Source organism: Carcharhinus amblyrhynchos, unplaced genomic scaffold (genome assembly GCF_965287045.1).
Source record: "Carcharhinus amblyrhynchos unplaced genomic scaffold, sCarAmb.v2.hapA scaffold_39, whole genome shotgun sequence".
In the NCBI taxonomy this organism is placed as follows: Eukaryota; Metazoa; Chordata; class Chondrichthyes; order Carcharhiniformes; family Carcharhinidae; genus Carcharhinus; species Carcharhinus amblyrhynchos.
Genome location: NW_027649780.1, coordinates 8765635 through 9285222, shown reverse-complemented (window position 1 = coordinate 9285222; position 519588 = coordinate 8765635). Strand labels below are relative to the sequence as shown.

The 519588-nt window shown below is 44.4% G+C and overlaps 31 protein-coding genes, 2 non-coding genes, 3 pseudogenes and 1 gene segment (V, D, J or C); 18 read left to right on the top strand and 19 right to left on the bottom strand.

Moving 5' to 3' along the window:
* Window positions 1-79711: 79711 nt before the first annotated feature.
* Window positions 79712-79785, bottom strand: trnan-guu (transfer RNA asparagine (anticodon GUU)). The gene has a single exon. It is a non-coding gene; the product is annotated as a tRNA-Asn (tRNA).
* A 10211-nt stretch (window positions 79786-89996) lies between these two features.
* On the top strand, window positions 89997-91432 carry LOC145335603 (uncharacterized). Its single transcript, XM_080181405.1, is given in 1 exon segment — window positions 89997-91432. A coding segment is annotated over 1 exon segment (1347 nt). The 5' UTR covers window positions 89997-90085.
* Window positions 91433-96666: 5234 nt separating this feature from the next.
* LOC145363714 (uncharacterized) lies at window positions 96667-99762 on the bottom strand. Its single transcript, XM_080218950.1, has 2 exons — window positions 99614-99762; window positions 96667-98514 (listed from the first exon to the last, which is right to left on the bottom strand). The coding sequence occupies exon 2, from the start codon at window positions 98288-98290 to the stop codon at window positions 97454-97456; it is 837 nt and encodes a 278-aa protein (XP_080075076.1). The 5' UTR covers window positions 98291-98514; window positions 99614-99762; the 3' UTR covers window positions 96667-97453.
* Window positions 99763-102517: 2755 nt separating this feature from the next.
* LOC145363618 (uncharacterized) lies at window positions 102518-143020 on the bottom strand. Of its 3 annotated transcripts, XM_080218800.1 has the most exons (11): window positions 142986-143020; window positions 141296-141411; window positions 139560-140657; window positions 135203-135212; window positions 129079-130037; window positions 114527-115144; window positions 112453-112690; window positions 108616-108618; window positions 107181-107704; window positions 106000-106007; window positions 102518-103906 (listed from the first exon to the last, which is right to left on the bottom strand). In XM_080218800.1, exons 3-11 carry the CDS (start codon window positions 140528-140530, stop codon window positions 103206-103208), a joined length of 4032 nt encoding a protein of 1343 aa, XP_080074926.1. In that variant the 5' UTR covers window positions 140531-140657; window positions 141296-141411; window positions 142986-143020; the 3' UTR covers window positions 102518-103205. The 3 variants fall into 3 exon arrangements, 2 of the variants coding, with proteins under 2 accessions (XP_080074926.1, XP_080074925.1); XM_080218799.1 differs by lacking the exons at window positions 102518-103906; window positions 106000-106007; window positions 107181-107704; ... (3 more) ...; window positions 141296-141411; window positions 142986-143020 and having other exon boundaries at window positions 111746-112690; window positions 114863-115096; window positions 129031-129854; window positions 129936-130096; XR_013890021.1 differs by lacking the exons at window positions 102518-103906; window positions 106000-106007; window positions 107181-107704; ... (3 more) ...; window positions 129079-130037; window positions 135203-135212 and adding an exon at window positions 137464-137570 and having other exon boundaries at window positions 138753-140657.
* LOC145335633 (uncharacterized) lies at window positions 117785-316502 on the top strand. The gene is given in 10 exon segments (XM_080181437.1): window positions 117785-117884; window positions 290924-292506; window positions 294843-295600; window positions 295603-295623; window positions 297293-297307; window positions 298336-298499; window positions 298613-298781; window positions 302712-302891; window positions 303772-304642; window positions 315382-316502. Coding segments are annotated over 9 exon segments (4272 nt in total). The 5' UTR covers window positions 117785-117884; window positions 290924-291247; the 3' UTR covers window positions 316217-316502.
* LOC145363500 (uncharacterized) lies at window positions 118879-121282 on the top strand. The gene is made up of 2 exons (XM_080218697.1): window positions 118879-119713; window positions 119846-121282. The coding sequence occupies exons 1-2, from the start codon at window positions 119222-119224 to the stop codon at window positions 120314-120316; spliced, it is 963 nt and encodes a 320-aa protein (XP_080074823.1). The 5' UTR covers window positions 118879-119221; the 3' UTR covers window positions 120317-121282.
* On the bottom strand, window positions 148144-174069 carry LOC145335635 (uncharacterized). Its single transcript, XM_080181438.1, is given in 9 exon segments — window positions 148144-149579; window positions 150869-150999; window positions 162344-162511; window positions 163325-163371; window positions 165423-165527; window positions 165530-166387; window positions 167459-167633; window positions 172686-172886; window positions 172936-174069. Coding segments are annotated over 9 exon segments (4206 nt in total). The 5' UTR covers window positions 174049-174069; the 3' UTR covers window positions 148144-148171.
* On the top strand, window positions 169086-170845 carry LOC145363685 (uncharacterized). The gene has a single exon (XM_080218907.1). It carries the CDS (start codon window positions 169247-169249, stop codon window positions 170174-170176), a length of 930 nt encoding a protein of 309 aa, XP_080075033.1. The 5' UTR covers window positions 169086-169246; the 3' UTR covers window positions 170177-170845.
* LOC145363619 (uncharacterized) lies at window positions 177486-228579 on the top strand. Its single transcript, XM_080218802.1, is given in 6 exon segments — window positions 177486-178078; window positions 178166-178209; window positions 193171-193779; window positions 208136-209006; window positions 214897-215664; window positions 227913-228579. Coding segments are annotated over 6 exon segments (3468 nt in total). The 3' UTR covers window positions 228496-228579.
* Window positions 182139-188095, bottom strand: LOC145335590 (uncharacterized). Its single transcript, XM_080181397.1, has 2 exons — window positions 187189-188095; window positions 182139-183549 (listed from the first exon to the last, which is right to left on the bottom strand). Exons 1-2 carry the CDS (start codon window positions 187849-187851, stop codon window positions 182899-182901), a joined length of 1314 nt encoding a protein of 437 aa, XP_080037523.1. The 5' UTR covers window positions 187852-188095; the 3' UTR covers window positions 182139-182898.
* On the top strand, window positions 202250-203443 carry LOC145363499 (uncharacterized). Its single transcript, XM_080218695.1, has one exon. It carries the CDS (start codon window positions 202250-202252, stop codon window positions 203174-203176), a length of 927 nt encoding a protein of 308 aa, XP_080074821.1. The 3' UTR covers window positions 203177-203443.
* LOC145363653 (uncharacterized) lies at window positions 223559-225634 on the bottom strand. The gene is made up of 2 exons (XM_080218851.1): window positions 225408-225634; window positions 223559-225304 (listed from the first exon to the last, which is right to left on the bottom strand). Exon 2 carries the CDS (start codon window positions 224841-224843, stop codon window positions 223695-223697), a length of 1149 nt encoding a protein of 382 aa, XP_080074977.1. The 5' UTR covers window positions 224844-225304; window positions 225408-225634; the 3' UTR covers window positions 223559-223694.
* On the top strand, window positions 231720-234190 carry LOC145363648 (uncharacterized). The gene is given in 1 exon segment (XM_080218847.1): window positions 231720-234190. A coding segment is annotated over 1 exon segment (1206 nt). The 5' UTR covers window positions 231720-232184; the 3' UTR covers window positions 233391-234190.
* On the bottom strand, window positions 235964-246730 carry LOC145335583 (uncharacterized). The gene is made up of 3 exons (XM_080181389.1): window positions 245705-246730; window position 245446; window positions 235964-236746 (listed from the first exon to the last, which is right to left on the bottom strand). The coding sequence occupies exons 1-3, from the start codon at window positions 246728-246730 to the stop codon at window positions 236400-236402; spliced, it is 1374 nt and encodes a 457-aa protein (XP_080037515.1). The 3' UTR covers window positions 235964-236399.
* On the top strand, window positions 240083-241314 carry LOC145363498 (uncharacterized). Its single transcript, XM_080218694.1, has 2 exons — window positions 240083-240765; window positions 241134-241314. The coding sequence occupies exons 1-2, from the start codon at window positions 240083-240085 to the stop codon at window positions 241312-241314; spliced, it is 864 nt and encodes a 287-aa protein (XP_080074820.1).
* LOC145335566 (uncharacterized) lies at window positions 250349-265027 on the bottom strand. Its single transcript, XM_080181373.1, has 4 exons — window positions 264936-265027; window positions 261697-262755; window positions 261378-261381; window positions 250349-251252 (listed from the first exon to the last, which is right to left on the bottom strand). The coding sequence occupies exons 2-4, from the start codon at window positions 262692-262694 to the stop codon at window positions 250497-250499; spliced, it is 1758 nt and encodes a 585-aa protein (XP_080037499.1). The 5' UTR covers window positions 262695-262755; window positions 264936-265027; the 3' UTR covers window positions 250349-250496.
* On the top strand, window positions 265252-271788 carry LOC145363661 (uncharacterized). 3 transcript variants are annotated; one of them, XM_080218864.1, is made up of 3 exons: window positions 265252-265520; window positions 268300-269513; window positions 271448-271788. In XM_080218864.1, exons 2-3 carry the CDS (start codon window positions 268405-268407, stop codon window positions 271455-271457), a joined length of 1119 nt encoding a protein of 372 aa, XP_080074990.1. In that variant the 5' UTR covers window positions 265252-265520; window positions 268300-268404; the 3' UTR covers window positions 271458-271788. The 3 variants fall into 3 exon arrangements, with proteins under 3 accessions (XP_080074990.1, XP_080074991.1, XP_080074992.1); XM_080218865.1 differs by having other exon boundaries at window positions 268082-269513; XM_080218866.1 differs by lacking the exon at window positions 271448-271788 and having other exon boundaries at window positions 268300-268442; window positions 268515-269517.
* LOC145335650 (U1 spliceosomal RNA) lies at window positions 276435-276598 on the top strand. The gene has a single exon (XR_013885285.1). It is a non-coding gene; the product is annotated as a U1 spliceosomal RNA (small nuclear RNA).
* Window positions 280411-286513, bottom strand: LOC145335634 (uncharacterized; annotated as a pseudogene).
* On the bottom strand, window positions 299891-301299 carry LOC145363719 (uncharacterized; annotated as a pseudogene).
* LOC145363708 (uncharacterized) lies at window positions 309120-310921 on the bottom strand. The gene has a single exon (XM_080218937.1). The coding sequence runs from the start codon at window positions 310919-310921 to the stop codon at window positions 310079-310081; it is 843 nt and encodes a 280-aa protein (XP_080075063.1). The 3' UTR covers window positions 309120-310078.
* Window positions 316503-320613: 4111 nt separating the features above from the next.
* On the top strand, window positions 320614-323177 carry LOC145335632 (uncharacterized). Its single transcript, XM_080181436.1, has 2 exons — window positions 320614-320805; window positions 322359-323177. The coding sequence occupies exons 1-2, from the start codon at window positions 320614-320616 to the stop codon at window positions 323022-323024; spliced, it is 858 nt and encodes a 285-aa protein (XP_080037562.1). The 3' UTR covers window positions 323025-323177.
* An 8672-nt stretch (window positions 323178-331849) lies between these two features.
* On the top strand, window positions 331850-342797 carry LOC145335561 (uncharacterized). Its single transcript, XM_080181367.1, is given in 4 exon segments — window positions 331850-332065; window positions 332193-333336; window positions 340048-340160; window positions 340230-342797. Coding segments are annotated over 3 exon segments (1917 nt in total). The 5' UTR covers window positions 331850-332065; window positions 332193-332417; the 3' UTR covers window positions 341115-342797.
* LOC145363658 (uncharacterized) lies at window positions 334870-338521 on the bottom strand (annotated as a pseudogene). The gene is made up of 2 exons (XR_013890023.1): window positions 338473-338521; window positions 334870-338256 (listed from the first exon to the last, which is right to left on the bottom strand). The product of XR_013890023.1 is annotated as an uncharacterized LOC145363658 (transcript).
* A 2638-nt stretch (window positions 342798-345435) lies between the features above and the next one.
* Window positions 345436-349793, bottom strand: LOC145363701 (uncharacterized). Its single transcript, XM_080218930.1, has 2 exons — window positions 349651-349793; window positions 345436-347214 (listed from the first exon to the last, which is right to left on the bottom strand). Exon 2 carries the CDS (start codon window positions 346842-346844, stop codon window positions 346002-346004), a length of 843 nt encoding a protein of 280 aa, XP_080075056.1. The 5' UTR covers window positions 346845-347214; window positions 349651-349793; the 3' UTR covers window positions 345436-346001.
* Window positions 349794-350093: 300 nt separating this feature from the next.
* On the top strand, window positions 350094-361564 carry LOC145335586 (uncharacterized). The gene is made up of 5 exons (XM_080181393.1): window positions 350094-350420; window positions 352413-353563; window positions 355302-355308; window positions 356222-356236; window positions 359142-361564. The coding sequence occupies exons 2-5, from the start codon at window positions 352765-352767 to the stop codon at window positions 360085-360087; spliced, it is 1767 nt and encodes a 588-aa protein (XP_080037519.1). The 5' UTR covers window positions 350094-350420; window positions 352413-352764; the 3' UTR covers window positions 360088-361564.
* Window positions 361565-364665: 3101 nt separating this feature from the next.
* Window positions 364666-368300, top strand: LOC145363674 (uncharacterized). The gene is made up of 2 exons (XM_080218889.1): window positions 364666-364837; window positions 366418-368300. Exon 2 carries the CDS (start codon window positions 366452-366454, stop codon window positions 367487-367489), a length of 1038 nt encoding a protein of 345 aa, XP_080075015.1. The 5' UTR covers window positions 364666-364837; window positions 366418-366451; the 3' UTR covers window positions 367490-368300.
* Window positions 368301-370731: 2431 nt separating this feature from the next.
* Window positions 370732-384910, bottom strand: LOC145335631 (uncharacterized). The gene is made up of 5 exons (XM_080181435.1): window positions 383520-384910; window positions 378086-378219; window positions 374636-375653; window positions 372764-372789; window positions 370732-372621 (listed from the first exon to the last, which is right to left on the bottom strand). Exons 1-5 carry the CDS (start codon window positions 384863-384865, stop codon window positions 372029-372031), a joined length of 3117 nt encoding a protein of 1038 aa, XP_080037561.1. The 5' UTR covers window positions 384866-384910; the 3' UTR covers window positions 370732-372028.
* A 1633-nt stretch (window positions 384911-386543) lies between these two features.
* Window positions 386544-451292, top strand: LOC145363616 (uncharacterized). Its single transcript, XM_080218797.1, has 9 exons — window positions 386544-387046; window positions 387138-388576; window positions 391227-391228; window positions 396054-396731; window positions 405337-406263; window positions 413287-414046; window positions 428968-429500; window positions 450200-450518; window positions 450603-451292. The coding sequence occupies exons 2-9, from the start codon at window positions 387494-387496 to the stop codon at window positions 450948-450950; spliced, it is 4650 nt and encodes a 1549-aa protein (XP_080074923.1). The 5' UTR covers window positions 386544-387046; window positions 387138-387493; the 3' UTR covers window positions 450951-451292.
* LOC145335574 (uncharacterized) lies at window positions 401302-410143 on the bottom strand. The gene is made up of 2 exons (XM_080181381.1): window positions 408900-410143; window positions 401302-402363 (listed from the first exon to the last, which is right to left on the bottom strand). The coding sequence occupies exons 1-2, from the start codon at window positions 409998-410000 to the stop codon at window positions 401551-401553; spliced, it is 1914 nt and encodes a 637-aa protein (XP_080037507.1). The 5' UTR covers window positions 410001-410143; the 3' UTR covers window positions 401302-401550.
* Window positions 417925-423881, bottom strand: LOC145335591 (uncharacterized). Its single transcript, XM_080181398.1, has 2 exons — window positions 422975-423881; window positions 417925-419335 (listed from the first exon to the last, which is right to left on the bottom strand). The coding sequence occupies exons 1-2, from the start codon at window positions 423635-423637 to the stop codon at window positions 418685-418687; spliced, it is 1314 nt and encodes a 437-aa protein (XP_080037524.1). The 5' UTR covers window positions 423638-423881; the 3' UTR covers window positions 417925-418684.
* A 5372-nt stretch (window positions 451293-456664) lies between the features above and the next one.
* Window positions 456665-468426, top strand: LOC145363629 (uncharacterized). The gene is made up of 2 exons (XM_080218821.1): window positions 456665-457604; window positions 467693-468426. The coding sequence occupies exons 1-2, from the start codon at window positions 456740-456742 to the stop codon at window positions 468340-468342; spliced, it is 1515 nt and encodes a 504-aa protein (XP_080074947.1). The 5' UTR covers window positions 456665-456739; the 3' UTR covers window positions 468343-468426.
* LOC145363654 (uncharacterized) lies at window positions 463093-465481 on the bottom strand. Its single transcript, XM_080218852.1, has 2 exons — window positions 465255-465481; window positions 463093-465151 (listed from the first exon to the last, which is right to left on the bottom strand). Exon 2 carries the CDS (start codon window positions 464688-464690, stop codon window positions 463542-463544), a length of 1149 nt encoding a protein of 382 aa, XP_080074978.1. The 5' UTR covers window positions 464691-465151; window positions 465255-465481; the 3' UTR covers window positions 463093-463541.
* Window positions 468427-471566: 3140 nt separating the features above from the next.
* LOC145335585 (uncharacterized) lies at window positions 471567-484212 on the top strand. The gene is given in 2 exon segments (XM_080181392.1): window positions 471567-473197; window positions 480860-484212. Coding segments are annotated over 2 exon segments (1926 nt in total). The 5' UTR covers window positions 471567-472031; the 3' UTR covers window positions 481620-484212.
* Window positions 475811-486654, bottom strand: LOC145363625 (uncharacterized). The gene is made up of 2 exons (XM_080218817.1): window positions 485321-486654; window positions 475811-476547 (listed from the first exon to the last, which is right to left on the bottom strand). Exons 1-2 carry the CDS (start codon window positions 486652-486654, stop codon window positions 476247-476249), a joined length of 1635 nt encoding a protein of 544 aa, XP_080074943.1. The 3' UTR covers window positions 475811-476246.
* Window positions 486655-491034: 4380 nt separating this feature from the next.
* On the bottom strand, window positions 491035-492907 carry LOC145363695 (uncharacterized). The gene has a single exon (XM_080218916.1). It carries the CDS (start codon window positions 492825-492827, stop codon window positions 491958-491960), a length of 870 nt encoding a protein of 289 aa, XP_080075042.1. The 5' UTR covers window positions 492828-492907; the 3' UTR covers window positions 491035-491957.
* An 11332-nt stretch (window positions 492908-504239) lies between these two features.
* Window positions 504240-504653, top strand: LOC145335630 (T cell receptor alpha variable 40-like). The segment is given in 2 exon segments: window positions 504240-504255; window positions 504340-504653. Coding segments are annotated over 2 exon segments (330 nt in total).
* The last annotated feature ends 14935 nt before the right edge of the window (window positions 504654-519588 follow it).

Sequence of the window (519588 nt, the reverse complement as noted above, 5' to 3'; positions counted from 1 at the left end):
TTTATTACCACACCCCCAACAAGAAAAGAAATCTAAAAATGATGAAATAACATTTTGGAACATTAGACAATTTTGCAACAATTCTGTGCCTCTGCCACATTATAATAATAAATCACAATTTATCAGAAGAACTACCATCGATTTCTGTAACTAAATGTGTAGAATATACAAAGTGATTCTATTTTCAGTGTAGATGGCTATCGCTGTACAATTTGGGTTTGAAGATGAGAAGAAACTCTCACACAATACAATGTTTCTCCTTATATTTTCAAACTGCCCCATTCTCGAAGACAGACCTTTGAAAATAATAAGAATCCCAACCGCCTGATAATTAAATAGTGAGTTGACAGAGAAACATAAAATTAAATTGATTTTTGACACAGAAGTTAATGAATCGGAACGGACATGGAGATCATTAAAGTTCTCCTTCAGTATCCAGTTCATTGAAGCTCATTCTAATGGCCACCGGCTGTCTAACATTTGCTGGTATTGGGAACACACATGGTACATTGCACAGTATCACAAGAATAAATGTTTTATCTTTCATTGAATCAGGTTATGAACTAATCATTTCTCCATTCATTGGCAACTATGACAGGAACAGTTCAATAACAGAAATCAGATTATACTGTACAATAGAGCACAGTGCGAAACTGGTACAAGAGACGCTGCTGTTTCAATAGGGCGCAGAACTTTCAGAATATTATAGGAATCCCCGTTGTTCATGTCAGTTTTATGATGTTTTAATATTATTTCATGTCATTGCATTGATTTCACTTCACTGGGGAATCGGTCCCATCAACTTCTCTCTCTCACATTTCATGAAGTGATTAATAAACATTAATTATTGGAATAAAATTTACTTGGAAACTATACAAATGAAAAAATAATGGTCACTTTATTGTTTTGTGATATTATTTACTCACATAATGAACAGGACATTGAATGAAAATATTTGATGAGAATGATTACGATTTAAAATGTGTCTTTCTTGAGGGAATGAAACATTTATTGTTTAAATGGCTGAATCCCATATTTTCCATTCACATTCACGCTAATCTGTCCCACACAGTATTTGGCAGCAATCCAGGCTGCTGTCAAATGCTCAAAGTTATTGACAGGAAATATCTGGGGGTGTTTGTGCAGTACTTCAAAGATCTGTTTCCTCAGTACTGACCGCTTGGCTGCAAGCCAACTTAAAACCCTTCATGTTGTCAATGCGGACTATTTATTTACAAATCTACCCAGCAACAGTATTGGAGGCACTTTAATTTTTAAAAGTTGTAAATCTAGATGATTTTTCCCATCATGAAAGAAAGGAAACTCACCTCGCTTCTTTGACACCCCGTTAGCAACAAAAAAGATTTTTTCCCCCAACGCATCAGGATATTGTGATAGATGGATGGATATAAAGAATTACAGGCAAACTGAGAGATGTCTCAGAGAGATGATACATGAACATGTATGTTTGTGTTTTATTTCCCTTATTTTTCCATGGAATGTTTGAGTTGGTAGAAAGACCAACAGTTTTTCCTGTCCCAAATTCCCTTGGACTGACTCCTTTTCCAGGCCACTTCTGAAGGTATTAAAACGCCCATCATTTTGCTCTCCGTCTGGAGTCACATTCTTGTGACACCAGGTAGTGGTGGCAGATTTCCTCTATTGGGGAATCTGAGAGATCCCTGCGGTCACTATTAGTATCTATTCCAGATTTACTAATTGAATTCAGATTCTACCTTCTGTATTGGCCCGATTTATATTCTTGACTTCACAACATTGTCCTGGGCCTCTGGATCACTGGATCAATTAAATGAATATTATGTCACAATCTACGCAAACAATAAATGTCTTACTGTGTTGATGCAGGAATGAATGACATTTGGATGAACGATAGTTTGATGCCTGAATATTTGGAATATATGACTGGATACATTGATAGATGGCATTGAAATATGCTATTCTACATTCCCCTATTTGTACTTGATTATTTCATAATATGGATCAGCTCCTTTATTCCACTTGTGTCAGTCGAATACCTCCAATTCTTCCAGAGTGTCTGGGTGAAATCCATCCCGAGTTTATGAGGAGTTTGCAAGCTGATCCTCACGAAGAGAAGGAGGAAACATTCCTGCAGCTCGGTTGGTTCATTTCTCTGCTGATGCTGAATCTTCATATCCAATATGAAAAGAGTGAAGATGATTAGTTTGAGGAGAGAGGATTGTAATATTTGAAACATGTGGCTCTTTGACGTACAACACATCACCAAACATGGCCTCACCAAATTAGTGAAGGTAACAGGGTGAGAAATAAATGACGTAGGAACAGGAACATTGTGAGACTCACTGGACAACTGCAAGTGTGACATTACTTCCCAAAACAATGTAATAATAAATCGGGATTTAAAGATTCAGTAACTTCACATGAGATACAGCTGGTTTCATTCATATCATCACTTTGAAAATCATCACACACTCCAGCTATGTACCAGGACTTTCTGTGTGAGGATGAGGTGATTACATGTTAATGAAGTGCAGAGGCTGCTGGGTAGCTGTTCATTATCCTCGGGCTGAATTAATTCCATTCCCCACTGAATTCTGGGACAGGTTTTATTCCTTGGTCACAAAAAGGTCAATATATTGTCAATAAATGTTCATATCAATAAATCATTCGAAACAAATTGCAATTGTGTGATGTATAGAATGAAATACTGAAAACAAACTGAAAATGCTGCAAAATCTCAGCAGGTCCTACAACATCTGTGCAGACAAAATAGAGTCAACGTCTCCAGTCTGGAAGACGCTTCGGCAGAGTATTCCTGATGCGTTCTAGAGATCGTCATTGTTTTTGACAAGGTGTCAGAGAAGCTGCATAACTTTCCTGTGAGATGGGAATAGTTTAAGTAGTTACTGTTTGATGATATACACTATTTCGAGCCAGACACAACTTACATCCATTCACATACTGATCCCAAATGTCATAATCAATTTCTCCATCCGAACTAAACAAATCAAACCATAATCACTAACCTTAAACAAAAACTTCCTAATCCTTATCCATTCTCATCTTTTCCCAATTTAACCATCCTCTTCAAATTTCTCCAAATATAAAAAAAGGCTTTCCCGACTCAAAACGTTGGCTTTATTCTCCCTCCACAGGTACTTCCAGAGCTGTTGAGATTTTTTCAGAATTTATTGCTTTTGTTTCAGTTTCCAGAATCCGCAGTATTTTGTTTTTTTTCCAAAGTGCTGGATAGAATTGGTGAAATAATTGTTTATGTGTATTAATTGATGATGATCGGTGGATTGGAACAACCCTGCCTGAAAATTCCACTCCAAGACTTTCATCAACCTGATTTGAACAAATATTACCATTCCTATACAGTCGCTGGGTCGCAATCCATGAGCACCCTCCCTAACAGCACCATGGGAGTGCCTACACTGCAGGTTTTGCAGCGGTTCAAGAAGGCGGCTCACCACCACTGCGGTTAATGGGAATCAGAGGGAACACAGTTCAGTGGCTGGAACACAAAGGAAGGTGGTTGTGGTTGTTAATGGTTAATCATCTCAGTCACTGAGTTTTGCAGGAATTCTTCAGCTTAGTGACCTAGCCCCAAGCTTCAGCCATCATCAAAATTCATATGTGGGATGTTCGTTGAGGATTGAATAAAGTTCAGCACCAGTTCTGATTCCTCAGCATTGACAGAGCCTGTGTCCATTTGAAGCAAGGCTGAGAAAACATTCAGGCTTGGGCTAATGAATGGCAAGTGACATTAATGCCACACAAGTGGCAGGCAATGACCATCTCCAATAAGGGAGATTCCAGCGATTTCCCCTTGACACTAAGTAGCATTACTAGCGCAGAATCCCTCACAATCAACTTCCTGGGCATGAGAATTCATGAAAATCTGAACTGGAACAGGCATTTAAATCATGTGGCTGCAAGAGCAGTTCAGATGCCAGGAGTTATGCTGTGAACAGCTGACTTCCTGAATTCCCAAACTCTATCCGTCATCTACAAGGCAAAAGTGAGGAGTATGAACAAAGAACAAAGGGCAATATCGCACATGAACCGGCCTCTGTTCCAACATAAACGATTGAATATTCTCTACTTGCCCGACTTGTGCCACTCAAAAATCTCAAATCCATTCTGGAAAAAGTAGCTGTCTCGAAGAACACCCCACTCACCAGCTTTCCAAAGCCTGTCACCACGTTCTCGAAGGAAATTAGGATATAGCAACAAAAGTTGACTTTACCAGTGACGCCAAAATCTCATGAAATAAGGTGGCTAGGGGAGAAAAAAAAAACAGAGGGCATGGGTTAAGGGTGAAAGAAGAAACGTTGAAAGGGAATATAGGGGGTGGGGGAGGGGGTGCTTCTTCACGCAGAAAGTGGTGGGAGTGTGGAATGAGCTGCCGGATAAAGTGGTAAATGCGGGGTCACATTTAACATTTGAGAAAAACTTGGACGGGTTCATGGATGAGAGGGGTTTGGAGGGTACGGTCCAAGTGCAGGTCAGTGGGACTAAGCAAAAAATGGTTCGGCACCTACAAGAAGGGCCAAAAGGCCTGATTCTGAGCTGTAATTTTTTATGTTTGTTTTTCTAATTTTAAACGTATTATATTTCTGCCTATACTCAACTCGCCTCTGACTCTGTCTGTGTTACACTAGGCTGTGCCTGGATCACATTCCAGGAGGTCCTATCTAAGTTTTATTTCCCTGCACTCGGATCAATTTCAGGTATTCGTATACGAGGTAGCGCCCCTGTTAATATTATAATTTCTAAGTTATGATCACAATTATCTGTGTCTCTTCTAATCTGACAAGAGGCTGTATCTTAATTCTTACTGCCTCACAACATTTGCCACTGTATACTAAACTGGGAATACAGTCTTCATGCGTTACACATGGTTCTGCCACAGTTGCTATGCTAATAGTTCATTAGTCATGTCTAAGTCATGTCTAAATTAACGCTGCACAAACAATGTGTTTGATTATTTAAGACTACGCCATATCTCAATTTTATTGCACTTTGCAATACCTTCTCTTTGCTGCATTGTCCGAATCTCAGTGTGTATCCGTCTCGGTCTGTATCAACAATTATTACGAATTAAGTAGGCTCTGTCTTAGTTTATATCAGTCAGGGTTCTGTATCAGTACTTATCACTAACACTCTGGACTCTGTCTCAGATTAAGCCTGTCTCAATCCTGTACCAGTCATTGTTACTAATGCACTTGGCTCCATCTCAGCTCATATAAATCTCGGTCCAGTATCATTAATTAGTCGGCAATGTCTCAGTTCATATCACACAAGCACCTATATCAGTAAAACTGCAGAATACGCTGTTTCAGTTTTCTTTTCCTTGACAATGTCATTTTTTTTAAATGTTTCTTTCATGGGATGTGGGTGTCATTGGAATCTGGCATTTGACCACCCCCGCATGGCACTTGGTACGAACTCATTTCTATTTTGTTGGATCAGTCCCCTGTTTATATTAAAATACAGTCTGGCTCTGTTAATACTCTGCTAGATCAGAACTCAGTTTACATTGCACTAGACATTCTCTCTGGATATGTAATGTTCGATACTGACCCTGTATATACTTCAGTAGAATGTGTCAGCGTTATTCCTGCACTTAACTCTGCCTCTGTTTGAATTATGTCTGTATTACGACACGGTTCTGCGAGAAGAAGAGATAATATGTTGGGATAAAAATGTTGCTATCAGGCAGGATCCAGAAACGGGCAGTATTGGGTCGACAGTATTTGGTTGGTGCAGCCTTGGAGGGCCGAAGGGCCTTTTCTTGTGCTGTAATTGTCTTTGATTTTTATTCTTTGTTGCCAGTGCATTCTACACAGGAATTGGTATCCATTTTGAACGCAGTCAGCAGGAGTAGATTTCAGATATCGCTTCTTCTTTTCCAAAGCCCAAAATCTCATTGAGCTTGCAGTTGTAGAAGAATGCAGAGAATTGTGCTCTTCCAGCCAGTTTTATCATTACTGACCTTGACCAGTGCAATAAAAACTGAGACCATGTCTAATGCAATATATACATGGACACGGTCAATTACAGAAATAAGAATGCATCTAGTTTGATACAAACAGAGAAAGATCTAAATTAATATAAACAAAGACAACGTTTCGCTTTACATAAACAGCAAAATTACGTACAACATAAACAGGGACAGCGTCTAACTTAGTATAAACAGCTAAAACATCCAGTTTAAGATGAGTAGAGACAGGCAATATAAAATTCGACATGCAATATAAAATGATGTAGGCTCTAGTGAAAAATAAAGAAATACATAGCCTCATAATATAAGTTGACACAGGGTAAATTTACTCTCATATAAAGAGACAAATTCAATCCCCATGAAATTTGTAGAGATGGCCACTGCACCACCATAAACTTCCAGGATAGGAGTAACAAGGGCTTAGCTGCAGAATGCAAAATTCCTTCTGCATTGCCGAATTAAATACTCCCAAGTCAGGAATAGCATAAATCAGTACAAAGTGAATCTCCCTCTACACTATTCAAATCAAACATTCCCGGAACAGTATCGTGTATAGAAACAGAGTGAACCTCCTTGTACAAAGTTTGCTCAAACAAAATGAAGGCAGAAAGAGAATGGACTCTCTTCTACGTAAAACCTCTGCGGAGGTAGATGCTAGGTATAGGGGAAAGATTGTCTACACAGTTCCGTAAAACACACCCAGGTCAGGTACAGCAGAAATTAGATACGGACTAAATCTTGATATTGACAAAGTCATATCAAACATTCAAAAGGCAGCTACATTGAGTTTAGAAGCAAAGTAAATATTCCTCCACTCTGCCCAGTCAAATACTCCAAGGACCGGGACAACACCGGCTAAATTTAGGGAAAGGTCCCTTTGTGCGGCCACATCGAATCCTTATCACCAGCTACAGCCGAGGTTCGATGCAGAAGAAAGTGTAGCAAGCATTTCAAGAAAACGGAATGTTCAAGAGATCTTTCCGAGTAAATCTCACTCCCGGAATCAAATTAATTTAATTACATATTTTAGAAGCCTGTAACTCTGGCTGAGAGAATACATTGGGCAGGCATTGACTTTACCTGTGGAGTGAAGACGATGAACCATCGTGGAGAGACAAGACACAGAACCAGGCAGGAGAAAGACAGAAAAAGAGATGAAACGCAGGAGATGTTCTGTGTTTTCTGTGTGATTTTATTTCGGGATCAGAGGGATTGTTTCCTAATTCTGAACATAGATATCATCATGATGTTTTTCCTCACATAACTGATGAATAAATAATGTTGAAAAACAATCATTACTGGAATCCGTTGATTGATTTGCATGGTTGTCTCTATTTCTGTGCTGTGTTGGTGGGGAAATATGTGTTGTGTTTTTGTCAGTCAACAATCTAATTTGGAATTTCTATTTTTGTATTTATTCACATAAATACCCACTGTTGACAATGAAATGTTCAAGACAGCAAAACCAGATAAGCCGTCACTTGTTGATCAGTTTCAACTGAAAATAGCGGTTTATTTTAAGAATTTTAACAGTTGTTTCAAAATGAATAGAAACTTTTTGAACATTCATAACACCAGTTGTATTTAATTAAAAAGAAAATGATACATTCCACTTCAGAATTAGTTCTTAAAGTTCTGATGTTACAATTAAGGAAACATTTGCGAACAGGCTGATATTCTACTGAATGTTAATTTGATTGAAGCTTTAATCTGTTTAAACTAGACAACTTAAATTTAGAAAAAAAGATCTGACGGCTCGATATTCCTGTCACAAATAGTGATCACACTCACACAACAGAAAAATAAAACATCCAATATGGTTATCACTAAAAGATACAATTAATTTTGCTGCCTCACAGGGAAACGGGTTCGATTACACCCCTGGGTGAATGTGTGTGGTTTTCACATTCTACCCATATCCATGTGAGTTCCCTCCGAGTGCGCCAGTTTCCTTCCACAGTCCAAGGATATGCAGGTTAGGTAAGTTGCCCCTTAGCGTCCAAAGATGTGCGACGTAGAATCACGGAATCCCTACAGTGCAGAAGGAGACCATTGTGTTCATCAAGTCTGCACCAGCTATCCATCAGAGCATCCTTCACAAGGTGGATTGTCTATGTTAAATTTCCTGTTAGTATCCAGCGATGTGTAGGTTCGGGGATTAGCCTGTGAATATGTGTCGTTGTCGGGATAGGGTGAAAGCTGGGCCCAGGTAGGATGCTCTACTGGAGAGCCGCTGCAGACTTTTTGGACCGAATGGCCTCCATTTGAACTGTAGGGATTCTATGATTTGATGCTGCTATGATCAGACAGAAGAATGAATATATCCGCAATAATCTCAGCACTTCCAAAGAATTACAACTTTCATTTTGGTGGAACTTGCATTTATAGACCATTTTACCCGACCTTATGTCATCCTCACTTTCTCACAGCTCACGAATGTACCTTTGCTGAATTTAGTCACTGCTATAATGTTGGAAATACAGCAGGTAATGTAGGTATAACTTGCTCTAACAAACCAAGATATGATAAGTGACCATAGCTTTGCGGTTTTATTTGAAAAATGAAGATTTGTGTCGGATATTGGGCATAACAGCCTTGTTCTTTGTGGTTACATCAAGAGATTTTGCATTCTGGCATCAACCTTAAATGTGAATCTGCTTCTGTCTCTGCTGATGCCCATTGAGCTGCTGAGTAGCGTTTTTATTGTTTAGATTTCTGTAATCTGCAGCACTTTGCGCTGTTTTCATTGATCCTTTGGATGTGAGCATCACCGACAAAGCCAACATTAATTATCCCTGCTGAAAAGGCGATTGTGAACCACCTTGGTGAAACTTGCCCTCTAGGTGATTTTATTGTTTGACTCTCCGTAAAAGTTTGATACAACTGGGTGGCTTGCTCGGCAATTTCAGTGGTGGTGAAGGGTCATTGTCCTCACAGTGGAACTGGAGTCTATCTGGGACAGACAGAGTAAAGATAGGAATCTTCGGTTCTCGTGTTAATTCGAAAGAACGGTGTTGTTTGAAGTATAAAAGTAAATTACTGTGTATTCTGGAATTGAAACCAAAAGAATAAAAAAAGCTGGAAAATCTCAGCAGGCCTTGTAATATCTGTAAGGAGAGAAAAGAGCTGACGTTTCGTGTCCAGATGACCTTTTGACAAAGCGTTGATGAAGGGTCATTGGACTAGAAAAGTCAGCTCTTCTCTCTCCTTGCAGATGCTGCCAGACTTGCTGAGATTTTCCAGCGTTTTCTCTTGACTTTTTTTTTTACGTGTCTTTGGGCGGAGTGAATTGATACTGAATCCCTGGGACAAAGTAATTGTAGGTTGATCCAAGACTGTTGTACGGAAGGAGACGCTATGAACATTGTCCAGGGACCTGTGGGGCCCAGGCCAAGCTTTTCTTGAAAGCTTGAGATGAAACTTGTAGCGTTCTCTTGTTCGAAAGCGATTGAAGAACATAATAAATGTATGTCACGTTGCACTGTAAATGGACACTAAAGGGCAACTGAGCATGGCCATTCCAACAACCCTGTACATTTTTGGAATGTAGAGGGAAAGCGGTAAACCTGGGGGAAGCCCACGCACACACGGGGTGATTTTTCAAACACCATACAGTTACACAAGGCCGAAATGGAACCAGCGTCCGTAACAGTGTGAGGTTCCAGTGCTAACCACTGTGTAAATAATTCTTACTAACTTTAAAGACGATATGAGTAACATATTCAGTATTTACTTGCACATTCTATGTCTCAGTAAATACCTAAATGTAATGAATTGCCCGGGGCGCCCTTGAATGTGATGTACAGCTGACCATTCCGCTGCCAGTGCAATGCATCTTTCAAATGACTCACTGAACTTCTCTCCTATCTTTCTCTGCCTCAGACTGTACCTAAATCAGATAAATTTTATTCTCTCCCTCAGTCTCTATTAACTCACTTACACGGGTACCCAGGAAACGGATCCGGCTACTCGTTGAAAAAAAGTTTATTTTTTTGGTTACGACATCTTTTGGCTAAAAAGATGAAGCACAAAAGTCTCATCAGTGGAAAATTCAGTGTCGGAAACAAACCAGTTCATTCGCTTAAACCCCTCTCCTCAATTTCTCTCACACAGCACCTAACACACTTAAACTTCCTATTTTAAAACACCTCGGCGGGACAGAAATGTTGCTTTAATTTATCCTCTTTTCTCTCAGTGATAATCTTTAGTCCATTTTCCCTTCAATTAATCTATTTAAACCCCCTAATATGATCATTTCCTTGATTCATTAAAGTAGGAATGGAGGTGCGTAATTCTGAGACCGGCAGCAGTCTTTGTGACTGTTCTTGATGCTGTCAGAGTGAGTTCACCCTCACAGGCAGGAAGACTGTTCACGGTGATAACATCAAACTGGCACCGGTTGTTTCATTCTGAGGTAATACAACTTCCTGTTTCATGCTGCCGGTTCCAAACCACACATCTCACTTCTGAGCAGAAAATAAATCCAGGGACCACAATCTGGTGAGAACATCTGTCAGTGCGGCCTATATCTGTCCACAGAGTCAGGGCAGAGTCACACAGATCACATTGCGGTCACATTTACAAATGATTCTGTTGCGATCTGTTCAGAGTTTCCATTCCCGGACATTATCGGAATGGTCAGTGGATCAGTCACTGAACTCCCCTGGATTCCGTGAAGTGGGGGAATGATAGCTGTCATCTTTCCTTGTTTGATCATTTTCTCTCCATCTGTTATTTATTTTTGTTCCTCAGCTTTTATCAGGCAACACGCTGTTCGTCTTTCTCCCAAATCTCCCTTTGCCTCTCTCCATTTCCTTGTCGAACTTTTGAAGACTTTAATTCGAGTTCAAAATCGTGAAGTTGTGAGTGGGGTAATTAAAGCGAGAATGTTTCTTCTCGAAGGACGGTCGGTAACCAATGGGCAAAGATTTATTTTATTGAACAGGACGAGAGAATTTTAATTGTTCACCTTGACACAACAGTTGTTATGAACTGGAATAAAGGGCTTGAAAGGCTGATGGAATCAGATTTCACGGTAACTTTGGAAAATTAATTAGATATATCCTTCGTAGAGTTAAAACTTGAAGGATTTTCGAGAATAGGTCCATTGTAATGGCCCTTAGATATCATTGTCCAAGCATCGATTCTGTGTCTCCCCCCCCCACCCCGTCCTTCATTGAGCCTGAATAAAATGCAATATTCATACAGCTTTCATCTTGTGTTACTCTTATCTTCTGACAGCACTTGTGTTTGTGTGTGTGTTTGTGTGTGTTTGTGTGCGTGCGTGGGGGAGGGGTGTTGGAGGGAGGGGTGGGGGCGGTGAGGTGGGCTATTCCGAAATTCAATTACTCAATTCTACATACAAGCCGTCACTTTGAACAAATTAGCATTGGATCGAACTTGTTTAGGAAAAGCACAACAATCCTTAACATTTATTGCACTGTTCTTTTTGCCTCCGATGATGTTTTCATATTTAGTTTTTTCAGTCTTCACGTGCCCTAATTTTGTCTGTAACTGTAGAACTATTTGTAAGAATGAGAAGGACCAGGTTATTCACAATTATTCACCATTATTGCCTCAGATAACAGGAAAATATGGAGTCTGCCATGACTGCGCCCCGCCCCCCCCCCCCCGCCCCCCACCCTTGGGAATAACAGCTCTTAGTCAGGTGGAGTCAGTCACTCCTGCGGTTGCCATAGGGTTTCCAATCCGTGTTTGCCACACAAATTCCTGCGTCACTCATCATGACAACGACACCCGCGCTAAGGTCCGAGAAATGATTGCTTTTTTATATCAGGTCTCAGTCTGACTCCGGGCCCAGCTGTCTCTGTTAGTGCTACACTGGAGCTAGTCATTCAAATTATAATGTTCTAATTCCTTATGATTATTTTTTGGAAAGGGTTACCCAATCAGTTGTGAATTAGAACCTGTATCTGATTTCCTTCATTGGACACTTGTCGATTATTATTGGACAAATTACTTTTTCCAGAATTATCAAACGCACAAGAAATGTTTATTTAAATATGATATCATGCTCTGTCTCTCTTACTCTAGAGATCCCATACATTGCTTTACATGACTCTCTTGGTCAGTTTATGTCATAATTGTGCGAGAATATCTGTCTATATTAGAATCGATTCTGTCTCTGTTGTTACTGCAGCATTTTTAATCATTTATAGGATGTGGGGAGCACTGACACCTGTTGCCCTTCTCTAATTGCCCCTGACAAAGTGGCGATGAGCTGCTATCTTGAATCGCTGCAGTCAGCATCACGGCAACATCACCGTTTATATCACATAAGGTCTGGACACCCTTATGATACACCTGATCCTGATTCATTGTATTACCGAGATTGTACAACCTATAGACAGCAGAAAATATTTGGGATAGTTACGATGGAATTGATGAAGATAACAGTCAAATAAAAATATTGATCCTTCTCTGGAGAGCAGCAGATGTTTCAATCCTTAGCATTAATAGGAATAAGAAGTCTGAGAATTAGAGATGTAATTATGTCCTGTCGGCTATATATCCAGGGTCATTTTCGCCATCATTTTCACAAATCAGCACACAGTTGAGTCGTATATCAGGAACTTCAGTGAGACACTGAGAAGATCAATTTCCGTAATCTCATCGTCATTCGAGATGTGATTTATCCATTTTCCAACAGATCTCTAAAGACAGATAAGTCAACGCTGGGAACAAAATAGTGAGGCTGTAATCATTCTGTACGCAAGATCACACAAGAGAATGGTTGCCAATAAATAGTTACATGTAAAATGTTCTTCAGTTGAAACACAGGAACTGTTTGGTGTTTTCATGCATTCATGGAAGGCAGAGATGGGCTGAAGGTTATCACTGGGAAAACTGAAGGGGAATTGCTAAAAGAGATCATTTCACCAAAGGGGGTTGTTAGAAAATAGATAATTTAAAATAAATAAGCACGCAAATGTCAATGGTATTTCTTAGACACAGAACCATAGAATTCCTGCAGTTCAGAAAAAAGGCCACCTGGCCCACCGAGTCTGCGTCCCACCCAGGTCCTCCCCTCTGCCCTATCCCCTTCAGCCCCACACATTTACCATCGCTAATCCACATACTCTAAGGGAAAATAACGGACCATTTTGCATGGCCAATCCAACTCATATGATCTGTTGTAATATAAACGAGGGACGGGTTTTGTGCAGTAATACAGAGACAGGGCTGAATACACCAGATATCGATGCAGCACCTGTACTAATATGAATACAGACTGGGCCCAGTTCAGTCATTACTGAGAGAGTGTATACAGTATATTACTAACCAGCGTGCTGTTTTCTCATATAAAAGGAGACACGCCATACTCAGTTTTGATAAAGACATGGTCTATTCTAATATATGCAGAGACAATGAGCTCTGTAATTTAAACTGAGACTGGTTCCAGCGTACCAGCGCTATCAGAAAATGGGGACATGATCTAGTGTGATATAAACAGAGATGTGGCCCAGTGGAATAAAAAGTGAGGAAATGCAGAGTAAAGCAATAAATGAGAAAGGGGTAGTGTGTAAAATGAACGGAGGTATGGTTTGGCGCATCAGTAAAGGAGAGAGCATCCAGCGCAATAGTGTAATTTTGTCACCTAGTGTAATTTTGTCTGATTCTTGCCATTGTATAATATAAACTGTGACAAAACCGATGCAGTAATTTCAAACCAAACCTTTAGAACATAAGAACATAAGAACATAAGAAATAGGAGCAGGAGTAGGCCATCCAGCCCTTCGAGCCTGCCCCGCCATTCAATAAGATCATGGCTGATCTGTCGCTGCTCAGTTCCACTTTCCCGCCCTCTCCCCATAACCCTTAATCCCCTCTCCTATCAAAAACCCATCAACCCGCGTCTTAAAAATATTTAGCGAGGCAGCCTCCACCACTTCAAGATTTATACATTATATTTTTAATATAAATATAATTATAATTATATAATTAATAAAAAGGATAGCAAGAGTTTTTATAAATATATAAAAAGGAATTTTTTATATAATATATATTATTTATATAATTATTATTATTATCATCCAATATCATCCCTTGCTACCACCGTGATGCTATCCTTAATATATATATAAATATATATATAAATATATATATATAAAGACCACATCCACTGGCTCTCCTCTATCCACTGCCCTAGACACATCCTCATAGAACTCCAGTAAATTTGTCAGACACGACTTCCCTTTAATGAAACCGTGCTGCGTCTGCTCTATCAATGTATAAAAATATAATATATATTTAAAAATATATTCAAAAAACATCTATCACTTTAGATTGATATAAGGTTTGACAGGGGCAATTGCAGCAACAAATAAATCAAGAAATAGAATAATAATTAGAGACAGGATATTATTCGGCATAAACAGGGAGGTGGACTGGTCAGCAGTGATTGAGATATTGTCAGTGTTTCTTTATACGTGGCAGGTTCCAGCAATGTAATAACTGAGCAGGGGACTCGTGGAATGCGAACAGTAACATGTCCTGGTGCATTATAACGAGAGAGAGGGTCTGGTGAAGTAACAGCGGAGATATGGAGTTTCATGACATTAGACGAGAATTAATTCCGCGCTGTCATAACTGCCAGAATGAACGGTGTAATGTCAAATGAGGCTTGTTGCATTATAGTGACAACTGGGATTTTACTGAGTACAGAATCAACTGAGAATTATTGTCATATAATCAGAAATATGATTTCGTGTCATATAAACTGGGCCACATTTAGGATAGACAAAGACTGAGTCTATTACAGAAATAACAGACGGTCATCTGTATCGTGTCGTGCCAAAAAACATTGTTTCACTGCCATCTCCTGGTCTAGCTTTGCTATTGCAGGTGTTGTGAAATGCTGTTTTCAGTTGCTGTTTCTCATTCTTCCACGGACTGTATACTCAGCTGGTAAGACAAGCATATGTTGACAATCGCTAATACTCTGAGTTTACTGGTTTTCTAGACCATCACAGAAGGCACGTAATCGACAAACACGTGTGCGCCTGCAGTCACCTCTGAGCCAAACTGGGAAATGATGGAAGGTTTCCTTTTTTGCAGGGCATTAGAGAATCTGATATATTTCTTGCCATGGCCACAATTACGCAAACGACCTTTAAATTCAAAATTGTAATTGTATTTTGAAACCTTTTGTAGTTGGATTTGAATAGATATCTTGAGAAATTTGCTTACCTTCGGAATTACTCTCGCAGAGACATCATTGTGCCACTGTCTCCCTTTCAACATTGATAAAGTACTTACAGCAGAGAAGAAGGCCAATTTGAAGCGTCATGCATATTTTGGCCCTCTAAAGGAGCAATTCGTCCAATAACACTCTGTACCCCACAGTCCAGCATTTTGTTCATTTTCAGACAATTACCCAATCCCATTTTGAAACCATTAAGTACAACAAACTCTCAAACAGCACATTCCAGATCTGGATCACTCACTGTCTGAAAATGTTTTTCGTGATGTCTCCAGGCTTCTTTCACCAATATACTTCAACCCGCGCCCTCTGTGTCACGATCCTTCCGCAATTGAACAGTTTCTCTCTATCTATTCTGTCAAGAACCCTCAGGATTTTGAATGCCTCATTAAAATCACATCAGCAAATTCCTGTTAAGGGATTTGTTCCGAACCTCTCCAAAATATTTTCGTCACTGAACTTTCTGATCTCTGGAATCATTCTCGTGTTTTCCCCTGCATACAGCCTATTGACTTTACATTCTGCCTTAAGTTCGGTGGTCAGAATTGGACCCAATTTTTCGGTTGACCATTTTCCAGGGGTTTTCCACAAATTTAGCACAACTTCCTTGCTTCTGCATTCTTTCCCCCAATAGACAAAAATTATTCACTTTTTTATTTACCGCTGTCTCAACCTGCCTTGCACCATGAATGATTTATGCACATATTCATTCACGTCCCTCGGCGTATATATTCACGTTCATAGCGTTTTCATCATTTCCATTTGTCTCTTCACATTCTGCTTAACACAACTAATCATGTAACTTTTCTCTGCAATAAGTTAAATATCCAAATTACTCGTCCATTCCACCAATTAGTTTTTTTTGCGTTCTGATGTTCTGCATGATCTGCAGATGGTTGGCAATGTTGCCAAGTTTGGATCATTCACAGATTTTGGAAGTCTGGCCTCCATATGAAGCTCTCGGTCATTACTATGTCATGAAGATCAGGGTTCATATAACCTATTCGTGGCAACATGACTGCAAGCTTTGTTCCAGTCCGAAAAAAAAGGCTACGAATTGTTTCCTGGCACTCCGGCAATTTCCTATCCATGTTGCTCCTGTCCATAGTTACTCACAAGGCTGCGGTGCAGCCCTGTATCACATGACTTTTGAACGCCCATTAAGAGAAATACCCTCACAAACCATCTCTGTCACTCAGCATAAAACTCAGACAAGTTAATTAAAATCGATTTGACCTGAACAAATGCTTGAAGAACAGTAGAGCAAATCTGCCTGTCCGCAATGTTCAACTGCACTGTGTTGCTGCAGTTTGTGATGGTTAGACTGAGAGCCTATGTCATTTAATTCAGGAAGATAACCGTTATTTTCAATCTGATTGTGCGATTTATCCAGAACATCAAAATTTAAAAGTATTCGTCTCGCAAATATCTAAGGGAGTGATGATTTCTGCCCATTCATTAATGCACAATTTTCATCTTTCTTCGGATAATCTCAATCAATTGTACTCAGTAATAAATTACTGCGGATGGGAAAAGAGAAAATTCTGCAAAATCTCACAATGTCTGACAGCACCTGCAAGGTGTGTCATCGAGTCCTGATGACCCTTTATCAAAGCTCATTCAGTGTTTGTGCACGGTCTGCGTTTCAATATTTAACATCAATGCAATATTTAACAAATAATTCTTTGTAATGATTTGAATATCTCTGAAGTTGAATATCACTGAATTGCAAATATAACTGATCAACAGAAGGAACTGTGTCAGCACAGATCGCAGTTTTGAGATTGAACATAGTCAGCTTTTGAACAACTCAGCAACAATTAAATGGAAGAGATTTAAGAATGATCTCCTCGTGAAACTTAAGTCTTTTTTATTATGGGCATGAAACATTCAGGCGCATAAATTCCGGCCCTTTACAGGAAAGTCCAGTAGATCCACACTGAGTCTCGTTTTCCTCATTTGGCTGAGTGTTGTTTCCTATTTCTTTGTTATGAAGAATGATTCCCCAAAAAAAAATGTGGTGGGAAATGTGCTCCATTTCCTCTAATTCGCTTCCACTATCACTTGTGTCTGTCTTTTTGAGCATACACTGCAATTAGACATGTTTCAGATGGTGATTAACTATGTTCGTCTGCACCTATAAACCCATTAAATTCTGTTGTAGGCTGAAAGAGATGCTAATGTGTGCACACTGCCAAAATCGACAATTTTCTGTCAGTGCGTCAAAGGAATCAGCATTTCTTATTTTACAGAAAGCATTTGAGGCCGAGCTCAGAGCAAAGGTAAGATGGCTGTAACATTGAGATTTAGATGATGTTCAGCAACGATCTGAAATCATACAGATTTCCCTCACCCTACATGGGAAAATGGATGAATGTTCTGCCCGGTTGTGAAGCGGCGATCTTTCACGTGTTAGGCCAACGTGATAATGACGACACGACAGAATCAAGGGATTGCGCCACGCCGCCAATTGTCCCGACTACAATGTTGAACCACTTTGTATTGCTGCAAGTTCTCATGTCCAAGTTGAGGGTCCATGTCACTTAATAGAAGTGCAAATCCGTTATTTTCAACCTGATATCTCAACTTAACTTGAACTTCAAAATTAAAAAGCGTTCGTCTGGCTTGCAGGTGCAGCAGGTGGTCAGGAAGGCGAATGGGATGCTGGCCTTCATAGCGAGGGGGATTGAATATAAAAGTAGGGAGGTCTTGCTGCAGCTGTATAGGGCATTGGTGAGGCCGCAGCTGGAGTACTGTGTGCAGTTTTGGGCGCCGCACCTGCGCAAGGATATTTTGGCCCTGGAGGGAGTGCAGAGGAGGTTTACTAGGCTGATACCGGAGTTGAGGGGATTGAGCTATGAGGAGAGGCTGAATAAACTAGGCTTGTACTCGTTAGAGTTTAGAAGAATGAGGGGAGATCTCATTGAGACGTATAAGATGATGAATGGGATGGATAGGATAGAGGTGGAGAGACTCTTCCCGCTCAAAAAAGACAGTAGGACTAGGGGGCACAGCCTCAAGATAAAGGGGAGGCGGTTTAGAACGGAGTTGAGGAGGAACTTCTTCACTCAAAGGGTGGTGAATCTCTGGAATTCTCTGCCCGTTGAAGTGGTGGAGGCTGCCTCGCTAAATATTTTTAAGACGCGGGTTGATGGGTTTTTGATAAGAGAAGGGATTAAGGGTTATGGGGAGAGGGCGGGAAAGTGGAACTGAGCCACGACAGATCAGCCATGATCTTATTGAATGGCGGGGCAGGCTCGAAGGGCTAGATGGCCTACTCCTGCTCCTATTTCTTATGTTCTTATGTTCAAATGTCTCAGGCGGCAATGATTTCTGTTCATTAACATATCATTCTTATCTTCCGTCAAATAATTTCAAACAGTTATATCAAATATTTGTAGTTATTCAAAATGTATTTTCAATACGTTTATTTAACACAAATGCCCTCATTCTGAATTGAATATCTCTGAAATATACAACATTCTCTTGCAAACATGGCTGACCAACAAAAGAAATAGAGTCACTGGGTAATACCCATACCATGATGTTTATTTGCGATTGATCACATTTATCCTTTAAAGTAAATAAAATGTAATTGAATCCCCTTTATTCTGCGTGTGAAGTATTCTGGCGCCTAAATCTCGTCCATCTATCGGAAGTCCAGGAGGTCCGCACTGAATCCCGATTTCCACATCTGTCTGAGTGGTTTTAACTAGTTCTTTACTGTGAAGAGTAATTTTAGAAAGGTGCTTTACGAAATGCGCCCATTTCCTCCAGTTCAGTTACAATTTCAGTTGTCTGTCTTGATGAGCACACAATACTATTCGATATATTTCAGATGGTGATTAACTACGTCAGTCTGCGCCTCTAAACCCAGTAAATTCAGTTGTGGCCTGCACAAGTTGCGAGGGTGTGTACAAACAATGGAATTCTTTATTCCCTGCGTCCTCAGAAATTGCATTTCTGACTTTCCTAAATGCATTTGACGCCGAGATCAAAGCCAGTGTGACATGACCATGGCACCGGATTCGCATGAGGTTGAGCTATGAAATATCACACAGACTTCGCTCATACATAATGACAACGATCCAACAGTGTTTCTGCCTGATTTCGAACCGGGGACTTTTCGGGTGTGAGGCGAACATGATAACAAATACACTTCAGGAATAGATGACAATGCCCACGCGCAGTTTCACTTCTATCTGTCTTTTCTGAGCACACATTACTACTACACATGTTTCAGATGGCGATTAATTACGTTAGTCTGTCTTTCTCACCTCTGTACTCATTGCTTCATTTCAAATAACTTTCATTAAACACATGGTCATCATGGGTAATAACAGGAAGCGCACATGTCAGGATTTGACCTTCATTTAAAAAATCCCATTCTTCCCCGGGGCTGGGATAAAGTCTCAATGTTTGCAATCCTGTTGTTTATATTGACAGATAGTTATTCGGCCTGTGTTCCCGTGTGTGTGCTCTCCAGGAGCCAGTCCACTGCTTCCACGCAAGGTCCTTTACCCCAAAATCTCTTTATATTTCTACTGTCTGTCCTCGTTTTTCATGTCAATAACGGCCGCGCACACTCTTATATTGTATCAGAGTTGTTAGAAGCCAACTGCAAGGAACAAAACTCAGCTCAGTTCAGTTCTGGCAGCTGCACATTGGAACCCACGCTTCCGGGGGAACTGGAGTCTTAACCCAGTGCCTTAGAGCGCTCGGCCACTCCACCACGTTAAAGCACCCTATCACCATGTTATTTGTTGATATTGTCACTGAAATTCATTCGAAGCAACCGGAGCTGGGAAAGGCCGTAAGGAGGTTTGAACCTGCTCCTTCATTGGATCAGCTCATCCTTAGCCGTGTGACAAGGAGAAATCATCTCCACTCAGAAATATAATGAGCTGCAGTAAAGAACTGGCACCATTTAAACTGTCCTTAACCTTGTCTGATTCTCCAAATCCAGCTAGAAATGACACAAGAGCGTCCTGTTGAAATTGCTCAGGGTCTTCACTTCAGGACACGAGGCAAGATTGTGTTTTGTATATTCGACCAGTCACTGACTGACATTTGTTTTTAAAGATCTACAATCAAAACAGCAGTGAAAGTGTTTCCATATCTCTGACTGCTCCAGCTGTGATACAAGTTCATCCAGCTGGGAGATTAACATTGTTTCGCCGTTCATAGACGCTGTGAGGTGTGTTTTCATTAAATTACTAACACAACAAAAAGTTATTCACTCTGTGATTGAGAATCGAATCCAGGGCCACTGCGCTGAATCCTGAACAATGCATCCGCTGGGAAGCTAATGTGTGAGAGTTGTAACAAATTGATCTCTGTGCTCATTGTTTCGTTTCTAATAACTTTCACTAAAGACGTGTTCATCATGAGCAATGATGGGAAACGTAAATGCCAGGAGTTGAACGTCAGTTATAGAATCCCAGTCCACCTACTGGGCCGGAAATACAGTCTCCATATTTGCAATACTGTTGTTTTTATCGTGAGATAATCTTTCAGCCTGTGTTCCCGTGTGTGTTCTCTGTCGGAGCAACTCCTTCCACGCAATCTCCTTTACCCCAACAACTGTTTACGTTGGTACAGTCTCTTCTCATTGTTCCTGCCAAAAACGATCCCGCACGCACTCACAAAGAATCTAAATGGTGGTGACGGCATCCAGGTCCTATTTTCACCCATTCTCTTCGTTGCTTGTTCCTGACTCTTCTATTCAACCACTCTGCTAGATGGATTTTCTTGCAAAGATCTTTTTTATTTGTAAAATATATGAAAGAACATTCTGGACAAAATGGTCATGCACGAATATTCGAGTGGTCTACAAAAATCGAGTTGCATTCTAAATATTTCAGTTAATTGTGACACATGTAACATGAACTGTGTAGATTCTATATGAATCATCAGGTCCGATGGGGTCTTAACGTTTCCCCACCCTCAAATCACGATGGCTGAAAGGACTTACACGGCATCCTTACCTCTTCGCACATCTGGGATGGACGCGTCAAGTTGCAGTGCATCCCTCAGCAGTAGTCCTGGACTCTGGAATGTGTCAGTCTGCAGCATTCAGTCAGGGACAACATTTTACACTGGAAAACCCCTTTTCCCCCCATTTATTTCACCTTAACTGCTCTATTGGTTCAGTGGTTTACCTCTTTCTCCTTTTCTAAACATGGAACATGTACATCTCTCCCATGCTCTGGCACCACTCCCAAATCCAAGGAGGATTGAAATATTATGGTCAGTATATCCGATATTTCCACTATACCTGTCCTCAGTCAACCTCATACTTCCAACCCATACCAAGTAAATGTTTGATTTGTTTGTGATACAACATGTTTTGGATTGAAAGGAGTTAATTGCACTTGTTTGTTTATTGAGTGGAATAAATGGCAGCCTCCAAGGATCCAAACTGTGTCATTGGAGGGTTTCCCTCTTCTATTAATAAGGCATTCATTTCAATGGGAGTGCAAACTGTGGCACTCACAGCTCGAGTGAGGGGGGAGGAGAGATCAGAATCTGAGAGTAGATTGGAACATTACAACAATGAATCAGAATCTGAGCACAATAGATTGGAATTTTTCAACAATCGATGAAGATTTCCTCTTGAACCTTGTCGAGTCCATTGATGTTCAGAGACCATGGGATTATCAGATCAACGATGTACTGATACGTATTCAAGAGGGATATTATCCCGTCCTCGCTATTGTTGGTGTCCCTGGTAAGTTTCTGTATCCAGTTGTTTATTCTAACTGTCTTGACTGCATTATTTTTTTCTGGTTATTTACACTTTGGAAAGAATGAATTCATTCTCTTAAGCTCCAGTTACTCATTCCATTCCATATCCCACTGTTCCACGCCCCTCTCTGGCTGCTATCAGAGGCTGCCCACAACCATCAATCTCCCTTTGACCCTGACTGGATTTCCAACCCCATATTCTCTCCATCCCAAATCCTGTCCTCAACCACCTCAATAATATCACACATCCCCACTTCTGCCTCAGCCCAGCCCATCTATTGAATAATTCCTCATCTCCGTGTGAATATTCTCATTATTGGTTTCACTACTGCAACTAATCCCGTTCATCTGTCCATTCCCCAGATTCCTGCAAATCCTTCCCCTTCAGGATTTGTCCAATTCCCTGTTTGAAACTAATTTCGCTCTCCCAGCTGTCTATGATATTCACATCCACATGGTCAACGGTGCCAGCTTAAAAATGCTCCAAAGCAACAGAATGATGTGGGAAGCTCTCACGTTTACTTCTCGCTGTCTCCGGTGTGGTATTCACGTTGGAAGGGATGTTTTAACAGCTCTGACACATGTCTTTGTAACTTGGTCTGTACCTGCCCACTGGACTCCTGTGTTAGTCACTCTCAGCAGGACATGTGCTCAGCAACACGAGGAACGTCCCCTCAAATGTTATTTTTAAAATATATTTTCATTGAAGTTTTACGATTTTTACGAATAATACAACACACCCTCAAACCTGGCCCAGTACAGGTTTGATGATTTCCCCATATATTAACATGGAAAAGGGCAGGAGGAAGACTATAGTTCATTCAGTATGTTCCGTATGTGCAGCATATACATGTATACAAAACATACAAGAACAGGCAAGATACAGCATGGATAAAAGAGGATGAACTCAGCAGCCACCGTGTGTACCATCTACAAGATGCATTGCAGTAATTCACCAAAGATCCTTTCACAGCACCTTCCAAACCCACGACCACTTCCATCTAGAAGGACATGTTCAGAGTGATTTGAAACGTTAACTCAATTTCACTCTGCACAGGTGCTGCAAAAGCTCCAGTACTTTTCTTGTATTTTTTGTTTCCATTCTAAATTTTCAGCATCCGCACTGCTATTTTTTAGTATTGAGCTGGCCACTTAAAAGCCGCTATCGTATCTGCTTCCACTCCCATCCCCGGCAGCGAGTTCCAAGCACCCACCACCCTCTGTGTAAAGAACGTGCCTCATACATTTCTTTTAAACCTTGTCCCTCGTACATTAAATCTATGCCCCCGAGTAATTGACTCTTCCATGCTGGGAAAAAAAGCCTCTGACTATCCACTTTGTCTATGCCCCTCATAATCTTTAATCAGGTCACCCCTCAACCTCCATATTTCTAGTGACAACAAACCAAGTTTCTTCAACCTCTCCACATAGCTGGCTCCCTCCATACCAGATAATATCCTGGTAAATCTCTTCTGTACCGTCTCAAAAGCCTCCACATCCTTCTGGTGGAGTGGCGACCAGAATTGAACACTCTATTCCAAGTGCGGCCTAACTAAGATTCAATAAAGCTGCAACACGATTTGCAAATTTTCAAACTCAAAGCCTCATCCAATGAAGGCAAGTATGCTCTGTGCCTTCTTGACTACTTTCTCCGCCTGTGTTGCCACTTTCAGTGACCTGTGTACCTGTATACAGAAATACCTCTGCCTATCCCTAAATTGTTCCTAAATTAGACCTCCCTTAATCTGGTGCACATATACTTCTCTAAATTTGCACACTTTTATTGTGGAGTCCAAGAGGCGTAGACAAAGGTCATAGGTTGAAACAGGATTGGAATGAGGTACTCATTGAATGTTAAAATGGCGGCGTGGGCTTGTCGGGCCGAAGGGCCTGTTTCTTGTGCTGTGTTTTTCATTGTTCTTTATCAATTCTCTGAAAGGGTTCTGCCATTTATTGTATATTTCCTATCTGAATTAGACCTGTGAAAATGCATTGCTTCACATTTGCCCATCTCTCTGCCCAAAGGGCCTGTTCCTGTGCTGTAATTTGGTCCAACCGATGTATATCCTGCAGTATCATCTGATGGTCCTCATCACTATCCTCATATAAACCAACCTTTGTGTCGTCTGCAAACTCACCAGTCAAACCAGTTACATTTTCCTTCAAATCATTTATATATATATATATATTACTAACAGCAAAGGTCCTGGCACCAATCCCCGCGGAACGTCACATGTCACAGCCCCCTATTCAGAAACGTACCCTTCGCTGCTACTTCTATGACCAACATGAGGTGAAGATGCCGGTGATGGATGGGGGTAAACACAGTAAGAAGTCTCACAACACCGGGTTAACATTCAACTGGCTTATTTGGTAGCAAAAGCTACTAGCTTTCGGAGTGCTCGCTGCTCCTTCGTCAGGTGAGTGGGAGATGTGTTGACAAACAGGGCATATAAAGACACAAACTCAGTTTACAAAATAATGGTTGGAACGCGAGTCCTTACATGTAATCACGTCTCAAAGCTAAAGACAATGTGAGTGGAGAGAGAGTTAAGCGCAGGTTAATGATTTGTGTATTGTCTCCAGACAGGAGAGTTAATGAGATTTTGCAAGCCCGGGCAAGTCATGGGGATTACAGATGGTGTGACATGAACCCAAGATCCCCGTTGAGGCCGTCCTCATGTGTACGGAACTTGGCTATCAGTCTCTGCTCAGCGACTCTGCGCTGTCGTGAAGGCCACCTTGGAGAACACTTACCCCAAGATCAGAGGCCGAATTCCCGTGACCACTGAAGTGCTCCCCAACAGGGAGAGAAGACTCGCCTGGTGATTGTCGAGCGGTGTTCATTCATCTGTTGCCGTTGTGTCTGCATGGTCTCCTCAATATACCAAGCCTCAGGACATCCTTTTCTGCAGCGTATTAGGTAGACAACGTTGGCCGAGTTGCAAGAGTATGTACCATATACCTGGTGGATGGTATTCTCACGTGAGATGATGGCATCCGTGTCGATGATCCGGCATGTCTTGCAGACGTTGCTGTAATAGGGCTGTGGGTGTCGTGATCACTGTTCTCATGAAGGCAAGGTCTTTTGCTGCGGACAATGGTCTGTTTGAGGTTCTGTAGTTGTTTGAAGGCAAGAAATGGAGGTGTGGGGATGGCTTTGGCAAGATGTTCGTCTTCATCAATGACATGTTGAAGGCTCCGGAGACGATGTCATAGCTTCTCCGCTCCGGGAAAGTACAGGATGATGATGGATACTTTGTCCGGCGTGTCCCATGTTTATCTTCTGAGGAGATCAGTGCAGTTTTTCACTGTGGTGTGTCGGAACCGTCGATCGATGAGTCGAGCTCTATATCCTGTTCTTATGAGGGCATCTTTCAGCGTCTGGAGGTGTCTGTTGCGATCCTCCTCATCTGAGCAGATCCTGTGTATATGGAGAGCTTATCCATAGGGGATGGCTTTTTCAAAGTGTTTAGGGTGGAAGCTGGAGAAGCGAAGCATCTTGGGGTTATCGTGGGCTGGCAGTACAGTGAGGTGCTGAGATGACCGTCCTTGATAGATATGCGTGTGTCCAAGAATGCAGCCGTTTCCATAGAGTAGTCCATAGTGAGTCTGATGGTGGGGTGGAACTTGTCGACATCATCGCATCGTTGTTTCAGTGTTTGTTCACCATGAGTCCAAAGGAAGAAAATATCATCGATATATCGAGTGTATAGTATGTTGAAGGTCCTGTGTGGTGAAGAAGTCTTGTTCGAGCCTATGCATGAAGATGTTGGCATTTTGAGGTGCGAAATTGGTCTCCATGGCTGTTCCATGTGTCTGGATAAAGAATTGGTTGTTGAAGGTGAAGACATGGTTGTCCAGGATGAAGCGGATGAGTTGCAAAACTGCATCTGGAAACTGGCAGTTGTCGACATTGAGTACTGAGGCAGTTGCAGCAATGCCATCGTCGTGGGGGCATCCCCCACATTATGCCAACATCTTCATGCACAGGTTCGAACAAGACCTCTGCATTGCACAGGACCTTCAATCGATGCTATAAACTAAATACATCGATGACATTTTTTTCCTTTGGACTCATGGTGAACAACCACTGAAACAACTATATGATGACACCAACAAGTTCCATCTCACGATCAGACTCACCATGGACTACTTTACGGAATCGGTTGCATTCTTGGACACACGCATCTCTATCAAGGACGGTCACCTCAGCTCTTCACTGTACCGCACGATACTCCACTTCTCCAGCTTCCACCCTAAACACGTTAAAGAAGACATCCCCTATGGACAAGCCCTCCATATACACAGGATTTGCTCAGATGAGGAGGATCGCAACAGACACCTCCAGACGCTGAATGATGCCCTCTTAAGAACAGAATCTGGCACTCGACTCATCGATCAACAGTTCTGACGCGTCACAGCGAGAAACCATATCGACCTCCTCAGAAGACAAACATGGGACAGAACGGACAGAGTACCCGTCATCGTCCAGTACTTCCTCAGAGTGGAGAAGCTACGACATCTTCTCCGGAGTGTTCAATATGTCATTGATGAACATCTTGCCAAGGCCATCCTCACACCCCCCGCTTCTTGCCTTCAAACAACTGCAGGAGAACAGTGACAACAACACCACAGAACCCTGCCATAGCAAAACGTGCCAGAGCATCAACACGGATGCCATCATCTCGCGTGAGAACACCATCCACCAGGTGCACAGTACATACTCTTGCAACTCGTACATTGTGGAGACCATGCAGATGCTACAAGAATGGATGAATGAACACTGCTCAACAATCACTAAGCAAGACTGTTCTCTTCCTGTTGGGGAACACTTCAGCGGTCACGGGCATTCGGCCTCTGATTTTCGTGTAAGCATTGTCCAAGGCTGCCTACATGACAGACGACAGCGCGGAGTCACTGAGCAGAGACTGATAGCCAAGTTCTGCACACATAAGGACGGTCTCAACTGAAGTATTGGGTTCATGTCACACTATCAGTAACCCCTATGACTTGCCTGGACTTGCAATATCTCACTGACTGTCCTGTCTAGAGGCAATACACATTCTATTTAATCTGCGCTTAACGCACTCTCTACTTACATTGCCTGTACCTTTGAGACTTGATTACCTGTAAAGACTCGCATTCCAACCATTATTTTGTAAATTGAGTTTGTTTCTTTATGTGCCCTGTTTGTTAACAGATCTCCCACTCACCTGAAGAAAGAGCAGTGAGTGCTCCGAAAGCTAGTGGCTTTTGCCAACAAATAAACTTATTGGACTTTAACCTGGTGTTGTGAGACTTCTTACTGTATTCTATGACCGAGCCAATTCTGCATCCATATTGCCATGTCGCCTCTTAGACCATGCAACTTCTCCTTCTGCACAAGTCTGCCATGAGGGACCTTGTCAAAGGCCTTACTGAAGTCCATTAACACAACATCCACTTCCCTACCCTTATCAATCATCTTCGTCACTTCCTCAAAAAAATTCGGCCAGTTAATGAGACACAAACACCCCTTCATAAAACTATGTTGTGTCTCGCTAATACATCCACTTATTTCCACGTGGGAGTAAATTCTCTCTCAAAGAATCCTCTCCCATAATTTCCTGATCACTGACGTACGGCTCACAGGCCTGTAATTAACTGGATTATTCTTGCTACCTTTCTCAAACAAGGGCACAACATTGGCTATTCTTCAATCCTCTGCGATCTCCTCGGTAGCCAGTGAGGATACAAAGATTTCTCTCAAGGCCCCAGCAATTTTCTCCATTACCTCTCTCAATATTCAGGGGTAAATCCCATTAAGCCCTGGGGACTTGTCTACCTTAGTGCTTCTCAAGACCCCCAATACTTTCTCCTTTTTTAATCTCAAAATGATTCAAACTATCTGCACACGCTTTCTCAGACTCATCATGCACCAAGTCCTTCTCTTTGGTGAATGCTGATGTAAAGTAACACCTCGCCCCTTTCCTCTGGCTCCACGCATAGATTCTCTCCCCTGTCCTTGATTTGGGCCAACCCTTTCCATTGCTACCTTCTTGCTCTTTCTATATGTATAAAAAGCCTTGGGATTTTCCTTAATCCTGCTGGTCAATGATTTTCCTTGATCCCTTTTAGCCCTCCTTACTCCTCGCTAATGTGGCTTTCCACTTTCCTTGTATTCCACACTTGTTTCGTGTTTTCCCAGCCTTCTAGCCTTGACAAATTCTTGTTTTTTTTTTCTCTCTTTGATTATGCTCACAATATCTCTCGTTGTCCAAATTGACCAAAACTTGCTATTCTTATCCTTCATCCTTACAGGAATGTGCCAGTCCTGAATCCCTATCAACTTACATTTGAAAGCCTCCAACATGCCAAGTGTTGTTTTGCCCTCAAATATCTACCCCAGTCGACATTCTTCAGTTCCTGCCGAATATTGTCGTAATTAGCCTTCCCCCAATTTATCACTTTAACTTGAGGACCACACTTATCCAAATCCATCAGTACTGAAATCTTACTCAATTGTGGTCACTGTTCCCGAACTACTCCCCTACTGAAACGTTGACTAGCTGGCTGGGTTAATTCCCCAATACAAAGTCCAGTACGGCTCCTTCCCTAGTTGGACTATCTAAATACTGTTTCACGAAGCCCCCCCCCCCCCCCCCCCCAGATGACCCTTATAACCTTGTCCTATCCACGACATTAGCACTGAGTCCCAGTCAACATAGGATGTGTTAAAATCTCCCACCACAACAACCGTGCCAAATTTTTCCTACATATTTGTCCTTCGGTCTCCCGTTGGCTGTTGGGAGCCCTATAGTAAATCCCAACATTGTGACTACACCCTTCCTATTCCTGAAATCTACCCATATTGCCTCACTGCATGGGCCTCTTAGCTGTCCTCCTGCTGTACACTTGTGAGTTTCTCCTTGATTCTTAACTGCTTCACCACTTTGACTTCTCCCTCTAACAAGCCTGATACTTCAATATGCTCAACATCAAGCTGCCAATCCTGTCCTTCCCTTAACCAAATCTCTGAAATAGCAACAACACCATAATTCCAAATACTAATCCAAGCCCTAAATTAATCTGCTTTACCTGTTACACGTCTTGCATTGAAACAAATGTTCATCAGTCCACCAGACCCTCTTTCATTAGCAATCACATCCTGCCTGCTCTTTCTCTGAGGCTTACTGGCCCTACTCTCCAGTTCCCCTATAGTTAATTCACATTTGTTTTTGTTCCCACTCCCCTGCCAAACTAGTTGAAATCCTCACGTGTGACATGAGCAAACCTCCAGGCCAGAATATTTATGCCAGTTCAGTTTAGATGCATCCCAGCCCTCTTATAGAGGTCCCAGAAGTGATCCCAATAGTGCAGATATCTGAAACCCCACATCCTACACCAGCTGTTCAGCCACGTGTTGAGCTGTGCTATCTTCCGACTTCTAGCCTCACCTGGCAAGTGGCACAGGGAGTAATCCTGAGATTACAACACAAGAGGTACAGTTTTTCAACATGCTACTAAACTCCCAAACTGTTGCTGCAGGACCTCAATACAAATATGTACCACAACCATTGGCTTTTAACCCTCTCTCTTCAGAATGAGTTCTGCCCATTCAGAGACATCCTGGACCCTGGTACCAGGGAGGCAACATATCATGCTGGAGTCTCTTTCACGTCCAAATGAAAATCATTTAAAAATCGTTTCAAATCATTTGGAAAACACATAAATTGTCAACATCCCTCCTCTGTCTCTAACAGGCCCATCTCCCGTGGTTCCTCCCAGTAACCCGAACGCCTCATCACTCTTGAGTTCTGCATCATCCTGCATCCCACCACGATGCCCAGGACCCCGATCACTCTCGACTCTCCATTGCCTCTGGCTACCTGAGTCATTCCTGCCTCACCTTTTTTTCTGCACACCCTGATTTTATTTCATCTATGATTCCTTCCATTGTGTCACAGACGTTCCCATTTGTTCTATCAGATCTGATTACTTTAATACATTTCAGTATGCAGTTACACATCTCAATAACTCCTCAATCAAATGGTCATTTTGCCAAATGCATGATGTGTGATTGCGTTGTTTATTTCCCTTCCTCACAGTGAACTTATTCACCATTGTGATCCTCATTCGCAAAAACTGTGGTCTCTCCAGATGTGTCACTCGTTACCTGGTGGCCATGTTATTGGCAGATCTACTGGTTATTATCCTCGACCTGATATTAAGACACATTCCGATTGTTTTTGATGAACTGTTTTATTTCCTGAAATTCGTCCCGTTGTGTAATATCCACGCCGTCCTGCTTTATGCAGCCACTGATTGTTCTGTCTGGTTCACTGTCACTTTCACCTTTGATCGATTTGTGGCCATTTGTTGCCAGAAGCTGAAAAATAAATATTGCAGCAAGAAAATGGCATCTGTGGTTCTGGGAACAGTGACTGTGCTGAGCTGCTTAAAGAATATTTTCTGGTATTTTATGGTAACACGTCAGTATGTATTGATGAACGACCCTTGGTTTTGTAATTACTCATTTGATGTCCTGTTTTCTCCAGTCTGGGGAGCAATTGTGTTCCTCCATTACATTCTAACACCATGTATTCCATTTGTTCTGATTCTGCTGCTCAACGTTCTCACTGTCAGGCACATTTTAGTGATGAGCAGAGCCCGCAGGAGACTACGGGCTCACTGCAAAGGGGAGAGTCTCAGGGACCCAGAAATGGAAAGTCGAAGGAACTCCATCATCTTACTCTTCGTTATTTCAGCCAATTTCATCCTGTTATGGTCAACGATAATGATTGATACTTTATCTTTCCAGATATTCTGGCTAGGGTATCCATCTCCATACAGTGCCGTTTTTGTTCAAGGATTGGGCTTCATGTTTCAGCTCCTGAGTTGCAGCACAAACACTTTTATTTATGCGGTCACCCAAACTAAGTTCAGGGAGCAGTTGAAGAATGCGATGAAATATCCATTCACTCAAAGACATTAAGAGAGGAACTGAATCAGTCAGAGTTTCCAGATTTTTCATTATCTTTTACGTTTCCTGAAAAGGGAGGTTACAAACACGATAGGGTCACCATCGATTCATACAGTTGTAAAGTGCAGAAAAAGTTCCTCAGTCCATCAAATCAGCGCCCACACTAACTACCACCCAAATCGCATTACTTGCATGCTCTTGCACTTGTCCCATATTCTTGAATGTTATGATGTTTCAAGTCCTCATCCAAATACTTGTTAAGGTTTGTAAGGTTTTCAACTCCATTATCTTTGCAGGCAGAGCATTCCAGATTCTCACCATTTGCAGAGATTTTTTCCAAATCCTCTCTGAATCTCCTGCCACTGCCTCAAATGCTACACCTCCTTGTGATTGATCCTCAACCAGGAGGAATATCTGCTTCCCATTCAGCCTGTCCATACCCCTCATAATCTTATATACCTCAATCATGTCTCCTCAGCCACCTCTGTTCTTGAACAAAATAACTATCTAAGCCTATCCAGTCTCCCTTTATAGCTCAAATGTTCTATTCTAGGCAGAAGTGTGGTGAATATCCTCTCTACCAGTGGAATCACATCCTTTCTTCGGTGAGATGACCCAAACTGTATGCAGTACGCCTGCTGTGGCTTAACCAGTGTTCTGTACAGCTCCAACATTATCCTCGTTCTTCTACTCTATGCCACAACTGTTAAAAACAAGTGTCTATATGCATTCCTAAATATGATAGTCACCTGCTCTGCTGCCTTCAAGGATTTATGAGTATTTACCCCAAGAACCCTCTGTTCCTCTGAGCCTCCTCATGTCCTGTCATTCATTAAATACTCCCTTGTCTTGTTACTTCTCCCAAAGTGCATCAGCACGCACTTAGTAGGATTAAATACCGCCTGCCACTGCTTTGCCATCTGGCCAACTCATCTATATCTTCCTGACAACTACAGCCTTTTTCTTTACTCTTAACCACCCTACCAACCTTGCTTAGCATTCCTCTACATTTCATCCTATAATTTGTGTAGATAATAAACAAGAAGTGTCTCTGCACTGATCTTTGTGACATGCCACTAGACACTGGCTTCCAGCCACTCAAACAGCGTTCTATGATGATATTTTGTTTATGATTACGAAGCCAGTTTTGGATCTGCATTGCAAAGTTTCCCTGAATTCTGTGGTTCATCCTTGTCAATCAGTTCTCCCATGTGGGTCCTTGTCAAAAGCTTTGCTAAAATCCATATAAACTACATGAATTGGACCCTCCCATTGGCTCGGTCAACTGTCCAATATCCAACTACCTTGCTCTGACTTGACAGCAATACAATGACAATGATATAATCTCCTCTCCGATTCACCCTTCCAGCTGCCCATTATCCCGCTACTTCACTCTGATTGGACAGCAGTCATCCAAACATCACCATCTTGGTAAGTGGTTCTACAATTCCCACAGTGCACCGCTGGGGGTGGCCTGAGGAATTGAGGTCACAGAGAGGGCATGAGGTAACCAAAGGAAGGTGAGGTCACAGAGGGCACCTGCATAAACACTTGGGTTAAGAGTTAAGTGTTGCATTGTCAATTTGGAGTCAAGTGGGACAGGAGATTGAAGGGGAAACAGAAGGGTCATTAGGCTCCAGAATCAGTCTCAGCGAGAAAGAGGGAGGGAGGGAGAGCTATCTTGCATTGAAATAAAACAATAGGATCAGACACCGAGAGAGAGAGAGAGAGAGTGAGCTAGGGCGAGAGGGGCAGTGCGAGAAAGGGGGGGAGAGGGGGCAGGGAGGGCTGCAGAGAGGCAGAAAGGGAACAGAGAAGGGCAGAGGTAGAGAGAAAGAGGGGGCAGAGAGAACAGGGGCGTAAATTGAGCAGCAGAAGAGATAGTGTGGAAAATAGACACAGGGAAGAGAAAGAGAGACAGAGAGGTAGGGGAGGGGAAGGTGGCGAACGTTAGTGAGAGAGAGAGATGGAGAGAAAGCAACGATAATGAAAAATAATGCTAGAGTTATATACAATAATATTTCAACTCAACAAATAAAGTATGTTTACTATTTTAAAAATGGAAGGAGACAACAGTAGTTGAGAATGCAGAGCCAAACACTCCCAGGAATGGCTTCAGGGTCTCCCTCTGAATATCGAACACCTCACTGTGCTCACTGATGGAGCCAAACGGGCCATCTGAAATGGCGTTTTGTAAAGCACTCTGGGACAATTGGGCAAGAAACTAAACAGTCAGGCTGCAGTTTAAAGACAGAGACAGAGGGTATGGATCATCTCCAGGATGAAAGAGACTTTCTGGTCACACTGAGTTGTGTACCAGACATAAGGGCACTGTGACCCCTTAGTTAGGAGGGAGGTATGTGACCTATGTGCCTACAACACCTACACACATGGCCGTTGGGGGCACACGCAGAGATTGTTGTGGTAGCACCTGATTGGAGTCGTATCAATCAGGGCTATCAAGACCTGATCAATTGATTGGCAATGGCCAAAAAGGGGCGTGAAAGCAAACGGGGCGTAAAGAGTGCTGCACAACCAGGAATCTCTCTCTCTCTCTGACCCCACGAACGACCTACAACAATGGTGAACAATGCCAGCAAGAGGAGAGCCTCCACACCCGACAAGGAAGGAAGAAGGCCAGAGTCAGAATGCCAGACCAGACCAAGGGACCAGACTACGCAGACGACTACCAAGACCAGCACACAGAGGAAGGCCAATATCTGCTTGAGTACTTACCAGTCACGCAAAGTTAAGTCAAGGTCTTGTATTAGACTTGAATTCTAGTATTTTCTGTGAGATAACTTATTGTTGGTCGGGTGGGTGATTATTGATTGCGTAGGTTTAAATAAAAACTGGTTGTAGTAACAAGACGTCTACTCATAGTCATTTGTCCACCGTATAAGGGTTAAAACACACAGTGCAGGAGGCAACACTGAAAAAGTAATTGTAAAACTATCCAAAGAATGATTCCCATCTCCGACATTGACAAAGGGGCCGAAGGACTATTTTATTTCAGAAATGTTGGATGCTAATTTTCAAGACAGAATTGTGCATTCTGTGTCTCCACTTGAAATATACAAGGACAAGTGTTAAAAGCTAGCCTAGCCAGCTGTCCACGGCTGATGTCTGACAGTCTGTCAGTCTGCATGGATTGTGTGTGTGTGTGCCCTGTGAGCAAACTAGCTGGAAGTTTGCCACATTGAAAACGATACAGTAACTGGAGCATTACTCCTACAAAAAGACCCAGCTTTTGTAGGAATATCTAAAGATCCCTCCCTGGCTATGCAAGCCAATCATCCAGCAGAACAATTGCAGCTGGAAAAGTATCTGGAATCTCTCTACTGACCAACAGGACACTTGAGCTGAAGAATCAATTACTGGCAACAACCTGTATCGGTCACTGCGTCAGCATCTACTCCTCAGCACTCAAGGACACTTCCAAACAACATTTCATTTATATTTACTTGCTATTAAACACAGTTGTCATTTCTAATCTGTGTGAATGCATATGTTTACTATTACAATTTTAGGAAGAAATAAACACCCTGGTTGGAATTTTACGACCTCATTAAGTATGATTTGCCACGGAAAAATGATATGAAATGGGGCATAGAGAGGATAACATGAATGACATCCGTTTTCGCATCTGTAGCGACATTACAACACCCGGATTTCCAGTGCAGTCAGTCTCCCTATGGAAATGGGCGAGTGGTTGATTAGTTTATTTCATTTTATGGAAGTGCTGATTTCTGTTTGTTCTTTCCTCCAATGCCTCTCTACTTTCCTTGACTTTGAGTTTGATTTTGAACCATTACATCTCTAAATTCTTAGATTTGGATAAAAGTATAGCGACTTGAAACATTCAGTCTCTTTCCCTCTGCACAGACGCTGTTTGTCCTGCTGAGTATTTCCAGCATTTTATGTTTTGAGGTGGGATTTGCAGCAACTACAGTATCTTGTTTTTGGGAAACAACAGAACAGGATTCTCTGAATGAACATTACCTGTTTAAATTATTAAAGGGCTGGGGTTTTAAATAATAATACACCCGGACATGTCACCCTGTTTCACATGAAATTAGATAAAATGAGAATCAATAATTTGATAAAATATTATTAGAGCAATATATATTTCGTTGTCTATGTCAGCATTTGTTGGCCATCCCTATTTCCCCTTGAAATGCATATTTTGCTGGGCCATTTCATAGTACAGTTAACAGTCAAAAACATTGCTGTGGATCTGAACTCTCATATCGACCAGACTCGGTAAGGATGGCAGATTTCCTTCTGTAAGGGACCAGATGAGTATTCACCACAATCAGGAAAGAAACGTCATGATTGAGACTAAATGGCACTTCAATTTAAGTTATAGCCTGTGGTGGGATCTGGACCTGTGTCCCTGGATATCGGGATTCATGTTTCAATGACGTTACCATTATGTCACCATCTTCCCAGACGTATACAAGTGCAAATCCTCCACGTGGAATCAAACCGGGTAATTTCGCATTGAAACAAACAATCTGACCCATAAACTTGGAAATCAGTGTCAGGCACCCTTGATACGGTGGAATTGAGGAGACATCTCTTGCTTTCAATCAAATACAGAAAAATGTGGTGAATCCTCAGCGGGACAGATCCAATCTGTAGCGGGAAAAGCAGTGAACGGTTCAGATAACTGAACTCCTGTCATCACTGGAAAGAAGTTAGCCATGTTACAGATTTCATCAAGGTTCATAGACAGGGAAAGAGGTTGTGGTTCGAAAGGAAGTTAAGTTTTCGATCATGTGGAAGACAGAACGGATTTAATAACAATAAGTATGAGGCTGAAAGGGGACAGTGGCGGGAATTGGAGATGTTAAGGAACTAAAGTTGAGCCATTCATTATCTATCATCTGTTTCTGTTCTGATTGAAAATGCGCTGCGCTGTTAGCTGTTGACGTAGTTGGACAGGTTTCAGTTGGAGCGAGAATGTTATCGTGTCTCTCCAACAGAAAAAGGTGTTTGTTCTGACAAGGCCGTGTTCTCGGCATTTTATCAGGAGCAGGTCACCGTCGCTGTTTAATGTCTTTGTGAAATGAAGCGATGGCAGTAATCTCCCCCTCAATGTCAGTAAATCGAAGGAGCTAGTCGCCAACTTCAGGAAACGTATGGCAGAACATATCCCTGGCGACATCAATGATAATGAAGTGGAGATTGTCGAGGGCTTCAATTTTCCACATGTTATGACCAGCAACAATCAGTCCTGGTCCCTCCATGCCGATGCGATAGTTTGGAAAGCTCACCAGTGTCTCCACTTTCTCGGGGAGCTGAAAAATTCAAGTTGTCCACTGCGACTCACCATTTTTTTTCCACATGCGCCATAGAAACCAATCTTTCTGAATTTATTGCAGTTTGGTATGGCTCCTGCTCTGACCACGATTGCATGAGGTTGTGAACGTAGCCGAGTCGATTACACGAACCAGTCTCTCATGCATTGGTTCCGTCTACACTTCCCACTCCCTCAGAAAAGCACCCAGCATAATCAAGTTCCCCATGTATCCCAGACGTTCCCTATTCCAGCTTCTTCCATGGAGAAAAAAAGATGCAAGAGTCTGAAAACACGCAACAAAAGACTCAAGAACGGCTTCTTCCCTGTTTGCATCAGACTTTTGAATGGCCCTATCCTATATTCAGCGTTTCACGGAGCTAAGACTGTAACAGTATATTCTGCAATCTCTCCTTTTCATTTCCCCCCCTTCCACCACGAACGGTATGATTGACTGTATAGCACAAGAAACATTGGAAGCTTTAACATTGGAAGCAGGACACTACTTCTGGGCTACGTTTCCACAAAGGTTCATGAGGAATTAATTTATCCCGCAAAGGGAGTCCCTGAGGTGGCAGACTCCTTTGTTTTTTCATATATCAAAGCCAACCCCATTGAGTCAGCGATCTTCATCTGGTTTACCTTTCCAGGAGAAAGTGTAACCATCAACTTTTTTTCTGAGCTGGCCTTGCCCTGCCCACTAGGCTTCACTTAGGGCAGTAATGTCAATGTCGAAATGCCTGAGCTCTCTGCCAATGATAACATTACACCATTATGGTCTGTCCCTGTTGAGGTTGTCCATGAAGGCCCTGACATTCCAGATCCAAAATTGCGTTTGCTTTTTGCGAAAAAATACTTTATTTGTTAAATATCTGGTCGAGCATTACAAACATATTGAAATGGCCACAAAGTGCAGGATTATACAATTTTTCTATATATATCGTGTTGCATTCTAAGGTGATTCAATACAGTCAAAGAAACATCGCAGACATTGCAAAATGGTCGTTACCAGTGGTAAAAAGATATTTCTGTTCTTTACACTCGGCTCTAGATGATGGTGATGGCCTCTGGGTCCCGTTTTCACCCCTTTCGCAAGATGGAGGTTCCTGTCTCTTCTATTTTTAGGTGTTTTTCGTGCCAAGGTTCCTTCATTTGTAAAATACATTGAAAAATATGCTGAACAAAATGGTCATCACATAAAGTACACAAATATTCAAGTAGTCTGCACAGATCGAGATGCATTCTGAAGTGCTTCAATCCAAATGTGACACATGTAATATGAACCGTGTACATTCACCGTGGATCATAATGCCCGAGTTGTTCTATAACGTTCCCTATCCTTCAATTCACAATGGCTGAAAGGTCTTCCACAGCAACCTTCCCATTTTGCGCATCTGTGATGGATGCCCCTTTCTTTGCTGCATCCCTCAGCAAGTAATCCTGGCCTTCGGAATGTGTCAGTCTGTAACATTCGTTCGGGGACAACATTTGACACTGAGAAAACACTTTTCACCCGCTCAATTCACATTGATTGCTCTATTGTTCTATGGTTTGTCTATTTTTCCTTTATTTACAGCTGTCCTGTGCCCTGGCACCACTCCCATTTCCAAGGAGATTTGAAAGATTATGATCAGCATATCCACTGTTCCCACCTTCCCTGTCCTCAGTCAACCTCATTCATCCCACAGATACGAGTAAATGTTTGACTTGATTCTGATACAAAATGTTTTGGATTGAAAAGGGTTAACTGAACTTGTTTGTTCAGTGAGTGTAATAAATGTTAGCCTCCATGGATCCCAACTGTGTCACTGGAGGTTTTCTCACTTGTATTAATAAGGGATTCTTTTCAATGGAGCATAAACTCAGGAACTCACAGCTCGGGTGAGAGGGAGAGAAGAGATTAGCATCTGAGAATAGATTATAATGTTAGAACAATGGCGCAGAATCTAAGATTACGCAATTTGAATACTACAACAATGGATCAGAATCTGAGAGCAATAGACTGGAATCTTCCAACAGATGGTGGAGATTATTTCTTGAGCATCGTCGAGTCCATTGACATTCAGAGATCATGGGATGACCAGATCAACGATGTATTGAAATGCATTCAAGAGGGATATTATCCCGTCCTGGCTATAGTTGGCGTCCCTGGTAAGTTTCTCCATCCAGTTATTTATTCCATAAACTGTGATGAACTGAATTATTTTTCTGGTTATTTAGACTTTGAATGGCATAAGTTCGTTCTCTTCAGCTCCAGTCGCTCATTCCATTCTGAATCCCATGGCTCCACGCCGCTCTCTAGTTGCCAGGGATTTCATCCCTTTTCCCAGACTCATCATCCACCAAGTCCTTCTCTTTGGTGAATACTGACACAAAGTACCCATTTAATACTTCAGAATTTCCTCTGGCTCCACACATAGATTCCCTCTCCTGTCCTTGATGGGGCCAACCATTTCCACTTCTACCCTCTTGTTCTTTATATATGTATAAAAACACCTGGGATTTTTCTTAATCCTGTTGGCCAATGATTTAGCCCTCCCTACTCCTTGCTTAACTTTCTTTCCACTTTCCTTGTATTGCAGACTTGCTTCGTGTGTTCCCAGCCTCCTATCCTGGATAAATTCTTGCTTTTTCTCTTTGACAACGCTCACAATATCTCTCATTACCCAAAGTCACCAAAATTTGCCATTCTTATCATTCATCCTTACAGGAATGTGTCAGTCCTGAATCCCCTTCAACTTACATATGAAAGCCTCCCACATGCCAGGTATTGATTTGCCTTCAAATATCCGCCTCCAAACTACATTTTTCAGTTCCTGCTCAATATTGTTGTAATTAGCCTTCCCCCAATTTAGCATCTCAACTTGAGGACTACACTGATCTTGATCCATCAGTGCCCGAATGCATACTGAATTGTGGTCACTGTTCCCAAACTGCTCCCCTACTGCGACATCGACTGCCTGGCCGGGCTCATTCTAGTTGAGCTCTCTACATACTTTTTCAAGAAGCCCTCCTGGATGCTCCTTTTAAACCCTGCCTCATCCACACCCTTAGCACCAAATGAATACCAGTCAATATAGGGTGTATTAAAATCTCCAACCACAATAACCGTGTTACTTTTACACTTTGTCAAAATCTACCTGCATATTTGTTCCTCTATCTCCTGCTGGCTGTTGGACGCCCTATAGTAAACCCAAACATTGTGATTGCACCCTTCCTATTCCTGAGCTCTACCCATATTGCCTCACTGTATGAGCCTCTGAGCTGTCGCCCCGCCGTACAGCTGTGAGCTTCTCCTTTACATGTTACACTGCTTGCACTGAAACAAACGCACTTCAGTCCACCAGACTGTCTTTCATTAGAAACCACACTCTGCCTGCTCTTTTTCTCAGCCTTAGTGGCCTACTCTCCGGTTTCCGTTCTGTTAATTCACTTTGCTTTTGTTCCCACTCCCCTCCAAACTAGTTTAAATCTCCCTGTGTGACACGAGCGATCCTCCTGCAGAATATTTATACCCTTCCAATTTAGATGTACCCCACCGTTCTTGTGGAGTTCTCACCTGCCCCAGAAGCGATCCCAATGGTCCAGATATCTGCAACCCCACATCCTACACCAGCTGTTCAGCCACTTGTTGAACTGTGCTATCTTCCCATTTCCAGTCTCACTGGCACGTAGCACAGAGAGTAATCCTGAGATTATAACCCGAGAGGTACTGCTTTTTAAACTTTCTATCAAACTCCCTAACTGCTGCTGCAGCACCTCATCACTCTTCCTACCTATGTCATCAGTACGAATATATACCTCAGAAACTGGCTGTTCACCCTCTCCCTTCACAGTGCTTTCTGTCCATTCAGAGGCATGCTGGACCCTGCCACCAGAGAGGCAACATACTATGCAGACGTATCTTTCATGTACAAATCAAAATAATTTAAAATCGTTTTAAATCATTTGGAAAATGCATAAATTGTCAACACCTGTCCTCTGCCCCTAACAGGCCCCTCACCCGTGTCTCCTCCCAGTAACCCCAACACCCCATCACTCCTGAGTCCTACATCATCCCTGCATCCCACCTCAATCACCAGGACCCTCTGTCACCCTACATGCTCTCCATCACCTCTGGCTCCCTGTGTCGTTCCTGCCTCACATTTTTCAGCACATCCTGATTTTGATATGATTCCTCACATTGTGTCACAGACGCTCCCATTGTTCTATCAGGTCTGATTATTTTAATACATTATAGTAAGCAGTAGCACGTCTCAATAACTCCTCAATCAAAGTGATAATTTTGCCAAATGCATGATGTGTGATTTCATTGTTTATTTCCCTTCCTCACAGTGAACTTAGTCACCATTGTGGTCCTCATTCGCAAAAACTGTGGTCTCTCCAGATGTGTCACTCGTTACCTGGTGGCCATGTCACTGGCAGATCTATTGGTTATTATCCTTGACCTGATATTGAGACAGATTCCAATTGTTTTTGATGAACAGTTTTATTTCCTGAAATTTATCCCATTGTGTAATATCCATGCTGTCCTGCTTTATGCAGCCACTGATTGTTCTGTCTGGTTCACCATCACGTTCACTTTTGATCGATTTGTGGCCATTTGTTGCCAGAAGCTGAAAAATAAATATTGCATCGAGAAAGTGGCATCTGTGGTTCTGGGAACAGTGACTGTGCTGAGCTGCTTAAAGAATATTTTCTGGTATTTTATGGTAACACGTCAGTATGTATTGATGAACGACCCTTGGTTTTGTAATTACTCTTTTGATGTCATGCTTTCTCCAATCTGGGGAACAATTGTGTTTCTCCATTACATTCTAACCCCATGTATCCCATTTATTCTGATTGTGCTGCTCAATTTTCTCACCGTCAGACACATTTTAGTGATGAGCCGGGCCCGCAGGCGACTCCGGGCTCATTGTAATGGAGAGAGTGTCAGAGACCCAGAAATGGAAAGCCGAAGGAACTCCATCATTTTACTCTTTGTTATTTCAGCCAATTTCATCCTGTTATGGTCAACATTAATGATTGATACTTTATCTTTCCAGATGTTCTGGTTGGGGTATCCATCTCCATACAGTGCGATTTTTGTTGGGCAATTGGGCTTCATGTTGCAGCTCCTGAGTTGCTGCACAAACACTTTTATTTATGCGGTCACCCAGACTAAGTTCAGGGAGCAGTTGAAGAATGCGTTGAAATATCCCTTTACTCAAAGTCATTAAGGGAAGTACTGAATCACTGAGAGTTTCCAGATTTTTGTTTTCATTTTCTTTTACATTTCTTGAAAAGGGAGGGTACAAACACGACAGGATCTCCATCGATTCATACAGTTGCACTGTGCAGAAAAGGTTCCTATGTCCATCCAGTCTGCACCCACAATAACTACCACTCAAGTTGCATTACTTATATGTTCTAGCACTTGTCTCATATCCTTGAATGTTATGATGTTTCAAGTTCTCACCCAGATACTTTTTAAAAGTTGCAAGGTTTTCCACCTCCATGACCTTCGCAGGCAGTGCATTCCAGATTCTCATCATCCACTTAGTATCTTTTTCCAAATCCCCTCTGAATCCCCTGCCCTGTTCCCAAAAATTATGTCCCTTTGTGATTGATCTTCAACCAAGGGGAATAGCTGCTTCCAATTCAACATGTCGATACCACTCATAATCTTATGTACCTCAAACATGTCCCTTCGGGCACCTCTGTTCTACAACAAAATAACAATCTAAGTCTACCCAGTCTCCCTTCATTGCTCAAAAGCTCCATTCTAGGCGAACTCTTCGTGAATATCCTCTGTACTAGTGGAATCATATCCTTCCTATAGTGAGGTGACCAGAACTGTACGCAGTATGCCTGCTGTGACCTAACCAGTGTTCTGTACAAGTCCAACGTTACCAACTTGATCTTCTACCCTATGCCACAATTGCTAAAAACAAGTGTCCATATGAGTTCCTAAATAACATATTTGTCCTTCCAAGTAACTATGAATAATTACCCGAAAAAAACCTCTGTTCTTCTGAGCCTCCTCGTCTCCTGCTATTCATTAAATTCTCCCTTATCTTGTTAATTCTCCCAAAGTGCATCAGCTCGCACTTATCAGGGTTAAATAACATCTGTCACTGTCTGCCATCTGGCCAACCCATCTATATAGTCCTGACAGCTACAACTTTTTTTTTCTTTGCTCCTAACCACCCTACCAACCTTGCTTATCATTCCTCTACATTATCATCCTATCATTTGTATAGATAACAAACAATAAATGTCCCTGCAATGATCTTTATGGTATGCCACTCGACACTGGCTTCCAGCCATTCAAGCAGCCTTCGATGATGATGTTTTGTTTACAATTAAAAGACCATTTTGGGTCTGCATTGCAATGTTTCCCTGAATTCCATGTGTGTCAACCTTGTCAATCAGTTCTCCTATGTGGTTCCTTGTCAAAAGCTTTGCTAAAATCCATATAAACTACATCAATTGGATCCTCAATTGGCAAAGTCAACTATTCAATATCCAACTACCTTGGTCTGACTTGATAGCAAAACAATGATAATGATATATCACCTCACCGATTCACCCTTCCAGCAGCCCATTCTCCTGCTGCTTCACTCTGATTGGACAGCAATCATTCAAACATCACTCTTGGAAAGTGGTTCTACAATTCCCACAGTGCTCTGATGGAGATGGCCTGAAAAATTGAGGTCACATGGAGGGCATGAGGTAACCAAAAGGAAGTGAGGTCACAGAGGCCACATACATAAACAGCTGGGGTTAAGAGTTAAGTGTCGCATTGTCAATTCGCAGTCAAAATGGGATAGGCGATTGAAGGGGAACAGAAGTGTTATTAGGCTCCAGAATCAGCCTCAGCGAGAGGGAGGGAGGGAGCAATATCTAGCATTGAATCAAACATCAGGATCAGACACCCTGAGAGTGAAAAAGAAGGGGAGAGGATGAGACAGAGCAACAGGGGAAATGCGAGGGAGATGTAAGACAGGACAGAGCGGGTTGCAGGGAGAGAGAAAGGGGGCAGAGAAGGAGGCAAATAGAGAGAGGGTGCAGTGAGAGAAAGAGGGCGCAGAGAGTGTGGCGACAGAGACAAAGGGGGCAGAGGGAGAGTGAGCACAGACAGAGAGAGAGACAGGTGCACTGACAGCGTGGGGCAGTGAGAGAGGTAGAGGGAGAAGATGGGACAGTGAAAGCAGTGGAGCAGACAGCATGGAGCTGTCTGTAGAGACAGCATGTAGAGTGAGAGTGGCAGAGAGAGAGGGGTTGAGAGAGATAGTGGCACATGGAAAGAGGGGACAGAGAGACCAGGGACATAAGGAGAGAAGTGGCAGAGATAGTGGGAAAAAATAGATACAGGGAAGAGAAAGAGACAGAAATGTGTGTGTGTGGGAGGGTGGGGACGAACTTCAGTGTGAGAGAGACCTGGAGACAAAGCCACGAAAATGGAGAATAATGCTGGTATTATATGCAGCAATATTTCCACTTCACAAATGAATGAAGTTTAATATTTTAAAAATGGACAGAGACAACCCAAATCGCTGAGAATGCACAGCTAAACACTGACAGGAATGGCTGCAGGGTGAGTGTCTGAACATTGAACACCTCCCTCTGCTTACTGAAAAAAGTAATTGTAAAACTGTACAAAGACTGAATCTCATCCCCGGTATTGACAAAAGGACATAACAACTATCTTATGTCAGATACATTGGATGCTAATTTCATAGAGAACATAGAACATAGAAAAATTACAGCACAAACTGGCCCTTCGGCCCACAAGTTGCGCCGATCATATCGCTACCTACTAAGCTTACCTATAACCCTCAATCCTATTAAGTCCCATGTTCTCATCCAGAAGTCTCTTAAAAGATCCTAACGAATTCGCCTCCACCGCCACCGACGGCAGCCGATTCCACTCACCCACCACCCTCTGAGTGAAAAACTTACCCCTGACATCTCCTCTGTACCTACTCCCCACCACCTTAAACCTGTGTCCTCCCGTAGCAAACATTTCAGCCCTGGGAAAAAGTCTCTGAGAATCCACTCAATCAATACCTCTCAACATCTTATACACCTCTGTCAGGTCACCTCTCACCCTTCGTCTATCCAAAGAGGAAAGACCGAGCTCCCTCAACCTATTCTCAAAAGGCATGCCACCCAATCCAGGCAACGTCCTTGTAAATCTCCTCTGCACCCTTTCAATAGCTTCCACAACCCTCCTGTAATGAGGCGACCAGAACTGAGCACAGTATTCTAATTGGGGTCTGACTAATGTGTTATAAAGCTGCAGCATTATCTCCCGACTCCTAAACTCAACACCTCGATTGATGAAGGCCAGTAAACCATACGCCTTCTTAACCACATTCTCTACCTGCGAGGCCAATTTAAGATTCCTATGGACCCAGACCCAAGATCCTTCTGATCCTCCACACTGCTAAGGGTCTTACCCTTGACATTATGCTCCTTCATCCCATTTGACCTGCTAAAATGGACACATTTATCCGGGTTGAAGTCCATCTGCCACTTCTCCGCCCAGTCTTGCATCTTATCTCTGTCACACTGCAACCTCTGGCATCCCTCCAAACTATCCACAACACCTCCAACCTTCGTGTCGTTGGCAAACTTACCAACCCATCCTTCCACTCCCTCATCCAGGTCATTTATCAAAATGACAAACAGCAAGGGTCCCAGAACAGATCCCTGGGGCACTCCACTGGTGACCGACCTCCATGCAGAAAACGACCCATCTACACCCACTCTCTGCCTTCTGCGGGCAAGCCAGTTCTGGATCCACAAAGCAACGTCCCCTTGGATCTCATGCCCCTTCACTTTCTCAATAAGTCTGGCATGGGGGACCTTATCGAACGTCTTGCTGAAGTCCATATAAACCACATCCGCCGCTCTTCCTTTGTCAATGTGTTTAGTCATATTTTCAAAAACTCAACCAGGCTCACAACACACGATCTGCCTTTGATAAAGCCGTGCTGACTATTTTTGATCATACTATACTCCTCTAAATATTCATAAATCCTGTCTCTCAGGATCTTTTCCATCAACTACTGAGGTTAGACTCACCGGTCGATAATTTCCTGGGCTATCTCTATTCCCTTTCTTGAATATAGTAACCACATCTGCAATCCTCCAATCCTCCGGAGCCTCTCCCACCTCCATCGATGATGCAAAGATCATAGCCAGAGGCTCTGCAATCTCTCCCCTTTCTGAACCATCAGAACTGGAAGGAGAGTCAGAGAAAAATGTTCTGTAGAGTTTGAGTGAGTATAGAATTGTGAAGGGGAAGGGCAAATGTAACACAGTATAAGATGCAGTACTTGGTTAATATTCAACAATAAACGTGAATTATTGTTCTTTCCCTCACTCTGAGTTTAATAGTATGTTTCTGCTCGCATTCCAACCAGGAATCTTTCGTTAGGTAAATGAGGTAATCACTACATTACAGAAACGATGCGTTCCCCCCACCCTGGAAGACTTGGATGAACATATGTTTGAGGTCGTCCCTGCAGGTGTTGAAGCACTTTTCTCGAAGTTCAACCCAGGGAGAGCGATGAGCCCGGATGGGGTACCCGGACGAGCACTCAGATCATACACAGATCAGTAGGGCAGGGGTATTCGCAGACAACTTCAGCCTCTCCTTACAACAATCAACCACCATTCCAGTACCAAAGAAAAACCAAGCAGCGTGCCTTAATGATGATCATTCAGCGGCTCTGACATCAATCATTATGAAGTGCTTTGAAAAGCTCGTCATGGCATGAATCAATTACAACCGCCCAAACTGTCTGGATCCTCTAAACTTCCCCTACCGCCGCAACAGGTCCACAGCAGAGACCATCCCCCTGGCCCTGGACTCAACCCTGGAACACTGAGATAACAAAGATACCTATGTCAGAATCTTATTTATTGACAAAAGCTCAGCCCTCAACACCATGATTCCTATGTAACTCATCTCCAAATTCAGTGGCCTGGGCGGCGGCTCCTCCCTCTGTGACTGTATCCTGAACTTCCTAACCTGCAATAAACAATCTGTAAGGATAAGCAACAGCACCTCCTCCACGATCATCCTCAACACCGGTAACCCACAAGGTTGCGTTCTCAGCCCCCAACTATACTCCTTATAGATCTATGACTGTGCGGCTAAATTCCCTTCCAATTAGTTTTTCCAGTTTGCTGACGACACCACCGCAGTGCATCTGATCTTAAGCAATTATGAGACAGAGCTCAGGAATGAGATAGAGAATCTGGTGAACTGGTGCGGCGGCAATAATCTCCCTCTCAATGTCAAAAAAACGAAAGAGATTGTCATCGACTTCAAGAAGCGTAGAGGAGAACATGCCCCTGTCTACATCAACGGGGACGAAACAGGAAGGATCAAGAACTTCAGGTTTTTTGCTTTCCAGATCACCAACAATGTATCCTGGTCCTCTCATGCTGACACTATATTTAAGACAGCCCATCTACGCCTCTACTGTCTCAGAAATCTAAGAATATTTGGTATGTTAGTTACGACTGTCACCAACTTTTACAGATAAACCATAGAGATTATTCTCTCTGGTTGTATCACAGCTTGGTATGGCCCCTGTTCTGTCAAGGATCGCAAGAAACTACAAAGGGTCGTGAATGTCGTCCAGTCCATCACGCAAACCAGCCTCCCATCCATTGACTCTGGCTACACTTCCCGCTGCCTCGGCAAAGCAGCCAGAATAATTAAGAATCCCACGCATCCTGGACATACCCGCTTCCAAGTTCTTCCGTCGGGAAAAAAATACAAAACTCTGAGGTCACGTACCAACCGACTCAAAGAACAGCTTCTTCCCTGCTGCCATCAGACTTTTAAATGGACCTACCTCGCACAAAGTTGGTCTTTCTTGAACCTTAGCTATGACTTTAACATTAGATTGTGCAATCGTCCCTGTCCTTCTCTATGTACAATACGCTTTTTCTGTACAGCCCAAGCAACAATACTTTTCACTGCATACTAATACACGTGACAATAATATATCAAATCAAATCTACCCGAGGTTCTGCTTCCCTGGATGAGATACTTAACCTTCATCTAGATCGCGCGCTCTGATGCAAAGTTAAAATATCCCATGGTCGCCATTTCAGGAATGAATAATGAACATTCTCCCCCCCGTTTCTGGGCCACAGTGTATAACTCACTTAGCACAGTTGGAACACGTGTGTTTTTTTTTAACCTTTACCTCAAAGTTGCCTTGCTCTGCACAAACTGGTCTTGGACAGGAGTGTTATTGGAATGGCATTTTTGATCATGAACCTCTCTAAATAATGGTCAGCTCACACAGGGTGAAACTAATAGCAATTCCGCCTCACTCTGGGCCACTGGGGAAGAAGACGCCACAAATATCCCCAAAATAAAACATTTAAAAAATAATTTTACCGAGCTTGCCTAGTAAAGCACTTATGGCACTTTCCTAGTCTCCTTTGGTGGCGGTAGTGTTGGAACGGCATTGTTCCAGTCAAGCTGATCTTAAGAAACTCCAGCTGTGAGTTGCGATGGGAGTTTCACTGTCTTGCGATTAAAATAATACAATGTCACCATCTGCTGGTGGCTTTTATTTACTGCAAGCGCTGGCCATTGCGTGACACAGAAATTCAGTCAGTCGTTGGCTGGACCTGGAACCGGGTTGCTAAAGTGTGCATATTGAACAACACTGTCAGGGATGGAAATTTTCAGCAGGAGGTCGGGTGGCGCACTTGCCCTTTGTCACCATCCACCCTCTGTGAACTTTGTTCCCCATTACCCATAGGAGATATTGTTTGGAGACTGCAGTTTGGGATTAATGTATAGTTATCAGATGTTAATTCCATCCACACTTGTAGCAGGTGAACGTTGCTGCTTTTTGATTTATCAAGCTCTTTGGAAATTAAATTGATCATGATATCTGGATCTGGATCTGGATACTATTAGAGAGCAAAAAAAACTGACCGATTAATTTTTTTTCAATTATTTTTATCGAAATCAATCTCTGTTTGCGTTGACCCGTGCAAAATAAATGATTTTGGTAAAAACATTTTGCCAACGCCAACAAGGAATTACAGGATTCTCACATTGATGAATTATTATGCCATCAACTGATTATTATTATGTCGAATAACATATGCTTCATTTCAGGTAACTATAAAGAAGGAATAAATACTATCCTTGCTTTAATTCTTGATAGTTAATTCTGTTTATTCAATGTGCACGCCATAAAGAATGAATGAAACGTATTCACATCAGCATGAAACTTTGCAGAGTGCAACTGTTAAACTGTTACTGTGCTGCACGCAGATAGAAAATATTTTGTCCCGTTCTTCCCTAAACTAAGCATTTTGTTCTAACCTTTCCATTTTCAAACTTACCTGTGAAATGCGGAAATATTTTTGCTACTATTAACAGAGTATTTTTAAGGGGAATTTTTGAAATGACATTCTCAGACCAGTTAGATTTTCTAAACTCTGCATTTTCATGACACTTCGAAAAGAACGGCAGGACGATAGAGACAGAGACCAGAAGAAAGAAGGTGGAACCCTGAAGATGTCAGAAAAAGAGAAACAGTGAGACTAAACAATTCTCTCTGACTCTCATTTATTGGTGCGCCACTTCGATCGGTACTGACAGAACTTCCAGGCATATCCCTGAAAAACGACCTCAGTTTCTGAGTAAATGAAGCCAGTTTCTGATCTGGGTTACACTGTATATTAGATTGGAAGAATCAACACATCGAGAATAACCTGTATTTTCTGTCGAACTCGAAAGAATTACCATGTATTCCCCTTATTCCTCACTGATAATAATGTTCTTGCTGTGTGTTGAGTCTCTGTACAGTCAGAGTGTTATTTAGGAGTTGTGTTTAATTTCTGACTTTTGGAATACTCTGTACTTGTGTTTTAGGAACCAATAGTTATGATTCGTTGTCCAGGCTCCTTCTGAATTAACAGTTAAGGAAGGACAGAGCGCAAAACCGGGCTGTGGTTACTCAACAACCTACCGTGACCCAACTCTGTTCTGGTACATCCAGGTCCTTTATACTCAACAAGAATGCAGTGCGGATACTTATCTCAAGATTTGCCGGACTTTCTACTGTTTGCACAAAGGAAACAAAACTGCTCTTTTAAATATTCTGGGGCTCTTCTCTCTGGCAACGCTGTGTATTTCTGGACCACTGCTGTCGAGATTGAGCCGTTCCCGGACAAAACCCCAGACTGGGAGTTCCAGCAAGCTGCCACCAGAGGGAGCTCTCACACCGATGAACAGATTCACCTTCCTCTGAGAGAATCACATGTGCCTTCCTAAAACATCAGTGCAGAACACAACCTCAACAAGAGGAAAGGGACATTTGACGAATTATATTACTTAATTTCAACGCAGTTGAGCTCGCTGATCTTCTTATATTTTTATGTTCTCGTTTGTTTAGCAATTGTCTTTTGATCCAGTTTCCGTGCCTGTCAAGTATTCAGCAACACTATCTCCATCAGGTTCTGAAGTCTTTTTACCACGGCTTGTTCTCTGGGTTTATTTGATCCGAGAGTTTTGCTACTTCAGAGAAAGTGTATACACAACGAGGAAATTTCGCACGGAAGTGACTATGACCTTTAAAATATGATGTGAAGAAACAGGTCATATACAGACACAAACTCAATTTACAAGATAATAGTTGGAATGCAATCTTCACATGTAATCAAGTCTTAAAGGTACAGGCAGTGTGAGTGGAGAGAGGGCCAAACACAAGTTAAAGAGGTGTGTATTGTCTCCAGCCAGGATAGTTAGTGAGATTTTGCAAGCCCAGGCAAGTCGTGGGAGTTACAGATAGTATGACATGGACCAAGATCCCGGTTGTGTCCTCATGTGTGCGGAATTTGGCTATCAGTTTCTGTTCAGCGATTCTATGTTGTCGTGTGTCGTGGAGGCCACCTTGGAGAACGCTTACCAGAAGATCAGAGGCTGAATGCCCGTGACTGTTAAAGTGTTCACCAACAGGAAGGGAACACTCCTGCCTGGTGATTATCGAGCGGTGTACATTCGTTGTCGTAGCGTCTGCATGGCCTCCCCACTGGTGTTGAGAGACTTCTTATTACCTTTAAAATATATATTGAGAATAGAATTCCCCCAATAAACTTCAGAATGTTTCCTTAATGCTGGAACGTTTGTGTTGCTATGAGTAACCCAGGATTTGCAGCTGCTAATTTACAGAGCAGGTTTCATTCCTGCAACCCCATCTGGAAAAGTGCACCCGTTCCCCTATCGAGATGCTGAAAGCAGCCCAGCTCGAGTTGTTTTCTTTCAATATCAGCCAGTTCACTACTGAGAGATCTCACAGACTCATAGAGACATAATGGCTGACGTACCAGGAAACTGGACACACTTGGGTTGATCCCAGGTTAATAAGACCTCTTGTGTGACTGACAGTCACAATGCTGTTGCATCTGCCCGCGATTTTGTGCAACCCGCAGAAAATAGGGTTTCAACTATATTTAAATGCAGTCTTTGTACAAGTCAGACTGCTTTCCATCACTGAGAGTCCCAGCGATAGCACAGCGTCAATCAGCTACATGCCCGAGATAGTAAAATTGATGAATTTACTCGGTGCCTGAAACTCTCCAAAGAAACGGATATATCTTTACCAAATATCGACTTTTTCCTCAATAAAAACACGGGCTGTGTATCTGGATGTTGCCGGTACCAGTATAAATTGTACTTGCTTATTGTTACACTATAAGTACAAATAAAGTCACTGTTTCTCCTTCTGCCTCTAATTCTGAGGATAGCGACTGAGTGCTAGAATCGCCACGGCTCAGACCTGGAAAAAAAAAGTGTCCGAACGGAAATAGATCAGACAGACTGAATATTGAGTTCAGTTTTAAACCATGTTTATATAATGAAAGTCAATATGAAATGTGTTTGATTCACCGTTCCCCGTTAGGAATAGTCCCCAAACAACCCAAATGCCGCATTGTCACTCTGCATAAGGGGGAGTTGGATATTTGAAGACAAAATTTCCAAACTTCATCTTGTATATTTTGCTGCCTGCCGTGTCTCGGGAGGTTCTCACTGCATTTCCCTGTGTTCGGGGTGGTGCTGTGGGGTTAGTAGTTGGTGAGCTGGCTGCCAGTTATTGGATTCACCCTGAGCTGGGTTCACTCAGTGTTCTGATCGGACGAAACAGTTTCCTAGGTAGACACGTGGGACGAGATTTGTAACCGGAAACATGGGGTTACTGATGGGGTTTATTTATTCCGGCTTCAATTCTCTATGTCAGATTCCAGTAGAATCGACATCCGTGAGCGAGTCTCAGCTTCTTTCATCAGGTCGACAGAGGGACGCCTCAGTTGTAATTGGAGCGCGTTTGTGAATCCTTATTAATTCTTGTGATTAGATCCATATCCTAATTCTACACTGAACTCCCTGCACAATTGCTTCAGCAGAAGTTTCATGTGATCTGTAAAATGCTCCGAATTTACAGATTCTCTTTGCTGTTTTTCACTCTGACCTGCACTGGGGTGACTGGAGCAGATGAGGTGACGCAGCTCCCTCGGCGGAAGGTTGTGAGTGAAGGGGGAACCGTATCCATGAACTGTACCACGACCATTGCTTTTTTCACCTTGTATTGGTACAGACAGTCCCCGAATCAGCCTCCGCAGTATCTGGTGACGGCCACAAGAGAATCCGATGAAAGCCAGAGGATCACTGCCTCAATCGGCGGAGGCAACAAATTCAGCGCCCTGACTGTGAGAGACGCCGGAGTTACAGACACCGCCACCTATCTCTGTGCCGTGAGGCACAATGTGACAAACATAGGGAGGTCCCATACAAAAACCTGCACCGACTGCGAGAGACATCCTGGAGTATCGGTAGAGTGGTGGAATTATTAAAAAAGCTCATTAACAAACGAAATGAACGCAACGCAAAATAAAATATAGAATCTACTGATTAACATTCCGTCAGAAATGAAGATAGCTGAAAACAGAGATGGAGAAGGGAGAAGGGACACGGAAGCCGGAATGAGTGAGCAGCATTTGGAATTAGAAAAGTTGAATCTTCATACAGAAGTGGACAGAAAATGAGGAAATTATTGAAAAAGAAGTGGAAGACATTGAAAAAGAAAGCACTTAGCGTGATAGGTTAAAGGTCAGATAAATAAAGAGAAACTTTAACAAAGTAGACTGTGATTTTTGTTTAACATTACTAATATTTACTTGTTATTTAAGTAGTTCAATTTTCTGAAACATGTCACCGAAAGAGCAACCATTGGAAATCGCTCTATTGGTAAATTTGGGCTTTGCTCATGATCCCGCCTAAGGCATTTTCAAATAAATTTCATTGCAGTGTTAATGTAATCTTTCTTGTAACACCGATAAATAAACATTAAAACAAAAAAAAAAGGAGAACAAGCTACAGATGGTATTAAACAGATACAGACTCCGAGGTTTATTTACAAGAAGCAGGTTTCAGAATACAAGGGGGCACATGTAAGCCTGAACACATTATTGTCGACAACACAGTTCAAACACACATGGATCCGTTCAGTGACTCTTCAAACCTTTAGCGTTAACCTCAGTGATAGTGTTTAAGAGAGACTGGGAAAGATGGTGAGGGAATGAGAGAGCATTATACTCAGCGGAGAATTGAGCAAATGGGGGTACTTCCTGTGGAGCAGCAATTCTGTTCAGAAGTGATTGTCAGACTTGTACACAATCAAGGCAGGTTTAGAAAAGGTTGAAAAGGAGCAGAGACAATCGGCTAGCCCCTCAATGCGTGACTGGATGGCGGCATTTCTCCTGATCTTTATGCAGTGGAGGGAGCGATTAGCAGACTGCGTTTTGAGCAGTCGACTCTTAGAGGATGCGATGGTTCATGCCAAACTGTAATGGGGACAATCTATAAGTAATTTTCAGAGACAAGTGGATAAATATTTGACCAGCGAATGGAATTTTTAAGAATATAAGATATATTGAATGCAAGTGCCGATAAAGAATAAATGGATAACCCATCAACCGAGAGAGTACGTGAGCAATGGGCCGAATGGTCTCTGTTAGTGTTACAACAATTTACGGTTCCAAGATTATGAACGGCTCTTTTCAATTAGAAAGACGCCAGAGCACAAGTCTTGCAAAACAATTTACTTTGTTGCTACAGAGAGGAAGGAGATGTTCGGAAGCAGTGACAGTTCAAGTGGTTTCTGGTTTGAGAAACAGCCAATTGCTGAGTGGCACCGTGAGAAACGTCAGATACCGATATCCCATAATTATCCAATCGGTGACAGTGTGGCCCTTCAGTCTCACATTGAATGGGGGAATGTAAAGCTCTCGCCTCTCCTCTCCCTCCCCAACATTCAGAGTCTGGGCCTCGGCTGCAAGTCCCAGTTTAGAAAGTAGATCCTGATTGATGCTTTTGTGCATCTTCATCAATCATGAAGAGAAATCCCCGCAAAGAGCTATTTCCAGTTGGACCTCTGATGCTGCTGATATTGTGTGAGTTTATTGATTTACTCAGACGGATTATTTTAACAATCCCTTCATACCGTGTAGTTAGAGATTGATTTTCTTCTGTTCACAGCTGTTCAGTGTGAGGATCAGAGCTCCCATCCTGAGGAGGTCGTATCTCGGGAAGGGGAGCGGGTTGAACTCAAGTGTCGGTTCTCTGTTGCTACAGACGATACAGTAGCCTGGTACAGACAAACACTGAGAGGACCTCCGGCAATTCTCGCCTCCATTTACGAGGGGAATGTGACCGAAGGACGATATACACAGTCCTTTGACCGAGTAAAGAATTCCTACACCATGTCTATAGATGGGACCGCCGTTCTGTTCTCCGGAATGTATCTCTGTGCGAAGCAGACACAGTGAGACAAAGAGCGGATCCCCTGGTATAATATTCAGTTCACTGCCCTGTCTCCGCTACACTTTTAAGTTTTCTGCAAACCAGAAATGCCGTTAATATTCTTCAATGTTACTTTCCCACATTTAACGTTCTATCTAGATAGCATTCTAACATCCTAAAGTTGTCTTTAAAGATGCAGAGTATCGAAGCGTATTAAGTTTAAAAACAAAACTGTTCCGTTGTTCCACAAGCAAATTAAAGAGAAAGGCAGAAAAATCTGCCTGTCAAGTATCTAGATGGATAATCGAGAAAAAGATAGATCAACAAGGACATAGGTAAATATTCAGATTGATAAGAGGTAGATATGTTGACAGTTAGACGCAGACAGACAGATAGGTGGATAGACCGTTAGTTAACTTTTTTAGCCAATATGCATAAGAGCTTTATTTAATTATCCCTGTATGTATCTTTATGTTAATTTTGTTCTTGTTTTGACAGATGTTCATTGTCACTCGAAGACACTTCAGATATCAATGTATCGGGTAAATCAAGGACAGACCATCTCTCTTCATCACAATATTACTGTTACTGGGAATGAGTTTGTAGTTTGGTACCGGCAATTCACCGATCAAGCTCCAGAGAACGTCGTTTCCACATTCAGAGATGAAACAGCTGACGGAAGGTTTAAAGTATCGTAGGCAGTGAGAAAGGATACATCGGCCTCAGCGTTAACACGGTCGAACTGCCAGCTGCTGCGGTGGATACGGTGCAGTTGAGGCACTGTGAAACAGAGAGATGCAAAGCCTGTACAGTAACTCACTCGACATGGGCACTGTGGAGACCAACATCCCATGGTCTTTAGAAGAGAACGTAGTTCAATCAATATCGATATAACAAGTTTTTCTTGCGAGTTATATGATGGAATTAAAACAATATATTTTAATGCTTCTATTAATAGAACTTGCAGAAAAACCCACATTAGAAATATACAAATTACTCCTTGACTCATCATAAAACTGAGACAAATGATCTTGTAACAATATGAAGCAGCGAATGGAGAAAAATGAAAACAATAACAAACGTATCAGATATAGAATAGTAACATAGATGTAAAAAAAACCATAATAAACTGTTGCAATATAAATCCAGCGATATCATGTGACAATATTCGAGAACAACATAGAGGATCATTGCTTCACTGATGACGTTCCCTTTAGTTAAACCTTGTAGAACCGTCAGTTCCCCCTGTTACAGGTGACAGCTGGAGTTACAGGAAATATCTGCGCGCCTCAACACCACAAACCGCAGTGTATTTAGAGCAATAGCTTTTATGTCAATTATGGAATACCTGGCACTGAAGCAGGTCTTCTGGACAAGAAGCTTTGGGTTCGAAACTGCTTTGTGGTCTTTTGGCAACAGAGCTGTGTTCTCCTTGTCACCAAGTGTTGAATATCAGGGTCTGAATTCTTCCAGTATGCCTAATAACAGGTGGTGAGAACAGAACAGGTTCCTGGTCACTCATACTGCAGGAGGTAATGAAAGCCACTGCAGTAATTTGTCAGGCATAATCATGGAGCAATCTAATGGAAATCTGTGGTCACCTAGCGCCACGTCAAGGCATGATGCCTGGAGGATGAGGTGGGAACAGGAGACTTAGAGAGTGAACTCTATAGAGCGTTGTATCCTAATGTCATTGGGTAGCCTGAGTACGACGTTCAAGACAATATGGATCGTCAATATGGCTCCTCAATGTAGCAGAAAGAGAAAGAGCGAGGATGGGTGAAAAGAGAGAAAGAGAGAGAGAGAGGTATCCATTATTTGGTTCAAATTTGCGACAAGTTCAATGAAACCGGCACATATTTAAATTCCCCAATCCCTTTACTCCAGGGTCAGAGTGATGAGAATTTCTGACTGAGAATGAAACAGTCCCACTGCCTCCTGCGGTGATAAAGTTTGTAACATCACCACAACTACACTGGAAATGAAATTCCTTCGGTTCGTAAGTCCCATTTGACCTCTGAAGCCTGTGAAAGGCACTACATCATTAAAAGTACGATCTCTTTTTCCGAGGGATACCTTTTGTACAGGTTGCGTTCATTGTCTTTTTGTTTCCATGGGGACCGATAATGTTTATTTTTAATTTCATTTTCGTTATTTCAGTTTGTTTTTTCCAGAATAGGTTAACGAATGGTCACCACGCACTGGGACTTCCCGGATCCTTTCTTCAGTCCCTTCAGAGATTCTTTCCACCCCAGGAGAAACCGGCAGTCTATCCGGAACAACACTCCGGGAACTTACCGAGGAGACAGCGCAGTGCTTAGAAATGCTGCACCTTCAGAGCTGTCAGCCTCTCGATGACCTGTTAAATCTGAGGTACCGTCTTCCCTCTCAAGTGGAGGTGCCACATGGTCACTGTTTCCAAAAAGAGCAAGAGAAGCATCCTGTTCGGTATGTGTTCACCAATCACAATGACTGACACAGCCAGAGCACTACAATATTACTGAATGAAATAATATCATTGTGAGTTCACTCAAAGGGTGGTGAATCTCTGGAATTCTCTGCCCGTTGAAGTGGTGGAGGCTGCCTCGCTAAATATTTTTAAGAAGCGGGTTGATGGGTTTTTGATAAGAGAGGGGATTAAGGGTTATGGGGAGAGGGCGGGAAAGTGGAACTGAGCCACGACAGATCAGCCATGATCTTATTGAATGGCGGGGCAGGCTCGAAGGGCTAGATGGCCTACTCCTGCTCCTATTTCTTATGTTCTTATGTTCTTATGTTCTTATGAGTCCAAAAATAGCTGCTGTGTTTATTACATAAAACACTTCGGGACATTCAGATTTACAAAAATATTCTCAAGCTCATTCTTTTAAGTGTCCCGGTGTTTTAATTTTGCAATATATTTGTTATTCATAAAAATATTCTCGGTAAAAAATGAGAAATCACCACGATTTCAGGTTCCATTTCAGACTCACTCTGATCCAATGTTTGCCTCACGCTCCGTTACGTACCGTGAGGCTCTGAGAGTTTTTGTACAGGTTCAGCCCAGCTCTGAGTCTCTGTGGGTCTCAGTGCGCAGTAATACACCCCGGAGTCTGCCAGCTCTGTTTTAGACACTTGCAGCGGGACGGTGCGGGTTGTTTCATTGAGCTCCGCTGAAAACCGGTCCCCTGGGGATGTCTCTGTTTTGTCGCTGTTTCTATATCTCCTCAGCAGAAACTTCATGGACCCGCTGGAATACTGTCGGTACCAGAATAAATAAGCAATGCTACCACTTGTAACTGTGTAATTACAGAGTAACTGAACAACATCTCCTTCAGTGACGGTGACTGCAGCCGGTGTCTGTGAAACAGAATCTCCTCCACAATGTCCTGTAAGAACGCAAAGAAATATTAAACTAAACAATGAGACTTTACTCTGTCTCCCCCACTTACCCGCACCCCCCCCTGGAATATGTCGTATTCTTGAGCAATAATCTCAGAAAGAAATCACACAGCGCAACAAAAATATATTTCACAGTTCAGCCGCTGGAAAGAGAAGGTGGTTGTGGCGATTAAATAAAGTTTCTACGATAAACTTTCTGTTCTTTCTAGCGAGATCAGTTCGTCGCCTTCAGTTCCTGTAATTGGAAACAGCTCACGGTCTGTCTGTTTGAAGTGTGGTGTTGCCCAAGTTATTCACATCAGAGGAGTTTCAACCTGAGCCCAACTCAATCTCTCTTATTCCATGGGGAATTGTGCCTAATCCCAACAGTGTTCAGTGTTGAGAACCTGATAATTTTTCGATGTTGATATCAATCCATTCCCTGACCACACACCCTCAGCCCCTCGCACTGAGCGAAGCGCAGGATAGAATGTAGTTTATGGCAAAGATGTGTAGCACAGAGTGGATCAGTCTGCGAACCTACCGGTTAAAAGTGCTGCCGCTGTGAGGAATAAATGCAGAGTAAAATGAGACATGTTTGCAGAGAGCTTGCGGCGAATTTGACCAGAACGGGTTGAATCTGAAGTTTTTTTAGTCAAGAGTAGAAAAGATCGAGTCATATCCGGGCCCCTGTTGATTGGTTTAACTGCTGAAAATGTCATCAGATGACATCCAATCAGCTTCAAGTTTCTATGTACTTCAATGCAACCAATGACCTCATAGTTCCCTTGTCTACAATTCATCCTATTGGCGGAGAGAAGTGAATTTGGTCATCCCACGACAGGGGATTACTTTCCCCTTCAACTGTCATTTCAGGAACCGACTGGTCCCCTGAGTGTTGATGGCTCTGTTCTGACATGGAGAATGACAATATCCGTCCACACAACAACATAACAAGCAGCTTGTTTTGAAACATGTTTGGGAAAGCAGTTATGGTGGGGGATGATTTTTTTTTAGAGTTGAGACATCTACTTCATTAGAAGTGATAGAATAATGAATGGCCTAAGATATTTCCACACGATGTTCCCTCAATTTGTAACTTTGCAGTGTGAGAAATCCTCTTTCAGAGTGGGAATATAGCTTGCCTCCCCATGACTGCTGATCAAAAGAGTGCCAAGCAGGGGAAAGCAGAAAAGATCAATATCTCCAATAAAAGCTCTAATAAAACAACGCAGGTGAGACAGATCAGGGTGAGAACAGCACAGGAAACCTGTGGGCGGGGCTACCATAGATAGTGTAGTCACAGGTAGACTTAATCTGGAGAGAATTGAACTCAATAATAATGTCACATTGGAATTCTATAATTTTGCCTCTCTGTAACAGTGGTAGCCAAATGTTCATTCCACATTGCGGACCAGTAGACTCGTACCAGGAGTGTCAGAGTTCTTAAATGATTCAATACTTTGCAAAATCTTTATCAGTGATGCGGATGGGAAGCTGAGCAGCTGTATTGGAGAGGTTCTGAATTAATGTACAAGGTAACAGAAAAAGCTTTAATTGTTTACGTTAAAGACTGGGAAAGGGAAATGCGCACAATTTCCATAAACCAGGAAAGGCAAGAACAGTTAGGAACAAATGGGCAGAGAAACGCATTGAAAATCAAAACAAGGGAGTTACGGAATCTCAAATCGACTTGTCAATGTTGTATCCATTGCAAATGTAAGTTAAAATCATCAACTAATGTAACTGTGAAACTGTACCACATCAGTTGTTGTTTTTGAGTGTTGTGTTTTGTTGTAATTTGATGAATCTCTGGCACTCTCACTGTGGAATCTGAATTACGGGCGCGTGTGCGCGCCCTGCTGGCAGCTAACTGGAACTGCCAATGTGGGGTTTTTGTACGGCATGCGTGATATCTCTGTAGCAGTATGGGCTTCATGGCACAGGAATACATGACGCTATCGGAGGTCACGGTATAACTGATCGTTAGCTTGGTAGTCTTGTTATTTTTATCAAATTTAGAAGAAAACTTATCTTTGAGGTCACTGCCCCTTTGCACATTCCCTCCAATAAGAAGGACCATGTACACTGGAGCTTTCCAGGCCTGCTGACGGTACCAGTGCAGTAAGAATTCTCACAACACCAGGCTAAAGTCCAACCAGTTTATTTGATAGTAAACCCACAAGCTTTCGGAAACGCTGTTCCTTCGTCAGGTGTGTGGAAAGTTCTGATCAGAGAAGAGCATATAAAGACACACACAGTTTACAGAATACTGATTAGAATGTGAGTCTTTACAACTAATCTGCTATTCAAGTCTTAAATGTGCAGGCAATGTGAGTAGAGATATCATTAAGCATAGGTTAAAGAGATGTGTATTGTCTCCAGGCAGGACAGTAAGTGAGATGTTGCAAGTTCAGGCAAGTCAAGGGGGTTACAGATAATGCAACATGAACCCAAAATCCCGGTTGAGGCCGTCCTCATGTGTGCGGAACTTGGCTATCAGTCTCTGCTCAGCGACTCTGCACTGTCGGGTGTCGCGAAGGCCGCCTGGGAGAACGCTTACCCAAAGATCAGATTCCGAATGCCCGTGACCGCTGAAGTGTTCGCCAACAGGAAGGGAACAGTCTTGCCTCGTGATTGTTGAGCGATGTTCATTCATCCATTGTCGTAGCGTCTGCATGGTCTCCCCAATGTACCATGCCTCTGGACATCCCTTCTTGCAACGTATCAGGTAGACAACACTGGCCGAGTTGCAAGAGTATGTACCGTGTATCTGGTGGATGGTGTTCTCAATTTTGGCATGCTGAAAATGAAAGAAGATTAATATGTAAATGGCGAGCGATCACGAAAGTCTGCGGTATAAATGAATTTGGCTGTCCTCGTCCAGAAATCACAAGGGGTTAATGTACAAGTACAGCAATTAATTAGAAAATATCATAAAACGTTATCACTTATTATGAGGGAATGTATTGCAAAAATAGGTAGGGTATGTTTCCATTGTACTGGGCATTTGTGAGACCACATTTGGAGCATTGTGTGCAATACTTGCCTCCTTATCTAAAGAAAGGTGGTAATGCTTTAGAAAATGTTCATATAAAGTTTGTAAAACTATTACCAGAATGAGCAGGTTATTTTACGAAGAATGGTGATGCTGGAGTTTAGAAGAGAAAGAGGCAACTTTATTGAAACCTTTCAAACGGTAAGAGCTGTTTACAGGGTGGATGTGGAGTGGATGTTTCCTCTTACCCAGAATTGTCGCTGTTACTGGATATTTCTGTGTCTCTATATTTCTCGGAGTGTATCTATCTGGACTCTTGGTTCTGTGTCTGTTTCTGATGCGATTGTACTGTCCACGGAGGGGGCGTTCTGTGATCGCTTACAAAACATCACGGCCTCCTTCTTCAGAAAGTTTCTATTTACCGATATAAAATGGGAGGGGAAATAAAACCCAGCCAATCGTATTGCATACTCCTTGCTCTTTCAAATTCTCACATTCCAAGTCGGTTACAGCCAGAAATCAGTGCTTCTGTTCCTGGAGTTCAGACTGGAACCATGGGGGTGAAAATATTTCTAACTCTGGTTATTGCCCTGATGGCAGGTCAGTGAAATTCCTAAAATACATCGCAATCCTTTTGAAATCTCCTTTTCCCATCGCTGTTTGATTATTGTCCTCCTCTTACTCCTAATCCACTGTGTGTCTGCTGTTTAGCTACAGGGTTGAGTGACGGATTCTCAGTATCCCAGTTGAAACCAAGAGTTGAAACAGCAGAGGGTGAAGATTCAGCAATACCCTGCAATTACTCTGTATCGAGTTCAGTTACAGACAGTTATAGCCTGTTCTGGTATCGCCAGTATCCACACCGAGCTCCTCAGTATCTGCTCAGAGCCGATAGTTCTGGGTTTAACGACACGGCTCCCGGCTTTGAGAATTTCAGCGGGAAACTCAACCTGAAACAAAGCACTTTTTCCTTGTCCATGAAAAATTTGAAGATGACAGACAGCGCCGTGTATTACTGTGCACTGAGACCCACAGTGAATAAGGCTTCCACGGACCTCATCAAAAACCGGTGTAAGTTCATCATCAATGGTTCTGTATAAAAAAGTGTTGCATCTTATCGACATATACAGAGAACACAGCCCGGTCTGAATTGTATTCCCTCGCTGATGTTAACGATCATCACTGTTGAGAAATGTGACATTTGGCGCTCAGATTACTCCCGGATCAAACTCAATTACTTCCTGATCTAACACACACAAACACGCAGATCTCCGGGGTGAATAACTTATCAGTCTGTACTCATCATCGTTCTGGATCAGGTGCCTAGCTGTAAGGCGACACATTTTCAAAGTGATCTGTTGTGAAATTCAGCTTCAGTGTTGTCCCATTCTAAAGTCCCTTGAGTAGAAATAATGACTGATTGAAATCTGTCCTTTCCAGGGGCAAGAGTAACCCCGGTGAAACCGTATCTTGATGTGGAGTTCCGTGACTACTTATCCCATATTCATAAAACGCCCAATTATTATTTATTCTCATGCACTAGATGCACTCATTAATACATGTTCATCAGATCGATGATAAATTATTTAATTTTCTGCATTAATTAGAAAGAAAAATCTATCCAAAGAAAGATTTTCACAATGAGTTCCGAGAAAAACGAGTTAAACCCCGGAACATACAGAATGAGGGAAAATGTGAGAGAGAGAAAGAGGGAGGAAGTGTAGACACCCACAGCCAGGGACGGAATGTGACTGGTGAGTGTCAGCCCTATTAAACCTTTCACTAACAGCGATTGGTCCACTGCTGACATCAGAGCTGAGACACCAGCCAATGGCAGCACTGATAAGCGGCCCCCAGTTTCCCAATGATTGAAGCTGCCTCTGACCTGAGTTTACTCTGTGATACAAGACTGGAAACAACAACACATTTCAAACAGTGTCGCCTTTTTCTTCCAGTCAGGATCCATGTGTTCCCTGTGTGCTTTACTGATAATAATGGTCATATTGCCCGGTGGGTCTGAGCGCAAATCCTCAGTGTGCTTTTCATGGGTTATTTTTATTCACAGATTTCTCACACATTCTATATGTTGTTGCAGGAACCAGTGGCCAAGATTCAGTTTCCCAGGAGCCGCCTGAACTAACGGTTCAGGAAGGACAGACGGTAATATTGAACTGCAGTTACGAAGCAAAATATACAGACAATAATCTTTTCTGGTACATCCAATATCCTGGGGAAGCTCCGAGATATTTATTGAAGAAATATGGCACGGGTGGCGGAGAAACGTCTCCAGATTTCTCCGACCGGTTTTCTGCTGATTTGGACAAAGTTAAGAAAACTGCTCCATTAAATATCACCGGGATCCGTATCTCTGACTCTGCCGTGTATTACTGTGCGCTGAGCCCCACACTGTTACAGAGGCGCAGTCAGCCCGTACAAAAACCGGCAAAGACACTCTCACCTCCTCTCACTGAATCAGGTCTGTGACCTGGATCATGAACTGTTAATATAACTAGAACATAATAAAAATACTAAATTGCTCGGATGCTTTATTTCTGCGATGCTGACTGTATCATTCTCTGTAAAATCCGTCTTTATAATAGTTTCCCGGGTCTCCGAGCAGCCCTTTAACTGGGAAATCTTGGTGAAACCATGGAGTATCTGCTGCAAACAAATAAATTCACTGGGAACACAGGGAGATCCCCTGGGGGCCGTTTCTCAGCGGAGCTCAATGATACAACCCGCACCGTCCCGTTGAAAGTGTCTAAAACAGAGCTGACAGACTCCGGGGTGTATTATTGCGCACTGAGTCCCACAGAGACACAGAGCTGGGCTGAACCTGGGCTGAACCTCTCCTGTTGTTTTCACTTGTCATTCGACTTATTGGAAGAATTTACAAGCAGATCATCAACCTGTGTGACCGGATAAGGAACACATCCTCTGTCGCCATGAAGTCGAGATGGATCTCAGAGTTTCTGGTCCAGAAGGCCTGTCTCTGTTCTACAGCTTCCGTAATTCACACATCACCTCTTGCACTAAATGCGCTGTGGTTTGTGGTGGTGTCAAGACGCGCAGATTTTGAAGTAAAGTTTATTCGTCACAAGTAAGGCTTACATTCACAATGTAATTAAGTTACTGTGAAAATTCCCTAGTCGCCACACCACGGCGCTTATTCGGCTACGTTGAGGGAGAATTTAGCATGGCAAATGTAGCTAACGTCCTTCGGACTGTGGGAAGAAACCGGAGCACACGGAGGAAACCCACACAGATACTGGGAGAACGTGGAAACTCCACACGGACAGTGACCCAAGCCAGGCGTCAAACCGGGTCCCTGGTGTGTGAGGTAACAGTGTTAACGACTGTGCCGTTTCCTGTAACTCCAGCTGTCACCTGTGACAGGGGAAACTGACGGTTCTACAAGTTTTAGCGAAAGATGAGGTCTTGGGGCATCATCTGTGAAAGAGCGACTTTCAATTTTATGTTGCTGCATCGGATTGCGGGTTTTTATTGTTGCAGTTTATCGTATGTTTTATTACTTTGATGTTATTACTACAACAACTGCTGCCTTTGTCAATTTGATTTTGCAACATTTGCTGTTTAGTATTGATATAAAATCGTTTATTACCTCCGTTTTCTGACGCGCCTGCACCATTACCGAAGTAAACTCGGGAGCTTGATCGGTGAATTGCCGATACCAGAATACACCTCATTTGCATTGACAATAACATTGTGGTGCAGAGAGATGGTCTGTCCGTGTTTAACCCGATTCATCAAAATCTGAACTGTCTCCGAGTGATAAGGAACAGCTGTGAAACTAAACACAAAACGAACATAAAGCTATATACAAGAATAAATAAATGAAGTGTTCCTGTAAATAGATGGATTTAACTAATCTATGCGTCTACCAACCCATCCGTCTGCCTGTCTGTGTGTGTCTCTCTCTCTACCGATCTAATTATTATCGCCCTTACCATCTCTTTACATCCTTGTTTAGGTATCTTTCTCTCGCCTATCGATCTGCCCAGGTAACAGAGAAGCAGTTATTTTTCCTGACTCTCTTTATGTGTGGAACAACGAAACAAGAGAGTTTACTCGATATGTTTCGACACACTGCAACTGTAATGACAATTGTCAGATATTGCGACTCTATCCAGATGGAAGTATAAACGCGGGAAGTAATAGTTCTAATATCACCGGTATTTCGAAAGGTACTGGTTTGGGGACACTTTAAAAGTCCAGCGGAGACAGGGTGGTGAACAAGATATGTACAACCGGCCTCATTCTTTGTCTCACTGCGTCTGCTTCGCACAGAGATACATCCCTGAGTCCTGGACCGCACTATCATCTATAGAGATTGGATTTGAATTCTTTACTCTGTCAAAGGACAGCGTGTAACAGCCTTCTGTCACATTCCCTTCGTAAAGGGAGGTGATAAATGTGGGAGCCACTGTCAGTTTTTGTCTGTACCAGACCATGGTATCGTAAAGGGGAGCAGGCAGTTCAGTTCAACCCGTTCCCCTTCCCGAGGCACCACCGACTCAGGGTGGGAACTCCGATCCTCGCACTGAACGGCTGTGAACAAAACAAAATCACTCACAAACTACACGGTATTAAGAGACCGTTAAAATAATGCGTCTGAGTAAATTAATAAACTCACACAATAACAGCAGTATCTGCAAACAGGTCTTTGCGGGTGTTTGTCTTCATGATGATGGAGGTGCAAAAAGGATCAATCCGGTTCTGATTTCTAGACTGGACTTGCAGCCGAGGTCGGGACTCTGAATGGTGGGCAGGGGAAGGAGAGGCGAGAGCTGAATGTGAGGCCGAAGGGCAGTGTCACCGAATGGACTATTAACGATGTTGTTATCTGACGTTATTCACGTTGCCACTGAGCAATTGGCTTTGTCAAACCAAAGACCACTTGAACCATCACTGCTTCCGAATCTCTTTGCTTCCTGTATGTAACAGAGTAAATTCTTTCATCAGTTCTGTTCCCTTTTGTCTTTCTAACTAAACAGAACACTTCATTATCTTAGAATCATAGTGTTTTACAGCACACGGTGAGGAGGTTCGGCCGATTACTTATTTCCTGTCTCTCTTAAACATTTATCCACTTATTCCTCATCATCTATCTACTTCCAATATTACTCCTTTTTAAAATTTCCATTTACAGGCCAAATATTTATCCATGATGTGGAGATGCCGGCGTTGAACTGGGGCGGGCGCAGTAAGAGGCCTCACAACACCAGGTTAAAGTCCAACAATTTTATTTGGTATCACAAACTTTCGGAGCGCTGCCCCTTCATGAGATGGTTGGCTAACTATTTAGCCACTTCCCTCTTCAAATTCAGTTTCCATCGCAGCTTTTTGTTGACTATCACATGCTCTAATAAAGACTGTCTAACTTACTAATGTGTCCTTATCGCTCCCTCCGGGATAGAGATAACCAAACAGACTCTTTGAGCAAACCTGCCTCGGAACGGGGAGTCAAGATAGGGAAAGTGTTATACAGTAATTCACACAGGCAAGGGAATATCATCAAAGGACTAGGCGTGAGTGAACGAACCATAACTCTATTTTTAGCATAGTTAAAAATTCAACAGTGGCACAGCTGTTCATGTTGAGTGTTCAGTCTTGTTTTGATACTTCATTTATGATTCTGTGACTCTCCCTGTGGAGACGAAATAATTGTTTCTGTTTATCGGTGCGGGAGCGCCCTCTGCTGATCTCTAACCGGAACTCCCAGTCTGGCGCTTTTATGCGGCTTTCGCTAAATTTCTGCCCCAAAAATACAGGGTGCTGTCAGGCTAAAGAGCCCTGGTGATTTTAAAGGAAAAGGAGTGCTGTTTCCTTTGTGTAAAGCAGCCAAGAAACTATCCAATAAATCTGGAGACTTATCGGTATTGCCCGAGCTATACATCTTCATCAAATTTCTCAGAGCTTGTCCGGGATAGTGGATGTACAAGTACATAGTTTGAGAAGCAGTTGTCGAATAATTACAGTCCAACAATATGCTCTGTCCTTCCAGAATGCTTAGTTCAGTTCGATCTTGAAACACTGTTTACCCCTGTAACAAAACACAGAAGGCATTAAATATCTTGGAGCGAAGAGAACCCATGGAACGGACACTGATCATTCAAACATTGGCTTAATACTGGAAATTTTCAGTCACATCAACGCTGCAATGAAGTTACTGTGAAAATCCCTCAGTCGCCTCACTCCGGCGCCTGTTCGGAAACATTTAAGGGAAATTTAGCATGACCAGTGTACCTAGCCAGCACATCTTTCTGACTACAGGAGGAACCCTGAGCACCCGGAAGAAACCCACGCAGACTCCACAGCGACAGTGACCGAGCCCGGATCCCCAGCGCTGTGAGGCAGCAGTGCCAACCACTCTGCCGCTATGTCAAATTATATTTTGCCATACTTTTATTAATACAATGTAAATTAATCCAGTTCAACGTGCCGGACAACCAGAGAGGAACAGGGAGAAAGTGAAACTCAGAATTTATTAGTCTAGACTTGTGACACTAATAAATAAACATAGGCTTAAAACTAATGCAGTAGCGTCCTTCCGTATTCTGAGAATTGGGTGGTTTTCCAGAAAATAATAAATTACCTCGGATCGCCGCCAGATGGAGCTGCCTCACTGCATGTGCGTGTTTACTGCAGGGGCACGGGAAGGATCACAATGTAATAGTGATACTGGTTTCACTCTGAGGATGTTTAGGGGGTTCTCGGAAATCTCCCTGCTGGCATCACGTTCTAAATTAAATTATTTTTCTTTCGCTTTCTGGAATTCTGATTGGATTTAGGCCATTGATTTTCAAGTTGGACACGATTGTTTCTGTCACTATCTCTGTTTCTCTTGTCATCTGTTCGTTTGTCTCTCTTTGTGTCTCCCTCTGTATTATCTCTACATTTCTGCAACTGTTCCCTTCACCGTACCATCATCTATTTCCTTCCCGTCTCTCCCTCACTTATCTCAATGTCTGCCCCCGCTATTTATCTCCCTGTAACTGCCTCATTTCTGTCATTCCCGTTCCTCTTGCTTATCTCTCTGCCTCTCCATCTGTTCCTCTCTACTTATCTCTCTCCTTCGATCATTGTATCGGCCTTTGATTCACTCTCTGCCTTTTTATTCGTTTATCTTCATTCCTTAGCTTGGATGTTTCGGGTTGCTGCATTTGTTTCTCTCAGGGGATCTGCACCTAAATCCACTGTTGTACAATCCGTATATTGTTTTATTTAAAGTCACAACCCGACGAAATCTACCGTTCAGAATGAAGCGTTCAGTGTGAACAAGTCACGCACTTGACAATGAGATTAATATTCTTGAGAAACTGTCACAAAGCTACAGAAAAATAAATAAAATTGAACAAGCGTGATTGAAACCGATCGCTGTCAGGGGTATGTTTTTCACTCAGAGAGTGGTGGGCGCATGGAATGGGCTGCCGGCAACGGTGTTGGAGGAGGAGTCGATAGGGTCTTTTAAGAGACTTTTAGATAAGTATATGGAACTTAATAAGATAGAGGGTTATAGGTAAGCCGAGTAATCTCTAAGGTAGGGATATGTTCGGCAAAACTTTGTGGGCTGAAGGGCCTTTATTGTGCTGTAGTTTTCCTATGCTTCTATGTTCTATGTACACCTACTGCGCCATTGACGAGGGAGTTCCAGGCTTTTAACCCAAGTCGGTGAAGGAACAGTCATATATTTCCAAGTCAGGCTGGTGAGTGATTTGGTGTGCAACATCCAAGTGGTGGTGTTCCCATTTGCTCGCTGCCTTGGCTTTGTCCGCCTGGGTGGGAGTGTTTCTGTGTTTGGATTGTGATGAGAAAGGAACTTTGGTGAGTCGCTGCAGTGCATCTTGTAAATGGTGCACACGGCTGCCACTGTGCGTAAGTGGTGGTGGGAGTAATTGTTTTATGGGAGAGGGAGTAATCAAGCAGGCTGCTTTTTCATGGTTTGTGTCGAGTTTCTTGAACGTTGTTTCAGCTGTACTCATCCAGGCAAGTGGAGAGTATTCCATTATACTGCTGATCCGTTCCTTGTAGATGGACAATAGTGGCAGCTTTTTCAATTACCCACAGGGAGGTTAATTGTGTCAGTTGAATCGGCTCCCCTCACGCACAAGCAACGTTATGCTTTTCTCATTCACTTGAGCGCTGAGCAGCTCCAGGATGTTCACACGTTGCTGCAGCTTTACTGTCGCTATTTCCGCTCTGCCATCTGTGACAGCTGCTGACAACGCCACGGTTTTACTTGCTTTGTGTCTGTAGTGTCCCTGGCCATACTTTCTGTTTGCTGCTCTCATTGCTGTCAGGCCAGACTGTTAGGAACGTTTTGTGTCTCAGAAACCTGCGGAATATCGAATCAGAAAGAAAGGCCTAATGTCACTCGCCGTATAGCAGAAATAGGCTGAGCAGCGAATTATCTCATACCACTTTCTACAAGACATCACTATAAAGAGCTCAGTGTGTAGCCAGAGCTTTGTATTTATTTCAGAGAATAGATGCCTTGGCGACAGATCCTACTGATCAATGAGAGAAAATAAAATTAAAACACCCAGCTGGGCTCTAATCATTCTGAGCGACAGACTTCACACAGATAGTGACCCGAGCTGGGAATCGAACCCAGATACGTGGCACTGTGAGGCAGCAGTGCAAACCACTGTGCCGCCTCTAATTGACCTAAGGGACATTCTGATTTTTAGTTGAACCCTGTGTATGTGAAGTGGAATAAGAGAACATCCAATGCTTAACTGACTTGAGAAACAGTTTGATCTTTAATTGACTTGAGGGATAGTCTGACCTCCAGTTCCTGAGAGACGTTTTGATCTCTAACTGAACTGAGAGGCAGCTTCACCTCTAGCTGCCCTGACAGATACCGTGACGTCCAATTCACCTGGGAGACAATTTCATGGAATCTTTACAGTGCAGAAGGAGGCCATTCAGCTCATCGAGACTGCATCAACCACAATCCCACCCAGGTCCTATCCCCATAATCCCATGCATTTACCCTAGCTAGTCGTCCTGACACTAAAGGACAATTTGGCATGGCCAATCCACCTAACCCGCACATCCTTCAGACTGCGGGAGGAAATCGGAGCACCCAGAGGAAATCCATGCAGACACGAGAATGGGCTGACCATACGCAGAGAGTGACCGGAGCCAGGAATCGAACCCGGATACCTGGCACTATGAGGCAGCAGTGCAAAAGACTGGCACTATGAGGCAGCAGTGCAAACCACTGTGCCGCCCCTAATTGACCTGAGGGACATTTTGATCTTTAATTGATCCTTGTCTATATATACATCTGACTGTGTAGCTGTGTACCCGTGCGTGAGTTTGAGTACGTGCTCTTAAATATATATACTTCGTCATGAATGTGCCTTTGTGCATGTTGCACAGGTTATAGGCAAGCATCCGTGTGTACTGAATGTGAGCATACTAAGTGCTTTTTTCCCTAAACTCTGCTGTCGGATTCTACTGGATACAGCAGGGCGAAACGTGGATATTTTTTAAAAAATTCATCCCTATCATATTTGAATGACGATAATAACATCAGTAATTTTGTGTACGTTCTGAATGTGTTTCTGTTGTGTCTCATATTATTAAGATCGAATTTACGAATGAGCCACATCAATTCCAGAAAATCCATCGCTTTACAATTGTGTGAAAGAACTAAAGGGATAGCACAAGAGACAAAGCAAAAGAACAAGAAAGAGGAAAAGTGAAATCGAGAGAAAAGATGTGACACAGAGAGAGACGGATTGATAGAGGGAGAGAAGAAAGAGAAACAGAGAGAGATTTGGGGCTGAGGGATGGGTGGAGAGATGTTGAGCAGAATACTGAAATGGAGAAGGGGATGTGTTATTTTGCATTCCCGTTGGTAACACACTAACAGAACTGAAAACTATAGACGCAATCAGTCGCGAAATGTTGAAATTTAAAACACAGTTTCGGGTTAATCGGAATCTACTAATCCTCATAATAGAATCCTAATACCCTACTGCCCTCTTCTGAGTTGCGAGATCATCTGCGGGGTTATTCTCTTCAGATAATAACAATTCTGTACAGACTAACGCGAGCGGGGTGTTCAGTCACACCTTTTCTCAAACTACACACTTGGTTGTAGTTTTTGTACGGGGCAGACACTGAGCTGTGCAGCTGTGGGTCTCAGAGCGCAGTAATATAGGGCTCCATCTGACAGTTCCGCCCTGGAATCTCTCAGCCAAACCGCGCTCTGCTCTATGTTCAGCTCCGCCGTGAAACGCTCCAGGGCGAAGTCAGCTGGAGAGGTGCGGTACTGGGTGATTCGCAACACGTTTATTGGGGCCTGACCGGGAAGTTGCCGATACCAGTAAAGGGAAGGATCATTATCAGCTGTTGTAAAACTACAATTCATTGTTACCGATTCCCCTTCCTTCACCATTATGAACGAACTTCCCTGTTGAACAGAATCGTCGCCAATACTGCCGCCTGGAAGAGAAATTAAACATTTATAAATTTCCATTCCCTAACTGCAATTGTAAATGCTTTATTTTGTTATCGGAATCCACGAGAACTTACGGAGAACAGACAGGAGTAAAAGAAATCTGAATGTTACAGGAGAAAACATCACTCTCTGCAGGTCACTATGTGAGCATCGAGCTCGTCTCCACTGTGACAAAAACTGCACCACAACAGAATGACCTGCCTCAGCTTATAACGGAGATGGAACAGGAGGTGATATCATATTTGGCTGTGACATCATCAATGAAGGTGAGGTATTGTGGTCACTGTTGATGCATCAAAATAGCATCGATGAATCCCTACAATGCAGAAGAGGCCATTTGGCCCATCGAGTCTGCACCGACTCTCTGCAAGAGAATCTTATCTAGACCTCTTCCCCACCTTATCCCCTAGCCGCAGACATTCATCATGGCTAATTCCCCGTAACCTACACATCTTGGGACACAAAGGGACAATTTAGCATGACCAAGCCGCTTTACCTGCGCATAGAAAAAAAGAAACATAGAAAAACTACAGCACAATACAGGCCCTTGGCCCACAAAGTTGTGCCTAACATGTCCCTACCTTAGAGATTACTAGGCTTACATATAACCCTCTATCTTACTAAGTTCCATGTACTTATCCAAAACTCTCTTAAAACACTCTATCCAATCTACCTCCACCACCATTGCCGGCAACCCATTCCACGCACCCACCACTCTCTGAGTGAAAAAAATACCCCTGACATCTCCTCTGTACCTACTCCCCAGCACCTTAAACCTGTGTCCTCTTCTGGCAACCATTTCAGCCCTGGGAAAAAGCCTCTGACTATCCACTCGATCAATACCTCTCAACATCTTATACACCTCCATCAGGTCACCCCTCATCCTCCGACTCTCCAAGGAGAAAAGGCCGAGCTCCTTCAACCTATCCTCAGAAGGCATGCTCCCCAATCCAGGCAACATCCTTGTAAATCTCCTCTGCACCCTTTCTATGGCTTCTACATCCTTCCTGTAATAAGGCGACCAGAACTGAGCACAGTACTCAAAGTGGGGTCTGACCAGAGTCCTATATAGCTGCAACATTATCTCTCGACTCCTAAACTCAATTCCTCGATCTATCATTTTGGGGTACTACAAACTTCAAGCCCTAATTTTGAGATCAAAGTTTAGTAAAGCTACCAAGATCACTGAGGTAATGATTAACAAAGTCCTGATCTCCGACATAGCTGTGTATTTCAATCCCATGAGTCCCCACACTGCTGCAGAGATGTAGCGGGCCCCAGTCAAAATTCCACAGCGACAACTCCAGAGACTAAGCAACAGAGGGCGCTCTCACACCGGTGAAGAGCAGCAATAATTCACTGAGCGGTGTGAGAGCCAGAGGGATCTTTCTCAACCTGCAAGTAATACAAAACACAACAATAGATTGTGAGGTCCACTCGTAGAACTATATTACTTTATGATTTCAATTCGCAACATATTAAAAAATAGTCCACAAATACATCTGTGGAACCTTAATTGTTAACATGTTAATTGAACTTATTCCTTTCAATTTATTTTCTCACTCTGTCCCTTCCTGTCTCCAGTTTCCACTTTTCACCTGTAATTGCTTTACTTTTTTTCCAACATTTAGTTCAACGATTCAGAACCTGATTTTCTGCTCGGCATCTTAAATCAGTCCGGCAAAACTCCACTGAGCCACAAAAGGAAACTCTCAGGCGAGGCCAATGAATAACAAAGATTCTCTCCCCTTCTGTCCGCTGCCATCGGAACATTTCTCCGAATAGGCACCAATGGGTGGCACGTTGCCTCACAGCGCCGGGGCCTCTGGTCACTGCCTGTGTGGAGTTTGCACGTTCTCGTCTGGGTTCTCCGGTTTCCCCTCACAGTCCAAAGTTAGGTTGATCGGCCATACTAAATTGCCCCTACGTGTTAGGGAAACTAGTAGGGACTATGGGGACTGGGCCTCGGTGTGATTGCGAGGGATGCGAACTTGATGGGCCAAATAGCCTCCTTCTGCACTGTTTGCAATGATAATTTAAATGCTTGAACCCAATTTGCTTCAATGTTTTGAAGAAGATAAAGTGGTCAATAATCATTACAAAAACACCCGCATTGTAGCAGGATTGGAGCCTGATATTGATTAGAGGCCAGAGCGAGTGAGAGAAGGTGTGTCCGATGTGGAAAAGGTTATGAACATGTGAATGAAAACCCATTGTGAGAGCTGCTTTCTGAATTATTACACTAATCATTTCAGCACCGTATTCATTTCTTTTATGAATGGAAGTGACACTGAAAAGGTTTTCCTAGCCGGCTGGTATTGAATTGTAGGTAATGAGGACAAGCTTTACATATCCTCAGGGGACTGTTTATCTGCTGTCTGAACTTTGGTCTCGTGTTTTGAACACACGATTGTCGAGTTACTGGAAGTGCTGACATTATTATCACTTAAACAAATTCCAAACTCCGAGGGTGGTGGCTCATTGAATACACGATAACTAACCCGATTGAAGTTGATAATTTTAAACAGAGGTGTCATTGAGAGACGTTACATTAGTGGAAATGTTTATACTTCAAGATTGTTCCACGGAATGTACAGTGACAGCAGTACCTTTGTCCAAAGTGTCAGGTATACTTTTTAAGCATATGGTCACAAACACATGTCCCTTCCTTTGAACTATGTTGGGAAGGATTCCATAACTGAATATCAGACCCGCTGAGCGGCGGTAGAACCGCTCCTTCCTTCACCAACAAACGCTCGCTTTACCCTTGAATTGGGAGTTTCTCTTCGAACGGCAGGGACGCTGGCAATGTGGAGAGTCAATCAACCACTCCGACATAAAATGCAATGACTGTTCAGTAATTGCCTCAGTGCTGCATGAGGGAAATCTCGCAGTCATGGCTGAGCCGATGGTAAGGCTTAAACGGGCTGATCCTGAATGAACCAAATCCTGGAGCAAGCCTGAGTTTGACGGTCACAATAATCAGAATCGGGTTTAACTGTCACCATCTGCTGTGTAAAACGGAAATATTACTTCCATAAAGCACTGACTGTGCCCCGGCTCTGAGTGTTTCCAATCATTGGCAGCCAGCCATTGGCAGCCAGCTCACCAGCCTGCCTATTCTCAATGTCACTGGGAACATCAGGAAGTGACGTGAAAACATCCTGAGACTCACAGCAGATTACTGAGGGCGGGGTTTAGAACATGTCTTCAAAATCCCCAACTCCTCTTCTACAGAGCAGACAGAGACAATGCGGCTGCTCAGCATCTGGGTTGTGTGGGCAATATTTCTGACAGGTAAATGTGGACCAACCACATTTCAACTTTGTTTTTTACATTTTTGAAACATGGTGTAAAACAAAAATTTCAACAGTCGCCCGATCAGATTTTTTCTACATTTGTTTTTCAGATCTGATTTATGGAGATTCTGTCACTCAGTCGCCTTCCTCAGATGTTGGGACAGAAGGAGAAGCGGTGACTTTAAATTGTAAATATGGTACTGAACAGAGCTTCTACTATCTATACTGGTACCGGCAGCACCCAGACTCACAGCCTGAGTTTATATTGTGGAAATACTCGGGAGGCAGTGAAGATAAAGCCGATTTTGCCAAAAGCCGTTTCTCTGTCGAGCTCCAGGCAGAGAATAAATTCACCAGTTTAACCGTCCGGGGTCTGAAGCTGGCTGACGCCGCCGTGTATTACTGCGCTTTCAGACTCAGTGACAGAAAACAAGCTCAGCCCTGTACAAAAACTGTTCTTCTTTTTACTGCAGACTGCAGCTGCTATCTGTTGTCGCTTGTGTAGAATCGCGGTCGATGTGGCCACAATGCACAAAGGAAACCAAAGCAACTTCGAATGAAACTGTTCCCAGGAGCAGTTACACAAACAAACTGTCGATTTCAATCCGACAAACAAATCAGCTCAGAGTTATATTTGAAGATACCCGTTCTAATCCCTGCCTTTAGTAATTTGTTCCCTGCCCTCAGGATGTTTTCACCCCACTTCCGTATGTGTCTCTGGTTCTGTGTGACCAGTAGGTGGTAATCTCGGGCTGGCTCAGAAGAAAAGGGTCTGAGCCCCGCTACAGTCAGTGTCTTCATAAGGGTATGGCGGCACTTTTAGACGCTGGGGAGGAGGAAGAGGTGGTCGGGGAATATAATCCTGGTCTGTAGATTATCATCAGAAAAATTTGGATTGTTAGTGCTTACACGAACCACATCAACCTTTTGGAAACATTCTGAAGCTCAGTGGGCACTGGGTAAAATCTACTTGCGGTTGGTTTAAAGATCACAGTCACCACTTTGCGAAATCTATTCAATGTGTCCAAGTTTTCTCTTATTCGGCAAAGCACTTTGTTTAAATAAACTGTGTGAGCAGGCCGCGGTCAAAGGCTTCAGAAAGCTGGAAGGGGATATGGAGAGAGGGCTGTTCAATGAGTCACCGAAAATATATCGAAAGGAAAAAAGTACACTGAAGTAATAAAATAGATTTATGGAGGTTGCCTCAGTATAACTGTGCGCTGGAGTTGAACTAATAATATTCCTCAAATATTCTTGACGTTGTTTTAGTTTTGAGGCTGCTGGTGACTCAGACTTGGGTGAAAGCGCTGTGTGGAACCAACAGTGTGAGATTTCTGTCCCGAATCTGTTACTTCTCTGCTGACTGCGTAGCACAGAAATGCAGTGCAGAGAAAATACCTCCGCGACATTTCAAGGGACCGTTTTGTTTCTTCTGTGAAAATCAGCAGAGATCTTGTCTTGTACGTTTGGAGACATTTTTCAGCCCTCAGAAAAGGAGAGAGTCTAGAGAATGTACCCACAAGATAGATCCCATCAGACCCGAACAGAGGAGTTAGATGTGAGGCTCACTTTAACCGAGCAATTGGATGCAACCCTTTAACGTTTATTTGATAAACCAACCTTTTTAACATACACTAAATTTGGAAGTTTCACCTATTCACTTTCATTGTATTCCCCCTCTCTGTTTGATATGTCTCTATCACAGGAAAAATCTTAGATCATCTTCCCAATTGATCCCCGTCTCAAATTCAGTCTGATTAATGACAGTGCATCAAATACTCGGAACATCTTCATCCACATTCAACACTTGCATTTCCTTCTTCAAAGCGATTTCTTTCAGATCAATTGAAGGTAAAAATGTCTCTTATCTCAATTAGGATCAACCTAGCTGTGTTTACCCGCCTCGCTCTGAACAGCAGAGTGTATGGTCAATGTCTCAGTTCCCTGTAATCAACAATTGTGTTGAAGTCAATGACGTCAGACCAATCAGATCCAGTGATTTCAGCTCTTCCTGCCATACGTCCTGTAGGAAGTGACATCAGACCAGCCTCAGCCAATGGTCTCAGCCTTATTTTGTTCGCTACTCTGAGCTTTCGGAGACACAAGAGTCTCTGGAATCCAGGAACAACAGCAATGCGGCGCTCGGTCCTCACTGTGATCTGGGTGACATTCATTGTCGGTAAGTTTAACTCTTTAAAAAGGGGTGTAAAAAGGAGTTTAAAAAGGAGTAGAGGAATAAATTTGAAAAGCAGGGCGCTCCAGTTAATCAGACATCGGGCCTGCCTTAGAGCACTTGAGTCTTTGCTCTTGGCTTTTCCTTACAGGAATATCGTTTGGCAAAACTCACAGCAAGCCTGATACCAGAATTGGGAGATGGCATCCATCAGAATGAAATCTAAACATTATGGTTAATTTATCTTCTGGCAGAAGATTAAAGAGTAACCTGATTGATGTATTTATAATGATGAAGAGGTTCAGTACGGTGGACGGGGAAAGGATGATTCCACTCGTGGAGAATTCCAAATCGATGTCCCATAAATCTGAGTGAAACGAAAAGATCAACTGGAAATTATAACGAATCTCCTTTCGAGGGAGTTCTGTAGAAAGTGACTGACATGAACACAATGAACACTTGAAGAGAGGAGTAAAGACACAGTTGGGATGGGGAAAGATTAGTCACTGAGGGAGAAAGGGACAGGGGCATTGAGATAGCGGATTCTTCTGGGGATTCTGAACGGAACGTAGATCAGTTGGGGCGAATTTGATGTTATTTAATGCCTTTTTTATGTTACATCGTCTTTGAGTTGTCACCCTCAGTTCAGCTGAATGTTTTTTATTTCTTTTACCGTGTTTTCCAGATCTGAGCAATGGAGATTCTGTTCCTCAGCAGGAATCCTCACTCACAGGGACAGAGGGAGAAAGTGTCACTTTGAGCTGCACCTATACCGACGATGCATATTATTTATTCTGGTACCGTCAATACCCAGGCAGACAGCCCGAATTTGCGGTCCGGAGGCATACGGGCGGCAGTGATGAATGGAAGGCGGATTTCGCTCAGACCCGGTTTTCTGATACAATCGAGAAATCAGAAAAGTTGTACCGATTGACCATCTCGGAGCTGCTGCTGTCTGACACCGCGGCCTATTACTGTGCACAGAATCTCACAGTGATGAAAATGAATGAAATCCTCGTACAAAAACTGCCGCAGGTTTCTGGGTCACAGCTGCTGTCTGCTGGGTGCCGGTTATAACAGCGGGTCTGACATTGACACGTGAATGTATTCCCGTGAACACAAACCCCGAGAACAATCCACATAAACACCTTTCAAAACCGCTCACATCGAAGGCAGATTCCTGCTGATTCTTACATTCGCTGTACGAGGGAAGAATTGGCTGCTCTTTATTTGGGGGTCACTCGGCACTAACATTGAAAATACAAGTGAAGTATCATTCAATCGTGTAAACTGAAACCTGCCAACTGGGCAAATCCCAATAACTAACCGTAACTAAACACCTCTCATTTAAATTCACTTACAGACTGAGAATTATTAACATAAGGAATACAAAAGGATTGTTCCAGTCAAGATTAGGAGCTGATAAACGATTAATAGAATTAATGATTTCAAGCGGAAGAATTGGTATGGCCTCAGCAGTGGAACAGATGATATGAAAACAGGCTAAATACAGTCACCAGTTTCTGAGTGAAAAACTGCTTCCACTTCACTGGAGGTCGGGGTTTAATTCTGTTTAATTCAATTATAGTATTTCTTGTCATTGAGCCCGAGATTTGAACACAGATCTGCGAAATATTTATGTCAGTAGAAAAAATAAAATTTACCCCATTAAAAAACCATATCCTAACCTGCATCACCATTTCTATCATCAGTGCTTTGGACCCTATCACTCTGTTCTTTCCTGTTCTTTACAGGTGATATTTCCAATTCAGACGCAAAAGAGGAAATCTCTCTGATACTGATTCGGACAAGACCTCTGGTGACCAGGAAGTAACGCAGTGTCGTTACACAGAAATAAGTCTACATTACCTGATCAGGAATCGAACCGGGGCCATGGTAATGGAAGCGCCGAATCCTAACCACTAGACCATCAGGCAAGATGGTACAAGCTCTTAAAAAAGAACTAATTTATCCATGAACCATCTGCCTTCCATTTTTTTTACTTCAGACTTTCGTTTCACCACAAACAAGCTTCTCCTTTCATCTGTCATGTTTAGATGGAACACAAGGGACTGTATCAGCCAATACAAACAGCGTTTCCTGTTCGCTGGAACATGAAATCGACAGTGAGGTGAAATAGTCCCGCAAGCTGCTCGTGTGACACCTTCAATTCCTAAATCCCACCAACCTCATTACTGTGGCTTCTGTGAAACTTACAAGGTAACACACGGCAGGCATTCATCACGGAGAGCAACTGGCACAATCATTTACCAAATGCTATCATGTCGCTTCTCTTCCTGTTTCTGTCGCTGCCTCTCATCCAGCTCCCTCTGGCTGTCCAGCTCCCAGAGCCAATTAGCTGCTTGATAGAAGCACAGACAGTTGGCGAACCCGAGCTTTACCTGGAAAGCAGGGAAAGCGAATATATGACGCACGGCATTGAGAGGAGATGAAGTTTAGAGATGACAGTACAAAGAGACAGAGATATCTCATCTTCCTGATCCAGTTACTGATGACAGGAATGTACACACTGCGAATTATCCACTGTCAAACTCTCCTTCCAGTCTTGAGCACGGAGTTAAGTTTTGAAGTGTTTGAAGTATTGCTACAGTTATTCAGGGTTTTGTTGAGACCACATTTGGAATATTGTGTACAGTTTGGATCCCCGCATTTTAAGCAGAATAAAAGCAAAATCTGAGGATGCTGGAATCTGAATCAAAAACAGAAAATTCTGGAAATTCTCAACAGTTTTAACGAGAAGGAATAGTTAGCATTGAAAACCTGCAGGGATTCTATGATTCTATGAGTTTGATAGGGTGGAGGCTGAGACATTATTTTCCCTGATCCGGGAATATAAAACACGGAGCACAATCTCAGGATAAGGCGCTGATAATTCAGGACAGCGATGAGGAGAAATTGCTTCACTCAAAGGGTAGTGAATCTTTGAAATTCTGTGCGCCAGAGGGTTGTAGATGCTCCATCATTGAACACATTTCAGTTTGGGTTAGGCAGATCTATGATCTATAGAATAATGAATGGAAGCAGGGATATGGAATTGGAACAAATGCTCGGTCACAAATTCATGTCTGGATTCTAATTGTTAAGTTTAATGGTATAATGGAAGCATGTATACAATGCTGTATGTAAGATGTCGCTATCAGTAGTCATGAAATAATGTTGGTGACAACAGATAACAGTGTAGCCGGTAACACTTGAGAGCTTTTTTTTATTGATGCCCACGTAACCCATTACCAACCCGCAACGGTTCGCTTATGAATGGTGATAAAATAGTGCAAGCTCTATCCCTGGGTGGGCTCGAACCACCAACCTTACGGTTAACAGCCGAACGCGCTGACCCATTGCGCCACAAAGACCTAGACAGCAGCTGTTGCAGATATTCTAAACAAGGATGTCAATGACCACAATTCCATTTCTGCAAGCTTTTGCTCCAGAACTGCAGCATGACAGCACCGTGTACAATTCTGTACCAGTCTCTTTGGTTATGTTGATCCTGTAACATTGCTGTAGTGTGTTGGTCATTCCCTTTCTCCTATGAATGTGCAGGTAAAATGAATCCATGTGTCTTATCGCAGGGAGGAATTCAATGGGACGGAAGGGAACTGACAACCAGAAGCCCAAGGATCCAATATTTTCCACTCAGTCATCAATAACACCATTCCCAGCTGCAACTCCTTCCAAATATTGTGATCCATTTCCCTCAGGATCTGTCCCAAGATTTAATATTTCCCTTCTTTTCTCTTCATTTTGAAATTCGCTTCAATACCCAACATAAATTGAATTGCAAACCTGAGGGCTAACCGTGGGAAACAAGTCTCTGGGTAAAACAGATGCTCATTTCCAGATTCACAGCACTCAGCGTTTCACGCAAATGGAAGAATTTAACACTGAAAAGTTTTGGAAACTTGGTGTGAATATTGACTGCGATTCACTCAGGTATTGTGTAAATGCTGCTCGATAGTTCAGTGAGAGGGATAAAATCTATGTACGTTTTGCTGAGCTTGTGTTCGGTGTACTGGGAGGCTTCAACCGGGTTGAATTTTGTGTCCCAGAGATATGCAGTAATCCACTGATTGAAGCTGCAGTCGCAGGGATCGTAGGCAGGAAAACAGAATTAAATGGTTTTATTTATCCGGGATTCCTTTTTTTCAATATTCCACTTCCTCCTTCTTTGGCCATTAGTTTATTTTTCTAATGTAATTTTCAAAGGATAGCCGCTGTTAAGTTCTGGACACTAAGCAACTGATCTCCGCAATTATCATTACAGCTTTTCTTCCTTTACTTTCCTTGAACAGGCTGTGAAAGGGAGACTGATACAGCTGCTGCTCGGGAGCTCAAAAGCGACTGGAGTCTACGCTGGAGATATCTATGCAAGCGTGTCAGGTAATTGTTCCATCCAATGTTGGTGAGTGTTTATCACAGATGGATATGAATAGTGGGTCGATGAACAGGGTTTTCTGATCGATTGCCGTAGACTGTGAAACAGTGCTGTACTAAATAAGGAATGGCATGCCATGACATAGATGGAGGCATGAGATAAGTCAACAGTACATGAGAAACTGCTCGGATTTGTTTCATCATTGAGTACAGGCAGACACTTAGCTTATGCATCAAGAGGAAGCTCGCTCATCTGTGCAAGTACATTGTGTAATATTTCTTGTCATTCAGCTATTTAAATTTTACAATTTCATAACTTTTCTTGTTTCGCCATTAACTGCTTTCTTTCCCCCCCTGTTGCCTTGTCTATTCATTGTTGCCTCTTTATTTGATGTCATTTCCTATTTTTGTTCGCCTCATACTCTTGAGAATCCCCAGATTCCCTATCTATCGGGTTCCTTGGTAACAGTGAGCAGTTTTCAGCTTGTGTGTGTGTGTCCTTGAGTTTCATTAGGTTTCAGTTTTTCATTCTGTGTGTCCGTATAAATTTCTGGCATTCAGGCTTTGTTTTTAAGGGCGGATTATTTCATGAGGAAAGACTGGAGAGACAATGTTTGTATCCACTGGAATTCAGAATAAGAGTAGGCTACTTGATTGATATGTATAAAATACAAAGGGGTCTTGACAAGGTGGATGTGAAGAGGATAGTTCCTCTTCTGCGTGAATCTATAACTAGGTATCACTGTTTCAAAAGAGGGATTCGCCCATTTAAAATAACACTGCACCACAGCCTCCTCTGATGAGTATTTATAAATACTCACTTGTAGCAATGTCCTTCCTTGGCGTGTCCCTGTATCATTCACTGCTCTCAGGCCACGTTCATCTTTGTCCCTTAGTTGGATTGTCTCTGTATCATTCCGCTTAAACTCACTCTTGCCTATGTCAATGTCTTTTATATCTCTCTCAAAGTGTATAGGTGCATTGGGTGATGTAGGAAGTGTACAACTTCGGGAGTAAGGATATACTTGCCTGCATAGCACAGTTGATCAAACGTTTAAACATGGAGAGTTAGCGAGCACTGAGCCGATGCTCTGCTGAGGTCTCATTCAGCCTTTGAAATTTCGTAGATACTAAGCAGAGGGTCCAGATAGTGACAGACCTGATCCACTGAAGGATTCCTAAAACAGTTCCATGGCTAAACGTCTCAGATGTTAGAACATAAGAACATAAGAAATAGGAGCAGGAGTAGGCCATCTAGCCCTTCGAGCCTGCCCCGCCATTCAATAAGATCATGGCTGATCTGTTGTGGCTCAGTTCCACTTTCCCGCCCTCTCCCCATAACCCTTAATCCCCTCTTTTATCAAGAACCCATCAACCCGCTTCTTAAAAATATTTAGCGAGGCAGCCTCCACCACTTCAACGGGCAGAGAATTCCAGAGATTCACCACCCTTTGAGTGAAGAAGTTCCTCCTCAACTCCGTTCTAAACCGCCTCCCCTTTATCTTGAGGCTGTGCCCCCTAGTCCTACTGTCTTTTTTGAGCGGGAAGAGTCTCTCCACCTCTATCCTATCCATCCCATTCATCATCTTATACGTCTCAATGAGATCTCCCCTCATTCTTCTAAACTCTAACGAGTACAAGCCTAGTTTATTCAGCCTCTCCTCATAGCTCAACCCCCTCAACTCCGGTATCAGCCTAGTAAACCTCCTCTGCACTCCCTCCAAGGCCAAAATATCCTTGCGCAGGTGCGGCGCCCAAAACTGCACACAGTACTCCAGCTGCGGCCTCACCAATGCCCTATACAGCTGCAGCAAGACCTCCCTACTTTTATATTCAATCCCCCTCGCAATGAAGCATTGAATACAGGAAGCCATTGAGCTGATGCACAGACTGGGCCACGCTCACCTGCATAGGCACATTGCTCAGGTTTTTAACAGGAAGTATGCACAGGGATAGGAAAACATACCTTTCAAGTTATCACCAGTTTACACTTGTATATTGCTCAGACCTGCCTTACAGTCACATTCTTTGACCTGCTGCATTATTTTGATCGCTGCTTGTTTCTCGGTTCTCAGATTGAACTGTTTTTAGACATACATTTCTTCCCACCTGTTCTATCTTGTGTTCGCTCCCTCAACCTCATCTTCATCACTCCCTGTGTCAGCCGGAGATATCCCCTACCGCCCGCCCCCTTTTCTATCGTCCCATTCCCAGGTTAAATCTCGCAGCTCCGGAATCCATGAGCTGCTGTCAGGCAGCTTTGAAACATTTTTAAGTCTGAGGAACCTTCATTTGGTGAAACTGATCTTCCCAGACAAGCCTGAATTGAAACAAATAACAATTGGAAACGAAACACAAACTCTTTAACTGGTAGCTGCTCTCTCTCTCTCTCTCTCTCTTTCGCTGGTTAACCTTTCAGTCTGATGGGATTCTGCTATGTGTTGTCTCAGCCGATCCTGGATTGAATTGGGTGACAGTTTGATCCGAGGTTAATGTGGTTTCCTCGGGGTGTGTGTCAGAGCGGCTGACAGCGCCGCTGTTCAATCTGACTGTTACTTTCTGCGATTCTCCACACAAACCGCAACAGACTGGAGCACCCAATGATAGCTGCAAAGCAGTTTTTGTACGGGGGTGAGACTGCTTTCTATCATTGTGAGTCTGAAAGCGCAGTAATAGCGGCCAGCGTCAGTCAGCTGCAGGATCGAGATGGTTAAAGTAGTTAATTTAGCCGAGGTCTGGCGATCAGCAGAGAAACGGGGTCCAAAACCTTCCCCTCTGTCCTCTTGTGTACTCCAGGATCTTTTCACTATAATGAACTGCAAATCCTTCTGTAGCTGCTGTCTGTACCAATATAAGATGTAGTCACTTGCTGTAGTGCTGTAGGTACATCCGATAGTCACCGTTTCACCTTCTCTCCCCTCTGAAGACTGGGGCTGAGAAACAGAATCTCCATCACTCGGATCTGTAACGTGTTCAAGAAGAAGAAAAAAAATCTAAGTGTTGGACGTGCTGCTGAAATAATATTAACACTTTATATTCACCGAGACATAACTGGAGTTACGAAATAAAAACAAATGATGGTGGAAATACACAGCAGGGGCAAGAACCACCACTGGGGAGAAGCAGAGCTAAAGGTTCAGATCGCGATAACATTTAACCAGATTGGAGTCATCCTTACTGATAAGAAACAGCCCGAACACAATGCAGACGGTGAGGAACTCCATGGCGGCTGCAGAGCCCGGGGCTGTGACTACCTTTAAAACTCCAAGCACTGCCGGAACAGAATCTGTTTTTACAGTCACTTTCTGATCTCAAACTTCCCGTCCAATCAACAATTTGCAGTCTACCCGTCATAGATTGAGATAAGATTTCAATGAGTTTCAGTGATCAGCTGAAGCACTTTGACCTTCACTATTACATATCTGAGACTCAGTGACTGAGTGGGTACAGTGTGTGGTGAGAGGGAAGAATCAGCTTCACTGACAAGGCCATAAGAGATAGGAGCAGAATTTAGCCATTCGGCCCAACGTGCCTATTCCACCATTCAATCATGGCCGATATGTTTAAAATCCCGCAGAATCATAGAATCCCTACAGTGCACAAGGAGGCCATTCGGCCCATCTAGTCTGAACCGGCCACAATCCTGAACCGAACACCCCAAGGATGTTGATTAGGTTGATTAGCCACGGTAAATTGCACCTTAATGTCAGGGGGATTAGAAGGTAAAAGTATGGGGTTACGGGGATAGCACAGGACCTGGGTGGGATTGTTGTCGGTGCAGGCTCTATGGGCCAAATGGCCTCCTCCTGCACTGTAGGGATTGTATTCTATGATTCAATCCCACCCAGGCCTATTCCTATAACGCCATCCCCCTGACACTAGGGTCAATTTGTCATGGACTACCAATCTTACCCGCGTCTCTTTGGGAGGAAACAGGAGCATCCGGAGGAGACCCACACAGACACGGGGAGGACAATATACGGATTGTACAACAGCGGATTTAGGTGCAGATTCCCTGAGAGAAACAAATGCAGCCACCCAAAACATCCAAGCTCAGAAATGAAGATAAACGAATAGAAAGGCAGTGAGTGAATCAAAGGCCGATACAATGATCGAAGGAGAGAGATAAGTAGAGAGGAACAGATGGAGAGGCGGAGAGATAAGCAAGAGGAAAGGGAATGACAGAAATGAGCAGTGACAGGGAGATTATGGGTGGGGGGGTGGTGGTGCAGACATTGAGATAAGTGAGGGAGAGGCGGGAGCCACAAGGGAAGTAGATGATGATACGGTGAAGGGAACAGTTGGAGATATGTAGAGATAATACAGGGAGAGACGCAAAGAGAGACAAACGGACAGATGACAAGTGAAGCAGAGATAGACAGTGACAGAAACAAACGGGTCCAACTTGAAAATCAGTGGCCTAAATCCAATCAGATTCCAGAAAGGGAAAGAAAAGTAACAACTTAGGACGTGATGCCAGCAGGGAGATTTCTGAGAGGCGCTTCGCATCCTCAGAGTGAAACCAGTATCACTATTACATTGCGATCCTGCCCCTGCCCCTGCAGGAAACACGCACATGCGGTGAGGCAGCTCCATCTGGCGGCGATCCGAGGTAAATGATTATTTTCTGGAATTCAGAGTAAGAGTAGGCTACTTGATTGATATGTATAAAACACAAAGGAGTCTTGACAAGGTGGATGTGAACAGGATAGTTCCTCTTCTGGGTGAATCTATAACTAGGAATCTCTGTTTCAAAGTAGGGATTCGCCATTTAAAATACCACTGCACCACAGCCTCCTCTAATGTATGTCAGTATTTATAAATACTCATCTGTAACGATGTCCTTCCTTGGTGTGTCTCTGCATCATTCATTGCTCTCAGGCCGCGTTCATCTTTGTCCCTCAGTTGGATTGTCTCTGTATCATTCCGCGCAATCTCACCCTTGCCTATGTCAATGATTTTTATAGCTCTCTCAAAATGTATAGGTGCATTGGGTGATATAGGAAGTGTACAGATTAGAGAGTAAGGGCATACTTGCCTGCATAGCACTGTTGATGAAACATTTAAACATGGAGAGTTAGCGAGCACTGAGCCGATGCTCTGCTGAGGTCTCAATCACCCACCTAGTCTTTGAAATTTCGTAGATACTAAGCAGAGGGTCCAGACAGTGACAGGGCTGATCCACTAAAGAATCCCTGAAAAGGCTCCATGGCTAAACGTCTCAGATATTGCAGCATTGAATATAGGGAGCCATTGAGCTGATGTACAGCCTGGGCCACACTCACCTGCATAGGAACATTGCTCAGGTTTTTAACAGGAAGTGTGCACAGGGATAGGAAAACATATCTTTCAAGTTATCACCAGTTTACACTTGTATCTTGCTCAGACCTGCCTTACAGTCACATTTTTTGACCTGCTGCATTATTTTGATCACTGCTTGTTTCTCGGTTCTCAGATTGAACTGTTTTTTAGACATACATTTCTCCCCACCTGTTCTATCTTGTGTTCGCTCCCTCAACCTCATCTTCATCGCTCCCTGTGTCAGCCGGAGATATCCCCTACCGCCCCGCCCCCTTTTCTATCGTCCCATTCCCGGGTTAAATCTCGCAGCTCCGGAATCCATGAGCTGCTGTCAGGCAGCTTTGAAACGTTTTTACTTCTGAGGAACCTTTATTTGGTGAAACTGTTCTTCCCAGACAAGCCTGAATTGAAGAAAATAACAATTGGAAACGAAACATGAACTCTTTAACTGGTAGCTGCTCTCTCTCTCTCTTTCGCTGATTAACCTTTCAGTTTGATGGGATTCTGCTGTGTGTTGTGTCAGCCGATTCTGGAATGAATTGGGTGACAGTTTGATCCAAGGTTAATGAAGTTACTGTGAAAGTCCCCCAGTTGCCGCCCTAGTCACCTGTTCAGGTATGCTGAGGGAGCATTTAGCATGGCCAATGCACCTAACCAGCACGTCTTTCGGACTGTGTGAGGAAACCGGAGCACCCGGAGGAAATCCACTGGGACACGGAGAGAATATGCAGATTCCACACAGTGACCCAAGTCGGGAATCGAACCCAGGTCCTGGCGCTGTGAGGCAGCAGTGCAAACTACTGTGTTACCATGTCGCCCTACTGATCTTGGCCCGAATTCTACAATTCAGTATTTGAGAGATTGCACTGATGAACATCTCCAATTAGAAAGTGTTGATTAATCCTTGCTGAGAATTCTTATTCTCTTGCACATTACACACAGTGATACCACCACTGTCCAACAGAAAGAAGGGGAATAGAAACTGGTGGAGAATCAAGAGTCTCCAAATGTCACCCATCCGATCTGGAACAGAAATTCCCTCAGCACAGGACTGGCATCTTTTAAGGTCAAACCAAATAAACTCAAGTTAAATCAGGACAAAGTAAAAGGGGCAGCTCCCCAAAAGGAAGGGGAACAGCCCGAACAAAAACAAAGTGCAAAGGTGTTGTAAAAATCAGTCTGTTTTAACCCTTATACGATGGACAGAGTAGACGTCTTATTAGTACAAACAATATTTATTTAAACCCACACAATCAATAATCACCCACCCGACCAACAATAAGTTACCTTACAGAAAATGCTAGAATTCAAGTACAATACAAGACCTTGACTTAACTTTGCGTGACTGACAAGTCCCCAAACAGATATTGGCCTTTATCTCTGCACTGGTCTTGGTAGTTGTCTGTGTAGTTTGGTCCTTTGGTCTGGTCTGGCATTCTAGCTGTAGTCTTTCTTTCTTCCTTCTCGGGTGTGGTGGCTCTCCTCTTGCTGGCGATGTTCACCATTGTTGTAGCTTGATCGTGGGGTCAGAGAGAGAGAGAGAGATTCCTGGTTGTGCAGCATCCTTTATACCCCCTTTGGTTTCACGCCCTTTTTTTGGCCATTGCCAATCAATCGATCAGGACTTGATCACCCTGATCGATAAGAGTCCAATCAGGTGCTACCACACCGATCTCTGGGTGTGTCCCCGGCGGCCATGCCTGTAGGTGTTGTAGGCACATAGGTCACATACCTTCCTCCTAAATAAGGATTCAGGGTGCCTTTACGTCTGGCACACAACCCAGTGTGATCAGAAAGTCTCTTTCATCCTGGAGATGGCCCATATCCTGTGTATTCACTCATCAGGGTTGCAGCCTGTTTGTCTGTCTTTAAACTGCAGCCTGTCAGTTTAGTTTCGTGCCCAGTTGTCCCAGAGTGCTTTAAAAAACGCCATTTTAGATGGCCTGTTTGGCTACACAACTGATTAAGGGAAATGTGCAAAGCTAATGTGTAGAAAGTAGCTGCATCTTGCTTGTTTCTGTACATTATTTATGTTTCACTATTTCCACAACCTTCAGTAAATCAATGCCACAAAATCAATTTCTGAAATAATTGAGATTCTAAGGGCAGCACAGTGGCTAGCACTACAGCCTCATAGCACCAGTGACCCAGGTTTGATTCCTGGCTTGGGCACTGTCTTTGCAGATTATGCATGTTCTGCCCGTGTCTGTGTGTGTTTTCCTTCCTGGTGTTCTAGTTTCCTGCCTCAGTCCAAGACGTGCTGGTTGAGTGCATTGGCCATGTTAAATTCTCCTTCAGCGTTGCTGAACAGATGCCAGAGTATGGCGACAAGGGGATTTTCACAGGAACTTAATTGTAGTGTTAATGTAAGCCCAGTTGTGAAACTAATAAATAAAATAAATTGTATTACGAGCCCCATTTGGAGACAGTATGCAATATACAATTTAATCCTGGGATAATTGCGGTCACTAACTCCCCTCTTGTAACTATGGCAGATCATAGATGCTAATTCCAGTCACATTAATGGCCTAGTTAGTGAAGGAAATTCTGAAACAGGTTACAAGGAGACAGAGCATAATGTTGTTGTAACAGTCATCCAATATTCTCCTAGCATTGATCATAGCTGCTCCAATGTGTTAGAACATTGCATTTTACCTAAGAGGCATGGTTCACATTGTGCATCTTCATAATTAATCGCACTATACCTGACATTCATGTGCTACTGAGATACCAGTGAGTTCACATGTGACTGGAGGAGATGGTTTCTGCTCTTATTTCTACTTTTTGGTGGCTTTCGGTTTCTGAACAATTCCAGTTTCCTTCTCGAAACTGAGATAATGGTCTGTGCAATCAGGTCTCTAAATGATATGTATCCTACTTTTATTATTGGCCCTTCAGCCCCAGCTTTCACGCGACAACAAGAAATAAATTATTACAAACCATTTTTCCACTCAATGGCGGGGCGTTTACCCAGCATCCCAAGCGACGAGGAATGCCTTCTATCCAGGCTATCACCAGCGCGCAGGCGCAGTGGTGCCCGTGTTCTGAGCATGCGCAGAGGGAGAGGTCGGGACACGAGGTTGTTGTTTCTTGTCTCCGTGGCGGGTAAGGAAGCGGCGTGTCTGAGGGAGAGATGGGCGCAGAGAGAGGGCGGTAAGGTTTCATGAGCAGTTCGTGAACTTCAAACTCCTAACAGGAAGGTCCTGGGCCAGTCCGGGGTTTGTCCAGAGCCATTCTGCTTCTGCAGAAACAAGCATGGATAAAGGGAAGCTAGCTTTTGTCGGGCAGTGCGCATGCGCGTTGCTCCCTGTCAGCAGGTGGAGAGAATGTTGTGATTCTCAGAGAATCCCCACAGCGCGGGAAGAGGCCATTCGGCCCATCGAGTCTGTCCCCACCACAATCCCAGCCAGGCCCCATCCCCCTAACCCCATGCATTTAGTTTAGCTAGTCCCCCTGACAAGAAAGAGCAGTTTAGCATGGCCAATTCACCTAACCTGTGGGAGGAAACAGGAGCATCTGGAGGAAACGCATGCAGGCAGGAAGAGAATGTGGAAACTCCACATTGACAGTAACCCGAGCTGGGAATCGAACCCATGTCCCTGGCACTCTGAGGCAGCAATGTCAACCACTGTGCCGCCCCCTCATTTAGAAGTTAGTGTTTTGCGCAGACCCACACGTAGTGGCAGATTCCTTTCCCTGATGGACATTAATGTACCGGTTGGGTTTTTACAAAAACTCAGCTGCTTTCATGGTGAATTTTTCGTTCATGCCGTCCCCATAAATTACCAGATTCATTCAGCTCAATTTCACAACCTGCCTTTGTGTTTTTGTGGGTTATCTCTCACTCCCTTGTTTCTGTTTCAAATCAGTTTCACAGGATTCAGGAGGACTTGCAGTCAGGAAATTCAAGCCATGCATCACATCCGGATCTGACAGTTGCCCAACTTATCACAACGTGAATATCATCGGATTTTGAACATGGAAGAAAAAAACACCATTCACAGTGAGGAGAAACCGTACATTTGTTCTGTGTGTGGACAAGGCTTCAACCAATCATCTGACCTGTTGAAACACAAGCGCAGTCACAGCAGGAAGAAACCGTGGAAATGTAAGGATTGTGGGAAGGGATTCACATCCCCATCTCATCTTGAAAAGCATTGTCGCTGTCACACTGGGTAGAAGCCATTCACCTGCTCTGACTGTGGGAAGGGCTTCACTCAGTCAACCAACTTGCTGAAACACCAGCGAGTTCACAGTGGGGAGAGGCCATTGGCCTCCTCTGAGTGTGCAGTGAAACGCCAACGAGTTCACACTGGGGAGAAGCCATTCATCTGCTCTGAGTGTGGGAAAAGATTCACAAGGTCATCTAACCTGCTGATGCATCAGCGAGTTCACACTGAAGAGAGACCTTTTAAATGCTCAGACTGTGGGAAGTGCTATAAAAGTTCTGGGGAACTTCTGTCCCATCAACGTGTTCACACTAATGCGAGACCGTTCAGGTGCTCTGACTGTGGGAGTGGATTCAAGTCATCCAATGCCCTATCTACACACCAGCGCACTCACACTGATGAGAGACCTTTCAAATGCTCTCAGTGTGGCACTGCATTCAGGCAATTGAGTAACCTGTCTGAACACCAGCGCACTCACACTGGGGAGAGGCCATTCACTTGCTCTCAGTGTGGGAAGGGATTTGCTCATTCATGTACCCTGCAGAGACACCAACGAATTCACACTCATGAGAAACCTTGCATCTGCTCCAAGTGCGGAAGAGGATTCACTCAGCTATCAACTCTGCTGAAACACCAGCAAGTTCACACTACTGAGAGACCATTTAAATGCTCAGAATGTGAGAAGAGCTATAAAAGTTCTGGGGAACTGATGCGCCATCAACGTGTTCACACTGACGAGAGACCCTTTACGTGCTCTCACTGTGGGACAGGGTTCAAGACATCATCTGCCCTCACTTCACACCAGCGCACTCACACTGAGGAGAGACCGTTTAAATGCCCAGACTGTGGGAAATGCTATAAACGTTCAGGGGAACTGGTACGTCATCAACGTGTTCACACTGGGGAGAGACCTTTTAAATGCCCAGACTGTAGGAAACGTTTTAAAAGTTCCAGCAATCTGGTGTCCCATCAACGTGTTCACACTGGGGAGAGACCGTTCAGGTGCTCTGACTGTGGGACTAAGTTCAGACAATTATCTCATCTCACTGTGCACCGGCGCACTCACACTGGGGAGAGGCCATTCACCTGCTCTGTGTGTGGGAAGGCATTTGTTTCTTCATCCAACCTGCTGACACACCAGCAAGTTCACAAATGATTACAGTGATGGGATTTTGCCGTTATTTACATCCAGAAATGAAGCACGTTGATCAGGTTCTGTTTCTGCTGATGTTCATAAACTCCATCTCAGTTACAGCTGAGATAATATTCTAGATAAATGTTAAATCAATCAGATTTATGTTTAGTACACAGTGTGTTGAATCTTTTTAATATCTCAAACATGGGTCAACTCCTATCGAAGGTCTCTCCCTCGCCCTTGTCTCCCCTATCATCATAGAATCATAGAACCCTACAGTGCAGAAAGAGGCTCTTCGGCCCATCGAGTCTGCACCGAACACAACCCACCCAGATCTTACCCCCATATTCCTACATATTATACCCTCTAACCTACGCATCCCTAGGCACTAAGGGGCGATTTCTTAGCATGGCCAATCAACCATCTTTGGACTGTGGGAAGAAACCAGAGTATCTGGAGGAAACCCACGCAGACACGAGGAGAATGTGCAAACTCCACACAGACAGTGACCCGAGCCGGGAATCGGACCCCGGAGCTGTGAAACTGCAGTGCTGACCACTGTGCTACCGTGCCGCCCTCAATAACTCCAACAACAATCACCTCCAACAACAAGCGAGGAGTTCATGGAGCTTCTTTGTCGTTAAGTTTGAGACAATCTGATCAGCTATTTCTGCTGCTTCCCTTCCTTCCACTAGCCCACCGGCCAAACTGTCTTTACCATGGACAATCCACCTGACCTACTGATTTTTGGACTGTGTGAAACAGGAGCACCCGAAAGAAACCCGTGTGGACACGGGAGAATGGACAATTTCTACAAAGACAGTCCCCTGAGGCCGGAATTGAACCCGGGTCACTGGTGCTGTGAGGCAGCAGTGCTAACCACTGTACCACCAATATGCTGCCCTACCTCATCTACTGACACCTCAGTGAGTTCATGTGTCTTCAGGAGCTGCATTCTGCAGTTATTGCTGCTGTTTATCACATTCAAGATAAATTGTGTGGAATATTCCTGAGATGTCTAAGAACTGTATCCCAACCACTCTCTTCCATGGTTCAGAGCTCCTCAACATGGTCTGCACTGTGGCACAGTGGTTGGCACTGCGGCACAGTGGTTGGCACTGCTGCCTCACAGCACCAGGGACCCAGGTTCAATTCCCAGCTTGGGTCACTGTCTGTGCAGAGTTTGCACAGTCTCCCCGTGTCTATGTGGGTTTCCACTGGGTGCTTCAGTCCAAGGATGTGAGGGTTGGGTGAATTGGCCATGCGAAATTGCCCCTTAGTGTCGGGGCACGAGCTAAGATAAATTCATGGCGTTATGGGGATAGGGCCTGTGTGGGATTGTGGTCAGTGCAGATTCAATGTACTGAATGGCCTCCTTCTGCACTGTAGGGTTCTATGACACAGAACAAAAGACTCCTTTACAACTGTGTTTAGAGTTGGGAAGAACAGTGGTAAATGCTGGCAATGTGCTGTTAAATCAAAGGTTGGTTTAAATCTGGGATCTGTTCCTGACTGAGAGTGAAACAGCAGGTTTAAATTTAAATGACTGGTCAACATTTTGTGAAGATTATTTTTAATTCATTGCTTGTGGCCTTTCCCTAACTGCCCTTGAACTGAGTGGCTTGTTTGCTCGGCCATTCCAGAGTCAACCACATCGTGTGGACCTGGAGTCACATGAAAGACTTACAGATGCTACCAGACCTGCTGAGATTTTCCAGCATCCTGTGGTCTTATTTTGGAGTCGTATAAATTCCTTCTCTAAAGGGCACTAATGAACATTGATGAACCAAATGGGTTTTAACAGCAATGGTTTCATGGTTATCACTAGGCCTTTAACTACAGATTTTTATTGAATTTGGATTTCACCATTTGCTGTGGTGTGAATGGAAGCTGGCTCCCCAGAGCATTACCCTCAGATTCTGGGTTACTAGTCCAGTGACAATACCACCACACCATCAGATTGAGAGCATTTGTGTGACAGTCCTGAGTCTACAACTTTCAGGCTGGTGTTAATATGTTTAAAATAAACTGTTTTAAAATAAATCAATTCAAGTCTACATTATATACTAGTTGAGGGAATTCACAGGAACTTGGAGACAACAGACATGAGGAGCTGCAGTGTGTTTGCAGGAATGCCCTGTTTTATTAATGTAAATGTGTGTACTGACACCAGGATAACTAAAAATACACAAACCTGGAACATCCCCTGACTCCAATCCCAACAGTTACTCTGGGATTACTCCTTCTGTTCAGTGAGTTCAGGGGAATGCTGGCAGAGGGAATGGAGCAGGGAGTGAGGATCCCTGGGGTGATGTTCAGGGAGATGCTATTAGAGGGAATGGAGTAGGGAGTGAGGATCCCTGGGGTGATGTTCAGTGAGTTCAGGGAGATGCTATTCAAGGGAATGGAGCAGGGAGTGAGGATCCCTGGGGTGATGTTCAGTGAGTTCAGGGAGATGCTATTAGAGGGAATGGAGTAGGGAAGGGAATGGAGAGAGAGGATCCTGGGATGATGTCGATAACCTTGAGGTGAATGGAGAAACAGTCAATCGGTGTGAGTTTGATGCTGCTGTGAAGAATGTGCAATGTCCTTTCGCTGATTCTGTAGCTGTGAAAATAGAGTTTCAGCCAAATGGGGCCTCTGTGAAATGACAGCAGACAAAAACGAGAGTCAGATTTCACTGACTCCACCAGCTTAAAGCTCTCCTGTTCCACTTTAAACTCTGCAACACTCTCACCTTTTCTCTCCCACAATATTCAGGCTTCAGTAACCTGAGCTGGTGGAAATATAATCGTTCCCTATTTGCTGACTCATTTTACCATCACTCCTGTTCTTCCAGCACAATCCCTGATCCCCACTTCCACTGCTGAAGAACACTAACAGACATCCCTCTCTCCGTGTTCGAGTCTTCAATGTTCATCTTTTCAGTTGGTTAGGGTTTCAACTGAGATTCATAATACATCCCATTTCCATCTTCTCATGGTGTATGGGCCAGATCAGGTAAATTTTTCTTTAAACGATCTGTTTAACCCTTCTCCCCAAAGTCCAGCATCTACAAGGCACAACTCGTGTCCAATTGAATAAGCTCCAATTTTCTGAATTATTGCAGCTCCAACAACTCAGGAAGCTCAACACCATTCAAGACAAAGCAGCTTTATTGGCAATCCCTCTACAAACATATACTCACTCCAACACTGACTCACATGGCAGCTGTGTGTACCACCTACAAGTGCACTGCAAGCCCTCACCAAGGCTTCTTTGACAGCATCTTGCAAACCCGCAACTTCTAGCACCTCAGAGATGGGCAGCAAACGCATAGGAACATCATCACCTGCAAGTTCCCCTCCAAGTCACTCATCATCTATACTCAGAGATTGATTACAATGTGAAATTCAGTGCCACAGGAACTAGCTGGACAATTCATTCTTTAGGTTAAAAAGAAAACATGATGAGTACATGAGGGAAAGGAGATTAAAAAGATGAGCTGAAAGGCTGAAATGAGGGAGATGGAATGGGAGTTGTCTTGTGTGAAATATAAACATCAGCACAGACTAGTTAAATCGAACAGTCTCCTTCCAGGCTGGATATTCTCTACAATTCATGTAATCTCTGATCAGCAGGTTCCACCATTTGCACTGCACATGTTCAGAGTATGACCTGGTTCTGAGAAATCACACTGAGCTTCTATAGTCATTAATGTCCACAGAGATTCTGTCATGAGTAAAATTATGAATTGTAACATTGTCATTGAAATCGATGAGCAGAAATTTTCATCAACCAGATCCACTCTCAAAAAGACACAGCTGAGAATCTTCTCCCAAACAACGCTCTCTCTCAGATCTTTTAAGCAAGGGTCCATTTCCAGGATTTCAATCCCTCCTTTCACTATTCTCCGGCCTTAGATTACCACATTCATTCAAGCTTCCACACAATTTCTCTGGTACTCAGCCATGCCAGCAGAACACTACTGTTTCACAGGTGGTACAAAGACCCCTACCTTAGGATTATGTCAGGATCTGTCTTTTTGCCAGCCAACTTCACCAGGTGTGATGTCTTTAACTAGAAACCTCTCTTTGCTCCTTTCTTTAACTTCAGGTAACAGTATTTTGTTCAGATTCCCTTTGACTTCAGTTTTCCTCAGACTTTTTTAATTCCCTGGTTTCTGGAACTATCTGCTCTTTAACTTCTGGGATTTTCTTTCTTGCCCTTGCTCCATTGTTCTGCCTAATATTTCTGGCAGTTTCCTCTTCAGCTAACTCAAAAATTATTTCTAACCTGAAATGGCCACTGGTCGCCGAGTAACAACTTTGTCTTTCTTTACACTCGTGTTTTTCACATTGTAAATCCTCCAAACACAATGCAGGCACAGTCTGGAATGAAACCAAAACCCTATACATGCAAACACCTTTATTTAACATTATGAAAGTTTTAACCCTTTTGTACACAGAAACACTGAATTAAACTCGCTTAAATCTATACCGTATTACTAATATCCAACAATACAAATATAGATTACTAAATTTACTTCTCGATAGGGAGAAACTAAGGAAGGATGAGTTAAGGTTGGGCAAATTTTTAGTCACAGTTTGACCCAGTGGAAGGAAGGCAGCTGATCAGGTTGTCTCAATCTTAATGACAAATGAACTCCATGAGCTCCTCAGACTTCTTGTTGAGGTGAGGATGGAGGAGAGAGGGAGAACCCTTCAAAAGGAACTAAATCAGAAAATGCTGGAATGGTATGTTCTGTCTGTAAAGCGCACAAGAAACAATACTTTTCACTGTATCCCAATACAAGTGACAATAATAAACAAAAAAATCAGATCAAAATCAGATACTGCAGATTTTGGAAATTGAACTGCAAAACTGAGTGAATCTCTTCCCAAACTCAGAGCAGGTGAACGCCTCTCCCCAGTGTGAACTCGCTGGTGTACAGTCAGTCGAAATGATTTCCTGAACCCAGTCTCACAATAAAAGCAGCTGAATGGTGTCTCAGTATGAACATGTTGATGAGACAATAGTTTTCCACAGCTTTTATAGCAGTTCTCACAGTCTGGGCATTTAAAAGGTCCCTCCCCAGTGTGAAGCAGGGGTGCTTGGAGAGTAGATTATTGAGTGAATCCTTTCCAATAGGGTCCTGAACCAGAACCCCTAAATTATGATAGGAAGCCAGATTAGATCCAAAAAAATTTTCTATTTTGGCATAAATGTGAGGATAGGATGCTTCACTCCAGGAATAATTCCAGTGACAAATTAGGGATCTTTCATGGTAAAACAAACTTTATTTAATAACAGCTTAAATATAATTCCAAAAAATGAAGGAGCTTAACTAATAACAATTGAACAGTATTTAAAAGTGAAAGGAAACTACTTTAATTTCTAACTTAGCACAATTTCAGTTCTAATATGCAACATTCCTCACATGTAGACCCCACTTAAATTACAGTTAAAAACCATAACTATACTTGCTATAATGAGCTTTCAGAGAGAAGACAAGTCTTAGAGTTTAGAAGGCTGAGGGAGGATCTTATAAAGATGTATAAGGTAATGAAGAGGATAGATAGGGTAGAGGTAGAGAGATTCTTCCCGCTGAGAAAGAATAGCAGGACTAGAGGGCACAGCCTCAAGATAAGCAGGGGGGGGGGTGCAGTTTAGATCAGAGTTGAGGAGGAACTTCTTCACTCAAAGGGTGGTGAGTCTCTGGAATTCTGTGCACGTTGAAGTGGTGGAGGCTACCTCACTGAATATATTTAAGTCACGGGTAGATAGGTTTCTGATAGACAGGAGAATTAAGGGTTATGGGGAGAAAGCAGGAAAGTGGAACTGATCCAGTTCAGATCAGCCATGATCTTACTGAATGGCAGGGCAGGCTCGAAGGGCTAGATGGCCTACTCCTGCTCCTATTTCTTATGTTCTTAGAGCAGCTTGCAGAAACCCTCTATCTTCCAACAGTCCCCAGTGTACTTCCAGCTCTGACAGGTAACAGAAACTCTCCGCACAATCATTTTCATGGTTTCTCCCTAGTTTGAAATTCAATCACAATAATTAGTTGTGAATTCGTTGGTGTGTCAGAAGATTCGATGAGGTAACATATCCCTTCCCACACTGCAAGCAGGTGAATGGCCTCTCTCCAGTGTGAACCCGCTGATGTATTGCTAGTTTAGACGACTGATTGAATCCCTTCTCGCACACAGAACAGATGAATGGCCTATCCTCTGTGTGGATTCGCTGGTGTATTGCTAGGTTGGATGAATGATTGAATCTTTTCCCACACACAGAGCAGATGAATGGTTTCTCCCCAGTGTGAACTCGCTGGTGTGTCAGCAGAGTTGATGACCGAGTGAATCCTTTCCCACACACAGAGCAGGTGAATGGCCTCTCCCCAGTGTGAATTTGCTGGTGTGTGAACAAGGTGGCTGACTGAGCAAATCTCTTCCCACACACAGAGCAGGTGAATGGCCTCTCCCCAGTGTGAACTCGCTGGTGTTTCAACAAAGTAGATGAGTCAGCAAATCCCTTCCCACACTGGGAGCAAGTGAATGGCCTCTCCTGAGTGTGAGCTCGCTGGTGTATCAGCAGAGTGGATGAATGAGAAAATCCCTTCCCACATTCAGAGCAGGTGAACGGTTTCTCCCCAGTGTGAACTCGCTGGTGTATTGCTAGATTAGATGACTGATTGAATCCCTTCCCACATTGGGAGCAGGTGAACGGCCTCTCCTCAGCATGAGTCCTCTGATGTATATTTAAGCTGGATAACTGAGTGAATCCCTTCCCACACTGGGAGCAGGTGAATGGCCTCTCACCAGTGTGACTGCGTCGATGAGTTTCCAGCAGGGATGGGTAATTGAATTCCTTCCCACAATCCTCACACTTCCATGCCATCTTCCTGTTGTGACTGTAATTGTGTTCCTAAAGGCCAGATGATTAGTTGAAGTCTTGTCCACAAACAGAACACGTTTACAGTTTCTTTCCACTGTGAATGGTGCTTTTTTCTTCCAATTTCAAAATACAATAGTATTCAGGTTACAATAAATGGCCGACTCATCAGATTCTGATATCATGTTTTGTTTCAGTTTCTCGACTGCAGATTTTCTTCTTGTAAACCCCTGGGAAATTGATTTAAAACAGAAAAAAATTGAGTGAGAAAGAACCCACAAAAACACAAAGGTGGGTTGTGAAATTGAACTGAATAAATCTGGTAATTTGTGGAGTTGTCGTGAGGAAAGGGTAACCAAGAAAGCTGCTGGATTGTCATACAAACCCAACTGGTTCACTGATGTCCTTCAGGGAATGAAACCTGTCACACGGTCTGGGTCCGCACAAGACTTTGGGAGGAGACAGAGAGACGTAGGAGTAGCCAGGGGTGAAGGCAAGGGATTTTATACATCTACAACTTGAGAAGAACTTTGACAGAATCTCACAAACCCTCAACTCCATTAGAAGGACCAAGATAGAAAGTGGATATAAACAGCATCATCTCCAAGTTCCTCCAACCACACACCATTCTGACTTATCTGATATCCAGTACGGAAAGAACAGAAATTTCTTTCATATAAATACTGGGAAGACTCAGTTATCAAGCTTAAATATACATTGTCTTTAGTCCACCCTCCAAACTCCACTCTGTCACCAGCAATTCAATCCCTCTTCCTGGGAACATATCTCACCTGAATCAGGCTGTTCACAACCCGGGTGAAATATTTCACCCCAAGATGAGCTTCCAGCCACACATCATCATCATCAAGACGCCTATTTCCACCTCAGTAAGTTCTCCCGATTCCACCCCAGTCTCAGTTCATCTGGAACTCTCATCCATTCCATTGTGATGTGAAACTCAGGGGAATGGGAATATTGAGGGGGAATGGGATTGTCTGAATTGCTCCAAAGAGGGTTGGCATGGATTTGAGTTGCCAGATGGATTCCTTCTATGTTGTAATGTCTCCATCAGTGGAAATAGGTAATGTTGACACAATGTCTTTTCAAGATAAGGAATAGGGAATCATAAATAACATAGCACGTACATATAACTACATTAAACATATCTCTGTCCCAAGCGAATTTACAGTTCATTTAAACAGCCTTCTCCTGGGAAAACTCCCCCTTTAATTGTGAACGTTAGTTAGGTTATCTTGTTACCCAGATAAATAAAGGCGACAACCTGAGGGAGCTAAAAGATGTCAATATCTTTGAGAGAGAGAAAGATACCTGGGCCAAGTCCTGTTCCTAATTCCGATGTTCGTCTATAATCGTTCCAAAGCCTGCAGCCTCCCTGAATTAACTTCCTTTCCCTTCAGTTGTTGCAAGTCCCCAATTTCCCCCAGAATGAGAATAGAAATGGAAAGGGGGAAACATTGATTTCCTCCCAGATGTTGCCCAGAGGAGGGAGTTTCAGCCTGAAAATCATCGACAAACTTCCGCATTGAGACATCACAATGGAGGCCTGCCTATATCAGCCAATAGAAATCAAACTGCTCCGCGGTGACGTCCTAGGGGTTCCATTGTGCAGGCCTTGCGCGCTGACCCGGGAGCCCCGCCCCCACCCATTGTTCCCCTCCCCCCGCGCCCCTCCTCGAGCCAAGGTTTCCAGACAAGCGGCTGGCGGCTCCGGCCAGAGCGAGAAGCCGCTCGGTGATCTCCCCCTCCCCCCTCCGGCTGCTCCAAAAAGAGATCCAGAGCGACCGCTGGCGGCAGCCGCACTGCGCCTGCTCCGGACAGCTCGGCTCAGCAGTGCTCTCTGCGCCTGCGTGCTGGGCTGCCAGCTGAGGGAGTGGGGGAGGGGACTTTGCAAAGTCTGTCCCCATCATTTTCTCCCAAGTCCCGCAGTTTGATTTGAAACAACACAGCTTCTGTTTTTAGCTTCACACACAGACTGAAACTTCCTCCTCTGGCCAACATCTGTGAATAAAACATTTATTTCTCCTCTGGAAAATATAGAGAGTTGTGGAATTTTGTAACTGGAATTAGAGCCAGAGGAGGAGTAATCCAGGGTAATGATTTCGGGGATAAAGCAAAATCCTGCAAATGCTGGAATTTTGAATGAAACAGACCTGCTGAGCTTATCCAGTATTTTCTGTTTTTATTATAATGATTTTGGGACCTGGGATTGAACCCCACCACGTTTCAATAAAAATATTGTCATTGAAAACAACACAGGCTTTAATGGAACAATTAATTCCAAACACAATCTCTTGTAGTTAGTGTGGCAGGGTGTGGTGAATCAGGTTTTAAAACAGTCAAATTGTATATGTTTTCTGGTTTGGACAACCACATTTAAATCTGGGACTCAGATGAGGATATGAATTGGTGTTTGGTGGTAAGACCTAAATCTGTGTATTATGCCAGGAAGCCTTAAATCCAGACTGAGAATATTTCAGAACCAGGGTTCAAAATAAATGGCTGTGGATGGTGAATTCACCCTCAACACAAAGAAAATTACAACACAGGAACAGGCTCTTCAAGACTGCACCAACCATGCTGCCCGACTGAACTAAAACCCCCTCTGGGGACTATGTCCCTCCATTCCCATCCTATTCATGTATTTGTCAAGTCACTCCTTAAAAGTCACTATTGTATCTGCTTCCACTAACTCTCCTGGCTGCGAGTTCCAGGCACCCACCACCCTCTGTGTAAAAAAACTTGCCTCATACATCTTTAAATCTTGCCCCTCACACCATAAACCTATACCCCCTAGTAACTGACTCTTTCACCCAGGAAAAAGCTTCTGACTATCCACTCTGTCCATGCTCCTCATAATTTTATAGACTTCTCTCAGATCATCCCTCAACCTCAGTGGTTCCAGTGAGAACAAACCAAGTTTCTCCAACCTCTCCTCAATCATAGAATCATAGAACCCTACAGTGCAGAAAGAGGCCCTTCGGCTCATCGAGTCTGCACCGAACACAATCCCACCCAGGCCCTACCCCCATATCCCTACATATTATACCCACTAATCCCTCTAACCTCCGCTACCCAGGACACGAAGGGGCAATTTCTTAGCATGGCCAATCAACCTAATCCGCACATCTTTGGACTGTGGGAGGAAACTGGAGTACCCGGAGGAAACCCACACAGACACGAGGAGAATGTCTGTGTGGAGTTTGCACAGTTACCTGAGCCAGGAATCGAACCCAGGACCCTGGAGCTGTGAAGCAGCAGTGCTAACCACTGTGCTACTGTGCCGCCCCTCATAGCTAATGCCCTCCATGCCAGGCAACACCCTGGGTAAATCTTTTCTGTACCTTCTCCAAAGCCTCCACATGCTTCTGGTAATGTGTCAACCAGAGTTGAACACCGTATTCCAAGTGCAGCCTAAGGTTCTATAAAACTGCAACATGATTTGCCAAAAAGCCCGTGAAAATTTTGTCATGGGAGGAACTACTGGAAGAAAAATCACCCTGTACATGGGACAGACAGAAACTATGAGAATCATCTCCCGCAATCACAGATACTGTCTTTCCTGATGTTGCTAAATCTGCAGAGGCAGATCTCAACTTGGAGGAACAGCTTTCCAACTATTTTGAGAAAGGAAGTTCACTGACTCAGCAGCCCATCTGTGATGTGTGGAGGAGTTGTGTCTTCCTGCTACAGAACTAGTTTCATAGCAGTGCGAGCCTCAAAAGGAGCGATCCAACCATCGGCAGAGCTTTCCCCATTCTGCTGAACAAGTCTCGATTATTTTTATATATCTCAGGAGGTGGGGTGTACAGCTCAGGAATTTGAGTAACTAGATATTGTGAACATATCAATCACTTGGGTCGTCACATTAGAAATCGAGGTACATTCATCCAGGTTCATATTCTAAATTGCTATTATTTGCAGTTTAATGCCAACAGACAACACACAGAAGCCCTGGTCAGAGTTGATCTCAGCTGCTGTAGTGAGGTTATTGATGGGTTATTAATGTAAATCCATATACAATGAAGATCAGAATTGGGAGAGTTTTTTCTGCTCCACTGTCTGAACCAATAAACATCTGCCCCGATTCAGTTGCCTTGTGTCAAACAGTTAGAATTGTCATTTGGAAAGAGAGTATGGGAGGATTTTTAAAATAAATTCACAAAAAATATTTACAGATTCCAATTTAAAAGATTTAATATATACACAGTCTTCGTATTTGTGCTATCCTAACCAAAGACGTAAACTAACACAAAAGGTAATGTTACTATGTGACTACATCACTAATAAAGGAGTTACTGAGAATGGAAAACGATCCCCTGGAAACCAAAAAATAGCCCTTAAAAATCAAAGAGTAGCTTTCCAGAAGATCTCAATACAAGCATTGAAAATAAATACTTTGTGCCCTGCAGATGGATCTTTCAGAGAATGAATTGTAGATTTTGCCCCAGAGATCAAATTAGAATCAAAGCAAAATTTGCCACAGGTAGTAGTAGAGGCAGGTACAATTTTATCTTTTAAAAAGCATTTAGATAGTTACATGGGTATGATGGGTATAGAGGAATATGGGTCAAATGTAGGCAATTGGAATTAGCTTAGGGGGTTAAAAAAAAGAGGCACGGACAAGTTGGACTGAAGGGCCTGTTTCCATGCTGAAAACCTCTATGACTCTGAAAGTTCTTAATGTTATTCTAAACAGGCTCCTGTTGGGAGTTCTTCAGTTAAGAGGAAAGATCACAGGTGTTACTTTTAAAAAGTGACATTGCAGCCCCGAAAATCAGTGACACTTCCAGAATATTAAATTCCAGTGAGTTACAAGGTTTGCTAACGTCAGCAGACATAAAATATCGGCAGACTATCAATACTGAACAGCAGCAAAAACAGCAGAATCCAACCCCTGCAGTCATTTGTGAACTTGCTGATGTCTCAGGAGCCATTGTGACTGAGTGAATCCCTTCCCACACACAGAGCAGTTGAATGACCTCTTACTGTGAGTGCGTTGGTGAGCCAGCAGGTTGAAAGACTTTGCAAATCCCTTCCCACACATGGAGCAAGTGAATGGCCTCTCCCCTGTGTGAACTCGCTGGTGAGCAGAGAGGTTGGATGACCGATTGAATCCCTTCCCACACACGGAGCATGTGAATGGTCTCTCTGCAGTGTGAGTGCGTCGGTGCGCAGTGAGGTTGGACGACTGCCTGAAATTCTTTCCACAGTCAGTGCAGCTGAATGGCTTCTCTTCAGTATGAATTTTCTGATGTCTCAGCAGGGTGGGTAAAGCTGTGAATCCCTTCCCACATACAAAGCAAGTAAATGGTCTCTCTCCTGTGTGAATTCTCTGGTGTGCAATGAGGGAGGATGCCTGTCTGAAACTCTTTCCACAGTCAGTGCAGCTGAATGGTTTGTCCTCAATGTGAACTCGCTGGTGTGACAGTAAGTGGGATGACCCAGTGAATCCCTTCCCACAGTCGGAGCAGGTGAAAGGCCTCTCCCCAGAATGAACTCGCTGGTGTGACAGCAGGTGGAATGATTGAGTGAATCCCTTCCCACACACGGAGCAGATGAATGGTCTCTCCCCGGTGTGAGTGCGTTGGTGCACAGTGAGTGCTGAAGAATGCCTAAACCTCTTCCCACAGGAGGTGCAGATGAATAGCTTTTCCTCAGTGTGAATTCTCTGGTGAGACCAAAGGCCAGATGACTGAATGAATCCCTCCCCACAGACAGAGCAGATGAACGGTCTCTCCCCAGTGTGACTGCGCCGATGATTTTCCAACAGGGAAGGGTAACTGAATCTTTTCCCACAGTCCCCACATTTCCACGGTTTCTCCATGGTGTGGTGTCCTTGTGACTCTGCAGGTTAAACGCTCAGTTGAAGCCTCATTCACACACAGAACACGTGTACAGTTTTTCCTTGCTGTGAATGGTGTGATGTTTTTTAAGGCTGCGTAACTGGATAAAGCTCTTTCCACAGTCAATTCACTGAAACACTCTCACTCGGGTGTGTGTGTACCTTGGTGCTTTTTCAGTCACACTGATGTTTGAAATCTTCTCTTCCAGGCTGAAGACAAACATTTCTCCCTTCACGTTCAAAGTCTTAGGATATTCAAGTCCTAATGAATTGAGACTCTGTCTGATTTTGAGGTGATGTTTCCTCACCTCACCTGTAAAAGGAATTTACAAAATTAATCACTGTCAGTCCAGGACAGAAATTTTGAATAGGCAATTGTAATTCTCTGGAACATTTCTTCCTCACTTATTCCCAAATCAATAAATCCCCATCCCAAACACTCTCCCTCCTCCCTGGGCTGAAATCCAAACCCATCTCATCATCTCCAGGATTTCTTTCCTCCACTCCCAGTTTTATTCCTCCCTTTCCTCTGTCTGGGTTCAGTTCTCCAGCTCCTGTCTGCAGACTGACAATAAAACCAAGGGGTCTTATTGGGGGTGTTGGGGTCTCCAGCGGGTATTTGTGAATCCTCCCCGCTCACCTCCCAGGGCTTCCTTCCTTCCCAGAGATCAGGGTCCTCATTGATTTGAGGCCAAAGTGTAACCTCTTATTCGTTGTCCCCTCCCCCATCCTCTGATGTGAACCATCCTCCAGTGTCTGAGCCAGGATGGGGCCGTTAACCTGGACCTGTTCCCGGGAGGGAGGGAGGGAGAAGCCCCGCAGCTGCAAACCAGGGAGCTGACAATGATTCTGAAGGGTTTGCGGATCCACAAAGTGTTTCCAGACCCTCCCAGCCACCGCCTAACGCTGACTCCGCTTCTCCGGGACAAACAAGCGCCAAGGACAGCAATGACACTGCGCATGATCCACATCACAATGCCCGGGGACTGATTGACGGCAGCTCGGGGCCAATAGGAAGAGGGGGCGGGGCTGCAGGACCGAACGAGAGTGACTGATCCTCCAACCAATCGGAGTGAAAGAGAGGCGCAGATGAGGCGTCCCCATCCAACGCACGGGAAGCGGTTCGCATGCGCAGTAAGCAACGGCGTTTGCAGCACGTGCAGTGTGGGTGACAGCAATCGGAGAGAACTTCCTCTGTATCATCAGCAGCCGGTGAGGATGGGGAAACATAGCGAGAGCAATGAAACTGGCGGATGGACGTAGAGGGTTTCTAAATATCTGGTAACGGCCTCAAATCTCGAAAATGAGCCCGTAGTTCTGTGTTTGCAGCTTCCGGTTTTTTTCCTGAGACGAGGGACAGGTTAAAGGCCACCATCTTGATTCAGCGGAGAGGAGAGCGCATGCGCAGTGTCTTGGTGACACAACGGCGAGTGGGCGGAGCTTCATGTTTCTGCTCCCCTCCAGGCCCTAGTGCCCAGGCCTAAATCTGCACATATATCTTACAGTCTAAAACTTGGCCATGTTCGTGAAGAATGATTGAAGACAAACCGCTCGACACCCAGATCTGTTCCAATCATCAAATAGTCTGACCATGCAAACTGTACCCTGAACTTAGAAAATCACACATTCTTATTCATTTATTGCAGCCCATTCTGGCTGGTTATGAACCAATCACAATATGAATCAATTAGAGACATATCCAATCAAGCTAACAATCAGGCATCATGTGGCTGTGTGATCAGCTCATGGACAGCTTTGGACCATCTCATCATGTGGACCACACACCTTATAACAACAGACTTTATGCCATCACAATGAACCACTAGACTCAGGACTTTCTGATCTCCACCACATCCCAGACTATTCTGTTAGCAGTCGATTACTCAGATCCGCTACCTACATGCTGATAAGAGGGGCCCTGCTAAGCAGCTTTAATAGCCCATGATTGCAGAAATTGAGCAGTCACAGGAATGTGGTCAAGATAGTGTCCCATAATGCTTCACATTCAATCTGCAGTCCTTCAATTATAACAGAATATGTGGCTGTATGTAGCTGCTTCAGCCATGGTCAACCCCAACACTGTCTTCTTAAACTGCTACAATGCCCAAAGTACACTCACAGTGCTGTTAAGGATTTCCAGCCACACATTCCAGACTTCCACAAGACTGTAGGTAATTCCAGATTGATATATTTCACTCAACCACACCCAAGGTGAGTTATTCCAATTCCTTTATTGTCCAGGACAATACGTTCACAATATCTTTAAAACAAATTCAACATTCCCATTTGATTTCAGGTATTAACATATTCTGTTAGTTTGTTCTTTATTGTCAATGTCAGGCTGGGGTTGGTCCCCTTGGAGCAAAGGAGGTTGAGGGGAGATTTGATAGAGGTGGACAAGACTCTAACTGGTTTAGATAAGGTGGACAAAGAAAATCTGTTCCTATTAGCTGATTGGATAATGATGAGAGGGACACGGATTGAAGGTTTCGGGTCAGAAGTGCGGTGGCGGGTGGCGGGTGGCGGGTGGTGGGTGGTGGTGGTGGGCATGCGAGGGAGAATATTTTGATGCAGCGAACGGTAATGACCTGGAACTCACTGCCTATGAGGGTGGAGGAAATGGAGACACTGAACAAGGAAAATTGGATGGACATTTGGGGGGTTTCAAACAGAAATGTTGACTAAATATCTCTGACCTTCCTAACACCAGACACTCTTGTGATCCTTATGAAATTTGAAACCAGGTATTCGCAACAAAGCTCAAAGAGCATCAGCCCATTGGAGGCAAAGTTGTGGATTAGCCAGTCCAGCAGAAAGAAACCTTCTCCATTGACCAGCTGTGAGAATGAACAAAATCCAAATGTAATTTTGAGCTTAAACAGTAACAGCAGAATCCAACCCTCATGTAATCACTCATGAACTTGTTGGTGTTTCAGCAGCAAAAATGAAACTCTGAATCCCTTCCCACACTGAGGGCAGGTAAACGGCCTCTCCCCAGTGTGAACTCGCTGGTGTCTCCACCAGCTGGATGACCGAGCAAATCCCTTCCCACACTGAGTGCAGGTAAACGGCCTCTCCCCAGTGTGAACTCGCTGGTGTCTCCACCAGCTGGATGACCGAGCAAATCCCTTCCCACACTGAGTGCAGGTGAATGGTCTCTCCCCAGTGTGAATTCGCTGGTGTGTTTGCAGGTCGGATAATTGACTGAATCCCTTCCCACACTGAGAGCAGGTGAATGGTCTCTCCCCAGTGTGAACTCGCTGGTGCCTCCGCAGGTTGGATGACTCAGTAAATCCCTCTCCACACACAGAGCAGATGAATGGCTTCTCCCCAGTGTGACCTCGCTGGTGTCTCCGCAGGTTGGATGACTGAGTAAATCCCTCCCCACACTGAGAGCAGGTGAATGGTCTCTCCCCAGTGTGAATGCGCTGGTGTGTCTGCAGAATAGATAACCGAGTGAATCCCCTCCCACACTGAGAGCAGGTGAACAGTCTCTCCCCGGTGTGAACTTGCCGGTGTCTCTGCAGGCTGGATGACAGAGTGAATCCCTTCCCACACTGAGGGCAAATGAATGGCCTCTCCCCAGTGTGGCTGCGTCGATGAGCATCCAGCAGAGATGGGGATCTGTACCTCTTCCCACAGTCTGCACATTTCCATGGATTCTCCATGGTGCAGGTATCCTTGCCCCTGCCTTGTTTGGACAATCAGTTAAAGCCTTGTCCACACACACACAACACGAGTACAGTCTCTTCCGCTGTGAATGGTGTGATATTTATTCGGGCTGTGTAACTGGTTAAAGCTCTTTCGTCAGTGCGCTGGAACACTCACTCGAGTGTGGCACTGTGTTGGTGCTTTTCCAGTCACACTGACATTTGAAATCTATTCAAATCGACAGATCAGACAATAATTTTTCCTTCTGGATTCAAAGACCAATGATATTCAGATCCCAAGGAATATGACTCTGTTGGATCTGGACGTGACGGTTGAGATTTTTGCCTGTGATTCCTCTTTCAATATCCTGCAAAACAAGTCTGCAAAAGTCATCAATGTCAGAACAGGATAGAAATTCAGAACAGATAATTCTAGTTTCTATGGAACATTCTTTCCGTTGTCATTCTCCATCCCAACACTCTCCCTCCATTCTCAATCTGCTGTATCTAATATTCACCCTCCCAATTCTACTGAAGGTGCTCATTGAGACTGATTGACAGATCCATGCTCACTGCTTCCTGTCCTGGACACAGAGACCATAACAAATAGGAGCTGCAGTCGGCCATTTGGCCCATTGAGCCTTTTAAATCATTCAATGAAATCATTGGCTCATCTACCTCAGCATCGTCCTCCCCACGCTAAACCCATATCCCTTGATATCTTCAATATCTAGAAATGAATCAATCTCTCCCCTGAAAATACTTGATGACTGAGATTCCACTGTCCTCAGCAGTTGAGAATTTCAAAGCTTCACCACATCCTTGAGTGAAGAAATCCCCCCATATCTTAGCTTTTGCTCCATCTTCTTGTCTGTTCCCCATAACCATTGACACCCTTGTCAATCAAAAATCAGTCCAACTCATCCTGGACTATATTCAATGATCCTCAGCCTCCACGGGTCCCTGTGGAAGACAAATCCAAAAAACTTACAGCCCTCTGAGGGAAGAGATGTCTGGAAATATATAACATAGCTACAGTTCCATATTACAAGTCTATGGATTCTATTTAAAAATTAAACTGGATGGACACTTGAAGGAAATAAACTTTCAGGAGAACGGGGATATAGAGGGGGAATGGGACTGGGATGTTATACAGAGACTCAGCATGGATTCGAGTTACCAAATGGATTCCTTCTGTGCTGTAATGACTCAATGACTGGAAGTGTATAAGATAGCTACAGCATTATAATACAATGCAAGAAATAACAATAAAAGCACTTCATAACAGAAACAAATAATAAATCTAACCTGTACCATATTACAACACTGGACATATCTCTGTCCAATATTAATTTACTGTCCCCTTAAATGTCAGCCAATTCCTGGGGAAAATGCCCTTTAATTGTGAACATTAGGAAAAAGGCCATCCTTTTAGCCAGACAAATAAATTTGTCAAGCCGAAGGAGCAAAGGATGTTTCCCAGGCTGATTCAGCAAATGGCAGGATCGATGTATGAGTAGAGATTGACTAAGTTAGGATTATTTTCGCTGGAGTTCAGATAAATGAGGGGGGATCTCAAAGAGACTTATAAAATTCTAACAGGTCTAGACAGGATAGATACAGGGAGGATGGTGCCAATGGTGGCGGGGGTGGGGGGTCAAGAAAAAAGGGTCTCAGTCTGAGGATTCAGGGTAGACCATTTAGGATGGAGGTGAGGAGACATTTCTTCACCCAAAGAGTGGTGAGCCTCTGGAATTCATGATCACAGGAAGTAGTTGATGCCAAAACATTGAACTTATTCAAAAGCGGATAGATATAGCACTTGGGACGAATGGGATCAAATGTTGTGGGTAGAAAGCAGGATTCAGCTATGAGTTGGATGATCAGGAATGATTGTAATGAATGGCAGAGAAGGCTCAAAGGGCCAAATGGCTTCCTCCTGCTCCTATCGTCTATGTTTCTATGTCAATGTCTTTAAGAAAGAGAGAGAGAGACCTGGGCCAATCTTTCCTGAGTCTGCACCTTCCCTGGATTCACTTCCTTTCATTTCAGTTGTTGCAAGTCACCAATTTCCCTCAGAATGAGAAAAGAAAGTGTTTTACTCACAGATGTTGGAGACAGGAGGAAGTTTGAATCTGCCTGAAGCGCAATCTTCATTCACAAAAAGCCCAAGCTCTGATTGGCTGGAGGACCACAGTCCTTCCGGTCCTCCGATTCTTCCCATTGGCCATAGCTGGTGAGGCCGTGAATCAGAAGTGCGCATGTGCAGATTTTGTGTGAATGCGCATGTGTGGGTGTGGGGCGGGGCCCGGGACAAAGCCGGCGCCCCGACCATTGTCTGTCCGGCTCTTTCAGCCTTTCCCATTGGACAGCAGCTCAGCGCGGCTGGAGGGCAAAGTCCCGCCCACCCCCACGTGGGGCTCCGCCCCTGATTGTCTGTTTGCGGAGGATTGACCAATGGGAACTCTGTTGTACCGGAAGGACTCTGTCCAACTTCTGCATTCAGACAATGGGGGATAAAGAGTTGGTTCAGTTGCTCATCGTTGCCCAGCAAAGATGCTGCTCCTCTCTCTCTGATCAGACAGACTCAAACTTCCTCCTGTCTTCACCATCTGTGAGTAAAACACTTTCTTTTCTCCCCCTTTCCATTTCTTTTCTCATTCTGGGGGAAATTGGGGACTTGCAGCAACTGATCATGAAAAATAAAAGCAAGAGTGACCACCAGGCCCTTCAAGCCGGTCCCGCCATTCAATCCGATCATGGTTAATCTGTGCCAGCTTCAACCCTTTTACTGTGCCATTTCCCCATAGCCCTCTATTCCCGATCTATCAAATATTCATCTACCTCCATTTAATACTTATAGTGATCCAGCCTCCATCACCCTTTGGGGCAGAGAATTCCAGAGATTCACCACCCTCTGTGAGAAGACATTTCTGCACATCTCAGTTTTAAATGGAGATATATATTCTGGAGAGAAACTGTGGAAAAGTTAAGGCTGTGACCAGGGATTCAGTTACCTGTCTGGACTGGAAACTCATTGTGTAGTCACACCAGGGGGGTGGGGGTGGGCAGGGGCGGGAGGTGTGCATTCACCTACTGCGTGTGTTGGACGGGATTCACTCCATCATCCAACCTGTTGGTTCACTGACATATTCAAACTGGAGGCAGATGGTGCAAATGCTGCAGAGTGGGAAGGGATTCATTCAGTCATCCTGCCATATGACACACAAACAAGTTCACATTCTGGAATGAGTTTTTAATTGCCCAGACTATGAGAAAAGCTGTGAAAGTTCCAGAGAAGTGATATCCCATCAATGTATTCACACTGATGAGAGACCATTCAGATGCTCACACTTGGGGACTGAGTTCAGGCGATTATCTCACCTCACAATACACCCAGCAAATTCACACTGGGAGAGGTTATTCCTCTGCTCTGACTCCGTTGAAAAATTTACAAGTCAATCACTATTTGTTATGGATTAAAGAAAGATACTTTATTAGAAGAGTAAGAGTTACAAGCACAAGCTAAGTTCCAGAATATTAAACATCCAGTCCAGTTACAGAGATTATAAACATCAACAGAAACAAACCCAAACTATCAGAATGAACAGAGTTCAGTTTTGGATGTCATTAACAGCAGCAACAACAGAATCCAACCCCAGAAATCACTGCTGAACTCGCTGGTGTGTCAGCCTATTGGATAATCAATTGTATCTTTCTCACGTGTGGAGCAGGCGTCTGTTCTCTCCCCAGTCTGAACTCGCTGGTGTGTGTCTTGGAGGTGATGGTTTTCCCAGGTACCAGCTGCTCTTATCTTTCCAGTGGGTGGAGTTATGGGTTTAGGAGATTCTTTTGAAATTCAAATTTATTTGCAGACCTATGAAGTTCATCTCTTTTACCCTCTCCTTCACCTCTCTCCCTCCTCCCATGGAAGTCAGAGTCTTGTGTACACCCAGACTGGGTGGCAGGTTCCCTTTCCTAAAGGACATTAGTGAACCAGTTGAGTTTTTATGAGAAGCCAGCAGTTTTCAGGGTCACTTTTTCCTAGGGCTGGCCCCACAAATGACAAGATTAATTTAGCTCTATTTCACAACCTGCCTGTGTGTTTTTGTGGATTCTCTTTTATATTTCTTTGATTCTGTCTTAAATTCATTTTACAGATTATTTATTTGAAAGGTTCATGGTCAGGAAAGTCAAACCAAACATCAAAATCTGACAAAGTCACTCAATTCATCAGGACTTGAATATCATTGGCCTTTGAACATGAAAACATGACACAGACCAATTGAGCTGACTGGCCTGGCCCTGTGCTGTAGACTCAATGGAACAGAGACAAATGTATTTATTTTAGATCAACCTGTAGCGGTAGGATAAACACTCTTTACTGTGTGGGATAGATTAATTGTTGTCTTTAGCTTTTGTGGATCATTCCAATGGAAATGTGCTTTCTCAGGCTCAAACAGCATCAGCCCACTGGAAGCAAGACCGGCCAGTTCAGTAGAAAGAAACCCTCCGACCCTCCCATTTCACCAACTGTCAGAGATCATGGTTCAGTCCTGGATGTGATTAACAGCAGAATCGAATCCCTGTCATTGCTTGTGAACTGGCTGGTGTCTCAGCAGTTGTGATGATTTAGTGAATCCCTTCCCCCACACACAGCAGGTAAATGGTCTCTCCCCAGTGTGAACTTGCTGGTGTGTCCGCAGGTTGGATGAATTACTGAATCTCTTCCCACACTGAGAGCAGGTAAATGGTCTCTCCCTGGTGTGAACCCGCTGGTGTGTCTGCAGGTGGGATGACTGAGTGAATGTTTTCCCATAATCGGAGCAGGTGAATGGTCTCTCCCCAGTGTGAATTCGCTGGTGTAATGTGAGGTTGGAATACTGAGTAAATGTAGGCATTCTCTGAACTGCTTCCAATGCATTTACATTTTCCTAAAGAAGGAGTTCAGTACTTTCATGACACTCCAGATGTGGTGTCACCAGTGTCCTGTATGACTGAAACATAAGCTCACTCCTTTTGTAACCAATTTCCTCAGAATAAACAACAACATTCTATTAACTTTCCTGATTACTTGTTGTACTTGCATTCCAGCCTTTTGTGATTCATGCATTAGGACGCCCAGATCCCTCTGAATCTCAGAGTTCTGCAATCTCTCACGATTTAATGTTTTTTTAAAATTTGGCAGGAATTCCAGCCAAAATTGATAATTCCACATTTGCCTATGTTATACTCAATTTGCCAAATCTTTGCCCATTAGCTGAACCTATCTACATTCCTTACATCCTCAGCAAATTTATTTTCTCCTCAGCAAATTTAGCGACCATGCTTGCATCCAAGTCATTTATATAAATTGTTAAAAGTCGGGGTCCCAGGTCTGATCGCTTTGGCACATCACTTGTCACATCCTGCCAACCAGATAAAGATCCATGTGAGCCAACTCTGTTTCCTGTTAGCTCGCCAATCTTCTTTCCATGTCATGTTACCCCTCTACACTGTGAGATTCTATTTTCCGTATTAAGCTTTGATGTGGCAGCTTATCAAATGCATTTTGGAAATCTAAGTACAGTACATTCACCTTTGCTGCCCCATTTACCAATATATAAAGTCACCATCTCCCAGATGTCTCACTGAGAAGGAGAGCTGACTGATGGTCACTTAACCTGAGGATCATAAATTCATAAGATATAGGAGCAGAATTAGACCATTCGGCCAACTGAGTCTATTCCATCATTCGGTCACGGCTGAAATGCTCCTCATCCCTATTTTCCTGCCTTCTCCCCAAAACACTTCAACTCATTACCAATTAAAAATCTGTTTAACTCCTCCTTAAATTTTCTCACTGTCCCAGCATCCACTGCAATGTGAATTCCACAGATTCACAACCCTTTGGGAGAAGCAGTTTCTCTTCAACTCTGTTTTAAATTTGCTACCCCTTATCCTAAGACTAGACCGCTCATCCTAGAATGCCCCAGAAGAGGAAGCATCTGCTCCACGTCTACTTTATCCATACCTTTCATCATCTTAGATCACCACACCTCAGGTGAGGGGCAAAATTGAGGAGACAGCACCTTCATGAATAACCTTGGTTGGCACGACAATTGAACCTGTGCTGTTGGTATCGCTGTGCATCACAAATCAGCCACCCAGCCAACTAACCCCCTTTATCCAAAGCATATGTGACTCCTTCAAAGAACTCCAATAAATAGGTTGAATATGATATCCCTTTCTCAAACTGTGCTGACTCTCTCTTATTGTCTGACTTTTTCTCATTCTCATGATATCTTTAATAAAGCTTTAATATTTTCCCTACATCAGATTTTAGATTTAGTGGCCTTTAGTTTCTTTTTTGCCTCTTTCCTTTCTTAAATAAAGGAGTTACATTTGCTATTTTACAATCTACTGGAATCTTCCCCAGATCTTGAGACTTTTAGATAATCAAAACGGTGCTATTTTCTTCCACGTTCAAAATTTTTTGCTGTTCAGGTTATAATACGTTGTGCAATTCCATCCAATCCTGATCTGATGTTCTGTGCGAGTTTCCTGACCCCATATCCTCCCCTTTAAGACCAATTATAACAACACCTATAACAGAGCTGGAGTCACTTTTCAATTCAGCAGAAACAGACCCAAAGGTTCAACAGTCCGAACATGAAAACAGCAAAATCCAATCACAACAGCTACTTGTGAACTCGCTGGTGTCTCAGCAGATTGGATGACTGATTGAATCCCTTTCCACACTTGGAACAAATGAACGGCTTCTCCCCAGTGTGAATTCGCTGGTGTGTCAGCAGAGTGGATGAGTGAGCAAATCCATCCCCACACTGGGAACAGGTGAACGGTCTCTCCCTAGTGTGAGTGCGCTGGTGTACAGTCAGTTGTGATGATTGCTTGAACCCAGTCCCACAGTGAGAGCACCTGAATGGTTTCTCATTAGTGTGAACACGTTGATGATAGTGCAGATTTACAGAATTTTTAAAGCATTTTCCACAATCTGGACATTTAAAAGGTCTCTCATCAGTGTGAATCCGCTGGTGTGTGAAGAGGGTGGCTGACTGAGCAAATCTCTTCCCACACTGAGAGCAAGTGAATGGCCTCTCCCCAGTGTGAATTCGCTGGTGTAACGCGAGGTTAGAAGACTGAGTGAATCCCTTCCCACACACAGAGCAGGTGAACGGCCTCTCCCCAGTGTGAATTCGCAGATGTTTCTGCAGATGGGATGAGGTAGTAAATCCCTTCCCACATTGGGGGCAGGTAAATGGTCTCTCCTCAGTGTGAGTTCTCTGGTGAACATGTAAGCTGTTTGACTGAGTGAATCCCTTCCCACACTGGGAGCAGGTGAACGGTCTCTCCCCAGTGTGACTGCGCTGATGAATCTCCAGCTGGGATGGGTAATCAAATTCCTTCCCACAGTCCCCACATTTCCACAGCTTCTCCCTGTTGTGACTGCAATTATGTTCTGAAAGACTGGATGATTGGTTGAAGTCTTGTCCACACACAGAACACGTGTACAGTTTCTCTTCATTATGAATGGTGCTATTTCCTTTCATGTTCGAAACACACTGATATTCAGGTTACAATAAATTGGTTAGCTCCACCAGGCTTTGATATAATATTTGGTTTCAGTTTCCCAACTGCAAATCCTCCTCTTCTAAAACCCTGTGAAATTGATTTAAAACAGAAAAAAAAGTGAGAGAGAACCCATAAAAACACAAAGGCAGGTTGTGAAATTGAGCTGAATAATTCTGGTCATTTGTGGGGCTGGCACTAGGAAAAAAGTGATCATAAAAACTGCTGGACTGTCATGAAAACCCAGTGGGTTCATGATATCCTTCAGGGTAGGAAATCTACCACACGGTCTGGACACAAGACTCTGGACACTGTGAGAGAAGATAGAGAGAAGTAGGAGAGGGATTTGAACATAAGAACATAAGAAATAGGAGCAGGAGTAGGCCATCTAACCCTTCGAGCCTGCCCCGCCATTCAATAAGATCATGGCTGATCTGTCGTGGCTCAGTTCCACATTCCCGTCCTCTCCCCATAACCCTTAATCCCCTCTCTTATCAAAAACCCATCAACCTGTGTCTTAAAAATATTTAGCGAGGCAGCCTCCACCACTTCAACGGGCAGAGAATTCCAGAGATTCACCACCCTTTGAGTGAAGAAGTTCCTCCTCAACTCCGTTCTAAACCGCCCCCCCTTTATCTTGAGGCTGTGCCCCCTAGTCCTACTGTCCTTTCTGAGCGGGAAGAGTCTCTCCACCTCTATCCTATCCATCCCATTCATCATCTTATACGTCTCAATGAGATCTCCCCTCATTCTTCTAAACTCTAATGAGTACAAGCCTAGTTTATTCAGCCTCTCCTCATAGCTCAACCCCCTCAACTCCGGTATCAGCCTAGTAAACCTCCTCTGCACTCCCTCCAAGGCCAAAATATCCTTGCGTAAGTGCGGCGACCAAAACTGCACACAGAACTCCAGCTGCAGCCTCACCAATGCCCTACACAGCTGCAGCAAGACCTCCCTACTTTTATATTCAATCCCCCTCGCTATGAAGGCCATTGACAACTTAATTAGGACTTTGGCAGAAAGTTTCCCAAACCCTCAACCTCCACCCACCTAGAAGGACCAGTGTGGCAAATAGATGGGAACACCATCACCTTCAAGTTCCCCTCCAACTCACACACCATCCTGACTTGTCTGACATCCAGTACTAAAAGAACAGAAATTTCTTTCATATAAACACTGGGAAGACTGAACCCATTGTCTTCAGTCCCCACTACAAACTCCACTCCCTCACCAGCAGATCTCTCCCTCTTTCTGGCAACCGTCTGAGGCTGAACCAAACTGTTTACAACCATGGTAAAATATTTCAGCCCAAGTTGAGCTTCCAGCAACATTGCCACATCATTAAGACCACCTATTTCCACCTCAGTGCCATGACCCAACTCCACTCCTTTGGAAGCTCCTTTTCCATTGTGACATGAAACACGGGGGAATGGGGATACAGAGAGGGAATGGGATTGACCTAATTGCTCTACAGAGATTGGCATGAATCTGAGTTGCCAAATGGGTGCCTTCCATGTTGTAATGTTTCCATCACTGGAAATAGATAATGTTGATACACTGCTACATATTTTAAGACAAGAAATAGGGAATCGTAAATAACATAGTACATACCATGTATATTGTATACATTAAACATATTTCTCTCCCATACAAATTTACTGTTCATTAAAATGTTAGCCCTCTCCTGGGAAAACTTCCCCTTGAATTATGAACATTGGGTAAGAGGCCATCCGATTAGCCAGATATATAAACGTGTCAAACTGGGAGAGCTAAAGGATGTCAATGTCTTTGAGAGAGAATGAGAGATACCTGGGCCTGGTCTGGTCCTGCTCCTCATTCCAATGTTCGTCTGTAATGTTTCCAGAGTCTGCAGCCTCACTGGATTCACTTCCTTACCCTTCAGTTGCTGCAAGTCCCCAATTTCCCCCAGAATGAGGAAAGAAATGGAAAGGGGGAAACATTGATTTCCTCCCAGATATTGCCCAGAGGAGGAAGTTTCACTCTGAAGCTCATTGGACAACTCGTGACGCCACGACAGAGCCCAAATCAGCCAATAGGAATCACTCTGCTCCGTGGTGACGTCTCGGAGTTCCAGTACGCAGGCCCGGGCTCGCGGACCCGGGATCCCCGCCTCCACCCATTGTTCCCCTCCCCCCGCCCCTCCTCGAGCCAAGGTTTCCAGACAAGCGGCTGGCGGCTCCGGCCAGAGCGAGAAGCCGCTCGGTGATCTTCCCCTCTCCCCCGGCCCGGGACTGCGCATGTCCAAGGGAGAGGGGAACCTGCGCATGTGCGGGGAGTGCCGACCTTCCCCGACCTTCACGCTGAGGTATTGACCAATGAGAAGAGCTGGAAGACCGGAAGGACTCTGGTCCTCCAGCCAATCAGAGCTCCCCATTGTCTGAATGCGGACGTGGACAATGAGCTTGTTCATTCCTGCCCAGCAAAGCTGCTGCTGCTCTCTCTCTGAATGAAGATTGAGCTTCAGACAGACTCAAACTTCCTCCTGTCTCTAACATTTGTGAGTAAAACACTTTCTTTCCCCCCCCCCCTTTCCGTTTCTTTTCTCATTCTGGGCTTCAGTTTTTTTTTTAACTTCCAGGTCAGTAGTCGCTGCCTAAATAAAGAACCTCCTCACATTCTTCATGAATCTGTAACCAGGTAATACAGTGTATTACAAACTTCATCAGTCTGCTCATTAATGGCCAAATGTAAAACTGTAACGTGGCTGTCAGCTTGAAGATTTTCAGCTCCCTGTGTCCAGGACAGGAAGCAGTGAGCATGGATCTGTCAATCAGCCTCAATCAGCAGCCTCAGGGAAATTTTTTAATTTATTCATTCATGAGACATGGATGTTGCTGACTGGTCAGCATTTATTGCCCATCCCTAGTTGCTGTTGAGAAAGTGGTGGTGAGCTAAAATCTTGAATCGTGACAGTCTCTATTTGTGGGTTAACTCACAATGACGTGGAGATGCCGGCATTGGATTGGGGTAAACACACTAAGAAGTCTCATAATGCCAAGTTAAAGTCCAACAGGTTTACTTGATAGTAAATCCACAAGCTTTAGGGGTTTGCCCCTTCGTCAGGTGTGTGGAGAGTGAACTCCACTCACCTTCAGACTGGTGTTGTGAGACTTCTCACTGTGTTAACCCACACTGCTGGTAGGGAGGGAAGTTCTGGATTTTGACCCAGTGACTGAGAAGGAATGGCGATATACTTCCAAGTCAGGATAGTGAGTGGCTTGGAGGGAGACTCCCATGTAACTGCTGCCCTTGTCCTTCAAGACGGAAATGGCCCTGGTTTTGGAAGGTGCTGTCTGAGGATCTTTGGTGAATTGGGAGGGTGAATATTAGATACAGCAGAGCGAGAATGGAAGGAGAGAGTGTGGGATGGAGATTTACAGCTTTTGGGGAATGGACGAGGAAAGAATGTTCCATAGAAACTAGAATTGTCTGTTCTGAATTTCTACCCTGTACTGACAGTAATGCCTTTGTAAACTCCTTTACAGGATACTAGAAGGGAAGAATTTTCAGCAAGAAACATCAAACCAAACATCACGTCAGGATCTGACATTTTTGTCATTGCAAAGTGAATATCAATGGCCTCTGATTCTAGAAGGTGAACATCTTTGTCTGTTTTGTTTGCTTCAGAAGGCTTTAAACATCAGTGTGGCTGGAAAAGGACCAAGACGCATACACTCCCGATTGCGAGTGCTCCAGTGAACTGACTGTGGAAAGAGCTTTAACCAGTTCTACAGCCTGAATGAAAACCATATAGTTACCAGCAGCGGGAGGAACTGTAACCCTCTGTGCTTCAACTGATTGTCTGACCTGGAGAGACACAAGGACACCTGCGTCATGGAGAAACGATGGAAATGTGGGGACTGTGGGAAGGGGTTTAAGTACCCATCCAAACTGGAAACACATCAGCACAGTCACACTGGGTTGAGGCCATTCACCTGCCCTCAGTGTGGGAAGGGATTCAGTGATTCATCCAGCCTGCGGATTCACCAGCGAGTTCACACCAAGGAGAGACCGTTCACTTGCACGATGTGTGGGAAGGGATTCACTCAGTTGTCCAATATGCAGACACACCAGCGTGTTCATTCTGGGGAGAGGCCATTCACCTGCTCTCAGTGTGGGAAGGGATTCACTCAGTTATCTCACTTGCAGACACATCAGCGAGTTCACACTGGTGAGAAACCGTTTACCTGCTCCAAATGTGGGAAATGCTTCACGCGGTCATCCAGCCTCCTGACACATCAGCAGGTTCACACTGGAGTCGGGTCATTCAATGGCACCAAGTGTGGGAATGAGTACACTCAGTCATCCCATCTGCAGATGCGCAAAGTCACTCAAACCAATGAGAAACCCTTTAAATGCTCCCACTGTGGGCGTGGTTTCAAAAGGTCTCAGGAGCTGATGTCCCACCAGCGCATTCACACTGAGGAGAGACTGTTCAGCTGCTCTCACTGCACAAAGAGATTCAAAACATCATCAAACCTCCGGGTGCACCAGCGAGTTCACACTGGGGAGAAACCATTCACCTGTTCTCACTGTGAGAAGGGATTCAGTGATTCATCCACCTTGCAGACACACCAACGAGTTCACACTGGGCAGAGGCCATTCACCTGCTTTGTGTGTGGACAGCGTTTTGCTCAGTCATCCGCCCTGCTGAGACACAAAGTCACTCACACCAACGAGAGACCCTTTAGATGCACCGACTGTGGGCGGGGATTCAAAAGCTCCCAGGTACTGATGATTCACCAACGCTTTCACACTGGGGAGAGACCATTCAGCTGCTCTCACTGCACAAAGAGGTTTAGAACATCATCCGCCCTGCGGACACACCAGCGAGTTCACACCGGGGAGAGGCCTTTCACCTGCACTGACTGTGGGAAGGGATTCACTCAGTCATCTGCCCTGCTGAGACACCAACAAGTTCACAAGTGATTACAAGAGTTGGATTCTGCTGTTATTGCTGCTGTTAATCATATCCAGGACTGAACCATGTTCATTCTGATAGTTGGTGAAGTGGGAGGGTCGGAAGGTTTCTTTCTGCTGGACTGGCTGGTCTCACTACCTTGTTTTCAGTAGATTGATGTTCTTTGAGTTAGGGATTGGTGAGAGGGTGGGTGAGATCAAAGGACAAAAATGTCCTGGAATGAAAGGGAGAAGTAATGGTTGTTGTAAAGAAACAAAGCATTGGTCCAGAGTAAGGTGTTAGTGGCAGAATAAAGGACAGCTCCATCTGGCAGCAAAAAAACATGAAAACAAGATGCAGGCTGCCACTTGGCCAAAAAAGAGAGTAGATTGATGCAATGTTTGTAAACAGAGTGAGATGAATTGGCAAGTTCTTCAACAGAAGATGAATCCCTCACAAATTTCTCATAAGAGTGTCTCTTTGTCCTTAGTTGATTCTGGTGCAAGGGTCAATATTTGGCATGCCTGGGTGGACACGGTTAAGTAATAGCCTTAAAGTCACATTGCTATTTGTCTGGTACATCTATGATTCATTCACAGAGTTATAGAAAGTTGCACTGGGAGGCCAGACACCCAAAAGAAACAGCATGTAAGCAAGTTGATAAGAACCATTCAGGTCCAAAATCAAACTCCACAGAGATGGGCAGTGATAGAATGGCATCAGGAAAAAAGGAGATCTCAGTGAGTTAATGAGTCCAATCATAGGTTACATCAAAAAACATAAGCTGTGTGGAGATTTATAAAAATCAACTGTCTGCTGAAAGGGTTGTCTTTTCTGTGGAACCTAGAGAGGCGGGGAGTGGGCAGAGGAAACTTGGCATGCAATTGCATCAACTTACATAATTTAAAAAATTTCTTTCATATTATTTTCTTCAATTTTGTTCAAATTTCATCTCTTTTAGCTATCCTTTTTTGAACACCAATTCAATTTTCAATATTTGCTACTTCATCAAAGTTGAAAATACATTGTGAAATGTGTTGTTAACCGAATCTCAACAATTTTAATTCAAATGTTTTGGAAAGTTGAAACTGGTTTGCAGCCTTATCTTTATGTTTTGGGAGCAAAATTGGCCTTCACAATTCTAACCTTGAACAATTTAATTTCAAACCCAAATCATTCCTTTGATATTTAGGTACAGTCTGTATTTATTTCAAATAGAAACACACAGCATTTCAAATTGAATTAATTTTCATTCCCTTTCCAAACTAATTCTTCAAATCTGCGATGCTTGCAAACAACACCCTGCTTCAACAATTATGACTCAAATGTATGGTATTCCTTCAACTAAGCAAACAAATTTGGAGTAAGTGTTGTGGATCATGACAGTGTAAAAGTCATGACTAATCACACACACACTGGCATTCCCTTATCACACAGGAGAGGTGGGAGTACTTTTAGTGATTTTTTTTGAAGAAAACAACTACATCTGCTGGCTGGTGACTCATGTGTGGCTCAGGTTGTTTGGTTTTAGCTAAACACAGGGAGTGGACTGCTTCAGGGAGGTGTCACTTTGTGGCTGAATTAGCTTCCTCAAAGTCCCCATGCCAACTTCGAACTCTTCACTGGATCTGATATTTTCTGACTGTAAATCAATATCTTGGCCTAACAGCAGTAGATTTTTCTGAGCACCACTCACCCTATCATCTGTCCCCTGTTCCCAGTGTAACTGATTGCCCAGGACAGACATGCTCTCCTGCCAGCAATCAGATCCATTATGCAGCTTATCCATCAGTTCCCTGAACTCTTTGTATTTTGTATTCAGTTGTAAGGCACAGTTTCCAGTGCAACTGGAGATTAATTTATTCTGGACTTTTTCCAACTTGCTACTTCCTTTCTGAATCTCTTTAGAAAACCTACCAAGGACCCACTCGTAATCTCTGTCACTTTCTTCTACACCTCCCAAGGTATCTTTTGCTCCTGATGCCTTTGACTCCGTTGTCAAACTGTCACTCACATTCTAGTTTATGCCAAAGCCATTGTTGTATTTGCTTTTTTAAGGCAGCAGTCCTAACCACTGTGCCACTGGATGGATTGCTGGCACAGTGGAGAGAAACATAGAAACTAGAAGCAGGAGTAGGCCATTCGGTCCTTTGCACCTGCTACACCATTCATCTTGATCATGACTGATCATTGAATAGGATAGAGGTAGAGAGACTCTTCCCGCTCAAAAAAGACAGTAGGACTAGGGGGCACAGCCTCAAGATAAAGGGGAGGCGGTTTAGAACGGAGTTGAGGAGGAACTTCTTCACTCAAAGGGTGGTGAATCTCTGGAATTCTCTGCCCGTTGAAGTGGTGGAGGCTGCCTCGCTAAATATTTTTAAGAAGCGGGTTGATGGGTTTTTGATAAGAGAGGGGATTAAGGGTTATGGGGAGAGGGCGGGAAAGTGGAACTGAGCCACGACAGATCAGCCATGATCTTATTGAATGGCGGGGCAGGCTCGAAGGGCTAGATGGCCTACTCCTGCTCCTATTTCTTATGTTCTTATGAATTCAATATCCTGTTTCTCCCCCACCCCCACCACCTCCCATATCCCTTGATCCCTTTAGCCCCAACAGTATATATCACATCTTCTTGAAATCAGACAATGTTTTGGTCTCAACTATAGGGTGACATGGTTGCTAAGAGGTTAGCACTGCTACCTCGCAGTGCCCCGCATTTAATTCCAGCCTTGGGTGAGTGTCTGTGTGGAGTTTGCATGTTCTCTCTGTGTCTGCATGGGCTTCTTCCAGCTGCTCCGGTTTCCACCCACAGACCAAAGATGCCCAGGTTTGGTGGATTTGCAGTGTTGAATTCCCTCTTGGTATCCCAAGCTGTGTGGGTTAGAAAGGTTAACCATGGTAAATGTGTGAGATTACAGGGACAGGGCAGGGGAGAGGGCCTGGGTAAGATGCTCTGTTAGAGAGATGGTGCAGACTGGATAGTTCGAATGGTCCCTTCTGCACTGGAGAGATTCTATAATTCAATGAACACAGAATTGGTCAGAATTATAGGGAGTGGGATAGCTTGATCTTGGGTTTGGACGTAGCTCGGCACAACATTGAGGGCCGATGGGCCTGTACTGTGCTGTGCTGTTCCATGTAATCTTTTCACATGTCCAAAATTTTAAATAACCATTACAATTAAAACTCTCTCATACACACATGTGTGAGTTTGAACCTGGATTAAAATTTCCACAAATTTAGCAAAGTCTCCTGGAATCATATCTCTGGCCAGTAAATATGGCTCTAGGTTCACAACTTCTGTGAAAAAAAACTTTATTAATTACACTTCCTTATTTAAGTCTATTTGATTTAAATCACAGACAGAAAACCTCAAAGCTTGAAGCTTTCAACCCACAAATATCATCCTTACCCAAGCAGAGAAACACAGTATTAGCTTTATAACAACAATAACCAGGATGAATTCCTTAAACATTCTTGTGGTTCTGTTTCTAAACTTCCAGAAATGCCTTTAATTAAAGACTCAAATAAGGTTATGTTGAAAAGTTAAAATATCTCTGATTCTTTAGACCAGTTTGCTTACTCCAATGGTTTACCCCGGTGCCCTTATTTTCAAGGTGGACAAACGACAAACACAAGTAAAGGTTCAACAGGTTTATTAACAATAACACTACTAACCCTTAAATTACCCACATAAAACAAGAGGATACCCCAAAATCAGATATACTACCCGCAAAGATGGTTTGGCTAAAACTGCAGGCTCGATTCTCTGAGTCCGCCTGGTCTGTCGTCACGAAGGTGAGTCTCGATGGCAGCTTCTTCCTTCCTTCTTCTCTGGTCAGCCTTCCGAATGCTCAAGGGTCGCCTCCTTCATTGAGTCTTCTCCAGTCTTCCCTCTCTGGCGTCTGCAAATGTGTTCCTTTATCCCCTGTCTGTTTGCCTTTCCAGAAACTTCTCTGGCTTCTGGCCAGTGAGGTCCCAGGAGGGCGTTCCAATACCCAGTGGGTTTCTTGATGTCTGCCTGACAGGTCACCAGGGTTCGCCCCCAGGTGTCCATCTCCATGCTGCTGCTTACATGTAACCGGTTATCAGATTAAGCCAACTGCAGGAACTCTTGGTGACAGAAAGTCTGGCCTGACCTGAGCTTCTAACAATAGGCTGGTGCATTTCAATGGGGTGCAATGATCTCCTGCTAAGTATCAGTAGGGTGCAACGACCTTTGGTAGGAGGTTGATGAGTCAGGCCCAGACAGGTTTGTGGATTGTACAGCTAGCCTGCCTGAGGTTTGACTGTGTTTGATTTTTAATATGCCCAATTCTTTAATTTAGGATATCCGATTTTATATCCAATTTTATCAGCCATAAAACTAGGCCCTGCTTATGTTACAGTTAATTCCCCAAAAAGATAAGCCTTAACAAATGTAGCCCAGGACAATGATAAAACACATATACAAACATCCACATAAAACAAAACACACAGGTTCTCACAGCTCGTAAATATCAAACAATGAATCCTCAGCATTCTCTCTCACAGCTTTAACTTCTTAAAGTGACAGAGCGCCACAAAGATTTCACAATATACTTTAATGATTGGAAGATGGAAAAGAAGGTACTGTCGCCTTCTAGTATATGCCAAAACCATTGTTGTATTTGCTTTTTTAAGGCAGCAGTGCCACTGGATGGTCTGCAGATGATACAAAGATATGTGGAGGGACAGGTAGTATTGGGGAAGCAGGAGGGCTGCAGAAGGACTTTGATGGGCTCGGAAAGTGGGCAAAGAAGTGGCAGGTGGAATACAATCTGGACAACTCTGAGATTATGCACTTGGGTAGGAGGATTGGAGGCATAGACTATTTTCTAAATGAGGAAATGCTTCGAAAATCAGAAGCACAAAGGGACTTGGGAGTTATTGTTCAAGGTTCTTTTAAAGCTAACATGCAGGTTTAGTCAGCAGTTAGGAAGGCAAATGCAATGTTAGCATTCATGTCAAGGTGGCTAGAATACAAGAGCAGCAATATACTTCTGAGACTGTATAAGGCTCTGGTCAGGCCCCATTTGGAGTATTGTGAGCAGTTTTGGGCCACACATCTAAGGAAGGATATGCTGGTCTCGGAAAGAATCTGGAGGAGGTTCACAAGAATGATCTCTGGAATGAAGAGCTATATGAAGAATGGTTGAGGACTCTGGGTTTGTATTCATTGGAGGTTAGGGAGGATCTTATTGAAACTTAGTAAAAAACTAGAACTAGAGGGCACAACATCAGGCTAAAGGGATGATCCTTTAAAACAAAGATGAGGAGCAATTTCTTCAGCCAGAGAGTGGTGAATCTGTGGAACACTTTACCACATAAAGCTGTGAAGGCCAGCTCATCGAGAGTCTGTAAGACAGAGATAGATAGGTTCTTGATTAATGAGGGATCAGGGATTATGGGGAATGGGGATGAGAAAAATATCAGTCATGATTGAATAGTGGAGAAGACTCGATGGGCCAAGTGGCCTAATTCTTCTCCTATGTCTTATGGTCTAAGCTCACAACGCCTTGATTAAATAAGATGCAAGATCCTTCATTCCCCTTCATTATAACAACCTTATTTAAATCCCAAACATGTTGCAGGTGTAAAATATTTGTTCTTTATCTGGGATTGGATTGACAACACAATAAAAGTCTCAGTTATTCCAAATTCCTCCAGGCTACGCTTAAAATTTCTACATTTAACTGGTTCCCATAAATCCTCAATCAAAAACTACCAGGTGACTTACAAACAAACCAACTGTTCACTGAAAGGGTTAACTTTTCTGCAGAACTTAAAGGGGTGGGGAGTGAGCAGAAAAAACTTGGCACACAATTACATCACTTTACATATGATGGGAGTTTTTCTCGGAAGCCAAGTATTGAGATGAACCCAGTTCATACAAAGATTTGCAGAAGACACTGTATTGGTTTAAGACATTCTTTATTGACCAACGCGCACTGGGAGAAAGGCAGCTGGGCAGTCCAACTCCTTTATAAAGTTATTCATTGGCCATATAGTTATACTATTTTGAAGGTTCATTTCACCCACCCACTCTGTCATCCCAACTGGATGCTCCAATCATGTTCGTGCACAATATTTACCTTGGCCAATAACGTTCCATCTTGTGGAAGAATGGGAATTCATTGGGCTGTAGAATCTGAAAGTTCCTGCCCACTGTTACTTTGCAACTTTCACTTATGTAGGTCCATAGGGTTCAAAGGTTGCTTTCTAACTGATTCTCAGCAACTTCAATGACATAGCTAATAGGGTTCACAAGTTTCTTTCCACTATCTGCTGAGCCATCCCTTATCAATAAAAAATGAATAATTCTATTCATTCTAATGTCTGGGAAGCGTGTACTTTTATAACTCATACTGATAAAAACTGTGTTCTGTGGCTTCACTGTTCTGAAAGGGTGTGGCCTGTCTCACTCAGCTTTTATCCCATTATACTTTATGCAGTCTGCAGTTTGGCCAAGGTATACATTTTAGTACAAAAAGTACATATTTAAATCTGAAATACATGTTTAAATTCTCTACCAGTGGTTATATGTGTCTCTATGCAGACAGTACCTTTGTATTATATAAATAAGGCACACTGTGGTCCTTATTCTACGTTAGTCTAAGTCAGTCCACCCTGTTTCAATAGCCTTTTTTAGTTTTTAATCTCAAGGTATTCTAAACCCATCTAACAAAATAACTTTAAAAAACTTAAAGTTTATAATTAGTCTCAAGTAGGCTTCACTGCAGTGAAGTTACTGTGAGAAATCCCCTCTCTAACAACAAAAGAAACTTGATTTTAAACTTCATCTATTAATTTTTTTGTTATATTCCTCGACCTATTTTAATTTGATCAGTTTTTGTTTGGGACGGGTAATTTCTGTTCTTTATAAACTGGTTCACTCATTTTGTTAATTCTACATGGGCTTGACAATCAGAACCCAGACTTTATCATCCATAAGCTTTTTCTCCTTTTGTCACCACTTTCTCTCTGTTCTGTGGAAGGGTCATGGGGATTCCAATCAGACTTAATCATTTATTATAAAAATCAAACAAAAACAGAAAATGTTGGAAAATCCCAGCAGGTCTGACAGCATCCGTGTCGAGGTGCAAGATCCGTGTTCTTATGAGGGCATAGAGCCAACATTTCAAGTCTGGATGACCCTACACGAGAGGTCCTGTGAAGTGTCATCCAGACTCAAAATGTTGGCTCTATTCTCAAATCATTTTATCGATAAGTTTCTGGCTCTTAGTTTCCAAAACGCAGATAAGAAATCTGTCTGGTGCCCACTCGAGCTCTGAATTTTTCACTGTCCACGCTTGGGTCGGATTATAACCATTAGAATTCACTCTTAGAGGTCAACTTTTCAGTCCAGTGCTGCTTGGAGTGTATTGTCACTTCACTGACTACCGGATCACAAAACCTTCACAGTTCTTATCACAAATCTATGATAAAATAATTGAAGCAATGCCTGAGAACGCTTCTTAATCTACTACCTACCATCGTTTGTTGATTGGTCAGACCCCCTTTTTTACAGTTTTGGACATCTCAGCCGCTGAACACCAGCTGGTTATTCATAGATTCGTAGAATCTTATAGTGCAGAAGGAGGCCATTTGGCCCATTGAGTCTGCACCGACCACAATCACACCCAGGCCCTATCTCCCATGCATTTACCCTAGCTAGTCCCCCTGATACTAAGGGGCAATTTAACATGGCCAATCCACCTAATCTGCACATCTTTAGACTTTGGGAGGAAACTGGAGCACCCAGAGGAAACGGGGACATGGGGAGAATGTGCAGACTCCACACTGATAGTGACACAAGCCAGGAATCAAACCCGGGGCCCTGTCACTGTGAGATAGCAGTGCTAACCACTGTGCTACCATGCTGCCCAAACTTATGGAGTAAGTTTAATTCTAACGCATTCTGTGTAAATATTCTCACCAGGTCCTCTTTTGGAGCCATGCTAAGCAGCTTTTATGGTCTGTAATTGCAGAAACTGAGCTGTCACAAGAATGTGGTCAAGATAGTCCAGTCCCATAATGCCTCACATTCAATCTGCAGTCCTTTTATAACAGAATATGTGGCTGTATGTAGCTGCCTCGGCCATGGTCAACCCCAACACTGCCTTCTTGAACAGCTACAATGCCTGAGGTGTAAGTATGCCCACAGTGCTATTAGGGAGGGATTTCCAGCTACACATTCCTGACAAGATTCTGACAGGTTTAGATCAGGTGGACAAAGAAAAGCTGTTCCCATTCGTTGATGGGACAAGAACAAGGGGGGGTCATAGATTTAAAGTTTTGAGTCAGAGATGGGGGGGATGTGAGGAAGAATAATTTGATGTAGCGAATGGTGATGACCTGGAACTCGCTGCCTAAGAAGGTGGAGGAAGTGGAGACAATAAATAATTTCAAAGAAAATTGGATGGGCATTTGGGGGTTCCAAACAGAAATCCTTACTAATTATCTCTGAACTTCTGAACATCCTGTCACTGATGATCCTTGTGAAATTTGAAAGCAGGTATTTGTGACAAGTCTCAGAGATCATTAACCCACTGGATGCAATGTCATGAGGCCAGCCAGTCCAGCTGAAAGAAACCCTCCAACATTCCCCATTGTCCAACTGTGAGAATGAACAAAATGCAGTCCTGAATGTAATTGAGAGCAGAAACAATAAATAGAATCCAACCCCTGGAATCACTCGTGAACTTGTTGGTGTCTCAACAGCTGGGATGAAACTCTAAAACCCTTCCCACACTGACAGCAGATGAATGGCCTCTCCCCACTGTGAACTCGCTGGTGTGTGCACAGGTTGGATAGGTCAGTGAATCCCTTCCCACACTGAGGGCAGATGAATGGTTTCTCCCCAGTGTGAATTCGCTCGTGTGTCCGCAGACTGGATAACTGAGTGAATCCCTTCTCACACTGAGAGCAGATGAATGGCTTCTCCCCAGTGTGAACTCGTTGGTGTCTCCGCATGCTGGATGAATCACTGAATCCCTTGCCACACTGAGAGCATGTGAATGGTCTCTCTCCAGTGTGAACTCGTAGGTGTGTCCGCAGACTTGATAACTGAGTGACTCCCTTACCACACTGAGAGCAGGTGAATGGTTTCTCCCCAGTGTGAACTCGCTGGTGCTTCCGCAGGTTGGATGATTGAGTGAATCCCTCCCCACACTGAGGGCAGGTGAACGGCCTCTCCCCAGTGTGAACTCGCTGGTGTATCTGCAGGCTGGTTGAATGAGTGAATCCCGTCCCACAATGAGAGCAGGTGAATGGCCTCTCCCCAGAATGAACTCGCTGGTGTATCTGCAGACTCGATAAATGAGTGAATTCCTTCTCACACTGAGAGCAGGTGAACGGTCTCTCCCCAGTGTGAACTCGCTGGTGTGTCTGCAAGTTGGATAACTGACTGAATCCCTTCCCACATTGAGAGCAGGTGAATGGTCTCTCCCCAGTGTGAACTCGCTGGTGTGTCTGCAGGCTGGACAACTGACTGAATCCCTTCCCACATTGAGAGCAGGTGAATGGCCACTCCCCAGTGTGAACACACTGGTGTGACTGTAGATGGGACGATTGTGTGAATCCCTCCGCACACTGACAGCAGGTGAACGGCCTCTCCCCAGTGTGAACTCGCTGGTGTGTCCGCAGGTGGGATATTTCACTGAATCCCTTCCCACATTGAGAACAAGTGAATGGCCTCTCTCCAGTGTGACTGCGCCGGTGAACCTCCAGCTCTGATGGGGCTCTGTATCTCTTCCCACAGTCCCCACATTTCCATGGTTTCTCCATGGTGCAGGTGTCCTTGCCTCTCCCTTGGGTGGACAATCAGTTGAAGCCTCATCAACACACACACAACACGACTACAGTCTCTCCCCGCTGTTAATGGTGTGCTCTTTATTCAGGCTGTGTAACTGGTTAAAGCTCTTTAGTCAATGGAACACTTTCATCTCAGTGTGGCAGTATGTTGGTCCTTTTCCATCGCACTGACGTTTGAAATCCTTTCAAATCGACGACCAGACAACCACTTCTTCTCGATTCAAAGGCTGATGATATTCAGTCCCAAGGAATATGACTCTGTCAGATCTAGATGATTCAGAGAAACCTGGGCCAACCTTTCCAGAGTCTGCAGCCTCCCTGGATTCACTTCCTTTCCCTTCAGTTGCTGCAAGACCCCAATTTCAAATGAGAAAAGAAATGGAAAGGGAGAGAAAAGAAAGTGTTTAACTCACAGAAGTTGGAGACACTAAGAAGTTTGTGCCTGTCTGAAGCTCAATCTTCATTCACACAAAACCCGCGCTCTGATTGGCTGGAGGACAAGAGTCCTTCCGGTGTTCTAACACTTCCCATTGGCCAGCTACGGTGAGAGGCAGTGAGTCGGAAGTGCACATTGGCGGAATTTGGGGAATGCGCATGTGCGGGTGTGGGGCGGGGCCCGGGACAATGCCGGCGCACTGACCATTGTCTGTCCTGGTCTTCCAGCCTTTCCCATTGGACAGCCGCTCAGCGCGGCTGGAAGGCAAAGTCCCGCCCACCCTCATGTGGGGCTCCGCCTCCCATTGTCTGTCTGCGAGGATTGACCAATGGGAACTCTGGAGGACCGGAAGGACTCTGTTCCTCCAGCCAATCAGCGCTCCTCATTGTCTGAATGCGGAAATGGACAATGAGCTTGTTCAGTTGCTCATTCCTGGCCAGCAAAGCTGCTGCTGCTCTCTCTCTGAATGAAGATTGAGCTTTAGACAGATTCAAACTTCCTTATGTCTCCAACATTTGCGAATAAAACACTTTTTTTCTCTTACTCTAGTCTTTAATTTTTAACTTCCCGATCATCACTTGTTGCCTAAATCAGGATCCTCCTTACATTTTTCATGTATCTCTTGCTTTGTATTATACACATCGTTGCAGCGGCACCGTGGCAGAGGCTGGCACAGCTGCTTCACTGATCCAGGGACACTGGATCGATTCTCCGGCTTGGGTCACTGTCTGAGCGGATCTGCAGATTTTCCCTGTGTCTTCATGGACTTCCTCTGGGTGCTCCGATTCTCTTCCACACTCTAAAGATGTGCAGCTTAGGCTGATTGAACATGCTAAATTGTCCCTTACCTCCAAAGATGTGTAGGTGAGAGGGAATGGCGGGGTAAATAGGAATGGTGTCTGGGTGGGATTCTCTGTCAGAGTCATTGCAGACTCAATGGACCAGATGATCTCCTTCTGCACTGTAAGCATTCTAAGATTCTGCGATTAGTCTGTTCATTTATGTCCAAATGTAAAACTTTAACACAGTTGTCAGCTTGAAGATTTTCAACTCTTCGTGTCCAGGACAGGAAGAAGTGAGAATGGATCTGTTAATCAGCCTCAATCAGCACCTTCAGGAGAATTGGGAGGGTGAATATTAGATACAGCAGAGTGAGAATGGAGGGGGAGTGTGTGAGATGGGGATTTACAGCTTTTGGGGAATGAGAGAAGATAGAATGTTTCATAGCAACTAGAATTGTCTGTTCTGAATTTCTATCCTGTACTGACATGATGACTTTTGTAAACTCATTTTACAGGATATCAGAAGGTGACAATTTACAGACAGAAATCTAAAATAAACATCATATCTAGATCTGACAGAGTCGCTTGATTCATCGGGACCTGACCATCATTGACTGTTGAATCAAGCAGGAAAAATGTTTCTCTGTATTGTCTGTTTCAGAATGCTTTAAATATAAGTGAGATTGTGAAAACTCTGAGATATGCAGACGCCCAAGTGAGAGTTTTCCAGTACACTGAATGTGGAAAAATAACTTTAACCAGTTACACAGCCTGAAAATACATTGCAGCAATCATAGCAGGGACAGACTGTACCTGTGCTCTGTGTGAGATTTAACTGATTGTTTAACCTGAAGAGTCACAAGGACACCTGCATCATGGAGAAACCATGGAAATGTGTGGACTGTGGGAAGGGATTCAGGCACCCATGTCCACTGGTAATTCACCAATGCATTCACACTGGGGAGAGGCCATTCACTCAGGGATTCACTCAGTTACTTTCACTTGTTGAAACACACTGTCACTCCCACCAATGAGAGACTCTTTAAATGTTCTGACAGTGGGAGCGGCTTCAAAAGATATTGGCAACTGGTGTCCCGTTGGGGCATTCACACTGAGGAGAGATCGTTCAGCTGTTCTCACTGCACAAAGAAGTTTAGAAGCTTATCCAGCCTGCGGGCACACCAGTGGGTTCACACTGGAAAGAGACCATTTGTGTGTGGGAAGGGATTCACTCAGTCATCCCACCTGGTAACACACCAACAAGTTCACAAGTGATGACCAGGAGTGTATTCTGCTGTTATTGCTGCTGTTAATCACATGCAGGACTGCACCATGTTCATTCTGACAGTTGGTGAAGTGGGAGGCTCGGAGGATTTCTTTCTGCTGGACTTGTCAGTTTCAAAACTTTGCTTCCAGTGGGCTGATGCTCTTTGAGTCTGGGAGAGCGCATTTCCACTGAAATGATCCACAGAAGCTGAAGAAGGACATTTATGTTATCCTGGATGGTAAATAGTGATTTTCCCACCCATAAATACAGAAAGAGCTGGAAAAAAGCAGCAGGTTTGGCAACATCTGTGGAGAGAGAAACAGTGTTAATGTTTCATGATGTAACTCTACTTCAGAACTAAAGAGTGGGAGAAATGTGGTGGGTTTGGTGTTGGGGGAGGGTCAGATAGAACAAAAGTTTGTTATGGACAAAGTACTCGATGAGTTGCAAAAAAAATTTGGGATGGGGGGGAGAGTGGATTTTAGTAAAATAAGGCAGGATCTGGCCTTGACCGCTGAAGTGTTCGCCAACAGGAAGGGAACAGTCTTGCCTGGTGATTGTCGAGCGGTGTTCATTCATCTGCTGTCATAGTGTCTGCATGGTCTCCCCAATGTGCTATGCCTCAGGATTTCAGTGGTCATGGGCATTCGGCCTCTGATCTTTGGGTAAATGTTCTCCAAGGCGGCCTTCATGGCATATGACAGCGCAGAGTCGCTGAGCAGAAACTGATAGCCAAGTTCTGCACACATGAGGATGGCCTCAACCGGGATCTTGGGTTCATGTCACACTATCTGTAACCCCCATGACTTGCCTGGGCTTGCAACATCTCACTTACAGCCTGTCTGGAGACAATACACATCTCTTTAACCTATGCTTAATGCTATACTCACATTGTCTGCACCATTAAGAATTGATTAACTGTAAAGACTCGCATTCTAATCAGTGTTCTGTAAACTATGTGTGCCTTTATATGCTCTGTTTGAGACCAGAACTCTCCACTCATCTGACGAAGGGGCAAACCCCGAAAGCTTGTGGGTTTACTACCAAATAAACCTGTTGGACTTTAACCTGGTGTTGTGAGACTTCTTACTGTGCTTATCCCAGTCCAATGCCAGCATCTCCACATCATAATTACAGCAATGGTAGAGTGGCTTCTTTCTGAGCTGTGGTGAATCTGTTCTGCACCATGTGCCATGGCCTTCCTGGTGTCAGATCCCCAAAACCTGACTCAATTCTCAAACAGCGGCTGAACCATTGTTGAGAAGTTTATTTTATAAAATGTCGGATGATTTTTTTAAACACCCTCCAGCTTGAATGATTTCTGTATCTAAACCCTTTATAACTTGGTGGAAATTTACTGAGGTACAGGGTGTAATATTTTGTGCGCTGTGGGAGAAAATAGTTTAGTCTGAGTTAGAGAGTCAAACAGGCTCTTTACTGCAGACAGCTCACCATGGCAACACTGATAAGATATTCCATTGCACAGAATCGACTCCGAAACCCTTGCCTCAGGCCTGGTTGTACTCAGTAGCCATTGATGATTTAACATGTTTTTGTGACTGTCTTGAATCAGTGACTTTAAGGCTGATGTTACTAATTTAAAATAAACCCATTCAAACTAATTTATAAAAGTCTGCCTTAAAATATCAGATGGAGGAATTCACCGGAGCCTGTTAACCGCTGGGACAATGATACAACAGACACTGAGTGAGGTACAGATCCGACCTGGAAACTGGAGGAGTGAATATCGGAAATACTGTCCCTCCAGCACTCAGTGCCTTGTGACTTCACCCAAAGCTTTGGGCTCCGAGACACAGAACAGAATCTCCATTACATCTGGGCTTAGAGTCAGGAAGGACAAAGGTGAAGGCTGGAAACATGGAGTCAAATCAGAGATCGATGTAAAACTGGGATCTATTCCTGACCGAGAGCGAAACAGTGGGTTTAAATTTCAGGGCTGAAAAATGATTGGCAATTATTACGGTTTCATCTAGTCAGCAGAATTTCTAATACCAGGGAGAGACACAGAAGTTCTGCTTCCCAGTCTGGAGTCCAATAGCTTCTAACTAAAACTGAAAGTGAATCCTTGGATTCTTCTGTGAAGGAACTACCTGACCTTGACCTGTCAATCAATCTTCCCACAGCAATTCAAAAGGGATGTAAACTCAGAAAACTCCAGGACATTCCATTAGGCCCAAATTACAAATAAAAAGGCTAATTGTGCTTTCATCACGGCAATGAAAGAAAAAACACAGAAATAGAATTAAAATATTCCTTAAAAGCACAGTAGCATCACAAGTGAAATGTGAGCTCACTGGTGTCTCAGAAGATGAGATGCCTGATTGAATCCTTTCTGTAAGTAACTGTCAGGATTGCATTCTCATGGATGTTCCACATCTTGTATTTTATTTATGGTGGCACATCATTAAAACAGGAAATTATTGGATACAACCTGCAGCTCCTTCCTTTTCAGAAATAGGAGCAGGATTCGGCCATTTCACCCACCGAGATTGCTCTGCCAATCGATGAGATTGTGGCTGGTCAGATGATGGCTGATTGCAGCCTGAACTCCACATTCCTGCCTTGCTCCCGTTACCTTCGACTCCCTTTTGATCAAAGCTCTGGGGAACTCAGCCTTGAATATATTCAATGACCCAGCCTCCGCTGCTCTCTAAGGAGAGAGAATTCCAAAAGTGAATGAGAAGAAATTCCTCCTCTCCTCTCATTTAATTCCTCCTCACCTCCCCAATTATTATTAAACTGCGCTTCCAGTTTGAGATTTCCAGGATGGAAAACATCCTCTCAGCATCCACCCTGTCAAACCCTCTGAGAATCTTAGGTTTCAATAAGATCATCTCTCATTCTGATAAACTCTGTGGTCAGACCCAACCTTTCCACATAAAATTACCCCTTCATCCCAGGAATCAGCCCAGTGAACCTTCTCTGAACTGTTTTCAACACAATTGTATTTTGTGCCTTTTACTGAAAACAGGAACAAATATTTGTTCAGAGTCTGGGCCATTCCATCATTTATTGCTCAGTCTTAAAGTTTAAAGTTTATTAGTCACAAGTAAGGCTTACATTAACAACAGAGATGAAGTTACTGTGAAATTCCCCTAGTTGGCACTCTATGGTGCCAGTTCAGGTCAATGCGCCTAACCAACAGGTCTTTTGACTGTGGGAGGAAACCGGAGCACCCGGAGGAAACCCACGCAGACACAGGGAGGACGTGCAAACTCCATACAGACAGTGACCCAAACCGGGAATTGAACCCAATTTCCTGGCAGCGTGAGGCACAGTGTTAACCACTGCGCCGCTTCGTCTCACCTGCCAAGGAACCAATGCTCACTTCAGCTTCTCTTTCCCAATTTATAAACTTGGAGAAACTTTAATTTGAATTTTTTCCTGTGAGTTTCCCCGCATTCTCCATTTTCCAAGACATTCAGTGATTTTAGAGAGGAATGGGAAGTTGAAAATCGGGAGTAGTTTGCACGGATCGTGGGAGCAAGAGCTGGTTCTTTGAGGAGGGGGTGATGTTGGCAGTTTTGCAGATAGTGACAGGAGCCGAGGCAAGGGAACAATTAAAACAATCAGCTCAGACGGGGAAGGTGATGGTCAGCAACCTAGTGAGAATAGAGTGAAGGGAGCAGAGGGTGAGTCTCACGGAGAAGGCGAGCTCTAGAGGGGATGAGAGGAGATAGGAGAAAAACTAAAGAAACAGGCAAGTTTAAGGCTGAGGGAAGAAGGAGATTTTAGAGACAGTTTGGCCCAATGGAAGGGAATGAATCAGCGGAGGCAGCTGATCAGATTGTCTCAATCTTAGTGACAAAGAAGCTCCATGAGCTCCTCACTCTTGTTGGAGGAAACGGGGGAGGGAGAGAATTTAAAAAGGAACTAACTTATGTTGGTGACAATAAAAGGACTTGTCACACTATGTTTAACACAAAGCTGATTTATTTGTCCTTTATCCAGAATATTAATCTCTATCTGAAATGGGATTCATTAACATCAGAAACAGACCCAAAGAACATAGTTCAGACCTGGATGTTATTAACAGAAGAATCCAATCTCAGTAATTACATGTGAACTCTCAGGTCTGTCAATAGGTTGGGTAAACAGATAAATCCCTTCCTACACACTGAGCAGTGAACAGCCTCTCCCCAGCATCAGTGTGCTGGTTTACAGTGAGTTGAGATGATTGTCTGAACTCAGTCCTACAGCGAGAGCATCTGAATAGTCTCTTATCAGTGTGAACACATTGACGGGACATCGGTTCCTCCAATCTTCCACGACACTTCCTGGAGTTGAGCATTCAAACACATTTCTTATCAGTGTGACTGCGCTGGTGTTTCCGCAGGTTGGCTAACCGAGTGAATCCTTTCCCACACTCGGGGCAGGTGAATGGTTTCTCCCCAGTGTGAACTCGCTCATGTGCCAGCAGGTTCGATGAGTGAGTGAATCCCATCCCACAGTCAGAGCAGAGGAATGGCCTCTCCCCGGTGTGAACTCTCCGGTGGTTCAGCAGGTTGTATGAATGAGTGAATCGCTTTCCACAGTCAGAGCAGATGAACGGCCTCTCCCCGGTGTGAATTCGCTGATGTGTCACCAGACTGGATGACTGAGTGAATCCCTTCCCACACACGGGACAGGTGAACTGTCGTTCCCCAGTGTGATTTCGCCCATGAGCTTTCAGTTCAAATGGGTAATTGAAACCCTTCCCACAGTCCCCACATTTATAGGGTCTCTCTCCAGTGTGAACGTGCTTGTGTCTCAACAGGCCAGATGATCGGCTGTAGCCTTGCCCACACTCAGAACATGTGTACGGTTTCTCCCCACTCTGAACGGTGCTTTTACCTTCCATGTTCAAATTCTGATGATACTGAAGTTCTGATGAATTGGGTGACTCTCAGATCCTGAGGTGATGTTCAAATTTCCCAACTGTAAATCCTCAACTTCCAATACCCCTGTGAAATTGATTTAAAACAGAAAAAAAGAGAATGAGAAAGAACCCACAAAACACAAAGGCAGGTTGTGAAATTGAGCTGAATGAATCTGGTAATTTGTGAAGCTGGCAGTAGGAAAAAATGACCAGGAAAACTGCTTGATTGTCACAAAAACCCAACTGGCCTCTATGGGAGGTGAGAGAAAGAAGTGAAGAAGAGGGATTTTTTATATCTACAAGGCATACTAAGAGTAGTCAGCAAAGCAAATTTGACCCCGAGCTTCATAAAGTGTGATATTGATATATAAACAGGGAAGTTATTCTGAATATTTATAAAGCTCTGGGCACCACTTAAGACCCCACCCCTCATTCACTCTGATTGGTTGGAGGATGAGCTGCTCCCCCTCGGTTCTCTTCCTATTGGTTCAAATCAGCCATCAATCAGCCCCGGGCATTGTGACATGGGGCATGTGCAGTGCGGCTCATGTCCAGGGACAGACACTTGTTAGTTTCACCTTCAGGTGGGAAGGAGGTGGTTAAGCAGAGGCAGCGTTAGGGGCAGTAAGTGGGAGGGGAGATCTCAACATTCAGGGCAAACCCCATTCATCAGGGTCTGGATATTATCAGCCTTTGAGTTTAAGAGTTGAGTTCCAGCTCATTACCGTTTACTTTTTAAAAGAAGTCCTCATTTTCCCTGTCTCTCTTTCCAAAATCTTAAAACTGTGTTCATAAGTTTGTAAGATATAGGAACAGAATTAGGCCATTTGGCCTATCGAGTTTTCTCTGCCATTCGACCATGGCTGATATGCTCCTCATCCTCATTTTCCTGCTTCCTCCCCATAACCCTTCAACCCATTGCCAATTAAAAATCTGTCTAACTCCTCCTTAAAATTTACTCACTATCCCAGCATCCACCGCACTTTGGGGTAGTGAATTCCACAGATTCACAGCCCTTTAGGAGAAGTGGTTTCGCCTCAACTCTATCTTAAATTTGCTATCCCTTATCCTTAGACTATGACCTCTCATCCTAGAATGCCCCACAAGAGAAAGTATCTGCTCCACATCTACTTTATCCATACCTTTTATAATCTTGTATACCTTAATTTGACCTTCCCTCATTCTTCTAAATTCCACAAATAAATAGGAAAAAATTGTTCAGAGTGCAGCCAACCCTCAGAATGAGGATGGATAAAAGACAGCACACCTGACTGTGTGGAGTTTGCATATTCTCCTCGTGTCTGCGTGGGTTTCCTCTGGATGCTCCGGTTTCCTCCCACAGTCCAAAGATTTGTGGGTTAGGTTGATTGGCCAAGCTACAAAATTGCCCCTTAGTGTCCTGAGATGTGTAGGTTAGAGGGATTAGTGGGTAACTATGGAGGGATATGGGAGTAGGGCCTGGGTGGGATTGTGGTTGGTGCAGACTCAATGGGCCCAGTGCCTCTTTCTGTACTGTAGGGATTCTATGATTCTTCTATGACCTGTAGTGGTAGGAAAAAGACGATTTACTATCCAGTATAAAGTTAATGTACTATATAGAAACTAAGGGCAGGCCATTTGAGTCTGCTCCACCATTCAATATGATCATGGCTGATCCTCTATCTCAATGCTATATCCTCCCCATACCACCTGAAGCCATTACAATGTAAAACAAAAACTATCTCTTCCTTGAATATATTCAGTGATTTGAATTCCACAGCCTTCTGTGATAGAGAATTCCCCACGGTCACTGTCCTTTGAGTTAAGAATCTTTTCCTCATCTCAGTCTCATCTGACATCTGCTTTCGTGGATCATTTCAGTGGAAATGTGCCATCGCTCGAAGGGAATCAGCCACTGGAATGAAAATTGAGAGACTGGCCAGTCCAACAGCAAGAAATCCTCTGCCCTCCCACTTCACCAACTGTCAGAATGAACATGCTTCAGTCCTGGATATGATTAACAGCAGCAATAACAGCAGAATCCAACTCGTGTCATCACTTGTGAACTGGTTGATGTTTCAACAAGGTGGATAACTGAGTGAATCCCTTCCCACACACAGAGCAGGTAAATGGCTTCTCTCCAGTGTGGATTCGCTGATGTGACAGCAGGGTGGATGACTGAGTGAATCCCTTCCCACAGTTAGAGCAGGTGAATGGTCTCTCCCCAGTGTGAACTCGCTGGTGTATCAGTAGCGTGGATGTCCGAGTGAATCCCTTCCCACAGTCAGAACAGGTAAATGGTCTCTCTCCAGTGTGAACTCGCTGGTGTGTCTGCAAGGCAGATAAATTACTGAATCCCTTCTCACACTCTGAGCAGGTAAATGGCCTCTCCCCAGTGTGAACTCGCTGGTGTCTCAGCAGGTGGAACAACCGAATGAACCCCTTTCCACACACAGGGCAGGTGAATGGCTTCTCCCCAGTGTGAACTCGCTGATGTGTCAGCAGGGTGGCTAACTGGGTGAATCCCTTCCCACAATTGGAACAGGTAAATGGTCTCTCCCCAGTGTGAACTCGCTGGTGTGTCAGCAGAGTGGATGACCGAGAGAATCCCTTCCCACAATTGGAGCAGATGAACGGTCTCTCTCCAGTGTGAACTCTCTTGTGTCTCAGCAGGCTGGAGGAATCTCCGAATCCTTTCCCACACACGGAGCAGGTGAAAGGTCTCTCCCCAGTGTGAACGAGCTGGTGTGTCAGCAGATGGGATGACTGAGTGAATCCCTTCCCACAACTGGAACAGGTGAACAGTCTCTCCCCAGTGTGAACTCGCTGGTGTTTCAGCAAGTTGGAAGACTGATTGAATCCTTTCCCACAATTGGAGCAGGTGAACGGTTTCTCCCCAGTGTGAACTCGCTGGTGTGCCAGTAGGGTGGAGGAATCTGCGAATCCTTTCCCACAATTGGAGCAGGTGAACGGTTTCTCCCCAGTGTGACGGCGTCGATGTGTTTCCAGCCCAGACGGGAATCTGAATCCCTTTCCACAATCCCCACATTTCCATGGTTTTCCCATGGTGTGGGTGTCTCAGTGCTTTTCCTGTCACTCTGATGGTTTCCCCATCGTAATGAATGACTCCATCAGAGCTGGTTGTGAAGTTTTGTTTGAGATTTCGGATGGCAAATCCTCCCCTTTTAATATCCTGTAAAAGGAGTTTACAAATGTCATCACAGTCAGTACAGCTCAGAAATTGAGAAAATCCTAGTTGCTGTGGAACATTCTTTCCTCACTGGTTTAAAGTGAATAATGAATTTAAAACATCATTGCGAGTCAGCAAATCAATCAAAATGCTCACATAGGAGTGGAATTTATCTCCAGATGTACAGAAATCAGAAATAGTGAAATTATGTTCAATTCATACAGAATTTTAAGAATCCGTAGAACGCTTGCAGTGCAGGAAATGCATCAAGTCTGCACCAATGACTTGGATGAATGAACATGGTTCAATCCTAGACGTGATTAACAGCAGCAATAACAGCAGAATTCAACCCCTGTCATCACTTGTGAACTTGCTAATGTCTCAGCAGGTGGAATGACTGAGTGAATCCCTTCCCATAGTCAGAACAGGTAAATGGCCCCTCACCAACGTGAACTCACTGATGTGTCAGCAGGTGGAATGACCGACTGAACCCTCCCTACGTACAGTGCAGGTGATCAGCCTTTCCCCAGTGTGAACTTGCTGGTGAATCACACCAGCCCCAGAGCCATGGAATCTCGCACAGATAACAGAGCACAGCACTAAAAACTCTGAACTGTAAATGAGCGTTCAATAATCCTCACTTCTGGAACAATTTCACTATTTTCAAATTTAAACTTGCTGCTGGAGCCTGCAGCTGGAAAGATGTCAAAAGCACTGGAGTCAGAGAAAAATTGCAGTCTCTAAATCTTCTCACTCCCTTTAAAAGCAGATTACAAGAGTCATGTGTCAACTGTGGTTTGAAATTATGAGATAAACATTTTTCTTTGTTTGAGGTTGCTGTGTAAATCCTCCCCTTCTAAACCCCTGGAAAAGGAGTTTCCAAAATCCATCATTCAGTCCAGGATAGAAACAGGGAATATTCTCTCCTCCTATTTCCTAATGTAAGATTATTTAAGATCAATATGTTTAAATTGGAAGTAGTTCAGACAAGGTGCATTAAGCTGATTCGAGACACAAATGGGTTTGTTTTATGAAGAAAGTTTGGACAGGGTGTATCTATAATCAATGAATTTTACAGAAATGAGAGATGAACTTACTGAAGCATATAAAATTATCTGGGTGCTTGACAAAATAAGTCCTGAAAGGATGTTTCTCCTCAACGGTGAATTTAGAACAGGAGGTCATTTAAAAGTAAAGCTCTAAGACAAAGATGCTTGCCACATGAACACACCACCCTGACTTCCTGTCCACACATCCATCCTTAGCCTTTTGCAATGTTCAATTGAACCCCAAAGCAAACCAAAAGGACAGTACCTCATCTTCCGAATGGGCACTTTACAGCCTTCTGAACTGAACATTGAGTGAACAACTTTAGAGCATGAACTCTCTCCTCCTCACCGAATTTCCATTAGTTTTACTTAATTTTGTTTCTTTTTTTCATCCACTTAAATCACTCTTCTTTCTCTCTTCCATTTTTCCACTCTCCTTTCTGTGCATCCCCCCTCCAAGCCAACTGCCTTAACCATCTATACCTCTGTTCTGCGATTCAAAACATTCTGATCTCTGAATGGACACTGCTAACCACTGTGCCACCATGGGCAGCATGGTGGCACAGTGGTTGCACTGCTCTCACAGCGCCAGGGACCTGGGTTCAATTCCTAGCTTGGGTCACTGTCTGAGTGGAGTTTGCACATTCTCCCATGGCTGTGTGGGTTTCCTCCAGGTGCTCAGGTTTTCTCCCATAGTCCCCAGATGTGCAGGTTAGATGGATTGGCCATGCTAAATTGCCCTTTCGTGTCGGGGGAGGCTAGCTTCATAAATGCATGAGGTTATGGGGATAGGGCCTGGTGGGATTGTGATTGGTGTAGACTCGATGGGCCAAATGGCCACCTTCTGCACTGTAGGGTTCTATAATTCTCTGACTTTTAGCAACTTCTCAGCCATCTTTATCCTCATTTACATTCCCTTCAACCCATTCCACCCCATAGTATAATTTTTTTCTGATTCGCTTTAGTTCCGACATAGGGTCATCCAGACTGGAAACATTGCCTCTATTCTCTCCCCACAGAAGCTGTCAGACCTGCAGAGATTTTCCAGCATTGTCTGCTTTAGCTCCGCCCACTGACCGCGCATGCGCTCTGCTCCGCGCTGAACAAAGATGGCGGCCACGGCACGGGGCCGGATCCCAGATAAAATCCCCGCAGCTGCAAACCCGGAACCCGCAGGCTCTTATTCGGACCTTGCGGCCTACAGCGGGTGTTTATGATGCCTCTGCTCCCTCCCCACCCCGGCTCCCGGCTCCATTCCTCCCTCCGTCCCACTGACTCTCACCCGCTGAAAAAAACCGTCTCCGCCCTCGAAGGGCTCCGAGGAAAGTGACACTGCGCATGCTCCAGAGGCAGCATCGCGCATGCGTACTGGCCACCTGTGGAGTGAATCGGGCACTTTCACACCCGCAGCGAATGCTGGGTGATAATGGCACCACTTAAATCTCAAAGAGTGAATACAAATTAAAATTGTCAACATTTGAGATAAATTAACAAAATATTGTGAATTGGTGATCTGCTGTGCTCCATTTCTGGAAATTCTGCTGTGGATCACACAGATATTTAAGCTTTTCCCCTCTCACTCCTTCCTTGATGGTGCTCATTCTGGCTGGGTTCAATCGTGATGTGGAGATGCTGGCGTTGGACTGGGGTAAGCACAATAAGACGTCTCGCAATACCAGGTTAAAGTTCTTCAGATTTATTTGGTAGCACAAGTTTTTGGAGTGTTCCTCCTTCAGGTGAGTGAAGAGTTGTGTTCAGAACCAGGACATACATAGACGCAGACTCAATTTACAAGATAATGGTTGGAATGCGAGTCTTTACGGGTGAACAAGTCTTTATAGGTACAGACAATGTGAGTGGAGAGAGGATTAAGCACAGGTTAAAGAGATGTGAATTGTCTCCAGCCGGGACAGTTACTGAGATTTTGCAAGTCCAGGCAAGTTGTGGGGGTTCTCATTTCACAGCAGAAGTAATGTAATAACTTTCCAAAAAAAATCAAGAAGAATAATTTTGAAAAAAATTTGATTAGTTTCATACTGTCCAGTCGAGTTAGGATGGTTATTATTGTCAGAAACAAAACCTGACTCTCAGAATGAACATTGGTTCAGTCTAACTGGGTGGCATGGTGACACGGTGGCTAGCACTGCGGCCTCACAGTGTCAGGGACTCAGGTGCGATTCCTGGCTTGGGCCACTGTCTTGTGGAGTCAGCACATTCTCCCCGTGTCTGTGTAAGTTTCCTGTGGGTGCTTTGGTTTCCTCCCACATTCTGAAAAATATGCTGGTTAGGTGCATTGGCCATGTTAAATTCTCCCAAATTCAGTGTATCCGAACAGGCAGTGGAGTGGGGTGACTAGGGGATTTTCTAAGTAACTTCATTACAGTGTTAATGTAAACCTACTTGTGACACTAATAAATAAACGTTAAAAAACCAGCAGTAATGACTGTAGAAGCCAATCTCTATAGTCACTTGTGATCTCACTGGTGTCTAACCAGGTTGAATGACTGAATGAATCTCTTCCCACATTCAAACTACTAATCCCCTGTGTGAGCTCACTGGTATCTCAACAGGTTGAAAGGGCAACTCCCTTCTCACAAATGGAGCAGGTGAATGACATCACCCTTGTGTGAATGAGCATAAGATCATAAGACATAGGAGGTTTGGAGAAAGGGGGGAGTGTGACATGGACTAAAGGAAGGTCTGTGATAGGGTGGAAGACAGAAGAGATTTAATGAGAGAAAAGTAAATCCCCCAGAGCCAGACAGAATGGAGATGGAGTGAGAAAAGAAACAAAAGCTGTGTCTGGAGGGCGAGGGCAGGGGGCTGTTGACTGAAAGAAAGAAAAATGAAACAATCAAAGATAAAGATACAGAATGGGCTGAGAGTTTAGTCTCTGAAACTGTTGGACTGAATGTTGAGTTCAGAAGGCTGTAAAGTGTGGAGGGGTGGGTGAGTAGGAGGATGTTCTCCTGGATCTGCTCTAGACCCTGGTTAAAACATTAATCTGTAGATCCAGGATAAGAGGGGCTGAAGAGGAAGGCGGGGGTCACTCTGGTTGATTTTCTGTGGTCTTGTGTGTGCCAGGTGGCCCTGAAAAGGGAGATTCTGTTGGGGCTTCGTTGTTGATTTTGGTCTTTTAGTTTGATTGAACTATAAGTTTGGGGAAACGAGGGGGAAGAGTGTTCCAGAGAAACTATATCCGTTATCTGTTTTGAATTTCTATTCTGCATTGACAGTGACACTGACACCGTCAACTCCTTTTTTTAAATTAGAAGGGAAGGATTTAATAACAGGAAATTAAAACCAAACATTAGATCAAAATTCGACAGGGTCACTCGATCCACCAGGACCTGAATTTCATAGAATCATGGTGCAGGAGACCATTTGACCCATCGTGTTTACACTGGCCCTCCAAATGAACATTATGGCTTATTGCCATTCTCCTGCCTTTTCTCATACCCTTTGTTAGGGAACTTTACTAACTGTCCCATTCTTCACTCCCCCGAGAATCCAGACAAATATTTTCAAAGTTTAAAACTGGCCTTTATTCAATCTAATAGCAGGGGAAACCTGGTTCCACACGTGACATACAGGCTCCCAGAGCAAAGGAATACAACAGCAATTATATCTTTAACATCAACTATAAGTCAAATCAAATACACACAAATCAAAGTTGTGAACTTATTCAAAGGTACTCAATATCCAATCCCAAATAATAGTTCTGATTACTTTATTTGTTTTCCACAGTGGTGTTTTACCAATGACAGCAGCCCTACGCTTGCCTAATTACAATATTCAGTCAACAGGGCACGTCTACATACTTACATTATCAATAAACACATGAGTGTGGTCCTTGACTGTCTGGCAACCTGAGTGGTGACTTATGATTTCTGTCAAACACTGCAGTCCTGGGCTGTTATCTGAAAGCAGTGATGCTGTAGTTACAGCCCTCCTGTGGTCCATCAAAGGCCCCATGTTGATTGTTTTTGCAGCTGTATCTTGCAGCTCGAGCAGTTTCTCAGGAACTTTGCTGCATTGAATGACTTTTAACTCTTTCGCCATCTATCCTAGGTATTAGTGCAGTGGATCTTCTCTGAACTGCTTCTTACACATTTACATCCTTAAGGAGATGAATAATACTCCAACTGTGGTCACACCAGTGTTCTGTATAACTGACAAATAACGTCCCTTCTTTTGTAACTAATTCTTTTCACAATAAACAATAACATTTCATTAATTTTCCTGATTACGCGCTGTACCTGCCTTTTGTGATTCATGCACAGACACACAGATCCCTCTGAGTCCCTCACTATTTTGATGATATACTTCGTTTTTATTCTTCCTACCAAAATGGACAATTTCACATTTGCCCACATTTATATTATATTTACTAGTTCTTTGCCCCCTCGCTTAACCTATGTCCCTTTATAGCCTCCATACATCCTTTTCATTACTTAATTTTCCAGCTAGCTTTATATCACCAACAAATTTAACAACCATATCTTCAATTCCTTTATCGGAGTCATTGAGACAAATGGTAAAAAGGTTGAGGTCCCAGCATTGATCCCTGTGGCACACCACTCATCACATACAGCCAACTAGAAAAAAGACCCATTTATGCCAACCATTTCCTATTAACTAGCCAATATTCTTTGTGTCAATATGTTACCATTCCGCCCACCCCGCCCCATGAGGAGTTTTCATTTTCCGCAATAACCTTTGATGTGGTAGCTTACAAATGCATTCTGGAAATCTCAGTACATTCACCTTTATGCACCTCTGGTTCCCCTTTATCCACAGCACGTGTGAATCCTTCAAAGAACTGAAAAAATAGATTGAATATGATTTCTCTTTCTCAAAACCATGTTAACTCTCCTTCATAGCCTGATTTTTTTCTCACCACCATGCTGTAACATATTTAATAATAACTTCTAACATTTTTCCTATGACATGTTAACTGTTCTGTAGTTTCCTGCTTTTTGCCTCTCTCTTTTGAATAAAGGAGTTACATTTGCTACTTTCCAATCTAATGGAACTTCCACCAAAACCAGAGAATTTTGGAAAATTAAAAACAATGCATCAACGATCTCACCAGCCATTTCTACCCATCTTCAGCTGAAGAACAGCCACATGGCCTCAAAACGTCAACTCTGTTTCTCCCTCCACAGATGCTGCCAGACCTGCTGAGTCTTTCCAGCATTTTCTGTTTTCAATTAAGATTATCAGTATCCACAGTACTTTGCTTCTAGTTTACGAGCTACTTCTTTGAAGAGCCGAGAATGGAGTACATCAAAGCCCAGGATTTGTTAGCCCACAGCTCCAACTATTTGCTCAGTACCACTTCATAAGTGACAGCAGTTTTCCTGAGTTTCTCCCTCTCTTCCACACCTCAATAGGATATTATTTCTATCCTTGATACCATCGGATAGAGTATTAAACTGTAGTGAAGACTGATGCAGAATGCCTGTTGTATTCATCTTCCATCTCCTTACTTTCTATTATTAATTTCCCAGAATCACTTTCTCCTGGACCAACATTCACTGAGTTAACTCTTTTTTTATTTAAATATCCAGAGAAACATTTACTATCTATCTTTATATTTCTAACTGGCCTTCTCTCGTACTCAAATTCTTCTCTCCTTATTAATCTTTTTATCATTCTTTGCTGTTTATATTCCGTCTAGTTTTCTGACCTGCCACCCGTCTTTGTGCAATTCTTTGCTTTTTTCTTTAAGTTTTATACTATCTTTAACTTTTCTCGTGAACCACGGATGGTGGATCCTCCCCTTGGAATTTTCCTTTCTCATTGGAATCTGTATCTGTTCTGGGTTTTCTGAAATATCCCTTTCAATATCTGCCACTGCACCTCTATTGACCTGTCCCTTAACCTCATTTGCCGGTTCACTTACACTGAACACAGTTCGGTCCTTGATGTGATTAACAGATAAATCCAATCACTGTGGTTAGTTGTAAACTTGCTGGCGACTCAGCAGTGTGGATGGCCGACTGAATCTCTTCTGAAACTCAGGGCAGTTGAATGGTTTCTCCCCAGTCTGAACTCACTGGTGTGTAGTCAGCTCAGAAGACTGAGTGAATCCCTTCCCACACTCAGAGCAGGTGAATGGCCTCCCCCCAGTGTGAGTGCACTGCTGAGTTTCTAGCTCTGACAAGTAACTGAGTCTCTCCTCAGAGTCTCCACATTTCCACTGTCTCCCTAATGTGACTGTGGTTGTGAATGGTGTTGTTTCCTTCCAGGTTCAAAATTCTCCACTGTTTAGGTTATGATAAATTGTGTGGCTCCATCCAATCCTGATCTGACATATTCTGTGAGTTTCCTGACCCCAAATCCTCCCATTCTCAGACGAACTACATTAACACCTGTAGCAGGGCTGGAGTCACTTTTCAATTCAGCAGAACCAGACCCAAATGGACATGGTTCAGTCTGAATATGATTCACAGCAAAATTCAATCACAATAGTTCCTTGTGAATTCGCTGGTGTTTCAATAGATTTGACGACTGACTAAATCCCTTCCCACACACAGAGCAAGTGAATGGCTTCTCTCCAGTGTGAACTCGCTGGTGAGCCTGCAGCGTGTGTGAGTGACCAAAGCCCTTCCCACATTGGGAACAAATGAACATCCTCTCCCCAGTGTGAATCCGTTGGTGTATTGCTAGGTTGGATAATTGACTGAATCCCTTCCCACATTGGGAACAGATGAACGGTTTCTCCCCGGTGTGAACTCGCTGATGTGTCCACAAATTGCCTGAGTGTGCAAATCCCTTCCCACACTGGGAGCAGATGAAAGGCCTCTCCCCGGTGTGAGTTCGCTGGTGTGCCAGCAGGTGAGATGAGTCAGTGAATCGCTTCCGACATTGGGAGCAAGTTAACGGCCTCTCCCCAGTGTGAACTCGCAGGTGTATCAGGAGATTGGATGAGCGAGCAAATCCCTTCCCACACTGGGAGCAAGTGAATGGCTTTTCCCCAGTGTGAACTTGCTGGTGTAATGTTAGGTTAGATGACTGACTGAATGCCTTCCCACACACAGAACAGGTGAATGGTCTCTCCCCAGTGTGGGTCCTCTGGTGTATATGTAAACTGGATGACTGAGTGAATCCTTTCCCACACTGGAAGCAAATGAACGGCCTCTCCCCAGTGTGAATTCGCTGGTGTGTCAGCAGGTTGGCTGACAGCGCGAATCTCCTCCCACATTGAGAACAGCTGAATGGCCTCTCCCCATTGTGAACGCGGTGGTGTTTTGTTAACATGGATGATGCTTTGAAGCCCTTCCCACACACAGAGCAGGTGAATGGTCTCTCCTCACTGTGAATTCGCTGGTGCTTTGCTAGGTTTGATGACTGATTGAATCCCTTCCCACACACAGAGCAGGTGAACGGTTTCTCCCCCGTGTGAGTTCGCTTGTGCAAGGCTAGGCTGAATGACCGATTGAATGCCTTCCCACACACAGAGCAGGTGAATGGCCTCTCCTCAGTGTGAGTCCTCTGGTGAATATGTAAACTGGATGACTGAGTGAATCCTTTCCCACACTGGGAGCAGGTGAATGGCCTCTCCCCAGTGTGACTACGTAGATGAATTTCCAGCAAGGATGGGGATTTGAATCCCTTCTCACAGTCCCCACATTTCCACAACAGTTTCTCTCTGTTGTGACTGCAATTGTGTTCCAAAAGGTCAGATGATTGGCTGAAGTCTTGTCCACTCACAGAACACGTGTATAGTTTCTCTCCACTGTGAATGGTGCTATTTTCTTCCATGTTCAAAACACGTTGATATTCAGATTGCAATAAATTGGTGGCTCCATAAGGTGCTGATACCAAGCTTGGTTTCAGTTTCCAAACTGCAAAACCTCCAGTCTGGGCACTATGGAAAAAGACAGAGAAATAGGAGAGATCGGGGATGAAGGAGAGGGATTTTATACATCTACAACTCAATGAGAACACTGACAGAATCTCCCAAACCCTCAACCTCCACCATCTCAAAGGATCAAGAGAGCAGGTAGATGTGAACATCATCAACTCCAAGTTCCCCTCCAACTCACGTCTTGACTTGTCTGATAGCCAGTATTAACGAACAGAAATTTCTTTCAGTACTGGGAAGACTGAACCCATTGTGTTCAGTCCCCATCACAAACTCCACGTCATCACCAGCAACTCTATCCTGCTTCCTGGCAACTGTCTGAGGTTGAACTAGGCTGTTCACAACCCTGGTGAAATATTTCACTCTAGGACGAGCTCCCAGCCAAATGTCCACATCATCATCAAGACTGCCTATTTCCATCTTCATTCATTGAAACCCTAGTGTGAGGAGGCCATTTGGCCCATTGAGCCTGCACTGACAACAATCCCATCCAAGCCCTATCATCCCCATTTATCCAATGTATTTACCTTGTTAATCCTGTTGATGCCAAGGGTTAATTTAGCATGGCCAATCCATGTAACCTGCACATCTTTGGACTATGGGAGGAAACTGGAGCACCTGGGGAAAACCCACACAGCCACAAGGAGAATGTGCAAACTCCTCATAGTGCCCCGAGGCCAGAATTCCACCTGGGTCCCTGGCGCTGTTAGGCAGCTGCGCTAACCACTGTGACACCAGGCCACATGTCAGTGCCATCACCCGAGTCCACCCCAGTCTCAACTCATCTGGAAACCTCACCCATTCCACTGTGACATCACGCTCATCCACTTCCATTGTGACGCCACACTCTCACCCATTCCATTGTGACGTCAGGGCTTCACTGTTCATTCACAATCTCTACCGGCCTCCCACATTCAGCCTCAATGGCGGCAGTCAGCCCGGGCCCAACACTACCACCTGCGGCTTCATTTGGTACAAACGGGGGGGGCGGAACCGGAAAGTTCTTTTCGGGGTTTGGGTTTGAACAGCATGTTTAAGAAGCCTCTCCACCTACCCGCCATATTTATCGTTCCCCGCACGTCACCCTCTACCTCGGCTCGATCTCGCTTTCAAACTAAAACTGTTCATCCGTCGCCATTACCCGCAATGCGCATGCTTCAGGTCACGCCTCCTCTTTCATTCTGATTGGTTGGAGGACCAGCCTCTCCAGCTCGATCCTCCAGACCCGCCCCTCATTCACTCCGATTGGTTGGAGGACCAGCCCCTTCCTCTGCTCAGTCCTCCAGACCCACCCCCCTGTTCCTATTGGTCTGGAGCCGCCGTCAATCAGTGCCTGGGCATTGTGATGTGGAGCATGCGCAGTGTCATTGCTGTCCTTGGCGCTTGTTTGTCCCGGAGAAGCGGAGTCAGCGTTAGGCGGTGGCTGGGAGGGTGTGGAAACACTTTGTGGATCCGCAAACCCTTCAGAATCATTGTCAGCTCCCTGGTTTGCAGCTGCGGGGCTTCTCCCTCCCTCCCTCCCGGGAACAGACCCAGGTTAACGGCCCCATCCTGGCTCAGCCACTGGAGGATGGTTCACATCAGAGGATGGGGGAGGGGACAATAAATAAGAGGTTACACTTTGGCCTCAAATCAATGAGGACTCTGATCTCTGGGAAGGAAGGAAACCCTGGGAGGTGAGTGGGGAGGATTCACAAACACCCGCTGGAGACCCCAACACCCCCAATAAGATCCATTGGTTTTATTGTCAGTCTGCAGACAGGAGCTGGAGAACTGAACCCAGACAGAGAAGAGGGAGGGAGAAAACTGGGAGTGGAGGAAAGAAATGGTGGAGATGGTGAGATAGATTTGGATTTCAGCCCAGGGAAGGGGGAGCGTGTGTGGGGTGGGGAATTACAGATTTGGGAGAACAGGTGAGGAAAAAATGCTGCAGAGAAACTAGAATTGTTTGTTCAGAATTTCTATCCTGGACTGACGGTGATGACTTTTCTCAACTTTTTACAGGATATTGGAAGTGGAGGATTGGCAGATGGAAAACGCAAACTGAACATCACGTCTGACAAAGCCATTTGGTTCATCAGGAGCTGAATATCATCAGCCTTTGAATGTGAAAGGAAAAATGTTTGTCTATTCTGTGGGCAAAGATTTTAAACATAGTGTGACCAGAAAAGCATTGGGGCAAACACGCACCCGAGTGAGAATGGTCCAGTGAACTGACTGTGGAAAGAGCTTTAACCAGTTTCACAGCCTGAAAAATCATCACACCATTCACAGCAGGGAGAAACTATATACATGTGTGTGTGTGTGTGGGAAAGGCTTCAACTGTTCATCCACCCTGGAGAAACACAAGAGCACCAGCACCATGGAGAAACCATGGAAATGCGTGGAGTGCGGGAAGGGATTCGGTTTCCCGTCACAATTGGAAGTTCATCGGCGCAGTCACACTGGGGAGAGACCATTCACCTGCTCCGTCTGTGGGAAGGGATTCACCCATTCATACAACCTTCTGACACACCAACGGGTTCACACTGGGGAGAGGCCGTTCACCTGCCCTGTGTGTGGGAAGAGATTCACTCGCTCATCTCACATTGTGACACACCAACTTGTTCACACTGATGAGAGACTGTTCAGATGTTCTGACTGTGAGAAGAGTTTTAAATGCGAAAAAGATCTGCTGACACACCAACGCATTCACACTGGGGAGAGACCGTTCACCTGCTCTGTGTGTGGGAAAGGATTCATTCAGTCATCCCACCTGCAGACACATCAACTTGTTCACTCTGACAACAAACTTTTTAATTGTTCTGACTGTGAGAAGAGCTTTAAAAACAAAAAGGATCTGCTAACACACCAATATACTCACACTGGGGAGAGGCCGTTCACCTGCTGTGTGTGTGGGAAGGGATTCAGCCGTCCATCTGCCCTACTGAACCACCAGAGAATTCACAATGGGGAGAGGCCCTTCACCTGCTCAGTCTGTGGGAAGGGATTCATTAATTCATCCAATCTTCTGATACACCAGCAGCTCCATACAGGGGATCGACCGTTCACCTGCTCTGAATGTGGGAAGGGATTCACCCGTTCATACAACCTTCTGACTCACCAGCAGGTTCACAGTGAGGAGAGGCCATTCACTTGCTCTGTGTGTGGGAAGGGATTCACTCGTTCATCCAACCTATTGAACCACCAGCGAGTTCACACTGGGGAGAGGCCGTTCACCTGCTCCGTGTGTGGGAAAGGATTCAGTCAGTCATCCAACCTGCTGACACATCAGAGAGTTCACAGTGGGGAGAAGCCATTTACCTGCTCTGTATGTGGGAAGGGATTTTCTCATTTATCTTATCTTCTGCAACACCAGCGAGTTCACACTGGGGAGAGGCCGTTCACCTGTAGTGTCTGTGGAAAGGGATTTATTCAGTCATCCCACCTGCTAACACACCAGCGAGTTCACAAGAGATTGCAAGGTTTGGATTCTACACATATTGATGCTGTTAATCATACCCAGGATTGAATTATGTTCATTCTGACCTTTTTCTTCTATTGAGGTTTGATATTCTGAATAAATGTGAAATAGACATTTGATTGAATTATTGTTGTATATTTTTGTCTTTTCCATTTGAGTGTTCAACATCACCAAGCTGCAGCTCAGAAAGGGCAGTCTGAGGGAGGATCATACAGTAAACAGAACTTCATTCTTGACACAGTCCTTCATGGTCATACTAAGAGGAACACACAACACCTTGGTCTTTCTTGTCACTTTTCCCTGACAGCGGAGTCCCCATGTGGGTGAATCCTTAGGTATGCAAGAAATGTGTCCCAGTCGCTCTTTTCCATGGTTCAGGGCTCCCAGACATGGAACAGAAGCTCCTTTACAACTGTGTTTAGAGTCAGGAAGAACAACGGTGAATGCTGGAAACATGCTGTCAAAGATTGGTGGAAAACTGGGATCTGTTCCTGACTGAAAGTGAAACGGCAGGTTTAGGTTTCCAGACTAAAAATGCAAAAAAGTCTGAAACATTTTAGTGTGTGTGTGCGCGTGTGTGTGAGTTCTGGTTTATTGAACAGAAACTGGCTTAAAATAAATTGGTTGAAGTCTGCATTAACGTAGCAGCTGGAGAACTTCAAAGGAGCCTGTTAACTGCTGGGACAATTAGACAACAATTTTGATTCCCAGATGAATAGAGAAGGAGCTGCAGTGTGTTTCCAAGAATTCTCAGTTTTGATGATGTGTGCTTCCCACACACTATCCTTTTAAATAAACATCACTCCTGATAGCCTTTAACCATTATATGGGCAGCATCAGAGCCCTGACTGACCATTTAAGAATGAGTGATGTGTTTAGCTGAAGTTTCCCGTTGTTAGTTTTCTGGGTCATCTCCTTATTTTGATCATTCTCAGTGATCCCTAGGTATGTGAACCTGTTCTCCTCGCTTTCAGACATTCACTCACTTAACATCTCTCTCTCAGAAACTCAATCATTTAACACTTCTCATCTCTTTCACATTCACTGAACGTTGCTCTTTCTCTCCAGGCGTTCACTCACACTTACCTTCCACCTCTGTCACACTCTAACCTAGCTCCTCTCTCACATTCACTCAACCTCTCTCCTCTCAGATTCTGTCTTTGTCACTTAATGTCTCTTTTTCTTTCAAACACTCTCTCATTTAACCTTCCAATTTCCTTAAACTTATTCATTGTTTTCTCTCTCTCGTTACCTCCCTGAAAAAGCACAAACATACTTCATCTCTTTGATATCTGAGAAAACATCCCATTGATGGAGATTCAATCTTCTCTGTTTCTCTCTCCCACTTCGTCCGACAGGCCCTGACTCACTTTAAATCTCTCTTCTAATAACTCTCTTTGGGAAAACTCATTTGTTCCCTAATTCCTCCTCATTTCTCCCAGTGATGTCCCTCAATCCATCTCTCAATTCAATGACTGTGTTAAAAATCCAAAGAATCTCCTTTCTTTATTGTTTAACATGGGAATGGAGGTGAACGTAATGCTGAGACCAGCAGCAATCTGTGTGGTTGTTCTTGATGCTGTCAGAGTGAGTTCACCCTCACAGGCAGGAAGACTGTTCACGGTGATAACATCAAACTGACGCTGGCTGTTTCATCCTCAAATAACACAACTTCCTGTTTCTCTGACTGTTCCAAACCGCACATCTCACTTCTGAACAGAAAATAAATCCAGGGACCACAATCTGGTGAGAACATCTGTCAATGCAGCCTATATGTGTGCACGGAGTCAGGGCAGAATCACACAGGTCACATTGTGGTGACATTTACAAATGAGCCAGTTATTTCTGTTCAGAGTTTCCATTCACAGATATAACCAGCTGTGTTTGTGGATCAATTACTGAGTTCCCTCTGCTCCAAGAACTGATAGCCTGCTCCCTTATATGCTATATTATTCTCTCTGTATTGCTTGTTTCCTCTGTTTCTCATCTTTTATCTTTGACACCTTGTCTTTCTACTTTTTAAAATCTTTCTCAAAATATCTCTCAGTCTTTCTGTCTCTCCCTTCCTCTGCATCTTTCTCAGTCTCCATGTGTTCCTATTTAATCGAGATGTTCAAAATCATAGACAGTTTCTGATTGATTATACAAGGAAAGACAGGGAGTAAAGCAGAAAAACCCAGCAGGTTCGGTGGCATCTGTCCAGAGAGAAACAGATAACATTTTGAGTCCATATAATTCTTCAGGGCAAGAGAAACATGTGTTATCCATCTTAGATTAGGGAATATGGTGGGGAGATTTAATAAAAGTGTTTAAAATGACAAATAATTTAATGTCAATGGAGAGAAATTATCTCCCAGGAGCAGGAGGGTCTGTCAATGGAGAGAATCAATTTCCCAAGTGTAGGAGGGTCTGTAAGCAGAGGACACAGATTTAATATAATTGACAACAGAATTGAAGGGGGTGGTAAGGAGAATGTTTTACACAATAACTTGATATGATCTGGAATGCACAAACTGACAGTTGCTAGAAGCAGGTTTAATAGTAACTTTCAAAAAAAATTGGATAAATATTGGCAGAGTTATGGTGAATGGGATTAATTAGATAGTTCATTCATCTTTGTGACAGTCTGAATGTTTCTCCCCTAAGGTTTTAATATTTAGTCTTTTCAGTCACAATGTGTCTCAAGCAGAAGATTTAAACATTGGGTTTGATGAGCTGTCAGATCTGTTTCCTATGTATCTGTGTAAGTTGAGAACTGCAGATAACCATGAAAAGGAACTGATTATTTTCAGTTCCTCTAACAGATACACTTCAGATATCAGAAATCTCAGGAGATCCTCATTATTCTCGCCTTAAATATAACAGCTCTCAGTCGGGCTGTCAGTCACACATGTGTCTCTATTATGATGTTTCCACTTCTATTTTATTATTCACCTCCCAGTGACACTCGCTATAACACAAACACCTTAAAATATCATTGCTCCCTTACACCTTGTCCTACTTTAACCGAATGTTTGTTGGGCCTAATATCAGATTACCTGCAGTTAAAATGACCTCAGAGACACTGAAAACGACCTTTCAATCAATCTCAGGAGCTGCAGTTGTAAAATACAGTAAAAAGTCTGACAGCAGGATTGGAATAACAGATAGGTCATTGTCTGATAATGACAGTGGCAGAGTAACACACACCAGAATTTAAATATATTACATTAATAGACCACGACTCACTCGCACTATCAAATGAAGCCTAAACTTTGGTTATGTGCACTAGATACTGATTGTATTATCATTACATTGGATCTAATGCTGTGTTCACTAACATACTGCAACCTGTTTCTTATTACTTGAACAAACATTTCATTGTTACACTCAGATTAAATTAGTGCTTTGCTGTGTTTTCTCTGTGCTCCATCTCCACTGTGATTGTACTGGAGCCTGTGTGTGTCATCTTGTTACACTCAGACTCTTATTATTGGTCAAGCAGCAAGTAACCGTCACAATGCCCGGCTGAGTGACGGCAGCAAGGACCAATGGGAAGAGGGGACAGTCGGTCGGTCCAATCAATAGGAGCGAATGAGGGGCGGGGTCAGCTTTGCCTGGAGCATGCGTAGTGTGAGTAATGGCGATGGAAAACAGCTTTTGTTTTGGGCTCGGAAATCTGTTAGTGATTGACGGTACGGAGAGAGCAATGGATCGCCCAGGTGGATGGAAACGCTGCGTAAGCGTGTTGTGTAAGCCGCAAACCGCGGAAGAGAGCTTCCCGGACCCAGTTTGTACTGAGCAGGGCTGCAGCTCCTCATGTTCGTCCCGGGTTAATGTTCACCATCTTTATTCGGGGCAATATGCAGCAGTGCGCACGTGTGGCCGCCATGTTTGTGGAGGGCAATGATGTCATTGAGAGGGAGGAGCTTGTTCCCCATTGTTCAGAATGGAGACAACTTGTCCATCAAACTGCATCAATCCTCTGAGTCCCAATGTCTTATTGATGAGGCAGAGCGGTGACAAAGAAGGAAAGAAAGGGGAAATAAAAACAGAAAATGCTGGAAAATCTCAGTAGATCTGATAGCATCTGCGGAGAGAGAATAGAATGCTCTCTCCACTCACATTTAAGACTTGATTACCTGTAAAAATTTGTATTCCAACCATTATTTTGTAAATTGAGTTTGTGTCTTTATATGCCTTGTTTGTGAATAGAACTCCGACTCACCTGATGAAGGAGCAGTGCTCTGAAAGCTAGTGGAGTTTGCTACCAAATAAACCTGTTGGACTTTAATCTTACTGTGTTTACCCCAGTCCAGCATCACCATCTCCACGTCAGAGAGAATAGAACCAATGTTTCAAGACTGGATGACCCATAAAGCTTGTACATGTGTATAAAGAGCATGTAAACTTCAACACATCCATGTACCTTTGTATACCTCTATCAATCTTCTTTGTTCCAAGGAGAACAACCCCCATTTATCTTTAAAAAAATTGCAAGAAGGTAGAAGTGAAGGTAAGAGTTTTATAAATTTTCTTAAATAATTTATTTGGTGTTCGAAATGTCAGTCAGTGGGGTTAAGTGCTGCACTTGTGAGATGTGGGAGATCTGTGATTCTTCCAGCATCACGGATGACTACGTCTACAGGAAGTGCACCCAATTGCAGCTCCTTACGGACTGCATGGAGAGGTTGGAGCAGCAATTGGATACATTTAGGAGCGTGAAGGTGGTGGAAAGTGTCATAGTTAGGAGCATTAGAGACATGGTCACACTCAAGGTGCAGGCAGATAGATGGGTGAGTGCTAGAAGGGGCAGGCAGTCAGTACAGGAATTCCCTGTGGTCATCTCCTTCTCTAACAAATATATTGTTTTGGATACTATTGGGAGGAGGTAAAGCTTATCAGGGGATAAATACAGCAGCCAGAGACCTGGCACCACGGCTGGCTTTGTTGTTAAGCAGGGAGGTACAATAGTTAGGGGTGCAGATAGGTGCTTCTGTGGATACGAAAGAGACTCCAGGATGTTGTGTTGCCTCCCTGATGTCAGGGTCCAGGAAGTCTCTAAAAGGGCAGAAAGCACTCTGAGGTGAGAGGGTGAACAGCCAGTGGTCATAGTATGTATTGGTACAAAAGTAGGACAAGGTCCTAAAACAGCAGTTAAGGGAGTTAGGTAGAAAGTTAAAAAGCAAGACCTCTTGGGTTGTAATCACAGGATTGCTCCCTGTGCCACCTATAAGTTTATAAGATCCTGTAAGAGGGTTTTACAAAAATAATCAGTGTCAGTACAGGATAGAAATTCAGAACAGGTAATTGTAATTTCTATGGAACATTCTTTCCTCTCTCATTCCCCAAAAGTTGTAAGTCTCCACCCCACACACCCTCCCTCCATTCTCACTCTGCTGTATCTAATATTCACCCTCCTAATTCTCCTGAAGGTGCTGATTGAGGCTGATTGACAGACTGGAAGAACTCTGGTCCTCCAGCCAATCAGAGCACAGGCTTTATGTGAATGAAGATTGAGCTTCAGAAAACCTAAAATTTGCTGCTGTCTTCAACATTTGTGAGTAAAACACTTTCCTTCCCCCACCCCCTTTCCATTTCTTATTATTTCTAGTTCTATAATATATTACTGCAGCAGCACAGCAGTCTATTGGGCAACTCGAGTCATGGAACCCCTACAGTGAAGAAGGAGGCCTTTCGGCCCATCAAGTCTGCACTGACTCTCCAACAGAGCATTCTTCAGAGACTCTCTCCCTGTAGTACGATGGATTTATCCTGCTAATCCCCCAACCCACACATCCTGGGACACTAAGTGGCAACTGAGCATGGCTAATCAACCTAACCTGTACATCTTATGGACAGTAAGAAGTCTCACAATACCAGGTTAAAGTCCAACAGGGTTATTTGATAGTATGAGCTTTCGGAGCACTGCTCCCACCCCAGTCCAACCTCAACATCTCCACATCACCTTATAGACCGCAGATTGATTCTTTGCAGAACAAACCAATCAGTCCTTTTCTTTCCCTCTATCAACATTCCTGTGCAAGTTTTATTTCCTTCAAGCGCCCACCCAATTTCAGTTTGAAATTATTGAACATCTGTTTCACCATCCTCAGTTCTAGATATGTGCTCTGCCTACATAGATATTAATCTTCCTCAAATCCCCGTTCTACCACTACTCAAGTAATAATGTCCTGTATATTACGCTTTTATCCAGTATTATAGACATCTGTCTGGCAGCCTGCATGGAGATTTTCAGCTCTCTGTGTCCAGGACAGGAAGCAGGGAGCATGGATCTCTCAATCAGCCTCAATCGGCACCTTCAGGAGAATTGGGAGGGTGAATATTAGATACAGCAGAATGAGAGTGGAGGGAGAGTGTTTGGAATGGAGATTTACAGCTTTTGTGGAATGAGAGAGGAAAGAATGTGCCATAGAAAACTAGAATTGTCTGTCCTACATTTCTGTTCTGTACTGACACTGATGACATTTGTGAACTCCTTTTACAGGATATCAGAAGATGAGGATTTACAGACAGAAATATCAAAGCAAACGCCTCATCAACATCTGACAGAGTCACTCAATTCGTCAGGACCTCAATATCATCGACTTTTGAATCTAGAAGGAGAAATGTTTCTCTGTTCTATCTGCTTAAGGAGATTTTAAGCATCAATGTGACTGGAAAAGCAGCGAGATACATACACACAGTTGAGTGAGAGTGTTCCAGTGCACTGAGTACAGAAAGAACTTTAACCAGTTACACAGCCTGAAAATACATCGCACCATTCACAGTGGGCAGAGACTGTACCTGTGTTCTGTGTGAGATTTAACTGATTGTTTAACCTGGAGAGTTACAAGGACACCTGCCCCATGGAGAAACCGTGGAAATGTGGGGATTGTGGGAGAGGATTCAGTTTTCCATCTCAGCTGGAAATTCATCAGCGCAGTCATTCTGGGGAGAGGCCGTTCACCTGCTCTGTGTGTGGGAAGGGATACACTCAGATAATTGATTTACAGAGACACCAGCGAGTTCACACTGGGGAGAGGCCATTCACTTGCTCTGAGTGTGGGAAAGGATTCACTCGGTTATCCAGTCTGCAGAGACACCACCGATTTCACACTGGGGAGAGACCTTTCACCTGCTCTGTGTGTGGGAAGGGGTTCACTCAGTTAGTTGATTTGCAGTGCCATCAGCGAGTTCACACTGGGGAGAGGCCGTTCACTTGCTCTGTGTGTGGGAAAGGATTCAGTGTGGCATCAGGCCTGCGGAGACACCAGTTAGTTCACACTGGGGAGAGGCCGTTCACTTGCCCAGTGTGTGGGAAAGATTTCAGTCAGTTGCCCTACTTGCTGAGGCACAATGTCATTCACACCCAGGAGAGACCCTTTAAATGCTCCGACTGTGGGAGGGATTTCAAAAGCTCTCAGCTAATGATGTCCCACCAGTGCATTCACACTGAGGAGAGACCGTTCAGCTGCTCTCACTGCACAAAGAGATTCAGATCATCATCTGCCCTGCGGACACACCAGCGAGTTCACACTGGGGAGAGACCGTTCACCTGCACTGAGTGTGGGAAGGGATTCACTGACTCATCCCGACTGCAGAAACACCAGCGAGTTCACAAATCATAGAGTCATACAGTACAGAAGAGGCCTTTCAGCCCATCGCGTCTGCACTGACAAAACTATACTAAATTTGCACTAATCTATTTTCCAGCACTTGGCTGATGGTGTTTGAACTGTCAAAACATTCCAGTGCTCATCCATGTGCTTTTTAAAGGTTGTGAGGTTTCCTGCCTCTACTACCCTCCCAGACAGTGAATTCCAGACTCCCACCACCCTCTGGGTGAAAACATTTTTCCTCAAATCCCCCAAAACCTCCTGTCCCTCACCTTAAAATGATCCCACCTCATTATTGATCCTTCAAATAAGGGATACAGCTGCTTCCTATCCACCCTGTCCATACCCCTCATAATCTTATACGCCTCAATCATGCCTCCCCTCAGCCTTCTCTGCTCTAAAGAAAACAATCCAACCCTATCGAGTCTCTCCTTATAGCTCAGCTGCTCCATCCCAGGCAACATCTCGGTGAACCTCCTCTGAACCCCCTCCAGCGCAATCACATCCTTACTACAGTGAGAGAATTGGTACGAGTGCAAACTGGGGTTAAACAGAGCTGCATCATCACGCCAACCTTCATCCCCACCTTCCCTGCAGCAACACGCCACCCCAGTGCCATGAAGCTCCCGCTGGAGTCGAGCTAACCAACTCGACCAGTTGGAAGCTTTTAATGTCCCACCCCACCAGGCCAGAACCAAGACCAGCCCAATCTCAGTCATCAGGCTGCAGTACGCTGGCTCTGGCGGGTAAGTAATGCCCTAGTAGTATTATCACTAGACTATTAATCCAGCAAATGTTCTGGAGACCCGGGTTCGAATCCCACCATGGCCGATGGTGGAACTTGAATTCAATAAAAAAAATTAAGAACCTACTGATGACCATGAAATCATTGTCAATTGTTGGAAAAACCCATCTGATTCATTAATGTCCTTTAGAGAAGGGAATCTGCTGTCCTTCATTGATCTGGCCTACATGTGACTCCAGAGCCACAGTGATGTGGTTAACTCTCAAATGCCCTCAGGCAACTAGGGATGGGGAATAAATGCTGGCCAGCCAGCGATGCCCATGTCCCACAAATTAAATTTAAAATTGCCTATTTGATTTGATTTATTATTGTCACGTGTATTAGTTTACAGTGAAAAGTATTGTTTCTTACGCTATACAGACAGCATACTGTACAAAGGGAAGGAGAGAGTGCAGAATGTTACAGTCAGAGGTGTATGTGTTAGGTCCACTCAAAAGTCTGCTGACAGCATGCAAGAAGCTGTTTTTGAGTCGGTTGACACATGTCCTCAGACTTTTGTCTCTTTTTCTCAATGGACGAAGATGGAAGAGAGAATGTCCGGGGTGCATGGGGATACTTAATAATGATGACTGCTTTTCCAAGGCAGTGGGAGACTGGTTTGAGTGAGGGATTGGGCTTTGTTCACAATCTGAGTGTGTCTGTGCGCACACTCAGAGGTTGATCTCGGGGATTTTCACAGTAACTTTATTGTAGCATTAACGTAAGCCTATTTGTGACAGCAATAAACAAGTTTAAACTTACCCACAAACTATCGTTGATGCTTCCAGTGAGGCCTGTGAGAGAATGGGCCTCAGACTAAACATCCGGGAAACAAAGGTTCTCTCCCAGCCCACTCCTGTTCCCCCTCCCGACCACCAAAATCCATGGTGAGCCCCTGGACAATGTGGATCATTTCCCACACCTTGGGAGCCTCCTGTTGGCACGGGCAGACATCGATGATGAAATCCAGCAGTGACTCCAATACGCCAGTGCAGGCTTCAGGCGCATGAGGAACAGAGTGTTCGAAGCCCGAGACCTCAAATCCAGTACCAAGCTCATGGTCTACAGAGCAGCTGTGGTCCCTGCCCTCCTGTATCCATCAGAAACATGGACAGGGAACAGCAGACACCTCAAATCCCTGGAGAGATGTCACCAATGTTGCCTGCACAAAATCCTGCAAATCCCCTAGCAGGATAGGAATACCAATGTGAGTGTCCTCCCCCGGGCCAATATCCCCAGTAGCGAGGCACTGGTCACACTAGACCAGCTGCGATGGGCAGGCCACATTGTCCTCAAGCCCCACACAAGACTCCCGAAACAAGTGCTGTACTCCAAGCTCCGCAATGGCAAGCTGTTGGAGAAAATTCCCAATAAGTTTGAGAAATTTTAAACCATTAGGCATTTCAGACACTACCAGCATTAAGTTAAATGACATAGAATGTCAGAGGGTAAAATGCAATTAATGATTAAAGTATTAATGATTTTCTTTGTATGGAAAATGATTGGTTCACAACTAATGAAAGGCGGGAGAATTTGACATGAAGAATGTAGAATTGATCTATCCTAAGCATTTTATGTCAGATTTATTGCAGAGATCAGGATACTTCTCTTCGAGAAAGGTATTACACTGTCCAATAATGTTTCCCTTCGATTGTTGGTCAAATAAAAGACAAGTCTTTAAACTGGGACACTGGCTTTCGTGAGTCTTTGTATTGTCTGAAGGTTTTGGCAATATCTGGTCTCCAGTGGTAATGTACTCAGTGTGTTGGGGGCAATGAACTCAGAAGAATCATTCAACACTCAAGCCTGATTCAATCGACAAACAGTTTATTGAATTACCATTACCACCTGTAAAATTTTTGTTCTTTATCTGGGGTTGAGGTGACAACGACAGAATTCTCACAGTTATTCCAAATTCCTCCAGGCTACATTTAAAATTTCCAAATTTAACTGGTTTGAATAAATCCACAATTATAAACTAAAATAGACACGAGTTTCCAAGTGATTTAAAAACAAATCAACTGACTGCTGAAAGGATTAACTTTTCTACAGAGCCGAAAGGGGTGGGGAGTGAGCAGAAAAAACTTGGCATGTAATTATGGCATTTTACATAATTTTAAAAAACTTTTCTAACAACAAAACAAACTTGATTTTAAACTTCATCTATTCATTTTTTGTTACATTCCTCAACCTAATTATTGTAATTTGATCAGTTATAGTTAGGATGGTAACTTCTGTGCTTTATAAACTGATTCACTCATTGTGTTAATTCTACATGGGCTCGGAGAATCAGAAGCCAGACTTCTTCATTCTTACCCTTTTTTCCCTCTCCCACCACTCCCTCTGTTTTGGGGGAGGATCGAGGGGATTCCAAATCTCATTTTATCATAAAAGTGAAATACTGCGGATGCTCGAATCTGAAACAAAAGCACAAAATGCTCAAAAATCTCAGCAGGTCTGACAGCATCTGTGGAGAGAGAACAGAGCCAATATCTCGAGTCTGGATGACCCTTTATCAGAGCTCTTATGAAGTGTCATCCAGACTCGAAATGGCTCTATTCTCAAACCATTTTATCATAGGTTTTGTGTTCTTACTTTCCAAATGGTAGGTAAGAGACCTGTCCCATACCCACTCAAGCTCTGATTTTTCGCTGGCCATGATGGGGTCAGATAATAACCATTACGATCTACTCTCAGAGGGTCTGCTTTTCAGTCCAGTGCTACTTGAAGTACACCATCACTTCACTGACTATCGGGTCACAAATCAGTCACTTTATCACAAATTTAAGATGAATTAATTTAAACAATGCCTGAGAACGCTTCTTAATTTCTTAACCAACTACCTACCACTGTTTGTTGATTGGTCAGACCCCCTTTTTACAGATTTGGGTATCTCAGCCGCTGAACACCAGCCAGTCCTGGGATAAGTTTAATTCCGACTCATTCCCAGTAAATATTCTCACCAGGTTCTCTGTTGGGGCCCTGCTAAGCAGCTTTAATGGTCCATAATTGCAGAAACTGAGCTGTCACAGGAATATGGTCAAGACAGTCCAGTCCCATAATGCCTCACATTCAATCTGCAGTCCTTCAATTATAACAGAATATGTGTCTGTATGTAGCTGCCTCGGCCACGGTCAACCCCAACACTGCCTTCTTGAACTGCTACAATGCCTGTAAATACATCCACAGTGCTATTAGGGATTTGAAGTTACACATTCCAGACTTTCACTAATTAAAAGGTGGATACCAGATTGATATATTCCATTCAACCACACCCAAGGTGAGTTATCCCAATTTCATTATTGTCCAGGACAATATATTCACAATATCTTTAAAACAGAAATTAAACATTCCCATTTGATTTCAGGTATTAACATATTCGTTAGTTTGTTCTTTATTGTCGACATCAGACTGGGGTTGTTCCCCTTGGAGCAAAGGAGGTTGAGGGGAGATTTGAAAGAGATGGTTAAGATTATGACAGATTTAGATAAGATGGACAAAGAAAATCTGTTCCCATTAGCTGATGGGACAAGGACGAGGGGGTCAGAGATTTAAAGTTTTGGGTCAGAGATGCGGGGGGTAGAATGTGAGGAAGAATATTTTGATGCAGCGAATGGTAATGACTTGGAACTTGCTGCCTACGAGGGTGGAGGAAATGGAGACACTGAACAATTACAAAGGAAATTGGATGGGCACTTGAGGGGGTTTCAAACAGAAATACTAAATATCTCTGACCTTCCTAACACCCTGTCACTCTGTGATCCTTGTGAAATCTAAAACAAGGTATTCACAAAAAGACTCAAAGAGCATCAGCCCACTGGAGGCTCAGACCAGCCAGTCTAGCAGAAAGAAACCCTCTGACCCGCTCCAATGACCAACTGTGAGAATGAACAAAATGCAGTCCTGGATGTGAGAACAGAAACAATAACAGCAGAATCCAACCCCTGTGAACTTGTTGGTGCCTCAGCAGCTGTGATGAAATTCTGAACTCTTTTTTATACACTGAGCAGGTTTCTCCCCAGTGTAACCTCACTGATGTCTCAGCAGGTGGGAGAACTGAGTGAATTCCTTCCCACACTGAGAGCAGGTGGATGGCCAATCCCCATGTGAACTCGCTGGTGTCTCCGCAGGTTGGATAACTGACTGAAACCCTTCCCACACTGAGAGCAGGTAAACGGCTTCTCCCCAGTGTGAACTCGCTGGTGTCTCTGCAGGTGGAATTGTCCAGTGAATCCCTTTCCACACTGAGAGCAGGTGAATGGCTTCTCCCCAGTGTGAACACGATGGTGTCTCTGCAGGCTGGACAATTGAGTGAATCCCTTCCCACACTGAGAGCAGATGAACAGACCCTCCCCAGTATGAACACGCTGGTGTGTCCGCAGGCTGGAAAATTGAGTGAATCCCTTCCCACACTGAGAGCAGATGAACAGCCTCTCCCCAGTGTGAATTTGTTTGTGCTTCTGCATGTCAGATGACCGAGTGAATCCCTTCCCACACTGAGAGCAGGTGAACGGCCTCTCCCCAGTGTGAATGCGCTGATGTGCCTGCAGGTCGGATAACCGAGTGAATCTCTTCTCACACTGAGAGCAGGTGAATGGCCTCTCCCCAGTGTGAATTCGCTGGTGTGTCCGCAAATTGGATAACTGGTTGAATCCCTTCCCACACTCAGAGCAGGTGAATGGCCTCTCCCCAGTGTGAATTCGCTGGTGTCTCTGCAAAGTGGATAACACAGTGAATCCTTTTCCACACTGAGAGCAGGTGAATGGTCTCTCTCCAGTGTGAACTCGCTTGTGCGACTGCAGGTGGGGGAGTCGAATGAATCCCTCCCCACATTGAGAGCAGATGAACGGCCTCTCCCCCGTGTGGCTGCGCCGATGAGCATCCAGCAGATAGGGGTATCTGTATCCCTTCCCACAGTCTGCACATTTCCATGGTTTCTCCATGATGCAGGCGTCCTTGCCTCTGCCTTGGGTGGACAATCAGTTCAAGCCTCGTCCACACACACAACACGTGTACAGTCTCTCCCCACTGTGAATGGTGTGATATTTATTCAGGCTGTGTAACTGGTTAAAGCTCTTCAGTCAGTGCACTGGAACACTCTCACTTGAATGTGGAAGTGTGTTGATGCTTTTCCAATCACACTGATGTTTGAAATCTTTTCAAATCTCCTTCCAGGTTCAATGGCCGATGATATTCAGGTTCCAAGGAATATGACTCTGCCAGATCTAGACCTGACATTTGAAATTTCAGCCTGTGATTCCTCTTTCAATATCCTGTAAAACAAGTTGACACATGTCATCAGTATCAGTACAGGATCGAAATTCAGAACAGACAATTCCAGTTTCTATGAAACATTGTTTCTTTCTCATTCCACAAAGGCTACAAATCTCCATCCCACACACTCTCCCTCCATTCTCACTCTGTTGTATCTAATATTCACCCTCCCAATTCTCCTGAAGTTGATGATTGAGGCTGATTGACAGATCCATGCTCACTGCTTCCTGTCCTGGATGTGGCGATGTCAGCGTTGGACTGGGGTAAACACAGTAAGAAGCCTCACAACACCAGGTTAAAGTCCAACAGCTTTATTTGGTAGCAAACGTCACTAGCTGAAAATCTCCATGCAGGCTGCCAGACAGAACTATGCCCATATGACTGGACTAAAAATGTGTGGAATATACAGACTGGATTCACTTCCTTACCCTTCAGTTGTTGCAAGTCCCCAATTTCCCCCAGAATGAGGAAAGAAATGGAAAGGGGGAGACATTGATTTCCTCCCAGATGTTGCCCAGAGGAGGAGGTTTCACTCTGAAGCTCATTGGACAACTCTTGTGACGTCACAATGGAGCTCTGTATCAGCCAATAGGAATCACTCTCTTCCGCGGTGACGTCCTAGGATTTCCAGTGCGCACGCGCGGACTCGGGAGCCCCGCCCTCACCCATTGTTGCCCTCCTCGAGCCAAGGTTTCCAGACACGCGGCTGGCGGCTCCGGCCAGAGCGAGAAGCCGCTCGGTGGCCTCCCCCTCCCTCCCGGACCGGGACTGCGCATGTCCAAAGGAGAGGGGCGAACCTTGACCTTCACGCTGAGGTGCTGCCCAATGGGAAGTGTGGGAGGACCGGAAGGACTCTGGTCCTCCAGCCAATCAGAGCGCGGGCTTTGTGTAAATGAAGATTGATCTTCAGCCAGCTCAAACTTCCCCGTCTCCAACATCTGTGAGTAAAACACTTTCATTCTGCCTCTTTCCATTCCTTACCTCAATCTGGGCGGAAACTGGGACCTGCAGCAACTGATCACAAGAAATAGAAGCAGGAGAGGCCACCAGGCCCTTCAAGCGACCCTGCCGTTCAATACAATCAGAGCTGATCTATACCGGCCTCCTTTTGTGAGCCATTTCCCCATTGCCCTCTATTCCTCAATCTATCAAATATTTATCCACCTCCATTCTAAATACTTCTAATGATTCAGTCTCTACCATCCTTTGGAGCAGAGAATTCCAGAGATTCACCATGTTCTGTGAGAAGACATTTCTCTGCACCTCAGTTTTAAATGACTGGCCTTTAACTTGTAGCTTGTTCGAGACTCTTCCACTCATGAAAATATCTCACCATCTACTCTATCAAACTCCCTCAGGATCTCGCACAGATTTACAGATAGAACCATAGAAAGCATTCTTTCTGGTTGTATCACAGCTTGGTACAGGCTCCTGCTCTGCCCAAGACCACAAGGAACTGCACAATGTCATGAATGTAGCCCAATCCAGCACACAAACCAGCCTCCCATCCATTGATTCTGTCTACGCTTCCCACTGCCTCACCAAAGTAGCCACCATAATTAAGGGCCCCACGCACTCCAGACATTCTCTCTTCCACCTTCTTCCATTGAGAAAAATATACAAAAGTCTGAGGTCATGTCCCAACCGACTCAACAACAGCTTCTTCCCTGCTGCTGTCAGATTTTTGAATGGACTTATGTTGCATTAAGTTGCTCTTTTTCTACACCCCAGCAATGACTGTAACACTATATTCTGCACTGTCTCCTTTCCTTCTCTATGAATGGTATGCTTTATCTGTATAGCACGCAAGAAAAATACTTTTCACTGTATGTTAGTACATGTGACAATAATAAATCAAATGAAATTATATGTTTGAATAAGGTCATCCTCACTCTTCTGAACTCCGAAGAACCAGACTATTTAGTCTCTGTAGATAGGAGAACTCTATTTGTTATGACCTAGGTGTCCAGGACAGGAAGCAGTGAGCATGTCATTCATCCTGAATCAGCACCATCAGGAGTGTTGGGTAGCTGAATGTTAGATACGGCAGCGTGAGAATGGAGGGGGAATTTGTGGGATGGAGATTTGCAGATTTTCATTAATGACAGAGGAAAGAATGTTCCCACAGAAGCTAGAATTGTCTGTTCTGACTGTGATGTTTTTTGTGAATTGTTTTTACAGGATATCAGAAGAGGAGGAATCACAGACAGAAATCTCAAACATCACATCTAGATCTGACAGAGTCACAGCGTGTTGGCTTCAAAAGATTTCAAACATCAGTGTGACTGGAAAAGCACAGAGACACACACACACACACACACACACACACACACACACACCTGAGTGAGAGTGTTCCAGCAAACTGACTGTGGAAAGAGCTTTACACTGAAACATGCACACACCTGAGTGACTGTTGAAAGAATTTTAACCAGTTACACAGCCTGAAAAAAGTCACACCATTCACAAAAAAGAGCAACTGTACATGTGTTCTGTGTGTGTATGAGACTTCAACTGATCGCCCAACCTGGAGAGACAGAAGGACACCAGCACCATGGAGAAACTATGGAAATGTGGGGACTGTGGGAAGGAATTCAGGTTTTCGTCACAACTGGAAATCCATCAGCGCATTCACACTGGGGAGAAGCCATTCACCTGCGCTGAGTGTGGGAAGGGATTCACTCGGCTCTCCTTCCTACAGTCCCACAAGCGAGTTCACACTGGAGAAAAACCATTCACCTGCTCTCAATGTGGAAAGGGATTTCGTGATTCATCCTCCCTGCGGAGACACCGGCCAGTTCACACCGGAGAGAAACCGTTCACCTGCTCTCAGTGTGGGAAGCAATTCCGTGATTCATCCCACCTGTGGAGACACCGGCGAGTTCACAGCGGGGAGAGGCCGTTCACCTGCTCTGTGTGTGGGAAGGCATTCACTGATCCATCAACCCTGCAGAGACACCAGCAAGTTCATACTGGGCAGAAGCCATTTATCTGCTCCGAGTGTGGGAAGGGATTCCCTCTCTCATCCCACCTGCTGACACACCAGAGAGTTCACACTGGGGAGAGGCCATTCACTTGCCCCGTGTGTGGGAAGGGATTCACCATGTCAACCCACCTATTGAGACATCAGCGGGTTCACACTGGGGAGAGGCCAATCACCTGCTCTCAGTGTGGGAAGGGATTCAGTGATTCATCCGCTCTGCAGATACACCAGCGCGTTCACACTGGGGAGAGACCATTCACCTGCTTTCAATGTGGGAAGGGATTCGCTCAGTTATCTAACTTGCAGATACACCAGCGAATCCACACTGGGGAGAGACGGTTCAGCTGCTCTCACTGTGGGAAGGCCTTCTCCCGGCTTTTCAACCTGCAGACACACCAGCGAATCCACACTGGAGAGAAACCGTTCACCTGCTCTCAGTGTGGGAAGAGATTCAGTGATTCATCCTCCCTGCGGAAACACTGGCGAGTTCATACAGAGTAGGGCGTCGTTCATCTGCTCTCAACGTGGGAATGGAATTGTTCACTCATTCCATCTGCTGAGACACCAGCGAGTTCACAAGTGATTCCAGGGTTTGGATTCTGCTGTTATTGTTTCTGCTCTCACTTATGTCCAGGACTGCATTTTGTTCATTCTCCCAGTTGGTCAATGGGGAGAGTCAGAAGGTTTCTTGATGCTGGACTGGCTGGACTCACGGCGTTGACTACAGTGGGCTGATGATCTTTGAGCCTGGAAGAGCACATTTCTTGTCTTCAGATTTCACAAGGATCACAAGAGTGAAGGCACATTGTAAGTTCAAAGATAGTAAATTCGTAATTCTGTTTGGAACCCCACCAAAGTATGTGACATTGCCATGGAGATGGGCTGTGATAGTTATATGGTTCTTTTGTTTAATTTATCCGGGTGTTTCTCACAGGAGAAAACTAAAATATGAGGGGCAAGTTTTCTGAGATAGATTGGGAAACTGCATCAAAAGGTATAATGGGAGACAGGCAATAGGTAATATTTCAGAGATTATTATATGTTTACAAGAGGGTCGATGAGTTCACACATCGACGAGTTCATACTGGGGAGAGGCCGTTCACCTGCTCTGTGTGTAGGAAGGGATTCAGTATATCAACCACCCTGCTGAGACACCAGCGAGTTCACTCTGGGGAGAGGCCGTTCACCTGCTCTGTGTGTAGGAAGGGATTCAGTATATCAACCACCCTGCTGAAACGCCAGTGAGTTCACTCTGGGGAGAGGCTGTTCACCTGCTCTGTGTGTAGGAAGGGATTCAGTATATCAACCACCCTGCTGAAACGCCAGTGAGTTCACTCTGGGGAGAGGCTGTTCACCTGCTCTGTGTGTAGGAAGGGATTCAGTATATCAACCACCCTGCTGAGACACCAGCGAGTTCACTGTGGGGAGAGGCTGTTCACCTGCTCTGTGTGTGGGATGGGCCGTGAACCAGCTGTGGGAGCGGGAGCTGAGGAGGTCATTCGGAACCATGGGTGTTCCCAATGTTCAAATCCCTCAGCAGGAAGGCAGTGAAGCCCATGCTTGGATTGAGGAGTCCATGTTTTGAGTCAATTTTGAAAACTCAAAGGAAAGTTGGAGAGTTATTTAGCTGAAAACGAACAGAATCAATAGAATCCTCATGAAATCTTGGAGCCTGGAGTACAGCTGGAATACTGAGGGGAATTAAAATGAATTCTGGGAGCTTTGACATATATTTTGAGAGATCCAGGAACAGAATTGAATGTACGTTCAAGATATTAAGTATAAGGGCATGCTTGTCAAAGAGTAAGGGTTTAAAAAGTACAAAAAAGGAAAAATGCTGCAAAATCTCAGCAGGTCTGGCAGCATCTCTAGAGAGTGAAAATAGAGTTCATGTTTGGAGTCAGAACTGAGTTTACAGCATAAATCTTTACAAAATATAATTCATTGAGCTGGTTTTTAATATTTTATATACAGTGAAGTTTGATTTTGTTTAAAAATCTGGAATCTTGTAATGGGTGTTTGGATTTCTTGTTAATGTTCTCAACCCTAATTGTAACAACACACACAAACAAAAGAAAAAGAAAAACATGATGGTCTTTGTACAAAATTAAGTATAAGACACCCCTCTTCTAAGATCTGCAATAGTTTTTTAGCTCAAGCACGACTGAAACAATCAGCTAATAAATAAAAAAAAAATGCACTAATTATCATCCTTGTAAATGAGGAAGGCTATCATCCAGCACAGAGGGTCATTTGGAATTTCTCCCATAGACCAATTGACAGGGATTATACTCTCCAATCAACTGAAGTGAATTCTTTACGTGAATTGTCCATATCAGCGCAGTTATCAATTTGAAGTTTAGCTGATCAGCTGAGATTTTCTGCAACATTTAATCGATCACTGCTTGATTCCTTTCACAGAATCCATCTTTCAGCTGCCGTGTTCATGACCAAAATGTTCATGTGTTCACATACATCTCAAAACTCATCATTCAGAAACTCAGCTGGTGCCACAGGTTCAGCCCCAAATGCAAAGGGAAGGTTTACTGTTGGGATGTGATGGCATCCTCCAACAATTTTGAAACATTGTACACTTTCCACTAGTCTCTTGTATGAGTCTTGTAAACTCTTCATCATCTGCTCCTGTATCTTGAAGCAGGACTTTTAAACTGTCAAATTGTTTGTGTCGTTTTAAGACAATGTGCATCTTTCCCTTCTGATTTTTATCAAAGATATCATTATTCCTTCTCAAACAAGCCAGATTGGAAACTTTGTGTATTTTTAAACATTCTCTGTCACCACATTATAATCCTGACAGCCTTATAGTGAAGGAAGAAAGTGGAACCAATTTTTACTTAGTACAGATTTATTCACAGAGTGAAATATTACAAGTATATAATTCCCAAACCATTCCATGCTTTGTCAGTAAGTGTATCTTTATATGTGCTCATGTAAATCAATGTCCACTGCTTGTGTATACTAAACCCCAAATTATATAATTAACACCCACAGGCAGAGTATTTAAAAGGTCTGTAATCGGTGTGATTGCCAGTGTCTCAGCAGCTTGGATGTCTGTGAATCCTTTCCCACACGGAGCAGGTGAACAGCCTCTCTCTGTGTGAACTTGCTTGTGCTTCCACAGGTTGGAAGGATCAGCAAATCCCTTCCCACGTTCAGCGCAGGTGAATGGCTTCTCCCCGGTGTGAACTCGCTGGTGTTTCCAGAGGCTGGAGGAATGAATGAATCCCTTCCCACACTCAGTGCAGGTGAACAGGCTCTCCAGAGTGAATTCGCTGGTGTTTCTGCAGACTGATGGACCTAGTAAACCCCTTCCCACACACAGAGCAGGGGAATGGCCTCTTTCCAGTGTGAACTGCCTGATGGTTCTGCAAGGTAGATAATGCACTGAATCCCTTCCCACACACGGTGCAGGTGAAAGGTCTCTCCCCTGTGTGAACTCGTTGATGCATCAGCAGATGGGATGACCGAGTGAATCCTTTCCCACAGTCAGAGCAGGTGAAAGGTCTCTCCCCAGTGTGAACTCGCTCGTGCTTTCGCAGGGTGGATGAATCTCTGAATCTCCTCCCACACACAGAGCAGGGGAATGGCCTCTCTCCAGTGTGAACTGCCTGGTGTCGCAGCAGGGCAGATAACTGAGTAAATCCCTTCCCACACACGGAGCAGGGGAATGGCCTCTCCCCAGTGTGAACTGCCAGATGGTTCTGCAGGGTAGATGATGCACTGAATCCCTTCCCACACACGGTGCAGGTGAAAGGTCTCTCCCCTGTGTGGATTTGTTGGTGCACCAACAGGTGGGACGACCGAGTGAATCCTTTCCCACAGTCAGAGCAGATGAATGGTCTCTCCCCAGTGTGAACTCGCTCGTGCTTCCGCAGGGTGGATGAATCACTGAATCTCTTCCCACACACAGAGCAACAGAAAGGCCTCTCTCCAGTGTGAACTTGCTTGTGTTTCCGCAGACTGGATGAATCACTGAATCTCTTCCCACACACAGAGCAGGAGAAAGGCCTCTCCCCAGTGTGAACCCGCTTGTGTGTCAGAAAGTTGGACAAATGAGCGAATCTCTTCCCACACTCGGAGCAGGTGAATGGCCTCTCTCCAGTGTGAATCCGCCAATGAATCTCTAGCACTGATAAGGATTTGAATCCCTTGCCACAGTCAGAACAGGTGAATGGCCTCTCCTCACTGTGAACCCGTCTGTGTTTCAATAAGTTGGATGAATTACTGAATCCCCGCCCACATTTAAAACAGATGAATGGTTTCTCCCCTGTGTGACTGCGTTGATGAATCTCCAGCTCTGATGGGTATCTGAATTTCTTCCCACAGTCCCCACATTTCCATGGTGTCTCCATGATGCGGGTGTCTTTGTGTCTGTCCAGGTTCAATGATCAACTGAAGTCTCATCCACACACACAACACGTGTACTGTTTCTCCTCACTGTGAATGGTGATTTTTTTTCAGGCTGTGTAACTGGTTAAAGCTCTTTCCACAGTCAGTTCACTGAAGCACTCACTTGACTGTGCGTGTGTATGTCTTGGTGCTTTTCCAGTTACGCTGTTGCTTAAAATCTTTTGGGATGTATGTCTGCAAATCGTCTCCTAATATCCTGTAAAAGCAGTTCATGAAAGTTGTCACTTTGTGCAGAATAGAAATTCAAAACCAAAAATTCGAGTTTCTATAGAATCTTCTTTCCTCTATAATTCCTCAAAAATCCACCCAGACACATTGGCCAAATTTTAATGGCACATTTGCCCCAGAATTAGGGCAGGTGAGGTGTGCAGCATGGCATTCTCTTACGGGGTCATATGAGCTTCGGGCTGGTGTGCCGGTAAAATTCCAGCAATTTTTGCCATTTTCACTCTGCTGTCCAAATATCAGTCAAACAGTTACAAGAACATAAGAACTAGAAGCAGAAGTACAGCACCAGACCTCCCGAGCTGCTCTGCATTCAATAAAATCATGGTTGATCTTTTCATGGACCTTGCTCCACTTACCTCATCATAACACTTAATTCGTTTACTGTTTTAAAAAATATATAGTGAAGGAGTGATTTGTTCTAAATGACAGCTTCAAAGAAACCTGAAATTCTTAACACGCAGTAGTATATATCATGTGAATATATATAACTGGGTTAAGGTCCAACAGGTTTGTTTGTATCATGAGCTTTTGGAGTGCTGCTTCTTCATCAGATGAGACATCTGTTGAAGGAGCAGCACTCCGAAAACTGGTGATTCCAAATGAACCTGTTGGACTTTAATCTGGTGTTGTGAGACTTCTTACTGTGCCCACCCCAGTCCAACACCAGCATCTCCACATTATAGATTCCATATGAACCTGTTAGACTTTAATCTGGTGTGGTGAGACGTCTTACCGTGCTCACCCCGGTACAACACCAGCATCTCCACATCATGTACATAACTGGATGAAAAATGTGTGTTCTACCGTACTCTATTTCTTAATTAGCAGGATAGTAGCAGGGTATTTGAGGAAGAACATTATTTAGAAAGTGAGTAGTCATAATCTGCCTCTCTGCCTCTGAGGATTGTGGAAGTAGTGGTCACTTATTTCAAAACGGAACGGGTGGGTACTTGAAGCAAATAAACTTCCACAAGCACAGTTATTTAGGGAGAAATGGAGCTGACTAGATTGCTTGATGAAGGATTGGGAAGGACTGTAACTGTTGAATGATCTCTTCTTTTTCGCAAGGACCCTAAAGATATACAGTACTATATTAAAATGTAGAAATAACAGTCAATATTTTACAGAACCATAAATAATGTCTGATATGTACCACCACAACACCAGGTATACCTGTGTGCTATATTAATTTACTGTCCCATTAAAGGTTAGCCATCCACTGGGAAAACCACCTCTTTAATTGTGAACATTCGGAAAGAGACCATCCCAGTAGCCAGACAAATAAATGTGTCAAGCTGAAGGAGCAAAGGATATCAATGTTTTCAAGACGGAGAGAGACCTGGGCCAATCTTTCCAGAGTCTGCAGCCTCCCTGGATTCACTTCCTTTCCCTGCAGTTGCTGCAAGTCCCCAATTTCCCCATAATGAGAAAAGAAATGTAAAGTGTTTTACTCACAGATATTGGACAGAGGAGAAATTTGTAATGTGTGAAGCTGAATCTTCAGAGAGAAGCAGCCACTTGACCAGCTGCACATTCAGACAACACGGAGTGACCCCGCACTCTGATTGGCTGGATGATCAGAGTCTTTCCGGTCCTCCAGCTCTTCCCATTGATCAACGAAGACAACGAGGAAGCGGAACCAGAGCCCACGTGGGGGCGGAGACGCTTTGATCTCCGGCCGCGCGGGGCTTTTGTCCAATCCGCAATGTCGTCTTTTTGCTCCAATGGGAGACTGAGCGTTAGAATCAGCCAACAGGAATCAGTCTGCTCTGCCATGACATCTCGGGGTTCCAGTGCGCAGGCCCGGGCGCGCGGACCCGGGAGCCCCGCCCCCACCCATTGTTCCCCTTCCCCTCCTCGAGCCAAGGTTTCCAGACAAGCGGCTGGCGGCTCCGGCCAGAGCGAGAAGCCGCTCGGTGATCTCCCCCTCCCCCCTCCGGCTGCTCCAAAAAGAGATCGAGAGCGACCGCTGGCGGCAGCCGCACTGCGCCTGCTCCGGACAGCTCGGCTCAGCAGCGCTCTCTGCGCCTGCGTGCTGGGCTGCCAGCTGAGGGAGTGGGGGAGGGGACTTTGCAAAATCTCTTCCCATCATTTTCTCCCAAGTCCCGCAGTTTGATTTGAAACAGCACAGCTTCTGTTTTTAGCTTCACACACAGACTCAAACTTCCTCCTCCAGCTCATATTTGTGAGTAAAACACCTTCTTTCTCCCCCTAGAAATACAGAGAGTTGTGGAACTCTGGAACTGGAATTAGAGCCAAATATACTGAGGGGGGAAAATGTTTGTGATTTTGTGAAACCTGTTTTTATTGTCTGAGCTTTTTAAAAGTCAAATTTATCCTGTCTATTCAAATACTGTTTGTCTGTTAATGCATGATTCATTGACATTGATTTTAATTTGATGATTGCAACATTTATTAAAAGGTGAAATCCTTCCCTTTGCTTTATTCCATTGGATTTGTCTGGGAATTTATTAATTTTAAGGTTATTGTACTCATAGGGATCATAACAACATTGATACATCTACAATTATTATGCAAGATGTGCTCTTATTCATCGAAACTCTGAGAGAATAGAGGCCCAATTTTGTCATAGGAAACTCTCACCCTTCCAGGGATTTCTCGAATGCACCTTTGCTCCACTTTCTTTATTGCAATTGTATCCTTCCTTTAGTAAGGAGACAAAGCCTCTACACAATACTCCAGGTAATGCAGGGAGAGTGTGGGACAGTTATTTATAGCTTTCGGGGAACAAGATAGAAAATAATGATTCATAGAAATTAATAACTACCAATTGTAGATTCTGTCCTTAACTGACAGTGATGAAATTTGTAAACCTCTTTTACAGGATCTTCAAAGGGGGAGGATTTGCAGACACAAAATTCAAATCAAGCATCAAGTGAAGAATTGATAAAGTCACTTGATTATCATGATCTGAATATCATTAGTCTTTGAATCTACAAGGAGAAATTTTTTTTGTTCTGTCTGCTTCAGAAAGTTTTAAATATCAGTGTGACTGGAAAAGCAGCAGGACACAAACACCTGAGTAAGAGTGTTCCAGTGACAGTTTCATAGCTTGAGAGACTATCACCATTTACAACAGGAAGAGATTGTACAGATGCTTTGTGTGGCTGGAGACAGGGACACCTGTGCCATGGAGAAACGGTGGAAATGTGGGGATTGTGGGAAGGGATTCAAATCCCCGTCTCAGCTGGAAATTCATCGACGCAGTCACACTGGGGAGAGGCCGTTCACCTGCTCTCAGTGTGGGAAGGGATTCACTCATTCATCCCACGTGCTGAGACACCAGCGAGTTCACACCAAGGAGAGGCCATTCACCTGCTCCGAGTGTGGGAAGACATTCACTACTTCATCTGATCTGCTGATACACCAGCGAATTCACACTGGGGAAAGGCCATTCACTTGCTCTGAGTGTGAGATGGGATTCAGTCGGTTATCTCACTTGCAGGCACACCAGCGAGTTCACACTGGGGAGAAGCCCTTCACCTGCTCTGATTGTGGAAAGGGATTCTCTCACTCCTCCAACCTGCGGATACACCAACGCGTTCACACTGGGGAGAGGCCGTTCACCTGTACTGAGTGTGGGAAGGCATTCATTGACTCATCAAGCCTTCGGATACACCAACGGGTTCACACCAAAGAGAGGCCGTTTACCTGCTCCGAGTGTGGGAAGGGATTCAGTCGATCATCCTTCCTGAAGGCACACCAGCGGATTCACACTGGGGAGTGGCCACCCACCTGCTGTGAGTGTGGGAAAGCATTCATTGATTCATCCAGCCTGCAGATACACCAGCGCCTTCACACTGCGGAGAGGACACTCGCCTGCACGGAGTGTGGGAAGAGATTCAGTCGGCCAATCTACTTGCGCAATCACCAGCGAGTTCACAAGTGATGATAGGAATTGGATCCTGCTGCTGTTAATCACACCCAGGACTGAACCATGTTCGTTCTGACAGTGGGTGAAGTGGGAGAATTAGAAGATCTCTCTCTGCTGGATTGGTCTTTCTCACGAATTTGCTTCCAGTGGGTTGGGAGAGCGCATTTCCACAAATGATCCATACAAGCCAATGAAGGACATTTATTTTATCTTGGATAGTAAACCCTGTTTCTCCGACCATTCAAGGAGATCTAAAATAATTACATTTGTCTCTGTTCCATTGAGTCTACAGCACAGGGCCAGGTCAGTCGGCTCAACTGGTCTCAGTATTTATGCTCCACATGATCCTCCACCCACCCCTCTTCATCTCCCCCATTAACATATCCTTCTATTCCTTTCTCCCTCATGTATGTCTCCAGCTTCCCCTTCAATGTATTCATGCTGTTCACCTCAACCACTCACTGTGGTAGTGAGTTCTACATTCTCACCACTCTCTGAGTAAAGGTGTTTCTCATTAAATCCGTACTGGATTATTGAATCACTTCATAATCTTCGAGACTTCCATCAGTCTTCAGTTTTTCAGAGAAAAGTAACACCGGCTTTTTCAGAGAGTTAAATGCTCTCAGTTCTGGAATTATTCTCATGGGGTAAACCGGGCAGTCCCATTGCCCCGTTCTATCCCTTTATCCTTTCAGTTCTATTTCCTGTAAGTATCCATCCATTTTCCTTGTTAACTCATTCATTGTCTCTGCTTCCACCACCCTCACAGGCAGTGAGTTCCATCTCATTCCCACTCATTGCATAAAACATCCCTTTCTCACATCCCCCTGCATCTCTCGCTAAGAATATATATAAATCTGTACATCCTCATCCTTGCACCATCAGCTAATGGGAACAGCTTCTCCTTCTCACTTTATTTAATCTATTTTAATTTTGTACATCTTGAACAAATCTCCCCTCCATCTCCTTTTCTCCAAGGAGAACAACCCCAGCTTCTCCAGCCTAGCCTTGTGGATAAAACTCCTCATTCCTGGAACCGTCCCGGTAAATCTCCTCTTCACCCTCTCAAGGACTCTCACGTCCTTCCAAAAGTGTGGTGACCAGAACTGGACTCAGTTTCCTATTGTGGCCTAACCAGAGCTTTAAAAACTATCAGCATAACTTCCCTGCTTTTGTTCTCAATTCCTCTGTTTCTGAAGCCCGAGATCACAGTCTCCAAATGGGAATGTTCAACATTTTTGCTTGAACAGAAAATTAATTTTAACAACATTTTTAAAATGGCTGAAGAAGATTTTGACGAATGAAGGAAAGAGTTGTTGGCACAAAAAGAAGCCATTTTGAACTTGCTGTCTCCAAAAGTGAATCCAGAATGTTTGAGTCTGGGAAGTGAAGTTAAAAATGAAGCTGCAGCTACAACAGAGCAAGAAGAAGACAGTTTCAATGTGGAATTGACTGGAATATTCTCTTTGGATTTAAACAATGGAGAAACTGCAAACACGGAAGAAAATCAAGTTTAAAATGTACACTCTGAACAGACTGTTTTAAAAACTGAAGTTGAAAATTCACAAATGAACAGCAATGAGACTCTCCTTTTGCAGGAGGAACTTTGGACCATAATTATTGTGAGAAGAAAACTGTCTGAAAACAGTGCAAGCAGTAACATTTTTCATCTTCAGTGGACTGAGATTCCTGGCCATGGAATCCAGCAGTGTGCTGTTATCAGGATGGACTTGTGAATATGGAGTGGACAATGGAGGGATTATTATGTCTATTGCAGGTTGTAAGGTTGTTAAACAATGGACTTTGGAACAGGAGTTGGCCATTTGGCCCTTTGAGCCTGCTTCACCATTTGATAAAATCACAACTATTTAGATATACAGCATGTTGTACATTGTTAAAAGCAAAAAACCGGGGATGCTGGAATCTGAAACAAAAACAGAAAATGCTGGAAAATCTCAGCAGGTCTGACAGCATCTGTGGGGAGAGAGTAGAGCCAACCTTTTGAGTCTACGTTATAATGTTTCAAATGGGATAATACGAGGATGATACTTTTTCATTTCATCATGGGGAAAGTGTTGCAAAGATCTGATTTCATAATTTCTATGGTTTAGAAGTATGAATGAGTTCAACAAATTGCTTTTTTTAAAATTTAAGATAAATGGAAAGCCCACACTGAGGATCTGACAGAAACATCCTGAGAGAATTCACAGTCACAAAGTGTGGTCCATGTTGGTTTAAGATGTCAAAACTCAAAGGGTAAGAAGTGTAAAAGGGCAGCTGGCCTCTTTTAGCTGGAGACCTGGAGATTTTGGGACTGACAGTTATTGCCCTGTCTTTGTTAGAGAGCGGAATTCTTCATGCAGACCTCAGGAAAAAAAGGTTTAGTTTTGAAGCTAAATATCTATCAGAGATTCCAACAGATGTGTTAGCACGAGGATAAGTGAGCTCTGGTTGGAATTCTGGGTGTTTCTCACAGAAAGCAAGCAATCTCCAGTTAACTTGGAGGCCTTCAGCTATGGGACCAGGAGCTGTGAGACCAGAAGCCTGGAGGGTCATTCGGAACCAGGGGTGCTGCCAATGTTTAAATCCCTCAGTGAGAAGGAAGTGAAGCCCACAGTTGGACTGAGGAGTCCACAGTTTTGAGATTTCAAAGGAAAGTTGAAGAATTGTTTAGCCAAAAGCTCATGGAAAGACCCTCTGTAAAATCTTGGAGCCTGGAGAATAGCTGGAAAAGTGAAGAAAATTAAAGTGAATTCTGCAGAGCTTTGACATACCTTTGAGAGCCCTAGCAACAGAATTGAACTTTCAAGATATTAAGTATAAAGAGACTCTTGGGGTGAGGTTAAAAATCAGTTTTATACCATAAGTCTTTACTGACTACAGTATTCAGTTTGTAATGCTGTATTCTTAAATTTTATTTTGTTTTATATATACAGTAAAGTTTGTTTTTTATTAAAAATGTTTAATCTTTTCATGTAATTCTTTTAGTTAATCACTGGGTGTTCACAATTTTCTTTAAATGTCCTAACCCGGATCACAAAACATTCACACGAACAATGTGTCAGAACAAATCAAAGAAAAAAAATGTGATTTTTCCTTCTTTTGTACAAAGCATTACATATAAAGACACCCCTCTTCTCAGAACCACAACAAGTTTTTAATATTCTCTTCATGAAATAATCTGATAATGAATAAAATTGAAAGACTTATGCTATGTTCATAGTCCGGGTTTTTAATATTATTTTGCTTTATAAATGTTGTTCTCGTTTAAAAATGTGGAATCTTGTGGCGCAATTCTTTGTTAATCACTGGGATTAATGGCTTGGGTCACTGTTTCTGTGGAGTTTGCATATTCTCCCCATGTCTGTGCGGGTTTCCTCTGGGTGCTCTGCTTTTCTCCCACATTCTGATAGACATGCTGGTCAGGTGCATTGACCCAAACAAGCACCTGACTGTGATGACCAGGGGAATTTCATGGTAATTGTTCCCCCGTCATTCCTGAGATTCATTCACCTATTAGTACGTTTCCAATCCTGTCCTTTCTGTGATATCCAGATCTGCTAAATATACTTACACTCTCATTTCAAAACTTGACAAAGTCAGACTATGCTCCATAGGCACCCATCAGATCATCTTTCTTGTAAATCTCATCAATGAAACCAAATAAAAGGTCCAAATCTTGATCACTATACTACTGGTCAATTTCCAGCTCTGAAAATGTTTTGCTGCCAAGTTTCCTTTCGTCAGGAAGTGACAATGCCAAGGCCAGACCTTGTTTCCTCTTTGTTAGGGATGTAACCCATATCCACATCTCCATTCTTCCACTGATCATATGATTTAGACTCTGAGAACATCGGCGGGTAATCAGATCCTGCGAATTCTCACTCGCTTTCATCTCTCACAAAAGCTGCCGGGATTGTAAACTTCTGTCTGAAATATACATTTCTTCGGTTTCCAAACTTCACCAATCGGTCAAACATTTTCTGTTACCAGGTTATAATCCTGACAGCCTTATGGTGAAGGAAGAAACTGGAGCCAATCTTTACTTGGAATACATTTAACTCCCAACTCTTTATACATACTTTCTTCATAAACACTCATATAATTATTCGATCAAAGCCCTCCGTCTGTACATTCTTAAACTCAATTGATTCAATTAACACACAGTCAGGGCAGGAATCCGGGTTCAATTCTAGCCTCGGGTGACTATGTGAAGTTTGCATGTTCTCCTCATGTCTGTGCGGGTTTCCTCCGGATGCTGCGGTTTCCTCCCACCTTCTAAAGATGTGTGGGTTAGGTTGACTGACCATGCTAAATTGCCCCTTAGCGTCAGGGGGGTTAGCAGGGTAAATGTGTAGGTTTACCGGAGTGGGGCCTGGTTGGGATTGTGGTCGGTGCAGACTCAATGGGCCGAGTGATCTCCTTCTGCACTGTAGGAATTCTGTGATTACAAAGAAAAAGTCTCTAATTGGTGTGAACTCGGTGTGTCAGCAAGTTGGATGACTGATGACCTTCCCTAAACTCAGAGCAGGGGAATAGTCTCTCCTCAATGTGGACTTGCTGCTGTCTCAGCAGTTTGGATGAATCAGTGAATGTCTTCTCATACACAAAACACACCAAAGGTCTTTCCCCAGTGTGACCACATTAGTGTTTTAGCAGACTGGATGACTCAATGAATCCTTCTCTTGAAGCAGGTGAGTGGCCTCTCCCTGCTGTGAACTCGCTGGTGTGTCAGCAGGTTGGATGACTGAGTGAATCCCTTCCCACATACGGAGCAAGTGAATGGCCTCTCCCCAGTGTGAACGCGCTGGTGTGTCAGCAGATGAGATGACCGTGTGAATCCCTTCCCACACTCAGCGCAAGTGAACAGCCTCTTCCTGGTGTGACTGCGTTGATGTGTCAGCAGACAGGATGACTCAGTGAATGCTTTCCCACACTCAGAGCAGATGAATGGTCTCTCTCCAGTGTGAATTCGCTGGTGTATCAACAAGTTGGATAACTGAGTGAATCCTTTCCCACATTCAGCACAGGTGAATGGCCTCTCCCTGGTGTGAACTCGCTGGTGTGTGCGCAGGGTAGATGAATCCTTGAATCCTTTCCCACACTCAGTGCAGGTGAATGGCCTCTCCCCACTATGAACTCGCTTGTGTGTCTGCAGGTGTGATGACTGAGTGAATCTCTTCCCGCACTCAAAGCAAGTAAAAGGTCTTTTCCCAGTGTGGATGTATCGGTGAATTTCCAGTTGAGATGGGGCTTTGAATCCCTTCCCACAATCTCCACATTTCCATGGTTTCTGCATGGTGTGGGTGTCCGTGTGAATCTCCACGTTTGATGATCAATTGAAGCCTTGTCCACACACACAACACAGGTATGGTTTCTCCTTGCTCTGAATGGTGTGATATTTCTTTCACAGTGTGTAACTGGTTAATGGTCTTTCCACAGTCAGTTCACTGGTACACTTTCACTCAGATATGTGTGTCTCGATACTTTTCCAGTGACATATTTAAACCTTTGGATGCAGACAGAACACCATTTCTTTATACACACTGTTTTCATACACTCTCATATAATAATCCAATCAATGCCCTCCATCTGTACATATTTCAACTCAATTCGAGACTGAAAAAGCAATGATATTCAGGTCTTTTTGAATCAAGTGAATATGTCAGGTCTTGGTGTGACGTTTGGTTTCAGATTTCTATAGCAAATTTTCTCCTTCTCAAAACCTGTAAAAGGACTTTAGAAAAGTGATCACTGTCAGTACAGTAGAGAAATTCGGAACACATGATTCTTGTTTCAGTTGAACATTCATTCCTACCTTGTTCATCAAAAGCTGTAACCTCAATCTCACATACTCCCACTACCCTCACTCTGCTGTATCTAATATACACCCTCACAATTCTCCTGAAAGTGCTGATTGATGCTGAGTGGCAGACCCATACTCACTGTTTCCTGACCCGGAGATCTGAAAACCTTGCTGCACACTGCAAGACTAAATACAAACCCAACCCACAGGTACAGATTCTGGAGGAAAACATGTGTTGAATAAACACTGCTGTATTACTTGATCAGAGATTCATGACCACATCAGTAACAACTTCATTAAGATACTGAGTGTTCACAAACACAAACTCGCTGCTTATGGGAATAGTGAAATTAGAGATGATCCAAGATTTCAAACTCAACTGGATTAACAACTAAAGGAAATATCTTGCAGCGATACAGGGGTACAGAGGGAGCATGGGACTGACTGAATTGCACTATAGAGAGTCAGTACGAACTCGAATGAACATCTTCTGTGCTGTAATTAATCAATGACTGGAAATGTGTGTCACCACAGTGCTAGATTATAAATTTGAAATAACAATAAATAAAATGTATCACAGAAGCATAATAATATGTCTAATATATACCTAACAGCAAAACTAGACATAACTCTGACCTATATAAAATTCCTGTCCCACAAAGAACCGTAAATTTACACCAGATTACACCAAACATATCCATACATGCCATACCTATATTGTCCACCTAAATGTCAACTTTCTCCTGAAGAAACCAGCCCTTTAATTGTGAACATTAGGAACGAAGCCATCCTTTTAGCCAGACAAATAAATGTGTCAAGCTAAGGGAGCTAAAGAATGTCAATGTCTTTCAGAGAGAGAGAGAGAAACCTGGGCCAACATTTCCAGAATCTGCAGCCTCCCTGGATTCACTTCCTTTCCCTTCAGTCGCTGCAAGTCCCCAATTTCCCCCAGAATGAGAAAAGAAATAGAAAGTGAGAAAAAATAAACTGTTTCACTCACAGATGTTGGCCTCATTTAGGTACTCGGAAACAGGAAGAAGTTTATCTCTCTGAAGCTCAACCCGCAGTGTCACAAAAGCCGCGCTCTGATTGGCTGGAGGACCAGAGTCCTTCCGGTCTTCCAAGCTCTTCCATTGGTCAACACCTCCGCACTGTTCTGTAACATTTCTGCTCATGCGTAGATTCCCCTGTCCCTTGGACATGCGCAAATTCGAGCCCGGGTGATTGAGCGATTTCCCCAACGCGGAGCATTGTGGGTGATGCGGCCGCCATTACTCCGCTACAGCCCAATCTCCAAACTCCTGGGACTGGGATGAAAGGTGGAGGTGGGAGTGATTGCACCCAGAAACAAAGCACATGTGGGTAGTCACTAGATTATATATTGATGTCCCATTAGCAATACAGTTCCTCTTCAGGCATAAAGATTGAAATTTTGGTGTGAGATACTAGGGAGGGCAAGAGGTAGTCTGAAATTGAAGCCAAGAGTTCGCACATGAAGCGGAGAAGAGTTGATTTGATTTATTATTGTCACATGTATTGGGACATAGTGAAAAGTATTGTTTCTTGCACACTATAAAGACAAAACGTATCGTTCATAGAGTACATGGGGAAAAGGAAAGGAGAAGGTGCAGAATGTAGTGTTACAGTCATTGGTTGGGCGTTGAGAAAGATCAATTTAATATATGGTAGGTCCATTCAAAAGTCTAATTGCGGCAGGGAATTAAGAAAGAAAGCTGGAGGACAAAAGGAATAATTAGTGGAACAATTAATAGGGAGGAAGGTGAGTGTGACAGGACAGAGATTTATAGTTTGAACGGGAGAAACATGGCTAATGATAACCAGAATTGTCAGTTCTGATTTTGTATCCTGTACTGACAGTGATTACTTGATAACTTCAATCCTGCTGTATCCATTCATAATCTCTATCAGCACTCAGCCTCAGCTTTTCCAGAGAATAGGGTGGCATGGTGAGTCAGTGGCTATCTCACACCACTCGGAACCCAAGCTTTGGGTGATTGTCTGTGGGATATGCACATTTGGCCCCTTGTCTGTCTGGGTTTCCTCCAGGTCTCCGATTTCCCCCCACAGTCAAAAGATGTGTAGGTTAGTTGAATTGACCATTGTGAGTTGCCCTTTAGTGTCCAGAAATGTGTAGATTAGGGGGATTAGCAGGGTAAATACATGAGGTTATGGGGATAGGGCATGAGGTAGATGCATTGTCGGAGAGTTGGTGCAGACTCAATGGGCCTCCTTCTGCATTGTAGGGATTTTATGATTCTACAAAAACATCCCCAACCTGTTTAATTTCTCCATTAACTTAAAAACACTCTCAGTTCTGATATCATTCTTGTGGACCTTGCTTGTGCCATCTCTAGATCCTCTGTCAATCTTAAACGGGCAGAGAATTAAAATTTAGATTCAGTTTAACTTGGTGGCATGAGCCTTAATACTTGGTTCCAAACTGACTCTAAAACACTTCAGTTCAAAAGAGAGTTAACCATCAGGCAAAACAGGACTCTAAAATGGTAAATAATATCAATGTTTATTTAAAAGAAACCGATTTACCTGTGAAACACAGGAGGAAGTTTCACCACCTCAATTGGGGAATCACCCCAGGTAAAAATGTGAATGTTCTTGAGGTTCCTGGACTAGCAATAACTTCCCAAAATCCTGCCCCAGGGACACTCAGTATCTCCACAAATAGAGCTCAATTTATAAGAACAAGATGGTCCTTGAAAAAGACCGTTAACTTTTTAAATAGCGTTGCCTCATCTCCAATACATTCATAGAATCATACAGTGCAGAAGAGGCCCTTCAGCCCATTAAGTTTGCACCAACACACGAGAAACACCTGAACTCCCATCTAATTGCGTCAACTGAAACAAACTCTGTCTTGTGAACTCACTGGTGTTTCTGCAGGGTGAAAGCATAGGTGAATCCTTTCCCACACATGGAGCAGATGAATCATGTCTCCCTGGTGTGAATGCGCTGGTGTTTCAGACAGAGGGAATGCTGAGTGAATCGCTTCCCACACACAGAGCAAGTAAACGGTCTCTCTCCAGTGTGAACTCGCTGGTGAATCAGTAGATCCATTTTGCCTTTGAAGCTCTTCTTGCAGTCTGAACATTTAAAAGGTCTCACGTCAGAGTGAACACGTTGGTGTGAAGTGAGTTGGGCAGACTGAGTGAATCCCTTCCCACACTCGGAGCAGATGAACGGTCTCACTCCAATGTGAATACGCTTGTGTCTCAGCAAGGTGGATGACTGAGTGAATCCCTTCCCACACACAGAGCAGGTGAATGGTCTCTCCCCAGTGTGAACTCGTTGGTGATCCAACATTTTGCACAACTGAGCGAATGCCGTCCCGCATTCAGGGCAGGTGAATGGTTTCTCTCCAGTGTGAACTCGCCGGTGTGTCAGAAGGTGGGATAACTGAGTGAATCTCTTCCCACACTCAGTGCACATGAATGGTTTCTCTCCAGTGTGAATTCGCCGGTGTGTCTGCAGGCTGGATAACTGAGTGAATCCCTTCCCGCACTCAGAACAACTGAACCATCTCTCCCCAGTGTGAACTCGATGGTGTGTCAAAAGATTGTATTTGGTTTTAAAACTCTTCTCGCAGTCAGAGCATTTAAAAGGTCTCATGTCAGTGTGAACAAGTTGGTGCGCAGTGAGGTGGGTTAGTCGAGTGAATCCCTTCCCACATTCAGAACAAGTGAATGGCCTCTCCCCAGTGTGACTACGTTGATGATTTTCCAGTTCAGAAGGGTAACTGAATCCCTTTCCACAGTCCCCACATTTCAATGGTTTCTCCATGATGCTGGTGTCCTTGTGTCTCTCCAGGTTGGATGATCAGATAAAGCCTCATCCACACATAGAAATTGTGTGTGGTTTCTCCTTGTTGTAAATGATGTGATGTTTTTTCAGGCTGTGTAACTGGTTAAAACTCTTTCCACAGTCAGTTCACTGGAACACTCTCACTCAGATGTGTATGTGTCTTGTTATTTTTCCAGTCACATTGATGTTCAAAATCTTTTCCAACAGACACAGCAAACATTTCTCCTTCCACATTCAAATTCAAGTCCTGATGAATTAAGTGACTGTGAAACCAGCAGATAATTTCCTATCTGCAAATCCTTTCCTTCTAATCCCCAGTAAAATATCTGCAGTCATCCGCGATCTAACTGGTGTCTCAGATTTCACAGTAATTCCATTGCAATGGTAATGTAAGCCTTACTTGTGACTAATAGATAAACTTTAAACATGAAATGACTGAGTGCATCCTTTCCCACATACAGGGCATGTGAATGGTCTCTCACCAATAAGAACTCACTGGTTAACGAATGAATCTCTTCCCACACATAGGGCAAGTGAATGGCTTCACTCCAGCATGAATGCGCTGGTGTTCCTGCAGAATATCGTTCCTTTCAAAGCTATTCTCATAGTTATAAAATTTAAAGATCTCACATCAGTGTGACTACGCTGGTATCTACAGATTGGATAAATGAGAAAATCCCATCCCACATATGGTGCAGGTGAACAGCCTTTCCCCAGTGTGTGTATCGATGAATTTCCACACAATGAGTAATTGAATTCTTTCCCACAGTCCCTGCACTATGTGTGTGTGTGTGTGTGTCTTGATGTTTTTCCAGTCACACTGCTGTTTGATTTTTTTCCCACAGACAGAACACACAAACATTTCTTCTTCCACATTCGGAAACCAATGGTATTCAGGTCCTGATGAATTGAGTCACTGTCAGATTTTGACGTGATGCTTGATTTGAGTTTCCTATCTGTTAGTCCTCTATTTGTAACCCTGTAAATCCAGTTCATACAGGTCAGCCCACGACACAAATTCAGAACAGACAATTATAGTTCCTGGGGAATACTTATTTCTCTCTTGTTTCCCAAAGCTGCAAATTCCAATTCCACGCACGTTCCCCTTCCCTCAACACATCACGATGGCTTCACAGTTACCAATACTGTGATTAGCATTGAATTCCAAATTATTAAGAGAATTTAAATTCTACCAGCTGCCCTGGAATGGTCCCCAGAACATTATCCTGGTCCTCTGGATTACAATGGAGAGTAAGAATGACCCAGAGCTGAATGGTTCCACTCAAGGGTCCATAATATCCAGGTTCTGATTAATCAAGTGACTCTCTCAGATCTTGATGTCTTGCTAGATTTCAGTTTTCTGAGTGTAAATCCTCTCCTTCTAACTCCTTGTAAAAGGAATTTCCAAAATCCATCACTATCAGTCCAGGATAGAAATTTCCCCCATTCTCTCCTCCTGCTCCAGGGTCAGTGAAGTGAGTTAAAGATGATTCTCAGTAACAAGCCCATGACTGCATTTCCTTCATGAAGCCACATTTGTCCACTGGGGCTGACACCAGAAGAAGGCGCTGCAGCTGCCGTTGTGTTGGGTGTTGAGACGGTGCCACTAGTTTCTTACCGGGTGTGCGGAGCCTCCCCTGCCACCCACCCACTGCCCCTAACGCTGCCTCCACCCATCCGCCTCCTTCCCGTCTGAAGAGGAGACAAACAAGCTTCTGTCCCTGGACATAAGCCGCACTGCGCATGCTCAACGTCACAATGCCCGGGGACTGATTGACGGCAGCTCTAGACCAATAGGGAAAGGGGGCGGGCTGGAGGACCGAGCGTGAGCGGCTGGTCCTCCAACCAATCGGAGTGAGTGAGGGGCGGGCCTAAAGACAGTCAGTGACGCAGGTCAGGGCGACAGACAGAGGGTTTTTATTCGAATCCACAAATGGTACAAGGAAAATTGCGGAACGCGGGGACGGTGGATCTGGTGGGTGAAGAGTTTTTGTGACATGTTGTTCAGGCCCAACCTCCAAAAAAGGACTTTATGTTTCGCGCCGAGCGAGGCTGCAAAGTCCAATGTTCGGCTTGGGTTAACGGCCGCCATCTTTATTGGGGGCAATAAGCAGCGGGGCTCATGCGTTGCCGCCATCTTTGTACGGGGCAATGGTGTCAATGAGTGGGAGGGGCTTGTTCCCCATTGTTCAGAATGGAGACAACTTGTCCATCAATCTGCATCAACCCTCTGACCCGGGTAATCTGACTCTAGTTTACACAGAGCCAGATGTTTAATTGATCAGGCAAAGTGGCAACATAACAAGGAAAGGAAGCAAATCCTTCTTCCTATTCACTATCTATTTTAGTTATTCTAACTATTTTAAAGTTTAATGCTTATCTATTAATCACAAGCAAGGCTTATGTTAACACTGCAATGAAGTTACTGTGAAATTCCCCTAGTCGCCACACTCTGACACCTGTTCAGGCCAATGCACCGAACAAGCACATCTTTCCAAATGTGGGAGGGAACGAGAGCATCCAGGGGAAGCCCAAGCAGATGCGAGGAGAACGTACATAAGAACGTAAGAAATAGGAGCAGGAGTAGGCCACCTAGCCCTTCGAGCCTGCCCCGCCATTCAATAAGATCATGGCTGATCTGAAGTGGATCAGTTCCACTTTCCTGCTCTTGCCCCATAACCCTTAATTCCCTTGTCTGTCAAAATCTTATCTACCTGTGACTTAAATATATTTAGCGAGGTAGCCTCCACCACTTCAACGGGCAGAGAATTCCAGAGATTCACCACCCTTTGAGTGAAGAAGTTCCTCCTCAACTCTGTTCTAAACTGTGCCCCTCCCCCTTATCTTGAGGCTGTGCCCTCTAGTCCTGCTATCCTTTCTAAGCAGGAAGAATCTCTCTACCTCTACCCTATCCATCCCCTTCATTATCTTATACATCTCTATAAGATCCCCCCCTCATCCTTCTAAACTCCAACGAGTACAGACCCAGTCTATTTAGTCTCTCTTCATAGTCCAACCCCCTGATCTCCAGTATCAGCCCAGTGAACCTCCTCTGCACTCCCTCCAAGGCCAAAATATCCTTGCGCAAGTGCGGCGACCAAAACTGCACACAGTACTCCAGCTGCAGCCTCACCAGTGCCCTGTACGGTTGCAGCAAGACCTCCCTGCTTTTATATTCTATCCCCCTTGCTATAAAGGCCAGCATCCCATTCACCTTCTTGATCACCTGCTGCACCTGCAGACTGGGTTTTTGCGATTTGTGCACAAGGACCCCCAGGTCCCTCTGCACCGTAGCATGCTGCAGCTTTTCGCCCTTTAAATAGGGGAGGATTTACGCACAGAAAATTCAACCCAAGAGAAACGTTTCTCGCTTAATTTCTATTCTTGACTGACGGTGATGATCTTTTTGACAGAAAATTTTAAGACAAAATTTGAAGGGAAACTCTAACCAGATCAAAACCTGATGGAGTCCACTCCATTCATCAGAACCTGAATGTAAGTGTGTCTGTAGAAAAAGATCCAAACACTTGTGTGACTGGAAATAGGAAACAACAATGCCATAGAAGGATTTGCAAAAAAGGGATGCAATTTGCAAAATAGGGATCCAAAACATCACCACATCCTTGAGTGAAGAAATCCTTCCTCATCTGAGCTTTCTCTCCATTTTCCAGCCTGTTCCAATAAGTCTTGACTCCCTTGTCATTCAAAAACTGTCTAACTCATCCTTGAAGATATTCAATTCCTCCACTGGTCCCTATGGAAGAGGAAGCCAGATACCAACAATTCTCTGAGGGAAGAGATTTGTCCAAATATATAATCTAACTACAGTCCAATGTTACACAACCAGATAAGTGCATTTTATTACAGAGCCATAAATAATATATCTAATCTCTACCATATAACAATATCAGACACGTCTCTGTCCTATATTAGTATATTGTCCCTTTTAATATATTTCAGAAATGAGATGGGCACATGAAGGAAATAAACTTGCAGGGGAAAGGGAATATAGAAGGGGAATGGGACTGACTGGATTGTTCAACAGAAGTCGGCATGGACTTGAGTTACTGAATGGATTCCTTCTGTGCTGTAATTACTCGATGAGTGGAAATATATAATGCCTCAATATATAATGCTACAATGCCTCATTACAAGACAAGAAATAATAAATGTACTTTGTTACAGAACCATAAATAGTATATCAGATCCACAATATAACAACACTCGGCATATTATCCTCTAATAATTTATTATTCTCTTAAATGTCAGCCATCTCCGAGGGAAACCAGCCCTTTAATTGTGAACATTAGGAAAGAGACCATCCTTTTAGCCAGACAAATAAATGTGTCAAGCTGAGGGAGCAAAGGATGTCAATGTCTTTGAGGGAGAAAGTCGTAATGCAGAAGTTGGCCAATGAAGACTAAAACTTCCTCCTCTGTGCAACATCTGGGAGGAAATCAATGTTTCCCCCTTTCCATTTCTCATTCTGGGGGAAATTGGGGACTTGCAGCAACTGAAGGGAAAGGAAGTGAATCCAGTGTGTGAAGTCCACACATTTTTAGTCCAGTCATATGCGCATAGATCTGTCTGGCAGCCTGCATGGAGATTTTCAGCTGTGTGTCTCCAGGACAGGAAGCAGTGAGCATGGATTTGTCAATCAGCACCTTCAGGAGAATTGGGAGTGTGAATATTAGATACAGCAGAGTGAGAATGGAGGGAGAGTGTGAGGGAGATTTACAGCCTTTGAGGAATAAAGGAGGAAAGAATGTTCCATAGAAAGTAGAGTTGTCTGTTCTGGGTCTCTATCCTGTACTGACTCTGATGACTTGTGTCAACTTGTTTTACAGGAATCACAGGCCGAAATCTCAAACATGAGGTCTAGATATGGCAGAGTCATATTCCTTGGGAACTGAATATCATCAGCCATTGAATCTGGAAGGAGATTTGAAAAGATTTCAAACATCAGTGTGATTGGAAAAGCATCAACACACTGCCAAATTCAAGTGAGGGTGTTCTAGTGCACTGACTGAAGAGCTTTAACCAGTTACACAGCCTGAATAAATATCACACCATTCACAGTGGGGAGAGACTGTACACGTATTGTGTGTGGCCAAGGCTTCAACTGATTGTCCACCTGAGGGAGAGGCAAGGATACCTGCACCATGGAGAAACCATGGAAATGTGCAGACTGTGGAAAGAGATATAGATACCCATCTCTGCTGGATGCTCATCGGCGTAGCCACACTGGAGAGGGGCCATTCATCTGCTCTCAGTGTGGGGAGGGGTTCATTCGGTTCCGCCACCTGCAGTCACACCAGCGAGTTCACACTGGAGAGAAACCTTTCACCTGCTCTCAGTGTGGGAAGGGATTCACTCAGTCATCCAACCTGCTGACACACCAGCGAGTTCACACTGGGGAGAGACCATTCACTTGCTCTCAATGTGGAAAGGGATTCAATCAGTTATCCATTCTGCAGACACACCAGCGAATTCACACTGGGGAGAGGCCATTCACCTGCTCTCACTGTGGGAAGGGATTCACTCAGCCATCCAACCTGCGGACACACCAGCGAGTTCACACTGGGGAGAGGCCATTCACCTGCTCTCAGTGTGGGAAGGGATTCACTGACTCATCCAGACTGCGGAGACACCAGCGAGTTCACACTGGGGAGAGGCCGTTCACCTGCTCTCAGTGTGAGAAGGGATTCAACCAGTTATCCAATCTGCGGACACACCAGCGAATTCACACTGGGGAGAGACCCTTCACCTGCTCTCAGTGTGGGAAAGGATTCACTGTGTTATCCACTTTACAGAAACACCAGCGAGTTCACACTGGGGAGAGACCATTACCCTGATCTGAGTGTGGAAAGGGATTCACTCGACTGTCCCACTTGCTGAGACATCAGCGTGGTCACACTGGGGAGAAACCATTCAGCTGCTCTGCATTGGGAAGGGATTCAGTGATTCAACCAGCCTGTGGAGACACCAGTGTGTTCACACTGGGGAGAAACCATTCACCAGCTCAGTGTATAGAAAGGGTTCAGAATTTCATCCCAGCTGCTGAGACACCAACAAGTTCACGAGTGATATTCGGGGTTGGATTCTGCTGTTACTGTTTCAGCTCTCAGTTACATCCAGGACTGCATTTTGTTCATTCTCACAGCTGGTGAATGGGGAGGGTTTCTTTCTGCTGGACTGGCCGGTCTCATGGCTTTGCCTCCAGTGGGCTGATGCTCTTTGAGCTTTGTTGCGATTGCCTGATTTCAGATTTAACAACAATCACAGAGTGACAGGGTGTTAGGAAGGTCAGAGATATTTAGTCAGTATTTCTGTTTGAAACCCCCCAGATGCCCATCCAATTTCCTTTGTAATTGATTGTTTCCACTTCCTCCACCCCTCGTAGGGAGTGGGTTCCAAGTCAATACCATTCGCTGCAGCAAAATATTCTTCCTCACATTCCTCCCCCTGCATCTCTGACTCAAAACCTTAAATCTGTGTCCCCCCTCGTCCTTGTCCCATCAGCGAATGGGAACGACTTTTCTTTGTCCACCTTATGTAAACCCGTCAGAATCTTATCCACCTCTATCAAATCTCCCCTCAACCTCCTTTGCTCCAAGGGGAACAACCCCAGCCTGACATTGACAATAAAGAACAAACTAACAGAATATGTTAATACCTGAAATCAAATGGGAATGTAGAATTTCTGTTTTAAAGAGATTGTGAATATATTGTCCTGGACAATAATGAAATTGGGATAACTCACCTTGGGTGTGGTTGAATGGAATGTATCAATCTGGTATCCACCTACAGTTAGTGAAAGTCTGCAATGTGGAGCTGGAAATCCCTCCAGTAGCAGCGTGGGTGTATTTACAGGCATTGTAGCAGTTCAGGAAGGCAGTGTTGGGGTTGACCGTGGCCGAGGCAGCTACATACAGACACATATTCTAATTGAAGGACTGCAGATTGAATGTGAGGCATTATGGGACTGGACTGTCTTGACCACATTCCTGTGACAGCTCAGTTTCTGCAATTACAGACCATTAAAGCTGCTTAGCAGAGCCCCAACAGAGGACCTGGTGAGAATATTTACTCAGAATGAGTTGGAATTAAACTTATCCCAGGACCGGCTGGTGTTCAGTGGCTGAGATACCCAAATCTGTAAAAAATGGGGGTCTGACCAATCAACAAACAGTGGTAGATAGTTGGTTAAGAAATTAAGAAGTGTTCTCAGGGATTGTTTAATTTATCTTAAATTTGTGATAAAAACGGTGACTGATTTTTGACCCGATAGTCAGTGAAGTGACGGTATACTCCAAGTAGCACTGGACTGAAAAGTGGATCCTCTGAGAGTAGATCGTAATGGTTATTATCTTACCCCATCATGGCCAGTGAAAAATCGAGTGGGTACCGGACAGGTCTCTTACCTGCCATTTGGAAAGTAAGAACACAAAACCTATCGATAAAACAGTTCGAGAATAGAGCCATTTCGAGTCTGGATGACACTTCAGAAGAGCTCTGATAAAGGGTCATCCAGACTCGAGACATTGACTCTATTCTTTCTCCACAGATGCTGTCAGACCTGCTGAGATTTTCCAGCATTTGCAGTATTTCACTTTTATGATAAAATGAGATTTGGAATCCCCACGACCCTCCCCCAAACAGAGGGAGTGGTGGGAGAGGAAAAAAAGGATAAGAATGAAGAAGTCTGGGTTCTGATTCTCCGAGCCCATGTAGAATTAACAAAATGAGTGAATCAGTTTATAAAGCACAAAAGTTACCATCCCTAACTATAACTGATCAAATTACAATAATTAGGTTGAGGAATGTAACAAAAAAATGAATAGATGAAGTTTAAAATCAAGTTTGTTTTGTTGTTAGAAAGTTTTTTTGAAATTATGTAAAATGCCATAATTGAGTGCCAAGTTTTTTCTGCTCACTCCCCACCCCTTTAGGCTCTGTAGAAAAGTTAACCCTTTCAGCAGTCAGTTGATTTGTTTTAAATCACTCAGAAACTCGTGTCTATTTTAGTTTATAATTGTGGATTTATTCAAACCAGTTAAATCTGGAAATTTTAAATGTAGCCTGGAGGAATTTGGAAGAACTGTGAGAATTCTCTTGTTGTCACCTCAACCCCAGATAAAGACAAAAATTTTACAGGTGGTAATGGTAACTCAATAAACTGTTTGTTGATTGAATCAGGCTTGAGTGTTGAATGATTCTTCTGAGTTCATTGCCCCCAACACACTGGGTACATTACCACTGGAGAGCAGGTATTGCCAAAACCTTCAGACAATACAAAGACTCACGAAAGCCAGTGTCCCAGTTTAAAGACTTATCTTTTATTTGACCAATGATCGAAGGGAAACATTATTGGACAGTGTAATACCTCTCTAGAAGAGAAGCATCCTGATCTCTGCAATAACTCTGTCATAAAATGCTTTCGATAGATCAATTCTACATTCTTCATGTCAAATTCTCCCACCTTTCATTAGGTATGAACCAATCATTTTTAACACAAAAAATTGTTAATTACATGTCATATACTTTAGCCAATTGCATTTTATCCTCTGACACAATGGGGTTTAATTTGTCCATAGAATCAGGACACTTCCTCCCCCTATTGCTGACTCCGCTTCCTCTATTGCTTAGCAACCCCGGATGCTTAGCTATAAAGATCAAAGTTACTGTTCCCACTGGCTCTCACTCTGCCACCAGACAAATGCAAATTTTCATGTCTGAGAAGGCACTGTCTTATCTGGACAGTGTGAATGAATCCTATTCGTGAAGCTGCCTTGAAAACCTTTCTGTTAGAAACTTCACTGGCAAGTGTTGGCAAATTCTGTGGCTTCATTGTTCTGAAGAATGTAGCCTGTCTGTAAGTGTCCCTGTACCATCATGCCTTGCAGCAGCCTGCCTTTGGCTAAAGGTTACAATTGATTTAAAATACAGCTAACATCCATTTTAAATCAGAAAATTCATGTTTAAATCAAAATTACTTGTTTAAAACTCTGAATTACAAGTAAATCAGAATTACTTGATTAAATCTCTTACTGTATTCGCATATGCAGACTGTTCCCTTGTTAGCTTCTAAGTCATTTAACTCAATGCTGGTAGTGTCTGAAATGCCTAATGGTTTAAAATTTCTCAAACTTATTAGGAATTTTCTCCAACAGCTTGCCATTGCAGAGCTCGGAGTACAGCACTTGTTTCGGCTGTCTTATGTGGGGCTTGAGGACAATGTGACCTGCCCATTGCAGCTGGTCTAGTTGATCAGTGCCTCGCTACTGGGCATATTGGCCCAGGAGAGGACACTCACATTGGTATGCCTATCCTACCGGTGGATTTGTAGGATTTTGTGGAGGAAACGTTGGTGACATCTCTCCAGGGATTTGAGGTGTCTGCTGTTCACTGTCCATGTTTCTGATGGATACAGGAGGGCGGGGACCACAGCTGCTCTGGTGAGAAGGTTCCACATTCTCACCACTTTGAGTAAAGAAGTTCCTTCTGAATTCCCCATTTGATTTCTTGGTGATATCTTTGATTGATATCCTCTAGTTTTGCTCTTCCTTACCAATGGAAATACCCTATCTTATTCAGCTAACTCATTTGGTCTTTCTAGAATCTCCCCAGATTCCACCCAGCTGGTACATTCAGATCATTAAAAACTGACCACGTGAAAACATTTCTCTCTTCCAGAAAAAAACTACTGCTGTTAGGCCAAATTCTGGAACAAGATATTTGTCTACAATCAGAAAATATCAGATCAAGTGAAGAGTTTGAAGTTGCCATGGGGACTTTGAGGAAGTGAATTCAGCCACAAAGAGACACCTCCCTGAAGCAGAACTACTACTGAGCTAAAATCAAACAACCTGAGACACAAACCTGTCATCAGTGAGCAAATGTAGTTGTTATCGCCAAAACCAGGATCACTGAAAACGGTCCTCCCCCTCTCCTTTCCCTCTCCTGTGAGATAAGGGAATGCTGGTGTGTGAGATTAGCCATGACTTCTGCACCGTCATGATCCACAGCACTTACTCCAAGTTTATTTGCCCAATTGAAGGAATACTGTACATTTGAGTAAAGTCATTGTTAAAGCAGGGTGTTATTTGCAAGCATCATGGATTCAGAGAATTAGCTTGGAATGGGAATAAAAATGAATTTAATTTGAACGGCCATGAGTTTCAGTTTGAAATAAGTTCAAACTGTACTAAAATGTGAAAGGAATGTATTTGGGTTTGAAATTATATTGTTCAAGGTAAGAATTGTGAAGGCCAATTTGTTCCCAAAACATAAAGATAAGGCTGCAGTTTGGCAGCAAACCAGTTTCAACTTTCCAAAATATTTGAGTTAAAATTGTTGAGATTGGTCAACAAGACGTTCCACGAAGTGTTTCTTTCAACTTTGATTAAGTAGCAAATATTGGAAATTGGAATTGGCATTTAAAAAAAGATAGACAAACGAATTGAAAGTTAATTGTTATAAATCCCCACACAACCTTTGTTTTCATTAATGTAACTTATGATTGGACATATTAATTCACTGGCATCTTGGCCAGAGCCAGATGGATTGGTTGTGTTTTTTTTAAACAGGTGATGCTGGTCTCCAGGTCCCAGTGAAGTCAGCAGTTTTGAGAATTAAAGCAGAGAACAAAAGACTTTACCTTTCAGAAAACTACCAAGCCTGCCTTTGATATTGGAATTGATAAATATCTGATATGAATTGTTGTTTCAAGCATTTAAAATGGAAATTACCTGATGCTTAAGGGAAATAACAATGCTGATAATGCCTTGAATCAAACAGAAATGTTCAGTTTCTGTTTACAGATATTATGAGAATATTTCATGATTTATTTGACTCTAAACAACCTCCAGAACTCCTGAAAGTGTAGTTTAAAGCAATCCATATATTGGAGTGTTTATGAGCATTTGAGTGAAAGTGAAGTCTAGGTGAGATGAATGAGTGACAGGTTTCTCTTGGAGATATTTGTTTCTTTGCCTATGAACTATTTGAGAGAACTGAATTTGATCATCTGGATACCATTTGAGACATTGGGACTGTAGAGGAGGAAGTAAGCAAAGACATTGAGATGAAGAACCCCTTTAACACTCACTTTTGACTTTCCTCTGAAGATTCTGACAGAATTATTGAATGGGGCATCCTTTGTAAAACAGTGGAATTCAGGATGATGAAAGTGACTGATAAAATACACAGCACAGTCCCAAAAAACCTGATTAACCTTCCACAAATGCAAAACATTGATTTGGGGGGAGGGCAGAGAGATGCAAATAAGCATGACAAAGAACACTGTTTACAATAAAATGAGTGACAACATTTAGCAGGGAGGGAAAATGTGTGAAGATGGCTTATGAAGGTGAGACTCCAACAGAGCATTGAAGAAGGAATTCGAAGACTGATGTGAGATTGCAGAAGTAATTTGTAAATTGGGAATGAACTAACATCTGAGAGTACACGGTGCAGTTGCACTGAAGAATGAAGGGTGGCATGGTAGCACAGTGGTTAGCACTGCTGCCTCACAGCACCAGTGATCCGGGTTCAATTATGGCCTTGAGTGACTGTCTGTGCGGAATTTGCAAGTTCTCCCCAAGTCTGCGTGGGTTTCCTCTGGGTGCTCTGGTTTCCTCCCACAGTCCAAAGATGTGTGCACTTGTTTGATTGGCCATGGTAAATTGCCCCTTAGAATCAGGGGGACGAGCAGGGTAAATAAGTGGTGTTATGGGGATAGGATCTGGATGAGATTGTGGTCAATGTAGACTCGATGGGCCAAATGGCCTCATTCTGCATTGGATTGATTCTAGGATTCTAATGGAACTTGCTCAGCTACTTGACAAACAGCCTGGCATAAAATGGTAATATGGCCTGAAAAGTGAGAAATGATTTTGAAATGATAAAGGCACATACACATACACATACTCCATAGATAAACTGACTGTAAGACAATATTAAAGTAAATGGAATTTTGGATTGGGGCAAATGAAGACAAGGGACAAATAATACTTAATAAGAATTAATTACAAGTTGGATACTGGTGAAGGGACAGCTTGTGAATTTTATTAAGTCTATGCAATTTATACAGCAATTATATGTTATCACAGCTTTTATATCCAATTATACCACTTCAATTATATCTAAAATTAGTTGTGAGAAGAAGATTGCAAAGGGAAAGGAAGTTGGCTACCTTGGACTGGGCCAATGACCAAAAGGGGGCAAATGTCAGAATGAATGAATAGATTTAGTAAAAGGGATGATCGATGTATTAGAGTAAAATCACTTGTTAGTCAACTGCTCCACATCAAGGTTCTAATATCAACAAGGCTGTTTACTTGTTTGAGGAACAAACAGTTTCTAGCTGACAGGCAAATTTTTGGGTGTGGATTTAATAATAAACCTACATAGGCAAGATCGGAATTGTAGAACTAAAACTTCTGTCTTGCCTCCGTAGATTAATTAAGCATGTTCTCTCCAAGGGGTGAGGGGTGGGAGAGTGCATGGGTGGAAATGTAAGATGTAGGTGAGGGCGATATGGGGAGTGGGTGGGAGGAGGGGTGGCCCGGAGAGGAGGCGTTGTCGGGGTAAGGGGGACAGGGTAAAGAGAAGGTGGAGATAATAGGAGGGAGGGAGAGGCGAGGGGCGTGGGGAGGAGAGAGGAGGTGAGGTGGAAGGGCAGAGGGAGGTGAGGGAAGGGCGTGTTGAGGGGGGTATATGTCAAATTAAGGACTAAGTCCCAGGAGTTTGGAGACGAACTCTTTCCACATGAAGTGAACAAACTGCTAAGGGAACTTCTGAATCCAATACAATGACTCCCCCACATGTCCTGAGTGTCAGGGCGGGGTCGCTATGCTCCCCACCCGCACTTTTCATCCCAATCCCAGGAGTTTGGTGTCTGGGCTCCGGATGAGTAATGGCGGCCACAGCTCCCACAATCCCTCGCGCTTCGGAGACCGCTATATCAGCCGCTCAGGCAGGTGACCCGGGACTGCGCATGTCCAAGGGAAGGGTAAGCTGCGCATGTGCGGAAGCCACCCTCCCCCACCTGCTTGCAGCGGTGTTGACCAATGGAAAGCGTTGGAGGACCGGAAGGACTCTGGTCCTCCAGCCAATCAGATCGCGGGCTTTGCGTGCATGAAGATTGAGCTTCAGTAAAACACAAACTTCCTCCGCTCTGGAACATCTGTGAGAAAAAGTCTTTCTTTTCTCCCCCTCTCCATTTCTTTTCTCACTGTGGGGGAAACTGGGGACTTGCAGCAACTAAAGAGAAAGGAAATGAATAAAGGGAGGCTGCAGACTCTGGAAAGGTTGGTCCAGGTCTCTCTCTCTCTCTGGAAGACAGTGACATCCTTTACTCCTTGTGAGGGAAGGGACTCACTCTGCTCTGTCGAGACGCCAACGGCTTCAGATTGCTCTGTTGCCTTAAAAAACTTCTATCAGTAAAAGATTCGATTTTGCCGGACTTTTCTTGATTAGTTGATGCACTTTGGGGAAAGCGATTGAGAGAAGTTCGAAGGCTTTTAAAAAGAATGTGAAATAAGATGAGGAGGGATTTCTTCACTCAAGAATGTGGTCAAGTTTTGGAATTATCAACTCCTCAGCCATTGAGCCTTTTCAGCAGAGAGACTGATTGGTTTCTAGACATTGAAGATATCAAGGGATATGGGTTTAGTGTGGGGAGAATGACACTGAAGTCGATGAGCCAGTTATCTCATTGAATGGTTTAAAAGGCTTGATGGGCCAAATAGCTGACTGCAGCTCCTATTTGTTGTGATCTCTGTATCCAGGATAGGAAGCAGAGAGCATGGATCTGTGAATCAGCCTCAATGAGCACCTTCAGGAGAATTGGGAGGGTGAATGTTAGATACAGCAGAGTGAGAATGGAGGGAGAGTGTATGGGACAGATATTTACAGATTTTGGGAATTGAGAGAGGAAAGAATGTTCCATAGAAACTAGAATTGTGGTTCTGAATTTCTATCCTGTGCTGACACTGATGGATTTTGTGAACTTGTTTTACAGCTCATTGAAAGAGGAATTTCAGACCGAAATCTCAAACGTCACATCTAGATCTGATAGAGTCATATTCCTTGGGACCTGAATAATATTGCCCTTTGAATTTAGAAGGAGAATTGGTTGTCTGGTCTGTCAATTTGAAAAGATTTCAAACATCAGCGGGACTGGAAAAGTACCAATACACTGCCACACTCAAGTGAGTGTGTTCCAGTGCACTGACTAAAGTGCTTTAACCGGTTACACAGCCTGAATAATTATCACACCATTTCCAGCGGGGAGAGACTGTACACGCATTGTATGTGTGGACGAGGTTTCAACTGATTGTCCATCCAAGGAAGAGGCAAGGACACCTGCACCATGGAGAAACCATGGAAATGTGTGGACTGTGGAAAGAGATATAGAGCCCCATCTCAGCTGGAAGCTCATCGGCGCAGCCACACTGGGGAGAGGCCATTCACCTGCTCTCAGTGTAGAAAGGGATTCACTCAGTCATCCAACCTGCAGAAACACCAGCGAGTTCACACTGGGGAGAGGCCATTTGCCTGCTCTCAGTGTGGGAAGGAGTTCAGTCATTTATTCAACCTGCGGACACACCAGCGAGTTCATACTGGGGAGAGGCCGTTCACCTGCCCTCGGTGTGAGAAAGGATTCAGTCAGTTATGTGATCTGCAGTCACATCAGCGAGTTCACACTGGGGAGAGGCCATTCACCTGCTCTCAGTGTGGGAAGGAATTTAGTCATTCATTCAACCTGCAGACACACCAGCGAGTTCACACTGGGGAGAGGCCGTTCACATGCTCTCAGTGCGAGAAGGGATTCACTGACTCATCCAGCCTGAGGAGGCACCAGCGAATTCACACTGGGGAGAGGCCATTCATCTGCCCTCAGTGTGAGAAGGGATTCACTGACTCATCCAGCCTGCGGAAACACCAGCGAGTTCACACTGGGGAGAGGCCATTTACCTGCCCTCAGTGTGAGAAGGGATTCACTGACTCATCCAGCTTGCAGAGACATCAGAGAGTTCACACTGGGGAGAGGCCATTCACCTGCTGTCAGTGTGGGAAGGGATTCACTGACTCATCCAGCCTGCGGAGACACCAGCGAGTTCACACTGGGGAGAGGCCATTCACCTGCTGTCAGTGTGAGAAGGGATTCACTGACTCATCCAGCCTGCGGCGACACCAGCAAGTTCACACTGGGGAGAGGCTGTTCACCTGCTCTCAGTGTGGGAAAGGATTAAGAATTTTGTCCGCCCTGCTGAGACACCAACAAGTTCATGAGTGATTCCAGGGGTTCGATTCTACAGTTATTGTTTCTGCTCTCAGTTACATCAAGGATTGCATTTTGTTCATTCTTACAGTTAGTCATTGGGGAGGGGCAGAGGGTGACTTTAAGAACATATGAACATAAGAACTAGGAGCAGGAGTAGGCCATCTGGCCCCTTGAGCCTGCTCCGCCATTCAGTAAGATCATGGCTGTTCTTTTTGTGGACTCAACTCCGCTTACCTGCCTGCTCAGCATAGCCCTTAATCCCTTTACTGTTAAAAATTTATCTAATCTTGCCTTAAAAATATTCAGTGAGGTAGCCTGAACTGCTCACTGTGCAGGGAATTCCACAGATTCACAACCTTCTGCTGGACTGGCTGGTCTCACAACTTTGCCTCCAGTGGGTTGATGCTCTTTGAGTCCTGTTGCAAATACCTGGTTTCAAATTTCACAAGGATCACAGAGTGACAGGGTATTCGGAAGTTCAGAGCTATTTAGTCACCATTTCTGTTTGAAACCCCCCAAATGCCCATCCAATTTCCTTTGTGATTGTTTATTGTCTCCATTTCCTCCACTGTCATTGGCTGCCAGTTCCAGGTCATTACAATTTGCTATGTCAAAATATTCTTCCTCACATCCTCCCCTGCATCTCTGGTCCAAAACCTTAAATCTGTGTCCCCCCCACCCTTGTCCCATCAGCTAATGGGAACAGCTTTTCTTTATCCACCTTATCTAAACCTGTCAGAATTTTGCCCACCTCTATCAAATCTCTCCCCAACCTCCTTTGCTTCAAGGAGAACAACCCCAGCTTGACATTGACAATAAAGAACAAACTAACAGAATATGTTAATACTTGAAATCAAAATTGGAATATTTGAATTCTGTTTTAAAGATATTGTGAATATATTGTTCTGTACAATAAAGAGATTTGAATAACTCACCTTGGGTGTGGTTGAATGAAATGTATCAGTCTGGTATCCACCAACAGTCTTGAGGAAATCTGGAATGAGTGGCTGGAAATACCTCCCTAATAACACTGTGGGTGTACTTACATATCAGGCATTGTAGCAGTTCAAAATGGCAGTGTTGGGGTTGACAGTGGCCAAGACTGCTATATACAGGCACATATAACTGAAGGACTGCAGATTGAATGTGAGGCATGATGGGACTGGACTATCTCGACCACATTCCTGTGACTGCTCAGTTTGTGCTACAATGAACCATTAAAGCTGCTTAGCAGGGTCTCAACAGAGGACCGGGTGAGAATATTTACTTAGAATGAGTTAAAATTAAACTTATTCCAGGACTGGCTGGTGTTCAGCAGTTGAGATACCAGAACCTGCAATCAATCAACAAACAGTGGTAGGTAGTTGGTTAAGAAGAAGTGTTTTCAGGGAATTGCTTGATAGAGCAGACGCAGCACGGTTTCATTAAAGGGAAGTCGTGTCTGACAAATTTACTGGAGTTCTATGAGGATGTGTCTAGGGCGGTGGATAGAGGAGAGCCGGTGGATGTGGTCTTTCTAGATTTTCAGAAGGCGTTTGACAAAGTACCTCACAAGAGGTTATTGCAGAAGGTCGAGGGACATGGAGTTGGGGGTAGGGTGTTAGCGTGGATAGAGGATTGGTTGTCAAATAGGAGGCAGAGAGTGGGGGTCAACGGGTGCTATTCGGATTGGCGGATGGTGACTAGTGGAGTGCCCCAGGGGTCGGTGCTGGGGCCTCAGCTTTTTACCATTTATATAGATGATCTGGAGGACGGAACCGAGTGTAGGGTGTCGAAATTTGCTGATGACACCAAGATTGGAGGAACGGCAAATTGTGCGGAGGGTGTGGAGAGTCTGCAGAAGGATCTAGATAGGCTGGGCGAATGGGCCAGGAAATGGCAAATGGAATTTAATGTTGGCAAGTGTGAGGTGGTCCACTTTGGTAGGAAGAATGGTAGGAAGGACTATTACTTACGGGGCGAAAAACTGCAGCAGGCGACGGTGCAGAGGGACTTCGGGGTTCTTGTGTATGAGTCGCAAAAACCCAGCTTGCAGGTGCAGCAGGTGGTCAGGAAGGCAAATGGGATGCTGGCCTTCATAGCGAGGGGGATTGAATATAAAAGTAGGGAGGTCTTGCTGCAGCTGTATAGGGCATTGGTGAGGCCGCAGCTGGAGTACTGTGTGCAGTTTTGGGCGCCGCACCTGCGCAAGGATATTTTGGCCTTGGAGGGAATGCAGAGGAGGTTTACTAGGCTGATACCGGAGTTGAGGGGGTTGAGCTATGAGGAGAGGCTGAATAAACTGGGCTTGTACTCGTTAGAGTTTAGAAGAATGAGGGGAGGTCTCATTGAGACGTATAAGATGATGAATGGGATGGATAGGATAGAGGTGGAGAGACTCTTCCCGCTCAAAAAAGACAGTAGGACTAGGGGGCACAGCCTCAAGATAAAAGGGGGGCGGTTTAGAACGGAGTTGAGGAGGAACTTCTTCACTCAAAGGGTGGTGAATCTCTGGAATTCTCTGCCCGTTGAAGTGGTGGAGGCTGCCTCGCTAAATATTTTTAAGACGCGGGTTGATGGGTTTTTGATAAGAGAGGGGATTAAGGGTTATGGGGAGAAAGCGGGAAAGTGGAACTGAGCAGCGACAGATCAGCCATGAGCTTATTGAATGGCGGGGCAGGCTCGAAGGGCTAGATGGCCTACTCCTGCTCCTATTTCTTATGTTCTTATGTTTAAATTATTTCATCATAAGAACTGTGAGGACTTGCAACCTAATAGTTGATGAAGTAATGGTATACTCCAAATAGCACTGCACTGAAAAAGGGGTCAGACCAAGAAGTAAAGTTTTTTCAGGCATTATTTAAATTATTTCATCATAAATTTGTGATAAGAGCCGTGAAGGACTTGTAACCCAACAGCCAGTTAATTAACAGTGTGCTCCAAGTTGCACTGCGCTGAAAAGGGGATCTGACCAACAAGTGGTGATCTCAGACATTGTTTAAATTACATCATCACTGGCCAACTTCCGCTTTGTGACGTCACAGCGGAGCCATAATTGAAACAATCATTAGGAATCACTGCTCCGCGGTGACGGCTGCGGGTCCCAGTGCGCATGCCGGGGCTGCGCGGACCCGGGAGCCCCGCCCCCACCCATTGTTGCCCTCCCCTCTGCCCCTCCTCGAGCCAAGGTTTCCAGTCAAGCGGCAGAAGCCGCTCGGTCATCTCCCCTCCCCCACGGCCCGGGACTGCGCATGTCCAAGGGAGAGGGGAATCTGTGCATGTTCCGGGGGAAGAGCCCACCCTCTGACCGTCACGTTGAATTGTTGACCAATGGGAAGAGTTGGAGGACCGGAAGGACTGTGGCCCTCCAGGCAATAAGAGCGCGAGCTTTGTGACAATGCAGATTGAACTTCAGACAGACTGAAATTTCCTCTTTTGTTGGTCAGTTGGATAACAAGCCATACCTAAAAGAGGCCAACATCTGTGAGTAAAATACTTTCTTTTTTCCCCCTTTCTGTTTCTTCTCATTCTGGGGGAATTGCTGACTTGCTGCAACGAAAGGGAAAGGGAGTGAATCTAGGGAGGTTGTAGGCTCTGGAAAGTTTGGCCCAACTCTGTCAATCAGCCTGTGGAGGCTCAATATTATATCCAGCAGAATGAGAATGGAGGGTTATTTTTTCTTCATTCATGAGACATGAGCATCGCTGGCTTTTGCTACCAAATGAACCTGTTGGACTTTTAACCTGGTGTTGTGAATTGTCTTACTGTATTTACCCCAGTCCAATGCCAGCATCTCCACATCATCGCTGGCTGGCCAGCATTTATTACCCATCCCTCAGTGCCCTTGAACCGATTGGTTTACTGGGGTGTTTCAGAGGGCAATGTGAATCAGCACATTACTGTACCTTTGGTGTCACATGTTGGCCATGCCAGGTGAGGATGGCAGATTTCCTTCCCTAAAAAGCATTAGTGATGGGGTTTTCCAACAATCAACAATAGTTTCACAATCATCAATAGATTCTTAATTCCACATGTTTGTACTGAATTCAAATTCTACCATTTGCTGTGGCAGGATTCGAACCTGGGTCCCCAAACATTAGCTGAATTTTGGATTAATAGTCTAGCGATAATACCACGAGGGAATTGCCTCTCAATGTGTGAGATGGAAACTTACAGCTTTTGGGGAATGAAAGGGGGACAAAATGCTCCAGAGAAACTAGAATTGTCTGTTCTGAATGTCTATCCTGTACTAACGCTGATTACTTTTGCCAATTTCTTTTACAGATGTTAGAAGTGAGGATTTAAGCCAGAAATCTCAACTCAAACGTTGCATCAGGTTCTGAAAGATTCAGTTGATTCATTGCAAAGTGAAGATCAGTGGCCTTTGAATCAAGATGGAGAAATAATTGTCTGCTCTATCAGCTTCATCAGTTATTAATTCTCAATGTGACTAGAAAAGCATCAGCACACACACTTTGAACTTTGACAATAGGACTAGGGGGCACAGCCTCAAGATAAAAGGGGGGCGGTTTAGAACGGAGTTGAGGAGGAACTTCTTCACTCAAAGGGTGGTGAATCTCTGGAATTCTCTGCCCGTTGAAGTGGTGGAGGCTGCCTCGCTAAATATTTTTAAGACGCGGGTTGATGGGTTTTTGATAGGAGAGGGGATTAAGGGTTATGGGGAGAGGGCGGGAAAGTGGAACTGAGCCGCGACAGATCAGCCATGATCTTATTGAATGGCGGGGCAGGCTCGAAGGGCTGGATGGCCTACTCCTCCTATTTCTTATGTTCTTATGATTGTTCCAGCCTTAACCAGTTACACAGCTTGAAGAAACATTCCCATTTGGAGCCGGGAAAGACCCTATGTGTGTCCTGTGTGCGGAAACTTAATTTGATTGTTGAACATGGAGAGACACGAGGACACCTACACCACGGAGAAACCATGGAAATGTGAGGACTGTGGAAAGAGATTCATAACCCCCTCAAAACTAGAAACTCATCGACGTATTCACACCAGGGAGCGGCCGTTTACCTGCTCTAATTGTGGGAAGGGATTCACAAATTCAACACACCTGCTGACACACCAGCGAATTCACATGAAGGAAAGGCCATTCACCTGCACAGCATGTGGGAAAGGTTTCAAACATTCATCCACCCTGAAGATACATCAGCGAGTTCACTCTGGGGAGAGGCCATTTGTTTGCTCTGAGTGTGGGAAAGGATTCACTCAGTTATCCAACCTGCAGACACACCAGCGAATTCACACTGGGGAGAGGCCATTCAGCTGCTCTGAGTGTGGGAAGAGATTCAATCAGTTATCCGATTTGCTGACACACCAGCGAGCTCACACTGGGGAGAGGCCGTTTACCTGCTCTCAGTGTGGAAAAGGATTCACTCAGTCATCCAACCTGCAGACACACCAGCGAGTTCACACTGAGCAGAAACAATTCAGCTGCTCTCACTGCGCGAGAAGGTTTAGATGGTTATCCAACCTGATGCGACACCGACAGGTTCACACTGAGGAGAGGTCATTCTTCTGTTCTGACTGTGGGAAGGGATTCAAAAATTCAACCCATCTGCTGACACACCAACGAATTCACACTGAGGAGAAGCCGTTCATCTGCACAGTGTGCGCAAAGAAATTCAAAGATTCATCCACTCTGCAAAAACACCAGCGTGTTCACACTGGGGAGAGACCATTCACCTGCTCTGATTGTGGGAAGCAGTTCCAAGACTTGTCCAACCTGAGAAGACACCAACGAGTCCACACTGGGGAGAGACCATTCACCTGCTCTGACTGTGGGAAAGGATTTACTCAATCATCTACCCTATTGAGACACCAGCGAGTTCATAATTGATTACAGTCGTTGGATTCTGCTGTTATTGCTGCTGTTAATCACATCCAGCACTGAAATATGTTCACTCTGACAGTTGAGGTGGGAGGGTCAGTGAGTTTCTTTCTGCTGAACTGGCCAGTCTCACAACTTTGCTTCCCCGTTTTTAAACAAAGGCACAACATTTGCCACCCTCCAATCTTCAGGCACCTCACCTGTGGATGTCAATTCAAATATCTCTGCTAGGGAACTTGCAATTTCCTCCCTAGCCTCCCACAATGTCCTGGGATACACTTCATTAGGCCCTGGGGATTTATCTACCTTGATGCACTTTAAAGAGCCTCACATCTGTAGTGGGTACCCTGGTAGAAGGTATTCTGAGAGACATAATCTACAGGCATTTAGAGAGGCAAGGACTCATTAGGGACAGTCAGCATGGCTTTGTGAGTGGAAAATCATGTCTCAGAAGTTTGAGTTTTTTGAAGGTGTAACCAATAAGGTAGATGAGGGCAGTGCAGTTGATGTTGTCTACATGAACTTTAGCAAGGCCTTTGATGAGATACCACATAGTAGGTTGTTGCATAAGATTAAATCTCACGGGATCCAATGTGAGGTAACTAAATGGATGCAAAATTAGCTTGATGATAGAAACCAGAGGGTGGATGTAGAGAGTTGTTTTTCAAACTGGAAGCCTGTGACTAGTGGTGTACCTCAGGGATCGGTGCTGGGTCCACTGTTATTTGTCATTTGTATTAATGATTTGGATGAGAATTTAGGAGGCATGATTACTAAGTTTGCAGATAACACCAAGATGGGTGGCATAGTGGACAGTGAAGAAGGTTAGTTCGGATTGCAGTGGGTTCTTGATCTATTGGGCCAGTGGGCTGACGATTGACAGATGGAATTTAATTTAGTGCGAGGTGATGCATTTTGATAGATCGAACCAGGGTAGGGCTTAGTTAATGGTAGTGCTTTGGGGAGAGTTGTAGAACAAAGAGATCTAGGGGTACTTGTTCATAGCTCATTGAAAGTGGAGTCACAGATGGACAGGGTGGTGAAGAAGGCATCCGGCATGCTTGGTTTCATTGGTCAGAACATTGAATATAGGAGTTGGGACATCTTGTTGAAGTTGCACAAGACATTGGTAAGGCCACTTGTAATACTGTATACAGTTCTGGTCACCTTATTCATGAGGACGGTCTCAACAAGGATCTTGGGTTCATGTCGCACTATCTGTAACCCCCAACACTTGCCTGGGTTTGCAAAACCTCACTCACTGTACTGTCTGGAGACAATACACATCTCTTTAACCTGTGATCAGTGCTCCTTCCACGCACATTGTCAGCCACTTCAAGACTTGAACAGCAGGTTAGGTGTAAAGATTCACAATCTAATCAGTAATCTGTAAACTGTCTGTGCTTTAAATGCTCTGTCTGAGGCCAGAACTCTCCATTCACCTGACGAAGGGACTAACCCAAAAGCTTGTGCGTTTACTATCAAATAAATCGGTTGGACTAAAACCTGGTGTTGTCAGACTTTTTACCACCTTATTATAGACAGGATATTATTAAACTAGAAAGAATGCAGAAAAGATTTATTAGGATGCTTCTGGGAGTTGATGGTTTGAGTTATAAGGAGAGGCTGGATAGACTGGGACGTTTTTCCTCTGGCGCATAGGAGACTTAGGGGTGATCTTATAGAAGTTTATAAAATAATGAGGGGCATAGATCAGCTAGATAATCAATATCTTTTTCCAAGGTAGGGAAGTGTAAAACTAGAGGCCATAGGTTTAAGATGAGAGGGGAGAGATACAAAAGGGTCCAGGGGCGTGACTTTTCAGACACAGCATGGTGAGTGTCTGGAACAAGTTGCCAGAGGTAGTAGTAGAGGCGGGTACAATTTTGTCTTTTGAAAAACATTTAGACTGTTACGAGTAAGATTGCTATCAAGGGATATGGGCCAAATGCAGGCAATTGGGACTAGCTTAGTCATTTAAAAAAAAGGGGCAGCATAGACAAGTTGAGCCAAAGGGCCTGTTTCCATGCTGTTAACCTCTATGACTCTATAGAGGTGCTGGGTGTCTGGAATGCACTCCCAGTGGAAGGGATGCAAGCAGGCACATTAGCAATGTCCAAGGTAGATAGACAGATAAGAGGTGAACAGAGAGATAGAAACTCTATTGGCACAGGCTTGGTGGGCCAAAGTGCCTGATACTGTGCTGTATTGTTCTTTGAACATTCTAAGTAACAAGGTCAAGGAAGCCATCTTAAACTCTAACATGTGAATGAAGCTTTATTTTAAAAATTAATGCTGTATTCATCTAAATGCTTGTGCAAACTGTATAGCCAGCAGAAATTGTTTAAACTAAGAATTTCTTTTATCATTTTGATAAGCTGCAGGACATTATATTCCGTCAAATCTGGCTCAAGAACAAGGTCAATTGTTCGATCTGATCAAGGTGAATAAGAAAGAAACCTATTATCTTCCATTGTGTGTCTTTTTGAACCAGTGAATCTTGTATTAACCAAATGAATTAAAGAATCCTGTATTAATTAGCTCCCAGTCACTAACAGATGATTGTATTCAATTACAATTAATGAATCAGTGGTTATCGTAAAAGACTGAGTTTTATTTACTGTAAAAATGTAAAAGCTTATTGCTGCGTACGTAAAGAATGTGCAATGAAGATAAATGTACTAATGTACTGGCAAGAGAGACCTTCAAACCTTTCAATATTTGAAACTATGTGAACAAGATAAAACTGTATGGAATCAGATAAAGGGATAGTGTGAAACAATTCTGTTGTATTCCTGACTAAGATGAAGGGAAAAGTGGTGTAAGTATTGGGGATCCAATTAATCTAACCAAATTGACCAATTGTCATGTCAAACAGACCCAATTCTGATGTAGGGGGATAAAAGCAGAGGTTCCAAAGGTCTTCCCTGTGAGCCAAATACTGAAGAGTCCTGAGGCCGAGTTTCAAGGAAACTCCTGTCAAAGGAGGAGCCAAACTTCCAAGGCTGAATTCCACAGAAAGTCCTCTCAAAGAAGGAGCCAGAGAGGGTTTAACCTTTCAGATTGATCACCCACTTCAAGTTATAAAAGCCAATGTCTTAAAGTGATTCAGTAAACCTTGTTCATGAATAAACTTATTTAAATTTACTATCCAGAGAATTCTGCCTTTGCCTTAATTGGTTAAACTCTTGTCTGAACCAAAGTGAATTTCTTTCCACAGTGAATGCAGTTGAACGGCCTCTCCTCAGTGTGAACTTGGTGTAACATGAGGCTGGCTGACTGAGTGAATCCCTTCCCCCACACAGCGCAGGTGAATGGCGTCTCCACAGTGTGAGTACATTGGTGTGCAGTGAGTGTGGATAACTGCCTGAAGCTCTTTCCAAAGGAGGTGCAGTTAAATGGTTTCTCCTCAGTGTGAATTCTCTTGTGTACCACCAGGTTGGCTGACTGAGTGAATTCCACCCCACAGTCAGAGCAGGTGAATGATTTCTCCCCAGCGTGAACACGCTTGTGTGCACTGAGGTTGGATGAAGACCTGAAGCTCTTCCCACAAGAAGTGCAGCTGTATGACTTATTCCCAGTGTGATTTCTCTGTATGTTAGCAGGGTGAGATAACCGAGTAAATCCCTTCCCATAGACAGAGCAGGAGTATGGCCTGTCCTCAGTGTGAATTCTGTGGTGTGGCCAAAGGCCAGACAACTGAGTTAAATCCTTTCTCACATTTGGAGCAGATGAATCGCTTCTCCCCAGCGTGAATGCATTGGTGTATTAACAGGATGAAGGACTGGTAATGTTAGCAGGGTGAGATAACTGAGTAAATCTCTTCTCAGATACGGAACAGCTGAATGGTCACATCCCAGTGTGAATTCGCTGATGTGCAGTGAGGATAGATGACTGTTTAAACCTCCTTTCACAGTATGTGCACCTATAAGGTCTTTCCTCAGTGTGAATTCGCAAGTGTGACAGGAGGCTCGCTGCCTTAATAAATCCTTTTCCACACATAGACGAGGTGAATAGCTTCTCCCCAGCATGACTGTCAATGGATTTCCAGCTGACATGGATAATAGAATCCTTCACCACAATCCTCATATTTCCACAGTCTCTCTGTGATGCTGTTCCCAGTGTTGACGGATTTCCAGGCGGGATGCATAATTGAATCCCTTCTCACAATCCCCACATTTCCACTTCATGCTGCCAATGCCCTTGTGTCTCTCCTGGTTGGACAATCAGTTGAAGCCTCGTCCACACACACACACAACACGTGTACAGTTTCTCCTCGGTGTGAACGGTGTGATGTTTTTCAGGCTGTCTAAATGATTGAAGCTCTTTCCATAGTTAGCTCGCTCGAACACTCTAGCTTCTGTGTGTCTCGGTGCTTTCCAGTCACGTTGATGTTTGAAATCTTTTCACACAGACAGAACAGAAAAATATTTCTACTTCCACATTCAATGATATTCAGCTCCTGATGAATCTGTCAGATTTTGATGTTTGTTTTAATTTGTGGAAATCCTCCCCTGGAAAATGGTTTGAAAGGAGTGCTCACAAAGAGTACAGGACAGAAATTGAGAGCAGACAGGTCTGGTTTCTCTGGAATATTCTCTCCCCCAGTTTGTCAGTCCCACTCTCTGTCTCTCAGGGAAAGACCTGAACCCGCTCCAAGATGGCCGCGGCCGGTTGCCTGGGTAACTCGCACCTCGCAACTGGGAGAAGCCCCGCCCACTCACTATTCCCTTATCAAGATGGCCACCCTTGCACCACATCTGAACCAGACCCATTTCCTCTCCCAAGATGGCGACGAACGGTTGCCTCGTTAACCCAGGCTCATTACCGGGGAGGAAGCCCCGCCTCTCTGATCACCCTCATTCACACTCGTAAGATGGCAGCTAGCGAGGCCGCCCCCTTTGGGCCTGTTCCCATGGGAAAGTCAGGGGCCGCGGCCGAAGCCAGAAGTTGGTGCCCTTTCCAGTGCAGCCGTGATTTCCATTCCTACCCTGTGTTCACAATCTCCTCCCCAACACCATGACTGACACTGAGCATGCTCAGAGCGCTCGCTCCATTGCGAGGCTCACAACCGCCTTACCAATGTCGCGCGTGCTCCACTCCCGACCTGCCCCCCCCGCCCCTCATTCACTCTGATTGGTTAGAGGACCAGCCTCTCCCACGTGGCCCTCCAGCCCCGCCCCTCCTTCACTCTGATTAGTTGGAGGACTGGCCTCCCACGCGGTCCTCCAGCCCTGCCCCTCCTTCACTCTGAATGGTTGGAGGACCAGCCGCTCCCACGCGGTCCTCCAGCCCTGCCCCTCATTCACTCTGATTGGTTAGAGGGTCAGCCGGTCCCACACTTATTTCCAGTTGCCCCCTCTTCCTATTGGTCCGCGCCTGCCGTCAGTCAGCGTTCGAGTATTGTGATGTGGAACATGCGCAGTGTCATTGGTGGCTTTGGCTCTTGTTTGTGCCGGAGTTTGTGAGCTGCTTCTACAGGAGATCAGAAGAGAAGGGTTTGCAGATGCGAAACGTCAGATGAAGCTCGGGTTGAGTAACTCCATTTATCAGGATCTGAATATCATCGGTCTTTGAATGTGAAAGGATAAATGATCAACTGTTCGAAAAGAACACATTTCAAACATCAGTGACTGGAAAAGCATCGAGACACACACACACACACCCGAGTGAGTGTTCCAGTAAACTGACTGTGGAAAGAGCTTTAACCAGTTATTCGGCTTGAGAAAACATTGCAAAATATAAGGAAAAATCATACATTTCTTCAATGTTTGGACAAGACTTGAACTAATTATCTAACCTGGAGAGACACAGGGACACTGGCACCATGGAGAAACGGTGGAAATGTGAAGATTGTGGTAAAGGATTCAATTATCCATCCCTGCTGGAAAACCATCAACGCAGTCACACTGGGGAGAGGCCATTCACCTGTTCTATATGTGGGAAAGGATTTACTCAGTCATCCAACCTATCATTACACCAGCGAGTTCACACAGGGAAGAGGGCATTCACCTGCTCTGCGTGTGGGAAGGCTTTCAGTCAGTTATCTGGGCTTTCATCACACCAGCGAATTCACACTGAGGAGAAGCCATTCAGCTGCACTACCTGTGGAAAAAGGTTCAGGCATTCTTCAGCACTCACAGCACACCAACGCACTCACACTGGGGAGGGACTGTTCACCTGTCCTGAGTGTGGAAAGAGATTCACTCAGTCATCCAACTTCACATTACATCAGCGAGTTCACACTGGGGAGAGGCCTTTCACCTGCTCCATGTGTGGGGAAGGATTCACTGGGTCATCCCACCTGCTGTCACACCAGCGGATTCACACTCAAAAGCCATTCAGCTGCACTTCCTGTGGAAAGAGTTTTAGACAGGCAACCTGTCTCATTGCACACCAACGGATTCACACTGGGGAGAGGCCATTTACTTGTTCCACGTGTGGGAAGGGATTCACACTTCTACCCACCCTGCTGAGACACCAACGAATTCACACTGAGGAGAAGCCATTCAGCTGCACTGACTGTGGAAAGACTTTCAGGCAGTCATCCAATCTTGTTTTACACCAGCGAGTTCACACTGGAGAGAGGCCATTCATCTGCTCCATGTGTGGGAAAGGATTCAATCGGTCATCCAACCTCACTGCTCACCAGCGAGTTCACACTGGGCAGAGGCCGTTCACTTGCTCCATGCGTGGGGTTCGCAAAGCTTTTCAACCTGCTGGCTCACCAATGCACTCACACTAAGAGGCCATTTAACTGCTCTGTGTGTGGGAAGAGATTCAGTCAGTCACAATGGTTCCTGAGACATCAGCAGGTTCAATAGTGACTGCAAGGGTTAGATTCTACTGTTACTGCTGCTGTTTATCTTGTTTAGTATTGATACGTGGTTTTGTTCCTGCTGATATGACTCGCTGGAGTTTAATATTCTGGCGATCTCACTAATTTTCAGAGCTTCAGTGTCCATTTTTGACAACACTACAGCACTATCATCTGCACCATATCCTTTCTTTTTCCCCTCTGTACTCTATGAACGGCATAGCTTGTTGCTATAGTGCACCAGAAACAATGTTTTTCACAGTATCCCAGTACATGCAACAATAAATTAAATCAAATATTGATGACGTATTCTCTCAGTAACAATACCTTTTGTATTTTGTTGAATTTGTTGCGTTTACTTCATTACATGGATAAGATAGTACAGATGCCACATACAGTGTATATATTAAATCTTTTAACTTAGTATCTATATATAAAATATATCGTGTCAATTTATTTTGAATAAATCACCTAAAAGGACAGTAGGAAGAGAGGTAATAAGCTGTGGATAACGAAGGAGGTGAAGGAAAGTGTTAAATTAAAAGCGGAGGAATTTAGAGTAGCTAAGAGCAGTGGGCGAGAAGAGGATTGGGAAAGGTTTAAATGTCAACAAAGATTGACAAAGAAGTTGATAAAGGAGGGTAGGAGAAGCTATGAGGCTGGGCTAGCACTTAATATAAAAAAGGATAGCAAGAGTTTTTATAAATATATAAAAAGGAAGAGGCTGGCTAGGGTGAACGTTGGTCCTTTAGAGGATGAGAAAGGGGAGCTAGTGGTAGGGGATGGGGATATGGCTAAGGTCTTGAATAACTTTTTTGTTTCTGTCTTCACGGAGGAGGACGTGAATAATTTGCCGGGTGTTAGAGATGGAAAGGTGGTAGGAATGGAGGGTCTTAATGACATTACTGTTACTAGAGAGGTGGTGCTCGACAGACTGGAGGGGCTGATTGTGGACAAGTCCCCAGGACCGGATGGAATGCATCCGAGGGTTCTGAAAGAAATGGCGGAGGTGATAGTGGATGCCTTGGTGGTTATTTTCCAGACGTCGCTGGATTCCGGGGAAGTGCCGGAAGATTGGAAAACGGCTAATGTTACGCCGTTGTTTAAGAAGGGTGCCAGGCAAAAGGCGGGGAATTATAGGCCGGTTAGTTTAACGTCTGTGGTAGGTAAAATGTTAGAATCCATCATTAAGGAGGAAATTGCGAGGCATCTTGAAGGGAATTGCTTGATAGGGCGGACGCAACACGGTTTCATTAAAGGGAAGTCGTGTCTGACAAATTTACTGGAGTTCTATGAGGATGTGTCTAGGGCAGTGGATAGAGGAGAGCCGGTGGATGTGGTCTTTCTGGATTTTCAGAAGGCGTTTGACAAGGTACCTCACAAGAGGTTATTGCAGAAGGTCAGGGGACATGGAGTTGGGGGTAGGGTGTTAGCGTGGATAGAGGATTGGTTGTCAAATAGGAGGCAGAGAGTGGGGGTCAATGGGTGCTATTCGGATTGGCGGTTGGTGACTAGTGGGGTGCCCCAGGGGTCGGTGCTGGGGCCTCAGCTATTTACCATTTATATAGATGATCTGGAGGAGGGAACCGAGTGCAGGGTGTCGAAATTTGCTGATGACACCAAGATTGGGGGAAAGGCAAATTGTGCGGAGGGTGTGGAGAGTCTGCAGAAGGATCTAGATAGGCTGGGCGAATGGGCCAGGAAATGGCAAATGGAATTTAATGTTGGCAAGTGTGAGGTGGTCCACTTTGGTAGGAAGAATGGTAGGAAGGACTATTACTTACGGGGCGAAAAACTGCAGCAGGCGACGGTGCAGAGGGACCTCGGGGTCCTTGTGCATGAGTCGCAAAAACCCAGCTTGCAGGTGCAGCAGGTGGTCAGGAAGGCGAATGGGATGCTGGCCTTCATAGCGAGGGGGATTGAATATAAAAGTAGGGAGGTCTTGCTGCAGCTGTATAGGGCATTGGTGAGGCCACAGCTGGAGTACTGTGTGCAGTTTTGGGCGCCGCACCTGCGCAAGGATATTTTGGCCCTGGAGGGAGTGCAGAGGAGGTTTACTAGGCTGATACCGGAGTTGAGGGGATTGAGCTATGAGGAGAGGCTGAATAAACTAGGCTTGTACTCGTTAGAGTTTAGAAGAATGAGGGGAGATCTCATTGAGACGTATAAGATGATGAATGGGATGGATAGGATAGAGGTGGAGAGACTCTTCCCGCTCAAAAAAGACAGTAGGACTAGGGGGCACAGCCTCAAGATAAAGGGGAGGCGGTTTAGAACGGAGTTGAGAAGGAACTTCTTCACTCAAAGGGTGGTGAATCTCTGGAATTCTCTGCCCGTTGAAGTGGTGGAGGCTGCCTCGCTAAATATTTTTAAGAAGCGGGTTGATGGGTTCTTGATAAGAGAGGGGATTAAGGGTTATGGGGAGAGGGCGGGAAAGTGGAACTGAGCCACGACAGATCAGCCATGATCTTATTGAATGGCGGGGCAGGCTCGAAGGGCTAGATGGCCTACTCCTGCTCCTATTTCTTATGTTCTTATGTTCTTTTACTCCATTTCCAAAATGTGATTTCAAACTATTTGACACTTTGGGATTGAGGCCATTCGTGTAACCCCTGGATGGTGAGTAGGGAGGAGGTGAATGTGCAGCTGTTACATTGTTGCATTTGCAGGAGAAGCTGTCTTGGGAAGTTTATAAGTTCTTTATTTTTAAAATAAACATAATGTGGAAAGGCTCTGACTCATGTGTGGTCTCAGTGTGTCGCTGCCTCAATGACATTCTGTTTTCACTGACTAGATAGTTCGAAGCTGCTGCTGACTGTATTCTCTCTTTGGAAAGCTGGATTGAAAATGTAACGTTTGATAGGATTTATATCAAATCCCCTGATAGTTATATTAGCCCACCATCCAATAAAAACATGTTCTAATATTCTGTGTCAGTAACGTCCTAGATAAAAATAGTCATTAAGGTCGATTAAACACATTCCAGTTCGTTAAATGAAGTTAATGAGATGCTGGTGGTCTTTGGTTTCGGATTTTACTCATTTTATTGGAAACTGCTCATTTCATAAAGTATTTTTATATTTGGTAAATAACAAAACAAAGAACAACACAGCACGGGAAACAGGCCCTTCGGCCCAACGAGCCCGCGCCGCCATCTTAACAACGTGCTTTTCCTCCTCCACCCTTGACCCATGTTTCTGCTTATAGTACCCCCATTGGAGACCAGATTAAGGGGAGAATAATTTAGGGACAATTTGTTCCACCAATCAGCCGAAGAGCTCATCTTTGGGGTGTGAGAGGAAACCGGAGCACCCGGAGGAAACCCACGCAACCACAGGGAGAATGCGCAAACTCCCACAGACATTGGCCCAAATCCATGTATCTGCACAGCAAACAGTGATAGTCACTGAGCTGTTGTGGTGCCCATCTGCTGGTCCAGTTTTAAGCGTACACAAACGACGTGAAGTACTAGGCTACTCTCAAAATATCCAAGAGCAGCCCACGCACGACCCACCATGTGTATGCCTCTTGTTAGGCAACAACATGGTGCGGACGGTGGAGCAGGAAAAAGCTCACATGATTCTGATCTTCATTGTGTGTGAACTTACATTCAAAACCCATTGATAAACTCACTACACAATCAGCTCTGACCAGGGCTTTCGTATGTTGTCACTGAGCATTAAGCAGCAGAAAGAGTGGAATGGCAGTCAGGCCACACAGCCTAACCTGGGTTCAAATCCTGCTTGGGTGACTGTCTGTCATGCTCTCCCTATGTCTGTGTGGGTTTCCTTTGGGTGCTCTGGTTTCCTCCGACAGTCCAAAGATGTGTCGGTTAGATGGATTAGCCATGGTAGTGTGTGGGGTTGGAGGAATAGAGCAGAGGAAAGGGCCTGGGTGAGATACTCTGTCAGAGAGTCAATGCAGATTTGATAGGTCGAATAGCCTCTTCTGAACTGTAGGGATTCCATGATTCTATGAACAGTAGTTAAAATTTGAATGTATCGCAACTTCCAATGTGTCATATGTGATTTGTGAGTGAGTTCACAGTACCTGGCTGTTAAATTCCTGAGCTGTCACTCAGGGTCTTTCCCCACACTGGCTGAAATACATAAAAAAGTGTCACTCAGCAGAGTGTGGAGATTTTATGTGTCACCAAGAGCTCCTTACAAGACTCACATTATTATGGAATGCTTTAGTTCAGCCCCAGGGAGACAGCTCCTCCAAATATCACCCAGCCAGACATCACATCAACAACCCTCCTTCCTCATGAAGTTTGACAGCACAAAAAGAGGCCTTTTAGCCCATCGTGTCTGCACTGGCCATCGAACACCAATCTATTCCAATCCCATCATCCAGCGCTTCACTTGGTGCAGACAGTTATTGGTTCAGACGGTGGAGCAGGAAAAAACTCACATGATTCTGCTCTTCATTGCGTGGGAATTTACATTTGAAACCCATTGATAACCTCACTACACAATCAGCTCTGACCAGGGGTCAGAGCCCTGAGCAGGGCTTCTATATGTTGTCACTGAGCATCAAGCAGCAAAAAGAATGGAACAACAGTTACGCCACACAGCTCCGGGGATCCAGGTTCAAATCCAGCTTATGCTATAGCATTTCAGGTGTTCATGAAAATGCGTCTTAAATGCCTGCTTGCACCATCCTGAAGTCTAAGAGGAGGTGAGAAAAACTGGAGTAAGATGTGAGTTTCGAGCTAGGACAAGGGGGAACCTTAAAAGAGATTTGCTGCCTCAAAGCGCCAGTGACCCAGGTTCAATTCCTGGCTTGGGTCACTGTTTGTGCAGAGTTTGCATGTTCTCCCCAGATCTGCATGTGTTTCCTCCGGGTGCTCCTGTTCTCTCCCACAGGCCAATGATGTACAGGTCAGCTTGATTGGCTATGCTAAGTTGCCCCTTGGCATCCCAAGATGTGTAGCTTAGGTGCAGTAGGCATTCAGTATGCTTGGTTTCATCGGTCAGAACATTGAATACAGGAGTTGGAATTTCTTGTTGAAGTTATACAAGACATTGGTAAGGCCACATTTGGAATATTGTGTGCCATTCTGGTCACCTTATTATAGACAGTATATTATTAAACTAGAAAGAATGCAGAAAAGATTTACTAGGATGCTACCGGGACTTGATGGATTGAGTTATAAGGAGAGGCTGGATAGACTGGGGATTTTTCTCTGGCGTGTAGGAGGCTGAGGGATGATCTTATAGTGGTCTATAAAATAATGAGGGGCACAGAGCAGCTAGATAGTCAATACCTTTTCCCAAAGGTAGGGGAGTCTAAAACTATAGGGCATAGGTTTACGGGGAGAGGGGAGAGATACAAAAGTATCCAGGGGGCAATTTTTTCACACAGACCGTGGTGAGCATCTGGAACAGGCTGTCAGAGGTAGTAGTAGAGGCAGGTATTATGTTGTCTTTGAAAAAGCATTTAGATAGTTACATGGGTAAGATGGGTATAGAAGGATACGGGCCAAATGCAGGCAATTGGGATTAGTTTAAGGGTTTAAAAAAAAGGGCACCATGGACAAGTTGGGCCGAAGGACCAGTTTCCATGTTGTAAACCTCTATGACTCGATGTGATGAAATAGCTCATTTTGTTTTCTTTATTGACCACATATGTGAATCAAACTATGAAGGGAGTAACCAGTCATGAAACAGATTATTGTACAATTGATGAACCTTGATTAAGTTGTAAATAATGAATCAATGATCATATTGGAAAGACTGGATTTTCATCCAAAACTTGTCAAGTTGAATTATTACATGTCTCTCTGTTTGTGTGAGAAACAGTAATTTCAGACAAACTGTTCTAATAATGAAAGATTCCTGATAAAGGTCCCGAGGAATGGTACATTATAATCTTTAGTTTGATCCAGCGGATAGCAAAATACTTCAAAATCAAGAGATTTTAGCTCTCTTGTATTCTTCTCTGATGTACCGAGGCTGGGTGGCCAACGTGCCTAAGAACTAATTGGATTAACCCAAGCAGCAGCTTGAGCTAATTATTAACTGAGGAAAAGCTTGACTCTGACACAGGGTGCTGGCCACTCAGGGGTTAAAAGCCAGGGCTCCGTAATGATTTGTTGCTGGCTGATTACTGAAGACGCTCACTCAAGGCAAGATTCACATATCCATGTCAGCAAGTGGGACTGTGTCTGAGACAGAGTTTTGAGAGCGGAATGCTGTGATGGATTAACACCTAGACAAAGTTGCAAAAATCACTGTCTGATTTGATTTATTATCGTCAATGTATGAACATACAGTGAAAAGTATTGTTTCTTGTGTGCTATACAGACAAAGAATACCTTACGTAGAGGAGAGGATGCAGAATACAGTGTTAGTCATAAGAGTTAGAATAAAGTTTTAGAAGCGTAGAATGAGTAGAAGATAGAATTAGAGGGTTTGCTGGGCACAGCTTGCAAGAAGTTGCCACACTCCAGCATCATCTTGGAAATTTCCCTGGATTGATAGGCAAACCCCTATCCTTTAATAATAATTTTAATGTTAATTTAATGTTGTAAAACTTATAATCCAAAGAATCCTGTCCTGCCTTAATTAAGTCTTGTTTGAACATACATTTTCTTTCATGGGGTGTGGGTGTCACCGACTAGGCCAGTATTTTTATTGTCTATTCCTAATTATCCTTGAGGTGGTGGTGAGCTGCCTTTCCTGAACCGCTGCAGTCCCTGTGGTTTGAGGTACGCTCGCAGTGCTGATAGGGAAGGAATTTACTAAGTCATTCTCAGATTGGGGTGACTGAGATTAGTTATATTACTGATAAGAAAATCAGAGTACAATCAGATAACACAGTGGGAAAGATATAAAAAGCTACTCTGGTGTGTTTTAATCAAGCCGATTTCGCATTTATCCAAAATATTACACTGCAGCCCAGTTCAAGGAGTTATTAACACCAGCAGAAACAAACTCCAACTGTCAGAACTGAAATATAGAACATTCACCGAACAGCAGGAGGCCATTCAGCCCATCATGTCTGTGCTGGCTGGAAAAGTATTGTCCAGTTTCGTCCTACTTTCCAGCTCTTGATCTGTCCCTCTGTGTGCTGCAGAATCCGAACTGCGTATCTAAGTTCCTGTTTAACGTGATGAGGGTTCCTGCCTCTCCCATCCTTTCAGACAGTGAGTTCCAGATCCCCATGACTCTCCGGGTGAAATGATTCCTTCACTAACCCTCCGAATCCTTCAATCCTTCATTCATTAGATTTGAAAATTGAACAGATTGTAATGATATTAAAAACTTGCCAACTGGCTTCAGCTTTCTGCCACAAGATTTACTTGACATATACTTTTATAATTGATTAATCTGGTGACCAGAACTGTAAAAAGTCTGACAACACCAGGTTTTAGACCAACCAATTTATTTGATAGTAAACTCACAAGCTTTTGAGGTTTCCCTCTTCCAGAACTGTGCTCAGTTCTCTAGCTTGCTCTAACTAGCATTTTATAAATATAAACAGAATATGTTGGGTCTGGCAGCATCTGTGTGGAGAAACAGAGTTAATCTTTTGGATCTAAATGTCCAGCCTCCTTCATGGATGTCTGGATGTTGACTCCAAATTCTCTCTGATCCTCTATAATTCTCAGCATCATCCCCTTTATTGTTCATTCACTTGTCTTGTCTAATGTCCCAAATTCATTCTCCCTCCTTGCTCCAGATCGAATTCCATGTGCCATTTTTCCGCCCATCTGACCAGCCCACTGATATCTTCCTGCAGTGCACGGCTTTCTTCTGGATTGTTAAACACAAATACAATTGTGTATCATCTGCAAACTGAATCATGACCCTTACATTTAAGTCTGAGTCATTGATATATACCACAAAACTGTGGAACCTCACTGGTAACCAGACACTATTCAGTCCTGGATGTGATTAACAGCAGCAATAACAGCAGAATCCAACCCCTGCTGTTGCCTGTGAACTTGCTGATGTTTCAGCAGGTTGTTTGACTGAGCAAATCCCTTCCCACACATGGAACAGTTGAACGGCCTTTCCCCAGTGTGAACTCGCTGGTGTTTCAGCAGATTCTGTTTACTTTTAAATCTCTTCTCACAATCAGAACATTCAAAAGGTCTCTGATCAGTGTGAACAAGTTGGTGTGTAGTCAGGTGGGATGACTGAGTGAATCTCTTGCCGCACAGGAGGCAAGTGTAAGGTCTCTCTCCAGTGTGAACTCGCCGGTGTATCAGAAGGTCGGATGTGTCAATGAATTCCTGACAACACACGGGGCAGGTGAACGGCCTCTCCCCAGTGTGAACTCGACGGTGTCTCAGAAGGTGGGCTAATCGAGTGAATCCCTTCCCACAGAGAGAGCAGGTGAATGGCCTCTCCCCAGTGTGAGTGCGCTGGTGTTTCAGAAGATCCTTTTTACTTTTAAATGTTTTCTCACATTCAGAACAATTGATAGGTCTCTGATCAGTGTGAACAAATTGGTGTTTCAGGAGCTGCGATGAACAAGTGAATCCCTTCCCACACACGGGGCAGATGAATGGCCTCTCCCCAGTGTGAGTGCGTTGATGAATCAGTAAATCCTTTCTGCTTTTAAAGTTCTTCTCACAGTCAGAACATTTAAATGGTCTCTGATCAGTGTGAACACTTTGGTGTGTCAGGAGGTGGGACGACTGAGTGAATCCCTTCCCACACATGTTGCAGATGAACGGCCTCTCCCCAGTGTGAGTGCGTTGGTGAAGCAATAAATCCTTTCTGCTTTTAAAGCTCTTCTCACAATCAGAACATTTAAATGGTCTCTGATCAGAGTGAACCTGGTGGTGGGTCCGGAGGTTTGATAAGGCATTAAATCCCTTCCCACATTGAAGACAGGTGAATGGCCTCTCACCAGTATGGACATGCTGGTGTGTGTACAGGCTGGATGACTGAGTGAATCCCTTCCCACACACAGAGCAGGTGAATGGTCTCTCCCCAGTGTGAATACGTCGATGGGTTTCCAATTCAGATGGGTAATTGAATCCCATCCCACAGTCCGCACATTTCCACGGTTTCTCCATGATTATTGACAGGCTATCGGGTGTAGGCCGAATGCAGATTTGAGCTCACTATCAGATTAGCCATGATGTTATTAAATGACGGAACTGGCCCGTGGGGCTGAATGGCCTATTGCTGCTCCTTGTTCACATGGTGCAGGTGTCCTCATGTCTCTCCAGGTTATACAATCAGTTGAAACCAGGTTCACACAAAGAACACGAGTACGGTGTCTACCTGATGTAAATGTGTTTTTTTTCACACTGTGTAACTGGTTAAAGATCTGCTCCAGCTGTGGAAAAATAACTGAGATATCTGTGTCTCGGGGCTTTTCCAGTCACAATGATGTTGAGTAATTTCCCAAAGACAAAATAGACAAACATTTCTCCTTCCACATTCACAGGCCTTTGATATTCAGATCCTGAAGAACTGTGTGACACTGTCAGATCCCAAGACGTTTGGTTTGAATCGCCCGTCTGCAGATATTCTGGAAAAGGAGTTTACAGTGAATTACTTTGAATATACAAGACACAAACAAGCCATTCAGTTTAATTCTTTACACTTGACACATCTTCTCCTGTCCCATATACCTCATCACAGCCTTTCAGTTGATTTTTCTATTCCTCTTGTGTGCTTCTCCTGTTTCCTTTTGAAACAATCTCAGCAATTTCCTCAACTCATTTCTCTGGTACTTCTAAACCAGTGAGTGAAGAAATTTATCCTTATTACCTTCTTGGATTTATTAGTAACTATCTAGTATTTATGAGTCTTTGTTTATTGATTGGTCCTCCTTTTAGACTCTGTCACAAGTGGAAGCATTCTTTCCACATTTCACCTGTCCAAGACACTGATAATTTTAAAGCAGGTCACTCTGTACAGGCAACAACTTCAACGCATTTAATCTTTCCTGAAAGCTGTAATCTGTGTTTACAAAAAACATCACAACAAATGCAGAATATAAATTACAGAGAGACAAATATTTCTCTTGGGGTTGAGTTTTCTGTGTGTAAATCATCAACTTGTAACCGTGTGTAAAAACAGCTTTAAAAATCAGCCCACAATAGAAACGCTGAACGGACAATTTTCTTTCCTCCACTCCCAGTTTTCTCCCTCCCTCTCCTCTGTCTGGGTTCAGTTCATTTGATAATAGACTCACTTGTGAGTCTATTATCAAATAAATTGGTTGGACTAAAACCTGGTGTTGTCAGACTTTTTACTGTGTTTACGCCAGTCCAACGCCGGCATACCCACATCATGGGTTCAGTTCTCCAGCTCCTGTCTGCAGACTGGGTCTTATTGGGGGTGTTGGAGCCTCCAGCGGGTGTTTGTGAATCCTCCCAGGATTTCCTTCCTTCCCAGAGATCAGAGTCCTCACTGATTTGAGGCCAAAGTGTAACCTCTTATTTATTGTCCCCCTCCCCCATCCTCTGATGTGAACCATCCTCCAGTGACTGAGCCAGGATGGGGCCGTTAACCTGGATCTGTTCCCGGGAGGGAGGGAGGGAGAAGCCCCGCAGCTGCAAACCAGGGAGCTGACAATGATTCTGAAGGGTTTGCGGATCCACAAAGTGTTTCCAGACCCTCCCCAATATCCAGTCCCCGGTTCCAGCGCCTCCCCCTCCGCTGCTGCAATGTTCGCTCCGCACTCACCGGGTTTCTTCTGCGTGTTGGTCTCCAGCTCCGCCTCTCATTCACTCCGATTGGTTGGAGGACCAGCCGCTCCCGCTCGGTCCTCCAGCCCCGCCCCCTCATTCGCTCCGATTGGTTGGAGGACCGGCCGCTCCCGCTCCGTCCTCCAGCCCCGCCCCCTCTTCTTATTGGTCCGGACCTGCCGTCAATCAGTCCCCGGGCATTGTGATGTGGAGCATGCGCAGTGTCATTGCTGTCCTTGGCGCTTGTTTGTCCCGGAGAAGCGGAGTCAGCGTTAGGCGGTGGCTGGGAGGGTCTGGAAACACTTTGTGGATCCGCAAACCCTTCAGAATCATTGTCAGCTCCCTGGTTTGCAACTGCGGGGCTTCTCCCTCACTCCCTCCCGGGAACAGGCCCAGGTTAACGGCCCCATCCTGGCTCAGACACTGGAGGATTTGGAAACACTTTGTGGATCCGCAGGCGGTGAGGAGCTGGAACCAGCGGGTTTTAAATGGAAATTTTGAATGGCGCGGATCCAGAGCCCGAAATCAAATCGGAAACATAAATGGATCCGGGCGGTGAGGCTTCATAAACACCCGGTTTATGAATAAATAAACATAAATCATCCCAGTACATTTAGTGGGGGTGGCACGGTAGCACAGTGGTTAGCACTGCTTCCTCACAGTGCCAGGGTCCTGGGTTCGATTCCCAGCTCGGGTGGAGTTTGCATGTTCTCCCTGTGTCTGCATGGGTTTCCTCCGGATGCTCCAGTTTCCTCCTACAGTTGGAAAGACGTGCTAGTTCGGTACATTGACCCAAACAGGTACTGGCGATGAGGGGAATTTCATTGCAATGTTAATGTAAGTCTTACTTGTGACTAATAAACAAACTTTAAGGGAGAGTGTGTGGGATGGGGATCTGCAACTCTGAGAGGAAAAAATTGCAGAGAAACTAGAATTGTCTGTTCAGAATTTCTATCCTGGACTGTCAGTGATGACTTTTATTGACTGGTTTTACAGCTATTAGAAGTTGAGGATTACAGATGGGAATCTGAAACTAAACATCACATCAAGATCTGACAGAATCACTCAATTCTGAGGACCTGGATATCATCGTACTTGGAATGTGGAAGGAGAAATGTTTGTTTGTTTTGTCTGTGGGAAAAGATTTCAAACATCAGTGTGACTGGAAAAGCACCGAGACACACGCACACCCGAGTGAGTGTTCCAGTGAACGGACTGTGGAAAGAGCTTAAACCAGTTACACAGCCTGAAAAAACATCACCATTCAGTGAGGAGAAATGGACACGTGTTGTGTGTGTCGACAAGGCTTCATCTGATTATCAGCATGGAGAGACATGATGACACTGATACCACAGAGAGACCGTGGATATGTGGAGACTGTGGGAAAGCATTCACTTGCCCATCCAAACTGGAAACTCATCGACACACTCACACTGGGGAGAGACCCTTCACCTGCTCCATATGTGGGAAGGATTTCACTCAGTCATCCAACCTGGCATTACATCAGCGTGTTCACACTGGGGAAAGGCCATTCAGCTGCTTTGTGTGTGGGAAAAGATTCATTCAGTCATACAATCTAGCACTACACCGGCGGGTTCACAGTGGGGAGAGGCCGTTCACCTGCTCCGTGTGTGGGAAGGGATTCATTAATTCCTCGAACCTAGTGGCACACCAGCGAGTTCACTCTGGGGAGAAACCATTCAGCTGCACTGACTGTGGAATGAGCTTTAAGCTTTCATCCACTCTGCTGAAACACCAGCGAGTTCACACTGGGGAGAAACCATTCAGCTGCACTGACTGTGGAAAGAGCTTCAGACACTCAGGCAGTCTCACTGTACACCAGCGAGCTCACACTGGGGAGAAGCCATTCACCTGCTCCATGTGTGGGAAGGGATTCACTGATTCATGCCAACTGCTGAGACATGAACGAGTTCACACTGGGGAGAGGCCGTTCTCCTGCTCTGAGTGTGGGAAGGGATTCATTGATTCATCTCAATTACTGAAACACCAGCGAGTTCACAAGTGACAGCAGGGATTGGATTCTGCTGTTATTGACAACCAGGTCCTTTCATTCTGACAGCAGGAGTTTGTTTCTGCTGATGTTAATACAGCCAGTAACTAGGCTGGAGGTTAATATTCTGGATTGAATTCCTGGGGTTGCAGTTACCGCTGTCCATCAGAAATGAGTTTACAACAAGATTTAGAACTTTTACTTCAATCTCAAATTGTTTAAGTTAAGTTTCTTTATTAGTATCACAAGGAGGCTTACATTAACACTGCAATGACACTGTTACTGTGAAAGTCCCCCAGTCGCCATCCTAGTCACCTGTTTGGGTACATTGAGGGAGAATTTACCATGGCCAATGCACCTAACCAGCACATCTTTCGAATGTGTGAGGAAACCGGAGCACCCAGAGGAAACCCAAGCAGACACAGGGAGAACATGCAGTTTCCACACAGACAGTGACCCAAGTCGAGAATTGAACTTGGGTCCTGGCGCTGTGAGGCAGCAGTGCGAACCACTGTGTTACCATGTCGCCCTACTGACCTTGGCCCGAATTCCGCTATTCAGTATGTGAGAGGTTGCAGCAATGAACATCTCCAATTAGAAAGTGTTGATTAAACCTTGCTGAGAATTCTTACTCACTTGCACATTACACACAGTGACACTGCCACTGTCCATCAGAAAGAAGGGGAATGGGAACTGGTGGAGAATCAAAAGTCTCCAAATGTCAGCCATCCCGTCTGGAAAAGAAATTCCCTCAGCACAGGAATGGCATCTTTTAAGGTCAAACCAAATAAACAAATTCAAGTTAAATCAGGAGAAAGTAAAAGGGGCAGCTTCCCAAAAGGAAGGGGCACAGCCCGAACAAAATCAAAGTACAAAGGAAACTTAAAAACATCAGATTGAAATGTGATTATTAGGGTCAATAATGCACCCCAGCCCCTGCAGTGCCAGCACAGAAATGGCGATAAGTTGAATCCAAGTAACAGATTGTAAGAAATCACCATCTAATAGCCTTATAAAATCTTTGGATACTGATGGAATATTATAGAAAAAGCCATCCCTCTCCAGAAGAAAGCTTGCCAGCTGACAAACACGGGACAAGCCTCTCTCCCTGTTAAGGACCTGTGTCTAACACAAGCTCTGAAACAAGACATTTATAACCCTGATACCATTGGCTCTTATGCTAACTAACTACATGTAAAGGTGAAAATAGGCCCTCAAGAGCAAGGAGGTTTCAAATTGACTGGTTGCTCCCCAATCAGGCTCATTGAAGTGAACCTTCCATAGGTACCAGCTATGGACATCAACATTCACTTCAGCCGTCTGCTTGTCCTCTGGGATTTGTAAACTTCTCTCACAGGTCAGGTACTTTTCCTGTCTGTTCAACTGATGCATCTTGTTTTAAATGTTGCTTCTTAATAAACTGTTTTAAAATCACTTCTGAGCTCAATTCCCTTTTTAGGTGTAGACCAGTAAAAGTTTACAGAGTAGATTTTTAAATGTTTCTGTAGGTATGTGAATAGGGAGAAGTGAGTGAAAGTAAACATTGTCAATGAGAGGCAGATGAAAGGGAAAATACAATGGGGAACAAGGAAATGATGTGGATATGCCGGCGTTGGACTGGGGTAAACACAGTAAAAAGTCTGACAACACCAGGTTTAAGTCCAACCAATTTACTTGATAGTAAACGCACAAGCTTTCGGGGTTCGTCTCTTTGTCACCTGACGAAGTGTTGTCAGGCTTTTTACTGTGAACAAGGAAATGGCAGATAAATGCAACAAATACTTTGCATCTATCTGTCTTCATGGTAGAAGACAAAAGAAAAATTCTAGTAATGGGGAACCAAGGGGTTAGTGCAAGGGGGCAGGAACTTTAATACAGGGAATAGCCATTCTTTAAACATTAGTCAGCAATCCAATGGTGGTTGTACCGGACACTAGGACCCGGTGGGAAGAGAATAACCTTAGGCCCCGCCCTATATTGTTGCGTCAAGAATATCCCGGCGCATGCGCTCCTCGTTGAACCAAGATGGCGGTCGTCATCTTGGACTTGGGCCTCGGAGGGGAAAACATCCGGAGCTGCAAACGCGGGAGCGGTAGAGTTTGAGGCACTCGCCAGGTATTTAGAAACTCTCCTTATTCAGAGTCCGCTCCCTCAGAGTTTTCTCTCCCTTCCCCGCTGCAAAGAGGCAAAAGCAGAGACTCACCCCCATCGCCATTACTGACAGTGCGCATGCTCCAATAGAGGATTAATGCGCATGTGCGGTGCCGGCCTCTGGTGTGAATAGGGGACATTCAGCACCGCGGGGAATGCTGGGTCAGAGCTCTGCCATTGAAAGTCATTATTAGGAGCTCGTTATGTTTTTACTATTGCGTGTAGATTGGGGAACGGGGGCGGTTTCTATAAATTAGTCAAAGGAGGAACCACATTATACAGAAATCTATGTGCACAGATCTTCATTGTCCATCAGAAATAAGGGGAGTGGAAGAGGTGGAGAATTGCAAATGCCCAAAAGTGTTCCAAAAGCAGCAGCAATTAACAGCGGAATCCAAGAGCTCCAGTCAAACGTAAACTCAGAAAGTGATGTGACTGAGTGAAGTATTTCACTTAGTAATTATCAGAATCGTATTCTCATCGATATTCCGGGTCATTTCTCAAAATCATTCAATGGAGATGGGTGTCATTGGATTAGACCAGCACTATTTCCCATCCCTAATTGCCCTTGAAAAGGTGTTGGTGAGCTGCCTTCTTGAATCATTGCAGTCCATGTGGTCAGTACACCCACAATGCAGTTAGGGAGGGAATTCCAGGATTTTGATCCAATGCCAGTGAAAGAATGACAACATATTTCCAAATCAGGATAGTGAGTAGCTTGGAGGGGGACTTCCAAATGGTGGTTTTCCTGCCTGTCCACTGTCCTTGTCCTTTTAGATTGTAGTGGTCGTGTGTTTTCTCTTATTGCAGGTTTCGTGTAGATTTGCAAAAAATAAAACTTCTTAGGATGTGGACGTTACTCACAAGGCCCCGATTACTGTCCTGAATTACTATCCTGCACTGACAGTGATATGTTACCAATCACCAGTTGTCCTTTGTGATTATATAGTTGGCCTTTTTCTTAAACCTCTGCAGTCCATGTGGTAAAGGTGCTCCCACAATGCAACAGTATTAGGGTTTTAACCCAGTCACATTGAAGGAATAGTGATATTTGTCCAAGTCAAGGAGTTGTGTGATTTTCCCATGTCTCAGCTGCTGTGGTACTTCCAGGTGGGAAAGACTGTGGATTTGGGAAATTCTGCCAAAATCCTTGTTGAGTTGCTGATGTATAAAATCTCTTTCTATCACCTTCCTCTCTGATCTCTCCCTCTTCACGCATAAAGGCTGGATTCTTGTTGTGGGCTCTGAAGGATGAAGGGTTCCTTTCCCTCAGTGCACTGGTGAACAGTTTGAAGCTTTATGACAATCCAGCAGTTTTCATATCCCTTTTCTGATTCCCAATCCCACAATTTATCAGATTCATTCAGCTCAATTTCACATCTTGCCTTTGTGTATTTATGGCTTGTCTCTCATGTTTCCTTCTTTCTGTTTTCACATCATTTTTCACGGGATTAGAAGGTGAGGAATTACAGACAATTGTAAATCAAGGATCACATCAAAATCTTACAGAGTGCCTCGATTCATCAGGATCTAAGTATCATTAGCCTTTGAACATGGAAGAAAAAAGTACCGTTTACAGTGGGGAGAAACCGTACACGTGTTCTGTGTGTGGACAAGGCTTCAAACGATCATCTGGCTTGTCAAGACACAAGCGCAGTCACATCAGGGAGAGACCGTATAAATGTGGAGACTGTGGGAAAGGATTCAATTACCCAGTTGACCTGGAAAATCACCGACGCATTCACACTGGAGAGAGACCTTTTAGTTGCCCTGTGTGTGGGAAGGGATTCACACAGTCAGCTGGCCTGTTGATACACTAGCGCATTCATAGCAGGGAGAGGCAGTTCACCTGCTCCGAATGTGGAAAAGGATTTATTCAGTCATCGGCCCTGCTGATACATCGGCACATTCACACAGGGGAGAGGCCATTCACCTGCTCCATGTGTGGGAAGGGATTCACACATTTCTCTGCCTTGCAGAGACACCAGCGAGTTCACACCGACAAGCGAGAATTTAAATGCTCTGAGTGTGGAAAGAGTTTTAAAACTCCACGCACACTGCGGGAGCATCAGTACATTCACACCGGTTCCACACCATTCAGCTGCTCCCACTGCCAGAAGGGGTTCAGGACATCATTCCACCTTGTGGCACATGAGCGCATTCACACTGGAGAGAGGCCGTTCACCTGCTCTGAATGTGGGAAGGGATTTAACCGATCATCCAACCTGCAGAAACACCAACAAGTTCACAGTGAAGAGAGACCGTTTAAATGCCCAGACTGCGGCAAGGGCTATAAAAGTTCTGAGGAACTGCGTCACCATCAACGTGTTCACTCTGATGAGAGACCATTCACGTGTTCTCACTGCGGGACTGGCTTCAGGCGATCAGGCGACCTCACTGTACACCAGCGAATTCACACTGGGGAGAGGCCGTTCACCTGCCCTGTGTGCGAGAAGGGATTCACTTGTTTATCCTCTCTTACTTCGCACCAACTTGTTCACACAAATGAGAGACCGTTCAAATGTTCTGACTGTGAGAAGAGCTTTAAAAGCAGAAAACTCCTGCTCGCACACCAGCGAAATCACTCTGGGGAGAGACCGTTCACCTGCACTGAGTGTGGGAAAAGATTCACCCGGTCATCCATTCTGCTGAGACACCAACAAGTTCACAGTGAGGAGAAGCCGTTCACTTGTTCAATGTGTGGAAAGAGATTCACCCAGTCACAAAACTTGGTGAGACACCAGCGAACTCACCAGTGATCACAGGAGTGTGATTCTGCTGTTATTGCTACTGTTAATTGCATCCCAACGAGAGACCGTTCAGGTGCTCGCACTGCGGGACTGGGTTTAGACAATTATGTCAACTGACTGCACACCAGCGGATTCACACTGGAGAGAAGCCATTCATTTGTTTGCAGTGTGAGAAAGGATTTACTCAGTCAGCCACCCTGCAGAGACACCAGCGAATTCACACTGGGGAGAGACCATTCATCTGCTTCGTGTGTGGGAAGAGATTCACTCGCTCATCCACCCTGATGAGTCACCAGCGAGTTCACAAATAATCAGTGAGTGGATTTTACTGTAAATCACATCCAGGAATGAATTATGTTCATTGACATCCATTTCTACTGATATGTCAAGAAAACCTGAAAAATTAAAATAATTTCTGTGGGTAAATTCTGATTTTTTTTAAACTGGTGAATTGAGCGGTAATTACAAGAAGAGACAGAATGGCTGTGTGAATTTAAACTGTGAGGATTTTTTATGCATTCGTGGGACATGGGCGTCACTGCATGGCCAGCATTTATTGCCCATCCATAGTTGCCATTGAACTGAGTGGCTTACTAGGCCATTTCAGAGGCGAGTTGACAGTCGATCATATTGCTATGGCTCTGGAATCACACGTAGGATAGACAGGTAAGGACAGCAGATTTCCTTCCCCGTAAGGACATTCATGGAGTGTCGCAGTGGTTAGCACTGTTGCCTCACAGCATGAGGGACTCGGGTTCGATTCCCGGCTTGGGTCACTGTGTGAAGTTTGCATGATCTTTGCGTAGGTTTCCTCAGGTACTTCAGTTTCCTCTCAGTCTGAAAGATATGCTGGATAGGTGCATTGACTCAAACAAATGCCAGAGTGTGGCGAGCAGGGGAATTTCACAGTAACTTCACTGCACTGTTAATGTAAGTCTACTTGTGACTAATAAATAAACTTTACTTTTTACTTCACTGAACCAAATGGTTATTTTCTGAGAATTGAAAATGATTTCATGGTCAGCAATAGATTCTTAATTCTGATTTTTTTAATTGAATTCAATTGTTTTTATTGAATTAAATGTATGAGGCTAGTTTTTATTTTACACAGATAGTAGATGCCTGGAACTCGCTGCAGGGGGAGGTAGTGGAAGCAGATATGATAGTGACTTAATGAGTGCCTGGACAAATGCATGAATAAGATGGGAAGAGAGGGATATGGTCACTAGAGGGGTTTTTAGTTCAGACAGACAGTATAGTCAGTGTAGGCTTGGAGGGCCAACGGGCCTGTTCCTGTGCTGTAATTTTCTTGTTCTTTGTTCAAATTACACCACTTGGTATGGTGAGATTTGAACCCAGTCCCCAGAATACTAGCTGAGTTTATGGATTAATAGTCTAGAGCTAATACCATTGACCATCACCTCCCATCTGGAACAAAACTGTTTTCATCACTAAGGCTCCGCTGTGATGTAATAGTCTCTATGACATCATCAGAGTCCATTGTTTCTGAATGATCCACATCAACAACAGGAAATACTCATCAAGCTGAGCACATTATCTAGGCTGACATTCCAGTCTGACGTTGAGGGACTGCTGCACTCTGTCACACACACTGTTCTTCACATGGAACTTGTGGAGGCTCTAGCCACAATCTTCCTTGTAGAGTCGTGGTGACAAAGGACAGAGAGAGAATGTAAATATTATATCCCTGTTCAAAAACACAGCAATTACAGAACAATCAACTTAACATCAGCAGTGAGGAAAAACCAATAATGTGAGACACAACCAATGACACTTATAATTTTTAGTATTTTCTGTTTTTAAATACGGAAAACTTCCCTGGATCTCAACGCTGGGAGAGACATTCTGAAACCTATAGGGAGCTGGGATTTGTCCATAAGAAACAACACTTTTCACTGTATGCTAATACATGTGACAATAATAAATCAAATATTAAAAAATGAGTGTAACTGAATGTCTGAAATAATCTAGAGTTAGAAAGGAGAAAAGAACAGGACATCAATTAATGTCTTATCCTGGAGAAATCAAGGATTTAACACACCGTGTGTTTGAAACAAAGCTGATTTATTTAACAGACATCAGAGATTATTAACATCAGAAGAAATAAACATTAATTGTCTGATTGAAGATGGTTGAGAGGAGATTGATCGAGGTATTCAAGATCCTGAGGAGTTGGGCAGGTGAAATAGTGAGAAAATATTCCCACCAAGAGAACATCAAGAATTAGAGGGCACAAACTACATTAATGGGGAAAACAGAGCCAAAGTAACGTGAGGAAAATTATTTTCACCTCGTGCGTGGCTGGCCTCTTTTAAGGTCAAACCAAATAAACAAACTCAAGTTAAATTAGGACAAAGTAAAGGGGGCAGCTCCCCAGAAGGAGGGGGAACAGCCTGAACAAAATCAAAGTACAAAGCAAATTTGAAAACATCAAATTACAATGTGATTATTAGGGTCAATAATGCACCCCAGCCCCTGCGGTGCCCAAAGGGCACAGAAGGCATCAACTGTGCCTGTGGACACTGCATGCTCCCTCTCCAGGGATACCTGGCCGCAACATAGCCGTGGTAGAGGGTGGTTGGAGTCTGGAATAAACTTCCTGTGAGGGCGGTGAAGGCAGGTTTGATCAAGGTACTCAAAGGAGAATTGGACTGTTATCTGGAAAGAAAGAATGTGCAAGGTTACAGGGGTTATGGCAGGGCAGTGGAATTAGGCTCTTTCAGTGAGCCAGCGCAGACTTGATGGGCTGAATGGCCTCTTTTTGTACTGTAAAGAATGTGATGAGAATTCCTGAATGATGGGGAAAGATCACAGGCAGCAGTTCTTAAAGGGAAACTGCAACCCCAAGAACACAAGCAGCTCTAGATTGAGAATATTAACCAGCAGCCCACTTACAGGGATTATTCGGCAGAAACAAACCTCAAATTTCAGAATGAATGTGGCTCATGTCTGGATGTGATTAGCAGCAGCAGCTACAGCAGAATCCATGCCCTGCACTCACTCATGAAGTCGCTGGTGTGTCACCAGGTGGGAGGAGGTGGTGAATCCCTTCCCACACTCTGAGCAGGTGAACGGTCTCTCCCCAGTGTGAAGTCGCTGATGTGCTTTGAGGCTGGATGAATGTCTGAAGCTCTTTCCACAGTCCGTGCAGCTGAACGGCCTCTCCTCAGTGTGAACTCTCTGGTGTGTCACAAGGTTGGATGAATTAATGAATCGCTTCCCGCACACAGAGCAGGTGAACGGCCTCTCCCCGGTGTGAACTCTCCGGTGTAATTGTAGGTTATACATCTGGACGAATCTCTTCCCACACACAGAGCAAGTGTATGGTCTCTCTCCAGTGTGAACTCGCTGGTGTAATATTAGGCAGGATGATTGAGTAAATTCCTTCCAACACACGGGGCAGGTGAAGGGTCTCTCCCCAGTATGGGTGCGTCGATGAGTTTCCAGTTTGGATGGGCAAGTGAATGCTTTCCCACAGTCCCCACATATCCACGGTTTCTCTACGGTGTCAGTATCATCATGTCTCTCCATATCAGGCGGTTAGTTGAAGCCTCGTCCACACAAATACATGCACAGATTCACTGTTGTGAATGGTGTGATATTTTTTCAGGCTGTATAACTGGTTAAAGCTCTTTCCACAATCAGTTCACTGGAAAACTCACTCAGATGTGTGTGTCTTGGTGCTTTTCCGGTCACACTGATGTTTGAAATATTTTCCCGGACTTCACATTCAAAGGCTGATAGTGTTCAGGTGCTGGTGAATTGAGCGACTGTTCAATCTTGGTGTGGAACTTGATTCCATTTTGCTGACTGTAAATCTTCCCCTTCAAATATCCTGCAAAAGGAGTTTACAAAACTACTGTCAGTCCAGGATAGAAATTCTGATCAGACAAGTCTAATTTCTAAGGAACAACTTTTCTGCTGTTCCCCAAAACATTAAATCTATGCCCCACATATTCTCCCTCCTCCCTGAGCTGAATGCGGCATGGGGCACAGTGATTAGCACTGCTGCCTCACAGTACCAGGGACCTGAGATTGATTCTCAGCTTGGGTCACTGTCTGTGTGGAATTTGCAAGTTCTCCCCATGTCTGCATGGATTTCCTCCGGATGCTCCAATTTTCTCCCACAGTCCAAAACATGTATGGGTTAACTGAATTGGCTATGCTGAATTACTCCTTAGTGTTGGGGGCTAGCTAGGGTAAATGCACGGGGTAATGGGAATAGGGCCTGGGTGGGATTGTGTCAGTGCACACACGATGGGCCCAATGGCCTCCTTTTGCACTGTAGGATTCTATCAGAGCCAAATGAAATGTGTATTTTTCATGCATCCTTACAACTAATTTGTAAAAATCACTCCAAAGCCAGTTCCTACCTATCTCTGGAATCACCTCCAGCACTGCTCTGATTCTGGCTTCCTACACATTCCCTATTTTAATCACTCCACCATTCGTGACTAGATCTTCAGTGCAGAAGGATAACTTCTCAGAGAATTCTTACAGTGCAGAAGGAAACCATTTGGCTCATCAAGACTGCACTGACTCTCTGAATATTTTATCCCTGATCTATACCTGTAACCCACGTTTTTACACCACTAATCCCCCTTACCTGCACATCTTTGTACATGAAGGGGCAATATAGGATAGCCAATTCCCCTAAGCATCACATCTTTTTATGGTGGGAGGAAACCAGAGCATCCAGTGGAAACCCACACAGTCACAGGGATAACATGCCAACTTCGCACAGTGACCCAAGGCTGGAATCGAACATGAGTCCCTGGAGCTGTGAGGCAGCAGTGTTAACCACACTGATATTATTGGTATTTTATAAATGGAAGTTGTTGTTGGCTATAACCCTAAATTCCAGTTTTACAACACAGAGTTTGTTATGAAATCAATCTGTTTTTTTTTGTCCTCTGTGGGTTATTCATTTGGTTTCACCCTCAGTAAGTACGGTGGCTGCGCATGCGTTGTTCCAATTTATCTCAACAAATATGGCGGACGCGCATGCGCTTTACAGTACGTGACTCCCTATAAAGATGGCGGATGTTAACTCGGGCCTGAAGTCTTCGGAAAGCCGGAGGAATTTGTTTTGCAAATTGAGGCCGACATCGGGTGTTGATAAAGCCTCACCACCCACCTGCCAACTCCATTTATGTTTCTGGTTTTATTTCGGGCTCTGGATCCGCACTCGGTCTTTGTAAAAATCTCCATTTGAAACCCGCTCGCTCGAGCTCTTCACCGTCTGCTTCAGGCACCGCGCATGCTCCAGCTCCCAGACCAGGATGGGACCTTTCCGAAGTCCAGCCGCCGGCTCCAGGATCCTCCTGAAATGTTCACTCCACATCCACCGGGTTTCATGGGAGTGTTGGTCCTCCAGCTCCGCCCCTCATTCACTCCGATTGGTTGGAGGACCAGCTGCTCCCGTTCAATCCTCCAGCTCCGCCCCTCGTTCACTCCGATTGGTTGGAGGACCAGCCCCCTTCCCGCTCGGTCCTCCAGCCCCGGCCCCTCTTCCCATTGGTCCAGAGCCACCGTCAATCCGTGCCCGGGCATTGTGATGTGGAGCATGCGCAGTGTCATTGCTGTCCTTGGTGCTTGTTTGTCCCGGAGAAGCGGAGTCAGCGTTAGGCGGTGGCTGGGAGGGTCTGGAAACACTTTGTGGATCCGCAAACCCCTCAGAATCATTGTCAGCTCCCTGGTTTGCAGCTGCGGGGCTTCTCCCTCCCTCCCTCCCGGGAACAGGCCCAGGTTAACGGCCCCATCCTGGCTCAGACACTGGAGGATGGTTCACATCAGAGGATGGGGGAGGGGGACAATAAATAAGAGGTTACACTTTGGCCTCAAATCAATGAGGACTCTGATCTCTGGGAAGAAAGGAAACCCTGGGAGGTGGGCGGGGAGGATTCACAAATACCCGCTGGAGGCCCCACCACCCGCAATAAGACCCATTGGTTTTATTGTCAGTCTGCAGACAGGAGCTGGAGAACTGAACCCATGATGTGGGTATGCCGGCGTTGGACTGGCGTAAACACAGTAAAAAGTCTGACAACACCAGGTTTTAGTCCAACCGATTTATTTGATAATAGACTCACAAGCTTTCGGGATTAGTCCCTTCGTCAGGTGAAAAACCAGACAGAGAGGGAGAGAGAAAACTGGGAGTGGAAGAAAGAAATGGTGAGATGGGTTTGGATTTCAGCCCAAGTAGGAGGGAGAGTGTGTAGGATGGGGATTGACAGATTTGGGACACAAGAGAGAAAAAAACGTGTTCCAGAGAAACTGAAATTGTCTGTTCAGAATTTCTATCCTGGACTGAGAATAATGGTTTTTGTAAACTTTTTACAGAGTATTATGAAGCAAGATTTAAAGCTTTGAACCTCAAACCAAACTTCACAACAAGATCTGTTTCAGTGATTTGATTCATCAGAAGCTGAATATCATCAACCTTTGTCTACAGAAGGAGGAATGTTTGTTCTGTGTGCGGGAAAAGCTTTCAAACATTAGTGTGACTGAAAAAGCACTGAGACACACATACCTGAGAGTTTCTGATGTACTGAATGTGGAAACAGGTTTAAACAGTCTGGAAAAAAACCCCCACGTCATTCTCAGTGAATAGTGACCCGAAACAAATTCTGTATAAACAAAGCTTCAATTCATTATCCGACCTGGAGGATACCCACACCATGGAGAAACCATTGAAATGTGGAGACTGTGAGAAGGGATTCAATTACCCATCCGAATTGGATATTCATCACCGCATTCACACTGGAGAGAGGCCATTCACCTGCTCTGAGTGCGGGAAAGGATTTGCTTACTCATCCAGCCTCTATACACACCGGCGTGTTCACACTGGCGAGAGGCCATTCACCTGCCTCGAATGTGGGAAGGGATGCCATGCTTTATCAAGCCTCCTAATTCACCAGCAGGTTCACTCTGATCAGAGACCGTTTCAGTGTTCTGATTGTGAAAAAAGTTTTAAAAGCACAAAGGACCTGCTGAGACACCAGCGCACTCACATGGTGGTGAGACCGTTCACCTGCTCAGTGTGTGGGAAGGGATTCACTCAGTCAGCCCACCTTCAGACACACCAACTTGTTCATACTGAACAGAGACCGTTTCAATGTTCTGACTGTGAGAAGAGATTTAAAAGTAAAAATGATTTACAAGTCCATCAGCGAACTCACACTGGGGAGAAGCCATTCACCTGCTCCGTGTGTGAGAGGAGATTCGGACGTTTATCCCAGCTGCAAACACACCAGCGAGTTCACTCTGATAAGAGACCATTTCAGTGTTCTGACTGTGAGAAGAGTTTTAAAAGTAAACCGGATTTGGTGACACACCAGCGAGTTCACACTGGGGAGAAACCGTTCACCTGCTCGGTGTGTGGGGTGGGATGGGATTCACCCATTCGTCCCACCGTCTGAGACACCAGCGAGTTCACACCGGGGAGAAACCATTCATTTGCACTGTGTGTGGGAAGGGATTCACTGATTCAGCCCACCTTCTGATACACGAGCGAATTCACACTGGGGAGAAACCCTTCATTTGCTCCACGTGTGGGAAGGGATTCACTCAGCCACCCCAGCTCATTGCACATCAACTGGTCCACACTGATCAGAGACCTTTTAAATGTTCAGAGTGTGAGAAGAGTTTTAAAAGCACTAAGGACCTGCTGAGACACCAGCAAATTCACACTGGAGAGAGATCGTTCACCTGCTCCATGTGTGGGAAAAGCTTCACTCAGTCATCCCACTTGCTGAGACACCAGCAGGTTCACACAGGAGAGAGATCGTTCACCTGCTCCATATGTGGGAAGAGATTTGCTCGGTCAGCCAATCTGCTGAGACACCAGCAAGTTCACAAGTCACTGCAGGGATTGGATTCTGTTGTTGCTGCTAAGCCCATAGAGAACTGAATCGTGTTCATTTATTTATCTATCTATCTAGTATTGAAGTTAGTAATAAATAAACAACCCCATGCAGAACTGAATCATGTTCATTCTGGTATTAAGGAGCTGGGGATAGGACACATAGATAATCTCCGTGCAGTCAGATGGAGTCAGCACGGGTTTGTGCATAGTTCGAACAATGTGCAATTAAAGGTTACATTTATCAACAGCCTTGCCTCCAGCAGCCATAAGAACATAAGAAATAGGAGCAGGAGTAGGCCATCTAGCCCTTCGAGCCTGCCCCGCCATTCAATAAGATCATGGCTGATCTGAAGTGGATCAGTTCCACTTTCCCGCTTTCTCCCCATAACCCAGTCTCTGTAGATTCTGATCAATTTCCTTCTTCACTTGATCTAAACCCACAAGGCTGTGTTCTCAGCCCCCTTCTATACTCCTTGTACGCCTATGATTGTTCAATTCCCTCCAATTTGATTTTCAAGTTTGCTGACGACACCACCATAGTGGGTTGGGTCTCGTACAATGACGGGACAGAGTAGAGGAATGAGACAGAGAATCTGGTGAACTGGTGTGGTGACAATAATCTCTCCTTCAACAAAACAAAGGTGATTGTCATCAACTTCAGGGAACATAAAGGAGAACATGCCCCTATCTACATCAATGGGGAGAAAGTAGAAAGGGTCGAGAGCTTCAGTTTTCTAAGTGTCCAGATCACCAACAATCTGTCCTGGTACCCCCATGCCAGCACTATAGAACAAAGAAAATCACAGCACAGGGGCAGGCCCTTCGGCCGTTCAAGCCTGCACTGAATGACTAAACTAATGCCCTCCTACCCTTCCAGAGACCATATCCCTCTCTTCCCATCGTATTCATATACTTGTCAAGATGCCCCTTAGATGTTACTACCGTATCCGCATCCACGACCTCCCCTGGTAATGAGTTCCAGGCACCCACTACTCTCTGTGTAAAAAATCTGCCTCGTACATCTTTAAGCCTTGCCCCTTGCACATTAAACCTATGCCCCCTAGTAATTGACATAGTTAAGGAAGTCCACCAATGCCTCTATTTTCTTGGAAGACTAAGGAAATTTGGCATGTCAGCTACGACTCTCACCAACTTTTACAGAAAGCATTTTTTCTGGTTGTACCATAGCTTGGTATGGCTCCTGCTCTGACCAAGACCACAAGGAACTACAAAAGTCATGAAATCCATCGCGCAAACCAGCCTCCAATCCATTGACTCTGACTACACTTCCTGCTGCCTCGGCAAAGCAGCCAGCATAGTTAAGGACCCCACGAGTCCCAGACATTCTCTCTTTCACCTTCTTCCATCGGGAAAAAGCTACAAAAGTCTGAGATCATGTACCAACCAACTCAAGAACAACTTCTTTCCTGCTGCTGTCAGACTCTTGAATGGACTTCCCTTGCATTAAGTTGATCTTTCTCCACACACTACCTATGACTGTAACATTACATTCTGCACTTTCTCGTTTCCTTCCCTATGAACGGTATGCTTTGTATGTATAGCACACAAGAAACAATACTTCTCACTGCGTGTTAATACATGTGATAATAATAAATCAAATCAAACCTGTCATAATGGTGTTCATCTCGATCAGATCTCCCCTCCACCTGCATCGTTCCAAATCGAACAACTTCAGCTTCTCAAATCTGACCTTGGAGTTAAAATTCCTCATTGCTGGAACCATTCTGATAAGTCTCCTCTGCACTTCTCCCATCCTTCCTGAAGTGTGCTGACTGGATATAAACACAATACTCACATTGTGGTTTAAACACTGCTTTATAAAGCTTCAGCATAACAACCTGCTTTTAACACAATGGCCTTACTGAAAATCAATGTATTATTTAAATATGCAATCATAGAATCCTACAGTGTAGGAGGCGGCCATTTGGCCCATCGAGTCTCCCACAATCTGACCACAATCCCACTCAGGCCCTATCCCCATAACCCCATGCATTTACAATAGTTAGTCCCCCTGATAATAAGGAGTAATTTAGCATGGCCAATCCATGCAATCTGCACAGCTTTGGACTGTGGGAGGAAACTGGAGCACACAGAGGAAACCCACGCAGACATGGGAAGAATGTGCAAATTCCACACAGACAGTAACCCAAGCCAGGAATCGAACCCGGGTCCCTGCAATGTGAAATAGCAGTGGTAACCACTGTGCCACCATGTGCCCCAATCAGTTGTAACTTGCCTTATTTCTTTTATATTCAGTGTAGATGAATTGTAGTGTAATGCTGTGTGTGGAGTCGCTCATGGTTGTAACTTGGAACATCGAGGGTGATAGAAGAACCCAGACTGAGGATATCTGAAAAACTGCACTGAACTGCATTGTGGATTCAATGTGCAAAGCATGCTGGTCATTGTAGTCAAGTCGCAGCCTTGCTGGAATTAGCAATGTCTGCAAAATAAATTAAATTGTGCAGGAGAACTGGCCACAAACTGTGAGAATGGAGTGTTTGTTTGAGGAAAGAAAGATGTCTGTAGCAGCTTGGGGATTGATAACTGTAAAAAGTCTGACAACACCAGGTTTTCGTCCAACCGATTTATTTGATAGTAAACTCACTAGCTTTCGAGGGGATTCCCACTTCTTCCGGTGAATGGAGAGTTCTGGCCTCAGACAGAGCATATAAAGCACAGACTCTCCATTCACCTGAAGAAGAGGGAATCCCCTCGAAAGCTAGTGAGCTTACTATCAAATAAATCAGTTGGACTAAAACCTGGTGTTGTCAGACTTTTTACTGTGTTTACCCCAGTCCAACACCGGCATATCCACATCATTGATAACTGTGTCAGAGATAACACAGTGGAGTCAGGCTGGTTCTCATCCTTCAAGCACAATGGTGTAATGGGCCCAGGACATAATAACAAAGGAGAAGGCAACGCTGTCATTGAAATTCAATAGGCTAAAAACAGATGTTACCTTATTTTTTATTCATTTACAGAGGTCAAAGCCCACAGCCTGTCTTGAATAATAAAATATAGGCATCATTGGCCAGGCCAGCATTTATTGCCCATCCCTAATTAGCCTAGGGAAGCTGGTGGTGAACTGCCTTCTAGAACTGCTGCAATCCCTGTGGTGTAAGTACACCATTGTGCTGTTAGGGAGGGAGTTCCAGGATTATGACCCACTGACAGCAAAGGAACAGCAATATATTTCAAAGTCAAGATGGTGAGTGTTACAATCCCAGTTGATGTTATAACTGGACAGGATGATTCCAGAATGGAATCCTGGCTCAAAAGACCATAACTTTTATTTTGTTTAGAAAACATAGAGGAAGGGAGTCACAGGACTGCCAATTAGATTTTAACACTAAAATATTTATTAAACACAAAGAGTTTGACCATAATACAAGACTTCTTCACTCCCACTTACATTCACAAATGTACAGATTTCAAGGATAACACAGGTAGAAAGTTTCTTATGCTATAATATTCTCAGTAAATACATTGTCCTTTTAAACCCCCAGGTTGACTGTAATCAGACAACTCCCACTCTGAAATTAAGTGGCAGATGCAACTCAATCGATCCTCTGTGGATTTCACCTCAAATTTCCCCTGAAATTACTGTGACACGAGTGTTTCCAAACTCCGCTCTCAAAAAGATACACTTTACAATCTTCCTCCAAACTAATGGATGATGTCACCCAATGACAGCATGGGAAATGGGAAGGGCCAAGGAAAAGTTCTTAGGAGATACAAAGTTCAAAGACTTTGGAGAGGAAAGGGAGATTGGAGTTGGGACAGTAGTTTGTAACAACAGTGCGGTTAAGAGTTCTTTTTTTCTGAGGATGGATGATGAGGTTGAATTACAGGTGAGATGGAGAGTATCAGAAAAGACAGGTCCATTAACAATATCAGGTAATGCAGAGAAGTTGGATTATCAGTAGTTTAGTGGGAAAAGGGTAAAGGGAGTTGAAAGCAGGTCTCGTGGACAAGATGAGCAATGAAAGAGTCTGACAGGAGATAGGAGAGAAACTGGAAAAAGATGTGATTCAGAGCTTGGATACAGACAGTCTGGCCCAGAGGCCAGTGGAAGGGAGGGAAGCAGCAGAGGCAGCTTATCAGATTGTCTCAATATTAGTGACAAAAAAAACTCCATGTGCTCGTCACACTTTGTTGCTGGAGATGAAGACAGAGGAGACGAGAGAAAGGGAGAGTCCTTCAAAAGGAACTAATTTGTATTAGAAATGTTTAAAGGTTTTGACACAGCATGTTTAAATCAAAGATAAATATTTGATTTTTGTCCAGAATATTAGTCTCTATAACTGACCTGAAGTTGATTAACATCAGCAGAAACAGACCTAATGGACATAGCTCAGTTCTCAATCTGATCAACAACAGAATCTAATCTCTAGAGTTAATTGTGAACTCGCTGGTGTCTCAGCAGGTTGGATGTCTGAGTAAATCCCTTCCCACACTCAGAACACCTGAATGGTCTCTCCCTGGTGTGAACTCGCTGGTGCGTCAGCAGGTTGGATGACTGAGTGAATCGCTTCCCACAATCATTGCAGGTGAACAGCCTCTCCCCAGTGTGAACTCGCTGGTGTCTTAGCAGTGCTGATGATTGAGTGAATCTCTTCCCACACCTAGAGCAGGTGAACGGTCTCTCTCCAGTGTGAACTCGCTGGTGTCTCAGCAGAGTGTATGATTGGGTGAATCCCTCCCCACACTCAGAGCAGATGAATGGTCTATCTCCTGTGTGAGTGCGCTGGTGAACGGTGAGGTGAGATGATCGCTTGAAGCCAGTTCCGCAGTGAGAGCATCTGAACGGTCTTTCGTCAGTGTGAACTTGTTGATGGTACATCAGTTCTTGAGAGGTTTTATAACATTTCCCACAGTCTAGACATTTAAATCGTCTCTCATCAGTGTGATTTCTTTGGTGTGTCATCAGGTTGGATAAATTAATAAATCCTTTCCCACACTCAGAACAGGTGAACGGTCTCTGCCTAGTGTGAACTCGCTGATGTGTCAGCAAAGTGGATTGATGAGTGAATCCCTGTCCACACTCAGTGCAGGTGAAAGGTCTCTCCCCAGTGTGAATTCGCTGGTGTGTCAACAGCGTGGATGACTGAGTGAATCCCATCCCACACATAGAGCAGGTGAATGGCCTCTGCCCAGTGTGTGTGCGCTGGTGTGTCAGGAGGGTGGATGACTTAGTGAATCCCTTCCCACAGTTAGAGCAGGTGAATGGCCTCTCCCCAGTGTGACCATGCTGATGAGTTTCCAGCTGGGATGGGTAATTGAATCTCTTCCCACATTCCCCACATTTCCATGGCTTCTTCCCATCAAGACTGCATTTATGTTTTGACAGGCCAGATGATCCGTTGAATCCTTGTCCACACACAGAACACGAGTATGGTTTCTCTCCACTGTGAACGGTGCTTTTTCCTTCCATATTCAAAATATGACAATATTCATGTTACGATAAATTGGTCGACTTTATCAGCCCCTGGTGTGATGTTTGGTTTCAGTTTCCCAATTGCAAATCCCTGTGAAATTGATTTGAAATAGGAAAAAAGGATTGAGAGAGAACCTACAAAAACACAAAGGCAGGTTGTGAAAATGAGCTGAATGAATCTGGTAACATGTGGGGCCTGCACTCGGAAAAATTGACCATGAAAACTGCTGGATTCAATTGATGCACTCAGCCAAGTGGTCTGGACTCTTGCACTGAATCTCTGACAAAACTTCCCACCCAGGTCCTATGCCTATAACCCCACAGATTTATCCCGTTACTTCCCCTAACCTACACACTTTGGGGCACTAAGAGGCAATTTAGCATGACCAATCCAGCTAACCTGCACATCAATGGATATGAGAGGAAACCGGAGCATCTGGATGAAAACCCACACAGACAAGAGGGGACAGAGTCACACAAGACTGACACTGTGAGACAGCAGTGCTAACAACTGTGCCACTCCTTTTCAAAGAACTGCAACAATTTTGTGGAATATCTAGGAGTATTTTATTAAAAAGTCAGTATGATACAAATGATTGCACCGTTGCTCTGCCTCATCAGTAAGAAATTGGAAGTGAAAGAGTGAAGTGGTTTGGTGGACAAGTTGTTCACGTTCTGTCACTGGGGAGAATTTCAAAATCATTGCCCCTCATAAAGAAGGCGGCTGCGCATGCGCTCCTAATAGAGGGCTTTTGCCCCTAATAAAAATGGCGACGTGCATGCTCCATATTGGTAGTGCCCGGATGAAGATTGTAGCAGTTAACCCGGTTCTGGAGCTGGAAGAAAGCAGAGGCCCTGCTCTGCGCAAAGGGCCGGGACCATCTTCGGATAGCGGTAGATTTTTTTGCAGAGGTTTGCTGTTCATGATTACGAAGCCTCCCTAATCCCCCCCACCTGATCCATTCCTGCCTCCGCCCGCCATTCCCACCTTTTCTGATTGTGGATCCGAGAAATCTTCTCTCCATCGCCATTAATCTGCGCATGCTTCACTCAGCCCCGCTCTTCATTCAGTCTGGTTGGAGGACCAGCCGCTGCCGCTCGGTCCTCCAGCCCCGCCCCCTCCTGCTATTTGACCGGAACTGCTGTCAATCATTGCCCGGGCATTGTGAGGTGTCAGTGTCGCCCGGGGCGGGGGGTTACTACTTATTACCACTATCCGCCACTTCAAACTCCAACAAAGAGAGCAGGGGAACACTGACCGAGTGGCAGTGTCACTGCATAAGTAATACAGAGACTCAGCACAATGTTTGGGGACAGGGCTTGAAATCCATTAATAAAATCTCTAATTCAGAATTAGTCTCAATAATGGTGACAGGCTCCTCTGAGAAAATCAGTTCTGGACCCACGGTTAATGGCTGTGATTCTGTCTGATCAGTCAGGGTGATTCAGATTCATGTTATCAAAAGTAATGAATGAAATTATCTGTTTGACATATGCATGAACTGGAGGCTACATGTGACTCCAGAGCCACAGCAATGTGGTTGACTCTCAACAGCCCTCAGGCAATGAGAGATGGACAATAAATGCTGGCCAGCCAGCAACACCCATGCCCCATGAATGAATTTAAAAAAGTTACATCAGGGTGAGAGTCCTGACAAGTTTTTAAATCAGGTTTAATTGGACTCTATCACATCGGTGACAATGATTGTGTTTCGGATGAAATCCCTTCCAAAGCAGCTTTTCAAATGAGTCATTCTGTCTGGTTTTTACCATCACTCTCTTCACTAGCTCCTGCTGCTGATCTACCTCCACCTGACAAATAGCAATTTATTGTGGACTCTGATCAGTAACATCCCCAATCATTCAGAGTTTGAATTGTTGAGGAGTGGCTTCCTTTCTGCTGTAGAAATGCTGTGTTTCAGAATATTTAGTAGTGACATCAGTAACGATTTGAAGGGCTGTGATCACAATAATGTAAGCTTTCTGGGCTAACTGTCATAGTTGCGGTGGATATTTCATAAGGATACTACAACTGCTATAGAGAATCAAAGACACAGCTCTAGTCTGATACAGACCTTGTTCAGAAAACTAAGACCTGATCATATAAGCCCCAGGGCAATCTAACAGTGATTTGTCTTTAACAGGGCCATTGGACATGACCTTTTCAAGTTTTAAAGTTTATTAGTGTCACAAGTAGGCTTACATTAACATTGCAATGACGTTTTTGTGAAAATCCCCCAGTTGCCACATTCCAGCTGTTTGGGTAACTGAGGGAGAATTTAGCATGACCAATGCATCTAACCACAACACCCTTGGATTGTGGGAGGAAACCCATACTGACAAGTACATGGGATTCTTTCATACTGAAACATCCCAGCTAAGTGATAATTATTAAGATTCAGGACATGAATGCATAATTCCAGAATTCATCCTCTCTTAACACACCAGAATACTTCTTTAGCCCCTTGTTGATAAAGTCACTGCAGTGTATGGGGTCTCAGAAATATTCAATTAAACTCTACCAAGCAATTTGTGTGCTTAACTAGACAATGGACACTAATTCTCCTTTGTGTTCACTGTGGAGAAAGACATGACTTTGGGGGGGAGGTTCTTTCAGGTAAGACATGACTTGGGAACCTTGGAAAGCTAGTGCTGATATACTGGGGACAGTTCGCATCACAATAGAGGTAATGGACGTGTCAAAATGTATGAAGGAGGATTAATCTCCTGGCCCTGACCAGGTATATCCAAGAACACGATGTGAGCCTAGAGAAGTAATTGCAGGAGCCTGGCTGAGATACTTGCATCATTGTTCGCCACGGGTGAGATACCAGTTGACTGGAGGGTAGCAAATATTGTGGCCTTATTTAAGAAGGGCTGTGAAGAAAAACCTGGGAATTATAGACTGGTAAGCCTAACATCTGTAGTGGGTAAGTTACTAGAGGGGATTCTAAGGGATAAGATGTACAGACATTTGGAAAGAGGGTTTGATTATGAGTCGTCAGCACGGCTTTGTGCATGGGAGATCATGCCTTACAAATGTTAGAGTTCTTTGATGAAGTGACAAGGAAGATCGATGATGGTAGGGCAGTAGACAGTCTATATAGACTTACAGACTATACAGATTGATGATGGTCAGGCGGTAGACAGACTTACAGACTATGTAGACTTTGTATCTCCCCCCACTCAACTTAAACCTATGCCCTCTAGTTTTAGACTGAGCAAGAGATGAGAAGTACACTCTGAGATAAACAGCAGAAAGATAACAGTAGATAATGAAGGAGAGACAGTGGATGAGCTAGAGATGGAGAGAGAACTAGAGAAAGAGAGAGCTATTGACATGGAGAAATTGGTTGTTCTGCAGGTTAGTGAGATTAGGATCAAAGGGAGATATGAGTTCAGAACTTGGACAAAAACAGACAGTTTACCCTAGTGGTCCAGTGATTGGGAAGAAGCAGCAGAGGCAGCTGATCAGATTGTCTCAATGTTTGTGTCAAAGAACCTCCTGAGCTCTTCTCAGTTGTTGGAGGTGAGGATGCAGGAGACAGAGGAGAGACAGAGCCCTTCAAAAGAATCTGAATTGTGTTAGAGATATTTTTAAAAAACTGGCCACTGTTTGATTAACATGAATCTAATTTAATTGTATTTTTAATCCAGAATACTATTATGGCTGGATAGGAGTTTATGAACATCAGCAGTAACAGACCCCAATGAATATGGTTCAGGCCTGGATGCGATTAGCAGTAAAATACAATCTCTTTAGTTACTTGTGAATTTGTTGGTGCATCAGTAAGTTGGGAAACTTAGTGAATCTCTCTCCACACTTGGAGCAGATGAACAGCCTCTCCCCAGTGTGAACTCGCTGGTGTCTCTGAAGAGTGGATGACTGAGTGAATCTCTTCCCACACTTGGAGCAGGTGAATGGTCTCTCCCCAGAGTGAACTCGCTGGTGTCTCTGCAGAGTGGATGACTGAGTAAATCCCTCCCCACACTCTGAACAGGTGAATGGTTTCTCTCCACTGTGAGTGCGCTGGTGTACAGTGAGATGTGATAAACGTCTGAATCCTGTCCCACAGTGTGAGCACCTGAATGGCCTCTCCTCAGTGTGAAGACGTTGATGGTACATAAGTTCCTGGGAAGTTTTAAAAGATTTCCCACAGTCTGGGCATTTAAAAGATCTCACGTCAGTGTGAACTTGTTGGTGTGTCATCAGGTTGGCTGAAAAAGTGAATCCCTTTCCACACACTGAGCAGATGAATGGTCTCTCCCCGGTGTGAACTCGCTGGTGGGTCAGCAGGTTGGATGACTGAGTGAATCCTTTCCCACAATTGGAGCAGGTGAATGGTCTGTCCCCAGTGTGAGTGCGTCGGTGTGTCAGCAGGGTGGAAGATTTAGTAAATCCCTTCCCGCAGTCTGAGCAGGTGAATGGTTTCTCCCCGGTGTGACTGCGATGATGAATTTCCAACTGGGATGGGTAATCGAATCCCTTCCCACAGTCCCCACATTTCCACGGCTTCTCCTCAGTGTGGTGACATTTATGTTCTGACAGGGCAGGTGATTGGTTGAAGTCTCGTCCATACACAGAAGATGTGTATAGTTTCTCTCCGTTGTATCCAGTGCTTTTTCCTTCCATGATCAAAATCTGATGGTATTCAGGTTATTGACTCTCAGACTTTGATGTGATGTTTAGTTTCCTGTTCCACAACTGCAAGCCTTCCTTTCTGTTATTCTGCAAAATTGATTTAAAACAGAAAAAGGACGTGAGAGAGAACCCCCAAAACACAAAGACAGGTTGTGAAATTGAGCTGACTGAATCTGGTAATTCATGGGGCCAGCACTAAGAAAAAGTGACCATGAAAACTGCTGGATTGTCATAAAAACCCAACTGATTCACGAATGTCCTACAGGAAAGGGAGCCTGCCTCCTGGTCTGGATAAGACTTTGACCTCTGAGGGAGGAGAAGGAGGGAGAGAGTGAGAGAGAGAAGAAGAAAGAAGTGGAGAGCAGGAGGTGAAGAAGGGGGATTTTATACATAAACCACTCAGCCAGAACTTTGACCGAACCATTAAACACTGAACCTCTTCTCAAAGGACCAGGCAGTGGGATTATGTGAACACTATCACCTGAAAATTCTCCAACACATACACTGCACTGACTCGTCTGACAATCCACTTACATATTCGGAAGTACAAAGCCATTGCCTTCAGGCACTTCTACAAACTCCACCCCCTAGACATAGACTCCATCCCTCTCACTGTTAACAATCTGAGGCTGAACCAGACTGTTCACAGCCAGGGAATCATTTGCGAGACTAAGACGAGCTTCCAACCACATATCAACGTCAGCACCCAGAGCGTCTATTTCCACTCACTGTCGTCATTGACTCCACCCCAGTCTCAGCTCATCTGTTGCTGAAACCATCATCTATTCCTTTGTTATCTCTGGATGTAACAATCCAAACACACTCCCAGCCGGCCTCCCACATTCAACCTCTCTGTAATCTTGAGCTCATCCAAAAATCTGCTCCCTATATGCTTACTCACATCAAGTCTTGTTCACCCATTACCCTTGTGCGCACTGACTTACAAAGATTTCTGATCAATAAGTAACTAATTTTTACATTCTTGCCCTTATTTTAAAATTCCTCCATGGCTCCTTCCTATCTGTGTAATCTCCTTGAGACTCACAAATCTCTGAGATAGAATCATAGGATCCCTACAGCGCAGAAAGAAGCTTGCACCAACAAAAATCTCACCCATCCCTATCCCTGTAACCCACATATTATCCTGCTAATCCCCCCGGCACTAAGGGGCAATTTAGCATGGCCAGTCCACCTAACACATTTATCTGTGGAGTTGGATTTCTGCAGATCTCTGCACTCCTCTTTTCCTGACCTCCTGACCCTTCTTTATTTTAATTGTTTGACTTTTGGAGGCTGCACCTTCAGCTGCCAAGCCCACAAGCTGTGGAATTTCCTCCCAAAAGCTCTCCGCCTCACCTTCTCCTTTTAAGATTTTCCTCAAAACCTCTTTAACCAAACCTTTGACCATCTGTCCTCATACCTCTTTATATGGCTATGTCAAATGTGACATCTTAGAAATCTGAGAAACACCTTGAAATGTTCCATTATGTAAAAAAAAGTGCTGTCCAATACACTCTGCTATGACTGATTTGGAGATATTTCATTGTTCCTTCATCATCACCGCGTGAATAATCTGTATCTCCTTACCTAACAGTATTGTGGGAGCAGCTTCACCACACGGACTGCAGTGGTTCAAGAAGGTCAAACATCATCTTCTCCACAGGTAACTGGAGATGGGGACTATTTGCTGCTGGTCTTGTTAATAATGCCTAAATTCCAAAATTAAACTTTAAACATATGTATGTGTGAAATAGAAAAATAACATCTGCAGAAATACTTGTTCCTCTAACAATATCCTTTTCCCTTTATAGACAGTGTCTGTTTCACAACCTGATCTTCCCAGGATCGAGCTCCTTTGACAATTTCACATTGGAAATTGGGTCCGACTGAGTTCCACAGTCCTTTTGGTTAAACCCAACAGGTTCTCCTAAATCTCCATTCCAGCTCCAACTGATACAACAAAAAAAAAGGGAACTGGACAAGACCCTGAAGAGAAAGAAAACACTGGGTTCCAAGGAACAGGCAGGGGAATGAGTCTAACTGCCTTGTTCTTGCGGACAGCCACAAGGGTGCAACACTCTAAAGGACTCCACCTGTATTGGAATCATTCTGTGACTCTATGACTCAATGAGAAAGGACCTGCATTAGATGCAAGGGTTCACCCTGATACAAATCAGTTCTTAAGTAGTTCCTCTCTATCTCTAGACTCAGAAATGACTGCAATAAAATAAAAGCCCAATACTGATTCTGCTGGAAATCTGAGCTAATATTGGAAATATTCAGCAGGTCAGGTAATAGCTGGGGTGAGAAAGACAGAATCAATGATCCAGTGTGAACTATGTGGAATAAAAATGGTGCCAAATGTAATGTAACCTCTGAAATAGGAGAAGTGGACTAGAACACAGGAAAAACAATTCCTGACTATTAAAGATACTGCGGGAAGCTGGTAAACCAGCAGCACATCGTTACAAATGGGAACCTTCTTTCAACATATTTGGCAGAACTAACAGTGAAATACTGAACACAACTGAAATACACCCATCATTAGAGAGAGAGGAAATTAGACAATGACAGAGAGGTGAAACCGGGCAATGAATACACATGGAGTCAGGTCCACAGTAAAGGAGTCAGACCAGCCCCAAAGACATGGAACCTGTCACAGATAGCAAAGCTCAGCATTTAAAACTCTCAACTGTAGATATATGGTCAGAAACAGTCATCTATGAAACAATTTCACTGTTTAAAATTTAAACTCTTCTGTTGGGACCCTCAGCTGGGAGGATGTCAGAAACACTGGAGTCAGAGAAAAGTCTCCCATTTGAGGAAATACCTGGGGAGCGGGGGTGATGTCGCTGTGGAATTGTGGGTGTGTGATGAGATCACAAGGAGATACACAGGACATCTGGGTTGGTGTAAACCAGTGATCACCACACATTATGGAGGATGTGAGAGTCCTTAAGAGGATGCAGAGGAGATTTACTAAAATGATTCCAGAGATTGTCGTTACAGTGTTAGGCTGGAGAAACTGACATTATTCTCATTGGAGCAAAGGAGATTGAGGGGAGTTTTGTCAGAGGTGTACAAATTTATGACAGGTATAGTTAACTTAGATAAAGTTTAACTATTCCCATTATCCAATTACAGGACACAGATTGAGGATTTTGAAAATGATCTACCAAGGGGATATGAGGAAGAAATTTTACACAGTCAGTGGTAATGACCTGGAATCCGATACTTCCACTCAAAGACTGATAACATCTGGATGCTGTAATCGAATGGTGCTATCAGATATTGATGTCTTTTCAACATATCCTCTACTAATATGCTGTAAAAGAAGTTTACAAATCCCAGCACTGACAGTGCAGAAATGCAATTCAGAAGAGACAAACATTTTTCTTGGTTTTAGTTTGCTGTATGCAAATTCTCCCCTTCTAACTCCTTGTAAAAGGAGTTTCCAAAATGCATCACCATCAGTCTGGGAAATTCACCATATTCTCTTCTGCTGACAGGGAGCACAGCCCAAGTGTCCTTCTGCACTTTGCCCAGTGAAAGTTGGTGGTCGATAACCTGGGTCTGTGACCAGGACACGCTTTACACCTCATGCCTTGTTCAATGCTAAGGTGGGACTGATAACAAACCTGCAGATCTTTTGACAAATGGGGAAGGAGATCCCATGAGACAGTGGGATGTGAAGAGCAGTCTTTAACATAAGAACTAGGAGCGGAGTAGGCCATCTGTCCCCTTGAAGATGCTGTGCCACTCAATAAGATCATAACTGATCTTTTCGTGGACTCAACTCCACTGACTTGCCTGCCCACCATGAGCCTTACTTGCTTTACTGTTCAAAGATTTATCTATCCTTGGCTTAAAATCATTCACTGAGGTAGTCTCAACTGCTTCACTGGGCAGGGAATTAAGCAGATTGGCAACCTTTTGTGTGAAGAAGTTCCTCCTCAAGTCAATCCAAAATCTACTCCTCCTTATTTTGAGGCTATGCAACCCCCCCCCCCCCCCCTCCCCGGTTCTAGTTTCATTTGTCAGTGGAACAACTTCCCTGCTTCTATGTTATCTATTCCCTTCACAATCTTATATGTTTCAATAAGATCTCCCCTCATTCTTCTGAATTCCAATCAGTATAGCCCCAGTCTACTCAGTCCGTCCTCATAAACCAATCCTCTCAACTCTGGAATCAACCTAATGAATCTCCCCTGTACCCTCTCCAATACCAATATATCCTTTCTCAAGTAAGGAGACAAAAATGTACACAGTACTCCATATGTGGCCTCACCAGCATCTTATACAGCTGCAACATAACCTCACTGTTTTCAAACTCCATCCCTCGAGCAATGAAGGACAAAATTCCATTTGCCTCCTTAATCACCTGCTGCATCTGCAAACCATCTCCTTGTGATTAATGCACAAGGACATCCAGGTTCCTCTGCACAGCTGCAAGCTGCAATTCTTTACCTTTTAAATAATAGTCCATTTTGCTGTTATTCTTACCAAAATGGATGATCTCACAATTACCAACTTTGTACTCTATCTGCCAGACCCTAGCTCATTCACTTAGACTATCTATATCCCTTTGCAGACTTTCAGCATCCTCTGCACACTTTACTCTGCCACCCATCTTAGTGTCATCTGTGAATTTTGACATACTACACTTGGTCCCAAACTCCAAATCATCTATGTAAATCGTAAACAATTACGGTCCCAACACTGATCCCTGAGGCACACCACTAATCACTGATCACCAACCAGAAAAACACCCATTTACCCCTACTCTTTGCTTTCTGTTAGTTAACCAATCCTCTATCCATGCTAATACATGGATATAACACTGCACACCTTTATCTTATGCAACAGCCTTTAGTGTGGCACCTTGTCAAATGCTTTCTGGAAATCCACAGATTCCCCATTGTCCACCACGCACGAAATGTTCTCAAAGAATTCCACCAAGTTAGTCAAACATGATCTGCCCTTCATGAACCCATGCTGAGTCTTCCCAATGGGACAATTTATATCCAGATGTCTCGCTATTTCTTCCTTGATGACGCATTCAAGCATTTTCCCTACTACCGAGGTTAAGGCAACCGGCCTATAGTTACCCGCCTCTTATCTACCTTCTTTTTTAAGCAGTGGTGTCACATTTGCTGTTTTCCAATTTGCAGGAACCATCCCAGAGTCCAGCAAATTTTGGTAAATTACCACTAGTGCATTTGCCATATCTTTTAGCATTTGTTTCACTTGCTTTTCTTCTCTGTCACCGCTCTGCCTCATCAATGAGACATTGGGACTCAGAGGGTTGATGCAGTTTGATGGACAAGTTGTCTCCATTCTGAACAATGGGGAACAAGCTCCTCCCACTCAATGACATCATTGCCCCCTACAAAGATGGCAGCCCCGAATTAGCCCTGTTTGCACATTGGCCCCAACAAAGATGGCGGCCGTTAACCCGTCATCCAGAGCTGGAGACCCACCCAGTGCATCTGGAAGGCCCTGGAAGCTCTTTTTCGGACATTGCGGTTACACATTTTTAGGAAACATCTCCGCCCGGTAGCTGGATCCATCGCTCCCTCCCATCCACTATTTTCTGCTAGCGATTGTGGATCTGAATAAAATTACCTCTCCAACGGCCATTAACCACACTGCGCATGCTTCACTCCCAGCCCGGTCCCGCCCCTCATTCACTCCCATTGGTTGGAGGACAAGCCGCTATCGCTCGGTCCTCCAGTCCCGCCCACTCTCCCAATTGGTCCGGAGCTGCCGTGAATCAGCCGGGCATTGTGACGGTTTCAGATGGTGAGGGCCGACTTACTGATTATTGTAGGAAGTCTCACAACACCAGGTTAAAGTCCAACAGGTTTATTTGGGAGCACAAGCCACTAGCTTTCAGAGCGCTGCTCCTTCATCAGGTAAGTGGAAGTTTTGTTCATAAACAGGGCATATAAAGGCACTTACAAAATAATGCTTTTGCTACCGAATAAACTGGTTGGACTTTAACCTAGTGTTGTGAGACCTCTTACTGTGTTTACCCCAGTCCAATGCTGGCATCTCCGCATCATTGCTGATTATTGCAGCATTTTCTGTTTGGGAATTAATGGGCCAGGAACTGGCAAATGGAATTTAATGTTGGCAAGTGCGAAGTGGTCCACTTTGGTAGGAATAATGGTAGGAAGGATTATTACTTACGTGGCAAAAAACTGCAGCAGGCGACGGTGCAGAGGGACCTCGGGGACCTTGTGCATGAGTCGCAAAAACCCAGCCTGCAGGTGCAGCAGGTGGTCAGGAAGGCGAATGGGATGCTGGCCTTCATAGCGAGGGGGATTGAATATAAAAGTAGGGAGGTCGTGCTGCGGCTGTATAGGGCATTGGTGAGGCTGCAGCTGGAGTACTGTGTGCAGTTTTGGGCGCCGTACTTACGCAAGGATATTTTGGCCTTGGAGGGAGTGCAGAGGAGGTTTACTAGGCTGATGCCGGAGTTGAAGGGGTTGAGCTATGAGGAGAGGCTGAATAAACTAGGCTTGTACTCGTTAGAGTTTAGAAGGATGAGGGGAGATCTCTTTGAGACATATAAGATGATGAATGGGATGGATAGGATAGAAGTGGAGAGACTCTTCCTGCTCAGAAAGGATAGTAGGACTAGGGGGCACAGCCTCAAGATAAAGGGGGGCAGTTTAGAACGGAGTTGAGGAAGAACTTCTTCACTCAAAGGGTGGTGAATCTCTGGAATTCTCTGCCCGTTGAAGTGGTGGAGGCTACCTCGCTAAATATTTTTAAGAAGTGGGTTGATGGGTTTTTGATAAGAGAGGGGATTAAGGGTTATGGGGAGAGGGCGGGAATGTGGAACTGAGCCAAGACAGATCAGCCATGATCTTATTGAATGGCGGGGCAGGCTCGAAGGGCTAGATGGCCTACTCCTGCTCCTATTTCTTATGAATTAGAGCTAGAGATGGATGGTCAGTTCCCCTGTGTCCGGGGCTGGGGGATTCACACTCATTTCCCCACGACACTCATTATCACTGCAACTTTATAGGAGAAACTCTCCGCTTCAATCCCCACTGCAAACTTCGTGTTTAAAATTGTTACTGAGGAAGAATTAACAATGAGTTTCATGTTGAACAGGGTGACAGTTACTGTTGCCTTATTCTTTAAAAACTCCTTTACCTTTAAACAGGTAATGGTAAGTGAGAGAAAACTGATCCACAGTGACCCAAAAACTAGACTTGGGTTTGATTCCCGGCTTGAGTCATTGTGTGGGGTTTGTATGTTCTCCGCGTGTTTGCGTGGGTTTTCTTTGGATGCTCCGGTTTCCTCCCACAAAAGAGGTGCTGGTTAGGTTGATTGGGCATGCTAAATTGCCCCTCAGTGTCACAGGATGTGTAGATTATAGGAATTATTGGAGTAGATATGTGGGGTTATGCAGATAGTGCCTGAGTGGGATTGTTGTCGGTGTAGACTTAATGGGCCAAATGGCATCCTTCTGCACTGCAGGGATTCTATGATTCTAGACACTGCAAAAATTGCAAATCCAACTTCAAAACAGAGACAATCTCTTCCTAAACTCACAGCAGAAAAATAGCCTCTCCCCAGTGTGAGCTCACTGGTGCACAGTGAGTTGAGATGATCTCCTGAACCGAATCTCACATGAAAAGCAACTGAATGGTCTCTCATCAGTGTGAACATATTGTTCAAAGCATTTCCCACAGTCTGGGCATTTTTAAGGTCTCTCCCCAGTGTAAAAATGGGTGTTTGCAGGGTGGATCCTGTTAGCGTCCTGGACTAAAACCCCTAAATTACATTAGGAAGCCAGACCAGACCCCAACAACATTTCTATGTTGGCATAAATGTGAGGATAGAATGCTTTGTTCCAGGAGTAATTTCACTGATTTAGGGATTTTTTATAGTAAAACAAACTTTATTTAATATCACTGTTTAAATATAACTCTAACAAATGAAGCAGTTATTAACAGTTGAACAATATTTAAAAATGAAAGTAAACAACTTTAATTTCTAATCTTTCACTATTTCAGTTCTTCTTAAGTGATGTAAATGACACTTTAAATACAGTTAGCAACCATATGCAGACTTAGTAGGGTGGCATGTCAGCATTGCTCACAATACCAGGGAGCCAGGATCAATTGTGGTCTTGGATAACTGTGTGGACTTTGCACGTTCTCCCTGTGTCTTCGTGTGTTTCCTTCATTGCTCCCATTTCCACCCACACTCTAAGTATGCGCAGGTTTGGTTGATTGGCCCAGTAAAGTTTTGCCTTGTGTCGGGGGATGAGAAAGGTAAATATGTGGGGTTATGGGGATAGGGTTTGGGTGGAATTGTTGTCAGTGCAGGCTCGATTGTCCAAATGGCCTCCTTCTGCTCTGTGGGAATTCTTCACTGAGTCTAGACAGTCTTGAAGCTTTTCGAGAGCAAACGAGCCTCAGACCAGTTTGTAGAAACCCTCTAACAGTTCCCTCCCAGAACTGCAAAAGCTTCTTTCTTGCTGCACAGACCCACATTATCCCATGACCCTGTAACAACACTAGTCAGAAATCCAAGGGGAACTTCTTATATAAACAAAAGCCCATTAGCTCTATCACAGAAACAAATTTCTAGCTAAAATGAGTCATTAACTTGCTTTCAGAACCCTTGAGCCTACAAAATATAGCTGAATTTTTAAACATTCCCCGAAACATAAAAACAATGTATATATACATACATATCCATTGCAATATTCTCATCACACTTTCCATACTTGAAGCTTATAAATGGCCTCTCCCCAATGTAAACCTGCTGCTGTGCAAAAAGCTGGGGTGACATTGAAGCTGTTCCCACACTCAGAACAGGTGAGTGCGTCAGTCAGTTTCCAGCTCTGATGTGTAACTGAATATCTCCTCACATTTCCATGGTTTCTCACTTTGGTTGTGGACAGTGGTTTGCTTCCATCTACAAAATTCTCTGCTTTCAGGTTACGATAAATTGTGTTGATCCATCTAATCCTGATAGTCATAGAGTTTTACAGCATGGAAACAGATTGTTTGACCCAATTTGTCCATGCCACCCCTTTTTTTTAATTGCCAAACTAGTCCCAATTGCCCACGTTTGGCCCACATCCCTCTATATCCATCTTACCCATGTAACTGTGTGAACGCTTTTTGAAAGACAAAATTGTACCCGCCTTTACTACTACCTCTGGCAGCTTGTCCCAGACACCCATCTCTGTGTGAAAATATTTGCCCCCCTTGGACCCTTTTGTATCTCTCCCCCTCACCTTAAACCTATGCCCTCTAGTTTTAGACTCCCCTACCTTTGGGAAAAGATATTGACTTATCTAGCTGATCTATGCCCCTCATTATTTTATAGACCTCTGTAAGATCACTCCAAGTCTCCTACACTCCAGAGAAAAAAGTCCCAGCCATCTAGCCTCTCCTTATAACTCAAACTGTCAAGTCCTGGTAGCCTCCTAGTAATTTTTTTCTGCACTCTTTCTAGTTTAATAATATCCTTTCTATAATAGGGTGACCAGAACTGTACATGGTATTCCAAATGTGGCCTTACCAATGTCTTGTACAACTTCAACAAGACGTCCCAACTCCTGTATTCAATGTTCTGACCAATGAAACGAAACATGCTGAATACCTTCTTCACCACTCTGTCCATCTGTGACTCCACTTTCAAAGATCTATGAACATGTATCCCCCAATCTCTTTGTTCTGTAACTCTCCCCAGTGCCCAACCATTAACTGAGTAAGTCCTGACCTGGTTCAATCTACCAAAATGCATCACCTTGCATTTATCTAAATTAAACTCCACCTGCCATTCATCAGCCCACTGGCCCAATTGATCAAGATTTCTTTGCAATCCTAGATAACCTTCTTCACTGTCCACTGTGCCACCAATCTTGGTGTAATCTGCAAACTTACTAAACATGCTGACTAAATTCTCATCCACATCATTAATATAAATGACAAATAACAGTGGACCCTGCACTGATTCCTGAGGCACACCACTGGTCACAGACCTCCAGTTTGAAAGACAATCCTCTACAACCACCCTCTGTCTTCTGTCATCAAGCTGATTTTGTATCCAAATGGCCACCTCACCCTGGATCCCACGAGATTTAACCTTAAGCAACAACCTACATGTGGTACCTTGTCCTAATGTTTTGTGTGAGCTTCCTGAACCCCAAATATTCCCCTTCTAAGACCAACTATATTAATATCTGTAACAGAGCTGGAGTTATTTTTCAATTCCACAAACAGACCCAAATGAACATGGTTCAGTCTGAACATGATTAACAGCAAAATCCAATCACAATAGTTACTTGTGAGTGCGCTGGTGTCTCAGGAGATTGGATGAGGTAGTGAATCCCGCCCCACACTGGGAGCAAGTGAACTGCCTCTCCCCAGTGTGAACTCGCTGATGTGTCCGCAGATGGGATGACTGACTGAATCTCTTCCCACATTGAGAACAAGTGAATGGCTTCTCCCCAGTGTGAATTCGCTGATGTGCCAGCAGATTGAATGACTGACTGAATCCCTTTCCACACACTGAACAAGTGAATGGCTTCTCCCCAGTGTGAGTTTGCTGGTGTATCAGCAGCTTGGCTGAACGAGTGAATCCCTTCCCACACTGGGAGCAGGTAAATGGTCTCTCTCCAGTGTGAACTCGTTGGTGTATCAGCAGGTCAGATGACTGAGTGAATCCCCTCCCACATACTGAACAGGTGAACGGCCTCTCCCCGGTGTGAACTCGCTGGTGTATTAGCAGGTGAGATTGGTTAGCGAATTCCTTCCCACACTGGGAGCAGCTGAATGGCCTCTCCCCAGTGTGAATTTGCTGGTGCCTCAACAAATTGGCTGAATGAGCGAATGCTTTCCCACATTGAGAACAAGAGAATGGCTTCTCCCCAGTGTGAACTCGCTGGTGTATCCGCAGATTGTATGAGTGAGCAAATTGCTTCCCACACTGGGAGCAGGTGAACGGTTTCTCCCCAGTGTGAACTCGCTGGTGTATTGCTAGGTTGGATGGCCAATTGAATCTCTTCCCACAAAGGGAGCAAGTGAATGGCCTCTCATCAGTGTGACTGCATCGATGAGTTTCTAGCAGGGATGGGTAATTGAATCCCTTCCCACAATCCCCACATTTCCATGCCATCTCCCTGTTGTCACGACAATGATGTTCCGAAAGACTTGATGATTGGTTAAAGTCTTGTTCGCACACAGAACACGTGTACAGTTTCTCTCCACTCTGAACGGTGCTTTTTTCTTCCGTATTCAAAATACAACAATGTTCAGAATATAACAAATTGGCCAACTTCATCAGGTTCTGATATCATGTTTGGTTTCAGTTTCCAAACTACAAATCCTCCTCTTCTGAAACCCTGTGAAATTGATTTAAAACAGAAAAAAGGGAATGAGAGAGACCCACAAAAACAGGTTGTGAAAGTGAGCGAAATGAATCTGGGAATTTGTGGGGTTGACATTAGGAAAACCGCTGGCTTTTCATAAAAACCCAACTGGTTCACCAATGTCCTTCAGGGAAGGAAACCTGACACCCAGTCTGGATCAACACAAGGCTGACGACACTCTGGGAGGAGACAGAGAGATAGGAGAGATCGGGGTGGGGGGGGGAGGGTGAAGGAGTGGGATTTTATACGTCTACAACTCAACAAGTCTTTGACAGAATCTCCCAAGCACTCAACCTCCACTACCAAGGATAGGGTAGCAGGTAAAAGTGAACCCCATCAACTCCAAGTTCCCCTCCAACTCACACATCATCCTGGCTTGTCTGACATCCTGTCCTAAAAGAACAGAAATTTTTTTTATAAATACTGGGAAGACTGAAGCCATTGTCTTCAGTCCGAACTACAAACTCCACTTCATCGCTAACAACTCTATCCCTCTTCCTGGCAACTGTCTGAGGCTGAACCAGGCTGTTCACTACTGTAGTGAAATATTTCACCCCAGTTTGAGCTTCCAACCGCATATCCACATCATCATCAAGACTACCTATTTGCAAGGAGACACAGGTTCAAGGCGAGAGGGGGAAAGTTTCAGGGAGAGACTGGTGGGTGTCTGGAATGTGCTACCAGAAGAGGTGGTGGAAACAGGCACATTGGCAACATTTAAGAGGCATCTGGATGGGTACATGAATAGGGAGGGAATAGAGAGATAAGTATTGAATCAGGGCAAAAGATTTTTTTTTAAATTAAGGCATCATGGTTAACACAGGCTCGGAGAGCCAAAGGACTTGTTCCTGTGCTGTACTTTCCTTTGTTCTTCCACCTCAGTGGCATCACCTGACTCCACTTCCCCACCCCCCAAATCTCAGCTGCTTTGGAACTCCAAATCTCCAAATTCTGAGGCCTGGGCCTCGGCTCCTCCCTCTGCAACTGGATCCTGAACTTCCTAACTCACAGACTACAATCAGTAAGGATAGGCAACAACATTTCCTCCACAATCGTCCTCAACACGGTGCCCCACAAGGCTGCGTCCTCAGCCCCTTCCTATTCCTTATATACCTATGATTGTGTGGCCAAATTCCCCTCCACTTCGATTTTCAAGTTTGCTGATGACACCACAGTAGTGGGTCGGATCTTAAACAATGCCAGAGTACAAAACTGAGTACAAGAATTAGACAGAATCTAGTGAACTGGTGTGGCGACAATAATCTCTCCCTCAACGTCAACAAAGTGCAGGAGATTGTCACCAGCTTCAGGAAGCAGAGAGGAGAACATGCTCCTGTGTACATCAATGGGGATGAAGTAGAAAGGGTCAAAAGCTTCATGTTTTTAGGTGTTTAGCTCAGCAACAACCTACCCTAGTCCCCCCATGCTGACACTATAGTTTAGAAAGCCCACCAACACCTCTATGTTCTCAGATTAAAGAAATTTGGCACGTCAGCTACAACTCTCACCAACTTTTACAGATACACCACAGAAAGCATTTTTTCTGGTTGAATCACAGTGGATTGTATCAGAGCTCCTGCTCTACCCAAGACCGCAAGGAACTACAAAAGGTTGTGAATGTAGCCCAATCCATCATGCAAACCGACCTCCTATCCATTGACTCTGTCTACACTTCCCACTGCCTCCGCAAAGCAACCAGCATAATTAAAGACCCCCACGCACCCCGGACATTCTCTCTTCCACTTCTTCCGTCGGGAAAAAGATACAAAAGTCTGAGATCACATATCAACTGACCCAAGAACAGTTTCTTCCCTGCTGCTGTCAGACCTTTGAATGGCACTAAGTTGATCCTTCTCTGCACTCAGGCTATGACTGGAACACTACATTTTGCACCCTCTCATTTCCTTCTCTATGAACGGTATGTTTTGTCTGTTCAGCCCACAAGAAACAAGACTTTTCACCGCACGTTCATTCCATTGTGACGTCAACAATCGCTTAACTCTCCCTCATTGCGCATGCTCCAGACCGAACGCTTTCCCCCAGTAAATATGGCGGCTGTTGACACGGGCCTGTCCCGGGGAAAAGCCTGAGCAGCTTCCGCCGCTACAAACGCTTCGGCCTACACGGGATATTTATGAGGCCTCCAAACCTACCCGTCGGCTCCAGCCCTCCCTCATGATCCATCCCACGGTATCTCACCGGCTAACAATTTCCACAACCGCCCCGATCGTGAGTTCTCATCGGAACTGCGCATGTCCTCAGTCACAACAGGCGTGTTGGGATCTAGACCCGCCCCTCGTTCACTCCGATTGGCTGGAGGACCAACCTCCTGCTCAGTCCTCCAATCCCGCCCCTCATTCACTCCGATTGGCTGGAGGACCAACCTCCCGGCTCGGTCCTCCAGTCCCGTCCCTCATTCATTCCGATTGGCTGGAGGACCGACCTCTCCCGGGGGAAGGGCTAGACCCGCTTTCTCCTTCTATTGGTCCAGAGTCGCTGTCAATCACTCCCTGGGCATTGTGAGCTGGAGCATGCGCACTGCAGATGCTGGGCTCGGTTTGCAAAGCTGCAGGAACAAAGAAATCAATAGGTTGTTGTAAAACAGGAGGTCAGAGTTACAGTGAACAACAACTTCTATTGATTTAAAACCTTTCAGAAATAATCCCAGTGCACTTCGTAGGAACATCCAGATACATCAGGATATATTAGCACAGATCACCAAAATACTGGACAAAGAGGTGAGTTTTAAAGAGAATCTTAAGGGATTTGATTTATCATGTCACATTTGATTGATTATTGTCACGAGTATTACTATGAAGTGAGAAGTATTGTTATTGTGCTGGACAGACAAAAATATACCGTTCATAGAATGTATAGGGGAGAAGGAAAGGAGAGTGTGCAGAATGTAGTGTTACAGTCATAGCTAGGGTGTATAAGGTAGGTCCATTCAGAAGTCTGATGACAGCAAGGAAGAAACTGTGAAGGTAGAGGCATTGGCGGGCTTTCTTAACTATAGAATCAGCGTGACAGGACCAGGACAGGCTGTTGGTGATTTGGACACCTAGAAACTTGAAGCTGTCGACCAGTTCCACTTCATCTCCATTGATGTAGACAGGGGCATATCCTCCACTATGCTTCTTAAAGTCGATGACTATCTCCTTCCTTTTGACATTGAGGGAGAGATTATTGTCGCCACACCAGTTCACCAGATTCTCTATCACTTTCCTGTACTCCGTCTCAACATTGATTGAGATTCAACCCACCGCGGTGGTGTCATCAGCAAACTTGGAAATTGGGTTGGAAGGGAATTTCTTCACACAGTCATAGAACAAGAAAGAACAACACAGCACAGGAACTGGGCCCTTCGGCCCAACTAGCCCGCACCACCATTTTAACATTGTGAGTGCCCTCCTCTACCTATGACCTTTGTCTACACCTATTGGGGAAGAATGAGGGAAGACTAATTTATGACAATTTGTTAAACCAATCAGCCTAAGAGCATGTTTTTGGGGTGTGGGAGGAAACCGGAGCACCTGGAGAAAACCCACGCAATCACGGGGAGAATGTGCAAACTCCCGCAGACACTGGCCCAAATCCATGTACTTGCACAGCAAACAGTGATAGTCACTGAGCTGTCATGTTGCCCATCAGATGGTCCAGGTTAAGCGTACACTAATGACGTGAAGCACTAGGCAACTCTCGAAGCAACATCCAAGAGCAGCCTTCGCACGACCCACCACGTGTATGCCCCTTGTTGGACAACAAAGCGGACCAAATCACCTGTGAAGTAAAAGAAAAGACATAGGTGCATAAAGACTATATTGAAGGGCTGAGGACACAGCCTTGTGGGGCACCTGTGTTGAAGATGATTGTGGAGGAAGTGTTGTTGCCTATTTTTATGGATTGTGACCAGTGGGTTAGGAAGTCTAAGATCCAGTCATAGAGGGAGGAGCTGAGCCCCAGGCCTCACAGTTTGGAGATGAGTTCTGTCAGAATAATGATGTTGAAGGCTGAGTTGTAGTCAATGAATAGGAGCCTGACATAAGTGTCTTTGTTATTCAGGTATTCCAGGTGTTGAGCGTAGGGCCAAGGAGATGGTGTCGGCTGTGGACCTGTTGCGGCGATAGACAATCTGGGAGGTTGAAATTAATTTTGAGCCATGACTCACCTTTTGAAGCACTTCATACTGATGGATGTCAGAGCCACCAGGCAATAGCCATGAAGGCACGCTGCCTGGCTTTTATTTGGTATCGGGATGATGTTTGCCTTCTTGAAGCAGATAAGGACATCACGTTGGTGTAAAAAGAGGTTAAAGATGTCTACAAATACCACTGTGAACTGGTCCACACAAGATCTGAATGTTTGTCTGGATAGTGCATCCAGGCTAGTCACTTACCATGGGTTGACTTTTGAGAAGGCTGCTCTGATGTAGGCGATGGTGAGCTCAAATACAGGTTTGTCAGAGCTTCTGGGATGGACGACGTGTTCTCACTGACCCCTTGCTCGAAATGAACATAGAATGTATTAGCTGATCGGGGAGAGGTGCATTGGAGGCAGCGACTTTACCTGCCTGGAGGGGGTTGTTTAATGTTGAAAGCCAGCTGGGAGTATATTAGAATAACTTGGTCTAAAGGTAACAAAGGAATGGATGATGGTTTTTGCAGTGGATAAACTGAGGCTAACGTGTAATTGGGTAATGTTACTGAGGTGAAAATAGGCGATTTTGGTCCTGATGGGGAACAGTTTGGAAGATCATCTTGGAGTGAAATATTTCACCATGGCTGCAAACCTCCTGCTTCAGTCTCAGCCATTTGGCAGGGACTGGGATGGAGTTGATGGCTAGGGACTGGAGTTTGTCAAGGGGACTGAAGGAAATGAACTCAGTCTTGTCAATATTTAAATGGAGGATGTTTCTGTTCATCTAATCTTGGATGTCAGACACATTGAGATGGTGTAGCTCAGAGGGGAACTTAGAGGTAATGGATTTGAAATACTCCTGCTGCCCTGGACAATTCAGATGGTGGGGGTTGAGGGCTTAGGAGGTTTTGTCAAATTATGGTTCAGTTCTAGGTCTGTGAAAATGCCTCCCATTTGCCACCCTCTCTCCCTGTCTCTTTCACTACTTTCTCTCTGTTTTGCTTTCTCTCACTGTCTCTCTTGTGACATAGATTTCTCTAGCCCAGAGGGTTCCATCACTGAATATATTTAAGGCTGAGATGGTGAGATGTGTGTTGAAAGACAGAGCAGCCTCGACAGGCCGAATGGCCTACTCATGCTCCAATTTCTTGTGTTCTTGCAGGAGCCAGAGCCTTGTGAGGACTCAGACTGGAGACAGGCTTTCTTCCCTGAAGGACATTAGTGACCATTTCACTTCTGCCAAAAGATCAAACAGACTTCATGGTCACTTTTTCCTGATGCCAGCCCCACAGTTTACCAGATTCATTCAACTCAATTTCACAACGTGCCTTTGTGAGTTCTTTCTCATCCCTTTTTTTCTGTTTAAAATCAATTTCACAGATTATCTGAAGGGGAGGATTTCCAATCAGAAAACTCAAAGCAAACATCAGGATGAGATTGGAGTCACCCAATTTATTGTAAGCTGAATATTTGTGAATTTTGAACATGGAAGGAAAAAGCACCATTCACAGTGGGGAGAAACAGTGGGAATGTGGGGAGGGATTCGGATCCCCATCAGAACTGGAAACTCATCAGCCCAGACACATCGGGGAGAGGTCATTCACTTGCTCCAAGTGTGGGAAGGGATTCTCTCGCTCATCCAGCCTGTTGCAACACCAGCGAGTTCACACTGGAGAGAGACCTTTCAATTGTTCCAACTGTGGGAAGGGATTCGCTCAGTCAGGCAACCTGCTGAGACACCAGCGTGTTCACACTGGGAACAGACCATTCAGATGCTCAGAGTGTGGGAAGGGATTTGCTCGATCATCTGACTTGATGGCACACCAGCAAGTACACACTGACAAGAGACCATTTAAATGTCCAGACTGTGGGAAATGCTATAAAAGTTCTCGGGATCTGATACTCCATCAACGTGCTCACAGTGACGATAGGCCATTTAGGTGTTCTCACTGTGGGTCTGAGTTCAAACAATCATCTCAACTCACTGAGCACCAGCGTAGTCACACTGGGGAGAGGCCATTCACCTGCTCCGTGTGTGGGCATGGGTTCAGTAGGTCGTCTAACCTGCGGTCACACCAGAGAATTCACACTGGGGAGAGACCGTTCACCTGTTCTGAGTGTGGGAAGGGATTCACTCAGTTATCCACTCTGCTGAATCACCAGAGTGTTCACAATGAGAAGAGACCATTTCAATGCCCAGACTGCAGGAAGTGCTACAAAAGTTCCCGACAACTGCTCCACCATCAACGTGTTCACACTGAGGAGAGACCTTTTAAATGCCTGGAATGTGGAAAGTGCTTTAAAAGTTCTGGGGAACTGATGCGCCATCAACGTCTCCACACTGACGAGAAACCGTTCAGGTGCTCTCACTGTGAGACTGGGTTCAAGACATCATCTGACCTCACTGTACACCAGCGAGTTCACACTGGGGAGAAACCGTACACCTGCTCTCAATGTGGGAGGGGATTCACTCAGTCATCCTCCCTGCTGACACACCAGCGAGTTCACACCAGGGAGAGGCCGTTCACTTGTCCCAAGTGTGAGAAGAGATTCACTCAGTCATCCAACCTTCTGAGACACCAGCGAATTCACAAGTAATTTCAATAAATTAGCTTTGTGTTAACAGTGTTTAATCTTTTAACACCGTTAACATATGGTATTTCCTTTTGAAGGGTTCTCACGCTCCCCGTCTCTCCCCTCCTCACCTCCAAGTGTGAGGAGCTCATGGAGCTTCTTGGTAAGATTGGGACAATTTGATCAGCTGCCTCTGCTATTTCCCTCCCTTCCCACTGGGACAAACCATGTCTAGAGTTCCGTCTTGCCCAAGCCCAGAACCTACAGCTTCCTCCAGTTTCTCTACCTCCCTTCATGACCTCTGCATCTTGTCCATGAGACCCACCTTCTGCTTCATCAATCCTATTCTCCTTAAACTACTGGTCATCCACCTTCCACACATTAGGTGATATTGTTGACGGTTCTCTCTATCCTCTGGCACTGTCCCCCACCTTTCAAATCCACTGTCATCACCTGTCCTAAAAGAACACTCCACCCCACAGTCTTTACCAACTACCGCCCCATCTCCAATCTCCCTTTCCTCTCCAAAGCCTCTGAACTGGGTGTCCCCCAAGGATCTATCTCTTGCCCCTCCTATTTCCCATCTACAGATACAAAATATACAGTAAATGGCAGAACCTTAAAGAGTATTGATAGGCAAAGGGATCTTGGGTGTACAGGTACACAGGTCACTGAAAGTGGCAATGCTGGTGGAGAAGGTAGTTAAGAAGGCATTTGGCATGCTTGCCTTCATCGGTCAGGACACTGAATTTAAGAATTGGCAAGTCATGTTGCAGCTTTACAGAACTTTAGTTAGGCCGCACTTGCAATATAGTGTTCAATTCTGGTCGCCACACTACCAGAAGGATGTAGAGGCTTTAGAGAGGGTACAGAAAAAATTTACCAAGATGTTGCCTGGTACAGAGGGTATTAGCTAAGAGGAGAACTTGGAGAAACTTGGTGTGTTCTCACTGGAATGACGGAGGCTGAGGGGCTACTGATAGAAGTCTACAAGATTATGAGGGGCAGCGTGGATAGTCAGAAGCTTTTTCCCAGGGTGGAAGAGTCAATTACTAGGGGCGCAGGTTTAAGGTGCGAGGGGCAAGGTTTAAAGGAGATGTATGAGGCAGATTTTTTACACAGTGAGTATTGGGACTGGAACTTGTTGCCGGGGGAGGTAGTGGAAGCCGATACAGTAGTGACTTTTAAGGGGCATCTTGACAAATACATGAATAGGATGGGAATAGAAGGATATGGTCCTCAGAAGGGTAGGGGTTTTTAGTTCAGTCAGGCAGCATGGTCAGTGCAGGTTTGGAGGGGCTGAAGGACCTGTTCCTGAGCTGTAATTTTCTTTGTTCTTTGTACATGTTGCCACTGGTTGACACCATCCAAAAGCACCATGTTAGCTTTCACATGTACACTGACAACACCCAGCTCTACCTCACACCCATCCCTCTCCATTACTCCACTGTTATTAAATTATCAAATTGCTTATCCCACATGCAGTCCAGGATGAGCAGAAATTTCCCCCAATTAAACTGTCTTCAGTCACCATGACAAATTCACCCTAACTACTGAATCCATCCCTTTCCCTGGGAACTGTCTGAGGCTGAACCACACCCTTCACAATCTCTGTGTCAGATTTAATGAGGTGATTTTCTAACCACGTGTCCACACCATCACTAATTCCAGATATTTCAATCTCCACCCCACCCCAGCTCATTGGCTACTAACCAGCAGCCCAATGTGGAGGCAGTGTGCCAGTCCCATTGGCCTGAGCATGTGTGGTGCTGGCAGGTGATCTGTTTATTTAAAGGGACACTCCCTCTGTGCTGTCGTCATTTGAACAGGACAGAAGTATTGTAAGAGGGGCCCATTTCAACAAAGAGGAGGGAGAACAGGATTTAGGCGAATAAAAAAACGTAAAGTTATAAAACTGTCCACTCTGAAATTGTCCATTACTTTTTCTTTACAGTAATTACTAATATAAATAGTTAAATGGACAGGAAGCTCAGATCAGGCATCACATCAATCTAACCGAGACACTCGATTCATCAGGACTGAATGTCATTGGCAACGTGGAAGGGGAGAGCAGCAGTCACAGCACAGACAAACTGTACACATGTTCCACATGTGGATCTGGATTCAATCAATTGAGTGATATGGGAAGACACAAGTGTAACCGAAACAGGGAGAGCCCATGTGGACAGTGTGGGAATACTGGGAATGTATTCCATTATCCCTTGATCAGGAAATTCATCAATGCAGTCACACTACGGCGAGTCCGTGTGGACAATGTGGGAATATCGGGAAGGGATTCTGGGGGGAGTCTGTGTGGACCATGCGGGAATATCGGGAAGGGATTCGTTTATTCCTCTGATCAGGAAATTCATCGATGCCGTCACACTGGACTGAGTCCATTCACCTGCCCTCTGTGTGAAAAGGGATTCACTCGATTTTCAAACATGCTGCGACACCAGCAGGTTCACACCGGGGAGAAACCCTTCACCTGCTCCCAGTGCGGAAAGGGATTCACTCAGTCATCCCACCTGCTGACACACCAGCGAGTTCATACCAGAGAGAGACCATTTACCTGCTCAGTGTGTGGGAAGGGATTCACTCAATCATCCAATCTTGTGAGACACCAGCGGGTTCACAAGCAACTGCACTGTTCTAATCCTGCAGTTATTACTGCTGTTAATCAGATTCAGGGGTGAACCTTGTTCATTATGAAACAGGGGAGTGCTGATGCTGTTGCTGATAATCACAGCAACTGGGCTGCAGTTGGAAGAATTTTCATCTATATAGTGCCTTTCAGAACCTCAGAGTATCTCTATGTGCAGTAAGCCTCCACAAACAGAAATGTGATGCTGATCAGAGATCATCTGTTTTTAGTGAGGTTGGCTGAGAGTGAAATACACAATAAATTTATAATAGAATTTTACACTAAGTTTGAGAACAATGTTACCCAATCTGAAACCAGAGTCTTAAATCTAAACAGAGGTAATCGTGAAGTTATGAGGAGGCAACTTGTTTGTTGTGCATTGGGAAAATATTAAAAATCTGTGGATCTATTATCAACAAATGTATTCCCACAAACAAAACTGATAAATGACTGAGTCAATCTCTTCCCACACACACAACCACCATCGAGAAGGAAAGGACAGCAGACACATGGGAACACCACCTTCTGGAAATTCCCCTCCAAACCACCCGCCATTGTGACTTGGAAATATATCACTGTTCCTTCACTGTCACTGGATCAAAATCCTGCAATTCCCTCCCTAACAACACTGTGGATGTACCTACACCACATGGACTGAAGTGGTTCAGAAAGGCAGCTCACCACCACTCAGTAAATTTATGCAGAAGTCTGAAAACATGTACCAAATGACTCAAGAACAACGTCCCACTTTTGAATGGTCCTATCATATATTAAGCTGATATTTCTCTTCACCCTACCTGTACCTGCAATACCGTATTCTGTACCTAGCCTTTCCTTCTTCCTGTGTACTCTATGAAAGATATGTTTTGTCCGTATAGCACGCAAGGAAAAAACACTTTTCACCATATTCCAATATATTTGACAGTAATAAATCAAATTGAAATTTAATGCACATGTTCTGAAGTGGAAATCATGCAGGGCAGGTACAACATTTGTGAGGAGCAGTGCAAGGCTCCCTCTACATTTTCCCAAACACTCCCAAGGTATGTACAACCCATCTATGGTACAGAAGAAAGCTCTCTCTAAATCATCCTGTGAAAAACTCCCAGAGGAAGCACTGCCCAAGCTAGATACAAAGGAAAACTCCCATTACATTCCACACCAAACAGTGTCAGTGAGTAGAAAAACTCCACCTGCACTGCCCCATCAAACACTCCCAGCCCATAATGAGCTGGGTTCCAGGAGGTTAGTTACCAGGCAATGAAATTATGTCATAAAGCAACACCATTTAATCCAGTTGGTCCTCTCTTTGATCTTTTAAAGATTGAGAACTGGGACATTCTGTTCACACTGAGAATCCCAGGGTGGGGAACTGAGATATCTTGTCTCCAAACACATCCCACCCTGTTTGCACCAGGAATCCCAGGGTGGAGATCTGGGACTAGGCAAGATAGAAGCAGGAAGGGTATTCCTGATGGTGGGGGTGCCCGGAACCACAGACTGATGATGCAGAGTAGACTGTTTAGGGCAGAGATAAGCAGAAATTTCTTCACCCAGAGAGTGGTCAGCCTATGGAATTTACTACCACAGGGATTAGTTGAGGTCAAAACATTGTATGTTTTCAAGCAACAGTTCGATATAGCACATGAGGTGAAGGGATATGGGGAGAGGTGGGATCAGGCGATTGAACTGGATGATCATAATGAATGGTGGAGCATGTTCAATAGGCCTAATGGCCCCCTCCTGCTCCTATTTTCTATGTTTCAGACATATTCCTCCCTGTTCACACTGAGAATCTCAGGGTGCAAAGTGTGGTGTGTTTGGGACAAATTGCTATTTGAAAGGTGAAGGTATATCAGCAGCAGGAGTTAGTGAAGAGAGCGATGGTAATAACCAGGCAGATTCACTCACCAGGAAAGCTGCTGCAAAGGAGATTCCATGGGATCCACTCAAAACATAATTGTTGCCACTCTGACTCAATGAAAATTCATCACAGTCAGTACGGGATAGAAATTCAGAACAGACAATTCTAGTTGCCATGGAACATTCTTTCCTCTCACATTCCCCAAAAGTAAATCCCCATCCCCCACACTCCCTCTACTCCCACTCTGCTGTATCTAATATTCACCCTCCCAATTCTCCTGAAGGTGCTGATTGACAGATCCATGCTCACTGCTTCCTGTCCTGGACACAGAGAGCTGAAAGTCTCCATGCAGGCTGCCAGACAGATATCTGTCTATCTGACTGGACTGACAATGTGTGGAATGTACAGATTGGATTCACTTCCTTTTCCTTCATTTGCTGCAAGTCCCCAGTTTCTCTAAGAATGAGAAAAGAAATGGAAAGATGGAGAAAAGGAAGTGTTTTACTCACAGAGACAGGGGGCAGTTTGAGTCTGTCTGACGCTCAATCGTCAGCCTCACAAAGCCCGCGCTCTGATTGGCTGGAAGACCTGAGTCCTTCCGGTCCTCCAACTCTTCCCATTGGTCAACAGCTCAGTATGATGGTCGGAAACACCTCCTGCACATGCGCAACTTCCCATCTCCCTTGGCCATGCGCAAACCTGGGCCTCCTGCCTGCGCGGCAGATAGAGCGAATTCCTTAGCGCTGGGGATTGTGGGAGTCGCAGCTGCCATTACTCATCCGGAGCCCAGTCTCCAAACACCCGAGACTGGGATGGAAAGTGGGGGTAAAGGCGCAGTAACCCCAGCCTGACACAAAGTACATGTTCCAAAAAGACGACAAGGTATTCTAGACCATCAAGGACAATAACTGAGAGATTTCTGTGCCTCAGACAGTGCTTACAGCAGAAAATTATATTTTAAATTTCAAACATCAGCATTCTATCACACCGCATTCCCTTCTCACACAGGAGAGGTGGGGGGGGGGCGAGAGGAAGCTTCTATTGGTCCTGGTTTTGGAGACACCTGCTGCCTTGATGGCACAGTGGTTAGCACGGCCATCTTACAGTGCCAGGTGCCTGGTTCCAATGCTGGCCTTGGGTGACTGTCTATGTGGAGTTTGCATGTCCTTCCCATTTCTATGTGGTTTTCCTCTGGGTGCTGCAGTTTCCTTCCACAGTCCAATGATCTGCTGGTTAAGAAGATTGGTGATGCTAAATTGTCCCTTACTGCCCCAAGAAGTGTAGGTTTAGGGAATTAGCTAAGGTAAAGGTGAGGGGCTATAGGGAGAGAGAGTAAGATACTCTGCCAGAGACATGATGCAGATTTGATTACCTGAATGGGCACCTGCTGCACTGCAAGGATTCACAAAAGCTGATGAAGTAGATTTTTTTTATCTTCATAGTAAATAGTGTTTTCCCCCACTGCAGGTAGATCTAAAATAAATCCAGAAAGAAGTGGAAAAAAAATCATCTGGGCTGTCAAATTCTGTAGAGAGAGAATCAGAATTAAACTTTAACCATGGGACATAAGGAGTAGGAACAGGAGGAGGCCATTCAGCCCTTCGAGCCTGCTCTGAGATCATGGCTGATCTAACCTCACTAAGTCCACTTTCCTGCCTTATCTCTGTTACCATTAATTTCCTTGCTGATTAAAAACTTATTACTGTCAGATTGAGTCAGAATCACAGAATTGTAATGATTCAGAGCGAGGCCATTTGGCCCATCATGTCTGCACCAGTTCTTCAAGTAAGAAGTCTCACAACACCAGGTTTAAGTCCAACCAGTTTATTTGACAGTAATCCCACAAGCTTTCGGAAACGGTGTTCCTTCGTCACACACACACCAGTTCTCCAAACCAGCATCATGACTTAATGCCATTTCCCTGCCTTTTCCCTGTAGCCTGCATATTCAAGTAGTAATTTAATGCCCTCTTGACATAACTAGTCTGTAACAATATTTTTAAAAATGTAAGAACAGATTGAGGTTTTTCTGGCCCTTTACCTGGTCAGTAGTGTGAGGAGTCAGCCTTCGAGATGAGGGAGCAGTGATTCAGATGGACAGTCTCCGTATTGCAGGCAGCATTGCGGGAGAGCGGTTCATTCACTTTCAGAAAACACAGAAAATAGGATCGGGAGGAGGCCATTCGCGGGTCTTCGAGCCTGCAGAATAATGTCTCCTTTTATGGGCAATATGCAAATAAGCACGGCAGTCTCTATCAATGCAGCCTTTTCTCGCGTGACACAGTCCAACATGTTACTGCCATTATTGGGAAGAATTGAGTTGTTCCGTTGACAACAAATCTGAACAGGGCGATATTATGAGTGAAAGTTGTGTCTGTGTGACTGTGAGGGGTAGTGTTTGATATGGGGTGACAATGTGTGAGATTAATTAAATATACTTACCTGGTAGGGGAGAGTAAATGATCAGGCAGGTTGATGTCCTAGAATGAGGCTATCCCATTGTCCTCTGGGTGTGTGGAAGCCTGCGTTGTCCCCACGTGCTGGATACTCGACTGCAGAATTTGTGGAAGTGGGTGACTGTGTTCGCGCTTTCCCCTGATTTGCAAATGAAAATCAGAGCTTTCAATTTACATTATTGACTGCGTAGAGTCTATTTTTCTGTCAACTAACTTTGTTCCCAATAATCACTGATTATTATGCAAGGATTAATTAATACCCCACCCACCAGCTTGCAATCTTCACGCATGCTCCATTGCAGCTACAATATTATCAAGCCAGCCTCACAACTCTCCATCCACTTCGCAAAGCTCAGTCACACGCTGAAGGCCCAAACTCTGAAGTGACGCTCTATCACAAAGACTCGTATCTCTTTTCTCTCACGTTTACACACTCTCCTCCCTCCTCCTCTCTTGGATATACACCCACACACAGAATCTCTCTCCATCTCTCACACTTGCCCATCCAGACAAAATCACTCTCCTCTCTCACTCACAGCTCCTTTTCTCTGTCTCACACACACACATACGTTCCCCCCTCCCCCATCTTACACACACACCATAACCTCTTTCTCTCAAACACGCGCATTCTGACTCCACTCTTTCTCAACCACACACAAACAATCGTGGGCTCCTCATTTTATCCCACAGACATACACACCATAACTCTAGTTCTTTCTTGCACACACAGTATTGACTCGTCTCTCTCTCTCTCTCACATGTCCATTCACCCTCACATATACACACACACACACAATGCGCACACAAATTAACACACACACAAACATGAGTACCCTCCCCATGTTTGACTCGCAACACGGACACCCCTTGACCCAGCTCACAGCATGGACACCTAAGTCCCAACTCATTGCTGTGTTCTGTTTAAGTTTTGGTATGATGCTGCCTGTCTACTATGGCTTATACCAGCTGGAGCTCTTTCCTAACTTCCTGAGAGCTATAGCTGCCACTAGCACGAGCAAGGTGAATCTTCCAGCCTTGTTTCATAATTCTCAGGAATTTGTGAACAAGATTCAACAAAGGAGCAGAAGTAAGTCATTGAGTATGCTCCCACCATTTATTTAGATCATGGCTGATCTGTCTGTGTTGCATTCCACATTCTCATTCTACACTTGATACTTTAGATTCCCTTATCTAACAAGAACTGGTTTCAAGGCAAAATTCTGATGTTGATGGAATCTGAAACATGAGCAGAAAATGCTGGGCAATCTCAGCAAGTCTGACAGCATCTATAATAAGAATAGAAACAACATGTTGAGTCAGGATGACTCTTTGACAGCTAAAGACAAGGAAAATCGGACAAAAGTTATACTGTGAGGGTCAAGAATTGGGAAGCAATCTATTAAATCTCTGAATCACTTTCAATGCATTTGTATTATTTCTTTAAAGAAAACTGCACCCAGTATTCAAGATACAGTCTCAGCAACACCCTGTATAACTGAAGTACAAATCTTTACTTCAATGTTCAATTTCTCTCATAATAAAGGATAGCATTGCATTTGTAAGAAACTTGATTTATTTGAACTAAGATTAATGGGGGTTCTCTTGTTTACAATAACCCCCCTAATCGTAAATCAGTGCAGGTTCCAGTGTCTTAACCATATGGCAAGAAAGAACACTTTAAATGGTGAATTCAGAAAGTTTGTTAACCATTAAAAATGTAACAAGTCAGAAAGATAAAAAGCAAAGTGTCGATTAACAGTGAATAGAGAAAGCTTAACTTTAACAATCAAATGGCTTTCTCTTCGTCCCTCTCAGACCAGTAAATGAAGTGACGGCTCTGAAAATGTAAATATTTTGTAAAACCAACAGCTCTCAACAACACTCTGTAAATATCTCTCTTTCCACCTCTCTCTACCAAGTTGGCTTCTCAAGACCACATTTTATACTTTAAAAATGTTGAAAGCCCACCTTCACCAATAGTTGGAAAGCAGCTAATATGTCTATAACTTGTTAGCAATGAAATTGGTTTAAATCTTAATGAAACTAGTTTTCACTTGGTGAAACATCACATGTGCTTTGCAACATCAATAATCAAAATGAACTCCTTAAGTGTGTTTGTGGTTCTGTTTTTAAGCTTCCAGAAATGCCTTTAATTAAAGACTCAAGATAAAGTTAATTACCCAGAAAGATAAACATTAACAAATGTAGTCCAAAACACTGACAAAATACATTTACAAACATCCACATAAAGCAGGCAAAACATACAGATTCTCACAGTTCATAAATTCCAAACAATGAATCCTCAGCATTCTCTCTCGCAGCTATAGCTTCTTAAAGCAACAGAGCACTCCAAGCTCACAACTCCTTGATTAAAATAAGATGCAAGATCCTTTATTCTCCTTCATTATAACTTAACCTTTTTTTAATCCAACTTCCAAGGCCTGATTTTAGAGGCAACATCTAGTCTTTGTTGATTTAAAATCCCAAACATGTTACCACCTACAAAAACTTTGTTAATTGTATTGTCACATGTATTAGCATACAGTGAAAAATATTGTTTCTTACGTGCTACGCAGACAAAACATACTGTTCAAGGAAATGAGAGTGCAGAATGTAGTGTTGCAGTCACAGCTGGGATATAGAGAAAGATCAACTTAGTGTGAGGTAGGTCCATTCAAAAGTCTGACAGCAGCAGGCGTTATCTGGCATTGAGGTGACAATGCAATAAAAATCTCACAGTTATTCCAAATTCCTCCAAATTTCCACATTTAACTGGTTCCCATTAAATCCTCAATCATAAACTAAAATAGATATGCATTTTCGGGTGATTTAAAAACAAATCAACTGTCTGCTGAAAGGATGAACTTTTCGACAGAACCTAAAGTGATGGGGAGTGAGCAGAGAAAATTTGACACACAATTACATCACTTTACATAATTAAAAAAAGTCTCTAACAACCAAATAAACTTGATTTGAAACCTCATTTTTTTGTTATATTCCTCAACCTAATTATTTTAATTTGATCAGTTTTTGTTAGGGATGGGTAACTTCTGTTCTTTATAAACTGTAGAAACTCATTTTGTTAATTCTACATGGGCTTGGAGAATCAGAACCCAGACCTTATAATCCTTATCCTTTTTCTCCTTCAGTCAGCACTCCCTCAGTTCTGGGGATTCCAATCAGACTGAATCTTTTTATCACAAAAGTAAAATACTGCAGATACTGGAATCTGAAACAAAAACAGAAAATGCTGGAAAAACTCAACAGCTCTGACAGCATCTGTGGAGAGAGAATAGAGTCAACATTTTGAGTTTGGATGACCCTTCATAAGAGTTCTTACAAAGTGTCATCCAGACTCAAAATGATGGCTTAATTCTCTAATCATTTTATCAATAACTTTCTTGTTCTTAGTTTCCAAATGGTAGGTAAGAGACCTGTCCAATGCCCACTCAAGTTCTGATTTTTCACTGGCCACGCTTGGGTCAGATTATAACAATTAAAATCTACTCTCAGAGGGTCTGCTTTTCAGTCCAGTGCTACTTGGAGTATACTGTGACTTCACTGACTATCAGGTCACAAGTCCCTCACAGTTTTTATCACAAATGTATGATAAAATAATTTTAAAAATGCCTGAGAATGCTTTTTAATTTCTTAACCAACTATCTACCACTGTTTGTTGATTGGTCGGACCCCCCTTTTTACAGATTCGGGTATCTCAGCTGCTGAACACCAGCCAGTCCTGGGATAAGCTTAATTCCAACTCATTCCGAGTAAATATTCTCACAGGTCCTCTGTCAGGGCCCTGCTAAACAGCTTTAATGGTCCATAATTGCAGAAACTGAGCAGTCACAGGAATGTGGTCAAAATCGTCCAGTCCCATCATGCCTCACATTCAATCTGCAGTCCTTCAATTATAACAGAATATGTGTCTGTATGTAGCTGCCTCGGCCACAGTCAACCCCAACACTGCCATCTTGAACTGCTACAATACCTGAGGTGCAAGTACAGCCACAGTGTAATACATCCACAGTGCTATTAGGGAGAGATTTCCAGCTACACATTCCAGACTTTCACTTGACTGTAGGTGGATACCAGATTGATATATTCCATTCACCCACTCCCAAGGTGAGTTTTTCCAATTCCTTTAATGTCCAGGACAATATATTCACAATATTTTTAAAACAGAAATTCAACATTCCCATTTGATTTCAGGTATTAACATATTCTGTTAGTTTGTTCTTTATTGTCAATGTCAGGCTGGGGTTGTTCCCCTTGGAGCAAAGGAGGTTGAGGGGAGATTTGATAGAGGTGGACAAGATTCTGACAGGTTTAGATAAGGTGAGCAAAGAAAAGTTGTTCCCATTCACTGATGGAACAAGGACGAGGAGGACACAGATTTAAAGTTTTGGGTCAGAGATGCAGGGGGAGGAATGTGAGGAAGGATATTTTGATGCAGCAAATAGTAATGAACTGGAACTCACTGCCTATGAGGGTGGAGGAAATGGAGATAATAAACAATTACAAAGGAAATTGGATGGGCATTTGGGGGTGTTTCAAACAGAAATACTGACTAAATATCTCTGAACTTCCTAACACCTTGTCACTGTGATTCTTGTGAAATTTAAAACAAGGTACTTACAGAATGACTCAAACAGCACCAGCCCATTGGAGGCTGAGACCAGCCAGTCCAGCAGAAAGAAACCCTCTGACCCTCCCCATTGACTAACTGTGAGAATGAACAAAATGCAGTCCTGGGCGTAATTGAGAGCAGAAACAATAACAGCAGAATCCAACCCCTGTGAACTTGTTGGTGCCTCAGCAGCTGTGATGAAATTCTGAACCCTTTTCACACACTGAGCAGGTTTCTCCCCAGTGTAACCTCACTGATGTCTCAGCAGGTGGGATAACTGAGTGAATTCCTTCCCACACTGAGAGCAGGTGAATGGCCTCTCCCCATGTGAACTCGCTGGTGTCTCCGCAGGTTGGATAACTGACTGAAACCCTTCCCACACTGAGAGCAGGTAAACAGCTTCTCCCCAGTGTGAACTAGCTGGTGTCTCTGCAGGTGGAATTGTCCAGTGAATCTCTTCCCACACTGAGAGCAGGTGAACGGCTTCTCCCCAGTATGAACACGCTGGTGTCTCTGCAGGCTGGACAATTGAGTGAATCCCTTCCCACACTGAGAGCAGATGAACAGCCTCTCCCCAGTATGAACACGCTGGTGTCTCCGCAGGCTGGAAAATTGAGTGAATCCCTTCCCACACTGAGAGCAGATGAACAGCTTCTCATCAGTGTGAATTTGTTTGTGCTTCTGCATGTCAGATGACCGAGTGAATCCCTTCCCACACTGAGAGCAGGTGAACGGCCTCTCCCCAGTGTGAATGCGCTGATGTGCCTGCAGGTCGGATAACCGAGTGAATCTCTTCTCACACTGAGAGCAGGTGAATGGCCTCTCCCCAGTGTGAATTCGCTGGTGTGTCTGCAAATTGGATAACTGGTTGAATCGCTTCCCACACTCAGAGCAGGTGAATGGCCTCTCCCCAGTGTGAATTCGCTGGTGTCTCTGCAAAGTGGATAACACAGTGAATCCTTTTCCACACTGAGAGCAGGTGAATGGTCTCTCTCCAGTGTGAACTCGCTTGTGCGACTGCAGGTGGGAGAGTCGAATGAATCCCTCCCCACATTGAGAGCAGATGAATGGCCTCTCCCCAGTGTGGCTGCGCCGATGAGCTTCCAGCTCCGATGGGGCTCTGTATCCCTTCCCACAGTCCACACACTTCCATGGTTTCTCCATGGTGCAGGTATTCTTGCCTTTCCCTTGGGTGGACTATCAGTTGAAGCCTCGATCACCCACAGAACACGTGTACAGTCTCTCCCTGCTGTGAATGGTGTGATATTTATTCAGGCTGTGTAACTGGTTAAAGCTCTTCAGTCAGTGCTCTGGAACACCCTCACTTGAATTTGGCAGTGTGTTGATGCTTTTCCAGTCACACTGATGTTTGAAATCTTTTCAAATCTCCTTCCAGATTCAATGCCGATGATATTCAGTTCCCAAGGAACATGACTCTGCCAGATCTCGACCTGATGTTTGAGATTTCAGCCTGTGATTCCTGTAAAACAAGTTGACACAAGTCATCAGTGTCAGTACAAATTCTCATTTCTATGGAACATTCTTTCCTCCCTTATTCCCCAAAAGCTGTGAATCCCCATTCCACACACTCTCCCTCCATTCTCACTCTGCTGTATCTAATATTCACCCTCCCAATTCTGCTCAAGGTGCTGATTCACAGATCCATGCTCAATCAGCCTCACTGCTTCCTGTCCTGGAGATACACAGCTGAAAATCTCCATGCAGGCTGCCAGACAAAGCTATGCCCGTATGACTGGACTAAAAATATGTGGAACATACAGAATGGATTCACTTCCTTTTCCTTCAGTTGCTGCAAGCCCCCAATTTCCCCCAGAATGAGAAAAGAAATGGAAAGTGGGAAACATTGATTTCCTGCCAAATGTTGCACAGAGGAGGGAGTTTCACTCTGAACTTCATTGGCCAACTTCCTCATTATGACTCTCTCTCTCTCAAAGACATTGACATCCTTTGCTCCCTCAGCTTGACACATTTACTTGTCTGGTGAAAAGGATGGTCTCTTTCCTAATGTTCACAATTAAAGGGCTGGTTTCCCTCAGAGATGGCTGACATTTAAGAGAACAATAAATTATTAGAGGACAGAGATATAAGAACATAAGAAATAGGAGCAGGAGTAGGCCATCTAGCCCTTCGAGCCTGCCCCGCCATTCAATAAGATCATGGCTGATCTGTCATGGCTCAGTTCCACATTCCCGCCCTCTCCCCATAACCCTTAATCCCCTCTCTTATCAAAAAGCCATCAACCCGCGTCTTAAAAATATTTAGCGAGGTAGCCTCCACCACTTCAATGGGCAGAGAATTCCAGAGATTCACCACCCTTTGAGTGAAGAAGTTCTTCCTCAACTCCGTTCTAAACCGCCCCCCCTTTATCTTGAGGCTCTCTGCCACTCTCTGCCTCCTATTTGACAACCAATCCTCTATCCACGCTAACACCCTACCCCCAACTCCATGTCCCCTGACCTTCTGCAGTAACCTCTTGTGAGGTACCTTGTCAAACGCCTTCTGAAAACCAAGAAAGACCACATCCATTGGCTCTCCTCTATCCACCGCCCTAGACACATCCTCATAGAACTCCAGTAAATTTGTCAGACACGACTTCCCCTTAACGAAACCGTGCTGCGTCTGCTCTATCAAGAAATTCCCCTCAAGATGCCTTGCTATTTCCTCCTTGATGACGGATTCTAACATTTTACCTACAACAGACGTTAAACTAACCGGCCTATAATTCCCTGCCTTTTGCCTGGCACCCTTCTTAAACAACGGCGTAACATTAGCCGTTTTCCAATCTTCCGGCACTTCCCCGGAATCCAGCAACGTTTGGAAGATAACCACCAAGGCATCCACTATCACCTCCGCCATTTCTTTCAGAACCCTCGGATGCATTCCATCCGGTCCTGGGGACTTGTCCACAATTAGTCCCTCCAGTCTGTCGAGCTGCCGAGTGTTGTTATATTGTGGATCTGATAGATTATTTATGGTTCTGTAACAAAGTACATTTATTATTTCTCGTCTTGTAATGAGGCACTGTAGCTCTGTTATATATTTCCACTCATGGAGTCATTACAGCACAGAAGGAATCCATTCAGTAACTCAAGTCCATGCTGACTTCTGTTGAACAATCCAGTCAGTCCCATTCCCCTTCTATATTCCCTTTCCCCTGCAAGTTTATTTCCTTCATGTGCCCATCTCATTTCTGAAATATATTAAAAGGGGACAGTATACTAATATAGGACAGAGACGTGTCTGATATTGTTACATGTTAGAGATTAGATATATTATTTACGGCTCTGTAATAATATGCACTTATCTGGTTGTGTAACATTGGACTGTAGTTACATTATATATTTGGACAAATCTCTTCCCTCAGAGAATTGTTAGTATCTGGCTTCCTCTCCATGGGGACCAGTGGAGGGATTGAATATCTTCAAGGATGAGTTAGACAGGTTTTGAATGGCAAGGAAGTCAAGGCTTATTGGAACAGGCTGGAAAATGGAGAGAAAGCTCAGATGAGGAAGGATTTCTTCACTCAAGGATGTGGTGAAGTTTTGGATCCCTTTTTCGGAAATTGCATCCCTTTTTTGCAAATCCTTCCATGACATTATTGTTTCCTATTTCCAGTCACACCAGTGTTTGGATCTTTTTCTACAGACACACTTACATTCAGGTTCTGTCAGGTTTTGATCTGCTGTCTGGTTTGAGTTTCCCTTTGAAGTTTGTCGTCAAATTTCCTGAAAAAAAATCATCACCTTCAGTCAAGAATAGAAATTAAGCGAGAAACGTTTCTCTTGGGTTGAGTTTTCTGTGTGTAAATCCTCCCCTCTAACTCCCGGTAAAAGGAGTTTCCAAAGTCCATCACTGTCAGTCCAGGATAGAAATTCACAACATTCTCTCCTCCTGCTGACAGGGAGCACCGCGCATGCGCCCTGCTGCTCAACGCCCCGGTAAAGATGGCTGCCGTTAACTCGGGGCCTCCAACTCAGGCATCTGTGGTCGAGGCCCCAAATGTTACGAACGCGGCACCGAGCACTTCGGGTTTTCCTGAATCCATTGGGTGCTTATAAAGCCTCCCCACCCACCTCGCCGCCTCCATTACCCTCCAGAATAAGCCGTTTCCCTGGAAACCCGGAGCCGATAAAACAACCTTGCTGCCACTGTAGCAGCAACACCCACTGCGCATGCACTTTAGGTCTACAGTACGCATGCGCAAAGTCTGTTGCGAGGCTGGATCATATTCTGATTCACTGTGAATGCTGGGTAAGATAGCCACCATTGAAGTATGTTACTGCATAATCAACATCCTGATCAATCTTTTCTATTTCCTCTCCAAAGCCTCCACATCCTTCTGGTAGTGTGGCAACCAGAATTGAACACTATATTCCAAGTGCGGCCTAAGTTGGGATCTTCCTCTGTTCTGTCCACTCGATGACTTTCTTCTGTGAATATCTAGCTGGAATATTGGACCCTGGTCTGTTTCCTTGTTCATCTTGTTGACTCTAAATATTGAATCTTGTGGTTTCAGACACCAGATAATCAAACTCCCAACCACAGATTATATTTTGCTGACTGTATTAATACTACAGAGTATAGTTACCCCATCCAGAGAAAGGGAGAATGTTGGGGTAGAGATTATTTCTGAGCTGACTGTGAAAATGGATTCATTCAGTCTTTCCATTTACTGATCGAGATCACAATTACACCAGAGGAAGACTACTCAAGCACTTAACGTTTGCAAAGGGATTTCCTGAGCGGTTAGTACTAACTTTAAAATTTCAAAGCATTTGATCCAATTTCAACATTATTATTGGTGAGGGCAATTTAACTGTTCTATCTAGGAGTACATAAATCACTTGTTCACCCCAACAAATTCACACCTATCTGTGGTTGTTTGTTATGTTGTCAGTCACACCCAGGACAGCACTCTGGTAGAAGGCCTTTGCTGCTTAGTTGCTATATGAATTGATTTAACACACTTGATCCTTGACCCAATGGTATCAATCATAATCAGGTTGCAAATCGTACTTTCGATTGAACAATATAGGTTTAAATGGCGAGGTGATTACCCAACACTCTCTGCGAGTGAGAATGTGTCCTATCCACATTACTGCAACTGTTGCGCAGGCGCGGTACCAGGCTCTGGCTGGGACATGCGCAGTTTCTGACGCCGTCCGGAGCATGCGCATTCCGGGCTGTGACTGGCGCTGCGAGGAGCCGGAAAGAAACAATGGAGTGAGGTTCAGTAATGGAGCCGCTGGGTGACCGGGGAGGGATAGAAGCAACGGAGTGGGCTGGGAGGCTTCACAAACACCTTGTGAATGCCTCAATCCAGATAATATGTTCCCGGTACCGTTTCAATCGGCACCGAATAGAGTCGGAGCTGAGCGGCTCCAGGCCCGGGTTACCGGCCGCCATCTTTATAGGAATAATGTACGACAGGGCGCATGCGCTGTGAGCCTGGACCAGTTACCAACTCTCCCGGATTGGACTGGAGTCTCCAGGAATTTTTTTATTTGTCCATGGGATGTGGGAGTCACTGGCTGGGCCAGAATTTATTGTCCATCCCTAATTATCCTTCAAATGAGTGGTTTGCTAGGCCATCTCAGAGGGCATTTTAAGAGTCAACCACATTAAGAACATAAGAAATAGGAGCAGGAGTAGGCCATCTGGCCCTTCGAGCCTGCCCCGCCATTCAATAAGATCATGGCTGATCTGTCGTGGCTCAGTTCCACTTTCCGGCCCTCTCCCCATAACCCTTAATCCCCTCTCTTATCAAAAACCCATCAACCTGCTTCTTGAAAATATTTAGCGAGGTAGCCTCCACCACTTCAACGGGCAGAGAATTCCAGAGATTCACCACCCTTTGAGTGAAGAAGTTCCTCCTCAACTCCGTTCTAAAACGCCCCCCCTTTATCTTGAGGCTGTGCCCCCTAGTCCTACTGTCCTTTCTGAGCGGGAAGTCTCTCCACCTCTATCCTATCCATCCCATTCATCATCTTATACGTCTCAATGAGATCTCCCCTCATTCTTCTAAACTCCAACGAGTACAAGCCTAGTTTATTCAGCCTCTCCTCATAGCTCAACCCCCTCAACTCCGGTATCAGCCTAGTAAACCTCCTCTGCACTCCCTCCAAGGCCAAAATATCTTTGCGCAGGTGCGGCGCCCAAAACTGCACACAGTACTCCAGCTGCGGCCTCACCAATGCCCTATACAGCTGCAGCAAGACCTCCCTACTTTTATATTCAATCCCCTTTGCTATGAAGGCCAGCATCCCATTTGCCTTCCTGACCACCTGCTGCACCTGCAAGCTGGGTTTTTGCGACTCATGCACAAGGACCCCGAGGTCCCTCTGCACCATCGCCTGCTGCAGTTTTTCGCCACATAAGTAATAGTCCTTCCTACCATTCTTCCTACCAAAGTGGACCACCTCACACTTGCCAACATTAAATTCCATTTGCCATTTCCTGGCCCATTCGCCCAGCCTATCTAGATCCTTCTGCAGACTCTCCACACCCTCCGCACAATTTGCCGTTCCCCCAATCTTGGTGTCATCCGCAAATTTCGACACCCTACACTCGGTTCTTGATACACATTGCTCTTGATATACAGTTAGACCAGACTGGAGAAGGATGGCAGATATTTTTCCTAATTCATTCACACTGTGGGTGTCACTGGCTGGGACAGCATTCATCACCCATTCCTATTTTCTCTTCAACTGAGTTTCAGAGGACATTTTAAGACTCAACCACATTGCTGTGGATCTGGAGTCACACATAGACTAGACCAGGTAAAGAGAGCAGATTTCCCTTCCTCAAAGACATTAGTGAACGAGATGGGACGTTTCATGGTCATCAGTAGGCTTTTAGTTCCAGATTTTAATTATATTCAAAATTTACCATACCATAGGATCATAGAATGCCTACAGTGCAGAATTTTCCCCATCAAGTATGCACTGACTCTCCAACAGAGTAGCTTCCCAGGCCCACCAGCCAGCCCTATCCCTGTAACCATGTGCATTTAGCATGGCTAATCCACCTAACCTACACATCTTTGGACTGTGGGATTCAAACCTGAATTTCTGGAAAATTGTCTGGACATTAAAATATATACTTTTTTGTAATTGTTCTTTGAATATTTCTTTTCACTGGCTATTAAAGTATTGACAACAGATGAAGGTTGTTTGGTTGACCGTCAGTCATTATCCTGTAAAGTGATGAGTCTTTTTGCTTTCCAGTTGGCCTAGGAAAGCAGTGTGGGATTGATGTGTTGACTGATTAGTGGTTGAAGATGGGGGCAATATAAAAGATGTGATAAAACATCCAGGAACTCATTGAATCACAGTTGGTGATTATAGAGGAGAGAATGTTGTGAATTTCTATCCTGGACTGACAGTGATGGTTTCTGTAAATTTACAGAGTGCTGGAAGTGGAGAATTGACAGACGGGAAACACAAATCAAACATCACATCGTGATCTGACTGAGTCACTCAACACAACAGGACCTGAATGTGAGCAGAATCTGAATGTGGAATGTTACAGGTTTGTTGATTCTGTCAGAGAGAAAATTTCAGGTCTTACTGTGACTGGAAAAACCCTGAGATTCACAAATCCTGGTTAAGAAGCACCTCTACTCAGGATGGTAAAGGTTTGGAACTCTGTCCTACAGAAGGCAGTTGATGCTAAATGAGTTGCTACCTTTAAACCTTGAGACAGATAAATTTTTGTCAAATCCCCCTCAGCCCTGTACTCCCCTCACTGCCCAAACACTCCTCATTGCCCAAACCCTCTTCAATTCCCCTCCAAAATCCCTCTCAGCCCCATACCCCCCACTGCCCAAACCCTCTTCAATCCCCCTCCAAATCCCTCTCAGCCCCGTACCCACCACTGCCCAAACCCTCGTCAATTCCCCTCCAAATCCCTCTCAGCCCCGTACCCCCCACTGCCCAAACCCTCTTCAATCCCCCCTCCAAATCCCTTTCAACTGTACAAAATAAAACCTTACAATCAAAAGAGAAATGAGAGAGGGAGAGCAGGAAATTCCACACTCCCATCCTGAAGTGGCTGCTGCACATTTTTTTGAACCATTGAATCCAGCCACTTAAACCCTGTTGGGGAATGCAAAAGGGCTCCTGAGAATTAGGCCTTGAAGTGAGGCCTAGTCACAGAGGCTGCATTATACCTCAGCTAGAAAGAACAAATCTCCCTCTCCCCAGTTAACCAGAACAATCCTCTCCTTCCACACCCACAAATCCCAGCGCCCTGTCTAAAAACACAAGCACGACTCTGGGATTGAGACCAAGCCATTCCCCCAGGCTCAGGAATTTGAATTTCTGCTCCCTCTCCCTCCTGAGTTCTTTACAGTGACAGGGAGAGAGAGAGAGAGAGACTGAGAATGTTACAATCCGGATCCCACAGGGAATCCCACACTGCAGGAGGACACCTCCACCCCAACAGCCTCTGTCACTGTCCCCAACCCCTGTTCACTGAGCCCCCGACACTCCCCACCCCTTCTCCATTCACCCTGCTTCTCTCTGCTACCCCACCCTCCTTCTTACCCTCCATCTTTTTTACATTTAAATTGTGGGGCACAGTCACAGTGTGAGGAATATGGTGGGGGGAGAAACACAGAGAATGAGTGCGCAGCAAGATCCCACATACGCACAGCCTGAACAGGGCCAGATAGAAAGTGATATTGTCAGGACTGGGGTCAAGTGAGTGGGAAATAAGGGAATCAGACATCTTCCTCTCTCTCCCTCTCCACACGAGACCCCACCCCCAGATTCTGTGTCTCTTCTCACCCCCTCACCACAACCCCCACAAACCTCACTTTTTGCTGACTTTTCCTATTTTCCCCTCACTCTGCCCCCACTTCTTACCATGTCTCTTTCTCTCTCTCTCCATCTCTCTCCCCGTCTGTCTGTGTCTCTCCTCCCCCCTTCTCTCCCCCTCCTCTCTCTCCCCCCATTGAATATTGTAATGAAGTTGCATATATTAGGTAAAAAATGTGGTGTTTGCCCAATATAAATATTGAAAAGAAATGCTGAGAAAACTAAAATAAATCATCCAGTGTTGAGTCTTTCAAAAGCCTGTGTCTTTGTGCTTGGGATTTTAAACTGCAGAAAGCAGGCTGCAGAAGACAACTTTACAACATTTGTGTCCAAAGCAGCAGCCAGAATCCCAGCAGAGTAAAACAGGCTTTGAATTGGACAAATGGTTTTAAAACAAACTCTCAAACACATACAACCAATAGACAGTTTCATTTTACAGATATTTAATTTACTCTTTGCCACCCACCAAAGGGTTAACATGTTTGTGACTAATTACAAAGCCAGGCTATTTTAACCCCAGGGTTTCTGGCTCCAGGCCTCCCCACCCCACAATCTATCCAGAACCTCATCTGAGAGCCAGGGGAAAGGACAGAGTCTGGAAACCCTGGAAAGAGCTAAACTCCCCTGTTTAACCTGGTAACAAGCTGTGTCCATCCCCTTAGGGAGAGACTTTCTAAAATCACCCTCTAAGCATTGATTTATTTTTATCAATCAGTCACACCATTGTGGGCTTCCTGAGACTTTTCTCCAGAGACTGGGAACTGGGCACTGACTCCACACGAGAGACCACTCCCACCTCCTCCTCTCTCCCCCCCCCAGATCCTGTGTCTCTTCCCACCCCCTCACTGTCACACCCCACAAACTTCACTTCTTGTTGTCTTTTGCTCATTCTCAGTGGGGAATGAGAGAGGAAAAAATGTCCTTAGAAAATAGAATTGTCTGTTCTGAATTTCTATCCTGTACTGACACTGATGACTTGTGTCAACTTGTTTTACAGGATATTGAAAGAGGAATCACAGGCTGAAATCTCAAACGTCAGGTCTAGACCTGGCAGAGTCATATTCCTTGTGATCTGAATATCATTGGCCATTGAATCTGGAAGGAGATTTGAAAAGATGTCAAACATCAGTGTGACTGGAAAAGCATCAACACACTTCCACATTCAAGTGAGTGTGTTCCAGAGCACTGACTGAAGAGTTTTAACCAGTTACACAGCCTGAATAAATATCACACCATTCACAGCGGGGAGAGACTGTACACGTGTTGTGTGAGTGGACAAGGCTTCAACTGATTGTCTACCCAAGGCAAGGACACCTGTAGCATGGAGAAACCATGGAAATGTGCAGACTGTGGAAAAAGATACAGTGCCCCATCAGAGCTGGAAGCTCATCGGCGTAACCACACTGGGGAGAGGCCGTTCACCTGCTGTCAGTGTGGGAAGGGATTCATTCGGTTTTCCCAATTGCAGAGACACCAGCGAGTTCACACTGGAGAGAGACCTTTCACCTGCTCTCAGTGTGGAAAGGGATTCACTGCGTTATCCACTTTGCAGACACACCAGCGAACTCACACTGGGGAGAGGCCATTCACCTGCTCTCAGTGTGGAAAGGGATTCATTGACTCATCCAACCTGCAGACACACCAGCGAATTCACACTGGGGAGAGGCCATTCACTTGCTCTCAGTGTGGAAAGGGATTCACGCGGTTATCCCACCTGCAGACACATCAGCGAGTTCACACTGGGGAGAAGCCATTCACCTGTTCTCAGTGTGGGAAGAGATTCACTGATTCATACAGCCTGCAGTCACACCAGCGAGTTCACACTGGAGAGAGACCATTCACCTGCTGTCAATGTGGGAAGGCATTCACTGTGTTATCCACTTTGCAGAGACACCAGCGAGTTCACACAGGAGAGAGGCCATTCACCTGCTCTCAGTGTGGAAAGAGATTCAACCAGTTATCCAATCTGTGGACACACCAGCGAATTCACACTGGGGAGAGGCCATTCATCTGCTCTCAGTGTGGGGAGGGATTCACTCAGTTATCCACCTTGCAGAGACACCAGCAATTTCACACTGGGGAGAGGGCGTTCACCTGCTCTCAGTGTGGGAAGCAATTCACTCAGGCATCCAGCCTGCGGACACACCAGCGAGTTCACACTGGGGACAGGCCATTCACCTGCTCTCAGTGTGGGAAAGGATTCACTCGAATATCCGACCTGGGGATACACCAGCGAGTTCACACTGGGGAGAGGCCGTTCACCTGCTCTCAGTGTGGGGAGGGATTCACTCAGTCATCCCAATTGCAGAGACACCAGCGAACTCACACTGGGGAGAGGCCGTTCAGCTGCTCTGCTTGTGGGAAGAGATTCAACCAGTTATCCAGCCTGCAGAGACACCAGCGAGTTCATACTGGGGACAGGCCGTTCACCTGCTCTCAGTGTGGGAAGGGATTCACTCAGTCATCCACCCTGCGGACACACCAGCGAGTTCACACTGGGGAGAGGCCGTTCACCTGCTTTCAGTGTGGGAAGGGATTCAGAATTTCATCCCAGCTTCTGAGACACCAACAAGTTCACGAGTGATATTCAGGGTTGGATTCTGCTGTTACTCTTTCAGCTCTCAGTTACATCCAGGACTGCATTTTGTTCATTCTCACAGTTGGTGAATGGGGAGGGACAGAGTATTTCTTACACTGGGGAGACCATGCAGACCGCTACATCAACGGATGAATGAAAACCGCTTAACAATCACCAGGCAAGACTGTTCTCTTCCTGTTGGGGAACACTTCAGCAGTCATGGGCATTCGGCCTCTGGTCTTCGGGTAAGCGTTCTCCAAGGCGTCCTTCACAACGCATGACAGCGCAGAGTCGCTGAGCAGAGACTGATCGCCAAGTTCCGTGCACATGAGGATGGCCTCAACTGGAATCTTGGGTTCATGTCACACTATCTGTAACCCCCACGACTTGCCTGGATTGCATAATTTCACTAACACTCCTGTCTGGAGATAATACACATCTATTTAACTTGTGCTCAATGCTCTCTCCACTTACATTGTCTGTACCTTTAAGACTTGTTTAGCTGTAAAGTCTGGTGTTTCAATCACTATCCTGTGATTGAGTTTGTGTCTTTATACGCTCTGGGAGATCTTTTCACAAACAATCACCTGACGAAGGAGCAGCAAGCGCTCGAAAGCTAATGGTGTTTGCTACTAAATAAACCTGTTGGACTTTAACCAGGTGTTGTAAGACTTCTGACTATTGTAATATTTGATGCCTTGGCTAAAGATAAGTATCCTATATCCCTTCTTAACCACTTTATCAGTCTGGTCCTGTCTTCAGGGTCCGATGGACATGCACCCCAAGATCCCTCTGGTCCTCTGTACTTCCTGGTGTCCTATTGTTCATTGTGTATTCCCTTGTTAGTCCTTCCAAAATGCATCACCTCAGACATTTTGGGGTTAAATTACATTTGCCACTGTTCTGCCCATCTAACCAGCCAGTCATATTGTCCTGTAATCTAAGGCTTTCCTCCTCGCTATTTACCACAACACTAATTTTTGTATCATCAGCAAACTTACTGATCGAACCCCCACATTCATGTCCACAGGAAGCTCCGCGCGGCCATTGATACAAGACTCTGATTGGCTGGAGGACCAGCGCCATCCGGTCCTCCACACGTTGCCATTGGTCAATCTCCCGCATGTGGGCACTGAGGAGGCGGAACCCGAACCCACGTGGAGGTGGGCGGGTCTTTGACCGCCACCGCACTGAGCTGGTGTCCAATCCGCAGTGTTTTGCTTCTGTTACCTTGGCTCGAGGGGCGGGGGGGGGAAATGGGAGAAAAAGCGTGGGGGCGGGGCTCCTGAGTTCGTGTGCCCGGGCGTGCGCACTGAAATCCTAGGACGTCACCGCAGAGCAGAGTGATTCCTATTGGCTGATTCAGGCAGTGCTCGATTGTGACGTAACGATGCGGAAGTTGGCCAATGAGCTTTAGAAGAAACTTCCTCCTCTGTGCGACCTCTGGGAGGAAATCAATGTTTCCCCCTTTCCATTTCTTTCCTCATTCTGGGGGAAATTGGGGACTTGCAGCAACTGAAGGGTAAGGAAGCGAATCCAGTCTGTATATTCCGCACGTTTTTAGTCCAGTCATATCTGTGTGGCAGCCTGCATGGAGATTTTCAGCTAGTGACGTTTGCTACCAAATAAACCTGTTGGACTTTAACCTGGTGTTGTAAGACTTCTTACTGTGTTTACCCCAGTCCAAAGCCGACATCTCCACATCCAGGACAGGAAGCAGTGAGTATGAATCTGTCAATCAGCCTCAATCATCAACTTCAGGAGAATTGGGAGGGTGAATATTAGATACAACAGAGTGAGAATGGAGGGAGCGTGTGTGGGGTGGAGATTTACAGCTTTTGGGGAATGAGAGAGAAAGAATGTTTCATAGAAACTTCTGAATTTCGATCCTGTACTGACACTGATGACTTGTGTCAACTTGTTTTACAGGATATTGAAAGAGGAATCACAGGCTGAAATTTCAAATGTCAAGTCTAGATCTGGCAGAGTCATGTTCCTTGGAACCTGAATATCATCGACCATTGAATCTGGAAGGAGATTTGAAAAGATTTCAAACATCAGTGTGACTGGAAAAGCATCAACACACTTCCACATTCAAGTGAGAGTGTTCCAGAGCACTGACTGAAGAGCTTTAACCAGTTACACAGCCTGAATAAATATCACACCATTCACAGTGGGGAGAGACTGTACATGTGTTTTGTGTGTGTGGACGAGTCTTCAAATAATTGTCCACCCAAGGCAGAGGCAAGGACGCCTGCACCATGGAGAAACCATGGAAATGTGCAGACTGTGGAAAGAGATACAGATACCCCTATCTGCTGGATGCTCATCGGCGCAGCCACACTGGCGAGAGGCCGTTCATCTGCTCTCAATGTGGGGAGGGATTCATTCGACTCCCCCACCTGCAGTCACACAAGCGAGTTCACACTGGAGAGAGGCCATTCACCTGCTCTCAGTGTGGAAAAGGATTCACTGTGTTATCCACTTTGCAGAGACACCAGCGAATTCACACTGGGGAGAGGCCGTTCACCTGCTCTCAGTGTGGGAAGGGATTCAACCAGTTATCCAATCTGCGGACACACCAGCGAGTTCACACTGGGGAGAGGCCATTCACCTGCTCTCAGTGTGAGAAGAGATTCACTCGGTTATCCGACTTGCAGGCACATCAGCGCATTCACACTGGGGAGAGGCCGTTCACCTGCTCTCAGTGTGGGAAGGGATTCACTGTGTCATCCACCTTGCAGAGGCACAATCGAATTCACAATGGGGAGAGGCCATTCACCTGCTCTCAGTGTGGGAAGGGATTCATTCAATTGTCCAGCCTGCAGACACACCAGCGAGTTCACACTGGGGAGAGTTTGTTCATCTGCTCTCAGTGTGGGAAGGGATTCACACAGTTCTCCAGCCTGCAGACACACCAGCGTGTTCACACTGGGGAGAGACCGTTCACCTGCTCTCAGTGTGGGAAGGGATTCACTCGACAATTCCACCTGCGGACACACCAGCGAGTTCACACTGGGGAGAAGCCGTTTACCTGCTCTCAGTGTGGGAAGGGTTTCAGTCAGTTATCCAACCTGCAGAGACACCAGCGAGTTCACACGGTGGGAGGCCATTCACCTGCTCTCAGTGTGGGAAGAGATTCACTGAGTTATCCCACCTGCTGAGACGTCAGTGAGGTTACTCTGGGGAGGAACCTGCTCAGTGTATAAAAAAGAGTTCAGAATTTCATCACAGCTGCTGAGGCACCAACAAGCTCACAGGGGTTGGATTCTGCTGTTATTGTTTCTGTTCTCACAGCCAGGACTGCATTTTGTTCATTCTCACAGTTGGTCATTGGAGAGGGTCAGAGGGTTTCTTTCTGCTGGACTGGCTGGTCTGAGCCTCCAGTGGGCTGATGCTCTTTGAGTCTTTTTGTGAATACCTTGTTTTAAATTTCACAAGGATCACAGAGTGACAGGGTGTTAGGAAGGTCAGAGATATTTAGTCAGTATTTCTGTTTGAAACCCCCTCAAATGCCCATCCAATTTCCTTTGTAATTGTTCAGTGTCTCCATTTCCTCCACCCTCGTAGGCAGCAAGTTCCAAGTCATTACCATTCGCTGCACCAAAATATTCTTTCTCACGTTCTACCCTCCGCATCTCTGACCCAAAACCTTAAATCTCTGACCCCCTCGTCCTTGTCCCATCAGCTAATGGGAACAGATTTTCTTTGTCCATCTTATCTAAATCTGTCAGAATCTTAACCATCTCTTTCAAATCTCCCCTCAACCCCCTTTGTTCCAAGGGGAACAACCCCAGTCTGACGTCGACAATAAAGAACAAACTAACAGAATATGTTAATACCTGAAATCAAATGGGAATGTTTAGTTTCTGTTTTAAAGATATTGTGAATATATTGTCCTGGACAATAATGAAATTGGGATAACTCACCTTGGGTGTGGTTGAATGGAATATATCGATCTGGTATCCACCTTTTAATTAGTGAAAGTCTGGAATGTGTAGCTTCAAATCCCTAATAGCACTGTGGATGTATTTACAGGCATTGTAGCAGTTCAAGAAGGCAGTGTTGGGGTTGACCATGGCCGAGGCAGCTACATACAGACACATATTCTGTTATAATTGAAGGACTGCAGATTGAATGTGAAACATTATGGGACTGGACTGTCTTGACCATATTCCTGTGACAGCTCAGTTTCTGCAATTACGGACCATTAAAGCTGCTTAGCAGGGCCCCAACAGAGGACCTGGTGAGAATATTTACTCGGAATGAGTTGGAATTAAACTTACCCCAGGACTGGCTGGTGTTCAGCGGCTGAGATACCCGAATCTGTAAAAAAGGGGGTCTGACCAATCAACAAACAGTGGTGGGTAGTTGGTTAAGAAATTAAGAAGCATTGTTTAAATTAATTTATCTTAAATTTGTGATAAAAACGGTGACTGATTTGTGACCCGATTGTCAGTGAAGTGACGGTATACTCCAAGTAGCACTGGACTGAAAAGCGGACCCTCTGAGAGTAGATCCGAATGGTTATTATCTTACCCCATCATGGCCAGTGAAAAATCAGAGCTCGAGTGGGGACCGGACAGGTCTCTTACCTGCCATTTGGAAACTAAGAACACAAAACCTATCGATAAAATGGTTCGAGAATTGAGCCATTTCGAGTCTGGATGACACTTCATAAGAGCTCTGATAAAGGGTTATCCAGACTCGAGACATTGACTCTATTCTCTCTCCACAGATGCTGTCAGAACTGCTGAGATTTTCCAGCATTTTGTGCTTTTGTTTCAGATTCCAGCATCCGCAGTATTTCATTTTTATGATAAAATGAGATTTGGAATCCCCTCGATCCTCCCCCAAAACAGAGGGAGTGGTGGGAGAGGAAAAAAAGGGTAAGAATGAAGAAGCCTGGCTTCTGATTCTCCGAGCCCATGTAGAATTAACACAATGAGTGAATCAGTTTATAAAGCACAAAAGTTACCATCCCTAACTATAACTGATCAAATTACAATAATTAGGTTGAGGAATGTAACAAAAAACTGAATAGATGAAGTTTAAAATCAAGTTTGTTTTGTTGTTAGAAAAGTTTTAAAAATTATGTAAAGTGCCATAATTATGTGCAAGTTTTTTCTGCTCACTCCCTACGTCTTTAGGCTCTGTAGAAAAGTTAATCCTTTCAGCAATCAGTTGATTTGTCTTTAAATCACTCAGAAACTCATGTCTGTTTTAATTTATAATTGTGGATTTATTCAAACCAGTTAAATCTGGAAATTTTAAATGTAGCCTGGAGGAATAACTGTGAGAATTCTCTTGTTGTCACCTCAAACCCAGATAAAGAACAAAAATTTTACAGGTGGTAATGGTAATTCAATAAACTGTTTGTCGATGGAATCAGGCTTGAGTGTTGAATGATTCTTCTGAGTTCATTGCCCCCAACACACTGGGTACGTTACCACTGGAGAGCAGGTATTGCCAAAACCTTCAGACAATACAAAGACTCACGAAAGCCAGTGTCCCAGTTTAAAGACTTGTCTTTTATTTGACCAACGATCGAAGGGAAACATTATTGGACAGTGTAATACCTCTCTAGAAGAGAAGTATCCTGATCTCTGCAATAACTCTGACATAAAATGCTTAGGATAGATCAATTATACATTCTTCATGTCAAATTCTCCCGCCTTTCATTAGTTGTGAACCAATCATTTTCCATACAAAGAAAATCATTCATACTTTAATCATTAATTGCATTTTACCCTCTGACATTCTATGTCATTTAACTTAATGCTGGTAGTGTCTAAAATGCCTAATGGTTTAAAATTTCTCAAACTTATTAGGAATTTTCTCCAACAGCTTGCCATTGCAGAGCTCGGAGTACAGCACTTGTTTTGGGAGTCTTGTGTGGGGCTTGAGGACAATGTGGCCCGCCCATCGCAGCTGGTCTAGTGTGACCAGTGCCTCGCTACTGGGGATATTGGCCTGGGGGAGGACGCTCACTTTGGTATGCCTATCCTACCAGTGGATTTGCAGGATTTTGTGGAGGCAACTTTGGTGGCATCTCTCCAGGGACTTGAGGTGTCTGCTGTTCCCTGTCCATGTTTCTGATGGATACAGGAGGGCGGGGACCACAGCTGCTCTGTAGACCATGAGCTTGGTGCTGGATTTGAGGTCTCGGGCTTCGAACACCCTGTTCCTCATGTGCCCGAAGCCTGCACTGGCGTATTGGAGTCACTGCTGGATTTCATCGCCGATGTCTGCCTGTGCCAACAGGAGGCTCCCAGGTGTGGGAAATGATCCACATTGTCCAGGAGCTCACCGTGGATTTTGGTGGTCGGGAGGGGGAGCAGGAGTGGGCTGGGAGAGAGCCTTTGTTTCCCGGATGTTTAGTCTGAGGCCCATTCTCTCACAGGCCTCACTGGAAGCATCAACGATAGTTTGTAGATAAGTTTAAACTTGTTTATTGCTGTCACAAATAGGCTTATGTTAATGCTACAATAAAGTTACTGTGAAAATCCGCTAGATCAACCACTGAGTGTGCTCACAGACACACTCAGATTGTGGACAAAGCCCAATCCCTCACTCAAACCAGTCTCCCACTGCCTTGGAAAAGCAGTCATCATTATTAAGTACCCCATGCACCCCGGACATTCTCTCTTCCATCTTCGTCCATTGAGAAAAAGAGACAAAAGTCTGAGGACATGTATCAACCGACTCAAAAACAGCTTCTTGCATGCTGTCAGCAGACTTTTGAGTGGACCTAACACATACACCTCTGACTGTAACATTCTGCACTCTCTCCTTCCCTTTGTACAGTATGCTCTGTCTGTATAGCGTAAGAAACAATACTTTTCACTGTAAACTAATACACGTGACAATAATAAATCAAATCAAATAGGCATTTTTAAATTTAATTTGTGGGACATGGGCATTGCTGGCTGGCCAGCATTTATTGCCCATCCCTAGTTGCCTGAGGGCATTTGAGAGTTAACCACGTCACTGTGACTCTGGAGTCACATGTAGGCCAGACTAATGAAGGACAGCAGATTCCCTTCTCTAAAGGACATTAATGAATCAGATGGGTTTTTCCAACAATTGACAATGATTTCATGGTCATCAGTAGGTTCTTAATTTTTTTTATTGAATTCAAGTTCCACCATCGGCCGTGGTGGGATTCGAACCCGGGTCTCCAGAACATTAGCTGGATTAATAGTCTAGTGATAATACTACTAGGCCATCACTTACCCCCCCAGAGCCAGCGTACTGCAGCCTGATGACTGAGATTGGGCTGGTCTTGGTTCTGGCCTGGTGGGGTGGGACATTGAAAGCTTCCCACTGGTCCAGTTGGTTAGCTCGACTCCAGCGGGAGTTTCATGGCACTGGGGCGGTGTGTTGCTGCGGGGAAGGTGGGGATGAAGGTTGGCGCGATGATGCGGCTCTGTTTAACCCCAGTTTGCACTCGTACTGATTCTCTCACTGTAGTAAGGATGTGATTGCGCTGGAGGGGGTTCAGAGGAGGTTCACCAAGATGTTGCCTGGGATGGAGCAGCTGAGCTATAAGGAGAGACTCGATAGGGTTGGATTGTTTTCTTTAGAGCAGAGAAGGCTGAGGGGAGGCATGATTGAGGTGTATAAGATTATGAGGAGTATGGACAGGGTGGATAGGAAGCAGCTGTATCCCTTATTTGAAGGATCAATAATGAGGTGGGATCATTTTAAGGTGAGGGACAGGAGGTTTTGGGGGATTTGAAGAAAAATGTTTTCACGCAGAGGGTGGTGGGAGTCTGGAATTCACTCTCTGGGAGGGTAGTAGAGGCAGGAAACCTCACAACCTTTAAAAAGCACATGGATGAGTACTGGAATGTTTTGACAGTTCAAACACCATCAGCCAAGTGCTGGAAAATAGATTAGTGCAAATTTACTATAGTTTTGTCAGTGCAGACTCGATGGGCTGAAAGGCCTCTTCTGTACTGTATGACTCTATGACTCGTGGACTCGCTGGTGTTTCTGCAGTCGGGATGACTGAGTGAATCCCTTCCCACACACGGTGCAGGTGAACGGTCTCTCCCCAGTGTGAACTCGCTGGTGTGTCCGCAGGGCAGATGATGATCTGAATCTCTTTGTGCAGTGAGAGCAGCTGAACGGTCTCTCCTCAGTGTGAATGCGCTGGTGGGACATCATTAGCTGAGAACTTTTGAAATCCCTCCCACAGTCAGAGCATTTAAAGGGTCTCTCCTGGGTGTGAATGACATTGTGCCTCAGCAAGTAGGGCAACTGACTGAAATCTTTCCCACACACTGGGCAAGTAAATGGCCTCTCCCCAGTGTGAACCAACTGGTGCCTCCGCAGACCTGATGCCACACTGAATCCTTTCCCACACACAGAGCAAGTGAACGGCCTCTCCCCAGTATGAACTCGCTGATGGCTCTGCAAATCAATTAACTGAGTGAATCCCTTCCCACACACAGAGCAGATGAAAGGTCTCTCCCCAGTGTGAAATCGCTGGTGTCTCTGCAGACTGGATAATCAAGTGAATCCTTTCCCACACTCAGAGCAAGTGAATGGCCTCTCCCCAGTGTGAACTCGCTGGTGTCTCTGTAAATCAATTATCTGAGTGTATCCCTTCCCACACACAGAGCAGGTGAACGGCCTCTCCCCAGAGTGACTGCGCCGATGAATTTCCAGCTGAGATGGAAAACTGAATCCTTTCCCACAGTCCCTACATTTCCACGGTTTCTCCATGGTGTGGGTGTCCTTGTAACTCTCCAGGTTAAACAATCAGTTAAATCTCACACAGAACACGGGTACAGTCTCTCCCCGCTGTGAATGGTGTGATGTTTTTTTCAAGTTGTGTAGCTGGTTAAAGTTCTTTCTGTACTCAGTGCACTGGAACGCTCTCACTCAGCTGTGTGCGTGTCTCGCTGCTTTTTCAGTCACATTGATGCTTAAAATCTCTTTAAACAGATAGAATGGAGAAACCTTTCTCCTTCTAGATTCAAAAGTCGATGATATTGAGGTCCCGACGAATTGAGTGACTCTGTCAGATGTTGATGTGATGTTTGGTTTGAGATTTCTGTCTGTAAATCCTCACCTTCTGATATCCTGTAAAACAAATTTACAAAAGTCATCAGTGTCAGGACAGAAATTTGGAACAGACAATTCTAGTGTCCATGGCACATTCTTTCCTCTCTCATTCTCCAAAAGCTGTAAATCTCCATCCCACACACTCCCTCCATTCTCACTCTGCTGTATCTAATATTCACCCTCCCAATTCTCCTGAAGGTGCTGGTTGAGGCTGATTGACAGATTCATGCTCACTGCTTCCTGTCCTGGACACAGAGCTGAAAATCTTCATGCAGGCTACCAAACAGATGTCTATAAATTTGATAAAGGTGTAATATACAGGACATTAATTGAGTAGTGGTACAGCAGGGATTTGAGGAAGATTTATACTAAGGTAGGGGGGAGCACAAGGTCTGGAGCTCACTAACTATGAGGATGGTGGAACAGAAGTTGTTCAATCATTCCAAAATGAAATCGTGTTGGCACTTGAGGGAAATAAAACTTACAGAGGAATGTTGATAGATAGAAAAAAACTGATTGGTTTGTTCTACAGAGAATCAATCTGCAGTCTATAAGGTGATGTAGAGATGTTGGCGTTGGACTGGGGTGGGCACACAACATCAGGAAGGAGCAGCACTCCAAAAGCTCGTACTATCAAATAAACCTGTTGGATTTTAATCTAGTGTTGTGAGACTTCTTACTGTCTATAAAATGTACAGATTAGGTTGATTAGCCATGATCAATTGCCACTTAGTGTCCCAGGATGTGTGGGTTGGGGAGATTAGTGGGGTAAATCCCTCATACTACAGGGAGTGGGCCTGGGAAGAATGCTCTGTTGGAGAGTCAGCGCAAACTTGATGGACCGAAAGGCCTCCTTCTGCACTGTAGGAATTCTATGACCCGAGTTACCCAATAGACTCCTGTGCTGCAATGACTTTATGACTGGAATGTAGCTTCAGTAATATGTAACAAAACTAGAAACAATAAGAAATGGAAAGGGGGAGAAAAGAAAGTGTTTTACTCACAGATGGTGGTGACAGGGGGAAGGTTGAATCTGCCTGAAGCTCAATCTTCATTCACACAAGGCCCGCCCTGTGATTGGCTGGAGGATCAGAGTCCTTCCGGTCCTCCAACTCTTCCCATTGGTCAACAGCTCCGCGTGACGATCAGGGGGTGGGATCACCGCCGCGCGGACCCGGGAGCTCCGCCCTCACCCAGTATTCCCCTCCCCCTCCCGGGAGCCCCGCCCCCACGCATTGTTCCCCCGCCCCTTCTCGAGCCAAGGTTTCCAGACAAGCGGCTCGCGGCCCCGGCCAGAGCGAGAAGCCGCTCGGTGATCTCCCCTCCCCCCCGGCCCGGGACAGAGCATGTCCAAGAGACGGGAGCAGCTGCGCATGTGCGGGGAGCGCCCACCCCTTGGCTGTCATTCTGAGGTATTGACCAATGGAAAGAGTTGGATGACCGGAAGTAGTCTTGTCCTCCAGCCAATCATTTCCTCCATTGTCTGAATGCGGAAGTTGGCCGATCAGCTTGAGGCCAAAACTTCCTCCTCTGTGCAACATCTGGGAGGAAATCCAAAGGTGTTCTTTCACCATGTGAAGGACAGGAGGTGACCAGAGAAAGAATAGGGTACATTAAGGAGCAATGTGGTCATTTGTACGTGGAGGTGGGAGACATTGGTGGGGTTTTAAATTAATACCTTGTATCTGTATTCATTGTGGGGAGGGTGATGTAATTATAGAAAGCATAGTAACAAGTCTCACAACACCAGGGTAAAGTCCAATAGGTTTATTTGGAATCACGAGCTTTTAGTTCCTTGTTTGAGACTGCACCTTCATCAAGTGAGTCGTTTAGATACCAGGGAGCAGCTTTGTGATTTCAACAACTTAACATCAAGAGAGAGGAGGTATTAACGGTTTTAACTGGGCCTAAAATTATATAAATCCTCAGCTCCAGATGAGGTGTATCCCAGGCTGCTGTGGGAGGCAGGAGATTGCAGCAACTCTGACAATTTTCAAATCTTCTTTGGCCACAGGAAAGGTCGTACAACACCAGGTTAAAGTCCAACAGGTTTATATGGTAGCACAAGCCAGTAGCTTTCGGAGTATTGCACCTTCATTAGATGATTGGGAGTTCATTAGGGTGAGTAGTGAGTTGTTAGGGTGACACTATACCCGTGTTCTGTGTGAGATTTAACTGACTGTTTAACCTAGACAATCACAAGGAAATCCACACCATGGAGAAACCGTGGAAATGCGGCGACTGTGAGAAGCGATTCAGAGCTCCATCTGATTTGGAAATTCATCGACGCAGTCACACTGGGGAGAGGCCATTCACCTGCTCGGTGTGTGGGAAGGGATTCAGTCAGTTGTCCAACCTGCTGAATCACAAATTGACTCATACCAAGAAGAGCCCCTTTAAATGCTCTGATTGTGGGAGTGGATTCAAAAGCTCTGGTGAACTGGTGTCCCACCAACGCATTCACACTGAGGAGAGACCGTTTAGTTGCTCTCACTGCACAAAGCGATTTAAATGGTCATCCAACCTGCGGACACACCAGCGAGTTCACACTGGGGAGAAACCATTCACCTGCTCTCAATGTGGGAAGAGATTCAGTCATTCATCCACCCTGCAGACACACCAGCGAGTTCACACTGGGAAGAGGCCATTCACCTGCTCTGCATGTGAGAAGGGTTTCACTCGGTTATCATACCTGCGGACACACCAGCGAGTTCACACTGGGGAGATGCCATTCACCTGCTGTCAGTGTGGGAAGGGATTCGTTGCATTACCCAGCCTGCAGAGACACCAGCGAGTTCACACTGGGGAGAAACCATTCATCTGCTCTGAGTGTGGGGAGGGATTCACTCAGTTATCCAACCTGCAGACACACCGGCGAGTTCACACAGGGGAGAAACCATTTACCTGCTCTCAGTGTGAGAAGGGATTCACTCAATTGTCCAGCCTGCAAACACACCAGCGAGTTCACACTGGGGAGAGGCCATTCACCTGCTCTCAGTGTGGGAAGGGATTCACTGACTCATCCGGCCTGCGGAGACACCAGCGAGTTCACACTGGGGAGAGGCCATTCACCTGCTCTCAGTGTGGAAAAGGATTTAGAGTTTCATCCCAGCTCCTGAAACACCAACAAGTTCACGAGTGATTCCAGGGGTTGGATTCTGCAGTTATTGTTTCTGCTCTCAATTACATCCAGGACTGGATTTTGTTCATTTTCGCAGTTGGTCAATGAGGAGGGTCTGAGGGTTTCTTTCTGCTGGACTGGCAGGTCTCACAACTTTGCCTCCAGTGGGCTGATGCTCTTTGAGTCTTGTTTCAAATACCTGGTTTCAAATTTCACAAGGATCACAGAGTGACAGGGTGTTAGGAAGTTCAGAGATATTTAGTCAGCATTTCTGTTTGAAACCCTTCAAATGCCCATCTAATTTTCTTTGTAATTGTTTATTGTCTCCACTTCTTCTACTCTCGTAGGAAGTGAGTTCCAGGTCAATACCATTCACTGTATCAAAATGTTCTTCCTCACATCCCCCCTTACATGTCTGATCCAAAACCTTAAATCTGTGTCCCCCTCATCCTTGTCCCATCAGCAAATGGGAACAACTTTTCTTTGTCCACCTCATCTAAACCTGTCAGAATCCTGTCCACCTCGTTCAAATCTCCCCTCAACCTTCTTTGCTCCAAGGGGAACAACCCCAGCCTGACATTAACAATAAAGAACAAACTAACAGAATATGTTCATGCCTGAAATCAAATGTTGAATTTATGTTTTAAAGATATTGAGAATATATTGTCCTGGACAATGAAGGAATTGAGATATCTCAGGTAAACAAACACAAAAAGAGGCTGGAATCTGAAACAAAAACAGAAAATGGTGGAAAATCTCAGCAGGTCTGACACATCTGTGGAGAGAGATTAGAGCCAACATTTCGAGTTTTCTCGACTGCTGAGATTTTATGCACTTATTTTATAATTGAGGATTTATATAGGAACAAGTTAAATGTGGAAATTTTAAGCCTGGAGGAACTTGGAATAACTGTGAAAATTTTATCATGTTGTCACCTCAACCCCAGACAAAGAACAAAGATTTTGCAAGTGGTAACGTGTTTGGGATTTTAAAGCAACAAAGACTAGATATTGCCTATAAAATCAGGCCCAGGAAATTGGCTTAAAAAAGGTTGTTATAATGAAGGATCCTGTATCTTATTTTACACAAGGATTTTTGAGCTTGTAGTGCTCTGTCACTTTAAGAAGCTATAGCTGCAGGAGAGAATGCTGAGGATTCATTGTTTGAAATTTACAAGCTGTGAGAACCTGTGTGTTTTGTTTGTTTTGTGTGGATGTTTGTAGATGTGTTTTATTACTGTTTTGGACTATATTTGTTAAGATTCTGGGGAATTAACCTCACCTTGTGTCTTTAATTAAAGGCGTTTCTGGAAGTTTAAAAACAGAACCACAAAAGTGAGTAATGTTTCTGGTTATTGTTGTTGTAAAGAACATGCTAAGTTTCTCTGCTTGTGTATGTGTGACATTTGTGAATTGCGTCAAGCTTTGAGGTTTTCTGTCTGTGATTTAAATCAAAGTTTTTTTTAAAAGTGTAATTAATAAAACTTTTTTTTCACGTTATATTTACTGACCAGAGACATGATTCCAGGATATTTTACTAAACCTGCAGGAATTTTAATGCACACAGAATTCATACATGAGAATGATGGTTTTAATTTGTCTTGGTTATTTAAAATTTGGGAGATGTGAAATGATTCTGACCAATCCTGTGTTGGATTGACCTTGGGTTAAATTTCCTGTCAGGTCCAAAGATTTATTCCTGATGCAATTGACACAAAAAAAATCTAGTATTGGATACTGAAAGAAAAAGTTTAAAATGTGAGATTATTAAATAGAAATGATTCCCAAACTCTGTGGTCATTAGATTAAAACAAAGGAAGGGTGCTGATGTCCATTTGAGAACTTTTAATCTGCCCCTTTTCAAACTAAGGGAGTCTGTGTACCAAAGAAAGCCCAAGGATGGTAGATAAGGGGGTCTGGAAAATATCATGATGGGGGCACCTATCTGTTCATGAGATGATCACAAAACCCCATAATGCCCAGATACTAATGTCATTGGATATATAATTAATGTAATCTATAAACATTCTGATTGGATTGTGTCCAGCTGGGATGGGCTGAGTAACTACATAAGAATTGATGATTTTCTTTGTTGGGTGGAGTTGCACATGGTCAGTCCCTGTAGCTTCTCCCCGCTGGCGTAACTCAATAAACTGTTTATCGATTGAATCAGGCTTGAGCATTGAATGATTCTTCTGAGTTCATTCCCTCCAACACACTGGGTACATTCCCACTTCATCCTTGGGAGTGGCCTGATAGGCCGTGGTCCAGACTACAGGTGGACTTTGGGGGACCTTTCACGAATCATGTGTTTGGTCGTTGTAAATGTGCATTCAAAATGGTTAGAAGCACAGATCATGAGTAATATTACAGCTCCTGTGACAATAGAGAAGCTCTGTCAAATTTTCACAAGCCCTGGGTTAGCAGATCCGCTTGTTTCAGATAACGACACTCTGTTTACAAGTGAGATGTTTCAGGAATTCATGTAAAGGAATAGTATACGCCATGTGTGTACTGCACCGTTTCATCTGGCTACAAATGGTCCAGCAGAAAGAGCTGTTCAAACTCTGAAGGAGAGATTGAAAAGAATGGAAGGCGATACTTTAAGAATAAGCTCCCAAGATTTTTGTTTCAGTTTCGTATCACACCACAATCCACAACCGAACTCTCTCCTGTGGAATTTTTAGGTAGAAGGCTGACGTCTCATTCAGATCTGCTTCATCCAGATCTCAGAGCAAATGTGAGCAGGAGACAAGAAAAGAAGGAGGGACATGACTACTGCACCAAAGAGAAGCAGTTTAAACCGGGTGATCAGGTTTACGTCAGAAACTTTGGGAGTAACCAAAGGTGGTTACCGGGAATAATTTTAAACCAAAGTGGTTCAGTATCTTGGATGGTGAGACTGTAAAACAGACGAGTTATTCGCAGACACCAAGACCATATTCACTTACGGTGTGACCCCGAGTCAGGAACAGTTTCAGAGTCAGCAACCATTACTGAGAACATGGCAGAGGGTCATGCTGCTGTGGATGTTCACCAGGAAATGGTTCCAGCTTTGCCAGTTGACTCTGCTGTGGGAGTGGAAGAGGAACATTCATGTACAGATTCTCAAATTACCCCTTCATCTCCCATTCCAGAAACACCATTACAAGATTTACCAGTGGTATTGTACAGGTCGCAATGAATCACAAAGCTCCTGACAGACTTCCGTGTGTTAAAGACATTACTTTGTTGTATTTCTGTCCTGATTGGGGGATTGACATTTAAGGGGAGGAGAAGTGTTACAGAGTGTTCTTCTCAACCTTTCTCCCTTCTGAGCACGTGAGGGCTTTGGTGGGGTTTCAGTCTGCAAGTCCAGGCTGGTTCCAGTGCTCCTGTTTCCTTTAGTTCACTGCTGTTTTTTAAAACTTTGTTATTTATTTATATAAAGAACATCCTGCTTTTAACAATGCATTCGACTACCTTATTTGTGGACTGAAGTTCCCACAATTGTAAAGCAGCCAGATTAGTTAAATAGACAGCTTGAATTGTAAGACAATTAAAGAATAAATGATTCATTAATACAGATGTTAGAAAGGCTAGAATGTAGATTTGAACACAAAAGTTTTTAACTTTTAGAATTATAAACAGAGTAAGAATCATTAAAATGCTGAGGGAATTGCCTTCTGATGCCAACAGAATAGAAAAAACATAACAAGACTTGTTCGGGTGTCACTGCTGCCTCAGCACCAGGGACCTAGGTTTGATTCCCAGATTGGGTGAATCTGTGGACTTTGCACATTGTTCCCATGTCTGCCTGATTTCCTTTTGGGTGCTCTGGTTTCCTCCCACAGTCCAAAAGATATGCTGGGTAGGTGCATTGACCATTCTAAATTCTCCATCACAGACAGAAACCCACACAGACATGGGGAGAATGTGTAAACTCTGCAGAGAGTGACCCAACTGGGAGTCGTACCCGGGTCCCTAGCACTATGAGGCAGCAGTGAAAACCACTGTGCCCTACAGGGAGGTGTTGGGAGCTATTGATTGTACAAGTTATCCATGTTTTTGGAGCCATACTTCATGTCCTGGTCTGAACAGGATAGCGAGAAGTCTGTTCATAGATCTTGGAGCAGAATTAGGCCACTTGGCCCATCAAGTCTGCTCTGTCATTCGATCCTGGCTGATGTGCTCCTCATCCCCATTTTCCTGCCTTCTCCACATAACATTTCATAAGTTCATAAGAACATAAGAAATAGGAGCAGGAGTAGGCCATCTAGCCCTTCGAGTCTGCCCCGCCATTCAATGTTCAAGGTCGTCTGTTCAATTGTTAAAGCTAAGCTTTCTCCTTTTACTGTTAATCGATACTTTCCTTTTTTAACTCTCTAACTTGTTACATTTTTAATGGTTCATAAACTTACGGAATTCACCATTTCAAATATTCTTTCTAGCCATATGGTTAAGTCACTGGAACCTGGTGTGATTTACAGTTATGGAGTTATTGTAAACAAGAGAATCCCATAAATCTTAGTTCAAATAAATCAACATTCTCACAAATGGAATGCTATCCTTTATTACGAGAGAAATTGAACATTGAAGTAAAGATATTATGCTTCAGTTATACAGGGCATTGCTGAGACTGCATCTTGAACACTGGGTGCAGTTTTTGTCTCTTATTAAACAAAGGATCATAGAATCCCTGCAGTACACCCAGAGGCCATTCTGCCCATCGAGTCTGTACCCAACACCATCCACCCAGGTCCTCTTCCCATAATCTCACACATTTATCCTGCTAATCCCCCTAACACAAATTTAACATAGCCAATCAACCTAACCCACATACCTTTGGTCTCTGGGAGGAAACCAAAGCACCTGGATGAAACCCACACAGACATGGGGAGAATGTGCAAACTCCACACAGACAGTGACCTGGGCTGGAATTGAACCTGGATCCCTGGTGTTGTGATGCAGCAGTGCACTGTGCTGTCCCATTTTATAAACACCATGGAAGCAGTTCAGAGGAGGTTTACTAGATTGATTCCCAATCTTGTAGTGCAAAATATTAACTCTGTTTCTCTCTCCACAGGTGCTGTTAGACCTGCAGCGTTTTTCCAGTTCTTTCTGTACTTATTTCAGATCTATCTGTCGTGGTAGGAAAAACATTATTTACTATCCAGGATAAAATAAATGTCCTTCATCAGCTTTTGTGGGTCATTTCAGTGGAAACGTGCTCTCCCAGGCTCAAAGAGCATCAGCCCACTGGAAGCAAAGTCATGAGTCCAGCCAGTCCAGCAGAAAGAAACCCTCCGACCCTCCCATTTCACCAACTGTCAGAATGAACATGGTTCAGTCCTGGATGTGATTAACAGCAACAATAACAGCAGAATCCAACACCAGTCATCACTTGTGAACTTGCTGGTGTCTCCGCATACTGGATGACTGAGTGAATCCCTTCCCACACACACAGCAGATGAATGGTCTCTCCCCAGTGTGAACTCGCTGGTGTTGCTGCAGATTGGATGAGGTTTTGAACGTCTTTGTGCAGAGAGAGCAGCTGAACGGTCTCTCCTCAGTGTGAATGCGCTGATGGATCATCAGATCCCGAGAACGTTTGAAACCACGCCCACAATCAGAGCATTTAAAAGGTCTCTCCTGGGTGTGAGTGAGATTGTGGCTCAGCAGGCTGGATGAATGAGTGAATCCTTTCCCACACACAGAGCAGGTGAATGGTCTCTCTCTGGTGTGAATTCTCTGGTGCTCCCGCAGGTGGGATGACGTCCTAAATCTCTTTGTGCAGTGACAGCAGCTGAACGGTCTCTCCCCAGTGTGAATGCGCTGGTGGATCATCAGTTCCCGAGAGCTTTTGAAACCACTCTCACAGTGAGAGCATTTAAAGGGTCTCTCATTGCTGTGAGTGATTTTGTGTTTTGACAGGTTGGATAACTGCGTAAATCCTTTCCCACACTCTGCGCAGGTGAATGGTCTCTCTCCAGTGTGAACGCGCTGGTGTCTCTGCAGACTGGGTAAATTAGCGAATCCATCCCCACACTCAAAGCAGATGAACGCTCTTTCTCCAGTGTGAACCAGTCGATGTCGCTGCAGATGAGATAACCGAGTGAACCCCTTCCCACACACAGAGCAGCAGTACGGCTTCTCTCCAGTGTGAACACGTTGATGAGTTTGCAGCTCAGAGGGGCTTTTGCAACCCTTCCCACAGTCCCCACATTTCCACGGTTTCTCCATGTTGGAGGTGTCCTTGTGTTGCTCAAGGTTTGACCATCAGTTGAAGTCTCACACAGAACAAGATTATGACGCCCTGCTGTTTTGGTGCAACATTTTTTATGGCTGTGTAACTGAGAAGCTCTTTCCACAGTCAATGCATGGGAGTGTGTGGACGGGGCGGGGGGGGGGAAGGAGGCGGGGATGGGTGGGTGTGTGTGTGTGTGTTGGGGGGGAAGTGTGTGGGTGTGTGCGAGTGTGTGTGGGGGAGTGTGCGTGTGTGTGTGTGGGAGCGTGAGTCTGTGGGAGAGTGTATGTCCGTGTCTGCTGTACCAGTCATACTGATGTTTCAAGAGTGCAAAAGCAGACAGAACAGAGAAACATTTCTCTTTCTGGATTCAAAGGCCAAGAGCGTTCAGGTCCCGATGAATTGAGTGACTCTGTCAGATGTTGACGTGATGTTTGATTTGAGATTTCTGTCTGTAAATTTCTCACCTTCTGATATCCTGTAAAAGGAATTTACAAAATACATCACTTTCAATACAGCACTGAAATTCAGAACAGACAATTCTAGTTTCTATGGAATATTCTTTCCTCTCTCATTCCCCAAAAGCTGTAAATCTCCATCCCACACACTCTCCCTCCATTCTCACTCTGCTGTGTCTAATATTCACCCTCCCAATTCTTCTGAAGGTGCTGATCGAGGCTGATTGACAGATTCATGCTCCCTGCTGCCTGTCCTGGACACAGTAAAAAGTCTGACAACACCAGGTTTTAGTCCAACCGATTTATTTGATAATAGACTCACAAGCTTTCGGGGTTAGTCCCTTCGTCAGGTGAATGGAGAGTTCTGGCCTCAGACAGAGCATATAAAGCACAGACAGTTTAGAGATTACTGATTAGAATGCGAATCCTTACACCTAACCTGCTGTTCAAGACCTGAAGTGGCTGACAATGTGAGTGGAAGGAGCACTGATCACAGGTTAAAGAGATGTGTATTGTCTCCAGACAGTACAGTAAGTGAGGTTTTGCAAACCCAGGCAAGTCACGGGGGTTGCAGATAGTGCGACATGAACCCAAGATCCCTGTTGAGACTGTCCTCATGTGTGCGAAACTTGATAGCCAAGTTCCGCACACATGAGGACGGTCTCAACAGGGATCTTGGGTTCATGTCGCACTATCTGTAACCCCCGTGACTTGCCTGGGTTTGCAAAACCTCACTTACTGTACTGTCTGGAGACAATACACATCTCTTTAACCTGTGATCAGTGCTCCTTCCACTCACATTGTCAGCCACTTCAGGTCTTGAACAGCAGGTTAGGTGTAAGGATTCGCATTCTAATCAGTAATCTCTAAACTGTCTGTGCTTTATATGCTCTGAGGCCAGAACTCTCCATTCACCTGACGAAGGGACTAACCCCAAAAGCTTGTGAGTCTATTATCAAATAAATCGGTTGGACTAAAACCTGGTGTTGTCAGACTTTTTACTGTGTTTACGCCAGTCCAACGCCGGCATACCCATATCATGACGCCTGTCCTGGACACAGAGAGCTGAAAATCTTCAAGCTGACAGCCACGTTTTACATTGGACATAAATGAACAGCCTGCTGATGTGTGTAATACACTGTATTACCTGGTTACAGATACATGAAGAATGTGAGGATGAATTTTAGTCAGCGAGTGTGACCTGGAAGTTCAAAATTGAAGCCCAATATCAAAATGGAAAGGGGGAGAAAAGCAAGTGTTTTACTCACAGATGGTGAAGACAGGAGGAAGCTTGAGTCTGTCTGAAGCTCAATCTTCATTCAGAGAGAGAGTAGCAGCAATTTTGCTGGGCACATTGTCCAACTCCGCATTCAGACAATGAGGGAGCTCTGACTGGCTGGAGGACCAGAGCCCTTCCGGTCCTCCAACTCTTTCCATTGGTCAACCTCAGCATGAGGGTCAGGGGCGGGCACTCCTCTGCACATGCGCAGCGTCCCCTCTCCCTTGGACATGCGCAGCCCCGGGGGGAGGGGGACACAACCGAGCGACTTCTCGCTCTGGCCGGAGTCGCCAGTCGCTTGTCTGGAAACCTTGTCTGGAGGAGGGGCAGGGGGAGGGGAACAATGGGTAGGGGCGGGGCTCCCGGGTCCGGCCTGCGACTGGAACCCGGAGACGTCATCGCGGAGCAGAGTGATTCCTATTGGCAGGGTTCCATTGTGATGTCACAATGCGGAAGTCCACCAATGTGTTTCAGAGTGAAACTTCCTCCTCTGTGCGACATCTGGGAGGAAATCAATGTCTCCCCCTTTCCATTTCTTTTCTCATTCTGGGGGAAATTGGGGACTTGCAGCATCTGAAGGGTAAGGAAGTGAATCCAGGGAGGTTGCAGACTCTGGAAAGCTTACAGACGAACAGCGGAATGAGGAGCAGGACGAGATCTAGGTATCTGTTTCTCTCAAAGGCACTGACATCACTGAGCTCGGTTTGACACATTTATTCGTTTGGTTAATAGGATGGCGTCTTATCTAATGTTCACAATTAAAGCGGAAGTTTCCCAGGATATTCATGCTGATATTCATGTGAACTGTAAATTCGAATGGGATAGAGATATATTTAATATAGTTGTTTGGTATTTCCTGTGTTGTTTATGGTTCCCTATTTCTTGTCTTGAAATATATAGCAGTATATCAACATTATCCATTTCCAGCAATGGAGACATTACAACATGGGAAGAATCCATTCGGCAACTGAAATCCATGCCAACCCTGTGGAACAATTCAATCAACATTCCCCGTCTATTATCCATATTCTCCTGTGTTTCACATCACGATGAGAGTTCCAGATGAGCTGAGACTGGGGTGGAGATGAGCAATGTTACTGAGGTGGAAATAGGCAGTCTTGATGATGATGTGGACATGTGGTTGGAAGCTCGTCTTGGGGTGAAATATTTCACCATGGTTGTGAATAGCCAGGTTCAGCTTCAGACAGTTGCCAGGAAGATAGAGTTGATGGTGAGGGGGTGGAGTTTGTAGTGGGGATTGAAGACAATGGGTTCAGTCTTCCCAGTATTTATATTAGATAAATTTCTGTTCTTTTAGCACTGAATGTCAGACAAAATAGGGTGATGTGTAAGTTGGAGGGGAACTCAGAGGTGATGATGTTCACATCCACCTGCTACCTTGGTCCTTCCTGGTGGTGGAAGTCGGGGGTTTGGGAGATTCTGTCAAAAGTTCTCGTCGAGTTGGAGATGTATAAAATCCCTCTCCTTCACCCTGGCCTCTCCTACTTCTATCTCCTCCCACAGTGCCCAGTCTTGTGTAGAACCAGACCGGGTGGCAAGTTTCCTTCCCTGTAGTTCATCAATGAATCAGTTTGGTTTTTATGGCAAGTTGTCATCAGTTTGTCATAGAATCCCTACAGTACAGATATAGGCCATTCGGGTCACTGAGTCTGTACCAACCATAATCCCACCCAGACCCTATTCCCAGAACCCCATGCATTTATCCTGCTAAGCCCCCTGAGACCAAGGGGCAATTTACCATGGCCAATCCACCTAACCTGCACATCTTTGGACTGTGGGAAGAAACTGGAGCACCCTGAGGAAGCCCATACAGACACAGGGAGAACGTGCAAACTTCACGCAGACAGTGACCCCAGCCAGAATTGAACCTGGGACCCTGGTGCCATGAGGTAGAAGTGCTAACCATTGTGCCACCGTATCGCCAATTAAAGATTTCATTTTGAAATCTTTAATTGCCTTCACTACTATCAGATCTGTGGGCACCCAGTTCCAGATCATGACCACTTGCTGCACCCACCATATCTCCAACCAGATAATGAGTGCTGCATATTACACACATTTGAACAGGAAGTGATGAGCACTGATTCATTAACCAACACGAATTGGCACCTTTAGGAGAATTGGGAGGCTGTTTATTGGGATACAGCAGGGTAAGAATAGTGGGGAAAAGTGAAGCATTTTCTGTAAAAACTAGACTTGTCTTTTCTGAATTTCTAAGTTGCACTGACAGTGATGAATTTTGGAAATTCATGTTACAGGATATCAGAAGAGGATTTCCAGACAGAAATCTCAAAATAAATACTCGTGGTGATCTGACAGATTAAGTCCATTCATTGGGGCCTGGACAACATCAGCCTTTGGAATCTACAAAGAGAAATACTTATCTGTTCTGCCTGCTTCAAGAGATTTCAACCATAAGTGTGATTGGAAAAGCATGGAGTCACACAAATCCGAGTGAGAGTGTTCCAGTGAACTGACTGTGGAAAAAACTCCAACACAGCTTGAAAAGACATCAGTCACATTGGGGTGAGACCGTTCAGGTGTTTTGTTGTGGATGAGGCTTCAGCTGACTGTCAAACTGCGACAGACACATGGACACCAGCACCATGGAGAAGCCATGGAAATGTGGAGACTGTGGTAAAGGATTCAATTTCCCACACCAACTGGAAACTCATCGATGTAACCACACTGGGGACAGGCCATTCATTTGCTTGGAGTGTGGGAAGGGATTTGCTCATTCATCCTCCCTGCAGACACACAAACGAATTCACACAGGGGACTGGCCATTCACCTGCCCCGAGTGTGGGAAAGGATTCAAAAGTTCATCCCACCTGCAGAAACACAATCGAGTTCACAGCGGGGAGAGGCCATTCACCTGCTCCGATTGTGGGAAGGGATTCAGTGAATCATCCAACTTGCTGATGCACCAGCGAGTTCACACCGGGGAGAAATGGTTCACGTGCTCAGCGTGTGGGAAGGGATTCACTCAGTTATCCCACCTGCAGACACACGAGCGAGTTCACACCAGGGAGAGGCCATTCCTCTGCTCTGAGTGTGGGAAGGGATTCAGTAATTCATCCAATCTGCAGAGGCACCAGCGAATTCACACCAGGGAGAGACCGTTCAGCTGCTCCGAGTGTGGGAAGGGATTCACTGATTCATCCTATCTGTTGATACATCAGCGAGTTCACACTGGGGAGAGGCCGTTCATCTGCTCTGAGTGTGGGAAGCGTTTCCCTTATGCATCAAATCTGCAAAAACACCGACGATTGCACACTGGGGAGAGACCATTCACCTGCTCCGACTGTGGGAAAACATTCACTCAGTCATCCCACCTGCAGACACACCAGCGAGTTCACACCGGAGACAGACCATTCACCTGCTCTCAGTGTGGGAAAGGATTCAGTAATTCATCCAACCTGCGGACGCACCAGCGAGTTCACACCGGGGAGAGACCATTTACCTGCTCTGACTGTGGGAAAGGATTCACTAAATCATCACAACTGCTGAGACATCAGCGAATTCACAAGTGATGACAGGGGTTGGATTCTGCTGTTATTGCTGTTGTTAATCACATCCGGGACTGAACCATGTTCATTCTGACAGTGGGTGAAGTGAGAGGGTTGGAGGGTTTCTTTCTGCTGGACTGGCCGGTCTCACGACTTTGCTTCCAGTGGGCTGATGTTCTTTGAATCTAGGAGAGCACATTTCCACTGAAATGATCCATAAAAGCTGATGAAGGACATTTACTCTATCCTGGATAGTAAATAGAGGTTTCTCCACCACGACAGGTAGATGTACAATAATTACATTTGTCTCTGTTCCATTGAGTCTACAGCACGGGGCCAGGTCAGTCGGCTCAATTGGTCTGTGTCAGTATTTATTTTCCATGTGAGCCTCCACCCACCCCTCTTCATCTCTCCCCATCAGCATATCCTTCTATTCCTTTCTCCTTATGTATGTATCCAGCTTCCCCTTCAATGTATTCATGCTGTTCACCTCAACCGCTCACTGTGGTAGTGAGTTCCACATTCTCACCACTCGCTGGGTAAAGAGGTTTCTCATTAAATCTCTGTTGGATTATTGAACCCCTTCATAATCTTAGAGACTTCCACTCAGGTCACCCTTCAGTCTTCTCGTTTCTAGAGAAAAGCAGCCCATCATTCAAAACGTGTCAAATTTAGACTAAGCCTTTAACAATGATTTTGATGCAAGGACTGAGTGTAATATATCCAACATTGTGGAGAATAAGAAAAAAATGAATTTCTATAGCACCTCTCACAACCACAAGGTGTCAGCTGAACATGTGAATCAGGAGCCTGTTCTGCCATTCAACATGATCATGGCTGATCTGATTGAAATCTCAACTCCACATTCCCACCTCCCCCGATACCTTTCAGCACCTTGTTTACCTGGAATCTATCTAACTCTGCCTTTGTCCTGAAGCATTATACAGTGAATGAAGTTCTGTGAATTGTAGTGACTGTTGTAATGGAGGAAACTGCAGGCTTGGGTAATCAAATTTAGTCTTAAAGTTCAATCACTTCCATACCATATTGATTGCTATAAGTAACAAGGTCAAGGAAGCCATTTTAAACTCGAACATGTGGCTTCTCACAGTCTATTCACCTTCTGTCAGTTGTCTTTATTTGCTACAAATTGATTCTATATTAAAAACCAGTCATGAAACAGATTCAGTATTGAACTTTGATTAAGATATCGTTAGTGACTCAATATAATAGACAATTATATCGTAAAGACTTTTTATATCTTTATTTATAAATATCTTTATAAATATCTATATATATCTTTATTTATAAATATCTTTATAAATATCTATAGATATTTATAAATATCTTTATTTATAAATATTAACACTGAATAACCTGAAATGTTTCCAGAAACTGCAGACCTGGTAGAAATTGTTTAAAGGAAGAAATTATTTTCTAATTTTAATAAGCTACAGGATATCATATTCTTCCAAAGTCCAGCTGACAAATAAGGTTCATTGTTCAGTCTGGTCAGGATTAATAAGGAAGAAAGCTGTTACTGTCTTTTTGAACCAGTCTATCTTGTAGTGACAAGCATACTAATTAAGATTACTGTATTAATTAGCTAGCAATCAGTAATAAATAAATAATTGTAGTAGTAGTGAGATTTAATTGGGTTACAATTAATAATAAAGAATCATTATTTTTAAGTTTATTTATTAGTGTCACATGTGAGCTTATGGTAAAAGAACTGAGTTTTATTTGCTGTAAAAAGGTATGATCTGAATTACTGTGTATATAAAGAATGTGCAAATACAATAAATATACTTTCAAGAGAGAACTTCAAACTCTGATTTATCTCAGAATTTGAAATTGTCTGAATATCTGATTGTATAGAATCAGATAACGGGGTTAATATGAAACTCTGCAATTGTATTTCTGTCGAAGATAATGAGAGAAGGTGGTGTAAGTAACTGGGGATCTGGGTTAAATTAATCTGTAACCAAACTGACCAAGTGTCATGTCACAATCAGCCCAACTCTAATGTCAGGTAATGTTCACTTTGGGAATAAAAGTAGAGATTCCCAACATCCCAACATCAGTACTTGCCAGCCAAGTACTGAATATTCATGGGGTCAAGTTCCAGATAAATTATTGTCAAAGAAGGAACCAGACTTCTGAGGTTCAAATCCACAAGAATTCCTTTCCAAGGAGCCAGAGAGGGTTAACCTTCCACAGACTGATCACCCACATCAAATTGTAAAAGCCAAAGTTTGAAGTAAACGTTTCTCGACGAGTAAACTTATTTTTAAAACTTACTCACCGGAGAATCCTGCTGTTGCCTTACCTGGTTAAAATATTCTTCCATCCAAAGTTAATTCATTAAATGGCAAGTTGGAGGTGGCTGAAGTCAATTAAAATGCAGATATCAAGATGAGGTAACACAAATCTGAAATTTAAAAACTTGCATTTAGCATCGTTCAGGACCACAGGGTCTCCCAATGCGCTTTCCAACCAATGAAGTGTCTTTGAAGTGTGGCCATTGTTGTAATGCAGGAACTGGGACAACTAATGCATACACAGCAAGATCCCAAAAGCAGCAACATGATCACAAGCAGATGATTTGTTTGTAGTGATGTTGATTGATAAATATTGGTCAGGACTTTGGGGATAGCCCCCCAGTCTTCTTCAAAATCATATCCATGGCAACATCTATGTCCTTGAAGGGGCAGATGGGGTACTTGGGTGGCAACTCGCCCTAAAGGCAGCAGCTCTAAAATGTCATCACTGTAAATCCAGGATAGAAATTCAGAACAGACAATTCCAGTTTCAGTTTTGTTCCCCATCCCAACAATCAGAATCCAGTGAAGTGTCTTTCCTCCACACCCAGTTTTCCCTCCCCCTTGGGCTGTGTTCAGATCTCCAGCTGTGTTTGCAGAATAAGAATAAATTCAATCACTTTCTCTCCTGCTCACTGCATCCCTGATGCCCCATCTACTCAATGCCCCTTCACTATGATAGTCACACCTGTACCCTGTTGTCTGGAAAAGACTCGCCAGCTTCCTCTGTTAAGTGGTCACCTGAGTACTTTGGGCATGACACGAAAAGAGCCCCACCTTCCCGATCTGCCCTGACTTCCTATTTCATTGGTAGTCTCTTGGCTTTGAGGATGAATTGCCTAATCTGATTGTTAAATCCACCCATCTCCCTTGATTCCATAATCCTTAACACTCTCATCTCACAACCTTCTCACAATCTCAGTTTTTTAATTTTCTGTTGACTGAATCTGATCAGAATTCCAGATTTCTATTTTCCATGAAGTGATTCCTGATATTGCTGCCGAACACCCCAGTCTCAGTTAAACAAATAAACATTGCTGATTTGTATATTTAAATGTTGACATTTTAAAAAAAGCACAGTGGTTAGCACTGCTGTCTCATAGTGACAGGGACCTGGTTCAATTCTGGCCTTGGCTCTGTGTGGAGCTTGTACATTCCCCCCATGTCTGCGTGGGTTTCCTCTGGGTGCTCCGGCTTCTGCTCACAGTCTGAAAGATGTGCCGTTCAGTGCATTGACCCAAACAGATGCTGGAGTGTGGCGACTCAGGGAATTTCATAGTAACTTCATTGCCGTGTTAATGTAAGCCTTATTTGTGATTAATAAATAAATTTTAACTTCAAAAACAAAAAAAAAAGCACAGTGGTTAGCACTGCTGTCTGACAGCACCAGGGACCTGGGTTTGATTCCCAGCTTGGGTCACTATCTGTGTGGAGTTTGCACATTCTCCCCGTATCTGTGTGAGTTTCCTCCGGGTGCTCCAGTTTCCTCCCCAGTCCAAAGATCTGCAGGCTAGGTGGACTGGCCATGCTAAATTGACCTACTTAGTACCCTTAGGGTGATTAACAGGGTAACTAGGTGAGGTTGCAGGAATAGGGCCTGAGTGGGATTGTTGTTCAGTGTAGGCTCAATGGGCCAAATGGTTCTGCACTGTAGGAATTCGATAATAATTGCAGTTAAAGACTGGAGAAGCTGGAAATGGGAAGTAAAAACAGGAAGTTCTGGAAATGGGAAGTAAAAACAGTAAGTTGTGGAAATCCTCAGCAGGTTTTGGCAGCTTCTGTGAAGAGAGAGAAACAGAGTTAACATTTGCAATGCCAGGGGATTGTTGTTGATGAGCTGAGTATTTGCAGCATTGTGGTGAGCTTTGAGAAACATTCTGAATGTGAATTTCTAGTTCTTACACAGATCTGGATGTCAATCTGATTTCACACCTTCCTCTGAACACTTTCCAAACTCACCTCCAGCTCATTGTCCATTCCTTCACTAAACACCCGGATGGACAATCACCACCACAAGATGGCGGCGCCCGCCGGTTGCCCGGGTAACCGGGCCCAGGCAACGGGGAGAAACCCCGCCCACTCACCCCCTCCCTTACCAAGATGGCCGTCCCCGCGCTCCGCTCCCTGAACAAAAGACACGCCTTCCTCTCCCAAGATGGCGGCGGTGACCTGGGTTCAATCCAGGTCCCGGATGATCCTCTTCCTATTGGCCCGGGGCTGCCCGTCAATCATTCCCCGGCCCATTGTGAGCTGGAGCATGCGCAGTATGACTGTGAATCTGGACTCAGGCGGGTGAGTGGAGGAGGTTCCAAGCCCCCCCAATAAGACCCATTGGTCTTACTGTCAGTCTGCAGACAGGAGCTGGAGAACTGAACCCAGACAGAGGACAGGGAGGGAGAAAACTGGGAGTGGAGGAAAGAAATGGTGAGATGGGTTTGGATTTCAGACCAAGGAGGAGGGAGAGTGTGTGGGACAGGGATTTACAGATTTAGAACAAAGAACAATGCAGTGCAGGAACAGGCCCTTTGGCCCACTAAGCCTGTGCTGATTCCTAATTTAGATCCACTACTTATTGTCCCTCCGTGGTTTCTATCCCTCTGTTCACCTCCCGTTCACATATCTATCAAGACACGCCTTGAATGTTGCTAAAGTGCCTGCTTCCATCACCTCCATTGGCAGTACATTCCAGGCACCCAAAACCCTCTGTGTGAAAAACTTTCCCCATCTCATCTTGAACCTGTGCCCTCTCATAGTCGACCCTCCCGCCCTGGGAAAGAACCTCTGACTATCCATCCTATCTATGCATCTCATAATCTTGTAGACCTCTATCAGGTCACCCTCTCAAGCCTCTGTCTTTCCAGTGAAAACAATCCGGGTTTATCCAACCTCTTCTTGTACCTTAAACCCTCTAGACCGGGCAACATCTGGTAAACCTTCTTTATACTCTCTCCAAAGCACCCACGTCCTTTTGGTCGTGTGGTGACCATAACTGCATGAAATACTCTAAATGTGGCCTAACTAAAGTTTTATGCAGCTGTAACACTTCTTGCCAACTTTTATACTTGATGTTCTGGCCAATGAAGGCAAGCAAGAGAGGAAAAAATGTTCCAGAGAAACTAAAATTGTTCAGAATTTTTATCCTGGACTGACTGATGACTTTTGTAAACTGTTTTACAGAATATTGGAAAGGAGGAATTACAGACAGAAACAGATATCACATCGAGATCTGACAGAGTCACTCGATTCATCAGGGTCTGAATATCATTGGCCTTTGAATGTGGAAGGAGAAATGTTTGTTCTGTCTGTGAGAAATGATTTCAAACGTCAAGGTGACTGGAAAAGCACTGAGACACACAAATACCTGAGTGAGAGTATTTCTGTGAACTGACTATGGAAAGAGCTTTAACCAGTTACACAGCCTGAAAGAACATCACACCATTCACAGCAAGGAGAAACCATTCACATGTTCTGTGTGTGGATGAGGATTCAACTGCGTGTCCAACCTGGAGAGACACAAGGACACTGGCACCATGGAGAAACCGTGGAAATGTGGGGATTGTGGGAAAGGATACAGTTACCCTTCCGAACTGGAAATGCACTGACGCGCTCACACTGGGGAGAGGCCGTTCACCTGCTCCACCTGTGGGAAGGGATTCACTCAGTCATCCAGCCTGCTGACACACCAGTATGTTCACACTGATCAGACACCTTTCAAATGTTCTGACTGTGAGAAGGCATTTAAAAGCAAAAAGTATCTGCTGAGGCACCAACATATTCACAGTGAGGAGAAGCCATTCACCTGCCCCTTGTGTGGGAAGGGATTCACTGCTACATCCAACCTGCAGAAACACCAGCAAGTTCACACTGACAAGAGACCCTTTAAATGTCCAGACTGCGGGAAGCGCTTTAAAACCTCTGGTGAAGTGACGTGTCATCAACGTGTTCACACTGATGAGAGACCATTCAGATGCTCTCACTGTGGGACTGGCTTCAGGCGATCATCTGAACTCACTGTACACCAGCGAATTCACACTGGAGAGAGACCATACACCTGCTCTGTGTGTGGGAAGAACTTCATTCAGTCATACCATCTGCTGAAACACCAGCAAATTCATTCCGATATAAAACCTTTTAAATGTTTTGACTGTGAGCAGAGCTTTAAAAGCAGCAAAAATCTCGTGATGCACCAACGAGTTCACACTGGGGAGAGACCGTTCACCTGCTGTGTGTGTGGGAAAGGATTCACTCAGTCATACAACCTGTTGAAACATCAGCGGATTCACCCTGATATAAAACATTATAAATATTTTGATTATGAGCAGAACATTAAAAGTAGCAATGACCTAATGATACACCAGCAAGTTCACACTGGAGAGAGACTGTTCACCTGTTCCGAGTGTGGGAATGTATTCACTGACTTACAGCAAATGCTCAGACACCAGCAATTTCATGAATGTATACAGGGGTTGGATTCAACTGCTTTTACTGCTGTTAATCACATTGAGGACTGAATGTGTGGTTAATCCTGAGGTGTGTAAGAAATGTGTCCCAGCCACTCTCTTCCATGGATCAGAGCTCCTTATCTGGGTAGAGAAAACAGGTCCATTCTGGGTTTGTCACCTGGCAAGTTGCTGTGGAAGCTTTCTTTATAAGAAGGAGAGGGGGAAGGACAGAGAGCGCTGTTCTGTTAATTTTCAAGGATTTTTTTTACATTTTATGAAGATTATTAGATAGTGATTGTTTACAGGGCATGCTCTGAAATCAGATCGATATAGAACTGTGAGCTATTCCTGATCACAAGTGACTATTCCCAGTCTGAAAACATCTCTGATCTGAAGTTTCCAAATGTTTTTGTGGCATTTCTGAGTTTTCAGATGAAAAGCGGTGACAATAACAGTTGGTATTTATCCAGTAACAGGTTAAAATGTACCAAGACCCTTCACAGACAGTAAGAAGCTGGATTGAAAAGGTAAGGAGGCAAATTTAGTGAGGAATTTCCATGCTTTAGGACCTTAGCAGGTGAAAGTATAAGTGGAGTGAAGCCAGTTGGGGGAGCTGAAGAAGGTCAGGACATGTTATTTTGTTGTGTCCTGGGATGTGGGCATCACTGGAAAGGCCAGAACTTATTACCCATTCCTTATTGTCCTTGAACTGAGTGGCTTGCTCGCCTCTAGACTCAACCACATTGCTGTGAGTCCAGAGTCACATGTGGCCAGACCAGATAAGGATGGCAGATTTCCTTCTCTAAAGGACATTAGTAAAGTTTTATAACAATTGATGATAACTAACGTGGACATCATTACTGAGACTAGCTTTAGAATTCCAGATTCATTAATTAAATTGGGGATTTGAACCCATGTCCCTAGAGCATTCGGCTGGACTTCTAGAAGACTATTCCAGAAGTGGACATGGTTAAGAGCTTCATGTTTTGAAGTGTCCAGATAACCAACAACCTGTCCTGGTCCCTCCACGCTAACACTATAGTTAAGAAACCCAACCAACACCTCTGCTTTCTCAGGAGGCTAAGAAAATTTGGCATGTCCGCTACGACTCTCATTAGCTTTTACAGAAGCATCATAGAAAGCATTCAAGTCTGAGATCACGGACCAACTAACTCAAGAACACCTTCTTCTTTGCTGCCATTAGACTCTTGAATGGACCTACCTTGCATTAAGCTTTTCTCTACACCAGAATTATAGGGAGTGGGATAGCTTGATCTTGGAATTGGACATAGCTCGGCACAACATTGAGGGCCGAAGGGCCTGTACTGTGCTGTAATGTTCTATGTTCCAGCTATGACTCTAACACTATTTTCCGCACTGTCTCCTTTCCTTCTCCCTGATGTACTCTATGAACAGTATGTTTTGTCTGTATATTGTGCAAGAAACAATACTTTTCACTGTATCCCAATACAGGTGACAATAATAAATCCAATCAAAGACATTACCACTGTGTCACCTTCTTCCCTAATTGGAGGAGGGCAGGGAGGTTGGAGGGTTAAGGGGCTGGAGGTTCCAGAGGCTGTCTATCATGGAGAAAGTGGCTGCCTCTATGGAGCTTCAAGCACGGTTCTGACTTACCTCCATGCAGGTCATGACCATAAACTGTAAACTTCCAGCCCTTGTCCATTCTTACATCCCGAGAACCAGCTCCCCCTCTCTCTGACTTTGTGCTGATTATCAATCCGGCTGGGAGCCACTGGGTGGATGAGTGGGTGAAGGAATGTTCAATGCACATGAAGGAGATTGGGTGTGCTTCCCCATTTTTGTTTTGTTCACTTTTCCAATATTTATTTATTTCCATTTTTAACCAAAAGATATTCAAGTTGTAACACTGAAATCCAAAGGAGATTAAATCTGTTAAAATCAATCCCCATTCAGTACACAGGAGGACTGGATCCAATTTTTTATAGTATAAATAAACACAAATCTTACAAGATGTTTATCGGGGGAATTGTTTTTCTGTGAGACCTGGGATGGTCAAACTCTGTCCCAAAGTTCAGATTAGGGCCCTGAGCCTGGGCTATGGAGCCACGCACACGGAGCATCATTCCCGGATGTCCTTCATCCCTGATTTAAATCACTCCACCATTGGTGGTCGTGCCTTCAGACGCCTGGACCCTAAGCTCTGGAATTTCCTCCCTAAACCTCTCCATCTTTCCACTTCATTTTCCTCCCTAAAGACTGTCCTTATAACCAACCTCTTTGTATGATCTGACGCAATATGTCCTTTTGTTCCTGTGAAACTGCTCAGGACATTTTATTAAATGAAAAACTCTACATAAATGTAAGTTGTTGTTCTAGTTCAGTGAGATCTGATCGCTTACTGTGTGAGTGAATCTGTATAAATGTAACTCAGGTGGACACAGTTTATTAGAACTGACCTAGGGAGAAGAAAGCTCTGAACTAACCACTGGACTTTCTGTTCTAACTTGCTTTTACACCTGAAGCTAAATGTTTTCCAGACACACTGGCTACCTACGGAAGAAATCTGAAATTTTAAACCACACCCCCCCCCCCCTCTTAAATATGAAAAAAACAATATATATACACATTGATATCAAGTACATGGCTATTATTACAATTCTTTTAATTCATTTGTGGAACATGGTCATCATTGGCTGGCCAGCATTTATTGCCCATCCCGAGTTGCCCTTGGTGAGCATCTAAGAATCAACCACATTGCTGTGGCTTTGGTGTCACATGGAGGCCAGACTAGGTATTGATGGCAGATTTCTTTCCCTAAAGGACATTTGTGAACACACATGTAGATATATGAGTTAGGAGTAGGCCACTCAGCCCCTTGAGTCTGGTTTGCCACTCAGTAAGCTCATGTTTGATCTGATTGTACTCTCAATTCCAAAGACCTACCGACCCTGATAATTTTTCACCCCCTTATTTATTGTTACGTTCTTTGACCAGACTCCAGAATGTGAGGGAAAATCCAATTAGGGACAATCAACATTTTTGATTAAAATAAAGGTTGTGATTCAAGACAGATAACAAGTAGCACAGTGGTTAGCACTGCTGCCTCATCACCCAGGGCCAAGGTTCGATTCCTTGTCCTGACACAGTCAAGCATTTGTGTACATCCACCCCCAGTCACTGTGTTCCTGCACCCTGTTTAAAACTGTCCCATTTTGTTTATTCTGCCTCTCCACATTCTTCCTTCCAAAATCTATCATTGACTAAATCACTTTGGGATGTTCTGAGGGTGTGAAAGGTTCTGAACAAGAAATTTCTTTCTCTTTCACAGCTGATTTAAGGTGGTAGATTTTGCTTCAAAGATTAAATTGGGATTGATTTCAGAGTTAATTATTTGACTGATCAGGAAGAATTAAGAGGAAAGATCAGGTCCTTTAAGGTACATTGCGGGCTTGGTAGTTCAATCAGCTCTACTCTCAGTTCAGGAGAACTCAGCAACTTCACATACTGTCCACGGGGCGTTCCTCTGCATAGAATCACAGAATGTCTACAGTGCAGGAGGAGGTCATTTGGCACCGAGTCTGCATTGACCACAATCGCACCCAGGCCCTATCCCCATAACCCGACCTTTCCAATCCTCTGACACTAACAGGCAATTCAGCATGGCCACACATCTTTGTACTGTGGGAGGGAACCACAGCACTTGGAGGAAACCCAGTGGTGCTGCCGCTAGACTATTGTTAATGTTCTGGGAAGCCAGGTTTGAATCCCGCCATGGCAGGTGGTGGAATTTGAATTCAATTAAAAAAAATCTGGAATTAAGGATCTACTGATGGCCATGAAACAATTGTCAATTGTTGGAAAAACCCATTTTGTTCACTAATGTCCTTTAGGGAAGGAAAATTGCTGTCCAGTTTAAAGGTAACACAGGCATGGATGAGGGTTTCAGCAGCAGGTGGGGTGCACAGGCCACATAATGGAGATTGAAATATCTGATATTACTGACGGTGTGGATATGTGGTCAGAAACTCATCTTGGGGTCAAATCTGACATTGAGATTGTGAAGGGTGTGGGTCAGCCTCAGACAGTTCCGAGGAAGATGGATGTGCTCAGCTGTTAGGGAATGATCTTCTCAACTTTTAACTGGAGGAAATTTCTACTCATTCAGTACTGGATGTGGGAGAAGCAGTTTGATAATTCAGTAACAGTGGAGGAATGGAGAGGGATGAGGGTGAGTTACAGCTGGGTGTTATCAGTGTACGTGGGAAATTTCACACGGTGCTTTTGAATGATGTCACTTAATGGCAGCATGTGGATGAGAAATAGGAGGGACCACAGATAGATCCTTGGGGAACATCAAATTCAGGGGCCTTGGAGAGGAAAAGGAAGCTGGAGAGGAGGTAAAAGATTGTTTTTTCAGAACGTGTGGTGACAGTGGATTTAAAGGTGAGAAGGATTAGGACCACAAATAAACAGTATCAATTAATATAGAGAAGGCAAATGGTCAGCAGCTTAGTGTGAATAGGATCAATAGAACATAAGGGTTGTGGGGGTTGTGGGGTGGGGTGGGGGTTGTGGGGTGGGGGTTGTGGGGTGGGGTGGGGTGGGGGAGGGGGGAGGTGTCATGCACAAGCTGAGTTCTGACAGGGCATAAGAGAGAGATGGGAGGGAAACTGGAGAAAAATGTGAGTTCCAGACTTAGTTAAAGATAGTTTGGCCCGGTGGGCTTGTGGAAGGAAGGGAAGCAGCAGAGGCAGCTGACCAGATTGTCTCCATGTTAGTGCCAAAAAGTTCCATGAGCCTCTCACACTTGTTGGTGAGCATGGATGAGACAGGGGAGAGAATTTCAAAAGGAACAAACTGTAACAGCTATTAAAAAAGATTCAGCACAGTGTATTTTACACAAACTATTTTCTAAACCAAAAAATATTAGCCCCTGTAACTGGGCTGGAGTTTGAAAAAGAACAGAAAAGACTCCAATGAATTCAATGACTGAAGTTACTCACAAAGTTGCTGGTGTCTCAGCAGGTGGAATGACGGAGTGAATCCCTTTCCACATTCGGAGCAGGTGAACAGTCTTTTCTTGGTTTGAATTTGCTGGTGTATAGAGAGTTCAGATGATCGCCTGAAGCCAGTCCCACAGCTGGAGCACCTGAACGGTCTCTCATCAGTGTGAATTCGCTGATGGAACATCAGATCTCAACGTCTTTTATAACATTTACCACAGTCCACATATTGGAAAAGTCTCTCCTCAGTGCGAACACATTGATGGGACATCAGATTCTCAAAACCTTTAAAGCACTTAAGCATTTAAATGGTCTCTTGTTGTGAACTCGCTGGTGTCTCAACATCTTGGATGAATCAGTGAATCCTTTCCCACACTTGGGGCAGGTGAACGGTTTTCCAAAGCGTGGACTCGCTGGTGCTTCAACAGGTTGGATAAATCACTGAATCCTTTCCCACACACATTACAACTGAATGGCCCCTCCCCACTGTCTCAGCAGGCTGGATAAATCACTGAATCCCTTCCCACACACATTATAACTGAATGGCCCCTCCCCAGTGTCTCAGCAGGCTGGATAAATCACTGAATCCCTTCCCACACACATTATAACTGAATGGCCCCTCCCCAGTGTCTCAGCAGGCTGGATAAATCACTGAATCCCTTCCCACACTGAGAACAAGTGAAAGGTTTCTCCCCAGTATGACTGTGTTGATGAGTTTCTAGCTGAGACGGGCAACAAAATGACTCCTCACAATCCCTGCGTTTCCATGGTTTCTTCGTGTGAACACATTTATGTTGCCACAAGCCTGATGATCGATTGAAGCCTCATCTACACACAGAACAGGCGTATGGTTTCTCCCCACTCTGAATGATGCTTTTTCCTTCCATGTTCAAGACTCAATGATATTCAGTTCCAATAACTTGGGCAAACTTATCAGACCCTGGTGTGATGTTTGGTTTCCTGTTCCCCAAATACAAAACTTCCCCTTTTAAGGCCCTATAAAACTGATTTAAAACAGAAAGAAAATGAGTGAGAGAGAACCCAGAAAAACACAAAGGCAGGTTTTAAAATTGAGCTGAATGAATCAGGTAATTTGTGGGGCCGACACTAGGAAAGAGTGACTATGAAAGTTGCCTCCTTCTGCTCTGCAGGAATTCTATGAGATTCGGACGTTCCCGTGAGGGAATAGGTTCTGGAGAACAGTATTTGCTTCCTTTTCGTTCTTGCGCTGTCACTGCTCTGTCTGATCAATAAGACATTGGGACTCAGAGGGATGATGTAGTTTGATGGACAGGTCGTCTCCATTCTGAACAATGGGGAACTCAGGAGCAGCATTGTGTACTATCTACAAGATGCACTCCAGAAATTCATCTTAGCACCTTCCAAACTCACAACCACTTCCATCTAAAAGGACAAGGGCAGCAGAGACATGGGAACACCACCAACTGCAAGCTCCACTCCAAACCACTCACCATCCTGACTTGGAAATATATCGCATTCCTTCGCAGTCGCAAGGTCAAAATCTTGGAATTCCCTCCCTACCAGCAGCATGGATGTACCTACACCATATGGACTGCAGTGGTTCAGATCCCAACAAACATGGTGTCTGCACCTGCGCGCTGCTGCACATTGCCCCTAACAAAGATATCGGCCACACATGCGAACTGATGAACATTACTACCGACAGAACAGCATCAGTCAGAATCCAACACTTGTAATCACTTGTGAACTTGCTGGTGTGTCTGCATGTTCGATAACTGAGTGAATCCCTTCCCACAATCAGAGCAGGTGAATGGCCTCTCCCCAGTGTGAATTCGCTGGTGTCTCCTCAGGTCAGATGAATCACTGAATCGCTTCCTGCATTGGGAGCAGATGAACGGCCTCAGCCCAGCATGAACTCGTTCGTGTTTCCTGAGGTCAGATGAATGGCTGAATTGCTTCTCACATTCAGAACAGGAGAATGGCTTCTCCCCAGTGTGGACTCGTATGTGCGTCCGCAGGATGGATGAATTACTGAATTCCTTCCCACACACTGAGCAAGTGAATGGTCGCTCCCCAGTGTGAATTCGCTGGTGTGACTGTAGGTGGGATAACTGGGTGAATCCCTTCTCACAATTAGGACAGACAAATGGTCTCTCTCCAGTGTGAATTCGCTGGTGTGTCTGTAAGATGGATGGGTTACTGAATCCCTTCCCACAAACAGGGCAGATGAATGGCTTTTCCCCTGTGTGACAACGTCGATGAATTTCCAGGTGAGACGGGCAACGAAAACATTTCCCACAATCTCCACATTTCCATGGTTTCTCCATCGTGTCGATGTCCTTGTGTCTCTCCAAGTTTGACAATCAGTTGAAGCCTCGTTCACACATACAACCCATGTGCAGTCTCTCCCTGCTGTAAATGATGTGATGTTTCTTCAGCCAATGTAACTGATTAAAACGCCTTTCACAGTCACTGCATTGTACACTCTCACTCAGGTGTCTTTCTCTGTACTATTCCAGTCACACTGATATTAAAATCTCTCTCAGCAGACAAAAAGGACAAACATTTCCCCTTTTAACTGAAGGTTGATGATATTCATCTCCCGATGAATGGAATGACTCTGTCAGATCCTGATGTGCTGTCTACTTTGAGAGTTCTGTCTGCGATATTGCCTCTCCTAATATATTGTAAAAGAATTTACAAACGTTATCAGAGACAGTACAGGGTAGAAATTCAGAACAGAATTTTAATTGCTAAGGAACATTCATTCTTCTCTCATTTATTGAAAGCTGTAAATATCTGGACCACATCCTCTCTATTCACATTCTGCTGTATTCAATACATACCCAATAACACTATGATCTATAATTATACAGTACTCTAACACATGATTAGAGATACACAGAGCTGTTAGGGAGTATTTTATTTCAATAGTGTTGCTGACCTGAAACACTCTGCCTACTAGCTTGTTTGAAGCAGAAGAGGTGGATAATTTCAGAATTAAATTGAAGGGGCTCTTCAAGGAAATAAACGTGTAGGGGAAATGGGGATGTAGAGAAGATATGGGAGTGACTAGATTGTCCTACAGAGTGTTAGCATGAGCCCAAGTTACTGAATGGACATTTTCTGTCATAATGACTCTGACTGGAAATGCATATTGTAGCTACAGTAGGATAATACAAGATTAGAAATAATTCCTGTATTTTATTACAAATAAAGATCTAATCTGTACCATATTACAAGACTAGACATCTCTGGCCTGTCTTAATTTACTGTCCCTTTAAAAGTCAGCCAACTCCTGGAGAAACTATCTCTTTAATGGTGAACATTAGGAAAGAGATCATCCTTTTACCCAGACAAATAAATGTGTCAAACTGAGGGAGCGAAAGAATGTCAATGTCTTTGATAGAGAGACACCTGGGCCAAACTTCCCAGAGTCTGCAGCCTCCCTGGATTCACTTCCTTTCCTTTCAGTTGCTGCAAGTCCCCAATTTCCCCCAGAATGAGAAAAGAAATGGAAAGAAAGAGAAAAGAAAGTGTTTTACTCACAAATGAAGGCAGGAGGTTTTAGTCTGTTGTGGACCTCAATCTGAGTGTCACAAAGACCTGATTGGCTGGAGGACCAAAGTCCTTCCGGTCCTCCAACTTTTCCCATTGGTCAACACCCCAGCACGAAGGTCAGGAGGCGGGCTAACCCGCACATGAGCAGCTGCCCCTCGCCCTTGGACATGCGCATTCCCGGGCCGGGGGGGAGGGGGAGACCACCGAGCGGCTTCTCGCCCTGGCCGGAGCCGCCAGCCGCTTGTCTGGAAACGTTGGCTCGAGGCGGGGCAAGGGGAGGGGAACAATGGGTGGGGGCGGGGCTCCCGGGTCTGCGCGCCTGCGCATTGAAACTCCATGACGTAATCGCGGAAGAGGCTGATTCTTATTGAGCGATTCAGACAGGCTCCATTGTCGACGTCACAATACGGAAGTTCAATTGATTCAGATTCAGATTCAGATTCCCTCCTCTGTGCAACATCTGGGAGGAAATCAATGTTTCCCCCTTTCCATTTCTTTTCTCATTCTGGGGGTAATTGGGGACTTGCAGCAACTGAAGGGAAAGGAAGTGAATCCAGGGAGGTTGCAGACTCTGGAAAGGTTGGCCCAGGTTTCTCTCTCTTAAAGGCATTGGCATCCTTTGTAGTGTTCCACAGGGACTAGAAATGACTGTTCTGAATTTCCATCTTGTTCTGACAGTGATGACTTTTGTAAATTCTTTTTACAGGATATTCGCAAGAGACGATTTGCTGACAGAAATGTCAAGATCAAACAATCACTCAATTCATGGGAACTGAATGTCATCGGTTTTGAATCTGGAACAAGAAACTTTTTGAATTGGGTGAACTATTTGGTGTGAACAGTAAAGCATCGAGTCACGTGCAACCCAAGTGACAGTGTTCCAGTGCACATTTTGTGAAAACTGCAGGAGAGACAGAAAGACACTCAGATCATGGAAAAACCATGGCAATGTGGCGACTGTGAAAAGTCATTCCGTTCCCCATCGGTGCTGGAAATTCATCGACGCATTCACACTGGGGAGAGGCCATTCACCTGCTCCAATTGTGGGAAAGGGTTCACTCGGTTATCGATCTTGCTGACACACCAGCGAGTTCACACAGGGGAGAGGCCATTCACCTGCTCTGATTGTGGGAAGGGATTCACTCAGTCATCACACTTGCTGATACACCAGCGAGTTCACAATGGAGAGAAGCCATTCACTTGCCCCGTGTGTGAGAAGGGATTCAGCGATTCATCCACCCTGCAGACACACCAGAGAGTTCACACTGGGGAGAGGCCATTCATCTGCTCCATGTGTGGTAAAGGATTTGCTCAGTCATCCAACCTGTATTCACACCAGCGAGTTCACACTGGCGAAAGACCATTCCCCTGCTCTGTGTGTGGGAAGGGATTCAGTAACTCTGCCAACCTGCTGAGACACCAGCAACTTCACACTGGGGAGGCTTCCTTCACCTGCTTTGAGTGTGGTAAAGGATTCAGTGATTCATCTAATCTGTTTTCACACCAGCGAACTCACAGTGGGGAGAGGCCATTCACCTGCTTTCTGTGCGGGAAGGGATTTAGTCAGGCATCCAGCCTGCAGACACACCAGCGAGTTCACACTGGGGAGAGGCCGTTCACCTGCTCAGTGTGCGGCAAGGGATTCAGTGATTCGTCCAACCTGATTTCACACCAGCGAGTTCACACTGGGGAGAGGCCATTTAACTGCTTTGTGTGTCAGAAGGGATTCAGTCGATTATCCAACCTGCTGACACACCAGCGACTTCACACTGGGGAGCGACCATTTACCTGCACTGAATGTGGAAGGGGATTCACACGATCATCCCACCTGCTGAGACACCAGCGAGTTCATAAGCGATTACAAGCATTGGATTCTGCTGTTAATCACACCCAGGACTGAACCACGTTCATTCTGACAGTTGGTGAAGTGGGAGGGTTGGAGGGTTTCTTTCTGCTGGACTCGCCAGTCTCATGACTTTGTTTCCAGTGGGCTGTTGCTCTTTGAGCCTGAGAGAGCACATTTCCACTGAAATGATCCACAAAAACTGGTGAAGGATGTTTATTTTATCCTAGATCATAAATAGTGTCTCCCTACCTCCACAGGTAGATCTAAGATAAATACATTTTATCTCTGTTCCAGTAAGTCTACAGCACAGGGCCAGGCCAGTCAGCTGAATTGGTTTGTGTCAGTATTTATGTTCCACATGAGCCTCCACCCTCTTCATCTCCCCTCATCAGCATATCCTTCTATTCCTTTCTCCCTCATGTATGTATCTCGCTTCCCCTTCAGTGTATTCATGCTGTTCACCTCAACCACTCGCTATGGTAGTGAGTTCCACATTCTCACCGCCCGCTGGGTAAAGAGGTTTCTCATTAAATCCCTATTAGATAATTAAATCTCTGAAAATGTACTCTGCATTTATAACAAAAAGAATGAATTGTCAGCGTGGGTAGAGATAAATATTTGTGTCCTGACAGACATTGGAGAGATTTGGTTGAAAGGTGACCAAGGCTGGGATCTAAATATTGAAGGGTATTTGACATAACAGAATGGCAGGAAGCTCAGAAAAGTGACAGGATCTCTCCCATTAATTAACAATGACATTAGTTGAGTACAGAGAGACCATCTTAGTCTGAAAGATCAGGATGAAGAATCGGTTTGGGTCGAGATAAGAAATAGAAAAGATATGAGGTCTCTTGTGGGAGTAGTTAATGGCCCCTTACCTAAGTTACACTGAATTGATTCATTTATATTGAACATGAAATTATCATAGTATATTTATTTATTAGTGTCACAAACTGGCTTTCAGAATATTCACAAAATCTTATTCATATCATCTACTGTTGAGATTTTCCAAATGACTTCTGAACCACTTATTCACTACTCCCCTAATCTCTTATGTTTCCAGTGTTATAAGTAATATTCCAAGTCAATTGTATCAAAATCAGTGTAAGATCAGTAAAAACCTGTATTGTAAATGTATTTTTATCCACAGCATTTGTCATTTCCTCCACAAATTCCATCAGTGATAATGAGAGACTGACTTGATCTCACTGTTACACACTGAGTTACATTGAGTAATGGAATTATCAGATCATTTAGCAAATAACTTTTCTTTGAAAAACGTGAAAAATGAAGACACTTCCCTGTAATTAGCATATTCATGATTGTCACCAGCTTTATACCATGGAGTAACTTTGTCTATTTTCATTTTGCAAGGAAATAACCCAGTTTGAAAAAACTGGTTGCAAATATGTCAATGATTTTACTCCACAATCAATAATCTGCTTAATGATTGACATTTCAGTATTGTTTGAATTGGTAGTCTTTTTTATAGTATTTAACAATATCAATGACCTCCTTTCCACCAACACTCCTAAAACGTGGGATGGGATGAACCAGTGGATCACTTTCTCTTGGAACTTTTAACATCCTTGTCCATGAATTCTGCTTAAAAGAAAGCCCTGCTACTGTATGAAATATCAGCACCATAACAGGAGGAGATAAGAAAGACAGACACATTGATCTTTTCATTAACACCTCTGAGAGTTAAGAATGTGTGACATGGTTTTGGGATACCGGTGTGAGTGTGCAGATGTGATTTATTGTGTGGGAAAAATAGCAAGCCTAAATTCGTGATGAGTTGGAGTGAAGAGCGGGTCCCAAACACACACAGCTACTTGAGACACAGCAGGAAATGAAATGCTTAATGTGGCCAGAGGATTGAGACCCAACAATGGGACAAAATCAAGGTATTGACACACACTCCAGAGAGAAACTGAGTTCAAATCAAACAGAATCCAATTAAACACAAAGTGAGGAAAATTGAAGTAAAATAGATAATATAGCTTGGGACAATTCAGTTCTTGGGAGAAATAATTCTGATTACGAAGTGTCAACAAGTTGGATCAGGGTCAACAGAGCTGGGGAATCTTTTATATCCACGCTTGATCTGTTGCTTGAAGTATCTGTCCTTATGTACGAGTAACCTAGAACTCACAGCGCTCCTTCAGGAGTAGAAAGAATCGAGTAGATATTACCCCCATGCGGGACCAGAACAGAACTGGAAAATAACGGAGTGAAATTGAGTGAGGGGTCAGAGAGAAAGTTCTCTCAAGCTGTAGACTGTAAGAATCCTGGGGGACCCCCTACTTAAGGTTTTTTTACTAATTAGTGAACAATAAATTAAATTCTCTGACTGGCTGTGCATTGATTTTGAATTTGATTGTTACACTTCTCCTGTTTTTATTTCTGTTGTGATTGCACTCTGGGTAAGGATGGTGGTAGGATGGGAAATTGTGGTTTGGGTCTTCATTGACCAAATGTTTTATTGATCTGAAAGGTGTAAAAGGGGCCAATCTTCAGCAGGAATCTCTCAGAGCTGAGAACAGACCACTTGTATGACCAAGGGAGAGGGGAAGCTGCACATGTGCGCGGGGAGCCCATCCCTGACCTTCTGAGCGATTGTCCAATGGAAAGAGTTGGAGGACCGGAAGGAGCGGGTCCTCCAGCCAATGAGAGTGCGGGCTTTGTGTGAACGCATATTGAGCTTCAGACAGACTCAAACTTCCTCCTGTCTGCAACATCTGTGAGTAAAACACTTTCTTTTCTCCCTCTTTCCATTTCTTTTCTCATTCTGGGGAAACTGGGGACTTGCAGCAACTGAAGGGAAAGGAAGTGAGTCCAGTCTGTACATTCCACACATTGCTAGTCCAGTCAGATAGACAGATATCTGTCTGGCAGCCTGCATGGAGATTTTCAGCTCTCTGTGTCCAGGACAGGCAGCAGTGAGCATGGATCTCTCAATCAGCACCTTCAGGAGAATTGGGAGGGTGAATATTAGATACAGCAGAGTGAGAATGGAGGGAGAGTGTGGGATGGAGATTTACAGCTTTTGGGGAATGATATCAGGTAAGTATACCTGGAAAAAAGTTTTTAAAAAAAATCATGCTGCTTATAGATTGAGTGATGTCATTACAGGGTGGAGCTAAACTGTGGCAGTCAGGTGATCGGAGTTTTTTCCTTTAGGCTTTTAAGAACATAAGAAGTAGGAGCAGGAGTCGGCCATCTAGCCCTTCGAGCCTGCCCCTCCATTCAATAAGATCATGGCTGATCTGAAGTGGATCAGTTCCACAAGTTTCATTTTGGAAAGCAGTTTAGAACATAGAACCCTACAGTGCAGAAATAGGCCCTTCAGCCCATCGAGTCTGCACTGACTGCAATCCCACCCAGGCCCTATCCTCATATCCCTACACATTAACTCACTAATCCCTCTAACCCACACATCCCAGGACACTAAGGGGCAATATTAGCATAGCCAATCAACCTAACCCACACATCTTTGGATTTGTGGGAGGAAACCGGAGCACCCGGAGGAAACCCGTGCAGACACAAGGAGAATGTGCAAACTCCACACAGACAGTGACCCGAGCCGGGAATCAGGGATAACACAGTGAATCCCTTCCCACACTGAGAGCAGGTGAATGGCCTCTCCCCCGTGTGAACTCACTGGTGTCTCTGCAGGCTGGATGAGTCAGTGAACCTCTTCTCACACTGAGAGCAGGGAAACGGCTTCTTCCCAGTGTGAACTCGCTGGTGTCTCTGCATATTGGATAACAGAGTGAATCCCTCCCCACACTGAGAGCAGGTGAATGGCCTCTCCCCATGTGAACTCGTTGGTGTCTCCGCAGGTTGGATAACTGACTGAATTCCTTCCCACACTGAGAGCAGGTAAACGGCCTCTCCCCAGTGTGAACTCGCTGGTGTGTCCACAGGTAGGATTGTCGAGTGAATCCCTTCCCACACTGAGAACAGGTGAACGGTCTCTCCCCAGTGTGAACGTGCTGATGTGTCTGCAGGTCGGATAACTGGTTGAATCCCTTCCCACACTGAGAGCAGGTGAACGGCTTCTCCCGAGTGTGAATTCGCTGGTGTTTCTGGAAGGTGGATGACACAGCAAATCCCTTTCCACACTCAGAGCAGGTGAATGGCCTCTCCCCAGTGTGGACTCGCTGGTGTATCTGCAGGTCGGATAACCGAGTGAATCCCTTCCCACACTGAGAGCAGGTGAATGGCCTCTCTCCAGTGTGAACTCGCTGGTGTGTCCGCAGATTGGATAACTGGTTGAATCCCTTCCCACACTGAGAGCAGGTGAATGGCCTCTCTCCAGTGTGAACTCGCTGGTGTCTCTGTAAGGTGGATGACACAGTGAATCCCTTTCCACACTGAGGGCAGGTGAATGGTTTCTGCCCGGTGTGAACTCGCTGGTGTGTCCGCAGGTGGGAAAACCGAATGAATCCCTCCCCACACTGAGAGCAGATGAATGGCCTCTCCCCAGTGTGGCTGCGCCGATGAGCATCCAATTCAGATGGGAATCTGTATCTCTTTCCACAGTCTGCACATTTCCATGGTTTCTCCATGGTGCAGGTGTCCTTACCTCTCTCTTGTGTGGACAATTAGTTGAAGCCTCGCCCACACACAGAACACAATACAGTCTCTCCCTGCTGTGAATGATGTGATATTTATTCAGTCTGTATAACTGGTTAAAGCTCTTTAGTCAGTGCACTGGAACACTCTCACTTGAGTGTGGCCGCGTGTTGTTGCTTTTCCAGTCACATTGATGTTTGAAATCTTTTCAAATCGACAAACCGGACAACAATTTCTCTTTCCAGATTCAATGGCCAATGATATTCAGGTCCCAAACAGTATGCTTCTGCCAGAACGAGACGTGATGTTTGTGATTTTAGCCTGTGATTCTTTTTTCAATATTCTGTAAAACAAATTGGCACATCTCATCAGTGTCAGTACAGGATCGAAATTCAGAACAATTCTACTTTCTATGCAATTTTTTTACTCTCTCATTCTCCAAAAGCTGTAAATCTCCATCCCATACACTCTCCCTCCATTCTCTGCTGTATCTAATATATTCACTCGCCCAATTCTCCTGATGGTGCTGATTGAAGCTGATTGACAGATCCATGCTCACTGCTTCCTGTCCTGGGCACAGAGCTGAAAATCTCCATGCAGGCTGTCAGACAGATCTATGTCCATATGTCTGGATTAAAAATGTGCGGAATATACAGACTGGATTCACTTCCTTTCCCTTCAGTTGTTGCAAGTCCCCAATTTCCCCCAGAATGAGGAAAGAAATGGAAAGGGGGAAACATTGATTTCCTCCCAGATGTTGCCCAGAGGAGGGAGTTTCACTCTGAAGCTCATTGGACAACTTCCGCACTATGACGTCACAATGGAGCCCCGCCTGAATCAGCCAATAGGAATCACTCTGCTCCGCGGTGACGTCTCCGGATTCCAGTGCGCAGGCCCGGGCGCGCTGACCCGGGAGCCCCGCCCCCACCCATTGCTCCCCTCTCCCTGCCCCTCCTCGAGCCAAGGTTTCCAGACAAGCGGCTGGCGGCTCCGGCCAGAGCGAGAAGCCATTCGGTTGTCTCCCCCTCCCCCCCCCGGACCTGGACTGCGCATGTCCAAGGGAGAGGGGAAGCTGCGCCTGTGCGGGGGAGTGCCCACCCATTGGCCCGCATGCTGAGATGCTGGCCAATGGGAAGCGTTGGAGGACCGGAACGCTTTTGGTCCGCCAGCCAATCAGAGTCCCCAGAGTCTGAATGCGGAAATGGGACAATGAATTTGTTTTCTTGCTCATTCCTGGCCAGCAAAGCTGCTGCTGCTCTCTCTCTGAATGAAGATTGAGCTTCAGACAGACTCAAACTTCCTCTTTGTCTCCAACATCTGTGAGTAAAACACTTTCTTTTCTCCTCTTTCCTTTTCTGATTCTGGGGGAAATTGCGGACTTGTAGCAACTGAAGGGAAAGGAGGTGAATCCAGGAAGGATGCAGACTCTGGAAAGGTTGGGCCAGGTCTCTCTTTCTCTTAAAGACATTGACAATTCTTTGCTTCCTCAGCTTGACACATTGATTTGTCTGGCTAAAAGGTCCCTCTTCTAATGTTCGCAATTAAATGGCTGGCTTCCCCAGGAGATGGCTGGCTTCCCCAGGTGATGGCTGACATTTAAAAGAATAATCAATTAATATAGGACAGAGATATGCCAAGTGTTGTTATATTGTAGTTTTGATTTATTTATGGTTCTGTAACAAAATAAATTTATTATTTCTCATCTCGTAATGTAGCACTGAAACTATGTTATATGTTTCCACTCATCAAGTCATTACAGCACTGAAGGAGCCATCAGCCATCACTCTTTGTAGACAATCCAGTCAGTCCTATTCCACTTCTTTATTCCCTTTCTCCTGCAAGGTTAATGTTCCATAACTGTTTTTAATGAATGCTCCATAGGAACTGGAAATGTAGATTTGAATTTTGATCTATTCTGAATTGCGATTTTTTTTCTAAATTGACTTACAGGATATTAAATAAGGAGATATCAGACAGAAATCTCCAACGTCACATCTCGATCTGACAAAGTGACTCAATTTCTTGCAATCTGAATATCATCAGCCTTTGACCCTTGCCGGAGAAATTTTTGTTTGGCCTCTTGGCTTCAAAAGATTGTAAACATCGCTGTGACTAGAAATGCACTGAGATACACACACCTGAGTGAGAGTGTTCCAGTGCACTGAGTGTGGAAAGAGCTTTAACCAGTTACACAGCCTGAAAATACATCGCAGCATTCACAGCGGGGAGAGACTGTACCCGTGTTCTGTGTGAGATTTAACTGATTGTTTAACCTGGAGAATCACAAGGACCCGCGCCATGGAGAAACCTTGGAAGTGTGGGGACTGTGGGAAGGGATTCAGTTTCCCATCTGAGCTGGAAATTCATCAACGCCGTCACACTGGGGAGAGGCCATTCACTTGCTCTGTGTGTAGGAAGGGATTCGCTCACTTAACTAATCTGCAGAGACACCAACGAGTTCACACTGGGGAAAGGCCATTCAGCTGTACTCACTGCACAAAGAAATTTAGAACATCATCCAACCTGCAGATACACCAGCGAGTTCACACTGGGGAGAGACCGTACATCTGCACTTTGTGTGGGAAGGGATTCAATCAGTCATCCACTCTGAAGACACACCAAGTCACTCACACCAATGAGAGACCCTTTAAATGTTCTGACTGTGGGAATGCCTTCAAATGTTCTGGAGATCTGGTGTCCCACCAGCGCATTCACACTGAGGAGAGACCGTTCAGCTGCTCTCACTGCTCAAAGAGGTTTAGAACATCATACAACCTGCAGATACATCAGCGAGTTCACACTGGGGAGAGGCCATTCACCTGCTTGGTGTGTGGGAAGGGATTCACTCATTCATCGAACCTGCGCACACACAATCTCACTCACACCAATGAGAGACCATTTAAATGCTCTGACTGTGGGAGCAGATTCAAAAGCTCTCGGGAACTGGAATACCACCAGCGCGTTCACACTGAGGAGAGACCGTTCAGCTGCTCTCACTGCACAAAGAGGTTTAAAACGTCATCCAGCCTGCGGATACACCAGCGCACTCACACTGAGGAGAGACCATTCACCTGCTCTGTGTGTGGGAAGGGATTCATTCATTCATCCAGCCTGCTGAGACACAAAGCCACTCACTCCAAGGAGAGCCCCTTTAAATTATCTGCCCGAGAGGCCAGCTCTGAGGAGCTGATGATCCCCTAGCACATTCACAGCGGGGAGAGGCCAATCAGCTGCTCTCACTGTTCAAGGAGGTTTAGAATATCATCAACACTGCTAAAACACCAGTGAGTTCACACCGGGGAGAAACCATTCACCTGCTCGGTGTGTGTGAAAGGATTTACTCGGTTATCCAGCCTGCCCAAACACAACATCATCACACCCAGGAGAGACCCTTTAAATGTGGGCCTGGCTTCAAAAGCTCTCGGGAACTAATGTCCCACCAGTGAGTTCACACCAGGCAGAGGCTGGTCACCTGCTCTGACTGGGAAAGGTTTCACTCAGTCAACAAATTTGGTGAAACACCAGTGAGTTCACAAGTGATTACAGTTCTGCGATTATTCTTGTCAATCTTTCTTGCCCTTTCTCCATGGACTCTATTTCCTTTTTCTAGATGGAGATCACGAATAGAACGTAGAACAGTACAGGAGCCTTTAACCAAGAGAATGTTAATAATCTTGTTCAGGACACCAGTGCCAGGCACAGGAGGATCCCAGGAAAAACGGAACATTTAATTTCTGTCTGTTTCACAATTCTAAATGACTGATTCTTTAACAAAGGAATGTTTAAAAACAGCATTGTGATATTCCAAGGTCAACTGTGTCTGGGAAAGGGGCAGACTGATGTGTCTTTATTTTAATCAGGGGGATCCATTGAAAAGCAGCTCTGGATAATATGAGCACCTCCTGACCTACTTTCAATTCATTTCAAATCACCCATCACTTTCTGTGGAATATTCTTTATTCTTTCCTGGGAATGTGGACACTGCTGGCAAAGCCCCAGCACACGTTGCTCATCTCCTAATTGCCCTTGAATGGAGTGACTTGCTCAGCCAGAGGGGCAGTTAAGAGTCACCCACATCTCTGTGTGGGTCTGGATTTACTTGTAGGCCAGATCGGGTGAGGATGGCAGATTTCCTTCCCCAATAGGGGTTATTAATAGGGTGAACTGGATGGGTTTTTACAACAATCGATAGTTTCATGGTTACCATTTCTAAGACTAACTTTATATAATTCCAGATTGATTCACTGGATTCAAATCCCACCAGCTGCCCTGTCCCCGGATCCTTTGCTGGGTTTCTGTATTACTCGGCCAGCGACATTCCCACCACCTCCCCCTGAATGGAATATTCCACACAACCCTTAGTTAAACAGGAAGGAGAAAAGAGAGGCTTTGACCTTTGGATGACCTCATCACGAACTACTGAAGCCTTAAAGCTGACCATTCCGTAAAAGTTTAAAAACTTTACTTTTATAAAATACAGAGTAAGCAACGGGTGAAAAGTAATGATGGACATTCTGACTGACATCAGAAACATCGATTGACCAGATAAATGCTCACTACGTCACAGAGCAACAGTTTCGACTTCCCATTTGAGCCTGGGGCACCTTTCTGTCTCTCTATTGCTCATGTCAATTACAGCCAAGCGAGGGAGCTGAGGACTGAATTTAGCTCAGAATAACGGGGGCCTGTGCCCCAGTTGGGAAACTGCCATGGACATCGCACTAAAAGAGAGACAGGAAGGTGCTGGAGGACTGACTGGGAAATGGGCCTCCAACCAATCGGTGCTCGGGCAGAGGTGACTGGGTCTGATGGTGATGTGACCCCCGGGGTTCAGCGTCCCTGTGTCCAAAGCAGGGAGTCACAGGAACAGGGTACAGAGGAGCTGAAGAGAAACCATTTGCGTCCAGAACATTGTGAACATCCTTTTACTCTGGTTGTTTTTGAGCCTCAAGTCATTTTGTTTATTTTAACAATGTTCTGTTTCATTAATAAACTTTAATCAGTAAAAATATTTGATTGTTCTGGACTTTTCGTGATGAGATTGATGCAGTTTAGGGAAAGTGGGTGAGAGGGGTTGGCAGGCTCTTTAACAGAAAGTGAGTTTCTCTAAGGTAATTGACAAAGGAGCCAGAGGGGGAGATGAGATTTTATTTTTGACACAGTGATGTTAGAAAATGGGGTTCAGGGAATCAATTAACCCTTTCTCCCCTTTTCCCAATCTCTGAAATGATTCCCATTGATAAGCCTTATTGGTGACAGTGGTTAGATTTTATTCAGTATCAATAAGAGCTGACACAGGCTAATGTCTGAGCAGTAGTATCAAAGTGCAGCAGCATTACCATTACACTCTGGGTAGAAGCAGCATCTCCATGGAAATGCTCCCTGCTCTGTCTCAGATACCATGGCACCAGGCGATGCAAAATGTAAAACCTCAACAAATCTGTGTGCTCAGGGAATCCCTTTTTTGACTTTTTTACATCAAAAAGTCCATGGACGCTGATTTAACCCAATCACTGCTGAGCTAACATTTGAACAGACCAATTACAAAACCTGTCACTGAACCATCTGTACCCACCCAAGCCACGTCAAACTCTCAATTATCTTTCCACACTGCGTCCCTGATACAGGGAGTCAGCATTCCCGTGCCAAGCAGTGAAAACATGGTGGCCTTGACACACAGGTGTCATCCAGGATTCAAGGCATTCTTGTTCTTTCTGTCCTTTGGGAGCTGTTTAACTCCCTGTTCCCACACAGCAAGTTGTCTGTTCTCAGCTCTGCCAGATTTCTGATGATGTTTTGTCCCTTTTACACTTTTCAGATCAATAAAACATTTGGTCAGTGAAGATCCAAACCACAATTTCCCATCCTGTCACCTGTCAACCATCCTTACCCACAGTGTAATCACAACAGGAATAAAAACAGGAGAAGTGTAACAATCAAATTCAAAATCAATGCACAGCCAGTCAGAGAATTTAATTTAATGTTCACTAATTAGCAAGAAAACCTGAAGTCCAGGGTCCCCCAGGATTCTTACATTCCACACCTCGAGGGGGAGGAGAACTCTCTCTCTGATCCCTCACTCAATTTCACTCTGTTATTTTCCACTTCTGTTTTGGCCCTGCCTCGGGTAACATCTGCTCTATCTTCTGAAGGAGCGCTGTGAGTTCTAGGTTACTCGAACATAAGGACACATGCTTCAAGCAACAGATCAAGTCTGATGTAAAAGATTCTCCAGCTCTCTCTTCACCCCTATCTAACACGTGGACAGTTCTTACTCAGTGTTATTTCTCCCAAACCATTAATTGCCCCACTCCAATTCTCAACTTTTTTCATTCATATGATGTGGGCATCGCTGGCTAAGCTGGAATTTATTGTCTATTCCTGATTATCCTTAAGGTGTAGGTGAGCTGCCTTCTTCAACCGTCAGCAGTCCATGTGGTGCAGGTACACCCATAGTGCTGGTGGTGGGGGAGTTCTGGGTTGCAGTGACAGTGAAGGGACAGCGACATGTTTCCAAGTCAGGCTGGTCTGTGGCTTGGAGGGGAACTTCCAGGTGGTAATGTGCCCATGTTTCTGCTGCCCTTGTCCCTCTAGATGGTACAAGTCACAGGATGTGAAGGTGCTGTCTAAGCAGCCTCATTGAATTCCTGCAGTACATTTTATAGATGGTACACACTGCTGCCCCTGTGCGTCGGTGGTAGAAGGAGAGAATGTTTGTGAACAGGGTGCTGATCAAGTGAGCTGGTTGATGGCGAGCTTCTCAAGTGTTGCTGGAGTTGCATTCACCCAGGCAAGTGGAGAGTATTCTATCACATTCCTGTCTTGTAAATAGTGATGATGTGGGTATGCCGGCGTTGGACTGGTGTAAACACAGTAAAAAGTCTGACAACACCAGGTTTTAGTCCAACCTATTTATTTGATAATATTCTCACAAGCTTTCGAGGGGTTACGAAGAGGGTAACCCCTCGAAAGCTTGTGAGAATATTATCAAATAAATAGGTTGTAAATAGTGGGCAGGCTCTCAGGAGTCAAGAGGTGAGTTACTGGCTGCAAATTCCCAGCCTCTGACATCTCTTGTAGCCATTGTATTTATATGGCTGGTTCCTTTCAGTTTGGTCAATGTAATCCCCAACCTGTTGATAGTTAGGGAATTCAGAATAGCAATGTCATTGAATGTAAAGGGGCAATGGTTCGATTCTCTCATGATGGAGACACTCATTGTGTGGCACTCGTACAGTATGAATATTACTGACAGGACTGCAGAGCTCAGATCTGATCCATTGATAGAGTTGAATGATCGCACTATCGCTTGCTGTTAATGTTTGGTACTGTAGAAAGTTCAATTTTATTCCTTATAGTCTTTCTAGTGATTTGATACGAATGAGTGACTTGCTAGGCCATTTCAGAAGCCATTCAAAAGTGAACCACATTGCTGTGGCTCTGGAGCCACATATAGACCAGACCAGGACAGCAGATTTCTTTACCAAAAGGACATCAGTGAACCAGATGGGTATTTCTGACAACTGACAATGGTTTCACGGTCACTGTTAGACATTTAGTTCCAGATTCTTATTGATTGATCTACTATGGTGGGATTTAACCTGTGATGGCTGGGCATTAACCTCGGTCTCTGGATTGCCATTCCAGTGACAATATCACTCCAGTACTGCATTCCTTAAATACTCACCTTTAATTGTCTAGATCATATCTTTTAATGTAGTGACCCACTCGATCACAGCTAATTTAGACTCAAAGCTTTGCAGTTTCCTTCTGTGAGACACAGCCAGAGAAATTAAACAGAAGAACATTCAAACCACCACAGCTCACCTCCATGGAAACCTGGCACGATTTCAGGAGTTCCAAACAGTTTTGAACAAATATCTTTGACATTCCAAACACTATTTAACTCTGCAATGCAAATAAAATATGAAAGTAGATACTTGCAACAATTCTCAAAAACTGACAGGAAGTAAAGTTGTGAGACTGGTCAGTCCAGCAGAAAGAACCTTCCGACTCCTCCAACAATCAGAATGAACCTGGTTCAGTGGAGGACGTGATTAACAGCAGCAGGGGCAGCAAAATCCATCATCACTTGTGACCTTTCTGGTGTCTCCGCAGGCTGGATAACTGAGTGTATCCCTTCCCACACACTGAGCAGGGGAACGGCTTCTCCCCTGTGTGAACATGTTGGTGTGTCAGTAGGTTGGATGATTTAGTGAATCCCATCCCACACTCTGAGCAGGTGAATGGCCTCTCGTCCTTGTGAACTCGCTGGTGTATTAACAGGGTGAATGATTCACTGAATCCCTTCCCACACGTGCTGCAGATGAACGGCCTCTCCCCGGTGTGAACTCGCTGGTGTGACAGTAGGTGGGATAACCGAGCGAATCTCTTCTCACACTCAGAGCAGGTGAATGGTTTTTCCCCGGTGTGAACTCGTTGGTGTGTCTGCAGGCTGCACAACCGACTGAACCCTTTCCCACATGCACAGCAGGTGAATGGCTTCTCCCCAGTGTGAATTCGCTGGTGTGTCAGCAGGTTCCATGAAGTAGTGAATGTTTTTCCACACTCCTTGCAGGAGAAGGGCCTCTCCCTGGTATGAACTCGCTGGTGCCTCAGAAGGTGGGATAACTGAGAGAATCCTTTCGCGCACTGAGAGCAGGAGAACGGTTTCTCCCCAGTGTGAACTCGCTTGTGTGTGTGGAGGTGGGTTAAATGAGTGAATCCCTTTCCACAGTCAGAACAGGTGAATGGCCTCTCCCCGGTGTGAACTCGCTGATGTGTCTGCAGGTTGCATGAATGAGCAAATTCCTTCCCACAGTCTGAGCAGGTAAACGGCCTCTCTCCAGTGTGAACGCGTCGATGAATTTCCAGCTCAGATGGGAACTGCCATTTCTTCCCACAGTCCTCACATTGCCACGGTTTCTCCATGGTGCTGGTGTCTTTTTGATTCTCAAAGTTTAACGATTAGTTGAAGACTTGTCCACACACACGACACGTGCACGGTCTCCCTGTTCTAAATTGTGCAAAGCTTTTTCCAGGCTGTGCAACAAGTGAAAGATCTTTCCACAATCAGTGCACTGGAACACTCTCACTTGGATGTGTGTGTGTATCTCGGTGCTTTTCCAATCACACTGATGTTTCAATCCTTTTTAAGCCAACAGAAGAAACAGACAATTCTCCTTCTAGATTCCAAAAGCGATGATTATCAGCTCCTGATGAATTCAGTGATCTTGATGTCAGATCTTGACGTGACGTTTGATTTGAGATTTTTGACTGTAGATTCTCAACTTCTAATACCCTGTGAAAGGAGTTTACAAAATCAGTACTAGGCTGAAATTCAGAACAGACAATTCTCATTTTTTAATTCTTTTATGGATGTGGGCATCGCTGGTTGGGCCCTTCGAAAGCTGGTGGTGCAATGCCTTTTGAACATCAGGAACAGGAGTAAGTCAATAGTAAGAGTGGCACAAGGTCAGCATGGTGGCACTGTGGTTAGCATTGCTGCCTCACAGCACCAGGGACCCAGGTTCAATTCCAGTCTTGGGTCACTGCCTGCGTGGAGTCTGCATGTTCTCTGTGTGGGTTTCCTCCAGGTGCTTCGATTTCCTCCCAAATCCAAAGATTTGTGGGTTAAGCAGATTCGCCATGCTAAATTGCCCCTTTGTGTCCCAATAGATATAGATTAGGGGGATTAGTGGAGTAAAAATGTGGGGTTGTGGGATAGGATCTGGGAAAGATGCTGTATTCAAGAGTCAGTGCAGACTAGATGGGCCAAATGGTCTCCTTCTGCACTCTAGGGATTCTATGATTTCCAAAAGGCATTTGACAAGGTGGTGCATAAGAGGCTGGTACATTAAGTAAAGGCCCATGAAATTGGTGGAAGTGTATTAGTATGGATTAAAAACTGGCCGTCACATAGAAAACAGAGTTGGAATAAATGGGTCATTTTCAGAGTGGAAAGATGTAACTAGTGGAGTACGACAAGGATCAGTTCTTGGCTCGCAATTGTTCATGATTTAATTAATGACTGGGAGGGAGGAACAGAATGTAATGTTTCCAAATGATACATTGATAGGTGGAAGAACGTGTTGTAATGAGGATATAGATAGATTGAGTGATGAAAATCTGGCAAATTAAGTTTAATATGGGGAAATGTGAGCTCATAAAGTTAAAGTAATTTCACTGCAGCATTAATGTTACTTGTTTATTAGTCACAAGTAACATTAATGCCACAATAAAATTACTGTGAAATTCTCCTAGTCGTCACAGTCCGGCGCCTGTTCAGACCAATGCATCTAACCAGCACGTCTTTCAGACTGTGAGAGGAAACCTTAGCACCCGGCGGAAACCCACGCAGACACGGGGAGAATATGCAAACTCCAACCAGTCAGTGACCCAAGCTGGGAATCGAACACAGATCCCTGGCATTGTGAGCCAGCAGTGCTAACCACTGTACCACCACGCCGCCTATTTATTTCAGTAGGAGGAATCAAAAAGGAGATTATCCAAATGGAGAGGTGTTGCAGATGAGTGAAGTACGGAGGGATCTGGGTGTTCTGGTGCATGAAGCGCAAAAAGCTAGCAGGCAGGAACCACAATAGGTAAGAGGGAAAATGGAATTTTGATCTTTATTGCAAAGGGTTGGATTTAAAAGCAGGGAGGTTTTGTGGCAACTGCACAGGGTGTGGATGAGGTCTAAACTGGAACACAGTTTTGATTCCCTTTCTTAAACAAGAATATTGTAACATTGGCAGTAGTCCAAAGGAGATTCACCAGCCTAATTCCTGGGATGAGAGGACAAGAGAGAATAAATTGTCTAGGTCTGCATTCCTTGAAGTTTAGAAGACAACGGGGTGAGTTTATTGAAATATATAAGATCCTGAGGGGGGGCTTGATAGGGTAGATGGTGAAATATTTTCAAGAGCGGACTCACCTGATGAAGGTGCAGTGCTCTGAAAGTCTATGATTCCAAATAAACCTGTTGGACTTTACCCTGATGTTGTGAGACTTCTTACTGTGTTTTCTATACCTACATCATCCCTCCCCACAGTGAATACAGATGCAAAGTATTACTTTAAAACCTCACAAATATCTCCCAGCTCCACGGACAAATTACCACATTACTCCCTAGTGGACCCTATTCTTTCTCTGGTCATCTCCTGTCCTTCACATGATGAAAGAACACCTTTGGATTTCCTCCCAGATGTTGCACAGAGGAGGAAGTTTTGAACCTCATCGGCCAACTTCCGCATTCAGACAATGGAGAGACTCTGATTAGCTGGAGGACCAGAGTCCTTCCGGTCGTTTCTTGGTCAACACCTCAGTCTGATGGCCAAGCGGCGGCGGTGGAGGGGGGGGCAACGCAGCACATGCTACAAGATAAAGGGTCGGTCATTTAAAACTGAGGTGCATAGAAATTTATTTTTGCAGAGGATGGTGAATCTCTGGAATTCTCTGCCCCAAAGGGTGGTGGAGACTGGATGATTAGAAGTATTTAAAGTGAGGCGGATAAATATTTAATAGATGGAGGGATAGAGGGCTATGGGAAGGGGCACAGTAAAGGAGTTGAGGCCGGAATAGATTAGATATGATTGCACTGAATGGCGGGACAGGCTTGAAGGGCCTGGTGGCCACTCCTGCTTCTATTTCGCGTCATCAGTTGCTGCAAGTCAACAATTTCCCCCAGAATAAGAAAAGAAATGGAAAGGGGGAGAACAGAAAGTGTTTTACTCACAGATGTGGGAGACCGGAGGAAGTTTCAGTCTGTCTGAAGCGCAATCTTCATTCACACAAAGCCCGGGCTGTGATTGGCTGGAGGACCAGTGTCGTTCCGGTCCTCCAACGCTTCCCATTGGTCAGCAGCTCAGCGTGAAGGTCAGAGGGGTGGAGACTCCGTCTCGCGGACCCGGGAGCCCCGCCCCCACCCATTGTTCCCCTCCCCCTCCTCGAGCCAAGGTTTCCAGACAAGCGGCTGGCGTCTCCGGCCAGAGCGAGAAGCCGCTCGGTTGTCTCCCCCCTCCCCCCGGGCCGGGACAGCGCATGTCCAAGGGAGAGGGGCACCTGCGCATGTGCGGGGCTCTCCCCGCTCGGCTGTCAGACTGAGGTATTGACCAATAGAAAAGATTGGAGGACCGGAAGTACTCTGGTCCTCCAGCCAATCACATTTCCTCCATGATGTGACTGCTGAAGTTGTTCGATGAGCTTCAGGCCAAAACTTCCGCCTATGTGCAGCGTCTGTGAGGAAATCCAAAGGTGTTCTTTCATCATGTGAAGGACAGGAGATGACCAGGGAAAGAATAGGGTCCACTAGGGAGTAATGTGGTAATTTGTACGTGGAGCTGGGAGATATTTGTGGGGTTTTAAATGAATACTTTGCATCTGTATTCACTGTGGGGAGGGATGATGTAGGTATAGAAAACACAGTAAGAAGTCTCACAACATCAGGGTAAAGTCCAACAGGTTTATTTGGAATCATGGACTTTCAGAGCACTGCACCTTCATCAGGTGAGTCATATAGATATCAGGGAGCAGCTTTGTCATTCACTTCAACAACTTAACATTTGAGGGGGAGGAGGTTGTAACAGGCCTAAAATTGTATAAATCCCCAGGCCGAGATGGGGTGATCCCCAGCCTGCTGTGGGAGGCAAGGAAGGAGATTGCAGTGACTCTGGCAATAATTAGCTGGCTGCAGGAGAGGTAAACACAGTAAGAAGTCTCACAACACCGGGTTAAAGTCCAACAGGTTTATTTGTAGCAAAAGCCACTAGCTTTCAGGGTGCTGTCCCTTCATCAGGTGGAGTGAGAGTTCTATAAAAGCTAGTGGCTTTTGCTACCAAATAACCTGTTGGACTTTAACCTGGTGTTGTGAGACTTCTTACTGTGTTTACCCCAGTACAACACCGGCATTTTCACTGCAAAAGAAGTGCCACAGGACTGGAGGATAGCCAATGTGGTGTCATTAGTCAAGAAGGAACACAGGGAAAAAACAGCAAACGACAGACCAGTAGGTCTAACTTCAGCAGTAGGGAAACTATTGGAAAAAATTCTGAGGGACAGAGTTAATCTCCACTTGGGGAGATAAGAATTAATCAAGGATAGACAGCATGGTTTTGGCAACAGGAGATCAGGTCTTACAAATTTGATTGCATTTTTGAGGAGGTGACTCATTGTATACAGTTGACCTAGTCTACTTGGACTTCAGTAAGGCTTTTGACAAGGTTCCATATGGACGGCTGATGAAGAAGGTGAAAGCCCATTCGATAATTTGCCAAAGTGGATCCAAAAGTGACAGGAGTCAGAGGGGGATGGTCAAATGCAATTTTTGTGACTAGATGTCTGTGTCCAGCGGTGTTTTGCATGGATAGGAGTTGCATCTCTTCTTGTTTGTAGTGTAAGTTAATAATTTGGATGTGAATATCAGAGGTATACCAAGTAAGTTTGCAGGTGACACAAAGATTGGTGATTTCATAAATGCTGATGAGCAAAGCCTTAGATTACAGGACAATACTGACCGAGTGGCACTGCAGCCTCACAGCACCAAGGACCTGGGTTCAATTCCCAGCTTAGGTCACTGTCTGTGCGGAGCCTGCATATTCTCCCCATGTCTGCACAGGTTTCCTCCAGGTGCTCCGATTTCCTCCCACAGTCTGAAAGATGTGTTGTTAGGTACATTGGTCATGCTAAATTCTCCCTCTGTGTATCCAAACAAATGCTGGAGTGTGGCAACTTGGGGATTTTCGCAGTAACTTCATTGCAGAGCTGATGTAAGACTACTTGTGACACTAATACATAAACTTTAAAACTTTAGTTAGATGGGTAGAGCCGGGGCAAATGGAATTCAATCCTTAAAAAGTTTGAGGTAATGCATTTTGGGAGGAGTAACAAGGTAACGGAATGCACAATGAATAGTCAGATCCTGGAGGTACAGAGGTTCAGAGTGACCTTGGTGTGTATGTCCATAGATCTCTGAAGACAGCAGGACAGGTACATAAGGGGATTCAGAAAGCACATGGGATACTTGCCTTTATTAACTGAGGCATTGAATATAAGGGCAGGGAGGTTCTGATGTAGCTGTACATAAGAAATAGGAACAGGAATAGGCCGTCTAGCCCTTCGAGCCTTCCCCTGCCCTGTATAAACCACTGATTAGGCCATAGGTGAAGAACTGTGTACAGTTCTGGTTGCCATGCAGGAGAAATAACAGAAAGTAGCCATATTTCTGTTATTTCTCCTGCATGGAGATTTTCAGCTCTCTGAGTCCAGGACAGGAAGCAGTGAGCATGGATCTGTCAACTAGCTTCAATCAGCACCTTCAGGGGAATTGGGAGGGTGAATATTAGATACAGCAGAGTGAGAATGGAGGGAGAGTGTGTGGGATGGGGATTTACAGCTTTTGTGGAATGAGAGAGGAAAGAATGTTCCATAGAAACTAGAGTTGTCTGTTCTGAATTTCTATCTTGTACTGACACTGATGACTTTTGTAAATTGTTTTTACAGGATATTAGAAGAGGAATCACACAGATAAATCTTAAATATCACATCTCAGTCTGACAGAGTCACCCAATTCCTTGGAAACTAATTTTCCTCAGCCTCTGAATATGAAGGAGAAATGTTTGAGCGGTCTGTCGACTGCAAGATTTTAAGCAACAGTGCGACTGGAAAAACACTGGGATACAAACACACACCTGAGTGAGAGTGTTCCAGTGCACTGAGTGTGGAAAGAGCTTTAACCAGTTACACAGCCTGAAAATACATCACAGCATTCACAGCGAGGAGAGACTGTACCATGCTGTCTGTGTGAACAAGGCATCAAATGATAAAACTGCAATGAAACAAGGAGACCGACAATATGGAAAAACCATGGAAATGTGAGGACTGTGGGAAGAGATACAAAGCGCCCTCTCTACTGGAAGCTCATCGACGCAGCCACACTGGGGAGAAGCCGTTCACCTGCTGTGTTTGTGGGAAGGGATTCAGTGATTCATCCACTCTGCAGAGACACCAGCGAGTTCACACCGGTGAGAGTGCATTCACCTGCTGTCAGTGTGGGAAGGGATTTACTCAGATATCCAGCCTACAGACACACCAGCTAGTTCACACTGGGGAGAGGCCATTCACCTGCCCTGAGTGTGGGAAGGGATTCAGTAAGTCATCCAACCTACAGAAACACCAGCGAGTTCACACAGGAGAGAGGCCATTCAGCTGCTCTGAATGTGGGAAAAGATTCACTCAGTTATCTCATCTGCGGGCACACCAGCGGGTTCACACTGGGGAGAGACCATTCACTTGCACTCAGTGTGGGAAGGGATTCACTCAATTGTACAGTCTGCAGACACACCAGCGAGATCACACTGGGGAGAGACCATACAGCTGCTTTCAGTGTGGGAAGGGATTCATTCATTTATCAAACCTGCAGACACACCAGCGAGTTCACACTGGGGAGAGGCCATTCACCTGCCCTCAGTGTGGGAAGGGATTCACTCAGTTATCCAACCTGCGGAGACACCAGCGAGTTCACTCTGGAGAGAGGCCGTTCACCTGTCCCGTGTGTGGGAAGGGATTCACTCGGTTATCTACCCTGCAGTCACACCAGCGAGTTCACACCAGGGAGAGACTGCTCATTTGCTCTCAGTGTGGGAAGGGATTCTGTGATTCATCCACCCTGCTGACACACCAACAAGTTCACAAGTGAATAGGGGGATTAGATTCTGCTGTTATTGTTTCTGTTCTCAATTACATCCTGGACTGCATTTTGTTCATTCTCACAGTTGGTCAATGGGGAGGGTTTCTTTCTGCTGGACTGGCCGGTCTCTCAACTTTGCCTCCAGTGGGCTGATGCTCTTTGAGTCTTGTTGCAAATACCTGGTTTTAAATTTCACAAGAATCACAGAGTGACAGGGTGTTAGGAAGGTCAGAGATATTTAGTCAGCATTTCTGTTTGAAATTCCCCAAATGCCCATCCAATTTCCTTTGTAATTGTTTATTGTCTCCACTTCCCCCACCCTTTAGTGAGCGAGTTCCAGCTCATTACCATGCACTGCATCAAAATATTCTTCCTCACATCCCCCTGCATCTCTGACTCAAAACCTTAAATCTGTGTCCCCCTTGTCCTTGTCCCATCAGCGAATGGGAACATCTTTTCTTTGTCCACCTTATCTAAATCTGTCAGAATCTTGCCCACCTCTATCAAATCTCCTCTCAACCTCCTTTGCTCCAAGGGCAACAACCCCAGTCTGACATCGACAATAAAGAACAAAGTAACAGAATATGTTAATACCTGAAATCGAATGGGAATGTTTAATTACTGTTTTAAAAATATTGTGAACATATTGTCCTGGACAATAAAGGAATTTGAATAACTCACCTTGGGTGTGGTGAAATGAAAGGTCCTTTACAAATTCAGCCTAGCCATAAGATTTGCACTCGAGTGAGCATAAGATATTTCACTCCAGGTATGATTCAACTGACCCATGAGGAAGTTTTTAGCAAACAAAGTTAATTTAAGAACACAGTTAAAATATAAGAAGAAAAATTAGCATAATTTTTACCAATTGCAATAAAAAGCAACCATGATCTTGTATCAACCTGAACAGCTAAGTCCAAATCAAATAATCCCTACAAACTTACAGCTCGTTTTAGGCTTTGCACAGAAAGCAAGTATGCTCACGTGATGCTGGATTTTGCAGCTTTTTAACACCTGTTGTGAATTAGTCCTTTAAACGTTGATTTCAAACTTTGACTTCCCAGTTCTGGAAATTTCAGGACCTTGAGATAGAGAGAGAGACAGACTGCTTGCCACTATCTTCCAGCTGGCAACTCACAGGTAGCAGAATCTTCACTCCACGGAAAGAGATGAGAAACACTCCTCTCAGTCTGCAGTCCAAAGAGCATGTGACAAAAGAAAACTAAAACCTTTCTCCTGTTAAAGAAATGTCCTAACACAGCATTGACCTTTTAATCAGGCTCAACACAACAGTTTGAAAAGGGTCATAAAACTCCAGGTTACTGGATTAGCCCAGACTGAAAATAATCAAGCTGCCCATTATATTCAAAGAACAGAATCCTGACAGTACAGAAGGAGGCCATTTGGCCCATCAAGCCTGCACTGACAACAATCCCAGCCTATCTCAGTAACCCCATGTATTTACCCTGCTAATTCCCAGAAATGAGGGTCAATGTAACAGAACCAATCAACCCAAACCACAGAACTTTGGACTGTGGGAAGAAACCAGAACACCTAGAGGAAACCCATGCAGACACAGGGAGGATGTGCAAACTCCACACAGACAGTGACCCAAGCCAGGAATCAAACCTGAATCCCTGGTACTGTGAGGCAGCAGTGCTAACCACTGTGTCACCACACCGTCATATTGTTCTTTGCATTAGCTGAGTTGTAAATCAGTGAAAGCCAGCACAATACTTGGTCTCTGAAACACTCCTACATCCGTGAACTTTGTTTTAAAGAAATCCACATTTGAAAGCCCAGCCAGGATATGAAATATCAGCGCCTTAACAGGGAGATAAGACAGACAGACACTATATTTGATCTTTTCAACAGCACATCTGAGAGTTAAGAATGTGTGACATGATTTTGGGAAACTGGAGTGAGTGAGCACATCTGATTTGTTACATGTGAAAAATAGCAAGCCTAAATTCATGGTGAGATGGAGTGAAGAGCGGGTCCCAAACACACACAGCTACTTGAGACACAGCAGAAGATGAAATGGTTAATGTGGCCAGGGGATTGAGACAACATTGTGACAACATCAAGGCACTGACACACACTCCAGAGAGAAACTGAGTTCAAAACAATCAGGATCCAATTAAACACAGTGCACATGGACACAATGTGAGGAAAATTAAAGTAAAATGGATAAAATTATAGATTGGGACAATTAAGAGCTTGGAAGAAATAACACTGAGTAAAAACTGTCCACAAGTTGGATAGGGGGTAAAGAGAGAGCTGGAGAATCTTTTACATCCTTCCTGTAATGAGGTGACCAGAACTGAGCACAGTACTCCAAGTGGGGTCTGACCAGGGTCCTATAAAGCTGCAACATCATCTTTCGACTCTGAAACTCAATTCCTCGACTGATGAAGGCCTGTACACCATAAGCCTTCTTAACCATAACTTCAACCTGCGCAGCTGCTTTGAGCGTCCTATGAACTCGGACTCCTCTGATCTTCCACACTGCCAAGAGTCCTACCATTAATATTATGTTCTGCCATTCTATTTGACCTGCCAAAATTAACACTTTACACTTATTGCCATCCTATTTGACCTGCCAAAATGAACCACTTCATAGAGGGAATCACTTTCTGTTAAAGAGCCTGCCAAACCCTCTCACCCACTTTTCCTAAAGTGCATCAATCTCATCAGGAAAACTCCAGAACAATCAAATATTTTTACTGATAAAAGTTTATTAATGAAACAGAACATGGTTAAAACAAACAGAAAATGACAAAAGGATCAAAGACAACCAGAGTAAAAGGATGTTCACAATGTTCTGGACACAAATGGTTTCTCTTTAATTCATCTGTAGCCTGTTTCCTGCCCTCTTTGTGGAAAACGTCCGCCCAGTCCAAAGCATGACTCTCACCTTCCGCTTGCCATTAGAATTTACCATCTTGCTCTCATGCTCATATTTTTGTCCTCAGCCTTGTCCTTGTAAAAGGAGTTGACAAAGTGCATTAGTGTCAGTCCAGGATAGAAATTCAGAACACGCAATTCTAGTTTTTATGGAACATTCTTTCCTCTCACGTTTCCCAAAAGCTGTAAATCTCCATCCCACACTGTTTTGACAAAGGGTCACCTGGACTCGAAACATCAGCTCTTTTCTCTCCTTACAGACGCTGCCAGGCCTGCTGAGATTTTCCAGCATCTTCTCTTTTGGTTCCCATCCCACACACTCTCCCTTCATTCTCACTCTGCTGTATCTAATATTCACCCTCCCAATTCTCCTGAAGGTGCTGATTCAGTCTGATTGACAGATCCATGCTCACTGCTTCCTGTCCTGGAGACAGAGCTGAAAATCTCCATGCAGGCTGCCAGACAGATGTATGTCTAAATGACTGGACTAAAAATGTATGGAATGTACAGATTGGACTCACTTCCTTACCCTTCAGTTTTTCAAGTCCCCAATTTCCCCCAGAATGAGAAAAGAAATGGAAAGGGGGAAACATTGATTTCCTCCCAGATGTTTCACAGAGGAGGAAGTTTCACTCTGAAGCTCATCGGTCAACTTCCGCATTGTGACATCACAATGGAGCCCTGCCTGAGTCAACCAATCCGCGATGTTGTCTTTTTGCTCCAATGGGAGACTGAGCGTTAGGAACGTCCACACGAGAATCAGCCAATAGGAATCAGTCTGCTCTGGCATGACGTCCTGGGGTTCCAGTGCGCAGGCCCGGGCGCGCGGATCCGGGAGCCCCGCCCCCACCCATTGCTCCCCGCCCCCTGCCCCTCCTCGAGCCAAGGTTTCCAGACAAGCGGCTGGCGGCTCCGGCCAGAGCGAGGAGCCGCTCGGTGATCTCCCCCTCCCCCCGGCCCGCGACTGCGCATGTCCAAGGGAGAGGAGAAGCTGCGTATTTGCGGGGGCGGGCCCACCTGCGACCTTCTGAGCGATCGACCAATGGAAAGAGTCGGAGGTCCGGAAGGACTCTGGTCCTCCAGCCAATCAGACTGCGGGCTTTGTGTGACTGAAGATTGATCTTAAGACGTACTCGAACTTCCTCCTGTCTCCAACATCTGTGAGTAAAACACTTTCTTTTCTCCCTCTTTCCATTTCTTTTCTCATTCTTGGAAAAACTGGAGATTTGCTGAAGGGAAAGGAAGTGAATCCAGGGAGGATGCAGACCCTGGAAAGGTTGGCCCAGGTCTCTCCCTTTCTCTTAAAGACATTGACATCCTTTGCTCTCTCAGCTTGACACGTTGATTTGTCTGGCTAAAAGATCCCTTTCCTAATGTTCACAATTAAAGGGCTGGTTTCCCCAGGAGATGGCTGACATTTAAGGAGACAGTAAATTAATATCAGACAGAGATATGATAAAGTATATTTATAATTATATCTAGCTGTGTAACATAGTACTGTTGCTATGTTATATATTTCCAGTCACCTCTTCAAACAGAGAGTTGTTAGTCTTGGATTTATCCCACAGGGATCAGTGGAGGCTGAGGGCCATTGAATATATTCCAGGGTCAGTTGGACTGATTTTTGATTGATAAAGGAGAATGTTATAGGGAACGGTCAGAAAATGCAGATAAAGTTAAGGTGAGGAGGAATTTCCTCACTCAAGGATGTGGTGAAGTTTTGGAATTCTGCACCCCAGAGGACTGTGGAGTCTCAGCCATCACGAATTTTCAAGCTGGAGATTGATAAGTTTTGAGATATTGAAGACCTGGGGGATTGTATGGGAAATAATGCTGAGGTAGATCAGCCAATTCTTAATGAATGGTTGAGGCAGTTCGATAGGCTGAATGGCCAACTGCAGCTCCTATTTCTTATGATTTCTGTGCCACGGAAGGACGCAGTGAGCATAGATGTGTCAATCAGTATCTTCAGGAGAATTGGGAGGGTGAATATTAGATACAGCAGAGTAAGAATGGAGGGAAAGTGTGTGGGATGGAGATTTACAGCTTTTGCACAATGAGAGGAAAGAACATTCTGTAGGAACTAGAGTTGCCTATTCTGAATTTTTATCCTGTACTGACAATGATGACTTATGTAAATTTCTTTTACAGGATATTGAAAAAGGAATCACAGGCTGGAATGTCAAATGTCACATCTAGATCTGACAGAGTCATATTCCTTGGGACATGATTATCATTGGCCTTTAAATCTAGAAGTATTGTCTGGTCTTTTGATTTGAAAAGTTTCAAACGTCAGTGGAAAAGCGCCAACACATTGCACATTCAAGTGAGAGTGTTCCAGTGCACTGACTGAAAAGCTTTAACCAGTTGCACAGTCTGAATAAATATCACACCATTCACTGTGGGAAGGCTGTACTCGTGTTCTGTGTGTGTGGATGAGGCTTCCACTGATTGCCCACCCAAGAGAGAGGCAAGGACACCTGCAGCATGGAGAAACCATGGAAATGTGCGGACTGTGGGAAGAAATATAAAGTTCCATCTCGGCTGGAAATTCATCGACGGAGTCACACTGGGGAGAGGCCGTTCATCTGCTCTCAGTGTGGGGAGGGATTCACTTGGTTATCCACCCTGCAAAGACACCAGCGAGTTCACACTGGAGAGAAGCCATTCACCTGCTCTCAGTGTGGGAAGGGATTCACTCAATCATCCGGTCTGCGGGCACACCAGCGAGTTCACACTGGGGAAAAGCCATTCACCTGCACCCTGTGTGGGAAGGGTTTCATTCAGTCATCCCACCTACTGAATCACAAAGCTACTCACACTGATGAGAGACCCTTTAAATGCTCTGACTGTGGGAGCTGCTTCAAAACCTCTGGTGAACTGGTGTTCCACCAGCGCATACACACTGAGGAGAGACCGTTCAGCTGCTCTCATTGCACCAAGAGGTTTAGAAGGTCATCCCATCTGCGGACACACCAGCGAGTTCACACCGGTGAGAGACCATTTACCTGCACCATATGTGGGAAGGGATTCACACAGTTATCCAGCGTATGGGCACACCAGCAAGTTCACACTGGGGAGAGGCCATTTACCTGCTCTGTGTGTGGGAAGGGATTCACTCTGTCATCGAACCTGCTGAGGCACAAAATCATTCACACCCAGGAGAGACCCTTTAAATGCCCTGACTGTGGGAGCGGATTCAAACGTGCTTCGGATCTGAGGGACCACGAGCGAATTCACTCTGGGGAGAGACCATTCGGCTGCTCTGTGTGTGGGAAGGGATTCACTCAGTTATCCCACCTATTGAATCATAAAGTCACTCATAGCAATGAGAGACCCTTTGAATGTTCTGACTGTGAGAGTAGCTTCAAAAGCTCTCAGGATCTGATGTCCCACCAGCGCATTCACACTGAGGAGAGACCTTTCAGTTGCTGTCACTGCACAAAGAGGTTTAAATGGTCATCCGCACTGCAGAGACACCAGAGAGTTCACACTGGGGAGAGGTCCTTCACCTGCTCTGTGTGTGGAAAGCGATTCACTCAGTTATCCAGCCTGCTGAAACACGAGCAAGTTCACAAGTGATGACAGGGTTTGGATTCTGCTGTTACTGCTGCTGTTAATTACAGTAAGAAGTCTCACAACACCAGGTTAAAGTCCAACCAGTTTATCTGATAGTAATCCCACAAGCTTTTGGAAACGGTGTCCCTTCGTCAGGTATGTGGGAGGTTCTGATCAGAGAAGGGCATATAAAGACACACACAGTCCACAGGTTTCTTTCTGCTGGACTGGCCACTCTCTCAACTTTGCTTCCAGTGGGCTGATGCTCTTTGAGTCTGGGAGAGCACATTTCCACTGAAATGATCCACAAAAGCTGGTGAAAGACAATTACTTTATCCTGGATAGAAAATAGTGCTTTTCACGACTGCAGGTAAATCTAAAATAAATACAGAAAGAACTGGAAAAACACAGCAAGTCTGGCAGCATCTGTGGAGAGAGAAATAAAGTTAATGTTTCACGTCCAATTTAACTCTACTTCAGAACTAGAGAGGGAGAAATGTGCTGGGTTTGATGCTGGTGAGGAAGAGGAGAGGGTCAGATAGAACAAAAAGGGAAGTCAGGGATTGGTTAGAAGGTGGGTGAGATTAAATGTCAAAAATATCCTGAAACAAAAGGTAAAGGGAGAGGTAATGGTTGCAGTAAAGAAACAAAGCAATTTTGTCACTAGATTAATTGGATCTTCAATGACTTGCTCCACTTTCTCATTATCAGGAATAGAATTGTTTCATATTATCCCTTTATCTGATTCTGTACAATCCCTTATTTACACAGTTTCAAATGTTGAGGCTAATCAGAGCTTGAAGGTCTCTCTCGCCAGTACATTTATCCTCACTGCACATTCTTCACATATACAGCAATCAAACTTTTACATTTTACTGCAAATAAAAATCAGTCTTTCAGTATGCCTCACATCCTTTATTAAGTACCTGGATGAGTACTTGGCAAGTCATAACATTCAAGGCTATGGGCCAAGTTCTGGCAAGTGGGACTAGGTGGGCAGGTCAGGACATGTCATGCATTGGTGCAGACTCAATGGGCCGAAGGGCCTCTTTGCACTGTAGTAATCTGTGATTCTGTGAACTAACTCATTATTGATCTTTCAACTATAATTCAATTGAGGCTCACCACTTATTCAGTCATCTATTACTGACTGGTAGCTAATTATCACAGTAATCTTTAATTAATACATTTGGTTATACTGGGGAAATTCCTAGTAGGTTATAGATATTTCAAGTAACCAGGGATTTAAATTACGAACAAAATTCTAAAAAGTGAAATGACCTAAGATTAGGTTTACAACAGGGGGACAGTCTATCAGACACGGATAAACACATTAAGATATTTAACTAAGTATGAGATTTGGTCAAGTACTTCTGACTTAAACATACACTTTGGATCTTTAAAAATGTATTTTAGCTGTATGTTAGAGAAATCTGTACACTTTAGCCAAAGCAGGTTGCCTCAAAGCCTAATGGGACAAGAGGCATATTGAAATAAACCACAATCTTTAGGACAATGAAACTACAGAATGTGTAAGTTCTTATCAATAACAGTTACTAGCAGTAAGGTCTTCTTGGCCCCTTCTTCAATAGAGTAATTCATATTGTGCAGGCCTTATCAGAGTCCCTTATGATTTGAGTTATTCATATTATCCAGATAAGGTTGGCCTTTTCAGACACAAGAACATACTTCTGTCTGGTTTGGCCATTGACATGCGCCAGAGTTGATGGGAACCTTAACATGGACCTTTGTGGCCAAAGTCAGCAGTTGCTGAGCAACAGAGGGGGCAGCACAGTGGTTAGCACTGCTGCCACACAGGCCCAGGGATCTGGGTTCAATTCTGGCCTCAGGTCATTGTCTGTGTGGGGTTTGCACATTCTCCTCGTGTCTGCATGGGTTTCCGCCAGGTGCTTCGGTTTCCCCCCAGTTCAAAGACATGCAGGTTAGGTGGGTTGGCCAAGCTAAATTGCCCCTTACTGTCGAGGGGACCAGCTAGGGTAAATGCATGGGGTTACGGGAATAGGGCCTGGGTGGGATTGTGGTCAGTTCAGACTTGATGGGCCGAATGGCCTCCTTCTGCACTGTAGGGATTCTATGATTCTAACAAAGGGAGGAAGGATCTGGATTTTACAGATCAGTGAAACCCCATGAGGTCAAAGGGTAAATGCAATTGGCTGAAGTCTCTAACAGGTATTAATTGTGATTGATTTGTATTGAAACTGACTGGTTCATAATTAATAAAAGGCAGGAAATGTAAACTTAGGAAAGGTATAATTGACCTGTCTGCTGTATGTAACCGCAGAGTGGTGTTGGAATGCTCAGTGTCTCCTCTTGTAGTAAGCCATTGGACTGCCCAATGCTCGTTCTCCCATCAATCGTTGGTTAATATAGATACGTTTTTAACTGGAACACTGGCCTTTGTGAGTCTCTGTATTGGCTGAAGTTTTTGACAATACCTCGCCTCCAGAGAATCCTGCAATAGTTAATACAAGAAACACTAGTTCAAAAATACACTTTGTGAAAGACAATAGTTTCTTTCTTAACTAATCTTGATCAGGTTGAACAAAGAGCCTCATTCTTGAGCCAGACTTTGATAGAATATAACATCCTCTAGCTTATCAAAATGATTGAAGAATTCCATAGCTTGGACAAGTTCTGCTTGCTCAGCAATGTCTAGCTTTATTGCATAACAATCTCCTCATATGTTAGGGTTTAACATGGCTTCCTTGACCTTGTTATATTTAACTATTAATACAGATGAAAGTGATCATTTTCATTTGTGAGTTTCCCACATCACAACAGTGACCACACTTCAAAAGAACTTGGCTGTGAAACACTTTCCAGGATCTTGTGGTCATGAAAGGGACTGTCAGAATGTAATTTCCTTTCTCAAAGTAGACCCCAAACTTGGATGTATCCCACTCAGTCCGCTCACGGAGATTATCAATAAAGACTGAATCTTAATTTTGAGTAACAACCATGCCTTTCGCTCCACTTCCAAATCTCCTGTGAAAATCTAAACACGATATATTGTTAAATTGATTGTTTTAAAATAGAATATGGGTTATTGTGATTTGGAATTCACTGTCTGAAAATGGTGCATGAAGAAAATTAAACTGGATCTTTCAAAACGGAACTGGACAGATTTGAAATGAAATATGGGATTAATGGAAGAGCTTCTTCAAAGGAATGTCATGGGTACAATGGGTGGAATGGCCTCCTTCTCTGCTCTGAGACTCATTTGCATTTGAGGAAAGTGGCAAATACCTGGAACCCACTTCCTATGAGGGGGAGAGCAGAGATGATGGAATGTTTCCAAAAGAAAATTGCTTGAGCAATTGAGAGAAATAAACCAACAGGGATAGAACAGGGAAATGGTTTGATTCACAGGGAGCCAGCGTAAACTTCCTGGACCAAAAAGCCCCATTCCCAATCCTAATTCCTGACTTAAAGAGTGTGTCACTTGAAGGGCATCCATAAAGCAAATGAAGACAGCAACAAAGGCTGATGGTGAACAGAGCTAACTCTGTATCAAGCTGAGGACTGTGGGAGCAGCAGGGTGAAGGGGTTCTGCAGTGAAGAATGGACACAGGAGCTGATTGAATGATACATGTGACAATAATAAATTAAATCAAGTTCACAAGACGTCGCCATACTCTTTTGGCAGAAATTTGAGGAAGCTGAAGGATATCAATGTCTTTGAAAGAGAAAGAAAAAGATACCTGGGCCCAGTCCTGCCCCTAATTCCAATGTTCATTTGTAATCTTGACATGGAGATGTCGGCATTGGACTGGGATAAACACAGTAAGAAGTCTCATGACACCAGGTTAAAGTCCAACAGGTTTATTTAGTAGCAAAATCCACTAGCTTTTGGAGCGCTGCCCATTCATCAGGTGAGTGGGAGTTCTGTTCACAAACAGGGCTCATAAAGACACAAACTCAATTTACAGAATAATGATTGGAATGCGAATCTTTATAAGTAATGAAGTCTTAAAAGTACAGACAATGTGAATGGAGACAGCATTAAGGACAGGTTAAAGAGATGTGTATTGTCTCCAGACAGGCCAGTTAGTGAGATTTTGCAAGTTCAGGCAAGTCGTTATTGGGGGGTTACAGAAAGTGTGACATGAACCCAAGATCCCAGTTGAGGCTGTCCTCATGTGCGGAACTTGGCTATCAGTCTCTGCTCAGCGACTCTGTGCTGTTGTGTGTCGTGAAGGCTGCCTTGGAGAATGCTTATCCGAAGATCAGAGGCTGGATGCCCGTGACCGGTCAATGCCCTTGTTGGAGACAAGAACAAATTTGAGTATGTCTGAAGCTCAATCTACATTGTCATAAAGTCCCGCGCTCTGATTGGCTGGAGGTCTAGGCGACTTCCGGTCCTCCAGAGCTGTCGATTGGCCGGAGCCGCCAAGCTTCGGCTCGACCACTTGGAGGGGCCAGGGACTTGGGCCCAGCGATGTCACTGCATAGGAGAGTAATCCTGATTGGCTGAATCAGGCTGGCTCCCATTATTGACGTCACGATGGCTCGAGGGGTCATTTCCGTCCCTGGGTCCGGATTGACCAATGGAAAGAGTTGGCATACCGGAAGTAGAATTACCATGCAACCAATCACAACGCGGCGTTTGTGCCTATGGCTGCACTAAGCTTTCTCCATTGTCTGAATGCGGAGCTGGTGAAGCTGCTCATTCCTGCCCAGCAAAGCTGCTGCTCTCTCTCTGAATCACCATTCAGATTCACACAGATAAAACTTCTACTTATCTTCAACATCTGTGAGTAAAACACTTTCCTTTGTCCCCTTTACATTTCTTTTCTCATTCTGGAGGAAATTGAGGACTTGCAGCAACTGAAGGGAAAGAAAGTGAATCCAGGGAGGCTACTCAGGTCTGTCTCTGTTAAAGACATCCTTTGCTCCCTCAGCTTGACATTTGTTTAAAAGTGAACTACTGCGGATGCTGGAATCTGAAACAAAAACAAAATGCTGGAAAATCTCAGCAGATTTGACATAGTGCAGTCCATCAAGCAGTCTCCTATCCATTGACTCTGTCTACATTTCCCACTGCTTGGCAAAGTAGCCAGCATAATTAAGGACCCCATGCACCTCGGGCATTCTGTCTTCCACCTTCTTCCATCAAGAAAAAGATACAAAAGTCTGAGGACGTGTACCAACTGACTCAAGAACAGCTTCTTCCCTGCTGCCATCAGACTTTTGAATAGACCTACAGCGCATGAAGTTGATCTTTCTCTGCACCCTAACTATGATTATAACACTACATTCTGCACCCTCTGTTTTCCTATGTTCTATGAATGGTATGTTTTCTTTCTATAGCACAAGAAACAATACTTTTCACTGTGTCCCAATACACATAACAGTAATAAATCAAATCAAAATCTGTCATCCTGACTGGAAATATTGGCTCTATTCATAGAATCCCTACAGTACAGAAGGAGGCCCTTCAGCCCATTAAGTCTGTATTGACCACAATCTGACCAAAGCCTTATCCCCGTAACCCTACAGGTTTACCCTGCTAGTCCCCCTGATACTAGTGTCAATTTAGCATAGCCAATCAACCTAACCCGCAAGTCTTTGGACTGTGGCAGGAAATCAGAGCACCCAGAGAAAACTCACACAGACACAGGGAGAATGTGCAAACTGCACACACACAGTGACCCAAGGCTGGAATTGAACCTGGGACCTGGAGCTGTGAGGCAGCAGTGCCAACCACTGTGCCACCCTAAAACTCAAATCAATTCTGGCAGTTATGGGATTTGAACCCAGGCCCCTGCTGTGACTGCAGTCTTAATCCAGCATCTTAGACCACTCCGCCATGGTACCATTTCTCTCCCCACAAATGCTAAAAGTAAAAAAAGTTTTATTTATTAGTCACAAATAGGCTTACCTTCACACTGTAATGAAGTAACTGAAAATTCTCCAGTCGCCACACTCCGGTGCCTGTTTGGTACACTGAGGGAGAATTTAGCATAGCCAATGCACCTAACTTGCAGATCTTTGGACTGTGGGAGGAAACCGGAGCACCCAGGGAAACCTATGCAGACATGGGGAGAACATGCAAATTCCACACAGTGATCCAAGTCAGGAATTGAACCTGGGTCCCAAGTGCTGCGAGGCAACAGTGCTAACCACTGTGCCACCTTGTCTCCCCAGATGCTGTCAGACTTGCTGAGATTTTTCAGTACTTTTTGTTTTTGTGACACATTTATTTGTCTGCCTAAAAATATGGTCTCTTTCCTCTCTGATGAATCTAATCTAGATTCAAAACATTGACTCTATTCTCCCTCCACAGATGCTGTCAGACTTACTGAGATTTTCTGTTTTTGTTTCAAATTCCAGCATCCAGGTTCATTTGATTCATGTGAACCTAAGCATGGACGCAAAAAGCACCATTCACACCAAGGAGAAACCCTGGAAATGTGGAGACTGTGGGAAAGGATTCAGACGCCCGTGTGAGCTGGAAATTCATCGACGAAGACACACCGGGGAGAGGCCATTTACTTGCTCTGTGTGTGGGAAGGGATTCACTCAGTTAATTTGCCTTCAGAGACACCAAAGACTCCACACTGAGGAGAGGGCATTCACCTGCCCCATGTGTGGGAAAGGATTCAGTCTCTCATCCCACCTGCTGAAACATCAGCAAGTGCACACTGACAAGAGAGAGTTTAAATGCTCCGACTGTGAGAAGAGCTTTAAAAACCCACATGGACTGAGGGAGCACCAGCGCATTCACAATAGGGACACACCATTTAGCTGCTCACAGTGTGGGAAGAGGTTCAGGACATCACCCCACCTTCAGATACACCAACGAGTTCACAGTGGTGAGAGACCTTTTAAATGTCCAGAGTGTGGGAAGTGCTTCAAAGGTTCTGGAGATCTCCAATACCATCAACGTGTTCACACTGATGAGAGACCGTTCAAATGCTCTCACTGTGGAACTGGGTTCAGACGGTTATTTGAACTCACTGTACATCAGCGCACTCACACTGGGGAGAGGCCGTTCATCTGTCCCCAGTGTGGGAAGGGATTTACTCAGTCTTCCAACCTGCTGACACACCAGCAGATTCACACTGAGGAGAGACCATTCACCTGCTCTGAATGTGGGAAGGGATTTGCGCGACCATCCCACCTGCTGACACACAAGCGCGTTCACACTGGGGAGAGGCCATTCACCTGCTCCAAGTGTGGGAAGGGATTTATTCGATCATCCAATCTGCTGATACACCAGCGAGTTCACACCAATGAGAGACCCTTCTCCTGCTCTGAGTGTGGGAAGGGATTTATTCATTCATCCACCCTGCAGGCACACCAGCAAATTCACACCGGGGAGAAACCCTTCACATGCTCCACATGTGGCAAGTGTTTTAATCGATCATACAACCTGCTGGTACACCAGCGAGTTCATCGATGACTGCACTGCTCTGATTCTGCAGCTGTTCATCAGATTCAGGACTGAACCTTGTTCATGCTGACACTGGGGAGGTGTTGATGATACTGCTGCTAAGGACAGTAACGGGGCTGGAGTAGACAGAATTTGCATTTACGTCGCACCTTTCACAACCTCAGGTCATCTCTGTGCGCAATGAGCCTCCACAAAGAGCAATATGATAATGAGCAGTGATGATCTGTTTTTAGGGAGATTGGGTGAGGGGTAATATTGCTCTCACAGAGATGAACTCCCTGCTCTTGTTCAACATAGTGACTGTAAGATCTTAGAGAGCAGATGGGGTCTTCGCTTTAACATCCTCATATCTCCTGATGTGACTCAGAGTCACTGCTCCTGTAAAACCCTTTGGGATGTTTCTCATTGTCTATAAGGAGTTTTATAAATGTGAGATCAAGGTGACATTGCAGATATCTATGTGCTGGGTGAAGCTGAACCTGATGCTGCCCACAGCTGAGAACTGAACACACTGGAGCCACCAACAACTTTTGAAAAGCTGAAGTTTTTATTGTCTCAGATACAGAATATAAAGAACGGCAAAGAATGACAAAAAGATTAATAAGGAGAGAGAAATTAGAGTATGAGAGAAGTTTAGCTAGAAATATAGAAACAGTAAGAGTTTCTACAAATCTTCACTGTGGAGGAAACAAATAACATCCTCAGAAATAACTGTGAATAAGGGAGTGAAAGGGAGAGAGGAGCTTAATACAATTACAAGAAACTTATAACATGCTCCATATACAGGGAACTGAAATTATTATAACTCAAAGCTGACAATTCTCTTAGAATCATAGAACCCTTTAGTGCAGAAAGAGGCCCTTCGGCCCATTGAGTCTGCACCGAACACAATCCCACCCAGGCCCTATCCCCATATCCCTACATATTATACCCATTAATCCAGCTAACCTACACATCCCCACACACTAAGGGATAATTTCTTTGCATGTCCAAGCAACCTAACCTGCACATCTTTGGACTGTGGGAGGAAACCGGAGCACCCAGAGGAAACCCGCACAGACACGAGGAGAATGTGCAAACTCCACACAGACAGTGACCCAAGCTAGGAATCAAACCCAGGACCCTAGAACTGTGAAGCAGCAGTGCTAACCACTGTGCTACCGTGCCGCTTGTCTTGATGCACATCATAAGAACATAAGAACATAAGAAATAGGAGCAGAAGTAGGCCATCTGGCCCTTCGAGCCTGCCCCGCCATTCAATAAGATCATGGCTGATCTGTCGTGGCTCAGTTCCACTTTCCCGCCCTCTCCCCATAACCCTTAATCCCTTCTCTTATCAAAAACCCATCAACCCGCTTCTTAAAAATATTTAGCGAGGCAGCCTCCACCACTTCAACGGGCAGAGAATTCCAGAGATTCACCACCCTTTGAGTGAAGAAGTTCCTCCTCAACTCCGTTCTGAACCGCCCCCCCTTTATCTTGAGGCTGTGCCCCCTAGTCCTACTGTCTTTTTTGAGCGGGAAGAGTCTTTCCACCTCTATCCTATCCATCCCATTCATCATCTTATACGTCTCAATGAGATCTCCCCTCATTCTTCTAAACTCTAACGAGTACAAGCCTAGTTTATTCAGCCTCTCCTCATAGCTCAACCCCCTCAACTCCGGTATCAGCCTAGTAAACCTCCTCTGCACTCCCTCCAAGGCCAAAATATCCTTGCGCAGGTGCGGCGCCCAAAACTGCACACAGTACTCCAGCTGCGGCCTCACCAATGCCCTATACAGCTGCAGCAAGACCTCCCTACTTTTATATTCAATCCCCCTCGCTATGAAGGCCAGCATCCCATTCGCCTTCCTGACCACCTGCTGCACCTGCAGGCTGGGTTTTTGCGACTCATGCACAAGGACCCCGAGGTCCCTCTGCACCGTCGCCTGCTGCAGTTTTTCGCCACGTAAGTAATAGTCCTTCCTACCATTCTTCCTACCAAAGTGGACCACCTCACACTTGCCAACATTAAATTCCATTTGCCATTTCCTGGCCCATTCGCCCAGCCTATCTAGATCCTTCTGCAGACTCTCCACACCCTCCGCACAATTTGCCTTTCCCCCAATCTTGGTGTCATCAGCAAATTTCGACACCCTACACTCGGTTCCCTCCTCCAGATCATCTATATAAATGGGTGTTACTGTATTCTTGGGTGTTACTGTAAGTGGCTGCTGAAATAGTCATTGCAATGGTTTTAATTTTCCAAAATACTCTGGATTCTGGAAAGATTCAGTCAGATTGGAAAATAGAGAATTTGACTGCTCTATTCAAGAAAGGGGGGAGACAGAAAGCAGGAAACTTGGGCCAGTTAGGTTAACATCGGTCATTGGAAAAATTCTCAAATCAGTTATGAAGGAGATTAAGGCAGGGCACCTCCTTATTAATGGATTCCGGTATTTCTCAATGGTTGACATCAAACACATTCTGAAGGAGAAAGAGTATCTGTAGTGTTTTGGATGATGGTCTTGATCCAGTTTTGAACGCCTTGCTCACATTTCCTCTCATCCTGCCTTGTTCGAATGAAAAGATTCCCAATTTCTCTTCATGGGAAAATGAAATTGGGACTAAGTTAGAAGAAAACATTTCATTTCAGCGACGGAGTCTGCTGCCCGAAAGCTTCTGGGAGCAGGTTCAACAATAACTTTCAAAAGAGAGTTGGAGAAATGTTTGAAGGGAAAGTATTTCTGCAGCTGTGGGGAAACAGCAGATGAGTGGGATTAATGGATTGCTCTTCCAAAGAGCTGGCAGTGACACCAATGGCAGAATGGCTCCTTTCTGAGCTGTAGTGAATCTGTTCTGCACCATGTGCCATGGCCTTCCTGGTGTCAGATCCCCAAAACCTGACTCAATTCTCAAACAGCAGCTAAACCGTTGTTGAGAAATTTATTTTATGAAATGTAGGATGATTTTTTCAAACACACCCTCCAGCTTGAATGATTTCCGTATCTAAACTCTTTATAATTTGAGATATGGGGGTCTAATGTTTTGTGCATTGGGGGAGGAGCGGTTTAGTCTGAGTTAGAGACTCAAACAGGCTCTTTACTGCAGACAGCTCACCATGACAACACTGATAAGACATTCCATTGCACAGAATTGACTCAGAAACCCCTGTCTGAGGCCCGGATGTACTCAGTACCCATTGATGATTTGTACTGAATCAGTGACTTTAAGGCTGGTGTTACTAATTTGAAATAAACCCATTCAAAATAATTTATAAAAGTCTTTATTAGTATATCAGGTGGAGGAGTTCACAGGAGTCTGTTAACCTCTGGAACAATGATACAACAGAGTGAGGGACAGATATGATCGAGAAACTTGAGGAGGGAATATCAGAAATACCACCACTCCAGCACCTTGTGACTTCACACATGTTTCAGAGCTCCTAGACATGGAACAGAGGCTCCTTTAGAGTCAGGAAGAACAATGGTGAATGCTGGAATCATGCTGTCAAATCAGAGATTGGTGTAAAACTGGGATCTGTTCCTGACCGATAAGTTTCCAGTCTGAAAATGACTGTAGTAATTATTCTCTTATGATTTAATGTGTTTGTGTGATAGTCTAGTATCAGTAAGGCTGGTGTTATTAATTTAAAATAAAGCCATTTTAAACAAATTTGAAAAGTCTGCATTAAAATATCAAGACAGTAAAATTTCAGAAACCTGTTAACCACTGGTACAATTGTCAACAGACACAGGATCTCCAGAGAAGGAGCTGCAGTATGTTTCCAGGAATTCCGTTTTATTGAGAAGTAACAGGACATGAGGCAAGGGAACAATTAAAACAATCAGCTCACACGGGGAAGGTGATGGTCAGCAACTTAGTGAGAATAGAGTGAAGGGAGCAGAGGGTGAGTCTCACGGAGAAGGTGAGCTCTGGAGGGGATGAGAGGAGATAGGAGAAAAACTAAAGAAAGAGGCAAGTTCAAGGCTCAGGGAAGAAGGAGATTTTAGAGACAGTTTGGCCCAATGGAAGGGAACGAATCAGCAGAGGCAGCTGATCAGATTGTCTCAATCTTAGTGACAAAGAAGCTCCATGAGCTCCTCACTCTTGTTGGAGGAAACGGGGGAGGGAGAGAATTTCAAAAGGAACTAACTTATGTTGGTGACAATAAAAGGACTTGTCACACTATGTTTAACACAAAGCTGATTTATTTGTCCTTTATCCAGAATATTAATCTCTATCTGAAATGGAACTCATTAACATCAGAAACAGACCCAAAGAACATAGTTCAGTCCTGGATGTTATTAACAGAAGAATCCAATCTCAGTAATTACATGTGAACTCTCAGGTATGTTAATAGGTTGGGTAAACAGATAAATCCCTTCCTACACACTGAGCAGTGAACAGCCTCTCCCCAGCATCAGTGTGCTGGTTTACAGTGAGTTGAGATGATTGTCTGAACTCAGTCCTACAGCGAGAGCATCTGAATAGTCTCTTATCAGTGTGAACACATTGACGGGACATCGGTCCCTCCAATCTTCCACGGCACTTCCTGGAGTTGAGCCTTCAAACACATTTCTTATCAGTGTGACTGCGCTGGTGTTTCCGCAGGTTGGCTAACCGAGTGAATCCTTTCCCACACTCGGGGCAGGTGAATGGTTTCTCCCCAGTGTGAACTCGCTCATGTGCCAGTAGGTTCGATGAGTGAGTGAATCCCATCCCACAGTCAGAGCAGAGGAATGGCCTCTCCCCGGTGTGAACTCTCCGGTGGTTCAGCAGGTTGTATGAATGAGTGAATCGCTTTCCACAGTCAGAGCAGATGAACGGCTTCTCCCCAGTGTGAATTCGCTGATGTGTCACCAGACTGGATGACTGAGTGAATCCCTTCCCACACACGGGACAGGTGAACTGTCGTTCCCCAGTGTGATTTCGCCCATGAGCTTTCAGTTCAAATGGGTAACTGAATCCCTTCCCACAGTCCCCACATTTATAGGGTCTCTTTCCAGTGTGAACGTGCTTGTGTCTCAACAGGCCAGATGATCGGCTGTAGCCTTGCCCACACTCAGAACACGTGTACGGTTTCTCCCCACTCTGAACAGTGCTTTTACTTTCCATGTTCAAATTCTGATGATACTGAAGTTCTGATGAATTGGGTGACTCTCAGATCCTGAGGTGATGTTCAAATTTCCCAACTGTAAATCTTCAACTTCCAATACCCCTGTGAAATTGATTTAAAACAGAAAAAAGGGAATGAGAGAGAAGCCACAAAACACAAAGGCAGGTTGTGAAATTGAGCTGAACGAATCTGGTAATTTGTGAAGCTGGCACTAGGAAAAAATGACCACGAAAACTGCTTGACTGTCACAAAAACCCAACTGGCCTCTATGGGAGGTGAGAGAAAGAGGTGAAGGAGAGGGATTTTTTATATCTACAAGACATACTAAGAGAGTAGTCAGCAAAGCAAATTTGACCCCGAGCTTCATAAAGTGTGATATTGACATATAAACAGGGAAGTTATTCTGAATATTTATAAAGCTCTGGGCACCACTTAAGACCCCACCCCTCATTCACTCTGATTGGTTGGAGGATGAGCCGCTCCCCCTCGGTTCTCTTCCTATTGGTTCGAATCTGCCATCAATCAGCCCCCGGGCATTGTGACATGGGGCACGTGCAGTGCGGCTCATGTCCAGGGACAGACACTTGTTAGTTTCACCTTCAGGCGGGAAGGAGGTGGTTAAGCAGAGGCAGCGTTAGGGGCAGTAAGTGGGAGGGGAGGCCTCAACATTCAGGGCAAACTCCATTCATCAGGGTCTGGATATTATCAGCCTTTGAGTTTAAGAGTTGAGTTCCAGCTCATTACCATTTACTTTTTAAAAGAAGTCCTCATTTTCCCTGTCTCTCTTTCCAAAATCTTAAAACTGTGTTCATAAGTTTGTAAGATATAGGAGCAGAATTAGGCCATTCGGCCTGTCGCGTTTTCTCTGCCATTTGATCATGGCTGATATGCTCCTCATCCTCATTTTCCTGCTTTCTCCCCATAACCCATTACCAATTAAAAATCTGTCTAACTCCTCCTTAAAATTTACTCACTATCCCAGCATCCACCGCACCTTGGGGTAGTGAATTCCACAGATTCACAGCCCTTTGGGAGAAATGGCTTTGCCTCAACTCTATCTTAAATTTGCTATCCCTTATCCTTAGACTATGACCTCTCATCCTAGAATGCCCCACAAGAGAAAGTATCTGCTCCACATCTACTTCATCCACACCTTTTATAATCTTGTATACCTTAATTTGATCTTCCCTCATTCTTCTAAATTCCAGAGAATATAAATTGGAAAAAATTGTTCAGAGTGCGACCAACTCCGCACTCCGAATGAGGATGGATAAAAGACAGCACACCTGTTTGTGTGGAGTTTGCACATTCTCCTCTTGTCTGCGTGGGTTTCCTCTGGGTGCTCCGGTTTCCTCCCACAATCCAAAGATTTGCGGGTCAGGTTGATTGGACATGCTACAGAATTGCCCCGTAGCGTCCTGAGATGTGTAGGTTAGAGGGATTAGTGGGTAACTATGGAGGGATATGGGAGTAGGGCCTGGGTGGGATTGTGGTTGGTGCAGACTCAATGGGCCCAGTGGCCTCCTTCTGCACTGTAGGGATTCTATGATTCTTCTATGACCTGCAGTGGTAGGAAAAAGATTATTTACGATCCAGTATAAAGTTAATGTACTATATAGAAACTAAGGGCAGGCCATTTGAGTCTCTCCACCATTCAATATGATCATGGCTGATCCTCTATCTCAATGCTACATCCTCCCCATACCACCTGAAGCCATTACAATCTAAAACAAAAACTATCTCTTCCTTGAATATATTCAGTGATTTGAATTCCGCAGCCTTCTGTGATAGAGAATTCCCCACGTTCACTGTCCTTTGCATTAAGAATGTTTTCCTCATCTCAGTCTCATCTGACAGCTGCTTTCGTGGATCATTTCCATGGAAATGTGCCATCGCTCAAAGGGAATCAGCCACTGGAATGAAAATTGGGGGACCGGCCAGTCCAACAGCAAGAAACCCTCTGCCCTCCCACTTCACCAACTGTCAGAATGAACATGCTTCAGTCCTGGATATGATTAACAGCAGCAATAACAGCAGAATCCAACTCCTGTCATCACTTGTGAACTGGTTGATGTTTCAACAAGGTGGATAACTGAGTGAATCCCTTCCCACACACAGAGCAGGTAAATGGCTTCTCTCCAGTGTGGATTCGCTGATGTGACAGCAGGGTGGATGACTGAGTGAATCCCTTCCCACAGTTAGAGCAGGTGAATGGTCTCTCCCCAGTGTGAACTCGCTGGTGTATCAGTAGCGTGGATGTCCGAGTGAATCCCTTCCCACAGTCAGAACAGGTAAATGGTCTCTCTCCAGTGTGAACTCGCTGGTGTGTCTGCAGCGCAGATAAATCACTGAATCCCTTCTCACACTCTGAGCAGGTAAATGGCCTCTCCCCAGTGTGAACTCGCTGGTGTCTCAGCAGGTGGAACAACCGAATGAACCCCTTTCCACACACAGAGCAGGTGAATGGCTTCTCCCCAGTGTGAACTCGCTGATGTGTCAGCAGGGTGGCTAACTGGGTGAATCCCTTCCCACAATTGGAACAGGTAAATGGTCTCTCCCCAGTGTGAACTCGCTGGTGTGTCAGCAGAGTGGATGACCGAGAGAATCCCTTCCCACAATTGGAGCAGACGAATGGTCTCTCCCCAGTGTGAACTCTTTTGTGTCTCAGCAGGCTGGAGGAATCTCCGAATCCTTTCCCGCACACGGAGCAGGTGAACGGTCTCTCCCCAGTGTGAACGAGCTGGTGTGTCAGCAGATGGGAGGACTGAGTGAATCCCTTCCCACAACTGGAACAGGTGAACAGTCTCTCCCCAGTGTGAACTCGCTGGTGTTTCAGCAAGTTGGAAGACTGATTGAATCCTTTCCCACAATTGGAGCAGGTGAACGGTTTCTCCCCAGTGTGAACTCGCTGGTGTGCCAGTAGGGTGGAGGAATCTGCGAATCCTTTCCCACAATTGGAGCAGGTGAACGGTTTCTCCCCAGTGTGACGGCGTCGATGTGTTTCCAGCCCAGATGGGAATCTGAATCCCTTTCCACAATCCCCACATTTCCATGGTTTTCCCATGGTGTGGGTGTCTCAGTGCTTTTCCTGTCACTCTGATGGTTTCCCCATCGTAATGAATGACTCCATCAGAGCTTGATGTGAAGTTTTGTTTGAGATTTCGGATGGCAAATCCTCCCCTTTTAATATCCTGTAAAAGGAGTTTACAAATGTCATCACAGTCAGTACAGCTCAGAAATTGAGAAAATCCTAGTTGCTGTGGAACATTCTTTCCTCACTGGTTTAAAGTGAATAATGAATTTAAAACATCATTGCGGGTCAGCAAATCAATCAAAATGCTCACATAGGAGTGGAATTTATCTCCAGATGTACAGAAATCAGAAATAGTGAAATTATGTTCAATTCATACAGAATTTTAAGAATCCGTAGAACGCTTGCAGTGCAGGAAATGTATCAAGTCTGCACCGATGACTTGGATGAATGAACATGGTTCAATCCTAGACGTGATTAACAGCAGCAATAACAGCAGAATTCAACCCCTGTCATCACTTGTGAACTTGCTAATGTCTCAGCAGGTGGAATGACTGAGTGAATCCCTTCCCATAGTCAGAACAGATAAATGGCCCCTCACCAACGTGAACTCACTGATGTGTCAGCAGGTGGAATGACCGACTGAACCCTCCACACACACAGTGCAGGTGATCAGCCTTTCCCCAGTGTGAACTTGCTGGTGAATCACACCAGCCCCAGAGCCATGGAATCTCGCACAGATAACAGAGCACAGCACTAAAAACTCTGAACTGTAAATGAGTGTTCAATAATACTCACTTCTGGAACAATTTCACTATTTTCAAATTTAAACTTGCTGCTGGAGCCTGCAGCTGGAAAGATGTCAAAAGCACTGGAGTCAGAGAAAAATTGCAGTCTCTAAATCTTCTCACTCCCTTTAAAAGCAGATTACAAGAGTCATGTGTCAACTGTGGTTTGAAATTATGAGATAAACATTTTTCTTTGTTTGAGGTTGCTGTGTAAATCCTCCCCTTCTAAACCCCTGGAAAAGGAGTTTCCAAAATCCATCATTCAGTCCAGGATAGAAACAGGGAATATTCTCTCCTCCTATTTCCTAATGTAAGATTATTTAAGATCAATATGTTTAAATTGGAAGTAGTTCAGACAAGGTGCATTAAGCTGATTCGAGACACAAATGGGTTTGTTTTATGAAGAAAGTTTGGACAGGGTGTATCTATAATCAATGAATTTTACAGAAATGAGAGATGAACTTATTGAAGCATATAAAATTATCTGGGTGCTTGACAAAATAAGTCCTGAAAGGATGTTTCTCCTCAACGGTGAATTTAGAACAGGAGGTCATTTAAAAGTAAAGCTCTAAGACAAAGATGCTTGCCACATGAACACACCACCCTGACTTCCCGTCCACACATCCATCCTTAGCCTTTTGCAATGTTCAATTGAACCCCAAAGCAAACCAAAAGGACAGTACCTCATCTTCCGAATGGGCACTTTACAGCCTTCTGAACTGAACATTGAGTGAACAACTTTAGAGCATGAACTCTCTCCTCCTCACCGAATTTCCATTAGCTTTACTTAATTTTGTTTCTTTTTTTTCATCCACTTAAATCACTCTTCTTTCTCTCTTCCATTTTTCCACTCTCCTTTCTGTGCATCCCCCCTCCAAGCCAACTGCCTTAACCATCTATACCTCTGTTCTGCGATTCAAAACATTCTGATCTCTGAATGGACACTGCTAACCACTGTGCCACCATGGGCAGCACTGCTCTCACAGCGCCAGGGAGCTGGGTTCAATTCCTAGCTTGGGTCACTGTCTGAGTGGAGTTTGCACGTTCTCCCATGGCTGTGTGGGTTTCCTCCAGGTGCTCAGGTTTTCTCCCACAGTCCCCAGATGTGCAGGTTAGATGGATTGGCCATGCTAAATTGCCCTTTCGTGTCGGGGGAGGCTAGCTTCATAAATGCATGAGGTTATGGGGATAGGGCCTGGTGGGATTGTGATTGGTGTAGACTCGATGGGCCAAATGGCCACCTTCTGCACTGTAGGGTTCTATAATTCTCTGACTTTTAGCAACTTCTCAGCCATCTTTATCCTCATTTACATTCCCTTCAACCCATTCCACCCCATAGTATAATTTTTTTCTGATTCGCTTTACCCTTAGTTCTGACATAGGGTCATCCAGACTGGAAACATTGCCTCTATTCTCTCCCCACAGAAGCTGTCAGACCTGCAGAGATTTTCCAGCATTGTCTGCTTTAGCTCCGCCCACTGACCGCGCATGCGCTCTGCTCCGCGCTGAACAAAGATGGCGGCCACGGCACGGGGCCGGATCCCGGATAAAATCCCCGCAGCTGCAAACCCGGAACCCGCAGGCTCTTATTCGGACCTTGCGGCCTACAGCGGGTGTTTATGAAGCCTCTGCTGCCTCCCCACCCCGGCTCCCGGCTCCATTCCTCCCTCCGTCCCACTGACTCTCACCCGCTGAAAAAAACCGTCTCCGCCCTCGAAGGGCTCCGAGGGAAGTGACACTGCGCATGCTCCAGAGGCAGCATCGCGCATGCGTACTGGCCACCTGTGGAGTGAATCGGGCACTTTCACACCCGCAGCGAATGCTGGGTGATAATGGCACCACTTAAATCTCAAAGAGTGAATACAAATTAAAATTGTCAACATTTGAGATAAATTAACAAAATATTGTGAATTGGTGATCTGCTGTGCTCCATTTCTGGAAATTCTGCTGTGGATCACACAGATATTTAAGCTTTTCCCCTCTCACTCCTTCCTTGATGGTGCTCATTCTGGCTGGGTTCAATCGTGATGTGGAGATGCTGGCGTTGGACTGGGGTAAGCACAATAAGACGTCTCGCAATACCAGGTTAAAGTTCTTCAGATTTATTTGGTAGTGGACCTTCTCTGAGCTGCTTCTTACACATTTACATCCTTAAGGAGATGAATAATACTCCAACTGTGGTCACACCAGTGTTCTGTATAACTGATGAATAACGTCCCTTCTTTTGTAACTAATTCTTTTCACAATAAACAATAACATTGTTAACTTTCCTGATTACTTGCTGGACCTGCCTTTTGTGATTCATGCACAAATACACATAGATCCCTCTGAGTCCCTCACTGTTTTGATGATATACTTTGTTTTTATTCTTCCTACCAAGTTTTTGGAGTGTTCCTCCTTCAGGTGAGTGAAGAGTTGTGTTCAGAAACAGGACATACATAGACGCAGACTCAATTTACAAGATAATGGTTGGAATGCGAGTCTTTACGGGTGAACAAGTCTTTATAGGTACAGACAATGTGAGTGGAGAGAGGGTTAAGCACAGGTTAAGGAGATGTGAATTGTCTCCAGCCGGGACAGTTACTGAGATTTTGCAAGTCCAGGCAAGTTGTGGGGGTTCTCATTTCACAGCAGAAGTAATGTAATAACTTTCCAAAAAAAATCAAGAAGAATAATTTTGAAAAAAATTTGATTAGTTTCATACTGTCCAGTCGAGTTAGGATGGTTATTATTGTCAGAAACAAAACCTGACTCTCAGAATGAACATTGGTTCCGTCTAACTGGGTGGCATGGTGACACGGTGGCTAGCACTGCGGCCTCACAGTGTCAGGGACTCAGGTGCGATTCCTGGCTTGGGCCACTGTCTTGTGGAGTCAGCACATTCTCCCCGTGTCTGCGTAAGTTTCCTGTGGGTGCTTTGGTTTCCTCCCACATTCTGAAAAATATGCTGGTTAGGTGCATTGGCCATGTTAAATTCTCCCAAATTCAGTGTATCCGAACAGGCATTGGAGTGGGGTGACTAGGGGATTTTCTAAGTAACTTCATTACAGTGTTAATGTAAACCTACTTGTGACACTAATAAATAAACTTTAAAAAACCAGCAGTAATGACTGTAGAAGCCAATCTCTATAGTCACTTGTGATCTCACTGGTGTCTAACCAGGTTGGATGACTGAATGAATCTCTTCCCACACTCAAACTACTAATCCCCTGTGTGAGTTCACTGGTATCTCAACAGGTTGAAAGGGCAACTCCCTTCTCACAAATGGAGCAGGTGAATGACATCACCCTTGTGTGAATGAGCATAAGATCATAAGACATAGGAGGTTTGGAGAAAGGGGGGAGTGTGACATGGACTAAAGGAAGGTCTGTGATAGGGTGGAAGACAGAAGAGATTTAATGAGAGAAAAGTAAATCCCCCAGAGCCAGACAGAATGGAGATGGAGTGAGAAAAGAAACAAAAGCTGTGTCTGGAGGGCGAGGGCGGGGGGCTGTTGACTGAAAGAAAGAAAAATGAAACAATCAAAGATAAAGATACAGAATGGGCTGAGAGTTTACTCTCTGAAACTGTTGGACTGAATGTTGAGTTCAGAAGGCTGTAAAGTGTGGAGGGGTGGGTGAGTAGGAGGATGTTCTCCTGGATCTGCTCTAGACCCTGGTTAAAACATTAATCTGTGGATCCAGGATAAGAGGGCCTGAAGAGGAAGGCGGGGGTCACACTGATTGATTTTCTGTGGTCTTGTGTGTGCCAGGTGGCCCTGAAAAGGGAGATTCTGTTGGGACTTTGTTGTTGATTTTGGTCTTTTAGTTTGATTGAACTATAAGTTTGGGGAAACGAGGGGGAAGAGTGTTCCAGAGAAACTATATCCGTTATCTGTTTTGAATTTCTATTCTGCATTGACAGTGACACTGACACCGTCAACTCCTTTTTTTAAATTAGAAGGGAAGGATTTAATAACAGAAAATTAAAACCAAACATCAGATCAAAATCTGACAGGGTCACTCGATCCACCAGGACCTGAATTTCACAGAATCATGGTGCAGGAGACCATTTGACCTATCGTGTTTACACTGGCCCTCCAAATGAACATTATGGCTTATTGCCATTCTCCTGCCTTTTCTCCATACCCTTTGTTAGGGAACTTCACTAACTGTCCCATTCTTCACTCCCCCGAGAATCCAGACAAATATTTTCAAAGTTTAAAATTGGCCTTTATTTAATCTAATAGCAGGGGAAATCTGTTTCCACACGTGACATACAGGCTCCCAGAGCAAAGGAGTACAACAGCAACTATATCTTTAACATCAACTATAAGTCAAATCAAATACACACAAATCAAAGTTGTGAACTTATTCAAAGGTACTCAATATCCAATCCCAAATAATAGTTCTGATTACTTCATTTGTTTTCCACAATAGTGTTTTACCAATGACAGCAGCCCTACGCTTGCCGAATTACAATATTCAGTCAACAGGGCACATGTACAGAGTTACATTATCAATAAACACATGAATGTGGTCCTTGACTGTTTGGCAACCTGAGTGGTGACTTATGATTTCTGTCAAACACTGCAGTCCTGGGCTGTTATCTGAAAGCAGTGATGTTGTGGTTACAGCCCTCCTATGGTCCATCAAAGGCCCCATGTTGATTGTTTTTGCAGCTGTATCTTGCAGCTCGAGCAGTTTCTCAGGAACTTTGCTGCATTGAATGATTTTTAACACTTTTGCCATCTATCCTAGGTATTAGTGCAGTGGACCTTCTCTGAGCTGCTTCTTACACATTTACATCCTTAAGGAGATGAATAATACTCCAACTGTGGTCACACCAGTGTTCTGTATAACTGATGAATAACGTCCCTTCTTTTGTAACTAATTCTTTTCACAATAAACAATAACATTGTTAACTTTCCTGATTACTTGCTGGACCTGCCTTTTGTGATTCATGCACAAATACACATAGATCCCTCTGAGTCCCTCACTGTTTTGATGATATACTTTGTTTTTATTCTTCCTACCAAAATGGACAATTTCACATTTGTCCACATTTATATTATATTTACTGGTTCTTTGCCCACTCGCTTAACCTATGTCCCTTTATAGCCTCCTTACATCCATTTCATTACTTACTTTTCCAGCTAGCTTTATATCATCAGCAAATTTAACAACCATATCTTCAATTCCTTTATCGGAGTCATTGAGACAAATGGTAAAAAGGTTGAGGTCCCAGCATTGATCCCTGTGGCACACCACTCATCACATACAGCCAACTAGAAAAAAGACCTATTTATGCCAACCATTTCCTATTAACGAACCAATCTTCTTTCTGTGTCAATATGTTACCATTCCACCCCGCCCCATGAGGAGTTTTCATTTTCTGCAATAACCTTTGATGTGGTAGCTTACAAATGCATTCTGGAAATCTCAGTACATTCACCTTTATGCACCTCTGGTTCCCCTTTATCCACAGCACATGTGAATCCTTCAAAGAACTGAAAAAATAGATTGAATATGATTTCCCTTTCTCAAAACCGTGTTGACTCTCCTTCATAGCCTGATTTTTTTCTCACCACCATGCTGTAACATATTTAATAATAACTTCTAACATTTTTCCTATGACATGTTAACTGTTCTGTAGTTTCCTGCTTTTTGCCTCTCTCTTTTGAATAAAGGAGTTACATTTGCTACTTTCCAATCTAATGGAACTTCCACCAAAACCAGAGAATTTTGGAAAATTAAAAACAATGCATCAACGATCTCACCAGCCATTTCTACCCATCTTCAGCTGAAGAACAGCCACATGGCCTCAAAACATCAACTCTGTTTCTCCCTCCACAGATGCTGCCAGACCTGCTGAGTCTTTCCAGCATTTTCTGTTTTCAATTAAGATTATCAGTATCCACAGTACTTTGCTTCTAGTTTACGAGCTACTTCTTTTAAGAGCCTAGAATGGAGTACATCAAGGCCCAGGATTTGTCAGCCCACAGTTCCAACTATTTGCTCTGTACCACTTCATAAGTGACAGCAGTTTTCCTGAGTTTCTCCCTCCCTTCCACACCCTGATAGGATATAACTTCTATCCTCGATACTATCGGATAGAGTATTAAACTATAGTGAAGACTGATGCAGAATGCCTGTTGAATTCATCTTCCATCTCCTTACTTTCTGTTATTAATTCCCCAGAATCACTTTCTCCTGGACCAACATTCACTTTGTTAACTCTTTTTTATTTAAATATCCAGAGAAACATTTACTATCTATCTTTATATTTCTAACTGGCCTTCTCTCGTACGCGAATTCTTCTCTCCTTATTAATCTTTTTATCATTCTTTGCTGTTTATATTCTGTCTAGTTTTCTGACCTGCCACCCATCTTTGTGCAATTCTTTGCTTTTTTCTTTAAGTTTTATACTATCTTTAACTTTTCTAATGAACCACGATGGTGGATCCTCCCCTTGGAATTTTTCTTTCTCATTGGAATCTGTATCTGTTCTGGGTTTTCTGAAACATCCCTTTCAATATCTGCCACTGCACCTCTATTGACCTGTCCCTCAACCTCATTTGCCGGTTCACTTACACTGAACACAGCTCAGTCCTTGATGTGATTAACAGATAAATCTAATCACTGTGGTTAGTTGTAAACTCACTGGTGACTCAGCAGTGTGGATGGCCGACTGAATCTCTTCTGACTCAGGGCAGTTGAATGGTTTCTGAACTCACTGGTGTGTAGTCAGAAGACTGAGTGAATCCCTTCCCACACTCAGAGCGGATGAATGGCCTCCCCCCAGTGTGAGTGCACTGTTGAGTTTCTAGCTCTGACAAGTAACTGAGTCTCTCCTCAGAGTCTCCACATTTCCACGGTTTCTCCCTATTGTGACTGTGGTTGTGAATGGTGCTGTTTCCTTCCAGGTTCAGAATTCTCCACTGTTTAGCTTACGATAAATTGTGTGGCTCCATCCAATCCTGATCTGAGGTTTTGTTTGAGTTTCCTGATCCCAAATTCTCCCATTCTCAGACGAACTATATTAACACCGATAGCAGGGCTGGAGTCACTTTTCAGTTCAGCAGAACCAGACCCAAATGGACATGGTTCAGTCTGAATATGATTCACAGCAAAATTCAATCACAATAGTTCCTTGTGAATTCGCTGGTGTTTCAATAGATTTGATGACAGACTGAATCCCTTTCCACACACAGAGCAAGTGAATGGCTTCTCTCCACTGTGAACTCGTTGGTGAGCCTGCAGTGTGTGTGAGTGAGCAAAGCCCTTCCCACATTGGGAACAAGTGAACATCCTCTCCCCAGTGTGAATCCGTTGGTGTATTGCTAGGTTGGATGATTGACTAAATCCCTTCCCACACTGGGAACAGATGAACGGTTTCTCCCCAGTGTGAACTCGCTGGTGTGTCCACAGATTGCCTGAGTGTGCAAATCCCTTCCCACACTGGGAGCAGATGAAAGGCCTCTCCCCGGTGTGAGTTCGCTGGTGTGCCAGTAGGTGAGATGAGTCAGTGAATCGCTTCCCACATTGGGAGCAAGTTAACGGCCTCTCCCCAGTGTGAACTCGCAGGTGTATCAGGAGATTGGATGAGCGAGCAAATCCCTTCCCACACTGGGAGCAAGTGAATGGCTTTTCCCCAGTGTGAACTTGCTGGTGTAATGTTAGGTTAGATGACTGACTGAATGCCTTCCCACACACAGAACAGGTGAATGGTCTCTCCCCAGTGTGGGTCCTCTGGTGTATATGTAAACTGGATGACTGAGTGAATCCTTTCCCACACTGGAAGCAAATGAACGGTCTCTCCCCAGTGTGAATTCGCTGGTGTGTCAGCAGGTTGGCTGAGAGCGCGAATCTCCTCCCACATTGAGAACAGCTGAATGGCCTCTCCCCATTGTGAACGCGGTGGTGTTTTGTTAGCATGGATGATGCTTTGAAGCCCTTCCCACACACAGAGCAGGTGAATGGTCTCTCCTCACTGTGAATTCGCTGGTGCTTTGCTAGGTTTGATGACTGATTGAATCCCTTCCCACACACAGAGCAGGTGAACGGTTTCTCCCCCGTGTGAGTTCGCTTGTGCAAGGCTAGGCTGAATGACCGATTGAATGCCTTCCCACACACAGAGCAGGTGAATGGCCTCTCCTCAGTGTGAGCCCTCTGGTGAATATGTAAACTGGATGACTGAGTGAATCCTTTCCCACACTGGGAGCAGGTGAATGGCCTCTCCCCAGTGTGACTACGTAGATGAATTTCCAGCAAGGATGGGGATTTGAATCCCTTCTCACAGTCCCCACATTTCCACAACAGTTTCTCTCTGTTGTGACTGCAATTGTGTTCCAAAAGGTCAGATGATTGGCTGAAGTCTTGTCCACACACAGAACACGTGTATAGTTTCTCTCCACTGTGAATGGTGCTATTTTCTTCCATGTTCAAAACACATTGATATTCAGATTGCAATAAATTGGCTGGCTCCATAACTGATACCAAGCTTGGTTTCAGTTTCCAAACTGCAAAACCTCCTCTTCTAATACCCTGTGAAATTGATTTAAAATAGAAAAAGGAACTGAGAGTGAACCCACAAAAACACAACGGCAAGTTGTGAAATTGAGCTGAAAGAATCTGGTAATTTGTGGGGACGGCACTGGGAAAAGGTGACTATGAAAACTGCTGGATTGTCAAAAAACCCAATTGATTTCCTTATGTCCTTCAGGGAAGGGAACCTGCCATCCAGTCTGGGCACTATGGAAAAAGACAGAGAAATAAGAGAGATCGGGGATGAAGGAGAGGGATTTTATACATCTACAACTCAATGAGAACACTGACAGAATCTCCCAAACCCTCAACTTCCATCATCTCAAAGGATCAAGATAGCAGGTAGATGTGAACATCATCAACTCCAAGTTCCCCTCCAACTCATGTCTTGACTTGTCTGATAGCCAGTATTAACGAACAGAAATTTCTTTCAGTACTGGGAAGACTGAACCCATTGTGTTCAGTCCCCATCACAAACTCCACTTCGTCACCAGTAACTCTATCCCTCTTCCTGGCAACTGTCTGAGGCTGAACTAGGCTGTTCACAATCCTGGTGAAATATTTCACTCCAGGAGGAGCTCCCAGCCACATATCATCAAGACTGCCTGTTTCCATCTTCATTCATTGAAAACCTAGTGTGAGGAGGCCATTTGGCCCATCGAGCCTGCACTGACAACAATCCCATCCAAGCCCTATCATCCCCATTTATCCTATGTATTTACCTTGTTAATCCTGTTGATGCCAAGGGTTAATTTAGCCTGCACATCTAACCTGCACATCTTTGGACTATGGGAGGAAACTGGAGCACCTGGAGAAAACCCACACAGCCACAAGGAAAATGTGCAAACTCCTCATAGTGCCCCGAGGCCAGAATTCCACCTGGGTCCCTGGCACTGTTAGGCAGCTGTGCTAACCACTGTGCCACCAGGCCACATGTCAGTGCCATCACCCGAGTCCACCCCAGTCTCAACTCATCTGGAGACCTCACCCATTGTGACGTCACACACTCACCCATTCCACTGTGACATCACACTCATCCGCTTCCATTGTGACGCCACACTCTCACCCATTCCATTATGACGTCAGGGCTTCACATTCACAATCCCTGCCGGCCTCCCACATTCAGCCTCAATGGCGGCAGTCAGCACGGGCCCAAAACTACCAGCTGCGGCTTCATTTGGTACAAACGGGGGGAGGGGGGACCGGAAAGTTCTCTTCGGGGTTTGGGTTTGAACTGCATGTTTAAGAAGCCTCTCCACCTACCCACCATATTTATCGTTTCCCGCATGTCACCCTCTACCTCGTATCGATCTCGCTTTCAAATTAAAACTGTCCATCCATCGCCATTACCCGCAATGCGCATGCTTCAGGTCACGCCCCCTCTTTCACTCTGATTGGTTGGAGGACCAGCCGCTCCAGTTCGATCCTCCAGCCCCGCCCCTCATTCACTCCGATTGGTTGGAGGAACAAGCCCGTTCCTCTGCTCAGTCCTCCAGGCTCACCCCCCTCTTCCTATTGGTCCGGAGCCGCCGTCAATCAGTGCCTGGGCATTGTGATGTGGAGCATGCGCAGTGTCATTGCTGTCCTTGGCGCTTGTTTGTCCCGGAGAAGCGGAGTCAGCGTTAGGCGGTGGCTGGGAGGGTCTGGAAACACTTTGTGGATCCGCAAACCCTTCAGAATCATTGTCAGCTCCCTGGTTTGCAGCTGCGGGGCTTCTCCCTCCCTCCCTCCCGGGAACAGACCCAGGTTAACGGCCCCATCCTGGCTCAGCCACTGGAGGATGGTTCACATCAGAGGATGGGGGAGGGGGACAGTAAATAAGAGGTTCCACTTTGGCCTCAAATCAATGAGGACTCTGATCTCTGGGAAGGAAGGAAACCCTGGGAGGTGAGTGGGGAGGATTCACAAATACCCGCTGGAGGCCCCAACACCCCCAATAAGATCCATTGGTTTTATTGTCAGTCTGCAGACAGGAGCTGGAGAACTGAACCCAGACAGAGAAGAGGGAGGGAGAAAACTGGGAGTGGAGGAAAGAAATGGTGGAGATGGTGAGATAGATTTGGATTTCAGCCCAGGGAAGGGGGAGAGTGTGTGGGGTGGGGAATTACAGATTTGGGAGAACAGGTGAGGAAAAAATGCTGCAGAGAAACTAGAATTGTTTGTTCAGAATTTCTATCCTGGACTGACGGTGACGACTTTTCTCAACTTTTTACAGGATATTGGAAGTGGAGGATTGGCAGATGGAAAACGCAAACTGAACATCACGTCTGACAAAGCCATTTGGTTCATCAGGAGCTGAATATCATCAGCCTTTGAATGTGAAAGGAAAAATGTTTGTCTATTCTGTGGGCAAAGATTTTAAACATAGTGTGACCAGAAAAGCATCGGGACAAACACGCACCCGAGTGAGAATGGTCCAGTGAACTGACTGTGGAAAGAGCTTTAACCAGTTTCACAGCCTGAAAAATCATCACACCATTCACAGCAGGGAGAAACTATATACATGTGTGTGTGTGTGGGAAAGGCTTCAACTGTTCATCCACCCTGGAGAAACACAAGAGCACCAGCACCATGGAGAAACCATGGAAATGTGTGGAGTGCGGGAAGGGATTCGGTTTCCCGTCACAATTGGAAGTTCATCGGCGCAGTCACACTGGGGAGAGACCATTCACCTGCTCCGTCTGTGGGAAGGGATTCACCCATTCATACAACCTTCTGACACACCAACGGGTTCACACTGGGGAGAGGCCATTCACCTGCCCTGTGTGTGGGAAGAGATTCACTCGCTCATCTCACATTGTGACACACCAACTTGTTCACACTGATGAGAGACTGTTCAGATGTTCTGACTGTGAGAAGAGTTTTAAATGCGAAAAAGATCTGCTGACACACCAACGCATTCACACTGGGGAGAGACCGTTCACCTGCTCTGTGTGTGGGAAAGGATTCATTCAATCATCCCACCTGCAGACACATCAACTTGTTCACTCTGACAACAAACTTTTTAATTGTTCTGACTGTGAGAAGAGCTTTAAAAACAAAAAGGATCTGCTAACACACCAATATACTCACACTGGGGAGAGGCCATTCACCTGCTGTGTGTGTGGGAAGGGATTCAGCCGTCCATCTGCCCTACTGAACCATCAGAGAATTCACACTGGGGAGAGGCCCTTCACCTGCTCAGACTGTGGGAAGGGATTCATTAATTCATCCAATCTTCTGATCCACCAGCAGCTCCACACAGGGGATCGACCGTTCACCTGCTCTGAATGTGGGAAGGGATTCACCCGTTCATACAACCTTCTGACTCACCAGCAGGTTCACAGTGAGGAGAGGCCATTCACTTGCTCCGTGTGTGGGAAGGGATTCACTCGTTCATCTAACCTACTGAACCACCAGCGAGTTCACACTGGGGAGAGGCCGTTCACCTGCTCTGTGTGTGGGAAAGGATTCAGTCAGTCATCCAACCTGCTGACACATCAGAGAGTTCACAGTGGGGAGAAGCCATTTACCTGCTCTGTATGTGGGAAGGGATTTTCTCATTTATCTTACCTTCTGCAACACCAGCAAGTTCACACTGGGGAGAGGCCATTCACCTGTAGTGTCTGTGGAAAGGGATTTATTCAGTCATCCCACCTGCTAACACACCAGCGAGTTCACAAGAGATTGCAAGGTTTGGATTCTACACATATTGATGCTGTTAATCATACCCAGGACTGAATTATGTTCACTCTGACTTTTTTCTTCTATTGAGGTTTGATATTCTGAATAAATGTGAAATAGACATTTGATTGAATTATTGTTGTAGATTTTTGTCTTTTCCATTTGAGTGCTCAACATCACCAGGCTGCAGCTCAGAATGGGCAGTCTGAGGGAGAATCATACAGTAAACAGAACTTCATTCTTGACACAGTCCTTCAGGGTCATGCTAAGAGGGGCACACAACACTTTGGTCTTTTTCGTCACTTTTCACTGACAGCGAAGTCCCCGTGTTGATGAATCCTGAGGTACGTAAGAAATGTGTCCAGTCACTCTTTTCCATGGTTCAGAGCCCCTAGACATGGAACAGAAGCTCCTTTACAACTGTGATTAGAGTCAGGAAGAACAACGGTGAATGGTGGAAACGTGCTGTCAGAGATTGGTGTAAAACTGGGATCTATTCCTGATTGAGAGTGAAACGGCAGGTTTAGGTTTCCAGACTAAAAAATGCAAAAAAGTCTGAAACATTTTAATGTGTGTGTGTGTGTGTGTGTGTGTGTGTGTGTGTGTCAGTCGTGTTTATTGAACAGAAACTGGCTTAAAATAAATCAGTAGAAGTCTGCATTAAAGTAACAGCTGGAGAAGTTCAAAGGAGCCTGTTAACTGCTGGGACAATTAGACAACAATTTTGATTCCCAGATAGAGAAGGAGCTGCACTGTGCACCCAGCAATTTGATGATGTGTGCTTCCCACACACTATCCTTTTAAATAAACCTCACTCCTAATAGCCTTTAATCATTATAAACAGAACAGAGAGAAGCTGAGCAGCATCGGAGTCCTGACTGACCATTTAAGAATGAGTGATGTGTTCAGCTGAAGTTTCCTGTTGGTAGTTATCTGGGTGACCTCCTTATTTTAATCATTCTCAGTGATCCCTAGGTATGTGAACCTGTTCTCCTCTCTTTCAGACATTCACTCACTTAACATCTCTCTCTCAGAAACTCAATCATTTAACACTTCTCATCTCTTTCACATTCACTGAATGTTGCTCTTTCTCTACAGGCATTCACTCACACTTACCTTCCACCTCTCTTACGCTCTAACCTCACTCCTCTCTCACATTCATTTAACCTCTCTCCTCTCAGGTACTGTCTTTGTCATTTAATGTCTCTCTATCTTTCTTTCAAATATTCACTCATTTAACCTTCCTATTTCAGATAATGCTTAAACTTATTCATTATTTTCTCTCTCTCGTTACCAGTCTGAAAAAGCACAAACATACTTCATCTCTTCGATGTCTGAGAAAACATCTTATTGATGGAGATTCAATCTTCTCTGTTTCTCTCTCCCACTTCGTCCAACAGGCCCTGACTCACTTTAAGTCTCTTTTCTAATAACTCTCTTTGGGAAAACTCATTTGTTCCCTAATTCCTCCTCATTTCTCCCAGTGATGACCCTCGATCCATCTCCCAATTCAATGACTGTGTTAAAAATCCAAATTATCCCCTTTATTGTTTAACATGGGAATGGAGGTGAATGTAATGCTGAGACCAGCAGCAATCTGTGTGGTTGTTCTTGATGCTGTCAGAGTGAGTTCACCCTCACAGGCAGGAAGACTGTTCACGGTGATAACATCAAACGGATGCCGGCTGTTTCATCCTCAAATAACACAACTTCCTGTTTCTCTGACTGTTCCAAACCGCACATCTCACTTCTGAACAGAAAATAAATCCAGGGACCACAATCTGGTGAGAACATCTGTTAACGCAGCCTATATCTGTCCACAGAGTCAGGGCAGAATCACACAGGTCACATTGTGGTGACATTTACAAATGAGCCAGTTATTTCTGTTCAGAGTTTCGATTCGCAGATATAACCAGCTGTGTTTGTGGATCAATTACTGAGTTCCCTCTGCTCCCCATAGCCAAGAACTGATAGCCTGGAGAGCAGAGGAGGTTTACTAGGCTGATACCGGAGTTGAGGGGGTTGAGCTATGAGGAGAGGCTGAATAAACTAGGCTTGTACTCGTTAGAGTTTAGAAGAATGAGGGGAGATCTCATTGAGACGTATAAGACGATGAATGGGATGGATAGGATAGAGGTGGAGAGACTCTTCCCGCTCAAAAAAGACAGTAGGACTAGGGGGCACAGCCTCAAGATAAAGGGGGGGCGGTTTAGAACGGAGTTGAGGAGGAACTTCTTCACTCAAAGGGTGGTGAATATCTGGAATTCTCTGCCCGTTGAAGTGGTGGAGGCTGCCTCGCTAAATATTTTTAAGAAGCGGGTTGATGGGTTTTTGATAAGAGAGGGGATTAAGGGTTATGGGGAGAGGGCGGGAAAGTGGAACTGAGCCACGACAGATCAGCCATGATCTTATTGAATGGCGGGGCAGGCTCGAAGGGCCAGATGGCCTACTCCTGCTCCTATTATGTTCTTATGTGTTATATTATTCTCTCTGTATTGCTTGTTTCCTCTGTTTCTCATCTTTTATCTTTGACACCTTGTCTTTCTACTTTTTAAAATCTTTCTCAAAATATCTCACAGTCTTTCTGTCTCTCCCTTCCTCTGCATCTTTCTCAGTCTCCATGTGTTCCTATTTAATCGAGATGTTCAAAATCATAGAGAGTTTCTGATTGATTATAGAAAGAAAGACAGGGAGTAAAGCAGAAAAACCCAGCAGGTTCGGTGGCATCTGTCCAGAGAGAAACAGATAATATTTTGAGTCCATATAGTTCTTCAGGGCAAGAGAAACATGTGTTATCCATCTTAGATTAGGGAATATGATGGGGAGATTTAATAAAAGTGTTTAAAATGACAAATAATTTATGGTAATGTCAATGGAGAGAAATTATCTCCCAGGAGCAGGAGGGTCTGTCAATGGAGAGAATCAATTTCCCAAGTGTAGGAGGGTCTGTGAGCAGAGGACACAGATTTAATATAATTGACAACAGAATTGAAGGGGGTGGTAAGGAGAATTTTTTACACAATAACTTGATATGATCTGGAATGCACAAACTGACAGTTGCTAGAAGCAGGTTTAATAGTAACTTTCAAAAGAAATTGGATAAATATTGGCAGAGTTATGGTGAATGGGATTAATTAGATAGTTCATTCATCTTTGTGACATTCTGAATGTTTCTCCCCTGAGGTTTTAATATTTAGTCTTTTCAGTCACAGTGTGTCTCAAGCAGAAGATTTAAACATTGGGTTTGATGAGCTGTCAGATCTGTTTCCTATGTATCTGTGTAACTTGAGAACTGCAGATAACCATGAAAAGGAACTGATTATTTTCAGTTCCTCTAACAGATACACTTCAGATATCAGAAATCTCAGGAGATCCTCATTATTCTCGCCTTAAATATAACAGCTCTCAGTCAGGCTGAGTCAGTCACACATGTGTCTCTATTATGATGTTTCCACTTCTATTTTATTATTCACCTCCCAGTGACACTCACTATAACACAAACACCTTAAAATATCATTGCTCCCTTACACCTTGTCCTACTTTAACCGAATGTTTGTTGGGCCTAATGTCAGATTACCTGCAGTTAAAATGACCTCAGAGACACTGAAAACGACCTTTCAATCAATCTCAGGAGCTGCAATTGTAAAATACAGTAAAAAGTCTGACAGCAGGATTGGAATAACAGATAGGTCATTGTCTGATAATGACAGTGGCAGAGTAACACACACCAGAATTTAAATATATTACATTAACAGACCACGACTCACTCGCACTATCAAATGAAGCCTAAACTTTGGTTATGGTGCACTAGATACTGATTGTATTATCATTACATTGGATCTAATGCTGTGTTCACTGACATACTGCAACGTGTTTCTTATTACTTGAACAAACATTTCATTGTTACACTCAGGTTAAGTCAGTGCTTTGCTGTATTTTCTCTGTGCTCCATCTCCACTGTGACTGTACTGGAGCCTGTGTGTGTCATCTTGTTACACTCAGACTCTTATTATTGGTCAAGCAGCAAGTAACCGTCACAATGCCCGGCTGAGTGACGGCAGCACGGACCAATGGGAAGAGGGGACAGTCGGTCGGTCCAATCAATAGGAGCGAATGAGGGGCGGGGTCAGCTTTGCCTGGAGCATGCGTAGTGTGAGTAATGGCGATGGAAAACAGCTTTTGTTTTGGGCTCGGAAATCTGTTAGTGATTGACGGTACGGAGAGAGCAATGGATCGCCCAGGTGGATGGAAACGCTGCGTAAGCGTGTTGTGTAAGCCGCAAACCGCGGAAGAGAGCTTCCCGGACCCAGTTTGTACTGAGCAGGGCTGCAGCTTCTCATGTTCGTCCCGGGTTAATGTTCTCCATCTTTATTCGGGGCAATATGCAGCAGTGCGCACGTGTGGCCGCCATGTTTGTGGAGGGCAATGATGTCATTGAGAGGGAGGAGCTTGTTCCCCATTGTTCAGAATGGAGACAACTTGTCCATCAAACTGCATCAATCCTCTGAGTCCCAATGTCTTATTGATGACGCAGAGCGGTGACAAAGAAGGAAAGAAAGGGGAAATAAAAACAGAAAATGCTGGAAAATCTCAGTAGATCTGATAGCATCTGCGGAGAGAGAATAGAATGCTCTCTCCACTCACATTTAAGACTTGATTACCTGTAAAAATTTGTATTCCAACCATTATTTTGTAAATTGAGTTTGTGTCTTTATATGCCTTGTTTGTGAATAGAACTCCGACTCACCTGATGAAGGAGCAGTGCTCTGAAAGCTAGTGGAGTTTGCTACCAAATAAACCTGTTGGACTTTAATCTTACTGTGTTTACCCCAGTCCAGCATCACCATCTCCACGTCAGAGAGAATAGAACCAATGTTTCAAGACTGGATGACCCATAAAGCTTGTACATGTGTATAAAGAGCATGTAAACTTCAACACATCCATGTACCTTTGTATACCTCTATCAATCTTCTTTGTTCCAAGGAGAACAACCCCCATTTATCTTTAAAAAAATTGCAAGAAGGTAGAAGTGAAGGTAAGAGTTTTATAAATTTTCTTAAATAATTTATTTGGTGTTCGAAATGTCAGTCAGTGGGGTTAAGTGCTGCACTTGTGAGATGTGGGAGATCTGTGATTCTTCCAGCATCACGGATGACTATGTCTACAGGAAGTGCACCCAATTGCAGCTCCTTACGGACTGCATGGAGAGGTTGGAGCAGCAATTGGATACATTTAGGAGCGTGAAGGTGGTGGAAAGTGTCATAGTTAGGAGCATTAGAGACATGGTCACACTCAAGGTGCAGGCAGATAGATGGGTGAGTGCTAGAAGGGGCAGGCAGTCAGTACAGGAATTCCCTGTGGTCATCTCCTTCTCTAACAAATATATCGTTTTGGATACTATTGGGAGGAGGTAAAGCTTATCAGGGGATAAATACAGCAGCCAGAGACCTGGCACCACGGCTGGCTTTGTTGTTAAGCAGGGAGGTACAATAGTTAGGGGTGCAGATAGGTGCTTCTGTGGATACGAAAGAGACTCCAGGATGTTGTGTTGCCTCCCTGATGTCAGGGTCCAGGAAGTCTCTAAAAGGGCAGAAAGCACTCTGAGGTGAGAGGGTGAACAGCCAGTGGTCATAGTATGTATTGGTACAAAAGTAGGACAAGGTCCTAAAACAGCAGTTAAGGGAGTTAGGTAGAAAGTTAAAAAGCAAGACCTCTTGGGTTGTAATCACAGGATTGCTCCCTGTGCCACCTATAAGTTTATAAGATCCTGTAAGAGGGTTTTACAAAAATAATCAGTGTCAGTACAGGATAGAAATTCAGAACAGGTAATTGTAATTTCTATGGAACATTCTTTCCTCTCTCATTCCCCAAAAGTTGTAAGTCTCCACCCCACACACCCTCCCTCCATTCTCACTCTGCTGTATCTAATATTCACCCTCCTAATTCTCCTGAAGGTGCTGATTGAGGCTGATTGACAGACTGGAAGAACTCTGGTCCTCCAGCCAATCAGAGCACAGGCTTTATGTGAATGAAGATTGAGCTTCAGAAAACCTAAAATTTGCTGCTGTCTTCAACATTTGTGAGTAAAACACTTTCCTTCCCCCACCCCCTTTCCATTTCTTATTATTTCTAGTTCTATAATATATTACTGCAGCAGCACAGCAGTCTATTGGGCAACTCGAGTCATGGAACCCCTACAGTGAAGAAGGAGGCCTTTCGGCCCATCAAGTCTGCACTGACTCTCCAACAGAGCATTCTTCAGAGACTCTCTCCCTGTAGTACGATGGATTTATCCTGCTAATCCCCCAACCCACACATCCTGGGACACTAAGTGGCAACTGAGCATGGCTAATCAACCTAACCTGTACATCTTATGGACAGTAAGAAGTCTCACAATACCAGGTTAAAGTCCAACAGGGTTATTTGATAGTATGAGCTTTCGGAGCACTGCTCCCACCCCAGTCCAACCTCAACATCTCCACATCACCTTATAGACCGCAGATTGATTCTTTGCAGAACAAACCAATCAGTCCTTTTCTTTCCCTCTATCAACATTCCTCTGCAAGTTTTATTTCCTTCAAGCGCCCACCCAATTTCAGTTTGAAATTATTGAACATCTTCTGTTTCACCATCCTCAGTTCTAGATATGTGCTCTGCCTACCTAGATATTAATCTTCCTCAAATCCCCGTTCTACCACTACTCAAGTAATAATGTCCTGTATATTACGCTTTTATCCAGTATTATAGACATCTGTCTGGCAGCCTGCATGGAGATTTTCAGCTCTCTGTGTCCAGGACAGGAAGCAGGGAGCATGGATCTCTCAATCAGCCTCAATCGGCACCTTCAGGAGAATTGGGAGGGTGAATATTAGATACAGCAGAATGAGAGTGGAGGGAGAGTGTTTGGAATGGAGATTTACAGCTTTTGTGGAATGAGAGAGGAAAGAATGTGCCATAGAAAACTAGAATTGTCTGTCCTACATTTCTGTTCTGTACTGACACTGATGACATTTGTGAACTCCTTTTACAGGATATCAGAAGATGAGGATTTACAGACAGAAATATCAAAGCAAACGCCTCATCAACATCTGACAGAGTCACTCAATTCGTCAGGACCTCAATATCATCGACTTTTGAATCTAGAAGGAGAAATGTTTCTCTGTTCTATCTGCTTAAGGAGATTTTAAGCATCAATGTGACTGGAAAAGCAGCGAGATACATACACACAGTTGAGTGAGAGTGTTCCAGTGCACTGAGTACAGAAAGAACTTTAACCAGTTACACAGCCTGAAAATACATCGCACCATTCACAGTGGGCAGAGACTGTACCTGTGTTCTGTGTGAGATTTAACTGATTGTTTAACCTGGAGAGTTACAAGGACACCTGCCCCATGGAGAAACCGTGGAAATGTGGGGATTGTGGGAGAGGATTCAGTTTTCCATCTCAGCTGGAAATTCATCAGCGCAGTCATTCTGGGGAGAGGCCGTTCATCTGCTCTGTGTGTGGGAAGGGATACACTCAGATAATTGATTTACAGAGACACCAGCGAGTTCACACTGGGGAGAGGCCATTCACTTGCTCTGAGTGTGGGAAAGGATTCACTCGGTTATCCAGTCTGCAGAGACACCACCGATTTCACACTGGGGAGAGACCTTTCATCTGCTCTGTGTGTGGGAAGGGGTTCACTCAGTTAGTTGATTTGCAGTGCCATCAGCGAGTTCACACTGGGGAGAGGCCGTTCACTTGCTCTGAGTGTGGGAAAGGATTCAGTGTGGCGTCAGGCCTGCGGAGACACCAGTTAGTTCACACTGGGGAGAGGCCGTTCACTTGCCCAGTGTGTGGGAAAGATTTCAGTCAGTTGCCCTACTTGCTGAGGCACAATGTCACTCACACCCAGGAGAGACCCTTTAAATGCTCTGACTGTGGGAGGGATTTCAAAAGCTCTCAGCTAATGATGTCCCACCAGTGCATTCACACTGAGGAGAGACCGTTCAGCTGCTCTCACTGCACAAAGAGATTCAGATCATCATCTGCCCTGCGGACACACCAGCGAGTTCACACTGGGGAGAGACCGTTCACCTGCACTGAGTGTGGGAAGGGATTCACTCACTCATCCCGACTGCAGAAACACCAGCGAGTTCACAAATCATAGAGTCATACAGTACAGAAGAGGCCTTTCAGCCCATCGCGTCTGCACTGACAAAACTATACTAAATTTGCACTAATCTATTTTCCAGCACTTGGCTGATGGTGTTTGAACTGTCAAAACATTCCAGTGCTCATCCATGTGCTTTTTAAAGGTTGTGAGGTTTCCTGCCTCTACTACCCTCCCAGACAGTGAATTCCAGACTCCCACCACCCTCTGGGTGAAAACATTTTTCCTCAAATCCCCCAAAACCTCCTGTCCCTCACCTTAAAATGATCCCACCTCATTATTGATCCTTCAAATAAGGGATACAGCTGCTTCCTATCCACCCTGTCCATACCCCTCATAATCTTATACGCCTCAATCATGCCTCCCCTCAGCCTTCTCTGCTCTAAAGAAAACAATCCAACCCTATCGAGTCTCTCCTTATAGCTCAGCTGCTCCATCCCAGGCAACATCTCGGTGAACCTCCTCTGAACCCCCTCCAGCGCAATCACATCCTTACTACAGTGAGAGAATCAGTACGAGTGCAAACTGGGGTTAAACAGAGCTGCATCATCGCCCCAACCTTCATCCCCACCTTCCCTGCAGCAACACGCCACCCCAGTGCCATGAAGCTCCCGCTGGAGTCGAGCTAACCAACTCGACCAGTTGGAAGCTTTTAATGTCCCACCCCACCAGGCCAGAAGCAAGACCAGCCCAATCTCAGTCATCAGGCTGCAGTACGCTGGCTCTGGCGGGTAAGTAATGCCCTAGTAGTATTATCACTAGACTATTAATCCAGCAAATGTTCTGGAGACCCGGGTTCGAATCCCACCACGGCCGATGGTGGAACTTGAATTCAATAAAAAAAATTAAGAACCTACTGATGACCATGAAATCATTGTCAATTGTTGGAAAAACCCATCTGATTCATTAATGTCCTTTAGAGAAGGGAATCTGCTGTCCTTCATTGATCTGGCCTACATGTGACTCCAGAGCCACAGTGATGTGGTTAACTCTCAAATGCCCTCAGGCAACTAGGGATGGGGAATAAATGCTGGCCAGCCAGCGATGCCCATGTCCCACAAATTAAATTTAAAATTGCCTATTTGATTTGATTTATTATTGTCACGTGTATTAGTTTACAGTGAAAAGTATTGTTTCTTACGCTATACAGACAGCATACTGTACAAAGGGAAGGAGAGAGTGCAGAATGTTACAGTCAGAGGTGTATGTGTTAGGTCCACTCAAAAGTCTGCTGACAGCATGCAAGAAGCTGTTTTTGAGTCGGTTGACACATGTCCTCAGACTTTTGTCTCTTTTTCTCAATGGACGAAGATGGAAGAGAGAATGTCCGGGGTGCATGGGGATACTTAATAATGATGACTGCTTTTCCAAGGCAGTGGGAGACTGGTTTGAGTGAGGGATTGGGCTTTGTTCACAATCTGAGTGTGTCTGTGCGCACACTCAGAGGTTGATCTCGGGGATTTTCACAGTAACTTTATTGTAGCATTAACGTAAGCCTATTTGTGACAGCAATAAACAAGTTTAAACTTACCCACAAACTATCGTTGATGCTTCCAGTGAGGCCTGTGAGAGAATGGGCCTCAGACTAAACATCCGGGAAACAAAGGTTCTCTCCCAGCCCACTCCTGTTCCCCCTCCCGACCACCAAAATCCATGGTGAGCCCCTGGACAATGTGGATCATTTCCCACACCTTGGGAGCCTCCTGTTGGCACGGGCAGACATCGATGATGAAATCCAGCAGTGACTCCAATACGCCAGTGCAGGCTTCAGGCGCATGAGGAACAGAGTGTTCGAAGCCCGAGACCTCAAATCCAGTACCAAGCTCATGGTCTACAGAGCAGCTGTGGTCCCTGCCCTCCTGTATCCATCAGAAACATGGACAGGGAACAGCAGACACCTCAAATCCCTGGAGAGATGTCACCAATGATGCCTGCACAAAATCCTGCAAATCCCCTAGCAGGATAGGAATACCAATGTGAGTGTCCTCCCCCGGGCCAATATCCCCAGTAGCGAGGCACTGGTCACACTAGACCAGCTGCGATGGGCAGGCCACATTGTCCTCAAGCCCCACACAAGACTCCCGAAACAAGTGCTGTACTCCAAGCTCCGCAATGGCAAGCTGTTGGAGAAAATTCCCAATAAGTTTGAGAAATTTTAAACCATTAGGCATTTCAGACACTACCAGCATTAAGTTAAATGACATAGAATGTCAGAGGGTAAAATGCAATTAATGATTAAAGTATTAATGATTTTCTTTGTATGGAAAATGATTGGTTCACAACTAATGAAAGGCGGGAGAATTTGACATGAAGAATGTAGAATTGATCTATCCTAAGCATTTTATGTCAGATTTATTGCAGAGATCAGGATACTTCTCTTCGAGAAAGGTATTACACTGTCCAATAATGTTTCCCTTCGATTGTTGGTCAAATAAAAGACAAGTCTTTAAACTGGGACACTGGCTTTCGTGAGTCTTTGTATTGTCTGAAGGTTTTGGCAATATCTGGTCTCCAGTGGTAATGTACTCAGTGTGTTGGGGGCAATGAACTCAGAAGAATCATTCAACACTCAAGCCTGATTCAATCGACAAACAGTTTATTGAATTACCATTACCACCTGTAAAATTTTTGTTCTTTATCTGGGGTTGAGATGACAACGACAGAATTCTCACAGTTATTCCAAATTCCTCCAGGCTACATTTAAAATTTCCAAATTTAACTGGTTTGAATAAATCCACAATTATAAACTAAAATAGACACGAGTTTCCAAGTGATTTAAAAACAAATCAACTGACTGCTGAAAGGATTAACTTTTCTACAGAGCCGAAAGGGGTGGGGAGTGAGCAGAAAAAACTTGGCATGTAATTATGGCATTTTACATAATTTTAAAAAACTTTTCTAACAACAAAACAAACTTGATTTTAAACTTCATCTATTCATTTTTTGTTACATTCCTCAACCTAATTATTGTAATTTGATCAGTTATAGTTAGGATGGTAACTTCTGTGCTTTATAAACTGATTCACTCATTGTGTTAATTCTACATGGGCTCGGAGAATCAGAAGCCAGACTTCTTCATTCTTACCCTTTTTTCCCTCTCCCACCACTCCCTCTGTTTTGGGGGAGGATCGAGGGGATTCCAAATCTCATTTTATCATAAAAGTGAAATACTGCGGATGCTCGAATCTGAAACAAAAGCACAAAATGCTCAAAAATCTCAGCAGGTCTGACAGCATCTGTGGAGAGAGAACAGAGCCAATATCTCGAGTCTGGATGACCCTTTATCAGAGCTCTTATGAAGTGTCATCCAGACTCGAAATGGCTCTATTCTCAAACCATTTTATCATAGGTTTTGTGTTCTTACTTTCCAAATGGTAGGTAAGAGACCTGTCCCATACCCACTCAAGCTCTGATTTTTCGCTGGCCATGATGGGGTCAGATAATAACCATTACGATCTACTCTCAGAGGGTCTGCTTTTCAGTCCAGTGCTACTTGAAGTACACCATCACTTCACTGACTATCGGGTCACAAATCAGTCACTTTATCACAAATTTAAGATGAATTAATTTAAACAATGCCTGAGAACGCTTCTTAATTTCTTAACCAACTACCTACCACTGTTTGTTGATTGGTCAGACCCCCTTTTTACAGATTTGGGTATCTCAGCCGCTGAACACCAGCCAGTCCTGGGATAAGTTTAATTCCGACTCATTCCCAGTAAATATTCTCACCAGGTCCTCTGTCAGGGCCCTGCTAAGCAGCTTTAATGGTCCATAATTGCAGAAACTGAGCTGTCACAGGAATATGGTCAAGACAGTCCAGTCCCATAATGCCTCACATTCAATCTGCAGTCCTTCAATTATAACAGAATATGTGTCTGTATGTAGCTGCCTCGGCCACGGTCAACCCCAACACTGCCTTCTTGAACTGCTACAATGCCTGTAAATACATCCACAGTGCTATTAGGGATTTGAAGTTACACATTCCAGACTTTCACTAATTAAAAGGTGGATACCAGATTGATATATTCCATTCAACCACACCCAAGGTGAGTTATCCCAATTTCATTATTGTCCAGGACAATATATTCACAATATCTTTAAAACAGAAATTAAACATTCCCATTTGATTTCAGGTATTAACATATTCGTTAGTTTGTTCTTTATTGTCGACATCAGACTGGGGTTGTTCCCCTTGGAGCAAAGGAGGTTGAGGGGAGATTTGAAAGAGATGGTTAAGATTATGACAGATTTAGATAAGATGGACAAAGAAAATCTGTTCCCATTAGCTGATGGGACAAGGACGAGGGGGTCAGAGATTTAAAGTTTTGGGTCAGAGATGCGGGGGGTAGAATGTGAGGAAGAATATTTTGATGCAGCGAATGGTAATGACTTGGAACTTGCTGCCTACGAGGGTGGAGGAAATGGAGACACTGAACAATTACAAAGGAAATTGGATGGGCACTTGAGGGGGTTTCAAACAGAAATACTAAATATCTCTGACCTTCCTAACACCCTGTCACTCTGTGATCCTTGTGAAATCTAAAACAAGGTATTCACAAAAAGACTCAAAGAGCATCAGCCCACTGGAGGCTCAGACCAGCCAGTCTAGCAGAAAGAAACCCTCTGACCCGCTCCAATGACCAACTGTGAGAATGAACAAAATGCAGTCCTGGATGTGAGAACAGAAACAATAACAGCAGAATCCAACCCCTGTGAACTTGTTGGTGCCTCAGCAGCTGTGATGAAATTCTGAACTCTTTTTTATACACTGAGCAGGTTTCTCCCCAGTGTAACCTCACTGATGTCTCAGCAGGTGGGAGAACTGAGTGAATTCCTTCCCACACTGAGAGCAGGTGGATGGCCAATCCCCATGTGAACTCGCTGGTGTCTCCGCAGGTTGGATAACTGACTGAAACCCTTCCCACACTGAGAGCAGGTAAACGGCTTCTCCCCAGTGTGAACTCGCTGGTGTCTCTGCAGGTGGAATTGTCCAGTGAATCCCTTTCCACACTGAGAGCAGGTGAATGGCTTCTCCCCAGTGTGAACACGATGGTGTCTCTGCAGGCTGGACAATTGAGTGAATCCCTTCCCACACTGAGAGCAGATGAACAGACCCTCCCCAGTATGAACACGCTGGTGTGTCCGCAGGCTGGAAAATTGAGTGAATCCCTTCCCACACTGAGAGCAGATGAACAGCCTCTCCCCAGTGTGAATTTGTTTGTGCTTCTGCATGTCAGATGACCGAGTGAATCCCTTCCCACACTGAGAGCAGGTGAACGGCCTCTCCCCAGTGTGAATGCGCTGATGTGCCTGCAGGTCGGATAACCGAGTGAATCTCTTCTCACACTGAGAGCAGGTGAATGGCCTCTCCCCAGTGTGAATTCGCTGGTGTGTCCGCAAATTGGATAACTGGTTGAATCCCTTCCCACACTCAGAGCAGATGAATGGCCTCTCCCCAGTGTGAATTCGCTGGTGTCTCTGCAAAGTGGATAACACAGTGAATCCTTTTCCACACTGAGAGCAGGTGAATGGTCTCTCTCCAGTGTGAACTCGCTTGTGCGACTGCAGGTGGGGGAGTCGAATGAATCCCTCCCCACATTGAGAGCAGATGAACGGCCTCTCCCCCGTGTGGCTGCGCCGATGAGCATCCAGCAGATAGGGGTATCTGTATCCCTTCCCACAGTCTGCACATTTCCATGGTTTCTCCATGATGCAGGCGTCCTTGCCTCTGCCTTGGGTGGACAATCAGTTCAAGCCTCGTCCACACACACAACACGTGTACAGTCTCTCCCCACTGTGAATGGTGTGATATTTATTCAGGCTGTGTAACTGGTTAAAGCTCTTCAGTCAGTGCACTGGAACACTCTCACTTGAATGTGGAAGTGTGTTGATGCTTTTCCAATCACACTGATGTTTGAAATCTTTTCAAATCTCCTTCCAGGTTCAATGGCCGATGATATTCAGGTTCCAAGGAATATGACTCTGCCAGATCTAGACCTGACATTTGAAATTTCAGCCTGTGATTCCTCTTTCAATATCCTGTAAAACAAGTTGACACATGTCATCAGTATCAGTACAGGATCGAAATTCAGAACAGACAATTCCAGTTTCTATGAAACATTGTTTCTTTCTCATTCCACAAAGGCTACAAATCTCCATCTCACACACTCTCCCTCCATTCTCACTCTGTTGTATCTAATATTCACCCTCCCAATTCTCCTGAAGTTGATGATTGAGGCTGATTGACAGATCCATGCTCACTGCTTCCTGTCCTGGATGTGGCGATGTCAGCGTTGGACTGGGGTTAACACAGTAAGAAGTCTCACAACACCAGGTTAAAGTCCAACAGCTTTATTTGGTAGCAAACGTCACTAGCTGAAAATCTCCATGCAGGCTGCCAGACAGAACTATGCCCATATGACTGGACTAAAAATGTGTGGAATATACAGACTGGATTCACTTCCTTACCCTTCAGTTGTTGCAAGTCCCCAATTTCCCCCAGAATGAGGAAAGAAATGGAAAGGGGGAGACATTGATTTCCTCCCAGATGTTGCCCAGAGGAGGAGGTTTCACTCTGAAGCTCATTGGACAACTCTTGTGACGTCACAATGGAGCTCTGTATCAGCCAATAGGAATCGCTCTCTTCCGCGGTGACGTCCTAGGATTTCCAGTGCGCACGCGCGGACGCGGGAGCCCCGCCCCCACCCATTGTTGCCCTCCTCGAGCCAAGGTTTCCAGACAAGCGGCTGGCGGCTCCGGCCAGAGCGAGAAGCCGCTCGGTGATCTCCCCCTCCCTCCCGGACCGGGACTGCGCATGTCCAAAGGAGAGGGGCGAACCTTGACCTTCACGCTGAGGTGTTGCCCAATGGGAAGTGTGGGAGGACCGGAAGGACCCTGGTCCTCCAGCCAATCAGAGCGCGGGCTTTGTGTAAATGAAGATTGATCTCCAGCCAGCTCAAAACTTCCCCGTCTCCAACATCTGTGAGTAAAACACTTTCATTCTGCCTCTTTCCATTTCTTACCTCAATCTGGAAACTGGGACCTGCAGCAACTGATCACAAGAAATAGAAGCAGGAGAGGCCACCAGGCCCTTCAAGCGACCCTGCCGTTCAATACAATCAGAGCTGATCAATACCGGCCTCCTTTTGTGAGCCATTTCCCCATTGCCCTCTATTCCTCAATCTATCAAATATTTATCCACCTCCATTCTAAATACTTCTAATGATTCAGCCTCTACCATCCTTTGGAGCAGAGAATTCCAGATATTCACCATGTTCTGTGAGAAGACATTTCTCCTCACCTCAGTTTTAAATGACTGGCCTTTAACTTGTAGCTTGTTTGAGACTCTTCCACTCATGAAAATATCTCACCATCTACTCTATCAAACTCCTCAAGATCTCACACAGATTTACAGATAGAACTGTAGAAAGCATTCTTTCTGGTTGTATCACAGCTTGGTACGGGCTCCTGCTCTGCCCAAGACCGCAAGGAACTGCACAATGTCATGAATGTAGCCCAATCCAGCACACAAACCAGCCTGCCATCCATTGACTCTGTCTACACTTCCCACTGCCTCGCCAAAGTAGCCACCATAATTAAAGGCCCCACGCACTCCAGACATTCTCCCTTCCACCTTCTTCCATTGGGAAAAAGATACAAAAGTCTGAGGTCATGTCCCAACCGACTCAACAACTGCTTCTTCCCTGCTGCTGTCAGATTTTTGAACGGACTTATGTTATATTAAGTTGCTCTTTTTCTACACCCCAACAATGACTGTAACACTATATTCTGCACTCTCTCCTTTCCTTCTCTATGAATGGTATGCTTTATCTGTATAGCACGCAAGAAAAATACTTTTCACTGTATGTTAGCACATGTGACAATAATAAATCAAATGAAATTATATGTTTGAATAAGGTCATCCTCACTCTTCTTAACTCCGAAGAACCAGACTATTTAGTCTCTCTAGATAGGAGAACTCTATTTGTTATGACCTAGGTGTCCAGGACAGGGAGCAGTGAGCATGTCATTCATCCTGAATCAGCACCATCAGGAGTGTTGGGTGGCTGAATGTTAGATACGGCAGCGTGAGAATGGAGGGGGAATTTGTGGGATGGAGATTTGCAGATTTTCATTAATGACAGAGGAAAGAATGTTCCCATAGAAGCTAGAATTGTCTGTTCTGACTGTGATGTTTTTTGTAAATTGTTTTTACAGGATATCAGAAGAGGAGGAATCACAGACAGAAATCTCAAACATCACATCTAGATCTGACAGAGTCACAACGTGTTGGCTTCAAAAGATTTCAAACGTCAGTGTGACTGGAAAAGCACAGACACACACACACACACACACACACACACACACACACACACACACACCTGAGTGAGAGTGTTCCAGCAAACTGACTGTGGAAAGAGCTTTACACTGAAACATGCACACACCTGAGTGACTGTTGAAAGAACTTTAACCAGTTACACAGCCTGAAAAAAGTCACACCATTCACAAAAAAGAGCAACTGTACATGTGTTCTGTGTGTGTATGAGACTTCAACTGATCGCCCAACCTGGAGAGACAGAAGGACACCAGCACCATGGAGAAACCATGGAAATGTGGGGACTGTGGGAAGGAATTCAGGTTTTCGTCACAACTGGAAATCCATCAGCGCATTCACACTGGGGAGAAGCCATTCACCTGCGCTGACTGTGGGAAGGGATTCACTCGGCTCTCCTTCCTACAGTCCCACAAGCGAGTTCACACTGGAGAAAAACCATTCACCTGCTCTCAATGTGGAAAGGGATTTAGTGATTCATCCTCCCTGCGGAGACACCGGCCAGTTCACACCGGAGAGAAACCGTTCACCTGCTCTCAGTGTGGGAAGCAATTCTGTGATTCATCCCACCTGTGGAGACACCGGCGAGTTCACAGCGGGGAGAGGCCGTTCACCTGCACTGTGTGTGGGAAGGCATTCACTGATCCATCAACCCTGCAGAGACACCAGCAAGTTCATACTGGGCAGAAGCCATTTATCTGCTCCGAGTGTGGGAAGGGATTCCCTCTCTCATCCCACCTGCTGACACACCAGAGAGTTCACACTGGGGAGAGGCCATTCACTTGCCCCGTGTGTGGGAAGGGATTCACCATGTCAACCCACCTATTGAGACATCAGCGGGTTCACACTGGGGAGAGGCCATTCACCTGCTCTCAGTGTGGGAGGGGATTCAGTGATTCATCTGCTCTGCAAATACACCAGCGCGTTCACACTGGGGAGAGACCATTCACCTGCTCTCAATGTGGGAAGGGATTCACTCAGTTATCTAACTTGCAGATACACCAGCGAATCCACACTGGGGAGAGACGGTTCAGCTGCTGTCACTGTGGGAAGGCCTTCTTCCGGCTTTTCAACCTGCAGACACACCAGCGAATCCACACGGGAGAGAAACCGTTCACCTGCTCTCAGTGTGGGAAGAGATTCAGTGATTCATCCTCCCTGCGGAAACACTGGCGAGTTCATACAGAGTAGGGGGTCATTCATCTGCTCTCAACGTGGGAATGGAATTGTTCACTCATTCCATCTGCTGAGACACCAGCGAGTTCACAAGTGATTCCAGGGTTTGGATTCTGCTGTTATTGTTTCTGCTCTCACTTATGTCCAGGACTGCATTTTGTTCATTCTCCCAGTTGGTCAATGGGGAGAGTCAGAAGGTTTCTTGATGCTGGACTGGCTGGACTCACGGCGTTGACTACAGTGGGCTGATGATCTTTGAGCCTGGAAGAGCACATTTCTTGTCTTCAAATTTCACAAGGATCACAAGAGTGAAGGCACATTGTAAGTTCAAAGGTAGTTAATTCGTAATTCTGTTTGGAACCCCACCAAAGTATGTGACATTGCCATGGAGATGGGCTGTGGTACTTATATGGTTCTTTTGTTTAATTTATCTGGGTGTTTCTCACAGGAGAAAACTAAAATATGAGGGGCAAGTTTTCTGAGATAGATTGGGAAACTGCATCAAAAGGTATAATGGGAGCCAGGCAATAGGTAATATTTCAGAGATTATTATATGTTTACAAGAGGGTCGATGAGTTCACACATCGACGAGTTCATACTGGGGAGAGGCCGTTCACCTGCTCTGTGTGTAGGAAGGGATTCAGTATATCAACCACCCTGCTGAAACACCAGGGAGTTCACTCTGGGGAGAGGCTGTTCACCTGCTCTGTGTGTGGGATGGGATTCAGTATATCAACCACCCTGCTGAGACACCAGCGGGTTCGTACTGGGGAGAGGCTGTTCACCTGCTCTGTGTGTGGGATGGGCCGTGAACCAGCTGTGGGAGCGGGAGCTGAGGAGGTCATTCGGAACCATGGGTGTTCCCAATGTTTAAGTCCCTCAGCAGGAAGGCAGTGAAGCCCATGCTTGGATTGAGCAATCCATGTTTTGAGTCAATTTTGAAATCTCAAAGGAAAGTTGGGGAGTTGTTTAGCTGAAAACTAACAGAAGGATCCTCGTGAAATCTTGGAGCCTGGAGTATAGCTGGAATACTGAGGGGAATTAAAATGAATTCTGGGAGCTTTGACATGTCTTTGAGAGTTCCAGGAACAAAATTGAAAGTAGATTCAAGATATTTAGTATAAGGCCGTTCTTGTTGAGGAGTAAGGGTTTAAAAAGTACAAAAAAGGAAAAATGCTGCAAAATCTCAGCAGGTCTGGCAGCATCTGTGGAGAGTGAAAATAGAATTCATGTTTGGAGTCAGAACTGAGTTTACAGCATAAATCTTTACAAAATATAATTCATTGAGCTGGTTTTTAATAGTTTATATACAATGAAGTTTGATTTTCTTTAAAAATCTGGAATCTTGTGATGAGCGTTTGGATTTCTTGTTAAATATTAATGTTCTCAACCCTAATTGTAACAACACACACAAACAAAAGAAAAAGATAAACATGATGGTCTTTGTACAAAATTAAGTATTACATTATAAGATACCCCTCTTCTAAGATCTGCAATAGTTTTTTAGCTCAAGCACTACTGAAACAATCAGAAAATAAATGAATAAAAATTGCACTAATTGTCATCCATTCTAAATGAGGAAGGCTGTCATTCAGCACAGAGGGTCATTTGGAATTTCTCTCATAAACAATTGACAGGGATTATACTCTCCAGTCATCTAAAGTGAATTCTTTACATGAATTGTCCATGTCAGTGCAGTTATCAACTTGAAGTTTAGCTGATCAGCTGAGATTTTCTGCAACATTTCATCAATCACTGCGTGATTCCTTTCACAGAATCCATCTTTCAGCTGCTGTGTTCATGACCAGAATGTTTATGTTTTCACACACGTCTCAAAACTCATCATTCAGAAACTGAGCTGGTGCCACAGGTTCAGCCCCAAGTGCCAAGGGAAGGTTTACTGTTGGGATGCGATGGCATCCTCCAATAATTTTTATACATTGTACACTTTGCACTAGTCTCTTGTATGAGTCTCGTATACTCTTCATCATCTGCTCCTGTATCTTGAAGCAGGATTTTTTATCTTTGGCAAGTAGTGTGAACAAATTGTCTGTGTAGTTTTAAGACAATTTGCATATTTCCCTTCTGATTTTTATCAAAGATATCACTGTTCCTTCTCAAACAAGTCAGATTGAAAACGTCAAGTATTTTTCAACATTCTCTGTCACCACATTATAATCCTGACAGCCTTATAGTGAAAGAAGAAATTGGAACCAATCTTTACTTGGTACAGATTTATTCACAGAGTGAAATATATGTATATAATTCCCAAACCATTCCAGTGCTTTGTCAATGTATCTTTGTATGCGCTCATGTAAACGTCTAATCAATGTCCACTGCTTGTGTATATTTAACTCCAAATTATTCAATTCACACCCACAGGCAGAGTATTTAAAAGGTCTCTAATCAGTGTGATTGCCAGTGTCTCAGCAGCTTGGATGCCTGTGACTCCTTTCCTACACTCGGAGCAGGTGAACAGCCTCTCTCCTCTGTGTGAACTTGCTTGTGCTTCCACAGGTTGGAAGGATCAGCAAATCCCTTCCCACATTCAGAGCAGGTGAATGGCTTCTCCCCGGTGTGAACTTGCTGGTGTTTCCAGAGGCTGGAGGAATGAATGAATCCCTTCCCACACTCAGTGCAGGTGGACAGGCTCTCCAGAGTGAATTCGCTGGTGTTTCTGCAGACTGATGGACCTTGTAAACCCCTTCCCACACACAGAGCAGGGGAATGGCCTCTTTCCAGTGTGAACAGCCTGGTGGTTCCGCAAGGTAGATGATGCACTGAATCCCTTCCCACACACGGTGCAGGTGAAAGGCCTCTCCCCTGTGTGAACTCGTTGATGCATCAGCAGATGGGATGACCGAGTGAATCCTTTCCCACAGTTGGAGCAGGTGAATGGTCTTTCCCCAGTGTGAACTCGTTCGTGCTTTTGCAGGGTGGATGAATCTCTGAATCTCTTCCCACACACAGAGCAGGGGAATGGCCTCTCTCCAGTGTGAACTGCCTGGTGTCGCAGCAGGGCAGATAACTGAGTAAATCCCTTCCCACACACGGAGCAGGGGAATGGCCTCTCCCCAGTATGAACTGCCTGGTGGTTCTGCAAGGTAGATGATGCACTGAATCCCTTCCCACACACGGTGCAGGTGAAAGGCCTCTCCCCTGTGTGGATTTGTTGGTGCATCAGCAGGTGGGATGACCGAGTGAATCCTTTCCCACAGTCAGAGCAGGTGAATGGTCTCTCCCCGGTGTGAACTCGCTCGTGCTTCCGCAGGGTGGATGAATCACTGAATCTCTTCCTACACACACAGCAGGAGAAAGGCCTCTCTCCAGTGTGAACTTGCTTGTGTTTCCGCAGACTGGATGAATCACTGAATCTCTTCCCACACACAGAGCAGGAGAAAGGCCTCTCCCCAGTGTGAACCCGCTTGTGTGTCAGAAAGTTGGATAAATGAGCGAATCTCTTCCCACACTCGGAGCAGGTGAATGGCCTCTCTCCAGTGTGAGTCCGCCAATGAATCTCTAGCACTGATAAGGATTTGAATCCCTTGCCACAGTCAGAACAGGTGAATGGCCTCTCCTCACTGTGAACCCGTCTGTGTTTCAATAAGTTGGATGAATTACTGAATCCCCTCCCACATTTGAAACAGGTGAATGGTTTCTCCCCTGTGTGACTGCGTTGATGAATCTCCAGCTCTGATGGGTATCTGAATTTCTTCCCACAGTCCCCACATTTCCATGGTGTCTCCATGATGCGGGTGTCCTTGTCTCTCTCCAGGTTCGATGATCAGTTGAAGTCTCGTCCACACACAGAACGCGTGTACTGTTTCTCCTCACTGTGAATGGTGTGATATTTTTTCAGGTTGTGTAACTGGTTAAAGCTCTTTCCAAAGTCAGTTCATGGAAGTACTCACTCGGCTGTGTGTGTGTGTGTCTGTGTGTGTGTCTTGGTGCTTTTCCAGTTACGCTGTTGCTTAAAATCTTTTGGGATGTATATCTGAAAATCGTCTCCAAATATCCTGTAAAAGCAGTTCATGAAAGTTGTCACTTCATGCAGAATAGAAATTCAAAACCAAAAATTCTAGTTTCTATAAAATCTTCTTTCCTTCATAATTCTTCAAAAATCCACCCAGAGACATTGGCCGAAATTTTACTGGCACGTTTACCCCAGAATTGGGGCAGGTGAGGTGTGCAGAATTGCATTCTCCTACGGGGTCGTACGAGCTTTGGGCTGGCCTGCCGGTAAAATTCCAGCAATTTTTGCCACTTTCACTCTGCTGTCCAAATATCAGCCAAATAATTATAAGAATATAAGAACTAGAAGCAGAAGTACGGCACCAGACCTCCCTAGCTGCTCTGCCATTCAATAAGATCATGGTTGATCTTTTCATGGACCTTGCTCCACTTACCTCATCATAACTCTTAATTCATTTACTGTTTTAAAAAATATGTAGTGAAGGAGTGATTCGTTCTAATTGACAGCTTCAAAGAAACCTGAACGTCTTAACACGCAGTATTATATCTCATGTGAATATATATAACTGGGTTAAAGTCCAACAGGTTTGTTTGGTATCATGAGCTTTTGGAGTGCTGCTTCTTCATCAGATGATGCATCTGTTGAAAGAGCAGCGCTCCGAAAACTGATGATTCCAAATGAACCTGTTGGACTTTAATCTGGTGTTGTGAGACTTCTCACTGTGCCCACCGCAGCCCAACACCAGCATCTCCACATCATGTACATAACTGGATGAAAAATGTGTGCTCAACCATACTCTATTTCTTAATTAGCAATAGAGTAGCAGGGGATGTGAGGAAGAACGTTATTTAGAAAGTGAGTGGTCATAATCTGCCTCTCTGCTTATGAGGATTGTGGAAGTAGTGGTAACTTATTTCAAAATGGAACAGGTGGGTACTTGAAGCAAATAAACTTCCACAAGTAAGTTATTTAGGGAGGAATGGAGCTGACTAGATTGCTTGATGAAACGTTGGGAAGAACTGGAACCGTTGAATAATCTCTTTTTCGCAAATACTTTAAAGATATACAGTACTATATTAAAATGTAGAAATAACGGTAAACATTTTACAGAACCATAAATAATGTCTGATATGTACCACCACAACACCAGGTATACCTGTGTGCTACATTAGTTTACTGTCCCATTAAAAGTGGGAAAACCAGCCCTTTAATTGTGATCATTTGGAAAGAGACCATCCCAGTAGCCAGACAAATAAATGTGTCAAGCTGAAGGAGCAAAGGATCTCAATGTTTTCAAGACGGAGAGACACCTGGGCCAATCTTTCCAGAGTCTGCAGCCTCCTCCTTTCCCTTCAGTTGCTGCAAGTCCCCAATTTCCCCAGAATGAGAAAAGAAATGCAAAGCGTTTTACTCACAGATGTTGGACAGGGGAGACATTTGTAACGTGTAAAGCTCAATCTTCAGAGAGAGAGAAGCAGCCTCTTGACCAGCTCCACATTCAAACAACACGGGGTGACCCCGCACTCTGATTGGCTGGATGATCAGAGTCCTTCCGGTCCTCCAGCTCTCCCCATTGGTCGATAAGCGGAACCAGAGCCCACGTGGGGGCGGAGACTCTTTGACCTCCTGGCGCGCGGAGCTGTTGTCTAATCCATAATGTCGTCTTTTTGCTCCAATAGGAGACTGAGCGTTAGAAACGTCCACGCTAGAATCAGCCAATAGGAATCAGTCTGCTCTGGCAATGACGTCCTGGGGTTCCAGTGCGTAGCCCCGCCCCCACCCGTTGTTCCCTCCCCCTCCCCCTCCTCGAGCCAAGGTTTCCAGACAAGCGGCTGGCGGCTCCGGCCGGAGCGAGAAGCCGCTCGGTGATCTCCCCCTCCCCCCTCCGGCTGCTTCAAAAAGAGATCGAGAGCGACCGCTGGCGGCAGCCGCACTGCGCCTGCTCCGGACAGCTCGGCTCAGCAGCGCTCTCTGCGCCTGCGTGCTGGGCTGCCAGCTGAGGGAGTGGGGGGAGGGGACTTTGCAAAATCTCTTCCCATCATTTTCTCCCAAGTCCCGCAGTTTGATCTGAAACAGCACAGCTTCTGTTTTTAGCTTCACACACAGACTCAAACTTCCTCCTCCAGCTCATATTTGTGAGTAAAACACTTTCTTTCTCCCCCTGGAAATACAGAGAGTTGTGGAATCCTGGAACTGGAATTAGAGCCAAATATACTGAGGGGGGAAAATGTGATTTTGTGAAACCTGTTTTTATTGTCTGAGCTTTTTAAAAGTCAAACTTATCCTGTATATTCAAATACTGTTTGTCTGTTAATGTATGATTCATTGACGTTGATTTTAGTTTGATTATTGCAAGATTTATTAAAAGGCGAAATCCTTCCCTTTGCTTTATTCCATTGGGTTTGTTTGGGAATTTATTAATTTTAAGGTTACTGTACTCATAGGGATCATAACAACATTGATACATCTACAATTATTATGAAAGATCAGCTCTTATTCGTTGAAACTCCGAGAATAGAGGCCCAGTCTCGTTATAGGAAACTCCCACCCTTCAGAGATTTGTCGAATGAACCTTTGCTCCACTCTCTTTATTGCAAGTGTATTCTTCCTTTAGTAACGAGACAAAGCCTCCACACAATACTCCAGGTAATGCAGGAAGAGTGTGGGACAGTTATTTACAGCTTTCGGGGAACAAGATAGAAAATAAAGATTCATTGAAAATAACAACTACCAATTGTAGATTCTGTCCTTAACTGACAGTGATGAAGTTTGTAAACCTCTTTTACAGGATCTTCAAAGGGGGAGGATTTGCAGACACAAAATTCAAATCAAGCATCAAGTGAAGAATTGATAAAGTCACTTGATTATCAGGATCTGAATATCATTAGCCTTTGCATCTACAAGGAGAAATTTTTTTTGTTCTGTCTGCTTCGGAAAGTTTTAAACATCAGGACACAAACACCTGAGTGAGAATGTTCCAGTGACAGTTTCATAGCTTGAGAGACCATCACCATTTACAACAGGAAGAGATTGTACAGATGCTTTGTGTGGCTGGAGACAGGGACACCCACGCCATGGAGAAACCGTGGAAATGTGGGGATTGTGGGAAGGGATTCAAATCCCCATCTCAGCTGGAAATTCATCGACGCAGTCACACTGGGGAGAGGCCGTTCACCTGCTCTCAGTGTGGGAAGGGATTCACTCATTCATCCCACCTGCTGAGACACCAGCGGGTTCACACCAAGGAGAGGCCATTCACCTGCTCCGAGTGTGGGAAGACATTCACTACTTCATCTGATCTGCTGACGCACCAGAGAATTCACACTGGGGAAAGGCCATTCACTTGCTCTGAGTGTGAGATGGGATTCAGTCGGTTATCTCACTTGCAGACACACCAGCGAGTTCACACTGGGGAGAAGCCATTCACCTGCTCTGATTGTGGAAAGGGATTCTCTCACTCCTCCAACCTGCGGATACACCAACGCGTTCACACTGGGGAGAGGCCGTTCACCTGTACTGACTGTGGGAAGGCATTCATTGACTCATCAAGCCTTTGGATACACCAACGAGTTCACACCAAAGAGAGGCCGTTTACCTGCTCCGAGTGTGGAAAGGGATTCAGTCGATCATCCTTCCTGAAGGCACACCAGCGGATTCACACTGGGGAGTGGCCACCCACCTGCTGTGAGTGTGGGAAAGCATTCATTGATTCATCCAGCCTGCAGATACACCAGCGCCTTCACACTGCGGAGAGGACACTCGCCTGCACTGAGTGTGGGAAGAGATTCAGTCGGCCAATCTACTTGCGCAATCACCAGCGAGTTCACAAGTGATGACAGGAATTGGATCCTGCTGCTGTTAATCACACCCAGGACTGAACCATGTTCATTCTGACAGTGGGTGAAGTGGGAGAGTTAGAAGATCTCTCTCTGCTGGATTGGTCTTTCTCACGAATTTGCTTCCAGTGGGTTGGGAGAGCGCATTTCCACAAATGATCCATACAAGCTGATGAAGGACATTTATTTTATCTTGGATAGTAAACCCTGTTTCTCCGACCATTCAAGGAGATCTAAAATAATTACATTTGTCTCTGGTCCATTGAGTCTACAGCACAGGGCCAGACCAGTCGGCTCAACTGGTCTCAGTATTTATGCTCCACATGAGCCTCCACCCAACCCTCTTCATCTCCCCCATTAACATATCCTTCTATTCCTTTCTCCCTCATGTATGTCTCCAGCTTCCCCTTCAATGTTTTCACGCTGTTCACCTCAACCACTCACTGTGATAGTGAGTTCCACATTCTCACTACTCTCTGAGTAAAGGTGTTTCTCATTAAATCCGTACTGGATTATTGAACCCTTCATAATCTTCAAGACTTCCCTCAGTCTTCAGTTTTTCAGAGAAAATTAACACCGGCATTTTCAGAGAGTTAAATGCTCTCAGTTCTGGAATTATTCTCATGGGGTAAACCAGTCAGTCCCATTGCCCCGTTCTATCCCTTTATCCTTTCAGTTCTATTTCTCGTAAGTATCCATCCATTTTCCTTGTTAAATCATTCATTGTCTCTGCTTCCACCACCCTCACAGGCAGTGAGTTCCATCTCATTCCCACTCATTGCATAAAACATCCCTTTCTCACATCCCCCTGCATCTCTCGCTAAGAATATATATAAATCTGTACATCCTCATCCTTGCACCATCAGCTAATGGGAACAGCTTCTCCTTCTCACTTTATTTAATCTATTTTAATTTTGTACATCTTGAACAAATCTCCCCTCCATCTCCTTTTCTCCAAGGAGAACAACCCCAGCTTCTCCAGCCTAGCCTTGTGGATAAAACTCCTCATTCCTGGAACCGTCCCGGTAAATCTCCTCTACACCCTCTCAAGGACTCTCATGTCCTTCCAAAAGTGTGGTGACCAGAACTGAGCTCAGTATCCTATTGTGGCCTAACCAGAGCTTTAAAAACTATCAGCATAACTTCCCTGCTTTTGTTCTCAATTCCTCTGTTTCTGAAGCCCGAGATCACAGTCTCCAAATGGGAATGTTCAACATTTTTGCTTGAACATAAAATTAATTTTAACAACATTTTTAAAATGGCTGAAGAAGATTTTGACGAATGAAGGAAAGAGTTGTTGGCACAAAAAGAAGCCATTTTGAACTTGCTGTCTCCAAAAGTGAATCCAGAATGTTTGAGTCTGGGAAGTGAAATTAAAAATGAAGCTGCAGCTACAACAGAGCAAGAAGAAGACAGTTTCAATGTAGAATTGACTGGAATATTCTCTTTGGATTTAAACAATGGAGAAACTGCAAACACGGAAGAAAATCAAGTTTAAAATGTACACTCTGAACAGACTGTTTTAAAAACTGAAGTTGAAAATTCACAAATGAATAGCAATGAGACTCTCCTTTTGCAGGAGGAACTTTGGACCATAATTATTGTGAGAAGAAAACTGTCTGAAAACAGTGCAAGCAGTAACATTTTTCATCTTCAGTGGACTGAGATTCCTGGCCATGGAATCCAGCAGTGTGCTGTTATCAGGATGGACTTGTGAATATGGAGTGGACAATGGAGGGATTATTATGTCTATTGCAGGTTGTAAGGTTGTTAAACAATGGACTTTGGAACAGGAGTTGGCCATTTGGCCCTTTGAGCCTGCTTCACCATTTGATAAAATCACAACTATTTAGATATACAGCATGTTGTACATTGTTAAAAGCAAAAAACCGGGGATGCTGGAATCTGAAACAAAAACAGAAAATGCTGGAAAATCTCAGCAGGTCTGACAGCATCTGTGGGGAGAGAGTAGAGCCAACCTTTTGAGTCTACGTTATAATGTTTCAAATGGGATAATACGAGGATGATACTTTTTCATTTCATCATGGGGAAAGTGTTGCAAAGATCTGATTTCATAATTTCTATGGTTTAGAAGTATGAATGAGTTCAACAAATTGCTTTTTTTAAAATTTAAGATAAATGGAAAGCCCACACTGAGGATCTGACAGAAACATCCTGAGGGAATTCACAGTCACAAAGTGTGGTCATGTTGGTTTAAGATGTCAAAACTCGTGTGTAAAGTGTAAAAGGGCAGCTGGCCTCTTTTTGGGAGTTCTGGAGACTTTGAATCTGACAGTTATTGCCCTGTCTTTGTTAGAGAGCAGAATTCTTCATGCAGACCTCAGGGTCAAAAAGGTTTAGTTTTGAAGCTAAATATCTATCAGGCATTCCAACAGATGTGTTAGCACAGGAATAAGTGAGCTCTGGTTGGAATTCTGGGTGTTTCTCAGAGAAAGCAAGCAGTCTGCAGTTAGCTTGAAGGCATTCAGCTATGGGACCAGGAGCTGTGAACCAGCTGTGAGACCAGAAGCCTGGAGGGTCATTAGGAACCAGGAGTGCTGCCAATGTTTAAATCCCTCAGCAAGAAGGCAGTGAAGCCCATGGTTGGACTGAGGAGTCCACAGTTTTGAGATCTCAAAGGAAAGTTGGAGAATTGTTTAGTCAAAAGCTCATGGAAAGACCCTCTGTAAAATCTTGGCGCCTGGCGAATAGCTGGAAAAGTGAGGAAAATTAAAGTGAATTCTGCAGAGCTCTGACATATCTTTGAGAGCCCCAGGAACAGAATTGAGCTTTCAAGATATTAAGTTTTATACCATAAGTCTTTACTGACTACAGTATTCAGTTTGTAATGCTGTATTCTTAAATTTTATTTTGTTTCATATATACAGTAAAGTTTGTTTTTTATTAAAAATGTTTAATCTTTTCATGTAATTCTTTTAGTTAATCACTGGGTGTTCACAATTTTCTTTAAATGTCCTAACCCGGATCACAAAACATTCACACGAACAATGTCTCAGAACAAATCAAAGAAGAAAAAAATGTGATTTTTCCTTCTTTTGTTCAAAGCATTACATATAAAGACACCCCTCTTCTCAGAACCACAACAAGTTTTTAATATTCTCTTCATGAAATAATCTGATAATGACTAAAATTGAAAGACTTATACTATGTTCATAGTCTGGGTTTTTAATATTATTTTGTTTTATAAATGTTGTTCTCATTTAAAAATGTGGAATCTTGTGGCGTAATTCTTTGTTAATCACTGGGATTGGTGGCTTGGGTCACTGTTTCTGTGGAGTTTGCATGCTCTCCCCATGTCTGTGCGGGTTTCCTCTAGGTTCTCTGGTTTTCTCCCACATGCTGATAGACATGCTGGTTAGGTGCATTGACCCAAACAAGCACCTGACTGTGATGACCAGGGGAATTTCATGGTAATTGTTCCCCCGTCATTCCTGAGATTCATTCACCTATTAGTACGTTTCCAATCCTGTCCTTTCTGTGATATCCAGATCTGCTAAATATACTTACACTCTCATTTCAAAACTTGACAAAGTCAGACTATGCTCCATAGGCACCCATCAGATCATCTTTCTTGTAAATCTCATCAATGAAACCAAATAAAAGGTCCAAATCTTGATCACTATACTACTGGTCAATTTCCAGCTCTGAAAATGTTTTGCTGCCAAGTTTCCTTTCATCAGGAAGTGACAATGCCAAGGCCAGACCTTGTTTCCTCTTTGTTAGGGATGTAACCCATATCCACATCTCCATTCTTCCACTGATCATATGATTTAGACTCTGAGAACATCGGCGGGTAATCAGATCCTGCGAATTCTCACTCGCTTTCATCTCTCACAAAAGCTGCCGGGATTGTAAACTTCTGTCTGAAATATACATTTCTTCGGTTTCCAAACTTCACCAATCGGTCAAACATTTTCTGTTACCAGGTTATAATCCTGACAGCCTTATGGTGAAGGAAGAAACTGGAGCCAATCTTTACTTGGAATACATTTAACTCCCAACTCTTTATACATACTTTCTTCATAAACACTCATATAATTATTCGATCAAAGCCCTCCGTCTGTACATTCTTAAACTCAATTGATTCAATTAACACACAGTCAGGGCAGGAATCCGGGTTCAATTCTAGCCTCGGGTGACTATGTGAAGTTTGCATGTTCTCCTCATGTCTGTGCGGGTTTCCTCCGGATGCTGCGGTTTCCTCCCACCTTCTAAAGATGTGTGGGTTAGGTTGACTGACCATGCTAAATTGCCCCTTAGCGTCAGGGGGGTTAGCAGGGTAAATGTGTAGGTTTACCGGAGTGGGGCCTGGTTGGGATTGTGGTCGGTGCAGACTCAATGGGCCGAGTGATCTCCTTCTGCACTGTAGGAATTCTGTGATTACAAAGAAAAAGTCTCTAATTGGTGTGAACTCGGTGTGTCAGCAAGTTGGATGACTGATGACCTTCCCTAAACTCAGAGCAGGGGAATAGTCTCTCCTCAATGTGGACTTGCTGCTGTCTCAGCAGTTTGGATGAATCAGTGAATGTCTTCTCATACACAAAACACACCAAAGGTCTTTCCCCAGTGTGACCACATTAGTGTTTTAGCAGACTGGATGACTCAATGAATCCTTCTCTTGAAGCAGGTGAGTGGCCTCTCCCTGCTGTGAACTCGCTGGTGTGTCAGCAGGTTGGATGACTGAGTGAATCCCTTCCCACATACGGAGCAAGTGAATGGCCTCTCCCCAGTGTGAACGCGCTGGTGTGTCAGCAGATGAGATGACCGTGTGAATCCCTTCCCACACTCAGCGCAAGTGAACAGCCTCTTCCTGGTGTGACTGCGTTGATGTGTCAGCAGACAGGATGACTCAGTGAATGCTTTCCCACACTCAGAGCAGATGAATGGTCTCTCTCCAGTGTGAATTCGCTGGTGTATCAACAAGTTGGATAACTGAGTGAATCCTTTCCCACATTCAGCACAGGTGAATGGCCTCTCCCTGGTGTGAACTCGCTGGTGTGTGCGCAGGGTAGATGAATCCTTGAATCCTTTCCCACACTCAGTGCAGGTGAATGGCCTCTCCCCACTATGAACTCGCTTGTGTGTCTGCAGGTGTGATGACTGAGTGAATCTCTTCCCGCACTCAAAGCAAGTAAAAGGTCTTTTCCCAGTGTGGATGTATCGGTGAATTTCCAGTTGAGATGGGGCTTTGAATCCCTTCCCACAATCTCCACATTTCCATGGTTTCTGCATGGTGTGGGTGTCCGTGTGAATCTCCACGTTTGATGATCAATTGAAGCCTTGTCCACACACACAACACAGGTATGGTTTCTCCTTGCTCTGAATGGTGTGATATTTCTTTCACAGTGTGTAACTGGTTAATGGTCTTTCCACAGTCAGTTCACTGGTACACTTTCACTCAGATATGTGTGTCTCGATACTTTTCCAGTGACATATTTAAACCTTTGGATGCAGACAGAACACCATTTCTTTATACACACTGTTTTCATACACTCTCATATAATAATCCAATCAATGCCCTCCATCTGTACATATTTCAACTCAATTCGAGACTGAAAAAGCAATGATATTCAGGTCTTTTTGAATCAAGTGAATATGTCAGGTCTTGGTGTGACGTTTGGTTTCAGATTTCTATAGCAAATTTTCTCCTTCTCAAAACCTGTAAAAGGACTTTAGAAAAGTGATCACTGTCAGTACAGTAGAGAAATTCGGAACACATGATTCTTGTTTCAGTTGAACATTCATTCCTACCTTGTTCATCAAAAGCTGTAACCTCAATCTCACATACTCCCACTACCCTCACTCTGCTGTATCTAATATACACCCTCACAATTCTCCTGAAAGTGCTGATTGATGCTGAGTGGCAGACCCATACTCACTGTTTCCTGACCCGGAGATCTGAAAACCTTGCTGCACACTGCAAGACTAAATACAAACCCAACCCACAGGTACAGATTCTGGAGGAAAACATGTGTTGAATAAACACTGCTGTATTACTTGATCAGAGATTCATGACCACATCAGTAACAACTTCATTAAGATACTGAGTGTTCACAAACACAAACTCGCTGCTTATGGGAATAGTGAAATTAGAGATGATCCAAGATTTCAAACTCAACTGGATTAACAACTAAAGGAAATATCTTGCAGCGATACAGGGGTACAGAGGGAGCATGGGACTGACTGAATTGCACTATAGAGAGTCAGTACGAACTCGAATGAACATCTTCTGTGCTGTAATTAATCAATGACTGGAAATGTGTGTCACCACAGTGCTAGATTATAAATTTGAAATAACAATAAATAAAATGTATCACAGAAGCATAATAATATGTCTAATATATACCTAACAGCAAAACTAGACATAACTCTGACCTATATAAAATTCCTGTCCCACAAAGAACCGTAAATTTACACCAGATTACACCAAACATATCCATACATGCCATACCTATATTGTCCACCTAAATGTCAACTTTCTCCTGAAGAAACCAGCCCTTTAATTGTGAACATTAGGAACGAAGCCATCCTTTTAGCCAGACAAATAAATGTGTCAAGCTAAGGGAGCTAAAGAATGTCAATGTCTTTCAGAGAGAGAGAGAGAAACCTGGGCCAACATTTCCAGAATCTGCAGCCTCCCTGGATTCACTTCCTTTCCCTTCAGTCGCTGCAAGTCCCCAATTTCCCCCAGAATGAGAAAAGAAATAGAAAGTGAGAAAAAATAAACTGTTTCACTCACAGATGTTGGCCTCATTTAGGTACTCGGAAACAGGAAGAAGTTTATCTCTCTGAAGCTCAACCCGCAGTGTCACAAAAGCCGCGCTCTGATTGGCTGGAGGACCAGAGTCCTTCCGGTCTTCCAAGCTCTTCCATTGGTCAACACCTCCGCACTGTTCTGTAACATTTCTGCTCATGCGTAGATTCCCCTGTCCCTTGGACATGCGCAAATTCGAGCCCGGGTGATTGAGCGATTTCCCCAACGCGGAGCATTGTGGGTGATGCGGCCGCCATTACTCCTCTACAGCCCAATCTCCAAACTCCTGGGACTGGGATGAAAGGTGGAGGTGGGAGTGATTGCACCCAGAAACAAAGCACATGTGGGTAGTCACTAGATTATATATTGATGTCCCATTAGCAATACAGTTCCTCTTCAGGCATAAAGATTGAAATTTTGGTGTGAGATACTAGGGAGGGCAAGAGGTAGTCTGAAATTGAAGCCAAGAGTTCGCACATGAAGCGGAGAAGAGTTGATTTGATTTATTATTGTCACATGTATTGGGACATAGTGAAAAGTATTGTTTCTTGCACACTATAAAGACAAAACGTATCGTTCATAGAGTACATGGGGAAAAGGAAAGGAGAAGGTGCAGAATGTAGTGTTACAGTCATTGGTTGGGCGTTGAGAAAGATCAATTTAATATATGGTAGGTCCATTCAAAAGTCTAATTGCGGCAGGGAATTAAGAAAGAAAGCTGGAGGACAAAAGGAATAATTAGTGGAACAATTAATAGGGAGGAAGGTGAGTGTGACAGGACAGAGATTTATAGTTTGAACGGGAGAAACATGGCTAATGATAACCAGAATTGTCAGTTCTGATTTTGTATCCTGTACTGACAGTGATTACTTGATAACTTCAATCCTGCTGTATCCATTCATAATCTCTATCAGCACTCAGCCTCAGCTTTTCCAGAGAATAGGGTGGCATGGTGAGTCAGTGGCTATCTCACACCACTCGGAACCCAAGCTTTGGGTGATTGTCTGTGGGATATGCACATTTGGCCCCTTGTCTGTCTGGGTTTCCTCCAGGTCTCCGATTTCCCCCCACAGTCAAAAGATGTGTAGGTTAGTTGAATTGACCATTGTGAGTTGCCCTTTAGTGTCCAGAAATGTGTAGATTAGGGGGATTAGCAGGGTAAATACATGAGGTTATGGGGATAGGGCATGAGGTAGATGCATTGTCGGAGAGTTGGTGCAGACTCAATGGGCCTCCTTCTGCATTGTAGGGATTTTATGATTCTACAAAAACATCCCCAACCTGTTTAATTTCTCCATTAACTTAAAAACACTCTCAGTTCTGATATCATTCTTGTGGACCTTGCTTGTGCCATCTCTAGATCCTCTGTCAATCTTAAACGGGCAGAGAATTAAAATTTAGATTCAGTTTAACTTGGTGGCATGAGCCTTAATACTTGGTTCCAAACTGACTCTAAAACACTTCAGTTCAAAAGAGAGTTAACCATCAGGCAAAACAGGACTCTAAAATGGTAAATAATATCAATGTTTATTTAAAAGAAACCGATTTACCTGTGAAACACAGGAGGAAGTTTCACCACCTCAATTGGGGAATCACCCCAGGTAAAAATGTGAATGTTCTTGAGGTTCCTGGACTAGCAATAACTTCCCAAAATCCTGCCCCAGGGACACTCAGTATCTCCACAAATAGAGCTCAATTTATAAGAACAAGATGGTCCTTGAAAAAGACCGTTAACTTTTTAAATAGCGTTGCCTCATCTCCAATACATTCATAGAATCATACAGTGCAGAAGAGGCCCTTCAGCCCATTAAGTTTGCACCAACACACGAGAAACACCTGAACTCCCATCTAATTGCGTCAACTGAAACAAACTCTGTCTTGTGAACTCACTGGTGTTTCTGCAGGGTGAAAGCATAGGTGAATCCTTTCCCACACATGGAGCAGATGAATCATGTCTCCCTGGTGTGAATGCGCTGGTGTTTCAGACAGAGGGAATGCTGAGTGAATCGCTTCCCACACACAGAGCAAGTAAACGGTCTCTCTCCAGTGTGAACTCGCTGGTGAATCAGTAGATCCATTTTGCCTTTGAAGCTCTTCTTGCAGTCTGAACATTTAAAAGGTCTCACGTCAGAGTGAACACGTTGGTGTGAAGTGAGTTGGGCAGACTGAGTGAATCCCTTCCCACACTCGGAGCAGATGAACGGTCTCACTCCAATGTGAATACGCTTGTGTCTCAGCAAGGTGGATGACTGAGTGAATCCCTTCCCACACACAGAGCAGGTGAATGGTCTCTCCCCAGTGTGAACTCGTTGGTGATCCAACATTTTGCACAACTGAGCGAATGCCGTCCCGCATTCAGGGCAGGTGAATGGTTTCTCTCCAGTGTGAACTCGCCGGTGTGTCAGAAGGTGGGATAACTGAGTGAATCTCTTCCCACACTCAGTGCACATGAATGGTTTCTCTCCAGTGTGAATTCGCCGGTGTGTCTGCAGGCTGGATAACTGAGTGAATCCCTTCCCGCACTCAGAACAACTGAACCATCTCTCCCCAGTGTGAACTCGATGGTGTGTCAAAAGATTGTATTTGGTTTTAAAACTCTTCTCGCAGTCAGAGCATTTAAAAGGTCTCATGTCAGTGTGAACAAGTTGGTGCGCAGTGAGGTGGGTTAGTCGAGTGAATCCCTTCCCACATTCAGAACAAGTGAATGGCCTCTCCCCAGTGTGACTACGTTGATGATTTTCCAGTTCAGAAGGGTAACTGAATCCCTTTCCACAGTCCCCACATTTCAATGGTTTCTCCATGATGCTGGTGTCCTTGTGTCTCTCCAGGTTGGATGATCAGATAAAGCCTCATCCACACATAGAAATTGTGTGTGGTTTCTCCTTGTTGTAAATGATGTGATGTTTTTTCAGGCTGTGTAACTGGTTAAAACTCTTTCCACAGTCAGTTCACTGGAACACTCTCACTCAGATGTGTATGTGTCTTGTTATTTTTCCAGTCACATTGATGTTCAAAATCTTTTCCAACAGACACAGCAAACATTTCTCCTTCCACATTCAAATTCAAGTCCTGATGAATTAAGTGACTGTGAAACCAGCAGATAATTTCCTATCTGCAAATCCTTTCCTTCTAATCCCCAGTAAAATATCTGCAGTCATCCGCGATCTAACTGGTGTCTCAGATTTCACAGTAATTCCATTGCAATGGTAATGTAAGCCTTACTTGTGACTAATAGATAAACTTTAAACATGAAATGACTGAGTGCATCCTTTCCCACATACAGGGCATGTGAATGGTCTCTCACCAATAAGAACTCACTGGTTAACGAATGAATCTCTTCCCACACATAGGGCAAGTGAATGGCTTCACTCCAGCATGAATGCGCTGGTGTTCCTGCAGAATATCGTTCCTTTCAAAGCTATTCTCATAGTTATAAAATTTAAAGATCTCACATCAGTGTGACTACGCTGGTATCTACAGATTGGATAAATGAGAAAATCCCATCCCACATATGGTGCAGGTGAACAGCCTTTCCCCAGTGTGTGTATCGATGAATTTCCACACAATGAGTAATTGAATTCTTTCCCACAGTCCCTGCACTATGTGTGTGTGTGTGTGTGTCTTGATGTTTTTCCAGTCACACTGCTGTTTGATTTTTTTCCCACAGACAGAACACACAAACATTTCTTCTTCCACATTCGGAAACCAATGGTATTCAGGTCCTGATGAATTGAGTCACTGTCAGATTTTGACGTGATGCTTGATTTGAGTTTCCTATCTGTTAGTCCTCTATTTGTAACCCTGTAAATCCAGTTCATACAGGTCAGCCCACGACACAAATTCAGAACAGACAATTATAGTTCCTGGGGAATACTTATTTCTCTCTTGTTTCCCAAAGCTGCAAATTCCAATTCCACGCACGTTCCCCTTCCCTCAACACATCACGATGGCTTCACAGTTACCAATACTGTGATTAGCATTGAATTCCAAATTATTAAGAGAATTTAAATTCTACCAGCTGCCCTGGAATGGTCCCCAGAACATTATCCTGGTCCTCTGGATTACAATGGAGAGTAAGAATGACCCAGAGCTGAATGGTTCCACTCAAGGGTCCATAATATCCAGGTTCTGATTAATCAAGTGACTCTCTCAGATCTTGATGTCTTGCTAGATTTCAGTTTTCTGAGTGTAAATCCTCTCCTTCTAACTCCTTGTAAAAGGAATTTCCAAAATCCATCACTATCAGTCCAGGATAGAAATTTCCCCCATTCTCTCCTCCTGCTCCAGGGTCAGTGAAGTGAGTTAAAGATGATTCTCAGTAACAAGCCCATGACTGCATTTCCTTCATGAAGCCACATTTGTCCACTGGGGCTGACACCAGAAGAAGGCGCTGCAGCTGCCGTTGTGTTGGGTGTTGAGACGGTGCCACTAGTTTCTTACCGGGTGTGCGGAGCCTCCCCTGCCACCCACCCACTGCCCCTAACGCTGCCTCCACCCATCCGCCTCCTTCCCGTCTGAAGAGGAGACAAACAAGCTTCTGTCCCTGGACATAAGCCGCACTGCGCATGCTCAACGTCACAATGCCCGGGGACTGATTGACGGCAGCTCTAGACCAATAGGGAAAGGGGGCGGGCTGGAGGACCGAGCGTGAGCGGCTGGTCCTCCAACCAATCGGAGTGAGTGAGGGGCGGGCCTAAAGACAGTCAGTGACGCAGGTCAGGGCGACAGACAGAGGGTTTTTATTCGAATCCACAAATGGTACAAGGAAAATTGCGGAACGCGGGGACGGTGGATCTGGTGGGTGAAGAGTTTTTGTGACATGTTGTTCAGGCCCAACCTCCAAAAAAGGACTTTATGTTTCGCGCCGAGCGAGGCTGCAAAGTCCAATGTTCGGCTTGGGTTAACGGCCGCCATCTTTATTGGGGGCAATAAGCAGCGGGGCTCATGCGTTGCCGCCATCTTTGTACGGGGCAATGGTGTCAATGAGTGGGAGGGGCTTGTTCCCCATTGTTCAGAATGGAGACAACTTGTCCATCAATCTGCATCAACCCTCTGACCCGGGTAATCTGACTCTAGTTTACACAGAGCCAGATGTTTAATTGATCAGGCAAAGTGGCAACATAACAAGGAAAGGAAGCAAATCCTTCTTCCTATTCACTATCTATTTTAGTTATTCTAACTATTTTAAAGTTTAATGCTTATCTATTAATCACAAGCAAGGCTTATGTTAACACTGCAATGAAGTTACTGTGAAATTCCCCTAGTCGCCACACTCTGACACCTGTTCAGGCCAATGCACCGAACAAGCACATCTTTCCAAATGTGGGAGGGAACGAGAGCATCCAGGGGAAGCCCAAGCAGATGCGAGGAGAACGTACATAAGAACGTAAGAAATAGGAGCAGGAGTAGGCCACCTAGCCCTTCGAGCCTGCCCCGCCATTCAATAAGATCATGGCTGATCTGAAGTGGATCAGTTCCACTTTCCTGCTCTTGCCCCATAACCCTTAATTCCCTTGTCTGTCAAAATCTTATCTACCTGTGACTTAAATATATTTAGCGAGGTAGCCTCCACCACTTCAACGGGCAGAGAATTCCAGAGATTCACCACCCTTTGAGTGAAGAAGTTCCTCCTCAACTCTGTTCTAAACTGTGCCCCTCCCCCTTATCTTGAGGCTGTGCCCTCTAGTCCTGCTATCCTTTCTAAGCAGGAAGAATCTCTCTACCTCTACCCTATCCATCCCCTTCATTATCTTATACATCTCTATAAGATCCCCCCCTCATCCTTCTAAACTCCAACGAGTACAGACCCAGTCTATTTAGTCTCTCTTCATAGTCCAACCCCCTGATCTCCAGTATCAGCCCAGTGAACCTCCTCTGCACTCCCTCCAAGGCCAAAATATCCTTGCGCAAGTGCGGCGACCAAAACTGCACACAGTACTCCAGCTGCAGCCTCACCAGTGCCCTGTACGGTTGCAGCAAGACCTCCCTGCTTTTATATTCTATCCCCCTTGCTATAAAGGCCAGCATCCCATTCACCTTCTTGATCACCTGCTGCACCTGCAGACTGGGTTTTTGCGATTTGTGCACAAGGACCCCCAGGTCCCTCTGCACCGTAGCATGCTGCAGCTTTTCGCCCTTTAAATAGGGGAGGATTTACGCACAGAAAATTCAACCCAAGAGAAACGTTTCTCGCTTAATTTCTATTCTTGACTGACGGTGATGATCTTTTTGACAGAAAATTTTAAGACAAAATTTGAAGGGAAACTCTAACCAGATCAAAACCTGATGGAGTCCACTCCATTCATCAGAACCTGAATGTAAGTGTGTCTGTAGAAAAAGATCCAAACACTTGTGTGACTGGAAATAGGAAACAACAATGCCATAGAAGGATTTGCAAAAAAGGGATGCAATTTGCAAAATAGGGATCCAAAACATCACCACATCCTTGAGTGAAGAAATCCTTCCTCATCTGAGCTTTCTCTCCATTTTCCAGCCTGTTCCAATAAGTCTTGACTCCCTTGTCATTCAAAAACTGTCTAACTCATCCTTGAAGATATTCAATTCCTCCACTGGTCCCTATGGAAGAGGAAGCCAGATACCAACAATTCTCTGAGGGAAGAGATTTGTCCAAATATATAATCTAACTACAGTCCAATGTTACACAACCAGATAAGTGCATTTTATTACAGAGCCATAAATAATATATCTAATCTCTACCATATAACAATATCAGACACGTCTCTGTCCTATATTAGTATATTGTCCCTTTTAATATATTTCAGAAATGAGATGGGCACATGAAGGAAATAAACTTGCAGGGGAAAGGGAATATAGAAGGGGAATGGGACTGACTGGATTGTTCAACAGAAGTCGGCATGGACTTGAGTTACTGAATGGATTCCTTCTGTGCTGTAATTACTCGATGAGTGGAAATATATAATGCCTCAATATATAATGCTACAATGCCTCATTACAAGACAAGAAATAATAAATGTACTTTGTTACAGAACCATAAATAGTATATCAGATCCACAATATAACAACACTCGGCATATTATCCTCTAATAATTTATTATTCTCTTAAATGTCAGCCATCTCCGAGGGAAACCAGCCCTTTAATTGTGAACATTAGGAAAGAGACCATCCTTTTAGCCAGACAAATAAATGTGTCAAGCTGAGGGAGCAAAGGATGTCAATGTCTTTGAGGGAGAAAGTCGTAATGCAGAAGTTGGCCAATGAAGACTAAAACTTCCTCCTCTGTGCAACATCTGGGAGGAAATCAATGTTTCCCCCTTTCCATTTCTCATTCTGGGGGAAATTGGGGACTTGCAGCAACTGAAGGGAAAGGAAGTGAATCCAGTGTGTGAAGTCCACACATTTTTAGTCCAGTCATATGCGCATAGATCTGTCTGGCAGCCTGCATGGAGATTTTCAGCTGTGTGTCTCCAGGACAGGAAGCAGTGAGCATGGATTTGTCAATCAGCACCTTCAGGAGAATTGGGAGTGTGAATATTAGATACAGCAGAGTGAGAATGGAGGGAGAGTGTGAGGGAGATTTACAGCCTTTGAGGAATAAAGGAGGAAAGAATGTTCCATAGAAAGTAGAGTTGTCTGTTCTGGGTCTCTATCCTGTACTGACTCTGATGACTTGTGTCAACTTGTTTTACAGGAATCACAGGCCGAAATCTCAAACATGAGGTCTAGATATGGCAGAGTCATATTCCTTGGGAACTGAATATCATCAGCCATTGAATCTGGAAGGAGATTTGAAAAGATTTCAAACATCAGTGTGATTGGAAAAGCATCAACACACTGCCAAATTCAAGTGAGGGTGTTCTAGTGCACTGACTGAAGAGCTTTAACCAGTTACACAGCCTGAATAAATATCACACCATTCACAGTGGGGAGAGACTGTACACGTATTGTGTGTGGCCAAGGCTTCAACTGATTGTCCACCTGAGGGAGAGGCAAGGATACCTGCACCATGGAGAAACCATGGAAATGTGCAGACTGTGGAAAGAGATATAGATACCCATCTCTGCTGGATGCTCATCGGCGTAGCCACACTGGAGAGGGGCCATTCATCTGCTCTCAGTGTGGGGAGGGGTTCATTCGGTTCCGCCACCTGCAGTCACACCAGCGAGTTCACACTGGAGAGAAACCTTTCACCTGCTCTCAGTGTGGGAAGGGATTCACTCAGTCATCCAACCTGCTGACACACCAGCGAGTTCACACTGGGGAGAGACCATTCACTTGCTCTCAATGTGGAAAGGGATTCAATCAGTTATCCATTCTGCAGACACACCAGCGAATTCACACTGGGGAGAGGCCATTCACCTGCTCTCACTGTGGGAAGGGATTCACTCAGCCATCCAACCTGCGGACACACCAGCGAGTTCACACTGGGGAGAGGCCATTCACCTGCTCTCAGTGTGGGAAGGGATTCACTGACTCATCCAGACTGCGGAGACACCAGCGAGTTCACACTGGGGAGAGGCCGTTCACCTGCTCTCAGTGTGAGAAGGGATTCAACCAGTTATCCAATCTGCGGACACACCAGCGAATTCACACTGGGGAGAGACCCTTCACCTGCTCTCAGTGTGGGAAAGGATTCACTGTGTTATCCACTTTACAGAAACACCAGCGAGTTCACACTGGGGAGAGGCCATTACCCTGATCTGAGTGTGGAAAGGGATTCACTCGACTGTCCCACTTGCTGAGACATCAGCGTGGTCACACTGGGGAGAAACCATTCAGCTGCTCTGCATTGGGAAGGGATTCAGTGATTCAACCAGCCTGTGGAGACACCAGTGTGTTCACACTGGGGAGAAACCATTCACCAGCTCAGTGTATAGAAAGGGTTCAGAATTTCATCCCAGCTGCTGAGACACCAACAAGTTCACGAGTGATATTCGGGGTTGGATTCTGCTGTTACTGTTTCAGCTCTCAGTTACATCCAGGACTGCATTTTGTTCATTCTCACAGCTGGTGAATGGGGAGGGTTTCTTTCTGCTGGACTGGCCGGTCTCATGGCTTTGCCTCCAGTGGGCTGATGCTCTTTGAGCTTTGTTGCGATTGCCTGATTTCAGATTTAACAACAATCACAGAGTGACAGGGTGTTAGGAAGGTCAGAGATATTTAGTCAGTATTTCTGTTTGAAACCCCCCAGATGCCCATCCAATTTCCTTTGTAATTGATTGTTTCCACTTCCTCCACCCCTCGTAGGGAGTGGGTTCCAAGTCAATACCATTCGCTGCAGCAAAATATTCTTCCTCACATTCCTCCCCCTGCATCTCTGACTCAAAACCTTAAATCTGTGTCCCCCCTCGTCCTTGTCCCATCAGCGAATGGGAACGACTTTTCTTTGTCCACCTTATGTAAACCCGTCAGAATCTTATCCACCTCTATCAAATCTCCCCTCAACCTCCTTTGCTCCAAGGGGAACAACCCCAGCCTGACATTGACAATAAAGAACAAACTAACAGAATATGTTAATACCTGAAATCAAATGGGAATGTAGAATTTCTGTTTTAAAGAGATTGTGAATATATTGTCCTGGACAATAATGAAATTGGGATAACTCACCTTGGGTGTGGTTGAATGGAATGTATCAATCTGGTATCCACCTACAGTTAGTGAAAGTCTGCAATGTGGAGCTGGAAATCCCTCCAGTAGCAGCGTGGGTGTATTTACAGGCATTGTAGCAGTTCAGGAAGGCAGTGTTGGGGTTGACCGTGGCCGAGGCAGCTACATACAGACACATATTCTAATTGAAGGACTGCAGATTGAATGTGAGGCATTATGGGACTGGACTGTCTTGACCACATTCCTGTGACAGCTCAGTTTCTGCAATTACAGACCATTAAAGCTGCTTAGCAGAGCCCCAACAGAGGACCTGGTGAGAATATTTACTCAGAATGAGTTGGAATTAAACTTATCCCAGGACCGGCTGGTGTTCAGTGGCTGAGATACCCAAATCTGTAAAAAATGGGGGTCTGACCAATCAACAAACAGTGGTAGATAGTTGGTTAAGAAATTAAGAAGTGTTCTCAGGGATTGTTTAATTTATCTTAAATTTGTGATAAAAACGGTGACTGATTTTTGACCCGATAGTCAGTGAAGTGACGGTATACTCCAAGTAGCACTGGACTGAAAAGTGGATCCTCTGAGAGTAGATCGTAATGGTTATTATCTTACCCCATCATGGCCAGTGAAAAATCGAGTGGGTACCGGACAGGTCTCTTACCTGCCATTTGGAAAGTAAGAACACAAAACCTATCGATAAAACAGTTCGAGAATAGAGCCATTTCGAGTCTGGATGACACTTCAGAAGAGCTCTGATAAAGGGTCATCCAGACTCGAGACATTGACTCTATTCTTTCTCCACAGATGCTGTCAGACCTGCTGAGATTTTCCAGCATTTGCAGTATTTCACTTTTATGATAAAATGAGATTTGGAATCCCCACGACCCTCCCCCAAACAGAGGGAGTGGTGGGAGAGGAAAAAAAGGATAAGAATGAAGAAGTCTGGGTTCTGATTCTCCGAGCCCATGTAGAATTAACAAAATGAGTGAATCAGTTTATAAAGCACAAAAGTTACCATCCCTAACTATAACTGATCAAATTACAATAATTAGGTTGAGGAATGTAACAAAAAAATGAATAGATGAAGTTTAAAATCAAGTTTGTTTTGTTGTTAGAAAGTTTTTTTGAAATTATGTAAAATGCCATAATTGAGTGCCAAGTTTTTTCTGCTCACTCCCCACCCCTTTAGGCTCTGTAGAAAAGTTAACCCTTTCAGCAGTCTGTTGATTTGTTTTAAATCACTCAGAAACTCGTGTCTATTTTAGTTTATAATTGTGGATTTATTCAAACCAGTTAAATCTGGAAATTTTAAATGTAGCCTGGAGGAATTTGGAAGAACTGTGAGAATTCTCTTGTTGTCACCTCAACCCCAGATAAAGACAAAAATTTTACAGGTGGTAATGGTAACTCAATAAACTGTTTGTTGATTGAATCAGGCTTGAGTGTTGAATGATTCTTCTGAGTTCATTGCCCCCAACACACTGGGTACATTACCACTGGAGAGCAGGTATTGCCAAAACCTTCAGACAATACAAAGACTCACGAAAGCCAGTGTCCCAGTTTAAAGACTTATCTTTTATTTGACCAATGATCGAAGGGAAACATTATTGGACAGTGTAATACCTCTCTAGAAGAGAAGCATCCTGATCTCTGCAATAACTCTGTCATAAAATGCTTTCGATAGATCAATTCTACATTCTTCATGTCAAATTCTCCCACCTTTCATTAGGTATGAACCAATCATTTTTAACACAAAAAATTGTTAATTACATGTCATATACTTTAGCCAATTGCATTTTATCCTCTGACACAATGGGGTTTAATTTGTCCATAGAATCAGGACACTTCCTCCCCCTATTGCTGACTCCGCTTCCCCTATTGCTTAGCAACCCCAGATGCTTAGCTATAAAGATCAAAGTTACTGTTCCCACTGGCTCTCACTCTGCCACCAGACAAATGCAAATTTTCATGTCTGAGAAGGCACTGTCTTATCTGGACAGTGTGAATGAATCCTATTCATGAAGCTGCCTTGAAAACCTTTCTGTTAGAAACTTCACTGGCAAATGTTGGCAAATTCTGTGGCTTCATTGTTCTGAAGAATGTAGCCTGTCTGTAAGTGTCCCTGTACCATCATGCCTTGCAGCAGCCTGCCTTTGGCTAAAGGTTACAATTGATTTAAAATACAGCTAACATCCATTTTAAATCAGAAAATTCATGTTTAAATCAAAATTACTTGTTTAAATCTCTGAATTACAAGTAAATCAGAATTACTTGATTAAATCTCTTACTGTATTCGCATATGCAGACTGTTCCCTTGTTAGCTTCTAAGTCATTTAACTCAATGCTGGTAGTGTCTGAAATGCCTAATGGTTTAAAATTTCTCAAACTTATTAGGAATTTTCTCCAACAGCTTGCCATTGCAGAGCTCGGAGTACAGCACTTGTTTCGGCTGTCTTATGTGGGGCTTGAGGACAATGTGACCTGCCCATTGCAGCTGGTCTAGTTGATCAGTGCCTCGCTACTGGGCATATTGGCCCAGGAGAGGACACTCACATTGGTATGCCTATCCTACCAGTGGATTTGTAGGATTTTGTGGAGGAAACGTTGGTGACATCTCTCCAGGGATTTGAGGTGTCTGCTGTTCACTGTCCATGTTTCTGATGGATACAGGAGGGCGGGGACCACAGCTGCTCTGGTGAGAAGGTTCCACATTCTCACCACTTTGAGTAAAGAAGTTCCTTCTGAATTCCCCATTTGATTTCTTGGTGATATCTTCGATTGATATCCTCTAGTTTTGCTCTTCCTTACCAATGTAAATACCCTATCTTATTCAGCTAACTCATTTGGTCTTTCTAGAATCTCCCCAGATTCCACCCAGCTGGTACATTCAGATCATTAAAAACTGACCACGTGAAAACATTTCTCTCTTCCAGCTTGGTGCTGGATTTGAGGTCTCGGGCTTCAAACATTCTGTTCCTCAGGCATCCGAAGCCTGCACTGGCACATTGGAGTCGCTGCTGGATTTCATCGCCGATGTCTGCCCGTGCCCACAGGAGGCTCCCAAGGTGTGAGAAATAATCCACATTGTCCAGGGGTTCAACATGGATTTTGATGGTCAGGAGGGGGAGTAGGAGTGGGCTGGGAGAGAACCTTTGTTTCCCGGATGTTTAGTTTGTAGATAAGTTTAAGCTTGTTTATTGGTGTCACAAGTAGGCTTACATTAACGCTACAATCAAGTTACTGTGAAAATCACCTAGATCAACCTCTGAGTGTGCGCACAGACACACTCAGATCATGAACAAAGCCCAATCCCTCACTCAAACCAGCCTCCCACTGCCTTGGAAAAGCAGTCATCATAATTAAGGACTCCATGCACACTGGACATTCCCTCTTCCACCTTCTTCCATTGAGAAAAAGATACAAAAGCCTGAGGACATGTACCAACCAACTCAAGAACAGCATTTTGCCTGCTGTCGTCAGACTTCTGAGTGGACCTAACACATACACCTATGACTGTAACATTCTTCACTCTCTCCTTCCCTTTGTACAGTGTGCTCTGTCTGTATAGCGTAAGAAACAATACTTTTCACTGTAAACTAATACATGTGACAATAATAAATCAAATCAAATAGGCATTTTTAAATTTAATTTGTGGGACATGGGCATCGCTGGCTGGCCAGCATTTATTCCCCATCCCTAGTTGCCTGAGGGCATTTGAGAGTTGACCACATCACTGTGGCTCTGGAGTCACATGTAGGCCAGACCAGGGAAGGACAGCAGATTTCCTTCCCTAAAGGACATTAGTGAATCAGATGGGCTTTTCCGACAATCGACAATGGTTTCATGGTCATCAGTAGGTTCTTAATTTTTTTTATTGAATTCAAATTTCACCATCTGCCGTGGTGGGATTCGAACCCGAGTCTCCAGAACGCGAGCTGAGTTTCTGGATGAATAATCTAGTGATAATACCCACTAGGCCATCACCTCCCCCCATTCCCCTGAGAGTCCTGTGTACTGCAGCCTGATGACTGAGATTGGGCTGGTCTTGGTTCTGGCCTGGTGGGGTGGGACATTGAAAGCTTCCCACTGGTCCAGTTGGTTAGCTTGACTCCAGCGGGAGTTTCATGGCACTGGGGTGGCGTGTTGCTGCGGGGAAGGTGGGGATGAAGGTTGGTGCGATGATGCAGCTCTGTTTAACCCCAGTTTGTACTCGTACTGATTGCCGCACTGTAGGATGGATGTGATTGCACTGGAGGGGGTTCAGAGGAGGTTCACCGAGATGTTGCCTGGGATGGAGCAGCTGACCTACAAGGCGAGTCTCAATAGGCTGGGATTGTTTTCTTTAGAGCAGAGAAGGCTGAGGGGGGGCATGGTTGAGGTGTATAAGATTATGAGGGATATGGACAGAGTGGATAGGAAGCAGCTGTATCCCTTATTTGAAGGATCAATACTGAGGTGGGATCATTTTAAGGTGAGGGACGGGAGGTTTTGGGAGATTTGAAGAAAAATGTTTTCACCCAGAGGGGGGTGGGAGTCTGGAATTCACTGTCTGGGAGGGTAGTAGAGGCAGGAAACCTCACAACCTTTAAAAAGCACATGGATGAGCACTGGAATGTTTTGACAGTTCAAATACCATCAGCCAAGTGCTGGAAAATAGATTAGTGCAAATTTAGTATAGTTTTGTCAGTGCAGACTCGATGGGCTGAAAGGCCTCTTCTGTACTGTATGACTCTATGAGTTGTGAACTCGCTGGTGTTTCTGCAGTCGGGATGACTGAGTGAATCCCTTCCCACACACGGTGCAGGTGAACGGTCTCTCCCCAGTGTGAACTCGCTGGTGTGTCCGCAGGGCAGATGATGATCTGAATCTCTTTGTGCAGTGAGAGCAGCTGAATGGTCTCTCCTCAGTGTGAATGCGCTGGTGGGACATCATTAGCTGAGAGCTTTTGAAATCTCTCCCACAGTCGGAGCATTTAAAGGGTCTCTCCTGGGTGTGAGTGACATTGTGCTCAGCAAGTAAGGTAACTGACTGAAACCCTTCCCACACTGAGAGCAGGTGAATGGCTTCTCCCCAGTGTGAATTAGCTGGTGTCTCTGCAGGCCTGATGACACACTGAATCCTTTCCCACTCACAGAGCAAGTGAAAGGTCTCTCCCCAGTGTGAACTCGCTGGTAGCTTTGCAAATGAAAAAACTGAGTGACTCCTTTCCCACACACAGAGCAGATGAAAGGTTTCTCCCCAGTGTGAAATCGATGATGTCTTTACAGACTAGATAACTGAGTGAATCCTTTCCCACACTCAGAGCAAGTGAACAGTCTCTCCCCTGTGTGAATTCACTGATGTCTCCACAAATCAATTACCTGAGTGTATCCCTTCCCATACACAAAGCAGGTGAATGGTCTCTCCCTGGTGTGACTGCATCGATGAATCTCCAGCTGAGACAGGAAACTGTATCTCTTCCCACAGACCCGACATTTCCATGGTTTCCCCATGGTGCATGTCTCCTTGTTATGCTCCAGGTTAAACAATCAGTTAAACGTCACACAGAACATGGGTATAGTCTCTCCCCGTGTCAATGCTGTGATGTAGGGTGTTAGCGTGGATAGAGGATTGGTTGTCAAATAGGAGGCAGAGAGTGGGGGTCAATGGGTGCTATTCGGATTGGCGGTTGGTGACTAGTGGGGTGCCCCAGGGGTCGGTGCTGGGGCCTCAGCTATTTACCATTTATATAGATGATCTGGAGGAGGGAACCGAGTGTAGGGTGTCGAAATTTGCTGATGACACCAAGATTGGGGGAAAGGCAAATTGTGCGGAGGGTGTGGAGAGTCTGCAGAAGGATCTAGATAGGCTGGGCGAATGGGCCAGGAAATGGCAAATGGAATTTAATGTTGGCAAGTGTGAGGTGGTCCACTTTGGTAGGAAGAATGGTAGGAAGGACTATTACTTACGTGGCGAAAAACTGCAGCAGGCGACGGTGCAGAGGGACCTCGGGGTCCTTGTGCATGAGTCGCAAAAACCCAGCCTGCAGGTGCAGCAGGTGGTCAGGAAGGCGAATGGGATGCTGGCCTTCATAGCGAGGGGGATTGAATATAAAAGTAGGGAGGTCTTGCTGCAGCTGTATAGGGCATTGGTGAGGCCGCAGCTGGAGTACTGTGTGCAGTTTTGGGCGCCGCACCTGCGCAAGGATATTTTGGCCTTGGAGGGAGTGCAGAGGAGGTTTACTAGGCTGATACCGGAGTTGAGGGGGTTGAGCTATGAGGAGAGGCTGAATAAACTAGGCTTGTACTCGTTAGAGTTTAGAAGAATGAGGGGAGATCTCATTGAGACGTATAAGATGATGAATGGGATGGATAGGATAGAGGTGGAAAGACTCTTCCCGCTCAAAAAAGACAGTAGGACTAGGGGGCACAGCCTCAAGATAAAGGGGGGGCAGTTCAGAACGGAGTTGAGGAGGAACTTCTTCACTCAAAGGGTGGTGAATCTCTGGAATTCTCTGCCCGTTGAAGTGGTGGAGGCTGCCTCGCTAAATATTTTTAAGAAGCGGGTTGATGGGTTTTTGATAAGAGAGGGGATTAAGGGTTATGGGGAGAGGGCGGGAAAGTGGAACTGAGCCACGACAGATCAGCCATGATCTTATTGAATGGCGGGGCAGGCTCGAAGGGCCAGATGGCCTACTCCTGCTCCTATTTCTTATGTTCTTATGTTCTTATGTTCTTATGTATTTTTAGCCAGTCAGTGCACTGGAACACTCTGACTCAGTCATATTTATGCTAAAAAAAACGTCAGACAGACAGAACAGAAAAAGATTTCTCCTTTTCAATTGAAGGGCCAGTGATATTGAGGTCCTGATGAATTGGGTGAGGATATCAAATATTGATGTGATGTTTTGTTTGAGATTTCTGTCTATAAATCCTCACCTGATACCCTGTAAAAAAGAATTTAAGTAATCATCAGTGTCAGTACAGAATAGAAATTCAGATCAGACAATTCTAGTTTCAATGGAACATTCTTTCCTCTCTCATTCCCCAAAAACTGTGAACCCCTGTCCCACACACTCTCCCTCCATTCTCACTCTTCTGCATCCAATATTCACCCCCCCAATTCTCCTGAAGGTGCAGATTGACAGATCCATGCTCACCACTTCCTGTTCTGGACACAAACAGCTGAAAATCTCCATGCAGGCAGCCAGACAGATATATGTCTATATGACTGGACTAAACAATGTGTGGAATGTACAGACTGGATTCAATTTCTTTCCCTTCAGTCACCATGATCCAATGAATTGCACACTAGGCTTTTAATGCAGGTTGCTGATGAGATAGTGGAGATTTTGGATTTAATTTTTCATAACTTGCTAAATTCTGGGAGGGTGTCAGAAGATTGGAAATCAGCCAATGTGACTCCATTGTTTAAAATGGGAGAAAGGCAGAGGCGTCACCTGGAATACTGTGTACAATTTTGATCCCCTTAATTAAACAAGGATATTGAAACAGTGGAGGTTGTCCAAAGGAGATTCACCAGGCTAATTCCTGGGATGAGAGGGTTGTCTTATCAAGAGAGAGTAAATTGTCCAGGTCTGCATTCCTTGATGTTTTGAAGACAAAGGGGTGACGGCACTTTTAAAAAAGGAAATAGACAAACTGTGGATAACTATCGGCTGGTTTGCTTAACTTCTGTAGCAGGGAAAATGCTTGAATCTATCATCAAAGAAGAAATAGTGTAATCATCAAATTCAAAATAAATGCACGGACATTTCATAGAATTAAATTTGATGTTCACCAATTAGCAAGACACCTCAAAGTAGGGGGACTCCAGGATTCTACAGTCTACAGCTTGAGGGGAAGGAAAACTCTCTGACCCCTCACTCAATTTCACTCCATTATTTTCCAGTTCTGTTCTGGCCCCACCCAGGGTAACATCTATTCGATCTTGTCTTCTCCTGAAGGAGCACTGTGAGTTCTCGGTTACCAGTACATAAGGACAGAATCGATTCTATGATATATATTCCATGATATAGGAGAGCTATAGAAAGCTGCACAGGAAGGCCAGGCCCTGAAAAGAAACCACATTTAAACAAGCTGATACGAACCATGCGTGTTCAAAATCAGAGATGGGGATGTAGTGATAGAATGACAAAGGACAAGAGGAACAGAGCGTCATGAACTTTGAATGGGGAACTGAGGGCTCTATCATGAGGTTTATGGCAGAACAACACCCCAGATTGTAGTTAATAAGTCATAGAATCCTTACAGTCCAGAAGGTAGTCATTCAACCCATCAAGTCTGCACTAAGTCTCTCTTACAGATTCCTTAACCAGGCCTTTCACCCACCCTATTCCCATAACCCTGCACATTTTCCATGGCTCATCCATCTAACCTGCACATCCTGGGACACTAAGAGGGAACTTAGCATTGCAAATCCATCTAACCTGGGTACCTTTGGTCTGTGGATAGAAGTTGGAGCACCCAGAGGAAGTTTGTGCAGACATGGGAAGAATGTGCAAACTCTACAAACACTTACCCAAGTCCAGAATTGAACCCAGGTCTCTGCTAACCACTGGTCCAACGTGCTACCCTACAATTGAGGCCAAAATATTGTTTGATTTGAAGAAGAAATTAGATATAGCTCGTGGGACTAAAGGAATCAAGAGAAATGGCAGGAAGAGGGGATCAGGATATTGAATTCGATGATCAGCCATGATTTAGATGAATAATAGAGCAATTTGAAGGGCCAAATGGCCTCTTCCTGCTTTTAGTTTCTTTGTTCTATCCACTGTGCCAGCATTCTGTCCAGTGGCACAGTGGTTAGCATTGCTGCCTCTCAAAAGCAAATACACAAGATCTTTGGAATATGCTAGAATATGACTGACAGTTTGACAACAGAGTCAAGGGCATCAGGAGCAAACAATACCCTAGGAAATGTAGAAGAATGTGACGAAGATTACGAGTGGGTTATTGATAGGTTTTCCAAAGAGATTCAGAAAGGAAACAGCGAGTTGGAAAAAGTCCAGAATAAGTTAATCTACAGTCACATTGGAAACCTTACGGCTGAGTACAAAATATAAAAAGCAAAGGGTACTGGTGGATAAGCTGCAGAATGGAAATAATTACTGGCAGGAGAGCACGCCTGCCCTGGACAATCAATTACATGGAATAAGGGATAGATGATAAGGTGAGTGGTGTTCAGAAAAAAACTACTGCTGTTAGGCCAAATTCTGGAACAAGATATTTATCTACAATCAGAAAATATCAGATCAAGTGAAGAGTTTGAAGTTGCCATGGGGACTTTGAGGAAGTGAATTCAGCCACAAAGAGACACCTCCCTGAAGCAGAACTACTACTGAGCTAAAATCAAACAACCTGAGACACAAACCTGTCATCAGTGAGCAAATGTAGTTGTTATCGCCAAAACCAGGATCACTGAAAACGGTCCTCCCCCTCTCCTTTCCCTCTCCTGTGAGATAAGGGAATGCTGGTGTGTGAGATTAGCCATGACTTCTGCACCGTCATGATCCACAGCACTTACTCCAAGTTTATTTGCCCAATTGAAGGAATACTGTACATTTGAGTAAAGTCATTGTTAAAGCAGGGTGTTATTTGCAAGCATCATGGATTCAAAGAATTAGCTTGGAGTGGGAATAAAAATGAATTTAATTTGAACGGCCATGAGTTTCAGTTTGAAATAAGTTCAAACTGTACTAAAATGTGAAAGGAATGTATTTGGGTTTGAAATTATATTGTTCAAGGTAAGAATTGTGAAGGCCAATTTGTTCCCAAAACATAAAGATAAGGCTGCAGTTTGGCAGCAAACCAGTTTCAACTTTCCAAAATATTTGAGTTAAAATTGTTGAGATTGGTCAACAAGACATTCCACAAAGTGTTTCTTTCAACTTTGATTAAGTAGCAAATATTGGAAATTGGAATTGGCATTTAAAAAAAGATAGACAAATGAATTGAAAGTTAATTGTTATAAATCTCCACACAACCTTTGTTTTCTTTAATGTAACTTATGATTGGACATATTAATTCACTGGCATCTTGGCCAGAGCCAGATGGATTGGTTGTGTTTTTTTTAAACAGGTGATGCTGGTCTCCAGGTCCCAGTGAAGTCAGCAGTTTTGAGAATTAAAGCAGAGAACAAAAGACTTTACCTTTCAGAAAACTACCAAGCCTGCCTTTGATATTGGAATTGATAAATATCTGATATGAATTGTTGTTTCAAGCATTTAAAATGGAAATTACCTGATGCTTAAGGGAAATAACAATGCTGATAATGCCTTGAATCAAACAGAAATGTTCAGTTTCTGTTTACAGATATTATGAGAATATTTCATGATTTATTTGACTCTAAACAACCTCCAGAACTCCTGAAAGTGTAGTTTAAAGCAATCCATATATTGGAGTGTTTATGAGCATTTGAGTGAAAGTGAAGTCTAGGTGAGATGAATGAGTGACAGGTTTCTCTTGGAGATATTTGTTTCTTTGCCTATGAACTATTTGAGAGAACTGAATTTGATCATCTGGATACCATTTGAGACATTGGGACTGTAGAGGAGGAAGTAAGCAAAGACATTGAGATGAAGAACCCCTTTAACACTCACTTTTGACTTTCCTCTGAAGATTCTGACAGAATTATTGAATGGGGCATCCTTTGTAAGACAGTGGAATTCAGGATGATGAAAGTGACTGATAAAATACACAGCACAGTCCCAAAAAACCTGATTAACCTTCCACAAATGCAAAACATTGATTTGGGGGGAGGGCAGAGAGATGCAAATAAGCATGACAAAGAACACTGTTTACAATAAAATGAGTGACAACATTTAGCAGGGAGGGAAAATGTGTGAAGATGGCTTATGAAGGTGAGACTCCAACAGAGCATTGAAGAAGGAATTTGAAGACTGATGTGAGATTGCAGAAGTAATTTGTAAATTGGGAATGAACTGACATCTGAGAGTACACGGTGCAGCTGCACTGAAGAATGAAGGGTGGCATGGTAGCACAGTGGTTAGCACTGCTGCCTCACAGCACCAGTGATCCGGGTTCAATTATGGCCTTGAGTGACTGTCTGTGCGGAATTTGCAAGTTCTCCCCAAGTCTGCGTGGGTTTCCTCTGGGTGCTCTGGTTTCCTCCCACAGTCCAAAGATGTGTGCACTTGTTTGATTGGCCATGGTAAATTGCCCCTTAGAATCAGGGGGACGAGCAGGGTAAATAAGTGGTGTTATGGGGATAGGATCTGGATGAGATTGTGGTCAATGTAGACTCGATGGGCCAAATGGCCTCATTCTGCATTGGAATGATTCTAGGATTCTAATGGAACTTGCTCAGCTACTTGACAAACAGCCTGGCATAAAATGGTAATATGGCCTGAAAAGTGAGAAATGATTTTGAAATGATAAAGGCACTGACACATACTCCATAGATAAACTGACTGTAAGACAATATTAAAGTAAATGGAATTTTGGATTGGGGCAAATGAAGACAAGGGACAAATAATACTTAATAAGAATTAATTACAAGTTGGATACTGGTGAAGGGACAGCTTGTGAATTTTATTAAGTCTATGCAATTTATACAGCAATTATATGTTATCACAGCTTTTATATCCAATTATACCACTTCAATTATATCTAAAATTAGTTGTGAGAAGAAGATTGCAAAGGGAAAGGAAGTTGGCTACCTTGGACTGGGCCAATGACCAAAAGGGGGCAAATGTCAGAATGAATGAATAGATTTAGTAAAAGGGATGATCGATGTATTAGAGTAAAATCACTTGTTAGTCAACTGCTCCACATCAAGGTTCTAATATCAACAAGGCTGTTTACTTGTTTGAGGAACAAACAGTTTCTAGCTGACAGGCAAATTTTTGGGTGTGGATTTAATAATAAACCTACATAGGCAAGATCGGAATTGTAGAACTAAAACTTCTGTCTTGCCTCCGTAGATTAATTAAGCATGTTCTCTCCAAGGGGTGAGGGGTGGGAGAGTGCATGGGTGGAAATGTAAGATGTAGGTGAGGGCGATATGGGGAGTGCGTGGGAGGAGGGGTGGCCCGGAGAGGAGGCGTTGTCGGGGTAAGGGGGACAGGGTAAAGAGAAGGTGGAGATAATAGGAGGGAGGGAGAGGCGAGGGGCGTGGGGAGGAGAGAGGAGGTGAGGTGGAAGGGCAGAGGGAGGTGAGGGAAGGGCGTGTTGAGGGGGGTATATGTCAAATTAAGGACTAAGTCCCAGGAGTTTGGAGATGAACTCTTTCCACATGAAGTGAACAAACTGCTAAGGGAACTTCTCAATCCAATACAATGACTCCCCCACATGTCCTGTGTGTCAGGGCGGGGTCGCTATGCTCCCCACCCGCACTTTTCATCCCAATCCCAGGAGTTTGGTGTCTGGGCTCCGGATGAGTAATGGCGGCCACAGCTCCCACAATCCCTCGCGCTTCGGAGACCGCTATATCAGCCGCTCAGGCAGGTGACCCGGGACTGCGCATGTCCAAGGGAAGGGTAAGCTGCGCATGTGCGGAAGCCACCCTCCCCCACCTGCTTGCAGCGGTGTTGACCAATGGAAAGCGTTGGAGGACCGGAAGGACTCTGGTCCTCCAGCCAATCAGATCGCGGGCTTTGCGTGCATGAAGATTGAGCTTCAGAAAAGCTCAAACTTCCTCCGCTCTGGAACATCTGTGAGAAAAAGTCTTTCTTTTCTCCCCCTCTCCATTTCTTTTCTCACTGTGGGGGAAACTGGGGACTTGCAGCAACTAAAGAGAAAGGAAATGAATAAAGGGAAGCTGCAGACTCTGGAAAGGTTGGTCCAGGTCTCTCTCTCTCTCTGGAAGACAGTGACATCCTTTACTCCTTGTGAGGGAAGGGATTCACTCTGCTCTGTCGAGACGCCAACGGCTTCAGATTGCTCTGTTGCCTTAAAAAACTTCTATCAGTAAAAGATTCGATTTTGCTGCACTTTTCTTGATTAGTTGATGCACTTTGGGGAAAGCGATTGAGAGAAGTTCGAAGGCTTTTAAAACGAATGTGAAATAAGATGAGGAGGGATTTCTTCACTCAAGAATGTGGTCAAGTTTTGGAATTATCAACTCCTCAGCCATTGAGCCTTTTCAGCAGAGAGACTGATTGGTTTCTAGACATTGAAGATATCAAGGGATATGGGTTTAGTGTGGGGAGAATGACACTGAAGTCGATGAGCCAGTTATCTCATTGAATGGTTTAAAAGGCTTGTTGGGCCAAATAGCTGACTGCAGCTCCTATTTGTTGTGATCTCTGTATCCAGGATAGGAAGCAGAGAGCATGGATCTGTGAATCAGCCTCAATGAGCACCTTCAGGAGAATTGGGAGGGTGAATGTTAGATACAGCAGAGTGAGAATGGAGGGAGAGTGTATGGGACAGATATTTACAGATTTTGGGAATTGCGAGAGGAAAGAATGTTCCATAGAAACTAGAATTGTGGTTCTGAATTTCTATCCTGTGCTGACACTGATGGATTTTGTGAACTTGTTTTACAGCTCATTGAAAGAGGAATTTCAGACCGAAATCTCAAACGTCACATCTAGATCTGATAGAGTCATATTCCTTGGGACCTGAATAATATTGCCCTTTGAATTTAGAAGGAGAATTGGTTGTCTGGTCTGTCAATTTGAAAAGATTTCAAACATCAGCGGGACTAGAAAAGTACCAATACACTGCCACACTCAAGTGAGTGTGTTCCAGTGCACTGACGAAAGTGCTTTAACCGGTTACACAGCCTGAATAATTATCACACCATTTCCAGCGGGGAGAGACTGTACACGCATTGTATGTGTGGACGAGGTTTCAACTGATTGTCCATCCAAGGAAGAGGCAAGGACACCTGCACCATGGAGAAACCATGGAAATGTGTGGACTGTGGAAAGAGATATAGAGCCCCATCTCAGCTGGAAGCTCATCGGCGCAGCCACACTGGGGAGAGGCCATTCACCTGCTCTCAGTGTAGAAAGGGATTCACTCAGTCATCCAACCTGCAGAAACACCAGCGAGTTCACACTGGGGAGAGGCCATTTGCCTGCTCTCAGTGTGGGAAGGAGTTCAGTCATTTATTCAACCTGCGGACACACCAGCGAGTTCATACTGGGGAGAGGCCGTTCACCTGCCCTCGGTGTGAGAAAGGATTCAGTCAGTTATGTGATCTGCAGTCACATCAGCGAGTTCACACTGGGGAGAGGCCATTCACCTGCTCTCAGTGTGGGAAGGAATTTAGTCATTCATTCAACCTGCAGACACACCAGCGAGTTCACACTGGGGAGAGGCCGTTCACATGCTCTCAGTGCGAGAAGGGATTCACTGACTCATCCAGCCTGAGGAGGCACCAGCGAATTCACACTGGGGAGAGGCCATTCATCTGCCCTCAGTGTGAGAAGGGATTCACTGACTCATCCAGCCTGCGGAGACACCAGCGAGTTCACACTGGGGAGAGGCCATTTACCTGCCCTCAGTGTGAGAAGGGATTCACTGACTCATCCAGCTTGCAGAGACATCAGAGAGTTCACACTGGGGAGAGGCCATTCACCTGCTGTCAGTGTGGGAAGGGATTCACTGACTCATCCAGCCTGCGGCGACACCAGCAAGTTCACACTGGGGAGAGGCTGTTCACCCGCTCTCAGTGTGGGAAAGGATTAAGAATTTTGTCCGCCCTGCTGAGACACCAACAAGTTCATGAGTGATTCCAGGGGTTCGATTCTACAGTTATTGTTTCTGCTCTCAGTTACATCAAGGATTGCATTTTGTTCATTCTTACAGTTAGTCATTGGGGAGGGGCAGAGGGTGACTTTAAGAACATATGAACGTAAGAACTAGGAGCAGGAGTAGGCCATCTGGCCCCTTGAGCCTGCTCCGCCATTCAGTAAGATCATGGCTGTTCTTTTTGTGGACTCAACTCCGCTTACCTGCCTGCTCAGCATAGCCCTTAATCCCTTTACTGTTAAAAATTTATCTAATCTTGCCTTAAAAATATTCAGTGAGGTAGCCTCAACTGCTCACTGTGCAGGGAATTCCACAGATTCACAACCTTCTGCTGGACTGGCTGGTCTCACAACTTTGCCTCCAGTGGGTTGATGCTCTTTGAGTCCTGTTGCAAATACCTGGTTTCAAATTTCACAAGGATCACAGAGTGACAGGGTATTCGGAAGTTCAGAGCTATTTAGTCACCATTTCTGTTTGAAACCCCCCAAATGCCCATCCAATTTCCTTTGTGATTGTTTATTGTCTCCATTTCCTCCACTGTCATTGGCTGCCAGTTCCAGGTCATTACAATTTGCTATGTCAAAATATTCTTCCTCACATCCTCCCCTGCATCTCTGGTCCAAAACCTTAAATCTGTGTCCCCCCCACCCTTGTCCCATCAGCTAATGGGAACAGCTTTTCTTTATCCACCTTATCTAAACCTGTCAGAATTTTGCCCACCTCTATCAAATCTCTCCCCAACCTCCTTTGCTTCAAGGAGAACAACCCCAGCTTGACATTGACAATAAAGAACAAACTAACAGAATATGTTAATACTTGAAATCAAAATTGGAATATTTGAATTCTGTTTTAAAGATATTGTGAATATATTGTTCTGTACAATAAAGAGATTTGAATAACTCACCTTGGGTGTGGTTGAATGAAATGTATCAGTCTGGTATCCACCAACAGTCTTGAGGAAATCTGGAATGAGTGGCTGGAAATACCTCCCTAATAACACTGTGGGTGTACTTACATATCAGGCATTGTAGCAGTTCAAAATGGCAGTGTTGGGGTTGACAGTGGCCAAGACTGCTATATACAGGCACATATAACTGAAGGACTGCAGATTGAATGTGAGGCATGATGGGACTGGACTATCTCGACCACATTCCTGTGACTGCTCAGTTTGTGCTACAATGAACCATTAAAGCTGCTTAGCAGGGTCTCAACAGAGGACCGGGTGAGAATATTTACTTAGAATGAGTTAAAATTAAACTTATTCCAGGACTGGCTGGTGTTCAGCAGTTGAGATACCAGAACCTGCAATCAATCAACAAACAGTGGTAGGTAGTTGGTTAAGAAGAAGTGTTTTCAGGGAATTGCTTGATAGAGCAGACGCAGCACGGTTTCATTAAAGGGAAGTCGTGTCTGACAAATTTACTGGAGTTCTATGAGGATGTGTCTAGGGCGGTGGATAGAGGAGAGCCGGTGGATGTGGTCTTTCTAGATTTTCAGAAGGCGTTTGACAAAGTACCTCACAAGAGGTTATTGCAGAAGGTCGAGGGACATGGAGTTGGGGGTAGGGTGTTAGCGTGGATAGAGGATTGGTTGTCAAATAGGAGGCAGAGAGTGGGGGTCAACGGGTGCTATTCGGATTGGCGGATGGTGACTAGTGGAGTGCCCCAGGGGTCGGTGCTGGGGCCTCAGCTTTTTACCATTTATATAGATGATCTGGAGGACGGAACCGAGTGTAGGGTGTCGAAATTTGCTGATGACACCAAGATTGGAGGAACGGCAAATTGTGCGGAGGGTGTGGAGAGTCTGCAGAAGGATCTAGATAGGCTGGGCGAATGGGCCAGGAAATGGCAAATGGAATTTAATGTTGGCAAGTGTGAGGTGGTCCACTTTGGTAGGAAGAATGGTAGGAAGGACTATTACTTACGGGGCGAAAAACTGCAGCAGGCGACGGTGCAGAGGGACTTCGGGGTTCTTGTGTATGAGTCGCAAAAACCCAGCTTGCAGGTGCAGCAGGTGGTCAGGAAGGCAAATGGGATGCTGGCCTTCATAGCGAGGGGGATTGAATATAAAAGTAGGGAGGTCTTGCTGCAGCTGTATAGGGCATTGGTGAGGCCGCAGCTGGAGTACTGTGTGCAGTTTTGGGCGCCGCACCTGCGCAAGGATATTTTGGCCTTGGAGGGAATGCAGAGGAGGTTTACTAGGCTGATACCGGAGTTGAGGGGGTTGAGCTATGAGGAGAGGCTGAATAAACTGGGCTTGTACTCGTTAGAGTTTAGAAGAATGAGGGGAGATCTCATTGAGACGTATAAGATGATGAATGGGATGGATAGGATAGAGGTGGAGAGACTCTTCCCGCTCAAAAAAGACAGTAGGACTAGGGGGCACAGCCTCAAGATAAAAGGGGGGCGGTTTAGAACGGAGTTGAGGAGGAACTTCTTCACTCAAAGGGTGGTGAATCTCTGGAATTCTCTGCCCGTTGAAGTGGTGGAGGCTGCCTCGCTAAATATTTTTAAGACGCGGGTTGATGGGTTTTTGATAAGAGAGGGGATTAAGGGTTATGGGGAGAAAGCGGGAAAGTGGAACTGAGCAGCGACAGATCAGCCATGAGCTTATTGAATGGCGGGGCAGGCTCGAAGGGCTAGATGGCCTACTCCTGCTCCTATTTCTTATGTTCTTATGTTTAAATTATTTCATCATAAGAACTGTGAGGACTTGCAACCTAATAGTTGATGAAGTAATGGTATACTCCAAATAGCACTGCACTGAAAAAGGGGTCAGACCAAGAAGTAAAGTTTTTTCAGGCATTATTTAAATTATTTCATCATAAATTTGTGATAAGAGCCGTGAAGGACTTGTAACCCAACAGCCAGTTAATTAACAGTGTGCTCCAAGTTGCACTGCGCTGAAAAGGGGATCTGACCAACAAGTGGTGATCTCAGACATTGTTTAAATTACATCATCACTGGCCAACTTCCGCTTTGTGACGTCACAGCGGAGCCATAATTGAAACAATCATTAGGAATCACTGCTCCGCGGTGACGGCTGCGGGTCCCAGTGCGCATGCCGGGGCTGCGCGGACCCGGGAGCCCCGCCCCCACCCATTGTTGCCCTCCCCTCTGCCCCTCCTCGAGCCAAGGTTTCCAGTCAAGCGGCAGAAGCCGCTCGGTCATCTCCCCTCCCCCACGGCCCGGGACTGCGCATGTCCAAGGGAGAGGGGAATCTGTGCATGTTCCGGGGGAAGAGCCCACCCTCTGACCGTCACGTTGAATTGTTGACCAATGGGAAGAGTTGGAGGACCGGAAGGACTGTGGCCCTCCAGGCAATAAGAGCGCGAGCTTTGTGACAATGCAGATTGAACTTCAGACAGACTGAAATTTCCTCTTTTGTTGGTCAGTTGGATAACAAGCCATACCTAAAAGAGGCCAACATCTGTGAGTAAAATACTTTCTTTTTTCCCCCTTTCTGTTTCTTCTCATTCTGGGGGAATTGCTGACTTGCTGCAACGAAAGGGAAAGGGAGTGAATCTAGGGAGGTTGTAGGCTCTGGAAAGTTTGGCCCAACTCTGTCAATCAGCCTGTGGAGGCTCAATATTATATCCAGCAGAATGAGAATGGAGGGTTATTTTTTCTTCATTCATGAGACATGAGCATCGCTGGCTTTTGCTACCAAATGAACCTGTTGGACTTTTAACCTGGTGTTGTGAATTGTCTTACTGTATTTACCCCAGTCCAATGCCAGCATCTCCACATCATCGCTGGCTGGCCAGCATTTATTACCCATCCCTCAGTGCCCTTGAACCGATTGGTTTACTGGGGTGTTTCAGAGGGCAATGTGAATCAGCACATTACTGTACCTTTGGTGTCACATGTTGGCCATGCCAGGTGAGGATGGCAGATTTCCTTCCCTAAAAAGCATTAGTGATGGGGTTTTCCAACAATCAACAATAGTTTCACAATCATCAATAGATTCTTAATTCCACATGTTTGTACTGAATTCAAATTCTACCATTTGCTGTGGCAGGATTCGAACCTGGGTCCCCAAACATTAGCTGAATTTTGGATTAATAGTCTAGCGATAATACCACGAGGGAATTGCCTCTCAATGTGTGAGATGGAAACTTACAGCTTTTGGGGAATGAAAGGGGGACAAAATGCTCCAGAGAAACTAGAATTGTCTGTTCTGAATGTCTATCCTGTACTAACGCTGATTACTTTTGCCAATTTCTTTTACAGATGTTAGAAGTGAGGATTTAAGCCAGAAATCTCAACTCAAACGTTGCATCAGGTTCTGAAAGATTCAGTTGATTCATTGCAAAGTGAAGATCAGTGGCCTTTGAATCAAGATGGAGAAATAATTGTCTGCTCTATCAGCTTCATCAGTTATTAATTCTCAATGTGACTAGAAAAGCATCAGCACACACACTTTGAACTTTGACAATAGGACTAGGGGGCACAGCCTCAAGATAAAAGGGGGGCGGTTTAGAACGGAGTTGAGGAGGAACTTCTTCACTCAAAGGGTGGTGAATCTCTGGAATTCTCTGCCCGTTGAAGTGGTGGAGGCTGCCTCGCTAAATATTTTTAAGACGCGGGTTGATGGGTTTTTGATAGGAGAGGGGATTAAGGGTTATGGGGAGAGTGCGGGAAAGTGGAACTGAGCCGCGACAGATCAGCCATGATCTTATTGAATGGCGGGGCAGGCTCGAAGGGCTGGATGGCCTACTCCTCCTATTTCTTATGTTCTTATGATTGTTCCAGCCTTAACCAGTTACACAGCTTGAAGAAACATTCCCATTTGGAGCCGGGAAAGACCCTATGTGTGTCCTGTGTGCGGAAACTTAATTTGATTGTTGAACATGGAGAGACACGAGGACACCTACACCACGGAGAAACCATGGAAATGTGAGGACTGTGGAAAGAGATTCATAACCCCCTCAAAACTAGAAACTCATCGACGTATTCACACCAGGGAGCGGCCGTTTACCTGCTCTAATTGTGGGAAGGGATTCACAAATTCAACACACCTGCTGACACACCAGCGAATTCACATGAAGGAAAGGCCATTCACCTGCACAGCATGTGGGAAAGGTTTCAAACATTCATCCACCCTGAAGATACATCAGCGAGTTCACTCTGGGGAGAGGCCATTTGTTTGCTCTGAGTGTGGGAAAGGATTCACTCAGTTATCCAACCTGCAGACACACCAGCGAATTCACACTGGGGAGAGGCCATTCAGCTGCTCTGAGTGTGGGAAGAGATTCAATCAGTTATCCGATTTGCTGACACACCAGCGAGCTCACACTGGGGAGAGGCCGTTTACCTGCTCTCAGTGTGGAAAAGGATTCACTCAGTCATCCAACCTGCAGACACACCAGCGAGTTCACACTGAGCAGAAACAATTCAGCTGCTCTCACTGCGCGAGAAGGTTTAGATGGTTATCCAACCTGATGCGACACCGACAGGTTCACACTGAGGAGAGGTCATTCTTCTGTTCTGACTGTGGGAAGGGATTCAAAAATTCAACCCATCTGCTGACACACCAACGAATTCACACTGAGGAGAAGCCGTTCATCTGCACAGTGTGCGCAAAGAAATTCAAAGATTCATCCACTCTGCAAAAACACCAGCGTGTTCACACTGGGGAGAGACCATTCACCTGCTCTGATTGTGGGAAGCAGTTCCAAGACTTGTCCAACCTGAGAAGACACCAACGAGTCCACACTGGGGAGAGACCATTCACCTGCTCTGACTGTGGGAAAGGATTTACTCAATCATCTACCCTATTGAGACACCAGCGAGTTCATAATTGATTACAGTCGTTGGATTCTGCTGTTATTGCTGCTGTTAATCACATCCAGCACTGAAATATGTTCACTCTGACAGTTGAGGTGGGAGGGTCAGTGAGTTTCTTTCTGCTGAACTGGCCAGTCTCACAACTTTGCTTCCCCGTTTTTAAACAAAGGCACAACATTTGCCACCCTCCAATCTTCAGGCACCTCACCTGTGGATGTCAATTCAAATATCTCTGCTAGGGAACTTGCAATTTCCTCCCTAGCCTCCCACAATGTCCTGGGATACACTTCATTAGGCCCTGGGGATTTATCTACCTTGATGCACTTTAAAGAGCCTCACATCTGTAGTGGGTACCCTGGTAGAAGGTATTCTGAGAGACATAATCTACAGGCATTTAGAGAGGCAAGGACTCATTAGGGACAGTCAGCATGGCTTTGTGAGTGGAAAATCATGTCTCAGAAGTTTGAGTTTTTTGAAGGTGTAACCAATAAGGTAGATGAGGGCAGTGCAGTTGATGTTGTCTACATGAACTTTAGCAAGGCCTTTGATGAGATACCACATAGTAGGTTGTTGCATAAGATTAAATCTCACGGGATCCAATGTGAGGTAACTAAATGGATGCAAAATTAGCTTGATGATAGAAACCAGAGGGTGGATGTAGAGAGTTGTTTTTCAAACTGGAAGCCTGTGACTAGTGGTGTACCTCAGGGATCGGTGCTGGGTCCACTGTTATTTGTCATTTGTATTAATGATTTGGATGAGAATTTAGGAGGCATGATTACTAAGTTTGCAGATAACACCAAGATGGGTGGCATAGTGGACAGTGAAGAAGGTTAGTTCGGATTGCAGTGGGTTCTTGATCTATTGGGCCAGTGGGCTGACGATTGACAGATGGAATTTAATTTAGTGCGAGGTGATGCATTTTGATAGATCGAACCAGGGTAGGGCTTAGTTAATGGTAGTGCTTTGGGGAGAGTTGTAGAACAAAGAGATCTAGGGGTACTTGTTCATAGCTCATTGAAAGTGGAGTCACAGATGGACAGGGTGGTGAAGAAGGCATCCGGCATGCTTGGTTTCATTGGTCAGAACATTGAATATAGGAGTTGGGACATCTTGTTGAAGTTGCACAAGACATTGGTAAGGCCACTTGTAATACTGTATACAGTTCTGGTCACCTTATTCATGAGGACGGTCTCAACAAGGATCTTGGGTTCATGTCGCACTATCTGTAACCCCCAACACTTGCCTGGGTTTGCAAAACCTCACTCACTGTACTGTCTGGAGACAATACACATCTCTTTAACCTGTGATCAGTGCTCCTTCCACGCACATTGTCAGCCACTTCAAGACTTGAACAGCAGGTTAGGTGTAAAGATTCACAATCTAATCAGTAATCTGTAAACTGTCTGTGCTTTAAATGCTCTGTCTGAGGCCAGAACTCTCCATTCACCTGACGAAGGGACTAACCCAAAAGCTTGTGCGTTTACTATCAAATAAATCGGTTGGACTAAAACCTGGTGTTGTCAGACTTTTTACCACCTTATTATAGACAGGATATTATTAAACTAGAAAGAATGCAGAAAAGATTTATTAGGATGCTTCTGGGAGTTGATGGTTTGAGTTATAAGGAGAGGCTGGATAGACTGGGACGTTTTTCCTCTGGCGCATAGGAGACTTAGGGGTGATCTTATAGAAGTTTATAAAATAATGAGGGGCATAGATCAGCTAGATAATCAATATCTTTTTCCAAGGTAGGGAAGTGTAAAACTAGAGGCCATAGGTTTAAGATGAGAGGGGAGAGATACAAAAGGGTCCAGGGGCGTGACTTTTCAGACACAGCATGGTGAGTGTCTGGAACAAGTTGCCAGAGGTAGTAGTAGAGGCGGGTACAATTTTGTCTTTTGAAAAACATTTAGACTGTTACGAGTAAGATTGCTATCAAGGGATATGGGCCAAATGCAGGCAATTGGGACTAGCTTAGTCATTTAAAAAAAGGGGCAGCATAGACAAGTTGAGCCAAAGGGCCTGTTTCCATGCTGTTAACCTCTATGACTCTATAGAGGTGCTGGGTGTCTGGAATGCACTCCCAGTGGAAGGGATGCAAGCAGGCACATTAGCAATGTCCAAGGTAGATAGACAGATAAGAGGTGAACAGAGAGATAGAAACTCTATTGGCACAGGCTTGGTGGGCCAAAGTGCCTGATACTGTGCTGTATTGTTCTTTGAACATTCTAAGTAACAAGGTCAAGGAAGCCATCTTAAACTCTAACATGTGAATGAAGCTTTATTTTAAAAATTAATGCTGTATTCATCTAAATGCTTGTGCAAACTGTATAGCCAGCAGAAATTGTTTAAACTAAGAATTTCTTTTATCATTTTGATAAGCTGCAGGACATTATATTCCGTCAAATCTGGCTCAAGAACAAGGTCAATTGTTCGATCTGATCAAGGTGAATAAGAAAGAAACCTATTATCTTCCATTGTGTGTCTTTTTGAACCAGTGAATCTTGTATTAACCAAATGAATTAAAGAATCCTGTATTAATTAGCTCCCAGTCACTAACAGATGATTGTATTCAATTACAATTAATGAATCAGTGGTTATCGTAAAAGACTGAGTTTTATTTACTGTAAAAATGTAAAAGCTTATTGCTGCGTACGTAAAGAATGTGCAATGAAGATAAATGTACTAATGTACTGGCAAGAGAGACCTTCAAACCTTTCAATATTTGAAACTATGTGAACAAGATAAAACTGTATAGAATCAGATAAAGGGATAGTGTGAAACAATTCTGTTGTATTCCTGACTAAGATGAAGGGAAAAGTGGTGTAAGTATTGGGGATCCAATTAATCTAACCAAATTGACCAATTGTCATGTCAAACAGACCCAATTCTGATGTAGGGGGATAAAAGCAGAGGTTCCAAAGGTCTTCCCTGTGAGCCTAGTTTCAAGGAAACTCCTGTCAAAGGAGGAGCCAAACTTCCAAGGCTGAATTCCACAAAAAGTCCTCTCAAAGAAGGAGCCAGAGAGGGTTTAACCTTTCAGATTGATCACCCACTTCAAGTTATAAAAGCCAATGTCTTAAAGTGATTCAGTAAACCTTGTTCATGAATAAACTTATTTAAATTTACTATCCAGAGAATTCTGCCTTTGCCTTAATTGGTTAAACTCTTGTCTGAACCAAAGTGAATTTCTTTCCACAGTGAATGCAGTTGAACGGCCTCTCCTCAGTGTGAACTTGGTGTAACATGAGGCTGGCTGACTGAGTGAATCCCTTCCCCCACACAGCGCAGGTGAATGGCGTCTCCACAGTGTGAGTACATTGGTGTGCAGTGAGTGTGGATAACTGCCTGAAGCTCTTTCCAAAGGAGGTGCAGTTAAATGGTTTCTCCTCAGTGTGAATTCTCTTGTGTACCACCAGGTTGGCTGACTGAGTGAATTCCACCCCACAGTCAGAGCAGGTGAATGATTTCTCCCCAGCGTGAACACGCTTGTGTGCACTGAGGTTGGATGAAGACCTGAAGCTCTTCCCACAAGAAGTGCAGCTGTATGACTTATTCCCAGTGTGATTTCTCTGTATGTTAGCAGGGTGAGATAACCGAGTAAATCCCTTCCCATAGACAGAGCAGGAGTATGGCCTGTCCTCAGTGTGAATTCTGTGGTGTGGCCAAAGGCCAGACAACTGAGTTAAATCCTTTCTCACATTTGGAGCAGATGAATCGCTTCTCCCCAGCGTGAATGCATTGGTGTATTAACAGGATGAAGGACTGGTAATGTTAGCAGGGTGAGATAACTGAGTAAATCTCTTCTCAGATACGGAACAGCTGAATGGTCACATCCCAGTGTGAATTCGCTGATGTGCAGTGAGGATAGATGACTGTTTAAACCTCCTTTCACAGTATGTGCACCTATAAGGTCTTTCCTCAGTGTGAATTCGCAAGTGTGACAGGAGGCTCGCTGCCTTAATAAATCCTTTTCCACACATAGACGAGGTGAATAGCTTCTCCCCAGCATGACTGTCAATGGATTTCCAGCTGACATGGATAATAGAATCCTTCACCACAATCCTCATATTTCCACAGTCTCTCTGTGATGCTGTTCCCAGTGTTGACGGATTTCCAGGCGGGATGCATAATTGAATCCCTTCTCACAATCCCCACATTTCCACTTCATGCTGCCAATGCCCTTGTGTCTCTCCTGGTTGGACAATCAGTTGAAGCCTCGTCCACACACACACACAACACGTGTACAGTTTCTCCTCGGTGTGAACGGTGTGATGTTTTTCAGGCTGTCTAAATGATTGAAGCTCTTTCCATAGTTAGCTCGCTCGAACACTCTAGCTTCTGTGTGTCTCGGTGCTTTCCAGTCACGTTGATGTTTGAAATCTTTTCACACAGACAGAACAGAAAAATATTTCTACTTCCACATTCAATGATATTCAGCTCCTGATGAATCTGTCAGATTTTGATGTTTGTTTTAATTTGTGGAAATCCTCCCCTGGAAAATGGTTTGAAAGGAGTGCTCACAAAGAGTACAGGACAGAAATTGAGAGCAGACAGGTCTGGTTTCTCTGGAATATTCTCTCCCCCAGTTTGTCAGTCCCACTCTCTGTCTCTCAGGGAAAGACCTGAACCCGCTCCAAGATGGCCGCGGCCGGTTGCCTGGGTAACTCGCACCTCGCAACTGGGAGAAGCCCTGCCCACTCACTATTCCCTTATCAAGATGGCCACCCTTGCACCACATCTGAACCAGACCCATTTCCTCTCCCAAGATGGCGACGAACGGTTGCCTCGTTAACCCAGGCTCATTACCGGGGAGGAAGCCCCGCCTCTCTGATCACCCTCATTCACACTCGTAAGATGGCAGCTAGCGAGGCCGCCCCCTTTGGGCCTGTTCCCATGGGAAAGTCAGGGGCCGCGGCCGAAGCCAGAAGTTGGTGCCCTTTCCAGTGCAGCCGTGGTTTCCATTCCTACCCTCTGTTCACAATCTCCTCCCCAACACCATGACTGACACTGAGCATGCTCAGAGCGCTCGCTCCATTGCGAGGCTCACAACCGCCTTACCAATGTCGCGCATGCTCCACTCCCGACCTGCCCCCCCGCCCCTCATTCACTCTGATTGGTTAGAGGACCAGCCTCTCCCACGTGGTCCTCCAGCCCCGCCCCTCCTTCACTCTGATTAGTTGGAGGACTGGCCTCCCACGCGGTCCTCCAGCCCTGCCCCTCCTTCACTCTGAATGGTTGGAGGACCAGCCGCTCCCACGCGGTCCTCCAGCCCTGCCCCTCATTCACTCTGATTGGTTAGAGGGCCAGCCGGTCCCACACTTATTTCCAGTTGCCCCCTCTTCCTATTGGTCAGCGCCTGCCGTCAGTCAGCGTCCGAGCATTGTGATGTGGGACATGCGCAGTGTCATTGCTGGCCTTGGCTCTTGTTTGTGCCGGAGTTTGTGAACTGCTTCTACAGGAGATCAGAAGAGAAGGGTTTGCAGATGAGAAAAGTCAGATCAAGCTCGGGTTGAGTAACTCCATTTATCAGGATCTGAATATCATCGGTCTTTGAATGTGAAAGGATAAATGATCAACTGTTCGAAAAGAACACATTTCAAACATCAGTGACTGGAAAAGCATCGACACACACCCACCCACCCGAGTGAGTGTTCCAGTGAACTGACTGGAAAGAGCTTTAACCAGTTATTCGGCTTGAGAAAACATTGCAAAATATAAGGAAAAATCATACATTTGTTCAATGTTTGGACAAGACTTGAACTAATTATCCAACCTGGAGAGACACAGGGGCACTGGCACCATGGAGAAACGGTGGAAATGTGAAGATTGTGGTAAAGGATTCAATTATCCATCCCTGCTGGAAAACCATCAACGCAGTCACACTGGGGAGAGGCCATTCACCTGTTCTATATGTGGGAAAGGATTTACTCAGTCATCCAACCTATCATTACACCAGCGAGTTCACACAGGGAAGAGGGCATTCACCTGCTCTGTGTGTGGGAAGGCTTTCACTCAGTTATCTGGTCTTTCATCACACCAGCGAATTCACACTGAGGAGAAGCCATTCAGCTGCACTACCTGTGGAAAAAGGTTCAGGCATTCTTCAGCACTCACGGCACACCAACGCACTCACACTGGGGAGGGACTGTTCACCTGTCCTGAGTGTGGAAAAAGGTTCACTCAGTCATCCAACTTCACATTACATCAGCGAGTTCACACTGGGGAGAGGCCTTTCACCTGCTCCATGTGTGGGGAAGGATTCACTGGGTCATCCCACCTGCTGTCACACCAGCGGATTCACACTCAAAAGCCATTCAGCTGCACTTCCTGTGGAAAGAATTTTAGACAGGCAACCTATCTCATTGCACACCAACGGATTCACACTGGGGAGAGGCCATTTACTTGTTCCACGTGTGGGAAGGGATTTACACTTTTACCCACCCTGCTGAGACACCAACGAATTCACACTGAGGAGAAGCCATTCAGCTGCACTGACTGTGGAAAGACTTTCAGGCAGTCATCCAATCTTGTTTTACACCAGCGAGTTCACACTGGAGAGAGGCCATTCATCTGCTCCATGTGTGGGAAAGGATTCAATCGGTCATCCAACCTCACTGCTCACCAGCGAGTTCACGCTGGGCAGAGGCCGTTCACTTGCTCCGTGCGTGGGGTTCGCAAAGCTTTTCAACCTGCTGGCTCACCAATGCACTCACACTAAGAGGCCATTTAACTGCTCTGTGTGTGGGAAGAGATTCAGTCAGTCACAATGGTTCCTGAGACATCAACAGGTTCAATAGTGACTGCAAGGGTTAGATTCTACTGTTACTGCTGCTGTTTATCTTGTTTAGTATTGATACGTGGTTTTGTTCCTGCTGATATGACTCGCTGGAGTTTAATATTCTGGCGATCTCACTAATTTTCAGGGCTTCAGTGTCCATTTTTGACAACACTACAGCACTATCATCTGCACCATATCCTTTCCTTTTCCCCTCTGTATGAACGGCATAGCTTGTTGCTATAGTGCACCAGAAACAATGTTTTTCACAGTATCCCAGTACATGCAACAATAAATTAAATCAAATATTGATGACGTATTCTCTCAGTAACAATACCTTTTGTATTTTGTTGAATTTTGTTGCGTTTACTTCATTACATGGATAAGATAGTACAGATGCCACATACAGTGTATATATTAAATCTTTTAACTTAGTATCTATATATAAAATATATCGTGTCAATTTATTTTGAATAAATCACCCTTACTCCATTTCCAAAATGTGATTTCAAACTATTTGACACTTTGGGATTGAGGCCATATGTGTAACCCCTGGATGGTGAGTAGGGAGGAGGTGAACGTGCAGCTGTTACATAGAACATATAGAACATAGAACATTATTTGCAGGAGAAGCTGTCTTGGGAAGTTTATAAGTTCTTTATTTTTAAAATAAACATAATGTGGAAAGGCTCTGACTCATGTGTGGTCTCAGTGTGTCACTGCCTCAATGACATTCTGTTTTCACTGACTAGATAGTTCAAAGTTGCTGCTGACTGTATTCTCTCTTTGGAAAGCTGGATTGAAAATGTAACGTTTGATAGGATTTATATCAAATCCCCTAATAGTTATATTAGCCCACCATCCAATAAAAACATGTTCTAATATTCTGTGTCAGTAATGTTCTAGATAAAAATAGTCATTAAGGTCGATTAAACACATTCCACTTTGTTAAATGAAGTTAATGAGATGCTGGTGATCTTTGGTTTCGGATTTTACTCATTTTATTGGAAACTGCTCATTTCATAAAATATTTTTATATTTGGTAAATAACAAAACAAAGAACAACACAGCACGGGAAACAGGCCCTTTGGCCCAACGAGCCCGCACCGCCATCTTAACAATGTGCTTTTCCTCCTCCACCCTTGACCCATGTCTCAGCTTATGGTACCCCCACTGAAGACCAGATTAAGGGGAGAATAATTTAGGGACAATTTGTTCCACCAATCAGCTTGAGAGCACATCTTTGGGGTGTGGGAGGAAACCGGAGCACCCGGAGGAAACCCACGCAACCACAGGGAGAATGCACAAACTGCCACAGACATTGGCCCAAATCCATGTATCTGCACAGCAAACAGTGATAGTCACTGAGCTGTCGTGGTGCCCATCCGCTGGTCCAGTTTCAAGTATACACAAACGACGTGAAGTACTAGGCTACTCTCAAAATATCCAAGAGCAGCCCACGCATGACCCACCATGTGTATGCCTCTTGTTAGGCAACAACATGGTGCGGACGGTGGAGCAGGAAAAAGCTCACATGATTCTGATCTTCATTGTGTGTGAACTTACATTCAAAACCCATTGATAAACTCACTACACAATCAGCTCTGACCAGGGCTTTCGTATGTTGTCACTGAGCATTAAGCAGCAGAAAGAGTGGAACGGCAGTCAGGCCACACAGCCTAACCTGGGTTCAAATCCTGCTTGGGTGACTGTCTGTCATGCTCTCCCTATGTCTGTGTGGGTTTCCTTTGGGTACTCTGGTTTCCTCCGACAGTCCAAAGATGTGTAGGTTAGATGGATTAGCCATGGTAGTGTGTGGGGTTGGAGGAATAGAGCAGAGGAAAGGGCCTGGGTGAGATACTCTGTCAGAGAGTCAATGCAGATTTGATAGGTCGAATAGCCTCTTCTGAACTGTAGGGATTCCATGATTCTATGAACAGTAGTTAAAATTTGAATGTATCGCAACTTCCAATGTGTCATATGTGATTTGTGAGTGAGTTCACAGTACCTGGCTGTTAAATTCCTGAGCTGTCACTCAGGGTCTTTCCCCACACTGGCTGAAATACATAAAAAAGTGTCACTCAGCAGAGCGTGGAGATTTTATGTGTCGCCAAGAGCTCCTTACAAGGCTCACATTATTATGGAATGCTTTAGTTCAGCCCCAGGGAGACAGCTCCTCCAAATATCACCCAGCCAGACATCACATCAACAACCCTCCTTCCTCATGAAGTTTGACAGCACAAAAAGAGGCCTTTTAGCCCATCGTGTCTGCACTGGCCATCGAACACCAATCTATTCCAATCCCATCATCCAGCACTTCACTTGGTGCAGACAGTTATTGGTTCAGACGGTGGAGCAGGAAAAAACTCACATGATTCTGCTCTTCATTGCGTGGGAATTTACATTTGAAACCCATTGATAACCTCACTACACAATCAGCTCTGACCAGGGGTCAGAGCCCTGAGCAGGGCTTCTATATGTTGTCACTGAGCATCAAGCAGCAAAAAGAATGGAACAACAGTTACGCCACACAGCTCCGGGGATCCAGGTTCAAATCCAGTTTATGCTATAGCATTTCAGGTGTTCATGAAAATGCATCTTAAATGCCTGCTTGCACCATCCTGAAGTCTAAGAGGAGGTGAGAGAAACTGGAGTAAGATGTGAGTTTAGAGTTAGGACAAGGGGGAACCTTAAAAGAGATTTGCTGCCTCAAAGCGCCAGTGACCCAGGTTCAATTCCTGGCTTGGGTCACTGTTTGTGCAGAGTTTGCATGTTCTCCCCAGATCTGCATGTGTTTCCTCCGGGTGCTCCTGTTCTCTCCCACAGGCCAATGATGTACAGGTCAGCTTGATTGGCTATGCTAAGTTGCCCCTTGGCATCCCAAGATGTGTAGCTTAGGTGCAGTAGGCATTCAGTATGCTTGGTTTCATCGGTCAGAACATTGAATACAGGAGTTGGAATTTCTTGTTGAAGTTATACAAGACATTGGTAAGGCCACATTTGGAATATTGTGTGCCATTCTGGTCACCTTATTATAGACAGTATATTATTAAACTAGAAAGAATGCAGAAAAGATTTACTAGGATGCTGCCGGGACTTGATGGATTGAGTTATAAGGAGAGGCTGGATAGACTGGGGATTTTTCTCTGGAGCGTAGGAGGCTGAGGGATGATCTTATAGAGGTCTGTAAAATAATGAGGGGCATAGAGCAGCTAGATAGTCAATACCTTTTCCCAAAGGTAGGGGAGTCTAAAACTATAGGGCATAGGTTTAAGGTGAGAGATACAAAAGTATCCATGGGGCAATTTTTTCACACAGAGAGTGGTGAGCATCTGGAACAGGCTGTCAGAGGTAGTAGTAGAGGCGGGTACAATGTTGTCTTTGAAAAAGCATTTAGATAGTTACATGGGTAAGATGGGTATAGAAGGAAACGGGCCAAATGCAGGCAATTGGGATTAGTTTAGGGGTTCAAAAAAAAGGGCACCATGGACAAGTTGGGCCGAAGGACCGGTTTCCATGTTGTAAACCTCTATGACTCGATGTGATGAAATAGCTCATTTTGTTTTCTTTATTGACCACATATGTGAATCAAACTATGAAGGGAGTAACCAGTCATGAAACAGATTATTGTACAATTGATGAACCTTGATTAAGTTGTAAATAATGAATCAATAATCATATTGGAAAGACTGGATTTTTATCCAAAACTTGTCAAGTTGAATTATTACATGTCTCTCTGTTTGTGTGAGAAACAGCAATTTCAGACAAACTGTTCTAATAATGAAAGATTCCTGATAAAGGTCCCGAGGAATGGTACATTATAATCTTTAGTTTGATCCAGTGGATAGCAAAATACTTCAAAATCAAGAGATTTTAGCTCTCTTGTATTCTTCTCTGATGTACCGAGGCTGGGTGGCCACTGTGCCGAAGAATAAATTGGATTAACCCAAGCAGCAGCTTGAGCTAATTATTAACTGAGGAAAAGCTTGACTCTGACACAGGGTGCTGGCCACTCAGGGGTTAAAAGCCAGGGCTCTGTAATGATTTGTTGCTGGCTGATTACTGAAGACACTCACTCAAGGCAAGATTCACATGTCCATGTCAGCAAGTGGGGCTGTGTCTGAGACAGAGTTTTGAGAGCGGAATGCTGTGCTGGATCAACACCTAGGCAAAGTTGCAAAAATCACTGTCTGATTTGATTTATTATTGTCAATGTATGAACATACAGTGAAAAGTATTGTTTCTTGTATGCTGTACAGACAAAGAGAAGGAGAGGATGCAGAATACAGTGTTACAGTCATAAGAGTTAGAATAAAGTTTTAGAAGCGTGGAACGAGTAGAAGATAGAATTAGAGGGTTTGCTGGGCACAGCTTGCAAGAAGTCGCCACACTCCAGCATCATCGTGGAAATTTCCCTGGATTGATAGGCAAACCCCTATCCTTTAATAATAATTTTAATGTTAATTTAATGTTGTAAAACTTATAATCCAAAGAATCCTGTCCTGCCTTAATTAAGTCTTGTTTGAACATACATTTTCTTTCATGGGGTGTGGGTGTCACCGACTAGGCCAGTATTTTTATTGTCTATTCCTAATTATCCTTGAGGTGGTGGTGAGCTGCCTTTCCTGAACCGCTGCAGTCCCTGTGGTTTGAGGTACGCTCGCAGTGCTGATAGGGAAGGAATTTACTAAGTCATTCTCAGATTGGGGTGACTGAGATTAGTTATATTACTGATAAGAAAATCAGAGTACAATCAGATAACACAGTGGGAAAGATATAAAAAGCTACTCTGGTGTGTTTTAATCAAGCCGATTTCGCATTTATCCAAAATATTACACTGCAGCCCAGTTCAAGGAGTTATTAACACCAGTAGAAACAAACTCCAACTGTCAGAACTGAAATATAGAACATTCACTGAACAGCAGGAGGCCATTCAGCCCATCATGTCTGTGCTGGCTGGAAAAGTATTGTCCAGTTTCGTCCTACTTTCCAGCTCTTGATCTGTCCCTCTGTGTGCTGCAGAATCCGAACTGCGTATCTAAGTTCCTGTTTAACGTGATGAGGGTTCCTGCCTCTCCCATCCTTTCAGACAGTGAGTTCCAGATCCCCATGACTCTCCGGGTGAAATGATTCCTTCACTAACCCTCCTAATCCTTCAATCCTTCATTCATTAGATTTGAAAATTGAACAGATTGTAATGATATTAAAAACTTGCCAACTGGCTTCAGCTTTCTGCCACAAGATTTACTTGACATATACTTTTATAATTGATTAATCTGGTGACCAGAACTGTAAAAAGTCTGACAACACCAGGTTTTAGACCAACCAATTTATTTGATAGTAAACTCACAAGCTTTCGAGGTTTCCCTCTTCCAGAACTGTGCTCAGTTCTCTAGCTTGCTCTAACTAGCATTTTATAAATATAAACAGAATATGTTGGGTCTGGCAGCATCTGTGTGGAGAAACAGAGTTAATCTTTTGGATCTAAATGTCCAGCCTCCTTCATGGATGTCTGGATGTTGACTCCAAATTCTCTCTGATCCTCTATAATTCTCAGCATCATCCCCTTTATTGTTCATTCACTTGTCTTGTCTAATGTCCCAAATTCATTCTCCCTCATTGCTCCAGATCGAATTCCATGTGCCATTTTTCTGCCCATCTGACCAGCCCACTGATATCTTCCTGCAGTCCACGGCTTTCTTCTGGATTGTTAAACACAAATACAATTGTGTATCATCTGCAAACTGAATCATGACCCTTACATTTAAGTCTGAGTCATTGATATATACCACAAAACTGTGGAACCTCACTGGTAACCAGACACTATTCAGTCCTGGATGTGATTAACAGCAGCAATAACAGCAGAATCCAACCCTTGCTGTTGCCTGTGAACTTGCTGATGTTTCAGCAGGTTGTTTGACTGAGCAAATCCCTTCCCACACATGGAACAGTTGAACGGCCTTTCCCCAGTGTGAACTCGCTGGTGTTTCAGCAGATTCTGTTTACTTTTAAATCTCTTCTCACAATCAGAACATTCAAAAGGTCTCTGATCAGTGTGAACAAGTTGGTGTGTAGTCAGGTGGGATGACTGAGTGAATCTCTTGCCACACAGGAGGCAAGTGTGAGGTCTTTCTCCAGTGTGAACTCGCCGGTGTATCAGAAGGTCGGATGTATCAATGAATTCCTGACAACACACGGGGCAGGTGAACGGCCTCTCCCCAGTGTGAACTCGACGGTGTCTCAGAAGGTGGGCTAATCGAGTGAATCCCTTCCCACAGAGAGAGCAGGTGAATGGCCTCTCCCCAGTGTGAGTGCGCTGGTGTTTCAGAAGATCCTTTTTACTTTTAAATGTTTTCTCACATTCAGAACAATTGATAGGTCTCTGATCAGTGTGAACAAATTGGTGTTTCAGGAGCTGCGATGAACAAGTGAATCCCTTCCCACACACGGGGCAGATGAATGGCCTCTCCCCAGTGTGAGTGCGTTGATGAATCAGTAAATCCTTTCTGCTTTTAAAGTTCTTCTCACAGTCAGAACATTTAAATGGTCTCTGATCAGTGTGAACACTTTGGTGTGTCAGGAGGTGGGACGACTGAGTGAATCCCTTCCCACACATGTTGCAGATGAACGGCCTCTCCCCAGTGTGAGTGCGTTGGTGAAGCAATAAATCCTTTCTGCTTTTAAAGCTCTTCTCACAATCAGAACATTTAAATGGTCTCTGATCAGAGTGAACCTGGTGGTGGGTCCGGAGGTTTGATAAGGCATTAAATCCCTTCCCACATTGAAGACAGGTGAATGGCCTCTCACCAGTATGGACATGCTGGTGTGTGTACAGGCTGGATGACTGAGTGAATCCCTTCCCACACACAGAGCAGGTGAATGGTCTCTCCCCAGTGTGAATACGTCGATGGGTTTCCAATTCAGATGGGTAATTGAATCCCATCCCACAGTCCGCACATTTCCACGGTTTCTCCATGATTATTGACAGGCTATCGGGTGTAGGCCGAATGCAGATTTGAGCTCACTATCAGATTAGCCATGATGTTATTAAATGACGGAACTGGCCCGTGGGGCTGAATGGCCTATTGCTGCTCCTTGTTCACATGGTGCAGGTGTCCTCATGTCTCTCCAGGTTATACAATCAGTTGAAACCAGGTTCACACAAAGAACACGAGTACGGTGTCTACCTGATGTAAATGTGTTTTTTTTCACACTGTGTAACTGGTTAAAGATCTGCTCCAGCTGTGGAAAAATAACTGAGATATCTGTGTCTCGGGGCTTTTCCAGTCACAATGATGTTGAGTAATTTCCCAAAGACAAAATAGACAAACATTTCTCCTTCCACATTCACAGGCCTTTGATATTCAGATCCTGAAGAACTGTGTGACACTGTCAGATCCCAAGACGTTTGGTTTGAATCGCCCGTCTGCAGATATTCTGGAAAAGGAGTTTACAGTGAATTACTTTGAATATACAAGACACAAACAAGCCATTCAGTTTAATTCTTTACACTTGACACATCTTCTCCTGTCCCATATACCTCATCACAGCCTTTCAGTTGATTTTTCTATTCCTCTTGTGTGCTTCTCCTGTTTCCTTTTGAAACAATCTCAGCAATTTCCTCAACTCATTTCTCTGGTACTTCTAAACCAGTGAGTGAAGAAATTTATCCTTATTACCTTCTTGGATTTATTAGTAACTATCTAGTATTTATGAGTCTTTGTTTATTGATTGGTCCTCCTTTTAGACTCTGTCACAAGTGGAAGCATTCTTTCCACATTTCACCTGTCCAAGACACTGATAATTTTAAAGCAGGTCACTCTGTACAGGCAACAACTTCAACGCATTTAATCTTTCCTGAAAGCTGTAATCTGTGTTTACAAAAAACATCACAACAAATGCAGAATATAAATTACAGAGAGACAAATATTTCTCTTGGGGTTGAGTTTTCTGTGTGTAAATCATCAACTTGTAACCGTGTGTAAAAACAGCTTTAAAAATCAGCCCACAATAGAAACGCTGAACGGACAATTTTCTTTCCTCCACTCCCAGTTTTCTCCCTCCCTCTCCTCTGTCTGGGTTCAGTTCATTTGATAATAGACTCACTTGTGAGTCTATTATCAAATAAATTGGTTGGACTAAAACCTGGTGTTGTCAGACTTTTTACTGTGTTTACGCCAGTCCAACGCCGGCATACCCACATCATGGGTTCAGTTCTCCAGCTCCTGTCTGCAGACTGGGTCTTATTGGGGGTGTTGGAGCCTCCAGCGGGTGTTTGTGAATCCTCCCAGGATTTCCTTCCTTCCCAGAGATCAGAGTCCTCATTGATTTGAGGCCAAAGTGTAACCTCTTATTTATTGTCCCCCTCCCCCATCCTCTGATGTGAACCATCCTCCAGTGACTGAGCCAGGATGGGGCCGTTAACCTGGATCTGTTCCCGGGAGGGAGGGAGGGAGAAGCCCCGCAGCTGCAAACCAGGGAGCTGACAATGATTCTGAAGGGTTTGCGGATCCACAAAGTGTTTCCAGACCCTCCCCAATATCCAGCCGCCGGTTCCAGCGCCTCCCCCTCCGCTGCTGCAATGTTCGCTCCGCACTCACCGGGTTTCTTCTGCGTGTTGGTCTCCAGCTCCGCCTCTCATTCACTCCGATTGGTTGGAGGACCAGCCGCTCCCGCTCGGTCCTCCAGCCCCGCCCCCTCATTCGCTCCGATTGGTTGGAGGACCGGCCGCTCCCGCTCCGTCCTCCAGCCCCGCCCCCTCTTCTTATTGGTCCGGACCTGCCGTCAATCAGTCCCCGGGCATTGTGATGTGGAGCATGCGCAGTGTCATTGCTGTCCTTGGCGCTTGTTTGTCCCGGAGAAGCGGAGTCAGCGTTAGGCGGTGGCTGGGAGGGTCTGGAAACACTTTGTGGATCCGCAAACCCTTCAGAATCATTGTCAGCTCCCTGGTTTGCAACTGCGGGGCTTCTCCCTCACTCCCTCCCGGGAACAGGCCCAGGTTAACGGCCCCATCCTGGCTCAGACACTGGAGGATTTGGAAACACTTTGTGGATCCGCAGGCGGTGAGGAGCTGGAACCAGCGGGTTTTAAATGGAAATTTTGAATGGCGCGGATCCAGAGCCCGAAATCAAACCGGAAACATAAATGGATCCGGGCGATGAGGCTTCATAAACACCCGGATTATGAATAAATAAACATAAATCATCCCAGTACATTTAGTGGGGGTGGCACGGTAGCACAGTGGTTAGCACTGCTTCCTCACAGTGCCAGGGTCCTGGGTTTGATTCCCAGCTCGGGTGGAGTTTGCATGTTCTCCCTGTGTCTGCATGGGTTTCCTCCGGATGCTCCAGTTTCCTCCTACAGTTGGAAAGACGTGCTAGTTCGGTACATTGACCCAAACAGGTACTGGCGATGAGGGGAATTTCATTGCAATGTTAATGTAAGTCTTACTTGTGACTAATAAACAAACTTTAAGGGAGAGTGTGTGGGATGGGGATCTGCAACTCTGAGAGGAAAAAATTGCAGAGAAACTAGAATTGTCTGTTCAGAATTTCTATCCTGGACTGTCAGTGATGACTTTTATTGACTGGTTTTACAGCTATTAGAAGTTGAGGATTACAGATGGGAATCTGAAACTAAACATCACATCAAGATCTGACAGAATCACTCAATTCTGAGGACCTGGATATCATCGTACTTGGAATGTGGAAGGAGAAATGTTTGTTTGTTTTGTCTGTGGGAAAAGATTTCAAACATCAGTGTGACTGGAAAAGCACCGAGACACACGCACACCCGAGTGAGTGTTCCAGTGAACGGACTGTGGAAAGAGCTTAAACCAGTTACACAGCCTGAAAAAACATCACCATTCAGTGAGGAGAAATGGACACGTGTTGTGTGTGTCGACAAGGCTTCATCTGATTATCAGCATGGAGAGACATGATGACACTGATACCACAGAGAGACCGTGGATATGTGGAGACTGTGGGAAAGCATTCACTTGCCCATCCAAACTGGAAACTCATCGACACACTCACACTGGGGAGAGACCCTTCACCTGCTCCATATGTGGGAAGGATTTCACTCAGTCATCCAACCTGGCATTACATCAGCGTGTTCACACTGGGGAAAGGCCATTCAGCTGCTTTGTGTGTGGGAAAAGATTCATTCAGTCATACAATCTAGCACTACACCGGCGGGTTCACAGTGGGGAGAGGCCGTTCACCTGCTCCGTGTGTGGGAAGGGATTCATTAATTCCTCGAACCTAGTGGCACACCAGCGAGTTCACTCTGGGGAGAAACCATTCAGCTGCACTGACTGTGGAATGAGCTTTAAGCTTTCATCCACTCTGCTGAAACACCAGCGAGTTCACACTGGGGAGAAACCATTCAGCTGCACTGACTGTGGAAAGAGCTTCAGACACTCAGGCAGTCTCACTGTACACCAGCGAGCTCACACTGGGGAGAAGCCATTCACCTGCTCCATGTGTGGGAAGGGATTCACTGATTCATGCCAACTGCTGAGACATGAACGAGTTCACACTGGGGAGAGGCCGTTCTCCTGCTCTGAGTGTGGGAAGGGATTCATTGATTCATCTCAATTACTGAAACACCAGCGAGTTCACAAGTGACAGCAGGGATTGGATTCTGCTGTTATTGACAACCAGGTCCTTTCATTCTGACAGCAGGAGTTTGTTTCTGCTGATGTTAATACAGCCAGTAACTAGGCTGGAGGTTAATATTCTGGATTGAATTCCTGGGGTTGCAGTTACCGCTGTCCATCAGAAATGAGTTTACAACAAGATTTAGAACTTTTACTTCAATCTCAAATTGTTTAAGTTAAGTTTCTTTATTAGTATCACAAGGAGGCTTACATTAACACTGCAATGACACTGTTACTGTGAAAGTCCCCCAGTCGCCATCCTAGTCACCTGTTTGGGTACATTGAGGGAGAATTTACCATGGCCAATGCACCTAACCAGCACATCTTTCGAATGTGTGAGGAAACCGGAGCACCCAGAGGAAACCCAAGCAGACACAGGGAGAACATGCAGTTTCCACACAGACAGTGACCCAAGTCGAGAATTGAACTTGGGTCCTGGCGCTGTGAGGCAGCAGTGCGAACCACTGTGTTACCATGTCGCCCTACTGACCTTGGCCCGAATTCCGCTATTCAGTATGTGAGAGGTTGCAGCAATGAACATCTCCAATTAGAAAGTGTTGATTAAACCTTGCTGAGAATTCTTACTCACTTGCACATTACACACAGTGACACTGCCACTGTCCATCAGAAAGAAGGGGAATGGGAACTGGTGGAGAATCAAAAGTCTCCAAATGTCAGCCATCCCGTCTGGAAAAGAAATTCCCTCAGCACAGGAATGGCATCTTTTAAGGTCAAACCAAATAAACAAATTCAAGTTAAATCAGGAGAAAGTAAAAGGGGCAGCTTCCCAAAAGGAAGGGGCACAGCCCGAACAAAATCAAAGTACAAAGGAAACTTAAAAACATCAGATTGAAATGTGATTATTAGGGTCAATAATGCACCCCAGCCCCTGCAGTGCCAGCACAGAAATGGCGATAAGTTGAATCCAAGTAACAGATTGTAAGAAATCACCATCTAATAGCCTTATAAAATCTTTGGATACTGATGGAATATTATAGAAAAAGCCATCCCTCTCCAGAAGAAAGCTTGCCAGCTGACAAACACGGGACAAGCCTCTCTCCCTGTTAAGGACCTGTGTCTAACACAAGCTCTGAAACAAGACATTTATAACCCTGATACCATTGGCTCTTATGCTAACTAACTACATGTAAAGGTGAAAATAGGCCCTCAAGAGCAAGGAGGTTTCAAATTGACTGGTTGCTCCCCAATCAGGCTCATTGAAGTGAACCTTCCATAGGTACCAGCTATGGACATCAACATTCACTTCAGCCGTCTGCTTGTCCTCTGGGATTTGTAAACTTCTCTCACAGGTCAGGTACTTTTCCTGTCTGTTCAACTGATGCATCTTGTTTTAAATGTTGCTTCTTAATAAACTGTTTTAAAATCACTTCTGAGCTCAATTCCCTTTTTAGGTGTAGACCAGTAAAAGTTTACAGAGTAGATTTTTAAATGTTTCTGTAGGTATGTGAATAGGGAGAAGTGAGTGAAAGTAAACATTGTCAATGAGAGGCAGATGAAAGGGAAAATACAATGGGGAACAAGGAAATGATGTGGATATGCCGGCGTTGGACTGGGGTAAACACAGTAAAAAGTCTGACAACACCAGGTTTAAGTCCAACCAATTTACTTGATAGTAAACGCACAAGCTTTCGGGGTTCGTCTCTTTGTCACCTGACGAAGTGTTGTCAGGCTTTTTACTGTGAACAAGGAAATGGCAGATAAATGCAACAAATACTTTGCATCTATCTGTCTTCATGGTAGAAGACAAAAGAAAAATTCTAGTAATGGGGAACCAAGGGGTTAGTGCAAGGGGGCAGGAACTTTAATACAGGGAATAGCCATTCTTTAAACATTAGTCAGCAATCCAATGGTGGTTGTACCGGACACTAGGACCCGGTGGGAAGAGAATAACCTTAGGCCCCGCCCTATATTGTTGCGTCAAGAATATCCCGGCGCATGCGCTCCTCGTTGAACCAAGATGGCGGCTGTCATCTTGGACTTGGGCCTCGGAGGGGAAAACATCCGGAGCTGCAAACGCGGGAGCGGTAGAGTTTGAGGCACTCGCCAGGTATTTAGAAACTCTCCTTATTCAGAGTCCGCTCCCTCAGAGTTTTCTCTCCCTTCCCCGCTGCAAAGAGGCAAAAGCAGAGACTCACCCCCATCGCCATTACTGACAGTGCGCATGCTCCAATAGAGGATTAATGCGCATGTGCGGTGCCGGCCTCTGGTGTGAATAGGGGACATTCAGCACCGCGGGGAATGCTGGGTCAGAGCTCTGCCATTGAAAGTCATTATTAGGAGCTCGTTATGTTTTTACTATTGCGTGTAGATTGGGGAACGGGGGCGGTTTCTATAAATTAGTCAAAGGAGGAACCACATTATACAGAAATCTATGTGCACAGATCTTCATTGTCCATCAGAAATAAGGGGAGTGGAAGAGGTGGAGAATTGCAAATGCCCAAAAGTGTTCCAAAAGCAGCAGCAATTAACAGCGGAATCCAAGAGCTCCAGTCAAACGTAAACTCAGAAAGTGATGTGACTGAGTGAAGTATTTCACTTAGTAATTATCAGAATCGTATTCTCATCGATATTCCGGGTCATTTCTCAAAATCATTCAATGGAGATGGGTGTCATTGGATTAGACCAGCACTATTTCCCATCCCTAATTGCCCTTGAAAAGGTGTTGGTGAGCTGCCTTCTTGAATCATTGCAGTCCATGTGGTCAGTACACCCACAATGCAGTTAGGGAGGGAATTCCAGGATTTTGATCCAATGCCAGTGAAAGAATGACAACATATTTCCAAATCAGGATAGTGAGTAGCTTGGAGGGGGACTTCCAAATGGTGGTTTTCCTGCCTGTCCACTGTCCTTGTCCTTTTAGATTGTAGTGGTCGTGTGTTTTCTCTTATTGCAGGTTTCGTGTAGATTTGCAAAAAATAAAACTTCTTAGGATGTGGACGTTACTCACAAGGCCCCGATTACTGTCCTGAATTACTATCCTGCACTGACAGTGATATGTTACCAATCACCAGTTGTCCTTTGTGATTATATAGTTGGCCTTTTTCTTAAACCTCTGCAGTCCATGTGGTAAAGGTGCTCCCACAATGCAACAGTATTAGGGTTTTAACCCAGTCACATTGAAGGAATAGTGATATTTGTCCAAGTCAAGGAGTTGTGTGATTTTCCCATGTCTCAGCTGCTGTGGTACTTCCAGGTGGGAAAGACTGTGGATTTGGGAAATTCTGCCAAAATCCTTGTTGAGTTGCTGATGTATAAAATCTCTTTCTATCACCTTCCTCTCTGATCTCTCCCTCTTCACGCATAAAGGCTGGATTCTTGTTGTGGGCTCTGAAGGATGAAGGGTTCCTTTCCCTCAGTGCACTGGTGAACAGTTTGAAGCTTTATGACAATCCAGCAGTTTTCATATCCCTTTTCTGATTCCCAATCCCACAATTTATCAGATTCATTCAGCTCAATTTCACATCTTGCCTTTGTGTATTTATGGCTTGTCTCTCATGTTTCCTTCTTTCTGTTTTCACATCATTTTTCACGGGATTAGAAGGTGAGGAATTACAGACAATTGTAAATCAAGGATCACATCAAAATCTTACAGAGTGCCTCGATTCATCAGGATCTAAGTATCATTAGCCTTTGAACATGGAAGAAAAAAGTACCGTTTACAGTGGGGAGAAACCGTACACGTGTTCTGTGTGTGGACAAGGCTTCAAACGATCATCTGGCTTGTCAAGACACAAGCGCAGTCACATCAGGGAGAGACCGTATAAATGTGGAGACTGTGGGAAAGGATTCAATTACCCAGTTGACCTGGAAAATCACCGACGCATTCACACTGGAGAGAGACCTTTTAGTTGCCCTGTGTGTGGGAAGGGATTCACACAGTCAGCTGGCCTGTTGATACACTAGCGCATTCATAGCAGGGAGAGGCAGTTCACCTGCTCCGAATGTGGAAAAGGATTTATTCAGTCATCGGCCCTGCTGATACATCGGCACATTCACACAGGGGAGAGGCCATTCACCTGCTCCATGTGTGGGAAGGGATTCACACATTTCTCTGCCTTGCAGAGACACCAGCGAGTTCACACCGACAAGCGAGAATTTAAATGCTCTGAGTGTGGAAAGAGTTTTAAAACTCCACGCACACTGCGGGAGCATCAGTACATTCACACCGGTTCCACACCATTCAGCTGCTCCCACTGCCAGAAGGGGTTCAGGACATCATTCCACCTTGTGGCACATGAGCGCATTCACACTGGAGAGAGGCCGTTCACCTGCTCTGAATGTGGGAAGGGATTTAACCGATCATCCAACCTGCAGAAACACCAACAAGTTCACAGTGAAGAGAGACCGTTTAAATGCCCAGACTGCGGCAAGGGCTATAAAAGTTCTGAGGAACTGCGTCACCATCAACGTGTTCACTCTGATGAGAGACCATTCACGTGTTCTCACTGCGGGACTGGCTTCAGGCGATCAGGCGACCTCACTGTACACCAGCGAATTCACACTGGGGAGAGGCCGTTCACCTGCCCTGTGTGCGAGAAGGGATTCACTTGTTTATCCTCTCTTACTTCGCACCAACTTGTTCACACAAATGAGAGACCGTTCAAATGTTCTGACTGTGAGAAGAGCTTTAAAAGCAGAAAACTCCTGCTCGCACACCAGCGAAATCACTCTGGGGAGAGACCGTTCACCTGCACTGAGTGTGGGAAAAGATTCACCCGGTCATCCATTCTGCTGAGACACCAACAAGTTCACAGTGAGGAGAAGCCGTTCACTTGTTCAATGTGTGGAAAGAGATTCACCCAGTCACAAAACTTGGTGAGACACCAGCGAACTCACCAGTGATCACAGGAGTGTGATTCTGCTGTTATTGCTACTGTTAATTGCATCCCAACGAGAGACCGTTCAGGTGCTCGCACTGCGGGACTGGGTTTAGACAATTATGTCAACTGACTGCACACCAGCGGATTCACACTGGAGAGAAGCCATTCATTTGTTTGCAGTGTGAGAAAGGATTTACTCAGTCAGCCACCCTGCAGAGACACCAGCGAATTCACACTGGGGAGAGACCATTCATCTGCTTCGTGTGTGGGAAGAGATTCACTCGCTCATCCACCCTGATGAGTCACCAGCGAGTTCACAAATAATCAGTGAGTGGATTTTACTGTAAATCACATCCAGGAATGAATTATGTTCATTGACATCCATTTCTACTGATATGTCAAGAAAACCTGAAAAATTAAAATAATTTCTGTGGGTAAATTCTGATTTTTTTTAAACTGGTGAATTGAGCGGTAATTACAAGAAGAGACAGAATGGCTGTGTGAATTTAAACTGTGAGGATTTTTTATGCATTCGTGGGACATGGGCGTCACTGCATGGCCAGCATTTATTGCCCATCCATAGTTGCCATTGAACTGAGTGGCTTACTAGGCCATTTCAGAGGCGAGTTGACAGTCGATCATATTGCTATGGCTCTGGAATCACACGTAGGATAGACAGGTAAGGACAGCAGATTTCCTTCCCCGTAAGGACATTCATGGAGTGTCGCAGTGGTTAGCACTGTTGCCTCACAGCATGAGGGACTCGGGTTCGATTCCCGGCTTGGGTCACTGTGTGAAGTTTGCATGATCTTTGCGTAGGTTTCCTCAGGTACTTCAGTTTCCTCTCAGTCTGAAAGATATGCTGGATAGGTGCATTGACTCAAACAAATGCCAGAGTGTGGCGAGCAGGGGAATTTCACAGTAACTTCACTGCACTGTTAATGTAAGTCTACTTGTGACTAATAAATAAACTTTACTTTTTACTTCACTGAACCAAATGGTTATTTTCTGAGAATTGAAAATGATTTCATGGTCAGCAATAGATTCTTAATTCTGATTTTTTTAATTGAATTCAATTGTTTTTATTGAATTAAATGTATGAGGCTAGTTTTTATTTTACACAGATAGTAGATGCCTGGAACTCGCTGCAGGGGGAGGTAGTGGAAGCAGATATGATAGTGACTTAATGAGTGCCTGGACAAATGCATGAATAAGATGGGAAGAGAGGGATATGGTCACTAGAGGGGTTTTTAGTTCAGACAGACAGTATAGTCAGTGTAGGCTTGGAGGGCCAACGGGCCTGTTCCTGTGCTGTAATTTTCTTGTTCTTTGTTCAAATTACACCACTTGGTATGGTGAGATTTGAACCCAGTCCCCAGAATACTAGCTGAGTTTATGGATTAATAGTCTAGAGCTAATACCATTGACCATCACCTCCCATCTGGAACAAAACTGTTTTCATCACTAAGGCTCCGCTGTGATGTAATAGTCTCTATGACATCATCAGAGTCCATTGTTTCTGAATGATCCACATCAATAACAGGAAATACACATCAAGCTGAGCACATTATCTAGGCTGACATTCCAGTCTGACGTTGAGGGACTGCTGCACTCTGTCACACACACTGTTCTTCACATGGAACTTGTGGAGGCTCTAGCCACAATCTTCCTTGTAGAGTCGTGGTGACAAAGGACAGAGAGAGAATGTAAATATTATATCCCTGTTCAAAAACACAGCAATTACAGAACAATCAACTTAACATCAGCAGTGAGGAAAAACCAATAATGTGAGACACAACCAATGACACTTATAATTTTTAGTATTTTCTGTTTTTAAATACGGAAAACTTCCCTGGATCTCAACGCTGGGAGAGACATTCTGAAACCTATAGGGAGCTGGGATTTGTCCATAAAAAACAACACTTTTCACTGTATGCTAATACATGTGACAATAATAAATCAAATATTAAAAAATGAGTGTAACTGAATGTCTGAAATAATCTAGAGTTAGAAAGGAGAAAAGAACAGGACATCAATTAATGTCTTATCCTGGAGAAATCAAGGATTTAACACACCGTGTGTTTGAAACAAAGCTGATTTATTTAACAGACATCAGAGATTATTAACATCAGAAGAAATAAACATTAATTGTCTGATTGAAGATGGTTGAGAGGAGATTGATCGAGGTATTCAAGATCCTGAGGAGTTGGGCAGGTGAAATAGTGAGAAAATATTCCCACCAAGAGAACATCAAGAATTAGAGGGCACAAACTACATTAATGGGGAAAACAGAGCCAAAGTAACGTGAGGAAAATTATTTTCACCTCGTGCGTGGCTGGCCTCTTTTAAGGTCAAACCAAATAAACAAACTCAAGTTAAATTAGGACAAAGTAAAGGGGGCAGCTCCCCAGAAGGAGGGGGAACAGCCTGAACAAAATCAAAGTACAAAGCAAATTTGAAAACATCAAATTACAATGTGATTATTAGGGTCAATAATGCACCCCAGCCCCTGCGGTGCCCAAAGGGCACAGAAGGCATCAACTGTGCCTGTGGACACTGCATGCTCCCTCTCCAGGGATACCTGGCCGCAACATAGCCGTGGTAGAGGGTGGTTGGAGTCTGGAATAAACTTCCTGTGAGGGCGGTGAAGGCAGGTTTGATCAAGGTACTCAAAGGAGAATTGGACTGTTATCTGGAAAGAAAGAATGTGCAAGGTTACAGGGGTTATGGCAGGGCAGTGGAATTAGGCTCTTTCAGTGAGCCAGCGCAGACTTGATGGGCTGAATGGCCTCTTTTTGTACTGTAAAGAATGTGATGAGAATTCCTGAATGATGGGGAAAGATCACAGGCAGCAGTTCTTAAAGGGAAACTGCAACCCCAAGAACACAAGCAGCTCTAGATTGAGAATATTAACCAGCAGCCCACTTACAGGGATTATTCGGCAGAAACAAACCTCAAATTTCAGAATGAATGTGGCTCATGTCTGGATGTGATTAGCAGCAGCAGCTACAGCAGAATCCATGCCCTGCACTCACTCATGAAGTCGCTGGTGTGTCACCAGGTGGGAGGAGGTGGTGAATCCCTTCCCACACTCTGAGCAGGTGAACGGTCTCTCCCCAGTGTGAAGTCGCTGATGTGCTTTGAGGCTGGATGAATGTCTGAAGCTCTTTCCACAGTCCGTGCAGCTGAACGGCCTCTCCTCAGTGTGAACTCTCTGGTGTGTCACAAGGTTGGATGAATTAATGAATCGCTTCCCGCACACAGAGCAGGTGAACGGCCTCTCCCCGGTGTGAACTCTCCGGTGTAATTGTAGGTTATACATCTGGACGAATCTCTTCCCACACACAGAGCAAGTGTATGGTCTCTCTCCAGTGTGAACTCGCTGGTGTAATATTAGGCAGGATGATTGAGTAAATTCCTTCCAACACACGGGGCAGGTGAAGGGTCTCTCCCCAGTATGGGTGCGTCGATGAGTTTCCAGTTTGGATGGGCAAGTGAATGCTTTCCCACAGTCCCCACATATCCACGGTTTCTCTACGGTGTCAGTATCATCATGTCTCTCCATATCAGGCGGTTAGTTGAAGCCTCGTCCACACAAATACATGCACAGATTCACTGTTGTGAATGGTGTGATATTTTTTCAGGCTGTATAACTGGTTAAAGCTCTTTCCACAATCAGTTCACTGGAAAACTCACTCAGATGTGTGTGTCTTGGTGCTTTTCCGGTCACACTGATGTTTGAAATATTTTCCCGGACTTCACATTCAAAGGCTGATAGTGTTCAGGTGCTGGTGAATTGAGCGACTGTTCAATCTTGGTGTGGAACTTGATTCCATTTTGCTGACTGTAAATCTTCCCCTTCAAATATCCTGCAAAAGGAGTTTACAAAACTACTGTCAGTCCAGGATAGAAATTCTGATCAGACAAGTCTAATTTCTAAGGAACAACTTTTCTGCTGTTCCCCAAAACATTAAATCTATGCCCCACATATTCTCCCTCCTCCCTGAGCTGAATGCGGCATGGGGCACAGTGATTAGCACTGCTGCCTCACAGTACCAGGGACCTGAGATTGATTCTCAGCTTGGGTCACTGTCTGTGTGGAATTTGCAAGTTCTCCCCATGTCTGCATGGATTTCCTCCGGATGCTCCAATTTTCTCCCACAGTCCAAAACATGTATGGGTTAACTGAATTGGCTATGCTGAATTACTCCTTAGTGTTGGGGGCTAGCTAGGGTAAATGCACGGGGTAATGGGAATAGGGCCTGGGTGGGATTGTGTCAGTGCACACACGATGGGCCCAATGGCCGCCTTTTGCACTGTAGGATTCTATCAGAGCCAAATGAAATGTGTATTTTTCATGCATCCTTACAACTAATTTGTAAAAATCACTCCAAAGCCAGTTCCTACCTATCTCTGGAATCACCTCCAGCACTGCTCTGATTCTGGCTTCCTACACATTCCCTATTTTAATCACTCCACCATTCGTGACTAGATCTTCAGTGCAGAAGGATAACTTCTCAGAGAATTCTTACAGTGCAGAAGGAAACCATTTGGCTCATCAAGACTGCACTGACTCTCTGAATATTTTATCCCTGATCTATACCTGTAACCCACGTTTTTACACCACTAATCCCCCTTACCTGCACATCTTTGTACATGAAGGGGCAATATAGGATAGCCAATTCCCCTAAGCATCACATCTTTTTATGGTGGGAGGAAACCAGGGCATTCAGTGAAAACACACACAGTCACAGGGATAACATGCCAACTTCGCACAGTGACCCAAGGCTGGAATCGAACATGAGTCCCTGGAGCTGTGAGGCAGCAGTGTTAACCACACTGATATTATTGGTATTTTATAAATGGAAGTTGTTGTTGGCTATAACCCTAAATTCCAGTTTTACAACACAGAGTTTGTTATGAAATCAATCTGTTTTTTTTTGTCCTCTGTGGGTTATTCATTTGGTTTCACCCTCAGTAAGTACGGTGGCTGCGCATGCGTTGTTCCAATTTATCTCAACAAATATGGCGGACGCGCATGCGCTTTACAGTACGTGACTCCCTATAAAGATGGCGGATGTTAACTCGGGCCTGAAGTCTTCGGAAAGCCGGAGGAATTTGTTTTGCAAATTGAGGCCGACATCGGGTGTTGATAAAGCCTCACCACCCACCTGCCAACTCCATTTATGTTTCTGGTTTTATTTCGGGCTCTGGATCCGCACTCGGTCTTTGTAAAAATCTCCATTTGAAACCCGCTCGCTCGAGCTCTTCACCGTCTGCTTCAGGCACCGCGCATGCTCCAGCTCCCAGACCAGGATGGGACCTTTCCGAAGTCCAGCCGCCGGCTCCAGGATCCTCCTGAAATGTTCACTCCACATCCACCGGGTTTCATGGGAGTGTTGGTCCTCCAGTCCCGCCCCTCATTCACTCCGATTGGTTGGAGGACCAGCTGCTCCCGTTCAATCCTCCAGCTCCGCCCCTCGTTCACTCCGATTGGTTGGAGGACCAGTCCCTTTCCCACTCGGTCCTCCAGCCCCGTCCCCTCTTCCTATTGGTCCGGAGTCACCGTCAATCAGTGCCCAGGCATTGTGATGTGGAGCATGCGCAGTGTCATTGCTGTCCTTGGCGCTTGTTTGTCCCGGAGAAGCGGAGTCAGCGTTAGGCGGTGGCTGGGAGGGTCTGGAAACACTTTGTGGATCCGCAAACCCTTCAAAATCATTGTCAGCTCCCTGGTTTGCAGCTGCGGGGCTTCTCCCTCCCTCCCTCCCGGGAACAGGCCCAGGTTAACGGTCCCATCCTGGCCACTGGAGGATGGTTCACATCAGAGGATGGGGGAGGGGGACAATAAATAAGAGGTTACACTTTGGCCTCAAATCAATGAGGACTCTGATCTCTGGGAAGGAAGGAAACCCTGGGAGGTGGGCGGGGAGGATTCACAAACACCCGCTGGAGGCCCCAACACCTCCAATAAGATCCATTGGTTTTATTGTCAGTCTGCAGACAGGAGCTGGAGAACTGAACCCATGATGTGGATGTGCCGGCGTTGGACTGGGGTAAACACAGTAAAAAGCCTGACAACACCAGGTTTTAGTCCAACCGATTTATTTGATAGTAAACTCACAAGCTTTCGAGGGGACTGCCTCTTCGTCAGGTGAATGGAGAGTTCTGGCCTCGGACAGAGCATATAAAGCACAGACAGTTTAGAGGTTACTGATTAGAATGCGAATCTTTACACCTAACCTGCTGTTCAAGTCTTAAAGTGGCCGACAATGTGAGTGGAAGGAGCACCGATCACAGGTTAAAGAGATGTGTATTGTCTCCAGACAGCACAGTGAGTGAGGTTTGAGTGTGCTGTCTGGAGACAATACACATCTCTTTAACCTGTGATCAGTGCTCCTTCCACTCACATTGTCGGCCACTTTAAGACTTGAACAGCAGGTTAGGTGTAAAGATTCGCATTCTAATCAGTAATCTCCAAACTGTCTGTGCTTTATATGCTCTGTCCGAGGCCAGAACTCTCCATTCACCTGACGAAGAGGCAGCCCCCTCGAAAGCTTGTGAGTTTATTATCAAATAAATTGGTTGGACTAAAACCTGGTGTTGTCAGACTTTTTACTGAACTGAACCCAGACAGAGGAGAGTGAGGGAGAAAACTGGGAGTGGAGGAAAGAAATGGTGAGATGTTGAGATGGGTTTGGATTTCAGCCCAAGTAGGAGGGAGAGTGTGTGGGATGGAGATTGACAGATTTGGGACACAAGAGAAAAAAACGTGTTATAGAGAAACTGAAATTGTCTGTTCAGAATTTCTATCCTGGATTGAAAATAATGGTTTTTGTAATTTTTTACAGGGTATTATGAAGCAAGATTTAAAGATTTGAACCTTAAACCAAACTTCACAACAAGATTTATTTCAGCGATTTGATTCATCAGAAGCTGAATATCATCAGCCTTTGTCTACAGAAGGAGAAATGTTTGTTCTGTCTGCGGGAAAAGCTTTCAAACATTAGTGTGACTGAAAAATCACTGAGACACACACACCTGAGGGTTTCTGACGTACTGAATGTGGAAAGAGTTTTAAACAGTCTGGAAAAAAACCCACACCATTCTCAGTGACCCGACACAAATTCTGTATAAACAAAGCTTCAATTCATTATCCAACCTGGAGGATACCCACACCATGGAGAAACCATTGAAATGTGGAGACTGTGGGAAGGGATTCAATTACCCATCCGAATTGGATATTCATCACCGCATTCACACTGGAGAGAGGCCATTCACCTGCTCTGAGTGCGGGAAAGGATTTGCTTACTCATCCAGCCTCTATACACACCGGCGTGTTCACACTGGTGAGAGGCCATTCACCTGCCTCGAATGTGGGAAGGGATGTCATGCTTTATCAAGCCTCCTAATTCACCGACAGGTTCACTCCGATCAGAGACCGTTTCAGTGTCCTGATTGTGAAAAGAGCTTTAAAAGCACAAAGGACCTGCTGAGACACCAGCGCACTCACATGGTGGTGAGACCGTTCACCTGCTCAGTGTGTGGGAAGGGATTCACTCAGTCATTGCATCTTCAGACACACCAACTTGTTCACACTGATCAGAGACCATTTCAGTGTTCTGACTGTGAGAAGAGATTTAAAAGTAAAAATGATTTACAAGTCCATCAGCGCACTCACACTGGGGAGAAGCCATTCTCCTGCTGCGTGTGTGAGGGGAGATTCGGACGTTTATCCCAGCTGCAAACACACCAGCGAGTTCACTCTGATAAGAGACCATTTCAATGTTCTGACTGTGAGAAGAGCTTTAAAAGTAAACCGGATTTGGTGACACACCAGCGAGTTCACACTGGGGAGAAACCGTTCACCTGCTCGGTGTGTGGGATGGGATTCACCCATTCATCCCACCGTCTGAGACACCAGCGAGTTCACACCGGGGAGAAACCATTCATTTGCTGTGTGTGTGGGAAGGGATTCACTGATTCAGCCCACCTTCTGATACACGAGCGAATTCACACTGGGGAGAAACCCTTCACTTGCTCCACGTGTGGGAAGGGATTCACTCAGCCACCCCAGCTCATTGCACATCAACTGGTCCACACTGATCAGAGACCTTTTAAATGTTCTGACTGTGAGAAAAGTTTTAAAAGCACTAAAGACCTGCTGAGACATCAGCAAATTCACACTGGAGAGAGATCGTTCACCTGCTCCCTGTGTGGGAAAAGGTTCACTCAGTCATCCCACTTGCTGAGACACCAGCAGGTTCACACAGGAGAGAGATCGTTCACCTGCTCCGTATGTGGGAAGAGATTTGCTCGGTCAGCCAATCTGCTGAGACACCAGCGAGTTCACAAGTCACTGCAGGGGTTGGATTCTGCTGTTGCTGCGAACCCCATGCAGGACTGAATCATGTTCATTTATTTATTTATCTATTAGTTAAATAATCCCATGCAGGATTGAATCATATTCATTCTGTTATTAAGGAGCTGGGGTGGGACACATAGATAATCTCTGAGCAGTCAGGCAGAGCCAACATCGTTTTGTGCAAGGGAAATCATGTTTGACTAATTTATTGGTGTTCTTTGAAGAAATAACAAGCAATGTGGATAAAGTGGAACCTGTGGATGTGATGTATTTAGATTTCCAGAAGGCATTTGACAAGGTGCCACATCAAAGTTTACCACACAAAAGCCTAGTAGGTAGGGATATGATCAGTGCAACATGTGGGCCGAAGGGCCTGTTTATGCTGTAGTTTTTCTATGTTTCTAAAATAAGAATTTGTAGCATAACGCATGACATATTAGCATCCCATCCATGTCAATTCTTTATATTAGCATGGATTGAGGATTGATTAGCTAATAGGAAACAGAGACGAGAGACAAACAAGTCATTTTTGGATGGCAAGGTGTAGCCTGTGAGATGCCACAGGGATCAGTGCTGGGGCCTCAACCATTGACAAGCTATTTTCATGATGTGGATGACAGGGTCAAGTTATTGATAACACAAAGGTAGGTAGAAAAGTGAGATGTGAATGACCATAACAAGCCTGTAATGCGATATGGAAGTGTTAAGTGAGTGGGCAAAATGTTGGCAGCTGGAACAAGATTTTTGGATAATGTGAACTTGTCCACTTTGACAGGAAGGATGGAAAAGCAGTTGATTATTTAAACAGAGGGAGATTGCAGATCTTTGAGGTACAGAGGGATCTGGGTGTCCTAGTACTGTAATCAGGAAAAGTTAGTATGCAGATACAGCAAATAATTAGAAAAGGAAATGAATTGTTGTTTATTGCAGGAATGTTTTGCTGCATTTGTTCAGGGTATTGGTGAGACTGCGTCTAGAGTACTGTGTACAGTTTTGGTCTTACTGGGATTAAGAAAAATGAGAGAGGATCTGATTGAAACATGTAAAATTCTGAGGGGATTTGACAGAGTGGATGTTAATTGTAGAGAGGAGAACTAGAGGCAGTTTAAAAATAAAGGGTCTCCCATTTAATACTGGGATGAGGAGAAACCTTTTCTTTGTTACAGTGTGGAATTCTCTTCCACAGAGAGTGGTGGAGACTGGCTCACTGAATATCCTGAATTTAATAGATTCTTGATTGACCAAAGAGTCAAAGGGTGTGAGGGGTAAGAGGAAAGTGGAGTTGAAGCTCCAGTCACATCAGCCAGGATCCTACTGAATAGTGGCGCAGGCTCGAGTGGCCTTCTCCTGCTCCAAATTCACATGTTTACATCATGATAATTGGAGTTTGTTTCTGCTGACTTTAATTTCCCATAAAACTGAGCTGCAGCTTAATCTACAGAATAGAATCAAATAAATCTTGATGATAAACTAATTGATCAGCAGAGTCTAACTGAATGACAGAGCAGACTGAACAACCTACTCCAGTTCCTGTATAGTTTCTCCCCAGGATTCTCCCACTCTCTAACTCTGCTCCAGTGCTGGTTTCTGATGAAGTCCCTTCTCCCCCAGGTCTCCCATCACTTTCCATTCACCAGCTGGCGTCTGAGTCCAAGTTTACCAGGAACAGGACAAGGTTATTTATCCCCCTCGAGCCTGTTCTCTCATTCACTGAGGTCAGGGCTGATCTGTGACCAAACTCCATTTACCCAGATATTGTTTTAATCCTCACTTCCCCAGTCTGTTACAACATGATTTTTAAAATAATTTTCATTTACATCAGACCGTTAATGTAGGAGAGTGTCTCAACGTGAATCTCAGAAACATCGACTGACAAATCAGACAACTGACCCTGAGTCAAAGAAGGGGATGTTAGGAGGGCTGACTAAAGACTTGGTGCAGTGTAAAGGGTTAATGTTAAATTTATAAATGTTCTACACTGTGATGTAAGGTCAGATGATAAGAGTATGCTGAGAGATGGTTCTATGTGAAGCCTCGTGCTGAGCTTTGTGTTGTACATTGTTAGAAGAATGTACAATAAAAGATTACGTTTACCAACAACCTCCAGTGGCCTCTGTAGATCCTGCCCAATTTCCACTTGATCTAAACCTGTCATAATGGTGTTCACCTCAATCAGATCTCCCCTTAGCCTGTTTCATTCCAAGGAGAATAATCCAGCTTCTCAAACCTGGTTCTGAAGTTAAAATCCCTCAGTGCTGGAGTCATTCTGGTAAATCTCCTCTGCACCTTCTCAAGGACCATCCCGTCCTTCCTAAAGTGTGCTGGCTAGTTATGAACACAATACTCCCATTGTGCTTTAAACAGTGCTTCATAAAGCTTCAGCATAACAACCTCAAAAAGACACAAACTCAATTTACAAAATACAAAAATTATTTTGTAAAGTGAGTTTGTATCTTTATATGCCCTGTTTGGGAACAGAACTCCCACTCACCTGATGAAGGAGCAGCGCTCTGAAAGCTTATGGCTTGTGCTACCAAAGAAACCTGTTGGACTTTAACCTGGTGTTGTGAGACTTCTTACTGTGCTCACTCCAGTCCAACGCCGGCACCTCCACCTCATAATTCAGTGATCTCCCAGGCAGAAGCCATTTACCTCACTTTGCCACAAGAGGGAGTGCCCTCACTGTGATTGTGTGTTCACTTCAGCAGGAGATGGGTGGAATGGAGGAGTCTTGTGTTATTGTCAATATTTTCATATTTAATAAATATTCTCGTTAAAAGCTAATTGTCCGTCTAGTGACTGTTCATCTATACTTCTAAAACAAAAGGGTAAAAGTTACAGTCAATTGAGCCTGGGTTTTATTCTGGGACCTTCCTGTCCAAAAGTAACATCAGCTGAGATTGTAACCTAGCAGCAGAAACCCACCTTCTGTTCTATTCCCCCAATTCCCACGAAACAGTTTTTAGATTTGGGTGAGTTTGTATGAAGTAAATAAAGGTGGAGATTCAAGACACTTAACAAGTGAATAAAGGCAAAAGATTCCACAGATTCTGAACAAACAAACTTTACACAGTGAGAAAGGGAAAACAATTTACAATATCTGGAAGGTAAAACATTCAAGGATTTTAGAGAGGAAATGGAGATGGGATGTCTGTGTCAAAGATATTTTATTGAGAATTGGGTGGTGATATTGAGAGGAAGATATTGACAATATCAGCTGATATGGAGAAGTTGTGCTGTCAGTAGCTCAGTGGGAATAGGATTGAGGGATCAGGAGATGGGTCTCATGGACAAGATGAGCTCTCAGAGGACATGAGGGGAAGTGGGAGAGAAACTGCAGCAAGGTGTGAGTTCAGAGCTCAGATAAAAGGGAGCATTAGAGGAAGTTTGTTCCAGTGGGTTGGAGGAAAGAGGGAAGGAGTAGAGACAGCTGATTGGATTCTCTCAAACTTAGTGACAAAGACGTCTGTGAGTTTTATTGGCAATGAGTACTTGTGGAGAGGTGAATCTGGAAGAGGGAGAGCAACTCAAAAGGAATTCAGTTGTGCTGATGACACTAAAAAGATTCACACTACTGAACACAAAGATAAGTTATTTGACTTTATTCAGAATGTGAAACTGGATGAAGTTCATTAACATCAACAAAAATAAATGCAAGGAACATATTACAGTCCTGAATAGTATTAACAGCAGATTCCAATCATTGTGGTTGCTAGTGAATTCTTTGGTGCCTAAGCAATGACTGAGTGAATCTCTTCCCACACTCAGAGCAGGTGAATGGTCTCTCCCCAGTGTGAGTACGCTGGTGTGTCAATAGGTGGGATGACCGAGTGAACCCCTTCCCACACTCGGAGCAGGTGAATGGCCTTTCCCCAGTGTGGGTGCGCTGGTGTAGGGTGAGGTCATATGATCTCCTGAACCCAGCCCCACAGTGAGAGCACCTGAACTGTCTCTCATCAGTGTGAACACGTTGATGGGACATCAGTTCACCAGAACTTTTATAGCACTTCTCACAGTCAGAGCATTTAAAAGGTCTCTCCCCAGTGTGAATACGCTGGTGTGTCAATAGTTGGGATGACCGAGTGAATCCCTTCCCACACTCGGAGCAGGTGAATGGCCTTTCCCCAGTGTGGGTGCGCTGGTGTAGAGTGAGGTCATATGACCGGCTGAACCCAGCCCCACAGTGAGAGCACCTGAACTGTTTCTCATCAGCGTGAACACGTTGATGGGACATCAGTTCACCAGAACTTTTATAGCACTTCTCACAGTCAGAGCATTTAAAAGGTCTCTCCCCAGTGTGAATACGCTGGTGTGTCAATAGTTGGGACGACCGAGTGAATCCCTTCCCACACTCAGAGCAGGTGAATGGTCTCTCCCCAGTGTGAATTCGCTGGTGTATAGTAAGGTTATGTAAATGCTTGAACCCAGTCCCACAGTGAGAGCATCTGAAAGGTCTCTCATCAGTGTGAACACGTTGGTGGGACAACAGTTCCCAAGAACTTTTATAGCACTTCCTACAGTCAGAGCATTTAAAAGGTCTCTCCCCAGTGTGAATACGCTGGTGTGTCAATAGGTGGGACGACCGAGTGAATCCCTTCCCACACTCAGAGCAGGTGAATGGTCTCTCCCCAGTGTGAATTCGCTGGTGTATAGTAAGGTTATGTAAATGCTTGAACCCAGTCCCACAGTGAGAGCATCTGAAAGGTCTCTCATCAGTGTGAACACGTTGGTGGGACAACAGTTCCCAAGAACTTTTGAAACACTTCCCACAGTCCGAGCATTTAAAAGATCTCCCATCAGTGTGAACTCGCTGATGAGCAAGTAGATTGGATGACTGAGTGAATCCCTTCCCACACTCAGAGCAGGTAAACAGCCTCTCCTCAGTGTGGCTGCACTGATGAATTTCCAGCTGGGATGGGGAATTGAATTCCTTCCCACAGTTCACACATTTCCACAGTTTTTCCGTGGAGTGACTGCATTTACGTTTTGACAGGCCAGATGATCGGCTGAAGCCTCGTCCAAACACAGAACCCCTGTACAGTTTCTCTCCACTGTGAAAGGTACTTTTTTCTTCCATGTTCAAAATTCACTGATGTTCCGTTATGATAAATTGGAGACTCTGGCAGTTCCTGATATGATGTTTACTTTCAGTTTCCTGACTGCAAATCGTCTCCTTCTAGTCCCTGTGAAACTGATTTAAAACAGGAAAAAGGGATTGAGAGAGAAGCCGCAGAGACAGATGATGAACAGAGTCCAGATTGAAACAACAGTAAAAAAAAACACGCAGGAGGCCAGGAACTAAGTTCTGCATCCAACACACAGCCTGATTCAAACCGGCTCCGTGTGGGACTAGGCAAAAAATGGTTCAGCACAGACGAGAACGGCCAAAAGGCCTGTTTCTGAGCTGTAATTTTCTGTGTTTCTAAATTCGAATCTATAAAACAATAACACAGAAAACTCTGTAGAGACTGTATCTGGGACAAAAAAACAAATCTTCGAGATATTCAGTAGACTAGGCAGCCTGTGAGAGTTACAAACAGAACTGAGGGCTCAGGTTGCTGACTTGCCCTCAGTCTATAATGAAACATCTAGAGACAGGCACTGACTAATGGCGGTCAGATTTCCCACAATGCTCTGCGCCCCAGAAACCCCTCTATCCAAAACTTGTTCACAGTAATTCACTAATCGTAGGATCCTCACAGTGCAGAAAGCGGCCATTTTACCCATCAAGTCTCTACTGACTCTGAAAGCATCTTTCCCAGGCACACTCCCTATCCCAGTAACCCCATACACTTACTCTGCTAATCCCCACACCGACCTTTTTCTTCACCCAGTCTGCAACCGTAACAATATATTCTGTACCCTACACTTTTCCTTTTCCCCCGTGTACTTTATCAAGTTATGTTCTTTTCTGTATAGCACGCAAGAAATAATTTTCACTGTATTCCAAAACATGCAACAATAATAAATCAAATTAGACGCTACACATCTTGGGACACTAAGGGAGAAATTTAACTTGGTCAATTCAGCTAACCTGTACATCTTTGGGCAGTGAGAGGAAACCAGAGCACCCAGAGGAAATGCACACAGACAGAGGGAATTTGTGCAAACTCCACACCTGAGGTGGAGATGCTGGCATTGGACTGGGGTGGGCACAGTAAGAAGTCTCACAACATCAGGTTATTTGGAACCACGAGTTTTTGGGAGTGTTGATGAAGGAGCAGCTTTGACAAACGGTCACCTGGACTCAAAAATGTCAGTTCTTTTCTCTGCCTACAGATGCTGCCAGACCTGCAGAGATTTTCTCGCATTTTCTCTTTTTATTTCAGATTCCAGCATCCGCAGTAATTTGCACTAATTCCAAATGAACTTATTGGCCTTTAACCTGATATTGTGAGACTTCTTACTGTGCAAACTCCACACAGACAGTCACCCACACATGGCTGGAGCCGAACCCTGGAATTGTGAAGGTAGTTTGCCGCAATTTTCGGGTGATAACAATGGGCTGGATGTTGCTCAGTGTGTGGAGCACTGAAACAAAGTACAGAGAGAGACAGAGCAGAGGACTGGACTGAGAATTAGAGTCTGCAGACAGGAACTGGCAGAATGAGGAGCGGTTATCTAGTCTAACACTCATAGCAATCTACAACCCACCCCCATTACCGAGACAGAGATTACAAACACTCACCAACCTCTGAAACGTCCCAGGAAAAAAAGGGGGAATCTGTGGCTGTTCCTGTCCTGAAATAGCCCCAGGGATGTCACTCAACCCCCCAACCCCGCCCAGTTCACAGCTCAGCCTCTCAGTTTGCAGCTTCCTGCACCTTGAACCAACCCTGCCCAGGTGTGGGAGGGTCTGTGGAACCACAGAGTGGGGGGAGGGGTGACCCCTTTCTGTGTCCCAAATAGTTTCTCCTTCCCCTCCCCCTTGGCGCTGTAAGGTCTAAATGTGAACGGTTGGTGGACAATGCAGAGACTCACTGAGCTGCGCCTGCACCTTATCCTGGGTCACCCCCTCCCCCTGGGTTCAGTGTGTGTGAACTCGCTGCTTGTTTCCCTTCAGCTAAACACAGACAGAGAGTGCTGGAAAATCTCAGCGGGTCTGACAGCATCTATGATCAGTAAAAAGTCTGACAACACCAGGTTTTAGTCCAACCTATTTATTTGATAATATTCTCACTAGCTTTCGAGGGGACAGCCTCTTCGTCAGGTGAATGGAGAGTTCTGGCCTCAGACAGAGCATATAAAGCACAGACAGTTTAGAGATTACTGATTAAAATGCGAATCCTTACACCTAACCTGCTGTTCAAGACCTGAAGTGGCTGATAATGTGAGTGGTAGGAGCACTGATCACAGTTTAAAGAGATGTGTATTGTCTCCAGACAGTACAGTAAGTGAGGTTTTGCAAACCCAGGCAAGTCATGGGGGTTACAGATAGTGCGACATGAACCCAAGATCCCTGTTGAGACCGTCCTCATGTGTGCGGAACTTGGCCAGACTCATCAGAACTGGGAAATATAATATTATTTATCGCAACTAAAAGAGACACTTTACAGCCTTCAGAACAAAACTGAGTCCAACAATTTTACACCATAATCTCTGCTCCCATTGTGTTCTGTGTTTCGTTGTTGCATTTCTCACCTCATTTCTCTCTTTTGTTTTACTTTGCATTCAGACTGTTGCTAAACTGCCATTCACACCTCATTCAGAACATCTTTTGTGTCTTTATTTGTCCCATTACCACTCGCTTTGGTCTTGGGCCGTGAATCATTTTGTCAGTTTGCAGGTCTTTCATTTTGTTCTTCTCCACCTCCCTCTCTCAATTCTTCAGAGGTCAGGCTTTGACACAGGGTCATCTGGACTCGAAGCATCAGCACTTTTCTCTCCTGGCAGATGCTGCCAGACCAGCGGAGATTTTCCAGCATTGTCTCTTTTGGTTTCAGATTCCAGCATTCACAGTAATTTGCTTTTATCCTGGCTTTCCCTGTATAGCCCTGGAGAGTGCATTGGACTTGAGATGTCAGGGACAGAGAGAACGAGAGATTTCTCTCTCTTAGAGGGTTTTTGATCTGTGGAATTCTCTTCCCCAGAGAGCAGAGGAGACAGAGTCATTGAATATTTTTAAAGCTGAATAAATGGATTCTTGATTGACAAGAGAGTCAGAGGGTTTGGGGAGTGGGGGGTGGTGGGAGACAGGAAAGTGGACTTCTGACCACAATCAGATCGGTCAGGATCTTGTCAATGCTGGAGTAAAGAGCCCAGTGGTCCACTGCTGCTCCTCATTCATATGGATGTTTGTCTGTGTGTTTCACTCTGTTTTTGCCTCCATAGAAGCTGCCGGGACTGTTAACTATTTGCGGCATTGACTGTTTTATTTCAGATTTGAAGACTCTATAACATATCACTGTGTAATTCAACAATTAATCCAGTTCTCCTGGATTTCTGCTCTGTAACATTTCACTGGATAATCCAACAAATAATCCAGTTCTCCTGGATTCCTGCATTGTGGCATAATGGTTAGCACCGCTGCCTCACAGTGCCAGGGACCCGGGTTCCATTCAAGTTTTGGGTCACTGTCTGTATTAAGTTTGCACATTCTCCCTGTGTCTGCGTGGGTTCCCTCTGGATGCTCCAATTTCCTCCTGTGTCGTAAATTAGTTTAACATTTTAACTTGTAATATCTTAAAAGAAGCAATCACTTTCCTTCACATTATATAACTATACTTGATTTGAAAAATTAAAAATTAAAGGTTTCAGTTTAATTTTCATAGCGCAGTAGTTATTTTGACTCATTACTTTTGAACATTTATCAATTGAATGTATCATACTGTATTTATATGTGTTTCCTGCTATTTCACCTTTTGCACACTGATTTGATGCCCACTTTCTTTGGATTTCTGATCTGAAGTAACTTTGTAATTTCTGTATTAGTTTAAGGCTGTGTGTCACTTTGTGTCCTTTTAATTAACTGTGTTCCAAGCTCTGGCAACCACAACAAAAACCAGCAAGCATTTTCTTTAACCAAAATATACTGATAGTAACCTGCCCCAATGAGAACTCTAAAAGTTTCGACATGTAAATTAGACATTTGAGACAATGAACCCAAATGTTAACCATTAGGATTTGACACCATAAACTTGTTTATTTCAAATAAGTGGACAAAGAAGCTACCTTTAGACGTCCATTATCTGAGTATAAAGCCATACTATTTAATTAAATCACAGAAAAGGCATGTGGGCAAACTCCAAAAGTAACTGACACATTAGCGAGCCAGTTGGGGAATTGCAGATGGTGATTTAACTATCCGGCCAGAATGAACATTCTAATTGGCAAATTCAGAAGATTTATTAACCACTAAAAGGTAGAAAGGTAACAAGTTAGAAAGATAAAAAGAAAAGTTTGAATTGACAGGAGGAGGAGGAAGCTCATCTTTAACAATGAAACAGACTTCTTACAACTTTCCTCGGTTGATCAGGCCAAAGATGTGAAATGAGAATCAGGCGAGGTGGATAACATGTTCACAGAATGGCTACTCAAAATCTTTATTTTAACTCCTTCAACTCACATTTGCTTAATTCAAATTAGCCTCAGTGTTGAACTATATCTGATTAACTTAAATGTATGATTGGCCCCTGACACCTACTCCTGATGTCTGAATACAAAGTCTACTGAATAAATGAAACAGCTTGAGTAAGATGCCATTCATTCCTCAATGTAATGTAATTTGAAAAAGCCATAAATGTTTTGTGAGCTCTACCTTATCTTTCTAAATTAGCTGGAAAACATAATTTAACAGTTCTCATGATTTATAACCACTGTGCTTAAAATTACATAATAAAACTTTACAAACTTTGTGTTACAGGTTATATTACCAGTCTGACAAGTACATCTATTGATTAAGTGCTGATTCTTCAATTGTCTCAGAATGAAGGTTCTTCACTTCACTAATATGAGGATGTTAACCACAGGATCCCGTCTGCTCTCTCAGGCAGAAGTGAAAGATCACATGGCTTCTATTTGGAAGGAGGGCAGGGAGCTCACCCTGCTGAGATCAATATTACCCTTCAACCTATCTCCCTAAAAACAGAACACTGCTCATTATCACATTGTTGTTGTGCTTTACCCCACTGAAACCAATGGTACCCCTCACCAAATCTCATTGAAAACAGATCACTGCCCCGAATCACACTGCTATTTGTGGAGGCTGACTGTGCACTGAAATGTCCTGACGTTGTGAAAGGTGCTATATGAATGCAAATTCTGTCACCTTCAGTCCAGTTATTGTCCTTTGCAGCAACATCATCAACACTTCCCCAATGTCATGACGAACAAGATTCAGTCCTGAATCTGATTAACAACAGCAGAATCACAGCAATGCAGTCATCTGTGAACTCGCTGGTGTTTCACCAGATTGGATGATTCGATAAATCTCTTCCCACACTCGGAGCAGGTGAACGGCCTCTCCCCAGTGTGAATGCGCTGGTGTGTCAGCAGGTGGGATGATCGTGCAAATCCCTTTCCACACTCAGGACAGGTGAACGGCCTCACCTCAGTGTGAATTTGTTGGTGCGTCAGCAGGTTGGAGGACTGAGTGAAGCCCCTCCCACACTTGGAGCAGATGAATGGCCTCTCCCCAGTGTGAACTCGCTGGTGTACAGTGAGATGAGATGATCGCCTGAACCCAGTCCCACAATGTGAGCACTTGAACGGTCTCTCCTCAGTGTGAACGAGCTGATGGGACATCAGTTCACCAGAACTTTTAAAGCACTTCCCACACTCTGGACATTTAAAAGGTCTCTTGTCAGTGTGAACTCGTTGGTGTGTCTGAAGCTGGGTTGCTGTCCTGAAACTCTTCCCACATTTTGAGCAGCTGAACAGTGTGTACTCGGTATGAATGCGCTGGTGCTCCCTCAGTCCGTGTGGGCTTTTAAAGCGCTTCTCACAGTTGGAGCATTGAAACTCCCTCTTGTCAGTGTGAACTTGCTGGTGTTTCAGCAGGTGGGATGAGCGAGTAAATCCATTTCCACACACTGAGCAGGTGAATGGCCTCTCCCCGGTGTGCAGTCGCTCATGCAGCTGAAGGCAGATGAACTGAGCGAATCTCTTCCCACATACGGAACAAATGAATGGTCTCTCCCCGGTGTGTCTGCGTCGATGAATTTCCAGCTCAGATGGGGATCTGAATCCCTTCCCACAGTCCACACATTTCCACGGTTTCTCCCTGGCGTGAATGGTGCTTTTTGCTTCCATGTTCAAAGGCTGATGATACTCAAGTCCTGATCAATTGAGTGACTCTGTCAGATTTTGATGTTTGATTTGACTTTCCTGACTGTGAACCTTTCAAATAATCTGTAAAATGAATTTGAGACAGAATCAAGGAAATATAAAAGAGAACCCACAAAAACACAAAGGCAGGCTGTGAAATTGAGCTAAATTAATCTTATAATTTGTGGGGCCAGTGCTAGGAAAAAGTGACCCTGAAAACTGCTGGCTTCTCATAAAAACCCAGCTGGCTCATTAATGTTCTTTAGGAAAGGGAACCTGCCACCCAGTCTGGGTGTACACAAGACTCTGGCCTCTATAGGGGGAGAGAGAGAGGTGAAGGAGAGGGTAAAAGAGATGAACTTCAGAGATCTGCAAATGAATTTGAATTTCAAAAGAATCTCCTAAACCCACTGGAAATAGATTTCATTGATGCACAATTATATATTTCAAGACAAAAAAAACATAAGTAACATAAATAGACTATATAACGACGTTAAGCATATGTCTCTCCCGAATTTACCGTTCATTCGAATGTTAGCCCTCTTCTAGGAAAACTCCCCCTTTAATTGTGAACATTGGGTAAGAGGCCATCCTGTTAGCAAGATAAATAAACGTGTCAAAGTGAGGGAGCTAAAGGGTGTCAATGTCTTTGAGAGAGAAAGAAAAAGATACCTGGGCCTAGTCCTCTTCCTAATTCCGATGTTCGTCTGTAACCTTTCCAGAGTCTGCAGCCTCCCTGGATTCACTTCCTTTCCCTTCAGTTGCTGCAAGTCCCCAATTTCCCCCAGAATGAGGAAAGAAATGGAAAGGGGGAAACATTGATTTCCTCCCAGATGTTGCGCAGAGGCGGAAGTTTCACTCTGAAGCTCATCGACGAACTTCCGCATTGTGACGACAACAATGGAGCTCTGCCAGTAGGAATCACTCTGCTTGACGTAACGTCCTGGTGTTCCAGTGCGCAGGCCCGGGCGCGCGGACCCGGGAGTCCCGCCCCCACCCATTGTTCCCCTCCCCCTCCTCGAGCCAAGGTTTCCAGACAAGTGGCTGGCGGCTCCGGCCGGAGCGAGAAGCCGATCGGTGATCTCCCCCTCCCCCACGGCCCCGGAACTGCGCATGTCCAAGGGAGAGGGGAAACTGCGCATGTGCAGGTGATTCTCCACCCTACTCGGATATTCATACTGAAGTGTTGACCAATGAGAAGATTTGGAGGACCGGAAGGATTCTGGTCCTCCAGCCAATCAGAGCGCGGGCTTTGTACGGAAGCACACAGCTGGGTGAGTGTTCCAGTGCACTGAGTGTGGAAAGAGCTTGAACCAGTTACACAGCCTGGAAATACATGGCAGCATTCACAGCAGGGAGAGACTGTACCCGTGTTCTGTGTGAGATTTAACTGATTGTTTAACCTCGAGAGTCACAAGGACCCACACTATGGAGAAACCATGCAAATGTGGGGACTGTGGGAAGAGATTCAGATCCCCGTCTGAACTCGAAGCTCATCGACGCAGTCACACCGGCGAGAGACCATTCATCTGCTCTGTGTGTGAGAAGGGATTCACTCGGTTAGCCACCCTGCGGATGCACCAACGAGTTCACACCGGGGAGAGGCCATTCACCTGCTCTCAGTGTGGGAAGGGATTCACTCAGTTATCCGACCTGCAAACACACCAGCGAATTCACACTGGGGAGAGACCATTCACCTGCACTCAGTGTGGGAAGGGATTTGCTCGGTCATCCAGCTGGTGGAGACACCAGCGAGTTCACACTGGGGAGAGGCCATTTATCTGCCCTCAATGTGGGAAGGGTTTCAGAGTTTCATTCTTGCTGCTGAAACACCAACAAGTTCATGAGTGATTACATGAGGGTTGGATTCTGCTGTTATTGTTTCTGCTCTCAGTTACATCCAGGACTGGATTTTGTTCATTCTCACAGTCAATGGGGAGGGTTCCTTTCTGCTGGACTGGCCATTCTCACAACTTTGCCTCCAGTGGGCTGATGCTCTTTAAGTCTTGTTGCGAATACTTGGTTTCAAATTTCACAAGAATCACAGAGTGACAGGGTGTTAGGAAGTTCAGAGATATTTAGTCAGCATTTCTGTTTGAAACACCCCAAATGTCCATCCAATTTCCTTTTGTAATTGTTTATTGTCTCCATTTCCTCCACCCTCGTATGGAGCGAGTTTCAGGTCATTACACTTCACTGCATCAAAATATTCTTCCTCACATCCCCTACCCCTGCATCTCTGATCCAAAACCACAACTGTGTCCTGCGCATCCTTATCCAATCAGCTTTTCTTTGTCCACCTTATCTAAACCTGTCAGAATCTTGTCCACCTTAATCAAATCTCCCCTCAACCTCCTTTGCTCTACGGGGAACAACCCCAGCCTGACATTGACAATAAAGAACAAACTAACAGAATATGCTAATACCTGAAATCAAATGGGAATGTTGAATTTCTGTTTTAAAAATATTGTGAACATATTGTCTTGGACAATAAAGGAATTGGAATAACTCACCTTGGGTGTGGTTGAGTGGAATATATCAATCTGGAACTATCTACAGTCTTGTGGAAGTCTGGAATGTGTGGCTGGAAATCCTTCCCTAACAGCACTGTGAGTGTACTCTTGGCATTGTAGCAGTTCAAGAAGACAGTGTCGGGGTTGACCATGGCTGAAGCAGCTACATACAGACACATATTCTGTTATAATTGAAGGACTGCAGATTGAATGTGAAGCATTATGGGATTGGACTGCTGAGCAGGGCCCCTCTTATCAGCATGCAGGCAGCTGCTCTGAGTAATCGACTGCTAACAGAATAGGCTGGGATGTGGTGGAGATCAGAAAGTCCTGAATCTAGTGGTTCACTGTGATGGCATAAAGTCTGTTGTTATAAGGTGTCTGGTCCACATGATGAGATGGTCCAAAGCTGTCTATGAGCTGATCACACAGTCACATGATGCCTGATTGTTCGCTTAATTGGATATGTCTCTAATTGATTCATATTGTGATTGGTTTATAACCAGCCAGGATGGGCTGCAATAAATGAATAAGAATGTATGATTTTCTAAGTTCAGGGTACAGTTTGCATGGTGAGACTAATTGATGATTGGAACAGAGCTGGGTGTCTTCAATCATTCTTCACTAACATGGCCAAGTTTTAGACTGATATAGGTGCAGATTTAGGCCCGGGCACTAGGGCCTGGAGGGGAGCAGAAACATGAAGCCCCGCCCACTCGTCGTTGTGTCACCAAGACATTGCGCGTGCGCTCTCCTCTCCGCCGAATCAAGATGGCGGCAACCCAAACCTTCTTGTCCAGAAGACCTTCTGTGCCGGGTCTTCCGTAATTCACTTACAAGCTCTTGCTCTAAATACACTGCGGTTTGTGGCGAGAAGACGCACAGATATTTCCTGTAACTCCAGCTGTCACCTGTTACGGGGGGAACTGACGGTTCTACAAGGTTTAACGAAAGCGGACGTCATCAGTGAAGCAATGATCCTCTATGTTGTTCTCCAATATTGTTACATGATATCGCTGGGTTTATATTGCAGCAGTTTATTATGGGTTTTATTACATCAATGTTACTTTTCTATATCTGATACCTTTATTATTGTTTTTAGTTTTCTCCATTTGTTGCTTGATATTGATACAAGACCATTTGTCTCAGTTTTCTGATGAATCAAGGAGTAATTTGTATATTTCTAATGTGGGTTTTTCTGCAAGTTCTATTGTTAGAAGCAATAAACTATATTGTTTTAATTCCATCATATAACTCACAAGAAGAACATTTTCTATCGATATGCTTGAAACATGCTCTCTTCTAAAGGCCATGGGATGTTTGGTTCCACAGTGCCCATGTCGAGTGAGTTATTGTACAGGCTTTGCATCTCTCTGTTTCACAGTGCCTCAACTGCACTGTATTCACCGCAGCATCACACAGTTCGACCGTGTTAACAGTGAGACCGGTGGATCCTTTCTCACTGCCCACAGGTACTTTAAATCTTCCCTCAGTTGTTTCATCTCTGAATATGGAAACGAGATACTCTGGAGCTTGATCAGAGAATTGTCGGTACCAAAATACAAACTCATTCCCAGTAACAGTAATATTGTGATGAAGAGAGATTGCCTGTCCTTGATTTACCCGATACATCGATATCTGAAAGGTCTTCGAGTGACAAGATGCAGCTGTGAAAACAAGAACAAAATTAATATAAAGATACATACTGGGATAATTAAATAAAGTTCTTACGCATACTGGCAAAAGAAAGTTAACTATCAGTCTAGCCACTTATCTGTCTGCATCTGACTCTGAACATCTCTACCTCTTATCAATCTGTCTATTTACCTATCTTTTTCTAGAATATTTATTTAGATAATTGACAAACAGATTTTTCTGCCTGTCTCTTTAATTTGCTTTTGGAACAACGAAACAGTTCTTTTTAAAAAAACTTAACATGCTTCGATAATCTGCATCTTTAATGACAACTTTAGGATGTTAGAACACTATCTAGATAAAACATTAAATGTGGGAAAGTAACATTCAAGAACATCAACGGCATTTCTGATTTGCAGAAAACTTAAAAGTGCAGCGGAGACACAGCAGTGAACAGGATATTGTACAGGGGGATCCGCTCTTTGTCTCACTGTGTCTGCTTCGCACAGAGATACATTCCAGAGAACAGAACCGTCGTCTCATCTATAGAAATGGTGTAGGAATTCTTTACTCGGTCAAAGGACAGTGTGTAACTTCCTTCGGTCAAATTCCCCTGGTAAATGGAGGCGATAAATGTCGGAGGTCCTGTCAGTGTTTGTCTGTACCAGGCTATTGCATCGCCTGGAGCAACAGAGAGCCGACACCTGAGTTCAACCCGCTCCCCTTCCCGAGATACGACCTGCTGAGGATGGGAACTCTGATCCCCACACTGAACGGCTGTGAACAGAAGAAAAGCACTCATAAACTATACGTTACGAAGAGATTGTTAAAGTAATCCATCTGAGTAAATCAATAAACTCACACAATATCAGCAGCATCAGAGCTCCAACTGGAAATAGCTCTTTGCGGGGATTTCTCTTCATGGTGATGAAGATGCACAAGAACATCAATCAGGATCTACTTTCTAAACTGGGACTTGCAGCCGAGGCCCAGACTCTGAATGGCGGGGAGGGAGAGGAGAGGCGAGAGCTTTACATTCCCCCATTCAATGTGAGACTGAAGGGCCACACTGTCACCGATTGGATAATTATGGGATATCGGTATCTGACGTTTCTCACGGTGCCACTCAGCAATTGGCTGTTTCTCAAACCAGAAACCACTTGAACCGTCACTGCTTCTGAACATCTCCTTCCTCTCTGTAGCAACAAAGTAAATTGTTTTGCAAGACTTGTGCTAATTGAAAAGAGCGGTTCATAATCTTGAAATTGTAAACTGTTATAGCGCTAACAGACCATTCGGCCCATTGCTACCGTACTGTCTCGGTTGATGGATTATCCACTTATTCTTTATCGGCACTTGCATTCAATGTATCTTATATTCTTAAAAATTCCATTTGCTGGTCAGATATTTATCCACTTGTCTCTGAAAATTACTTATAGATTATCCACATTACAGTTTGGCATGAGCCATCGCATCCTCTAAGAGTCGACTGCTCAAAACGCAGTCTGCAAATCGCTCCCTCCACTGCATAAAGATCAGGAGAAATGCCGCCATCCAGTCACGCATTGAGGGGTTAGCCGATTGTCTCTCCTCCTTTTCAACCTTTCCCAAACCTGCCTTGATTGGATACAAGTCTGAAAATCACTTCTGAACAGAATTGCTGCTCCACAGAAAATACCCCCATTTGCTCAATTCTCCGGTGAGTATCGTGCTCTCTCATTCCCTCACCATCTTTCCCAGTCTCTCTCTTAAACACTGTCCCTGAGGTTAAAGCTAAGGTTTGAAGAGTCACTGAACGGACCCATGTGTTTGAACTATGTTCTCAACAATTCTGTGTGTGGGCTTACATGTGCCCCCTTGTGTTCTGAAATCTTTCTCCTTGTTCAGAAACCTCGGGTTCTGTTTCTGTTTAATGCCATCCTCAGCTTGTTCTCATTTTTTTTGTTTTAATGTTTATTTGTCGGTGTTACAAAAGGATTGCATTAACACTGCAATGAAATTGAACTTGTGAAAGGATTATTTTTTAGTTTATTCCTCGTAAGGTACCAAGTTCACATTTTGCTCCTTTCAACTCGCGCCCAGTATAGACATTGAAGATCCAAAGAGATTGAAGCCATTGGTTGAATAAGTTGGAAGATGATTGAATGCCAACTAATGACGCTGTCGGCAATGAACCAATCAGCGAAGCGGTGGGCGTTACTCACCCTCTTCTCAACCCTTGAGTGAATCAATTTCAGCTTCGGCCCATTGCTGTTAGCTGTGCCAGGAGCTCTCTGCAAACATGCCACCCATTACTTCGTGTTTATTCCTCACAGCGGCTGCTCTGTTAATCGGTAAATTCACAAGTTGCACAAACCTGTGTTTCACATCTTTGCCACCCATTAAATTAGCTCATAGGTAACAATAGGTTGATCAAAGATTGGTAAATTAACCAGATCCGCTTTGTCTCCACACGGCCTGTGGCAAACACTGGAGTTTAAAACCTATGGACAGTTTTCGGTTTCTCTTTCAAGTGATGTGAAACGCAGGCGGGGTACTGACCCCGATGGACAGTGTCAATGTACGTTCATGTAAAGATTAGTATTCAATCCAAACACTTCCCAGTTCCAGGTCCTGAGCTGTGGGAACTATGTTTAACTTTAGTGACGCCGATTTATTTATCGGGCTTAATTCAGGGCAAGAAGACAATTCTGTCGGATAAACGTATTTTACTGACATCGTTTGATTTCATGTTATTCTTGATTCTTACAGGACATTGTGGAGGAGACTCTGTTACACAGACACCGTCTGCAGTCACAGTGAGTGAAAGAGATGATGTTCAGTTGTTCTGTAACTTTACAACTACAGACAACAACCCGAACATATTCTGGTATTATCAGTATCCCAGCGGGTCCATGGAGTTTCTGCTTCGGAGAGATAGATACAACGGGAACACAGAGAGATTCCAAGGAGACCGATTCTCTGCGGAGTTTGATTTTGTGAAGAGCACCGTCCCGTTGAAAGTGTCTAAAACAGAGCTGAGAGACTCCGGGGTGTATTACTGCGCACTGAGACCCACAGAGACACAGAGCTGTGCTGAACCTGTACAAAAACTCTCACAGCGTCACTCAGTAATTTGGGCAATTGAGTGAATGATAGTAGTGTATTTATCTGACGCCTTTCTTGATGTCCCACAGCGTGTTTAGATGCAAGAGAAATTCCACAGCTCTTCTTCGAAATAGCGTCCTTATGATCTGCAACTCCGATCTGAGAGGGTAGTCGATGCCCCTAATTAAACATCTCATCCGAAATCCGGCACCTCTCACATTTCATCATTCCCCTCGGCTTGCACTGGCGCATCTGAATGCATCGTGAGACTGGGATTGTGAAAACATCTGCTTCACAGGCGATAGAGCGAAGAACTGAACTCCCCCTGGCAAATGATGTTTGTAGAATAATACTTGTACTGTTAATTTGAGATATTTGCACCATTTTGACAATGAATATTTAACTTATATTAAATTATTTCAGTGCGGGTAGATTAGTGTAAAGCTTTGTGGCGGTGATCAGGTTAGTAACTGAGGCTTAGATAGGAAGCAGCCTCTTGGTGCCTCAATAACCCGCTCTCCTTGAACAGGCGGTCAGTTTCCATCAGGTTCACACAATAGCTGCCCAGATTGTTTTTATTATAGAAATAATCCAATTGTCCTGTGGAGTGAAACAATACTCATATTAACCTGGAATCATGGAAATCAATGCTCATCCCGATGGAAACAGCTGGACCCTTGAATCAACTGTTACGCAAGGAACTACAAAAGATTGTGAATGTAACCCAAACCATCAAGCAAACCAGCCTCCATTCCACTGACTCTGCCTACACTTCCCGCTGCCTCGGCAAAGCAGCCAGCAGAATTAAGGAACCCAGAACATTCTTTCTTCCATCTCCTTCCCGTCCGGAAAAAATACAAAAGTCTGAGGTCACGTACCAATAGACTCAAGAACAGCTTTTCCCTGCTACCATCAGGTTTTTGAATTAACCTACCTTCCATGAAGTGTATGTTTCTCTACACTCCAGCTGTGGCTGTAAAATTATATTATGCACTCTCTCGTTCCCTTCTCTATGAACGGTATGTTTTGTCTGTATAGCGCGCAAGAAACGATATTTTTCACTGAATGTTAATACTTGCGACAATAATAAATCAAATCAAATCAAATATTGTTCCGAGAGAAAAAGAAACGTTTTAACTGATTTAATGCCCTTAATGGACTCTGGATACTGAAAGCAGTTTATAACCTATGGGAGTGGATCTTTAGGGCAGCCTCTGTTTTGTTGTTTGAAACATTATTTACACAGAGGACATGGCCGAATGGTCTCCTTCTGCACTGTAGGGATTATATGATTAACTTATTCTGCAGGCGTTGTGTGTCTCTGCCAGAAGGAGTTTTAACGCTGACCCTCATCGTGGAATGAAGAGATTTGCGAGTCCCATTATTTACTGGATACTTTGAATTTGTGATCAATAGTAACCAAAATCTTTCGACATTGAAAGAAGATCTAATCGCCCTCCCCACCCCTCACTCTCTCTTTCTCTCTCTCTCTCTCTGTCACACACACACACACACACACACACGCACACATACACACACACACACAGAAGCGCACAGTTTTCTGGTCAGCGCTATTAATTAGAAACAGTGGGTGAATATTTGCATCGGACATACTTGTGATGTTGGACCATGAAATACAATGATTTAAATAGATCATTTTCTAACTATCCTGCGCTACAACATTGCCAAGTTAGAAACATGGACACCGGAAGCAGGAGTCAGTCATTCTGCCCTTCGACCCTGTTCCGCTATTCGTTTTGATCACCGCTGATCATAGAACCTACAGTACAGAGGAGGGCTATTCGGCCCATCGAATCCGCACCAACCACAATCCCACCCAGGCTCTATTGCCATAACCCCATACATTTTACCTTAACTAGTTCCCCTGACACTAAGGGGCAACTAAACTTGGCCAATCCACCTAACCAGCACATCTTTGGACTGAGGGAGGAAACTGGAGCACCCGGAGGAAAGCACGCAGACACGCATATGTGACCTAAACCTGGAATTGAACCTGGGCCCCTGGCGCTGTGAGGCAGCAGTGCTAATTACTGTGCCACAACGCCGCCCAACACCCTGAACCCCCATCCTCAAACTCCCAAGATCCCTTTAGACGTCAAGAGCTATATCTAATTTCTTCGTCAAAGCAGACAGTGTTACAGAAATAGAGAAAGCTAAAATTTATCTGCAGGTGCATGTCCTATATGTACTGTTGTTCACAGTGAAGGGTCACATCGCAAAATTATTTCCTGTAATTTACATCTGACACCTGTGAAAGCGGTGAACTGTCGTTTTATGCAGTTGTGTTTATACATAACATCCTGGAGAGCCACCCAGTAGAATATTCTCTAAAACATATTTATTTTTGAATATTGCATCATGATGTTACTGAAATGTTATCATGCCAGCTAATAATGGACCTTATTGCTTTGATTTTATTATTCCTGCTTTTACCTTTCTCATTATTTTGTTTTTGTCACGTTTACTACTTAATTCCGATATTCTTTTTCCTCGTTAGCTGGCATTCCAAAGTAACTAACAGAGTACATATTACTGTATATAAATATAAGTACATCCTTGTATATAAATGTAAGATTGACTAATTTGGCTTAACTGACTTATAAATCTACAACTGATGAGGTTGGATCACTCGTTTCTCCCGTTTTCCCGAAAATTCAGAGTGTCAAAAATCCAATTTCTCCAGGTCTCCCTGCTTCAAAGCGTCAGGCACCCTGGCTCATTTCCCGTCTGTCAGTGTGGAGTTTGCACCTTATCCCTGTGTCTGCGTGGGTTTCCTCCGGGTGCTCATGTTTCCTTCCACAGTCTTTCAGCAGAATGACTGGGATATTACACTAAAGAAAGAAGATCGTCAGGGTTCAAAATAAAGGTGGGATTAGCTCTTATATATACGTTAACTGCGGTACAATAGTAAAAATATGTGCAAGAATAATGCGACATAATTGTGCAGCGACCCGCTTCAGAACGTTGAGAATTCGGTGGTTTTCCCATAATTGGTCATTTACCTCAGATCGCCACCAGATGGCGCTGTGTCACCATGTTTATGTGTTTACTGCAGCGGGGACAATAGCATTGCGGATCTGCTGCTGGTCTAGTTTTGCACAATGACAAGTGGATCCCGAAAATCACCTTTTCTTATCAGTTACTCGGTTATATTAAGTTATTTTTATTTCTTCTCCTGGGATTCCTAATTCCATTTCGGATATTGCGTTTCTCTCTGCTTCCTCTGTTTCTCTCACCGACTATCTCTCGTGTTTTCTGTCCGCTTGTCTCTCTTCGCTCCTCCATCTGCACTGTCTCAAATTATCTGCATTTGTTCTCCCCCCGTTTCCTCACCGTGTCTTCATCTAATTACCTTCCTGCCTCCGTCTCTTCTTCTTTCCTCTCCCTGCTTACCCCACTATTCATCCGTCGCTTTCACCCTCATTGCTATCATTTCACTTCTTCTTGTCTATCTCCTGAATCTCAATCTGTTTTTCCCTATCTATAACTCGATATGGACCACGATCTTCGCTTTTGATTCACTTATTCTCTTTTCATTTGTTTATCTTTATGTTGTTTTTCTCCATGCTACGTGTCAAATATTAAAACATTTTCGACAGCTTTTCTCTCACATTACCTTTAACTTACAAAACGATAAACATTTCGCAGGCACATCTTCACATTGTATTCGTGTATTCGATGTAAATTGGGCAGAGGGAACGTTTCCCAGAGCTGCAAAAGTTGCTTTCGGTTTCTTAATATTTTCGATTCATTTTAAAGCAGAACAAGCTGTCGATCGGTGTAGAAAATCGATGTTTCCACATTGGCCATGCTAAATTCACCCTAGTGCCAGGAGATACGCAGGGTAAATACACGGAGTTGCGGGAATGGGGCCTGGGTGGGATTGTGGCCAGTGCAAACTCGATGGGACGAATGGTATCCTTTTGCACTGTATGGATTTTATGATTCGCATTGATGTCAGCTCAGGGAGATGAGCCAATCGCAACACTGAGTAACGCCCCCCAGTTTCCTAACAATTGAAGCTGCCTGTGATCTGAGTTCACTCTGATATAAAACTAGAGGCAACAACATATTTTAGATATTGTCGCTGCTTACCGCCCAATCAGGAACCATGTGTCCCCTGTGTGTTTTACTGATAATAATGGCCACGCTGCCCGGTGAGTCTGACCTCAAATCCTCAGTGTCTGTATCATGGTTATATTTGATCATAGATTTCTCACACATTCCACATTTTGTTGCAGGAATCAATGGCCAAGATTCAGTTTCCCAGCGGCCTGAATTAACTGTTCAGGAAGGATTGAACGTTACAGTGAATTGTAATTACACAACAAAAGATGCTTTTCCAAATCTCTTCTGGTACATCCAATATCCCGGGGAAGCTCCGAAATATTTACTGAAGAGATATGGTACGGGTGGCGAAGAAACGTCTCCAGATTTCCGAGGCCGGTTTTCTGCTGATTTGGACAAGGACAAGAAAACAGTTCCTTTAACTATCACCGGGGTCCGTATCTCTGACTCTGCCGTGTATTACTGTGCGCTGAACCCCACACTGTGACAGATGCGCATTCAGCCCATACAGAAACCTACACAGGCACTCTCACCTCCTCTCGCTGAATCAGATTTGCGACCTGTATTGTGAACTGCGAATATAAGCAAAACAATGGCATAACGAAGAGTGTGCCCGAATGCTCTCTTTCCATCGTGCTCAATGTTTCATTCTATATAAATTCTAGTTTCCCAGGACCCGGCTGAATTAATGGTCCAGGAAGGATTGAACGTTATAGTGAATTGTAATTACACAACAAAATAACGCATGCCCGCTATTCCCTTCGTCACTCCGCAGCAGTGTTTTTGTACGAGTCTCTGGTTCCTCTCACAATGCCTCTCGGTCCGCAGTAATACACCGTGCTGTCCGACAGCTCACAGATGGTGAAATTTCTCATTTTTCGAAGTGTTCGTAGATGCAAAAAAAAAACCAAGTCTCGTGCCTTCTGTTCTGAAATCACCTCCGTAGTTAAGGATGGAGGTCAAGAATTTGGGGGCTTTATCCCGGTCCGGCGGTATAGCTGTGAAGAATATGCACTGTCTGTGGTCGATTAGCTGAAGTCCATGGATATCGATTTTCCTTCATCGCTACAACTGGACCCTGGGAGACAGAAACTGCACCACTCACCCCTAAAAAAGAACAGAAGTACAAACTTAACGTTTTATCATCACTTTGTTAGGAAAAAATGTGATCAGGATAATTGAATGCATTACAAATACAGGAAAAACTATTAAAAGGGAAGATTTTTATCTCAGTATCTGGAGCATGCTGGGGATTGTACAACTTGGGAACTTCCCAGTTATGAAAGCTGCAGCTATGATGGATGAGTAAAAACTAACAGACAGCATCTTGGCAGAGTTGGTGCTGGATCTGAACTCAGTGAGTTAAAACTTTTAGTTCAGAGTTCAGAAGATGTTGAGTAATATCCGGCCTCACTGCCGATTGGTTCATTCCTGACAGAGTCAGCAGGAGACATCCAATCAGCTGACGGTTGCTTTGTCCTATATTTCATCCAATCAGCTCAGAGTGTCTTTGTTCTCCAATCCATGACGTCAGAGCGAGGAGCAGGAACTATTTGAATCTGTTCTCAGGACAATGAACTGGACTGGAAGAGGCTACACGACCGAATGGACATATCACTCTCTTTGACAAAGTGAGGGCATGGAAACAAATGTTGGCCATTTTCCGGAGTTAATCTTTGAGATAGGACGCAGATGAGTGGAGTGCCCCAGGGGTCGGTGCTGGGGCCTCAGCTTTTTACCATTTATATAGATGACCTGGAGGAGGGAACCGAGTGTAGAGTGTCGAAATTTGCTGATGACACCAAGATTGGGGGAACGGCAAATTGTGCGGAGGGTGTGGAGAGTCTGCAGAAGGATCTAGATAGGCTGGGCGAATGGGCCAGGAAATGGCAAATGGAATTTAATGTTGGCAAGTGTGAGGTGGTCCACTTTGGTAGGAAGAATGGTAGGAAGGACTATTACTTACGGGGCGAAAAACTGCAGCAGGCGACGGTGCAGAGGGACCTCGGGGTCCTTGTGCATGAGTCGCAAAAACCCAGCTTGCAGGTGCAGCAGGTGGTCAGGAAGGCGAATGGGATGCTGGCCTTCATAGCGAGGGGGATTGAATATAAAAGTAGGGAGGTCTTGCTGCAGCTGTATAGGGCATTGGTGAGGCCGCAACTGGAGTACTGTGTGCATTTTTGGGCGCCGCACCTGCGCAAAGATATTTTGGCCTTGGAGGGAGTGCAGAGGAGGTTTACTAGGCTGATACCGGAGTTGAGGGGGTTGAGCTATGAGGAGAGGCTGAATAAACTGGGCTTGTACTCGTTAGAGTTTAGAAGAATGAGAGGAGATCTCATTGAGACGTATAAGATGATGAATGGGATGGATAGGATAGAGGTGGAAAGACTCTTCCCGCTCAAAAAAGACAATAGGACTAGGGGGCACAGCCTCAAGATAAAAGGGGGGCGGTTTAGAACGGAGTTGAGGAGGAACTTCTTCACTCAAAGGGTGGTGAATCTCTGGAATTCTCTGCCCGTTGAAGTGGTGGAGGCTGCCTCGCTAAATATTTTTAAGACGCGGGTTGATGGGTTTTTGATAGGAGAGGGGATTAAGGGTTATGGGGAGAGTGCGGGAAAGTGGAACTGAGCAGAGACAGATCAGCCATGATCTTATTGAATGGCGGGGCAGGCTCGAAGGGCTGGATGGCCTACTCCTGCTCCTATTTCTTATGTTCTTATGTTCTTTAGATGCATTTTGGTTAACGTTGTGTTAACAGCAGTAGAGTTTTCCATTCCAAGAGTTGCTCCAAACAGCTATAAAAATGGAATTTATATAAAATACAATATTCAGCACCATGGAAAAAGAGCATTCGGGCTGACTCTTCGTTATGCTATTGTTTTGCTTATATTAACAGTTCACAATCCAGGTCACAGATCTGATTCAGTGAGAGGAGGTGAGAATGGCTTTGCAGGTTTTTGTACGGGCTGACTGTGCCTCTGTAATAGTGTGGGGCTCAGCGCACAGTAATACACGGCACAGTCAGAGACACGGACCCCGGTGATAGTTAAAATAAATGTTTTCTTCTTCTTGTCCAAATCAGCAGAAAACCGTTCTGGGAAATCTGGAGATGTTTCTCCGCTACCCGTACCATATCTCTTCAGTAAATATCTCGGAGCTTCACCGGGGTACTGAACGTACCAGAAAAGACTTGGGGAAGCATATTCCGTAGTGTAATTACAATTCACTGTAACGTTCAATCTTTCCTGAACCGTTAATTCAGGCGGCTGGGAAACTGAATCTTGGCCATTGATTCCTGCAATAAAATATAAAATGTGTAAGAAATCTGTGAACAAATATAACCATGATACACTGAGGATTTGAGGTCAGACTCACCGGGCAGCATGGCCATTATTATCAGCAAAACACACAGGGGACGCATGGTTCCTGAATGGACAGTAAGCAGCGAAACTGTTTAAAATATGTTGCTGCCTCGAGTCCTATATCACAGAGTGAACTCAGATCAAAGGCAGCTTCAATTATTAGGAAACTGGGGGCGTTTCTCAGAGCTGCGATTGGCTCATCTCCCTGAGCTGACATCAACTGCGAATCATAAAATCCCTACAGTACAGACGGAGGCCATTCGTCCCATCGAATTTGCACCGGCCACAGTTCCACCCAGGCCCCAGTCCAGCAACCCCGTGTATTTTACTCTGCGTATCCCCTGACACTAGTGTCAATTTAGCGTGGCCAATCAATCTAACCTTCACATCTTTGGATTGTGGGAGGGAACAGGAGCACTCGAAGGAAACCCACGTAGACAAGGGAAGAACATGGAAACTTCATACAGGAAGTGATCCGAAGCCGGAATTGATCCCGGTGCCTGACACTGTGAGACAGCAGTGCTCACCACTGTGGCACCAGGCCGCCCCGTAACCACTGAACCAATCATAGTTAGTTAATGATTTAATATAGTTGTTTCCAATCACATTCCTTCCCTGGCCGTAAACGTATTTCTAAATTCCTTGCCCTCTCTCTACTCTCGCCCACATAATCAGTTATTCTGCCTCATTAACCGCTTTCCTCAGAACTCACTCCATCAATCTTTCTTAAGGCGGATTTTTTTCCTAAATCAGGGTAAACGTGAAATTAATTTAATCATTTATGGGCGATACGATGGCACAATGGTTAGCATTGCTGCCTCACAGTCCCAGGCACCCAGCTTCAATTCCAGCCTCGGGTCACTGCCTGTGTGGAGTTTTTCACTCAGAGGGTGGTGAGTGAGTGGAATCGGCTGCTGTCGGTGGTGGTGGAGGCGATATCGCTGGGGTCTTTTAAGAGACTTCTGGATGAGTCCATGGGATTTAATGGGATTGCGAGTTATAGATAGGCCTGGTAGGTATGGATATGATCGGTGCAACTTGTGGGCCGAAGGGCCTGTTTGTGCTGTAGTGTTCTATGTTCTATGATTGGATTTGATCCGGGAATAATATGACCGCCAAATGTGACATTTCACAGTAGTGATAATGGATGAGCTCTGCGGGGAATATAGTTAAGCTGTATTGTCCCCTTCATTTTCTGCGCATTTTCGATGAGTTCCGACTCTTTTTTTTTCCTGACACAGAACATTTGATTATCGACCTGCTTTAGTTTTTGTATGAGGCCCATGGGAGCCTCATTCACTGTGGGTCTCAGTGCACAGTAATACACGGCGCTGTCTGACATCTTCAAATCTTCCATTGACAAGTGAAAAGTGCTTTGTGTCTTGTTGAGATTCCCGCTGAAATGCTCAAAGCCGGGAGCCGTCTCGTTAAACCCATAACTATCGGCTCTGAGCAGATACTGAGGAGCTCGGTGTGGATACTGGCGATACCAGAACAGGTAATGTTGTATAGCTGAACTCGATAGTGAGTAACTGCAGGGTGTTGCTGAATCGTCACCCTCTGATGCTTCAACTCTTAGTTCTGACTGGGAAACTGAGTCTCCATAGTTCATCTCTGAAAATATATATCGGATACAAAGCGGGTTAGGAGACAACAGTCGCACGGGGCTGGGAAAGGGAACTTGTACAACGGTTGAAATGTACTTTACAATATATGATCAGAATCACTGACCTGGGACCAGGGCAATAACCAGAGTGAGGAACATTTTCACCGCCATGGTTCCAATCTGAGCTCCAGAATTAGGGAGAGTGATCTCTGTCTGAACGGGACCTGGAATGTGAGAAATTGAAAGCGTTAGCGAGGTGTGATGCGATTGGCTGGAATTTATTTTCCTCACCCATTTTTATATCTGCAAAAATACACTCTCTGCAGAAGGCGACTGTGATGTTTGGTAAGTGATCAGAGAGCGCCCTCCCGTGGACAGTGCAACCACATGGAAACAGACGCAGAACAAAGAGCCCAGATATATAGATAGTCTGAGAGAGAAAAAGACCTAGAAACATCTGGTACAGGTATAATACAAGGAAGAGGAAATATCCGTTCCACGTCCACACCATTAATACCCCTTTGGGTTTTAAGGCTTCAAGAGAGTTATCTCTCGATGTTCGAAATTCAGTAGATACAAATCCAGCATCAGTACCCTTCTGCTCATCCAGAAAACCCGCTCATACCTGGTAATACCGTAGCAAACCTTCTCTGGACATTTTCTAACGCATTACCATCTTTCTTTAGGTAAGGAATCAGGCAGGAATATGCTGCCGTATTTTTTCTTGTTCCTATTAGTCTTAAATATCCTTAAATTCAGATTGAACTATGCACGGAACTAATATGAATTTCAGTTTGAATCCTCACCGATTGCTTTATCTGTTTCGAATGACCTAAGTCTTTCTGTTGAACTATATTCGTTTTACACAATTTGAAACCGCAGCAGTACTGGTAAGAGTCGAACTCTGAATAAAGCTCTCTCCACACATCGGAAGGATATAAGTTTTCCTCCTTCCTTACATTTATCTGACAGACTGTCGGATTTCGTTGTACCTGCTTCAATTTTAAACTTTTTTCAGAATTGTGGATAGCTGATATTTTGTCCCATCTATCAGCTGTGTTCGAATGAGTCTTGGGGAATTTATTAAACTGAAAGACTGGGCGAAATTGCATGTTCTACATTCTGCACTTTCCTGGAACACGGTTGAGAGAGAGAGAGGAACTCTGAGATACAAAGAGGATACTGACACTAGTGGCCAAAAGATTGAGAGTGCAGGATGGACACCGAGACGAACAGAGAACCGGAGGCGCAGAGAATACAGGCAGGAGCAGACAGAGAAACAGTCAGGTAAGTCATTGGGCTACAACTAATGCTGTTCGGTGGCCAATTCTTGATAACACTGCACAACAAGCCAATCTTGTCTTTGGGTAACGCCTCTTAGTCTCCCAATAAATGAGGACTGCCCATGATATAAAATTCCTTCTTCACATCACAGTACAAGAGTTGACAGAATTTTACCATTCTGCTGATTTTGTGGAATTCTTAAGCAGGAAGCATGTTCTCCCAATGTTCTTCACTAATATTGTTGGTTTTCCTGCCCAGTGAGTCTGTGTTTAAATAGTTGATGTTTGTTCTCAGCGTTCTCCACTAGATATTTAAGAGATTCTGTAATTTGTTGCAGGAACCAATGGCAAAGATGAAGTGACCCAAGATCTCCCTGAGCTAACGGTTAAGGAAGGACGGACCATAACATTCTCCTGCAGTTACTCGACAACTGGTGCTGTGACTCTGTTCTGGTACATCCAGTCTCACGGGGAAGCTCCGAATCATTTATTGACGATATATAGCCCAGTAGGCATCCCTGAAGATTCTCCGGATAGATTTTCTGCTGTTTTGCACAAAGGAAACAAAACGGTCCTTTTAAATATCGCCGGAACCCTTCTCTCTGACAGCGCCGTGTATATCTGTGCCATGGAGCCCACACTGGTGCAGAGATATAGCGAACCCCGGACAAAAGCCCCAGACTGGGAGTTCCAGTTAGTGATCAGCAGAGGGCGCGCCCCCACTGATAAAGAGAAGCAATTATTTAGACTGTGAGTTCAGGCCGTTACTAAAATAACGCAACACAACATTCAACATGAACAGATGAGCAGTAACAGAGGAATTGCATTAGGTATGTTGTAACTATCAGTTATACTGCAAAATAATTTCGCAAATCAATTTATTACGCCCTCACTCACGTTTTGCATTTTCATAATCTTTTCCTGTCTATCTGAATTAATGAGCAACACATTCTCAATCTCTACTCTCTGTGTCCCATTTATCACAGCCGGTGCATAGTTTCTAAATGATCAGTACGTGTTGTTGGTTAAGACACCGTTTGTAAAAAATGAATACATTCCACAATGTACCGATTACACTCTTTGGTTAAATCGATGATTATTTTCCTTTTGACTCAGTGTTTTCTGACAGAATTGACAGCCCCGTGTTTTCGGCTTAAAATAACCAGGCTGTAACTATAAGACCAAATGACAAAGGGACAGGGTAAGGCCTCTCGAGCCTGCTCTGCCATTCAATGGAATCATGGATGTTCCAACATTCCTCACGTAAACTTTATTGCCCTTTCCCCATAACTCGTGATTCACTTACTGATCAAAAATCCATTTATCTCAGCCTTAAATATAAACAATGACTTTACCCCCACAGCTCTCTGCAGCAATGAGTTCCAAAGATTCACAACCCTCCGAATGAAGAAATTGTTCCTCATCTCAGTTTTCAATTGACACCCATTTATTCTGAGACTTTGTCCTCTGGTTCTAGACTCTTCCATTAGGCGAAACATCTTCTCAGTATTTAGCTTCTCAAGCCCCTCAGTACTCCTATATATTTCAATTAAATCAACTCTCATTCTTCTAAATGCCAATGGGCAGAGGGCCAGCCTCTTTATCCTTTTCTCATAAGACAATCCTTCCATAATGGGGATCATCCTCGTTAACCTTCTCCGAGCTACCTCCAATGAAATAATATATCTCCTTAAATAAGAGGCCCAAAACTGGTTACGGTATTCCACATGTGTTCTCATCAGTATCTTGAATGGGCTGTCATATAAAGAGCAGTTTAGTAACTTGGGCTCATACTCGCTGGAGTACAGAAGAATGGGGGGTGGGGGGGGGGGGAGGTGATTGAGGCATATGAAATACTCAACTGGATTGGTAAAGTCAATGTTAACCAAATGTTCCCCTTTCTAGAACAGCCTAGGACAAGAGGTCATTGTTGTAGATAACGGAATTGTTGGAATTGATTCCAGAATGGAACAGGTTTTAATGTTGTATATTGTAGTGATTTTGCCAGCAGGAGAGAGCAGGAGGATTAAGTTCATTATCGGGGCGCATTTCTTTATTGAGGAATATTTGATTGAAGGAACAAATGCGGAAGCAGAAACATCATTTTAACACTGATATCAAACTTATTAACATTTTAAAGATATTCTTATATGTTTTCAATGTTGCCAGTACTGTTGTTATGTTACAAATATTCGATAAATAGATCAGTTCGTGTTAAACAATTTGAAATTATGGAACGTTATTTTAGGACTAACATCGGGACCTTTTTGGCACACCGCAACTGGCCACAGTGGAATAAAGCTTTAGCAAGAATGAGAAAGGTAAATGCACTGTAATCGTTGGAAAGTAGAATAAAGGAGGATTGCAAGCTCTCCCGCAATAAAAGACCTATAACCGGAAGACGGGAACAGTTGTTCTCATTTGTAATTATTGAGTGGAACGCAACTTGTGGAGGTCCAAGTGCAGAATTACACCCTGCATTTACCAGCATACACCAACAGAGAGCAGTGTGAGGCGTGAGAAATATATAAGATGAGCGGGTCAGGTGTGTGCGCTGCTGTTTATTACTGCGCCCTGGGACTCACAGTAATAGAAAATAGTACTAAGCATTGTTTGGGTGATTGTTGAGTGGAAAACTGAAAAGGATGTTTCCAGGCCCGCAAGTCGCATTATTTTCTCTTGCTACCAACAATGACAGACAGAGAAAGACGGTCGAGTCCATCCAGCCTGTTCGCAACAAATATGAAATAATTCTGAAGTGTAGTCGCTATTTTAATGTAGGAAAGAGCCGTCATGAACAGAGCAAGATTCCGCGTAACGTGATCATCTACTGTGGCTTGTCGACGGAGGTGTAAATGTCTTGGAGAATTGGAGGCCAATGCGGTGAAGTGTTTAAGATCCTCCAGAAAGGCCAGGCGAATCCTCTATTTACTACTTTATCTGAGCAATTCACTGCGGAGACGCTCGAACTCTATTCGGACTGGCAGTGTAAGTGGCAGCTGGAATGTCTCTGGAGGGAGACCGGAACCCACAGTTTCCTGAATTAGACGCGATAGAGTTCAGAAATATAACAGTTAACACGGAACCGCAGATAGAACTTGAACTGGCGACACCATCTGTGCCAGTTCTGTTTGATAAGGTTTTTGTACAGCGATAGATGAGTTTTAAATCTCTGTGTCGCTCAACGCACAGAAATAGACAGCGGTATCTTGGATTTCTGCTCGAATAAGTGTTAAAGGAAATTTCTTTTCTGCATTTGTCTGATCGGCCTCGAATTTTCCCTTGGCAAAATCTGCGTCTCTTCTGCTGCTTCTGTCTCGGTACAAAATAAAATGTGGAGCCTGGTCCGTGTGCTGTCTGTACCAGTAAAGACCGGGATTGCTGTAACTTGTCGTGTAGCTGCAGTTCATTTTCACTCTATCTCCTTCAGTAATATACAGTTCAGTCTGAGGTTGCGACACTGAATCTGCTTGAATCAGCCCTGAATAAAACACAAGGAAAGGTTCAACACAACACTGAGCTGCGGGTCCGTTAACATCACAATAGTGCCAGCAGATAAGAAGTTATGGTGTTACTTACCGAACACCAGCCACAATATAACCAGATGACAAAAACAGAAGAGCCCCATTATTTCTTGGCCAGTGATTCCCTTGAGTCGCATGTGTGGAGATATGGATATATTTACTATTGTAATCCTTTTAATTAAGTGACTGTTGTCCAGAAAGCTAAACAGACGGCGAGTTAGTGTCTCGGGAAATCGTTTACCAATATAAAGTAGCAATGCGATAACTGGGTAGCAGCATGGTAGTAAGAGTGCTCACTGGTCAAATACAGTCTCTCCAGCTCCTGTTCCACCATCTGACCGCGTCACCGCCCTGGGCGGGGCTTGTGTTTGGAATTCAGCCCCGCCCCTTCCCTCCTCACGTCACTTGTTCAGAAAATGTAGCATTTGGCCATGTAATCTGTCACTGAACATGATTATAGATGCAAAGAAATGAAAATAGTGAATGAGAGAAACTGGCAGAGAGGCAACAGGCCTGAAAAAGAGGAAAAATGTGTGAGGAAACAAGACGCAAATGAAAAGGAAAGGATGAATTGTGCAAACCGAGGAAGGAATAAAGTGCTGATTCTCATAAGGTGTCATATATTTTTGCTTTGTTCTGTCTCTTTTCTCGTTAACGGTGAATATGTTAAGATCACTATTCATTGTCCATCACGAACCTCACATGAGCACCTTGTGGTCTCATCCTGAACCACACCAATGTGCATGTTGAAGGTGCTTCCACGGTGTTATTAAGAACATAAGAACATAAGAAATAGGAGTAGGAGTAGGCCATCTAGCCCTTCGAGCCTGCCCCGCCGTTCAATAAGATCATGGCTGATCCGAAGTAGATCAGTTCCACTTTCCCGCTTCGATTTGATCCGGGAATAATATAATCGCCAAATGTGACAATTCACAGTAGTGATAATGGATGAGCTCTGCGGGGAATATCATTAAGTTGTATTTTCCCCTTCATTTTCTGCGCATTTTCCATAAGTTCCGACTCTTTTTTTCCTGACACAGAACATTTGATTATCGACCTCCTTTAATTTTTGCATGAGGCCCATGGGAGCCTCATTCACTGTGGGTCTCAGTGCACAGTAATACACGGCGCTGTCTGTCATCTTCAAATCTTTCATTGACAAGTGAAAAGTCCTTTGTGTCTGGTTGAGATTTCCGCTGAAATGCTCAAAGCCAGGAGCCGTGTCGTTAAACCCATAACTATCGGCTCTGAGCAGATACTGAGGAGCTCGGTGTGGATGCTGGCGATATCAGAACAGGTAATGTTGTATAGCTGAACTCGATAGTGAGTAACTGCAGGGTATTGCTGAATCGTCACCCTCTGCTGCTCCAACTATTGGTTCTGACTGGGAAACTGAGTCTCCATAGTTCATCTCTGAAAATATATATCGGATACAAAGCGGGTTAGGAGACAACAGTCACACAGGGCTGGGAAAGGGAAATTGTACAACGGTTGAAATGTACTTTACAATATATGATCAGAATCACTGACCTGGGATCAGAGCAATAACCAAGGTGAGGAACATTTTCACCGCCATGGTTCCAATCTGAGCTCCAGAATTATGCAGAGTGATCTCTGTCTGAACGGGACCTGGAATGTGAGAAATTGAAAGCGTTAGCAAGGTGTGATGCGATTGGCAGGGATTTATTTTCCTCGCCCATTTTTATATCTGCAAAAAGTCACTCCCTGCAGAAGGCGACTGTGATGTTTGGTAAGTGATCAGAGAGCGCCCTCCCGTGGACAGTGCAACCACATGGAAACAGACGCAGAACAAAGAGCCCATATATATATATATATATAGCCTGAGAAAGAAAAAGACCTAGAAATATCTGGTACAAGTACAATACGGGGAAGAGGCAATATCTGCTCCACATCCACACCATTAATACTCCTTTGGGTTTTAAGCCTTCAAGAAAGCTATCTCTCAATCTTCGAAATTCAAATATAAATACAAATCCAGCATCAGTCCCCTTCTGCTCATCCAGAAAACCCGCTCATACCTGGTAATACCGTAGCAAACCTTCTCTGGACATTTTCTAACGCATTACCATCTTTCTTTAGGTAAGGAATCAAGCAGGAATATGCTGCCGTATTTTTTTCTTGTTCATATTCGTCTCATTATAATATCCTTAAATTCAGATTGAACCATGCACGGAACTAAGATGAATTTCAGTTTGAATCCTCATCGATTGCTATATCAGTTTCGAATGTCCTGAGCCTCTCTGTTAAACTATATTCGTTTTACACAATTTGAAACCACAGCAGTACTGATAAGATTCGAACTCTGAATAAAGCTCTCTCCACACATCGGAAGGATATAAGTTTGCCTCCTTCCTCACATTTATCTGACAGACTGTCGGATTTCGTTGTATCTGCTTCAATTTTAAACTTTTCTCAGAGTTGTGGATAGCTGATATTTTGTGCAATCTATCAGCTATGTCCGCATGAGTCTTGGGGAATTTATTAAACTGAAAGACTGGGCGAAATTGCATGTTCTACATTCTGCGCTTTCCTGGAACACGGTTGAGAGAGAGAGAGAGGAACTCTGAGATACAAAGAGGATACTGACACCAGTGGCCAAAAGATTCAGAGTGCAGGATGGACACCGAGACGAACAGAGAACCGGAGGCGCAGAGAATACAGGCAGGAGCAGACAGAGAAACAGTCAGGTAAGTCATTGGGCTACAACTAATGCTGTTCGGTGGCCAATTCTTGATAACACTGCACAACAAGCCAATCTTGTCTTTGGGTAACGCCTCTTAGTCTCCCAATAAATGAGGACTGCCCATGATATAAAATTCCTTCTTCACATCACAGTACAAGAGTTGACAGAATTTTACCATTCTGCTGATTTTGTGGAATTCTTAAGCAGGAAGCATGTTCTCCCAATGTTCTTTACTAATATTGTTGGTTTTCCTGCCCAGTGAGTCTGTGTTTAAATAGTTGATGTTTGTTCTCAGCATTCTCCACTAGATATTTAAGAGATTCTGTAATTTGTTGCAGGAACCAATGGCAAAGATGAAGTGACCCAAGATCTCCCTGAACTAACGGTAAAGGAAGGACAGACCACAACATTGTCCTGCAGTTACTCGACAACTGGTGCTGTGACTCTGTTCTGGTACATCCAGTCTCACGGGGAAGCTCCGAATCATTTATTGACGATATATAGCACAGGAGACATCCCTGAAGATTCTCCGGATAGATTTTCTGCTGTTTTGCACAAAGGAAACAAAACGGTCCTTTTAAATATCGCCGGAACCCTTCTCTCTGACAGCGCCGTGTATTTCTGTGCCATGGAGCCCACACTGTTGCAGAGATATAGCGAACCCCGGACAAAAACCCCAGACTGGGAGTTCCAGTTAGTGATCAGCAGAGGGCGCTCCTGCACTGCTAAACAGAAGCAATTATTTCGGCTGTGAGAGTTCAGGCCGTTACTAAAATAACACAACACAACATTCAACATGAGACGATGAGCAGTAACAGAGAAATTGTATTAGGTACGCTGTAACTATCATTTATACTGCAAAATAATTTCGCAAATCAATTTATTATGCCCTCACTCAGGTTTTGTATTTTCATGATATTTTCCTGTCTATCTGAATTAATGAGCAACACATTCTCAGTCTCTACTCTCTGTGTCCCATTTATCACAGCCGGTGCATAGTGTCTATACGATTAGAACGTGTTGTTGGTTGAGACACAGCTTGTAGAAAATGAATACATTTCACAATGTGCTGATTACACTCTTTAGTTAAATCGATGATTATTTTCCTTTCGACTGAGTGTTTTCTGACAGACTTGACAGCCCCGTGTTTTCGACTTAAAATAACCGGGCTGTAACTATAAGACCAAATGACAAAGGGCCAGGTTAAGGCCTCTCGAGCCTGCTCTGCCATTCAATGGAATCATGGATGTTCCAACATTCCTCACGTAAACTTTACTGACCTTTCCCCATAATTCTTGATTCACTTACTGATCAAAAATCTATTTATCTCAGCCTTAAATATAAACAATGACTTTACCCCCACAGCTCTCTGCAGCAATGAGTTCCAAAGATTAACAACCCTCTGAATGAAGAAATTGTTCCTCATCTCAGTTTTGGATTGGCGCCCATTTATTCTGAGACTTTGTCCTCTGGTTCTAGACTCTTCCATTTGGGGAAACATCTTCTCAGTATTTAGCTTGTCAAGCCCCTCAATACTCCTATATACTTCAAATAAATCACCTCTCATTCTTCTAAGTGCCAATGGGCAGAGGGCCAGCCTCTTTATCCTTTTCTCATAAGACAATCCTTCCATAATGGGGATCATCCTCGATAACCTTCTCCGAGCTACCTCCAGTGAAATAATATATCTCCTTAAATAAGAGGCCCAAAACTGGCTACGGTATTCCAGATGTGTTCTCATCAGTATCTTGAATGGGCTGTCATATGAGGAGCGGTTTAGTAACTTGGGCTCATACTCGCTGGGGTACAGAAGAATGAGGGAGGATTTAATTGAGGCATATAAAATACTCAACTGGATTGGTAATGTCAATGTTAACCAAATGTTCCCCTTTCTAGAACAGCCTGGGACAAGAGGTCATTGTTGTAGATAACGGAATTGTTGGAATTGGTTCCAGAAGTGGAACAGGTTTTAATGTTGTATATTGTAGTGATTTTGCCAGCAGGAGAGGGCAGAAGGATTAAGTTCATTATCGGGGCGCATTTCTTTATTGAGGAATATTTGATTGAAGGAACAAATGCGGAAGCAGAAACATCATTTTAACACTGATATCAAACTTATTAATATTTTAAAGATATTCTTAGATGTTTTCAGTGTTGCCAGTACTCTTGTTATGTTACAAATACCCGATAAATAGATCAGTTCGTGTTAAACAATTTGAAATTATGGAACGTTATTTTCGGACTAACATCGGGACCTTCTTGGCACACCGCAACTGGCCACAGTGGAATAAAACTTTAGCAAGAATGAGAGAGGTAAATGCACTGTAATTGTTGGAAAGTAGAATAAAGGAGGATTGCAAGCGCTCCCGCAATAAAAGACCTATAACCGGAAGAAGGGAACAGCTGTTCTCATTTGTAATTATTTGGTGAAACGCAACTTGTGGAAGTCCAAGTGAAGAATTACACCCTGCATTTGCCAGCATACACCAGCAGAGAGCAGTGTGAGGCGTGAGAAATATATAAGATGAGAGGGTCAGGTGTGTGCTCAGAGGTTGTGTGAGCTGGTGTCAGACTGAAGAGCTCAGTGTGGGTGGTTAAAGGAGAACCCGCCTGCTGCTGTCAGTTCAACATAAACACGGCACTGAACTGAACCCGAAGAAAGCATTTGGCTCCCGGTTAATTCTCATCTTCAGGTTTTGCGCGATAATTGAGAATGTTCTGGATTTGCTTCGACTTTCTCCTATTTTTAACTCTGATCTGTTTGGGGGTGACCGGAGAAGCTGAAGTGATGCAGTTCCCTCCGCGGATGGTTGTCAGTGAAGCGCGAAACGTATCCATGAACTGCACCATCCCCACTGGTTCTGGCGTCCCGAGTTGGTACAGACAGCTCCCGAATCAGTCACCCCAGCATCTGGTGATGGCCACAAGAGGAACCGATCAACC

Excerpts from the sequence above, each read along its gene's own strand:
- LOC145363714 (XM_080218950.1), bottom strand. The coding sequence starts at position 98,290 with ATGGCATGGAAGTGTGAGGATTGTGGGAAGGAATTCAATTACCCATCC.
- LOC145363500 (XM_080218697.1), top strand. The coding sequence starts at position 119,222 with ATGGAGAAACGATGGAAATGTGGGGACTGTGGGAAGGGGTTTAAGTAC. Across the intron at positions 119,714-119,845 it reads CCCATCTGCAGATGCGCAAA|AGATTCAAAACATCATCAAA; the intron begins GTCACTCAAACC and ends CACTGCACAAAG.
- LOC145363618 (XM_080218800.1), bottom strand. The coding sequence starts at position 140,530 with ATGGGAAAACCATGGAAATGTGGGGATTGTGGAAAGGGATTCAGATTC. Across the intron at positions 115,145-129,078 it reads CGAGTTCACAGTGGGGAGAG|ACCGTTCACCTGCTCCCAGT; the intron begins GCCATTCATCTG and ends CACTGGGGAGAG. Across the intron at positions 112,691-114,526 it reads TGTTCCAAGTGTGGAAAGGG|ATTTACTCAGTATTCCAACC; the intron begins ATTCAATCAGTC and ends GAGAATGCCTAC.
- LOC145363685 (XM_080218907.1), top strand. The coding sequence starts at position 169,247 with ATGGAGAAACTATGGAAATGTGGGGACTGTGGGAAGGAATTCAGGTTT.
- LOC145335590 (XM_080181397.1), bottom strand. The coding sequence starts at position 187,851 with ATGGAGAAACCATTGAAATGTGGGGACTGTGGAAAGGGATTCAGTTAC. Across the intron at positions 183,550-187,188 it reads AACTCACTTCACACCAACGT|ATTCACACGGACACCCACAC; the intron begins GTTCACTCTGAC and ends TCAAACGTGGAG.
- LOC145363499 (XM_080218695.1), top strand. The coding sequence starts at position 202,250 with ATGGAGAAACCATGGAAATGTGTGGACTGTGGAAAGAGATATAGAGCC.
- LOC145363653 (XM_080218851.1), bottom strand. The coding sequence starts at position 224,843 with ATGGAGAAACCGTGGAAATGTGCGGACTGTGGGATGGGATTCAATTAC.
- LOC145363498 (XM_080218694.1), top strand. The coding sequence starts at position 240,083 with ATGGAGAAACCATTGAAATGTGGAGACTGTGAGAAGGGATTCAATTAC. Across the intron at positions 240,766-241,133 it reads GTTCACACTGGGGAGAAACC|CTTCACTCAGTCATCCCACT; the intron begins GTTCACCTGCTC and ends GTGTGGGAAAAG.
- LOC145335583 (XM_080181389.1), bottom strand. The coding sequence starts at position 246,730 with ATGGAAGGAAAAAGCACCGTTCACAGTGGAGAGAAACCATACTCGTGT.
- LOC145335566 (XM_080181373.1), bottom strand. The coding sequence starts at position 262,694 with ATGAAGTTGGCCAATTTGTTATATTCTGAACATTGTTGTATTTTGAAT.
- LOC145363661 (XM_080218864.1), top strand. The coding sequence starts at position 268,405 with ATGGAAGGAAAAAGCACCATTCACAGTGGGGAGAAACAGTGGGAATGT.
- LOC145363708 (XM_080218937.1), bottom strand. The coding sequence starts at position 310,921 with ATGGAGAAACCGTGGAAATGTGGGGACTGTGGGAAGGGTTGCAAAAGC.
- LOC145335632 (XM_080181436.1), top strand. The coding sequence starts at position 320,614 with ATGGCCGTCCCCGCGCTCCGCTCCCTGAACAAAAGACACGCCTTCCTC. Across the intron at positions 320,806-322,358 it reads GTGAATCTGGACTCAGGCGG|AAACACCAGCAAGTTCACAC; the intron begins GTGAGTGGAGGA and ends TCCAACCTGCAG.
- LOC145363701 (XM_080218930.1), bottom strand. The coding sequence starts at position 346,844 with ATGGAGAAACCGTGGCAATGTGAGGACTGTGGGAAGAAATGGCAGTTC.
- LOC145335586 (XM_080181393.1), top strand. The coding sequence starts at position 352,765 with ATGGAAAAACCATGGAAATGTGAGGACTGTGGGAAGAGATACAAAGCG.
- LOC145363674 (XM_080218889.1), top strand. The coding sequence starts at position 366,452 with ATGGACGCAAAAAGCACCATTCACACCAAGGAGAAACCCTGGAAATGT.
- LOC145335631 (XM_080181435.1), bottom strand. The coding sequence starts at position 384,865 with ATGGAGCCAGCCAATTTATTGCAATCTGAATATCAATGTGTTTTGAAC. Across the intron at positions 378,220-383,519 it reads CGAATTCACAAGGAACTATT|CATTCGCTGCGGGTGTGAAA; the intron begins GTGATTGAATTT and ends ATTATCACCCAG. Across the intron at positions 372,790-374,635 it reads AAACATCAACCAGTTCACAA|TGCCAGCTTCACAAATTACC; the intron begins GTGATGACAGGA and ends ATTTTTTCCTAG.
- LOC145363616 (XM_080218797.1), top strand. The coding sequence starts at position 387,494 with ATGGAGAAACCATGGAAATGTGTGGAGTGCGGGAAGGGATTCGGTTTC. Across the intron at positions 396,732-405,336 it reads AAACACCAGCGAGTTCACAA|CATGGAGAAACCATGGAAAT; the intron begins ATCATAGAGTCA and ends GGACACCAGCAC. Across the intron at positions 450,519-450,602 it reads ACCTGCAGACACACCAGCGA|GTTCACACTGAGGAGAGGTC; the intron begins GTTCACACTGAG and ends CGACACCGACAG.
- LOC145335574 (XM_080181381.1), bottom strand. The coding sequence starts at position 410,000 with ATGGAGACACCATGGAAATGTGGGGACTGTGGGAAGAAATTCAGATAC. Across the intron at positions 402,364-408,899 it reads GAATTCACTCTGGAGAGCCT|AGGCCGTTCATCTGCTCTCA; the intron begins GTCCACCTGCAC and ends CACACGGGGGAG.
- LOC145335591 (XM_080181398.1), bottom strand. The coding sequence starts at position 423,637 with ATGGAGAAACCATTGAAATGTGGGGACTGTGGAAAGGGATTCAGTTAC. Across the intron at positions 419,336-422,974 it reads AACTCACTTCACACCAACGT|ATTCACACGGACACCCACAC; the intron begins GTTCACTCTGAC and ends TCAAACGTGGAG.
- LOC145363629 (XM_080218821.1), top strand. The coding sequence starts at position 456,740 with ATGGAGAAACGGTGGAAATGTGAAGATTGTGGTAAAGGATTCAATTAT. Across the intron at positions 457,605-467,692 it reads GCCGTTCACTTGCTCCGTGC|ACTGTGGGAAAGCATTCACT; the intron begins GTGGGGTTCGCA and ends GGATATGTGGAG.
- LOC145363654 (XM_080218852.1), bottom strand. The coding sequence starts at position 464,690 with ATGGAGAAACCGTGGAAATGTGCGGACTGTGGGATGGGATTCAATTAC.
- LOC145363625 (XM_080218817.1), bottom strand. The coding sequence starts at position 486,654 with ATGGAAGAAAAAAGTACCTTTCACAGTGGAGAGAAACTGTACAGGGGT. Across the intron at positions 476,548-485,320 it reads TGTGGGAAGAGATTCACTCA|ATTCGTCCAGATGTATAACC; the intron begins GTCATTGCTTAG and ends GTGTGGGAAGAG.
- LOC145363695 (XM_080218916.1), bottom strand. The coding sequence starts at position 492,827 with ATGGAAGCAAAAAGCACCATTCACGCCAGGGAGAAACCGTGGAAATGT.